The 553,828-nt window shown below is 44.2% G+C and overlaps 12 protein-coding genes, 6 long non-coding RNA genes and 2 pseudogenes across 42 annotated transcripts; 8 read left to right on the plus strand and 12 right to left on the minus strand.

Moving 5' to 3' along the window:
* Positions 1 to 381: 381 nt before the first annotated feature.
* Positions 382 to 352,666, plus strand: LOC309528843. 3 transcript variants are annotated; one of them, XR_014217903.1, is made up of 3 exons: positions 382 to 491; positions 348,633 to 349,977; positions 351,636 to 352,666. It is a non-coding gene; the product is annotated as an uncharacterized lncRNA (long non-coding RNA). The 3 variants fall into 3 exon arrangements; XR_014217904.1 differs by lacking the exon at positions 382 to 491 and adding an exon at positions 338,258 to 338,384; XR_014217905.1 differs by lacking the exon at positions 382 to 491 and having other exon boundaries at positions 347,288 to 349,977.
* Positions 17,659 to 22,113, minus strand: LOC309530037. 2 transcript variants are annotated; one of them, XR_014218600.1, is made up of 3 exons: positions 21,750 to 22,113; positions 19,884 to 19,973; positions 17,659 to 17,828 (listed from the first exon to the last, which is right to left on the minus strand). It is a non-coding gene; the product is annotated as an uncharacterized lncRNA (long non-coding RNA). The 2 variants fall into 2 exon arrangements; XR_014218601.1 differs by lacking the exon at positions 21,750 to 22,113 and having other exon boundaries at positions 19,884 to 20,874.
* On the plus strand, positions 42,378 to 47,880 carry LOC309528830 (histone H3-like centromeric protein A; the record flags this gene model as incomplete). The annotated part of the gene is made up of 2 exons (XM_082216549.1): positions 42,378 to 42,752; positions 46,239 to 47,880. The coding sequence occupies 2 exons, from the start codon at positions 42,378 to 42,380 to the stop codon at positions 46,371 to 46,373; spliced, it is 510 nt and encodes a 169-aa protein (XP_082072675.1). The 3' UTR covers positions 46,374 to 47,880.
* On the plus strand, positions 78,640 to 211,808 carry SERTAD2 (SERTA domain containing 2). 6 transcript variants are annotated; one of them, XM_082216480.1, is made up of 4 exons: positions 193,282 to 193,426; positions 193,899 to 194,042; positions 208,384 to 209,329; positions 210,895 to 211,808. In XM_082216480.1, the coding sequence occupies exons 3-4, from the start codon at positions 208,388 to 208,390 to the stop codon at positions 211,066 to 211,068; spliced, it is 1,116 nt and encodes a 371-aa protein (XP_082072606.1). In that variant the 5' UTR covers positions 193,282 to 193,426; positions 193,899 to 194,042; positions 208,384 to 208,387; the 3' UTR covers positions 211,069 to 211,808. The 6 variants fall into 6 exon arrangements, with proteins under 6 accessions (XP_082072605.1, XP_082072604.1, XP_082072608.1 ...); XM_082216479.1 differs by lacking the exons at positions 193,282 to 193,426; positions 193,899 to 194,042 and adding an exon at positions 78,640 to 79,113; XM_082216478.1 differs by lacking the exons at positions 193,282 to 193,426; positions 193,899 to 194,042 and adding an exon at positions 177,996 to 178,332.
* On the plus strand, positions 96,991 to 214,732 carry LOC309528847. The gene is made up of 2 exons (XR_014217913.1): positions 96,991 to 97,312; positions 214,230 to 214,732. It is a non-coding gene; the product is annotated as an uncharacterized lncRNA (long non-coding RNA).
* LOC309528725 lies at positions 190,237 to 190,919 on the minus strand. Its single transcript, XR_014217888.1, has 2 exons — positions 190,732 to 190,919; positions 190,237 to 190,671 (listed from the first exon to the last, which is right to left on the minus strand). It is a non-coding gene; the product is annotated as an uncharacterized lncRNA (long non-coding RNA).
* On the minus strand, positions 240,979 to 244,685 carry LOC309528692 (putative CENPB DNA-binding domain-containing protein 1; the record flags this gene model as incomplete). Its single annotated transcript, XM_082216294.1, has 3 exons — positions 244,592 to 244,685; positions 243,867 to 244,473; positions 240,979 to 241,177 (listed from the first exon to the last, which is right to left on the minus strand). Exons 2-3 carry the CDS (start codon positions 244,445 to 244,447, stop codon positions 240,979 to 240,981), a joined length of 780 nt encoding a protein of 259 aa, XP_082072420.1. The 5' UTR covers positions 244,448 to 244,473; positions 244,592 to 244,685.
* AFTPH (aftiphilin) lies at positions 255,483 to 298,983 on the minus strand. 4 transcript variants are annotated; one of them, XM_082216334.1, is made up of 10 exons: positions 298,676 to 298,980; positions 283,666 to 285,397; positions 276,962 to 277,110; positions 276,287 to 276,413; positions 275,706 to 275,762; positions 274,771 to 274,893; positions 271,059 to 271,119; positions 269,636 to 269,719; positions 266,558 to 266,681; positions 255,483 to 256,629 (listed from the first exon to the last, which is right to left on the minus strand). In XM_082216334.1, the coding sequence occupies exons 2-10, from the start codon at positions 285,364 to 285,366 to the stop codon at positions 256,485 to 256,487; spliced, it is 2,571 nt and encodes an 856-aa protein (XP_082072460.1). In that variant the 5' UTR covers positions 285,367 to 285,397; positions 298,676 to 298,980; the 3' UTR covers positions 255,483 to 256,484. The 4 variants fall into 4 exon arrangements, with proteins under 4 accessions (XP_082072460.1, XP_082072461.1, XP_082072462.1 ...); XM_082216335.1 differs by lacking the exon at positions 298,676 to 298,980 and adding an exon at positions 296,966 to 297,037; XM_082216336.1 differs by lacking the exon at positions 269,636 to 269,719 and having other exon boundaries at positions 298,676 to 298,978.
* Positions 256,636 to 263,953, plus strand: LOC309528878. The gene is made up of 2 exons (XR_014217951.1): positions 256,636 to 257,784; positions 259,216 to 263,953. It is a non-coding gene; the product is annotated as an uncharacterized lncRNA (long non-coding RNA).
* On the plus strand, positions 312,213 to 318,454 carry LOC309529040 (motilin receptor-like). Its single transcript, XM_082216734.1, has 2 exons — positions 312,213 to 313,127; positions 315,594 to 318,454. The coding sequence occupies exons 1-2, from the start codon at positions 312,362 to 312,364 to the stop codon at positions 315,875 to 315,877; spliced, it is 1,050 nt and encodes a 349-aa protein (XP_082072860.1). The 5' UTR covers positions 312,213 to 312,361; the 3' UTR covers positions 315,878 to 318,454.
* LOC309528844 lies at positions 324,995 to 335,054 on the minus strand. 3 transcript variants are annotated; one of them, XR_014217908.1, is made up of 4 exons: positions 334,340 to 335,054; positions 333,414 to 333,461; positions 325,414 to 325,510; positions 324,995 to 325,191 (listed from the first exon to the last, which is right to left on the minus strand). It is a non-coding gene; the product is annotated as an uncharacterized lncRNA (long non-coding RNA). The 3 variants fall into 3 exon arrangements; XR_014217907.1 differs by lacking the exon at positions 333,414 to 333,461; XR_014217906.1 differs by lacking the exons at positions 325,414 to 325,510; positions 333,414 to 333,461.
* On the minus strand, positions 335,186 to 337,940 carry LOC309528693 (opsin-5-like; annotated as a pseudogene). The gene is made up of 3 exons (XR_014224690.1): positions 337,897 to 337,940; positions 336,303 to 336,636; positions 335,186 to 335,494 (listed from the first exon to the last, which is right to left on the minus strand). The product of XR_014224690.1 is annotated as an opsin-5-like (transcript).
* A 383-nt stretch (positions 352,667 to 353,049) lies between the features above and the next one.
* LOC309528745 (methylmalonyl-CoA mutase, mitochondrial) lies at positions 353,050 to 369,256 on the minus strand. 3 transcript variants are annotated; one of them, XM_082216361.1, is made up of 13 exons: positions 369,185 to 369,256; positions 367,196 to 367,613; positions 366,142 to 366,509; positions 365,885 to 366,042; positions 365,223 to 365,394; positions 364,283 to 364,531; positions 362,704 to 362,815; positions 361,236 to 361,351; positions 359,833 to 359,948; positions 358,630 to 358,761; positions 356,041 to 356,188; positions 354,769 to 354,936; positions 353,050 to 353,279 (listed from the first exon to the last, which is right to left on the minus strand). In XM_082216361.1, exons 2-13 carry the CDS (start codon positions 367,572 to 367,574, stop codon positions 353,151 to 353,153), a joined length of 2,247 nt encoding a protein of 748 aa, XP_082072487.1. In that variant the 5' UTR covers positions 367,575 to 367,613; positions 369,185 to 369,256; the 3' UTR covers positions 353,050 to 353,150. The 3 variants fall into 3 exon arrangements, with proteins under 3 accessions (XP_082072487.1, XP_082072488.1, XP_082072486.1); XM_082216362.1 differs by lacking the exon at positions 369,185 to 369,256 and adding an exon at positions 369,067 to 369,137; XM_082216360.1 differs by lacking the exon at positions 369,185 to 369,256 and adding an exon at positions 368,772 to 368,880.
* A 111-nt stretch (positions 369,257 to 369,367) lies between these two features.
* Positions 369,368 to 381,802, plus strand: CENPQ (centromere protein Q). Its single transcript, XM_082216530.1, has 8 exons — positions 369,368 to 369,562; positions 371,995 to 372,052; positions 374,211 to 374,331; positions 377,469 to 377,537; positions 378,963 to 379,092; positions 379,827 to 379,946; positions 380,660 to 380,737; positions 381,199 to 381,802. Exons 1-8 carry the CDS (start codon positions 369,440 to 369,442, stop codon positions 381,322 to 381,324), a joined length of 825 nt encoding a protein of 274 aa, XP_082072656.1. The 5' UTR covers positions 369,368 to 369,439; the 3' UTR covers positions 381,325 to 381,802.
* Positions 381,803 to 384,041: 2,239 nt separating this feature from the next.
* GLYATL3 (glycine-N-acyltransferase like 3) lies at positions 384,042 to 394,260 on the plus strand. 2 transcript variants are annotated; one of them, XM_082216506.1, is made up of 6 exons: positions 384,042 to 384,418; positions 385,147 to 385,256; positions 387,455 to 387,562; positions 389,908 to 390,034; positions 390,795 to 390,921; positions 393,514 to 394,260. In XM_082216506.1, exons 2-6 carry the CDS (start codon positions 385,179 to 385,181, stop codon positions 393,938 to 393,940), a joined length of 867 nt encoding a protein of 288 aa, XP_082072632.1. In that variant the 5' UTR covers positions 384,042 to 384,418; positions 385,147 to 385,178; the 3' UTR covers positions 393,941 to 394,260. The 2 variants fall into 2 exon arrangements, with proteins under 2 accessions (XP_082072632.1, XP_082072633.1); XM_082216507.1 differs by lacking the exon at positions 387,455 to 387,562.
* Positions 394,261 to 400,825: 6,565 nt separating this feature from the next.
* LOC309528772 (cytochrome P450 2K6-like) lies at positions 400,826 to 413,222 on the minus strand. 2 transcript variants are annotated; one of them, XM_082216415.1, is made up of 10 exons: positions 413,061 to 413,222; positions 412,281 to 412,496; positions 409,133 to 409,295; positions 408,524 to 408,673; positions 407,284 to 407,444; positions 406,585 to 406,758; positions 404,948 to 405,089; positions 404,246 to 404,430; positions 402,238 to 402,379; positions 400,826 to 401,240 (listed from the first exon to the last, which is right to left on the minus strand). In XM_082216415.1, exons 2-10 carry the CDS (start codon positions 412,461 to 412,463, stop codon positions 401,053 to 401,055), a joined length of 1,488 nt encoding a protein of 495 aa, XP_082072541.1. In that variant the 5' UTR covers positions 412,464 to 412,496; positions 413,061 to 413,222; the 3' UTR covers positions 400,826 to 401,052. The 2 variants fall into 2 exon arrangements, with proteins under 2 accessions (XP_082072541.1, XP_082072540.1); XM_082216414.1 differs by lacking the exon at positions 413,061 to 413,222 and having other exon boundaries at positions 412,281 to 412,602.
* A 2,410-nt stretch (positions 413,223 to 415,632) lies between these two features.
* On the minus strand, positions 415,633 to 454,210 carry LOC309528771 (cytochrome P450 2K1-like). 6 transcript variants are annotated; one of them, XR_014217892.1, is made up of 11 exons: positions 454,190 to 454,210; positions 453,797 to 454,012; positions 451,758 to 451,920; positions 451,142 to 451,291; positions 450,337 to 450,497; positions 448,460 to 448,633; positions 439,194 to 439,335; positions 438,264 to 438,448; positions 436,196 to 436,337; positions 433,924 to 435,063; positions 415,633 to 415,892 (listed from the first exon to the last, which is right to left on the minus strand). XR_014217892.1 is itself a non-coding variant. In XM_082216411.1 (10 exons), the coding sequence occupies exons 2-10, from the start codon at positions 430,513 to 430,515 to the stop codon at positions 418,731 to 418,733; spliced, it is 1,488 nt and encodes a 495-aa protein (XP_082072537.1). In that variant the 5' UTR covers positions 430,516 to 430,593; positions 430,716 to 430,865; the 3' UTR covers positions 418,497 to 418,730. The 6 variants fall into 6 exon arrangements, 5 of the variants coding, with proteins under 5 accessions (XP_082072537.1, XP_082072538.1, XP_082072539.1 ...); XM_082216411.1 differs by lacking the exons at positions 415,633 to 415,892; positions 433,924 to 435,063; positions 436,196 to 436,337; ... (6 more) ...; positions 453,797 to 454,012; positions 454,190 to 454,210 and adding exons at positions 418,497 to 418,918; positions 420,069 to 420,210; positions 420,835 to 421,019; ... (5 more) ...; positions 430,333 to 430,593; positions 430,716 to 430,865; XM_082216412.1 differs by lacking the exons at positions 415,633 to 415,892; positions 433,924 to 435,063; positions 436,196 to 436,337; ... (6 more) ...; positions 453,797 to 454,012; positions 454,190 to 454,210 and adding exons at positions 418,497 to 418,918; positions 420,069 to 420,210; positions 420,835 to 421,019; ... (5 more) ...; positions 430,333 to 430,548; positions 430,716 to 430,841.
* Positions 454,211 to 458,455: 4,245 nt separating this feature from the next.
* On the minus strand, positions 458,456 to 488,866 carry LOC309528773 (cytochrome P450 2K4-like; annotated as a pseudogene). The gene is made up of 9 exons (XR_014224691.1): positions 488,550 to 488,866; positions 470,569 to 470,731; positions 468,755 to 468,904; positions 466,240 to 466,400; positions 465,415 to 465,588; positions 462,865 to 462,992; positions 459,853 to 460,037; positions 459,341 to 459,482; positions 458,456 to 458,906 (listed from the first exon to the last, which is right to left on the minus strand). The product of XR_014224691.1 is annotated as a cytochrome P450 2K4-like (transcript).
* Positions 488,867 to 490,727: 1,861 nt separating this feature from the next.
* LOC309528716 (uncharacterized protein) lies at positions 490,728 to 535,361 on the minus strand (the record flags this gene model as incomplete). The annotated part of the gene is made up of 21 exons (XM_082216308.1): positions 534,056 to 535,361; positions 529,795 to 529,957; positions 527,970 to 528,119; positions 525,502 to 525,662; positions 524,704 to 524,877; positions 522,115 to 522,262; positions 519,076 to 519,260; positions 518,564 to 518,705; positions 516,827 to 517,006; positions 514,179 to 514,318; positions 513,671 to 513,812; positions 513,161 to 513,291; positions 511,387 to 511,575; positions 510,589 to 510,751; positions 509,579 to 509,728; positions 509,066 to 509,226; positions 508,361 to 508,534; positions 506,537 to 506,684; positions 492,028 to 492,212; positions 491,529 to 491,670; positions 490,728 to 490,915 (listed from the first exon to the last, which is right to left on the minus strand). The coding sequence occupies exons 1-21, from the start codon at positions 534,236 to 534,238 to the stop codon at positions 490,728 to 490,730; spliced, it is 3,399 nt and encodes a 1,132-aa protein (XP_082072434.1). The 5' UTR covers positions 534,239 to 535,361.
* A 142-nt stretch (positions 535,362 to 535,503) lies between these two features.
* On the minus strand, positions 535,504 to 552,822 carry LOC309528770 (cytochrome P450 2K6-like). The gene is made up of 9 exons (XM_082216408.1): positions 552,566 to 552,822; positions 550,990 to 551,152; positions 549,991 to 550,140; positions 549,479 to 549,639; positions 548,774 to 548,947; positions 540,683 to 540,830; positions 538,394 to 538,578; positions 537,882 to 538,023; positions 535,504 to 537,269 (listed from the first exon to the last, which is right to left on the minus strand). Exons 1-9 carry the CDS (start codon positions 552,746 to 552,748, stop codon positions 537,082 to 537,084), a joined length of 1,494 nt encoding a protein of 497 aa, XP_082072534.1. The 5' UTR covers positions 552,749 to 552,822; the 3' UTR covers positions 535,504 to 537,081.
* Positions 552,823 to 553,828: the final 1,006 nt, after the last annotated feature.

Consider the following 553,828-nt stretch of genomic DNA (forward strand, 5'->3'; position numbering starts at 1 on the left):
GTGGATGAGAACCAGACTTTAGAGATTGCAAGAAAGCAATGAGCTGGCAAATTGTTTCATCATTTAGTGGTAGAAAGTGAAGTGAAGAAAGGAAACAGATTTTGAAGAAACAATACACTTTGCTGTTTAGGGATATGAGGATGGGTGGAAGCAATGTGATATGCAGAGCCTCCAAGTGTCCCTATTTTCCAGGAATGTTCCTGATTTAGAGAAGTTTCTGATTTGATTTCAGAATGCCCTACTTTTCCTTAGGATGTCCCTATTTTCAATGCGGAAATATTGGAGGGTATGGAGTTCTCTGACCCCCAAGATGTCTGAAGGCAATCCTGTACAGGGAAGTTTTTAAATGTTTAATGTTTTATTCTGTTTTTATATATGTTGGAAGCTTCCCAGAGTGGCTGGGGAAACCCAGTAAGATGTGTGGGGTATAAATAGTAAAATTATCATTATGGAATGGGACGTCCCTATTGTCATCAGAGAAATGTTGGCGGGTATGGATATGGAAGTATGTGTACCTCTTCTTGTCTGACCTCAGCCTTTTCTGTTATCTTAGATGATTGTGAAACTTCACAACCACAAATGGAGACTTTCTCAGAGACAGATGGAGTCTCCTATCATCCGATTTCTCCTTTTTCTGCAACCTGCCAGAAGCTTAAAGGGGATTCCTGAAATGCGAAATAGAACTCTTTGAATGATTAAATCATTTAGAAATCCTGAAGCATTTCAACTTTCCCAGTATTAGCAAACTATCCCTTAATAACAACAACAACAAAATGTTCTCAGGGCCCAATGGGCTCTTTTAGAATCCAATAAGCAACCCCAGAAAGAAGTTGTAGAGGCTCATGGAAAAAGGAAATCATGAATTATGTGGGATTTTCTTACTCAGCATGTTCAGAGACACCCACAACCACCACCCAAAACTCAAATGTTGTTCTGCCATAAATGCTCCTGCAAATCTTCTGTTGTGTTGTGTTTTCTGTTGGCTTGTTTAGTGATAGTTCACCCATTGTGGATTTTTTTTAAAATGTTGCAAGCTGTTTTGGAAGAGCTTTCCCAGAAAAGGGGCTTTAAAATAATAAACAAAGATGGTGGCATGATCTTCTAGGTTAGAGATACATTATGTTCCGCTACCCCAACCTGACTGTAATTTGGTTCACAGACATCTTCAGAGTCCCACTTTTATAAGACCTCTGAAGACAGCCCTGCATCAGGAAGTTTTTAATGTTTGAAGTTTTATTATGTTACTATATGTGTTGGAGGGACGCGGGTGGCGCTGTGGTCTAAACCACAGAGCCTAGGGCTTGCCAATCAGAAGGTCAGCAGTTCAAATCCCCACGATGGGGTGAGCTCCTGTTGCTCGGTCCCTGCTCCTGCCAACCTAGCAGTTCGAAAGCAAGTAGATAAATAGGTACCACTCCGGCGGGAAGGTAAACGGTGTATCCGTGCACTGCTCTGGTTCGCCAGAAGCAGCTTAGTCCTGCTGGCCACATGACCCAGAAGCTGTACGCCGGCTCCCTCGGCCAGTAAAGCGAGATGAGCGCTGCAACCCCAGAGTCATCTGTGACTGGACCTAACAGTCAGGGGTCCTTTATCTTTACCTTTACCAGGACGGAGTGCAAGAAGCAAAAGCTTAGTCTGGCTGGGTTCTTGCTAGCATGGCCCAAGAGGCTGACATCCTGTGTAGTGTACTTGGTGTGAGTGTTGAACTTGGAGGACCAGGGTTCAGATCTCCACACAACACAATCTATGTCCAGTTCTGGGCACCACAATTCAAGAGGGACACTGACAAACTGGAACGTGTCCAGAGGAGGGCAACCAAAATGGTCCAAGGCCTGGAAACGATGCCTTATGAGGAACGGCTAAGGGAGCTGGGCATGTTTAGCCTGGAGAAGAGGAGGTTAAGGGGTGATATGATAGCCATGTTCAAATATATAAAAGGATGTCACATAGAGGAGGGAGAAAGGTTGTTTTCTGCTGCTCCAGAGAAGCGGACACGGAGCAATGGATCCAAACTACAAGAAAGAAGATTCCACCTAAACATTAGGAAGACCTTCCTGACAGTAAGAGCTGTTCGACAGTGGAATTTGCTGCCAAGGAGTGTGGTGGAGTCTCCTCCTTTGGAGGTCTTTAAGCAGAGGCTTGACAACCATATCTCAGGAGTGCTCTGATGGTGTTTCCTGCTTGGCAGGGGGTTGGACTCGATGGCCCTTGTGGTCTCTTCCAACTCTATGGATGCCAGTGTGGTGTAGTGGTTAAGAGCGGTAGTCTCGTAATCTGGGGAACCGGGTTCGAGTCTCCACTCCTCCACATGCAGCTGCTGGGTGACCTTGGGCTAGTCACACTTCTCTGAAGTCTCTCAGCCCCACTCACCTCACAGAGTGTTTGTTGTGGGGGAGGAAGGGAAAGGAAAATGTTAGCCGCTTTGAGACTCCTTAAAGGGAGTGAAAGGCGGGATATCAAATCCAAACTCTTCTTCTTCTTCTTCTATGATTCTATGATTCTACAACATCTGAAGATGGCTGCATCCTGTGCCTACCAGTCGTCAGGCATTTATGTCATAGATATTGGGAGAGCAGGGGATGAGATTAACCGTATCTGACATGATTGAACAGAACCTCAAAGCCTTGACTTCCCCCAAAGCAGCTCTGGGTTCCTTCCTGACTTGCCCACATCAGAGATGTAATCCAGCCTCTCTGTCGCATTGTGCATGCACTTAAAAGACCTTGGCTCCAAGGTAAAACTTGACACAGAAATTAATGAATGGGAAAATAGGTTTTTAAAAATGAATGAAATATGGGTTGTCCCAAATTAAAGCCCATCGGATAATGTGATATCCCTTCATATGTTACAAAGCACTAAAAGATCAAGAAAAAAGGGGGGGGAATCAAATCTGAAAAGGGCAGGAAAGATGCAGAAAGCTTTAATGGCTTGGAAAAATAGCCAAGGGTTGTCAGCTGAGGAGCCTCTCAGGAAAGAAGAACGAACGCCAGATAACAAAGTTGAACTAAAGTAAACCCACAGAAAACAAACACTCCCCCAGCCCCGGAATTCGTAAGAAGGGGCAGCACTATGAAAAGAAGAAAATAACATGAAAAACATTTCTTTGAAATGAAAAACACAGAAGAAAACTTGTGTGTTGTAAGAGGAAGGGGTATGTTGCTGTTGACCATGGAGAGAAGTGACAAAACAAAGTCAGTTTTGTGAATCTGCGGCACTTTCCCACCTGCTGCCTCCTGGAAAGCTTTCAAAGCCAGCTTGAGACAGGAAAACGATGAGTTGCAATCCAGACACTTAATGGCCAGTTCTGGATCAAAGTTAAGGCCATGTTAATATGTCAGGGTTTCATGCTGCTTGGTAAATTTGGTAAGGTGTTGTTGTTTTTTACAGCCTAGGACCCTTGTACCTACAGGACCGCCTTTCCTGGTATGTCCCACAGAGGACCTTACACTCTTCAAATAAAAACATCTTGGAGATCCCAGGCCACAGGGAGGTTAGGCTGGCCTCAACCAGAGCCAGGGCTTTTTCGGCCGTGGCCCCGATCTGGTGGAACGCTCTGTCACAAGAGACTAGGGCCCTGTGGGACTTGGCATCTTTTCGCAGGGCCTGCAAGATGGGGCTGTTCCGCCTGGCCTTTGGCCAAGGCACAGTCTGACCCCCTCTCTCCTTCTGTAATCCTTATAGAGCTCTAACCCAATGGTTGCCATTAATTTGATTCTGAATTGATTTTAGAATGTATTTTAATTAATTGACTGTGTGATTTTATGTACACTGTGCTATTTTTACTGTTGTTAGCCGCTCTGAGCCCGGCTTTGGCCGGGGAGGGCGGGATGCAAATAAAAATTTGTTATTATTATTATTAATAGGGGGAGGGGCACACAGTTGACTGACAGTTCCTTCTCACACCAACGTTCCTCCCATGGCTTCAGACTGAATGATTGTGTGTATACAACTGTTAAGTTGTGGGTTGACATAGCAGCCGGCACAGCGATTTCGTCAAGTAGCTCTTTTATTCTGGTAAGCTGGAAATAAACTGACTGCGAACAGCTCAGCCGGCCTGTATTTATAGTCAGCCGGCTGTCAACATTGTAACCATAACAGCTCAGAGTTCCCGCCTAAAATAACGGACGCGGACCTGAGTGAAAACTATCTACAGACCTGAGTGGAAACTATATACAGTATCCCCCCGTTGGCCCAGGTTGAAACTACACTACATAACACCCCTCCCCACCGAGATAAGGCGTTAGTACAATCGTAATGGTTTCCTTATATACAGCACTACGCGTAATGGTTCAATTAGGCACAAAAGCATATCGGTTACATTTCCCCTACTTAGACCAACAGTGATACCTGTCCAACAACATAGTCCTTTAAAAAGTTGGGCGCTTGGAAACTCTGCCAGACTGCCGGGGACTGGTAGCCAAGTCCGGAGGGCCACACAGTTCTCGCTGAGGCTGTGGTGCGACCCTAGGTGGCGTTGGAACCAACTCCCCTGGACCCGCTGCTGTGGGTGGAGCCTCCGCAAGTGGAGTGGTCTGAGTCTGTTCTGAAACGGCTTGGTTCGGCTCCACGCTGGCAGTTTGCGAGGGAGGTGTAGGTGGGGCCTCGCCATCTGTACGTGTCTCTTCCGGAGCCGCAAGCACAGTTGGGGGCACCTCGGTAGTGTCCAAGTCCCCAACCCTGCGCCTAAGCTGGTCTATGTGCCGTCGCCACAAGCGTCCGTCTTCGAATGCCACCTGGTATGAGCGAGGTCCAGTGACTCCCACTACTGTGGCTGGCACCCAAGGGATGTCCCCCACATAGTTCCGGGCAAAGACCTGGTTTCCTGGGACAAATGACCGTGGTGCGTTGGCACAGCCTGGGGGTTCAGCCACGGCAAAGTCTGGGTGTAGCCGGTCGAGCGGTGACCTGAGGCGGTGGCCCATAAGCAGTTCAACAGGGCTCCTCCCTGTGGCCGCATGAGGGGTGATGTGTTGCACGAACAAGTATTCGGCGACCCGCTCATGCCAGTCTCCCCGGTCCAGGCGCGCCAGTGCCTCTTTTGTCGAGCGCACCATTCTTTCTGCTTGCCCGTTGCTGGATGGATGAAAAGGTGCCGTTAGGGCATGGCGGATGCCCAGTCCCAAAAGATACCGCTCAAACGTGCCTGACGTGAACTGCGGTCCGTTGTCAGAGACCAGGACATCAGGACACCCATGCGTTGCAAACAGGCCTCGCAGCCCCCGGATGACAGCTTCGGTAGTGGTGGAGGGCATCAGGGCGACCTCCAGCCATTTGGAATAGGCGTCCACCACTACCATAAAGGTCCGGCCGTGAAAGGGGCCAGCCAGATCGATGTGCACCCTCGACCAGGGTGTCTTTGGCGTCTCCCAGGTGTGTCCCTTAGCTGCCGGTGGTGCAGGCCTCGACTCTTGGCACGCTTGGCAGGCGGACACCCAGGCAGTGATGGCATCGTCCATATTAGGCCACCAGACGTAACACCGAGCCAACGCCTTCATTTTGACAATTCCTGGGTGGCCAACGTGCAGAGCCTCCAGGACGCGCTGACGGAGTCCCTGGGGAATCACGACGCGGTCTCCCCACAGCAGACAGCCGTGATGAGCTGAGAGTTCATGTTGTCTGGTTGCGAAGGGCTGGAACTCCGATGCAAAAGGCCCTTGTGGCCACCCCCTCCACACCCAGTTGAGCACCCGGCTGATGGTGCGATCCTGGGCAGACGCGGAGGCCACAGTGGCAGCCGATACAGGCGCTGTCGGAAGATCCTCAATCAGAAGGAGCGATGAAGCTGGAGCCGGGTCTTCCACAAATGCTGGAAGAGGGCAACGGCTGAGGGCGTCGGCATGGCCCATCGATTTCCCCTGGCGATGGATGAGCCGGTAGTGGTAGGCAGCCAGGAAAACAGTCCATCGCAGCATGCGTGGTGAGAGGACCGGTGGAGTTGGACGATCACCGGCGAGGAGGCCCAGGAGTGGCTTGTGGTCAGTGATGAGGTCAAAAGTCCTGCCATAGAGGTATTCATGGAACCTCTTCACTCCAGCCACTAGTGCCAATGCCTCCTTGTCGAGCTGGCTGTAATTCCGTTCCGTCGGAGATAGTGTCCTGGAAAAGTAGGCGAGCGGTGCTTCTCTTCCATCTGGAAAACGGTGACTAAGGACAGCACCGATGCCAAAAGGTGAGGCGTCACAGGCAAGGACCAGCGGCCTGGATTCACTGTACTGTACCAGCACACTGTCTGAAGAAAGGAGAGCCTTGACCGCGTTGAAGGCCGCCGTCTCCCGATGACCCCAGGCCCAAGGCGTCTTAGTGCTAAGGAGTCGGTGAAGAGGCTCAGCCACTGTGGCTTTGTGGGGCAGGAACATGTTATAAAAGTTCAGCAGCCCCAGGAATGCCTGCAACTCCGTTTTGTTTTTTGGGGTGGGGGCCTGCTGGATAGCACGGATCTTGGATGTGGTTGGATGAAGGCCGGAGGCATCGATAAGATAGCCCAGGAACTCTACCTGTGAAACGGCAATCTGGCACTTCTCCCTCTTTACCTTGAGCCCGGCCTCCTGGAACCTGGTCAGCACGGCACGGAGGCGCTCGAACAGCTGCTGGTGTGAGTCTGCAGACACCAAGACGTCATCAAAATATGGTACCACGCCCGGAAGCCCTTGCAGGAGACGCTCCATAAGGCTTTGGAAGATGCCAGGAGCCACACTCACCCCGAACTGCAACCGGCGGCAACGGAATGCCCCCCGGTGGGTGACGATCGTCTGGGCCTCAGCAGTGGCATCATCGACAGGCAGTTGTTGATAGGCTTGGGCAAGGTCCAGCTTAGCGAAGACCTTACCCTCACCCAGGGAATGCAGCAGGTGGTGGACAACAGGAACCGGATAAGCGTGCTGCTGAAGTGCCTTGTTAATCGTGCACTTGTAGTCAGCGCAGATTCTCACCGACCCATCTGGCTTGACAGGCGTGACGATGGGGGTTTCCCACTTTGCGTGGTCAACCGGCTCCAAAACTCCTTGGGCGATCAGTTTGTCCAGTTGTTCGTCCACCTTAGCCTTGAGAGCAAAGGGAACCCGGCGTGGCTTTAGCTTGATGGGGGCGACTTGTGGATCAAGGCTAAAGGAGATGGGCGTACCTGTATATTGCCCCAAGGTGCCGTCAAAAACCTCGGCAAAGTCTTTGACCAGACCCTCAGTCTCTGCGTTAGAGATGCAGTTGATGCCGGTGATTTCCAGGCCGAGGGCATCAAACCAGTCTAGCCCTAGGAGGCTTGGCCGCTGACCTTCGACCACCACCAACCGGAGCAGGCCCGAAAAATCCTTGAAGGCGATCCGGAACTGGCCAACGCCTACCACGGGAATGTCGTTTCCCTGGTAGTCTCTCAGGTGTACGCGGTGAGAGTCGAGTTGCCTTTTGGACACTCTGGGTACCAGTCTTTTGAGGGTGCTCCATGACACGATGGACAGGGCAGACCCGGTGTCGATCTCCATGTCACATGGAGCTCCTTCAATGAGCACCGTGACGTTCAGCTTGCGTCGCGTCGACGAGTCGGTTTGGCCAATCGTGGTTCCAGACGGGCAGCGGCAGTTGGTGAGAGCGAAACAACTTTCCTTGGCAGACTGGAGTGAAGACTTGGACTTGCGAGTCGATGAAGGGGGGGGTGTCAGACGGAGCCGATCGGCAGACCTTAGCGATGTGGCCCCTTCTGGAACACTTCCTACAGATGGCGTCTCTGAATCGACACTTGGCACGGGAATGGTTGCCTCCGCAGCCAGCACATTCCGGTTGGCCCTTGGAGTTCTGTTGGAACTTCCTGCGCTCCCGCTTTGTCTGGTGCACATCATCGTCTTCACTGGAGGATGCCTCATCACTGCTGGCCTCTTCATGATGCACCGGAACTGGCTCCCTAGCAAGACGCAGGCTGCTGGACTTGCGGATCTCCTGAGCGGAGCGTTCAGCAGCTTCTGAGGCCACAGCCTCCTCAATGGCTTTCTGTAGCGTGAGGTCTGGCTTGGCTAGGAGACGCCGTTGCAGATGGATGTCCCGGACCCCGCAGACGATTCGATCCATCAGGGCATCGTCTAAGTCTCGGAACTCACAGTGCATTGCAGCCTGTCGCAGGGCGGTGGTGTAGTTGTTGATTGACTCCCCCTCTGCCTGGTTCCGGTGGTAGAACGCATGGCGGGCAGCAATCTTGGACGGCTTTGGTGCGTAGTGGCTGCGGAGCTTCTCTTGGATCGTGTCCCATGGTGTTTCCTGGACTGCTTCAGGCGCAACCAATGCTCGGGCCGTCTCAAACACCTCAGGCCCACAGAGGCTGAGGAATAGGCCCCGCTTCCGATCCTTTGATACTGCTGTCAGCTCGTTGGCTTGGAGGTAGCAGTCGAACCGAGCGAGGTAGGAGTCCCATGATTCAGATGCTGGCGCAAACGGCGGTAGAGGCACAAGTGAAGCCATGATTCCGATGCCGGCGTGAAGGGCGATGGATGGAACACAGTGCTCCAGCCAGAACAGTCAGCTCTGAATTGGTTCTGCCCAGTGATTTCACTCAGTGATTTCGCTCAGTGATTTCGCTCAGTGATTCAGCTCAGTTCAGAGGCTGGCCGCATCTGGCTGTGCTCTGATGTCCATCCATCCCATCCTCGTCGCCAGTGTTAAGTTGTGGGTTGACATAGCAGCCGGCACAGCGATTTCGTCAAGTAGCTCTTTTATTCTGGTAAGCTGGAAATAAACTGACTGCGAACAGCTCAGCCGGCCTGTATTTATAGTCAGCCGGCTGTCAACATTGTAACCATAACAGCTCAGAGTTCCCGCCTAAAATAACGGACGCGGACCTGAGTGAAAACTATCTACAGACCTGAGTGGAAACTATATACAGTATCCCCCCGTTGGCCCAGGTTGAAACTACACTACATAACAACAACCAAATACTATTTTTAAAAATGGAGTGTGGCAGACAAGAGAGTTTGTGAAGCAGCATAAGATATAAACATCTGAATTACAGTAGGGTATGGTAGCAATGCAGTTTTTGTAAATCAGTAAGATGTTCAACAAGTGCAGATTCCAAGGGGTGAAAGACCACATGGGAAGGCTCCAGCTAGATCAAAACCATGGGCAAACAACTGATGGATTGCTGCACTTTGTCATCTGAAACAATCATTCTACCATGAAATCTGGACAGTTGACCATTAATAATACCAACCAGGATCCTCTGCTAGGACTTTGTCCAGAGTGGGCTAAATAAACAAGTGGAAACCCATTGACCTAAGCCTGATAGTTTTTGTGGGCATTTTACACCTGTAAATTGAGGTGTTTCCTGTGTTTGACACAATCATTGAGGAACTAAAGCTCTTTGCTAGGACACTGTCAGCATTTCAACACACACAGCTTGTCCCCCACTCAGTAAAGAACATTGGCTATGAGAACAGTTAATAGTAATTTGCTGCTCATTATTGATCATTATTCTTCAACCTCTGCAGAGGTACCAGAACGCACCTGCACTTGAGCCCATTCACCCAAAATACCTTGGATCAGTCACCAATTCTTCATATGCTAGGGTCCAACCCATATCTGTCCAGCTCATCAACAACTTTGCCATAAAGCTACCTCTTGATTTCATAGAATCATAGAATCATAGAGTTGGAAGAGACCACAAGGGCCATCGAGTCCAACCCCCTGCCAAGCAGGAAACACCATCAGAGCACTCCTGACATGGTTGTCAAGCCTCTGCTTAAAGACCTCCAAAGCAGGAGACTCCACCACACTCCTTGGCAGCCAATTCCACTGTCAAACAGCTCTTACTGTCAGGAAGTTCTTCCTAATGTTTAGGTGGAATCTTCTTTCTTGTAGTTTGGATCCATTGCTCCGTGTCCGCTTCTCTGGAGCAGCAGAAAACAACCTTTCTCCCTCCTCTATGTGACATCCTTTTATATCTTTGAACATGGCTATCATATCACCCCTTAACCTCCTCTTCTCCAGGCTAAACATGCCCAGCTCCCTTAGCCGTTCCTCATAAGGCATCGTTTCCAGGCCTTCGACCATTTTGGTTGCCCTCCTCTGGACACGTTCCAGTTTGTCAGTGTCCTTCTTGAACTGTGGTGCCCAGAACTGGACACAGTAGTCCAGGTGAGGTCTGACCAGAGCAGAATACAGTGGCACTATTACTTCCCTTGATCTAGATGCTATACTCCTATTGATGCATTTATCAGTCTCTTCTGAGTATCACTGATTCTGGACTACACAAAAACACCAATCTCTTCAGAACTTCATGGGTTTTAATATGATGTCACATGATGTAAAACAAAATGTAAAACTTTAAAGTCATTAAAAAATTAATAGAATTAAATTATTCAAAAAATTGTATTTAATATTTCTAAGAGCTTCCTGCAAAATCTCATCTTGAGATCTCAATGGGATCACATTATAAAAAAAAATTAATGCTTTGAAAGAATTCTTGTTATTACTTCATCTCATGAACATTACATGCATATCAAACAAAATTGGGGGGGGGACGACTTGCACATGAAATGTGTCTGGAAACATTTATTCTTCCATTATTTATACTTTACACCAAACACTTTTCGAGAGCATTTGTTGCACAGGTTTCATTTTTGGTGGTTTTAGTTTTGGCATATCTCAATCCTGGGCTGAGCTTTAAAGGTTTTTGTGTAGGCCAAAATTACAAATTTTTTTGAAATTTCAAACCCTCCTAACTCAAAAATGGGATGAGATGGAAAATTGAAATTTGGATGGCATGAGGTAAAAAAGTTGGATCACTTGATATGGAAAGACCCAGGCAGCAGAACTTACAGACATAGAGTTGACACGAATATTTCAATGTAGCCACAGGTAGATGAGATGCAGGGCTAGGATCTGAATTGTGATGATATATGTAGAATATGGATAAAACAGCAGACTAATTATCCATCTGTTGAATTTTAAAACTTTTCCCTTTAGCTGAACTCTGGAAAGTGTAGTCTGCTGACACTCATGGAATTGCTTAGTAGAATGCTGATCAAGGGAAAAACCCCTTCCAAAGGGCACCAAAACAATGTAGAAGACATTTTAACATAGCCAATGTTTTTCTGCTGACATAAACACTGTGGCCAAATCAACCTGTGGAGGAAGATTTGTAGGGCCACAGATTTATAACTACTTCATTCCTAGACAGGTGAAATAAAAAATGTAAGGTCTTATAAAGTAAAGGTAAAGGGACCCCTGACCATTAGGTCCAGTCGTGGCCGACTCTGGGGTTGCGGTGCTCATCTCGCTTTACTGGCCGAGGGAGCCGGCGTACAGCTTCCGGGTCATGTGGCCAGCATGACTAAGCCGCTTCTGGTGAAACAGAGCAGCACACGGAAACGCCATAAAAGATAAATGTTCATATATAAACCACATGTCTGAAACCCTGCATTTTGTCCTGAAACCTGAAGCCATTTTGTCCCTCCCAAATTGACCTCAAATATTTCTTTGCAAGGTCGAAGGAAAATGGAAAAGCCTCCCCATTGTCTTCTCGTTCACAAATTCTGTCTTAAGGGTATGTCTGTGTATGAAGAGGGTGAGCCTGTGACCTGGCCCAGGAACTAAGTATTTATCACTACAAAAGACTGGTCAGACTCCCCAGGTAATCCAATCAAGTGACCATTAACAGGTAACCTGCCAGACAGAAGATAAACAACACACTCAGATTTCTGTTGTAGACCGCCCTTTCTGTGATGTGGGTATGATATATCTGGGGGGTGGTCTTGAGCTACATCCTTTTCTGTGATGTATGTATGATGTTTCTGGGGGTGGTCTTGGACTCCAGGTGGGCAATTTAAAATGCCTATATAAGGGCAGGCACACCTTGGTTCTGGGTTCCTCCTCCTTTCCTGCATGTGAGGGGAGCACCCTGTTGCAACAGTTCAATAAAGAACAGGCTTACTAGCTGCTTTGCTTCTCAATACTCTCTGGTTGGCCTGTTATTTTCTCCTACTGATGGAGAACCTACAAAGGACTCTACAAAGGACTCTTGTGTCCTCCATAAGGGAATAAGGGCAGATCTTTGTTTATTACATAGGAAAATACTCAGACAGGGGATACCTCTCTCCCAATAGCATCTGAGATTCTGGGAAGGATACGGCTGAGGGATTACTGGGGAACAAATGGTGGGCTGGTTCCTAGGATCGAAAAGAGGCAGGTGAAAGGTCTAGCGCTAGTGTGGGTTGCCAACTACAGCACTGACTGGGAGTAGCAGATATCGCAGAATGGCTGAAGTGATGCGGGTATGAACCTAATTACTGTCAGTCAGTTTTATTGCACATAGCCAAAGGCTGCCGCAATGTACACAGAATTAAAAATATATATACTGGATTGCTACAAAAAACTTAAAACATTTATATTATCAAGACATTACCTACTGTAAACAGAGTTATAAAAGTACCTTAATATACAAGTTAAGACATTAAACAACAAAATTTATAAGCTAAAATTATCACATGGCCACTAATATAATAAAAAATAATGTTAATTAATACAATGTACAATTATATTCGGAGTTTGTTGATAAAGATAGAATATAGCTTGATGTAAGGTAAAGGTAAAAGGACCCCTGACCATTAGGTCCAGTCGTGACCGACTCTGGGGTTGCGGCGCTCATCTCACTTTATTGGCCGAGGGAGCCGCCATACAGCTTTCAGGTCATGTGGCCAGCATGACTAAGCCGCTTCTGGCGAACCAGAGCAGCGCACGGAAACGCCGTTTACCTTCCCGCCAGAGTGGTACCTATTTATCTACTTGCACTTTGATGTGCTTTCGAACTGCTAGGTTGGCAGGAGCAGGGACCGAGCAATGGAAGCTCACCCTGTCGCGGGGATTTGAACCGCCGACCTTCTGATCAGCAAGTTCTAGGCTCTGTGGTTTAACCCACAGTGCCACACGTGTCCCTATAGCTTGATCTAGATAGGGTCAAATAAATTCATTTCCTTTACAATTGGTGGCTACCTTGGCTATATAATTTCCTCTAATTTTCCTAGCAGCAGTTGCAAAGAGTGCCAGATCACATACTTATTACTGACTAGGAAGGAAGACCACTGAGCAGGGCTGGCCCACCCATCAGGCGAGGTAAGACCGCTGCCTCAGGCAGCAGGATCCACAGGGGCAGAAGATCCCAATGTAACTCTTCATTCACCCCTTGTTCCTGCAGTAGGTCTTTGCTCTCTTCTTCCTCCTTGATGGAGAGGGGGGCACCATTTTGTGGTTCACTTCAGGCACCACCATGTCTTGGGCTGGCCCTGCCATTGGGAGCCCCATGAAAGAGCTGGCTATAGGTTTGGAAACAGCAGCAATTACCAACAGTAGAAGAATGGCGACAGAAGGTAAGGGAATATGCAGAAATAGCCAAACTTACAGGGAAAATTCGAGAACAGGGCGAGGAAACATTTCAAAAAGAACGGGGGAAATTTATGTTGTATATAGGAAAGATAAGATGAAATAGTGAAACCAGTAGAATTGGAAACAAACCTCATAACGGGAAAGAGTAAGAAAAGTGATGGATAATGAAAATAATAAGAAGCAAAATGAATAAGGAAACTAATATAACTAACAGTGGTGGTAAATGAATACAGACAGACAACAAGAATTGTATAAACGTGAGGACTTATTTGTTTGTGGACAAATATGGAAAATGAATAACAATATATAAAATGGAAGAAAATAATGCGATAAGATTATATGTGATATAAAAACCAGAAGAAGGAAGGAGGGAAGTCAGCTCTGAAGATCAAGTATAAATGTAAAATGTAATACAATATGTGTATGTGGAATATCTAACTGAAAAACTAATAAAGATTATTTGTGGGGGGTGGAGAGAGAGAAAGAGCTGGCTGTAGCTTCCTTAATATCAGGCTTAAATCATAGAACTGTAGAGTTGGAAGGTACCATGGGAGACATGGAGTCCAACTCCCCTACGATGCAGGAATCTTTTGCCCCACATGGGATTTGAACCCACAACCCTGTTTCATGCTTTGCCCTCTGAATCGTCCTCCCATTCCAGCATTTGCTTCCGGCCTCAGTACAGTGGTACCCCGCAAGACGAATGCCTTGCAAGACGGAAAACCCGCAAGACGAAAGGGTTTTCTGTTTTGGAGGCGCTTCGCAAGACGAAAAGCCCATAGGGAAATGCTGGCGGTCGGGAGCAAAGACTTTCGCCCACAGCCGGCCTTCAGAAGAGGACCTCTTCTGAAGGCCGGCGGGGGGCAAAAGTCTTTGCTCCCCCCCGCCTGCCTTCCCCCCGCCTGCCCCGGGCGATCTTAAAATGCTGGCGGGCGGGAGCGAAGCATTCGCTGCCGACCCCCAGCATTTTAAAATCTCCAAGGGACAGCAGAGAAGTCTCTGTCCCGGGGAGATTTTAAAATGCTGGGGGTCGGCAGCACTTCGCTCCCGACCCCCAGCATTTTAAAACGCTGTTCCGAAGGGGGGGGGGCGGGGACACCTGCCCCAGCCGCCCCACTTCGGAAAGCTTTTCCGAAGTGGGGAGGGGGGGCGGGGACACCTGACCCAGCCGCCCCACTTCGGAAAGCTTTTCCGAAGTGGGGAGGGGGGGCGGGGACACCTTCTGAAGGCGGGCGGGGGGCGAAAGTCTTTGTCCCCCCTGCCTGCCTTCCCAGGGGCTTTTAAATCGCCCTGGACAGCGGAGAAGTCCTCCGCTGTCCCAGGGCGATTTTAAAATGCCGCCCGCCAGCATTTTAAGATCGCCCCGGACAGCGGAGAAGTCCTCCGCTGTCCCGGGGTTTTTTAAAATGCTGGGGGTGGGAAGAAAAGCCCTTGTCCCCCCCCCCCAGCCTTCAGAAGAGGTCCGGGGACAGACTGTCCCCGGACCTGGTCTGAAGGCGGTTTCCCTAGGAACGCATTAATTGATTTTCAATGCATTCCTATGGGAAACCGTGCATCGCAAGACGAAAAAACCGCAAGACGAAGAGACTTGCGGAACGAATTAATTTCGTCTTGCGAGGCACCACTGTATCTTTTTTGTGTCGTGTGACAGAGAGGCAGACTCCAATAAAGACAGGATACATTTTGAAAAAGTGACAAATTATCTTGCAATTGAAGAGTTAACAACTGTTTTGCGTCCCCCTTTAAAACAAAAATACCATAACTTAATTTTATTTATTTATTAGATTTATATACTGCTCTTCATCATAAGATCTCAGGGCAGTTCATAGAATGAAGTACAGGATAAAGAAAGTAAATAATTAAAAACAAAACAGCAAAACAATAACCCCCTTTCCCACAGACACATTTAAAAGACTGTAGAATATTAATCAGCCAAAGGCCTGGCTGAAGAGGAAAGTTTTTGCCTGGTGCCTAAAAATATATACGGTGGTACCTCGGGTTACAGACGCTTCAGGTTACATACGCTTCAGGTTTCAGACTCCGCTAACCCAGAAATAGTACCTTGGATTAAGAACTTTGCTTCAGGATGAGAACAGAAATCGTGCTCCGGCGGCGCAGCGGCAGCAGGAGGCCCCATTAGCTAAAGTGGTGCTTCAGGTTAAGAAAAGTTTCAGGTTAAGAACAGACCTCCGGAACGAATTAAGTTCTTAACCCGAGGTACCACTGTTATGAAGGCATCAGGCAAACCTCCTGAATGGCGAGAGCATTCCACATACAGGGAGCCACTGCAGAGAAGGCCCCGTTCTCATGTTGCCACCCTTTGGAGGAGGCACATGAAGAAGGGTGTCAGATGATGAACACAGAGTCCAGCACGGTTTATATGAGGAGAGGCGGTCCTTCAAGTATGGCAGTCCTGAGCCATTGAAGGCTTTATATTTCAAAAGCTGAGGACATTTTCTCCTACCCAATGTGTATTTGATTTGGTCACCAAACTTTGTTTAAAAAGTACAATTCACACCCCTCTCCATAATACCCTGTCTTTTGTCACCCAGAAGCCCTGCGTTATTACATCCTCCTAGCTCAGGAGCTTTTGGTGTTTCCTTTCAGTCATACGGATGCTTAGGAAAAATATTTCTACTACACTTACGAAGGAGCCGTGCTCCTTTCCCTCCTCCGTCCCTCCTCCTGTGCTTTCCAAACATGTTGTATTGTACTTATATGAGTCCTTCACACTTTAATCTGTTTCTTCCTTGCAACATCATCCTGTTATCTCTCCTGCACAGGATGGCGGCCTTGGTTTGGAGCAAAACACAAATGGGAGGCCTAGAGCTGGCAATGCCAAAACTTAGGTCTTTCTTCCTTTCCTGTTGGAATCATAGAACTGGAAAGGACAAAATGGACTACCTACGTCTGCCTGCATAGGAGCCAACGGCTGAGGTTCCTTCTCTCTCCACCCCAATCTTTTATTTAAGTTGACTCCCCTCTCTGCCTGCCTAATCCCGCACTAAGGCAGGGTATATCAAGTTTCCCAGATTCCCCAAGAAAACCTCACCACTCCTTGATGTGAAACAGTCCTTCGTTTCACATCATGATGTGAAACCAGTACTTTGGCATCAAATCCCCGCCCCTCGCCCTCCTGCTAGTTCTTGTCTCTTTTCATATCCAGTCCAAATTCTCTGCTTTCATTTCACTGCTTTCCTTGGCTCTGCCTTAGCCTGTCTCACAGAGTTCCTTTCTGTCTAATAAGGCATGACTGTCCTCAGTTGCCCCAGATTCACGTTGCTGAATACATCATTTTCCCCGTTTCCCCCTTATCGCTGGAACATCAAGACCCGATAGGTTACACTCTGCATATTCCTCTTCAAAAGCCCACTTCATTAAAGAGCTTCTCTGGTCAATCCTGCTCTCCTTCTCATTCCTGTTCTCAAAACTCACAACTACACCAAGCACATTTGAAATATACTCAGAGTCCTGTAGTGATTTCATGCTCTTTATTGCAGCTTGTAAAACAGTGATTGAATTGCCCCCCAAATCTCAGGCTCTTACATATATTATTTACACAATGAGTCCCGTCTGATTGGCTGATTCTGCTTCCTTCCTGGAGCCTGATTGGTCTTTTCCTTCAGGCCAATCAGTTGTTGCATTCTAGGATCCTACCAGCCTAATAGGCTGATTAACTTCCTCCTGGAGCCTGATTGGTCTTTTCCTGCAGGCCAATCAGTTGTCGCATTCTAGGATCCTACTTGCCTATAGTTCTAGGATCCAAGCTTAGTACATAACAACATTTATTTGTTGTTATTTTTTTTTCTTAGCAAGATTTACATCCTGTCGTAATTATAGAGACAGACAGACACATAAAGATATCTCCAGGGCAGCTTGCAACCAGTATTAAAATATGTATTCATTACAAAAGCTAAAACCCATCACAAAACAATGTAAAAACTAAGAATCTAACACTTAATTTCTTCTGTCAGAACATTCAAGGCAGCAGCCAGGCAGGGCCTCTATTCACTGGAACTCAGTTCCAGCACCTCTAGGTGCTTAGAATTGCTTAGAATAGGTCTTAGAATTGCCATTCTAAGACAACAAAGAAGGTGTTCACGGTGAGTTCTGGCACCTCTTTTTCTAGAAAAATAGCACAGCAACCAGCTATACATAAAAGAGTGTGCCATAATTATCAAGTTAAAATTATGTTGTTGTTTTTAAAAATAAAGAATGCAGATTGCTTTATAACAGCTGCCAAGCACACTTGGTCCTTTCCTGGCTGACATAATACACAGGAGACATGGTCACAAACACGTCTGAAAAGTCATGACTATAAAGCAGGGCTAGAATATGACCAACAAAAACAACAGCATTGTCTTTTGGTCCGCAGTGCTTGAAAGGGCTTGGGACTGCAGATCTGGACCCCGCAGCCGCCTGTGTTCTTACAACCAGCTGGTAGCTTCCTCCGCCTTTGTTGCACTGTTGCCCTTGTAGAACAAAGCAGGAAAAGGACGGAGATAAAACTGGAATTAGTTGACTTTGCCCTTCAGTGGCTCTCGCTCCACATCCTAGGGGGATCTCCCCACCTTCTGGCCCACCAGACCCCCTGGCCTGCGGTACAGGGCAGCTGTCTACCAGCTCCACCTGGTACGCAGGATGAGACCCTACCTGCCTGCGGACTGCCTCACCAGAGTGGTGCCTGCTCTAGTTATCTCCCGCTTGGACTACTGCAATGCGCTCTACGTGGGGCTACCTTTGAAGGTGACTCGGAAACTACAGCTAATCCAGAATGCGGCAGCTAGACTGGTGACTGGGAGCGGCTGCCGAGACCACATAACACCGGTCCTGAAAGACCTACATTGGCTCCCAGTATGTTTCCGAGAACAATGCAAAGTCTTGGTGCTGACCTTTAAACCCCCAAACGGCCTCGGCCCAGTATACCTGAAGTATATCTCCACCCCCATCGTTCTGCCCAGACACTGAGGTCCAGCTCCGAGGGCCTTCTGGCAGTTCCCTCACTGCGAGAAGTGAGGTTACAGGGACCTGGCAGAGGGCCTTCTCGGTAGTGGCACCCACCCTGTGGAACACCCTCCCATCAGATGTCCAGGAAATAAACAACTATCTGACTTTTAGAAGATATCTGAAGGCAACCCTGTTTAGGGAAGTTTTTAATGTTTGATGTTTTATCGTGTTTGAAATATTCTGTTGGGAGCCGCCCAGAGTGGCTGGGGAAACCCAGTCAGATGGTCAGGGTATAAACAATAAATTATTATTATTATTATTATTATTATTATTATTATTATTATTATTATTACAGAAGAGAGGCTGAGCGGCACGGGGGCCATTGCTTGTTTCTGCGCCTCTTCCTCACTTTTCGTCAGCTGTTAGGTGTCCTTCTCCTCTCAAGTGGAAATTATTTCCTCGGTGTCTTGGGTTCAAGTATTCTGGTGCAGATTTGCTAAACACCTTGCTTGTATTTTTCACCCTCAGAAAAACACTCCTGTCCTCCTTCCTTTCTATTTAGAACCTGAGAGGTTACTAATTTTTCACTCTGAAGTCTACAGTTGGACAATACCTTTACAGCCATGGCTCTTGTTGCGTCTGTCTCCGGTTGCTTTTTTTCAGGATATGAACGCGGCAAACCCGGAAGTGTATACTTCTGGGTTTCGCCACACGCACATGCGCAGAAGCGCTCTATCGCGCCACGTGCATGCGAAGAAAGCGGCGCTCTAGTTGTGGACTTTTCAGGGTGCAAACGGCACCCCGGAACAAATTGAGTCCGTAACTAGAGATACCAATGTATTAGGATCAACCTGAATGCTGCAAAATAACCAGAAAGCTTTCAGGTCCCCAGGGTAGATATTAAAAAAGCAGGGTAACATCTAGCCCAATGAAAAGCTCTGGATAACTCAAAAGACTTGTGCACTATTTTGCCGCATTTTAGTTGGTCCTAATAAAGGTATTGTCCAACTGTGGATTTCCGAAGGTTTCTTTCTTCTTATGGCCTTTTTGTTTTCTCCATGTAACTTTTCGCCGGCTCCCTGGAGCTTATTATTCCATGGTCATTCCTTGGCTCACCCTTATGGGGAGTGGGAAATGGCTCCAGCCATGGGCTCCATTTTCATTCGTGTCACGTTGCTGCACACTTTGTAGGAGCAGCAGGCGGTGCTCATTGTCCCTTGTGCAAGATGAAAAGAGAGAGAAAGCGCTCTTGAGGGCCCCAGGATCCCTTTCTCCAATTGGCCTCATTCTCTTTCAGACCCTTTGCTGCTCTGGACTTCGTTGAAAATCAGGCTTGATTTCATTTTTTTGTTTGTTATTAAAATTCTATTCCCCCCTTCCCTCCAATGGAGCCCAGGATGGCAGACACCAAAATCTTTAAAAACAATACAATAAAAAATAAAATAGGAATGTATTTTAAATGTTTAAAAACTAATAAAATATTTGTAAAAGTTAAGAACATCTAAAAACATTTGAAAGGTGTAAAACTGAATTATTTCCCAAATGAGTTGTTAAAGGCTGGACTTTTTGCATACACTCACCAACTTTCTCCTTCTCTTGTCTGTCATCCGTTTGTCCCAGCAGCTGTCAATTTGGGAGAAGCCAAAGATGGGAGGAAGCAGTCCCAGCCCCTGTGAAGGGACGTTTTGATTCAGCGACATTTGCTGGCACTATAATCTCCCTTTGCTTCTGCTTCTCCGTGTCTTTGCTTTGCCAGCTCCTCCTTCACTATCTTACAGCTGTACCTGCTTGTCTCAGGTGCAGAAGACAGGCAAACTAATATCAGTGTACTGGAAGAAGCAAAGATCACCAGTGTTGAAGCAATGATTCTTCAACATCAACTTCGTTGAACTGGTCATGTTGTGTGGATGCCTGATGATCGTCTTCCAAAGCAACTACTCTATTCCGAACTTGAAAATGGAAAGCGTAATGCTGGTGGTCAACAAAAGAGGTTTAAAGACCGTCTCAAGGAAAATCTTTAAAAATGTAGTATAAGAAGAGTTTCGATTTGATATCCCGCTTTATCACTACCCCAAGGAGTCTGGCAGCAGTTAACATTCTCCTTTCCCTTCCTCCCCCACGACAAACACTCTGTGAGGTGAGTGGGGCTGAGAGACTTCAGAGAAGTGTGACTGGCCCAAGGTCACCCAGCAGCTTCATGTGGAGGAGCGGAGACGCGAACCCGGTTCCCCAGATTACGAGTCCACCGCTCTTAAGCACTACACCACACTGGCAACTGGGAAACACTGGCCTGCGAGCGCTCCAGTTGGAGAACAGTCTTGATCAAAGGTGTCATTGGCTTTGAAGACACTTGAACTCAGGACGCAAGGGAGAAAAGTGCTAAGAGGAAGGCACGCTTGGCAAATCCACACCATGATCAACTCCCACCCACAAACCAATGTCCCTGCTGTGGAAGGACGTGTGGGTCCAGAATTGGCCTCCATAATCACTTACGGACTCATTGTTAAAACCATGTTTATGGAAGACAATCTTACTTGGCTACAAGTGATTGCCAAGGAAGAAGAAAAGGGAACAGCCAGTTTACCAAAGGAATACAGTCTGGCCTACGCAAGCAGTCTGAAATGTATACCTTTGCACCAGTGTTTTTTTCTAAAAAAATGTTTAGGGGTACTCTCGTTTTCCTACTCATATTGAAATACTGCCCCTCAATAAGGCCAAACTTAGATTCACAAGATGTTTAGGGGTGTGCGTCCCCCTGCACAATGCCTTGCACCAGCAAAACATTCCATTTTCCGGGTGGGGATGTGAAAACCAACGAGCCACTTCTCACAGCTTGTTGACAAGTGTGCAGTGACACCTAGTGGCAGAGACAGGCATATATCTTCTTCCTAGCATGCTCATTTTTATGTACAGTACAGAGATTCATCTCTTTTTGTTCAACTTAAGGAGACATTCAGACATCTGAAAATCCGCTTGCAGCCTGAAATGGCACAGTTCGGAAAGAGCTACTGAATGTGATTCTGCTGTTTGCATGGCTTGACTCAACCAAGGAAAAATATTGAAGAAGTTTTCTTAAGATAGCATATGTCCATGTGTATGTGCTACAGTTGTAGGAGAGAATATTTTCAGGTTTAAGATTGTCTTTTTCACTGCAATCACTATTCTTATTTCATTCACATTTTTTCAGAGCATCCTGATGATGTAGTGTCATTGAAGAGGTTGTGACGGAAATTAACCGGGGGGGGGGGCGCACATCTTTAAAGTTGTTAAATGTTACAAATACTATGCCTGAATGCATGCTTTCGACTTGACAGCTCAGGGAATATACCTAGCTTTATGAATCATATAAAATCAAGCCCTTTGCCAAGTTTCTCCATTCCGACACCATTTTGCCCTTGGAAAAAGGACTCTTTCCCCTTCCACCTCCCCAAGACATGTGTACACACCTCCTGCCCCAGGAATTGCCCAGAGGTGACAATTGCTGGGCTCATTGTTCTCCAAGGGAAGCCAGATCTCATCCCCAGACTTGCCTCCGGCTCCAGACATGCAAAGGAAGTTCTATGGTACTTTGGGTGGTGGGTACTTAAGACATGTCTGCCTATGCTAATCTTATACTTGGGTGTTGCCCTGACATAGCTGCCTATGCTAATCTTGTGTAAGCCTCCCCTTTTGTGACATGTTAGTGATGTAGCAACGATGTATTGATGATGTTGTGCGAACTGTACTCTGGGATATGGTGGGAAAGTTTTAAAAGTCAATTTTGCCCCATGCTCTGGGTTCCCTCGCTGCTGTTGAACCTGTTGCGCAACAATAAAGGCTCTGAGCCTACTGACTGCTGTTTTGCTCCAAATTGCTTGGAGTGGAATTTTCTTCTTTTACTGACCACATGGACCCGCGGGGGACTTGGACCCCGATGAGCTGGGCTGTTGAGTAGTCTCTCAACCCAGAATTTTTATTAACAAGGTCATGTCACTGAAGAGAAGAGATGTCAGTTCTGCTGAAACTCCCTGCTCTACACAACTGTTAAAGGTGCAGAAGTCATTTCCTTTGTTGTCTTTCTTTCTTTTTGTATCTGGCCACATTATACCATATCCCAGTATTTTCTAGATTTTCACTGGCCTAATTTTTAAATTCAATTTCAGCACCAGCCTGTCTAATGTGGTCTCTGTCAGAGCACTATTGAGACTTCTCAGGGCTCTTGTACCTTTAAATGAAGGTTTCCAGTTTGTTGTTCCTACACCATATATATATATATATATATATATATATATATATATATATATATATATGCTTTCGTAGATTTTCACGGGTACAGGAATGCAGGTTTTGGTGTCTTCGGGTGTCTTGCCGTGTAAGAGTCGGGGTGTCTGTGCGACGTTTCGACGAGGTCTCACTCGTCATCTTCAGGCTGGTGCTTTCGGCTTCTTGTTACTGGAACAGAGCAGAATCTGGTGTTTGAGTTCCTATAAATACTGTTGAGGGGTGTGGTGTATAGCCTCCAACGTTCTGGGCAGAGAGGAAGTTCCTAGATTAGTGTGCCTTTTCTTCTTTTGTTCCTTAATTACTTGAGGGATATCTTGAGTGATTTCATGAGTGATATTCTGAATACCACTGGGTGGGTCATTAAGTGTAGATTAGTTGCTAAAGCTTTCATGTCTTGACCTCTTGAGCTTGTGAAGAGTTTTTTCTGAGAAGATGGCTGTGCTGCATTTAGTTGTGCTCTGGCTTGGCTTCGTGTATAGGGGCGAGCTGTGGTTTTGTGCTTTGATCTAGGAACTTCCTCTCTGCCCAGAACGTTGGAGGCTATACACCACACCCCTCAACAGTATTTATAGGAACTCAAACACCAGATTCTGCTCTGTTCCAGTAACAAGAAGCCGAAAGCACCAGCCTGAAGATGACGAGTGAGACCTCGTCGAAACGTCGCACAGACACCCCGACTCTTACACGGGAAGACACCCGAAGACACCAAAACCTGCATATATATATATATATATATATATATATATATATATATATATATCATAAATGTACCAAGCAAAAGGTAAAGGTATTAGGTCCAGTCATGACCAACTCTGGGGTTGCGGCGCTCATCTTGCTTTACTGGCCGAGGGAGCCGGCGTACAGCTTCCGGGTCACGTGGCCAGCATGACTAAGCCACTTTTGGCGAACCAGAGCAGTGCACGGAAATGCCGTTTACCTTCCCGCCAGAGCGGTACCTATTTGTCTACTTGCACTTTGACGTGCTTTCAAACTGCTAGGTTGGCAGGAGGTACCTAGCAAACACGTACATAAATATATAAACCACATGTCTGAAGCAGCACAGGAAGATAGTCTTGAAACCATTTTTACTCCCAAACTGACCAAATTTTTCTCCAAAGAGAGAGGGGATGAGGGAACCTTCCCATTGTCTCAGGAATTAAGTAATTACCATGTCAAAGGAATGACCAGACTACCAGGAAAGGCAATCAGATAAGGCATTATCAGATAACCTGGCAGACAGGAAAAACAACACCACTCAGATTTATGTTGTAGACTGCCTTTTCTGTGATGTAGGTATGATGTATCTGGGAGGTGGTCTTGGGCTACACCCCTTCGGTGATGGATGCATGATGTTTCTGGGGGTGGTCTGGAGCTCCATGGCAGGGAATTTCAAAATTGATATATAAGGCCTTGCACGCCATTGGGTTCTCCTCCTCTCTCCTGCGTGCGGGGGGGGGGGGGCACCTTGTTGCAACAGTCAATAAAGATGAGACTTACTAGCTGCTTTGCTTCTCAGTATATTGATACCTCGGGTTACATACGCTTCAGGTTACATACGCTTCAGGTTACAGACTCTGCTAACCCAGAAATAGTACCTCGGGTTAAGCACTTTGCTTCAGAATGAGAACACAAATCACACGGTGGCGGCGCAGCAGTGGGGAGGCCCCATTAGCTAAAGTAGTGCTTCAGGTTAAGAACAGTTTCAGGTTAAGAACGGACCTCGGGTACGAATTAAGTACGTAAGCAGAGGTACCACTGTATTCTCTGGTTGGCCTCTGTTATTTTCTCCTACCGATGGAGAACCTACAAAGGACTTTATAAGGGCTCTTGTGTACCCCATAAAGGAATAAGGGCAGATTTTGTTTACAACAACAGCTTCATACTTGCCTGTTGAATAACTTAATTGCTCCAATGTCAATTTCTGTTGAGTAAACAAATTCTGTTGTGCTTTTTCTCCCATAGGGTTTTTTAAAAAATTATAATAGAAGAATAGCGCTATTTCACTATAGAAAAGAGGGGAAAGTTAATGCAAGATATAGTAATTAAAGCCTATTTCCAGTGCAGGAACTGAAACTGACTTGGAGCAGTTATTCAAGACTCAATTATGAAGTTCCCAAGTCCTCATCCACTATCAACTGGAAGCAATAATGCAAGGATGGACCTGAAAACTGGAAACTTGTAATGAGCATTGGAAAACAAAGTTACACAAAACAGCCTTCCATTCACGCAACCATTGGGTACAGCCCATGATTTCCTGTTTGGGAAGTGCAATATAACTATTTGTTTCCCCAACTTTCATTTTATGTTAAGTTCCATCAACATCCCACTTTACATTAAACTCATTCACTGCGAGACATCAGCACTGGAAAATCCAGTCAGCAATATTTTTAAGTGACAAAGTATAGCACAAGGCAGCCATTTCCAGCTTCCCCAGAATTGTAAAAGAAACTGCATTCATTCACATTAATTCCTTCCCCAGATTCTTATTTGAACTGTCTGAAGGTAATTTCAATACATAAGAAATAGCCTTTACCTTTTTAAAAAAGATTGTTGAATGGTTTAAGGCATCTTTCTATTACAAAATGCAAAAACTTTTCAAACAGAATGAATTGGAACTCTTTAAACTGTTGCAGGAATTTATGTATAGGTTGGGGGGGGGTTACCCCTCCAGCAGATATCATGCACATGCAGCCCACTACCAAAACCGACACAATCACTTTTGTGATTTGTCCCCACAAAACACTTCATCACAGTTTCTTCCTATCTATTCAAAGGGCCTTTGCTGCACGATACCATATCTAATAATTCACTGATAAATGTATCTATGTACTGGCTCACTGGGAAAATTCAGAAATAGACATGTGAGCTCAGCTACTCAGCAGCCCCTCTGCCTGAGTGATAATTCCTGGCATCCTGATACCTGAGTGCCAGACAGGTAGCCATTCCAGAAATAACAAACCCAGATGAAGACAAAAGGGTGTGATTAGCTTGGCTGGGAAACAGGGAAATGTAAATATCTCTTTTGTTACACTTGATGGAGGGCAAGGAGAACCATGGGGCAGGGTCCAGGATGCTCAGATTACTGCCACGAGACCTCCCTTTCATGATGTATGAGTGATGTAGTTTGGGGGAGGTGTAACATGGGGAATAGCAGCTAATAAAAGTTTGGGGGCTCTTTTGCTCGGGGCTTCCATCTTGTTCCACCTTGTGGCAGGTGGGAGTCCTGTTGCAACAGTTTTCAATAAAGACCAAGCCTACTGGCTGCTGTTTTGCTCTGGTATTCCTGGCTGGTGTCCTTGTTTTTTGTCCAAGGGAGCCCTCAGACTTCTCCATTAACAAGACATAATCTGAACAAAATATTTTAGTCTCCACCCCCCTCTTTGTATGTGCCAGAGTTATGCCTACTCTGCTGATCTGTCAATGCCCTTTTATCAATTGTCCTTGATGATCACCATGGGCGGGGTGTGTGATGAGTTGATTTTTATACTAAAAAATGGCTATTATAAATCAACATATAAACACTATTGTGACCGTGCTTAGACCTGATGTTGGCTGTAGCCTCACTAATCCCTGCTTAACCTCATTCATTTTCTCTTTAAGAGCGAAAATCCACAAGATTTGTTCAAGGACCCTGGATTATGTCTCCTCTGTCAGACTATAGCACTCACAGAGGATTATTGATTAAAAACTTCCCAGTCATCTCCAAGGCAGAGAGCAGCTGTACGACGCCGTAAAAAAACCCAGCCTTTTCTATTCCTGATTTGGATTTCTCTGTATAGAGTGTCTTTGTCATTAGCCCGTCCTGAGATGGAAGAGTAGTACAGTTCAGAAAGCATAGGGCTGACTTTGCAACACAAGCATCCCCAGAGCCATTGTTGCTGTGTCACAACTTGTCAGATGCTATGCCACTCAGTCTTTAATCTTGACCTTCCCCCTCCCTGTTAGGCCCCATCATGGGAATTGCTTTGTTTCCGTCTTGTTTTCTTTCTCTAATGTACAGAATATGGAATTTTTGTATCTACTGAAGACAGAAGAATTGCAATGCATTCCCCGTAGTTCCTCGTACAGTGGTACCTTGGGTTAAGTACTTAATTCGTTTCGGAGGTCCGTACTTAACCTGAAACTGTTCTTAACCTGAAGCACCACTTTAGCTAATGGGGCCTCCTGCTGCTGCCGCGCCGCCGGAGCACAATTTCTGTTCTCATCCTGAAGCAAAGTTCTTAACCTGAAGCAATATTTCTGGGTTAGCGAAGTCTGTAACCTGAAGCGTATGTAACCTGAAGCGTATGTAACCTGAGGTACCACTGTATAATGAAAATGCGTGGAATCATGAGAGTGAGACACTTCTCCAGAATATTCATTTTCAGCTCTGCTCTTTGTGCACTTAAGGCACTGCTGCTGAGATTCCAACCAGGCAGGACTGAAAGAGCTGTGTCACTCACTGCCATCAGTGGCTCAGCAACACTATCCTGGAATTAGCCAAAGTAGGGTGTCTTCTAGATGTTGTTGGACTCCAAGTCCCATCAGTCCCAGCCTGCATGGCCGACAGTCAGGAATAATGGGAGTTGTTGTTGATTTTAAGGTGTTTTTTTTTTTTAAATTATCACTTCTTTGTGCAAACATAAAACATGCCAAGACTAACAAAAAACGGGTCACTAGTGGGTTAATGCAAAACATTTTATTTTACAGTACAAAATAATGAAGTGATGACACTAAAGCAGTCCAATGGAGTATTCAGTCAATCAGTTTGGAAAACACAGAATAGTAGGAGATAACTAAAGAATATTGCCTGCTTATCTCCGCCATATTACAGTATAACTTGTAGCTGTTTCTCATCGCTGTCTTGCTTCATTTGTATAAGTAATAAGTTCATACCACACAGGTATGTTTTTTCTGCCACCTTCAATTTTTGACAATTTTTCCATTGTGGCTCTTTGCCAGACTATATTATACCAGCGATCTATATTCAGTAATTGCAGGTCTGCCTTACACCTGGAATTTCCCAGACATGGCCTCGATTCATCTGTCAAAAATAGCATCCAGGCGGAATTTTCTAAAATTGGCAAATTGTCCGGAGAAACCCGGGTGCATGGCAACCTGTGCCGGAAGTGTTGAAGAGCACTCTCTTCCCACCCAGGATGCTGACGCCCCCCCCCCGTTGGCGGCAAGAGCTAGACAAGGCGCACTGGGTGCCCTCCACCCTCTGCTCGCTCCAGCCCCCGACCCCGATGAGCAGCTGAGCCGCAGCCAGGGGCTCCACTCCTGGGTCAAGCGTGATTGGCAGGGGGGAGGCGAGAGGAGAGGCAACAGCAGCATTGCCCAGGCAGTGCCCACCCAACCAGGCTGGGACCAGCAGGCTCCCTCCACACCCCACACCCATGGGGGCATGCCCCATGCGCCCACCCTGGGAGGCTGGTGCATATACCGTATTTTTCGCCCTGTAGGGCGCACCGGCCCATAGGGCGCACCTAGTTTGGGGGGAGAGAAATAAAGAAAAAAAAATTATTTCCCCCCCCCAAGCGTGGGGCGCGGGCGGGGGAAGCCTGAGCTTCCCCTGACCCCAGCCCCCAGAACAGGCTGCCCGCCGGGCTCCCAAGGCTTGCGGAGAGCTTGGAGCCTGGAGAGTGAGAGGGGTCGGTGCACGAAAGCCTGCATTCGCCCCATAGGACGCACACACATTTACCCTTCATTTTTGGAGGAGGAAAAGTGCGTCCTATAGGGTGAAAAATACGGTACTTCACCACTGCCTGGTCATTCATATGGTTGAAACCAGGCATCCAGGTGCCCTTTTTCCTGCAAGGACACTGGCCGAGCAATTCATGAATGGCAGTCTTCACTGCCCCATCGGTGTACTCTTCGCTTGACCAGCTCTTCGGACAATATGCAGGACGCCTAAAGATTGCTTTCCCTGTAGAGGGGGGATGTGTCAAGTGGCTGGTCCATTAGGGGAAGTGGGGCACTGCCCCACTGACATCCACCTGCCCTCAGCCAACCCCCACCTGCCTGCCTCCTTCCTTACAACCAGCCCAGGTGGAAGACCCGCCTGGCCCTGTCTCTGCCCTCTCCTTACTGATGCTGAAAGAAGGATTATGAGGTCTGCATGGGGTCTTGCGTGGTTTGGATATTGCTGAGGTGCAGAAAATAATCAGAATCACCAAAGAGCTGGAGCGACTTCATTTCAAAATGAGAACACAAAATACATACTGTATTTTTCACTCCATAAGACACACCAGATCACAAGACGCACCTAGTTTTTGGAGGAGGAAAAAAAGAAAAAAAATATTCTGAATCTAAGAAGCCAGAACAGCAAGAGGGATCGCTGCGCAGTGAAAGCAGCGATCCCTCTTGTGAAGCCTTATTTACTTGGGATCCATTTGCTCGCTTACCCAGGACTTAGAGGTTGCAAAAGAAGCACTAGTTTTGCAGTATTTCGATACTCCCTTCATTTCCCCCCTCTTCTTCTGAACAACCTAATCCATAGGTTCGTTCACAGGGATGGGCCTATACTCTCGCATGAGGGCAATCACACGGGGCCCCATCATTCGGGACACCATTCATTTTTTTCCTTCCCCATCATATTTTGCAAGCATTGCACCAAGCAAGGAATACAGAAGCAGAAAAAGCAAAATTAGCAAAGGTCCCATAAGCATAGCAAAGAGCCCCCAGAGCCACCCTGTTGGGAGGAAATTGTCTAGCCAGGACATATCCCATCCTTCCCAAGTTTGTACAGGAACATGGGCTACTTTTTCTGCCAATTGAAGCCACTTGTTATAGAGACTCTGAGCCCCCTGTCTTCTCATTTCCTGTGTGAGGAGAATGCTATTACGATTTAAGGCCTGGAAGCATTTGGCCTTGGGAGTGGATTCTTCCACCATAAATAGGAGAAGGATCATCAAGGGGATGGAGGGGGATCTCTTCCTTCCACAAAACCTATGGCGTTCGTGCCAACAGAAATAAAAAACCATCCAGATAATCAGGGCAGTACATATTACTCCTATCCACCATGCCCAATGTTTCCAAGATTCCTCCCACCATTCCTTAATCATGATAAGGGTCTGGGGAAGGTTTGGCCTGCCTGGGCGTTTGGGGTGATCAGGATAAAGGGGTGTGGAAACCTCCAAGCATCAAATCCTATAGTATGCAAACAGAACCCTTCTAGTCCTGCGGGGTGACTATATCCTTGGTTGGTGGAGGGCAAACACAAGCCCCACGGGGAAGGAGCCCAAGGTTGGTGGATTACCACACACCCACAAGAGTAGGTGGCAGCATTGACACGGCCAGCACTTGGTGTCAAAATACCCACGGGCTCTTCCTCACACCAAATAATACACACTAGAGTTCTTTCGGGATTCAAAACATTATCAGGTGATGTCACTCGAACTGCAGGCACGTTGGGAGCGCTGCCAGCGGGCGCTCCTCCATCCACTTCTTAAGCCGTGGGTAGAGGTATCAGCACCTGGAGTGATACCAGCAGGGCAGTCGTCCGCTGGGCGCCTGGAGATGGTCAAACGGAGGGGATTTTCAGGATGCTGAGACACAGTCCAATCTGAAGCAGCTTTCTTCACCCGAGTGTAGTGGACCCAAGGGGTGATGCCAGCGACCTTCACAGCAGTGGGTGTAGAGAGAACAGTGTAGGGTCCCTTCCAGCACGGTTGCAGTGGGGTTTGGGCCCAGTCTTTAACCCACACTTCGTCACCTGGCCTGAACTGATGCAAGGACTAAAATGCAAGGAGTCCGAGCTTGGGCCCACCTATTGAGAGAGAAAAACTTGGGAGAGAGACTGCACATAATTATTCAACTCCACATCTTGAACAGGGATAGGTGAAAGCATGCGCACATAGGGGACCGGTCTCCCAAACATCACTTCAAAAGGTGACGAGTGCGTTTGGAGGGGAGACTACGGACCCTAAGCAAGACAAGGGGCAACATAGACACCCAATTAGACCCTGTTTCTTGGGTCAACTTGGACAGTTGATTTTTCAAAGTCCTATTCATTCTTTCCCCCTTCCAAGAACTTTGGGGTCTATATGCAGTATGCAGCTTCCAGTTAATCTGTAACATCTTTGCCAGTTCCTGCAAAACCTTTTGCACAAATGCAGGGCCATTATCTGATCCTATGGAGCGAGGCAAACCATAGCGGGGAATGATTTCCCACAGCAGACATCTAGTGACTTCAGATGACCACTCAGTCTTAGTGGGCCATGCCTCAACCCATCCCGTGTATGTACATACTGCCACAAGCAAATAATGATACAATCCACACCGAGGTAATTCAGTAAAGTCCACAACGAGGTCCTCCATGGGTGCCGTACCACTGTGCTGAACTCCTGGTGGAGCCAGGTGTCCAGTTCTAGGGTTGTTCCTTTGGCACAACGCACATTTCCTGGAAGCTTGGGCAGCCAGTTGGTAGAGGTTGGCCACATAAAAACACTTTCCCAGCTACTTGGTTATGGCATCAGGTCCCACATGGGTGGACTCATGGTACCTTTGAATTACTTGCTGGGACAATGATCCTGGGATCCATATCCAGTCATCAGGGGTGAGATACCATCCTTTTTTAGAGAGCCTTAGCTCCTCAGTGTCTGCGGTAGCCACCTCATGGGCAGAGTACCCTGGTTTCAAGGTGCTATCCAGAATTTCTTCTGGTACCAGGGCCCCAATGAAAGGTGTTGGGGATGAACCCCGGGCTGCTTCCTTTGCTACCCGGTCAGCCAGGCGGTTTCCCCTGGCCTCTTCACTAGGTCCAGTTTTGTGTCCATAACAGTGTATCACTGCCACTGCTTCAGGTTCCCAGACAGCGTCCAGAAGGTCCAAGAGCGCCTGAGGGTGCGCCACTTGACCCCCTCTGGAGGTGAGCAGACCTCGTTCCTTCCACAGTGCCCCGTGGGCATGCAAGGTGAGGAAAGCGTACTTTGAGTCAGTATAAATATTGATCTTTTGCCCTTTTGCTAGGCACAGGGCCCTGGTAAGTGCCGTTATTTCAGCCAGTTGGGCTGAGGTTCCCGGTGGGAGTGAGCTGGCCTTGACCACGTTGTTTTCCAGGGCTACCACTGCATATCCTGCCTTTCGCTGTCCAGCCTCAACAAAGCTGCTTCCATCCACAAACCATGAAGGCCAATGTGGGTTCGCCTTATCTTTAAGATCAGGCCTGCTGGAATACACTTCATCCATGACCTCTACACAATCATGGGTCGGTCCCTCACCTTCTCCTACCAGTAATAAGGTAGCTGGGTTAAGGGCTGTGGTAACCTGAAACTTCAGGCGTGGATGTAATAACAGCATCTGGCACTTTCTCATTTTCGCTTGTGATAGAAAATAGGTGCCTTTCATGTCAAGTAAGGCTGGGACTGCGTGTGGAGTCACACAGGTGGTGTCTTGTCCAAACGTGAATTTATCTGCCTTTGTGAGTAGGGTGGCCACTGCCACAACCGCTCTCATACAGGGGGGCAACCCTTGTTCTGTTGAGGTTAGCCTCTCTGACAAGTATGCGATGGGTTGCTGCCAATTTCCCAGTTTCTGGCATAAAACTCCCTTGGCTACCCCCCTGGTCTTCATCTATGAACAGGGTAAAAGGCTTCTCAGGGTTTGGGATGCCAAGCGCTGGGGCTTGTTGTAATGCCACTTTAAAATCCTGAAAAGCCTGCTGCTGTTCCCTGCCCCATATAAAAGGATCCTTCTCTGTTCCCCTAGTTGACTCATGCAGGGGCCGAGCAATGCTGCTGTATTTTGCTATCCATATCCTACAGAACCCTGCAGATCCCAGAAAGCCACGGAGCTCCCTGCGGTTCTTTGGCTCTGGTATCTGGATAATAGCCTGTTTTCTTTCCTCCCTTATAGTTCGCTGTTGGTGAGAGATGTCAAAACCAAGGTATTTTACAGTTGGTTGACATATCTGCACCTTCTTCTTCTGAGCCCGCAAATGCGCTTTTGCCTCAGTGTGGACTCTCCTAGTTTCTTCTGTAGTTAGTAGTGAGTCCAGGAAGTATTGTACATCATCATACGTGGGATTATAGGTTTTAAAAATCCCTTCAAACAATTTTATAATTTTCGCTGGGTTCTCCTCAAAAGAGGGGTTCTGATTGCGCCAATTACATACATCTGCACTTGAGAAAGGCACATGTTGGACGGTATATGTTCGTGGCGCTGGCGCCCCATTCGCCTCTGGGGGTCCTGGTGGGTCATAAACCCGGCGCAGGGGGGCTATCTTCTCTGCTCTCTCCTTTTGTTCCTTGGCTGCCTTATGCAGGGCGGCTCTATCCCAAGCCTGTTCCCAATGTCTCTGTTTCTTTTTCCATTGGTCCCTTCTACACTCCACGGCACTCACTAAGTGCCCACTATCGTCTATTTCTTTCTTAAAGTCCTCTACAAAATCTCTAACCCTTTTCCTTTGTTCTTCAGTCCACCTCTTTCCACCCTTTGTCAACTTTCCAATAGTCTGTCTAAACTCCTCATCCTCTTCCTTTTCCTCATCTGATTCATCATCTTTGTCCGCCCCTGGCGCTGGCGGTGCCATTGGTGGGGCATATGGGGGAGGCCTTATAACACCCCCCTCCTCTTCTTCTTGGTCTTGCACTACCAGGGGCCTTTCCTGTTGTTTAACTACACAAAGTCTGGCTTGAGAAAGCCCAGCCCGGCAAGCTTTCATCCGGGGGGGGGGGGGTTTCTGTTGGTTTCTGCTCTCTTCACTGTGCAGTGCTTGTCACAAGACAATGTTTACATTCCACAGTCAGAGTACTGTTGGGTTTTCCCACGGGAATGGGAAGGTGGAAGTGACGTACACTGGTTTCCTGTTTTTCACTGCTTCTCTCGGTGTTCTTCATTCTGAGGAGAAGGACGGTTGCTTCTCTGCTCCCGCAGAGGCAAGATGCATGTTTGTAATTTCTCAACACTAAACTGAGAATAAAGCAACTTTAAGCATGTGGCACGTACTGTTCGTTATTCCGTTGTGCAAAGGACTCTGCAATATCAACATTTTGGTTATCGGGCCCAGAAAGACGTAAATCAAACTGAGGAATGCCGGCAGAGGTACAGAGGAACGGATCGCGTTATCTGCTCTGCGCGTCAAGTTTGATTGATGAAGGTATGTGCTCATGCTGCCCGGAGCAGCCTGCCAGTTTCTAGTTTATGGCTTTATGGCTGGACTTTGAACTTTTAAAGCCGTTTTGCCACGATACAGGCAATGGCTGGGGAAAACGAAAGTACTTTTTAAAAGTGCTTTTGGAAGAAGCTGCAGTACTGTGACGCAGCTTGTTTAAAGCAGCAATGATGGCTGAAGCAAAGCTGGCTGATGCTTTTGGGATTCCTAAGCTCAATAAGAAAAATTACACGGAGTGGGTGCAGTATGCAGAGGCAATTCTGCGGAAAGAAGGTCTGTTTAATGTTATTACAGACAACCCCCCAGCTCCAATTACAGCTGAATGGACTGCTAAGGATTCCAAAGCACGGGGAACGCTTACGTTGATAGTATCCCCAGAAGAGCTCTGTCTGTTGCGTGGCAAGACCACAGCCAAAGAAATTTGGAACACTTTAAGAGAGGCTCACTTGAGGACAGAAGCTGGTTCCTCAATGTACTACTATGCCAAGCTGCATGATATGGCTCTTGCTGAAGGTGGAGATGTGCGTACACATCTGATGGAGATGCAGAATCTGAGACATGAGTTGCAACAGAGAGGACTCAACTTTCCAGAGGCTGTGTATTCCTTCATGATACTACATTCTTTGGGTCCAAGTTGGGAGTCCGTTGCCACTCAGATTGCTGTTCAACCAACTGCTCAGCTCACAGTAGCCTATGTAACTGCCGTGATCCAGAATGAAGCAGATCGCCGGGGTGCTAGCTGCATGGGTAAGGGGGAGTCTTCACAGACGTCATCCCAGAATGCAGTGGAACCACCAGAGGGCGCCAAAGCTTTGAAGGCAGTGAAATGCTACTCGTGTGGACGTCTAGGCCATATGAAGAGGGAATGCAGATATCCCAAGGCCAAGACAGAGCAGCGCAGCGGAAGCTCATCGCGTGGAGAAGGCCAAAGCAAAGGCAAAGGTCCGGTGTCCAGGACAACGCAGCACAAGGCAATGGTCTCACGCTTCACTCCAAAGGTTGCAAAGGTCCAGAAGACGTCTAGATCTTTCTTCGTTGTTGATTCAGCAGCTACCCACCACATGTGCAACAACAAGAGACTGTTCGTGTCTTTTACACCGCAGGAAGGTGCGATTCACCAGGCGGATGACCACACGATTCCCAGTCAAGGCTACGGAACTGTTGTTCTTCACAGTTTGGACTTAGAGATACAGGATGTACTTTATGTTCCAGATGCCACACACAATCTTCTAAGTGTGATGCAGCTGAATGAACGGAACATTGACGTTTCCTTCAAGAACAAGAAATGCACCATCACAAAGAAAGACGATTATGTTTTGCATGCTGAATGTGTTGATCGTTTGTTTGTTTTGTATTATGATGATGTTGTGCAGAATGATACTTGTTGCATTGCAGGTTCTAACAAAAGTTTGCATGCAGGATGTATTCATGATTTTCACAGGAAATTTGGTCATTTGCATTTTGAGGCAGTATCTAAAATGCCTACCTTGGTTGAAGGTATGACTATTAAACCCTGCAGGTACCACATGAAGTGCAAGGCATGCGCAGCAAACAAGGTGAAAATGGCTGCGAAAGGTAAGGTGTCTAGTAGGCAAGCTACAGAACCATACCAGGTTGTTCATGCTGATTTAGTTGGTCCACTATCGCCCTCTTTGGGTGGAAATAGGTTCTTCATGGTCCTCATTGATGCATTTTCCAGGTATATTTACGTGTACAATCTCAAGCAGAAATCAGAGGCTTTTCAAAGGTTTAAGGAATTCTGTGCTTGGTTGGATAATGTGCATGGTAAGAAGATAAAAATTCTTTTCACAGATCGCGGGGGAGAATTCACTTCTCAGCAGTTTGAAGCTTTTCTGACTGAGAAAGGAATTCAACACGATTTGTCCAGTCCTTGCTCGCCATGGCAGAATGGACTTTGCGAAAGGGCAAATCAAACATTGCTTCAAGGGTTAAAAACCTTGCTGCATGATGCTAATCTTCCAGAGAGTTATTGGGCCGAATCTCTCTCGTGTTTTGTTTACAGTTACAATCGCAGGTTATCTTCAGCGATTGGTTGTACCCCCTATGAGAAGATGTTTGGTAAGAAACCATACATCAAACACATGAAAATTTTTGGTTCTGACATGTGGATTCATTCACCACAAGGCTCCAAATTAGGCAAACGTGGATTGCATGGTATCTTTCTAGGTTATCAGAAAGGTTCTTACAGAATAATGATGACTGACTCTAAGACAATTAAGCTCACAAGAAGTGTTGAGTACAATGCCAAGTGGGGGGAGAATGTGGGAATTTTCCAATGTTATCCTGATGACAGTGATGAGACTGAGGATAAGCAACAGCAACCCACACCCACTGATGAAGGTTCTGATTCTGAGTCTGAAACTGAATTGGATAATTCAGAGGATTTCAAGAGTGCGAAAGCCTCTATGCGACCCTCTGAAAGCTCTGATCAGGAATTGGAAGAACCATTGTTCACAATAGGTCACTTTTCTCCTAAGAAGGAAGAGGAGAGTGTTGAAGACCAAAGGCTGATTCGCAGGTCACAAAGAGCCACTAAAGGCAGACCTCCAAAGAGATTTGCTGATGAATTTGCTAAGACAGCAGTAGCAGCTGTTAAAAGCTCCAAGAAGGTTTTTGAACCTTCAAGTTTCCAAGAAATCCAGGATTTGGATTCTAAGGAAGCTGAGCCTTGGTTAAATGCTATGAAGGCTGAGCTTGATTCCTTAGAAAGGAACAAAACTTGGGAGCTAGTTCCAGTAGTTCCAGGAATGAAACTGCTTGGAAGCAAATGGGTCTTCAAAGCGAAGACTGATCAAAATGGCAAGATAGTCAGACACAAAGCCAGATTGGTAGCCAGAGGTTTTGCACAGGTACCAGGTGAAGACTATCACGAGACCTACTCACCCACTGTGAGATATGAGAGCATTAGGCTTATGCTCAAGCTAGCTGCAGAGGAGAATCTTCACATTAGTCACCACGATGTGAATACAGCATTTTTATACGGATCTCTAGGTGAATCACTTTATATGCTTCCACCTGATGGCGTACAGGTAAAACAGGGATTGGTTTGTGCTCTAAAGAAGTCCCTTTATGGTCTCAAACAAAGTGCACGGTGTTGGCACACAAAACTCACTGAAGCATTGTTTTCTCTAGGTTTTCAACAAGGGAAAGCTGATCCATGTGTGTTTGTCAAAGAGGAAGGGCAAAAGAAGCTGTATTGTTTGTTTTATGTTGATGATATTTTATTCTTTTGGAAAGATGTCACAATGTACAATAACGCCCTAGCTCAACTGAAAGAGCACTTTGACATGAAAGATCTTGGTGAGGTAAACAACTACCTATCTCTGGAAATAGAGAAAGATCAAAGTGGTAACATTCTAGTACACCAGTCACGGAAAATTGCTGATGTGTTAAGCAAACTAAACCTGATGGATGCTAACCCTGTAGACACACCGATGACAACAGGTTATCAGGTAGAAGACACTGAAGAAGCATTTTCTGACACTACACTGTACAGAAGTGTGCTAGGTAAGCTAAACTTCATTGCCAGATGTTCAAGACCTGACATTGCTGTTAGCTGTAATTTGCTAAGCAGACAAGTTAACAATCCTACTGTTAAGGATTGGAAAGCTCTGAAACGCATAGCACGCTATTTGAAAGGCACTATGCATTACAGACTGAGATTTAACAATCAGAAGTCTGGTGGTCTTGAGATTTTTGCAGATGCAAGTTTTGGAAGTGACACTACAGACAGGAAAAGTACGTCTGGAGTTTGCTACATGTACAATCAGGGTCTATTTGATTGGTCATGCAAGAAGCAAACAACAATTAGCTTAAGTACTTGTGAAGCTGAACTGAATGCACTGTCTTATTCACTTAAGGATTGTGAATGGTTGTTACAATTGTGCAAAGACATGAAAATTCCTGTCAAATGTCCAATCCAGGTTTACCAGGACAACAAAGCATGTTTGGCTTTGCTGAATTCGGAAGGTTGTAAGCAAAGCACAAAGCACTTGCAATTGAAGGTGCAACATGCTAGGGAACATATTCAGAAGGGACTCGTAACGGTGTCCTATATGCCAGGTAATGAAATTCCTGCTGATGTTTTGTCCAAGATTGTATCAAGGGATCAACACTGTACCTATGTACAGAAGTTGGGTTTGTACTGATACTGTACGAACACGCTGCCTAGTGATGTTCACAGAAAGGGGGAGGATGTTGGTTTCTGCTCTCTTCACTGTGCAGCGAAGTGCTTGTCACAAGACAATGTTTACATTCCACAGTCAGAGTACTGTTGGGTTTTCCCATGGGAATGGGAAGGTGGAAGTGACGTACACTGGTTTCCTGTTTTTCACTGCTTCTCTCGGTGTTCTTCATTCCGAGGAGAAGGACGGTTGCTTCTCTGCTCCAGCAGAGGCAAGATGCATGTTTGTAATTTCTCAATACTAAACTGAGAATAAAGCAACTTTAAGCATGTGGCACGTACTGTTCGTCATTCCGTTGTGCAAAGGACTCTGCAATATCAACAGTTTCCTCCACATTGGTTTTCCAAATTGAGATATATGGAATCTGGTCCAGGTGGACATTAACTATATTTTGCCACAGGGGGTCTATTAACTGCAGGTCGAGAGTGCCCTCTGATGGCCAGGCAGTTCCTTGATATAAGGAATCTACTTCACATAAAGTTCTGAGTCTCTCTTTCTTAAAACCCCAGTCATCATCCTTCGTGGCTGCCCTCCAGTTATTCAATAAACATTGTAAGGGGGTACATTTACTGCCTCCAGACCCCATGTCTAACAGAATACTCCGCTCCTATACAGGACTTCTCTTCAAACACACCACACACCACACACAACCCAGAACACAAATTTCCCTTTCCCCCCTTCCTACCCTATGAGTCCCCTGGTACCACACTAATCCTTTACTGGTGGCACTCCTACCTCAGCCAGTTCCCTTTCCCTTCCTGGTGGCACCCTACTGCCGGACACTCTACTGTCACACGGGCAGGTGCCGGGCATTCCACTGCCACAGCCAGGTGAGGCTGATCAGACCTCTAGTCCTTTCCCTTGGACCCCTAGCCCTTTCCCTCGGGCTTACCTCTTTTCTTTCTTTCTCCGGATTCCCCCCTTCGGCCGCCTCTTTTCTCCCTCGACCGGGTGTCTCCACTCCAAGACGGTGTGGCTGGCTCCCCCTACAAACTGGGAGGGTGCGCGCTGGAGCCGCAAACGCCAGTCTGAGCTGTTCACCACGGTCAAGCCTGGCCTCTGTTCCAATGGGTTGGAGCAAATCCCGGGCCGAGCCCCCAAATCTGAAGCCTTATTTACTTGGGATCCATTTGCTCGCTTACCCAGGACTTAGAGGTTGCAAAAGAAGCACCAGGGATTCAGTTCCTTCGGAGAAAATAGTTTATTGTGATCTGCGCAGAGGCAACCAGCGAAATTGTTTCCAAAGGCTGGTGGCCCCCCATACACGTAAGCCAGCAATAGTTATACTCCTGCAGCCCTTCACCCCACCCCACCATATCATATTCCTCGATTTGCCTTATTGCCTCTTTGGGTGTTTCTAAAGCATTTTGCCAGTGCGCTCCTTTCGCTTATCAGCCAACCCTGCGTATCTTGTTTGCTCCAGATGCATTTCTCCTCCTGCTCTCCGGGCGTTGCCTCCCAACTGTCAGTGCACCCCTGCCTACTCCCTTCAAGTGAGTGAGTAAGAGAGAGAGAGAGAGATGTTGCTTTCCCTGGGGAGAAAGGCACTCTGTTCATGCCCAGGGGACCTTAGGCATAGTTTTGCAGTATTTCGATACTCCCTTCACTTGCTGTTCTGGCTTCTGGGATAGCTGCGCAGCCTGCATTCGCTCCATAAGACACACACACATTTCGCCTTGCTTTTTAGGAGGGGAAAAGTGAGTCATAGAGCAAAAAATATGGTAATAAACAAAAGCATACCAATAACCCCTCCCACAAACACATACTATAGTTCAAAGGTCAGAAAGGGCTGGTTGAAGCTCCAGGGGATGGAATTTCAAGGGGGGATTGAAATGTTTTTTAAAAGAATTTTATTTAAAGGCCACTTGGAATGGCTCTTATCTTTAAACAAAAACACTTTGAAAAAATGGGGTTGGGAGAAAATAAGAAAATCTCCAACCATAACTTCTGAGCATCAGCTGGATTCCCCTACTTCACCCCACAGGGTGTCACCTGATTGCTCCCTCCTTTTGTAAAGAAAGGTCCAAGGAGCAATGGGTTTTTGTGCAGCCTTGAAATCAGGACATGCTTGGGGCTTTTTACTTTACAAAACTAAACCGCCTGTCTCCTGCTGCCCAAGAGATCAGGGGCTGGGCTGGGGCAGGTGCTGTCTTTTGCAGTTTCGAACATTTGACAGATTATCTTTGCAATTATTACCAGGGTTAATTCCTTAAGTAGCCCCAACTCTCAACCTGTTCCCTTTTTCCAACATCCACAGCTATTTTCTGAATCAGGGCTTTAAAGGGGGCATCAAGGACCCAGACACGGCAGGCTGCAGGTCCCCCGTGTTTGCAAGCCTTGCTAATGGACCAGGCAAATGTTCCTGTCAAGCCTGAGAATAATAGGCTACACATCATATTGATCTATCGTCAACCATTGCTGCTAAGTATTAAGGCTTTGGTTAGACAAAAAGGAGTTCAAGCAGGCTCACTAAGGCTTTGCAGATTTGGGAGACATACCCAGCAACTATCAAGAAATGGCCGGCCTATGAGGCAAGATTAGCAGCAGGATCCACAGGGGCAGCAGATTCGGCCTTCAAGGAATGAATCAGTGTCTTCTGTGGCAGCAGCAACTGCTATGGCACACGCCTCGGAGGCTGGATCTGCTGCCTCTACATCAGCCTCTTGGTGAACAGGAGGCATTGCTGGTCTCCCAGCCAGGAGGAAATAGTGCGTGGGTAGGCAACGTAAGGCCCAGGGGCCGGATCTGGCCCAATCGCCTTCTCAATCCGGCCCTCGGGTGGTCCAGGAATCAGCGTGTTTTTACATGAGTAGAATGTGTGCTTTTATTTAAAATGCATCTCTGGGTTATTTGTGGGGCATAAGAATTTGTTCATTGTTTTTCCCCCCAAAATATAGTCCGGCCCCCCACAAGGTCTGAGGGACAGTGGACCGGCCCCCTGCTGAAAACATTTGCTGACCCCAGAAATATAGTAATAATAATAATAATTTTTATTTATACCCTGCCCTCCCCAGCCAAGGCCGGGCTCAGAGCGGCTTACAAGCAATAATAAAAACAAGTTGAATGACTACAACTTAAAAACAAGATTAAAATACAACATTAAAATATTGAAACATTAAAATAATAAAATGTAGCCTCATCGCAGGAGGAGAAAGGAAAAGAAAAAAGAAAGAGGGGGAGGGAATCAAATTGGCTCCAAGCCAAAGGCCAGGCAGAACAACTCTGTCTTACAGGCCCTGCGGAAAGAAATCAGATCCTGCAGGGCCCTGGTCTCATGAGACAGAGCGTTCCACCAAGTTGGGGCCAGTGCTGAAAAGGCCCTGGCTCTGGTTGAAGCCAATCTAACTTCCTTAGGGCCCGGGATCTCTAGGGTGTTGCTATTTATGGGCCTTAAGGTCTTCCGTGGGGCATACCAGGAGAGGTGGTCCCGTAGGTACGGGGGTCCTAGGCCGTGAAGGGCTTTAAAGGTCAAAACCAGCACCTTGAACCTGACCCTGTACTCCACCGGGAGCCAGTGCAGCTGGTATAGCACTGGGTGAATATGTTCCCATGGCAGAGACCCCGTGAGGAGCCCCGCTGCAGCATTCTGCACCCTCTGGAGTTTCTGGGTCAGCTTCAAGGGCAGCCCTGCGTAGAGTGCATTACAGTAGTCAAGCCTGGAGATGACCGTCGCATGGATCACTGTGGCCAGGTCGGGGCGTTATCCTGGCATCTGCACCCACCCAGTGTGATTTGTAGTGGGGTAAGGTTGATTTGACACCCCAGCCCTTGTTCCTGATGTAGATCTTCACTCTCCTCCACCCCCCACCCCCATTCCTGACGGAGCTCTTTATTCCACTCCTTGTTCCTGACTCCTTGATCTTCTCTGGAAGGCCTGTGTGCCATTGTGTGATTCATCCCAGGAGCCAAAATGTCTTGGGCCAGCTCTGTATCAATACCTGAAAAGGCTTTTTGAAACTCTGAGGTAACCTGACTCCCCTAAATGTCTCTGGGATATGAGTCACAGCCCTTTCTATCTTTCATCTGTCAATCAATCAATCAATCAATCAATCAATAAAAGAGCAGCATCAAGTGGCTTAAATTCAATAAATGTACATTTATTGCAGAAGAGCTCCGAAAATGCCTCGAGATGCCACTGAAAATCTGCCTTTTAAGTCGAAATCTTTGTTTGTTTGTTTGTTATTTTCTCATCTTCTATTGGACTAACCTCCTGCCTTTCTCTCCAACATTAACCAATCGCTTGCCGGGACGTAGCAAAACCTCCCGCCCACTTTCCCCGCCCCCGCTCCCCCCCCCCATTGACTATTTTCTTCTGGATGGCGCCGCGCTTCCTACTTCCCGCCCCAGGCGCCTCCCCGCTCCATCCGATTGGCTGTGATGATTCGAACGGCGGCGTTCGGGCAGCGGATTGGCGGGCGGCCTTCCCGGGGCGGGGCGGGGGCTGGCGAGCGAGAATTCAAACGGGGGAGACGAGGCAGAGGGTGTCCAGAGCCGCCGCGGCCGGAGGTGCCATGAGGCGGTCCGGGAGAAGCTCCTCCACGCCGCCCTCCCGGAGGGCCGCCCCCTCCTCCCCGCCCTCCCGGAGGGCCGCCCCCTCCACGCCGCCCTCCCGCCGGGGGAGACGCCCCGGAGCCTCTCAGCGCAGGCAGCGGGCGCCCCCAGCCTCGCCTCGCCGGGCGCCCCCCGCGGACCAGGCGCCGCGCCCCCGCCGGAGGAGGTTCCGCCCCGGCCAGCGCGCCCTGCTGGAGATCCGCAAGTACCAGAAGTCCACCAACCTGCTCATCCGGAAGCTGCCCTTCGCCCGCGTGGTGCGCGAGATCTGCCTGGACTACACGCGGGGGGTCGACATGCAATGGCAGGCCATGGCCTTGCTCGCCCTGCAGGAGGTAAGGGCGGAGATCTGGGGTGGGGAGGGAGGGAGAGAGGGAGGGGCCGGCTGGCTTCCTCTTGGCCGGCGTCTCGGAACTCCTTTCTGCAGGGATGGCATTTGCATGAGAACAGAAGGCTCCCTTCCCCACAGCAGACCCTCCCTACGGACTGGGGGCAAAGGGAGCGGGCCCTTCTTTTTTTTAAGAGATATTTATTGAAAGTTTTTTAAGATATAGCAAAAAATGAAAAATAAACATGCAAAATAAAAAACAGTTAAAAACACACATTAATTTTCAATAACGTAACTTCCATGCACTTATTTCCTCGGACCTCCTCATACCTCCCTTCTTTGTATTCCAGTTCGATTTGTTAGTTCAACCTTTTTTGTTATATCTCTTAAAGCATTACAGCTGGAAACCGCTTAGTGTCTATCTAACATCCTTCTAACATTCATTAATTTTACAATGTTTCTGTAAGTAGTCTTTGAATTTCTTCCAGTCTTCTTTCACCGACTCTTCTCCCTGGTCTCGGATTCTGCCAGTCATTTCTGCCAATTCCATGTAGTCAATCACCTTCATCTGCCATTCTTCCAGGGTGGGTAGATCTTGTGTCTTCCAATACTTTGCGATGAGTATTCTTGCTGCTGTTGTTGCATACATAAAAAAAAGTTCTGTCCTTTGGCATCAATTGGCCGACAATGCGCAGGAGAAAGGCCTCTGGTTTCTTCAGAAAGGTATACTTAAATACCTTTTTCAATTCATTATATATCATTTCCCAGAAGGCCTTAATCTTTGGGCACATCCACCATAGGTGAAAAAATGTACCTTCAGTTTCTTTACATTTCCAGCATTTGTTATCGGGCAAATGATAGATTTTTGCAAGCTTGACTGGGGTCATGTACCACCAGTATATCATTTTCATAATATTCTCTCTTAAGGCATTACATGCCGTAAACTTCATACCTGTGGTCCATAACTGTTCCCAGTCGGCAAACATAATATTATGTCCAACATCCTGTGCCCATTTAATCATAACAGATTTCACCGTTTCATCCTGGGAGCGGGCCCTTGTTGTTGTTTAGTCGTATACAAATCTCTGCTATATATTTAAAGCGGACTGGAAGATGTTTAAATCACTGTGAGATGCCGCAAAGAACCCAGGGGAATTCTAGTCTCCTAAAGGCATGGTGCCCAAAGAAAGGACGCCTTCTCTCACTTCTTTCCTGCAACTTTGTTGTTGTTGTTTAGTCGTGACCCCATGGACCAGAGCACGCCAGGCACTCCTGTCTTCCACTGCCTCCCGCAGTTTGGTCAGACTCATGCTGGTAGCTTCAAGAACACTGTCCAGCCATCTTGTCCTCTGTCGTCCCCTTCTCCTTGTGCCCTCCATCTTTCCCAGCATCAGGGTATTTCCCGGGAGTCTTCTCTTCTCATGAGGTGGCCAAAGTATTGGAGCCTCAGCTTCACGATCTGTCCTTCCAGTGAGGACTCAGGGCTGATTTCCTTCAGAATGGATACGTTTGGATCTTCTTGCAGTCCATGGGACTCTCAAGAGTCTCCTCCAGCACCAGAATTCAAAAGCATCAATTCTTCGGCGATCAGCCTTCTTTATGGTCCAGCTCTCACTTCCATACATCACTACTGGGAAAACCATACCTTTAAGTATACGGACTTTTGTTAGCAAGGTGATGTCTCTGCTTTTTAAGATGCTGTCTAGGTTTGTCATTGCTTTTCTCCCAAGAAGCAGGCGTCTTTTAATTTTGTGGCTGCTGTCACCATCTCCAGTGATCAGGAAGCCCAAGAAAGTAAAATCTCTCACTACGTCTCCAGGATTTTTAAACCCTGGAAACAATTTAGGGCAGGGCTCCTCCCCCCTGCAGACATTTGGCAGCTGTTTTGTGGGGGGGGGGGCAGAGTTGTGGCTGCAGTAACCCGAGGGCATGAGCCCCATCTCCTTCCCCCATGGAACAGGGGGTGAGAACAGCCGGAAGGGTCCTGCTGATGGGAGTGGATTTGCTAAACCAGGGTGGGGTAACCTATGACCCCAAAGAGTCCCACCGCCATCAACCTTAGCCGGCATCATTAAACTGATATGCCACCCTTCAGGTGGTTAGCAACATAAAAACACAAAAGACATGACATAATAGAAAAGGATTAACCCACCATCACCTAACGTGGATTGGTTAATCAGCCAAAGGCCTGGTTGAAGGGGAACGTTTTCGCCTGGTGCCTAAAAATATGTAAAGAAAGCACTAAATCACTGAGGACATCTGAGCCTAAAGCGATAACAAAGGATCCCTCCCCAAACTGATGCCAAAGTTTGGTGCTGCGTTTTGTGCTGCCCCGCAAAAAACCCTGAGTAATTATCACTCAAACCGGGGTCACAAGTAAATGGCCCCAAACCCAACCTTGCCCAGTGAGCTGTGTAACGCCATCAAGGGCAGGCAGCCCCCCATCCATCTGGTCTAGGGAACTGCCCGCTCAACACTTGCATCAGTCTTAATCTGGATTGGGCTTCAGTTTGTTGGCTCTCATTCACTCCATTACTGGGGCAAGATGGCGGTCCAGCTCATCCACTGCAGATGTGGAGGAGAGGCATGTGCCGTCGGCCTGTTGCTGACAGCGTGCTCCAAAAAAAAGCACCATCAAGCAGTTGGTCCCTTACCTTTCCCGCCCCAACCTGGCCACAGTGATCCATGCAACGGTCACCTCCCAGCTTGACTACTGTAATTCGCTCTACGCGGGGCTGCCCTTGAAACTGTACCAGAAACTCCAGCGGGTGCAGAATGCTGCAGCGAGGCTCCTCACAGGGTCTCTGCCATGGGAGCATATTCACCCAGTGCTTTTCAAGCTGCATTGGCTCCCGGTGGAGTACAGGGTCAGATTTGAGGTGCTGCTTTTGAGCTTTAAAGCCCTTCACAGTCTAGGACCCTCGTACCTACGGGACCGCCTCTCCCAGTATGCCCCACAGAGAGCCTCAAGGTCCATAAACAGCAACACCCTAGTGGTCCCAGGCCCTAAGGAAGTTAGATTGGCTTCAACCAGAGCCAGGGCCTTCTCAACACTGGCTCCGGCCTGGTGGAACGCTCTGCCTCATGAGACCAGGGCTCTGCAGGATCTGATTTCTTTCCGCAGGGCCTGTAAGACAGAGTTGTTCCGCCTGGCCTTTGGCTTGCAGCCAATTTGATTCCCTCCCTCTCTTTTTTCTTTTCCTTCTCTTCCTGCGATGAGACATTTTAATGTTTCAATATTTTAATGTTGTATTTTAATTTTGTTTTAAGTTGTAATCATTCAACTTGTTTTTATTATTGCTTGTTAGCCGCCCTGAACCCGGCCTTGGCTGGGGAGGGCGGGGTATAAATAAAATATTATTATTATTAATCTTGGCGGTTTCACGTAGATGTTAAACAGCATGGGGGGGGGGAATGGGGGCTCCGCCAACTGCCTGCACCCTTCCCACTTGCTCTCTCTTCTCTCCCCATCCTCCTTTGCTCTCCCCTCCAGGCCGCCGAAGCGTTTCTCGTCTTCCTGCTGGAGGATGCCTACCTCTGTACCATCCATGCCAAGAGGGTCACCCTCCACCCCAAGGACATCCAATTGGCTCGGCGGATCCGGGGCATTCAGGGCGGCTTGGGCTAGCCTCCTGCCTCCGAGGGAGCAGCGAAAAGGCAACCGGGAGCACCCCAGAAACTGCAACGTGCTCAGGGACCTCCTTCAGGCTGGGAGCGGCTGGCTTGGACCTAAAAGCCCCTGTCAGGGTGGCAGCGCGGCCTCAGCTCTTGGCTCCCTCCTTCTTTCCGCCTGCTTCCTGCCCCAGCTCCTCCCTGTGGGGCATGATGGGGTGGGAGTGTTGGGTTGTCATATGCGGAAGGGGGCAGAATAAGAAAGGGGTCCTGTTCAGCTCCAAGTGAATTGCTTTTAAAGCCCAGTTTTGACTCCAGCGAGGGAGAGGCTTGACCTGTGACCCCTCCAGATGTTGCGCAGCTGCCCTGCCCGTCGGCCCTGACCAGTGGTGACGCTGGCTGGAGCTGATGGTTGTGGGCAGCCACGAGTCGCCCCCCCCCCCCCCCGCTTTTAAAATCTTTCTCATGGAAAGTCAGTGGAGCTTTGCCAAAGTTGCTCTCAGTTTTTTTACTTAGGCCTCACCGACACTGTGCGTTTAAAGCAGTATCATGCCGCTTTTAACTAGCCCCCCTCCAAGAGACCCGGGAGCTGTAGTTTAGGGGTGCACAGAGCGACAATTCCCAGAGTTCCCTGCGAAGAGGGATGGATTGCTAAACTTCTTTCTTAAGCAGTAGGGGGGTGCTCCTACCAATTCTCAGCAGCCTTAACAAGCTACAGTTCTTTGATTTTTTGAGGGGAAACAACGAGTGCTTACGATACTGCTTTAAATGCATAACGCAGATGTGGCTTCGGAGCTGTGTTTCCCAGGCTTGGGCATCCAGCTGTTTTCAGACTACAACTCCCATCATCCCTGACTGCTGGTCTTGCAACTAGGGATGATGGGAGTTGTGGTCCAAGGGCAACTGGAGACCCAAAGTTTGGGAAACACTGCTTTAGAGTTTGCTTGGTTTTTTTAAACATGAAGTTTTATCTTAACTGCTCTTGTTGCCAATGGATGTCCCTTCTACTCACTGCCATGCTTGCCCCCCCCCCAGTGGATGCTCTAGAATGGCTCTTGTCAAGATGGGCCCCTCCGGACATTTTGGACTACAACTCCCATGCACCCAAAAACTCTGAAGGGCCTCCGGCCAGCGCATTCCGTGTCCTGCTGATATTCTGCCGTCTATTTTATCTCTTCCCGCCTTATTCTCTCATTTCGCATCAGAAACGCGAACATTATTGGAGGGGAGGAAAAAACGCTTTATCTCTAGCCGGACATGGAGGGAAAGCAAGTTCGCCTCAGGCCTGATCCCTGCCAAAAACTAGGGAATGAAAAATCCTGTCGGAAACCAGAGTGAATACACACAGGTCCTTTTCTAAACCAACAGTGAATTCCAGGGCAGCAGAGCAGGGATGGAGGGAGAGACGGAGAATGAGTGAACCTCTTTTTCTTTTTAAACGCTGTAAGATGTTTTCCGTCAAAGTTTGAATAAAGCGGGTTTGAACGCTTGTTAATAAATAAATTGAAATCTTGCTCACAAAACTAGATGGGTTGATTGCTGCATGGGATGCATATTCACCAGTGCCGAGCGCTTGACTGCTATCACCTTAGTGGTAGATTTTCTACATGCATGCAGCTGTTTGGTTGCCAAAGAACTATAGAATGCTTTGGCAAATACAAATGACACTGGCGCTGGGAGAGAAGTGCTTGATGTGAACAGACACGTCTGATTGCTAAGTCATTTCATTCTACTTCGTTCAGGAAGCTGTTGTGACTCTTAATCAAACTACCGTATTTTTCGCTCTATAACACGCACCTGACCATAACACGCACATCGTTTTTAGAGGAGGAAAACAAGGGAAAAAACATTCTGAATGAAACAGTGGGTGTATCATTTTTGTGCTTCATGCTGTGGCCACAGACATGTGCTCTGATGGTGAATTTGGGGTGACCCAATGCAAAGATCCTGAGGATCCATGTGGGTCCATGCGTTGTAACCACATTTTAAGTGGGGAGGGAAGGAAAAACACAGAAGGGACAAGGAGTACGAGAGGGGTGTGCAGAGAAGCAGCTGGCTAAGAATGCAGGAGAGGGATATAACGGGAGGGAGGAAAGGAAGGCAAAAGTTTTCCAGCACCCAAGCCAGCCAGCTCTCTCTCTCTCTCTCTCTCTCTCTCTCTCTCTCTCTCTCTCTCTCCCACCTGCATGTTTTCAGCAGCACCGGAGCACAGAGAGGAAGGAACGACACTCTGCTTTCCCCTCTGCTTGCCTGGAGGGGAGGGGCTTTCCCTGCTCTTTGTTCCGTTTCAGCAAACACAGCAACGAAACAGAGGAGGGTGGTCAGTAAGACCCTGAGGCAGAATGCAGGAAAGCAGCAACTTCCTCTTTTCAGGTTTCCCTTCTCCTAGACGCGCGATTTGATTTTTGCCTGATTTTTCGGCTCCAGGGACCACACATTCGCTCAATAACACGCACAGACATTTCCCCTTCCTTTTTAGGAGAAAAAATCTGCGTGTTATAGAAAGAAAAATACGGTAGTTGTTGCCATTTCTGGATGAACTGTGCAATGAATTCTAATGTCCAGCTGAGAAGTGGTCTCTGCGATCTTATGAGATTCAGCTCTGATGCTGACAGAACTTCATTCTGATTGATGCAGGCTGGGGGAGGGGTAATGCAGGGTGCATGGAGCACAGAGCTGAGCTTTTCAAGAACCTAGGAAATTCCAGGTTCTAGATATCAATGCAGGAACATCTACCCAATCGCTGACTCTTTAACTCTCCAAAATGCATCTGTTAGTATCTTCAGTTTCATCCTATCTCTGAGCTAAGTCTTGCTGGGCGGAGATAGCGTTGCTCCACTCTGTGTGGGTGGAGTCTAAGCACGTCCTGCTGCATTCTGTCGTGGATTGGCTGGATGCAGAACAGTGACGGGGGGCACCAAATGGGAACCCCCAGGGGAAGGAGACTCAGAGCCAGGGGGTTGGTGGTGGAACAACAATGAGTGGTCAGAGGGAGAAGAGGGAGCTGACTGGGAGGAAGGGGTTTCGGAAGCAGAAGACATAACAGGGTTTAACAGGAAGAGGGTGTGGCAGAGAGCAGTCTGGAATTAGAGGCTGAAGTGGGGGTAGGAAAGGAGTGGGGGTAGGCTGCTGAAGAATCCAGGGAGTCTCCCCCTCCTGCTGGGACCAGCTCCTCTCCACCCTGGTCTCCCAGAACATGCAGAGAAATGAAGAGGGTGGAGGAAAGATAGACAAGATGAAGCAGTCTTAGATAGTGGTGGAAAGGCAGGGATCCTCAGTCCTCACAATGGCCTCACTGGAGCAAGACCAGCGGTCAGCAACCTAAGGCTCATGGGCCACAAGTGGCCTACAGGGGTTGTTTAAGTGGCCCTTGAGCCGCCTGCTCGGTGAGTCCCTGTGTGCTGCGCCAAACCGCTGCGGCACGGGGACTCGCTTCCGCGGCACCGAAAACCGCGTCTGCGCAGTCACCGAAAATCACGGGCGCGCACGTGATCTGGCCCACGGAGGGATCTCTGCTGGAGTGAACCGGCCCAGGTGAGCTAAACCTTGCTGACCCCTGAGCAAGACCTACCAGGAAGAGTTGCTGGGATCATTAGGCCATCACTGTTTGGGTTTCTTTCAATGATTTCTCTGATATTGGGGTGGAATCTACACACATACAAAAAACCTTCTGAAAATGCTTTTTTAAAAAAAGCGTTTTAAAAAATACATTGAATTTTCCATAAGGCTCACCATCACCATCTAGTGTCACATTGTCTATTGCACTTTGTGGGAAGTCATGTTCTTTAAATGCGTATTGAATTTGCTTTAAATGTGTGGTGTGGATGTGACTTCAGTCTGACTACAGCAGTTCAGCGGAAAGACCAAAGCCAGGTTTTTTTATTTTCTGTTTAGCATCTCCACTCTAAAAGAACGCAAAGGCCATTTAGTCTAGCCTAATCACCAGTCAGAACTGAGAGTTTAGGCAGTTGCAGCTTTTTGAATTCCTGCGTGAGGAGCTACACCTGACAATATTCAGCCTGCTGACTGAAGGGAATATGCCAACATAACGGGGAGGGAAGCAATTTTTGGCCATCCTTCACCCGGCTGTGTCACCCCACCCTTTAAATCTACTCCAGAGGATTAGTGGGTCCCTCTGGAGCATGGCGTCCTGCTAGGGGAGAGGAGAATTCACCAATAGCTTCCCTTCTGCCAGCAGACAGTCATTGTTGGATATCACCCGTTGACGTACTGAGCAGCGCCACAGCTTGGTTCTGCACAGTTGCCTTGCCTACAGTCGAATAACTACTGGAGGGACAATTCTTGGAGGAGCCCAGTTCTTCAAAGCAGAACCCAGAAGGAGCTGTGCATGAAAGATTGTGTTGACAGTGTGTTGTGGAAATGCACTGCGCTGCCTTAGCAGAGCGGCAAATGCAGAGAAGGCCGGCCAAAGAAGGATGGAGGGCTGTTCTTGCAGTTTTAAAGTTCCTTCAGTCTTCTCTGGGTGTTTCCAGAGGGGTCATTCAGCTATCACAAACAAGTCCTCAAGAACTGGTGGTGGTGGTTTTTCAAGTTACTGAATTTTCTCTGGAAAATGCAAGCTTGGATTAAATAGAGGGGGAAGTATCAGTGTCAGACAAGGGTATTATGGCGCCCTGTGCAACGTCAGAATTTGGTGCCCCCCCCCCTGAGCCCTCACTGCCTGCCCAAAGGTGGGAAGGCAGTAACTAGGTGGGAGGACTCTAGGAACTTGTCACTGCCTCCACCTCCTTCCCAATGCCCAGCACCTTGCTTACTAGGTTTTGAGATTGCACCTCCTCTGCTCAGAGCCCAGTGTGTGCTCACCTCTTGCAGAGCCCTAAATCTGCCACTGGAAGTATGGGCTTGCGCCAGTGATGTCATGTGGGTGCTGGGGGCAGAGCTTCCATGCGTTAGGAGCACCAGCCTTAAAATAATCACCCATCTGGAAGTCCCTCGTGCTCTTGAAGGAAGCTATGTTCATTAGTACTCTATGCTCCACAAACTGTCTAGCTTGCTGCTTCCCTTAGACGGGTACAGCCAATGAACATAGCAGGCAAAAGAACCATGACTGCCAGGTTATCTTTCACTCTTGGTACCTTCCGTGCAAGTGGAAGAATTGGGTTGATAAAGCTAATTTCAGTTACTCCAATAGAGTAGCATAGCATGGGGGAGCCACAGGGGTGGTTACCCTGGGTGCAAAATTGTTATGGGAGCAAAATTTAAACACCCGGTGCTGCCTCAATGTAGCTGCGCGCTTCCGTCGCTGGGCTCTGTTGAAAATGGCTTCTCCATGTGAACCAGGAAGTGACCTTTCTAGATAACGGAACAACTTTTCTTATTCCTGTGGCTACAATCTTCTGGGTGATGTGGACGCCATTAGGTAGTTGAATGTGCATGCATACTCCATCAAGACATATGCCACCTGTTCAACCATGTAGCTTTTCCAGTCTTGGCCTTTGATTGGCACCCTGGATATAGATAATAAATTACAGAAATTAATTTCCTGTTGCAGTCAACACATGGCACTTTGGCATAGCCTGAAAATCAATGTCCTAGCGGCCTTGGAGCCATACTCTGTGAGCACAGGCAGAAGGACAAGACTTGACCTTCAGAACACCTGTTTGCTTTTGGCTTCAGTGTTAACCCGGAAGATCTGAGTCACATCTGCCATCTTTGGGGCATCATCGTCATATAGTTGCAAGCTTGACTCTCTTGATCACTTCGTTAAAAGCACATTAATGTTTCTTCATAATTGTGAATGCCCTCCTGGAGTCTGAGAGAAGCTAGCTCAAGTACTCGCATCCTACAGATTTGCAGCTGGGGGAGGGGGAATTGATGTGTTTGTACACATCTTTGTTGGATATCACCCGTTGACGTACTGAGCAGCGCCACAGCTTGGTTCTGCACAGTTGCCTTGCCTACAGTTTTGTTTTTGAGATTTGCTTATATAAGAATCTTGAGGCAACAAATTGTTAGTTACTTGATTTATGAAAACTAATAAAGGATATTTAATTAATTATGGTTTTTGCTGTGAGTTGGTGCTACATGGATTTTCTGCCTCAAGCATGAAGGCTTATTTATTTATTTAGAGATGATCTGCTGCAGTCCCATTTATATAATGGAATGCCCATTTCTAGTCTGTAGTTTCATTGTGAATTTGTGGTTGTTAATTCTTTAGAGAGGCAGTGCAGCACAGCTGACAGAGTGCTGGCCAAGAGAAGAATATATCATGAACCAAGACCCTTTCCTGCCCAGAAGAGATTGCAGCTGATGTATCATCCGAAACTGGGGAGGGTGGGGTGAGCATTTTTCATCCCTGGAGATACCCTGTACCTTAAGTGACAGTGCTAGATTAAGGAGTCCTCTCAATCATTTCAGGATTAGTGCAACCCTATCCAAAAGATGGAGAATTCTTCCTTCCCAGACCAAGAAACCATTCACCTACTGTGTTCATTTTCCTCTAGAAAAAGGCATAATAGCCTAAGATATTTAACCTATGGCTCAGCAAGTAAGGAAAAAACACCCTTTATTTGATGAACTGCATAGGAAAAGCAAGGAAAAGGGACATTTGAATTATTATTATTACAGTGGTACCTCGGGTTACATACGCTTCATGGTACAGACTCCACTAACCCAGAAATAGTGCTTCAGATTAAGAAATTTGCTTCAGGATGAGAATAGAAATCGTGGTGGCAGCGCGGCAGCAGCAGGAGGCCCCATTAGCTAAAGTGGTGCTTCAGGTTAAGAAGAGTTTCAGGTTAAGAATGGACCTCCGGAACAAATTAAGTACTGAACCCGAGGTACCACTGTATTATTATTATTATTATTATTATTATTATTATTATTATTATTATTATGTTTAAGGAAAACCAGCTAAGCTTTCCACAATGGAAAAGGAAAACATCTATTCTCTCTTTTTTCTTTTCTTTTGGTAGATTTTAATGCCAAACTTCTCCTGAGTACATCCAAAATCCACACAAAATAGATGGTTGCAGATGTTTCTCTAGTGGGGATTTCCTATTAGCAGGAACAGTAGCTCAAGAACACCTTGGCTGGCAGCTGTTGCTCAGAGCCTCAGGCAAAATCCTGCTAGCAAATGCATTAATGGTACAGTAACGTTTTGCTCCTAAAGTGGATTTCAGTTCAGTGACTTCTGGGTGGAAAAGTTTTATTAAGTGGCATGTTGTGCTGGTTTTAAAATAGCTCTGCCTCCCCCTACCTCATCCAAACCACATTCCCTTTGGGAACACACACAAACGCAAAAGGAATCCTGATCGCAGGCATGTTTTGGACTCTGCTCCACAACGGCCTCCTCTTAAACAGCTCTAAAATGGATGCAGATGAACTTGTTTCACATTGAACATTTACTTCGCAGCTCTGGATGATTCTTGTCAGAGCAATAAGGTGTCGTCTCCTGTGAAATAAAATGGGCATGATTCAGGGAAGGAAAGATCTCTAAACCGAACTATTCTGTTTCATGCAAAACTATGTAAAATGCTTACTAATTTGTGTCCAGGGAGAGGTCCCGTTATGTCACAATTATGTGACATGTTGAGATTCAGTGTCATCTTACATGTCAATATACCATTTCTCCTCTTTAAAACTAATTGAAGGAAGGGTTTTTTTTGTAGTTAGCACTCAAACAACCTGTAGAATGTTGAATAAAAGGTAAAAGGTTACAGACACTTGCAATTTGTGTCATAAAACCAATGTTAGCATCGAAATTGGTAGATTGGTATATATTCTGAAATGATATTCCTGCTTCCGGGGCTCAGAAGGATGGAAGTTGGCAGTGGTTCCTCCATGGGGAATGGCACTGCTCATTCACAGATGCATCATCTTAACTGCTACTTCACGTGTTCCAGGACTGTGCTCTCTCATGGAAAATAACTTCTGGGTTGAGTTCTGCCTCCAATTAAATTCTGAGAATAAGTAAGAGGCACACAGACAGCTCTAACCCGACGCACATTGTCGCAGAAGAGAAAAGTGGTTAGCGTTTAAAATGTGCTATCCAAAATGGTTCTATTGTCTTATGCATTTATAAAATGGTGTCACTTGCCTTTGCTCCAGAAATGCATCAGGCTGCTGCGTAGCTATTTTTCCAAATAATTAATCTTTCCAGTGGAATAACTTCAAGCCCGACATTTCCTGTTATGTTACACAGCTGCAATTTGTAACCAGAGATCCTGCGCAGTGTTCTGTGGGCACCTTGCCAAATACATGACACTTTACCTACAGAAGTGCCCTACACAAATAATCCTTAACCACAAGTTAAACAGTTAGGCACTGTTCTGGTCCAGCAGAAAAATGGGGACAAGGAAGCTTTTAAAAAAGCAACCACCCCAAACCCTCGCAACTTTCTTTAAACCTGTGCTAAACATCCCATTTTGATATTCAAAATATTTTAGCTTGTAACATGGGCGTCTGGAAATATTTGTGAGTGATAATTTGTATTAAAGAGAAAAGCTTGGGATTGTTCATGTCACAAAAATGATTTTATTGGCTCAAATACATTTTTACGCTTGTTTATTTTGGTTAAATGTACAGCTTTTTAGCCATCTGCAATCCAGATGTACAGGTATCCTAAGACTAAATTCTATGCATGCCTGCTCATAACTAGATCCAACTTACTTCCAAGTAAGTGTGTATGTGACTGTATGATTAAAGCCTAATAAATACTGATGCATATTCTTAAATTTGGTTCACACATGCATGTATGTCCCATGATTTCTCTACAGTTCAGTCTTTAAAAAGATAAAGGGACCCCTGACCGTTAGGTCCAGTCGTGAACGACTCTGGGGTTGCGGCGCTCATCTTGCTTTACTGGCCGAGGGAGCTGGCGTTTGTCCACAGACAGCTTCCAGGTCATGTGGCCAGCATGACTAAGCCGCTTCTGGCGAACCAGAGCAGTGCACGGAAACATCGTTTACTGCCCTCTAATGTGTGACTTGGCTCCCTCAAAAGCATTTCACACGAGGTGATGTGAGCAGATAGTTTTTTCTGTAATAATGTATCCAGTGGCGTAGCGTGGGGGGTGCAGGGGGGGCCGGGCGCAACATCTGGGGGGGCGCTCGCACTCGCAGCTCTCTGCCCCTACCTGGCTCACTCACTCTCTCTCACTGCAGTGCTGGCTGTGCAAATCCGATCCGAGCCGCTGGGTCGCCGCCCACTGTGGAGGGGGTGGGTGCCAGGCGTGCGGAGCAGAGAGAGAGTGAGGGACTATCTGGGGGAGGGACAGTGCAGCGGCCGCCCAGCGCAGCGCTGAGCGTGGGAGAGAACCACACCAGACCAGACCAGGCAGCAGCAAGAAGAAGCTGGCAGCAGCGGCAGGTTAGGGGTTAGGGGGCGCAAATTACTTGCCTTGCCTCGGGTTAGGGGGCGCAAATTACTTGCCTTGCCCCGGGTTAGGGGGCACAAATTACTTGCCTTGCCCCGGGTGCTGACAACCCACGCTACGCCGCTGAATGTATCCCTGATAGAGATACAACAAGTCATTTCCAGAGATTGAAGTCATGCACTGTTGAGTATACATGTGTGAAATGGTCCTTAGACACTAACATCTATAGAAGACCACTATTTTATCAGGCCCCCAAAATAGTGTCTCCCTCCCCACCAGGGTGAGAGAAGATCTGCATCAGGAATAAGTGGGGGGAAAGATCAACATCAGCTGCCCCAGTGGATTCTGCCACCAGAGGTGGCCTTGCCTCATTGGTGGATAAGCCTTGAGTTTATTGGAGACTAACCCAAATCTATTTCAACTTTCATTCAATGCAAGGCTCAAATCTGGAGCATACAAAATAATAATAGGTGAGGCTGAATGCCGCTGAGTATGTGCAGAGTAATTTCCATAATCCCTGAGTAACCAATCCATTCACATATGGGGAATGTTTATCTGGAAGAAGCAATCCCACACCAGCCAGCAGCAGCCTGGTTTATTCACCCTCATGCTGTCCATCCCAGACCTCAGGATTTGACCAGGGATATTGGGAGGGGATGGGTCTTTGACTTTTATAGACTTCCACAAGTTCCTCCCCATTCCAACGTGGTTAGAAGGTTCAGATGTGGAAAGAAGACACATTCGAATGTTGGACCCTTTTGCAAAAAGTGTTTGAGTAAAGACTGAGCAGCTTACGCTTTCAATTTCTCATCCTCTACTCTCTCTCCCTTTTCCCTCTAACCCCCAGTTGGACTTTTCTAGGGGGGAATTAAAGTTAAACTGGCTCTGAATGAAGTTCTGAATTAATATATGACATTCAGAGCTATTTCAGAACTCTGAAATTCCTTCCTTTGCAATGGATGAAGCGCATTGACCCAGTTTGTTTCAATCAGTGCTTTCCCCCCTAAAAAAAAAAATGTTTAGGGGTACTCTCATTTTGACTCAAGAAAATCACCGGGAAATGAAATGAAACCGCCATCTGATTCACAAAATGTTTAGGGGTATGTGTACCCTGCGTCCCCGTCCCCCCCAGAAAAAAGTACTGGTTTCAATTGTTCATTTCTGAACAATTTCACAGGAACACCTACAACGGTAAGCAGCACCTCCCACTCCCAACCCAGACAGATGTTGCAGAAGGATGCTGAGATCAATGGTATCAAACATGGCTGAAAAAGAGTGCGCAGAGTCCAGTTCTCCCTGTCCTTCTCTTGGTTCAGATAATCTATCAGGGTGAGAAGATTCATTTCAGTGCCAAAGCTGAGCTGTAAGACAGACCAGTGGAGACTCAGACTTTCACTTCTGTCCCTTGTACTGTCCTGTGTTTCTTATTGTGCATGCTCTGCCTGCGCATGTAGAGAAATGTGACAGTATTATTCGAACCGCACATTGGCATTCCAACAAGGAAGCGCTTTACACGTCAGCCTCTTCTTGCCTAATGGAGCCCCATCAATCACAACATGGGAGGCAGCAGAGGCTATCCCATGCCAAGCTACAGACCTTCCTAGCAGGCTTCCTAGCAGGCTTCCTCAACCTTGGCCCTCCAGATGTTTGAGACTACAATTCCCAGCATCCCTGACCACTGGTCCTGTTAGCTAGGGATCATGGGAGTTGTAGGCCAAAAACATCTGGTGGGCCAAGGTTGAGGAAGCCTGATCTAGAGGTACCAACATGAACACACTACCTGTACTCACACCTTTGGCCATCACAAGCAGAAGCAAGTGTGCAAACTAAGAAATAGATGGACATTCAGTTCATTCAGAGACGGAGGAAACATTTGTTTTGTGGATGCTGAATTTGGGTTATCTGATGCAAAATATTATTTTAAGGAGGATTTTGTGTTGTTTCTCAACATAAATGCCCATAGCCCTGAAGAAGCTTTCTTAAGTGATATGGCAGAAGTCCAAAGTACTTTGGTGTCAGCGCACAGCACTGCTTCTGAGTCCTTTCTGCTACAGCACAATGAAATATGCATTGTGGTGTTTATGTATGGGTGAAGAAACGGCTTCCTGTTCCATTCCTCTGTCCTTGTGTGGTCTGCTTGTGTACCTGCACAGCACTGTCTGAGGGCATAGATGTGATAGCATTTTGTGATAGCTTTGTGTAGGTGAAAACAACTTCTCCATGGGATGCACAATGGAGAGGAATTGGGCTCAGGACATTTACTTTAGCTGCTGTTGGAGAGAAAGTGAATTAATCATGTGTAAATGATATTTGTAGCTATTGTGTTCTAGTGGTTGATTGCTCTGAAGTAACAGCTAAAATAAGCATCTTACAAGCCAAAGACCTTCTGGATTAAAAGTGCTCAACAAATCATTCCATTAGCTGATGCTAGTTAGCTGATGCTAACTAAATGTGTGTGTGTGTATCTCCTGAAACCACTTGAGGCAAAATTTACAGTCACTGTCTTGCTTGAAGCAACCAAAATATTGATTGAGCTATAAAACCATAGGGCTGGAGCAAATGATGCAGTTCTGGAAAACAACGATCAGGGCTGGTGGCAGCCTTTCCATGGGGGAATGAAAGAGGAGCAATTCAGAAGCATCAGCTCTGGGAATTCGGAGAAATGCTGGGAGTCAGGCTGGCCAAAGAAAGAAAGAAACAAAGAAAGCAAGAAAGCACGCAGCTGTAGGGGAGAAAGTCGGCCAATTCATATTAGACTGGTATACACATTATGGGCCAGATTCAATTATAAAGAGTTGCAGTAGTGGGAGCCACAGCAGAAAGTTCCTCTCCTCCTGCCCCCCATATGGGCTCTTGTGGGTGGGGGGAGACACAACTGGACATAAGTATGAGCATGGTATTGGATGTGCTTTCAATACGGCTGCCATACGTCCAGAATATCACAGACACAGCTGGGATATGTCCATCAGAAATGGCGTCGGGCCAGCCCATATCGGAAGTGTTGATTTTTTTGGGTGATTTCCCCCAAAATAAAATTTAAAAGCCCTTCATTTCTGCAGCAGTGGTTGATTCTCTGAGGAACTGCACCCCTGTGGATCCTGCTGCTTGAGGTGGTCTCACCCCCTTGCCTCATGGACGGGCCAGCGCTGCAGCATATGAAGGTGAGTGTAGGAAGATTCAAGGCAGGGGAACATTTAACCTAAGGAATCTGTTTCCACAAGGCTCAAGACCGCAATCCCTTAAGGACCACCTCTTTTCTATGTGAACTACCTAGACCCTGAGTCATGATCTGAGGCCCCTCTTCGTAGTGCCCCCTCCATGAGAGGCCCAGAGGACAGTAAGATGAGAACGGGCCTTTTCTGCCATGGAATGCTATCCTCAGAAGGCTCGCCTGGCGCCTTCATTAGACACCTGATATAAGAAAAAAAAACCTGGTCCCTTTCCCTTATGGGGTACCCAAGAGCCCATATAGAGTCCTTTTGCAGATTCTCTATCGGTAGGAGAAAATAACAGACCAACCAGAGAATATTGAGAAGCAAAGCAGCTAGCAAGCCTGATCTTTATTATCTGTTGCAACAGGGTGCCCCCCCCCCCCGCACTCAGGAGAGAGGAGGAGGACCCAGAACAAAGGTGTGCCCGCCCTTATATAGACATTGCCCGCCCTGGAGTCCAAGACCACCCCCAGAAACATCATACATACATCACAGAAAAGGTGGTCTACAACAGAAATCTGAGTGCCTGGAGGCGGTTGGAGGATGGATGGCGGCTAATGGATTGAAGTTGAATCCTGACAAGACAGAATCCTGCGGTACAGGGCAGCTGTCTACCAGCTCCACCTGGTACGCAGGATGAGACCCTACCTGCCCGCGGACTGTCTCGCCAGAGTGGTGCCTGCTCTAGTTATCTCCCGCTTGGACTACTGCAATGCGCTCTACGTGGGGCTACCTTTGAAGATGACTCGGAAACTACAGCTAATCCAGAATGCGGCAGCTAGACTGGTGACTGGGGGCGGCTGCCGAGACCACATAACACCGGTCTTGAAAGACCTACATTGGCTCCCAGTACGTTTCCGAGCACAATTCAAAGTGCTGGTGTTGACCTTTAAAGCCCTAAACGGCCTCAGCCCAGTATACCTGAAGGAGCGTCTCCACCCCCATCGTTCTGCCCGGGCGCTGAGGTCCAGCGCTGAGGGCCTTCTGGCTGTTCCCTCATTGCGAGAAGCAAAGCTACAGGGAACCAGGCAGAGGGCCTTTTCGGTAGTGGCGCCCGCCCTGTGGAACGCCCTCCCATCAGATGTCAAAACGATAAACAACTACCTGACATTCAGAAGACATCTTAAGGCAGCCCTGTTCAGGGAAGTTTTTAATGTATGATATTTTAGTGTTTTTTTTGGTTTTTGTGGAGGCCGCCCAGAGTGGCTGGGGAAGCCCAGCCAGATGGGCGGGGTACAAATAATAAATTATTATTATTATTATTTATCTCCTGTCTGCCAGGTTACTTGATTGTATTATCTGGGTTTTGGCCACTCTTTTGTTATTATAACTACTTAATTCCTGAATGCAGGTCACAGGCTCACACCCTGTTCATATCTTGAATGTGTTCTTAAGACAGGATTTGTGAGGGCAGGATTTGTGAGGAAAGAGACAATGGGAAGGTTTCCCACTTTGACCTTGCAGAGAAATATTTGAGGTCAATTTGTTCAGGACCTTTTCTATGGGGTTTCAGACATGTGGTTTATATATACAGTTATGAATATATATATATATATATATATATATATATGCAGGTTTTGGTGTCTTCGGGTGTCTTCCCGTGTAAGAGTCGGGGTGTCTGTGCGACGTTTCGACGAGGTCTCACTCGTCATCTTCAGGCTTATATATATATATGCTTTCGTAGATTTTCACGGGTACAGGAATGCAGGTTTTGGTGTCTTCGGGTGTCTTCCCGTGTAAGAGTCGGGGTGTCTGGGCGACGTTTCGACGAGGTCTCACTCGTCATCTTCAGGCTGGTGCTTTCGGCTTCTTGTTACTGGAACAGAGCAGAGTCTGGTGTTTGAGTTCCTATAAATACTGTTGAGGGGTGTGGTGTATAGCCTCCAACGTTCTGGGCAGAGAGGAAGTTCCTAGATTAGTGTGCCTTTTCTTCTTTTGTTCCTTAATTACTTGAGGGATATCTTGAGTGATTTCATGAGTGATATTCTGAATACCACTGGGTGGGTCATTAAGTGTAGATTAGTTGCTAAAGCTTTCGTGTCTTGACCTCTTGAGCTTGTGAAGAGTTTTTCTGAGAAGATGGCTGTGCTGCATTTAGTTGTGCTCTGGCTTGGCTTCGTGTATAGGGGCGAGCTGTAATTTTGTGCCTTGTGCCAGCCAGATCTGTGTAGGGATTGCAGGGGGGTGCAGCATCCGGAGGTGCCACTATAGTTTGGCTACTGGATGGAGTCTGTAATATGTCTGTGGAGAGGGTCTGGGTTTGGGTCTGGTGTGGTTGATTGGTGACGGCGTTCTGTGTGCCTCTGGTTCTGGTGTCGGTTTTTGTGGGGAGGGCTAATTTCCAGATGTCAGGCAGGCGGGACGTGTCGTCACGCTTGTTCATGTTGTGAGGGTGTTTCTCTATCTCGATGGCTTCCATGATTATTCTCTTGTGGTGATGTTCCATGTTAAAGAGCAATTTGGAATCTGCAAAATTAATTTCGTGTCCTGTTTCTTTCATGTGTTGGAAAAGAGAGGAAGTTTTTTCTTCTTTTTTGACGGCATTCTTGTGTTCTGCGATACGTGCATTTATTCGTCTGTTTGTTTGTCCAATGTACGTGGCTGGGCAGACTTTGCAGGGTATTTCATAGACCCCTTGGTTTTCGAGCTGGATTTTGTCTTTTGGGTTTCTGAGGATATTGGCTATTTTTTGGTTGGTGCAGAAGGCTGTTTTGATATTGTGTTTATGGAGGATTTTGCTAATTTTGTTTGTAGTGCCCTTGATATAAGGAAGGAGGGCCATGCCATTGTTTTCTTCTGTGTCTTGGTTTTTGGGGGGTGTTTCTTTTTGGATTAGCTTCGTAACCTTGTTTTTCTGGTATCCATTGGCGATTATATATATATCCTAAAATTTCTTACAACATACGGTACCTTTAGGTGCCAAGTGAAAATGTTCCTCTTCAACCAGGCTTTTGGCTGATTATCAGCCCTTCTCCTTTTAAATGTGCTTGTGGGAGGGGGTTATTAGTTTGCTTTTGTTCTTGTTTTTATTATGTATTGTGTGTTTTCTATTTGTATTTTTATGTTGTGAACTGCCCTGAGATCTGCGGGTGAAGAGTGGTATACAAATGAAATGATAATAATAAAAGTGGTGGCCACCAACTTGGAAGGTTAAGGCTCTCAGTGGCTACTAGCCATGATTAATATATTGTTATAGATTTAGGGGGGGGTAACCCCCTAAAACCTAGAAATTAATAAATGTTAGATTTTGGTTATTTGTGATATGAAGGGAGAATGCAAGCTGCAAAGGAATTCCCGGGCTGGCTTATGCAAAACAACCTGGCTGAGCTACGGCTATCAGGCTTGCTGATCAGAAGGTCGGCGGTTCGAATCCCCACGTCGGGGTGAGCTCCCGTTGCTCGGTCCCTGCTCCTGCCAGCCTAGCAGTTTGAAAGCATGTCAAAGTGCAAGTAGATAAATAGGTACCACTCCGACGGGAAGGTAAACGGCGTTTCCGTGCGCTGTTCTGGTTCGCCAGAAGCGGCTTAGCCATGCTGGCCACATGACCCGGAAGCTGTCTGTGGACCAGTGCCAGGTCATTCGGCCAGTAAAGCGAGATGAGCACCGCAACCCCAGAGTCGTCCGTGACTAGACTTAGCGGTCAGGGGTCCCTTTACCTTTAACAATACAAGAGAACTCCTTCCCCCTTGCCCCAGGTGTTAACAGAGATGGGGATTTGGAAGGTTGCCAGGGTCAACTGCTCCACAGGGGGCAAGCCTTGGACTCTGTGGCTGCCCTGCTGTGCGGTACAAGCACCTTTTGAAACGACTATGCTGCAAGAAGTGGACTCCCTCCATGCAGACTGAAGGTGTAAATGGGCGAACAAACCATATTTCTTAAAGTCACAGCAGTCTCTGCCACGTCTTCTCCATGGAGCACAGACCCCACCTGGCTCTTTCCACCGCTCAGCAGAGAAAGGAGCAGGCACCCAACTTTTGTAAGGATATATATTTCCTCCATTCCTCTGGATACCAGTCACAGGGGAAAAGAAGCAGGAAAAGTGCTGCTGCACTGAGGTACTACTGCTTTGGGCTTTGCAGTGTCATCTGGTTGGTCACTGAGGAAAGAGGGGTGCTGGATTAGGTCCAACATGGCCCTTCCAGGCTCCGCGTGAGATAGAGCTTGGATCAGAATCCATCCCAAGGGTCTTAATCGCCAGAGGATGCTTGTAGAGGAGGAGAAAGCAGCTGTAAAAGCCTTAACTACACTTGTGCTCCCTCTGCTGTCAATCAGTTGTAACTAGAGATGTTGGGGAAATCCTGGCCAGGGAAGACTGGGAAGGTTCATGCTCTAAATCAGGGGTCGGCAACCTAAGGCCCGGGGGCCAGATGCGGCCCAATTGCCTTCTCAATCCGGCCCGCGAACGGTCCAGGAATCAGCGTGTTTTTACATGAGTACAATGTGTCCTTTTATTTAAAATGCATCTCTGGGTTATTTGTGGGGCCTGCCTGGTGTTTTTACATGAGAAGAAAGTGCTTTTACTTAAAATGCATTTCTGGGTTATTTGTGGGGCATAGGAATTCGTTTAATTTTCCCCCCAAAATGGTCTGAGGGACAGTGGACCAGCCCACAGCTGAAAAAGGTTGCTGACCCCTGGCTCTAAATAATCTGCCACCTTCTCTCCATCCCTCATGATAAACCATCTAAGGCAGGGGTCTGCAACCTTTAAGACAAAAAGAGCCACTTGGACCCGTTTCCGAAGAAAAAACAAAACTGGGAGCCGCAAAACTTGTCATTATAAAAATAATTTTTTTGTCACTTTTTTATTATTTCTTTGTTTGACCCCTCAGAATTACTCCTCCTCATAGAAATGAACGTTAAATTAACAAGTTACCTTTTTTTGTGTGTGTGTTCTTCACTCCCCTTCAATGCAGTGACCAGCGTACATGCCCCTTACAATGTAGCGGGCAGGCGGGTGGGAAGGTGACGTCGGGACGGTGCATGACTGACGCACGCACCGCCCCCATGCGACGTCACAGCCAGTACAGCGCCCGCCACAGTGGGGAGTGTCGGGGCGCACAATGCGCCCCCTCCCCTCGCTAGTATCCGCTCCGGAGCCGCAGCAAAGGTGTAAAAGAGCCACATGCGGCTCCGGAGCCGCGGGTTGCAGACCCCTGATCTAAGGGGAATCAAACGTATCCCAAGTGGACAGCAGGCCATCTCCGCTTCCAGAACGGATGGGCAGTTCTTGAGTCCCTTCTACCTGCTGTGAGGTGGGTGGCAGCAATGGATTCCAACACAGGATTCTGCAGGTATGGATCTGAGAGTTGAGAAGTGGCAGCAGGGGCAAGATAAAACCGAAGAAGCTGCAGCAGTGGTGTTACAGTGCTCAGAGCATACTGTGCAAAGCTAGGAAGGATGTTTGAATTGTTTACCTGAACTGTTGTCCTCCCTCTATGTTTCAATCTCCAAGAAGGGGAAACGCTAGGAGCAACTGTCTCTTGTCACCAGGAAGACTGCAGCAACACAGGACTCAGGAGCATTGCTAGATAAGTAGGAGACTCAGGGCACGGTGCCCAAGTTGGCACAAATTTGCATACAATTCACATATGCTAATTTATATGCACTTTTTAGCCTCTGAGCAAATTAAAATATTGGGTGGGGGTCTCATCCGCACTGTGCCTTGCAGCACATCAAGCAGCCAGGTAATTATTTTTATTTATTTTTTAAGTTTGAAACCAAGGAGGAAAGTAGAAAATAGAGAGAGATTTGGAATGCAACACAAAAGACTCGGGTTTGAGCGACCTGGCGCTGCTCCCTAACAAGCCCCCAGGAAGTACTGGACCACAAGACTAAAAACCGAAAAGGTGATCAGAATGTGTATGAGCTGTGAGCCTCGGTCCTGTATACCTGAAGTTGCATCTCCACACCCATCATTCTGCCCGGACACTGAGGTCCAGCGCCGAGGGCCTTCTGGCAGTTCCCTCATTGCGAGAAGTGAGGTTACAGGGAACCAGGCAGAGGGCCTTCTCGGTAGTGGCCCCTGCCCTGTGGAACGCCCTCCCATCAGATGTGAAGGAAATAGGCAGCTATCCTATATTTAAAAGACATCTGAAGGCAGCCCGGTTTAGGGAAGTTTTTAATATTTAATGCTGTATTGTTTTTAACATGTGATTGGGTGCCGCCCAGAGTGGCTTGGGAAACTCAGCCAGATGGGCGGGGTATAAATAATTAATAATAATAATAATAATAATAATAATAATAATAATAATAATACAGTGGTGCCTCGCAAGACGAAATTAATTCGTTCTGCAAGTCTCTTCGTCTTGCGAGTTTTTCGTCTTGCGATGCACGGTTTCCCATAGGAATGCATTGAAAATCAATTAATGCGTTCCTAGGGAAACCGCCTTCAGACCAGGTCCGGGGACAGTCTGTCCCCGGACCTCTTCTGAAGGCTGGGGGGGGGGACAAGGGCTTTTCTTCCCACCCCCAGCATTTTAAAAAACCCCGGGACAGCGGAGGACTTCTCCGCTGTCCGGGCGATCTTAAAATGCTGGCGGGCGGCATTTTAAAATCGCCCCGGGATAGCGGAGGACTTCTCCACTGTCCGGGGCGATTTAAAAGCCCCTGGGAAGGCAGGCAGGGGGGCCAAAGACTTTCGCCCCCTGCCCACCTTCAGAAGGTGTTGCCGCCCCGCCGCCCGGCTTCGGAGCAGCGTTCCGAAGCCCGCCGCCGGCGGGAGGAGGCGTTCCCGCCCCACTGCCCGGCTTCGGAGGAGGTCCGAGGACAGTGGGGAAGACGCGCTGCGCTTCCCCGCTGTCCCGGATATTTCCCTATGGGCTGTCGTCTTGCGAAGCAAGCCCATAGGGAAATTCGTCTTGCGAAGCGCCTCCAAAACGGAAAACCCTTTCGTCTAGCGGGTTTTCCGTCTTGCGAGGTGTTCGTCTTGCGAGGTACCACTGTAGTAATAATAATAATAATAATTAGATTGATCTATCCTGACCCTACTCTGGTGTTGTTTGATTCACATGGACAGGGCCTTTTAAATGTGTTTGTTGTGGGGGGGGGGGAAGGTGTTTGTCATTGGTTTGTTTATTTTATGTATTTTGTGTTTTCATCTCAAAACACTAAAGTGAACTGAAGTGAACAGAGGGAAAAGTTAACAACCAGCAGTAGTCATCATCATAATCAAACCTTTTATTGGCATCACATACAAAGATCCAAAACAAATCATGAAATTGTGCATGAACTTTGACAAAAGCAAAATAATGGATTTGGGGAATTCACGCAAGAGCTATAGCTAGGTATTTGGTGGAAAACCCTTCAGCAGGTATTTGAATTCAACTATCTGGGAATTAAATTCCATCATAGGCTGCTTTGGTCCACGCACCGTGCAACGGCGGTGAATGCCAGTAAGATGTCTAATGCATTTTTTCATAACAAGAGGTAATTCGCATATCCCTTCTGCCCTTAAGGTCTTCAACGCCAAAATTATAGCTCAATTGCTCTATGGTATTCTAGTCTGGCCGCCAGGGTTTACCCAGTTGGTAGAATGGGCGCAAGCAGCTTTCCTCTTCAAGATTTTCACTGTCCCACGCTGTGTACCCTACGCGGCCTTGCCGTCTAGAGGGAGGTCAACACAAGGTAGAGACTGTCGCCTGGGCGAGATATCTTCTATGCTGGTTAAACATCTGCCTTACATCAGATAAAGACCCTCTCCTCAGCGAAGTTTTGTTAGACCCCTTTCTTTCCCCAGGGCTACAACAGTTTAACAAAAAGGTACAGCAACTCAGCAGTAGTCAAACCGAGACCATTGCAGCTTCTGTGAGCTCGCAAACAGACCCTGCAAACAGGGGCTTTTGTACGGGCATTTAGCAGGGGAGTTTAAAGGGGAGGCCCAGAGTACTGTCTCTCAGTGTGCACAGGACCAAGAGACGTGGAGGGCAAGGCAGCTGCTGCAGTGACTTGCAACACCTGTGCCATTTTGGTCTTTCTGCCAGAGAATATGCAGCAGTACACTTGTAGCAAGTGCAAGCTGGTTGTCTTGCTGAAAGAGAAGGCGCAGCGGTTTGAGGCCCACAGCTCAAGCGGCAGGACAACGTGCAGAGTTTCTTGATAGAGCTGAGTCGACTGCGATGGGGCAGCAAGACAGATGGGATTATGAGACTCTGGGCAGATAGCTGAAGAGCCTTGGGGGCACAGGTGGTCTTCTCATCACTCCGTCCTGTTGAAGGTTGCGGCCCAGGAAGAGAGAGGAGAATACTGGAGGTAAACCACTGGCTGTGAGGGTGCCGTCAGGAAGCGTTTGGCTTCTTGGAGGGTCCTGTCCCTCTTTGCCCTTAGAATGCCTTCTCCAGTTCAAACAGCAGTGTTGTCCTTTGTTTTTAAATTCAAAAAGCAAAACACAGTAGAATTCGAATTGTCATAAAAGGGAACAGACACTCCCCTTTTAACTCTCAGAACAAATGGTGTTGGGCTTATTACTTGTGAGGAGAAAAACAAGCTCTGTACACAATGTCTGAGTTCGGACGCTGTGCGAATATTTCCGTTTATTCTGGGTCCAATGTGCTCACACTGCTGATGTTTGAAGCAGAGTGAAATTAGGCACAACCCAGCCGTATTCTGTAGTTTCTTGAGAAATACAGCTGATTGACATGTTTCCCCTCAAACCAGCTTCCATCTGATTTGAAAATGAAAGCCATGGTTAAGCTGAGGTGTGTACATTTGAGGCAGCAGTTGCATATGGACAGGTGGGTTAAGTGAATGGACACAAATCAGGTAATGTACATTGGATGGCAGCTTAACTGCCCCATAAAAAAGTGACTTGAAACAACTTTGCTGTGTTTTTAAGCACTAATATCTACATAGCCTAAATTTGATGCTTAGATATAGCTCTGAAGCCATTCATCTAAATCTGAGTTCCCTTGGAAGAGAGATGGATTATTAAACCATCCTGGGAACTGTAGCTGTGTGAGGGGAACAGGGGGTCAGAAGACAGCTCAGAAGAGGCACTAGGTTTTGGGAAGGAGGCGTGAGGCTTTGGCAGGCTGGTAGAACCCTCCCATCCCCTTCCCAGAGCTGGGAAACTGTTGACTCTGTCAGAGTCTCACATCTCCACCCCAAAGCCCAGTGCCTCACTTACCAGGCTTTGGGAAGGAAGCGCAAGGGCTGCAGGGAGGCGCCCAGTGTTGCGGAGGGCTACCAGAAAAAGCCGTTGGGCTGCACGTTGGACCACCCTGGTGCAGGGAATACAGCAGGAATTAGGATCTTGTGGACTTTCAGAAGCTGCACAGCCAACAGACAGGGATGCTGGGAGCTATTTGTAGGAGCCCAGAATGTGAGAGCCCTTAACCATTTGGCAAAGCACAACAGAATGACCTGTTCAAAGGTTTCATTCCTCCAGCACATACACATATAAAATCGCTAGAAATGGGTAATTAGTTAGAAACTCATCATTAGGAGATATCAAAAGCTATGGTTAGCTTTACAAAGAGGCTCTATTTTGTCTGCAGTCAGGCAGTGATAAATGTAAATAAAAAGTGACAGGTGATAGTTAGCAAAGGAAAGCTACATTATGTGTGTACTGTAAATCTTCATGTTCTTTCAGTGCACTGAATGTCAAAATGATAAACAGAATAAACAGTTATTTCTTTATGCTGATTAAAAACCATGAGTGTAATTTGTGCAAAGTTTCGTGAATTATGGGGAGAGTTGTAGGCCCTAAAGGGATTTACATAATGGGTGGGTGGCCTCAGGATCCAGCCCACTTAGGCTGAAAAGGTTTCCCACGCCAGTGCAGAGGATGTGAATTTTAAGGTTGATGAACATTTAGTGAGGGCAGGAGCCCACTTCGGTCCAGTGTACCTGCCAGCCACAGGCATACAGAGAAAACACCTGTTCTTTGTTCTTTTTCTGATAGGCTCCATCCATTCTCCACTCCTTGGCTCCACCTTAGTGCCAGAATTTGGGAAACTCAAAATTTGGCAGTCCTTCTCTCAACCTCTAGAAAATGTTGCTGTTCCCTTCTGAGCATGCCTCCCCAAACCCCTGGCCCAGCCAGGAGGATTTGGTGCAGGATTCAAAACCTTTTGCCATTTCATGCCAAACTTTCCCCAGCCAGTCCCCTGATAGCTAGTGCTTTATATTTAGCAGAGACAAGCAGCTGCGGCAGTGTGAGGCCACTTGGCAACTGGTTACTGCTCACTGTTTCTTTCTCAGCTGGTAAAGGTCCCCAGAATGTCTCCCCCGCCTGCCCTTTTCTCTTCCCGCTGAGCAAATGATGCATCTACCTTGGATTGTGGCCAGCCCTCAAATGCTTCACAGAGTGAAGAGCAAAAAAGGGAACACATCATGCCACTCACTAAACATCTACTTTACAGGCCCGTCCAGAATCACAGGAGCTAAATGAAAAAGGGGTTTGATTGCTACTGTTGGAATACAACCCTTAAGAAATCTGCAGTTAAGGCTTCTGCCCAAGATTTGTTGAAGGGTCTACCTAGAAAACTCACTATTGGTGCTTCAATCTTTCAATGCTTTCTCCCCTATGTTTATAGAATTTGTATTTGTTTAACGCAAAAGTCTCTAGGGACGCGGGAGGTGCTGTGGTCTAAACCACAGAGCCTAGGGCTTGCCAATCAGAAGGTCAGCGATTTGAATCTCTGCGACGTGGTGAGCTCTCATTGCTCGGACCCTGCTCCTGCCAACCTAGCAGTTTGAAAGCACGTCAAAGTTCAATTAGATAAATAGGTACCACTCCGGCGGGAAGGTAAACGGAGTTTCCGTGCGCTGCTCTGGTTCGCCAGAAGCGGCTTAGTCCTGCTGGCCACATGACCCGGAAGCTGTACGCCGGCTCCCTCGGCCAGTAAAGCGAGATGAGCGCCACAACCCCAGAGTCGTCTGCAACTGGACCTAACGGTCAGGGGTCCCTTTACCTTTACAATGCAGAAGTTTACACCTCACCTCAGCACTAGCTTGCATACTATTAAAAGATGGTAATTTATCAAATTCTATAAAACTAAAACAAACAAAGAGAGGGATGCGACTTGGAAAATGTTTCAGGGTATGTCCACATTACCACTTACTCTGCATCCATTGTGCTCCTAATGTTGGTTTTTGAAACTTGTGTTCACACCACATTAGCCACAATCCATATTGATCCTATAGTTTATTGCTAAATACTGCTGTTTGATGCGTTTTTTACTCCTCAAGCCAGCTTCAATCTGACTAGAAAACTTAAGCTGCATTTACTTCTTTACTTTAGCATAGTGCAAACATTAGAGACAGCAATCTCACCTGCACAGATGAGTGTGCATGCACAACAACAACTTTATAAATATGTGTTCCAGGGTGGAAAAACCTAAAAGGTTATGCCTGCTAGGTGAAGACACGCACACACTCTTTGACATGAAGAACACTGTAAATGCAACAGCAAATGTGAACATACCCTTAAAGGTAACAACCGCTCCCAATTTAGGCAACAGGGAGGAAGAAAACATGAATCCTTTACCAGTCTTGGGACCCTGGCAAATACCTGAACTTGATGCCTTTAAGGAAACAGACAGAGGGTGCAAACCTTTGGAGAGAATGATCTTCAGGAGTAAGATACCGTTTGACAATTATTTTAACATCATTCTTAAACATATTTGTCAACCTCAAAATCTTATTGTTGGGGTATTATGAAGACAGGTATGTTCACAGAGACCCCGCTCATCACTTGAATTCAGTGTAAAAGCCATTCCCAGATGAAAGACCACACTGAGCAGTCATATTGCCTAACATCAGTAAAGCACTTTCCAGCAGAGGTAGTTCACACATTCAAGCGCATAAGGTCACTAGACTACTGCAAATGTGTGAGCTGACTCCACAGGAAAAAACTGGGTCTGAGGTGACGTGTGCTGTGAGATCTGTAGCCCCACGTTCACTGAGGTGAGTTAGACCTCTGAAGGCCCGTTAACCATAGAAGCCAACTCCTAGGGGTTGAGATCTCTTCACTTCCCCTCCAACAATAATATACTGAAGGGGCCGCCCCCCACCAAGTTTATGGGCATTGCCATTCAAATGGTGGGTGTGCTGCGTCTTGTGATTGATTATGCAGGGTGGGGCTTACCAGCCCCCTCCTCCCCCCGTATTTCATTTAAGTTGGCACCCCTGCCATTAACACAGCTGAAGTAATCGAGTGTGTGTGTGTGTATGTGTAATACCTATGAACATATATATGATGATGTAGGGGGGGGGGGAGACAAGAGCCAGGTGAGAATGTTGAGAGATCAAATGATGAGGAACTGAAGGTGTATAAACATTTTTAAGTCCAGAGACAATAAATATCACCAACAAGCAGTTTCCCCCTCTATCAGCAAAGTTTCCACTGTTGTGGTGCAAAATCTGGAAAAATAAAGATGTGCAATTGGATTAAGTTCAATGTGTGTGCAAACTTGTTTAAGATCAGCACTCTGAAAGAAATGTGTTTATCCAATGGATGGCAAAGAAAGCTGTGTTCTTAACTGAGCAGCCCTCTTAGCTATGGTCGTTTGGAAGACAAGAGCTGAATTTGTTAAGCTCATTGTTTTAAACTGCATTAGGTAAGTCAATGTTTAGCCTTATTAATTAATGGCCTTTCTCTATTGTGTCTGTATAGTTACACTCCTTTTCCCCCAGAGGGTCTGTACAAAGTTTGATACATTTTTGCTGTGCTGTAATTGCTTATGTCTAAATCAGCAATAAATGGCACTTGTCCATGACTTTGTGTTCCGAAGCTACAATTTCACACTTGCATCAACTTGAGCTTTCTGTAGTTCCAGAATTATTGGCTTGTGCTGCCATTTCTGTAATGCATGCTAATAGCAATATATATGGACCTGTACATTCCTTTGTAGCAATCCTGGTTTTGTTGTTTTTAATAAAAAGAAGAAGACGACAAATTGAGAATATTGATAGGGGTGGGGAGAATTAGGCATTCTAAGCTTAGGTGCAATCAGCCCACATATATCAGATAGAACAGATGTGCAATAAATTATGAGTGTTTCAAGATCCGTTACCAGAATGTGCAATCCCAGTAATTAGGAAGCCGCTTGCTGCACGCCCATTACAAATCCCACATATCTTCGCAATTCACAGGCCAAGGAAGGGTCTGTGTGCTCTGAAAGCAGCAGGGAGCTCTGGCTGGGAAGAGCAGCCTTCCTGCCAATGTTCCCTCTCTGAAAAACCACACACTCCCCCCACCCCCACTGCCTGCTCTCTGAAGCACACTTTACTAGCGCTCCCTTCCCTCAGGCCTCCCAAGCTACTGCAGGCTTGGAGACAGCCCACTTTCTCTTCATGACAGGCAATTCTGTCCCCCTGTGGGCCCTCTCCATTTCCAAGGCAGACCACTTCCGTCCCCTTCTGGCAATCCTCTCTAGTTCCCTGGAAGTGCTTGTTTTCTGACTTCAGTGCAGACTACCTGCCTTCTTATTCCATTCTGCTTTTCCAAAACAGGCATGTGCTTCTTCTTTTTCGCACCTCCTTTCCCACCTAGTAAATCTTTTTCCGCATTCTCAGTGCGTAACTTGCCGAAAGATGGATACCAAGATTTCAGAGCAAGCAAACAAACAAATAAGCTCCATCTATCCTAACAGTCACGGGACACGGGTGGCGCTGTGGGTTAAACCACAGTGCCTAGGACTTGCTGATCAGAAGGTCGGCAGTTCGAATCCCCGTGACTGGGTGAGCTCCCGTTGCTCGGTCCCAGCTCCTGCCAACCTAGCAGTTCGAAAGCACGTCAAAGTGCAAGTAGATAAATAGATACCGCTCCGGCGGGAAGGTAAACGGCATTTCCGTGCGCTGCTCTGGTTCGCCGGAAGAGGCTTAGTCATGCTGGCCACATGACCTGGAAGCTGTAAGCTGGCTCCCTCGGCCAATAAAATGAGATGAGCGCCGCAACCCCAGAGTCGGTCACGACTGGATCTAATGGTCAGGGGTCCCTTTACCTTATCCTAACAGTCAGTGCTATTTTTCTAGAAAAAGAGGTGCCAAAACTCATCATATGAACACCTCTCTCGTTCTCTTGGAATGGCGGTGGCGCCCACCTGAGAGGTGCGGAAACAGTTCTGGCAAGTCCCGGCTGGAAAAAAGCCCTGCTAACCGTACTTCTTCTAATCATTTCAGTCACAGAGGGCGCCCCTAGCCAATGACTATTTTGCAGGAGGGACTCAAGCACAAACAAAATGGTTTATGGGCTGTGTACACACCTGGGCATTAATGTGCACATGGGCTGGACAGACCTGATTGTTTCATGTATGCTTTTGTGCACTTTTGTCACAGATGAGCATTTTCAGCTGAAATCTGTTCTTCCCATCCACACTAGTGGGCAGTGCTCCATAGGATGTATTTCCACTCTGTGTGGTTGTCCTGTCCTTTCAATTGCTACTGCCCTTCTCATCAGAAGTTCCATAAACAGTATTATTCTTTTTAAAAAGCTGCTTTGCACAAGAGCAGTTTTGTGCAAAACTGCTCTTTTGAAAACAAAATAATAATAATAATAATAATAATAATAATAATAATAATAATAATAATGTGAAGATACCTTCAGCAACCACTTGTGGAAATAAACAGGCTACTGGTATATCCTTTCCTGTGGGGTGATGGAAACAGAATAACTAGGTGATACTCAGGAGAGGACCAAATGAAAACAGAAGGTATGGTGAAAACATCCACACTTCGGTAATGTGCAATTTCATGTCAGTTTCCCTCCCTTATTGGATTATCCGCAGAGTAGGGAAATCTGAATTAATTTGGGGAAAATGCAGGCTGCCACTTGCATGGGGTGGAGGATGCAAAAAAATATGCACATGTGAGATACATCAAATCCATTTTAAACTGCTGTGTGTACACACCCTAAGTTTCCACATTTAAAGTGGATTAAAGGGCTCTGTCACCCTAGCACAACAAACACACTTTAAAAAGAACCTAGAATTTTTGGAAGTGATAAGGAAATGCATTGAAGAGTGTGGGAAGAATGAATGACTAACTAACAGGAAGATGTGAAAACACCACACAAGAAAATCAGGATGAATGCTGGATGAACGCTCATTGTCGTATAACCACCCTGCAAGCAAAACAAACCACCGTGTAAGCTTTGTGAATACAAACTAGGATGGATGATGAATAAATAAGTCATCTGAAGAGGCCCAGAGGAAGGGGGGTGCTCTCAAACTGTCCCTACTTGGGAGTGGGATTCAGTCACATACTGATCAATTTTGGTTGAGCAATTGAAGTTGATTGGAGTTCTTGCACAACAAAATTCCTTCCACAAAAGATCAGATTTCTTGCAATAAGGGACAAGGTAATGCTCTAGAAAGTGTAGGTCAGCATTTGATTGATGTAGCATGGTCTACCCTCCCCACAAACAAATCAGAATGAGCGGTCGGTAAACAGGCTGTCTGAAAGCAACCCTGGTGAAGTTACTCAGAAGTGAGGGAAATAACTCTGTCCATGTTTAGAGGCATCATCATTACTGTTTTCTTCACATGCTCTAGGGCTCTCCAGGCAATGAAAACCAGGCTGATTAAACCACCCTCCTCCTGTGCCTGCGCACACGTTCCAGCTGGAAAAGACTGGGGAAGGGATGCAGCTCAGCGATGGACCATCTGCCTTGCCTCCAGAAGGTCCTAGTTTTAATCCCGTGTCTCCTGGCAGGGGTGGGAGACACCCCTGTCATAAACTCTGGAGAGCCCTTGCCAGTCAGTGTAGACAATTCTGAGCTAAGATGGACCAAGGGTCTGACTCAGTAAAAGGCAGCTACCTATGTTCCTCTTCCCAAGGTGAAAGCAGAAGGAACGGATGGAATATCACAGACAAAACTTATAAGTCATTCCTACAAAGCACTTACACTATGATTCTAGAAGATGGAATCCACTTTCACCACTGCTAAGAAAATTCAATCTCTTTTCCCCAAAGGGTTGTTCATATATTAACTCAACCACAACAGCAGTTATCATTATGGAACCTGTAGTTTCTCTGTAATATTCACACACCACATTAGTAGCTAGTCTTGGTACACATATTTCTAGGCCTGCATTGTGCTTATTATCTCATTTCATGAAAGCAAAACGATAGAATTTGCTAACTTGGGAATTTTGCAAGTTCAGATGCTTAACCAACAAATGCTCTGGTTAATTAGCACAGGGGCATTCCCAGAAGTGGTGGGCCTGAAAATTAAGTGCACTCCTGCTCATTTTGTGAGGCTGATTTGGCTCTGCTGCAAAATAATAACAACAAAAGTGAAAGCAAAAGGTGGCTGCCAGTCACTGTTATATGGGAAGGCAATGTTGGCAATACAGTCATACCTCGGGTTCAATGTGCTTTGGGATGAGCGCGTTCGAGTTGCACTCCGCGGCAACCCGGAAGTAACGGAGCGCGTTACTTCTGGGTTTCGCTGCTTGCGCATGCGCTTAAAATAACATCATGCGCATGTGCAGAAGCGGCGAAAAGCGACGCATGCGTGCACAGACATGCCATCACTGGTTACGTTTGCTTCTAGATGCGAACGGGGTTCCGGAACGGGTTAAGAACTTAATTCATTCTGGAGGTCTGTTCTTAACCTGAAACTGTTCTTAACCTGAAGCACCACTTTAGTTAATGGGGCCTCCCGCTGCACCACTGGAGAACGATTTCTGTTCTCATCCTGAAGCAAAGTTCTTAATCCGAGGTAATATTTCTGGGTTAGCGGAGTCTGTAACCTGAAGCGTATGTAACCCAAGGTACCACTGTAGTACTAATGGACCCTGGGTACAAGGGGTGTGATCCAACGCCTCAGGTAGCCATTCTACGGTACCTTCAAAACTGGAAACAAATCCAAGACAGTTTATTTATTTCTTTAGTTGCCCACCTTTTGTTTCTTCCAAGGAGACATATACATGGGCCCCACCCCTTCCTCTAGGTTAGGCTGGAAAATGGTGACTGGTCGAAGACTGACAGAGCAAGCTTCATGGCCGAGTGGGGATTTGAACCCTCGATGCACAGGTTCTAGCCCAACACTCTAACCTTTCTTAGACTTTGGGTCCCCAGATGTTGTTGGACTACAACTCCCATCGTCCCCTAGCTAGCAGGTCCCCAAGATGGAGCCCCTCCGCTCCCAAGTCCCAACCAGGGAGGAAAGGAGTGAAAGAAGATCTCCATCAGGAACAAGGGGATGTAGAGGGGAAACTGACATTGGGGTGGGCTGCCCCGTCAGATGCTGCCACCTGAGATGGTCGTCTCACCTGGCTTCACGGGTGAGCCGGCTCTGAATAAAGCTCTGCACCAGGATGTGCTGTCCTTGTGGGCCCTGCCGCCCAAGGCAGGCAAATCACCTGGCTCCATGGTGGGCTTACAGGTAAGTATAGTTAAAGCTATAGTTTTCCCAGTTGTGATGCATGGAAGTGAGAGCTGGACCATAAAGAAGACTGATCGCCGAAGAATTGATGCTTTTGAATTATGGTGCTGGAGGAGACTCTTGAGAGTCCCATGGACTGCAAGAAGATCAAACCTCTCCATTCTGAAGGAAATCAGCCCTGAGTGCTCACTGGAAGGACAGATCCTGAAGCTGAGGCTCCAATACTTTGGCCACCTCATGAGAAGAGAAGACTCCCTGGAAAAGACCCTGATGTTGGGAAAGATGGAGGGCACAAGGAGAAGGGGATGACAGAGGACGAGATGGCTGGACAGTGTTCTCGAAGCGACCAGCATGAGTCTGACCAAACTGCGGGAGGCAGTGGAAGACAGGAGTGCCTGGCGTGCTCTGGTCCAGGGGGTCACGAAGAGTCAGACACGACTAAATGACTAAACAAACAAACAAATAAAAAGTGGGGATGCATGGGGCTGGCTCAGCCCTCAGGTGCCCCCTGCCCCTCTTTTCCTGTGCCCACCCCCTCAGGAGGGAGAGGACCATTTCAACACAGTGCATCTCCCTCTCCTTCACCCAGTAGCTCCAGCGCAACCGTCTGGCAGTCAGAGCTGCTCGGCGGTGGAGCGGACTCTCGTGAGAAGCACTGGACTCTCCTTCCCGCAAGGCTTTGGAACCAAAGTTGGAGGACCATTTGCCAAAGAGACGTTCGTTGAGATTCCTGCATTGCAGAGGGACTGAATTAGAGGAGCCTCTGGGTGCCTTCCAGCCCTACAATTCCGCGATCTAGCGTCGACTCCCCCAAGGGATGGACTAGATGACCCCCGGGTGCCCCCAACTCCACCCCATTCCACGGTTCTACGCAGTGGTGTAGCGTGGGGGGTGCAAGGGGTGCCGGCTGCACTGGGCGCAACATCTGGGGGGGCGTGCTCGCCACCTCCGGAGTCGCCGAAGAGCCTTGGGCGCAGGCTGTAGCAGAGCCCCATGTCTCGCGGAACCGACGAGTTGGCAGCGGCTCTCAGTGCTCGCCGTGGTCCCCGCACGTCAGGGCCGCGGAGGGCGCGCCAGGCAGCCCCTCATCACAGCCCCACCGCCGCTGCTGCTGGGCCATGTTGCATTTTCCTCGCCTCTCTGCCCTCCTCCTCCTCCGGGCAAGCGGCGTCGTTTGGGCGCCAGCGCCAGCGGCAACTTGCCTCAGATCACCTGACGCGGCAGGTTAGGGGTTGTTGTTGTTTAGTCGTTTAGTCGTGTCCGACTCTTCGTGACCCCATGGACCAGAGCACGCCAGGCACTTCTGTCCTCCACTGCCTCCCGCAGTTTGATCAAACTCATGCTAGTAGCTTCAAGAACACCATCCAACCATCTCATTCTCTGTCGTCCCCTTCTCCTTGTGCCCTCCATCTTTCCCAACATCAGGGTCTTTTCCAGGGAGTCCTCTCTTCTCATGAGGTGGCCAAAGTATTGGAGCCTCAGCTTCACGATCTGTCCTTCCAGTGAGCACTCAGGGCTGATTTCCTTCAGAATGGATAGGTTTGATCTTCTTGCAGTCCATGGGACTCTCAAGAGTCTCCTCCAGCACCATAATTCAAAAGCATCAATTCTTCGGCGATCAGCCTTCTTTATGGTCCAGCTCTCACTTCCATACATCACTACTGGGAAAACCATGGCTTTTACTATACGGACCTTTGTTGGCAAGGTGATGTCTCTGCTTTTTAAGATGTTGTCTAGGTTTGCCATCGCCTTTCTCCCAAGGAGCAGGCGTCTTTTAATTTCGTGACTGCTGTCACCATCTGCACTGATCATGGAGCCCAAGAAAGTGGTTAGGGGTTAGGGGGCGCAAATTACTTGCCTTGCCCCGGGTGCTGACAACCCACGCTACGCCGCTGGTTCTACGACGCCTCTCTTAGAGGGCGGGGCAAAGCCTGACCAGCCTCCCTCCTCGGCCTCCCCTCCTCACCCCCCCTGATTGGCCCGTCCCTCCTTGCCTATCATGCAATTCCCCACACGGCATTGGCCCACTTTGTACAGACTGGGGAAGAAACAGAGGTGGGGGGGGCGAGGCTCCCCGCGCTCCCTCACAGTCTCTCTCTTCCTCACGCCCCTTCTCTCGCCTCAGCGTCTCCCCCTCGACGCGCCCAGGAGACTCCGCTGAGGAACCAGGCACCCCAGGCTTGCTGGCTTGCCCGGCCCTGGCGCCTGGCAGGGCTGGCTCGGGCATAGGCTCCCCCCCCCCTCGCCGCCCGGGTGCCTGGCCTCAGAGGTCTCTCTTCGCCCCCGGGGCTGCGCCAGCCGCCTCCTCCTCCTCCTCCGCGCGTCCCCGGACATGCCTCGCGCGCGGGGGCGCTGAGGCGGCGGCGGCGGCGGGCCGGGGCTCCTCCTGCTCCGGGTCCGGCCAGCCCTCCTCCCGTTCTCGCCTCCTCCTCCTCCTCCTCCTCTTTCCTCTTCCTCCTCCCTCCTCCTCCCTCTCTCCCTCGCTGCTGATACATGGCTAGCTGCTTGCGCTCGCTACAGTGTCACAGCCTCCTCTGCCGCTGCGGTGCCAACTTCCCTCCCTGGCTCCTTGGCAGAGGCGCCGCTGCAAAGGGATGGGATAGACCAAGGAAACAGAAATAAGAAAGGCCCCTTCAGCACCTTTCGGGGGGAGGGGGCGCATGCCTTTCGCTCCTGGCCAGCCTGGGTCGCCCCTTCCCACTCTTCGGATCACACCCCCCTCTCCCTTTCCTGCCCCTTCCTTGGAGAGACTCTTGTTTGTCTTCCTTGTGTCTTTTTTGTGTTTGCCCCCCCTCCCCCAGTCCCCCCTTTTTTTAGTTGATCCCCCCCTTTTTCTCCCTCCCTTATGAGCCTGGATTGCTGAATTCTTCTGGAAAGGGTGAGTACGAAACGTTTTGTGGTTTTTTTAAACACGTTTGCTCAAGAGCACAATGTTCTCGATCTGTTCGTTGCACTGTGTGAAATGGAAAGCGGAGGGAAATGACAGACTGGGTGGCAGGAATTAAGCAGTTTTTGTGCATTTTAATGGCTAATTCTAGGTTTGTGCCAACTGCTCTAAAAGTTAAACCTGTTTTTCCCCTTCTTTCTTTTGACTAACAAGACTTCTCCTATCCCTCTACCTTCTATTATACATTATATAATACTAGGAATTGATAACTGTCTGGTGGTGTGAAATGGTAGGTGTGCACCTAAATCAGAGCTCCTCCTCAGACTTCTGAGCTTAGAAAGGTGTCATCGACCCCAACCCAAATTCTTAGGAATGTATATGAGATAAAGTCAATAAATAGCAATATGTAATCACCATTTAGTAAGCATCAATCACCATCATTTGGTGGGTAGGGAAAGAGGGGTGTTAGTATTATTATTTTGACATTGTAGAAAATAATTTTTTTAAAAAGTGAAACTTTGCACCTATATACAATTTTTAGCAACAAAGCGGCATGGACTGAGAGCACCATGGAATTGTTTTATTAAATACAGACATTCCTCATTGCCTGTCCCCTTTATTTCTGAGGCTCATAGGTCCTGATTTAAATTAAAAAAACACACACTATACCACATATACTTCGTTTTGTTTGCTAGGCCCTTTTCAACCCTCTTTGGTTTTAGTGTACTTTTTTGTGTTCCATTCAGATTCAAAATGTAGATGTGCTGGGATTGTTCTTGCGTTCAGATGCTTGAGCAAAGTTTTTACAATAATAGTGCATTCTTTTGACTGTGTAAAGTGCTTCTGATCACTCCAGAATGAAAACGGATAGCTTTCAGTTGGCGGAAAAGAGGTTGTGCACTAAATTTCTTCCCTAGGTGAATGCATCTTTAGAGCTGTTTTATTGTGCCTTTTCTTGGGTGGATATTTGCCATGACAGGTATATGGAAACTCCAGTTTCGGAAGCAGGTATGCTTGTGAACACCAGTTGCTAAGGAGCACTGGGTTGGGGGGAGGCTATTGCCTGCTTGCAGCCTTCCAAGAGACATCTGGCTGGCTGCTGGAGGAAGCAGGATTTTGGACTTCATGGGCCCTTTGGTCTGCTGCTGCAAGCGTCCCCTTTGTGCTGCATTTACTAAACTACTATCCTCAACTCCTTTATTCTTTACCTTCAAAAGATTCAGAATGTTTCACTAATACCCTAAAGCTAAGGATGTTGGCTAGAGCAACATACATGGCTGTTCTTCTGGCATGTCAGAATCATAGAATCATAGAATCATAGAATCCTAGAGTTGGAAGAGACCACAAGGGCCATCGAGTCCAACCCCCTGCCAAGCAGGAAACACCATCAGAGCACTCCTGACATATGGTTGTCAAGCCTCTGCTTAAAGACCTCCAAAGTAGGAGACTCCACCACACTCCTTGGCAGCAAATTCCACTGTCGAACAGCTCTTACTGTCAGGAAGTTCTTCCTAATGTTTAGTGAATCAGTGGTATTAATGACACTATGGTCATTTTCCATTGAGCAGGTTGTGGTGTGAAGCTGGGCTTGCACTGTGATGGCCTGTGTGGTGTGTGCACAAATAGTTCGTGTAAGGTCGGGCTCCGTGGTATACTATTTAGTAACTTCAATGATGCTTTGCTGACTTAGCTCATTTTTGGAGACATTCTCCAAAGGTGTGTCTGTGCCTCTGCATCACCAGTTTAAAATATTATTTTGGTATTATTATTCAGTCTTTATATAAAAGCTATTGAGCATCCTTTTTCGGGTCACTGTATTACTTTCACAATGCCTCTGTCATTATGCCATGAACCTTCAGTTCTACTTACCCACCCAATGCTATCAGTCTTTTGATTTAAACCAGTCACAGGTAAGCAGTGACTTCTGTTTAGGGAATGCACCTTTGATCCTTAATGTGTTTTAGCTCGTTGGTCCAACTTGTAGGTTACTGTAGCAGTACGACCACCCTTCAAATATATGATTACAAAAAGAGAAATAAATGGATCTCCAAATGCATGTTTAGGCTAAAAGTGTGTCCCAGATCAGAGAACGTTGAAAACTATTTCATTAATGACCCTGGGAGCATAGTAGAGAAGGAACAGGAGTCTGTATTCCTCCTTATAAAAGAGTTAATGTGAATGTTGTGGACATATTGCCAGAGGAAGCAATGCGTTGGCTGTTTGCTCAGCAGGAGTCAAAGCCAAGAAGAACTGGGGTATCTCTACATCATGAGTTCACTCACTGTGATCATTCTGAGTGAGGAGGAAAGCTATGCAGTTGTATTTATCAACTGTGTGCACATCACAGATATATGCTTCTCCTTCCTGCATAGCCCTTGCAAAAAGTACCTAATGTTCCTGTGAATTTAGCCTTAATTGCAAGTATTGTGTTATCAGATGTCTCTCAGGGGTTTAGTAAGAGTGAAAATGCTTTGCCCCTGTTTTAACCAGTCACAATTTTGCTATGCATCCCCCATCCCCGCACAATGTATGATTTCCTTTATGTTCACATAGAGTTGCCACCTGTCCTGTATAATACAGGATTGTTGCGTATTCCAATGTAAAATGCAACCTCCTGTATTGATAGAGTTTTGTCCTGTATTTCAGGTCTTCTCTCTCTCTGCCAAGTGCATGTGCTTGAAAAGGGTGTATGAAAAGTCTTGTATTTAAGCTCTGGGTACCCAAGCACAGAGATGTTTACAAATTTGTGTGTGTGCGCGCGGATGTGCATGTGTCACAAATTCCAGAGGGGCCACCCCGTTAGGCAGCAATAGATTGCGGTGGGTTGCTTTGAAGTCACTTCAGCACCAGATGAAAAAAAGAAATCGTCCACCAATGGCCCCTATCCTGTCCTGTATTTTGCCAGAGCACAGGTGGCAACCCTAATATTCAGTGCTGTCAATTTTTACAGCAATTTGGAAGTGCACATTTAAATATTCCTCCTATTTGTGATCTTCAGAAGCAAGTGTCATTGATTATGTAGCCAAAAACACCATCCATTCATAAGAAGCAGGTATCAGCTGGCTTGGGGAAACCCCACAGCTTGCAGAAATACATTTTTAAAGACCCTAAAAGTGGGGTGGGGTGGGGAGAGAGAACAGCCCATTGAGAACTGAGCATGCTCAGTGGACTAAAAATGGTGGTTGATTGAAAGAGGTCAAGAGTGAAATGGAAGAACCAGGAGAAATGGGAAATGAAGTACCCTGAGGAGGAGCATTCTACACTGCAACATTTTGTTGCAAACTCCACTTGTTCTATTTTGAAATGGATGATTTTGGCTTTTTGGTCATGAAACTAAATATGTAGGTCTGTCCTGGCTTTTAAGCAAATCCTCTAAAATATTTTCTTTCTAAAAAAAAGACTTGCTTTGGATTTGGTGTTATGTACTAGCTAGGAGAATGGTGCTCTTTGCTTGGGTGGGTGGTGTTAGCTCGCCTACAAATAGAGCACAGACACAGTCCAGTGAAGGTGGGTTGTTGCTGCCCTTGAAAGTTGGTGGACCTGTTAGAATTACCTTTCTGCACTCACTGATGGATATGGATCAGTGGTTCCCAAACAGGGGGTCAAGGGACCCCTTGGGATCCACAGAATTCACCCAGGGGGTTGCCCATCCCAATGTGGGGGGCAGGTTGGCGCCCCTAATGTGCATCTTTGCTGGCAGCCCCACTGATGGCAGCCTAAAGCACCCCCATCCCCGTTACCTCCCACTCAAATCACGCAGTGGAGGAGACCCCACTTCTTCTCCTCTCCCCACCCCCCAGATCTCTGCGGCTTCTTCTCTCATGCCCACGCCTGATCTCCAATTTCAGCCATCGTGATATATCGGAATATTGCGATGCTTAGCTGCTGATACATCACAATATTGAACCGGATACAGTGGTACCTCGGGTTAAGTACTCAATTCGTTCTGGAGGTCCGTTCTTAACCTGAAACTGTTCTTAACCTGAAGCACCACTTTAGCTAATGGGGCCTCCGGCTGCCGCCGCACCGCCAGAGCACGATTTCTGTTCTCATCCTGAAGCAAAGTTCTTAACCCGAGGTACTATTTCTGGGTAAGCGGAGTCTGTAACCTAAAGCGTATGTAACCCGAGGTACCACTATATCTCTTAGCCCTAGTCTGTTTTTTTATTATACCTAAAATCCTTTGCTGTAGTGATAAAGTGGGATATCAAATCCAAACTCTTCTTCTTCTTTTCTGGCTTTCTGTGATTGCCCTGGAGGCAGGGCTGTATCCAGGAATTTTGTATTATTGGGGCCCCTGAAATAACTGTGTGCGTAGAATTTTCTTTGTGCATGTTGTTGTTGTTTAGTCAATTAGTCGTGTCCGACTCTTCGTGACCCCATGGACCAGAGCACGCCAGGCACTCCTGTTTTCTACTGCCTCCTGGAATTTCATCAAATTCATGTTGGTCGCTTCTATAACACTGTTCAACCATCTTGCTCTCTGTCATCCCCTTCTCCTTGTGCCCTTCATCTTTCCCAACATCTGAGTTTTTTTCCAGAGAGTCTTCTCTTCTCATGCGGTGGCCAAAATATTGGAGCCTCAGCTTCAGGATGTGTCCTTCCAGTGAGCACTCATATGCAGTGAGTTGTGCATATTACATGATGCTATAACATACCAGCTCACACACAAGAAAATATATAATGTAATAGCAGATCTATTATTATATAATAGAAACATTCCCCCCCAAAAAAATCAGTCCCCCCCCAAATCATGCCCAAATAACTTATTGTTAAATTAGTTCTCAATTCCCTCCCCCCTACTCTTTCTGTCACCCAGGATCATGCAATCACATAGACACTCTTTCCCTCCGTACCATCATCCAAACACACATGTGTTCAATAATATATACCACCCTCACTGATTAATTTCTAGGCTCTTTGAAGGGAATTGTGCTCCTTTTGAACAGATCCTGGAAGGTGAACCAGGCAGCATTCCTTAATTTCACAGTCGCTCACCAGGGCATCCATAAAATTCTTAGTAAAATGTCATGTGAGCTACATGACTGGAATATTCTTTTTCTGGATAGTATGAAGGCTCTGTTTAGTTGCAAACAGATATGTTTTATGAGCAACCAATTAGTATGCATGCTTTTCTGGACATACATGAAAGATGGAAATTTGATTTTGATACAGTTATTCTAAAACTATCCCTTTTTCTTTGTCATTTAAAAGAATGATGTAAATTACCTTGGTATAGATCAGTGTTCCTTGAGGACGGCTGCTGATGCATCCCATTAAATATGCCCTGTTTGTGCCACTAGCTTTTGCTTGTCTCCCATGTTCATCAACGTTCAGGTGAAATTGCTTGGGGAAGGTTTCCTAGAGGTTTGGACTGTGGTGATGTCAATATTCCTTTGACATTCAGCACCACTTTCTCCTTTTATCTGAACTGGATGAAGCATTGAAAGCCTTGCATGGCTATCTGGAGTCAGCAACAGAAACACTGTTCAGGCATGATGTAAATGTTAACAGTGGATGGTTTGACTGAGTTAGTTGTCGGTGTATTGGGTTCTGGATGGGGTTGCAATTACCCCTTAAAGTGTACCTGCACAGTGTTGCCTGTTCTGCAGGATCTGGAAATCTCTTGAATTCCTGCATGGTGTCTGTGGCCGAGATCACTTTTTGTCAGGTTCAGATGATATATCAAGCTGTGGACATTCCCGGAGAAAGGGGATGTAGCTGCTGTCATAAATACCTTGGCAACCTATTTTAAATGGCATGGGTATTATACCACATGGCCAGTGTGGTATAGTGGCTAAGAGCAGTGGACAAGTAATCTGGTGAACCGGGTTCGCTTCCCCGCTCCTCCACATGCAGCTGCTGGGTGACCTTGGGCCAGTCACGCTTCTCTGAAGTCTCTCAGCCTCACTCACCTCACAGAGTGTTTGTTGTGGGGGAGGAAGGGAAAGGAGATTGTGAGCCACTTTGAGACACCTTAGGGTAGTGATAAAGTGGGATATCAAATCCAAACAACAACTCCTCCTCCTCCTCCTCCTCCTCTTCTTCTTCTTCTTCTTCTTCTTCTTCTTCTTCTTCTTCTTCTGTGGGGTGATGTCACCTAAGGCTATCCAGAAACTTCAGTTAGTTCAGAATGCATCAAATCATAGTGCAGGATAGGGCATAAGAGCATGTAGCATTTGTGTTTTAATTATATATACACTGGGTGATTAATTTCTAGGCACAAGTTGAATAGCTGTTTTTGACTTTTAAAGAATTGTGGCATCTTCTTCCATATGAACGTTTGAAGAGCAATGCACGACATCCTGCTCTGAGTTCGTTAGCTTAGGGCAGGAGTAGTCAACCTTTTTATACCTACCGCCCACTAATGCATCTTTCTTGATGGTAAAATTTCCTTACCACCCACCAGTGCTTGATGGAAGGAGGATTCAGCTTGTGCCATAGAACCCCCTGCCGCACACCTAGAATCCTGAAGCGCCCACTAGTGGGCGGTTAGGACCAGGTTGACATCCCCTGGCTTAGGGTGGCCAGCACAGACAGAATATACCAGGATTCCTCAACCTCGGCCCACCAGATGTTTTTTGGCCTACAACTCCCATGATCCCTAGCTAGCAGGACCAGTGGTCAGGGATGGTGGGAATTGTAGTCTCAAAACATCTGGAGGGCCGAGGTTGAAGAAGCTTGGAATATACTCTTGGTGGTACAGAACTGATAGAATTATTTCCTTGGGAAGTTCATCAGGCCTCCTCGGTTTAGACTGAGAATGTTCCTTAAAACCACAGTTGAAGGAAATAGGATTCCCGCCCCCTCTGGACTCAACACAATGTTTTGTTGGAGTCTGTTGTTGTTGTTGTTGTGATTTTGCAATTTTTTTAAGAACTGAATTTGCAGTTTGAAAAACCAAGTTTTAAATAGCTTAATTGCACGGTTTGGATTTCACACTTTTAATTGTTGCTGAAGCATGTTGGAGATATAAATTGAAATAATAAATAAGTATAAGTTATTCCAAAAGGATATTTTCAAATGGGTGACAAAATGGGAATTGTGATGCAATGTAGGTAAGTGTAAAGCATGGGCGTAGCTAAGGGATCCAGAAAAATTCTTGAAAAGCAGAAGCCCAGTAATGCCTGTAATGCCCCTTAAAAAAGCTTAAAAACTTTAGGAAGATCCCCTGAAAAAAGCTCAGCAGCCTAGGCTGCCGCCCCCCCCCCACTTGCCCAATCTCCATCTTGCTCACCAGAGTTGTGACTAGATCCTTTTATTATGTGATTATTATGTGATGGACCAGATAAGAATCAATGGCTCTAGTCTCGAAGCCCCTTGCACAATACATTTCCCCCCCTTGTGCAAGTGGGAGGGGTGTTGCCAACTTCCGCTAGTTCCTGTTCCCCTCCCAGCCAGTGGTACAGTTACATAATTTTAGACTCCAGGTTTAAAGACCGTAGCACCTGCTTTCCCATTTTTGGATGGTAATATGTATTAATTCACTTACTTCAAAATGTAGTAATCCCGATGGGATGGGCTGCATTCTGGAGCTTACCAGTTCGGCCAATTCCGCCAGAGTGGGATTTGCAGGTTCAGCTGATGGCAGTGTTTGCCAACCCAGCTGGGAATGGCTGCTCTTGGGAACCCCACTTTGGCAGGCCTTTGCAGCCAGGCTTGTGTTCAAATCAGGTTGCGAGGGAAGGAAGGAAAGAATTAGGAGTGCACTTAGTGCGGTCCTGATTCACTTTTAAAAAATAAAATAAAATCAGGTGGTGATTGAATACTGGGCTGCCCGGGGGTGGGGGGCTTAGGATCCAGCCCCCTGGAAAGATCCTCTTCCCCATTCCTGGTTTAAGCAAAACTGAGCTAGATAATTGACAAATGTTGGTAGCTCAACATGGTGGCACAACGTAAGGAACATTGCCTTACGAAAAACAATTACCTGGCATGTTGGATTCCTATCTAGAAAAGCTAAACCGGACTCTTCCTTGGGAGTGTGGTGGGACTTTGTCTCTTATACTAATAATGAAAATCTGTACCAATTTCTTTTTCCAGCCTCATTGGACATATTGAAGCTTCGATACATATACTGAAGTTGGTTTATTTTATCCTAATGTTGTTGTTTTTCTTGCATAATGAAGAGATTGCATCTATTTATGCTATATTTTGTAACGTACATTTTGTTTATTTTCCTGATCACTTACTTTGATCTCAACCCTGGTTCTGTCTTGGTTTTTCATTCATCTGTAACTAAGGTAGATGAACCAATGGTATGACTCAGCACAATAGTGCTGGAAGATATTTGTGTGGTGATGCAATAATTTTTGTTTCCCTTCCTAGGAATGTTAATTGTGTATCATTCTGTCTTTCTTGCGCATGCATATATATATATATATATATATATATCACATTGGAATTAGCTTGAAGGAATTTTGATTAATTATATTCCTGTAAGCCTGTTATTTAAAGCACAGATTTTTATCGCTGATTTTTGTGTGGATTGAATCAAACATCTAAGCAAGGGTGATAGATCAAACTTTGGTCTGATGTTGTTAGAAGATAGTATTATCCAAAATGTTCACACTACTGAGTTGCTTCTTGTCTTGGCAGAAAGCTGTGCCTCTAACAGATTATCAAGAAGGCAACCTGTCTTGCTAAGTGGGTTTGAGCTCTTCTACCGTGTATTTGCCGTGTATGGGACGCGGGTGGCGCTGTGGGCTAAAGCCTCAACGCCTAGGGCTTGCCGATCGAAAGGTCGGCGGTTCGAATCCCCGCGGCGGGGTGCGCTCCCGCTGCTCGGTCCCAGCGCCTGCCCACCTAGCAGTTCGAAAGCACCCCCGGGGGCAAGTAGATAAATAGGTACCGCTTACCAGCGGGAAGGTAAACGGCGTTCCGTGTGCGGCTCTGGCTCGCCAGAGCAGCGTTGTCACGCTGGCCACGTGACCCGGAAGTGTCCCCGGACAGCGCTGGCCCCCGGCCAATAGATGTGAGATGGGCGCACAAACCCCAGAGTCTTTACCTTTACCGTGTATTTGCATCTTTTAAATGAAATCTCCTGAAACTCATATCTGAAGCTTTTGGAATGACGAGCCATTGTTCTGTTTGTTTCATCATGTTTCCGCCGGCTTGTGTGACTGAGTGTTCATAGCTATGCTTTGTGTCACTGATGGGGATGTTTTAGTAATTAACATTAATTAAACAGACTTAGTTGCCTTTAGGGGCTCTCTGGCTCATGATACTGCCAAATAGTTTATGCAGTAAACAAAAATCTTATGTTTTAGGATTCTAGGGAAGCTTGACTTGGTTAGTGAGAAACTAGTTTCAGCACAGGTGAGGTGACCAAAGTAGAATTCAAGCTTTAGCAAAATGCAGCCTTTAAAAACACTTAACTTTAAAAAAGTGTTCAGCATGGTATGAGAAGGAACAGATTTTGAAATAGTTAGATGAAAACGTGTGAATAGATCACAGAGTCTTCCCCCATCCCTAGTAAATTTATGACAAATAGTGGATTTTTAATAGGAGTATCAAAATATGTTCCTTCTCTATAAAGAGTTAAAATCTATTTACCCGACTTGAATTAAAGTAGTTTTAAAACTGACAGCCTTTCAACCTAGATAATTTTGTCATTTAAATGTGGATTCACTTTTTTTTTAATGACATGTGTTTACATGGAAAGGCTATTACCTTTAAAATTCAAAAGCTAAGAAAATGGGTTTTAGTCTCTTTTGTTATATGGAGGGCAGAAGTGTTTTGTGAAGACTCAAAATGGGAAGATTAGGTGTGATGTCTACCAGTAAGGGTAGCTAAAGCATCCCGACAAATTGTGTCTAGTGGTCAGGGAAAAAACATTCCAGAACCTTCCTAGATTACTTGTTGTCATAGTTGGGAAATTTTGTCTAGGATCCAGCTAGATTTACCTCACTGTGGTACTGCTTTTTTTGTCGGAACTTGTTTCTCAAACATCTTGAATGCGAGGAAGGAGAATCTGTTGCCTTCTGTGTTTCCTTCCCCTCAACCAAGTGAAAAGGAGGCAGAGGAGCCTCCACGATAACCAAGGCTTGGGAAGAGGCCTGAGGACATGGGTGTGCCTTGGGGCGCCGCAGATATTAGGACTTCCATTGCTAAGAGCAGCTCAGAGGGCTGAGATAGTTGGAGGGGGGCAAGCGGTTCAAGCAAGGGATTCGGAACTGGAACTGAGAGATCTTTGGCAGCTGCAAAAGGGGAAGGAGTGAGCCGGTGGCAGGGTGGATAAAAATCAATTATTTTTTTAAAATAAATTTGAAAAAAATCGAATTTTTTTTATTTAAATCAATTTTTAAAAATTTAAATCAATTTTTAAAAATTTAAATTGGATTTCTAAAATAAAATGTTTTGGAGGAAAATAAATTTCTAAAGATAGTTTTCTACTTAAGTTACATTATAGTCCAAAGACCATCAGGAAATAAGGATTTGTTTTAAGTTTTCCATGTGTGCTGAAAATCAATTTTAAAAAAAATAATTAACCACATCTGTTAACAAACATGGATACATATGCTATAATGTTATTGTTTTAGTTAAATAAATTGTTTAAATTGTTATTAAGGAAATGATTATTTTTCTCCTTCCAATAAAGTGCAGCAGAAAAGTTGTCCAAATGTAAACAGTTAACTTATTAAACCTCACAATAATTTCATTATTATCTGTCTATGTATTTCTAATAGTACAGTGGTACCTCAGGTTACATACACTTCAGGTTACATACGCTTCAGGTTACATACTCCGCTAACTCAGAAATAGTGCTTCAGGTTAAGAACTTTGCTTCAGGATGAGAACAGAAATCATGCTCCGGCGGCGCGGCGGCAGCAGGAGGCCCCATTAGCTAAAGTGGTGCTTCAGGTTAAGCACAGTTTCAGGTTAAGAACGGACCTCCGGAACGAATTAAGTACTTAACCCGAGGTACCACTGTCTAACCAAATCAGAAATTTTTGTTACAACTGTAAAAACTACTCTGAAAATTTATTATTCCAAAAACGGAACCTTCGTCTGGTTGTAAATATTAAGATTATACCAGCAGGAATGCCTTTCTGTAAAAAAGAAAGAAAGAAAGATTTAAATCAAGTCTTACTGACTAGTGATTTAAATCGTGATTTAAATCGATTTGATTTAAATCCACCTCGTTGGTGGGCAGTGCTGGTGAAGAGGACTTGGCGGGGGGGGGCAGTGCTGCGAAGGTGGGTGCAGAGGGGAAGGGAGGAGATGGGCTGGGGTTTGTGGTCCGGATCAGGCCGGGTTCACAAAGAGGTTTGCTGTGGAGGCTCATGGTGCTTGTTTAAAGTGAGCTCTGGCTCTGGATGGGGCCTAGAAAACTTGCAGAAAAGAGAAACTTTTCATATTACTGGATTGGTGATGCATGCAAAAGTAAAGGTCACAAAGTTGGAAAATTAATAGTATCGTCCCTGTTGACATTTCAGAGGGAGCGCTGGCTGGGGTGTGGCCCAGTCCAGTGTGTACGTTTTGTAGTGGATGTGTACTCTTTTATTTCATGCTTTCAGTTCAGGATGAGGAAGAGTTGCCAGTTTCTCCTCCCCAACTTAACCATTCTTTGTTTACCATGCTAAGAAAAGGATTTTTTAAAAAATCAAAAAGTTGTGGTTTTCCTACTTATTAAGTGAGACTGATTTGAATTAGAGCAAACGTTTGCTATCATGTTTGCGGCTCCAGCATAACGCTAAGAAAGGCTTGAGTGCTCTTTAGAAACAATCCCTGAAAGGCAGATAGGGTTTTTAGAGGTAAACAAATAAATTCCACATTATCCGCAATATTGCCTGGCACTTCTCCCTAGCACTGCCCAAATCCCTCTATATATCTCCAGCAGCACATAACTCTTAAGTAGAGTAAAAGCCAGATTGCCAGGGCTTCTCTTTGTAATCAAGGAAATCCCAAACTTTTGCTTTTGGAAGCGGTTGGGATTGGGAAGCTAAGCCCCTCTTCAGAGCTTCTTGCCTTTTTCTATTCCCTGAACATCTGCAAAAATATGTGCTGACAGTAGGCAAGGAATCGTATTTGCAGGAAGAGCAGCGCTGTCAAAATATGACTAACTGCAATTCAAAATTAGGTTGCTGTAAGGACTTCAGGCAATGCATTGTGGTTGTGGCACAGGAGCACAAAAAGTTCTGGTTGCCATAGTAATTGTGTTGTGTGTGGTGGGTTATACCTGCTAGTTAGAATTACATATTGTAAATTTTATACGGGCACCAAAGTTGTACTTACTCCCATCTCAAATGATGAATCACTTGCACATGTGTGCTGGAATCCTCACATTTCTAGTTTAGCCAGTCATTCCTCGTGGATTGCTTGTTTGCTTCTGTTGGCCTCTGTTGTTGCTTCCTTTAAGGGTTCCTCTTTGGATGCCAAACTGATTACTGTAGTACCTGCTGTGGACAAGGAGTGCATGTTGCTGTTCAGGTTGTGATGAGAAAAGCTTGTGTGTGTGTGTGTGTTGACAAGAGTGAGCATAATTTATTAAATAGCATGGCATTCTCCTTTCAATGGAACCTCCTTTAATTGCCTTAGGCTAGAGCTGTCAAAAAGTTCTTTCCTTTTTAAGGGCATTTCTACCTATTTCCAATCAGACTCGGAGTGTGTTTGATGCCATGTGAAGTCTGCAAAGACGGGGAGGTAAGGGGGCTGTGGAGACCTCTCTGAAAACAAGACCGATCTGGTGGTGTTCACAATAAAATGGCTCTCCATATCCAAAAAGTCTACTTGCTCTGATACCAGTACTCAAAAACGTTTGTGGGAATCGGTTTTCTATGACTCTGGAGATCTGGATGATGTTCCCTGCCTTTGCAATGGATCTGGTAGTAGCTGGTCTAGGAAAATCACTGTGCCTTTATAATGTTGCTGCATTTGTCCTTTCGTAAAGTGCCCTGAAAACTATTAAGACTACTGTACTGCACTGGATAATTAGAAGAAGTGTTTTAGCATAATAATAATAATAATAATAATAATAATAATAATATTGGAAGACATTTTCTTAGAAGAAAGCTAGCTCCTTGTGTGATGTGGTATATGTGTGCCTGTACGCACACACACATGTATCCACACTCACTGCTGCTTGTCTGGTTGGCTTTTCTAATGGTTTTGCTGGATTTGTGCCACACCACAAGCATGATTAGAATAATGATAATGAAACAGGGGCAGTGGGGGCTATTTTATAGACTCGGTTAATGGCCTGCAGGAAGGCAAGTCTGATTTGGTTTCTTATGCTGTAGATAAAAAGAGGGGTGTTGTTTGGTCACCATCAGTATGTTTCTGAGGTATCTGGCCACTCTTCTTTTAGATCCACTGACTATGAAGGACAGTGTAAACCCAGTAAGGTAAGACAGCCATCCAATTTCTCTTCCTCTTGCCATCACCAGTTTATTTGTCATAAAGGGCAAGATGAGAAGGATTCAGTGGTCTACTTTAATGTAGAGGGACTACCTGCTGGATTCAAAGTCTGTTGCTTAGCATCACCCCTGCTAATCTCCCAGACACTCTGAAACAGAACCGTAGCCCAAATGGTCTAAGCAGCACTGGGGAAGGGGAAGCAAATGGCCCATGAATGTCTTCAGAAATCAATGCAGCCTTTTGTTGTCGTTTAGTCGTTTAGTCGTGTCCGACTCTTCGTGACCCCCTGGACCAGAGCACGCCAGGCCCTCCTGTCTTCCACTGCCTCCCGCAGTTTGGTCGAACTCATGTTAACTTCGAGGACACTGTCCAACCATCTCATCCTCTGCCGTCCCCTTCTCCTTGTGCCCTCAATCTTTCCCAACATCAGGGTCTTTTCCAGGGAGTCTTCTCTTCTCTTCTCATGAGGTGGCCAAAATATTGGAGCCTCAGCTTCAGGATCTGTCCAGTGATCTGTTCCAGTGAGCACTCAGGGCTGATTTCCTTAAGAATGGATAGGTTTGATCTTCTTGCAGTCCATGGGACTCTCAAGAGTCTCCTCCAGCACCATAATTCAAAAACATCAATTCTTCGGCAATCAGCCTTCTTTATGGTCCAGCTCTCACTTCCATGCATGACTACTGGGAAAACCATAGATTTAACTATATGGGCCTTTGTCGGCAAGGTGATGTCTCTGCTTTTTAAGATGCTGTCTAAGTTTGTCATTGCTTTTCTCCTAAGAAGCAGGCGTCTTTTAATTTCATGACTGCAGCCTAGGCTAATTTAAAAGGAGTATAAACAAGGGAGGGGGAGAAGCAGTGAGTATGTGAGGTCAAAAAGAAAATAAAACCCTAAACCAGAAGATTTTTCTGTCTAATCCTATACTGTGCAAATCAGCATGGCAAAACTTATTCTTCTGGTGTGGTATTCAACAAAGTTTTACTCAAAGTAGACCTGTTGAAGTTAATGGACCTAGCTTAGTCATTGTCACTTTCAGTGGGCGTGATCTGTGTAAAACGTAGTTGAATGGCACCTCTGGAGTTGGTTGAGGGATAAAGGGATACGGGGGTCATGCCATTATTTTTGGTCTTCTGTGCCCAGGTAGCTCTGAGTGATAGCAGGCTACCAGGTCCAGCCAGTTGCAGGATAGGCACATTCTTCAAGGAAGGCAACTTAACTTTAGGCAATGGGGATGTCAAAATGTTGAACTGTTGTTTTGTTGAGGTGGTTCAACTCTTCTGCCAGCCAGCAGCCTTGCCTCGGCTTGTGTATTGGATGGGGGCACGTGCAGACAGCATGGTGGGGTTGCACTGCTCACCTGACCTTTGGCCAGTCAGTGGCTGCTGACTGAGATGTCAATGCTCAGCACACTGCTAGTATTGCATCCAGGTTGGGAGGAAAATGGCTGCAGCATTGGAGCTGGCTTGGTTGTGGGGAGGGTTCAGTTCTCCCTCAGCGACGCACACCTTTTATGGTAAAAAATAATACCACCCTTCTTCCTGCATGCTTTATATGTGACTCCAAAAAATCTTACACATCACTTGGGAAGACAGGCGAACTAATATCAGTGTACTGGATGAAGCAAAGATCATCAGTGTTGAAGCAATGATTCTTCAACATCAACTTCGTTGGACTGGTCATGTTGTGCAGATGCCTGTTGATCATCTTCCAAAGCAACTACTCTATTCCGAACTTGAAAATGGAAAGCGTAATGCTGGTGGTCAACAAAAAAGGTTTAAAGACTGTCTCAAGGCAAATCTTAAAAAATGTAGTATGAACACCAACGACTGGGATACACTGGCCTGCGAGCCCTCCATTTGGAGAACAGCCTTTACCAAAGGTGTCATGGACTTTGAAGAGACTCGAACTCAGAACACAATGGAGAAACGTGCTAAGAGGAAGGCACTCTTGGCAAATCCACACCGTGATCAATTCCTGCCTGGGAACCAATGTCCCCACTGTGGAAGGACGTGTGGGTCCACAACTGGCCTCCACAGTCACTTATGGACTCATTGTTAAAACCGTGTTTATGGAAGACAATCTTACTCGGCTACAAGTGATCGCCAAAGAAGTAGTAGTAGAAGAATATGTGACTGGGGCAGACATTGTGACCAAACAAACATGGCTGGTTTGTCTAACACATAGCCCCTCCTCTCCCCAACCAGATATGCCCTGGTCCCTCTCCCAAAATTATCCAGAGTCTTGGGGAAAACCCCAGATCAAATTTAAGGGGAGAAGACAGAAGGAGGAGTGTAAATCTTGTGTTGGCAAGATGAGGGAGTTGGATATTGCCCAATAAATCTTTGTGCGGATGGGAGGCTTAGCACTGTGCTGAATACAAGCCAAATGTGGAAGCTGGCGTATGTGGTGTTTTTTGCCCAGTTGAGCCAGCAGTTCAAAACTTATGATAGCTGAGGCACACTCTTGGAAAAGCATGTCTACCCCACCCTTAGTTCTACACCCTTAGTTGGCTGAGCTGGGCCTGCCTCTTCACTGGAAGGAGACAAGATCACAACACTGGTCCACAAAGCGGCACAACAGGCCAACCTGCTCTTGAGGGCAGATGGTTCTGCCGTTCTGAGAAATAATGATCCAATTGTACTTGATTGTACTGATGCAGCAGATTTTACTAAACTCTGAAAACGGCTGTGTTGAAGGAGTCAAGGCCTCAACAATAAATCGTGTAAAGTTGCAGTTCTCAGCCTCCTTTTAAGGGAGTAGCCCTTCTTGTTTTTTGTTCATTTTAAAAATGGCTGCCACCTATCAATAGAAATATTGCATAAATACTTTGTGTTTAAAAGATGCACAGTTTGGGAACGACTTGGTTAAGCAACCTTGCGTCTGAATCTCAGACTTCATTCATACAGGTTTTCTGAACTGCTTTGCTGATTTTGGGGGTTACACATTGACTTGCTGGTTTCATGTAGAATCAACTTTTTGAAAGGCTTTATTTTATCATTCAGGGTGATGACCAATATATAGTGAGGCCAAACTACCGTATTTTGCGCCCCATAGGACGCTCCGGCCCATAGGACGCACCTAGTTTTTTTGGGGGGAAATAAAGAAAAAAAATTTATTCCCCCCCCCCCCAGGTGCGGGGCTGGAAGAACCAGGTCGGGGAACAGTGGGAAGGCACGCTCTGCCTCCCTGCTGTCCCCCGAGCTTGTGGGGCTGGCGATGGGGAGAAGTGCGCTGATCCCGGGACTGTAGGCAGCTCTGCACGGCCACCGGGAGTGGGGCGGAGCTTCGCCCCCGGCTCCTGGTGGCCACGCAGAGCTGCGCTGATCCCGGGATGGCAGGCAGCTCTGCGCCGCCATCCGGAGTGGGGCGGGACTTAGCGCCCCGCTCCGGATGGCGGCACAGAGCTGCGCTGGTCCCAGGACTGCAGGCAGCTCTGCACGGGCACCGGGAGCAGGCGGAGCTTCGCCCCCGGCTCCCGGTGGCCGCGCAGAGCTGCGCTGGTCCCAGGACTGCAGGCAGCTCTGCGCCACCATCCGGAGCCGGTCTCCCGAGGGTTGCGCAGAGCTTCCTGAAGCCTGGAGGGCCAGAGGGGTCGGTGCACACTGACCCCTCTCGCTCTCCAGGCTTCAGCGAAAGCCTGCATTCGCCCCATAGGACGCAGGCACATTTCCCCTTTCTATTTTGGAGGGGAAAAAGTGCGTCCTATGGGGTGAAAAATACGGTATATGACCCAAAGGGGGGGGGGGCTGCAATTGTGCATTTTGGTTCTTATACACAAGAGCTAGAGCTGTTGAAAGCAACTTCAATTTGCTAGCATACTGAAGGAAGCTGGCAGACCCAACCATCGAGACATTGCATAAAATCAGAGTTTGAGGACATTCCACACTTGCAACACTGGCATGTGCTCTCAATGAGGGTATTTAAAACGCATGTGTTCAGTACATTGGAAATAAACAGATTCAATGTGCACTTTGCATGTAAATCTTTTGAGGCAAAACAATATATGCAAGTCTTTACAATCTCCTGCGAGCCAAACTATACATGAAGCTAAAGGCGACATTTAGGAACCATATTAAGTTCCACACACCCCTTGATTAATGATAGGTGTGTGAATGGGAGAGAGAGGTTTTGCACTTCTGCCGCGGTCCTGGCAAGAATTGGTCCTGCTGCCCTGCTCTTAGCCCCAGGGGAAAGCTCCCTGTAAGGAGCTGCAAGGAACTGTCAAGGCTGATCTCTTCCTCTATGCTAACCTAAGCCCACAAACCATCCTGCAAGTAGAAACAGGATTCAAACCTTACGGTGTAAGGAAAACTCGCTGGCTGTAAACTGCTTAGTGCAGGAGGAAGAAGGAGATTGGAGCATGGAGCATGGTAGACAATGTGAGAGGGGGTTGCTGGAATTCCCGTGGAAGCATTTATATGTACATCTGTGTAGACTTCCACACAGACTTTTGTGCTGTAAATGTGGGTGCCGTGGGGGGGGGGGGCGCTGATCTGCATGGCTCTGCTCACAGTCACGCCTTCCCTTCATAAAAGCACATCCTAGAACATGCCCCCTAATACTCTTCACGGAGGGTTTGTGGCTGATACTTGGGGTTGGGGTAGACAAATTGATGTGGAAATTGTAGCCTTCACTAAAACAGCTTAGTGCAATATTGAATACAGTGGTACCTCAGGTTACATACGCTTCAGGTTACATACGCTTCAGGTTACAGACTCCGCTAACCCAGAAATAGTGCTTCAGGTTAAGAACTTTGCTTCAGGATAAGAACAGAAATTGGGCTCTGGCGGCGCGGCGGCAGCAGGAGGCCCCATTAGCTAAAGTGGTGCTTCAGGTTAAGAACAGTTTCAGGTTAAGTACAGACCTCCGGAACGAATTAAGTACTTAACCCGAGGTACCACTGTATATCGTACAATCCTTGGCTGTGTGGCTATATTGTTCTTCAGCTGACCTGTGAATTACAGGCCTATTTTTTAATACACAATTTCTCTGCTGTGATTGGAGATTTTCACGCAGTGCTTCTTGAAGCGATGATGAAAGCCAGAAGTGCAGTTCAGATGTTTTGAGTACATGTGGGGGAGACTTGCAAGTGTTCTCTTTAGCATTCTTGAACATCGCCTGAGGTGTCTTGCAAAAGCTCCCCTTTGATTTTGTGTATGTCTTGGTGGCTTAATAGGGTAGGACTTTATAAGTGGATCTCTATGAAGGGGATCCATATTGCAAAGAAGCCATATGTGCTCTTCTCTAGGTTCTTATTCCTTACTTTTAATCAATCCTTTTGTGGCATTTCTTAATAAACAGTTTCTGCTGCTTTGAATATTTTTTGCAAGGAATAAAGAAGAATGAGCAAGACTTTCCTGCTGCTGTTATGCTCTCCTTTGCGTCCCACAGAGTCTGGAAGCAGAATTTTGCTTATGTGCTATATTTGAAAAAATGGCCTTTTTAGCTGGTAACTAGTATATGCCAGATGAAACAGTAGCTGTTTCAGGAATTTCCAGTCTCCAAAAAGCGGACGTTGTGGTCCTTGGAGGCAAGTATTTGCTTCATTTTACGTTTTCACAGTCCTCTAGGGTGTCTGGATGTTGCTACTATACGTAATTGAAAATCATAAGCCTAATTCATCCATAATGCTTCTGTTACTACACACATGTGCATACTCTGTGGGATGGTGGATATTTATTATCCTGACTTTTATTTGGGAATATGAAGCTCTGTACTCTGTCTAGGGGCATGCATGCACAATCACACCTTTTATTGTGGCTTAATGGATCTTTTGGCATTCCTGCCCCCCCTTCCGCACACTTCCCTTCCACGCTCCTTTTCTTTTTGTGAATTAGAAGCACCATAGCACACAAACTTATGTATGAAAAGAGGTGAGAGGAACACATATTTGATTCCCCTCACCCCCACTAACTTCGTAGTTTCTGTAGTAATTTTATATTCTAGCAGCTGCCTCTTGAAAAATGAAGATCTGTTAAATGAAGTCTGCAAAGGGACAACTCATATGTCTTTCATGATTGTTGCCTGGCTGACATGACTCAATAAGCCAAACTATGGCTTAACGCAGTGTTTCTCAAACATCCCAGGGGTCAGGGATGATGGAAGTTGTAGTCCAACAACAGCTGGGGACCAAGTTTGAGAAACGCTGGCTTAACAGGTTCGTGAAATGTGTTGGCTCCCGGAGAGCAGCTCACACCCACTTTGCTCCCCCCTGATCCTGTTAGCTCAGCGTGGCATGGTAGCTGAACCAAAGTCTGGCTTAGCCAACCAGGGATTGTGGTTATGGTCTCTCCTACTAAACCATGATTTGTAGCCTTTGGCTGCAGATCATGGTTAAGAAGGAGAAAGCCCCTTCACCTCCTTGGTAGCTTGCACAAAGCTGTGATCTAGCTTAGCATTATGTGTTAACACAGCTGTTGAGATGATGATGATTTGCAAATGGAGGCAATAGTGGAATCTAAGGATAGCTATGAAGAGAAAAATGGCTAGATCTACTTATCTACTTTTCTTCTTCCTTATGACATCTGCTTAGTTTTTAAGGGGGAAAATGTGCGTCCTATGGAGCGAAAAATACGGTAATTGTTTTTGTCAGACTACAGTATACGCCAAATCTACAATGACATGTGGGGACTAACCACATGCTTGGTGTTGGGTATCTGCTTCCAGCAGTGTGAACGGGGAAGAACCAGCTTGGAAAGCTAGGAAGGGAAACAGTCCTTTCCACAACTTTTTCTCTTGCTGCTTATGAGTACAATAAATAACACTTTTTGGGAAGGGATTACAGTACTGTCCCCTCATACACCAAGGGAATGGTTAAAATGCACTCTTGTGTCTACTAGCCCAGAACACTAAAGCAATCCAGTCAGTAAATGAAGACATGCAGAAAATGTATTCTATCCTTAATTGCAGAAGTGCAAGGCCTGAATTTGAATAGGATATGCATAACAAAATTAACAAAGACATAGCATGCTGGAGGGTGACACATACAATACTTCAGCATGGTATTTTATTACTGCATTTTTTTTAATGCAATTGTGATTTTAAATAGTTGCAAGCCACTCTGTGTACTGCATAGGCACTAGAAGGGTGACACAGAAATGTGTATATAAAAATATATCGTATTTTTTGCTCTATAAGACTCACTTTTTCCCTCCTAAAAAGTAAGGGGAAATGTGTGTGCGTCTTATGGAGCGAATTCAGGCTGCGCAGCTATCCCAGAAGCCAGAACAGCAAGAGGGATTGCTGCTTTCACTGCGCAGCGATCCCTCTTGCTGTTCTGGCTTCTGAGATTCAGAATTATTTTTTTTCTTGTTTTCCTCCTCTAAAAACTAGGTGCGTCTTGTGGTCTGGTGTGTCTTATAGAGCGAAAAATACGGTAAATAAGTGAGTAAATAGACTGGAGCTAGTAAAGACTGGAGAAACAGAAAGATATTCTTGGTGCTGCTCAACAAAACAGGAAAAAGGGATTGGGGCAGGAGAAGGCGAAAAGCAAATTTGGGCACTAGAGCTTTGTAACAGGGTTCTTGAAACGACCAGCTGGAATGGAAACTGCTCAAGGAGAGGAGGAGCCGATCATTGCTGATCTCCTGGGCCTGCTTCCCTTTATGCCTTCTGCGCCAGCCTGATGGAATGGCTGTTGCTGGATAACATTTAAGTAAGTTACTTTTCACCACACAACTACCGCAGGGTACCCCTCTGAAGTTATGTGAAATGTAATGGTAATGTACAAAACCAAATAATACTAACATCTAAATTACTCCTATAGGTCTAAAAAGGTAAAGGTACCCCTGCCCGTACGGGCCAGTCTTGACAGACTCTGGGGTTATGCGCTCATCTCACTCTAGAGGCCGAGAGCCAGCGCTGTCCGCAGACATTTCCGGGTCACGTGCCCAGCGTGACAAGCTACATCTGGCGAGCCAGCGCAGCACACGGAACGCCATTTACCTTCCCGCTGGTAAGCGGTCCCTATTTATCTACTTGCACCCGGGGGTGCTTTCAAACTGCTAGGTTGGCAGGCGCTGGGACTGAACAATGGGAGCACACCCCGCCACGGGGATTCGAACCGCCGACCATGTGATCGGCAAGTCTAGGCGCTGAGGTTTTACCCACAGCGCCACCCGCATCCCTTCCTATAGGTCTGCTCATTGTCAAATGAGCCAACAACTCTGCTTGACCCTGTCAGTGCTCATGTTTTGTAAAAACATTGTTCTGTAATGTTTGTTATTTTCACATTTTTTCTATTAATACTTAAAATTATTTCCTATTATAATTTTTGTGTGTGTATGCAAATCAAGAGCTTTGCACAATATTCACACACTGTCCCTTCCCCACGCTTTGCATTTTCACCTTCTGTGTTGTTATCTGCTTTGAGTGTCTGAGAGAGGAAAGGCTGGATTATAAAGCTGCCAGCAAATAAAAAATGTTAAGACTTATTTTTGTAATATCGGAATATTCACATCCTTGGCTGCGCTGTGTCTGCTGTCTATTTCCACCCCTCTGGGCCTCCCATCATATGCTGGAGCTTTGAACAAGCAAGCTGGATCCTGGCCATCGAGAGAGGCTTCTCTTTGCACTTTCTGAATGCTTCTACTCCAGCAAATATCTTGCCTGTGAAATACAAGTGCAATTTTACACTCAAGATTAAATACAGCCCCTGGTTTCTAGGGGGAAAAACACTGAATCTGGGCTTGTTTTATTCCAGTGCATTTGGCTTTCTGTCCATTAACACAGTGTTTGTCCACTTAGAGTGAGGAGGGTTAATCCTGTGTGATTTTGTTGGCTGGTGGAACTTGTTTACTTGCAGAGTGGGGAGTCTGAGCCTCTTCCTCACCCTCCCTATCCCTCTGGTCTCTATTTTGCCCCCTGTGTACTTTCTTGCTCCTGGGGATAGGGACCCATCTACTGCTTTGTCTTCTGCAGGGAGGAAAACGGCTTCTCCCATTCTTTCTGTCTGCACTAGGACCTCTGCCAGTTGTGATTTCTTCCAGAGGAGGCAACCTTGAGAGAAGCTCTTATTTTAGAACTGCAAGCCTCTAACCCAGCAGTTCTCAACCTGTGGGTCCCCAGATGTTGTTGGACTACAACTCCCATCATCCCTGAGCTCTGGCCTTCCTAACTAGGGGTGATGGGAGTTGTAGTTCAACAACATCTGGGGACCCACAGGTTGAGAAAGGCTGCTCTAACCTGTGGGCCTCCTCAGTAGCACCTGTGGTGGTACTCCAGCTGAAGAATTACATACCTCCTCCCAGAATTAGCAAGCCCCATCTGGCAAGTTAGTGAGCTAGCTTGTTGGCCCTTGCCTGCCTCAGTCTCCTAGAGTGTACCTCCCACTGCTCCCTTCCTCAGAGCCAACTGTGTTCATGGAGACAGAGGCCCCTCTGGCTCTGGGGGTGGGTCCTGCTGCTCTGGTTCCTGTGCACTGACCCCCATCCCCTCGTCATCCTCCATCATCCCATACTTCCTAAACCAACCTCTCCTTCCCCATCCCCATCTTGCCCCAGTGTGTCCCAGTCCCAGCTACACCCCTTGTTGAGATCATCTTTCTTCTTCCCATCGTGCTGCCAGGTCATTAAATCAGCTGGCTAGTCGTGGGTCTCCTGTGTTCCCACACACCTGTGTTTCCCCCCCCCCCTGCAGTGTGCAGCATTTTTGTAATGGGTGGGTGGGTTCTGAATCGGTGTAAAAATCAAGTGCACTTCAAGGCAAAAATTTGGAAAACCACCAAGCTAGGAGTGACAGACAGTAGATCCTGAAATGCATTCTAGGGAATCAATCCTGTTGTAAAAGATTTACAGTGGTGCCTCGCAAGACGAAAAGAATCCGTTCTGTGATTCTCTTCGTCTAGCGGTTTTTTCGTCTTGCAAAGCAAGCCCATTGATGGATTAGCGGATTAGCGCTATTAGCGGCTTTTAGCGGCTTATCTGCTGATCGGATCAGCTGATAAGCGCCTTAGCGGCTTAGAAAAAGGGGGGGAGGGAAAAAACCAGCAGGAACTCGCAAGACATTGTCGTCTTGCAAAGCAAGCCCATAGGAAATTCGTTTTGCGAAGCACCTCCAAAACGGAAAACTCTTTCGTCTAGCGAGTTTTCCGTCTTGCGAGGCATTCGTCTTGCGGGGCAGCAATGTATAATGAAACTACAGGCTCTGTGCAAAAGAGAGAGAGAGAGAGAGAGAGAGAAAATGGAGTTTGGGTTCAGGAGCAGGTGAAGTGTGGACCAGTACAGTGGTACCTCTAGTTACGGACTTGATCCATTCCGGGGTGCCGTTTGCACCCCAACAAGTCTGTAACTAGAGTGCTGCTTCTGCCCATGCGCACAGCGTGATAGAGCACTTCTGCGCATGTGTGAAGTGCACTGAACGCCGCAGAATGCTTCTGCGCATGCACGCGCGGCGAAACCCAGAAGTATACACTTCCAGGTTTGCTGTGTTCGCAGGCTGAAAAGACACAACATGAACCTAACGCAACACGAGGTATTGAAGACAAACAGAACTTCATTTGTGTCCCCCCCGTATGTGCTGCTTATGAAAAGTTAAGAAATAGCAATGATCTCTGAGCACTGTACCCCACCACAAAGATTTGAGTGTTTCAGTGATCCCTAGCCATCTATAGTTCTTAACATTTCTTGCAGAACACACAAGCACCATGCCTTGGTAGAACTTTGACTTGGCAATAATGAGAGCTTACATCACCTTGAGTAATTTCTGTCTGAAGATCTTAAACCCTGTGAACGTTGAAGAATATTCTGCCTTTAGCTTCTGAATGGTTCCATGCATAATTCAGAACTGCTGTTGGAATGATTTGTTTCAACTGTGGAGCTCGTTTAAATAGAGCTGTTAGAAAGCATGTGTTGCTGGTTCTCATTCATCACAAAAGTGAAGTCCAGTGAATGATGAGCTATCATGGGGCACCACGAGGAGATGGGAGATAGTGGCTTTGAAATAAGTGGTAATTTCATTAAAGAAAGGGACATTGTGTCTGTAAAGCTTAGTATTAAGAGCTGGAGTACTGGGCTTTTTTAAAAAAAGAAAAAAATATGCAAGTGGATTAAATGGGTAGGAGGGCATTTCAGGATAAGGAGGGGGGGGAGAATTCTCTGCAAGACGCACCCAATTTCTACCTACCCACCCACATTTTTGTTCACCTGGACACTTATTGGATTTTAATTTCTTTTTTTGCTCGGTGATTCCCTGTTTGCTTTTTGTTTTTAATGTATCTTAAAATGCAATTTAATTTTTTAGGAACACGGGTAGCACTGTGGGTTAAACCACAGAGCCTAAGGCTTGCTGATCAGAAGGTCTGCGGTTTGAATCCCTGCGACGGGGTGAGCTCCCGTTGCTCGGTCCCTCCTCCTGCCAACCTAGCAGTTCGAAAGCACAAAGTGCAAGTAGATAAATAGGTACTGCTCCGGTGGGAAGGTAAATGGTGTTTCCGTGCGCTGCTCTGGTTCGCCAGAAGCGGCTTAGTCCTGCTGGCCACGTGACCCGGAAGCTGTACGCCGGCTCCTTCAGCCAGTAAAGCAAGATGAGCGCCACAACCCCAGAGTCGTCTGCGACTGGACCTAATGATCAAGGGTCCCTTTACCTTTACCTAAAATGCAATTTTAGTGCACTTGGTTTTATGTTGAAATGTACCCGTGTGCAAGGCAGTATATATAAGTTTTCTGAAGAAAATAAATGGGGTTGTGCCAAATGGGGCTTATGCCAGGAAGAACATCTTCCAAAACAGGCTTGCAGCTTATATGCTTGCAGAACCAGCAGCTAATATTTCCTGACTGGAGAAATCCAGGAGTGCTATGACTGCTGTATGCAGCCCATTCTCTTTTTAGGGGCAGGAACGAGAGAGAGTGTGTGTACAGTAAGCTCACAACTTGTGCACATTTAACTTATGCACATTCAGCTTTATGCACTTGGCAATTTTTTTAAAAAATAAAAAGAAGCGGGCATCTGGGGGGAAAAGACTTTGGCAATCCCACCCACCATTGCACCCAATGTGTTTTGACTATATATGATTTTGGCAGACAGTCCTGCCCAATAGTTCAATAAGGACTGAACAGTAGCCACAGAATGTTAAGTCTCAGGGTTTTTTTTTTGGGGGGGGGAGTAGAATAGCCAACTTGGACGATGCTCACACCATCGCTGCTTGTTGATGAAGGGGTTCTGGTGCATTTTTTCAAAGGCTATGGCAATTGTGATTACTTATTAAATTTATATACCCCTTCATCCAAAGATCACAGGGCAGATCAAAACATAAAAAATCACAAAACACACAATGCAATAACAAAAAGAAAAAGCCCTCCACAACACATTTAAAAGGCCATAGATAGTTCAATCAGCCAAAGGCTACATGTTTCTGACTTGTTATACCGAATTCCCAACTACCCTATAATTCATTTACTGCTTGAAATGAGTTCTATTTTGTGCTGTTCTGTTGGATACCTTATGTTTTATTGACTATCTTGTGCATTTCCTGCTTCACATTTTCTTAACTATAAATGGCTTCAGGACACTTCTGGATGTGTGAATAAATATATAAATAAACTAAATGAAAGAAAAAGCATTTTTGCTTCAGATCCAGAAACTGAAAGGATGATAATAATAATAATAATAATAATAATAATAATAATAATAATAATAAATAAATAAATAAATAAATAATTTATACCCCACCCACCCCAGCCAAGATCGGGCTCAGGGCGGCTAACAACCAATAATAAAAACAAGTTGATTAAAATACAATTTAGAAAAGATTAAAATACAACATTAAAACATTAGGATGCAGCCTCTTACCAGGAGGAGAAAGGAAAAAGAAAGAGGGGGAGGGAATCAAATTGACTCCAAGCCAAAGGCCAGGCGGAACAACTCTGTCTTACAGGCCCTGCGGAAAGAAATCAGATCCTGCAGGGCCCTGGTCTCATGAGGCAGAGCGTTCCACCAGGCCGGAGCCAGTGTTGAGAAGGCCCTGGCTCTGGTTGAGGCTAATCTAACTTCCTTAGGGCCCAGGACCTCAAGGGTGTTGCTATTTATGGACCTTAAGGTCCTCCATGGGGCATACCAGGAGAGGCGGTCCCATAGGATAGAGACATCCTTCCTTCTTGAAGCCCTAGGAATTGCTGCCCACACTCCCCGCTTCTCCTGGGCTGCTGTATTAGGGTGGAGATGCTTTATTCAACATGGCACTAAGGAAGCTGTTGACAGATGGTCAGCAGGTGTACTGCAGCCCAGCATGCTCCATTGATGTGAAGAGACCTTGCGATTCCTCTCTATGGCATGGAACATGGCCTCACTGCCAGTCAGGCGGTTACTGCATGTAGCTTCACATTGTTTGCATCAGTGCTTCTCAAAGGGTGCGCCACACTGATGCGGCAGGAGAGGGTGGCAAGTGCAGTGGGAAGGTTCAAGGGCAATCAAAGAAACATTTAAACATTGCAGTGTACTATAGTATAATATAATATAGTATCAAAATAATACAGTGTGCCACTGAACTCTTTTTGTATATAATACTGGAAATGGTATCCATGCCTCTCCTCCATAGAATTGGCTATTCTCCTATTCAGTTCTCCAGGACATATTTTTGTGAACAGGGATTTTTAACTCTGAAAAATATGAAAGCTCAGAAAAGACAAAGGCTTCTTTGTGTTGATGAGGAGATGAGATCGTATTTGCCTCAAATCAGACCTAATATACAGTGGTACCTTGGGTTACAAATGCTTCAGGTTACATATGCTTCAGGTTACAGACTCCGCTAACCCAGAAATAGTACCTCAGGTTAAGAACTTTGCTTCAGAATGAGAACAGAAATCGTGCGGCGGCGGCAGCAGCAGCAGGAGGCCCCATTAGCTAAAATGGTACCTCAGGTTAAGAACAGTTTCAGGTTAAGAACGGACCTCCAGAATGAATTAAGTTCTTAACCCGAGGTACCACTGTAAATGAGATTATCCAGCAAAAGCAAGCTCACACCTCTCATTGAGTTTGTTATGCATACTTAAGGTACATTTGCAAGAGGCTCATTTATAATTTTATTTTGGGAATGATTCATATTCTTATGCAGCTGCATTGTTTGATACCTTCTGGATGTCCCACGATCATACTATAAAGTAGTTGTGTTCTGTGTTATAAATCAAGCACTGCTGGGAGTTGTTCCTGTTTCCCAGTGTATTCCTTACCAAAATTTTTTGGTGTGGGCAAGGAAATTTTTATTCTTAAAGTGTGACCAAGAGAGCAAAGTTTGAGAACCACTGGTCCATGTTAACTGTAAGCAGATACAGTGGTGCCTCGCAAGACGAAAAGAATCCGTTCTGTGATTCTCTTCGTCTAGCGGTTTTTTCGTCTTGCGAAGCAAGCCCATTGACGGATTAGAGGATTAGCGCTATTAGCGGCTTTTAGCGGCTTTTAGCGGCTTTTAGCGGCTTATCGGCTTAGCGGATAAACGGATATGTGGCTTAGCAGCTTAGAAAAAGGGGGGGGGAGGAAAAAAAAACCCGCAGGAACTCGCAAGACATTTTCGTCTTGCGAAGCAAGCCCATAGAAGATTTGTTTTGCGAAGCACCTCCAAAACGGAAAACTCTTTCGTCTAGCGGGTTTTCCGTCTTGCGAGGCATTCGTCTTGCAGGGCACCACTGTACGCAAGATTTCGGGCAGGATCTCCAGTCCCAAAAGGAGAACTGAACCTGGGACCTCCTGCCATTTGAGTGACCCCTCCTGCTACAGACCCAGTTTGGGGGTGGAACTGTATAGGAATTTTAAACAACAGCCTTGCGGCATATGCCAGGTTGCTCAGATTTTGACACACATAACCCGGGATCCTTTCTTTGCAACAAAAAACAACAACTAAAAAGTTGTTTAAAGTATGCTGATGACACTCAGCTCTATCTGCTGATGGATGGCCACACCGACTCGGCCCCGAATACACTGACCAGATGCTTGGAAGCTGTGGCTGGATGGTTTCGTGGGAGCCGATTGAAACTAAATCCTCCGAAGACAGAGGTCCTATGGCTGGGTCGGGATGGCATGGGGATGAGGGACCAACTCCCTTCTCTTGCGGGGGCCCAATTAGTGCCATTGCCTTCCGTTAAGAGTTTGGGTGTAATCCTTGACGCCTCCCTTTCCATGGAGGCACAAGTTACAGCTACAGCCAAGACGACATTTTTCCACCTTCGCCGCATCAAGCAGTTGGTCCCTTACCTTTCCCGCCCCGACCTGGCCACAGTGATCCATGTGACGGTCATCTCCAGGCTTGACTACTGTAATTCGCTCTACGCAGGGCTGCCCTTAAAGCTGACCCAGAAACTCCAGCGGGTGCAGAATGCTGCAGCGAGGCTCCTCACGGGGTCTCTGCCATGGGAGCATATTCACCCAGTGCTTTTCCAGCTGCACTGGCTCCCGGTGGAGTACAGGGTCAGATTTAAGGTGCTGCTTTTGACCTTGAAAGCCCTTCATGGCCTAGGACCCTCGTACCTACAGGACCACCTCTCCTGGTATGCCCCACGGAGAGCCTCAAGGTCCATAAATAGCAACACCCTAGAGGTCCCGGGCCCTAAGGAAGTCAGATTAGCCTCAACCAGAGCCAGGGCCTTTTCAGCACTGGCCCCAACTTGGTGGAACGCTCTGTCTCATGAGACCAGGGCCCTGCAGGATCTGATTTCTTTCCTCAGGGCCTGTAAGACAGAGTTGTTCTGCCTGGCCTTTGGCTTGGAGCCAATTTGATTCCCTCCCTCTCTTTCTTTTTTCCTTTCCTTCTCCTCCTGCGATGAGGCTACATTTTAATATTTTAATGTTTCAATATTTTAATGTTGTATTTTAATTTTGTTTTTAAGTTGTAATCATTCAACTTGTTTTTATTATTGCTTGTAAGCCGCCCTGAGCCCGGCCTTGGCTGGGGAGGGCGGGGTATAAATAAAAATTATTATTATTATTATTATTATTATTAAGTTCGCTGTCTGGTTCTGCCCCAAACTGGGTTTGTAACAGTCCCTGTTGTGCAGATTTAACAGCTCGTAAGACTGTCTAGAACCTGCCTGAACCTAATGTCTTCAGCCACCAGCTCAAACACCCACTCTCCAGACATTGTAAGATCACTTAACTACTTTTTGATGTGGGTATTTCACTGCAAGCTTACAGTTAATGTAAATGGTGAAGGCCTGACTTATTTCTGGCACATACACTCCCCCTGCCAGCCTTGTGTTCAACTATTTTCAACCTCAGTTTACTCAGACTTTTCAGAAGCTGAAAAACATTACCAATATGCAGGCTGGATAATGTAGAGATAACTTATTAAAATGCTATGGGTTAAAATGTGTGGTTTTGTGTTTGTATGTGTGTACAAACTGGCCAGATAATGTCATGCAGTGTAAGCTGTTCTCTGAAATAGCTGTAGCTTTAGCGAAAATACATCGGCTGTATCTTGGCTAAATATCACTCACTCAACATACCTATTAATTTCGGCTAATTAAATTTCCAGTCTTTCTAGCTTAGTCAGAACAATCCAATAGGAATGAAGATATTCTGCCCCTGACTTGACATGATTCTTGCCGCCACCAGCTGCTTTCTTCTCTGGCAAGAGAATCTGGGTGTTGTCACAAGTATGATTCTATGAAGGGCTTTTTGGACTAGAATGTATCACTAGTGAAGGCATGCTAGAAAGGAGAATACAGTAGATATATTTTTATCCTTCCACCGGAAAGGATCCCAGAGTGGCTTACAGTTTACTACAAACAAGTCCCTGTCCTCATGATTTGATTTGATTTGTTTGTTTTATAAAATTTCTATACTGCCCTTCATCCAAAGATCACAGGGCAGTTTACAACATGAAAATACAGAAATACGTAACATAGTAAAGGGACCCCTGACTATTAGGTCCAGTCATGACCAACTCTGGGGTTGCGCTGCTCATCTCGCTTTATCAGCCGAGGGAGCCGGCGTACAGCTTCCGGGTCATGTGGCCAGCATGACTAAGCCGCTTCTGGCGAACTAGAGCAGCGCACGGAAATGCCGTTTACCTTCCCGCCGGAGCGGTACCTATTTATCTGCTTGTACTTTGATGTGCTTTCGAACTGCTAGGTTGGCAGGAGCAAGCAAAAACAATAACCCCACACACAGTTTCATTAGCCAAAGGCCTGGGATTAGATGAATGTTTTTGCCTGGTGCCTAAAGATATGTCACAAAGCTGCCAGGTGAGCCTCCTGGGGAGAGCATTCCACAAGGGGGAGCCACTGCGGAAAAGGCCCTTGTCGTGTTGCCACCCTGCAGGACTCTCATAAAGGAGGCACACAAAGAAGAGCCGCAGATGATGATTGCAGGGTCTGGGTTGGTTCCTATGGGGAGAGACGGTCCTTGAGGTATTGTGGTCCTGAGCATGTTAAGGCTTTATAAGTGAAAACCATCCATTTGAAACAGGTCTGGAAACTAATTGGCAGCCCGTGCAGTCAGGCCAGGATCGGTGTACAATGCGCAAACCTTTCTTGCCCTGGTGAGCAACCTGTCGGCCAAATTCTTCACCAGCTGAAGTTTCTGAACCACCTTCAGAGGCAGCCCCTTCTTTCGTGCATTGCAGTAATCTAACCTTGAAGTTACTGGAACATAGATGACAGAAGTTAGGCTGTTTCTGTCCAGATAGGGGTGCAGCTGGGACAAAGCTAATGGAAGACACTCAGCGCCCCAAGAGCCACTCAAGCAACAGCAGTGGATCAAGAAGTACCTGTAAGCTGCATACCTGCTCCTTCAGAGAACGTGCAACCCCATTTGGTGTGGGGAACCACCCACCAGCCGTGCCTCAGTCTTATTTGGATTGAGCTTCAGTTTGTTGGCTCTCATCCAGTCCATTACGGAGGCAAGGCAAAGCTCCAGTATATCCACTGCTTCACCTGCAGTGGATAAAGGAGGTAAGCAGAGGTGTGTGTTATCAGCGTATTCCTGACAATGTACTCCAAAACGCCGGACCCCTGTCTGACCCCTGGAGAGTTACTGGCAGGCAAGGCAGACAGTCCTGAGCTCAATCATTGTTCAATCATTGTTGGCATCCGTCTGTCTCAGGAGACAGTGGACAAGTATGCCTTTGGGGCTGAAGTCTTAACAATTGGAAGGTTACAGTGCCTGCTGTGGCTGTAGAGACCGATACGGGAGATACATGTTTTGTTGCAGCCGGGGCAGATGAAAGCGTCCAGTTGTGCTGCTGCAGATGCGCTGTGGTGTTTCTTATCTCTGTGTTCCTCCCAGTGGTCATTCCTCCTCTGGTCATTGCTGTGGTTACCTGACCTGTCTGTCTGTCTCCAAACACTGCAGTCGCCTGCAAGGGATTCCCACACGGCAGGGTTGATGTTGCGAGCCTTCTTGTCACGTCTGCAGACATCTTTGTAACGCATAGAGGGTCTGACAATGGGCCTGGTGCCTGAAGCCAGCTCCCCATAGAGCTTGGGAATCCTTGGGGATCCTTCCATCTTCTTTTCTGTGGGCATCACCAAGTCAGTGTAGACGTCACTAAGACAGGAGGGCAAACATACTGGGAATGTGGCCTTGGGAGAGCACGTCTTTGTTTGAGACTGACCTGCCATGTGATGCTCGAAATCTTCTGGTTGCAGCGCATTATGGAAGGCATTGAGGTGTCACTCCTGGCAGTTGTAACTTACTCACAACTGACTTCCATAAAGCAGTGTGCTCAACAGGCAAGCCTAGTCGACCTTCATCTTGGTGTTGGACATTATAATCACAATCAGCACAGTGGTACCTCTGGTAACGAACTTAATCCGTTCCGGAGGTCCATTTGTAACCCAAAACTGTTCTTAACATGAGGCGTGCTTTCGCTAATGGCACCTCCCACTGCTGTCATGCCGCTGGCGCGCAACTTCCGCTGGCATCCCGGGGCAAGGTTCGCAACAAGGGGCATCTACTTCGGGTTAGCGGAGTTCATAACCCAAAGCATTCGTAAGGAGGACAGTACGTAACACGTGGTTACACTGTAGTTCAAGTATAAGGCAGCTTTTTCACATTCCTATGTCTGAAGTGGTTCATGCACTTGACCACATCGTGTGGACCAGGCCTCGTTTCACTACTAAACTTATTAGACCTGGTTGCTGTCAGTTTCTGCCCTGTTCATCTTAATACAGTAGTATCTCGGGTTACAGGCTCTTCAGGTTACAGATGCTTCAGGTTACAGACTCCACTAACCCAGAAATAGTACCTCAGGTTAAGAACTTTGCTTCAGGATGAGAACAGAAATCCCGCGGCAGCGGGAGGCCCCATTAGCTAAAGTGGTACCTCAGGTTAAGAACAGTTTCAGGTTAAGAACGGACCTCCAGAACGAATTAAGTTCTTAACCAGAGGCACTACTGTACCTAAGGGAAATATGAATGTGCTGAAGAAAACTGCAGAGTTTTATCTGGGAGTACCTAATTCTAAAAGTGGGAAAGCTGAAGAGATGTGAACAGTTCCTTAGTGGAAAACGTCTGTGAGCCTGTGTAAGGTTCTCTGAGATTTTTACAGGAAGAACAGAATAGATATGAATTATAATAAATTGCTGAGGGTGAGAGTGCTACTTGCTCTTAGAGAGACCTCATGGACATTGTCCACATGCTGCCTATTAAAAACCCTCAAAGCTGTTATGCCAGAGTGAAGATCAAAATGCTGAAGGTTACTCTTGGCTTTTTAAGGACATATTATTGTGGAATATTATACTATATAAATATACAGTATATTAAATGGCATTGATACATTACCTCCTTCAGATCTGAAGGGTCTGCTCCCTGCCCAGTTCAGCCGTTCAGTGTAAGATAACAGTGAAATGGTCCCATTTGGATAATAGTGGTTCCAGTCATGATAGAAAAGCTAGCTTTAAAAAAATGGAGGAAAATAGAGTCCCAGTTTCTTTAAGTAAGCCCAACTGGGAAATCATCTTGTTTACAGGGTAACGGGGAGGGAAATGAGAAACCTTAGGTTGTTATACAGTATTCTTAGACTAACGTCCTCCTGTAGAATCTGCATGCCATATTGCTGCTAATGTAGGAACAAACTTTTGCTATTTAAAGGAATTCCTGTAAATCTTATGTTTGTTAGGGCAGAATGCTAGCATTCTTATTTTTATCCTGCTACTACTTTTGTGATTAGATTACTGGTAGTGGATTTGTGGTGGGGGTGGTGGGGAGTCTGAGACTTTTAAAACAGAAATCTGAAACATCTAACACCTTCCTGTTGGGTGTTCCAGCCAACAGGGTTTTTTGTGAATCTTGCTGTGGTGTGTATATATGAAGGGGTGTTGCTGCTGCTGTTTTAATTTCTGAAAATGTTTGGGTAATGGGGATGTTGTTTTTTAGCAGCAGAACATCTAGCTTGGTGGGTTAAATTTGACATTGGAAGAACCTGCTTAGATGGTGGCATTATTCTAGGAGCTGAGCACCCATGCAAATCAAAAGCTGACCGAAAAATGAGCACGAACTTGATGTTTATCAATATATCTCAACTGTCCTGAAGAATACATATGAAGTGAAGACTGTACCTGGGCGTCTCGTCGACCAGAGTCCTTCGTGTACACAGTCTTATCTAGAAGATTTACTCCATATTGAACTCTTGTTCTCAGTTATATTGAATAGCAATTTGCAAGACTGCATATATATATTTTCAAATTCTTGGTGACTATACATATATACCTTGTGTAGATCTTATTTTGAGTCACAATACCAATTGCACTGGGAAATTCAGTGCATATTATACTTTCGTTGTATACAGAGTTGTGTTTGTTTTGATTAGATGGTGGTTGAAGGCACAAGATTTTGCTGTGTGTTTGTATCTCTGCACATATTCAGCCTCTCATGGGCATCACACACAAAAGGAACTTGTTCTTTGCTTCTGAACAACTGAGAGAGGCAGGAGACTGCTGTCTTCAGTTCAGCGGAAATTGGCAGCGTCCCACCTCTTGTAAACAACCGACTGACGTCAGTTCATGCAAGGCTGATAGCAGCACAACTTGAGAGATTTTCAGCTGGACAAGCTGCTGAAAGCCTATCATTGGGATTGATAATCTTTGGCTGTGCTTTAGAGGACCCAGGATAAAAAATGGATTGGCTAATGACAGAAATAATAGGCCAATTTCTGATTATATTGTCTATCATAGTGATTTTGTTTGTTTTTTGTTTTAGTGAATGTGGGTTATGTTATTTTTAAAATTCTGGTTTCTGCTGTGTAACAGTTGTTTTGTGGTCTATTTCTGCTGTTCTGTATTACTTAATTCACTTTTCCAGAGGCAGAAATAGAGTTTGCAATACTGCAATTTGAATTTTTGGCACTGATGAATTAATCAGTTTCGTTGTACTTATTAATTTTTTTACTTTCACACTGTCTTCATATGCAGCACTTCAAATGTTAATAAGTTAAAGCAATTCACTTTACATTAATTCAGAACTGGCCCTATTCTTTTTTTCTGCCATGTTACCTGTTCCATAACCAAAACTCTAGTTACAGGTAGGTAGCCATGTTGGTCTGCCGTAGTTGAAACAAAATAAAAAAAATCCTTCCAGTAGCACCTTAGAGACCAACTAAGTTTGTTATTGGTATGAGCTTTCTTGTGCATGCTAAAGAAGTATCTAAAGAAGTGTGCAGGCACACGAAAGCTCATACCAGTAACAAACTTAGTTGGTCTCTCAGGTGCTACTGGAAGGATTTTTTTTATTTTGTTTCATAACCAAAACTGAATGTGATAGTCCAAAGCTGGGGTGGGTGGTACTTATTCTTCTCCTTTCTTGAATGACCAAATAATTCTAATACTTGGAATGGTGACCCTCTCTACATCACAAACCTATGCATGTTTACCTGATGCTAAGCTCCAGTGAGGTCAATGGAAATTATTCCAAAGTAAATGCGGATCCAATTGCAGCTTTGGGATGAAAAAAACAAAACCAAGCACTTTGATAGCGCATCCCTGTGCATGTTTTCTGCACTCAAGAGCCAAAATAGGTGTGCATTTAAATGCACCTTTGCATTTAATATTCAGATTTTTCAAAATGGAAATTGCTTTTAGGAGGGCTGATAATTAACAGGCATGCATGCAAAGGATAAATTTAATCATTTCCTCCCTAACTGTAGCGCGAGAGTGTCTTCTGAAGCTGGTGTTTGCATTGGGAGAAAATCCTCTACTGTATTTAGTGCTGTTAGGGTACCCCTCTCCTCTCCACCAGAGAAGATTTCAGAGAATCTGGTCTCACAAATATAAGGCAAAAAGCTATCTCTGCCTTTTGGGGGGGGGGTGCTTTGCCATTCAGCTAGGGCTTTTAAAAAGTTTTTTTAAGTGCTGTCGTACTGTGTTATAGTCAGAAGCACCAGCGCCACTAATTTAAAAGACCAGTCAGCTGTAGTTTCCCCTCCCTTCCCCAGCAAACATTCCCCTGTGCCTTGCAGTAGCCCAGGCACCTCACACTTGTAAACACTGTATTATACCGTACACTGTTACCCATATAGGTCAATGAGAATTTGCTTTATCTGATATATGAGGTAGACAAGTTAACTGGTGAACTTGGAGCACTTCCGGGTCTGTATTTTACTGCATAAGCAGCCTGTCCTGTTTTTGCCATTCCTCCTGCTCCAGGTTGAACCACTATGTAATAATAATAATAATAATAATAATAATAATAATAATAATAATTATTATTATTATTAATATCCCACTCATCTGGCTGGGTTTCCCCAGCCACTCTGGACAGCTTCCAACAAAAAATTAAAAATAAAATGATCAGTCATTAAAAACTTCCCTATGAGCTGCTTTATTCCCTGCTGTGGAAATCTGACAAGTGAGGGGAAAAGGGCACTTCTAGGCTCCACTCCCTCCGTCTGGAGGGGGATATGATGGGAAAGACCACCTTAAAAGGACTAAGAGACTTTTAGTGGTCTGGAGAATCTTTGGCTTTGCTGATTTCATGAACACCTGCAAAGATACTGACTTGCACCCACTTTTAGTTTCCTATCTGGAAGTGCCCGTAGTCATGTTGCCTTTAGTGTTGGGAAATGAGCTGTGTTATTTGGAATGTTTTCCATTGTAAATCTACTTTACATACAGATGTGTGTGTATTCTATGACATCCACATGAGTAAAGAAAATGTGCATAATGTAATAGGTAAAAGACCGCTGACCATTAGGTCCAGTTGTGACCGACTCTGGGGTTGCGACGCTCATCTCGCTTTATTGGCTGAGGGAGCCGGCGTACAGCTTCCGGGTCATGTGGCCAGCATGACTAAGCCACTTCTGGCAAACCAGAGCAGTGCATAGAAATGGTGTTTACCTCCCCGCCGGAGCTGTACCTATTTATCTACTTGCACTTTTACATGCTTTTGAACTGCTAGGTTAGCAGGAGCAGGGACTGAGCAACGGGAGCTCACCCCGTCGCAGGGATTCGAACCGCCGACCTTCTGATCGGCAAGTCCTAGGCTCTGTGGTTTAACCCACAGCGCTACCCACATCCCGCATAATGTAATAGTAGGGACATTATTCAGATCACTGGGAAACTCAGTTTTCTTTATTTTACTGCTCTTACAGCTGTGATGATAGGATAGGAGGTGTTTGGATATTGAAGCCCAAAATCTCTAAAGCCAGAGGGACTAAGGAATGAGACCTCCAGTAGTTTGGAATACGGTTTTAGCATCTTTCATAGCTCTTTATTCCTGCCCTGATTAGCAGCAGCAGCAGGATAAATTATGCAAATGAAGAACATGCACAATTTTATTTAATTTGTATAATTTTAAACTGGCTGAAGAAGCGGGCTTTTTCTTTTAAGCACACAAGCAGTGATTACAGTCTAATTATGAGTGATCAGCAATGCCCTCCAGTATTTGACAATATTAGCTTGTTTCATGTTAATTGAACAGGTGGTTCACAGTGCACAATAAGCAAAAAGGAAAAAATGGGTAAGGCAAGCCACTGGGAATCATGGGCATAGCCAGCATGTATTTTAGGGGGGCAGGCACTAGGTTGGGGGGCAGAGCTAAGTTATCTGTAACACAATAAGGTCAGTTGGTTAAGTATGTTTATTTATTTACTTGATTGGGGGGGCTCCCCCCCAGGCTACACCCTGCTGGAGACTATTGGAATTACTCAGCTGAAGAAGTTTAGAAGCATTAAATTTGCAAATACTGTATGGTGTCCTGCAGCCTAAAACGTGAATGTACACACGGATTTTCTTATTGTTTCTTATTGTTCAACATATTGTGCCAAAAATACTCCTTGCAGAATTTATATGTTTTATTGGAAAGTTTAATTCCCAAGTACAGTGGTGCCCCGCAAGACGAATGCCTCGCAAGACGAAAAACTCGCTAGACGAAAGGGTTTTGCGTTTTTTGAGCTGCTTCGCAAGACTAAAACGTCTTGCAAGTTTGTTTCCTTTTTCTTAACACCGTTAATACAGTTGCGACTTGACTTCGAGGAGCAACTCACAGAATGCGGTGTGGTAGCCTTTTTTGAGGTTTTTGAAGACTTTGGTGATTTTTGAAGCTTTTCCAAAACTTTCCCGACACCGTGCTTCGCAGGACGAAAAATTCGCTAGACGAAAAAACTCGCGGAACGAATTAATTTCGTCTTGCGAGGCACCACTGTACAGTGGAAACTTGGGTTACGTACCGTCTTCCTTATGGACGCTTTGGGCAATGAGCTCCACTAACCTGGAAGTAGATGCTCCTGGTAGCGAACTTTGCCCTGGGATGCAAGCGGAAGTCACGTGCTGGTGGCACGGTGGCAGCGGGAGGCGCCATTAGCGAAAGTGCGCCTCAGGTTAATAACGGTTTCAGGTTAAGAACGGACCTCTGGAATGAACTAAGTTCGTAACCAGAGGTACCACTGTATAAAAAGGTAAAGGTAAAGGACCCCTGACAGTTAAGTCCAGTCGCAAATGACTCTGGGGTTGAATGCTCATCTTGCTTTACTGGCCAAGGGAGCCGACGTTTGTCCGCAGACAGTTTTTCTGGGTCATGTGGCCAGCATGACTAAGCCGCTTCTTGTGAAACCAGAACAGCGCACGGAAACTCAGTTTACCTTCCCGCCGGAGTGGTACCTATTTATCTACTTGCACTTTTTGGTGTTCTTTCGAACTGCTAGGTTGGCATTATAACACTGTATGTTATTATGCAAAATGTGAAAATGTACCCAGAAAATAAAGATGCGTGGGAGATATACGTTAGCAGTGCGCACTGTAAGAAAACTGAGAGCAGTCAATAGATACTATAACATGTAACAATGAAAATGATGTTTGGATTGAGAAATACCTCATTGCTCCTTATAAACTCATTCTTAAGACTTAATTACTGTACTAACTGGTTCTCCTTCTAGCCAGCCAGTGAGTGTGGCTGTTTTCAGTTGTTTGGCTTGCATTCCAAACCAGTGTTCAAAATTAGCCAGGTGCCAGTCACATTTTGCTCCTGGCTATTGACTGCTTGTGACCAGACATTCTGTTTTGGCAACAGTAGCCTTGGTTTAAGGAGCCACTTGGTGCCTAGCTGATATACCTGAGTTTCTCTGTCCCAAACGCAGGTTTGCTTTCAAAACCTGACACTAAAAATGTTGTTTAAAGTGGGTTGCTTGTGTTGGTAACATCTGAGGTGTGAATAGAGAATGGGTTTGGAAGTTTGCCAGGGTAACTGGGTGTGAGTTTTGAGCAAGGGTTGCTGGGAGGAAGAAAGAGGAAGCAGACTGGGATCCATTTTGGGCAGGATGGCTGAAGGCCGGCTGCACTGCTGTGGGGGAACGCATCCCTCTTGAAATGACCAAGCTGGACTCCCTCTATGCAGACTGAAGGTGTAAATAAGTTAATAAACCATATTTCTTAAAGCTGCAATTGCTTAAAGTCTCCACCGTGTCTCCATTCTCCAAAGGACCACATGGGCTTTTGCCACTGTTCAGCAGAGAGAGGGGGAGGCACAATATGTATCAACAAAGCAGCAGATTTTTAGCAAAACAGGAAGGACAGTTTTGGGTACAGGCAGCAACCATTTCTCACAGGGGCTCTGTTCCCGACCCCTGCACATGTCAGTGGAGTGCATATAAGCGTACACGCCCTCGTTCCACCCCCATTCTTCCTTCTTCTGGGTCCCAAAGAACCTGTGCATTGGTGGTTCACATGTCAATTGGTTATGCCTAAAGTCTGAACCACTGAGCCTAGGACTTGCTAACCTGAAGGTCGGCGGTTCGAATCCCCGCGATGGGGTGAGCTCCCGTTGCTCGGTCCCAGCTCCTGCCAACCTAGCAGTTCGAAAGCACAACAAAAAGTGCAAGTAGATAAATAGGTACCACTCTGGTGGGAAGGTAAACGGCGTTTCCGTGCACTGCTCTGGTTTCCAGAAGCGGCTTAGTCATGCTGGCCATATGACCCGGAAAAACTGCGGACAAATGCTGGCTCCCTCGGCCAGTAAAGCGAGATGAGTGCTGCAGCCCCAGAGTTGTTCACGACTGGACTTAACTGTCAGGATCCTTTACATTTTTTTTAAATGGTCACTGCCTACATGTGTGTGTGTTTTGGATCTCTCTTTGAAAAATCATAATTGCAAATCAAGATAAAGGCATGGAGGAATTTTTAAGAAGCTGCCCCTCTATGCGGGCATTTATAAATGAAATAACAGATTTGAGGCCAAAGGGTGTGGAGTGGATGTAGAGGGAATCCTACCTTGACAAAGAAAAGATGTTCCTCATTTCTCTTCAAGGCTTATTTCCTTCCCCCTTTTCTATGAGTGACAGGGGGTAAGGAGCTGTAACAGCTGCTGGCCAAAGCCAGTTTCTTAAACTTCCTTTCTGCAGTGCCGCCAGCTGCAGAGCTTCAGCCACCGCAGGCCTGTGATAAGAGCAACAGACCAAGATAGCAGCTCCCTTTTCCTACCTTTCCCCCTCATCCTTGTTTGGAAGAGGTGGAATGCAAGGACACACATTTGAGTCGAAGCTATCATTGCAGATGTCATTACCTACAAATGAGAGGAAAGACCAAGGACAAGAAACTCCACAGGCTTGCTTACTTCAGTCAGCACTGTTCCTTCGATTCTTTTTCCTGTTGACCTCAATCAGGTTGTTTGTGACTCTTATAAAAGGGCCCCTAGTTGCTGTTGGACTGTAACTCCCATCAGCCCCTGGCCCCAGCCAGAATGACCCCTGGTCAAGGATGATTTGAGTCATAGTCCAGCAACACCTGCAAGGTCCCAGGTTCCCTGCTCTGAGAGAACACCAAAGGCATTTTTAAAAAGCAAAATGCTAAATAGGGGCTTTTGAGTTGTAAACACACATCCAGTATGGGTTGTGGTTTCTGCAAAGCTGACCAGATTCCACACTGGCAATATCTCCTTCCACTTCAGCCTTAATAGCTTATCTGAACTTTGTATTAATAATAATATTATTTATCAATATTATTTATTTATTTATTATGCTCCGCCTATCTGGCCGAGTTTGCCCAGCCACTCTGGGCGGCTCCCAATCGAGTGTTAAAAACAATACAGCATTAAATATTAAAAACTTCCCTAAACAGAGCTGCCTTCAGATGTCTTTTAAAAATAGGATAGCTGCTTCTTTCCTTGACATCTGATGGGAGGGCATTCCACAGGGCGGGCGCCACTACTGAGAAGGCCCTCTGTCTGGTTCCCTGTAACTACACTGTTCGCAATGAGGGAACCGCCAGAAGGCCCTCGGCGCTGGACCTCAGTGTCTGGGCAGAACGATGGGGGTAGAGACGCTCCTTCAGGTATATAGGACCGAGGCCGTTTAGGGCTTTAAAGGTCAGCACCAACACTTTGAATCGTGCTCGGAAACGTACTGGGAGCCAATGCAAATCTCTCAGAACCGGTGTTATGTGGTCCCGGCGGCTGCTCCCAGTCACCAGTCTAGCTGCCGCATTCTGGATTAATTGCAGTTTCTGGGTCACCTTCAAAGGTAGCCCCATGTAGAGTGCATTGCAGTAGTCCATATGGACATGTAGCTGTACCATGCAACTTATTATTCTTTTCTTTTGGCAGAAATCTAGACTCCTTCAAACTAATTTTAATTAGGGTTGTCACTTGGTGAGTTTTAATTAACCAAACCTGTTTAGATTTACATATGAATGAGACACTAGTTCTGAAGGAAAAGGACATTATTTAAGTTTAGCTGGTACATGGGTGTGTGTCAGAGCAAGCACCACCTCAGAAGGGGCATTCCCTCTTGCAGGTGAGAATGAGAGATCTGTATCTTAACTTCCATTATTCACTATGGCCCAATTTGCTTATCATAGTAGTTAATGATTTACTGTTAATGCACTGATCTCAACTGCTTAGCTCTTCCCTTCTACTGCACAGAGGAAATACACAATGACTTCTTGCTCAGCATTATGTCTGAACTAGGGATTGTGGTTTGCTTTCTTCCCGAGAAAAGAAATTCTGTACCTAAGGCTTGTCTCTGGCTTACTCATCATGGCTGGTTTGAGCAAAATGAAGTACGGTCCCTATGAGGACCAAAACAGCCCTGATTGGTGCATTCACAGTAAACCATTAAGTGTGGTTTACTATGACGTCTGAACTAGGCTTATGTGTACAGGCAACCCCCCCATTTGTGTGGGGGTTGCATTCCTGACCCCCAAGTGTGTATAAGCCTGCCTTTGACGTCCCACCCTACCCCCTTTTTTGCCCACTTCCAGGTTGCAGCAATGCACACATGCATAATCGTGCGCACACTGAATAAGTGTAAAATGGCCATTGACTATAGGTATATGTTTTCACATGGAACTACTTCCATTGTTTGATATGGGACTACCTCTGCTATGGAAGTGAAGTCCCTAATCCACTTCTAATTTACGCACTAGATCTGGGTGCGTAAGTGTATTTAAAAAGGTTGGGCAGATATTGTGCTATAGATGTGGGAATGCAGAATGGAGAATTTACCTGGTTTGGGGAAAGATCTTTATGTTTGACTTTCGAGAAGCATCCTGCCCATATATCACTTCTATCTTTGAGATTATGTGGCAACAGCTTCTAGATCACCTGATGATAAATATCTGAAACTGATTTCCTTTTGGGGAATTCTGTGCCTTATCATTATTTGCTCAGATGTTTCCTTAGTTATATTTATATCTAACTTTTTTGTGTTCCGCTATTGAGAGTTACCGGCTCCTAGGGTGACTACATTTCATGAAAGACGGGCCACAAACCAAGAAGTTATTTTAGACACAAACAGGAGCTTGTATGGACCCACACACAGTCTCAAAGTACTTCAGAAACTTGCCTAGGTTTCAAAAAGCATCTTGCCATACTTGGTTTTGTTTCTCATTTGAAAGCCCTTTCTCCTTTGAAAGCACATTATACCGTGGCTGCTGATTTTACTATTAAGTATCGTGGATTCATTCCAACACTCTGTAGCTGAAAAATAAGATTTCAGGTTTTATATCGAGGAACACCTACCAATTTTTTGCTTATACATTGCCAGTTGTGTGGCCTGTGTGTGTGTTTATGCAATGTTGGCCGTGGCCCAGGCTGATACTAACAGCTTGGTTGAGATTGTGAAAATGGCCACTGCCCAAAAATGTAAACCATCCATAATGTATGTTGGATAAGCCATAATGCCCATTCTAGTAAATGGTTACTAACATAATCTAATACTCATAAATCAATATCCATACCTCACCTGTTACATCTTCTCTGGAGAGAGCTATTCAATCATGCAATTGCTGGTTTCACTAGCAGAACAGCTTATTTTTTCAGTTTCTTCTGCAGGGGCTGCTCCAGGATAAGTTGTTTGCTATGAGCTCCTAGAAGTGTTCACCCCAGGGCTCCTCAGAACCCAGAATTTCAGCCCACTCTTCCTCACTTCTTTCCCCACACTGTAATAACTCACTATCTGCACGCTCTGTCTGCTTGCTTGGAAACCCAGTTCTGTGGCCTTCCTTCATTGTGTGTGTGTTCATAAGAGAGTGTTGGATGTATAGGGCAGGAGTAGTCAACCATTTTATACCTACCGCCCACTAATGCATCTTTCTGGATGGTAAATTTTTTTTATCACCCCCCCCCCCCAGTGCTTGATGGAAGGAGGATTCAGCTTGTGCCATAGACGCCCCTACCGCCCACCTAGAATTCTGAAACGCCCACTAGTGGGCGGTAGGGACCAGGGTGACAACTCTTGGTACAGTGGTACCTCTGGTTGTGAATGGGATCCGTTCTGGAGGCCCGTTCGCAACCTGAAAACGGAACCCGTGTCTGCGCATGTCCGGGTCGCAATTCACTGCTTCTGCACATGTGCGAGCGGCGAAAAACCCAGAAGTAACCCATTCCGTTACTTCCAGGTCGCCGCAGGACACAACCTGAAAACGCGCAACCTGAAGCAAATGTAACATGAGGTATGACCATATAGGCAAAGCAATCCAGTTTAACCTACTTAGAAATGCCTCCCACTGAGTTCAATGGGACTCATTGCCATTTAAGTATGCAGAGGATTGCAGCCTTGTACTCTTAGTGTCTTTGAATGGGGCAGGAGGTCAGTGCCGGATTTACGTATAAGTTAAACAAGCTATAGCTTAGGGCCCCACTCTCTTGGGGGCCCCAAAAAAAATTAAAGGGAAAAAACCCCCTGGATGTACATTTTCAAAATATAAGATAAAAAACAAATAAAGTAAAACCTACATACAGTTAGAGCTTAATAATTCACTATTAATATACTTCTTATTAATTGTATTTCAGTTCAACAATTGCTTTGATAAAATACATATTTTGTTATGTGCAAATGGCTTTAGATACCTATCATGTCCATAAATTACCATATAGCATATACAGTGGTACCTTTGGATGCGAACGGGATCTGTTCCGGAGCTCCGTTCGCATCCTGAAGCGAACGTAACACGCATCTGCACGGGTCGCGTTTTGCCGCTTCCGCGCATGCGCATGACGTCATTTTGAGCGTCTGCGCATGCATGAGCAGCGAAACCCGGAAGTAGAGCATTCCATTACTTCCGGGTTACTGCAGAGCTCAACCCGAAAACGCTCAACCTGAAGCATATTCATCCTGAGGTATGACTGTACTCAACACAAAAAATGGTGACAATTTGTTGTTGGCAAGGGACAGCTAGACATCTAAAGGGCCCCATTACCTTCAGTAGCTTAGGGCCTCATCAGACCTAAATCCGGCCCTGCAGGAGGGCATCTATTTAGTTAGCTCCACCTACTGTGACCCCTGGCTCCACCAACCATGAGTTGCCCTTCCCTCTGCCTCACCAGTTGCAATGGGTGCCAATCTTCACTGGTCGAGTTTGACCCATCTGTGCTTGCAGGAACCGGCTAGCTCTCAGCTCAGGGTGGCATGGCTGATTACCATAAAGACAAAAGGGCTGATGTTTTGATCCTTTTCCAGTAGGCAAGAAGAGGTATGCACTCAATAAATTCTGCAGTGCTTTCCATCTATTAATAGTAAAGCATTTATTTTGGCAATGGGTGGTTTTTAAGTGACTAAGAGAGGAGCCAAATAGACTGGCTGCTGTGGAGACTGAAGATCTCTGTTTCTCTGAAGGATGGTGTGAGATGTGGACAGGAGGTCTACAGCGTCTCCCCTGTGCCACCTTCCACTCTTTCCATCACTGACCTGTTCCAAACCTGAGCTGGAATGACCACATCCTAGAGATGAGGATAAGTTCATGCTTTGCAGACATAATGGAGTGAGTTTGTTTGATTCAATTTTGGGTATTTTCTTTTTTTTAAAGGCTGGGGAGTAATATCCTGAGCTTAGTTCCAAATCTCATTGTTAAACTTGGAATAAGTACAGTCATACCTCGGGTTGAATGTGCTTCGGGTTGAGCGCGTTCGAGTTGCGCTCCACAGCAACCTGGAAGTAACGGAGCGTGTTACTTCTGGGTTTCGCCGCTCGCGCATGCGCAGATGCTCAAAATGACATCACACGCATGTGCAGAAGCGGCAAAACACAGCATGCGCAGACGTGCCGTCGCATCTTACGTTCTATTCAGGATCCCGTTCGCATCCCGAGGTACCACTGTAATCACACACCAACTCTAAATGCACAAGGGACTTTCTGACTGCAGTCAAGGGAATACCATAATCTAAGAAGAAGGGCCACTTGAGTAACATGGCTCGGGACCTCAATACCTTAAGGACTGCCTATCCCCATATGAGCTGACCCAGACCTTGCGCTCTGGTTTCTCTTCAGATCATGTAAATCTTTTACCTTGTCATCTAAGGCCCTTTTCTATGTCTCCCCTTCTTGAGAGGTCAGGAGGGTGGCAACATGAGAACAGGCCTTTTCTGTGGTGGCTCCCTGACTGACTGTGGAATGGTCTCCCCAAAGAGGCTCACCTGGCGCTATCATTACATGTCTTTAGGCACCAGGCAAAAACATTCCTCTTTACCCAGGCCAGCCATCAAATAATCTATGGCCTGTTAAAGGCGGGGGGACCGGACTGTTATTATGATTATTTTATTATGCTGTCTATTATTATGCTTTGTATTATGTTTGTATTATTATTAAGAACATATTATAAAATATGTTCTTAATGTTGTATACCACCCTGGAATCTTTTGATAAAGGGCAGTATATAAATTGAATAATAATAATAATAATAATTATTACGAAATCAATAATCCCAGAACAGATACATCCTTGTGGAATGTAATATTAGCATTGGCACGGAACTTGTATATTATTGCTACTTTTGTTACTCCTCTTTTGTTTTGTTTTGTTAACTCAATTTCTGAACTGCCCATCCTTGATTATGGTCCCTGAGCAATTTACAACACAGCTATCAAAATATTAACGTGACACAGATTTGCCCTGCCAGGGTACGTTGTCTTTAAGCCATTCAGTCTTCTCTCTAAGTCCCTATTCCTTTTTGAGTGGCCAGTTCACATACTTCCTGCTACTTCTGAATATCCAGCTCAATTGTTGAGGTACCCTGTCCCTGACAGGGCTGGTCAGTCACCACCACCCCCTGTCTCCATGCCTGAGCACAGCAACTCCAGGGCATGGACGGAAAGCAGCAGAGTAACAGGAGCTGGAAGGAACGCGCATCAAAGTGCAAGTAGATAAATAGGTACCGCTCTGGCGGGAATGTAAACGGTGTTTCCGTGCGCTGCTCTGGTTTGCCAGAAGCGGCTTAGTCATGCTGGCCACATGACCCGGAAGTTGTACGCCGGCTCCCTTGGCCAATAAAGCGAGGTGAGCGTTGCAACCCCAGAGTTGGTCACGACCGGACCTAATGGTCAGGGGTCCCTTTACATTTACTAACAGGAGCTGGAAGTGCAACTCCCATGCATATAGTTCAAAGTAAAACACACACACAGGCAGCAGAGTTCTTCAGTAATAGTTTGCTGAGGTTTAAAAGCGTAAAAATGGTTACAAAGTCCAGCATGTTACTGGATCCCCAGTAAGGTTCAAAAACTTCAGCTAATAAGAGCACATCCAGTAAAAGCAGCGAAGAACAGACAGGGGAGACTGGGAACGGAAAAAGAGAGACACAGAACTCTCAGCAGGCAGGAGATATGTTCCTCACCTCTGAGCGATGACCTTGAGTCCTACAGACTCACAGACTAACCAGATAAACAACAGCTGCAAGCATGTTTTGAGAAAGTTCTGCACCCATAAAACTCACAATCCTTGACACCCCTTCAAGTTTTCCGGGTGTAGAATGCACACAGTTACAAAGAGTATTTTTATTTACACTTCTCTGTTTCGCTACTAAATCCATGTGACGTGGTGCAGATAATGGTTTAGTAAACAAATCTGCCAGATTCTCCTGTGATTCACAGTAAATTAATTTGACGACTCCCCAGTTCACACGATCCCTCACATTTACAAAATTTAATTGCCACATGTTTTGTCTTTGATGTCATGAGTTCTGAATTTGCCATCACTATACAAGCTTGATTACCTTCACGAATTTTTGACTGGCAAATTTATTATGCACCCCAGGTCTTTCAGAACCTGAATGAACCAAGTTAATTCACTACAAGCTTTGGATAAAGCATAAAATTCAGCTTCACATGAAGGAGTTGCAACACAGCCTTATTTTCTGGACTTCCACCCAACCAGCAAAAGTTATTACTACCCCACTTGTTGATTTCCAGGATGTTGTACAGCTTCCCCAATCACTGTCAACAAATACCTGTGTCATTTCAGACTCTGATGAAGACAATCTTAAACACATGTCTTGAATACCTTTCAGATACATAAGTACTCTTTTTACAGCATTCCAGTCAGTTGAACTAGGCTTAGCCACTTTATGACTCAGAATACCTACAACACAGGCAATGTCAGGCCTGGATCACTGATTGGGCCACTGGCTTAGGTAAAGCAGAGAACCAATGGCTGAATGATGATAATAATAATAAACAATAATTTTTTATTTATACCCCACCCTTCCTGGTTCAGGAAACTGGGCCCAGGGCGGCTAACAACAAATTTAAAACACTTAATTGATGCTACAAAAAAACCCCAGCATAAAATACGGTATAAAGCATAAATAACAATAAAATCAAAAATCAATTTAGGGGGGAAATCCATCCAGTAAACATTAGATGATCACCAGGGCTAGCTGGCTAAATTAGTCCCACTTGGGCCAGCGAGGAGACCAGGGGAGAACCAGCTGTGGGATCCCAGAGGTCTGGATGTTCAAATAGCACATTCCACTCTGTTTTCTGGAAATCTATTGTCTTAGGAGTTTGAACACCATTGCAGTCTTGCTTTCCAAACTGCTCCAGCAAATGAATAATTTTCTGTTTTTGACTTAATAGAAAACTTCCATCAGGCATTTTTTTGTACCACTCCTAAGTAATTACTGACTTGCCCTAAGGCTTTCAGTTTGAACCATTTATCTAGCTGATTTGCTAAAGCCTGTGGCTTGTGTGTGGAACTCCCTGCCACTAGCAAATCATCAACACAGGCCACCACCATCATATAAGTGTCACCTGGCCCTTTAGTATACAGACAGGGATCATCAGTACTTCCGTCGAACCCAAGTTCTACAAGATTCAGGTTTAAACAGTCATTCCAGCACCTTGCGCTCTGTTTAAGATCATACACAACCTTGTGTAGTTTCCACACCAGATCAGACCATAGCTGTCAATGTACAGATTTGAAAATAAGGGACCAGCAGCCTTGAAAATAAGGGATTAGCAGCCAAAATAAGGGATTTTAGCCAACCAGCTGAAATACATAGTTAAAAGGGACCAGATAATTTGGGAGAGCAGCGCTGGTTTTTAGTCCTTCGTTTCCAGAGGTTGCTGCTCAAGACACCAGCTGATGAAACACTGCAATTAAATAACTACAAGCAGCAACCACTTTTCGCACAAAACCAAGCTACGAAGATGATGATGCAGTTCTGTATCTTTTCTCTTGTGCTCCATCTGCAGCTCTCAGTTCCATCAGGCGGGGCGGGAGGAAGGGGGGGATAGCGCCTGAAGTAAACACACAGATCAGACCATCTATGCTAGTCTATCACTACAAATCTATGGGAGAACCGCTTGCGGTCCTTCCTCCACTTTCCCCCAATATGGTTAGCCCTTGGAACACCTGTCCGCGCCTCCGCCTCTGCCTCCTCTCTCTGAACTGCTTTCTCTATGGTTGCCCTCGCTCTCCTCTCAAGGCTCCTCAGCAACCCATAGGCTGTGCCAGGCTGCCCATCTCATCCGGGTCCTTCGGTGGCGCAGCCACAGTACGGCCTAGTGGGAGCGGCGGCGACGGGCAGAGGGGAGGCCCCAGGCCAGGGGTCTGCAACCTTTAAGACAAAAAGAGCCACTTGGACCCGTTTCCGAAGAAAAAACAACAACTGGGAGCCGCAAAACCATTGCGACATTTAAAACAAATATATCTCCGGAGCCACGATCTGACAGCGGGCGGGAAGGTGACGTCGGGACGGTGCGTGACTAACGCACGCACCGCCCCCATGCGACGTCACAGCCAGTACAGCACCCGCCACAGTGAGGAGTGTCGGGGCGCACAATGCGCCTCCTCCCCTCGCTAGTATCCGCCCCGGAGCCGCAGCAAAGATGTAAAAGAGCCACATGCGGCTCCGGAGCCATGGGTTGCAGACCCCTGCCCCAGGCAGAGACGCTCAGTTCGGCGGCTGCAAGGAGGATGGCAGTGGAAGGGCCCGAGGCTCCCGGCAGGAAGAGGCTCCCAGGGGCCAAGGCTGGTGAGAGGAGGCTGGAGGGGGGCGGACCGGGCAGCCAAGCAACAGTTGGAGCCTCCCTCCTCCCTGGCCGGCAGGGAGGGAGGGAGAGGAGCTGCTTCCTTTGAAACCCGGGAAATTTAAGGGACATCATCAATAAGGGACAGCAGCAGGACACGGCGCTGGGATAAGGGAGTTTCCCACCAAATAAGGGACGGTTGAAAGCTATGGATCAGACCCTTCTTCAAAACCAGGAGCTTGTCTCATGTAAGCTGTCTCCTGTAAATTACCATGTAAATAAGCAGCCATGATGTCATAGTGACACCCACTTGGCTGTTTTACAGCTGCTGTAAAGGTAAAGGTAAAGGTACCCCTGCCCGAACGGGCCAGTCTTGACAGACTCTGGGGTTTGTGCGCCCATCTCACATCTAGAGGCCGGGGGCCAGCGCTGTCCGGAGACACTTCCGGGTCACGTGGCCAGCGTGACAACGCTGCTCTGGCGAGCCAGAGCCGCACACGGAACGCCGTTTACCTTCCCGCTGGTAAGCGGTACCTATTTATCTACTTGCCCCCGGGGGTGCTTTCGAACTGCTAGGTTGGCAGGCGCTGGGACCGAGCAGCGGGAGCGCACCCCGCCGCGGGGATTCGAACCGCCGACCTTTCGATCGGCAAGCCCTAGGCGCTGAGGCTTTAGCCCACAGCGCCACCCGCGTCCACAGCGCCACCAGCTGCTATAGACAAAGCTAAAAGCCATATATATGCATGCTGAGTCCCTAGCCCAGTTTCCACTTCCCGACTGTGAATCTGGGTGGATTCCTGTGTGTGGTGGTGCCACTGCCCACAGCTATGACTCAGGAAACAGCAACATTTTTAGCCAAGGAGGGAAATTTTGAGTTCATGAAAATAATTATAATGATGCATAATATTGTAGTGGAAACACTATCATGCCTTTTTTGAAAAAGAGAACATGCAGATCTTTAACTCACTTGTTTGCAGGTGGTCAGTTGCCTGTTTCTAGAGCTAGGCGAAGATACTTGCTGGATGGCTTTTGATGGAGAGAATATGTTTCTTCTGTGGAGCATAGATGGGAATAGGTTCCTCCTGACCTGAAACAACTCAGGAGCTTGGGGGATGGAGAAACATTTGGGAATCAGCAGGGTAGCTAGTGGAAGAGTTTTGCAGTTTTGCAGCTGGCTTGAAGGAGGAACCTTGCTTCTCCAAGTGTGTGGCTTTGTTTATCTTTCAGAACTGATGCTGTTAAAGAAACCAGGCCTTTTTGCCTTCACCCTCCCTCATGTTCTGTTATTGTGTATATTTGCTAGTGAATGGGTCACACATATCAGAAGTGATTCTCCACGCCAAACTTTTGTAGTGTGAAACTGTTTTAGGGGAGCTTTGCAGCAGGTATCTTATGAAAAGCATTTTCTCTTTCCTGTTGGCTGAGTTGTTGGATAGGCATGTTAAAGCATTAATGTCTGTCAAGTCAGACCTCCTGGACACAGGAGCCTCCTGCCTATAGCCACAGTTCCAAAAAACTAGTCAAACGAGAAACTGATTAACGGTGCAGTCCTAACTATTCAGAAGTAAAATCAGTTGACTTCAATGGTGCTTACTCCCAAGTAAGTGGGGCTTGGAGCACTGCTTCAAATGCAAACCCTTTTGTGCTGTGGGTGGCACTGCGGGTTAAACCACAGAGCCTAGGGCTTGCCAATCAGAAGGTTGGCGGTTCGAATCCCCGCGACGGGGTGAGCTCCCGTTGCTCGGTCCCTGCTCCTGCCAACCTAGCAGTTCGAAAGCACAAAGTGCAAGTAGATAAATAGGTACCACTCTGGCGGGAAGGTAAATGGCATTTCCGTGCGCTGCTCTGGTTCACCAGAAGCAGTTTAGTCATGCTGGCCACATGATCCGGAAGCTGTACGCCGGCTCCCTCAACCAATAAAGCGAGATGAGCGCCGCAACCCCAGAGTCGGCCATGACTGGACCTAATGGTCAGGGGTCTCTTTACCTTCTTTATATTTATTTGTAGCACAAGTGTGTGTGTGTGTGTGTGTGATGTGTGCTGTGAGAGCTCCTGTTCTAATCTGAAGCAGTCGCTTGCTGCTCCTGGTCACAAAATATAATCTGGGACAAAAAGATTGCTTTGTAAAAGCTAGCCTGTTGCAAACCTGCATTTTATTGTCCCACAAGCTAACTTCTGTACAGCCTGATCTGCCACTACCACCACTGCCCAAATTAAAATGATCTGCTTGTCTGGAGAATTCTTAATGTGCTGCATTTTGCCTTCCTGAATCTTAAGCAAATAGCAGTGCTTATAGCTTGGAACACTAAGCCTAGGGAATATCTTTATCTGAAAAACTGCAGCACAATATTATTTGCAAGCATCTAGAGTTGCAATATCTTGATGAGTTTTCCTTTACCCTACAGAATATGCTCTTGGTTTTGCTGTTCATAGAGTGCCTATTTCTGTGCCGTCACCTTCCCTTCTGGTACAAAAAGCGCTTGCTTTCCACCGAGCTTTGTGAATTCCTAAAGAAAATGGCTTGCTCCTCTTGGACTAATGTGGGAATCAAAACAGCTATCCAGTTATTTTCTGCACCTTTCTTAATGTGCAGTTCATAGCAGTTTGAACGTCTAAAAACATTGAAACGCACATTTTGAGATAAAAAGTGTGTATGGAAAGGATGGTTAATTTGGAATGGGACTGAATTGTGCATAAGAAGATTGAAAAACATCACCAACCAAGAATGGACTCTCCATGCTTCCCTTTTCAGAACTAATGAATGGACTGGTGCTTATAGTTGGCTCAGTTAGAAAAGGGCATAAAAAGTCTGACTTACAGCTTTTAATAAGAAGCACTTCAAGTTCTCCTCCCCCTTGCAGAAAGTGTTCTTCCTTGACTCTTTCTTTACCTGCAGGGATGGAGAGCCTGTGGAGCCCTAGATAGCCAGACCAGACCTCATGTTTGTCCAGTGTTGTGAGCTCCAATACTGGGCTGTTAGTATTTTCTACTATACTTGATGGTATTTCATTCTCTACTCTTGTTTTCCACAGTTCTGGCCAAGTGAGTTTCCTGACAGTTGCCGTGTCGTTCACCAGTCTCCCCATCCTTACCCCAACCCATTTCCTGGCGGCATCATCATTGCGTTAAAAAAAAATTAAATCCCTCATAGCAGCCGTAAATGTCTGCTAGTGCACTCCACCCTGTAATCATTCTTCCGGATGCATTTGATGGTTGTAGTCCACATGTAGCTGCAAAGTTCTCCAAACATAATTCCAGTAGTAAAGAGGACCAACTTTTTCTTACTAAACTTGTTGTTTGAACCTTGTATTTCCTGTGTTATCCAACTCTGAAAATTGACATCTTAATTTTAACTGGGGGTGGGGTATTTTGATATGTTATCCCATGAGTGGCAAAGTATTCCAGATAGCGTGGAAGAAACAAAGTTGGTAAAACAAATTCCTTTAAGTTTCAAGAGTTACCCACCTGAACTGCCTTTCTAGATGAGGCCAAGTCCCATCTAATCCAGCATTCTGTTTCCAGTAATGGCCAGGCTGATGCCTGTTCGATGTCAAATTATATGAATGTCACAGCCCTCCTCCCCTCTTTGGTCTCACAAGGCAATGTGTTGAATAATGCTTTCTAGCAGCATTAATGGCAACTAGAGGCTGAGAAGGCCCCCCTTTATCCAGCCTTTTCCTTGCCCCATGTTGTTACCAGGGCTCAAGTTCAGATTAAGATGGTTGGAAGCCAGCATGGTATAGTGCTTAAGAGCGGTGGACCCGTAATCTGGTGAACTGGGTTCGCTTCTCCGCTCCCCACATGCAGCTGCTGGGTGACCTTGGGCCAGTCACACTTCTTTGAAGTCTCTCAGCCCCACTCACCTCACAGAGTGTTTGTTGTGGGGGAGGAAGGGAAAGGAGTTTGTTAGCTGCTTTGAGACTCCTTAAGGGGAGTGAAAGGCAGGATATCAAGTCCAAACTCTTCCTCCTCCTCCTTCTTCTCCTTCTTCTGCTTCTTCTTCTTCGGAGCCCTGGTGCAATTCCTAAAACAACCCTCCTTACCCCAAAAAGGAACACATGAAATAAGGTACCACAAAATTAAGTATTGTGGTATCTGAAAAAGACTTACCAAATTCATTACTGTACAGCATAAGCTTTCATGGACTATGAAAAATACTTGCAGCATGTGCAACTTCACGCCTCTCAGCAAAACAGAAACAAAAGCATTTTGGTAACAAAAAGAAAACGCCCTGGTCATGTGCTTCTGCATTTTTGCTTCTGCAATTACTCCAGTGGCACCTTTATAATCCAGTTATGTCATTGTCACAGCAGTGCAGTGACGTTCTGAGTTCTTGCTGCAGGTCCAGCTAGAGGCAATGAGACACCCCACTGCCCTAAGTGCGAGTGATTGTGGTGGCCCTTCTTTCCTTGCCTAAAGTGCAGAGAAATAGCTGGAAGGGGATCTCAAGACACAGCTGCCTGTACAGGAAGTATAACCACAACAGGCATTGGGGTGAGCCTTTTCCCATGTGAGGCTTCATTATGAATGCAAGTCGTGGCTGTGTCTCAGCCCGGATAAGGTGAAGCTATTTCCTTTCTACAGAGGTGAAATACGATGGCAGCTTATTTCAAGTATAATGCAAAACAACACTCTTTATGTACCGGTAGCTGTTTGTTGGACAGAGATGCAAGTCGGGTGTTTTGCACACCATGCTTCTACGTATGCCCTTGGCTACTAGCCAGTATCATTCTGGGTGGAATTCAAAGTGGTTTTGCATTGCACAGTTGGCACCTGTAAAACTTTGGACTGTCTAGCCCAGGTAATAACTGACAGGATGACTGATTTGACAACTAATGGGCAATCTAGAATGTGTATTAAAACAAATCCAAAGGTATTAGAAATTGCCCTTTTTAGAGGCTGGCAGTGGTGGCTTCTAAATTCAGTTCTGTGTCTGAACAGGTTGGGATGGACACATTGGTGGCAATGGGGAACCTTCTGCATCCACAGCAGTCAAAATAAGTATGTTTTATTTATTTATTTACATTTATAAACCACTTAACATTTGTTTGTAAAAAATATCTCGCAACATAAAGCAGTAAAGAATTAAAACAAAAATACGAAAACAGTTATAAAGGTAAAAGGACCCCTGACCATTAGGTCAAGTTGTGACCAACTCTGGGGTTGTGGTGCTCATCTCACTTTATTGGCCGAGGGAGCCAGCATACAGCTTCCGGGTCATGTGGCCAGCATGACTAAGCTGCTTCTGGTGAACCAGAGCAGCGCACAGAAACACCGTTTACCTTCCCGCTGGAGCGGTACCTATTTATCTACTTGCTCTTTGACGTGCTTTCAAACTGCTAGGTTGGCAGGAGCAGGGACCGAGCAACAGGACCGAGCAGCAGGCATAAATAAGTATGTTTTATTTATTTATATTTATAAACCATTTAACATTTTGTTAAAAAAAAATCTCGCAACATAAAGCAGTAAAGAATTAAATCAAAAACACAACACGAGAACAGTAAAGCAGCATATAAAAACAGGTATCCAGAGAATTCTGAGTTTGATTTTCGTGGATCAGGGGAAACCTCGGGGAAAAGATACAGATTTGCATGATATGTGGAGAAATGGTTGGTTGCTGCTTCATGTAGAAGGCAGAGGGAAGGGCTTTCCACAGTATAATGGGGGTGACTGCAGAAAATGCCCATTTCCAGGTCGCCACCCTATGGCATTCTGTAGGGTGTGGTAGCATGAGTAAAATTCCCTGGGGCAATCTAAGTGACCTGACAGGTCTATACAGGGGCAGGAGGTCTTTTAAGTAACTTGGTCCTGAGATGTTTGGGGCTTTGTGTGATGTGTGATATTGGTTCATGAAAGAGCAGGTAAAACCGGAGAATCCATTTGAAACTCCTACTGTTACTGAGGTGTTTGGGGTCATTTGGACCTCAGCTCCTCAGACATCCACACCATCTCTCTTTCTCATGTGTGGTCTTTGTGATCATAGAATGATAGACTTGTAGAGTTGGAAGGTATCCCGAGGAATATGCAACTGTCCCATGCGGAGATCAAACTTGAAACCTTGGCATTATCAGCACCACGCTTTAACCAACTGAGCTGCAAAGTTTGTCTGCTTTCTTGATGGCTGTGCATAGTGCTGGAAGGTCTTGTGCTGACTCCTCTTCTTACATTTTTCTTATTGGAGAATTCAGTTTGGGCACCCTCATTTCTTCCATCCTTGCTTTCTTGGCCGCAGACTATATTAATGAAAGAGCTTTGTTTGACATCTGTAGAAGCAGCTGGATGTAAAGGGGAGCCAACACTGTGTCCCCTTAGAAGACCAGTGGACTAGGATAACCTCATCTTAATGGGTGGTCGTCTTCTTGTTGTTGTGCATCTGTGAACATCTTATTTCCCACTCTTTTGACAAATGTAAAAAGAGAGAGAGCTTTTTGCCCTTTCCAGATGAACTTCAATATGCAAAGCATTTACGGTTTTGGTACTAATTTGGCCAGTTACCACAATTGTTGCATGAAATTTGTGGATGAAATTTATGCTCTAATCAGCAGGAGATTGGACTAGATGACCATCATGGTTCCTTCCAACTCTGCAATTCTATAATTCCATGAAACTATATCTGAAACGTTGAGCCTGGCTCTTTAAACTGAACACAAGGAAAATCCTTGAAGGCTGGTGCTTGTTGTATTAAACTGGTGTACACTTTCTAAAAAGGCCTGTAGCATTTGTGAGTTTCTCATCTAATACAGTGGTGCCTCGCAAGACGAAAAGAATCCGTTCTGTGATTCTCTTCGTCTAGCGGTTTTTTCTTCTTGTGAAACAAGCCCATTGAAGGATTAGCGGATTAGCGCTATTAGCGGCTTATCTGCTGATCGGATCAGCTGATAAGCGGCTTAGCGGCTTAGAAAAAGGGAGGGGGGAAGGAAAAAAAACCAGCAGGAACAAGCAAGCCCATAGGAAATTCGTTTTGCGAAGCACCTCCAAAACGGAAAACTCTTTCGTCTAGTGAGTTTTCCGTCTTGCGAGGCATTCGTCTTGCGGGGCACCACTGTACTGGCTTGCCATGAACTGAACAAATGTGTCTTTCCCTAGTATTCTGCATAGGCCCATCTTCCAAGGTTTCCTGAGTCAAGAGTCTTGGACGAAAGCAGCATGTAGTGCAGAGTTGGGTGTGCTTTCAGTTTATGCTACTTAGAGGCTCTGCATCCTGGCTTCTGTGCCCAACTGTGCTGATTGCTTTCCATAATATATCCTGATCCAGTGTGAATATCCAATGGTCTGGCCCAGCCTTTCTCAACCTTGTGTGCCCAAATGTTGGACTACAGCTCCCATCATCCCTGACCACTAGCCTAGATCCCTGCTAGCTAGACATGATGGGAGTTGTAGTCCAACAACATCTAAGAACCCAAGGTTGAGAAAGGCTGAGCTAGACTGTTGGACGAGCCATGTAGCCCTGGCTTCTAATCTTCACTCTGCCATGTAGTTCACTAGGTGACATTTGGCCAGTCACTATATTTTGGTCAAATCTACGTCGCAGGGCTGTTGTGAGGAAGAAATGATTGTGGGAAGAAGATTGTACAGTATGCTTCCTTCATTTCTGTGAAGGAAGGGCAGGATAAAAATGTATGAGAAAAATCAGCTGTCAGTCTCATTCACATATTCGTGTTTCATTAGGGTGATTCTGACATTAGGGTTGCCACATTTCAAAAAGGGAAAACCACTTCTTTTTTACAAAAATGCCAAAAAAGGCATTTTTTGGATTTACTTGCCTAAGATCCAAGAAAAAGTGCTGCCTTTCAGAAATCCCCCCACCTTTGAAATCCCGGTAATGTCCAGTAAAATCCAGACGTATGGCAATCCTACCTTGATTCTCAAAGCAAAGCCTTGTATAGTGGACCCTCTGGCCACGAACTTAATTCGTTCCGGGGTTCTGCACATACCCCAAAAGTCTGCAACATGAGGCGCCGCTTCTGCGCATGCGCGCAGCGCGATAGAGCACTTCTGTTCATGCATGCGGTGTGCAGAGTGAATCTGCGCATGCGCATGTGCTGAAACCACGTTTGCAACCCGAAAGTTACATTACTCGAAGGTAACGTAACCCAAGAGTCCACTGTACAAGCAGGACTTTTCTACTCAAGAGAATCATACTGATTCATTCTCTCTCTCTCTCTCTCTCTCTCTCTCTCTCTCTGTGTGTGTGTGTCTGTCTGTCTCTTTCTGTGTGTAATCATTAGTTAAAGGAAGGGTGTGCATTGGATTTTGTGGTCTAGATGGACCCTTGGGTGGGTGCCTCCAAATCATGTTGCCCTAAGAGTTTTGTGGTGGTGTGTTACATGATGCAAAACAGCTGTCAGCAAACTACATAAAGCCTATAATAGCTTTATTAAAGCTGCCCAACCACAACACTTGGCAAGTAAAGTTTTCTTTGCAAGCATGCAAATGAGGTACATAATTTGCCAGAGCAAATGAACTATCAATGGAAGGTGTAGGGCAAAGCTTTCCCAACGGTGTGTCACGACACATTAGTGTGTTGGCTGCTGTGTGTAGGTGTCACGTGAACACTCCTTGGACTCCTCCTGGCGCTAGAAAGGGGTTAGTTTAACCTCTGGTTTGCTAGTGAAACTGAATTACTCTGTTGCAAAATGATGCATGTCTAAAAAGTGTGTCACCAACATGAAAAGTTTGGAATGCTCTGGTGTAGGAGATAACAGTAGACATTATACGTATAGCGGCCATTCGCTTCATAGTAAAGATGCTTAGCCCAGGACCCAGGCCTGCCATGGACCCAATCCTTGTGGAGATCAAGTGTATCATTTGCCTGGGCCAGGATTTGTTGCCTGCTCCATTATCATTGTCAGGACTGGCTTGCACAATTAACCTTTCAGATATTACTAATGTTGTTGCCCTGAGATAGCAGCCCCTATTTATCCAAACTTCGTCTTGTGTCAATCACACATCCCTCCTATCTTGGGCTCTTTGCGTGTCATTGTACCTGCCAACTCCTCCTCCCTTCACAGCAGGGCAAAAGTGGTAATCATCTCCTGAAGTAAAGCAGAAGTGGAATCTAGCAGAAGTTTAACACTAGTTTTCATGTTGTTTCCAGAAAATATCCATTTGCAACCTCAAAAATTCGCAGGGGGCGGAGGAGCGGTACTTGTGTGTCAAAATCTGGGGGTGGGAATAACCCTGGCATGCAGTTTTTCCCCACCATGTAAAATTTTGTATGACATGATGGTATATCAAGCAAAAAAATACACAGTTCCATAATGCAACAGGTACTGCCATGTAAGAGGAACACTATATATAATCTGTCAAGCCAATGCAACAACCCCCCCCCATCTGAATCCAGCCCAAGAGACATTTTGTGCTTAAATTTGCACACCACGGATTCATTCAGCTATTTCCATCAATCCCTGAGCTCGTTTACAAATGAATTTAGAAAATTGCATGTCTCTCTTGTTTTTAGTACAAACATTGGGAAATGTAATACAGTCAAATCTCGGTTCCTAAACGCCTCCGTTTTGGAACGTTTCGGTTCCCGAACGGCAAAAACCCAGAAGTAAGTGTTCTGGTTTTCAAACGTTTTTCGGAAGTTGAATGTCCGACGCAGCTTCCGCTTGAGTGCAGGAAGCTCCTGCAGCCAGTCAGAAGCCGCACCTTGGTTGTCAAACATTTCGGAAGCCGAACAGACTTCCGGAACAGATTATAGTTACAGATAGGTAGCCGTGTTGGTCTGCCATAGTCAAAATAAAAAGTCGTTAAGAGTCGTCAACAGGCTCATCTCAGCTATCTGCCAATCTCCCATTCCCACCACCCTTCTGAGTAATACCCCTCCCCACCTTCTCACTATATAGAAGGATCTGGCAACTTCTGTTTCAGTGTATCTGAAGAAGTGTGCATGCACACGAAAGCTCATACCAAGAACTAACTTAGTTGGTCTTTAAGGTGCTACTGGAAGGAACAGATTATGTTTGACAACCAAGGAGAAGCACAATGTCATATATTTGTAGAATCATAGAATATTTGAGTTGGACGGGACCACAAGGGTCATCTAGTCCAACCTCCTGCAGTGCAGGAATCTCAGCTAAAGCATCCATGACAGATGACCATCCAACCTCTGTTTAAAAACCTCCAAGGAAGGAGAGTCCACTACCTCTCGTGGGAGTCTGTTCCACTGCTGAACACCTCTTACTGTCAGAAAGTTTTCCCAAATGCTTAGTCGGAATCTCCTTTCTTGCAATTTGAAGCCATTGGTTTGAGTCCTACCCTCTAGAGCAGGAGAAAACCAGCATGTTCCCTCCTCCATATGATAGCCCTTAAGATACTTGAAGATGCCTATCATATCTCCTCTCAATCTCCTCTTTTCCAGGCTAAACATATCCAGCTCCTTCAAGCGTTCCTCATAAGGCTTAGTTTCCAGACCCTTGATCATCTTAGTTGCCCTCCTCTGCACACCTTCCAGCTTGTCAGCATCCTTCTTAAATTGTGATGCCCAGAATTGGACACAGTATTCCAGGTGTGGTCTGACTAAGGCAGAATAGGGTGGTACTATTACTACCCTTGATCTGGACATCATACACTATACTTCTGTGGATGCAGCCTAGAATAGCATTAGCTTTTTTTTGCTTCTGCATCACACTGTTGACTCATGTTAAGCTTGTGGTCCACCAAGACCCTTAGACTCTTTTCACATGTACTGATAGTAAGCCAGGTGTCCCCCACCCTATATTTGTGCATCTGGTTCTTCCTGCCTAAGAAGAAGGTGAGTGTGGATTTTTGTCTAGTTTCCCAGTAATGTTTCTAGCCTAGAAGTGGAGGGAGGGTGGAAAGTGCTAAGAGGAGCATAATACCTGGAGCACCTGAAATCGTTTTGGCTGTATTGTTCAGCAGAAAGTGGGAATATTCAAGTTGATCTCTGCTTTGTGCCATCAACTGTTAAATTGCTAGAATAGTTCCGTGTTCTTCACAGACGCTAGTATGTGTATTCTGAGATGTGCCGCTGGGGTGACAGAAGGCACAGCAGTACAAGATCTTAACAAAACAAGAGTTCCACATCTGTATCTTATTACATTGTGGGCTTGGTTTTTAAGGCATGGATTTCAGTGGCAGTTGCATTGTGAAATATGGTAGGAAGAGGACTTGCTTATGTGATGTCCTTCTAGTCATTTTTGTTCAGCAGCCTCCACACACACACACCCATCCCAACTGTAAAGTAACTAATCCAAGTTCTGTGCCAGGGGTGTGCCATCTGGTTCAGTGATTCTCAAAGTGTGTGGCAGGAGAGGATGGCAAGGGTGGTGGGAAGATTCAAGGTCATTTAAACATTTCAGTGTAGTATATTATAGTAGTGTGTGTGTGTGTGTGTGTGTGTGTGTGTGTGTGTGTAAATTATTTGCAGAGTATGGGTAGATAGCTTTTCAAAATGAAAGCAAGGGAATCAAGTGATACTGAGGACAATCTTAGTTGTGTTTTCCAGTGTATTGCTTATCAATAAAAAATGTGGTGTGGTGCAAGCATATCTTTATTCTGAGAGTGTGGCCCGGAATAAAAAGTCTTGAGAGCCACTGATCTGGTTCCTGTCCAATTGCTGGTGAGAAGGGGTCACAAGTCTGCAGAGAGGTGTTCTGTTTTTTAAGGGAAAGCAGAGACTTTTTAAAAAGGATATGAATAAAGGTTTGGGTGGAGAGGGGCGCACAATGTGATGGAATGTTATTGTTGGAAGGGGATGTTAAGGTTCATCCAGTGTGGTGTAGCAGTTAAAGTGTTGGTCTAGGCCCTAGGAGACCAGGGTTCAAAGCCCCACCCGGCCATGAAGTTCACTGGGTGAAGAGTTGGTCCTGCAATACATTTATTATTTCACTTATATTGGGCTCTCATTGAAAGGAGCTCAGGGCAATGGACACCTCCTTTTGTCCTCAACCCGAAGTAGGTTAAGCAGCGAGATAGTGAGAGGCCCAACACCAAGTCCATCCAGCAGTGCTTCATGACAAAGGGAGGATTTGAATCCTGTTCTTCTAAGTCCTAGTCTGACACTCTGAAAATTGGCCGCCCAGATAAATTTGTGAACATCCTTTGGCTCCTCCATGATAATATGACAGCAGATCGTGGATAACAATGGCTCTCAAAGTGAACCATTCACAGTGGGATTAGGTGTTAAACAGGGATGCATTATCACCCCAACTCTGTTTATTATCTTCATCGCCATGATCCTGCACATTGTCGAAGGGAAACACACACACTCAGAGGATGACCTCCAAACCATCCTTTGCAGAAGTTTATGAAAAGCTTGGCCTATCGGTCAACATCAAAAAATCTGAAGTGTTGCACCAACAAGCACTAAACAACCCCTCTGTAGTGCCACAAATCCAACTTAATGGTGTAATGTTGGAAAAGGTTGACCACTTTTCCTACCTGGACAGTTATCTTTCCACAAGGGCCAACATCGATGGCTGTTTGCCAAAGAAGACACCATCCTGACAAAACTACACATACCAGCAGTTATGGTTGAAAGTGAAATGGCACCCAATGACACTTGAACAGACTCTCAAAAAGTTGTTTTGTATGAACTGTTTGGTTGGGGCTGATATCAAGGTTCATATAAGTACAACATGGGAAGATTTATTAAAAAGCTGGTCTTGTAATGTGAGGAGGTGCTCGTCTGCGACTACTACTTACGTATGACTCCTGCCTCTACATATGGCCATGTGAAGAACCACTTACAGTGTGACGCGGCAGCTAAAAAAGCCAATGCAATTCTGGGCTGCATCAATAGGAGTATAACATCTAGATCAAGGGAAGTAATAGTGCCACTGTATTCTGCTCTGGTCAGACCACACCTGGAGTACTGTGTCCAGTTCTGGGCACCACAATTCAAGAAGGACACTGACAAACTGGAACGTGTCCAGAGGAGGGCAACCAAAATGGTCAAAGGCCTGGAAACGATGCCTTATGAGGAACGGCTAAGGGAGCTGGGCATGTTTAGCCTGGAGAAGAGGAGGTTAAGGGGTGATAGGATAGCCATGTTCAAATATATAAAAGGATGTCACATAGAGGAGGGAGAAAGGTTGTTTTCTGCTGCTCCAGAGAAGCGGACAATGGATCCAAGCTACAAGAAAGAAGATTCCACCTAAACATTAGGAAGAACTTCCTGACAGTAAGAGCTGTTTGACAGTGGAATTTGCTGCCAAGGAGTGTGGTGGAGTCTCCTACTTTGGAGGTCTTTAAGCAGAGGCTTGACAACCATATGTCAGGAGTGCTCTGATGGTGTTTCCTGCTTGGCAGGGGGTTGGACTCGATGGCCCTTGTGGTCTCTTCCAACTCTATGATTCTATGATTCCTATGATTCTATGACTTTGCGCTTCCAGTAGTTAACTAACTGTAGAACAATTTGCTTGTTTCAACTGTGCGATGACACTATTACTATATACATTATTGGCAGAATTGTGCCACTAGTTGACTGTATGTCTATAAGTATCTCCAGGCTTTGCACTTTAATTAGCTGAACCAAGTGAAATTGTCCTTTATATTTGCAAGCCAGTTTGGTGTTTTGGTTTTGTAGTATTACGATCTTGTAATGTGCTGCTAACGACAAGCGATGCCTGAAGAGAGCTGAGGATAAATTGAGATTGCATCTCTGTACCAAACCCCAGAGAGACGCTTTTAAAAAACAAAACAAAAAAAAAATACCCACCTACCAAACCAACTTTATGTTAAATCTTGAAAGCATTCAGGTTACACATGATTCCTGTTTAACTCAAAAAGGCTTGTGTATTTTTTCTTTAAGTTAACAACCTTTATTCCCTGTGACGGGGTGAGCTCCTGTTGTTCAGTCCCAGCTCCTGCCAACCTAGCAGTTTGAAAGCATGTCAAATTGCGAGTAGATCAATAGGTACCACTCTGGTGGGAAGGTAAACGGCATTTCCATGTGCTGCTCTGGTTTCTCCAGAAGCGGCTTAGTCATACTGGACACATGACCCAGAAGCTGTACGCCAGCTCCCTCGGCCAATAAAGCGAGATGAGCGCTGCAACCCCAGAGTCGTCTGTGACTGAACTTAATTGTCAGGGGTCCTTTACCTTTTTATTCCTTTCTTTGCATGTTGTGTGCAAAGGACTTGTCTCAACAGCAGCACTACTGTATCTTCCCTTCCAGCTATCCCCCACAATATAGGCAAATTACACTGAAGGAAAATCTCATGGACTGTTTAACATAAGATGCTTGAAACCATGTATGATGCGTATGAGTCTTCCATTTTTCCACATTTCGAATTCAAACATAATACCTAGAAACTGGCCACATGGTGCCAATTAAATATGACTCCCTTCTGATTTCTGTCCTACATTGATGACACTGAAACATCATAGTGTTCAATGGTATTTATTATTTAGTTTGCTACCTAAAAAGGGGGGGGGGCAGGCAGCAGTTTGCAGCTTCACAATCTAAGATAGGATAATTTAGTGAGTGTAAACACTCAACATAAGCTTCTGACGGTGTTCTCAGTTTGACAGTGAACATTGCATTAGAGAGAGTAGTTCTATAGCAGCTGAACAACATATAGTGTGTCACTTTTAGATTAAGGTCTTGACAGACTTCTCTGTTTTTCCTTGTCTGCAGGGTAATCTAAAGAAATTAAAAAGGAGGAACACATTGAATACTTTCAAAGAAACCTAGATTTTGAAATAATATGGATAAATGCATTTAAGCAGAAATTCCACATTAGAGAATGTGAATGTGTTTTTGCTGTCTTTTGTTAAGGTTTGATGGCCAGATTGGTCAAGATGGTGAAATATAAGCTCCCATTTTTGTACATTGTATTCTGCACCTATTCAAGTCAGGGGTTTTGAATCTTCTGAAGTGTGGCTTTACTATTGTTGTTTTTAATTATCTAGAATGGGCTGCCCAGCATGCTCCCCTCCAGACATTTTGGACTACAACTCAATCATCCCTGGCCTTTGGTCATGCTGCCTCAGGTTGATGAGAGTTGTGGCCCACGGCATCTGGAGGGGACCACCTGGAGGGGACCACGTTGGCTACTCTAGATCTAGAAGATAGGTAAAGGTAAAGGGACCCCTGACCGTTAGGTCCAGTCGCAGACTCTGGGGTTGCGGCGCTGATCTCACTTTACTGGCTGAGGGAGCCGGCGTACAGCTTCCGGGTCATGTGGCCAGCATGACTAAGCCGCTTCTGGCGAACCAGAGCAGCGCACGGAAACGCAGTTTACCTTCCCGCCAGAGCGGTACCTTTTTATCTACTTGCACTTTTGACGTGCTTTCGAACTGCTAGGTTGGCAGGAGCAGGGACCGAGCAACGGGATCTCACCCCATCACGGAGATTCGAACCGCTGACCTTCTGATCGGCAAGCCCTAAGCTCAGTGGTTTAACCCACAGCACGACCCATGTCCCACGTACATAAGATACACATTCATAATTATTGTTATTGCCAGTTTGGAGCCGCTGCTTCATCTATTTATGCCAGCATTTTTAATAACAAGAGGTTTCATCTTTTTCAGTTCCTCTCCTTCAGTTAGCAGTCTGGAAAAGCCCATCTATGCAAACATAATATTTTCCATACATGCCAGCCTTTCAGTTTCATAGGAGACCTGGAAAGCATGCCAGAGTATGGCTGACTCCAGACTTCAGCAGCCATTAGAACTGAGGCAGGCCAGATTTTATTTTTCACCGGACGCCATTCAGCATGTTTGCCCTCAGGACAGAGAAATTTGGGCTCTAGTCTTGAGCACATTTGCCAAGGAATATGCTCAGTTGTACACAGCAGGACTTACTTCTGAGTAAGCATGCATCAGGATCACATTGCTGGTTAAGTACTTTGTAAGGACATGCAGGTTTGGCTGCAAAATGGCTTGTCTCGATTCTCCAGCAGCGTGGTCCGTTAAATGCACCAAATAGTGCGTTGCGCAGAGAGAGAGAGAGAGAGAGAGAGAGAGAGAGAGATTGAAACACACCCTTTTGGGGGCACTGAAGTATTTCAATGAGACACAGCAAAAGGAAACATCTGTTAAGCACAAAGATATCATGTTCAGTGGCAGTTTGTGCTGTAACTTTTGCCTGCATGGGGTGTGGGTGGGTGGGTGGGTGGGTGGATGGCATTTCAGATCCCAACCAGTTCAGTTTCTCCCGTGTTCCTTGGCTTGTCTTTCAGTCTGTCTGTGGTTGTTCTCCATGCTTCTTATATGCCACAATCCATACAATCCAGTATACCACCCCAATTGTTTTGCCCGGACACTGAGGTCCAGGGCCAAGGGCCTTCTGGTGGATCCCTTATTGCGAGAAGCGAAGTTACAGGGAACCAGGCAGTGGGCCTTCTGGTATGCCCTCCCATCAGATGTCAAAGAAATAAACAACTATTTGATTTTTAGAAGACATCTGAAGGCAGCCCTGTTTAGGAAAGTTTTTAATATTTGATTAATTAATCTTTTGCTGGAAGCCGCCCAGAGTGGCTGGGGAAACCCAGCCAGATGGGCGGGGTATAAATAAATTATTATTGTTGTTATTGTTGTTGTTGTTATATCGATTCTGTCATTTCTTGGCAAGTACACTGGTACCTTTCTTTATGAATTTAATAAATTTAATCCGATCCAGAAGTCTGTTCTTAGACCAAAGCATTCTTAAACCAAGGCATGCTTTCCCATAGCAGCAGGGGTCTCGGTTTACAAATGGAACACACTCAACAGGAAGCGAAACATGTTCTGCTTCCAAGGCAAAGTTCACAAACCAAAACACCTACTTCTGGGTTTGCAGCATTCTTAATCCAAGTTGTTCATAAACTTAGCTGTTCTTAAACCAAGGTACCACTGTATTGTTGTTTGGCGCATTTTTTCCTCGCAAAGTGGTTTTAGTCTAATGAGAAACCTGGATGAGGAGTAAGTAGCAATCTGAATGTACCCTAACAGCCACCTCACATGCAGAATGCATGACCAGTGAATGAGTGGGATTTCTAGGGGGGTTGCATGGGCAAGGAAGCCAAGAAGGTACCAGTGTACTTGCCAAGAAATGACGTGGCGTGAAATGGCCTCACTGTGTTTCAAGCCACTGATGTGAATATACCTGGAGTTGGGATGGTTATGGGGTAGATAGAGGACCTGGGAGCTAGGACAGGTAAGAGAATAGAGCCCAGAGTTCAGAAGTTGGAAGCACTGGCAAAGAAAGTTCAAGCACATCTTGCCTCATCTTGGGTTGTAGCCCTTGTATTCTGTGCCCTTCTTTTCTCCACTGTGCCTTCTGCTGACAGTCCTTCCTTGAGCCTCGGTTATCTCTCACATTCCCTACCCTGGGCCTCCTGACCTTTCCCCTCTGCTGCTGTTTAATCCTCCCAAAGAGCTGCTGCACAAATCATCACGGAGTCCTGCTTGTATATTTGCACATAGCTCCTCTCCTCCAAATCCCTTTTCTTACACATCAAATTAGGCAGGCCATTCCTGCCTTTTAATGCCACCTAGTTTGGCATACCCTTTGCACATGCCTCTCCTCCACTGCACATGGGGCTTTGTGCCACAAGAGAAGAGGTGGGTAAAAGCCCTGTCCAAATGGGAGATAGACGGACAATTCACACGTGCATATAAAATGGCAAAACAAAGACACAGTATGGAGAATGCTCAGGTCATGCATGAGATTGTCTGATCAACTTCAGAAGAAACGGAAGTTGGTAGGAGCTTCAGAGATTATAGGATCTATAGAGCCTTACATAAGCAGGAACATTTCCTCTATGGAGCCAGAATGCTCTGAAATAACAGACATTATTGCAGACCTCGTATTAAAACTGTTCCTGCACTGTACCTGTCATGTGATCTTGCATTTACAGTCACATGACTGTATCATACCCTCCAACATTTCTATGATGAAAATAGGCATATCAGCCGTGTATATGGTCTCCCAAATAAAATATCTCCTTGCACACAGAAGTAATATATTGGGGAGAACAATTCTACTCTCTGAAATGTGCCAATTTTTCTATATGTTGGGTTGTGGGATGGGCAGATATGCTGCTACGACTCCAACGGTCTAAAGTGGTACAGTCCAGACACAATAATAGCACATGATCCATGATTTATGTAGCCTGGACCTAAGACATATCTAGTAAGCGCTCTAGAAAGAAGGAGCCAACGGAGATCCATAGATACTGCTCTAAGGAAATTCAGAAGAATGGGAAGACATATCTTAACCAGATTTGCACAGGTGTAGAGCCTGCAAATGTCCCAGTCCTCAAACACTCTGCACTTCAATCAGGAGAAAGCTACACTCAAAGAGCTCAGGTGATGCTGGATTTCAGCATCAATGTCAGCCCTTGTGGAAAGATAACTGTCCAGGTAGGAGAAGTGATCAACATTTCCCAACATTACACCATTGAGTTGGTTTTGTGGCACTGCAGAGGGGTTGTTTTATGCTTGTTGGTGCAGCACTTTGGTTTTTTGGATGTTGAGCGATAGGCCAAGCTTTTCGTAAGCTTCTGCAAAGATATTTAGGATGGTTTGGAGGTCATCCTCTGAGTGAGCACAGACAACGTTGTCATCAGCATACTGAAGCTCTATGACGGAAGTTACTCTTTGCTTTCAGCCTACTCAGATTAAAGAGGTTTCCATCTGTTCGATATGTGATTTCTACTCTGGAGGGAAGTCTCCCTTCGACAAAGTGTAGGATCATGGCAATGAAAATAATGAATAGAGTTGGGGCAATGACACAACCCTGTTTAACACCTGATCCCACTGTGAATGGTTCGCTTTGATAATAGCATGCTGGCTAGCTGAAAATCAGCTTGGATCAGCTCTCTGTCCTTTGCACACTGTGGTCCCAGCGCAGTTCCTCCTAAGCATCTATCTGCCCGCTCACTGCCCAGACCACCCCTGCTATTGGCATCCTCCTTACAGACCTCTGATGAGAAACAAAAGGCTGGGTAGTTCACCTTTAGCAAACAAAGGCCACTCTCTGGGATTTGGGAAGAAATGGCATCTTTTCAGCCAAGCCTAGATAGTGTTGGCAGGAGGCAATACTGGCCCAAGGGACAACTGCTGAGTCTCTGCTTGAGTGGGGCATTCCCTTGAAGCAGCATGCTCAGAACAGTGGCTTACACCAAAACACAAGAACCAGAGTTCCTTTTGGCCTCTTACTCTTGCATATGCTCTTAAACTTATGGATTGTCTGGATGAAGAGTGCCTCCAATTTTAATGCGGGCAAAAAAAGTATACCTCAGTGATGAGGAAATTGGGAAATACTGATTTGAGGGATTTATTGTGGCTGACTTGTTCTGCCTTAACGCAGAGAAACCACAATTCCCCGAGAAAGTTGGAACACTAGGTTCCTCTATGCAGTTCCAGTTCCCAGATAATGAGCACATTATCCATGCGCTGCCGTTCCTTCCCAAAAGGTTTTGTTATACTACTGACTCATGTACCACTGCCCTTGTGTGAAAACAGTAGCAAAACACAGAGCCTAACTGTGCTGCTGTTCACTTTTTTCTAGGGGAGATGGAATTTAGCTTTCCCAAATGCTTTTGGAAGGATCCGGCCTGTTTAATGTGATGGATTAAATGTTAAATGGATTTAATTTTTTTAAAAAAATGTGTGCCTAGAGTGTAGATTTTAATGCCGTTGACTTAATCTTTTAAGTTTCATATTTGGACAATAGTAAATTATTTATTTAGCATGTGGCCTTTGGGGACTTTTTGTTAATACCTCTCTGGAGCCAGCACATAGCAAACCTTCAGCAGCCCTGTTGGGTATTTTCTACCACAGTATAGTTAATGGCCATGATAACAATTTGAGAATTGTACAGGAGACTCCCCTCCCTGCCTGAGAGTTGCAGGCACCAGAAAGTCTCCACTGGAAAACCCCTAAACATTCTGTTTAAGCCAAAAACTGGATTTAATGAGAGCTTGGGAGAAGTTGGTGGGACTTTTATTTGTAAGTGGGTTATTCCCCTTCACCCAGCACATGCTGCCAGATATATATTTCAATTCATCCCTTCCGTTGTAGATCTCTGCCTGTAAAACACAAGGCAAACCAGCAAATAAATTGCTTCAATGGGTCTAATGACAAGACAAAGGCCTGGTATGTTTCTATGGCTCAAGGGGGCGAGGGGTGGGACTATGTGATCTGCTCTGGTATGATTTCAGAAGTGAATATAGCTGGTTGGAAGATAGATGGGTGCCAGATGCAGTTTGACATAGATTCAAGCAGCTGTTTCTAGGCATGGTGTTTCATCAGCTTGCAAGCTGGCAAGCAGGAGAACTGTAGTGAGACTTTCAAATGCAGAAATGATTGCAGCAGAGAGGACGGTGGAAAAGAAACAGCTTTGGCTATGTGATTTTAGTCTGTCTAGCAGATTAAGCGACACCTAGTCAGACATCTTAGATGCTGCAAATCAACATAAAGTTGATAAAGGAGCTAAATTCAACAAACTTCTTTGGCTTTGTTTTGAAGAACAGCTCTTGTACTTTTGTCAGCTGAGGAGGGGGAATAAATTCTGGATCCCAGCTGGTTCTTTGTTTTGCCATTGTAAAAGCATGACCACAAGGGTGCTCTCTTGTTAGCAACAATAAATCGTAGCCCAGGTCCTTGAAGTGTTTGCCTGCTGCGTGCAGAGGGGAACTGCAGCCTGAGACAAGAGGCAATACATGGCTTTGTGTTCTTGACAGGGACGCGGACTTATAAAAAATATTGGGGGGGCCCGGGAAAGCTCGTGAAATGTAAATAAGCTCATGAATATGCAAATAAGCTCATGAATATGCAAATAAAGTGGCGCCGCCCCCTCGTGAGCGAATAGGGGAGAGCGTGCTGCTGCCTATTAATCAGCTCCGGAACAGCTGATATGCGGGAAACCTGGGGCTAGAGGCAGAAGCCCCCGCCCCCGGGGATTCCCCTGTTCTCGCGGGGGACGGCCGGGGCTCTCCAGCTAGGGCGCGCGGCTGGCTGGCTGGCTGGGGAGGGAGCAGGTGGGGAGGAGGCGGGGGACGGCGGCAAGGGCGCCCGAGATTATTGGGGGGGCTGAGCCCCCCCAAAATTTTTTTTGAGGGGGCTCAAGCCCCCTCAAGCCCCATGGAGTCGGCGCCTATGGTTCTTGACTTCATTTTCAGAGGTGAAGAGAGTTTCCTGGCTGCATCTCTCCATTCTGCTCTGCACTTAACTTGAGCAGGCCGCAGTGTTTTGACTTTATATGCAAGTCTCTCGTTGTTCTAAGGCCTGTATGTTAAAGCTGCATTTTGAAGTTTTCCCCAGTTCCAACAAAAGGGCAGGTGTCAAAATATTTCAGTCTAGCAATATCTAATTAAAAAGCCTTTCCAGAAGCTGGATGCCTCATACCTAAAGCATTACTGTTCTCACTGGTCCAGCCTTGAAAATTTGCAAGGAAGTAGATTCCCCACAGCTTCCCTTGCTATTCCATTGCAGAACGGACTTTGAGGTTAGGAACTGTTCCCTCCCTCCCTTACATTCAATCCTCCTCAAATATGGTGGGCAATTGCAAACTATGTTTGTATTTCTCCTATTTAGTACCCTTCCTGCGTACCCAGCTTCTTTAGTCTGTATTCTTCTTATCTGCTAATTAATCATGAGCATTTATAGAGTTTTAGAACATTTATAGAGTTTTAAAGCAATCAAATACGATCATTTTAAACTGCCTTCTAAATTAGACCAGCATGCTAATATTTATTCCGCTGTGGTCTAAACCACTGAGCCTCCTGGGCTTGCCGATCAGAAGGTCGGCGGTTCGAATCCACGCAATGGCGTGAGCTCCTGTTGCTCTGTCCCAGCTCCTGCCAACCTAGCAGTTCGAAAGCACGCCAGTGCAATTAGATAAATAGGTACCACTGCAACAGGAAGATAAACAGTGTTTCTGTGCACTCTGCCTTCCATCACTGTGTCCCGTTGCACCAGAAGCAGTTTAGTCATGCTGGCCACATGGCCCGGAAAACTGTCTGCAGACAAACGCCGGCTTCCTCGGCCTGAAGCGAGATGAGCACCGCATCCCATAGTCACCTTTGACTGGACTTATCTGTCCAGAGGTCCTTTACCTTTACGTTTTACCTACAGCAGAACCATATAGTTTCTTTGCTGTAGAGCTTGGGGAGGGAGGGAGATGTTGAAGCTAAGATAGAGTAGCTTGCCTTTGGTAATCTAATAAGTGGTGTGATTCAAATTTGGATCTTCCTTTAGCAATGCTGGTTGTATTTTGATGGAATGGTATGCTGTGGTTTATTGTTTCTGTTATGCAGTGACATGCTATGGTTTATTGTCTCACCTTTGTTCTTGAGTAAACTTACTGTATTTTTGGACCTATAGGACACACTTTTTCCCCTCCAAAAATGAAGGGGAAATGTGTGTGCGTCCTATGGGGCGAATGCAGGCTTTCGCTGAAGCCTGGAGAGCGAGAGGGGTTGGTGCGCACCGACCCCTCTCCAGGCTTCAGGAAGCTATCCGCAAGCCATGGGAGCCCGCAGGAGTTCCTCCAGGCTCCCACGGCTTGGGCAGAGCTGCCTGCACCCAGAAGCCCCGGCTCACTGAGCAGTCGCGCCAGGGCTTCGGGTAGCTCTGTGCAAGCTGTGGGAGGGCTCCCCCGGCTTGCGCAGAGCTGCTTCTTATCCCGACGCCCCGACGCGCTGAGCAGTTGTGCCGAGGCTTCAGGTAGCTCTGCGCAAGCCGCAGGAGGGCTCCCCCGGCTTGCGCAGAGCTGCCTCTTATCCCGACGCCCCGGCGCGCTGAGCAGTCGTGCCAGGGCTTCGGGTAGCTCTGCGCAAGCCACGGGAGGGCTCCCGCGGCTTGCGGAGAGCAGCCTGTTCTGGGGGTTGGGGTCGGGGGAAGCTCGAGCTTCCCCCGCCCCAGGCTCGCACCTTGGGGGGGGGAAAATAATTTTTTCCCCTTTATTCCCCCCCCCAAAAAAAACTAGGTGCGCCTTATGGGCCGGTGCGCCCTATGGGGCGAAAAATACGGTAGTTAAGTGTTTTCCACCTGGACAAACTGTGGCTAGAATTAACTATAGTTTACACACACACACAGCCAGTTTCAGACCTTGGATTAAGCTGTTTTTTTAATCAATAAACCATAGTAAAGTTTATGGTTCAGACCTAACACTGAACTTTGGTTAACAAAAAATGGGAAGTGAAATATTTTGGTCTCCTTGCAGCCATGCCAGAGAGGAGGAGAAGTGCGCAGACTGAGGCTCACATGCGCTTCTTCCTTTAAAGATACAATCTCGAAGTTTTATATACTGCAACTAAAGAACATAATGGCAGAGCATTTGAAAAGAAAGATAAACCTATCAGCCAAAAAAGCAATTAGAAGCCTAAATTCCACTGCACATTTCTGAAGATGCAATGGTGGCAGAAGATTATGCCTTCCTCAGCAGCTTTCAGTACCTGCCAGTAAAAATAGTAACGGCCACTGCTTCATGTCCATCCTATGTCATGTAAGACACATTCAAAACATAGTAAGTATGGATGCTGAAAGAGTATTGTCTGCCAATATTTAATTTCAGAATTCTTCATATGTGGACTTCCAGGTCTGTAGATTGCAGCTAGGCACCTTTTAGCCCTCTTACAATATTTCAATGAAGTTGCATTCTCTATTCAGAAGGCAATGGCTTTATTTAGCAAGTTAAACATATCTCTTTTGCATCACTTTGTACACAAGTGGGTTGTGATCTAATCATCTAGACATGTGAGCCATTTTGTAAACAGCAAACTGAAGTGGGGGGAAATCAACTCGCAGATTTTTTCATGAATGAACTGGCTAATTAGAATCAGTTTTTGAAAGTGTGCCAATTAGTGCTCAAATGCTTGGCTTTCGCTGCTAGATTCTGAGGTGGGTGGTTCATGTATAGTCTCTGGAACAAGGTGAGGGGTGTGCGCTTTAGGCCTAAGCCTAGGAGATAAAAAAGTTCCCCACCTCCATGGGCCAGACCTAGGCCAGATTTGACAGGTGGATGGAGCTGCTGATCTGTCAGTCTCCAGATGTCACAATGATGTCAGCTTATTGGACAATTTGACGTCCCAATTTGAAGTCCCTGGACTTCAGAGAGCCCAGGCCTCTTGTGTGTGAGGAAGTTCTCCACAGGGTGCCTTGAAAAGTCTTCTGCAATGGACCAACATGGCTCCCCCTCTGGAAATCCAAATAAAAGTGTAGTAAGGCCTCCAGAGCTGGGACACAGAGCCTAGGGCTTGCCAATCAGAAGGTCACCGGTTCGAATTCCCGTAACGGGGTGAGCTCCCGTTGCTCAGTCCCAGCTCCTGCCAACCTAGCAGTTCGAAAGCACGTCAAAGTGCAAGTAGATAAATAGGTACCGCTCCGGTGGGAAGGTAAACGGAGTTTCCGTGCGCTGCTCTGGTTCGCCAGAAGCGGCTTAGTCATGCTGGCCACATGACCCGGAAGCTGTACACTGGCTCCCTCGGCCAATAAAGCAAGATGAGTGCTGCAACCCCAGAGTCGGCCACGACTGGACCTAATGGTCAGGGGTCCCTTTACCTTTAAGGCCTCCAGAAAAGGTAAGAGGATATCCCACCAGCCCTTCTCCCCAGCACCCCCAGTGACACCTAAGATAACTATTGAAATGTATTTAGCATACTCATTTTTATGCCTCCCTTCCCAGCCATGGTCTCAAAAAACAAAGACCACCACCCAACAACATTTTAAAAAACACAGTTGTTTAATGTTTTCACTAAGAAATGAACTAGATCCATAGGCTGTAGAGCAAGTGACTAAAACTCCTGTGGACATGCAACAAAAATACGGTTAGTGGGTTATTACTTTTTTAATGAAAAGGCCTGATGCCTAAGAAGCAAGTCCTGTTCCACAGTATTACCATGTTCAAAACATCTGCCATGCTGGCTTGCCCACTGGGAGAGCTGCCCTTCTCTGGGTCCCATCTGTGGGGCTGGGTGAAGGTTTGTTTGACTGGAACAAGAGTGAGGGCATGCTCAGTAGCTGCACCCAGATTGTGGCGCACTCTGCCCCCAAGTGCTGGGTAGCCCCCCCCTTTTTTTTGTTTGTGCCAGTTGGCAAAGACTTATTGGTGGTTATCTGTTCCGCTTGCCTCAATCCTATTTTGTCGTGATATTGGATTTTATTGTGAAACAAGGTTCTTATTTCTTGCAAGCATCCATTTTTATTTATTTATTTTATTTTTTAATTTCGATACCACTTTATATTTTTAATAAAAACCTCAAAGCGGTGTACAGCATATTGTAGTGCACACATATTGGAAAGGCAATTTATAGATAGATAAGGGACGCGGGTGGCGCTGTGGGCTAAAGCCTCAGCGCCTAGGGCTTGCCGATCGAAAGGTCGGCGGTTCGAATCCCCGCGGCGGGGTGCGCTCCCGCTGCTCGGTCCCAGCGCCTGCCCACCTAGCAGTTCGAAAGCACCCCCGGGGGCAAGTAGATAAATAGGTACCGCTTACCAGCGGGAAGGTAAACGGCGTTCCGTGTGCGGCTCTGGCTCGCCAGAGCAGCGTTGTCACGCTGGCCACGTGACCCGGAAGTGTCTTCGGACAGCGCTGGCCCCCGGCCAATAGATGTGAGATGGGCGCACAAACCCCAGAGTCTGTCAAGACTGGCCCGTTCGGGCAGGGGTACCTTTACCTTTACCTTTAGGTAGATAGATAGATAGTGGAAGATAGAGTCATAGAGCTGTAGAGCTGGTTCCAAGAGACCATATTGCAAGTCCAACCCCTGCAATACCCAACATGGCTCACAACTGAGCTGGACGGATTGCTTGCCTGGTTTTGGCAAGACTACGTTTATGTGCTTGTAGAAAACCTTTTGCTTTTTATTTATCCGTGTGTCTCAGCTTCCACCTTTCTCTTGCCACATGAGTGAAACAACAAGGCTCCCTTTAAATAAGAGGTGTTTCCAGGGAGAATATAACTGACATACAGTATAGACCTTTGGGAATCTTAGATTACTGCACCTAGACTTATTGGGTGGCATCGAGCGCTTCTCTATTAGCATGGTTTTCCCATCTGTAAAATGGTAACAACCACAGTGTCTGCCTCACAGAACAACTGAGTGAGCAAGATCAAGGCTGTGAAGTTCTTTGGAAGAGCCATATAAATGAAAAATGAAATTGCCACATGACGACAAATCCTTAACCTTAGCATACTAATGGGCAGGAGCCATGGTAGGACGTCCCAGGTTCAGTCCCTGGCGTCGCAAGGTCAGGCTGGGAAAGAGCCTGGATGAAATCCTAGAATTTTGCTGCCAGTCAGTGTGTTGAAATTCTGAACTAGATAAACCAATGATCTGAAACAGTGTTTCTGTGTACTTGGAACTAAATTTTACCCTCTTCAATGGATCTTACTTCCTAGTAATTGGGCTTAGGATTGCAGCCATAACTAGTAGCACCTTTTGCCCCTAAGAAATCTGCCTGCCCTTTTTCGCAGGGTTCCAAATTAGCAGGGCGCATTTTGTGCCTAAAGGTTCTCCATTTGCGAGCTCCTCAAAAGGTCTGGGTGCAATTTATTTATTTTTGCTGACACTCAAGGATTAATGAAATGCGTGTGCTTTGAAGCCTCAAAGTATAGGTTAAGGATACAGTGGTGCCCCGCAAGACGAATGCCTCGCAAGACGGAAAACTCGCTAGACGAAAGGGTTTTCCGTTTTGGAGGTGCTTCGCAAAACGAATCTCCTATGGGCTTGCTTCGCAAGACGAAAATGTCTTGCGAGTTCCTGCGGGTTCCCCCCCCTTTTCTAAGACGCTAAGCCGCTTATCAGCTGATCCGATAAGCTGATAAGCCGCTTAAAGCCGCTAATAGCGCTAATCCACTAATCCGTCAATGGGCTTGCTTCGCAAGACGAAAAAACCGCTAGACGAAGTGAATCACAAAACGGATTCTTTTCGTCTTGCGAGGCACCACTGTATACAATATGTCAAGGAGTTTGAACAATAAAGAGCAGAGTTTTTTTAAAACTGAAGTATGATACCAGCATTTTTATTGTCAACACAAAATGGAACGTGTATTAACAATTTCTGCTAAAAAATATGATATTAACAATGTGTCACTTATGTGAATTGCGTATTTATACTTATCAAAATAATAAATGTTGTTGACCTCCCCCCCCAAATAAAATGGTGACTAGACATTCTGTTTTGGCGCCCACAACCCAGGTCCCAAAAGCCATTTGGCTCCTAGCTTTTCTATCCCAGTTTCTAACACTGCTTTTTCTGTTTACCATAACATGCTCCTCCGTCTGAAGTGTTTCTTCAGTGCCAGAAAGTTAACAAGATTTATCAAACAGCAGTCTTGCTTTTGACCTCTGCCCAAGCTTGGTCTGTTACTCTAAAATGGAGTTCAGCTCAGTCTTTGTATTATAATGCATGTCACAGAAAGCCACCGCCATGTGTGAGCTCTCTTAATGGCTTGTGGCAAGAGGTCTGTAACTCAACAAGCTTTGAAACGGTGCTTTCTCTTTGCACTTTGAAAGGCGGTCTGACCTGTGCGTTGAATCATGTAACTAGGAACAGTTGTTGGGCAAGAACATTGACACTACGGCTGCTTTTTGTAAACACTACATTGCCATGCCTCTGCATAACAGAGAACATTTGTTCCAGTGTGTTTTAATGTGGTGCCAGGTTAATAATATGGCATGTACAGGAAGATGCAGAAGTTATTCCAGAAAAAACATGTGATGCAGCTGTCATGAGACAATGCCACTACAAGATAGAGATGGGGGAATCCCCTGATCAAATACTTCCCTGCCTTAAAACATCCCTGCACATAGCTGTGCTATACTAGAACCCTTCTTCCTGGCAGCAGTTTTTGATGAGGGGAGTACAGTGGTACCTCGGGTTAAGGACTTAATTCGTTTTGGAGGTCGGTTCTTAACCTGAGGTACCACTTTACCTAATAGAGCCTCCTGCTGCCGCCGCGCCGCTGTAGCACAATTTCTGTTCTCATCCTTTAGCAAAGTTCTTAACCTGAGGTACTATTTCTGGTTTAGCGGAGTCTGTAACCTAAAGCGTCTGTAACCTGAGGTACCACTGTATTAATTTGTGATCTCCCCCTCCTTGCATCAAAGGTGCAGCCTCAGAAGTATAGCACATTGTTATTCTTCATTTCTTTTCGTTAGCTCATCAGCTATCCTGGTTTTTGAAGTCTATGACGGTGTCCTTGGACTTCCACTGGATCAGCAGCATTTTTAGTTCAGTTGACTCACCCTGAAGAACACTACAAAAAGGAGTTATAAATTGGTTGGGTTTCCTGTTTGTCTGTAAGCTTATTGAGCCTCATAACTTTTCTTTCTTTCTTTCTTGAATTAAACACAGCCTTTTAATACCTGTGATTTTAAGCAGCCTTGTGGAGCTATTTGACCTTGAAATGAGTCATCTATATCTTCTCTCAACTGAGGTGTTTGACACTGAAACTCCCCTTCCCTGCTCTCACTTGGTCCCCTTGGTCGGCTTTTTTGTGTATATTGTGTTGATTTTATGCTGCTGCAGCACAATTGTAACAGCACAAGGAACGGTTTGTGTCTGAGCAGCTGGAGCAGCCATATTGCATGCCCACCAGATGGGGCAGAGCTCCTCAGCTCTGTTCCCCTTGGTGTGGGAAATCCTTCATCTCCCACCACAACCACCTTGATACAAATCAGTAAATAAATCCCAAGTGATCTAGAGATCTAACAGCCCACTGGATCACATGAAAGATGTGGCCTGTATTTATCCCCTGCGCGCGCGCGCACACACACACACACACACACACCATCTTGCCATCTGCCAATTCCAGAAAGACTGTTTGCTGGTTAGATGGTTTGAGTTCTGCAGGAGCTGGGATTAAAACATGGGTGCCCAGGAGTATCTTTGCATTGGACGATTGTATGTGTGCTTCTTTCTGCCCAAACTGGGACCTTGATGTGGACTTTTCTGGATTGCTACCTTAGAATATTAAAAGAACTGGCAGAATATTAAAAGAACTGAATATTAAAAGAACTACCTTAGAGTATTAAAAGAACTGGCAGATGTGATCTCAGAACCACTGGCAGTCATCTTTGAGAATTCCTGGAGAACAGGCGAAGTCCCGGCAGACTGGAGGAGGGCAAATGTTGTCCCTATTTTCAAAAAGGGGAAAAGAGAGGACCCAAATAATTACCGCCCAGTCAGTCTGACATCAATAGCAGGGAAGATTCTGGAGCAGATCATTAAGCAAACAGTCTGTGAGCAGCTACAAAGGAATGCTGTGATCACCAATAGTCAGCATGGATTTCTGAAGAATAAGTCATGTCAGACTAACCTGATCTCGTTTTTTGACAGAATTACAAGCCTGGTAGATGAAGGGAACGCAGTGGATGTAGCCTACCTTGATTTCAGCAAGGCATTTGACAAGGTGCCCCATGATATTCTTGTAAAGAAGCTGGTAAAATGCGGTCTTGACTATGCTACCACTCAGTGGATTTGTAACTGGCTGACTGACCGAACCCAAAGGGTGCTCATCAATGGTTCCTCTTCATCCTGGAGAAGAGTGACTAGTGGGGTGCCACAGGGTTCTGTCTTGGGCCCGGTCTTATTCAACATCTTTATCAACGACTTGGATGATGGACTCAAGGGCATCCTGATCAAATTTGCAGATGACACCAAACTGGGAGGGGTGGCTAACACCCCAGAGGACAGGATCACACTTCAAAACGACCTTGACAGATTAGAGAACTGGGCAAAAATAAACAAGATGAATTTTAACAGGGAGAAATGTAAAGTATTGCACTTGGGCAAAAAAAATGAGAGGCACAAATACAAGATGGGTGACACCTGGCTTGAGAGCAGTACATGTGAAAAGGATCTAGGAGTCTTGGTTGACCACAAACTTGAAATGAGCCAACAGTGTGACGCGGCAGCTAAAAAAGCCAATGCAATTCTGGGCTGCATCAATAGGAGTATAGCATCTAGATCAAGGGAAGTAATAGTGCCACTGTATTCTGCTCTGGTCAGACCACACCTGGAGTACTGTGTCCAGTTCTGGGCACCACAATTCAAGAAGGACACTGACAAACTGGAACGTGTCCAGAGGAGGGCAACCAAAATGGTCAAAGGCCTGGAAACGATGCCTTATGAGGAACGGCTAAGGGAGCTGGGCATGTTTAGCTTGGAGAAGAGGAGGTTAAGGGGTGATATGATAGCCATGTTCAAATATATAAAAGGATGTCACATAGAGGAGGGAGAAAGGTTGTTTTCTGCTGCTCCGGAGAAGCGGACACGGAGCAATGGATCCAAACTACAAGAAAGAAGATTCCACGTAAACATTAGGAAGAACTTCCTGACAGTAAGAGCTGTTCGACAGTGGAATTTGCTGCCAAGGAGTGTGGTGGAGTCTCCTACTTTGGAGGTCTTTAAGCAGAGGCTTGACAACCATATGTCAGGAGTGCTCTGATGGTGTTTCCTGCTTGGCAGGGGGTTGGACTCGATGGCCCTTGTGGTCTCTTCCAACTCTATGATTCTATGATTCTATGATTCTATGAATTTAACCATTAGCATGATATCTCCTGCTATTCTGCTATGAGATTCCACCGTGTTTTCCACTCTGCTTCGTACATAACCTGTTTCACAATCTCTGCCTGGTGAGACCCTTTCCCATATTTTACCTTTTGTGAAAACTCATCCGGTGTCAGCACTCTCCCTTTGGACACTCAGAGTTAAATATCTGAGGGAGGGGCTTAGACTAATTTGTTTTGTTTTTTTATAGTGCACATATATGTAACATTGCTAATTGCATTTGCACAGGCACCAAACAAAATGTGCCCTGCATTTCCTCCCTCCCTCCCCAACCTCCCTGTCCAGCTGGTGGATGTAGCTGAATGTGTTTCAGTTGCAGCTGTTTGATAACAAGTAGAGCCAGATGCATGGTGAGATAAAATAGGAAACTGTTGTAGTTGGTTGAGCAACATCCCATTTCAGAATCCAATACTGGGCAGAAACATGCAGAATAAATGGGTATGAAGTATGGCAGGCAGAGAAGAGACTCCGGTAACCTATAATATGGGGCTGGAAGGCCTTTGTCCTTGCGGCTGAAAACAGCAGGGAGTTGAAGTAGATGACCTCTGGGTCCCTTCCAGCTCTATATTCTGAGTTCTATGAGATGTGTGTTAGTATGGTTACTTGGGAAGTATATCTTATTAAACACCTCTTAGCCTGGAAGTTTGTTCTAGTCCTTGCTACTGTCCGTTTTGGTTCCATTATCCAATGCAGGAAGTGTAGAGAAAACAAAACTAAGAAAAAGTAGTTGCCTTTCTATCATAGAAGAATAAAGGCTATGGTTGGTGTGTGTGTGTGTGTGTGTGTGTGTGTTTTGAGGGTTAATTACAGGTGCAACAGTGCATAAGTTTGAAGAACTGTGTGCTTTTATCATGAAGGAAGTTAATGCCAATCTCATTTCTAGCACTCCCACATGGAAAAAGCCACCAAAGGTTCTCTGGCTTACAGAAACACAGCAAATCCAAAAATGTGATCTACCTACGAAATGCATTTGTGAGTTGCGGCCTAACCCACCATGCAGAAATTGCCGCTTAGCGTAATGCCTTCGTAAATTTTGGGAGTAGGTTTGGGATGTGGGGGTAAGGCTGAAGGAGGTGGCCACTTTTAGCTTTGGGAAGGGTGCCCTTCTACAGTATCTGGTTGGGAACCTGCAACTCGTGCACGGTGCAGCGGCCAGACTGCTCACAGGAACAGATCCTGGCCAACAGGTTACTCTGCTGCTGAGAGACTTGCAACAGGGCCAGGTTCAATTATTTTTTTTGCGCTAATTAACAAAGCCGTACACAACTAATAATAATAATAATAATAATAATAATAATAATAATAATAATAATAATAATTTATTATTTATACCCCGCCCATCTGGCTGGGCTTCCCCAGCCACTCTGGGCGGCTTCCCCAAAAAATTAAAATACTATAATACATCAAACATTAAAAACTTCCCTATGGGAACTTGGTCCCATAGTCAGTTCCAAAGCATGACCCTATATATTCCACCTCAACCACTCACTTCCTCTGATGGGACACTTCTAGGAGCTGAGAGTTTAGTGTGGAACTCCCTGCGGAACTCCCTGCCTGTAGAGATTCAGCAGGAAGCCAGCCCCCCCCCGCCTCCTTTCAGGCGCCTGCTGAAAACTCGGTTGGTTACACAAGCTTTCACAATGCAGTTTTTTCTTTTTAACAAACCGGAATCTGCTAATATTTTGTTGATGCTTTTAGTTATGTTTTGTGGATCTTTACAGACTAACTTTATTGCATTTTGCATGTTGTAAGCCGCCTTGATCTATTTTATGAAAGTGCAGATTATAAATATTCAAAAAGATAAATAAACCTAAATTTGACTGAACCGAAAGGATGACAGCAAGTTTCAGATATTTATAAAGAGGATTGTTTAGCACTATATTGTTGAATCTGAACAAACTTGAAACATTTGCATGTGGCTTTTATTTAGGATGTGTTTCCGCTCCTCATAATTCAGGCTCCGTACACATTGTATAACAAAAAAAAAAAATTCTAAAGCATGCAAACTAAACAAATGTGTGTACAGTTTCTTTATTTCTGCTACTGCTGGCTTGGAACCAGAACTAAGACTTCTACTGATGTCTCTTTTCAGCAAAAGCACTGATTTCAGCAGGCATTGTTCATGCATACATTTTCCAAGCCTACCTTCATTCATTGAGGGCTAGAAACATGTATGTTAAAAATAATAAAAGCTGAGTGCTATTCTCAAGCATAGGTGGCCTCCTTATATGGTGCTAGCATTCTCTCAACTTGCCTATTTTGTACCTGTAGAATTAACACCCTAGGGTTCCTTAACCATATAATAAGAAGGAGCCTTTACTCAGTTTGGTTAAGTTATAAGGACACTTTAGAAAGGAAAACGCCATGCTGGCTATCGCCTGTGGAAGCACTATCAATAAAAGAACAAATACAAAGGGAGAACGGGGTACCTACAAAGATATCATAGAATTTAAAGAAGGAGAATAAAAATTAAAAAAGAGAAAAGACATACAAAATTGGATTAAATACTGGTTCCAATATCACCAGTTAAATGAGATTTTTAAGAAAGACAAAGGAAGAGGATTTTCTGAGCAAGGCTCAGAACTTGAAAAAGTACTAATGGGAAATAAAGAACAATTAGTCTCCAAAATTTACAAAATCTTATTAGAATGGGAGATCAAGGAAGAAACAACAAAAACATCCATGATTCAATGGGCAATTGATTTAGGACCCAAAATAGATATGGTATCCTGTGAGAGGCTATGGAAAACAACGATAAACTTCTCAGCATGCTGTACTCTAAAAGAGAACCTACAAAAAATGATCTACAGATGGTATCTCACCCCGAGTAAACTTGTAAAAATGTACTGAAAAAGGAACTAAACTATGTTGGAAGTGTGAAGAGAGTGAGGGGACCTTCTTACACATGTTGTGGGGGTGTAAGAAAGCCAAAGTATATTGGGAGATGATATATTCAGAATTTTAAAAGATGTTAAGACTGTCATTTCCCCCCAAAATAGAGATATTCTTGCTGAGTATAACAGAGGGTGAAATACCTAAGAAAGTACTTAATCCCTTCCACTATGCAACAGCAGCGGCCAGAATAATGTATGCCCAAAGGTGGAAGGATAAAAATAGTCCTACAAAAGAGGACTGACAGAATAAGCCAATAGAATATGTGGAATTAGCAATGCTGACTGTAAAGTTAAGGAATCAGGATGAATCGGACACAAGAGAGTAGTGGGAATACTTTGGAGAATATATAAAGAAATACAGTAACAAGTAGGTTGCCGTTAAAAGCAGCCAGAGGAGAGGTGGTGATTAAGGAAATGCAGGTAACAAGAATTGAGGAGTGTGTGGGCAGCCCAAGAATGTAGGATAAATTATAATAACTGTTTAGTGGATGTATCAAATTATGGAAAATGTATAAATAAATAAAAATTAACACCCTAGGCTTTTTAAAAAATAAGATTTAAAATTTATTTTTTACCATAATTTCAAGCAACAAAACATACCCAGACAAGGAAAGCAGGGCTTAATACAGGAAAGAAAGAAAAATAGCAGCTGAAAGGTAATCAAATGAAAGTATCTCCATGAGTTGATGGAGGGTGAAACCATGTTCGATTGTGTTAATGAATTCAATAAAAGGATACCATGTTGCATAGAAGTTGAGAGTCTTTCCTCCCCAGATCGATATAACACCCTAGGCTTTTTATCAGAGAAAAGTGTATTAATGGTAACTATGTTAAGGACGCGGGTGGTGGTGTGGTCTAAACCACTGAGGCTAGGGCTTGCTGATCAGAAGGTCGGCAGTTCGAATCCCCGCGACGGGGTGAGTTCCCGTTGCTCGGTCCCAGCTCCTGCCAACCTAGCAGTTCGAAAGCACATCAAAGTGCAAGTAGATAAATAGGTACCACTCTGGCGGGAAGGTAAATGGCGGCTTAGTCATGCTGGTCACATGACCCAGAAAAACTGTCTGCGGACAAACGTTGGCTCCTTCGGCCAGTAAAGCGAGATGAGCGCCAGAACCCCAGAGTCGTTTGCAACTGGACTTAACTGTCAGGGGTCCTTTACCTTTACCTTTTTATGTTAAGGAAAATTGCCACTGTGCCCATTAGTTGGTAGAACGGGGCAAAAGCCAAGTACCCAGAAGTTCACGCTGACATCTTGTTCTGCCATTCATGTTTCATGCTGGAAGTCTGGACAGATCATGCTGTGAGTCTGTTTTGCCTTCCTCCCCTTTTCCTGGGGACTCTGGCTAGGGGATTCTCCCACGGAAAGGGGCTCTTCCTGAGAAGCAGACTCATGCTGGTTCCCATCTTCTAGGCACCTAATGGGAGGTGGCATGTGGGGTCACAGAGTTCTCTGATTGTGAGAGCTGGAGGAGCTGGTGAATGTTTGGGGATGCACAAGGTCACACCAGAGAGAGAGAGAGAGTCCCTGCTCCACCCTCCTCCACCCATTGCCCTGATGGATTTATTGACCAAGTCACTTCCTAAAGCCCTGCTATGAAGTGAAACACATCACCAGTAAATATTTGTGGAACTGATGCAAGTGACTTCCAAAGAGTCTCTGAATTTTCTTTCCAAAATCACAAAGTTTAAAGACGATATGCACACCTATCATGAAGTAGGTTCTACTGAATTCCGCGGGACTTACTACTGAGTAAATAAGACCGAGTTGTGCCACAATATGCATACAGGTTTAATTTGTTCAGAACAGGTAATTTTGCTACAATACAGGGAACTCACAACTTGAGTGAGGGTTTTGTTCCGGGGATACGCAAAAACTCCTTGGAACTGCTTTTAAGTGTTCTGCCTTACTTACTAGGCTCTGTGAGGTTCTTGTGAGATCTTGCAGGCCATCTGAGAGCCTCCCAGAAAAACCCAGCACAAAATGAGCTTTTAAGCTCTCTGCCTTCTGTGCATTTAATTTGTGTGTTTTTCCACCAGCCAGACTTTAACTGTGTAAAGTTGAAAATGGCATATGTTAAACACACAAGTTGCAAGTTTGTGTGTCTAATAGACTCTAATCCATGGTTATCAGCCTTTCATTCTTATTCCCCCGCTCCCCGCTTTGATTCAGGAAGCTTTCTCTGATCAGCAAATGCAGCTTTTGTCATCCTTATTTTTCTCCCTTCCTCATCCTGTGTCGTGCTGCGTGCATCATCCATCAGGCAGGTAGGAGGATGAGTTGTGGGCAGATGACACCGCTGCTTTTTTGGCACTCCTCACAGGCTGGGGGCAGAGCAAATGAAGCTCAATTACGCAAATACCGGAGGCACCAAAAATGTGCCACATCACTTGTGAGCATGACTGGAACCGGCCGTGAATCACTGCTGTTGTTAAGGCTTTGTGTGTGTCAGCGCAAGTGGGCAGGAACACAGCATTTTTAAAAAATGCTAACAGAATTTCTGCTAAGAATCTGCAAGCTTATAAACATGACTGATTCTTTTTTTGTGTCACATTTTGAAAGGACAGCCATCAAGGCCTGCAACTTAGAAGCAACTTACTGCCACCTCCTCCTAGATTTTTAGTTGCTGAGAAAGGAGGGGAAAAGCTTAATACCTTTAAAAATCTGCATTCAGTGATAACACTGTAGCTCTCGGCAGCAGCTGATAGCAGTGGGTATCGATGTTTTACAACTGCAACAAAAGACTGAAGCAGTGTTTTGGTTTGTAAACCCGAAGTTTTCCGAAGAGATTTGCTAGAACAGCTACCAAGTGTCGCTCCCGAGTTGGTATTTTGTTTTCATTGTTGTTTTGATGTTCTCCTGGCAGCCAGTCCCCTGCTTGCCAAATAAAGCTGGCTTTCTCTCTCTTACGAATTTCCCAAGCCTACATGTTTCAGGTTTAGTCAGATTGGCTTCTCTTGGCTAGAATGGTTCAAAGCAGACTTTGGTTTCTAAATGCATTTTTGTCAGGGGTTTAAGTTACTATGTAGTGCAAGTATTTGGTGGGGAAATGGGTTTTGATGGTTAACCTTTTTTAAAACAAACAAACAAACAAACAAGATTAACTTTCATACTTTCATTTTAAGAATGTGAAGGAACTTGTTTCTCCAGGGAAGGGTAGGAATTGTATGTTGGTTGCCTATGACCAGTGATGCAAAAAGGCTGGTGAAGATTTGGTAAATACTATGCACCGAAAGGCTTTGCCAGTTGATGCAGCATTCAGTAGTTTGCTAGCAATCGCATGCTTGCTTAATGAACATGCTTAGTTTCCTCGACTTTTGTGCTTGCAATATATTATAAAATGTCTTAATTGCTTTATATTCAAAAGCAATTTACAGAAAATAAGAATCTAACAGAATTGCAGAACATTATACAAAGCAGAGGTCCAGTAGCAGGCAAAAGAATATCAAACCATTTACAAAATAGAGTTCAAATATCAAACAAAAAGTCCAATCAATGTAGAATTTAAAAATCGAATACAGTCATACCTTGGCTCCCAAACATCTTGGGAGTTGAACGTTCTGGTTCCCAAACGATTGAAAACCAGAAGTGAGTGTTCCGGTTTTCGAACCTTTTTTGGAAGCCAAATGTCCGGCGCTGCTTCCGCTATTGTTTCCAGCGTGCCTGCACAATCGGAAACCAATCAGAAGCTTCACCTTGATTTTGGAACATTTTGGAAGTCAAACGGACTTCCGGAATGGATTCTGTTCGACTTCTGAGGTATGACTGTACAGGGACCTCAGAATATGCAAAGTGTAGGTCAAATACAACACAAAAGAAATCAAACAGTGTATTAAAGAGATTTCAAAGACAAATAAATAAATCTCAAAACAGAATTTTAAACCCCTTATATATAGAATAAAAATGAAGCACAGTACAAAATACTAATAATATAATAAAGCTATTTCCTTACCAATCCCTTTATAAAACAGACCAGATAAAGTAATCCTACAGCCTTGGAATTAACGTAAAGAGAAATATAAAGATAAACATTGTTATGACTACAGTATGCAAGCAAGGCAACCTAGAGGAATATTTGTTTTACTTACTCACTTAAGAGAAATCGTGCCATTTTGGGCTTCCCAGATACCATAAAAGAGACCTTAAATGAATGTCCCATTTCTCTTATTTGTACTTGGAAACTGCCTGCATCTTCCCTCCTAGTGGGCGTTCTTCCACTGCTTGTACACTCCTGACACTTGGGCTGACACCTTCTTGGAAGCTGCAAGGCACATGTCCAGCTGTCAAAATGCCTTCAGGCTTGAATGCAGCACTTGCCACATTTAGTAGCTAGACCTGACAGCTGTGCAAAGTGACAGAAATGGGCAAGAGGGCAGTGGTCAGCTGTGCTAGAATAACTTTTATCTGAACTACATTTTTCAGAGAGGTAGGCTTTATCTAGGTGGGGAACCTGGGAGTCTCCAGGTGTTGTTGGACTTTAGATCCTGCCAGCACCAGCCAGCATGACCAATGGCCAGGGTTGATAGGAAGCCCATCACATCTGGAGGGCCTCATCAAAAGACTTGTGCAGAGGCATACCTAAATACCATCTTCCTGACCCAAGTTTCATCACCATCTCAGCCCAAAAAACTTCAACGACCCACAGAGTCCTCTTCTTGACCCATCTAGCTACCCATCTGATCCTCTTGCTTTCTGCCTCTTCTGAGCCAACTTCTCCAACTACTGCTTGTTCCCTTCTATCAGATTGCAGGTCATCTCCCAGCTGCAGTTTGGGTAGCATTAAGACCATATTTCCTGCATATTCCGGCCCTTCCTGATCTTGGGGCAGAATGCATCTGTGCCTACAAAAGAGTACTGTGATTTGGTTAGAATAATCCACCATGAGTGGTGCATTTTTTCAAATGTTGTGAAATATATATAGCGAGGGGGGAAAGTATTTGATCCCCTGCTAAATTTGCCCGTTTGCCCTCTGATGAAGAAATGACCAGTCCATAATTTTAATTTTAATGGTAGGTTTATTGTAGCTGTGAGAGACAGAATAACAACAGGAAAACCCCCAGAAACCCAGAAGACAAAAGTCTTAAATATGTTCATTTTTTACTCCGGTCTGTTGGCTCAAATGGTGATTGCGGTTCTGTTGAAAATTAACACCGCTCTGAAAACATAGTGCTGCTGTAGACTTTATGGTGTTTCGAGAGATTATGATTATCTTTGTATGTTTCTCAGTTTTTGCATCCCTTTGTAAACAGCTCATCAGTCATTTCTGATGGGCAGAAATTTCCTACCTGCAGAGTGAACTAGCTTTCTTTTGCTAGAGCTTCCTCATTCATTAACAGCTCAGTCCCTTTTGCACTAGGAGCTTCGGGACAGGGCAGTATTAAACAGCTTGCTAACTTCGGGCAATTCAGTAGGGTGTGTCAAGAGGCCGATTACTGACTTCACAGAACAATTAGGCTGCAGTTAAATTTGGAAATGGAACTCCAGGCCTGTGGATCATTCAGTGTTAGCCAGAGAGTATAGCTCATTACTCCTGATAGTATTGTCCTCAGTGGATCTATCTCAATAGCACTTAAGGTTCTGCTTTACATACCAGGTAAACTGGGGGTCAAATAATATTGGCTTTCCCCAGAAGATCCAGAACAGCATGGATCTTTTGTGAAGATGGCAACCATTTTGCTATAAATCTAGGGGAGAAAGACCTGCATCAGGGTAAATGGTACAGAAAGTAAAAAAGCATTAGGCACTTAGAAGTGCATTATTAATATGACTTTAGGTGCTCCCAAAGAACATTCAGCAGAAGAGATCTCAAGATTTTCTGAGAAAGTGATGGGCTTTGCAGTCTCTCGTAAGTGCTGGATTTACCTTTGGAGAACTCTTAACTAGCATTCTGTAATAAGTAAATTGTCTCTTCATTACACGGACAGCTCATTGTCTCTTATTCCAAGGTATAGGCAGGAGTTTGATCCTTCCCCTTTCATAAGCATGAAAACCCTGGAGATTTTATGCTGCTTCAAAAACTCACTGCATTTTTTTCTTGCCGAGTTGTGGAGGGTTCTACCAAATATCCCTAGAAAATTGTTATAGGTGATGTTGCTGGATGTTTCCAGATTTCCTCTGTTTCAATCTGGAGGGCACCTGACCCAGTGACCTCCAGATGTTCCTGCACTACAATTTCCATCATCCCAGACCATTTTCAATGTTGGATGAAACTGAAGGACACTGGAATCCAACATCTGGAATGGCACCAAGCTGGGGGAGGCAGAATAGCTTTTGAATTTAAAGCGATGGACACGACTCACCCTGTTGGATGTGTTCTGCTGCCACTGTTGGAGGTGCTATGCCTCTGAATTCTAGTTGCTAGAAACCACACAAGGGGAGAGTGCTCTTGCTCTTCGTGCCCTGTCTGTGGGCTTTGATTGGCCACTGTGAGAACAGAATTGCTGAACTAAATAGGCCACTGTTCTGTGGGGCTGGGCAATATATCAATATATTGTCCCAAACCAATTTGACATCCATATTTCATAATTTTTGACCTGGCAATATATCATAATGTGTGTGTATGGGTGTGTGTGTGTGTACGTGTACGTACGCAGGCTATGCAAAAATAACAATGTGGGGGAAACTGTGAAGCCAGCCAATGCCTCCACATAGCTCCATCCTTGTTTCAGACATCCTGATATATTGGTATATCATGATGTTGAAACCCAGATATTGCCCAGTCCTACTGGTCTGCTCCAGCAAGCTCTTCTTGCATTCTTATGGAAGCTGGTAACCCTGCCTCTTTTTGCATTCAGTGACCCCAAGGCCACGTCGGCCAGCCAGGTCAGCAGGCAGCTCAGTGTAGCCCCACTTTGCTCCGGCGGGGTTGGGGTCACTCCATTGGCCACGAGGGCTGCCATCCCCAACACGTGCGCACCCACCCCGGGCACCAGCAACCAACGCTATGCCGCTGCCTCGCCCCACCTCCACCCCTACTTCTCCTTTCGAGAACACGTTGGAAAGAAAAGCACAAGTTTAAAAAGAAGCATGTCTTATTTTCAGAGAGTACACTCGACCATTGTCATGTGTGCAGCTGACATGGTGGAAGAGGGCACACTGTGGCAGGACAAATGGGAAGGGTTGGGTGGGCGGAGCTTGAGAGACCTTGCTGCCAGTTGACAGGTTTACTTGTTTTGATGAAAAGGCATGCTCTGAAAAGCAATGGTTTTAGATGCAGCATGTGTAGAACAAAAAGGTCATTACCAGCTGTGTGCAAGGGTTTGTGAGAGTTTGTATTCTGCGCTCTCACTCTCTCTGTGTGTGCCTCTTTTTTTCTGTGGGAGTTATTTCCTGTTGTTGACTCCAGTTCTTTATTTAGAACCACCTTAGCTACTCAGCAACTGCTAGTTGGGGTGGGGGTGGAGAGAGGAACAGCGTGATTACAACTTCTAAAGGCTCCTTTCAAGCAGATGTATCCTTGCTGTAGCTTCATTGAGAAAGGAGAAGCTTGACTTGGTAATTTAACGGGGAGAGAAATGCTTTGCATTGGACACACCATTTTTTGTCTGACACGTCAATGCTCAGAAGCACTTAGCAAAAACAAATAAATAAAGGCAAGTGGGGTGTGTTCACTTTCTTTTAAGTGAGTGCCTGCTCACTTCAACACCAACAAACTCAACACCCTATAAAAGTTATAAATACGTTGTATAGAAAAAGAAAGAGGCTATCAATGCATGTACAGTGGGACCTCAGGTTAATTCGTTCCGGAGGTCCGTACTTAACCTGAAACTGTTCTTAACCTGAAGCACGACTTTAGCTAATGGGGCCTCCTGCTGCTGCCGCGCCGCTGGAGCACAATTTCTGTTCTTATCCTGAAGCAAAGTTCTTAACCTGAAGCACTATTTATTGGTTAGCGGAGTCTGTAACCTGAAGCGTATGTAACCCGAGGTATCACTGTATTCTGTTATTGTGGAGGCAGTCTCTTTTCAGCTGACACCATGGTTTCTTATGCTACAAATACTACAGCATTTTCAGTCTTCCAGTGGCAGAAAGAGGGTTTTTCCCCCTGCAGTGGCTGCCAGCAAAGAGAGCGCTTTCCAACTGTTGACCAGGGTGTCTGAAAGAGCACGCACACTTACCAAAACTATGAGACTAGTTGCATTGCATGCCCTGTGGCTTGCAACAACTGTAATAATTATTTGTTGTTGTTGTATGGTAGAGACATAACAACGACAAATTATTATTTCCTCCAAGGAGCTCAAGGCTCCTCTGTGTTTTGTCTTTACAAAAACCCTGAGAGGCGAATTAGACTAAGAGAGAGTGACTGGCTCAAGGTCACCCTTGAGCTTCTTATCTGTGTGGGCATTTCAGCCCTGGGCTTCCAGGTCGTATTCCAGCACCCTAACCACTACGTCACACTGTCACTGTAGCTCACACTTAGGCAGTCATGGTTCCATTATGATTTTGCAACTGCCTATTTTAAATCCATTGGGCTGGCATGTCAAGTCCTGCCTCAGAACTGGACTAAATGAGTATGTTGAAAAGTCTTGTGTGTTTTTCAGGGGACGTGGGGTGATTGGACAGTTCTGTCTGTGGCATTAGATCTATTAGATCTATTAAACACATGATAAACAAGCAAGTGAGCTTTTGCAGTGTTCTTCAGGGAAAGAGCTGCTTACTCAACTGTGCACCAGAGGATGTCTGCTCAGCCAACCTTCATTTGGATTGCAACCATTACGCAGCATATACTTCCACATTATATAGCTATCAGTGCTACAGTTCGGTGCGGCCTGTGCTAGAAAACATCAGTGGATTGCGTACACAGGGTCTTTTTTTGCACAACAATCGCGCCAAAAATGTGCTTAGCTGTTGCCTTGCCTTCCTGCAAGTCCCTTTTCTAAAGAAACTGTGTGTTTGAGCATGGCAGGATGAGCATTCCCAGGTGTGGAATTGTATAGCAAGGCAGCAAAACATCCACAAAGATCTATATTTTTAACCAACCAAGCATTTTCATAAAATGGTGCCAGCATAGGGGAGGGGAAGCAGTAAGGCTCAAGATTAATTAACAGCACTAAAAATACCGAGTTTTACCTGGAACATTTGTGTAAGCACATTCCATGTAGCAACCTGAATAGCAATTAAATGCGCTATCTGGAAGGGAAGGGAATATTGAGGGCTATCCCAACAACAAAAACAGTTTTAAGGGATATGATACAGATTGGCCTGTTTCGCATGTAACGGGAAACCATGGTTTTGAGGTAGGACTTGTGTTCACATTTCCTCCCTTAATACATGCGAAGAGAGGATAAAAGAAGCTTACACTTTTGAACTAACCACAATTCCCTGTTACAATCTGCTCTTGTGGAATTTTGGCTACTTAATACAGTAGCATGTCAAACCACAGTTCAATCCTAGTATGTGCTCCAACATAGGAAACTGTGGTTTGTTCTAATGGGGAACTTTGGTTAGTACAGTTGACAAAGACCTCTATCTCATCCTTCCACATCCAAAAACTTAAAGAGGAGGAAGGGGCAGCCTGCAAGCCTGGGGCAGTATATGCATTACCATGTCAAAGGAATGCACCAGGCAGAGAGTTAACTCTTTATTGTCAAATATAACACTGACAGTCACTTCTACGGCTCTGGAGACCTCCACACACCAATCTAGTACCTAGGCAGCTATTCCCAGGTCTGGAGCAGTTGCAGCAACCAGGAACAAGTCCCCCTCCACCAGTACCTTCCCCTAACAGGCTATGCACACTTAGACAGAGACTCTGCCTCTGTGGAAGCCCTTTCTTCCTGCTTCAATTCCCTCCTGATTCTGCGAGACGGTAGTGCAAGGAAAGGGTGGGAAAGCACCCGGCCCTTCACTTGCCTGGCCTGCCTATTCCTCCAGCCCTGAAGCTCCCCCTGCCTCCAGTTCTTGCCTGCTGGCTGGTACAGGTGCCCACAGACCACTGCCCCCCTCTCCGAGTCAGGCTCCAGCTCCTCTTCCCCCAGGACAGACTCACCAGAGTCCTGTCAGTCCCTGTAATACCACTTCCTCTGGCTCTAATGTGCTTTTCACTGCTGGTGTCTGAAGCAGAATACGGTCACGTTACGCACATCAAACTTACGCACATTCAACTATATGTGGTGGGCCGAAGCTCCACTCCAGCCTTTTCCTTCTGCCTTGCCAGGACCTGCCTGCATTCATTCATCTCTCTGCCCACCTCCCTTCTCTAATGAGGTAAGAGAGCTGAAAATAATGCCAATATATTTCACATCTGGCAACCAACTCTGGAACACTTCCAGAGTTAATGCTAAATACTTTACTTCTAGTACAAAATAAAATAAACAAAACCACATTATTATTATTATTATTATTATTATTATTATTATTATTATTATTTTAAAAGAACACTTGAGGCCCTGGTTATTTACCACAGTGCAACACTGCTCTAGCACAAGCAGCCATACCCTGGCAAACCCCAGGAATACATGCATGGTCCCTTCTCCCCTGGCACTTAGGTCTGGACTCTGATCTGAACAGTTGGCAACCACTGTCTTAATATTGCATTTATATGTGTTTTATTGTTAAATCACTTTGGGATGTTGTATGGGAAGGCATTCATAGATGATGAAATAATAACAATTTCTGGAAACTCGTGGCTGCATCAATGGAGAGAGGCAGTTTGAATGAGACTAGGTGAGCTGTTTTGACAACTCTATAAATCCTAGAAGAATTTGATATACAGTGGTACCTCCGTTTGTACGTGGGATCTGTTCCAGAGCTCCAGTTGAATCCCGAGGAATTCACAACCGGAGGTGCCACTTTTGTGCATGCACAAGGCATGGTAGAGCGCTTCTGCGCATGCGGCGAAACCGGGAAAAAGACTTCCTGGTTGGCTGCGTTCACATCCTGAAGGATGAGCAACCAGAGGTGTGAGTATCCCGAGGTACCACTGTATAGGCAACTCCCCATTTGCATGCGATCAGCATGCGTGTGACTGCTGACACATGCACTGTTTGGGGCACAAGGGAGTGGGGTCAGAACAGGGCAGGCGTAAGCATGTCCCACTGATGTACATGGTGCCTCAGAACACAACTTCCGTGTAAATGGGAAATTGCCTGTATTTCATTCATGGTTTTTTAAATTGTAAGTATTTTGAAATGGAATGAGAGACAGGGTGGGTATGGAAGTGTAAAGAATGTTTGTTGTGTTAATTAGTTCATTGAAACTGGCCTTGCACTTGCTTGTAATGGAACAGAATGGGAGTGGGAGTTCAGGCTACATCTGACATTCTCCTGATGATTTCTGGCAGTCATTTTACTTCTAAATTTGGTGGTGCAGACTTACTTGTCTGCATATGTGTATGAGAGAGTACATGTATAATACAGTGGTCCCCCGCAAGACGAATGCCTCGCAAGACGGAAAACTCGCTAGACGAAAGAGTTTTCCGTTTTGGAGGTGCTTCGCAAAACGAATTTCCTATGGGCTTGCTTCGCAAGACGACAATGTCTTGCGAGCTCCTGCGGGTTTTTCCCCCTCCCCCTTTTTTAAAGCCGCTAAGCCGCTGATCAGCTGATCCAATCAGCCGATCAGCCGCTAAAAGCGCTAATCCGCTAATCCGTCAATGGGCTAGCTTCGCAAGACAAAAAAACCGCTAGACGAACAGAATCACAGAACGGATTCTTTTCGTCTTGCGAGGCACCACTGTATATGGAACATATAGCTCATTTTATGTTTGCTTAAATTCAGCCAGGGCTGCTCATATCTGCTGCCTCCCTCCAGAATGTCCTAATTCTGCTCCCAATAAAGCCTGAATTCAACAACAACAACCAAATCTTTATTCTCAACACTGATAATAAATTACTCAAATTCATGAAAATGCACTTATTTTTATGAGCTTTCAATGTTTGATTATATCACTATAGTGGAAAAATAAACTGAAGATTTAAAAAAATCAAGAGGGAAAGCTCTTTTCATAAAAGCAGGTAGAGAAGCCAACTTCTTCTGCCATGCTATATCCAGCTTACTAGTTAACTTTCATATCAGTTTGTTGAAACTATTCAGTTCCTGAACCATTTATCAAAAATCAGTTTGCAGATTATTGCAGCAAGAAGAAATCTTATTTAATTTGCACTTCTCCAATGTGGCTGGCATGTGTGCATTTGGATATTTATTTAATTTATGAATTGCTTCTTATAAAACATCCTCAAGCTTCATTAAACAGGGGAGACTTTAACAATGAAAACATGTATCAAAACAGTTTCAAGACTAATACAGTGGTGCCCTGCAAGACGAATGCCTCGCAAGATGGAAAACTCGCTAGACAAAAGAGTTTTCCGTTTTGGAGGTGCTTCGCAAAACGAATTTCCTATGGGCTTGCTTCGCAAGACGACAATGTCTTGCGAGTTCCTGCTGGTTTTTTCCTTTCCCCCCTTTTTTCTAAGCCGCTAAGCCGCTTATCAGCTGATCCGATCAGCAGATAAGCCGCTAAAAGCCACTAATAGCGCTAATCCGCTAATCCGTCAATGGGCTTGCTTCGCAAGACGAAAAAACCGCTAGACGAAGAGAATCACAGAACGGATTCTTTTCGTCTTGCGAGGCACCACTGTACAAATACGGGGGGGGGGGGGTCCCACCTTAAAAGGCTTGTTAGAAAAGGAAGGTTTTCAATAGGCACTAAAAATATAATAGAGAAGTACCTGTCTGTTATGTAACAGAAGGGCGTGCTAAAGGATTCAGAGCTGACCTCCTGGTGGGATGGTATCTGCAGGAAGCCCTCTCCTGTAGAATGCAATGTGCTCAGGTATACAGGAGGTGAGACAGTCTTTTAGGTATCCTAGTCACAAGCTGACTATAGCATCACACATCGGGACCAGCACCTTGAACTTGGTCTGCTAGCTAATTGACAGCCAATGCAATTATTTCAGCTGCAGCATAACATAAGAAGAGCACGGCTGGATCAGGCCAGCAACCAAACAACCCAGCATCCTAGTCTCGCAGTTGCCAACCAAGTGTCTCAGTGGGAAGCGCAAACAACGGCCCTCTCCCCCACCTGCGGTTCCCAGCAATGGGTGTTATTTATTTATCAGTCATTAGACAGATTAAGTCACTTTTTTTGTTTAATGAAATGTAAGTTCAAGGGAAGGGACGTGGGTGGCACTGTGGGTTAAACCACCGAGCCTAGGACTTGCCAATCAGAAGGTCGGCGGTTCGAATCCCCGCGACGGGGTGAGCTTCCACTGCTCGGTCCCAACTCCTGCCAACCTAGCAGTTTGAAAGCACATCAAAGTGCAAGTAGATAAATAGGTACCGCTCTGGCGGGAAGGTAAACGGCGTTTCCGTGCGCTGCTCTGGTTCGCCGGAAGTGGCTTAGTCATGCTGGCCACATGACCTGGAAGCTGTACGCGGGCTCCCTCGGCCAATAAAGTGAGATGAGTGGCGCAACCCCAGAGTTGGTCACGACTGGACCTAATAGTCAGGGGTCCCTTTACCTTTAAGTTCAAAGCAAACTTAGCATACAAAAATCAAAACAGATATAAAGCTGAAACAAAATGTAAATGCAAACTGCTTCTGACAGTAGAGGCTGCAAATAGCTATCATGGTTATTAATCCTCCATGAATTTGCACAATCCTCTTTTATAGCCACATGGGAGTAGCCAAGTGGGGGCAGGGAGGGGCAGCTGCCCCCCCAATCAATAAAAATACATAGGTTCTGCCCCTCTAACAAAAATCCTGCCTCTGCCCATGTATATCCATCTGAGTAGGTGGCCATTTCTGCCTCTTGTGGGGGGAAACGCCACAGATTAGCTATACCTTGTGCGAAGGCAAAGCATGATGGCATGATTTCAGGGTCACAGCCAACATTTCAAGGTGCACGAATTGCCTTTTATCATCCTATTTTACAACAATTTATATAACTCTTAAAGTGTCACTTACTACGTTACCTATTACAAACCTCTCTTTAAAACTTCCGTGCGTGCGCCGAATTGCAAGAAGAAAGGTTTTGAGATGGGGGATTGGGGCGGGGGAAGAGAAAAACTCTTGGATTTAGTTTCCCAGGTTTAAGAACAAACTTCCAAGATGAAGGAAGATTGGTCACCGGTTTCTTCCTACTGATTTCGTGACGCAGCTGCCGCCTACTCCTAATACCGTACTTGGGCGCGGGGGGGGGGGGGATAACCAATAGGCATTTTGAGTGGTGGGAGCTGGGAGAAATGATGAGCAGCAATGAACAGGGCCAGGGTGCTTAAACCAGCTCGCCAAACTGCTGCCCAAAGGGGTAAATAAGCTGCCCCCCAGACTTATTTGTATTCAACACGATCCCATAAAGCCATTATCTCCTGGATTTCCTAGACAGGGGGGGAAAAGCTATGAAATGTTGCCAAAACGCAGCGCACCCCACCGCTCTGCCATCGGTATAACCGGGTGCCTCTAATGATTTCTCCCTGTAGGTGTAACTGGCGGGGTGGGGGCGCGCGGAAGGCGACTGGTTTCGGGATCTACCCCAGGCGAGCCGGGGAAGTTCAACCGGGGAAGCTTCTGCTCCCCTTGCCAGGGCAGCGGGCTGGCTGGATTGGCAAGCGAGAGAGGCCAGCCAGCCGCCCTGCCTCCTCGTCAGCAGCGCCGCTCCCCGCCGGCCTTTTACGCGGCTGCGGGCATCGCCGGGTTATGCAATGGCTGGGAGGGTCCACCTCGCTCACCTACGGCTGGGGAGACAGAGAAAACATAGTGGATCCTCGCGGGGGCCGAGAGGGAAAGGTCCGGCCCGGGTAGAGCGCCGAAAACAAGGCTTCCTCCGTCTATTCGCACACATGCCCCGGAGGAGGCCCTCTCCTCCTTTCGCCAGCCGCCAGGCCGGCGCTCCCCCCTCTTCCCCTGATCGCTGCCCTGGCTTGCAGGAGGACCCCAGCTGTTGTTCCTTCTGCAGAGCTCCTGCTGCCGCCGCCGCCGCTTCCAGGCGCACTCGCAGTCTTGCTCCACTTTTGACTTGTTGACCAGTTTCAAGTTATTGAATAGCTCGCGTGCTTAGCATAGTTGTGGTTTTCTCTGCTCAGCAAGCAAGCAAGCAAGCAGGCTGGTGTGTGTGTGTGTCTGTGTGCGCGCGCGCGCCCAATTTAGGAACTGCTTTGCATGTGTGCGCGTGTGAGTTTGCGCGTTTGTCAATGGAGCGAGCTCCCTTCCTCGCCACCAAGCTCGCAACTTTAACGTGTGCACGTGAAGCTGTCAGGGGCCACGTGCGTGTAGACACGGCTGTCTCGATGCCGGTTTCCTTGTCTTTCTCCAGCTGTCTGGATCCCACCCCACCCCCCCGCTCTTCGCCCCGGAAACGAAAGTCACCTGCCTGGGTGGCTTTGCTTGCTTTTTGAAAGACGCTCTGCTGCTGCTGCTGCAAGGCGCCTGCTTGTGCGCCTTGTGTTTTCCTGCGGAAGGCAGTTCAGCTTCCAAGTTCGCCCCCGCCCCGCATCTCCAGTGGGATGGAGTCAGGCTTCACCCCCCCCCCCGCCGCTCCCCTGTGTCGCCTGGAGCAGCCGGACTCCATAGGAGACCGTGCGCGCCCCTCCATTCATTCCAGCATTCACAGGTGTATCTTTGCAGCCTCCGTGGCTGGTTTCAGAGCTGGCCCTGAGGAAGGAAGCCGGCGCAGGGCCGCTGGGCATACGCAGAGTGCAGCTCACCCACCGGCGCGCAGCCCTGAGATCGCCTGGCGGCGGCGAGGACACCTGCTGCCCCCCCTCGGCCGGGTGGGCTCAGGGGGTGGAGACGGATGCGCTCGCTGTCGCCGCCGCCCCCCTTTCTCCGGGCGCTCACCGGCCCGGCCTCTCCATCCAGGCGCTTTGGCGTGAGCCCGGCCGCTCTGGCCCCGCCTCGCCCCCGCCGCGAAAGGCGCATGTAAGCGATCGCTGCCTGGAGCTGGGCGGCTCCGCCTCCGCCTGCCTGCTGGCCCCGCCAGGGGGGCCGCGTGTGCAGCTCGGCCTGGTGTCGCGGGATGGAGCGCCGAGCCAGCGGCTGAGCGCGCCCGCCTCGCCCGGGGACAGAGGCGGGGCTTCCCAAGCGAGCCAAAGGGCAAGGAGCTCTCCTCCTTTCGCTCGCTCGCTCGCTCTGCCTGGCCGGGGCTGCTGCTGCTGTTCTTCTCCTCGCAGCGCCTGCCGCCTCTCCTCCCCCTCCCCGCCTCTCTGGTCCCTCCCCGCCTCTCCTCCTCCTCCTCCTCCTCCATTGTATAATGCTTCGTGACCGCCGCAGCCCGAGCAAAGCGGAGGCTTAAATCCTTCCCGAGCTGCATTCGCTCCCCGCCCCCACTCCTCTCCTCCTCCTGCCCCCCGCCAGCCCCCCACCCGCGGGCGAGGAGAGCGACATATGGAGCTGGGGGAAGATTAGGAGGAGCGCGCAGGAGCAGCCCCTGATGCTTCTCGGCTCTCAGGAGGAACTGCATGTGGTAAGTGCAACTCGCGGCTCGGAAGGAAAGATTGGAACCGGAGAGGAGGAGGAGGGGGGGTCTCTTGCCGCTTTGCCCAGCCCGGGGATCCACTGGATCGGGGAGATGCTGAGAACTCTGCCAGCAAACTGTGTCGTCTCGGGGAGAGGGCGAGGTGGCGATGGAAGAAGGCAAACCCGGAGGCTGCCGCTTCAGAAGCAGCCCCTCCCCAGTTGGTTGGTGAGGCAAGGAAGGCAGAAGGGGACCCGTGTCGCGGGGAGAGGGGCAGGAGGGGGCCGAGGAAGCGCTGCCTTTCGGTTGCATGATTTGCTCCCCCTTGTAACCTTCCGGAGAACTACCTTTCTCTCTCCCCCCCCCCCGCCCGCCTTGAGAGAGATGTGCAGGGAAAAGAGGTCGGCTGAGTTACTTTTCTTCCTTGGAAACGATTGAGGGTCCAAATGTGCAGACGGGTCGGAGGTTCCCGTGTTGCTTTGAGCAGGTGTGTGTGTGCGTGTGCGCGCGTATTCCGAATTTCTCATCTTCTCTCCCTCCTCTGTGTATGAGTGGCGCATTTAAGAGTTTCTCCGAGCCATGTTTACAGTGCAACTTGCTTTTGCTCTTCGATAAGTTTCAGTATGTGCTGCAGACCAACATTCGCTGGAAACTGTACCCTGTAATTTTGCTTTCTGATCCTGGAGGAGAGGAAGAAGTAGCGTGGGCGTTTCAGAACCTCGAGCTGGGAAAGTTGAGGGTCTGGTTTCGAAACAAACTGGTAGACCCCAAGTGAGGGTGATTCTGTGTTGGTGAGGACACTTTGAACTGGGAAAAAGAGGCCCAACGCAGAAGGTTTTTGTAGGTGGAACTAAAATTCTTTAAAGTGAGACAGGTTGTAAGCCTACATGTTCTGGTAGGTTACTAAGAGAGCTAGATTATGGTATTCCATGCTTTGGCGTCTCAGCATGACATTGTGGTGGTGATGTCTGTATGTGGGTGTCTTTTCATGGAGATATTCTGCATCTTAAAAGCTGTGCTAGCTGCCAAAGCTGGTCTTTAACATGGAAACTAGTAAGCATTATTGTTCCTAAGATTTGTTTTGCACTTTCTAGTAGATTCTAGCTTCTCCAGTCATTGACAGCACATAAATACTGAATGCATGTTAGTACCTCGGTTGGTTTCCTACCCTTCTCATGGAATATACACTTGTTTTTCTTGATACAAGATGTTTTGTGGCAGGGACTTCTCTTGCAAATTAGCAGCGCAAAATGAAATGGGTAGCGCAGGTGGCTGCAGGTTCACCTAGCAAGGGCCCTCCCTGGAAGTTCTTTATTTTCCCATCTAGCATTCAAGATTCTGAATCAAGATAAAGCAATTCAGTTGCTCTCCAAAAATCAAACCGAATGCTGTCAATTTTATCACTAAAGGTGCTCTCCTAGGCTTCTGTGAAGTTCTCGTAAATGCTTTGAGTGAAGACCCAGTTCCAGAGCCAGGTCATGTATGTCTTAATTTCTCCTGGTTTCCTTTGGTTGAGATGACACTGAATTGATTTTCAAAGTTCATCTGCAGAAACATGTACCTTTGTATCAAGGTGCTATTGAAAGAAGAGAATAAAAGTGGGTGGGGGCAGCAAACTCTATTTTTTTAAAAAATGATATTTATTGAGATTTTACAGGCAATAAAAAGTTACAAGATTAAAAATAAGAAATAAGAATAACAATAATAAAAGAAAAAAAGATACAAAAATACAAAAACAAAACACACAAAAAAGTAAGAAAAAGTTAAAAAGAAATCAATATTTTCATGTCTTATATTTCATTTACTTGTTTCCTGACCTCACACCCCCCTTTTTTATATTCCAATTCACATAATTAATTCAGCAAATCCTTACCCTCTATCATTTATCTTTACTCAATATCTTAACCTATTATGACTATATATTTTAAACCACTGTCAATCCGTATTCGCATATTCTTGTTAATCTTTTTACCAATACCGCTTATTTTCAATCCAACATCCCTTTAACATTCATTAATTTTACAGTATTTCTGCAAGTAGTCTTTACATTTCTTCCAGTCTTCTTCCACCACCACTTCTCCCTGATCTTGGATTCTGCCAGTCATTTCTGCCAGTTCCATGTAGTCCATCACACTGCTCCCAAACTCTAGACTGTTGTAGCTGTCAGATACGAGAATTCTGTTCTCTTCTTGGATTGCCAAGCCTTTCATATGGTCAAGTTTGTTGTGGAGTTAATTTTGAAAAATGTTTTTCTGTAAATAAATAAAAAGTGTTGCGCTGTATATACATATTGATATATCAGAAACTAGTGACTTGAATAATAATAGTGCTAGACAGGTACATGAGTCTGGACAGTGGTAGTGTTCCCTAGGATACAAACAAGTATTGTAGCATCTTAACAGCTGCAAGAGGTTTTTTTCTTTTTTCTTTTTGGTGCCTGATACTACTTCAATTAGCTCAATAATGAAAAATTGCAGTTTGGCTTCAGGAGGAGCAGTTAAAAAATGCAGTCTTGTTAAAATTTGTATGATACGCATTAAAAATCCGAATATGATTTGTTTAGTGCTGTTTCTCTTGCTTTTGAAGTTGCCCTAAATAAATGGGGAAACTTGTTCAAATACATTGGCATTTAGATGTGACTTTTTAAGGCAAAGCTGAGATGAAGTCTGGTGAATACTTAAGAGCAAACTCCACTGAAAGCAGAACTTACCTCTGAGTATACATGCATAAGTTTGGGCTGCACAAGAAAACACGCTTTGTTTCCTTTTATTCCTTTTTGCTCACCCCATAGTTCCCAAATTATGGAGCTGTAGCAAGCAGTGATGGAAATTGCATAATATGTACCACCCATAAAATAGGGTTGCCGTATTTTGAAGAGCGAAAAAGAGGACACATTTGCGGGTGGGCTGGGGTGTGGAGGGGGAAGGAAGAAAACTACTGTATTAGTAGTATTAGTGTGTGTGCAGTAAAAAATAAAAGTTGTGTTGAAATATTTAATAATGGTAATTGCAAATGAAAACGATATGCCCTCCAACATTTTGTGAGAAAAATTCGGGGCACCCCCTCCCCCAGCCTGCATCCCCATCACTGGCCTGGAAGCTGCCAGAGATGCCATGAGTCCTAGAGTGTCCCCATAAAGGTTGCCCAGTCTGCGCCATGTAGCTCACTCCGCTGGCTACCAGCGCCACAAACAAATGGTACAAAAATAAAATAAAACCCGGACATTTTGCAAAATTTTAAAAATCCACCCAGGTGGTGATTTTGCCTCTGAAAAAAAGGACACGTCCAGGAAAATCTGGACATATGGCAACCCCACCAAAAACCAGATTTACTGAAGTCATTGTTTTGTAGGATCCTGGCTGAATTTGGTGTACGTACTCAAAGCAGTCTTCTCCAAACTCGGGACTAAAAAGTTTGAAGTTTCACCTCCAACCTGTCTTATGCAATAGCCAGTTGAACCACTTTGCTGATGACTACTGTGCTTTCTTCACCCTTGGTATGAATCATTGGTGGGGAAAACACTACAGAGTTTCATTTTATACCTTACATATTTTAGAAGTAGCTGGACTGTTGGTGCTGATGTGTGATCAGCAATATTTACTAGTGAAGAATTTTTGCATTGACATTATGTATATTCATATGCTGTATATCGGAAGGGAGATTATATTGTTATTTAAAATGTGGGCAATTTTCCTATGACCCACATATAAGGGCTCTTCAGTGCCTTCTTTGGAAATACAGTTTCTGTCTAAAAAGATAGGACAAATGGAGACGGCTCCAGTTGCAACAGCTTCTTGGCCAAAAAGGGAGGGAGAGAGAGAGAGAGAGAGAGGAAAAGTAACTGTGCCAGAAACAGCAGGCTCTGATTACAGAGTCCAAAGATCATTTAATGCACTAAAGGGGAAAAGAGAAAGAGTGCAAGGTTCAGTTTAAATGGCTGCAGGCTGGCAGTAGGTTTAGGGCACAGGCACAGCTGATTCTCCTACTTGTAAAATCAGCATTTTCCCCTTTATTTTTTTCTTTTTGCTAATTGTTAAGCTAATCATCCAGGAATCAAAAATTCATTGATTCACTGAAGGTAGGGAAAGCTACTCCACATAGTGTGAGGTTCTGCCATCCCTTTATGTGGACAGTGTTCTCACCCATGACTTCTCCCTGGTCTGCAGTGCAGGTAGCAGGAAACCAGCACATGCTGTGCATGGGCACATGTAGCTTTGTGCAGATCTGGTGCGCTATGTAAACAACTGACCCACCAAATCAATTCCATGCAAACTCACATGCCCTCAAAGGCATTTAACAGTAAAGTGTGGTTTTCATGGTACACTAGCAGATTTCAATTCCTGGCTGGGACAATAAATTGCTTAAGTTGCTTCGGCTTGAAACTCGGTGTGTCCTCCCAGCAGCCTCTGGTTTCCACCATGGCTGGAGAAAGGAGATATTAAGGGGTTTGAAAGCAGGTTGACACAGGTTGAAATGAGACCACCAACAAGGATCTCTCTTTCAAACTTACTTAAATGTTCAGATCCTCTGGTGAATGCTCTCACGTGAGGGTTGGCTGGGTTGTCTCTTCAAATTCTGGTGCTACAGGAAATGGATGGCTTAGGACTCCAGCTCCACATCAGTTGGGAGAAAGTCTAACAAACCTTTCCCCTACCCAAAGCTCTTGCAGGAACAAATAATCTGTCACCATCTCAGCCTTCACCAACCTGTTGCTCTCCTAGTCTTTTGTGGTGAACCTTACAGGGTGCATTTCTTCTTTGTGTCACGCTGGTGTGGATTTGGAATACCTTTTGTTAAAGGTTATGGGGCCAGTGTCTTCCTCCTTTCAGAAAGCCCACGGTTGGGTCATGTGACTGAATATCAGCGTGGCTGTTTGGTGAGCTCAGCTATTATTGCTGACCATGTGATAAAGTAGTCATCAGCTTCCACAGCCAGATCCATTTTCAGTACATAATGAGGTAAGATTTTCTTTTTGCTGCACATCTTCCCGTAGCTTAAAAAGTTGATGTGATCACTGTGTGCAGGAGCAACTGAGTACAGTGGTGCCTCGCAAGACGAAATTAATTCGTTCTGCGAGTTTTTCGTCTTGCGAAGCACCTCTTCAAGCAATGCACCCTGGGTATTAACGGTTTTAAGAAAAAGGAAACAAACTTGCAAGACGTTTTCGTCTTGCGAAGCGAGCCCATAGGGAAATTCATCTTGTGAAGCAACTCAAAAAACGAAAAACTCTTTCGTCTTGCGAGTTTTTCGTCTTGCGAGGCATTCGTCTTGCGAGGTACCACTGTACAGTGGTACCTCTGGTTATGTACTTAATTCGTTCCGGAGGTCCGTTCTTAACCTGAAACTGTTCTTAACCTGAAGCACCACTTTAGCTAGTGGGGCCTCCCACTGCTGTTGCGCCGCCACCGCGTGATTTCTGTTCTCATCCTGAAGCAAAGTTATTAACCCGAGGTACTATTTCTGGGTTAGCGGAGTCTGTAACCTGAAGCTTCTGTAACCCGAGGTACCACTGTACCCATTTCATTGTATAGCAACACATGACCAAAGCTGATTTTTGGCCACACAATTCTTATTCCTTATTCTGTCACGTCCAGGGCACATGAGAAATGTGCTGGGGAATTTTCTGTTTTATTGTTTAGGAGTTCAGAGAGTCCCTAGATTTCAGAGAGCTAGCTTGTGGGCCCTGGAGATAGGAGAAGCTAGGAACCTTTGGGCATCTGTGATGGTGTGGAAGTTGCTTGCTGAGCACAGTAGTTAAGATAGCAAATAGATACAGTGGTGCCCCGCAAGACGAATGCCTCGCAAGACGGAAAACTCACTAGACGAAAGAGTTTTCCTTTTTGGAGGTGCTTCGCAAAACGAATTTCCTATGGGCTTGCTTCGCAAGACGACAATGTCTTGCGAGTTCCTGCTGGTTTTTTTTCCTCCCCCCCCTTTTTCTAAGCCGCTTATCAGCTAATCCAATCAGCAGATAAGCCGCTAAAAGCCGCTAATAGCACTAATCTGCTAATCCGTCAATGGGCTTGCTTCGCAAGACGAAAAAACCGCTAGACGAAGAGAATCACAGAACGGATTCTTTTCGTCTTGCGAGGCACCACTGTAATTGACTACTGTCTACACCTTTTCTAACACTTGAAATCTGCCCTGATAAACTTGGACATTCACTAGTGTAGATGATAATTGCTGCTCCCATGGTCCTAACATATTTGTGTGTGTGTGTCGTGATTATTAAACAAGGGCTCAGTTCCTTAATGCTGAGGCAGAGAAAGAGCCATGCCTGGAAATGTCAGGCAGTCCCACTCATTTATGGTACAATCCTTTGCAAATGATCCAGGAGTTATGACACACTGTTCAACAGGGGTTACACCCAGGGAAGTTTGCATTGGGTATCAGGCTTAGAGTGGTGCTGCAGAACATCGAAACACTGGAGGTTTGGGAAATGTATGAGTTCTGATTCCAAAAGTTTTCCATTTTGAAGAATGCTTGGGCAGTTTGCAATGCTTTGAGATAACTAAAGTTTCTTGCATCGGGTAGTATTCATATGAAAAGAAGTGGACTAGATATAATTGCCCTAAACAAAATTAATAAAATATGTGTTAAAAACCCCTACACCAAATCTAAACCCACTGCTTTTAATTTTTGAAGATGTTGTTTTCCATTTAACTGCTGTATAACTACTTTCTCTGTAATTTAAGGTTTTAATTAATATGTGTGCACAATATTTTCTTTGAACTTATAGATCTGTTAGGTGTGACTTTTTATGTAGTGTGAGGTAACTGTGCTGAAAAGCTTCGAAAAGTTTTGTAAGGCAACATGATCATTAGTTCGTTACTTTCTTTAGTTGGACTTCTGCATCAGTTACTGGTGCTGATGGTGGCAGCTGTTACATTGAGTTTTCTTTTGCCTTTATAAAATGAGCAGCAATAGAGAAACACCCATGATAGCAGGGAAATGTGTGTGGATGTGTTGGGGGGGCATTGGAAGGAAGGCCTGTTTGAAGCGGAGTGTACAGCTTGTCAGTCAGCAGGTCTGACTAGTTTCTGAATGCCCCAGGGCGGGTTCGTCTTAATAAAGTGCAGGTAGCTGTGAAATGAAGTTCTTAAATCCAGATTTGTCAGTATGGTGCCCCCTTAACATCTCTTCATAAAAGAGTTAGGGGTTTTTGCAGCTAAAGAGAACTTTCTCAAATTCAGATAAAGCAGACAAAAAAATATAGAACTTTTCATAGAGCAATTTTCTTTTTAGTGCACTTTATATACCTGAAGGAGCGTCTCCACCCCATCATTCTGCCCGGACACTGAGGTCCAGCTCCGAGGGCCTTCTGGTGGTTCCCTCTCTGCAAGAAGCCAAGTTACAGGGAACCAGGCAGAGGGCCTTCTTGGTAGTGGCACCCACCCTGTGGAACACCCTCCCACCAGATGTCAAAGAGGAAAACAATTACCAGACTTTTAGAAGACATCTAAAGGCAGCCCTGTTTAGGGAAGCTTTTCATGTTTAATAGACTATTGTATTTTAATAATTTGTTGGAAGCCGCCCAGAGTGGCTGGCCAGATGGGCGGGGTAATAATGATGATGATGATGATGATAATTATTATTATTAATAATAATAATAGATTGGTTCCTTGGAATGGTGGGGACATTCTTAACTTCTGCCCAGAGGAGCATGGGCAGTCTGAATATTTTATACCAGGAGTAGGCAACCTAAGGCCCGTGGGCCGGATATGGCCCAATTGCCTTCTCAATCCGGCCCTCGGGTGGTCCAGGAATCAGCGTGTTTTTACATGAGTAGAATGTGTGCTTTTATTTAAAATGCATCTCTGGGTTATTTGTGGGGCATAGGAATTCTTTCATATTTTTTAAATTAATATTTTATTAAGTTTTATCAGTAAGAAAATTCAAAAAGAATACAAAAACAGAAAAATACAAAGTCAAAATACAAAAATACAAACATTAAGCATAAAAAAGAAGAAAAAAGAAGAAAAATGAAAAACACATAAAGAAAAAACAAAACTCCCTCTTTTTTTTAACTCATCTTTAGTTAACTTATTTTCCTGACTTCCTCACGCCTCCCTTTTTTGTATCCCTTTTTTAAAATTGGTTCAGCAAATTCATATCCAATTTAGTTTATCTATTATCAATCCAATCTTACATTTTACCTTGTTGCTAGAACCCCTTCAATTCATTTCAACGTGGAATTCTTTCATTTTCTTTTCTTTTTCCAAAATATAGTCCAGCCCCCCACAAGGTCTGAGGGACAGTGGACCTGCCCACGGCAGAAAAAGGTTGCTGACCCCTGTTTTATACCAAAGCATGTAGCCTGGCTGTGTTGGTTAGATAGGCCTTGCAGGACACTGACAGACACATGAAGCAGGCATGAGCCATTCATACTCTCTTTGTCTCAACAGCCTGCAATATTATTTGCAGGGTGCTGCTGCTTTTAACCTCTTTTGCCTTCTGTCACAGAAAAGTGACTTGCTGCTTTGTATAGTGGTCGGAAAGTTTCTTTAGTTCATCCCTCTCCCCCCAAGGGCCATAATTCTTCTTCCTCTGTGAATCAGAAATCAGGCCTGCGTCCCACTTTCCTCTCCATCTGCTTGGGGAGCAGATAATTTCTGATTGATTTCCTTCTCTTACTGTATTTGTTGCACATAACCCTTCAGCCAGGGCGTATTCTTTGTTTTTGTTTTTTAAACGTAAGTAGCTGGCTCTTGTTCCCAAGTGTTAATGTAATATGATATACATGATGCACACTGCAGTAGTGTGTTCTAGTTTTCCTCCTCCTAACTATGCAGTAAAACTAAGAGTTGATTCATATGGTTGGTAAAAAGAGGAAAGGGGCGGGAGAGGGGGATGAGTCACTCGTGCTGCTTCCCTCTTAACAGAAAATTTGCTAGAGAATTTGCATATGTCTTTACAACTTTTTCTTTCCCCGATGGCCATTTTTCCAACTTTTGTTCTCACAACAGCCACCCTCCTAAACCATACCATGATGTCTTCATAACTACACAGTGTTCCACAGATAACCCACCAGGGAGAAAATGACTTCTGTCAAGCAGATACTTCTTAACTATGAAATCCAGTATTTAAAATTTAACGTAGGCACTTGCGTACTCTGTGCATGTGTGTGTATTCCAAAATGGTGTACTAAAGTAATAAAACACGGCGTAAAAATATGTATATTCAATTAGTTACACAACAGAGTGATTGGATTAAACATTAGCATCCTTTCCTGATATGTTCTTAAGTGTGCAGAGACTGAGAAAGGGGGACTGTCCCTGGGGGCTCTGCTCCTGCCATCATGCCCCCTTCCAGCCTGCTGTGCTCTCCACGCTTGGGGGCATTTTTGCAATGGAGAGTCCCTGCTGAAGCCACACAAGTTCTTGCTGTGAGCTGGAACCATGACAGAGCTTCCACACCTTCAGTAGGTGTCTTGGTTGCCCACATAGTCCCTGACAGCATTGACATGTGGGGCCTGCAGGGGATGTGACAGCATGGAGAGGGGAAGCCCATTCTTTGAGAGGGTAACCGGTTTCTGCATATGAGGAACTGAGGCTCACAAGGACACAGCTTGTTGCCCACAGATCTTCCAAGGCTGCCTCAGAGCCATGTGCCTAGTTGTTTTTTTAAGGAAAGTTCAGGTCATCACTCTTACCTGGCTTTGAAAGGTAGGAGCCTACAACCAGAGTGTTGGCCTGTTAACTGAAAACAACACGTGGAATTTGGTCCTGTCATTTACACACATGTTGGTTGCTTTAGCTTTCATTACCCAAGTCTTCAAAGCTTCCTTGCCCCTCAATTTTCTGGTCATAATTGCTGCGGCTGCTTTGCTCCTCTGCTTCTTCACTTTCACACTTTCCTTTTCTCAGGTTCCAGCTTGCCAGTCTGCTGCTTGTGTGCTCTGTCCCTGAGAGTATTTCCTCCCTGCTGGGCCTCCTCTTTCTTGGATCCCCAGTGACTTTTTAGCCAAGGGAATTTTTGGTTATGTTGGGAGCAAGGGAGCCACGTATGACGCTGGAGAAGAGGTGGAAGCATTGTGGAGTGTTCATAGATAGTCTTCTGGGAGTGAAGTGAGAGCTCACTTAGACTAGAACTAAAATGTCATACTGGTTGTAGAGGCAGGAGATGTTGGCTGCCTAAATAGGTTTACTAAGAGGAGACCCTGGAGTGGGACAGCTGAAGGAACGGGAGCTGGGAGGAAGGTTGCAGAGTTAGCACTGGACTCAGAAATGGAAACCAGATCAAAGCATACCCCCAGCAGGCAAGGGCTTGAGGAAACAATAGGCTGAGCAGATAAGGAATGGAGGAAAGGAGGGGCCAGTGAGGAGTATGTAGAGAAGGCTTCTACATGAGGTGCACATTGCTGGCAGGAAGAGGGGTGGAGAGATAAATAAGAGGACTGAGCAGCAAAGGATGTTGGCAGGGTGCCAGTAGACTTGAAGGAAGCAGAACCAATTAGCAGTAGGAAGAGAGAGAATCAGGAGATCTGAGGAAACAACTTCCACAGGGGAAGCCATAGTACTCTGTTGTGGCAAAAACAACAAAAAGTCTTGTGGCACCTTAAGGAACAAGAGACTTTGGCATGAACGGATTTGCTTGGCAAAGGTGTGGCACTGAAGGAAAAGCCAAGCAGTAGAGTGCAAAAATGCATGTGAAGGCTTGGGCCTTGGAAGGCCACTAGGGTTTCATGCATTACATTTCAGCATTTGGAGGCGTTGGAAGCCCTGCCATGCACAAAAAGTGGGCAACCCTATAAGCAGCTTAAGAACAACAAGGGTCTGTGAGCTATGGGCTAGCAAGTGCAATTGCGACTCCCCCTTTCATTAGCAGGAGCCTGGTACAAAGAAATTAAGCAAGCAGCCCTTCACTTACTGTGCCATCTTCCTGTTAGGAAAAACTTGGCCTGCTTAATTTCTTTGCGCCAGGCTGCTGTTAGCAGAGCAGGGCCAGAAAGAAAACCAACAGGCAAAACAGCTTCGGAAGCCAAGAGGACCAAAGCAGACCTGGGGTTTTAAGTGATGTGTATAACTGACAGTTCCACCAAATGCAACTTGGCCTGTTTTCTTCAACTGAATGAGGAGGTGGCAAATGTTTTTGAGCTAGTCAGTCAAAACATCTGTGGAGGGAGGCATAGACAAGGCCAACGCTGTCGTAGGCTTGACCTAGGGTATTCCAGCCCCAGCCAGGTTCCCTCCATGGGGTGGGAGGGACTGGCTGCTTGGAGCAGGCAAAATTGGATGCTACTGGTTGGTGGCGGCACATCAGTGTCTTGTTTTTCCCTACCTCTTCGTTGCTATGGGAGGTGACCTGTTCACAGGGGGTCACTGCTGACACAGGAACAACCCCAGCCCAGGCTACATCTGGATCTTCCACTCCACTTTTTTTAAGGGGCTGCTGTCCTCAGAGGATGGCCTTATCCCTTGGTTGTTTAAATGGCTGGGGCTGGTAGGAAAGCCCATGCTGATAGAAATATTATTAGGGAGAAGAGGCAATGAGGGGGGGTGGGTTTCCAAACACATGGTCACTTAAGTACTGTAGTTGTGGGGGCTGTGGGAAGACCAACCATCCCCACAGGCCATTTCCCCTCTGTGTAAGAGTCTGGCTGAGGGAAAATGGGATCAAATAATTGGAGGTCATTTGCAGGGGAGAGTCAGGGCAAAGGGTTAAGCAACCCACCCCTTGCACCTGCCAGTTCTCCCTTGTAAATGCCTCCAGTTCTCCTCCCTCTGGGGACTTGTTCAGTTTACAGTACAGTATGTAGTTCCTCGCTCTGGCAAGTGGTTAGTGGCTCTAACTTAAATCTTTCTGTCACAGTGATTTGTATGGCAAAATGAAGCAGAAAATGTTTTGCCAAACTGTGCACATGCTACATTCAAAGCACATTCAAAGCACATTCTTTCCCTCAAAGAATTCTGGTCATTGTACAGTGGTACCTCAGGTTAAGAACTTAATTTGTTCTGGAGGTCCGTTCCTAACCTGAAACTGTTCTTAACCTGAAGCACCACTTTAGCTAATGGGGCCTCCTGCTGCTGCCGTGCCACCGGACCACGATTCCTGTTCTCATCCTGAAGCAAAGTTCTTAACCTGAGTACTATTTCTGGGTTAGCAGAGTCTGTAACCTGAAGCGTATGTAACCTGAGGTGCCACTGTAGTTTGTTTGGTGTTGTTGGGAATTGCAGTTCTGGGGGAAATAAACTATGGGTCCCAGAATTCTTTGAGGGAAAGAATGTGTTCTGAAGGCTCTTTAAAGGTGTACACAGCTTCAGTCTCCCCCTTGACTTTGAGGGGTAAAGACGGGACAAATGAACATGTTTTACGAAGCACAAAATGGCAACTGTCTCCTGGCCTAACCTTATCACAATGCCCCATCCTAATCCAGGCCACTTGCCCTACAGCCCACTGTGGCTTAACATTCAGGTACCTGTACTTTCTAGAGTTCCATTGTTTGGCTGGTGTGGAATTGTAATAAATCAGCCTAAGTTCCCTATAGGAGTTTTCAAAATTCTTATCAGACAAAACTTGCAAGTGCAATATAGTTCAAACAGTGCAAGAGCCTGTAAAACATTGAAAAATCCCACATTCATCCTCATTTGTCTAGCATTACTCTTATTATGTAAATGTGTATTCATCCATAGATTCACAGTTAGGTCTGGGCAATGTATCGATACATTGCCGAGGACCAGTATGAGGGCGAGACCACGATGGCTGCTGCGCCTGGCACCCTTTGCCACCAGAGGGACTCAGGAGGGGCTGCTGTTTCACCTGCGATATACAGCCAGGTGAAGCAGGCATTGCGTTCTGGCCCTCATACCACCAGGGGGCTTATTTAAATTGTTCTGCTGTCTGCGCTTCCGTGGCGCAGTTTATTGATGCCCCCACCCTGCCTATGATCAGCTGAGAAGTGGGTGGTTTAAGAAAGCCTGCTTTTCAGCTGATCAAGCCACCCCCAGACTGGGGGGTGGGGCTCCGCTAAGGGGTGGTAGGCAGCCTTGCGCCCCTCAGCAGGTGGCCTGCCTGTGACTCACCAGCCGGCTGGCGGGCGACCTCTTTCTCCCGGGAGGAAGAAGTAGCCCGTCTGCCCGTGGCAATGGCACCCGAGGCCACTGCACAAATGTAGTGCTTGCGTTGCAGCCTCAGCCGGTGCCGCCTTAGAACTGGTGGGTGTTGGGGGGGGGCTCAGCCCTCGCCCCTTCACAGGGGCGGACCACCTTTTCCACCCAGGAGAAAGAGGTGGCCTGCCTAAGCGAAGGTAGAGGCAGCCCTGCGAATGGAGCCTTTCAGGCTCTGCGTGCTTGGCTGCCTTCACCCAGGAGGGGGGGCTGCGTCTTTCCTCCCAGGGTGGTTGGTCACCTCGGGAGTAAAGATGCAGAGCACCCGCTGGAGCAAACCTTGGAGGGAGGCCCGCCTCTGTACCTTGTTCCCACCAGGCCCTGGGGTGGAGGAACTCTTTCTGTCCCCCATCGCCCAGTGAGATGAACAAGCTGCATTGGCCCCTGAGGTGCCAGGGTTAAACCACCTGGGAGCGGCTGCAATTTCAGCCCAGTGCCTCATAGGTCTGGGGCCAATGCAGCTTGTTCCTCCCTCCATTTCAGCCTCACGGTGTATCATCAGATTGTAATGTTTGGCTGATGATACATAGCGATGTTGAAAAGCTGACATCACCCATCCCTATTCACAGTGTAAAATTGGTTTCATATTCCATGTATCTCATTATTATTATTATTATTATTATTATTATTATTATTATTATTATACCACCCATCTGACTGGGTTGCCGCAGCCACTCCAGGAGGCTTCCAACAAATAAAAACACCTTAAGACATCAAACAGGAAAAAGTTTCAGATGTCTTCTAAAAGTCAGGTAGTTTATTTTCTTGACATCTGGCAGGAGGGTGTTCCACAGGGCGGCGCCGCCACCGAGAAGGTCAGCTGTCAGGTGTCCATCTCTCTCCCCTGCTCCTTCTAATTTAAAATAATAATAATAATAATAATAATAATAGGCATTTAACTTGCTAAGCCATTAGGGGTCTGATTTCTTCCCATTGAACAGAAAACAAAACTTCCAAACGCCTGAAATCCTAAGCTAACTGAGATCCATTCTCTCCCCAGAAACTTCTCAGAATAGAACAGGTAGAATAAATTGATGTTTGCTTGTGGATGTGCCACACCAGAAGCAATCTGGTAGTTGCCTTCCTCATTCCTGCATGTACAAAGGAAAAAAGAAACCATTGCAAAGCGACTGAATGGGTCAGTTGGGCCAGGAGTATTTTTCACTGCTAACTGTTTGCTTAGTTGTTCTCTACATTGGCTTTAATATTCTCATTGTGCAAACTTGCAACACTTACCATATTTTTTGCTCTATAAGACTTACTTTTTCCCTCCTTAGAAAGTAAGGGAAATGTGTGTGCGTCTTATGGAGCGAATGCAGGCTGCGCAGCTATCCCAGACGCTAGAACAGCAAGAGGGATTGCTGCTTTCACTGCGCAGCGATCCCTCTTGCTATTCTGGCTTCTGAGATTCAGATTATTTTTTTCTTGTTTTCCTGCTCCAAAAACTAGGTGCGTCTTGTGGTCTGGTGCGTCTTATAGAGCGAAAAATACGGTATTTATTATTTGAAATACTCTCTGGGCCAGAGGAGTCCTATTAAGCTATTGTGGTACATTTGGCCCCTTCCATTTTGCCAAACATTAAAAGAGGACAAAAAAAATCCAGTCGGTGATCTCTCTCCTTAAGAGCTTGAACTACTCCCCCACCTGCAGTACGGGGAAAATAGTCTCTTACAAAGTGTTTGTGTGGATTGTGAGGAGTGAAGTGCTTTAAATGCTCTAAAAGCGCTACATAAATTATTATGATTAGGTACACATCGAAGATTCACAAAGCTGTTTTTCTTTTGTTTGTTTATTTTTAATGCTACATTTGTCTAATAACGCTGCTGTGTGCAGACTGTGGCTGAAGGCAAGAAATGCCGAAAACTGCTTCTGAAGTGACAAGGACAAACTCCTGCAAAAAGGAACCCCGTGGAAACGCTTTCGTCGTTGTAATCTGTGCAGTAGCAAGAGACTAGGCAATAACGTTTGCCATTCAGAATGCTTGCAGCTTATGCAGGGTACCTAAAACTTACCTTTTTTTGGTGTGACACTTATTTGGTGCTCTGATCCTTAATGCATTTTGCTTAAAAGTAAATCTTGTAAATCAGTCACTGCACCTTTTTTGGTGGTGAGAAGTAATTAGCTTGAGTTGCATCCTTGATCAAACTACCCCCCTCCCCAAGCTGTAATATACTGATTGAACAGAGCTTTCTTGCCGTCTAAAGTTAGTCCTCCACCTCCCACCCCCCTCCCGCTCGCGCGCACCCCCCCCCCCAGTGTATTTTATTAAGGGTCTACAATGTGAGGGGGAAAACAAGGTATCTTTAGGGAAAAGATTTTGCAGCACGGTTGAAAAATAAAGGCTCCAGCCAAGTAATTATAAATACCAGGAAAGGGGGAGGGGATCACCCATTGCAACGCAAAAGGATGTGGGGGGTGGATTCTTGTCTCCCTGCTGTGCAGTCAAAACTGTCATTAATCTTTATGTAGAGTGGATATCTGCAAGGGAGAATGGAGCCCAAAGATGCAGAGACTTCTAAATGCACAAAGTACACCAGCCAGAGATACACATGTCAATAGTGACATTTTGTTCAACAAGCTGAAGATGGTTCCCTTCAGCCAAATGGCTCACTGGTTAGTAATTGCTGAGGGGGGCTAAAGCATTTCCCAGCATCTTGTGTTTTTTTCAGGCATACCATTTTAAAAGAGGAAGAACATCTCTGATTGGTTAGAGTGCTTTGCTTTTGCCGCCTGCCTTGAAAGTTTTCCACGTTATTTTACGTGTAATCTGTGATCAAACTGCCTCTTCCAGCGAAGTTTATTCATAATTAAAGAGTATTTTGTGATCTTTTCATATCTGCCCCTCCATTAAGCTTTCTTGATTTTAAATAAGCAACCCCCCCCCCCCACCTGCCTGGTCAGAATGGACCCTTACCTAGCTTTTGGGACAAAAAGTCATTTGTTAAAAACTTTTACCTACTGAGTCTTTAAAGAGGAGTTGCTTAGTTTGGATTATCTATCACTGAAACAAATTCCAGAAATTACAATGATGGTCTGTAGCAACAGGAAAACAGAAAGTGTTGCTGCATCTTAGAAACTTCATCATGGCATGAAATTAGTCATAGTATATGTTTAGGTCCTGTGCCATTTTTGTGTGCATGTATATGGTCAAAGGATATTTAGATACTGTTGCTTCGTTACCTGTATTCTAGTCCTCCACTCCAGTAGTAAAGCCATTGTGCCATGAAATGTACAGCATAGAGTCTTGCATAAACACATGTAGTATAATCTGATTTGTGATTGGCAGCTTCCATTGAACTGCCAAATGGAGACCTGTGTGTGTGTGTGTGTGTGTGAGAGAGAGAGAGAGAGAGAGAGAGAGATGTTTCTCCACTACTCTAGTCACTACCCCCAACATTTTGTTAGAAAAACAGCTTTGCAGATTATCTGTGGGCACACACACACACACATTTAGTGACACAGTAAACAAAACTTTAGTTGAAGTTATCTAGCCTTAAGATTGCATATGCCCAACTGTTTTTTTCCTAATCCTGTGGTGGCAGTGCGCAGTGGTCCAGTCTTGATAGTCAGCAGTCAGATGCTGAACATATGAAGAACAACACTAAGTAAACAAAGTTCAACTTTGCATTTTTCTATCATAGCATTTCTGTTAGTTTTGTGTTCCGACTGCCATTTCAGGACTTTGGTTATGCTTCTTCAAGGTAGAACATACACCAATAGTGGTTCTATGAGAGGTTCAGTTGATAGGAAATCAGTACTCTGCCCCAGTTCATCCCCTCCCCCCATGAAAAATAATTGCTTTATGTGCCAGTATTCTACTTTTACAAGTTTGCCCTGATTTCAGTGGGGAAACATTCTATGCATTAGCTGTTTAGTATTTTCAGATTGACTTGCTCTTGATTTCAGCCGTAGTATTCAAAGTCCCATCCTGCAGGACGGTCTATTTTTCCCAGTGTAGTTTCTAATAGCTTAGCAACCTAAAAGAGGTGGCTCTGATTACACTTTGTGCAAGAGGACTTGGTACTACTCCTAAATATTATAAACATTCTCAGGAACAATTGAGTCTTTTAGTGTACAAGACCTGGTCCTCTTTCAGAGGATTAGTAAATGAGGCAGTAATTTATTCGAAAGGATATATTTAGTAGAGGGCTCCTTAGCTTTATTTGACATAGCCCTGTCAGGCAAGCGCAATTTGTCAAAACCATTAAACAAGCTCCTCTTCTTCGGGAGGAGAGGTTTCCCTTAGCAAACTGACAACGGTAGGAACTGTTTCTAATTTAATAGAAACATATGCTTCCTGCAAAAACCTTAGCGAGCCACATGAATTGCAGGCCTCCTTGAATTGTTTGTTTTCGTGTGTGTGTGTGTGTGTGTGTGTGTGTGTGTTACTACAGTAAAATCTTGTTTGGGAGCAAAGGGATTGCTTTCTGCTGAAGTTTCAGTAGTCTGTGATCGTAAACTCTGGAGAAAGTAGTAATAATGGCAGTGTTGGTGCACATTCCCCCGCCCCATGCGCCGTCCCCCCCCCCCCCCGTCTTGCAGCCTCTGATCATTAATAAACAGCAAGCACTCGCTTTGCCCTCTGGGCCTCAAATAGTACAGTATGCAACAAGGGAGTGCAAAGCAAGGCTGGAGGATGGAAACAGTAGTATCGGGTTACAGTTTCAAAATATCGCAGGAGCGTGTTAGCTGCCTTATGCTATTGACTTGCCATATAATTGCATTGCTTATTTGTGTGAAGAAAGACTTCCCCTTTTCCACCCAATTACAATAGACGTTACTACTTTGGAGCTCTCCCGAGTCGCCCCCCCCCCGAAATTACTCTCAAGTGCAAGCATTTTGCAATAACTTTATTTATTTATAGGTTACTCAGCCTATATCGTGCAGGATAAAGTTGAACTTTATTCTTAAAATAAGGTTTCTTACTACAGATATAGATATATATTTATATATCTGTCTTCAGGTAGCTTTGTATATGTCGATAGCCTCATTTGAAATCAGGATGCAAACCCTGTGATGTGTGAAGAATACAAGGCAGAAGTAGCTACTCTGAAATACTTTTCCATGATTATGGAGGGAGGAGAAGATCTAGAGCAGGGGTAGGCAACCTAAGGCTGGATCTGGCCCAAAAGCCTTCTAAATCCGGCCCACGGACGGTCCGGGAATCAGTGTGTTTTTACATGAGTAGAACGTGTCCTTTTATTTAAAATGCATCTGTGGGTTATTTGTGGGGCATAGGAATTTGTTCATTTTTACATATATATAGAGTCCAGCCCCCCACAAGGGGGGAGGACAGTGGACCAGCTCCCTGCTGAAAAAGTTTGCTGACCCCTGATCTAGTGTGCACCCTCGTAGTTTCTGCAGGGTGGCCCAAAACACGTCAGATTGATATTGAGACCCTTGTGGCATATTCTAAGATGAACTATCGTTAATTTATTTGCTGTCCGTCAATTTTCCATCTCTTTAATTTGATGTGCAGTATCACATAAATAAGTGTTTTTTGGCACATAAATTAAAAAGTACCTAGCTTTTCCCCACCAAGAAGCTTTGAGGGATTTTTGTTGAAATTTTGCATCTGTAAGTAATGGTGGGGGGGGGGTGTTCTCCAAATCCAGTAAGTGTCACACTTACAGGCCAGTCATCAAAAGGGCTTCGGAGAGCAACATACACAAATTGGATTTCTGCCAGCATAGAGTATGGGGGATTAGAAACTTACCTTATGTGTTTGCGTGCATTATGGCTTCAGATTGATTAATTTCTGCCTGACTCCACCTATCCATCCACACCTGAGTAAATTTGGAGAACTGGTTCGTCTTAAAAATTTAAACACAGCAGATCTCTCCAATGTGTGGTTTTTGGCAGCCCTGAAATCTTTACAGTGACAATCGATGAACACTACTAAACAAGCCTTTGTTCTCTGGCTCCATAGTTATTTCCCAGAACTGAAAAGGAGCCAATTTTGATGCAATTCTTAAAAATATATTATTAATAAATAATAGTTTCCTTGCAGAGGAAAGGGAAAGCATAGCTAATATAGACTTCGTTTATGGAAATGGGGAGAGGAGCTTTGAAAGGTGGAAAAACCATAATTAATATTATGTCACTGTGCAGGAGGGGAAGAAACTGACCTTCATTTTGGCATCTGCTTCTGTCCGACTTGCACATGTGATATTACAAAGGGTCACAAGCATCTCTTCGAGTATCAGAATTGGCGTTTCAAGGTGTATGTGCATGTCTGTATGTAGCCCACACTTTGTGCAATATACTTACTACAGGGGGAAATACTGATGTAACACCACTGTACATGTAGTAGACAAAAATGTTCTCAGCAGGTCATATTCCAGGGCTGCTTTTTCATGTTCAACTATCTGAGGATAACAATCATAACAACCGGAGCCTTTAAGCCTCTGATTCTTTACATTTGCAAAAGGTTAATTCTTCAAATTTGCAAAAGCTCCACACTTTGTGACCCGGTTTGCAAGTCACATTAAGCCATACCTAAAATAAACTGGTTTAATGTGAACAAGCTGTGTTGCTGAAGTTGTAGGTTCTTTGCTCATCTCCTTCCCTTCTTCAAGCTGCCAGGAAACAAGCTGTGGTCGGGCTTGTCAAGTTGTCCGAACTTGTGGTTTATTTCTCTCCAAACAAACCACGAGTGGAAGCCAAGGTTTGTTGCCCACAGTTTGCAGATTTATTGTGAGGATCACAAGTGCATACACGTTGAATGGGTTTGCTACATAAAAGCCTGGAGGGAGCCTTCAAGAGGGTAAATCCCAGGACAATAATGGGTTTGTGACTTTCATCTCAGGAATAGTGAGTGCATTCCATGGGACAGTCAGAAAAAGAGCATATAGTTTTTCAAACTGCAGTTAACCTAAAGCCCTACTTTGCATCTTTGTTGGTGGAGGAACATAATCATGTTCCAGGGGAAACAAAATACAGTGGTACCTCGGGTTACATACGCTTCAGGTTACATACATTTCAGGTTAAGAACGGACCTCCAGAACAAATTAAGTACTTAACCCGAGGTACCACTGTAAAAAATATTTCATGTTCCATAAAATGCTTCCAGAGACTTTTTAGCACTCATATTTGGCTATGGGCCAGATATTTTGATACCACAAGTTCAAAAGGAGCATATAGTTAAACAAATGTTCATTTTCGGGATGAAGAATTGTCACACTTTTTAAGGGCTAACAGAATATTCTCATTTGTAGTCTCTGCAAATGATGTGGCAAAAAAAATAAAAGATACCCAAGACTCAGGGAAAGACTAAAGGAGCAAAAATAGCCTAGACCAAGAACAACTTGTTCAGAAAAAGCGCTACAAAGCCACCTCTAGCTGATAAGGTGATAAGGTGTGCTGTATACTCCCATCTCCTCTAGATGGTTCAGAAGGAAGTTATGGTTGACGGAGTCACAGGCCGCTGATCAGCAGGGCTCCCCCCACCCCAAATCTGGTTCAAAGCACACATGAATGCAAAATAGAAATGAAATAATCCATTTGGGAAGGAATCTGAATCAGTTCTAATCTGTTACCTCCGAGGATGTGGACAGGCTACTTGGACGAGTGAAACCAACCACCTGTCTCCTTGATCCTTACCCATCCTGGCTAATAAAAGTAAGCCGGGAAGGGCTGGGTGATGGGCTCTGCGGGGTCGTGAATGCTTCTCTCTGTGAGGGAGTGTTCCTAGACCCACTGAAAGAGGCGGTCATTAAACCGCTTCTTTAAAAAAAATCTTTAGACCCGGCCAGTATAGCCAGCTATCGCCCAGTCACAAATCTTCCATTCTTGGGCAAGGTGATTGAGCAAGTGGTTGTTGAACAACTCCAAGCATGCCTGGAGGATGTGGACCATTTGGATTCCTTCCAGTTGGGATTCAGGCCTCATCATGGGACTGAAACTGCCTTGGTCGCGCGGGTTGATGACATCTGGTGGGTTAGGGACAAAGGTGAAAGCTGGTTCCTGGTTCTGCTGGATCTCTCAGCGGCCTTTGACTCCATCAACCATAACATCCTTCTGAACCGTCTAGAGGAGATGGGAGATGGGGGCACTGTTATACAGTGATTCCACTCCTTCCTCCTGGGCCGTGTCCAGAAAGTGGTGGGGGATGAGTGTTCAGACCCCTGGGCCTTCACTTGTGGGGTGCCTCAGGGTTCCGTCCTCTCCCCCATGCTTTTTAACATCTACATGAAGCCGCTGGGAGAGATCATCAGGAGGTTTGGGCTGGGTATGCGGTATCAGTATGTGGTGGGCGGTGAAAGTCCTGTGTGTGTGTCTGGAGGCGGTTGGAGGGTGGATGGCGGCTAACAGATTGAGGCTGAATCCTGACAAGACAGAAGTACTGTTTTGGGGGGACAGGTGGGTAGGTGTGGGGGACTCCCTGGTCCTGAGGCAACTGTACCACTGAAGGAGCAGGTTCACAGCCTGGGAGTCATTTTGGACTCACAGCTGTCCATGGAGGCGCAGGTCAGTTCCGTGTCCAGGGAAGCTTTCTACCAGCTCCATCTGGTACACAGGCTGAGACCCTACCTGCCCACAGACTGTCTGGCCAGAGTGGTGCATGCTCTAGTTATCTCTCGCTTGGACTACTGCAACACTCTCTGCATGGGGCTACCTTTGACGGTGACCCGGAAACCACAATTAATCCAAAATGTGGCAGCTAGACTGGTGACACTGAGGGACGCTGGACTGGCCACCTGCTGAAAAAGTTTGCTGACCCCTGTGCTACATCCGATACTAGTAGGACATGGTTGTGCCAAGATTTATATATGGCCTTTTTTGGTACTAGTGACTCCAGTATCTGAGAGAGCTTGTGGCGGGGTGTTTTGGTGGTGGTGCAGTTGGCATATATTGTGAGCTTAAAGAAACTTTGGTATCTGTGTTTTGTGGGGGTGGGGAGGGCTTATTTAAACTGTCTCTGGCTGAACAGAGCACGCTGTATTTTCTCAGCCAAATTAAATAAATAAATAAATGCTTCTCTGCATATTGAGTCTCTTCAGTTGTTGGGCCTGTGGTTTCATAGACACATTTGTGATATAATGCAGGTCAAATGAGATTTGTAAGCAGTCTCCTGATATCTCTTGTTTTATTGAAACACAGCTGTGAAATGTTGAATATTTGTTCAGAAGAGCAACAGAGGCTTGCTTCGCACACGTTAAACTATAGTTTAAAAATCAGCGATGGTTTTAACAGGGGGGGGGCTTTGCTCCTTTGCTCCTGTTTCTGACTGCGCCACGTGTAGGAGGAAGCAAATAGGCTCAGGCGCAGAAGCCCCCTCAGTGCTTGAAGGTCTTTTCTCTCTCTCTCTCTCCCCTACAATCTGATTGTAGGAACGTTCATTTCTGCCTTGCCTCTTGTGAATCTTTGGCTTTCTTATTTAATTTTGATCTTCCTCCCCCTCGGAGTGCAAATACTTATACTTCAGTATGACAAAAGGAATCATAAAAACAAACTTGACGAGGCAAGCTTTTAACAAATGGAAATGGGCTCTCAAAAACAGCTTGTGATATATCGAGGGTATTACCGTATTTTTTGCACCATAACACTCACTTTTTTCCTCCTAAAAAGTAAGGGGAAATGTCTGTGCGTGTTATGGAGGAAATGCCTACGGGTGGCATGCCTACGGATTTTCCTCCTCTAAAAACTACGTGCGTGTTATGGTCGGGTGCGTGTTATAGAGCGAAAAATACGGTATGTTGGAAAAGGTTCCCCCTGGGCTGGCCTAAGAACTTGGGAGTGACGGAAGTAGCTCAGCCAGCTCTAGCTATTGAAAAGGCATATTTTGGGTAAGTGCAACCCAGGCATGCCTTGGCTAACATCATGGAGAGGCTTTATACACAGGGGAGGATGAGTGTTGGATAAGAGATCTCCAGAGTTCGGAGTGGATTCAAGCTGGCAGATCATTGCTCTTCCACTGTTACGGTATGTGAAGTTGGAAATGGCCACTACCTACATTTCAGCGGGTGCAGAACTGCTTAGGTGTGTTCATCGCCATCTATTATTCGCCCATAGCAGTGGCTTTGCATTGTAAGTGAGAAAGGTTCAATTTTGAGCGTGGTTTCTTTTAAATCAGTGAAGAATGAATTATATGTGAAAGTAAACAGTCCTGTGTACAGGAAAGGCTTGGCTGAGTCACTTCAAAGCTTAGCGCAACCCCCACAGCAGTCCTGAGAGAATCTGCTATAATTTGCTTGATTCTTTTAAGAAAAAAGAGAAGGCATTTTAACTTTTTGAGTAATAAACCTTTAAGTCCTGTTCTTAGAAATCAGCTCAGTCATTTCTTTTAAACACTTAAGGCAAAGCAACTGTAGAAAGTAGAAATAAAAAAATTCCTTCCAGTAGCACCTTAAAGACCAACTAAGTTAGTTCTTGGTATGAGCTTTCGTGTGCGTGCACACTTCTTCACTGTATCTGAAGAATATGCATCTGAAGAAGTGTGCATGCACACGAAAGCTCATACCAAGAACTAACTTAGTTGGTCTTTAAGGTGCTACTGGAAGGAATTTTTTTATTTTGACTATGGCAGACCAACACGGCTACCTATCTGTAACTGTAGAAAGTAGAGTGTTCTTGGTAGTGCAGACAAAGTATTTGCTACCCATATTGTCACCTTCAATAACCAAAGTGGGGTTGCTTTGCTTTATAGAGCTGGTATTTTTTCTAGTGGCACAGCATTGATCTGCACAGCCTGACAAGTTGATCCAGTACTTTGTGATGTTGTCTCTTTATGTTATGATCAAGAAGAAAAACCAAAAAGTGATTTAAAAGCAACAGCTTGCTTGTAATGCACCTTTCTCTCTGATGGGACTCCAGGCGGCTTACATATAAAAATCAGAACCATTTAAAAGAATTATTTTTTAAAAAAGCATTTATGGATCTTCCTATGTCTCCACCCCTTTTCTTCTAGCAAAACTGCACAGAACTATAAAAACTGCAGCACTCAGGATGCCTGCTTGATGGCCGCCTTCTGCTCTCGGCTTGCCCAGTGTCTCCTTGGGGAGAGAGAACATTCCATGCTGGTGGTCCTGGGGAGGGAGAGCCAAATCTCACTTTTGGGGACCAGTGCTAAATCACAGCATCCTCATGCACCTTCGATTCTTGGAAGGCAGCCAAGAAGCTTCAAGTTTTTTAAAAATTGCAGGTTTCCTAATAGTGTTACTCAGTGTGTTTTTCTAAACAAAAAAAAAATGTTTAGGGGTACTCTCATTTTGACTCAAGAAAATCACCATTTTATAGTTCAAATCGGGGCGGAAATAAATACAGTAAATGGACAAAAGTACAAAGATTCACAAAATGTTTAGGGGTATGCGTACCCCTGAGTCCCTGGTGTTACTATAGCATTCTTTTTTCTTTTCTCTCTCTCTCTCTCTCTCTCCCCCCCCCCCCCCGCTTTTCTCTGTGAAGAATTACTCCAGAGACACTGGACTTTCTGTGTTCTCTCTAAACTGAAAAGTTTGTAGCCTGGCTCTTAAAATATGTCTACTCTGAAGTAGACTACTCTGAATTCAGGGGGGCTAAACTTCCTGCTCAGTATACTTCAGATTGTAGACTCAGTTCTCTCTCAGCTTTTCTTCCTGTTCCTGATAAAAGAACTTGCCCCTCACTGTAGAGTATTTATTTGACAGCTTAAAAACTATTGGCATTCAGTGTGCTGTTGGCGACTGAAGAAATTGTTTGAAAAGGAGTGCCCTCATTGGAAAACTGTGAAGGTGGTGGCATCTTCCAGGGATATTGTTGCACTGTTTAAAAGGTGCTTTAGGATTGCTACGATTCTTGAGTGTAGCTCAGGCAATGGCTTGATTCAGTGAACTGCCCATACATTCTTAAGCCACAGCTTACATGGTCGAATGCAAGGCAAAACAGATACAAAGAATTTACAGCACACTTGTGGCACAGAAAATAAACTGCTTCTAGCTGAAATGGATTCCAGTGTGGAGACAGAAGAGCACTGAGAAGGCAGGGTGGGGGTGCTTTAGTGTGATTGATTGGCAAATATAGAACATGCAGGGAATAATAATAATAATAATAATAATAATAATAATAATTTATTTATACCCCGCCCATCTGGCTGGGCTTCCCCAGCCACTCTGGGAGGCTTCCAAAAGATATTAAAATACCATAATACATCAAACATACTATAATACATCAAGATCTCTCCTCCCCCCCCATTCATTCAGGGACTCAAGAGGGAACTATCACAGACCAAGGGCATATTCTAGCCTGTTAAATGCACCTATGGGATGTACAGAGGAGGCCTGGTGAGAATGTAGTGTAGCAAAAGTCCTAAAGGGCCACACAGAGAGTCCTTGAGGGCCACACTCAACCCCTGGACTTGAGGTTGCCCACTAGTGCTTGAGAACAAGTATGTGTGGCCATCATGGAGTTGCAGTGCTGAGGAGCATTTCTGCATAATAAATGCACACCAATTTTTTGTCTGTTAAGGACAGCTCATCTTCACTCTGTTGCAGTGTTTTGTGCAGTCTTACAAGAGGGGCGGGACACAGGTGTGATTGCTGGACATAAGGTTAGCAGTTTGAATCTGCGTGACGGGGTGGGCTACCGTTGCTCTGCCCCAGCTCCTGCCAACCTAGCAGTTCGAAAGCACACCAGTGCAAGTAGATAAATAGGAACCTCTGCGGTGGGAAGATAAACAGGGTTTCTGTTACGGTGTTCCGTTGCACCAGAAGCAGTTTAGTCATGCTGGTCACGTGACCTGGAAAGCTGTCTGTGGACAAATGCCGGCTCCCTTGGCCTGAAGCAAGATGAGCACCGCACCCCATAGTCGACTTAACTGTCCAGGGGTGCTTTACCTTTACCTTTTACCTTACAGTAGGCCTTAGTTTGCTTTTTCAAAAAATGTAATCTGCCACCACTTGTAACCCTGAGGCATTGTACAACTGGGGTGGAAAGCAGACCCAGAGTTATAGGACAGATTATATTCCTGCAGGCTGTAAGTGAAAGGCAGAAGATCTAGCTGTTGGACAGCCAAGATCCCAGGAGCTGTAAATGAAGCTTCTTCTTTATGCCACCTGACATCCTCCTCTCCCTCCTTGCAGATTCTGATTTGTCAAGGGTGGGGGATGAGCAGTGAGTTCCTCGGTCCCATCTGTGTCACCATCAGAAGAGCTCACATGGTGTCCTTCCCAATGAATGTAGACCAGCCTTAGACCCAATGGTGTTCTTTGCTCTGGCTCAAGAACTTATTAGTTGCATTTCTTAAGGTTACAAAGCAAATACTTAGTTCTTTACCTATAACCTCCTCCTTCCTGAGTAGCTTTGTGTTTCTCTGTTCGGTGAGGAAGATGAGCAGTGCATCTGGTGAGAAAGCCCAAACCTACAACTAGCAATGGCATTCCCTTCCAGAGACAGAAGGACAATAGCCAACCCTATCAATATCTTTGGCGCTTGCATGTCATTTTTACATCCCCCTACCAGAGTAGTGTTTTGATAAATATTCCCATCCTAATTTACATTAGGGTGTGTGCTGTGGAGGGAATGCTTTGTGCGTGCTTGTATTTTCTGCTTTGGAATAACTCCAAAGAGAACTCTTGCAGCTGCAGTTCCAAGGACGGTGTACCTTATTCACTGAGGTCTTGAGGAGGAGGGGGGGTTGCGGGGGGATAAGCTTTATAGCCTGGGGGCTCTTGCCACTGCAGTTGCTTCAACAGTCAGAGCCGAAGAAAAAATTCCTGCACGTATGATGTGTGCAGCTGTGTTCTAGATGAATAAGAAATTCAGGGATCGGTTAGGTGGGCAGGCAAGTGACCCCAAATGATGTTGATTGTGTGCCTCTCGGTTGTTAAGCTTGAATGACTGGCACGCAATTATATGTTAACAGACCTGGTGCTTTGGACTGAGGCTTCAAATTCTAGATGAAGCAAAGATGAGCAACTTCTCATTTCAGCTTGCAGCTCGTATTCTCCAGAAGCAGTCAGACATGGGTCCCTGCCTGAATAGATTCAGAAGACCAGGAATTGCATGGTATCTGCTCTGTGCATGGCGCCTGAATCTCTGTAAGCAGTTCTCCATAAGCTCAGCTCTCCAAACAGCTGCCAACAAGTGGCAATAGACTACAGATCACCACTTTTAACTGCAGGGGAATGTGTCATGATGCCTTAAGGCAGAGGTAGCAGACCATTGACCCTCCAGGTGTTGCTGGACTACCACTGACTCTTGGCCATACTGACTAGGACTGATGGGAATTTGAGCCCAACATCACCTGGAAGGCCACAGGTTAGCTACCATAAGGGTTTAAGAGGCTATAAGCTAAATCCTCTGTGTCCTGTAAGCAGAAGAATACAGGAAATCTCAAATCCCAGAGTAACAAAATTCCTACTTTTGTAACCAACACATCCAAATTTTACATTAGGATTAAATGATGCACGTTACGATGTTTTATTTTTGGCGCACACTTGTTACAGGTGGCATCTCTGCCAGTTTTCATGTTATTTCAGTGGTTTAGTAATGGACTGCACAATATCATGGGACAATATTTAGATTTAAATCAAGGGCTGTCCCGTGGGCATAGCCAAGGGGGGGCAGCTGCCCCCCCCATCAAGTAAAACAATAGAAATATTTAGCTAACTGATTGATCACGTTGATTCTGCCCCCAACAAAAGTCCTTCCCCCCCCCCAAAAAAAAAATACTGGCTATGCCCATGGGCTGTACCTGTATTAGGTGAGGACGTCCCACCCTGTGATTACCAGTTTATATCAGTTTGGAGTCCCTTACTGAATTAGCAGAAACCAGTTTCAGCTTCCGCATTCTCTCTGTAGCCCTGATAGCTAAAATTTTTCTTATCTTTCAGTGAACACCCATTAATGATTGGTGGGAAGAATGAGGGAATGGGCTTAACCAGTGAACCTAAAGGACTGTTTTAATTCTGCAGGGCAGGCCCAGCATATTTTCCTGCCCGAGCCAAAGGACAAGATGGCATCCCCTTCCTATTTTATTTAGATAAGTTGACCAGGCAGGTACTTGAATTTTATCAACACTGGTGAAATATACTCAGAGTCGCAAAGTGATTTCATGCTCTTTATTCAGCTCATAGTGGTGAGGAGGAATGAATGAAAGTCCCCTCAAGTATCTGCTTTATATACATTATTTACACAATGGGCTGCACGTGATTGGTTAATTCTGGAATTCTACTGTAAGCCATTCAGGTTGTGGATTCACTTATATCTGGAGCATGATTGGGTGGTTCCTGCCAACCAATCATACTGCTGCATTGTTCTTGGACCAATCAGACTGCTGCATTCTGAATCCTATTGTTCTAGGACCAATCAGACTGCTGCAGTTTGGATCCTATTCAACTCAGTACATAACACCTGGTGATGGGGAAGCATCTTCCTCTGCCCCCGAGGCTCCAAGCTGACTGAAGGGGTGCAAAGCAGGCCACAGTTCTGTCCCCCGATCCTAAGCGGCTTGAGGAACCTAATGTCCTTGTGCATCTGATTCTGAGATGTGGCCACAATAGAAAAGGCACTTCCTGCTCTTACTTCCTCTCATGTGACTTAAACCACATATTTTCATTTGAATGTTGAGGCCTTCAGCTCTTTTTCCAGTGCCCTTTACTTCTTAAGGTTTCTTTCTCACCTAAGCTTTGTCAGTAGCAAAGAAACTGTAGCATGGGGCTCACCCTACGCGCGACTCCTTAATATTTCAAGGTGCATGCTTCCTGTGGTGGCATCAAATGTTAGCCGCATGAAAGAGAGAGATGGCTCTCTCTAGGATGTTTGTTCTCTGGCTTTAGAACCTGAGCAGAACTGTCTCTGAATCTGCACCTTAGACCTTACTTTAGGGTAAGGCCCTTTGCATTAGGGTCCCAGAACCAGCGCAGGTTGGATTTCTCTCTCTCCAAATTAATTACTATCACACACACACAGTGGCGTAGCGTGGGGGGTGCAGGGGGGGCCGGCCGCACCGGGCGCAACATCTGGGGGGGCGCTCGCACTCGCAGCTCTCTGCCCCTACCTGGCTCACTCACTCTCTCTCACTGCAGTGCTGGCTGTGCAAATCCGATCCGAGCCGCCGGGTCGCCGCCCACTGTGGGGGGGGGGTGCCAGGCGTGCGGTGCGGAGAGAGAGCGAGGGACTGTCTGGGGGAGGGACAGTGCAGTGGCCGCCCAGCGCAGTGCTGAGCGCGGGAGAGAACCACACCAGACCAGACCAGGCAGCAGCAAGAAGAAGCTGGCAGCGGCGGCAGGTTAGGGGTCGCAAATTACTTGCCTTGCCCTGGGTGCTGACAACCCACGCTACGCCACTGCACACACACACATACATGCATATGTACATCATTCAGTTATTCTGATGTTAAAACCCCATGAGTAACTTCAGCCTTTGATTTCCAACTCATATCTGGTTTTTGTTTAGGGGTAAGTTAAATTAGACAAGTGCTAGATTAAAGGCAAGAAAAAGAGCCTAGAATAACCAGGAATTCTGCCTGGTTCCTCCCTCAAGGGTAACCTGGTGAAGACGGGGGGTGTCATTCCCTGGTTCTCAGTGGCCTCTGCATCCCAGACAGAGAAAGTTTTGGCCTCTCTTTCTTTTTCTTCTCTATGCCCCATGCAGGGTGCAAGGTGAGGAGAGCATATGATACCCAACACCTCCGTCTCTGAAACTAACATGATCTCCTCAGTATGCGCTATTCTGCATGCCTGAGCAGAAACTGTAACTTTTGATAATGTGTGTGAATCTGTTGCTTTGCTACTCAGCAGAGTTCAGGCGCGCATGGCAAGCTGCTTGGATAGAGAGCTGGGTCCTTTTTTCGTTTTTTTAAAGGGCGAAAGCAGTACAGTTTCTCTAAAATTTCAAATGCCTTGTGCATTGTCACTCTAATAAATAAGACCAAGACCACAGTTTCCGTGCAGTTCTGAGGACTTTTCTTAAAGCAAGATATGGATGTTGCATGTATTTATTTTTTGTTTAGTTATCATTTCCCCCTTTTTTTCAGATATATGTTGGGGAAAGGAGGAAAGCGGAAGTTTGATGAGCATGAAGATGGGCTGGAAGGCAAAGTGGTGTCTCCTACTGATGGTCCATCGAAGGTGTCTTACACCTTACAGCGCCAGACTATCTTCAACATTTCCCTTATGAAACTTTATAACCACAGGCCGTTAACAGAGCCAAGCTTGCAAAAGACAGTTTTAATTAACAACATGTTGAGGCGAATCCAGGAGGAACTCAAACAGGAAGGCAGCTTGAGGCCTGTGTTCATCACCCCTTCACAGCCTCCAGACCCTCTTGGAGAAAACTTCCGGGAGGTTCAGCCTGCCTTTAGCCATCTGGCCTCCCCGCCAGTCCACCCCACTGACTCAGCAAGCACTGCTACGCCACTGGAGTCTTGCCTCACCCCTGCCTCTCTGCTTGAGGATGACACTTTTTGCACTTCCCAGGCTATCCTACAAGATGGTCCTATAAAACTACCACCTCCAACTATCCAACCAGTAAAGGACAGTTTCTCCTCGGCCTTGGATGAAATTGAGGAGCTCTGTCCAACACCTACCTCCGCTGAGGCAGCAGCAGCTACAGCAACAGAAGTGACGGCGTCTGATAACTCTAGAGAGAATTCCAGTGAATCCAGCATTCAGAAGTCCGAGGGAGTCCAGGAGAACAGAATCAATGAACCTAAACTAATGGACTCTTTACCTGGCAATTTTGAGATCACAACATCTACAGGTTTTCTTACAGACTTGACCTTGGATGATATTCTCTTTGCTGACATTGATACTTCTATGTATGATTTTGACCCTTGCACATCTACTACGGGGGCTGCCTCAAAAATGGCTCCCGTCTCTGCAGATGACCTCCTAAAAACTCTGGCCCCCTACAGCACCCAGCCAGTAACCCCCAATCAGCCTTTCAAAATGGACCTAACAGAACTGGATCATATAATGGAGGTGCTTGTTGGGTCTTAAAATATAGCAACTTTCTACAAAAAATGTTCCAGTATAAACACTTGGTAGTATTTTCACAACCTTCTCCCTTCTTACAAATCTACGCAGACAGACACACACACACACACACACACACCACTTTGCATGCATCTTTGCTTGTCTTTTTCTAAAAAGGATCACACTAGTTTTTGCTTCAAGCAGAGTTGGAGTGCCTTCATCCATGTATGACCACTTTTAATGTATTTTTGAAAGTGGTTCCTTAAGGGAGACCTGAAATCCTGATATGGGGGGATGCATATTGTAAACAATATTAATATGTTTGACAAAAAAATGAATTGTAAAAGCTAAGCACAAGGATTATGTTGGGGAAAAGCTGTAAATTGCATGTGCATATTTGTCTATTTTTTCTATAAGTTTTACTGCAAGAGGTGAAAATATTATTTAGATAATCGCTGTAACTTTTTGGCATTTTAGCCCTGTCTAGGTTGACATAGCAATTCAGCCTTTTTAGAGGTATTAACTATTCCTCTTTAAATGTTGCATTTACATGGCTCTTAAAAGAAAAATACCTGCTACCCAAATTTATTTTATATTTTTGTACAGATTCTGCAATTTATGATATTGGGGTCTTTTCTTAAAAAAAAAAGGAAAAAACAAAATCAAAAAACAAAAAGCTGTTTATACTCACACACAAAAAAGGAAATAGCTATTTTGGTAGGATTTGCTCACCCAGTTCCTGCGTACACCTTCTGATGTATAAGAACTGCTTGTAGTTTTATACAGACTTGTAGTGTTTTCTATGTGTATAATGGTGCAAAGAGAAAATTTGGATCAAATCATTCTAAAGTTGGCCTCCCAGAATCCAGACACACATGCTTGAAGGAAAAGGCCAAGGGCTCTTCCCTTTTAAAGTTTCACAAATATTTGCTCCCTACCGCGTACTACTGTGATTTTAACAAAAACCTTAGAGCCATGTCTATTCCAACACTGATGTCAAACAGTTGGCAGGAAATAGCTGTGAAACTTCATTCTGATTAAATTCCCTCTTCCTCCCTCCCTGCCCCACCCTAAAACGATCAAGAATGTTTTTTTTTTAATCATGAAATGAAGCATTTTTTAAAAAATTAAAATACTAAAACCTGACTTCTACCACATTCTTAACAGAAAATTAAGCATCCTTAAGCTCATTTGCTTGGGAAAGGCCCATTATGTGAGCTGGTCAAGGAGCAAAAATTTAGGATCCAAATTAATGGCCTTCTGTGTGCTTAACTCTCTGTTGGATTGCAGCCATTGCATTTGCATCTAGTCTTAGAATGTCATGACTTAGTAAGTTGTAATTATTTTTAAATGGAACCATATTACAACAATGTGTCTAGCCTTTTTTAAAAAAAAAAATATTATTATTTTGGCTGCATAAACTGGCTATGCTTACTTTGAAAGTAAGTTGCATTGAAGTCAGTGATGCTTTCTTCCATGGAAATGTGTTTTGGGGTCTTGGGAGGAGGAAATGGTGTAACGCGAATATACTGTATTCCTTTGAATTAGTCTTACCTTTCGCCTTTTCTTAGAACATACTCACTGTGTTAAGAAGTTATGGGGAAAAAGAAAGAAACTTCAGTATTACTGCAGTGAAATCATCTCTTATCAGCACTGGATGGACTCACTCAATTATCCACTGCTGCCAGAACTGGAGCCCGTCCCATTGCGAACTCTTGGTGTCTTCTCTAGGGTTGGTTTCTTGAACTGACTGTGTCACCTGTTTTATTTTGAATCGACAACTGCAGCTCTCTATGCATGTCTCCCTTCCAACTGCAGTCTTCTCATTACAGCTATTGTTGCAATTCCCTCCCCCTCTGTTTTCATTTGTGATGTACATTTATTTTAAAGAAAACTTGCAATGTTATCTATCATGCCTGTTGCTGAAATTGCTATGGCATATTAATTTTAAATGGTACTTAATTGAGTGCAGGTTACAAACTATATTGTTGATATGCATATGGCTTCTTTAGGAATAACTTTTATATTTATTTAAGAATTTTTAAATTATGTTTTATGTAATTTGGCCATATTCAGTCAGTTCTGCTCACTTCTTGTCATGGATTTAAAAAATTGTGTCTTGTCTGCCTTTAAGAAGGCAGCTTTATAAAACTGGCACTTTAGAAGAGGCCATCTCTATTTATTTAAAATGCATATAATGTATTATGTGGCGTGCAGACTTAGATCCTCATTCCCTTACCAACCAACTTGGCAAATAGAGAATTGCTTGTCTGAGCTAAACGCATCAATTAAATCCCAATTCGGCCATTAGTTTTTAATATTTTGAAACGTGTCACTCAGTGTGAAATAAGTTTGCTTATCATCAGTATGACAGAGGGTGAGCCATTCAAAATTCCTAATGACAGGGTGTAATAACTCATCTAGATCCATGTATACAGCTGGTGGTATATAAACTATAAATATAAATTAGCCAGTCACACAAAACCATGTACAGTGGTGCCTCGCAAGACGAAAAGAATCCATTCTGTGATTCTCTTCGTCTAGCGGTTTTTTCGTCTTGCGAAGCAAGCCCATTGACGGATTAGCGCTATTAGCGTTATTAGCGGCTTTTAGCGGCTTATCTGCTGATCGGATCAGCTGATAAGCGGCTTAGCAGCTTAGAAAGGGGGGGTAGGAAAAAAACCAGCAGGAACTCGCAAGACATTGTCGTTTTGCGAAGCAAGCCCATAAGAAATTCGCTTTGCGAAGCACCTCCAAAACAGAAAACTCTTTCGTCTAGCGAGTTTTCCGTCTTGTGAGGCATTCGTCTTGCGGGGCACCACTGTATTGGTGGAGTCTAGCCTTATCAATAACTCCAAAAAATTTACTAGCCCACGGCACTTTCTACTGGCCCATTCAGCTATCCACATCTGCTCTAGAATTGTGCTGCACCAGAGTAGTCTGAAGTGGAAAGAGCCAGCTCACTTCAGAGTTATAGAACCTTCTCTCTGGGATTGAACTGTAGATGATGCTTCTGTGCCCCAGGCCAAGTTACTAGTTACAGCTTTGGGTGCAGAAATTGAAAACTGGAGAGTAATCACATACATTACAGACATAGCTCAGCAATTGTTAAACTTACTCCAAACATCTCTCTGCTGGTGCAATATTAAGTTCAGGCTAAAATCCATACCGTTGTAAGCATCGTTAAGAAGAACAGCAATGTAAAATAAGTGCTTTCACCATTGTTAACATCTGATTCTACACTAACTTAGAAACCACTGTCCTCCTCTTTGGACTAGCTAAGAATTTAAACAAGTTCCATATGTTGGAACATCGTTTTTAGAGCAAAGCTGGCCCTTATACCCTGCACAGTGAATCCATTATAACTTTTGTAGCTGAAGTCTATCTTAGAACATAATTTGGAGCAAATGGGTGGCATATGTGACCAGGAAAAGCAACTTCTCTATAGTATTTTGTGTCCAAATGACCAAGTGTTTCTTATAATGCGTTGTAGCCCTTGAATATATGAACTGAAATAACTTCTGCTCCTGGATAGCCTTCTCCCCAGTGTGACTCACATTTCTTGAAGGGCCAACTTTTAAGAGGCTATGATTTCTCTCCCCCGCCCCCAAAGGCATAAATACTAGGGGATTTTTATTTACACTCATGTGCAATGAAGTTACAAGAAGAGAGCAGAATTTAAAAGAGCTTTTTTGAACCTGAAGTAATTTTTTCCATTTTGTTTTCCATAAGTTATTTATTCCTTCTTATTTTTCCTTTTGTAAATATATTTATTTTATTGTGAAGCTAACAACATCTGGATTGTAACATGTACAGAATGTATGGTAGGAATGTATTCTCTGGTAGGAATGTAAATCCATACGAGAGGGGAATGGAAGTTAGGTTTGAAGAATAACTGGGTTCTATTCAGGATACATGTCATTCACAAGATTCTTCCCCCATTTCTCTACTCCTCCCATTCTACTATGAGTAGATCTGGTTGGATAGAATTATGCAAAAGAAAAAAAAGAAAAAATGGTTTATAGACTTAGTTATAAAAATTGAGCTGTTTTGTATTCTTGGTTACTTTTTAAAAGGGCCAGATCCTCTTTTCAGCAGCCAAGCATGGCCTTGGTTTCTCTGAGGCTTTGACACACCACCTTTGCCCCTTTAGAGACCTTAAGCAATTTATTCTCACACTGGTACTTGAGTCGGACAGGTGTGTTAGGGCAGCATAGTCTGAGCATGCTTGCTGATCACTGTAAACATGCACACAAAGACCTGGCACCTAGCTTGTTGTTGAGCAGGGCACTAGCATAGTGAGAGAGGAGAGAAGGTTTCAGGCCAGCTTTCAAAGTGCACTGTTGAACTGGTCATTAGAATAAAACAGTCTGACCACTCAAGAAGAAACAATGTACGTCTCCAATTATGATCCATTAAAATTAGGAGTTGATTGTGTGGATTATACCTTTGCTAAATTGCCCCTCAAATATTTTTTAAAGTGTTTTAGAAGTGTTAGGCGGTTTTTTCATTTTTCATTTGGCCAGGGAGTTTAACTGGGTGGGATGTACCAGCACAATCTATTAACAAAGCCGAGTGAGATTGGCCTTGACGTTGCACCTAAAAGTTGGCAGTCCTTTCCCTCTGCTTTCTGGACTAATGTAGTACAATCTGCTGCAAAAAGGCATGTTCAGACATTTGTGTTGCATTATTTACTTTTTAAAGGCTTTAAACATTTTAAATGCATGTGCAGTACAGTGGTACCTCGGGTTACATACGCTTCAGGTTACAGACGCTTCAGGTTACAGACTCCGCTAACCCAGAAATAGTGCTTCAGGTTAAGAACTTTGCTTCAGGATGAGAACAGAATTCGTGCTCCGGCGGTGCGGCGGCAGCAGGAAGCACCATTAGCTAAAGTGGTCTTCAGGTTAAGAACAGTTTCAGGTTAAGAACGGACCTCCAGAACAAATTAAGTACTTAACCCAAGGTACCACTGTACTAGCCAGGGTGCTGATGAGTAGAGAGCACTATTGAAAGAAGCCTGCCATGGATCAGACCCAACAAAGTTGAGTTTCCTTGGGTATGCATGTACTTGCCGCGGCACTGCCATGGAGAACCTCTAGGACAAAACTAAGCAGGGGGAAGAGGAATACAGTGGTTTGGAGGCTTGCCCCCTGAATAGATAATGCAACTTGTAGTGACTTTGCTAGTCTTGCGAGTGCCGCATGGCTTGCAGAGATCAACTGGCCAATATGTGAAACTGAGGGAGGAAACCTATGCGGGCAAAAATGGAGGCGTTTTTTGAACAAAAGCTGTTTTCAGGATATTATCACTAGTAAAGTATGAGCGTTTGCCGCCATATGATTTTGCTGCTCATCAAAGGAATTTGCTAATGCAAGGGCAGACAGTAGATCTTGTTAGGGCAAACATTTTAAAAAAACCAGACACACTTTCCAAAGGTTTGCAAACGTGTGCTTCAAGACAGGTTAATGTAGTGCTGAGGAGCATAACAAGTCTTCAGAAGTGCATTTTGTGCTGGTGTGAAATGAAACTTTCCCCTGCCCTCCCCACCTTTTAAAAAGATAGCTGAACGCCAGAAGATTTCGCACATCACCTTTTGCCTGTCTTACGCTACAGACCCTGAGTTTGAGAGTAAGAACTCCCCAGCATTCCTGTTCCCGAGAGATAATCCAGGAATATAACAGTTCTAAGCACCCTCACTAAACTACAGTTCAGAGAGAAGTCATGCTAAACCATTACAAAACCAATCAGAGTTTGTAGATTTCCTGTGCCCTTGCTCCCAGGCTTCAGGTCCAAAGAACCACAAGTGTGCGCCAGTACTCTCTGAATTATCTCCCTGCCACCATTATTCCTTCTGCAGAATGGGTTGCCTGCTGGAAGAAGAGGTGAGTGCCTGGCCTCACTGTGTGCCTGGGCACCACTGGAACCAGTGGGCTGTACGTATGCAAACCCTGGGACTTTATGGTGGTGGTGTTTGTGACCAGCCCAGCCTCCTGTGTGGGTGAAGATTCCCTCACACATTGCCCTTACTGACTGGTTGCTCATGTTTACAGCGAGATGCATAATACAATCGCAATTTTCCTAAAGTGACCAGTGTGAGAATAAATTGTACAATGTTCGATTTTCCTGATGTCTTACAAACCCTGACTGAAAAGTTTACAGTTAAAGAGAGAGAGAGAGCAGATGTAAATGTCCTCCCCTGAAAAATCATTTATTGGCTCTAGAATGTAATTGTGTGTGTCTCTCTCCAACAAAAACCCACAAGAAACACCCCCACACAAACAGTATCTTGCTTTTCTTGAACGTTACAATGCTTATAATATTATGGCTGAATTTTATTTTGGAAATTTTAGCTCATTTTATAGCCTTTTGTTTTTCAATGCTAAAAATAATCCTAATGCAAATTCTGGGTTTTGTTTTTTTTAAAAGCTTTTTTTAAATAAAAAAACACTTCATAAATGCTTAACAGTGTAATCCATACTAGACTGTCTGAAGGCAGAGATTCAGGGGTGAGGGGGAGAAAATATGTAAATAGTCTAACATGTTTGGTGCATGGTTATTTAAACAGGGCTTGTTTTTGCCAAAAAGGCTGTATTTTCTCTTCCCCCTGTCCCCACCCCCAAACCACAGACCTTAGAGCTGTGCCTTTTCTATGCAATATTGCAGACATACACATCTGAAACCAGATTACTGTATTCACTTGTAGGTATGAGCTGTAATAAACAAAACAAAAAACAGTTGGGCAAATTACATGGAAATGAGCAGTCTTACTTTTGTAGTTTTATATTATACAATAAACAGTTTAAAAAGAAACACAACTGTCCTTGGTTCAGTGTTCGGTATTTTCATATAGTAGGAGTCAAAAGAGAAAGAAAGTACCGTACTGTGTGCAAGAACAAGGGGGTGGTGGTGGATGAGATTTGTGGATTGGAGGGGGTAAGAACGGCCACAAATACGCCAAGGCAACTTCACTGCTGACTAGAGAGACTAGATAGGATTTACAGCTGATACTGTACCCAAGGATAGCTGTTGGCACCTGTCTGACAATGGAGTGCACCTCCACGGGTGAAGTCAAACTGCTGCCTTAACAGTGCCAAAGTGACCTCTGCCTGGCACCAGCCTGGGCAGTGTGTGTAGAGGTCCTGCGCAGACATGGATGTGGCCCAAAGGAAAACAGAGCAATATGTTTGGGCATCATTTTTATTCAAAAATTCCTAGCTTTCCAGGTTGACTTTGTAGAAGAAGCTTGCTCAGAGAAAGAAGTTCTCAAAATTTGTTTCCAGTCCTTGTGAAATGTCAATACTGTAATTACTGTATTTTTTGCACCATAACACTCACTTTTTTCCTCCTAGAAAGTAAGGGGAAATGTCTGTGCATGTTATGGAGGAAATGCCTACGGGTGGCATGCCTACGGATTTTCCTCCTCTAAAAACTACGTGCGTGTTATGGTCGGGTGCGTGTTATAGAGCGAAAAATACGGTAGTTAAGGCTCTGTGTTATAAGTTCTCAGACCTATTCAAATGTTAACTTCTTCCTCTTAAAAGGCTAGTAAGTGTTTATAAAGGTGCACCAACATTTTCAAAGCAGTTTCTAGACATACACCACAATAAGACAGATGCTTCATACATATTATGGGGGACGCGGGTGGCGCTGTGGTCTAAACCACTGAACCTCTTGGGCTTGCCGATCAGAAGGTCGGCGCTTCGAATCCCCGCAATGACGGGGTGAGCTCCCGTTGCTCCGTCCCTGCTCCTGCCAACCTAGCAGTTCGAAAGCACGCCAAAAGTGCAAGTAGATAAATAGGTACTGCTCCGGCGGGAAGGTAAACAGCGTTTCCCATGCGCTGCTCTGGTTTTGGTGTTCCATTGCACCAGAAGCGGCTTAGTCATGCTGGCCACATGACCTGGAAAATCTGTCTGCAGACAAACGCCGGCTCCCTCAGCCTGTAAAGCGAGATGAGTGCAACAACCCCAGAGTCGTCTGCGACTGAACTAAACTGTCAGGGGTCCTTTACCTTTTACCTTTCATACGTATTACCAGAGCAAACCCTAAAACAGGCCTGTAAAATGAGACTACAAAAGGCCATTCAGTCCTGTTGTCAGCTGGCAACATGAGAAAGTGAAATGCAGATGAACAGAGGTTTCCCCCCAGTTTCTAGGATTTTGCTTTCTCAAGGCCCTTAACAATCAACTATTTGAATGCCAGCACTCTGGGGATTGTCCCAGAAACTAACATACAGTTCACATTCATTAAATATTGTTGCATGCCCCCCCCAATCTCCAAGCAGTGAGAGATTCCAGGGGTTCCCGGCACTTACCCAGGGTTAGTGTTTCCTTTTGGAATGAGGCACAGCAGAGACTCTGGTGTCTTTAGGACCTATGGCTTATTTATACTTATACAACCTAAGCCTATGATAGAGAGGTTCACAGAATAAACACCCCAAAATTGATCTTGTTTCTCCCACAGCCTTGCATTCAAGTAGAGATCTGGTGTGGCTCTCTGCTTGCTGCTTTTCCTCTCGTTTATACCATAGCCTTAAAACTACTTCAAACTCTGCCTTTGTCCTTCTAACTGTCTCTGAGTTGAGGGAGGGTCCCCTCCCATTTGCCATTTTGCACAGAGACCCCCTTTCCTTTGTTCTCTTAAGAAATCTAGCCTGGCTTATAGTTTAACACTTGCTGGGTCCAGGGGTTAGAAGGGTCTCAACTCCCCCCCCACCCGCAACTCATAACACTATCAATTACTGTTCATTATTTGCAATATATTCTTTTGCAATGGTAGTTATCAGATTAAAAAGGATCAACGGTGTTCTGATTTGTGTGTTAGTGATCTGCCCCATCATATACTTACATTACAGGACAGACTTGTCACCTTTGCAATCCCGAGAACTATACTTTTCCCCTACCCCCTGCCAAATAAAACCTGAAATTTTCAAGAAATCATGTTCTGCACCCTAATGATGGTTTTGCGGACCGTGGGCATGCTTAAACACAGTAGTTTGGATCCTAATATAAGTTAGCCTAAGGAAGCATAGCTTCTTGGAGGAAGGGGGAAATTGCCCCAAAGAGGGTGGGTCTTGCACAGGGTTTGGCAACTTCCCCCTCCCTCATCAACCCCCCCCCCACATGCCTTTTCACATTGTTCAGCAGGGCCCCCTGACACCCCACTTCTGGATAGGATCTTCAAGAAGCTTCAGTGACTGCAAGGAGGGATTGGAAATTTTCCTTCTGTGAATTTCCTGAAGTTAACTTATAACTGGTGACTTGGATTCTGAGATAGGAAAACCTAGAGCCAGAGTTTCAGTCATGCATGCTAGCTTCCTCATGCAGAGTATTTTCTCCATGAAAGCAGGCAACTGAGCCAGTGGGGGGCGGTGGGGACGTCTGCATTCAGATAATCTGTTCCTAAGGCAGATGCTCAACTCACTGTACATTAACATTCATGTACAAAACTAGGAGTGGGGTTTACTGCTGCTGCTGCTGCTTCCACTCAAAACCTCTGGACTGCAGGCACTGTGATCTAAGGTTTGCAAGAATAAGTTGGCAGAAATATAACTCTCTGAATTCCCTCCCCCACCCAGTGGTAAAACTTGTCTGCCTCAGACATGCATAATTTCAAGAGGAAGGTTTTTGAACAGCGCAAGTCAACAGAACAATTTGCAAGTTATGACAGGTTAAGTCTGCAGCTCAAACCAGGGCCGTGTCAGGAAGCAAAGCTGCTGCCGCCTTCTTCAGGTAATAGGTTCATTGAGAAGTTGGGATTTGTGCTTTATGGTTCTGCATTTGTCCTATGGAACCATAGGCTGCAATCTTCAAAAAGCAGATCAGTAGCCGGTACCATTGGCTACAGCATTCCTTCTACACAATCAACAACTATATAGCCCTTCTGTACATAATTCCTGCTGTGTACAATTGATTGTTCTGTAATGCTCTCCTAGCTCTAAAAGAATATTGTAAAAATATTATTTTGATTATTTAATTTCTATACCACTTAATATATTAAAAATATCTCTAGTAAAGGTAAAGGGACCCCTGACCATTAGGTCCAGTCGCGGACGACTCTAAGCAGTGTACAAAAAACTGAAGCAAAAATAGACAAACAAAATACTACAAAAATATACATTTACATATAAAAAATTTACATCAGTACAAAGATACTAATATATATAAATCAATATCAATTTGTTTTCCTTCTGACACACCCTCCCTCTTAGCCTTTGGGTTCTCACCCAGGGTCCAAACTCCCAACGCATCCATAAAATCTCACAAGGAGAAGAGTTCCTGGAACCAGCGGACTGTTGGTTTTTTTATGATGTGCCAATTGCCATAAAAACGACAGCTACTTGATTGATCAGGTCCAGCACACTTCCATTCAGCAGAGCAGTAAAGACACACAGCTTCCAGCATGCAGAGACCCAGGTTGGAGTAGTGATAAATCACAGGACAACCATGCTTCAGACAGACTTTCTACTGTCAGGCAAATTAAGATGCTTAACTATTACAGTTATCTACAAGAGTGAGTCCATTAGCAGCAGCCAGAGCCCTGACCACAGTCCGTACACTTGTATCTCAGCAGTCTGCAGCCTTGAGTCCCATCAGACCATCATGAGTCCATCCTGGAGAGTCAATGCACAACAAAAGCAAAGCTGCTTTTATAGAACCCGCACACATCAGGACCAGGCCAGTTTTTTACCATGCTGCCAGATGAAGGCTAATATAAGGAATATAATTGATATAATAGAATATATGGAGGTTAGAAATGATAAGCAAGCAGCACTGATGTTTATAGATGCAGAGAAGGCCTTTGACAACATTTCATGGACTTTTATGAAGAAGACCATAGAGATGATAAATTTTGGAGAGTCATTCCTTAGAGGAATTGATGCAATCTATTCTGACCAACAGGCTATGCTGATAGTAAATAATGTAATAACAGAAAAATGCAAAATAACGAAAGGCACGAGACAGGGATGTCCCCGTCACCATTATTGCTTATTTTAGCTTTAGAGACCCTGGCTAGAAGTATATGATCAGATGAAGAAATAAAAGGGATAACAGTAGGTTACAAAGCAGAAAAACTTAAGGCATTTGCAGGTGACCTTGTGGCTAGCATACCAAGGGTCTTGGAACAAATTCTCAAGTTTGGAGAAGTAGCAGGTCTTAAACCTAAATAAAAGTAAAACGAAAGTATTGGTGGAAAATGTGACAGAGCAATATAAAAAAGACTTACAATGAGTGACAGAACTGATGATAGAGAAGAAAGTTAAATATTTAGGAGTATGGGTAACAGCTAAGAACATAAATATTTTTAAGGATATCTATACAAGAATTTTATTTTTATTTCAATCAATACCCTTGATCAGCAATGCAGGACACTTCAAAGAATGGCAGAAAATGAAACACAGGTGCTGCCAAAGTAGGGCCAAATTTAGACAAGATGATGGAGAAGGCATGATCGGATTTCCCAACATTTACAATTTTTGCAAAACAGCATGTGCAGGAGTGGCAATGTCTGGACTAGAACTACAGCAGTTGAGAAGAGGAATATATCTCTTCCTTCCACACCATTCTCCCAATTAAAATACCCCCAAGCTATTATTTACCCCATTAGAAGGAACTTCCTTAGGAAAACAGCATGAGGGGACACGGTTAACACACCCTGGTTGCGATCCCTCCAGCATCACCACCGTTCAGATTTGATTTAGCAAAATGTAAAGAGAGGAGAGGAGATCCCATCACAGATCTCTATCATCTTGTGAGCCTTGAAGACACACAAGAGCAGTGGAAGGGGTGGGGGAGGAGGAAAATGAGTTTGGCAACAGGCAGAAAGAAAAGGTGAATTGTCAACCAGTATTTTCATCTAGTTGGGATTAGGCTGATCTGGCTGCTGGTCTCAGTGAGATTGAGATGTTGGAGTGACCCAATTTATTCACATCTTACATACTGAGTACTAGAGCAGTGAGGAGCAAGTGCCTGATGCAAGGCCAACACGTTTATTGCATATACATATACATATTCACGTCATACTTTCCCCTGTTCCCCTTCCCAGTCTTTAAATAGAAAATCCTAAAAATGAAAGTATAGAAGAGGGCTCTGTCCTGCACTTTGAGCGGCATGTCCGTTTGCCCACTCTCCCAAGTCTACAGATAGCAGTGCCTCCTTTACTAGCAAGGAGAGAGTAGCAGAAGGCATTTCTTAGAACAGCCCCTCACACTAGACCTGGGACTACACAGAACAAGAATTGCATAGCTTCCAGCCAACAGAGGAGGGCTTATCAGCACACAATGGGCAATGGTGAAAGCTCATTCCCAAGCACTGAACTTGGGTTAAGGGTACCAGGGCCAAGGGCAAATGGCCAAGGGAACCCCCAGTCTCAACAGCAGGAGCTTTGCTGGGGTTGTGGAGAGGGAGTATAGCAGGTCGCCCTCCCTTCCCTCAGCCAAAGTCCACAGGAGACCCCACCCCCCACTAGTGATGATGTCATTCTTTTTAATTGCAAACTAGACCTATCGGTTGCAGAGGGGACCCTCCCTCTCTCTCCTCTTCTTGGTGTTTTCCTTAAGCTGGAGGTGAGAGCTTTGATTTTGCAAAACTGCTCTGCCCTCTCACATCGGGGCTTAAAGAAAATACTTTGCTTTTCACAGACATTGGTCACCAAGGCACACCAAGGCACACAAAACACTTCAAGGGTCTCAGCTTTGACTCATGCCATGAAACACCATACAGAGATCCAGCCTTGCCTTGTTAAAGTTAAGCTTGTTATTTGCGGTTTGTATAAATATTTTTTTACGCATCTAATAAAAGCACCAGATTCCACTAAAAGCCAGGGTGAACAAGCAGGTCTTCAGCCAGCTTCTAAAACTTAGAGTAGGCAGCAGCCATATTCCAGAGGGGAGGGAGTTCCAAAACCAAGGAACCACCACCAAGAAGGCTCTTCCCCACATTGGAATATGGCAGGGCCTCAGCTAAAGGTGGCACAACAAAGTGAGCTTCCCCAGTAGATCTTAAGACATGGCAACTCTATAGAGGAAATGGTGTACTTTCTGGTATCCCAGTCAGTACAAACTTTGAAGCAGGCTCAGAAGGCGACAGGCAGCCAATACAGGGTCCCCCCCCAAACTGGTATTATATGTATGCAGTAGGCCACCTCGGATAGAAGCCTAGTTGTCACGTTCTGCAGTAGCTTCAGGTTCTGAACCAGCTTCAAGGACAGCCCCACAGAGAGTGCAATGCAATAGTCCAGTCTAGAGGTCAACAGTAGATCACGGTAGTAAGACTTTCCCTGTTCAGGATTACCAGACGCTGGTGAATCAGCTGTATAGCAGTGAAAGGCACCCCTTGCCCCCAAATCTCACTTGAACCTCCAGCAACAGCAATGGCTCTAGGAGCACTGCCAGACTACAATCTGTTCCTTCAGAGCAACCCTATCCAGCACAAGCAAGCTCCCCAATTCTCAGAGTTGGGAATTACCTACCCACAGGGCCTCCTTGTCACAATTCGGTTTCAACCCAGTCCTTCATCCAGTCCTTCATCCAGTCCTCCACTGCATAGCTTCATCTGACTCAGCTGGTAAAGGGAACTAGAGCTGGGTTTCAACAGCAAACTGACGGCATGGCATCGTGCTCCAAGCTGGAAGGACCGCTCCCAATACCTTGATATATAGATGTTAAACAGCATTGGGAACAGAAGAGAAGCCTGCAGCCCTCCACAGCTTAAAGTCAAGGAGTCAAGCAGGCACCAGTTTGTGCCATGTTCTGGTAGCAGTCCTACAAGGAGAAAGGCAACCACAGCAATGTCACACTCCTTAGTCCCAACCAAGAGAGCCATTCCAGAAGGATACCATGGTTGATGGTATCAAAAGCTATGTAAAGATCAAAGAGCTAGTGGCTGTAGATGTCTATCATTTTCCCCCTGGCACTAAGCTTTTAAAGGAAGATTCTTCAGATCAGGGTCGTCCACAAGAATGAATGCATTCCTTGTTTGTCACAATATAAGGGGGCATGGTCATAATTTTAAAAGGAGACAGAAATATGACTGAGGTTAGCAAAAAGGGATGAGCTAATACACCAGCGTTTTGCAATATCTAGCAAAGACAGCCCAGTGCCAAGACAAAAGGTTTCATTTACAATTCATAACAACTGCTAGGTATTCCAGATGTAATGCTATGTAACAGGATGTATATATTTAAGGCTGTAACAAAACCCAAATGCTAACTTATTCCTGCAGGTTCAATATCCCCTCATTGCTCCTCAATGGGAGACCTGTCCAATAAGCCACTTAGTACAAACACTTCATCATGAGAACAAAGGGTAGCATACAGAGATATACTGCTGTATAATGTATTGTTGAATGTTTGCTGTCTGCTTTCTTTGTCAATAGGTCTATTACCATGGTCTGCTCTCAAAGCAATACCTGTTGAGAATCTGGATATGATAAAATAATGCTCATTTTTCTTGATGGCCTAAGATGGCCAGTTGATGCTTCCTTATTCAAAGATGGTTTCTTGAGACAGAGATCTGTGCGTAAAGTTTGAAAGTGGAAATGTGAGTTTGGGGAAGGTGGAACTTCTAAGCTCCTACAGGTGGAAAGGATGGTCGAGAGACAGACAAATGGACAATAATTTTATCTTGCAAACATGTTGTTCACATATTGCAGGCTGGCAAGATGTTGTAACAGTGGTTTTTTAGCCTATGAGATTTTCCACTGAAAAGCTGAATCAGGATTAAGTATTATGAAATAGAGCTTGGCATTTTTATGTCAAAAGTGGCATGTGAATGTTGCAAAAAACAACAACACCTTGCATACAAAAGAGAGATAAAAAGAAAACAAAAGGTACTGTAAGTCATTTTAAGACAGAAACACAGAACTAGCTAAAAGGCTTGAAGCATCGTGGGGTTCTCTCTGGAAATCTGATATTGGGTAGCTGATCATTTTATCTGGTAGAAATACAAATTTGCATTCCTCATCTTGTGCTCTACTTATAAATTTATGTACTCAGGGGACATGGGTGGCGTTGTGGTCTAAACCACGGAGCCTCTTGGGCTTGCCGATCAGAAGGTTGTCGGTTCGAATCCGCACAACGGGGTGAGCTCCCATTGCTCTGTCCCAGCTCCTGCCAACCTAGCAGTTTGAAAGCACACCAGTGCAAGTAGATAAATAGGTATCGCTCTGGCGGGAAGGTAAACGGCATTTCCATGCACTCTGGTTTCTGTCATGGTGTTCCATTGCGCCAGAGGCAGTTTAGTTCTGCTGGTCACATGACCTAGAAAGCTGTCTGCGGACAAACACCAGCTCCCTTAGTATGAAACAAAATGAGTGCTGCACTCCATAGTTGCCTTTGATTGGACTTAACCATCCAGGGGTCCTACCATCTTCAGTGGGACTTGGCCCCTAGTATGTGTGTTTAGGATTGCATCGGTGCAATCCAGTTCCCCAATCTGCTGCTCTTCCCAACCCCGTCCTGCTCCACTAGCCTCTATCAAGAGCAGGAAAGGCCTATAGTAAGGACCACCCTAATGGGGTTGGGGCTTGGCTGGCTCAGGATCTGCTGTAATCTTGGCACAGTGAAGGTGTTACCATGGGCATGTCTTCGTGCCCCCTCCCCACCTTTTTGTTGGGATACTGCCAGGGAGACAAAGTCCATCATGGCCCCAAGCCGTCTGCCGGACGATCCATCGATCTCCCGTAGGCACGCAGTATCAGCAATTAGCGACATGAGTTTCTTGAAATAGCTTGCCACATTCTGGAGCTCATGCACACTCTATCAGCAGATAATTCACAGCCAAAAGTTGCACTCAGGAGAGCATTATTTACAAGTTTTATTCAATGTTGATCAGAACAAAGAAAGACATGACTGCCTGCGTCAGTGTCTCCGACACAGAGAGAGAAACGAAAGCAATAGATAACATAAACATCCTGTGAACAGGAAATACGCAGGCTGTGACACAAACATCCTGCTCCCTTTTAAGGTGGAACGGCAGTATCCTAACACTTTTGTCCTGGGCAGCTCACGTACCAAGTTTGGCTAATGGCTGTATCACTCCATCAAACTGCAGCTATGGGTTGGGTTTGCAGCCTTAGTTTGCATTACTATATCCACATACCTGGGAGCAAGACACATGGAACTCAGTGGGACTTAATTCTAGGGAAACATGTACAGTATAGAATTTCACTGTTAGCAGCCTACAAATTAGGTCTGTTGCTTATGGCTTTAATTGAGGTTCTGGGGTTTCATCTAATTACAAGTGTTAATTAGCTCACCAATGCAGGATGTCATTGTTGTCATCAACAGAGTGTTGTGAATGGGCACTGTAGTTATTTTATATACATTTACTATTTAAGGCAATAAACTCAATCTGTATTTATTCCCTTTTATTTCCTTCGGACCTTACTACAAACATTTCTTTCATTATGCACATGTGTATGTAATACCTGCCAAATTAAATTAACATCCCTTGCATCTGATGAAGTAGACTCTGGTCTATGAAAGCTTATACCATAATAAACTTAGAATAGAATAGAATAGAATAGAATCATAGAGTTGGAAGAGACCACAAGGGCCATCGAGTCCAACCCCCTGCCAAGCAGGAAACACCATCAGAGCACTCCTGACATATGGTTGTCAAGCCTCTGCTTAAAGACCTCCAAAGTAGGAGACTCCACCACACTCCTTGGCAGCAAATTCCACTGTCGAACAGCCCTTACTGTCAGGAAGTTCTTCCTAATGTTTAGGTTAGTCTTTAAGGTGCCATTTGACTTTCTGATGTTTTAAAAAGCTACGGTCTATTTAAAAAGCTACGGTCTATTTACTTACTCAAGAAATATCTGGGTATTAGTGTGATTCCCCAATAATCAAGACAATATCCAAAAACAACTCCCCTCTTTCCTGAACAGAATAACCAACATTTCACAGCAGAAGAATACATCTCAGCAGACTTGAGAGGAAAATTCTCTTAGAGGCTGGGTTTCCCCAGATGGGTAGGGTATAAATAATTGTATTATTATTATTATTATTATTATTATTATTATTATTATTATTATTAATTTGCTCAGGGGCGGCATCAGAGATCAAAATAACCAAAGCTCGTTAACCAAAAGGGATCTTGCAAGACTTCATCCTTCTTGTTTTCCTTCTGTGATGAAAAATAGAACATGACTAGTGGTTATATTGGGATGCGGGTGGTGCTGTGGATTAAACGACAGAGCCTAGGGCTTGTCAATCAGAAGGTTGGCAGTTCGAATCCCACGATGGGGTAGGCTCCCATTGCTCAGTCCCTGCTCCTGCCAACCTAGCAGTTTGAAAGCACATCAAAGTGCAAGTAGATAAATAGGTACCACTCCGGCGGGAAGGTGAACGGCGTTTCCGTGCGCTGCTCTTGTTCGCCAGAAGCGGCTTCGTCCTGCTGGCCACGTGACCCGGAAGCTGTACGCCGGCTCCCTTGGCCAGTAAAGCGAGATGAGCGCGCAACCCCAGAGTCTGTCATGACTGGACCTAATGGTCAGGGGTCCCTTTACCTTTACCTAGTGGTTATATTGCCTATGGGTTCAATCTAATACAAATCCTTGAGAACCTTAGCATACTTGTTCAGTTCTGGAAGGTCTGCAACTTTTATCTTGAAGGGGCAAAATTAGTATCTGGCTTGCTAGTGTTTAATAGTGGAGAGTGAAAGGAGCTAAGGCTGGAATGACTTGCTTCTACACTTCTCTCAGGCTACATTGCTAGACATACCGAAATCTTAAAGTGACAAGTGTAGCTAATTTTCTATCCTCCCTTTTCAGGAGTGGCATCAGGCTTGCTCTTCATCCATCCATTTATTCACGTTTGCACCCCACCCTACAGCCACATGAGCCCTCATAACAACAAAACAAAATCAAAACACAGTTGGTGCAGGTTAGAGATCTAGGATCCTTCACTATGTGGTAAAAGGACCTTGTAGGCAGGAGGAAGTATAATCGGGAATTACCTCAAAGCAGCAAAAATTCCAATGGCATTCACTCCCATGGTGATTCATGTAAACAAGATACCACCCGATCTCTCCCAGGCCCTGCTTCCTCACTCTCAAAACAAGCATAACATAGAAGTCTCCTGATTTGAAGAAAACGGTCGTATGCTATTGTGGCAACATGGGTGGCACAGGTTGTAACAGAGGCAAAAGTCCTGCAGTCCCAAAAGCACAATGCCTTTAAAGCACATGCGAAACACATGTAGTTTACCCTCACAGATTTACAATTCCCAGCAACCCTTGACAAACTGCAGTGCCCAGAATTCTTTGAGGGAAAGAATGTGCTTCAAATGTGCTTTAAGGGTATAGTGTGTACACAGTGATTAGGGCCCCATCTGCACTATACATCTGAAGCAGTGTTGTACCATATTAAGAAGCATGCAAGGAACTGCAGTCCGTTTAAATGAGGATTTTAGGTGACTCCTTACTTCCCCCACAAAGTGGCAGTTCCCAGAGTGGTTTAACAACCAGTCCCTCTTCCCAGGGAACTTTGGGAACTATAGCTCTGTGAGAGGACTATGGGATCTCCTAATAACTCCCAGCAGCCTTAACAAATCAGTTCCCACAATTATTTGGGAGAAGCCATGACTGTTTACAGTGGTATGATACTGCTTTGAATGTATAGTGCAGATGGGGCCTATGTTAGTTATACAGTGGAACCTCTACTTACAACCATAATCTGTTCCGGAGGTCCGGTCATAACTAGAAATGTACATAAGTAGAGGTGCACTTTTCCATAGAAAGTAATGGAAAAGTGAATTGATCCGTTCTAGATGATGAAAGAAGGGACATGGGTGGCGCTGTGGGTTAAACCACATAGCCTAGGACTTGCCAATCAGAAGGTCGGCGGTTCGAATCCCGTGAGCTCCCGTTGCTCGGTCCCTGCTCCTGCCAACCTAGCACTTCGAAAACACGTCAGAGTGCAAGTAGATAAATAGGTACCACTCCGGGGGGAAGTGTGCTGCTCTGGTTCACCAGAAGCAGCTTAGTCATGCTGGCCACATGACCCGGAAGCTGTCTGCGGACAAACGCCAGCTCCCTTGGCAAATAAAGCGAGATGAGCGCTGCAACCCCAGAGTCAGTCACGACTGGACCTAATGGTCAGGGGTCCCTTTACCTTTAGATGATAAAAAACACCCCCTAAAGCAGCAATTTAACAAGGATTTTACTGTCTAACGAGACCATAGATCCATAAAATGAAGGCTATAATCAATGTACTGTACTATAAAATAAGACAGTATTGTAGATGAAAAAAAGGTTTTTTTCTTACGTGCACTGAGGGTGGGTGGGCTTACCTGGCTACAAGCTGGGAGTGGGGTAAGAGTCAGTAAAGAGCTGGTTCACTTTGGCCAGGTTCACTTTTTTCCCTTGCCAGGCCAGGTTCTTCTCTGGACTTCCTCATTTTAGGGTTTGGGGCTGCAGTGTGCCCTGCTGTGCCTCTTGCAGGTGGCACCTCTTCCACAGCTTCGGGGGTGGGATGGGGGCCCTCTCCCCGGCGGCAGAGGCCTCAGTGCTGCCCCGCAGCCGGCCGGGCGAGCTCCGGGCTGCTGGCAAGGCCTCTGTTCATATCTAGAGGAAAGTTCATAAGTCAAAGCACCTACTGAAGGTTGTAACTGGAATCGTACGTAAGTAGAGCTGTATGTAAGTCAAGGTTCCACTGTATTTGCAGGTTTAAAAAATGAATCCACAGGGGAAGCTACCTCTGTCTCTCCCAATACAGTGGTGCCCTGCAAGACGAACGCCTCGTGAGACGAAAAACTCACAAAACGAAAGTTTTTTTCGTTTTCGAGTTGCTTCGCAAGACGAATTTCCCTATGGGCTTGCTTCGCAAAACGAAGCTTGCCCCGCAAGCTCCGGGGACAGAGGGGAAGGCGCAGCGCCTTCCCCTCTCTCCCCGGACCCCTTTTGAACCAAGGGGCGGCAAGGGGGAGAAGCGATCTTCTCCTCTCCACCCCTTGCTTCAAAAGAGGGGACAGAGCGGCGCTTCCCCTCTGTCCCCGGACGGTCTCCATAGGAACGCATTGATTGATTTTCAATGCATTCCTATGGGAAACCGTGCTTCGCAAGACAAAAAACTCGCAAGAAGAAAAAACTTGCGGAACGAATTAATTTCGTCTTGCGAGGCACCACTGTATTGCTGGATTCCAGCTGGCACCAGTCCTAGCCAGCATGGCCCATGGGCAAGGACATGAGAACAAAAGAAGCTGTCTTATACTGGTCCATCTACCTCATTATTGTCTGACCAACTGGAAGTGGCTCTCCAGTTTCTCAGGCAGGGCAAATTCCCAGTCCTACTTATGCCAGAGGCATGGATGAGTGCAATCATCGTTACAATATACAATAAGGGAAAGCGCACATTACCCTCCAACTACAGACCAACAAGCCTCCTGTCCATAGAGGGGAAACTCTATGCTAAACATCTTCTGGGAAAGTTTATCCAATGGATGTGCCAATTTTGCATTACCAGGCCCTGAGCAGATGGGCTTTTGCCAGGGAAAAACCACCTTGGATCATATGGTCATACTTTCCCACCTAGTGAATAAATGCTCTAGTGCTCCTCATCAAAATACTGTGTTTCTGGACCTAAACGTAGCCTTTGCCTCAATCCTGAAGAAGCTGCTCTGGAAGAAACTGTCCAAATTGGACACAGATGACAGGCTCCTGTTTCTCATCAGAAAACTACACACCTCCACATGCTGCCAGGTGAGATGCTCCCCATCAGGCAGGCTAAACCTCCCAAATCATTGCCAACAAAAGGGTAAAACAGAGTTGCGTCTTCACCCCAATCTACCGTATTTTTCGCTCCATAAGACGCACCCGACCATAAGACGCACCTAGTTTTTAGAGGAGGAAAACAAGAAACAAGAAAGCAACGCAAAGCCTCCTGAGTGAAGAGGGAGGAGCTCTCCATCTTCGCTCAGGAGGCTTTGTGTGGCTATCCCTGAAGCCAGGAGAGCAAGAGGGATCGGTGCGCACCAATCCCTCTTACTTTCCTGGCTTCAGCGAAAGCTGCGCAGCCTGCATTCACTCCATAAGACGCATACACATTTCCCCTTACTTTTTAGGAGGGGAAAGGTGCGTCTTATAGAGCGAAAAATACGGTATTCAGCGTCCTTTTTTAAAACATCCTTGCACCCCATTTACACAGGGTGGATGGCCATTGCCTGAAGCTCAGCTCCATCTATGTTCCCATCTTACTATATGCCGACGACGCAGACATCTTCTCACACAAGGACTGGCTTGACAACTGGCTTTTGGGCCGCTGCCAGGAATACCGTATAGCCAACGCACTGGAACGAAACTACGCAAAATCTAAAGTGCTTGATTTCTCAAGATCTTGGAAGCCTCCTAAGTGGGAGATCAGTGGAAACCCATTGGAACATGTTACAAACCTTAAATCCCCTATGCATCCACTTCCAATATAATGCTTCCTGGAATTACCATTGTAAGCTTGCACTTAACGGCGTGTCAGGAATCTTAAGGAGGGCAAGGCTTTCCAGCCTTTCTTTCTGTTATCATATTTACTGACAGGATGGCTGCTTACAAATCAAGAAGGACAGGGGAATAAATAGATTTGCATAAATTAGTATGTGCTAATTTATTTGTATAGAGACGAATATAGAAATAATTGCAGCCATTTAAGTAGAAGAACCTCTCACCGTAGTGCAATAAAGTGATCTGTGTGCTGGCTCAGTTTGCTGTTCTGACCACTGATTGTTGATTTCTCTTATTATGGCTCTTTGTCTTTAAAGCGGGCTTGTGCTGGACAGGCCTTCAAATAGAGGAGTCCAGGGGTGTAATTAAAGGGGACCTAAGCTCCAGTCTTTATGGGCCTGTGCCCTAGGAACTCCCCTGGAATATTCCTTCAAATAAAAGACTAGCCTCTGACAGCCCTTCAAATAGAGGATTGTCACCTGCAAAGTAGGACACATGGCTACACTATCTGTTGATGTGAACATTAGTAACTTTACTACTGTACTAATTTTGTGCTGCAGTCTCTTCTCGTTTTTAAACAAATGAGGGGGAAACCCCAGAGGCATAGGAAGGTCTGGTGGTACGCAGTGCGGAAAATTTCGTGTCAACACCGCCCCCCCCCCCCCAATTTTTTGATTTATTTATTTTTTGCCTGCGAAAATGGTTTTACATTATTTCATATTTTCTTACAAAGGAATGTGGATTCTGAGCCACTGATAACAAGTAGACGACTATGGACAGATACTTAAATCTACAGGATGGATTGTGTTTTGGCTTGTGTTATTTTAATTATATTTATTGTTTATTTATTTAATAAAATTTATTTTAAAAAACCTGCAAAGTGGTTTACCAAAAAAAAACAAACCAAAACCAAACCTCAGCAGTAAAATCAAGAAAAATTAACAATCCTACTTTAAAACATACAAAAGCTAAAATATTAAGATTAAAATTACTTCAACTTCCTAAGCATCTAGGTATGCTTGCCTAAAGAAGAATGCTTTTAGCAGGTGCCCAAAAAGAGTCTAGCAAAGGCACGTGCTTTGTTGAAATTTCAGCCTTCACGACATAGGAAAACGGTCAAATAAACAGCTATTTTTGTGGAGGAGGGTCAAGATATTAACTGATACACATGAAATTTCATATGTAGCTATATAATCCCTAGTGTAGTAAGATAAGACCTTTGGAGCAGGCATTTTCAAAAAAAAAAAAAGTTTTTTATGAACTGCCCTAGTAGAGCAGTAATTGTTCCTTGATAATTTGTCACCCCCCTCCATGATGGCACCTGGGGGGGTGCCGCCCCCCCCCCACTTTCCTACGCCCCTGGGGAAACCATATCACCACCAAGGAGAGGCACTAACCTGTTTGAGGTGACACTTGTTTTAGCATGGAGATAAGGTCTTTCTTTCTTGCTATTATCCCATTGCTTATCCATTTTTGTTTGTTTGTCCAAAGATCTCAAGGTGATCAACAGCGTAAAAGTGCAAGATAAAAACACACCAAAAAAATTTAATAAAAAACTGGAACAAAAACAAAATAAACCAATAACCCTCCACAAACACATTTAGTCCTGGTGATCTATCCAGCCATAGAGCAACAAATTCCCACTTGTAATAGTTGTGGACCATGAATCCTTATCAAACTCTCCTTGTCAAATAAACAATAATATTTGCCTTTTAAACTCTGCCTCTAGATCAGCATACAACTACTAACACCAAGCAATCTCCAAACATTCCACATGGAAGAAAGTGTCTTTCCTTCACAAGTACAATGAAAAGCATCATTTCCTGACTGAACCAGGCGCCAGATCCACACCCTTCGCTTAAAACACATTCTATGCACATTTAAAACACCAGGATGGCTCAGTTAGATCCCCATATGGGATAGCTGTGCATTGCAAGGAGCTGGACTGAGGGATCCTCAGCTTCCCTTCAAACTCGGGCTTCGCGCAGCTCTCCCACGGCTTGCGGATAGCAGCCTGTTCTGGGGGCTGGGGTCGGGGGTCGGGGGAAGCCCTGCACCTGGGGGGGGGGTATTTCCCCCCAAAAAAACTAGGTGCGTCCTATGAGCCGGTGCATCCAAGGGGCGAAAAATACGGTAATCCAACTTTCTCAAAGCAACACGCTCTATATCCTCTTGCAGATTCTTCAGGGCAGAGCTGCTCAAAGCCACAAACCCCAAGAGGGCCTTCCGCTTGCCCCTTTATCCTCTCTGGGGCGCTGCCCTCCTTGCTTATTTCTTTTTCTCCCATCCTAGGCCCTTGCTGTGTGTTGACATATGCAGCTGTTCCCCCTCCAACTGCTTCCTGGAAGCAGGCAAGGCCTAGTGTGGGTGGCCAGGCAAGGCAAAAATGCGGACCAAGAAAGGGATGAGTGGATCTCAGCTGGCAGGGAAGTGGGTGGGGCAGGATCCTGCTGAGATTTTTAACCCAGCCTTTCTCCAGCAGCACCAAAGCTTCTTGGGACAGTGGTTAAAAGCATAAGCTACAGCAGGACATTCTGGTTTCGAACCTTAGGTCAGCCATGGGCCCATGCCATAGCTTTGACTAGGTCCTCTCTCTCTCAGCCTCAGTTCCCTCTCAGTGAAATGGGGATAAGAATTCTGATCTAACTTTTAAGGCTTTTGTAAGTGTTGTTGTGTTAATCCTGAGATGCATCAATCACATCCCCCCTCCCCACCCACAGCACCATAGTGTACATGAAACCTGATCAATAGTTCTCAAACTGGTCTATCAATGGGAGATCTTGACCAGCTGCAATGTTTAACACCACCTGACCTCAATAAACCCAGGACGGCTTCATAATAATGAAAAGTTCACTGTGCTAAATTGTCCATCGTTTGTGATAGCAGCAGTTGTTTTACTTCTGCATTCTGTATTACAGTTTTATAATGGAATAAGAATGGAAATATCTGTGCTTAGAGCATATTTCAAAGTAGCTGTACACCACAAGCGTATCACAAGATCAAGTGTTGGCCGCCAACTTTGGATGGCTTTGAAAGACCAATTCATATATGATAAAATTATCAATGGTTACGAGTCATGCATACCCTCCAACATTTCTCCAATGAAAATAGGGATGTCCTATTCTATTATTATTATTATTATTATTATTATTATTATTATTATTATTATTAATACTCCAGCCATCTGAGTGGGTTGCCCCAGTCACTCTGGCCAGCTTCCAACATATATAAAAACATACTAAAACTATACAAGGCTGTCTTCAGATGTCTTGTAAAGGTTGCATAGTTACTTAACTTTTTGGCTTGAGGTTTGCATAACTCAATACCCTCCAACATTTCTCCGATGAAAATGGGGATGTCCTAAGGAAAAGGGGGACATTCTCAGGTCAAATCAGAAACCGGGACGGACTCTGTAAATCTGGTACTGTCCCTGGAAAATAAGGACAGTCAGAGAGTGTGGTCATAATGGCTTAATATTGCCTCCATGATCAGAAGCAACATTCCCCTAAGACCAGACACTGGGGAGCAAGACCATTTCCCCAGCATCCTGTTTGTGGGCTTCCTGGGGGCATTCAGTGGGCTGCTTTGGGGAATAGGATGCTAGACCAGATGAGTCTGAGAAATCAGGGCTCCTTTTCTTATGTTCCTAACCAAGAGTAACCAGTGCATTGCCCTCAGAGGTTTTTTCCAGCTGGAACTTACTGGAACCTCCCAGGGGAGTGCCATTGCCATTATAAGAGAACAAGGGAGGCATTCATTGTGAGTTCTGGCACCTTTTTTCAAGAAAAATAGCACTGATTTCCCTCCAGTTACTGCTAGATTCTGACTCGCATCAGCCTCGGCCAGCATGGCCAATGGTCAAGGATGATGGGAGATGTAGTCCAACAACACCCAAAAGGCCACCCATTGAAGCTTGCCTGCTTAGCACTGACTGTGTAGTCATAGGACCTTGTAAAACAATAGGTTTTTTTTGCTAATGTAGTGTTTAAACCTCTAAGTAAATAGGGAAGGAACACCAGTTTATTAAGAAATTGGCTAAGGTGTGTTGGAGCATCTATATGGGAGCACTAGTTTGTTGTGTGGGGGCAAGGAGAGAGGGAGGTTGGCCCTGTGGAAGTGGAAGCGTCCCTAGTTATAAATGGATTGCATTTGTCTTCCTTTTGCAGTTGAAATGGAAATATCCTTGCTTTTGGAATAGGCACACACAATTAAGAGCCAACAATTTGTTTTTGTCTCAGTAGCTTACATAAACCTGGAAACAATATTATAGCCACTTATCCTGCATGGAATAGATCCCTGCTGGAAAATATTTTTTGTTTTGTTTTTACTAGTTATACCAAACCACTGTTAGCTGCAAAATGTCATGGATATGGTAAATAACATATTGAAGTAAATTTAAAAAGCTAGGCTTTGCTCGAACTATTGCAGCTTGCATGTGTTCTTTATCTCATGGCATGAGCTGACATGCCTCTCCGGGGGTAGTTATTGTGGTAGCAGGGAAGAGAAATCAGCACAGAGGGGAATCCAAAAGGCTCCTTGCATTTAACAATATTCCAGATACTGGGGAAATGTCCTTTACATTTTGTACATGCAAAAGCCTGGCTTGCATATTTAACTACATGTTTGTCTTGCCCTGCGTCTGAGGAGCTCACAGATTGTCCACCCCATCACCCCCACAACAACTCTTTGAGGTAAATTCCTTCCAGTAGCACCTTAAAGACCAACTAAGTTAGTTCTTGGTATGAGCTTTCGTGTGCATGCACACTTCTTCAGATATACACACGATGCATGCACACGAAAGCTCATACCAAGAACTAACTTGGGTGGTCTTTAAGGTGCTACTGGAAGGAATTTTTTTATTTTGACTATGGCAGACCAACACGGCTACCTATCTGTATCTGTGAGGTAAGTTAAACTGAACGAGAGCAAGAGCAGCCAGGGAGCACCAAGGCTAAGTGAGGATTTGCTCATCCTAGTCCATGGGTAGGCAAACTAAGGCCCGGGGCCCGGATCCGGCCCAACTGCCTACTGAATCCAGCCCGCGGACGGTCCAGGAATCAGTGTATTTTTTACATGAGTAGAATGTGTCCTTTTATTTTCAATGCATCTCTGGGTTGTTTGTGGGGCATAGGAATTCGTTCATCCCCCCCCCAAATATAGTCTGGCCCCCCACAAGGTCTGAAGGACAGTGAACCGGCCCCCTGCTGAAAAAGTTTGCTGACCCCTGTCCTAGTCACTATACCATCCAGGCCCTAAATCTTTACAATGTGAGGAAATAATTTATATTTATTGTGAACATTCACAGTAAGGGAAATGAGTTGTTCACCTGTGTGCATTTACTATAATTCCACTAAGCTGGCTTAAGAATGGTTGGATGGGATGAGGGAGATAAATGGCATTGCTAATTTTTTATTTTTATTTTTTTTTAAGGAGACACAGAAAAGAAACCGTGGAGACATTTCCTACCTCTGCTATTTTCACACCCCCACACCCCAAGCAGCAGGATTCGGAGGGAGATGTTCAAAAACCTTCTCATATTGGCCATGTGTCTAGTTCTTAGATGTCATACACATGGCAACCAATAAAAACCTTACACAGCTAGAAAAGATTGCATCCGTTTATTGAAGTTGAATTTTGTGCCACTTCCTCCCCACTCTTTTTTTGGGTTGGTTGACAGGACACGGTAAGCCAAACTATGGCTCACCAGGAGGAGCTCACAGCTGCTTCCTGGTCCTTTAATCTCATTACGACATGACAACAAATCCTAGATTTGTCTTTGTGTGCAAATGCGTGCTAGTGGTTGCAAATCCAAAGGCAGACCAGTGGTTAAATAGGTAAAGGGATCCCTGACCATTAGGTCCAGTTGCGAGCAACTCTGGGGTTGCGGCGCTCATCTCGCTTTATTGGCCGAGGGAGCCGGCATACACATAGCTGTCAATGTGTTTTTGCTGTCATTTGTCAAGGTTTGACGGTCAGATTGGTCAAAATGGTGAAATATAAGCTCCCATTTTTGTACATTGTATTCTGCACCTATTCAAGTCAGGGGTTTTGAATCTTCTGAAGTGTGGCTTTACTATTGTTGTTTTTAATTATCTAGAATGGGCTGCCCAGCATGCTCCCCTCCAGACATTTTGGACAACAACTCAGTCATCCCTGGCCTTTGGTCATGCTGCCTCAGGTTGATGGGAGTTGTGGCCCACGGCATCTGGAGGGGACCACCTGGAGGAGACCATGTTAGCTACTCTAGATCTAGAAGATAGGTAAAGGGACCCCTGACCGTTAGGTCCAGTCGCAGACTCTGGGGTTGTGGTGCTCATCTCGCTTTACTGGCCGAGGGAGCCGACATTTGTCTGCAGACAGTTTATCTGGGTCATGTGGCCAGCATGACTAAGCCGCTTCTGGCGAAACCAGAGCAGTGCACAGAAACGCCGTTTACCTTCCTGCCGGAGCGGTACCTATTTATCTACTTGCACTTTGACGTGCTTTCGAACTGCTAGGTTGGCAGGAGCAGAGACCAAGCAACAGGAGCTCACCCCGTCGCGGGGATTTGAACCGCCGACCTTCTGATCAGCAAGCCCTAGGCTCCGTGGTTTAACCCACAGCGCCACCCGCGTCCCTAGCTGTTAAATAGGGTTGCCATATTTTGAAGAGCAAAAAAGAGGACACATTTGCTGGGACACATTTGTAGGTGGGCCGGGGGGGAGGGGGGAGGAAGAAAAATAGTAGTAATAGTGTGTGTGCAGTAAAAGAGAAAAAGTGTATTGAAATACTTAATAACGGCAATTAAAAATGAAATGAAATGCCCTCCCCTCCAACATTTTGTGAGAAAAATTTGGGGCACCCCCCACTACCAGCCTATATCTCCATCACTCGCCCCTCCCTGCCACTAAGCCCTTCTTTGCCCACCTGCTCACCCCTTCCTCTCTCTTACCTTTGCTATCTTGGACCTCCTGCTCACGAGAAGCTGCATCTCCACTCAGCCGGCTGCCGGTGTCACAAACAAATGGTACAAAAATAAATATCTGGACATTTTGCCAAATTTTAAAAATCCGCCCAGATGGTGATTTTACCTCTGAAAAAAAGAGGACATGTCTGGGAAAATATGGACGTATGGCACCGTTAAATGCGAACCTGGTATTTGAAAAAGGTGTGCAAAACATGGTTAAAAACCATGATAAAGTCGCTTCTTTCTTCTCTGAATACAGTAACTGGCCCGAATATAAGCCGTACTTTTTTTTCCAAATTCCGACCGTGGAAAGTTAAAGTGCAGCTTTAATTCGTGACCTTACAAAAATTGGCTTTTCTGATATCGCTGCTGAAGAAGACATACAGTAAAATGGAAGAGTGTGAGTGCCTGCGGAATTTTAAGGGAGCGGCTTATATTTGGGTATTGTCTTTTTTTCTCTCCCCTAACCCTTTGAATTTTAAAGGTGCAGCCTATATTTGGGCCAATACGGCACCAATTGCTCACAATCGCAAGTGAGGAGACTGCTGTTGCATTCAGGGCCTGCTCACTGGCTTCCCATGGGCATCTCTGATTGGCCACTGTGAGAACAGGATGTTGGCCTGGATGAGCCATTGGCCTGATCCAGCAAGCTTCTTATGATGTTCACCTAACCCAGTGGTCAGCAAGGTTTACTGGACATGAGCCAGAGCACTCCCACAGAGATCGTCCGTGGGCATGACTGACACAGCGCGACGCCGGAAATCACTTCTGCGCATATCTGTGGCGCTAGAAATTGCGTCTGTGCATGCCCAGACGCCAAAAATCACACCTCTGCAATAGCAATTTCCGATGTCTGGACATGCGCAGGCGCGATTTCCAGTGCCGCTCGGCGAATCTCCACGCCGCGCCAGTTTAGTGCAGCGCGTGGGGGACTCGCCGAGCAGGCGGCTCAGTTCAGGGGCAGCTCGTGGGCCGGTAAAATGGTCTTCGTGGGCCACATCCGCCCATGGGCTGCACGTTGCCGACCCATGACCTAACCATAATGAAGCAACTTATCAAATTACGAATGAAAAGCACCTTACTCAAGCCGTGTAGCCAGTACTTTGTAAGGCTCATCTTACACCAGGAGTAACACTTAACCATTCTAGGTTATGTCTATCCTGTTATGGCAGCACAGCAGGGAAGAAATGTACAGCTGAGTTGTTTTTTTTTTGAAAAAAACGAAATGAGTGGGGGTAGAACAACAGTGCAGTGACGTAGCGTGGGTTCTCAGCACCCGGGGCAAGGCAAGTAATTTGCATCCCCTAACCCGTAGATTTTAGCACTCGAGTCTCTTCCGCGCCCCCCCAATGTTGCGCCAGGTGCACCCCCCACGCTACGCCACTGCTCCCACCACAAGTCTTCAGGACAGCCATCCGAAGGCTGGCGTGGGGAGAAGGTCTCTCCGCCCCACAGCCAGGCTTTGGAGGTGGTCCGAGGACAGTGGGGAAGACGCACTGCGCTTCCCCACTGTCCCGGAGATTTCCCTATGGACTTTCGTCTTGCGAAGGGCTGGCCAAACGCGCCCCCCAATGTTGCGCCCGGTGCGGCCGGCACCCCTGGCACCCCCCACGCTACGCCACTGCAACAGTGACATTTCTCACAGGACCCCACAGCATTTTGAAATATTTTTTACCAAGAAGGCTAGTACTGCTTTTGGACATAAGAAGTCTACAGTATCAGACCAACGAGGCCTTCTAGGCAGCGTCCAACCCGATGCCTTTACAGGTAGGAAACCTGCAAGCAGGATCCAGGCACAAGAGTACTTTTCCTCAGCTGTGGTTTGTAGGAACTGGTATTCAGCAACTGGCTAGTAGTCACCCATACCTCTCTCCTCTGTTAATTTGTCTAATTCTCTTTTAAACACAAGAAATACCAACAGTGGAAGATTGGCAGGTGAAGATGGTGGATTTTTCGGAGCTAGCAGACCTGACTGGAAGAGTCCGTGACCAGAAAGAGGAGGAGGAGTACCAGGATGAATGGATAAAATTTAAAGACTAAATATGTTAAATATGCTAAATATGTTAACTTAATTGGAAAAGCTTGCAAATATTAGATAGGCTTAGGATTTAAATATGTAAGGATACTAATTAAGATGTTTAAAGTTGGTTAGAAAGAATGAAAGATGTTAAGTGATCAAGTTAATTTTTTGAGAAGATTGATTTTGGAAAACTGTTAAAATGATATTCAATGAAATTCAACCAGGGGGATTTGAGGAAGTCACTTAATAATGTTATTAAGATTGGTTTAATTACAATTAGGATGGATGGATGTCTGTTTGTTTGTCTTAATTTTTTTTTTGGAAAATTAATTTAAAAAGTGAAAAAAAATTTTTTTTGTCTAATTGTCTTTTAAACCATCACTGACTCTTGTGAGAGTCACTTTTAAAAGTGCCCTGCAGTCTCTCAATGGGATTCTTACAAGTCTTGGACAAGGTAATAAGATTTATTTAATGATTTGGCAACAGACTGAAAGCCTACTCAGTCCTCAAGTCTTCTACTGCCGCAGCTTGTATATTCATCCTCAGTCAAAAAAAGAGGGGGGGGGAGCATTTGGTAGGGAAGTAGCTGCGGAATCAAAGCTGAAATCTGATTTGCAAATAAATGACAAGATTCCACACCACTGGATTTGGATAGAAACGCTCAACTTTGCCTCTTGCCCTCAAGCTGTTTTTATACACATTTGCAGTTACCCCTCCACCCCCCCCATGACATACATGCAAGAGACGACCTCTTTGTGAGGCAAGTGAAATATATCATAGGGAAAGTAGGAAGATAGAGGTGGTCCCTGCCTTAGCAAACAAAGCTGGCAAGTGCTCACCAAAGCTCCAGAGTGATCATTCCTCTTTATTTGAATAATAATAATACTAATCTTAAAAGATTAAGATACCTGTTGATAGAGAACATAGAATAACTTGGCTGAATGTGGTGATGAGTAGTACAGATTCAATTATCACTGCTGACACTGAATAAAATGTGCTTTTTTACATTTGCTGATTTCCATCATTGTCTCCTTTATGTGTCCTGGAGCTTCATCTTTTGTGGGATATGCAGGCGTTTGGAGCTGGTTTTGGCAAAGAAAAGTGGTATCTGGCTAGGGATTCGAAGTAGATTCGGAACTCCTGTGTCCTCTTTGGAGAGAAGAGGACTTTCTGGGTTTCCTGGGTTTATCCCAGAGCAGCAGACAAGCAAACCTCCCCCTTTCCTATTCATCAAGGTAACTGCTTCCATTACTTTATGAAGAATCTTTTCCACTGGCACAGGGGTTGCTGGATCCTCTTTGCCCATCTAATTCCACTTTCCTTTTTGTTGGTGAATTATTTTGGACCACACAAGACAGTAATCCCACAGCAATACCAAACCAGAACTGGCAACCACATTCAGAGACTGTGGACCTGCTTTCTCCCTCTCTTGACTTGCTGTCAACACGGCCACTTGAAAAAGACAACTGTGCAAAAAGACAACTGTGTGAAGCCTCACCCTTCAGGCAATAGCTCAATTCCAGTGGCTTGTTTCAACAAACCAACACAAACAAACAGTTGAGAGCTCTCTTGAAACCTCTGCTTTAAATGAAGACGCTGCTGCAAAATTTGCTGCTTGATTGCTAATTTTGTTTGTTTTATTCTCTGTGAGCTGCGAGCAGACTTTGGCTACAGGGCAGCCTATAAATTGTACGTATGTGAAATAAAATAAAGCATTATTTTTTAATATTTATTGTATGCATACCCTTCAGATAAAAACAGAGACATTTCTCACTCCCCACCAACTGACCCTCCTTGACCCCCAATTTTTGTGCCCCCCCCAGCATAGCATTTCCTATCAGAAGGAGAGCAAGTGCCACCACCACCACTAGAGCAACAACAACAGGACACAGCACACGCCCCCTCCACTGTCCGGAGATTTGGCAGATAAGAAAAGCACACACCAATAAATAAATTTAAGAAAGGGACAAGATTCGATGTTGACACACATCTAATATATTAGATTCCTTGTGCTCTGCTCCCCCAGGGCAGCCTGTCTTTGAATGCTGAGTGTTTGAACCCATCGGTTACATGTTAAAAGCTGGTTTGTGTCTTTCTTATGAGTGAAGGGCTCTATGACTGCTATTAGAGTTGTCATCTTCCATTTGGTTAGGCTCCTGTAATAAATAATAATAATAATAATAATAATAATAATAATGAAGATGATGATGATGATGCCTAACAGAAACAAAGCAGGTCACATATGATGCAGTGATAGAAAAAGTCTTCCTTGCTAAGTTTCTGCCTGCCATGTGGCACAGGAGTCCTGCCAGAATTGGGGGGGGGGGGAATGTTGGCAGCCGTACTGTACTTATGTAGTTTAAAGTCTACTCTTCCATTTCACAACAGACAAACCTGTTAGACCAGATCTTCTAATGATGCAAGCAAGCCTGACTATTAAAGGCAGCAGTGGAGCTTTGTCAGCTTTTGCCAGCTGGATGATGCAGGCCAGTGGTGGATAGACGCATCACTTGTTTAACAGAGGATGGCGATTGCAAGGAAGTGGAATAATTCCAGCCGGCCAGATTCACGATAAAACTCACCACCCAGCAAGGCTCAGCAAAGGCAGAGAAACACTCAGTATACTCTGAGTATTTCACACACACACTATTGACTGTATTTCAATAATAAGAAAATTAATTAATGAGTAAGGGGGGAAAGCTTCATGAACAATTGACCCCTATACAGTGGTGCCTCGCAAGACGAAATTAATTCGTTCTGCGAGTTTTTTCGTCTAGCGAATTTTTCGTCTTGCGAAGCACGGTTTCCCATAGGAATGCATTGAAAATCAATTAATGTGTTCCTATGGTCAAAAAAAGTCGAAACAAAGCCAAATTTGGTACAACAAGAGTTTATTAACTGCTCTTTAAGGTCACACATACTGCAAAGAGCATTTCAAAAATTGAAGGAACAATAAATTAAGTTTCTAAACATGACAGAAAAACATTTAAAAATCAACAAAGTGTACTGTACATACATTTTCTAAGACTCTGGGGGACCACTCGAAGAAGGTTCCTCTTCCACTCTTTGCTTCTTGCTGAAGAACCTGTCCATGGTCTGCTGCTTCATCCGCCTTTTCAGCAGCTCCCTGAAAGGCGACATGACCGTCGTATCAAAAGTGTTCGCATGGTCATGTGCCACGTACTTGTCAGGGTGGTGCCGCTGTGCAAAAGCCTGCACATCCTTCCACTTCTGGCAAATGTCCCTCAGTTCTTTGGAGGACAGCCGTTCCTCAGTTGCTTCCTCCTCTTCCAGCGAGGCCTGCTCCTGCACAGCCTCTGCCTGCAGTTCGACCAGCTCCTGGGTGGTCAGCTCGTGGTCGTGCTCCTCCACCAGCTCGCTGACATCCTCCTCTGTGACCTCCAGGCCCATGGTCCTCCCCAAGGCAACAATGTCCTGCACCACTGTTGACTCTGGTGCATCAGAGTCACTTGGTGCCACACAGTCCGGCCACAGGCTGCGCCAAGTGCAATTCAAATTTCTCTGGCTGATCCCGTTCCAGGCTGTGGTGATCATCTTCAAGCAGGTGACGATGTCGAAGTGGTCCTTCCAGAATTCCCACAGGGTGATTGTGGTGCAATCAGTCACCTCAAAGCATCGCCTGAAAAGCTCCTTGGTGTAGAGTTTTTTGAAATTGGCAATGACCTGCTGATCCATCGGCTGGAGCAGTGGCGTGGTGTTTGGCGGCAGGAACATGATGTTGATGAAGCTGAACTCCTCCAACAAGTCCTCCTCAAGGCCTTTAGGATGAGCAGGAGCATTGTCCATCAGAAGCAAAGCCTTCAGCGGCAGGTCGTTGTCCAGCAGGTACTGTTTGACAGCAGGGCCAAAAGCAAGATTGACCCAGTCCACAAACAGCACACGTGTGACCCAAGCCTTACTGTTGGATCGCCACATGACACTCAGCCGCTCCTTGTCGATCTTGTGTCTCTTGAAGGCCCGTGGGTTCTCCGAGTAGTACACTAGCAGGGGCTTGATCTTCAGGTCGGCGCTTGCGTTGGCACAGAAGAGCAGGGTCAGACGGTCCTTCATGGGCTTGTGGCCAGGCAACTTGGCCTCCTCCTGTGTGATGAAAGTCCTTTTGGGCATCCTCTTCCAAAACAATCCGGTCTCGTCGCAGTTGAAGAGCTGCTGTGGAACGTAGCCCTCCGTCTTCACAACCTCCAGGAACTCCACTGCAAAGTCTTCAGCCGCAGGAACATCAGAACTGGCAGCCTCTCCATGTCTGACCACGCTGTGGATTCCAGATCTTGCCTTGAACCAGTCAAACCAGCCTCTGCTTGCCTTGAAGACTTCTGGCTCGCCTGAGGTTCCTGGCTGTTGCCGGATGAGGTCTGCGTGCAAGGCCTTGGCCTTCTCACAAATCACGGCCTCAGTCACTGTGTCCCCTGCACGCTGCTTCTCTTCTAACCAGATGAGCAGCAACTTCTCGACCTCCTCCAGAACAGCTGGGCGGTTCTTCACGATCCTGGTGACTCCCTTGGCTGCATCAGTCGCAAGGATCTTCTCCCTCATCTTCAGGATGGTGCCGATGGTCGATGGGTTCCTGCCGTACTCCCTGGTGAGGTCTGTCACACGCATTCCACCGTCGTGCTTCCGGATGATCTCCTTCTTCATTTCCAGCGTCATCTTCTCTTTCTTCCTCTTGCCAGCCTCCGCAGCAGCAGTCTTCTTGGGTCCCATGGCAGCACAGCTCTTACCTTCGTAAACTCAGAAAAAGAAAAGAAAAAAAAATCAGCAATTAAAACCCAGAACCAAGTCCTTGAATTCCAAACACCCAACCCAAAATCCAAAAACCCCCCAAAAAGTTTTAAAAGTTTAACTTACGAAATGGCTGCAAATCACCAAAGTCTTCAAAATCCTCAAATGGCTGCAAAAGAAGTTTTGGAAAAGCTTTAAAAATCACCAAAGTCTTCAAAAACCTCAACTGTTTCCCCCAGCCACCCACCCACCACACAGAAACTGCAAACCCCTCCCCAACTGTTGCAAACCCCTCCCCCAACTGTTGCAAACCCCTCCCCAACTGCTCCCCCAGCCACCCACCACACAGAAATTCAAACTCAGATTTTTTTTAAAAAAAACAACATGGCCCGATGGTCACAGAAAATCATAAAAAATCAAAAAAACAAAAAACAAAAAACAAAAACAACCCACACAAGCTCCCAGATTCTTGCAAACCCCTCCCCAACTGTTCACCCAGCCACCCAGCACACAGAAATTCAAACCCAGATTTTTTTTTTAAATGGCCCAATGGTCACAGAAAATCATAAAAATTCAAAAAACCCCACACAAGCTCCCAGATTCTTGCAAACCCCTCCCCAACTGTTCCCCCCAGCCACCCAGCACACAGAAATTCAAACCCAGATTTTTTTTTTTAAATGGCCCAATGGTCACAGAAAATCATAAAAATTCAAAAAACCCCACACAAGCTCCCAGATTCTTGCAAACCCCTCCCCAACTGTTCCCACAGCCACCCAGCACACAGAAATTCAAACCCAGAATTTTTTTTTTTTTAAATGGCCCAATGGTCACAGAAAATCATAAAAATTAAAAAAAAAAAAACCCACACAAGCTCCCAGATTCTTGCAAACCCCTCCCCAACTGTTCCCCCAGCCACCCAGCACACAGAAATTCAAACCCAGAATTTTTTTTAAAAAACAACAACATGGCCCAATGGTCACAGAAAATCATAAAAATTCAAAAAAACAAACAAAAAAAAACCACACAAGCTCCCAGATTCTTGCAAACCCCTCCCCAGCTGTTCCCCCAGCCACCCACCACACAGAAATTCAAACCCATAATTTTTTTTTACAAAAACAGCAGTGCCCCAATGGTCACAAAAAATCATAAAAATGCAGAAAAAAACCACACAAGCTCCCAGATTCTTGCAAACCTCTCCCCAACACCAAGTCCTTGAATTCCAAACACCCCAACCCAAAATCCAAAAAGCCCCCAAAAAAGTTTCAAAAGTTTAACTTACCAAATGGCTGCAAAAGAAGTTTTGGAAAAGCTTCAAAAATTCAGCAAAGCCTTTAAAAAGCTCAAAAAGGCTACCACACCGCGTGCTATGTGTTGCTCCTCAAAGTCAAGTCGCAACTGCACCTCTTCAAGCAATGCACCCTGGGTATTAACGGTTTTACGAAAAAGGAAACAAACTTGCAAGACGTTTTCGTCTTGCGAAGCAAGCCCATAGGGAAATTCGTCTTGCGAAGCAACTCAAAAACGGAAAACTCTTTCGTCTAGCGAGTTTTTCGTTTTGCGAGGCATTCGTCTTGCGGGGCACCACTGTAATGTTTAAGTATAAAATAAAATGTTAAAATTTTGATTTTCTCAGCATTATAGTATTCAGTGTAGAATATACTAATTATTAGCTTACATTTGTTACGTAATGAGTGTTAATCTTATGATGAGCATCTTCAGTATAACAGTACACAATTGTAAATTGGAACAGTGAAGACAAATAAAGCAGAGCATTGTCCTTTAAAACTGGAATGTGATAGATTTTAGTCCAAGAAAGTTAGTTATGCTTAACTTACATTGATTTCAGTGGGACTTACCGGTAAGTCACAACTAAAATTTCCCATTACTTTCAAGACAAACTAAGCCTAACATTTTCCTGAACTGAGATTCCTATCTACAGGTAAATAAAAGCCCTTTCCTTGGTTAACAGTGCGTTTAATGAAAAGGAAAGGAGTCCTATCTATTGCATAATTTCAATAGTATCCAAGGAAGTAATAATAGAGAAGGGCATCAATTGTACAAGCTTGGCTTGCCTCATAATGGAAACACCTCCACAAGTTGCAGGGATTCAATTTTTAAGTTTTTAATGAGGTACCCGAAGTTTGAACTGAAAGTTCCTGCTGAACTTCCAGATCACATTCATCTGATCCATGGAACTTTCTTACACTCACTGGGCTTACGGCTCCAGAGTCTAAGGAGGAATAGTTTCTTGTATGAAAATCCAGCCTTCCTGATACACAGGCTCACAATGCCAGCCTGCTGCTTTGGTCTCCTCTCCCCATCACTTTCTTTCTTCCAGCCAAGAGGGGCAACTCCAGATATATACAAAACACACACATAAAAGAGAGAGAGAGAGAGAGAGAGAGAGAGAGAGAGAGAGAGTGTTGCTGGAGGAAGTTGCTGGGCAGGAAGGGGAGAAAGAAGAGGAGAGAAAGTTAAATGCTAAAGTGTTTGATGACAGAAATGGATGGCTGGATTTGTCAGAATTCCAGCCTTCACTCCGCAGTGTAGCTTTAAAGCTGCCACCTTCACAACAGCAGTTCTGAGATGCCACATTTAGACCAGCCGCTGGATTGTCAGGCTGTCTCTCTCTTTTAAACTATTTCAGTGTAGGCTGAGCGAAGGGATAATTTATTGTCCATGTTAACGATCTAGTCACAATGGAGACAACCATTTGCAGCCCTGTAGCATGATCACATGCTGAAAAAAGGGGAAGAAAGAAAGAAACCCCTGGCTAAAGTCACTGTTGCAGGGTGATTTACTTAAAGCCCACTTTCATTCACGCCTCAGCCTGTTTGCCTTCCCTGTGCCTGTGGAGCAGTTGAGCACGATTCCCCTTCACCATCCATGGAGAGTGAATGGGATTGCTTTAAAAAGCAGCTTGATTCTTCCAGAAAGGAAGGAGATGAATTGAGCATATGATCCTCCATAAACGTAAAGGGACCCCTGACAGTTAAGTCCAGTCACGAATGACTCTGGGGTTGTGGCGCTCATCTCGCTTTACAAGCCGAGGGAGCCGACGTTTGTCCGCAGACAGTTTTTCCTGGTTATGTGGCCAGCATGACTAAGCCGCTTCTGGCGCAACGGAACACTGACACCAGAGCAGCACAAGGAAATGCCGTTTACCTTCCCGCCGGAGTGGTACCTATTTATCTACTTGCACTGGCATGCTTTCGAACTGCTAGGTTGGCAGGAACCAAGCAACGAGAGCTCACCCGTTGTGGGGATTCGAACCACCGACCTTTTGACTGGCAAGCCCAGGGCTCGGTGGTTTAGACCACAGCACCACCCGCATCCCATACAATCCTCCACACGGAGCACCCACTACATTTGGTATGGGACAGGGGGGGAAAGGTACATGCCGATTACAAATTGGATTACTGGCCTTGTTACAAGCAGGCACTGCTAGTATCCAGGAACATTTATGGTCAGCTAGCACTTGACACAGATCGTTACTTTAGGGGTGCCGCAGGAGGTGCTGCTTCCAAGTTTAAACTCAGCTGCTACATTTATTCTTTGGACTAGCAATCCAGTGAAGCTACATGCACCCATGAAGCTAAACTTAATGGCTTTCTTCAAGTTCAGAAAAGCTTACGGAGGCTAGGTCTACCGCCGGTTCTTACCATAGGTATGTAGAATCTCCTTGTACCAAGGTAGTTTACCTCTAGCTATCAGAAGTTTGCAAATAGGATAGTCACCAGTGTTGGTGTTGACCTTTAAAGCCCTAAACAGCCTTGGCCCAGTATACCTAAAGGAGCGTCTCCACCCCCATCATTCTGCCTGGACGCTGAGGTCCAGTGCCGAGGGCCTTCGGGCGGTTCCCTCACTCTTGAGAAGCAAAGCTACGGGGAACCAGGCAGAGGGCCTTCTCGGTAGAAGCACCTGCCCTGTGAAACGCCCTTCCATCAGATGTCAAAGAGATAAACAACTACCTGACATTTAGAAAACATCTGAAGGCAGCCCTGTTTAGGGAAGTTTTCAATGTGTGACATTTTGATGTATTCTTAATCTTTGTTGGAAGCCGCCCAGAGTGGCTGGGGAAACCCAGCCAGATGGGTGGGGTACAAATAATAAATTTTTATTATTATTATTATGTCAGGAAAAAGCAGCAATGCAAGAGCGAGCTGCAAGTTGCTGGAATGCAAAACAGGATGTTGATGTTTGGGACTGTACCATGAGAACAAAGGGGCAGTCTATTCACTGTGCTGAGCACCGGATGTTAGCTCAGAGTGTCATCTGACCTGTACTGGAAGTACAGGGGTGGAGTTTCTCTCTCTACTGTTGGAGACTGGAGAGTGCAGACGTGTTTCTCTGTACTGCTGCAATGACAGAAATAAAGACATGTAGATTTCTGTCTGTCTCTTTCCCCCTCCCTGAGGGAAGCAGGGAGGAGGGAGGAGAGGTGTGTCCCTCTCACGCTGAGTGGGATCGCCGATAGTGACCTTGCCTGTATCCTGCCGGGAGACGCAGATGGGGAGGTCAACAAGGATCTCAAGCCGAATGCCTGGAGTGTGGCCAGTTACCTCTGATTGCGGCCTGAGAATCCGACAATTATTACCCTTTTGTGAATATACAGAGACTTCTAACTGGCCACCTTTAGAGACCAAGTCCTTGAATATATGGATTCTTAGTCTGATCTAGAGGTGCTAAGCCAAGGCTCAGATATTAGTTTTTGGCATTTGATAATGCTAAACCCCAAACAAGACATCAGCATTAGAAGTCCCTGAATTCTCCTCCACTCTGAATTAAAACTTTGTCTGAAGAATTAGCTAAAGTTGGAGCTGGATGACAAAAGAGCACCTGTGCAGACTACCACATGGAGTGAAGGTCGACTCTTGCTCCCCAGCCTGAGGCCACATCCTCACTGTGCATGTAAAGCGCTATCATGCTACTTTAACAGTCATGGCTTCTGCCACAGAATTCTGGGACCTGCAGTATGTTAAGTGTACTGAGAGTTGTTAGGAGATCTCTATCTCCCTTACAGAACCAGTCTCCAGAATTCCATGGAAATAAAGACTGATGGTTAGGCCACTTAAAGAATTGTAGCTCAGTGAAATAGGCGTCCCCTAGCAACTCTCACCACCCTTAACAAACTACAGTTCCCAGGATTGTTTGGGGAAAGCCATGACTTAAAAGTGATATGTTGTTGTTGTTTAGTCGTTTAGTTGTGTCCGACTCTTCATGACCCCCTGGACCGGAGCACACCAGGCACTCCTGTCTTCCACTGCCTCCCACAGTTTGGTCAAACCCATGCTGGTAGCTTCGAGAACACTGTCCCACCATCTTGAGAGCCAGTGTGGTGTAGTGGTTAAGAGCGGTAGTCACGTAATCTGGGAAACCGGGTTCGCGTCTCCGCTCCTCCACATGTAGCTGCTGGGTGACCTTGGGCCAGTCACACTTCTCTGAAGTCTCTCAGCCCCACTCACCTCACAGAGTGTTTGTTGTGGGGGAGGAAGGGAAAGGAGAATGTTAGCCGCTTTGAAACTCCTGAAGGGGAGTGAAAGGCGGGATATCAAATCCAAACTCTTCTTCTTCTTGTCCTGTGTCGTCCCCCTCTCCTTTCCCAACATCAGGGTCTTTTCCAGGGAGTCTTCTCATGAGGTGGCCAAAGTACTGGAGCCTCAGCTTCACGATCTGTCCTTCCAGTGAGCACTCGGGGCTGATTTCCTTCAGAATGGATAGGTTTGATCTTCTTGGAGTCCATGGGACTCTCAAGAGTCTCCTTCAGCACCATAATTCAAAAGTGATATAGTGGTTGTTTAAAGGTATGGCACAGATGTAGCCTTAGTTTTCCATGGGGCAGCTGCCTTAGAACGAGCCAGTCCATTAGTCCATCTAGCTAAGTGTTCTATTCGCTGACTTGAAGCAGCTCCCCAGGATTCCACGCAGGGTTCTTTCCTGGCTCTACCTAAAGATGTGGATGCTCTACCGCTGACCTATGGCCTTTTTCAAAGCAGCTCCTTAAGAAAATGTTACTCAGTGGCTTTGCTAGGGAGCCGTTTTGAAAAGATACCCCATGAAAGCTGGGGAGCGATAGTAGCCCAACCTCACAGGGAACCACCTCCAGTTTCCCCAAAGGCAGCTCTTCAAAGCAGCTTTGCTTTTTTGTGGGCTGCTTTCTGGAGCTGCCCCAATTGGTTTGGCAATTACTTACCAATTTTGGAGTAAACAGCTCCTTGGTTCTGAGCCACTCTCCACCAAGACCGTACATCTCTAGCCTGATCCAAATACATTATTGTGTAATATTTGAGGAAGGGTAAGGACTGAAAGCTGTACACTTTGGCTACAGGCTTGCAGCAACCCATTCAGAAGAGCAATGTTTGACTAGTTCCAAGCCCTTTTGTATAAAAGAGATTTCCATTAAGGGCAGTATAACTGCAGACAGGGTCAAACTACCCCTGAATGGTTCCAGTGGCCAAACTTTAGTGACAGAAGCACAAACCAACTGGGAGTAGGAGGATTACTGTTGGCAAGCCACGAAGGATTAAAATAAATGAGGCAGAAGTGAAGAACAAACAAGGGTAAGAAGAATCTAATAAAGCTGAACAGAACCACATGTCTAATTTTATTAATCTGCAAAAATTACATTGCAAATTCCCAGTGAAGATGTGTTGCTAGTTAAGAACACTCCCACCCCTCTTTTGTTCTGTGCGGCAACAAGCATAAATTATTTGATTTTTATAAAAAACCACCACCACCACCAAGTAAAACGGTCTGATTGTTCCATTTCTTAATACATAAAAATGGGATATATTTCTTTGATATAGGAATATTTCCATTATCCATATAATTGGCAGAATTATGTAATCTTGTTTGCATGTCTTGAGGCAGTTTGCAGAAAAGGAACTAGTTACACATAATTCATGGCAGTAAATGGGGTAGGGAACATTTCTGGCTTAGCGGGTCAAGCCACCCCTACAAGCCAACTTTCAAAAGTGAGCAGGAGCACTAAGCAGTCAATTACATGGCACAATAATGGCACCTGGTGATTGACATGGGTCAATGTGTTGTGCTTCCAAAAAGCCTGGTGGTCAGCTGGTTGTCAGGCAATTGGGAAGCTCTGTGCAAGGGGCTTTGCAAGCCATGTGCTTGGTGCTTGAAAGTGCTTGACTATTATAGAGAATAGTCAATATAGTGATAGTGACAAAAGTATATAAAAGAAAGCCCCCAAAAGAGTCACTACATTGACTGTACGTACAGTAGCCACATTTGAGCAGACATTCTGTTTCTGCAGCACCATGTTCCTTGGTAGTAATGCTGGAGTTAAAAATCAGCATTAAATTAAAATTAAAAATTTAACTCGTGATGTTAAAAAGTGAATTAAGGCAGAACACAACTTCACATGTTGTTAATGTATATACAGTGGTACCTCTGGTTATGTACTTAATTCGTTCTGGAGGTCTGTTCTTAACCTGAAACTGTTCTTAACCTGAAGCACCACTTTAGCTCATGGGGCCTCCTGCTGCTGCTGCGCCGCCACTGCATGATTTCTGTTCTCATCCTGAAGCAAAGTTCTTAACCCGAGGTACTATTTCTGGGTTAGTGGAGTCTGTAACCTGAAGTGTATGTAACCTGAAGCGTATGTAACCCGAGGTACCACTGTATTACACAAAGAAAGAAGTAAAGCCATACCTTTTCTACCATAATAAGTGTCCCAAGAAGGAAAGGTGTACAACTGTTCCATGTGCACGAAACCTTAAAACATCAGATTTTGAAGGCAAAAAATGTAGGGCATGTTCCACTGAATGGTAACTGCACATAGGAAAGGCATATTCATTTGTATGCTCTGATGAACTCTCCACTGGCAACCTTAAAGTTAATCAAGTGCAGGCTAGATCAATATATTCTGACAGTCTCTAGGTGGCACAGTTCCCTAAAAGTTACTAGTAGTGCTAGCAGCAAGGACTTTCCCCCTTAGCTACTTTTGGATAGGGATGCGGGCAGCGCTGCGGGTTAAACCACTGAGCCTAGGGCTTGCCAATCAGAAGGTCAGTGGTTCGAATCCCCACTACGGGGTGAGCTCCCGTTGCTCGGTCCCTGCTCCTGCCAACCTAGCAGTTTGAAAGCACTGTGCAAGTCAAAGTGCAAGTAGGTTCGCCAGAAGCGGCTTAGTCCTGCTGGCCACATGACCCAGAAGCTGTACGCCGGCTCCCTCAGCCAGTAAAGTGAGATGAGCACCGCAACCCCAGGCGTTTTGGATAGCACAGGGCACAAGGACTGACTAGTAGGGTCCTCCCATTATCACTTCTGTGAGCGTGTCAAGAAAAAGTGAAATGCAAGTGAGCAGCTGGGGTGTTCTAAAGGGGAGGAAGGTATACTTGAGGTTCAAATGATTATTTCCTTCCCACTCCTTATTTTATCACACCCTGGCAAAGCAGTTTTGGCAGCTAGGAGTGAAGGGAATGAGTGGCAGGGAGAGGACCTGCTCAACTCTTTTCCTTTTTATGATTCCATTCACTCAAAATTATCCCTCAAAGTTGTCTCTCTCTCCCCCGTGGAGGAATAGACATGGGAAACTGTGGGATAACTAGCCTCATATAACCAACATGCTTAAGTCTAATCAATACATGAAGGGGTTAACACCATAGACATAGCTAAATCATAACCTCACTTTGAGATGAAGCTAGTCAAGCCTATTGTTCCCCTTCATCTACCAGAGAAGTGCAATGTGTAAAAGGGTTTGAGATGGTTGCTCCAAGTTCAGACTGCATGGCTCTAACAAGCCTTCCTTGAGTACCTATGCCAATAATTTAGGAACTTTCACCACTGTAACTAAGCCAAGTTTTACTGCCTGACTTACCAAACATGTGGTCTTTTTCCATGCTAGGGGAAGAGAGCGAGCTTTGGAAGGAACATAGAAAGGCATATTTTAAAGGCCTAACAGCCTATATTTGCATGCTTTGCTGCTTATTTTGAGAATTTAAATCTCTGCTGGGGTTATCTCACCAAAGAGTAATTGCTCCAAACTTGGATCTTGGCATTCTGGAATTCTCCTTTTCAGATACGTATTTTTCCCTTGCCGACCAACGGAAACGTCACATGGAGCTTGATGTAATATTAGCACTTCCTACTGCAGAAGAAAATTAGTGCTTGTGGGCATAGTAAGTAGAGGTTTCTGAAGGTCTTAGCTCCCATCTACAGTAAAGAGCCTTGACCCCGTTTGGATGCAAAATAGCACCTGAGCTGTATGGAAAAGTTGTTTCTAGAATTGGGCTGGACTGAGTTGCCCATCACTGTCCTATACCACTTTCACTCTTTCTGTTATACATATTAAACAGAGAAAGAGAGAGAATCTGCATAAGAATAAACCTTCCTCTATAAAAACAGAAAGCCTGTAACCAAGCTTAAAACAAATGGACACTTTGACCATGATTTCTGTCCTATCAGGGATGGAATGAGGACTTATGATAAAGAGGATAGCTAACTAGAAGCTAACGGTCTGTGTTTGAACATTAGTGATCAAACAACCTCCTTCTCCACGTCTCCTTCCTGTTTCTGTTGGAGCACCAGCCCTTGCACATCAAGACAAATGGGCAGCTGCCACTAAGGGCAATTGTGTGAAGACAGAAGCTCTCAGCTTGCAGCTGGCATTCCTACTCCATCCCCCTCCTGGAAAGCCTTCAATAGCTTATCCTACTAGCCTTGAATCTTGAGTTAACTCTCAACCATCGTCCTGATACAATAGCTATATAGTTCTTTTCTGCAGCTATACCATTAGGGTGAATTCTTTTTTACCAAATATTTTAGGGCATGGAAACAAAAGCAATTATTTTTACCATGCAGCACATGTTGTTAGAAGTGGGAAGAAAGAAAAATAGTTGTATGTTCAAGGCTAGAACACATTACTACTAATGAATTATCAGCTTTATAGAAAATATATTCTACAAATTGTTAAAGCAGGTGGGCTTTGTATTAACACTGCCCTACTGGCCACAACGTATTAGAAAATGTGGCTTATATGGGCAGCTATTTTCACAACTGGTGGGAGTATGAAGAGGCAAAACAATTTGGGACACAAGAAAGAGATGCAATAGAAAGAATACTGTAAATAAAATATGATGATCTGATGTTACTGTTATTGGCATTCAGAAGGCTGTGCCTGTATATTTAAGAGAGTTAATATCTTAACAAGACATTGTTAATGCAAAATATTGACCAATAATTTTATTCCGTATTGAGAAGCAATCAACACTATAGAGAGGATGGTGTTAAGACAGAAGAAAGTGTTATAATTATAAATTAAATGTATCAGTAGCTCTTTTTATACAACAACTCAAAGCAACTTACAAAACAACTTTTTAAAAATGCATACATTAAAACAAGGAGAAAAAAATACATTAAAACACACCACCCACTCTAAAAGGCCATAGATTGTTAAAAGTCAAAGGCCTGGTTTAAAAAGGAATGTTTTTGCCTGAACTGTCTTAAAGCATAACTATAACTCATCACTATGTGTCTGGGTTTTTAGGAAGCGTCCAGAGGGGGAAAGGCAAAATGAGAAACTACAAAGTACTGCTCTTCTATGAAAGGATATTTGTAATGGTACTGGACAGAAAAAGTTAACAGGGAACCTTACCTTTTTCTCTGCAGAAGTGTTATAGACTATACTGTATGTCACAATGAGTGTGCCCCTTAGGTGAAGAGTTTTGAATTGGGTGAGCAACCTAGAAGTGACCACCAACCTCTTTGACCTAGCCCTACCAACTAGGAAGAGACTCTTGTGATCTTCCAGTGTGAACTCCAGCCACGGCCCAAAAGCTTTGGTTTTCCAGACAACTTTGGTACAACAGAAGGAACGCATTCCCACACGTGTTAACAAAAAAATGCATTGGCTCTTAAAACCCCCCAACCCAGTGCTTTTTGTTAAGGTACAGAGTTAATATTCTGCAAGTAGACCTTTTCTCTCTGAAAAAGCGATATTCCTACTGCCTTTGGCAGTACTGTAAAAGTAGGAAGAAAAACAATATTACTACACACGTTAACAGACTATATAACTTTATTTTTTATTTTGTGTAAGCTAAGAGGAAATTTATACACTGAAATTTCAAAAAGACCTCAGGCATGCACATAAACCTTGTTAGAGGTTGCTCTACATAGCATTCTCTTTTTTCCATAGGAATTTCCCCAAACATTTACAACCCATAGTTTTACTGTACATACAGCCTAAACCATAGCAATCTATGATTATGTCAAATTTACACTGTGCAAAATCAAAATATAGGGATAGTGGTACAACAAAAAAAATGTAACAGGTATATTTCAGTGTAAGACATTTAGACAGTTTTGGTCCTTCCATCCCAAACCAAATTGATTAACACATAGATCTCGAGAATCAAGTGCTTAGGCAGTGATCACTTAACTAAAGAGAATTGACAGCAAACCTCTTGAAAGGCAATGATGATAAATCCACACTGTTAGAAGTCAAAAAGCTAAAAAAAAAAATCAACCACTTAGCCCCACCCCACCCCTGCAAAAAAGAAAAAAGCCACTTGAGATGAAAAATAAGGGAAGGTTCAGCCTGCTTAAAAGTAGACTACTGAAAGACTGTAAGCTTTAAAGCTTTCAGTAAAAGGATTTTCATCAAGGGTAAGTTATTAAATTGGGTGGGGTGGGGGGCAAAGGGAAATTTCATGAAGAGCAAAAGTTGGAAATTTCAATTTTTAAAAATTGTTTAGAAAGTTTTGTAAGAAGGACACTACCAGTGTATTCCACAAAGACAAAATGGTTACACCCCAACACAACAAAAAAGGATAAATCTTCAAAAAAGGTTCAATCCTCTCCAGTTATTTACATTTGTCTAATATAAATTTAGGACTCCAATATGTAAATAAATATACATAAGTATGTATACCTTTCTAGTGCTGCTTACCAACAAATCATCTGAACTTGAATTATTTTTAATTGAAGCAAGATCACTTCATAGGACCCAGAAAGGGGGGCTAGGGCAAGAATCAATGGAAATTGTCCAATTCACTTCACCTTAGTCTACCTTGCCTTGGCAACTTGTTGAAGGTGTTAATGTGGCTGGGAACATCAACACCTTGGCATGCATGAAAGATAAGTCAGGAAGGCTAGAAATCACCTTGGCAGCCTCTTCACTGAGTTGTTCTTCCTTTTTGGGCTTTCTATTAAAAAAAAGTTAAAAGAAAAGTTACTCAGAATTGCTAGAGAAAGGTCTTCAGATAAGGCAACCTCTCTGAAGGAAAGTTGTGCCATATACTTCAATATTGCCTCACGTGGCTATTTAGTATTTGGGGCTTATTACAACCCTGGCAATAAGAAAACTGGTTATCTCCTCACATACAGAACTTCATGTAAATTCAATGCTTCATTCTGAACTGTTAACAGGTCCTGAACACAACTGCTAGAGGATCAAATCCTACTACCTATTAACTAAATATGAAATCAAAACCCTTAAGTTACACAACTGAAAGGAAATAGAATTTGAAATCTGTTGAACACTTGAATCTTATATCATGTTTGTTAAAATCACTGTGGAAAGATACCTGAATAGAGGAAGTCATCTTAGCCCTATGTTTCCCTATAAAAGATACAGAATTTGTACCTGAGCATATCCAGGAGCTTAAGAGGATGAAATACTTTTCAACCACTGCAGAACAGGGTTGTGAGGATACCCTTATTTTCACAGAAAACCTTACATGAGACAACCCCCCCCCCCGCGCTAAATCTCTACTTTTGAAATGGAATTCATGAACACTAAACACAGAGAGCAGGTTACTGTGACTAGAACCTGGTGTTTCTTGCCGTCCACTCTAAGCCCAAAGTCCCTAAAGTTCAGACTTCTAAAGAGGAAAGTGATACCAGTTATTCCTATTTCCTTAGAATCTTGTGCTTAGTTTACAATTTTAGAAATGCAGACTCTTTGCAGCACAACTCACAAAGGAATTCTTAAATGGACATGGCATAGAACAGAAGGGAAATGTCAGCACAGGTGACTGCAGGAAGGTTGATTTCAAGATAACACGAATAATTGCTCATTTTGCTCTGCCCGCCCCACAGGTAAAAATTTGCTATTTGTACAAGGCTACACAGATACAGTCTATGACCCAATCTAGCCTGTACTTTCTTCAAGTAATACCCTCTTACATATAGTTGCAATACTGAAGAATTGTCTCTTTTCTTCTAATTGTTTCAACACAGTAAGTTTTGCTGTACAGTATAATACTAGCTTGTATACCTGTAGGAACACATTCCTAAACAATGCCAGGAGAGAACTGCATTTTCACTAGCTTGGTTTACCCACAAAATATATATCTAAGGCAGTGTTTCCCAACCTTTTTTGGGCAAAGGCACACTTGTTTCATGAAAAAAATCTCGAGGCACACCACCATTACAGCCCCGTGACGTCAGCGCGCAGCGTCACGCCGGGAGGGACATGAATTGCTAGCAAATTACATAATCACCTCCTTGAGGGCTGGCTCATCTTCTCCGAAGGCAGAACCCCATTAATTAACAGCACAGACTCACACCATAGCCAAGACGAGGGGGGGAAACCTCAGTCATGCACAGTCATGCACATGTGGGGGCTAAATGAGAACGAAGACCAGGCAGAGAGCAGGGTTCAAATCACCCCACCTGGCCAGGACAATCCCTGGGTGCTCCCTTGGGCCACTCGCCTGACCCACCTCGCAGGGCTGTTGTTGCGAGGATAACACTGGGAGAACCACGCGCGCCCCCGGGAGCTCCTTGGAGGAGAAAGCGGGCGATGAATGCAATGCACGAAATATATGAGAGGCAACCAGGTTTTGCAGGTGAGGGGCCCCCGTCAGCCTCCGCTTCCAACACCCGGCGCAACGACGCCGAAGTTTCCCCCCGGGCTCGGCTCGGGGAGCAGCGCTGCTCCCCCCGGCTCCCCTTCGCCCTCCCGGCTCTCTCTGCCACCCACTGGGGACCCCCCTCACCTGCCAAGTCCGGAGCGCCGGTGGAAGTTGCATGCATGCATGCAGGGCGCCGCGTTGCCATTGCATTGCACTGCACTCCATGCAACGCCTGCACGCATGCATTGCCTTGCACGCCCGCCAAGGGGTCTCCCCGCGGTCCAATGCGTCCCCTCCGGCGCGGATGCAGCATTGCAAAAATAAAACACCCCCCCGACGCAGCCCTACCTGGGGGGCAGCCTCCGCCGCTCCGCCTCCGTGGGGATCCCCGGGCTCCATCCTGCCGCCCGATCTCCGCGGGGGCGCAGGCAGGCTGCGCGGGATCTGCGCGGAAGAGCCCTTGCCCGCCCGCCTGCCGCCGCTGCACTCATTCCATGGCCAGGAGAAGAGCGCTTCAAACAAAACGCCCGGCCCGCCAGGCCACGCTGGGAAACGTAGTTTGCGCACCCCGCGCGGGCGCGGAGCCCAAGGGCGAGGGGACTACGGATCCCGGCAGCCCCCGCGCCAGGGACGGAGGGGGAGAGGCCGGGTGCAGGGATGGAGGGACGGGTGGGCGAGCGAGTGAGTGAGTGGCAGCCGCCAAGCCTTAGCCGAGAGCCAGGAAGGGCCTCCCCGGAGGAGGAGGAGGGAGGCGCAGAGCGGGAGGGAGGGAGGGAACCCCAGGGGTCATCTAGTGACGGCGCCCCAATCGAAAATTTGACTTTTTTAAAAAAAAATCTTTCAAATTTTTTTATTTTTCCCGCGGCACACCAGGCAACATCTCGCGGCACACTAGTGTGCCGCGGAACAGTGGTTGGGAAACACTGATCTAAGGAATATACTGAATAAATTTTTAAAATTAGCTTTTATTAAAGTTTTTTGTGTTACAAAATGAACAGACAAAGAGGGAAAGGTGCATCTATTGTCTCCACTTTCAATTCCTGGTCTTTTTCACAGTTCGTTTACATTTAGTGAGAGACACTTTTGCCATAGACATCTTGCATTTGGGGGGAAAGAGAGATGGGGTCTTGTTCTTTCGGTCTATTGCCTATTATTAGTGTAGAGGGTTTGTATCAGCATCCCATGGCTAGGTCCTTTGTTTATGTATTTATTTCTTTTTATTGATAATGTGAGAGGTCAGGGGGTCCTGAGTTTGGTTGGCTGTGTTCAGTTGATTGCAGTGTGGCTTGTTTGTATCTGTGGGGCGTCTGTGTGTGTGTGTAGGTTGTTGTATGCTGCTGGGAGGGAGGGATAGGTCATTGTCCTGTTGTGCTGTGTATGTGAAGAAGACGAGCCACACCAGGGTGAAGGTGTCTTTGTTTGTCCCTGTGCTAGAGTTGGTTGGCTAACTTCTCAAGTAGGGTGGTTTCCCATGCATTTTGGTACCAGTGGTCTATGTTCACTTCTGATAGGTCCTTCCAGTGTCTAGTTCTACCATACGGCTGTCCTTGAGTAGCTTTGGAATAGAGACTAACTTGGAGGAGGATCAGGCTTTAGGGATGGGGGCCCCTTTTATGACATTGTTGAACAGATGGGTCATGTGGGGGATTGCAGTGAATAACTTTATGAGAGTTTCTGAAGTGCCAGTGTGCTTTATTGCAGTATTACACAAAAGCTTGCACCACTCAGCTAATAATGTTTGCATTTACCTCTTCCCTTTACTAGATTCTGATGAGGACTAGATTCTAGATTATTAGATTTTGATGGCAGAGTGCAAGCCAATTAAGTCTGGGATTATTTCTAACATAGCAGTAAAAACACATTTATATGTATTTGTGTGTGTCTGAGTGCCTTTTTTAAAAAAAATCTATACATTATCTGGTTTTCAACAACAACCAGCATACCCAATACCGCCTACTTGTTACAAACATGTAAACAACTGTACAGTAGAAATGCAATCAATAACTATTTATTCACACTTATTTGCGGAGTCAGGATCACATTGGTAGTTGTAGTACACCCCGCTCCTCCAGTTTTCGTGAGGAAAAGGGGAGAGGGGGTGGCAATGTGGCAAATGTATTCTATTTCATTTCATTTCCCATTATGCACAGCCCAGTAGATAAACTATAGGGACTTTTTCACTGAGTGGCTTCTTATGATTTCTGTGCCAAGCCAAAGAATCCATTATACAACTGTTATACAATTCTATCTACTACAAATCAAGAAACCTTCCTCCCTCATTCTATTTTTGTGACATCTTCAGGGTTCATCTTTGTTCTGTAGTGCAGGTTAAGACTAACAAATATTGCATTTCTGCAGATTGCCATCAATGCACACTTCAAGATACCTAAACACATAGTGCTACTGCATAAGGAAACAAATTTATTACAGCTTTGCATGGCAAACTCGTTCATTGTAACCACCATAAACTTGTGGCTATGGCTCCAAAGCAATGATTCTAACCTTGCTTTCTTTGCTCAGGAGGATATAATTACACTGCTCTGAGAGGACTTCACACTGTAAAGCCAGTCTCTCTCCTTTGTATGAAAAGTATCACAAGTAATACAATTGATTCATTTGGTGTCGGATTATGAATATAGACGCACCATGTGCAGTAGAACACAAATGCGAGGGTACACACACAAGCCTAATTCTTACTTCCTTGACCAACCATGTATAAAACCTTCTACTTTCCATTCTAGCATGTGTGCTTACGTAGCACCAGTTTCTTTTAAGTTTATGAACATAAGAACATCTAGCTCACTTTCATGCTTCCCACAGTGGGTTTCCCAAAGGCATTTGGATGGTTATGAGCATAGCTTGAAAGCAGCAGACCTTTTCTGCAACAACTGGTCTTCAGCAGCAAACTGTCCTCTGAAACTGGGTTCTGGGTTCACAATTCCTACTGTACATCTTAGCAGAAAAAACAGAGTAAGGAATACAGTATCATGCCCCAGAGCCATTGATATCTCCAGGCATTTGTCTAGTTCCCTTTTCATGTCTTCTAAGCTAGTGGTTATAGCCACATCCTGTGGTAGTGAATCCCAAAACTTAATTATCTTTTTCTATGTCTACTGCTAATCAAATTCACTGGATGACTCCAAGTTCTATTATTATGAGGGAGAAAACTCTAGCCACTTTCTTCACATCATGCATAATTTTATGAACCTACAATGTTTTCCCCACCCACTTTTTCTCTAAACATAAAGAGCCCTAAAAAGCAATAAGGGGGTTTGTAAGCCACATAATCCAACTTCAGTCATAATGTAGGAAATCCGGAGGTAGTTCAACCCCACTAGATAGCAACCAAGTCTCTGCTTGAAGATGCCCAGTGAGGCAGAGCCTACCACTCTCCTGGGCAAAATTGCTCTCTGCTTGTGTTTTGTAGTGTAGGTGTCTGAAGGAAGACATCAGTAGTGAGTAGGCTCTTTGTAGCTGAGATTCCACCACATCCGTTTACTGTGTATGGGCTACTGCATCTGTGGTGTTGCACTGGGCTGCTGCTATTTTAGCACTTAGAGCTGAAACTATTTTTATTAGCTGTTTAGAATTCACTTTTCCAAAAAAGAAGGTGAATCTGAAAGGTTATACAAGCATATTTCCATAATAATATTTGCCAGAACTGGCCTCTTTCAACCCAGTCTTTAGAAAAAAAAATTTGGGGGGGGGGAGAGACTGACAACAATATTGGTACAAATATTGGTACAATATTGGTAACTTTCAGGACAGTATACTGACAACATTAATTAATAAAATACTGTTTCAAAGTCAAACTTCACAAGTGCCAGTATTGTATTGCATTTTCAGAACAGAAAGTAAAATATCCTGTATACAGCCGCACAGACGAGGGACTCAGTCTAACTATTTAATCAAATGACTTAAAGACCATTTATAGGTCTCATGCAAGTTAGAGATTAACCTGTTAATTCCAAAGCACCATTTAATACTTATTTTTAGATGGCTGTGATTTAAAGTTAATGTGGCCAAAGTGACTCTGTACCAGAAGACTGCACTGAATCTGTAAAACAACAAATCTAACTAATTAAATATTTAATAGCATTACAGCAAAACTCACTGATTGGGAACCTTACCTCTAGATCTCCAGTTTGATAATATACTTTCCTAGTGGAAATTTGAGAACACCGTCTAAATGTGACCTCATCTCCCATATGTTGTAAAATATCTGTCTTAGGTCTCTGCCACATTCATGATCAGAAGAGTGCAGTGTGGGCATCTCCTATGTTAGTAAAGAGCTGACCTTTTCCAAAAAAGTTGCTACTCATATGCCCAATACTAAAACTCACAGAGTAAGACCCAGACCATTTATGGCAGTTCTTGCATCAGCTACTGGGTGAAAAGTAAAATTTGTATCTTGTGTCAACGGAACATCACAGAAACTTGAAACAGATCACATATAAAAATGTTTGCTATATTTAGAAAGGCTATGTCTTTCTAAAGTATTTAAAAAACCCACAACCAACAAACCCAAATCTTACCCTTCCCATAAGGATGTCAAACACCAAAATCCAACTTTCTGACAGGAATGTAAAACAAGAAGGGTGAATTCTGCTCAGACCTTCACTGTTCACAGTGAGGTATTGGGAGCCGTTTTCCTGTACCTTGATTGTGCACAATAAAGTAGTTGTGCCACATATTCAGGGAATGAGTCTAATATTTTAGACAGCCTATTAACAAAAGCCCCAGAAATGTATGGACATACAGGACATTTCACTTTCTATTCTGGGGGTGCAGGGACTTGGGAGATATGATTTTGTTCTGTTACTTTTCTTCTGGGCAAAATGGGATTAGAAGCTATGTAGAGGGCTGAAATGTAGCCCCTGGGGCTCCAGATAGTTATCCTTTCAGAGAGAAGCCAAAAAAACTGTTGATAATAGGTTTAACGAAGGCAGGCAGACATCTTTGATCCAGGCTGCCTTGTTTGCAGATAGCTGCATAGTATGTAATATGCCCAGACAGACTGGTAAAGTTTCAGCATAGTAAAGAGGCACAACATGGAAAAAGTGAACACAACGAGCTTCCAGACTAGCTATTTACTGAGAATTCAAGTGTATTATGTTCACATAAAATCTGAAGGGGTTGCCTATTTACTAAGTATTCATCCATAAAATGTTGCCTATTTACTAAGTATTCATCTGGATATATTTATGCAGATATTATATTATTATTTCATTTCATAATAACAACAAAAATTAAAAAGTGACAAACAAAACTATGAAACAGACATGTAGAATGAGTGGTTTTACATGAGTTAAAATAAGAAAGTCCATGTAAAGACGATCAACTTCATCAGATCATCAAACACAGTTCCAAGATTTGCCAGGCTCTTGAAAATGATGGTAGGTGTCATGAAGGAATGCCAAATCACATAAAAAGTGTCTGGAGGTTCTAGTCCCTGTTGAAATCTCAAATTATGTGGAAGCTAGATATGACCTTGTCAACTAGGGGTTATTATCATGCACTTTCCAGTGGATTTTTCATCATCTTTCTTACTAGACTTTTTGTGGTTAGAAAATAATAATAGCACTAGAAAGTGAAGGGTAAGAACCAAACAGTGGGAATAAACAGGCTGTATGGAACATCCACAATTCCTACTGTCCAAAAGAAAAGAAAAGAGGAATACAGTGTTTTTTGTCACATTCAGCTATGGTTGGACTGAATAAACCTCATTTGAGTGAGTTGGTGTCTTGATGTCATCTTTAATAAGCATATTCTACTTACGTCATAGATCTGAACTTCCTTTGATATATATGTGAATTAGGATACATTAGCTCAGATCCAAAACACTGTAAGTGGAATGGGACTTCTATGCCCTCTTCCCTATTGTAGCCTCTCATGTGTCCCAAGAAGGTGCTCCCAAGAATTGAAGGGCCTTATTTTGGAATGCATAGTATTCTATTAATAAAATTAGTACTGTTCTAACATTTATTCTTGAAATGAAATAAGCCATCGTGATATTTTTTTCCTCAAGTGAAAAAGACAATGTATTAAAATTCATTCATTTCAACAAGCAACACAGAGGCTTTAATCACAATTCCAATCTGAGATGGAATTTTAAACATGGCAACTCTTCCTGCTCTAGGTACCACCCCCCCCCCCCGCTTAAATAGACATCCTTGTGAATAGTTTTTCTTTCCCTGTCTCTCTCCCTGCTGCATTTGTGGTTTAGAGGATAAACATTAATTCAAAGTGAGTATTTATTTAGCAACTGAGATGTGTCCAATGCTGGAAACTTGTACGTGGTCCCAGCTGTTCCATAGTAACTCCACCCACACAGACAAGCTAAGCTGGACAGTACATAAAAGGTTTCTGTCCACCCTGAAAATTTCCTCTAACAGTGCCATGAGCAAAGGACAGGGTCTAACAAGGTTCAACACCACACTCTCCTTCAGCTGCCACCATGTGCAACAGCTACGTTATGTGCAACTCACGCCTAAGAGTAGATTAGACAATATAACATAAAGGACACATTCACAGGATTGTGTATCACACTTATGTTTACAACAAATAATTCTTGTACTTTGGAAGAGCAGCAATCATGCTAATTTTGTGTCTTTGCACCAAGATGATCTCTCACTGCCCACCTCCTGCCTTTGGTACTTCACTCACATTTTACCCCTTTGTCCTTGTCCATCTCTACCAGATCAGAAAAAGTCAGGCCAGGCAAATCATTACAAACCTATGAAGAGTCAGCATAAGTAAAGAGGTCTTCAACTCCCTATGCACTTGGCAAAAATATTATGAGGTTAAGCTTTGGGGGGTAATATCTACATTGTACAGAAGCAGTGGAGGCAAGGAATGTTCTGGCAAGAAAGACTGAAGCCTTTAGTTTTCTATTTTGCAGGCTACAGTGTAAGTAAAAATAAAAAAAAATTAAAAGTGTCAAGCAGGAGGACACACTGCATTTTCACTTTTATTATATCAGAACTGATGAAAAGCCAAGTTGAAAATGACCTGAGCAAAGATTCATCAAGGCTTAGCACTCCCCCCTAGTGGCAAACAGCTGAATGTAACACAGCAGAGAAATAGTTCTGAAAATGAGGCCATTACACGTACCATTTGTTAACTTCTGTAATAGCCTCATGCATTCCCTGCTACAGCTCTCTGTATACTTTCAGTATACAGTATACTTTCAGTCTCTGTATACTTTCAGTTTAGCTCATGACAACTTGCTACTTTTGAATTTGTGAGCTGACTTAATGAAAACCAATGTTTTGTATCACCTCAAATCTTTGCTGTTTGATCAAAACTAAAATGAGTATTCACAGCACATGCAAGTTGCCACAACTCACTACTTCAGTATCCAAGCACCTGTCAACCAGCACAGTCATCTCACATGTTGTATCTGTGCATGGAGCTACATAATGTGCAATTCAGAAGAGTGCCACACATTCCTAGGGAAGCAGTGCTACCATATTCACAATCTGAAATGTCTCTGTTGTACTTTTATTCTATACTACATACTTGCTTTTTAAAGGAAAGGCAGGATATAAATGTTTTAACAAATAGGCGTAACACACAAATCAGATGTGATTTGTGTGATGCACACAAGCATAGCCTGAGCACAGTCCATTATCCTACTAGTGGACCCCTACTTGCAGCCTTCCATCCCATTCCCTACATAGGAAGAAATCATATTCTGTTTCTAGATTCCTAGAAATAGATAATTAATAAGTGATGGCTGCTTATTATGCTATGTACAAAATAAGGGCTTGCACAAAAAAGGGGATTATGCAGTAGCTGGTGTGTGTGTGTGTGTGTGTGTGTGTGTGTGTGTGTGTGAGAGAGAGAGAGAGAGAGAGAGTATATACGTATGTTTGCAAAAGTGTTAAGGCATTTCACATTGAAGACAATTCCTGCTTTCAGCTAGAAGCTGCATTCCTGCTGTCACTCACAGTTTATAACATGGGAAATGTCAGTTTTGTGGCTTACAAGTGAGCTTTCAGCAGTACAGATGAGCCACTAGAAGGCTGCATACCACTGTGGATAGGCTGAAAACTTTAAAAGCAACAGTTCTGACAACTCATTTCAATCCAATGGATTTAATTGTGACCTTAGAAGCAGAATAGAATCTCTGAAAAATATATACTAGTACAGCAATAGAGATCTAAGGAGATCTATCATGGAACTGAACTCATGCATTAGGTGATATTTAAGCTGCAGTTACTGAACAAGCTTTAACTTCCAATAATAAGGGTCACTAATCACAGTGATTTACCTTGCTGATGTGCTTGCTTTCTCTACTGTGGACATTAGCTTTGCGAATGCATCAGTCACTTTACTGGTGGAGTTGGAGGTTTCCAGCTTGGAAGTTGTCAACTCATACAGTTCTGGATCCACACCTTATAGCATAAAATTATAATCAGTGATAGATGGAAACAAGTGTCACATGTTCAACTGCAATTTAGGATACTGTATTTCCATCTTCTGTAAACATCTGAGCTACATAAATGTCTAATATGTGATTGAGATACAACTTGCTAATTTTCATCATGCACTACTCAGAGAATTGGAGTTGCAGATAAAACTGGCATACAAGATATCAGCCAGGAGTGAGAAGCAAATTTGAATAATCATTTTCTTCTTATACCAAAATCCTCCAAGGCTTTACATTATTATTTAGAACATTATTTCATTGCTACACATTGATTCTTTAACTTCCATTTCCATTCCACTGTCTCTGTAGAACATACAAGTAGAGAGTATTTGAAGTCCTCATGCAATTTTTTTTCTTTTCACTAAAGTATAAACAATTTCTCAACCTTCTTATTTGTTTCTCACCTTTTATTTGGACACAATTATGGAAAGAGTTGATTTCAGGATTCAATGAAATATCTCAAAGCAAGCTTCTAGAAATATGTAATATAATTGGACAAACTGATGGAATTCAGTTTAATTTTTTTTTTAAAGCTGAGACACCTAGGAGTTCAAAATGGCAAAAATGGGAAGACATCCATTTTTAAAAAATCATTTTGATGAGGACTCCAAGATATACCACAACAAAACTTTCATCAGAAATTGTTCATATGAAGGTTAAAGGGTGACACTATCTGTTACGTAGAATGATCAAGTAGAGACTCCTTCGGTTAAGGCAAAGATGGAGCAGCACTTGCCTCTCATATCCACTTCAACCTTGCGATCAATTCAACTGAAACAGTCCCATGTTCAAATCTCAAATTAAAATACAGAATACATTTGAAATACTGTCAGATGTTTACAGAACCCTTAAATACAACAGGCCCAGGCCTTCTGAAGAGTCACATACAGAAATAACGTTACAAGAAACAAAGCTTCTGAAATCCCATTAAGGTATGCCACTGAATAAAGCTGTAAGTATTTAAGATTTTAAAAATCACAACTAAAGTTTCCAATATCTAAGAAGGATTTGTAACATGTTGCAGTACTTTGTATTTTCAAGCCATTTGTCAACTACACTCATTAGGTGAAATTTATTACCTTAGCATATGATTATTATAACTGCTACTACTACATGTTCTGATATTGCAATCATTTCACTAAAGTGCTTAAAAAAATTACTGCCATAGATCAATATTATCTAAAAGCGTCTACTAATACCCATAAAGAATATATACCTATATTTTAAATGCATATATTTTAAAAAATATATACCGCCTTTCACCAAAATGATTAAAAGGCAGCTAACAAAGGAAAAGGATTTTCAAAGAAAATGCGTATATTTATAAAAACCTTAATGAGATTGAGGAAATTTAGGCAACCAAGTTTAGATCAAGCGCCTAGCTTAGGCAAAACACACACACCACACAAAATTACATACATAACCCACACAGAGAGCTGCAGGCTAGAAGCAAATGACTTTCCAAGAAACAAGCCAGAAAACCTACAAACAATGGTGACATCTGCGAATTTGTTGACAATATTCTAATGAAAACCCATAATAAATGATAAGGTGCCTTCTTTATAATCACTTCAAATGAATGTATCAGAAGTAGTCAAACTGTATTTTACTAGATGCCAAAAAATGTCTACTAATAATCATCAATACTGTGGAATGCATAGATGGATTTAAAAGTAGTGTGTGAAGTTTTATATCAAACTACCATACAAAACTCAAGAAGTTTCTGTACTTTTGACTTCCAGAAAATATGATCAAGTAGTTCTGAAACATAAACACTAGAATTGAAAAATTAATCATGACAATGACGTATAAGAATACACAAAAAATCAAGGATGTGATTTTTCCACCCATGAAAAAAATCTCTACAGATCATAATGGAGTCCTGTTCTCCCCACCCCTTAAATGCATGGGCAAACTCTGCTCTATCGAGGAACATAAACTCCAAGCAGAGGGCTGTACAAGGGTATGGGAAGTGTGTTCACATCTTCTGTTCCAGAATGAGTAACTTGTGGTCCTCCAGATGTTGTTGAACTGTGACTCTCATCATCCCTGGTCATTGGCGATGCAGGCTGGGAGTGATAGGAGTTGAAAAACCACAACATCAGGAGGAACACAGGCCCCCCCCCTTTGTTCAATAATCCTGCAGCTGCAGGATTTAACAGATGCCACTCCTTTAGTAACCACAACTCTTTGCATTCTGATTTCCCAACAGATTAATAATTCAAGGTAAAGTGAGAAACAGCTTTATCTTTCAAGAGAATTAAACTGAAGCAGACAGCTCTGTAAAAAGATATGCTATAACTCATCAGATTTTTCTTCTAAATTTCCAGTTTTTTCAACTCAACGATTAAAATATTTAAGGCGTTAAGTGTCATGCAGAACTACAATACGTTTATGTTGTCTTAAATGACAACAGCAAAGCTTATCTATAAAATAGCTAGGTGTAAGCTCTTGTTTGTAAACTTCATTTCTGCAAGAAGAAATTGCAGCCATCTACTGGTTATCTTCAGAAGATGTTAAGTACTAAGATTAATGAGACCCATAAGCAGGTGCATTAATCATAGTCTTAAGATTTTTTTCAACTGAGCAACATTCTCAGGAATACTAGGATTTTATTCCAATGGCATTTTCAAGTGGGATACATCAAGATTTTAGCCCACAATTAAAATGGTTTTAAGCATTTCGAGTTCTTAAATTTCTTAAAATCCATTCTTTGCTTAACATTCTAGAGTACCAACCAAATAGTATTAACCAACTACTGGAGGCAAATGATAGAAGGGGGAACTATTGAAGGCGGGCATCTTAAGAGAAAACTGGAGCATAGTCATTCTTCTTGTTTGTAGGAAAGTCACATAATGCGGCTCATGCTTTTAGTAAGAATGTTAAGAGATTAAATTTGCAGTGTAGCGCTCTGCTGACCTGGGATGGTGGTGGTGGTGCTAGAGCTACTGTCATCCACGGGCCCAAAGAAATCAAGGTTCAGAAGAGTGGAACCTCCACTAGCTTGAAATTCAGTGACCGTGTTGGTAGGCAGCCATATAGAAGGTAAGCCAAGGGAGGGATTTATGTGTAAAAAGGGGGTAAGACACACACTTGAACATGCCAGTTATAATTAGTACTCATTACATAGTTTTGTTTTATAAAAAAAAGAATTGACATAATAGTGCTTACAATATTAGTTTGTAGGTTCTAAAGATGTTAACAAGTCAGTGTACAGTCTAATGTACAAATGCAGCAAGGAATTCAACACTAATAACTTAAAAAGTAGCCAACATTGTTTAGAAAAATGGACAGAACCAGAGATCCAGATTAAAGGGATTAATTAAAGGGAAACATTTTTTTAAAATTCCAAACTATTCATCTAATTCAAAATCATATATGTTCTCTACATAATTTAAAGAGACTGACAAATTGTATCTATAGCTTAAAGTAGCAGATTGTCAGTAGGTTAGCAAAACACAATATGAATATTGGTAACAATGGTTCTCGTTACATCCAGCTCCTTGGTGGCAAACTACATTGTTCCCCTTTAATACTGAAACAGAAAAATCAGATATACATATTTTAAAGAAATTGTTAAAAGAAAGCAAGATGAATTGACTGCAGTAATAAGACACCAGACAACAGCAAGAGAGTCCATCCAGGCTTTCCTTCAGCACTCTGATATGGACCGAAATGTGGTCACATCTTTAAACATTGTATAGCAGTGTTTTTAGGTCACTGGTGTGGCCAGTAATTATGACAAGTTCAACAGCATTATTAACAAATGGCTAAGAAACTATGTCACTATCTACTAGCCCTAGTTTAAATTTAGAGGCCTTTAGATTTTGAAGCTTTGATAAAATATATGCACATTTTAAAACTAAAATTTTAAAAACTGTTCCTTTTGCAAACAGGTTATGTTAAAAACTGTGCTTGAAAGCAAGCACAATTACACACTTGACTATGCCATTTCAAACTTTACAAAAGTCTAAACAGGGAAGGGTTTGTTGAGGTGATAGCTATAAAGTAAACAAAAATTATTTAACTATTCCATTCTTAGAACATGTAATGTGGTTGCGTGTATGCAATACCAATTCAGCAAAATGGTGTATTACCTTGTTCTTAAACATAGTGCATAACTAAAGAGAAAGAAAGCCTGAATTTCCAAAGTTAAGAAATTTGGTGTGTATGTGTGTATATATCTGTGTGTGTGTGTGTGTGTGTGTGTGTGTGTACACACACACACACACACAAACACAGATATATATATATATAATAAATCAGCAGAGAGATGTTTGTCTGAACTTTGTAGGTTTCTTAACTCTAGCTCTTGTGCTAGAGGCTCTACGGAGAGACGTACCATCTAAAGGGTTAGTAAGGCCACTGCTACTCCAGTCAAACTGGACAGGTGGTAGAGATTCCTAGAGTTGAAAAGTCAGAAATCAAATTTTACAGTCAGGTCATAGCATAACAAAACGTGTCGCATGAAGTTCTTTTGCATGCAAGCAAAAAAGCAACAATTGAAAAGCCAAAGGACAATGAGCCAGAGGTAATAACTAAACTAAACTGAAGTCATAAAAATTGTGTTTCATGTAACCTAAGAATAACTATGGTTTACAGATTGTTCCTAGACTGCCTGGTCTGGAAATTTTTATGGGGAGTTGCAAATATTGCCAAAATACAATGAAACAGACCATTATATTATGCCAGCATTGCAGAGCTATCACTCTGGCACTAGAGGCAGGTAACACTGGCAGGAATGCTTAAGATCAGGGCAGCAGAAACAGAACCAGCCTCACCTGTAACCAGTCCTTTTTTTCCCTAGAAAAAGAGGTGCAGGAACTCCCCATTTTTTTGACGGACAGTTGGTGAGTTTTTTTTTAGGGGGAGAAGAACGCTTTTGGGGGGGCAGCGCTGTGGATGCGTTACGATGTTACCTCTGATGCGCTGCCCCATGGCCTCCAACACAAAGCCACGAGCGCCATGCAGCTGAAGCCTCCGACACGCAGCTCTGGGCGCCGTGCCTCTATACAGCTACCAGCATGCTACAAAAAGGTGCTGGAACTCAGTTCTGGTGAGTTCCACCTGAAAACCCCTCTGCCTGTAACAGCATCATCAGCTTTGCAGCTTTGAAAACCCTTAGAGTCACTCACAATGCAACTGAACAGTTATATGCAACTTCAGATGGATAAAAGTGGCTCAGTGGGATGCTCTTTAAATAATTATTTAATCTTAAAATAAGTGTTAAGTTATTAATAACTAAAAGTATTATTTGGTTGCACATCAATGGGCAAACCTAAACCAACAGGCATATATAATCAACAGACACATATACTAAATCTATTGGTTTAGGGACTGAAGTGTGGAAGCTGTGGCAAGCATGGGAGGGGGGCTGTCTGAAGGTACTTCTTATCCGATTTCTCTACGCAAAAGGTGAGCGATAAGCTGGTTTATACTTAAATCTTTTTTTTTAAAAAGGCAAAAACTCTTATTGGAATTTCTTTCTGAAATGGTATCTTTGAATCCTAATAAAATGACAATTTTCATAATTTTTATCTGCAGTTTTCATTATCTACAAGAATAAACCTTCGAGTTATTACCATAAACAGGCTTGCCTCTCTTTATTTTCTGCTGCCCCTCTACTTTTTGCTACTTCTACTTTTATACATTCAGAGTGAACTGCAGAATCACCTTTTTTTGAACAGGCATCAAAGCAAGGTCGGATCAAAGTGTGCCAACAGATTGTTTCATTACATCTCTTGTTGTTGCTGCTCATAATGATTACAGCATAGAGAACAATCTAAATAATGCAAATGCAATGGACAAAAGCACAGCTGAGGAGATTTACCGACCAGTCTACACAAATTTTCAATTATGATAGGAGAGATTCTAAGACTTGCATGTGAAGTTGTTCTGAAGCTTACTTTTATAAAACACTAGAGCTCTAACTTACCAAAGGGCTAGCCACTGAAATACACACACAGAAATCACGAAGAGATTTCCCAACCTGCTATTATGGATGTCCTCTGCTGAGAGGCACACAGTCTATTCACCCCATTCATCTAATCTGTTCAGCGATCTACATATCTCCTGAAACATTTGGTGACAACTAGGAGAATTTATGTGCCAGCGCTAGATATTCTGAACATATCCAAAACTGGCAAGAAAACACATACATCATGCATAATTTCAACACAATGCTTTGGATCAGGTAGGGTGAGTCAAGCAGTTTGTTATGTAGATCTAATTCTAGTTATCAGACTTTTTAAAAAAATATGTTAATATTTCATGGCAAAAATTATTGTTGTCATATTTGTTCCAAATGGGAATGGAATTAAAAATAGCAATATTTTATCAGAACTACCTCTAGAGCAGACCTGCACAACTTGGCAGTATGTATGGGCCAAAATAAAAGTATTTTTTCTTATCATTGTTGGTACTTTTCTTGCTTTCTCTGCCTCCTCTCTATCTCTCTCTACCTCTCCCCCTCCTTTTTTGTTCTTGGTGCCCCTACTGTCTACTTGGACTTCTTGTTGTTTCTTGGAGGGGGGGGCAACCTCAACTGCGGAGGGGAGGTGGGAATCTGCCAGCTGGTTGGTTTAGTGGCCCGCAGGTTTTCCTTCTTTGTGGCTCAATGTCTCGGTGCCCCTCAGTGGCCTCCTCTTTGGCATGGCCACCATGGCATTCACAGCTTCCAGTGGTGGGTACTTTGGGTGCCATGTTTCTCCCCCGCCCTGCTGATCTGTCAGGGTGCTTATGGAAGGTCCGTGGAGGGCTCAGCTGGAGGCAGAAGGAAGCTCCCTTTGGGGAGCACTGCTGCCGTTTCCCAGGGGATGACCTCAGTTGGGTAGGGAGTTTTCCTGTTGGCTAGCACATGGCTGCATCTAGGGCTTTTCTCTCAACAGCCTTCCCTCCAAGTTTCCCCCCTTCCTTCCTTCCTTCCTTCCTTCCTTCCTTCCTTCCTCATTGGGGCTCAGGAAAGATTCACGAGGAGGGCAGGTGTTGTGCAGCAAGGGGGCTTTTCTAGGTCCTGTTTGAGACTTGAAGGTTGGTTTTGACGGGAAAGTGCGAGGTGCGTGAGGCACAGCTGCCTCCGCCTCAAGGGGAGAGAGCGAGCTGCCTGCAATGAGAGAGGGGTAGGGTGGGCAACAGGGAGGCTGGGCAAGATGAGTGCTCAGCTCCCCATTAGGGCCAGGCGGGCATGGACAAAGCATTTTCCACAAGCTGCACAAAATCCTTTGGAGGGTTGCAAGTTGCCCATGTACGCTGTGCAGGCCTGCTCTAGAGGCATGTTCTGCGAAATTCAGTAGTTTGCATACTCCTATAGAAAGAAGCAAGTCTGATCGTCCTAATGTTTGGATACCCTTTTTTGGTTTTAAATACAAGAGATGTAAACCAACAAAATAAGTGGCATCAATTATACTTATTGGTTATGTTTAAAATCTCAATAAAAATAGATTATAGATCACTTCCTCCAATCACTTGTTCTTTTTCCAATCATCTGGAATTTAACAGGACTAGGAAAGATAATCTATATCTAAATGCAGGAGAGGGAAAAACATTCAAGGATAGAAAGTGTTGTTTTTAAAACTCTGGCACTTCTTTCAAATGCACAAGAGGGTTAAAAGCAATAGGGAAAGGATTAAAATCTTTGCATGTGGTTTCTATAAGTATCACAACAGCTTTAAAAATGAAAAGGGCAAATTCGTAAGAAGAGGTATAGGAAAATAACCATTTTAATCTACTGGAAGCTGTTATTTAGGTATATTGTATGGTCAGGACAGCTCATTCGCTATAGATTATTAGGAAGTGTTGAGGCAGAAGAACTCACTACAGCCTTTTGCAGGTGTGAGCCTCCTCTCTGTTGGCAGTCAGCCAGAGATCTAGCTATGAGACTCTTCAGGCATGAGGGCAAGACCTCAAGGCAGGGTGGAGTGGGGATGTTGGTGTACTATACAAGTTGTCAAGAGAAGCAACAGTCCGCCCACCCCAAACTAAAGAGTTCTGAACAGGCATATGCCCAGAGCCCTTTCATGGTGGCATCAATGGCACAAAACATTATTATTTTTTACCTGGAACTGATCAGTTGTACATATATTCATCTCTGGTGATGCAAGTGGAGTCTGTCCTATGGAAGCTATTTTCTCTGCAGCAGATATTGGTTTCAGGGGTTCCTTTGTAGGCTCTAACATACCCTAGAAATTAAGACATCACAGAATCTGCTCAAATACCACCCTTTAGGAAAAACAAAAATTAGTCAAACCCCAAAGAAACAAACAATTATTCTTCCAATGATAATGCTGGATTCACTTTTGTATATTCCCCTGATTGACTACTTAGCATTATTATTTAAAGTTTACTTTTATAATTCATGTTAAAGAAATGACAAAAAGCCACTCTTAATTTGTTTTAGGGACAAAATACTGCAGTATAGCACTTTTTATTTTCTAACCAAATTTACTGTATTACATAACTGTTTTGATTTTACTGTAGTTCACAGCTATTTGATCTTCAAACCAAGAGAAAACACCGGAGTGTTGTACAATGATTTTATAAATTTGTTAGTATCAGTATCAAACTTTATTTTGGTCACAGACCAGCATAAGATAAAACAAACAGATAAACTAAACACATAAGACTTAAAACAGATAAGGGATAAAAACTAATAATTAAAAGATGATAATACCATGCATAACTTAAAAAGATAAAAAAAGGACAAACGGTTGAAAGCAACTATAAGAGAGGGAACATTAAGGAATTTGTTATCCATTTCTGCCCAGCCACAGTCAAAGTGTGTGATATTAGTGCCTCTAGATATAGTTTAACAAAATTAAGATCTATCTAGTTTGCTAAGATATTAAGTAACAACCGAAATAGTTATCATTCTTTTTATGGACTATAAAACATGCTGTAGGTATTATACCAAGTCTACAATTACTTCTGACAAGAAAGTTTAGATAATTCTAGGCTTTCTAAGGAAACTGCCTAAAACCATTAAAAAACTTACCAATCCTGCTGCGTACATGGGCACTATAACAGGTTGCTTCTTGTTGCCTGTAAAGAGCTAAGACAAAAGAAATTTCCATCTGATTAGACTGAAACATTTTATTTGTGAAGACCAGTTAGCCTCAAGACTCATTTTTGGGTCAATGGTTAGCTATTTTCATGCAGTAACGTACAATCTTTGGGTTGCAGTCAATGTCATGTGAGCTGTGTTCTACTCATGACATGAGACTACTCCTTCCTAATCTGCCCCCAGAATCCCACTCACACCCCCCCCTCTGAAGAGTCCCTGACTATTTGATGCAGCATTTAGTATTAATTGCTGCTTGTCATGATTTTTAGACTTATTCTCAAATTTAGAAATGATTGTTTTAGCATAACTGCCACTATATAAAATTACATGGACAATTTTAAATTGTTTGTCATTTTTGTATGTCACACAAGAGTAACAGATTTTGGGCAACTGATAGAATAAATACATTTTAATATAAACAACAACATTCTTAGGAATAATATCGCACACTTATTTTGTGTACCAACAGAATGGAAGAAATTGTTGGTTAGTTGGCTTTGCGGATAACTCACGATGTTTCTTGTGTCGATTCCCAGAGAGCAGAGGAGTTTTTTGTTGCTGAGGGAGCCACCCCACTGATATTTCAATCCATATGCATCGTGGATATCCTGAAGCTCTGTCCACACATCTAGCAGTTCCCTACATAGTCAGTTATACATCAAGTGAAACAGTGAAGAGGGGGAAATGCTAGAACTCAGCAGCTTTAACCACTTCATTCCGCATCTTTAAATGACTGGCATATAACAACATTCCCATTAAACACAAGCCCAAACACCAAACCTCTAGGGAGATAAAAGTGGTATAAGGTTCTCAGAACAATTATTTTTCTAACTTATAATTAGAAAACAATGTCTGTAGCAAACAGAATGATGTCTACTTGGAATTCAACATATTAATAAATAATATAACTGTAAGTAATAAGCCACATCCTATTTAACTACCTCATTTGCACATCACTTAAAGTACAGCAAAAACCCACCAAGTAGATTATTCTGTGGCAGCAAAAGCAGTCACTAAAAACTAACCACATTGAACTATGCTTTTTAAAAGAAAACAAAATGCAAGCAGTAACTAAAAATCCATTGATGTTTGCAGCCATTAGAAGATTACTGCTATACACCCTCAGAAAACATCGCTGAAAGCTTGCATGCTTCTGGGTATCTATCACATTTAAAAATGGTCCATACCTTTGTGACAAGGTCTCCTCTGTCCTCCCAGGTTTATTACCCATTTCCAACAAGAGATTTAAAGGAGCAATCTCTTCTTCCATTTCAGAGACAGTTACAGGAGGAAAACAGGCTTCAAATATTCGTTCTAGACGACTTAGCAGCTTTGTCTGCATCAGAACAGACAAAACCAACTTGTTGAAAATTATGCAAATTACTGCTTTTAAAAGTCAGGGGAATATGAAATTACAAACTTTTGATATTATTTCCTAAGCACAGATCAAACAAAACAAGCAAGCAAATAAATGGATATAGCTTTGGGAAGTAACTATTCAGTGGGCCTCAATTCCACTCACAAGTGCCCTACTGCTTTCTGGTGAGGGCAACAAGACAAACCCCTGTTTCTTTCTCCAGTCTGGAGGTGCAACTCATCTCTGGAATGAAGAATGAATATTCCATTTTGGTGCTGTGAAGACACTCCTGTTGGGGTGGCAGCCCAGCACCAAAGCAATCTCTCCCTCTACATTTCAAGCTAGAGAGTCGTGCAAGTGAGTTCCCACACTTTGGAAAAGTTCCCTGCCCCCTTTTCCAACTCCCAAATCGGAGTTGAGAAGGGCCCGTCCCCTGGCCTGGCACAGATATGAACTGCAAAGTCAAGGACAAGGAGAAACACAGGATCCTGCAAAACACAAATTTTTGCTCAATGACTTTGGCCATTCAAGTTCTGTGGATGCCTGTGAGTGTTAACTACACTTTCAATTTCCACAGAATCAACTTGCACTAAAATTAGTTTATGAAGCTTGGATTTGTTTTTCCCCTAGATCGTTGTACTTGGTGTTTTAATGTAAACTGCTTTGAGATTTGTTCTATAAAATATAAAGCTGTATTGAACTAATAATAATAGAAATAATAATTATTATTAACAACAACAACAATCTCAGCAGCCTTTGTGCTTTGCCTCTTTCCTGTTTTTACTCCTGCCTTAAACTGATTTCAGGAGAGTTGTTGGCCTCAACACTTTAGTCAGATATGGGGACATACAAATATCCTTTGCTCATGAAATCACGTTACGTCTGTAGGGAGAGGTTAAAGATGAAAATGCATTGAGTTTCAAAGAGAAAAATTATATCAATATCTTTAGAAGGGCTGATAACTTTAACCACTTAATTGGAAATACAATGCCACAAAGTTACCCCTTTAAAGATTCTACATTAAGATTTTTATTTTGCTTTTAAGAATCCCATCTAGCTTTTGTGTCAAAGCAGCAAACGTCAAACATGCACTGTGCAAAGGCCAAATTTTCATAGATGATCACACTGTGCATTGAATAAGCATAACAGAAAGCAATCACAAGTTAACAGTTCTGCATGCTTTACACTACAGTAACTATTGGTAAAGAACAACTATGTATGCCTGAGTGAGATAAAGCAGCTGGCATGCTCTATGAGGCATTGCATTTTGCTCAGAACATGGATGTCATACAGTCACCATGTCAACACTGACTTTCATCAGTTCTCTCAGTGACGATCACAGTTCCTATTTGAACACTACTGTCTAAAGTAGTATATAAACAGCATTTCACACTGCTTGAAAATATCATGAGTCTCAGCAGCCCTTCAGTAACTTCAGTGTCCCAATACAATACGGGATAGCCACATGAAGTTGGACTCTCAGATTTGACAGAGGCTGATCAATTGCTTTGAAAGAAGAAAAATAAAATTGGGTCACCCCTGCCCCAAAATTGGCGACCAGAACCATTAAAGAGGGCTGTGATGACTCCCTGATGAGTAGATATGCATACCCTTTGGGGGAGAAGCATGCCTGCATGCCCGTTGCTGTTAAGCAAGGCCAGCCCATACCAAGGCATCTTTGTCCCTTATGGTTTGTTGGTGGGGGACTGATCAACCTGGCCATTCAGGGTCTACATGCAGAGAACAGCTTTAGGCTGCTGAAGGGTCATGGCCTGCAAGTGGGTTGCAAGTGCAAATCGGTTGCAGGTTTCAGTGCTTTTGCCCTGTCAGAATGCTCCAGTGAGGAGCACTGGCATCTCTGTTCATGCCACTGCTGCCTGCCAGCCACTTACTTTTTTAAAGGAAGGCTGGGGCGGAAAGGAGTGGCTTTCCCCGCATGAGGATGCTGTTGCTGCCAGCCAGGTGCAGCTGGTGGCAGGAGCTTCCTTTGCCCCTTTTCTGACAGGGTTGGGTTTTTTTCTCAAGCAATGTGTGTCTGTGATTGAGAATAGTATGTATGCACAATTGTTAGTGAGATACATATTGGTGGTGTGTGTGTGCATGTGAAAGAAAGGGATGTGTATGTATGTGAGTACAGTGAGGACAAGAGATGCACTTGGGCAGAGAAGGAGAGGTTTGTGTGGTGTGGGGGGGTATGTATGCACATGGACAGAGAGGGAGGCATATACTGTACGTGCTTCTGTGTATGTGATGTATATATAGAAACATATGAAAGAGGGGGGTATGTGTGTCTGTTGTCTGTATGCATATGGGGAGTGCATGTGTGTGCTCTATTTGCTTGCAAGAGTAATGTGGCCACCTTTTATATTTTCCTAGTACAAGGGAATGCTTCCTGTTATTAGAAAGTAGCAGAAAGAAGTGTGGGTGTCTGTATAGAAAATCTATATTGTTTGAGCTCTACAATGAGGAACAGCAGGACACAGTTGACCTCCCATAGTAAGCATGAGGTGGGTTTGGATTTTTGCAGCAAGCGGGAAGCATCAGCAATTGCTGCTCTCTCTAATTTTGTCTTGTGCCTAACCACCTTGGTTTTAATTCTTAAAAACTCCAAGAATAAAACAACACCTGTAAAATAAACACTTAAATTTTTAATGTATTTTTAATTTTTATTAACTTTTAAAAATTAAACCCCTTAAATAAAAAGTTAATTGCAAATTCAACATAGATAGGGGGATGGGGCACAGGAAGGAGGATGGGGAGCAATTTTAAAATTGACTACGATATGAGGAGTTCTGGAAGCCCAAAATTCAGGAAACAATAAAGCAATGGGTCATCATACTGAATAAATTTGGACATGTGGGTCACTATACCAAAAAGGTTGGGAACCTCTGGTTTAATGGATACTTACTGGCAAGCTGTATACAGGACTTTCTTAAATGTTTATGTGTGTTAAATGAATAAATTGTTGGTAATTAATTATGTAGTGTTATGTTGCAGTGATACTGTATATCTTATTATGCATTGTTATTATTGTATTACTGCATTAAGACTTTAATTTTTGTGTGAACTGTTTTTTAGGAGAGATTTACTTCTGGAAAATGCGGTATAAAAATAAAATGACAATGATAAATGGGACTTATTTTATTGATTAGTACTAAATGGCATAGAACTATACCCACAGAACTCAGTTAAGCACAAACACAAAACACTTTAACTTGTTGGAAGTTTAGATGCAACTCAGGTTTTTGAGAGTGGTTTGCATGGATTAAGACAGATAGAGTGAGGGATCACCAGCTTCTCACACTATCCCTGTGTCTTTCTCTCTATGCTGACCTCCCTCTCTCTTTGAAGTTTAGACTGCTATGTCTTAGGTTGCATCCTTTTTACAATTTCCTGCTCCTCCTTGTATATTTTATTCTGGCTCTTGAGTTGAGAGGTCTGAGAACCAGCGTTAGGAAACTGAGATAGGAAAACCAGAAGCTAAATGGCACCTTAAACCTAGGTTATGGGTGGAACAATGGAATGTCTAGGCACGCTTTTTTATAACGAGAATACAGAGCTGAAAATGAATGAACTGCAACTAAAATATTATGTTCATTTTTCACATGCTCTAGTCCTTCCCCTGACTACCCCCTATTCTTAAGAGGGTCTTCAAAAGGGAGCTGGAAGTTGGGACGCAGAAAAAGTTCCTCCTTTCGTTCCACTCTGCAGTTTTAAACTGAAATCTAGGCACAGTACTGCGCTCAGTGCTCAGAAACTGCACCCACTAATGAAATTCCCTGTTACAAAATGCATCTAGAACAAAGGGAGTTTTTAACATTGCTGAGAACTATTTTATACCAAGTCTCAGTCTGAATACTTTTCAATGAAAGGTGTGCTCTAAGCAAGGATTTATTTAACTAAAGTTTAATTTGGCAGCTACATATAAACTCTATATGCTAACATAACTGAGGTATGAAAACTTATTATAAGTTATAGATCTTCTCTTAAAGCTCAATTAACACCTGATTATATTAGAAATGGCATTACTTTCGGCAGAACTGGAGGGGAAAAAATCAGTCAAGGCCCATTTGCAAAAGAATTAATGAACTGGAGACTATATCACAAGGTTGGAATGGATTCCTCCTCTTTTTAGCATCAAACGCTCTGAGAATTTTGTGATAGCACAGAATTTTTCTGTGTTTCTACTTCCTGGTTAGTCATAATGACACTGGCTAAAAACATACTGTTTTCCTGCCATCGGTTACTTTTGATCAGGGGGACAGCTACCAGCAAAGAAGCTGATAAATATGATACAGAGTTAAACATTTCTCTCAGATTAGCATTACTCAATCATGATAATTATGGTCCCAGCATAGAACTCCATTTATATAAGTGAATATAAAAAATATAAAGAAGCTATTTATCTTTTGCCTAAAAGTAAGTAACTCTCTTGCACAGAATTCTTCATGTTGTTGGACAATAATCCCCATCACACCAGTCAGCTTAGCAAATTGTCATTTTTCTTATGTAAACAACTTCAGATATTTCTGAAAGCAGCATACAGATGTTTTAATAAGTAAAAATAAATTATGTTCATCATTTGGATTAATTTAAATCTAATTGAATGGTAAACATTTCAGACTTCCTGCATCCACTGTCCATTGACCTATTTGTCAGGATAACCAAATGAATTTCAAACCAATGATATGAAGAGGCGGCCAGCCAGCCGTAGTGAAATATGATCTGGTCTCAAATGCCAATTCACAGATTTGGTTGAAATCAAATCATGTATATTTGTTGGCTCCCTGCCAACATTCAGAGTCATATTCAGCTGGATGAAACTTTCTACTCATTGCCAGCAACTTCTGCTTATTATTATTAATTAAATTTATATACCACCCTACATCCAAGGATCATGAGGCAGTTTACAGTATTTTTTTAAAAAAAAAACTTAGCATAATAACAAACAAATCAATAACTCCTGGCCCCCCAACAACAGTTTTAAACACCAAAGATTGTTTAATTAGCCAAAGCTCTGGGTGAAAAGTAATGTTTTCACATGGAGCCTAAGGGTATGTAATGAAGAAGTTAGTGAGCCTCCTTGGGGGAGAGCATTCTGCAAATAGGGAGTCATTATAGAAAAGGCCCATTTTCATGTTGTCACCCTCTGGAACTCTTGGGGAGGGAACACACCAAGAAGGGCTTCAGATGATGTTGCAGGATCTAGGTTAGCTCATATGGGGAGAGGAACTCCTTTAGGTATTGAAATCCCGAGCCGTTTAAGGCTTTATATGTCAAAACCTTCATGCTACATATAGCAGCAGAAATACTCAACTGGTGAGCAAGGAGACCTCAGTGATTTTTGCAGCTACCATGAGAGGGGTGTGTGTGTGTGTGTGTGTGTGTGTGTGACAGAACTGGTTTTAAACGGTCTTTCATGTCTGAAACATGACTCTCAGCTATTTAAATTATGTACAAAGGTGCCTATATTACTATGCTAATGGAACACATGAAAATTGAAATTCCCATTAAAACAGCTTGGATCCAAAATGTGCATACTGTTAGCAGAAAACCTCTTCTACTACTGGTTTTTGAGAGAGAAAAGTGACCCTAAATCCAAGCTTTTGTGGAAAACTTTGCACTTGTAGCCAGCACATTTCCTATTCACAATGTCTCTTGAGATTAACTTAACCTTAATCCAATTTCCTCTTCAGATTCAGTTCTATAGCTTGCTTCTACCTTGAATGGCTCTCATGTAGACGCTTGATTAAACTTTAAGCTGCATAACCTCTATCTGCTATGCTTTCAAAACTTGGCTAGTTTTTAAAATGAAAGAGCATTCTTATCTGTATATGACAAAAAAGTAAATCACAAATTATCAAATGTTCTTCCGTCAAATGAGGAGGATTGTCTGGTTACAGAGCAGTTGGAACCGCAAGAAGCTTTGTATGTGTGTGTTGCACCAACAGCACAGAAAGTCCAACTGGGCTGAAACTGTCTTTGCCACCCAAAATTCTAATTATTTAATGCAGACAACAGGACCACAAAGATTTATCACCTGTGCTACATGTGTGCCCAAGTATACCTAAAATAAGTGGTCTTGGAAAATCACAGTAGTGGTGCAATCTGGGAGTAAACCAACTCAACATAGTAGTTATGATTCAAAGTGGACCCGCTAGGTTTCCCACAACTGCCCCTCTCCTTCTGCTGGATTTTACGCTCCACTCCTAGAGCTGCTGCTGAGGTTGTGGGGTTCACCAGAGTTAATGCAGAAAATAGCTTTTCTGCTTAAGAGGCATTTGTTGCCCTGTGAGGAATTGCAGCTGGAAAGGAAAACAGGCAACATCCCCCTGCTCAATGCATGTGCATGCTGAGGCACTTTCAAAGAGCCTCAAGCTTAAATGGAATTTTGCTGGAAGGACTAACACCCACGTAAACATGCATAGTATTGGAATGCAAAAGTAAGAGGTAAAATGAAGTGTGTGCATTTTACATAATAAAGCAAATTGTAAAAGCAAACCATAAGCATCAGTAGCAAAGTGTGGTAGTTACCCGAGCTGAAGCCGGCAAGTCCTGCAACTTCCCACTACTGGTTCCATGCAAAGATGCTACAGAAACACTGTTAGGTGTATGAGTCACTGAATCTTCATCATCAAAAGTTGTGCCTGTCCTATCTGATGGCCACACGTCTTTTCTGGGATGAGGTTCCACCACCTGCTCATCTTCAAAAGCAGCCCACAAGCAGCTCTCTTTTTGCTCAGCCTCAAAAGCTTTCCACTCTGTAGCTTGGTTACAACCAGCAGAACTGAAGGCTGAAAACTCATCAGAGTCTGGAAACCTTTTTACCCCTAAGCCAAAGTCTCCAAACTCATTGTCATTTCCATTTTCCAATTCTGCATGAGGCTGAACTGTCATGCTAGAACCAGCATCATCTGTGCAACATTCATCCTTGTTTGAAATCTCTTTTGATTGAGGAGTTCCCTTTGATGATCGCTGATGAACATCACTTCTATCTGTGAAGTCACCACATGCATTACTTCTTTTACTGATGTCTTCAGAAGGGCTTTGAAAGTGTTCTTGGCTGGCAGAAACTTGAGTAAAAGCAAGGGATCCATTGCTGACTGTGCCAAAGTCACCAAAATCATCTTCATTTAAACCACTGCATGATGCATGCCCAATGTCACTTTCACCATTCTTAACTATTTCAGAATCATATATGTTCTCTTCTGTAGGATGAGAGCCAAGACTTTGAACTCCACCTACATTAAGGCTTAATGTATCTGCATTATCATTGGTCCTTAAAAAGGTATGTTCTTTACTATTTCCAGTGTCACACTCCTCTCTTCCGCCAATACTTTCAGTTGTGCCTACTGAATTCACAGTTGTGTGTATGGAAGAAATAAAGGCATTGTGTTCTAGTGATGTGCAGTCCTCTTTAGCCTTGAAGTCTTCATTGTTCGCTAAATTAATTTTTGAAATGCAAATCTGTCCATATTCACAGCTTCGATCTGAAGTTTCTTTCTTCATAGATTCCCCCTCACCATTTATAATATTGCTTTCCTGTACACAAAACACTTCTTTTTCACTAGAATTTGTGCATATTTTATTTCCTGTTTCATCAACCAGGCTTCTTTGTTTATTTGAGAACGTGGCAAAGTCTGCAAAATCCTCTGCTGTGGTGGGTATAGACTCCAAACTTAATTCAGAGCTATTAGTGCTAATTATTTTTAATCCCTTTGAGTCACTGATACCATCTGTATCTTCAGCTTCCTGAGAATTTGCCGTGTCCAGTGCTGCAAATCCATTTGTTAGAACTTCTGGACATGGCTGTTTCTCACCATTACAGCTGTCTACTTGGTGGTCCTGACTTGGAACGTTCATATCAGTCCTAATAATTTCAGAGTATGACGACTCTAATTTTCCAGTTCTCTTAACTTCTTCTGCATAAATATCATCAAGTGAAGTACCCAAACTTCTACACTCACATTTTTCTTTGTTACTACTATCAAGAGGAAACTCTTTAACAGTAGTAAAAGCTATAATGCCATCTACACTGCCTGAGTAATCAGAGTTACATGAAGGTTTATGTTCTTCCTTTGAACTGGAGTAATCTGATGCAAAGTCAAAGGCTCCAGTACTTCCAGCATCGGAAAACCCACCAAAATCACCAAACTCATCTTCATCCTCCTCCTCTGCTCCATTATCTAGTGGTGGTGGTGATGAAGAATACATTCGGATGATATCTGGTTCCATGGTTCAGTCTTTTATGAAGGTTACTTTGCACCTACAAGAAAAAAGGGGGAAATTACTTCAACATGCTGAGTTCAAAATGCTGTCAACTATAACATAAGAGAAACCTGGAAACAATTTACTGTATTTTACAATATGCAATAAACACTTCACTTTAATTGTTCATCTTAACATCCAGTCTGAAGATGCTATTAAAAGAACACGGCTCTGCCCCAAATTTCCTATTGATGAACCACAAATTCCATTGGCATGTGACTTGCCCTAACTACATGAGACATAATTTATCAATTCACAGATAAGCCACCTACAATAGGTTTCATTCAATTTTTTTATTTATAATATTCAAAGACTTATGATACTACAGGTGGGTCAAAGTGTTGCAGTATATTCCTGGTGTGTGCTGAATCCGTGGCTGAGAGGGTTGGGGGGAAACATAAGTTACCAACAAAGACACACTTGGGTCTTACTTCATGTGCCAAATGTTTGAAGACTAAAAATTGCAACCATTCTGCATGCAAGTTAACGGCACTTGCGGCTTCTGAATACAACTAACTGAGTGCTTGTTTTGATCTGGGAGGAAGCCTAAGGGGACAATTTAAGTAGACTGATCTTTACTGCAACCCAAGAGATAAGGGGTATTTTTGGTAGCCTCACATCTGACCAGAAGTATTACAGTGACTACTGATCGCCGAAGAATTGATGCTTTTGAATTATGGTGCTGGAGGAGACTCTTGAGAGTCCCATGGACTGCAAGAAGATCAAACATACCCATTCTTAAGGAAATTAGCCCTGGGTGCTCACTGGAAGGACAGATCCTGAAGCTGAGGCTCCAATACTTTGGTCACCTCATGAGAAGAGAAGACTCCCTGGAAAAGACCCTGATGTTGGGAAAGTTTGAGGGCACAAGGAGAAGGGGACAACAGAAGACGAGATGGTTGGACAGTGTTCTCACAGCTAAGATGAGTTTGACCAAACTGCGGGAGGCAGTGGAAGACAGGAGTGCCTGGCTCGCTCTGTTCCATGGGGTCACGAAGAGTCGGACACGACTAAACAACAACAACTACTACTACAAGCTATTATCTCTCAGTTCAGCCCTCCATCCTGCAGTAGGGGTGTAACAATCAAGTGTACTGCAAGTTGTTGTATACTAATATCTCAGCCCAACCTGCAACGACAGATAAAATTAAAGCTACAACAGATCCAAAGTGTTATCCACTACAGTGGTGCCTCGCAAGACGAAAAGAATCCGTTCTGTGATTCTCTTCGTCTAGCAGTTTTTTCTTCTTGCGAAGCAAGCCCATTGAAGGATTAGCGCTATTAGCGGCTTTTAGCGGCTTATCTGCTGATCGGATCAGCTGATAAGCGGCTTAGCGGCTTAGAAAAGGGGGGGGGAGGGAAAAAACCAGCATGAACTCACAAGACATTGTCGTTTCTTGCGAAGCAAGCCCATAGGAAATTCGTTTTGCGAAGCACCTCCAAAACGGAAAACTCTTTCGTCTAGCGAGTTTTCCGTCTTGCGAGGCATTCGTCTTGCGGGGCACCACTGTATTAGCTTCAGTTCAATCTTTACTGTGCAAAGATAATATATTTGCACTCAGTGAAGTTTATAGTTTTGCCACTGCCTTCCTTGTACACATGGGTGGTAGTGCTTTGCCTATAGTGGCAGGCACGCTCCTGCTGAAGCTGGAAAAAGTCAAGATACATGCAACAGAAGCCCAGATTGTGTTTACTATTGCTGGAGCAGCACACATGGCTCATACAGAAATAATGTTGAAGTACATGGTGTTAAAAATGAGAATTTTGTAAGAAAGTAAACAAGGCTGCCATATTGTTTTGCCCTAAACTGTTAAAGCAGAAGTTACTTAATTTTTATATTACAGTATACACATATTTGACTCCTAACATTCCATCCTTCTCTCCCAGGTTCTTGTCACTGACTGTGTTTGCAAGCTAACAATAAGCCAGACCTTCTGGAGGATACCACAGCTGAAGCCCTTCCTTAGAAGTGTGCACTGACAGCAATAGATCATTCCCCATGTCCTTCTTACTTAATAAGGTTACTGTAACAGCAGTAAAAAATCATTGGTATGCCTCATTCAGATAATGAAAACATGTAGAGGAGTACTCCCTTCTCCTGCCAATTATGACAATTAGTGCAATATGTTGTCTGTACAAAGGATTTCTAGTGAGTATGCACCACATTTCATTTCAAAGCATTTAATATACTTTCAGTACTAGAGCCAACCCCTTGGCAAATAAAATGTATACAAAGGACAAAGAAAAACCGTTTAAAATTCAAACCACCCTGCCCAGTTCTGCAAGTCACAATGACCCAGGACTCCTGAATGTTATAATTTTGTGTTCTCCTCAGAAATGCTTTGAAACACTAGAGTTCTCTTGGAATTCACTGAGCTATGCTATTTAAACATGGTTAACTTGAATCTCTAGCCCCAAATATATTAATGTTAATCAGAGTTTCTTATTTTTAATGACTTCATCCAATAATAATTCAACCTGCAGATAACTAAGTCAGCAAAAGATGCATCTATAATAGAGCTAAAGCAAACTCACAACTTAAAAGTAAACCCCCCATCTTTTTCTACTTGTTCAAATGTTTTCCTTACAGGAGTTATGTAATAAGCATTACAATTACTCATAACAACAAAAGTGCCTGTCTTTGAAGTGAAAGCTACTTGTAAACAAGTTTACTCATATGCCTTCAAAAGCCAAGAGCTAAACATGATCACAAGTGAAATTCTTCTCCAAACCCCCTTCATCCCTACCCTCATCTCAATACTATAATAGACTTCTTGGATTTTGGAATACACTTCTTTTTATATAATATTTTTATTGGTTTTTACATTTTTTCAAACACAACAACATTATTATGTAACACCATAAACATTTGGCTACATAAGCCTGAGACTCCCCCCCCCCACGGGAATGGTTTTCAAGCTTATTTTCTAATCCTGCATTTAATTGTATTTTATTATTATTAAGTCTACTTTTATTTTAAAAATTAAACCAATCTTAATAATAAATGATAATTTATCCTTACAAACTTCTTGTAACCCTACCAACAATGTCAATTGTTGACAGCTGTCTTTCAAATACAACATAAATTTATTCCAGTCTTTCAGGAAAGTCTGGTTCTGCTGGTTCTGAATTTTCCCAGTCAATTTTGCCAATTTGGCATAGTCTAATAATTTCATCTGCCACTCTTCTTTGGTTGGTAATTCTTCTTGCTTCCATCCTTGGGCTAATATTATTCTCGCTGCAGTTGTTGCATATAAAAACAATGTTTTACCCCGCTTACAAATTTCTCTTCCTATGATACCTCATAGAAAGGCTTCCTTTTTTTGTAAATGTATATTTCAATTTTTTTAAAAGTTCATTATATATCATTTCCCAAAACGCCTTTACTTTCTTACAAACCCACCACATATGATAAAAGGTACCTTCTTTTTCTTTACATTTCCAACATTATTTGTTCTATACATTTTTGCTAATTTTACTGGCATTATATACCATCTGTACATCATTTTCATTACATTTTCTTTAAGCGAACTCAGGCCATAAAATTTATTCCCTCTTTCCATAATCTTACCCAATCTTCTAACTGTATATTATAACCAATATCTTTTGCCCAATGAATCATAACAGATTTAACCTCTTCATCTTTTACATGCCAATCCAGAAGTACCGTATTTTTCGCCCTATAGGACGCACTTTTCCCCCTCCAGAAATGAAGGGAAAATGTGTGTGCGTCCTATGGGGCGAATGCAGGCTTTCGCTGAAGCGTCGAGAGCGAGAGGCGTCGGTGCGCACCGACCCCTCTCGCTCTCCATGCTTCAGGAAGCTATCCGCAAGCCTCACGCGGCCGGCGGGGGGTCCCACTGGGCGCGCGAGGCTTGGGGCGGCAGCCTGTTCTGGGGGCTGGGGAAGCTCGGGCTTCCCCTGCCCCAACCCTGCGGCGGGGGGGGGGGATATTTTTAAAAAATTCATTCCCCCCCCAAAAAACGAGGTGCGTCCTATGGGCCAGTGCGCCTTATAGGGCGAAAAATACGGTAGCTTATACATCTTTGACAATACTTTTACTTTATTACTCAATAAATCTAATTCAAACCTGGATATTATATATTCAAATCCATTTTTCTTTTTGTCCTCTCTAAACATTTCATTTATTTGACGATAATGCAACCAATCATTTACCAATTTTTTTAATTCCTCATATGGTCTTAATTTCCACTGATTATCTCTTTCAATCAGCAAATCACCATAAGTGGCCCAGTCCCCCCCCCATATTTAACTTTTTTACAGTTGTAGCCTCTAACGGAGACAGCCACCATGGTGTTTGGCATTCTAATAAATTCTTATATCTATTCCACACTTCATATAGTGATTTTTGAATTGTGTGGTTCAGAATTGGAATACACTGCTAGCATACATGTAGCCTGCTTATATGACCCACTTGAATCAACAGGTCAAGTTATAAATTTAATTTGCTTACTATAATTTTATATTTCTACTTATAAAGTACTGGGAGCTGCCAGATTCAGAACCTTAGTGTATGAGCAGCAAGCTTCCACTCTGAAAGCTCACACTCTCAAAGACATAGAATCATAGGCTTGTAGAGCTTGTAGACTGCAAGGGTCTTCTGGTCCAGCCCCCTGCCAGGCAAGGACCTTTTGCCCAACATGGGGCTTGAAACCACGACCCAGCTCCATAGTTCAGACAACTATGGAAACATAAATTTGAGCACAACTACATCTTCAGTGTTTTTAAAGAAACTATATTAAATGTTTCTACTTTGGGGAAGGGCGGGGAGTTAGAATAGGAGAAGCAGCTGTTGCTATGGTTTAAGGGTTGAACTAAACCAGGTTTCTGGCAGCTTCACATTTTTCTTCTTAATGAAAGGTAATGGACTTTGTCCTTGACTATTCAACCTCTAAATTGTTGCTCGGGCATATTTATTTATTTAGCCATTTCACATGAAAACTGCACATAACTACCAGAAACAATCCTTATCTCTCTAAAGCATTGAAATGTTTTTCTTCTGGACAGCTCTCATTTCTTCACACTCAATAATAAATGGAAATACCTACTGCAAGGAAATTTCACTGTGCAAATTCATTTAGAACAGCTCAAAGGCATATAACACAAAGGTATCCTTGATTTAAAAGTCGCTTTCCATATGCAATACATATTACTTCTTGACTTAAACATTAATTTGCTTTAATTACCTATATCAGATAAACATATTTCACAAATGTTTCAGAAAAACTTAAATAGAAATATTTTGCTGTGCTCATCTTCTAGTATTTTTGCATAAAATACTACCACAATCAAGATCATGAGAGCAAGTGCAAGGGGCTTCCCCTCTTCAGTCCCCTGTGTTAGAAACTCAGGTATACAAGCTAGGCGCATAATGACACCTTGAATCTAGGTTGTGGTCACCACATCAGAATGTCTATTTGCCAGGACTAAATAATTCTTGGGGTCCCTATGTTCTATGATCTCAACTACATTGCTTGATTATAGAAGTACAGTGGTGCCTCGCAAGACGAAATTAATTCGTTCCGCAATTCTCTTCGTCTTGCGGTTTTTTCGTCTTGCGATGCACGGTTTCCCATAGGAATGCATTGAAAATCAATTAATGCGTTCCTAGGGAAACCGCCTTCAGACCAGGTCCGGGGACAGTCTGTCCCCGGACCTCTTCTGAAGGCTGGGGGGGGGGACAAGGGCTTTTCTTCCCACCCCCAGCATTTTAAAAAACCCCGGGACAGCGGAGGACTTCTCCGCTGTCCGGGGCGATCTTAAAATGCTGGCGGGCGGCATTTTAAAATCGCCCGGACAGCGGAGGACTTCTCCGCTGTCCGGGGCGATTTAAAAGCCCCTCGGAAGGCAGGCAGGGGGGACAAAGACTTTTGCCCCCCGCCAGCCTTCCTCTTCTGAAGGCTGGCGGGGGCGAAAGTCCTTGCTCCCCCCCCCGCCTGCCTTCAAAAGCTGTCCGGCCAAGGCTTCGCGGACCTCTCCGCCAGCAGTGGCAGCGCTGCCGCTGCTGGCGGAGGGTTGCCGCCATGCCGAAGCCTGCGCGCGCTGACATCAGCGCTCCCTGGCTTCGCGGACCTCTCCGCCAGCAGCGGCAGCGCTGCCGCTGCTGGCGGAGGGTTGCCGCCATGCCGAAGCCTGCGCGCGCTGACATCAGCGCCGCGAAGCCTGGGAGCGCTGATGTCAGCGCGCGCAGGCTTCGGCATGCCGGCAACCCTGCAAAAGACGTCCGGGGGAAGCGGGGAAGAAGTGCTTCTTCCCCGCTTCCCCCGGACGTCTTTTGCAGCAAGGGGCTGCAGGGAGATAGCGATCTCCCTGCAGCCCCTTGCTGCAAAAGACGTCGGGGGGCAGCAGGGAAGAAGCGCTTAGCTTCCCGCTGCCCCTGGACCTCTTTTGAAGCAAGGGGCTGCGGGGAGATAGCCATCTCCCTGCAGCCCCTTGCTGCAAAAGACGTCGGGGGGCAGTGGGAAAGAAGCGCTTAGCTTCCCGCTGTCCCCGGACCTCTTTTGAAGCAAGGGGCTGCGGGGAGATAGCGATCTCCCTGCAGCCCCTTGCTTCAAAAGAGAAGACCCGCTGTCCCCGGGGCAAGCTTCGTCTTGCGAAGCAAGCCCATAGGGAAATTCGTCTTGCGAGGCAACTCGAAAACGAAAAAACCTTTCGTTTTGCGAGTTTTTCGTCTCGCGAGGCGTTTGTCTTGTGGGGTACCACTGTATAGAGATATATTGCTCTTACAATAATTCACTTGTCCCTGTATGCAGGGAGAAACACACACGGTGGAAACAGTATAAACTATCGAGTAAGGCAGAGGTTTTTGAACTGTGATTGCCAACCGGGTACCCATAAATCTCCAATGTCACAACTGGACTCATGCCAGTAGTAAAACACACCTGGCACCTGGCTAATTTCAAACACTGTCAGCCCCTCCCCTTTCTAAATCTGCTATGGAGGTCTGTCAACCCTCCAGAGCAACTGATGGGATACAAGGAGCTGAAGAGGGAGTGAGATATTGCAGAAGAAGGGAAGTATGCTCAATATTAACCATTAATTATTTCAGTTTAGGTATATTAAAATTGCAAGTCTTATCATAAATCTAATCTAAAATCTGATATTCTTAAAGTTATATTTTGTAAAGTTTCATTCACTAGTTTTCAGATGAGCTTTACATAATTTATTCTCTTGCATTAACTCTCTAGTGGAAACATAGTCAACCAAGATCAAACTTCAATACTTATCAAATGTATCCACACAAATACACCTCAATCACAGACAGGTATGCATATGAGTTCTTGCAGCTATTTCCTATACAGTAGAATTTCTGTGCCCTAAACAGCTTTAAAGCAGAAGCATCTTGGCATCAGAAATTGAGGCATCAGAAATAGACTGAAGGGGTCCAAGTGTGTACAAACTTTTGCTGGAACTCAGACTCAAAATCACAGTCCACAGAACTGCTTATCCTTACACTACCCATGAGACAAAATCCTATTATTATTATTATTATTATTATTATTATTCCCAAAGGTCTCAGGGCAGTTCACTTTGGTCTTTTCCAACAACAATTCTCACCAGTCCTCCAGGGGAGAGAGTGGAGGGGGAATAGAGAAGGGGGAGAAGCAAGGTTTGCTGAGGGATCGAGAGGCAAGAAATTTGAGCCTGGTCCTCCCAATGGCTAATTTTCGCAACATAATTTGGCAAAAAAGGCGCACGTTAGTAAATACGGTACTTCATGTTGATGGGTTAAAACAGTTTTCTTTGACAGAGAAGGCTTAAAATTTACTTCTCAATTTACGAAGTTTTAGATTTATGAGTGATATACACATACAAAGAAACAAGTCATGCTGTTCTTAGCCTAGCCAGCATAAGCTTACCTCATCTATAATGTATCACTAGATTCTATCTAAACCATCACTGTATAAACTCGAAGTGTTGAAATCATTACCACTGTCCTCCAGTCACTTGTAATGGAAACATGAACACAGGATATTACATTTCTTTAGCAGTTGTCTGCTTCAGTTCAACAACGCTCCATTTTAAAGTGGAACATCTTGTGGAATTATAGCCACACAAACTCCATCCAGGCAGAGCCCATAGCAATATGCAACTGGCAGGAATCGATAGCCAATTTTGCTTTTATGATAATTATTCCCCCCAAGTAACTGCTGTAGAAGAAAACTTCTACCAATGAATGTGAGCAAATGATCCTAATAGGCAACGCTGTCCTGCGAAATAGAAAAATATCGGACTGTAAGTGTAGCTGAAAAAGAGAAAAACAAAACCCTTATATTTTTGTACAAAGCACATTTTATTTGCAAGGGATAGAAATCAGTGTACCATATACAAAAATATGGGGCAGCTACCTATACAAAGAAGGGACGCGGGTGGCGCTGTGGGTAAAAGCCTCAGCGCCTAGGGCTTGCCGATCGAAAGGTCGGCGGTTCGAATCCCCGCGGCGGGGTGTGCTCCCGCTGCTCGGTCCCAGCGCCTGCCAACCTAGCAGTTCGAAAGCACCCCCGGGTGCAAGTAGATAAATAGGTACCGCTTACCAGCGGGAAGGTAAACGGCGTTCCGTGTGCTGCGCTGGCTCGCCAGCTGCAGCTTTGTCACGCTGGCCACGTGACCCAGAAGTGTCTCCGGACAGCGCTGGCCCCCGGCCTCTTGAGTGAGATGGGCGCACAAACCCCAGAGTCTGTCAAGACTGGCCCGTTCGGGCAGGGGTACCTTTACCTTTACCTTTTACCTATACAAAAGTATCGGGCAGTATCCAATAGGGCTGAGCGACATCAGATTTTCAACATCGTGATTTATCATCAGCCAAACATCACGGTTTGGTGATAAACCATGATACTGAACAGGCTGCACTGGCTCTAGCCAGGGAGGAGCAGGGAAAAACTGCCTCCGCTCTCACCAGTCTGCTGCTCACCTGCGGTTCCTTTAAACTTCTCCACTGGAGAGTGGATAGCAGCGGTGGAAAAGGATGACAGAGCCCACACCTCCTCAGTTGAGCAGCCATGCTCCTGCTTGCATATAAGCAGGAGCAGGGGTCTCTTAGCTGGGGGGAGGCACTTTAACGGAGCCTCCACCACACCGCTGGCTTGTGTGAGCCAGTGGTGGTTTGGGGGCTCCATAAAACTGCTTGGCTGAGGCAGGGGCAGCGGCGTGCTCCTCAGCCAAACAGTTTAAAGAAACTGAGAGAGGAAGAAGCTGTATCGGTGTCTCGCCGATGCAGCTTGTTTCTCCCTCTGCCAGTATGAGGGCAGACCGCGATGGCGGTTTCAGATGGTGGTTTCATTCAGCAGTACATCACTGGTGAAACCTCTGCCTCTCCTGAGTCCCTCTGTCTGCAGCGCCCGTCTACAGCTTGTTTCTCCTTCAGAGTGCTGGGCATTGGAGGCAGATGGACTCAGGAGCTGCGATGGCTTCACCAGCAATATACCGTACCTTCAGCAACAGTTAATTGGGAGTACTTGGCTCAGGGCAAATACACCTGTTGTTATGTCTAGGTCAGGGGTCTGCAACCTGCGGCTCCGGAGCCGCATGTGGCTCTTTTACATATTTGCTGCGGCTCCGGGGCGGATACTAGCGACAGAAGGAGGCGCATTGTGCGCCCCGACACTCCTCACTATGTTGGGCACTGTACTGGCTGTGACGTCGCATAGTGGCTCCGCAGATATATTTGTTTTAAATGTCGCAATGGTTTTGCGGCTCCTAGTTGTTGTTTTTTCTTCGGAAATGGGTCCAAGTGGCTCTTTTTGTCTTAAAGGTTGCAGACCCCTGGTCTAGGTTCAAGGACATTGGGAGTTGAGTTGAGATAAAGGCAACTTGCTCTCAGTTTGGAGCAGGCAGTTGCACTCTGAAGTGAGAAGTGAGAGAAATCTGCAGTGAGAGAACAGCAAGGTGGTGGGTAGAACAAAGTGAAAGAATTCTGTTTTTGTACATAATCCGTCTATCTTTCAATAAAAACTATCAGTTTTCAACCGCAGATGCTTCTGTTACTGTGCTCGACCTGCTCAACAGTCAACAGCTGAGTGAAGCTGTCATTATGGTCTGCCCCTCACACCAGTCCTGGGCGAGATGTCAATCCCAGGCCTAGTACCAAACTAAACTGCTCCACAGGCACAAGTACTTTGGGCTGCACAATGGAACTTCCCCTCACTATCACTTAAATCAGCAACAGAGGGTTGGGGAAAGCCCCTGAACATATTTAGGGGATATGCAGAAAGAGAAAAGGAAGTTCTGTTGTGAAGTCAAAAGTCCATGTGCTAGCAGAACTGTTTAGCTGGATACTGCCCATTACCTTGACAATAGTCAGACACAGAAGCTTAATAATAGAGGCCTCAAGTCATCCCGTGTGCACCCATGACTGACAAAAAAAAGCATTTCTTCACACTGCACATAATGAAACTATGAAATTCACTCCACCAAGATGTTATGGCCCCCAACTTGGATGGCTTTAAAAGGTGACTAGACACATTTTTGGATAACAAGGCCATCAATACTATAAGGATGGCTATGATTTATCTCCACTGTCAGAGGCAGTATGCCATTCAGGAATAGATGATGGGAATCAGAAGTTGGGACAGTGCTTTTGTGCTCACATTCTGCTTATCCCACAGGCACCTGATTGGGCACTGTGGTAACAGGATGCTATAGCTGATGCACCTGTTGGCCTGCTCTAGAAGGGCTCTTTGTAATATCAGAATGCTGGAATGGAAATACTAAATTCAACCTATCTCTGCTCTATAGCATGAAAGAGAAGGAAATAGCTTATAATTTTGTAGGCTTTCTCCCTTCTCTTAATGTTCCTTTTCCAATGCCTGTTTGGCATTGGGAACTGAAAACAGTGCACAGTGTTCACTACTTTTTGAATAAAGAACCAGTGTAGTCCAGAGTGCAGCAGTCCACTACGTCTGGATGGAGGGCCAAGCCATAAGGTCCAAATGGTCCCATGTGGAAACTTTCTTCTTGGAAAGCTGAGTTTCACATCATATGGGCATGTGCTTAACTGCAAATGCTTAATATTTTCTTAAGCACAAGAAATTAAAAATGCCACTTGAGCCATCAGAGAAGTATCCAAGAACAAATTGTAAGCACTATCTCAGGTAATGTGAAACAATTATGGGGAATATTTATCTTGATTCTCACTTTATCTATTTTTATTCTATGTTGTTTTTCAAAAGTTCTTTCAATGCTTCTATTGATAAAAATATTCTGCTGTATTCTGTTATTATACGGACTGTGAGCTATCTTGAAAGAACCCTTGCCCTGAAAAGCATTTAAAATAAAAAAAATCTCTAAAATAAATACATTTGTGGAAATTAATCCTAATAAGAGAGGTTATATGTGTTCAAAAGCTTCTCCTTTCTCTTTTAAACAAAAACCCTGCAGTATTACGACAGTGAATACTGTCTTAAACACACTATTAAGTAGCTGTTTATATAAACAAATAGCAATAGGAATTACATTAAAGAAAACAAGCCACCTAGAACAAAGTCACATTAGTGTTATGTCAGCCTCACGGCCCAATGGCATACCATGTGCTCTGGAGTGTCCTTACCTATTTTAAATATTAAAGCCTTCTTACACATTATTCATGCTGGAACTTTTCTATTGTTGACTTGGAAGCATCCATTTCACTGTCACATGCCTCTAAATTAGAGATTAGTTTTGCCATATTAAAATAGTTAGTCATAATTTGGTTGTTACAACTACACTATGGCAATATTTATTACATTCCCCATACTCCAACTTTGGTCACAAATTAAGGTTTTAGAACAAACAATAGAGTATAAATAACGCCTGATCTCTAACATCAAGTTCATATGTGAATTCTTTCTGCCACAGTAACTAAATATTTGTGTTTTTCTCTCTCCCTCTCTCTCTGTGTGTGATAGATAGAAGTAGCATGTTAAAAAAAACAACTCAGGATGGTGAAAAAAGAAGAACCTAGACCAGCTTTTCAAAACCCCAACAATGAATTATTGTTGTCAACAAAATCGTAAAGTGTACTTCACTGGAAATTTGATTGTTAGACAGCCATGTTGTTCTCTACCAAGAGACACAAACTATTTTCCTTTGTTTACAGTGGTGAGAAATATTAAAATGTCATGTTTTAGCCCAAGTAGAAACTTAAATCAAAATCTTAAGGAACAATGAACTGATGTAAGATATAAATGTCATTTAATGGACTGGAGGAAGATATAAAAGCCATTCAAACCTAACAGTTGTTGTACTTTAAAAACAATACTACCCTGAAAACTGGAACACCCAGTCATTACAGTTTTATAATATTCCATTATGCTCTTCAGGGCTCATTATCACAAAAGCCAATAAAGAAGCACCGTATTGAAATGAAGTTCTTCAAGTCACAACATAAAACGGGGCTAATACAAAAGTTATCGGAGTCTCAAGAGTGCTAACAATATCCTTGTGGTTTCTTTCCCCTAGCTTTGCAGAGGAACGGAGGAGGGGGAGAGAAATGGTCCCACTGAGGGGAAAAGTTACAGATATTTAGCCGTGTTGGTCTGCCATAGTCAAAATAAAAAAATTCCTTCCAGTAGCACCTTAAAGACCAACTAAGTTAGTTCTTGGTATGAGCTTTCGTGTGCATGCACACTTCTTCACTGTATCTGAAGAATATGCATCTGAAGAAGTGTGCATGCACACGAAAGCTCATACCAAGAACTAACTTAGTTGGTCTTTAAGGTGCTACTGGAAGGAATTTTTTTATTTTGAGGGGAAAAGGAAAGTGTTTCATTATCTTACCTCCTCTTTCTCCCACCACCTTCTCTCACATTTTTAGCTTTGCAGAGAGAGGGGGTATATCTGTGTGTGTGTGTGTGTGTGTCCCTCAAGCAACTGAGGGGAAAAGCAAGTGTTCAAATACCTTACACCTCCACTTTCTTAGCCCACACAGCCCCGCCTCCTCCTCCCGTGTTTTCCCCAAGCCACACGCTCGACAGGACACAATCCCCACAGGGGCCAGAAGTTACAAAGTTCTCCCCACCCCTTTTCGTGGCGAGCGGCCCCTTTATTTTAATGAGAGACCCTCGGGCCCGTGTTTCGTAGGACGGGCCCGTTTCCATGGAGAAGCCGGCCTGGTAAATAAGGGGGGGGGGGTTAAGAAGAGACCAGAGAAGCGAGGAGGAAAGAGGCCGCTTCCCGCCCCCAGACGCCGCCGGGCTGGGAGGCTCCGCCTTACCTTCCCGGCTGCCGAGCCCCGGAGTGACCCGAGAGCGGCGACGGCGGAAGCAGCGGCATTTCTTACCTCAGGCCTCCTGCAGGGGCAGCTGGGCCGGGCATGGCCAGGCCAGACGGGGCTCGGAGGGTTACTCGGGGCCTCCCGCGGCAACCGCCATCAGGGCGAATCCATCTGGAACTGCCCCCCCGCCTCCTTCACTCCAGATATGCCCCCCCCACAAGAAGCAGCGCCTTGGTCCAGCCCAACTGCCACTTAGTCCATTGTCTCCCGGCATGCAGCGCGACAGAAACGTCCTCAGGTTCTTCGCCCGGCGTCGTCGTCTGCTGCTGCTACCGCCGCCACGGTCAGAACCGCCACATCCTCTTTCTCGCGTCACTTCCGGCGGCGGTTAGGGCCTCCGCCCGACGCGCTCTTCTCGACGCCTTTCCGGTATACAGTTCAAAGTCCAACGCTTTTGCCGTCAGGCGGTCAAAGGGCACTAGGGTCCCGCCAGGGTCAGCGGCGGCTTTCCATTGTTGTTGTTGTTGTTGTTTTGTCGCCCCCCCCATTTTTTAATTAATTTTCCAATTTATAACAAAAAAGACATCAAAAACAAACAAACAAGCATTTATCCTTGCTATAATGATTCCACTTTTGTTAACATTGTTAAGTGACTTCCTCAAATCCCCCTAGCCGAGTTTCCATATACTCCATGGTAGCAGTTTTCCAAAACCAATTTCACATGCAATTTACTTAGTCAAATTACCTCTTCCTTTTCATTTTAACATTAACATAGTATTTTACAACATCTTCTAAAAGCTTTGCTCCTTTCCTTTGATCACTATACTGCTTGTATCGTCATACTGTATTTCTTTTTGCTATGATTGCCATACTTAAAGAATAGGAAAGCACAACATGATATTGCAGAGAATCACTTACCCGACACTGCCTCAGTTCTTTAAGTCTAGCATATTATATACAGAAGCAGAACTTTTGTTACACTTTATTTTATTTATTACATTTTTAGACCAACTTTTCCTCCAGGGAGCTCAAGGCATTGCATATGCTTCTCCCCATTTTATCCTTGCAACAAGCCTGTGAAGTAAGTTAGGCTGAGAGATGGTAACTGACCCAAAGTCACTGTTACGGAAAAATCTGGGTGCGGGGTTACTCTGCCACCCAGCTCATCGGACTAAGTCCGTGGGTCCCTGCGGAAGAAAATGAGCTCAGCCGGACGCAGGAGCAAACTGCAGAAGATCCAAGTTTATTGCGCAACAGGTTCAAGGCGAGATTGAACCCCGAGAAAGGGGTGACATGAACTTTTGAAATTTCCCTCCATATCCCAGAATACAGTGCAAAATACATCCCAGTTACATCATGAATACATTAAGAAGAGGTTGGGTTACACAGATTACATCACGAATACATTAGGAAGAGGTTGGGTTACACTGGATTAACATATGGAGGAGGGAGGGGGGAATATGCAGAGAGCTGGAGATATGGACAGATAAGCACATCCTGATAAGACAATGGTCCATGTTTGCATAGTCTGTCACCTGGCATTGCCCGGAGGAAGGGCTTGGCAGATGGAAATAAATGGATATATTGTAGCGAAGAAGAAGGTGAAGAAGACATGCCCCCCCTTCCGTATCATCACCCAGTGAGATTCATGGCTGAGCAGAGATTCTCCCAGGTCATAGACTATAGACTGCAAACCTAAGAACACTAGTGAGTAAGCCCTGCTGAACACAGGGAGGTTTTCTTCAGAGTATACATGCATAAAGGTAAAGGTACCCCTGACAGTTAAGTCCAGTCACGAACGACTCTGGGGTTGCGGCGCTCATCTTGCTTTACAGGCCAAGAGAGTTGGCCTTGTCCGCAGACAGTTTCCGGGTCATGTGGCCAGTATGACTAAGCCGCTTCTGGCGCAACGGAACACCGAAACCAGAGCAGTACATGAAATGCCGTTTACCTTCCTGCTGGAGCGGTACCCATTTATCTACTTGCACTGTGTGCTTTTGAACTGCTAGGTTGGCAGGAGCTGGGACCAAACAATGGGAGCTAACCCGGTCACAGGGACTCGAACCGCCGACCTTCTGATTGGCAAGTCCAAGCGGCGCAGTGGTTTAAACCACAGCGCCATCTGCGTCCCTTATACATGCATAGCACTGCACTATTACTCATTTAGTTTTATCTGGTTTTATACTGTATTTTAACATTGTTCCTACTCAACCATGGAATCTCATGGTGAAGAGCGGGCAGGAAATCTCATTATTATAATTTGTGTAGTATTACAGTTATTCTGACTGCATTATCTGACCCCTGAGCCAAGGAGATAAGTAACTATACACCCTTTTGAAGACATTTGAAGGCAGCCCTGTATAAGGAAGTTGGGGTTTTTTTATGTTCAATATTTTCTTACGTTTTTATGTATGTTGGAAGCTGCCCAGAGTGACTGGGGCAACCCAGACAGATAGGTGGGATCTTCTTCTTCTTCTTCTTCTTCTTCTTCTTCTTCTTCTTCTTCTTCTTCAACAGGACATCCCTATTTTCATTGGAGAAATGTTGGAAGATAGGTATTTAAAGTTTCTTGATGGAGCAGGTCTGGGAAGCCTGTAATATTCTGGGATGAGCGAAGCTTCAAAGGATTTTGAATCTGGATTTTACCACATCAAATCCTCATGCATGGGCATAGACAGGGGGCAGATGCCCCCCCCCCTCAATCAAGTACTGTAAATAAATAAAAATACTTAACTGACTGACCAATTGCGTCACAATATGCATCTGTCCCAAAATCTGCGCCCCCCAATAAATCCTGGCTACACCCATGTCCCCGCCCTATGCACAGCGCACCTCACTGACTTCTTAAGATTTCAGAAGAGATTCACCTTGTTTTCTTAGCCGTGAAGAAGAGACACACACAAAAACGCACACATTGCAGTTGTTGGTTTCTGTACAACTTAAACTAATAAGGGGGGAAATGACAGTGTCAACATGTGAAACATTCCCCCTTAATTGTATTCCTATGTTCAAAAAGGCTCCCTTTGCTTAATTTCTTGAAAGCTGCACAGCTGTTAAAGGGCACAAATAAATCAATTTAGAATGGAAACAGCGTTTCAGTAGCTTGGTAATGTTATAGATTTAGTGAGGGGGGCCCTACACCATAGAAATTTATAAATGCTAGGATTTTGGTTATTTGTGATATGAAGGGAGAATGCAAATTGTAAAGGAATTCCTGGGCTGGCTTATGCAAAACAACCTGGCTGAGCTATGGATATCTAGAACAATTGAGGGACATTAACAATACAAAGAAGTCCGCCCTGCCTTCCATTCTCCAAAGAGACACAGACCCTGGGACCCTGTGGGCTCTTGCCACCGCTTGGCAGAGAAGGACCGCTCCGGCTGCAAGTAGGCCCACTAGGGCCTGCCGCAGTCTCCGGAAGGCCCCACAGTGGTTGCAGGTAGACACTACGAGATCCGCCCTGCCTGGGGGTAGGCCTGCCAGGGCCCGTCACAGCCTCCTAAAGGCCTGCTGCAGCCCGCTGACTCAAACAGAACCCAGAACACGTAAGTCTCAGCTTTCTGCCCATAAAAAAACCAACATTTTGGTAGATGCATTCACAAGGGCAGAAATAAGCCTGATTTCCTAGTGGTTGTTACTGCACACAGCCACTAGATGGAAGCCAAAGGCTAAGATTCTCTCTAATAGGTGTGCTTTGGAAAGGCCCTTGGGCTGATACTTTGTAGAGCAACTTTTAGCCATTGCCCAGACTTTTTCATAGCACACAGCTCCCTAGAATACAGGGGGCATTGTGGGCTTCCCTGTGCTGATGAGCTCACTTAATATCAATAGGCCTCTACACCTCACCATTCCATGGAAAAGCTTTCCCCATAAATGTATTTCGATGTCAGCAGAGGCTTAACCTGTTGAATTTCTGCCTATAAAATATGACAGAGGCAGGACAAGTGCATTACTGTATAGGGAAGGAGAAAGCAGTGGTTCCTATTGCCTGGCTCTCACCCATCCCTTCTGACTCTCACTTGGGATGTGGCTGGCCAGGCTGCATATACCTTCATCACCTTCTTAACTGGCTTTGGTATTATTCTTGTCCAGGAAACTTGGCACACCGGAAAGCTGTCCTTAAATGGCTTTCATACCTTCTCCGTAGGGGCGGTAAAAAGGGGCAGCTTTGGTCGAGCAAGAGGAGGACTGGGAATTCTCGTTTCTTTGACTTTATGAGCTGCTATAACTACCCTCCTTCTTTTAAGTCACATGCTATGGCAGTCAAAATTCAATTCCAATTCTGGAGGCCAAATGGCCGAAGTATTGGGAAATCCTGGAACAAGAGGGAGACAGATTAAAATTGCAGAGTTTTGAAAAACTAAAAAATAGAGTATGAGATTGGCTCCACTATTATCAAATAATGGAGGCATATAAAAGGTAAAGGTACCCCTGCCCGAACGGGCCAGTCTTGACAGACTCTGGGGTTTGTGCGCCCATCTCACATCTATTGGCCGGGGGCCAGCGCTGTCCGCAGACACTTCCGGGTCACGTGGCCAGCGTGACAACGCTGCTCTGGCGAGCCAGAGCCGCACACGGAACGCCGCGGGGATTCGAACCGCCGACCTTTCGATCGGCAAGCCCTAGGCGCTGAGGCTTTAGCCCACAGCGCCACCCGCGTCCCTAATGGAGGCATATAATTTGGATTAAAAACTAGGCTTCCAGGTGGAAAAATCAAAACTGGAAACAGAATTGTTAGATCCTAAAGTTAAGAATTTATCAAGAATGTATAACTTGCTGTTGAAATGGAATACACAAGATGAAACGGTGAAATCTGTTATGATTAAATGGGCACAAGACGTTGGACATAATATAATGATGGCTGACTGGGAACAGTTATGGATCACTGGCATAAAGTTTACAGCATGTAATGCCTTAAAAGAGAATTTAATGAAAATGATTTACAGGTGGTACATAACACCAGTCAAGCTTGCAAAAATTTATCATCTGCCCGATAACAAATGTTGGAAATGTAATGAAACTGAAGGTACATTTTTTCACCTTTGGTGGACATGCCCAAAGATTAAGGCATTCTGGGAGATGATCTATAATGAAATGAAAAACATATTTAAACATACTTTCCTGAAGAAACCAGAGGCCTTCCTCCTGGGCATGGTCGGCCAATTGGTGCCAAAGAAGGATAGAACTTTCTTTATGTATGCTACAACAGCAGCAAGAATACTTATTGCAAAGCACTGGAAGACACAAGATCTACCCACCAGGGAAGAATGGCAGATGAAGCTGATGGACTACATGGAATTGGCGGAAATGACTGGCAGAATCCGAGACCAGGGAGAAGAGTCGGTGGAAGAAGATTGGAAAAAGTTAAAGTATATTTACAGAAAGATTGCAAAATTAATGAATGTTAGAAGGATGTTGGAATGAAGTTATATGGTTTTAGCAGAAAGGTAATAAAGAATTAAGTAAAAGTTGATTGATAATGGGCAAAAATGGAAAAATTGAAGGATAGACTGTTAAGATAAATTATAGAACAAAAATTGAGAAAGATGGAAAGAATTTGCTGAAATAGTTAACTGAAATAGAATACAAAAAGGGAGGTGTGAGGAGGTCGAGGAAACAAGTAAATGAAAAGTAAAGATATGGAATACTGGATGTGTTTTTAAATGTTTTTGTTTTTAAACGTTTTTGCTTTTTTGTTTCGATGTATTGATTTTTTTCTTTCTTATTCTGGTTTTTATTTTCTTTTGATGTATTGTATTGTAACTTTTTACTGTCTTCCTTTTTTCTCTTTTTCTGTAATTGTTAAACTTTTAATAAATATCATTTTTTAAAAAATATTCAATTCCAATTCTGTTGTATACTGATAATAAACGCTCACATGTCCTCACTGAGGCAGAAGTCCCAGGTCAAAGCCCTGGGGGTGGAACTTGAGGTCTACGTGGCCAATCTTATTATGAAAAACCCACATGCACCTAGGATTCTAGAGGGTGATTTGAATGCTAGACTAGGCCTCAATGACAGCACTTTGTACTTGCAGCATAACTGCCCCTGCCCTCATATAGAGGAAGATGGCGTTTTACTGACACGCTGCTCAAAGGATCAGAAATCCAAGAATGTGGCATTGTGCCTGACTCTAACAACCTTTAGACTAGAGCTTTCCAAACTTTTCATGTTGGTGACACACTTTTTAGATCTGCATCATTTTGTGACACAATAATTCAGTTTTATTACCAAACCAGAGATTAAACTAACCCATGGGTAGGCAAACTAAGGCCCGGGGACCGGATCTGGCCCAATCACCTTCTAAATCCGGTCTGCAGATGGTCCAGGAATCAGCGTGTTTTTACATGAGTAGAATGGGTCCTTTTATTTAAAATGCACCTCTGGGTTATTTGTGGGGCATAGGAATTTGTTCATTCCCCCCCAAAAAAATATATTCTGGCCCCCCACAAGGTCTGAGGGACAGTGGACTGGCCACTTTCTGAAAAAGTTTGTTGACCCCTGACCCTTTCCAGCCCAGGGAGGAGTGCGGAGAGCGTTCGTCACAACACAGAGTTTGGAAAACTCTGCTTTAGACTAAATCTCCACATTTTAAATGGAGAGAGATCATCCTTCAGCATTCACCTATCTTTCAGGCTCCAGAATGAGTGCAATTGACTATATAATTACATCTAGAGATCTCCTTGCACATGCTAATGTTCTGGAATTTATCCCAATGTTTGATAGTGACCACTTTCCAATCTCACTGCGGTTAAATAACTTTTCCCAAGAACTCCATGCTGAGGCTCATCATCAAAGGGGTATAGCACCAGAAGGCAGAAGCTATCGTAGAACTAAATGAAATGCACAGAAAAACCAGTCAGTAACTGATTTATTGTCATCCTATTGCTGTCAATTTCTTCAATTTGCGGTGTAAGCTGAAATGCCGGATGTACTCCTAAAAAACTACAACAAACTTACCCAGGAGCTACTTCAGATTCTATTGTTGTAAATAAAAATATGCCCTTTTCCCTTATGGGGTATCCAAGAGCCCATATAGAGTCCTTACATAGGTTCCCTATTGGTAGGAGAAAATAACAGAGGCCAACCAGAGAATATTGAGAAGCAAAGCAGCTAGTACGCTTGATCTTTATTGATCTGTTGCAACAGGGTACTCCCCTCACACGCAGGAGAGGAAGAGGACCCCCAAAATTGCTGTGCAAGGGCTTATAAAGACTTTTGAAATTCCCATCCTCTAAATCAAGACCACCCCCAGAAACATTATGCATACATCACAGAAATTTAAATGTTGTTTTTCTCCTGTTGTTGTTTATCTTCTGTCTAGCAGGTTACTTGATTGGATTTCCTGGGGAGGCTAGCCTGGCCATTCTTTTGTAGTGGTAAAATACTTATTTCCTGGGCCAGGTCACAGGCTCACACCTTATTCAAACAGACATATCCTTGAGACAGGATTTGTGAGGAAAGAGACAATGGGGAGGCTTTTCCAGTTTAACCTTGCAGAGAAAGGATTTGGTCAGATTAGGAATCAAAATGGTTCCAGGATGGTCTTCCTGTGTTGATCTATGTATGTGCAGTTATGAACATTACCATATATCTAAGACCATAAAATTCCTATCACACTATCTAATAATGGCAGTACTGAATCAAGACTAAATGAAATCTACTCCAAACCATGGTTTGATAAAGACTGTGTAACAGCAAACCAAAAAACAAAAACAAAAAAACCAACCTTTACTGCTACCTACCAGTCTTATCTAACTAGCACATCAGTAGCAGCTGCTTCTGAGCTTCTACCAAAAAAGAGGCAGTATAAAAAAACCACTGGAATATAAAAAGAAAGAAACCAGGAAGAAAAAATTTGGCACTTAGTCTTGGGGATACAAGACAGCAGTCCAAAGCGGGTGGAATTTCTCATCACTTCAGCCAACTGGGAAATGTATTTCCATGAATTATATTCAGCTACTAACTCTGAGAAAGAAGATCCTGGCCACCTTATAGACCATCTTCCAACATGGCCACCCATATCTGTGTCCAAAATCAAAATAGACTTGTAGCCCAACTAATACCTGGGGAGGACTGAATCCCACCAGAAGCTATTAAAAACAATATGGATTTCTGGGCTCCTATGCTGGCCTCTCTCTTTACTTGCATTGATTGACATAGACGAGCCCCCTCGGATTGGGGGCTGGCTGTCATAGTTCCCATTTTTAAAAAAGGGTCAAAGAACAGCTAATTATAGACCAATCAGTCTACTTAATACCATCAGCAAGCTCTATGCAACACAGGAAATTCTTGGATTGATTGGAGCAAGAGAACATTCTAGCAGATGAACAAGCTGGTTTTAGGGAAAGGCGATCCACTATTGAGTGATGCTTCGTCTTACATCATTTGATTGGGAAATATTCCTGTTGTAAAACAAGTTCCCTATATGCCTCCATCATAGACTTAAGAGCCGCTTTTGACTCCACTACCTCTCTTTTCCTTATCTTCTTTTCTCCCTCATCACCCTTTCTCCTCATCCTGTCCCTGAGATGGATTCTCAGCCACATGTCCCCTGTAGCTTCGGCATTTAGCAAGAGCCACCACAAAGGCCTCAGAGGCCGCATGCAACATGTGAGCCACACGTTGGGCCACCCTGGCTTAAGGATGTTAGCCAGCTCTCTCTGCCCATCTTGTTTTGATCTGTGTACACGTATGAGTTGATTGCATTGTCTTCCTCAAACATCACTTTAGGCAGGAAGGGGACCAACAGCATTGTAGTGTTCAGTGGCGTAGCGTGGGGGGTGCAGGGGGGCCGGCCGCACCGGGCGCAACATCTGGGGGTTAGGGTTAGGGTGCGCAAATCCACGGGTTAGGGGCGCAAATCCACAGGTTAGGGGCGCAAATCCACGGGTTAGGGGGTGCAAATCCACGGGTTAGGGGGCGCAAATTACTTGCCTTGCCCCGGGTTAGGGGGCGCAAATTACTTGCCTTGCCCCGGGTGCTGACAACCCATGCTACGCCACTGGTAGTGTTCCAAATGAATTGTTGCTATTATTTTTATATAGGAGTCTTAGATGTGTGTTGCCTAATACTGTTCTGTACAGAGATTGAAGAGCTTGCATTGAAAGAAGTTTGAAACTTTGATCCCAGTTTTTGTGAAGTCCAGGCCTATGTGACTGAAGGCAGGATTTGGGGGCAGGAGTGGAGTGGGAAGGCCTGCCACTCAATTTAAGGGCTGGTTAAGGATCACAGAGGGCAGTACTCGCCAGGGAAACCATGCATGTCCATAGGACGATATGTTTCCCTCTTAGCAGGGCACCAGTGGTGCACACAGAGACCTATAAGCTCAGCTAACTAACTCAGCTAATAGGCCTTGTGCCTATTGTTTCTTTGTAGTACCTTATCTTGTGAAACCACATCCCAAAGGTGTCTGCATAAGAAAGGGGTGATCTCCTGTCTCCACACTCTAAGAGCGGCCTTTGTTCTCATTGTACGTCCATGGTTGGCCTTGCTCTATCTCACAGATACACATCTTGGAGGCCCTATTCCCCCATACATACCCATATAGAGAATGGAATGCAAAGAGAACAACAAGGCGCTGCTTAGAGAGAGTTCTTTGTTCGCTTGCTCAATGTATATTCATTAAGGAAAGACCATAAATGGTATGCCAATAGGGCGATGTAGCCTAGGATAGGAGAAGTTGCCTCAGTTTATGCATATGCATTGCCTTAGGAGATAACAGAAAGGTATATTAAGGCGTGCGTCCCTTTTTATGGGTCGGACGCAGACAGTTTATTCCTCTGTGCCTATTTTGCTGGCTTGCAAAATAAAGCCCTTTGTTTTCCTCATTTGCTGCGTGAGTTTTTCTTTCAGCCCCAAACGTTTATTTTTGCAACACCAGCCCACCAATGAGGCAAGGTGAAGCACCTGAGAGAAGCAGCACTGAAGGGCAAGAGGAAGCTGTCGCCCTACTGCTGCTTTACATGACGGGGTCACGATCGCTGCTATGCAAAGGGGAGGTGGCAGCAGGTTCTCTTCCTCTTCCAGTTGCTGCCCCTCTCTGAGTGGCTTTGGTGAATAGGCTTACTGGTCTACTCACCAAGCGCCCAGAAGACAGCAAGATATACTGCCCTGCTGCCGCCGTCCCTTTACACAGCAGTTATGACGACCCTGCTGTGTTGAGCTGTAACGGGACAGCAGCTTCCTCTTCTGCCTTGCCTCCTCCTCCTCCCCTGCCTGCCCATTCCCTCACTCACATGCCTTCTCTACCCTTCCCAATTCCTTTCCCCTTGGATTTTTGCCCCAGTCGCCTCCCCTGCCTGACTTCCCAGCAAGAAGTTCCTTCATACCTGCTGTTAGAACTGGAGACTGAATTGGACCCAGGACTGAAAATAAAGCAAGACTCAGAAAGCACAGGGGCAAGAAAAGACTCCTAAGCCCTCTAACCTGGGAGAAAGTTAGGGAGGTCTGTGAGAAAACTTTGTCAGACGCATCCAGCTCCTTTCTGGTGAAGCAGAATGCTTTATCAAAATTATAACAATTTAATATGGACTTGCTGTACACAATAAAGCACATGTCTTAATTTGTTAGGTGGTTGGCATCCATCTGCCTCAGGAGACAATGGAAGCGTTAATATGTATGATTTGATTACAGTTTCCTTTCAACAGGCTGCTTTGAATATTATTTTCCCATTATTTTATTGTAATGATATTATTAAGACACAAAGCATATTAAAACAACATCAATAGCTACACCAAGTATTTGAGATACTTCACCTCACCTAATCAACACAAATCTGTCTAGGAAGCCAGCTTCATGAGATAATCATATCATTTCCAGTAGCTTATAAAAGAAATTGATTTTTTTCAAATTACATTTTCAGAAACAAGAGAAATTCTTTAGTGGCCATAGGATACCTACTATGTCTGACACATGTTGAAAGGAAAGGCTTTAAAAGCTGAAATTAAAGGTGGAGTTGCAGAGAATAGTGATGGGAAGGATCAGCAAATTCTGCAAGGCCTAAAGCTCTTAGTTACTTACTTACTTACTTACTTACTTATTCACTCCCTACTTACTGGAAGCCCTCCTTCACTGCTGTTTTCTGAAGGCCTCTTCTGAAATTAACATAAAAAATTACAAAACTCTCACTAATGTTGCTCTGTGAGATTACACAAGTACGGTTAGCCTAAAATTTATGTGCGTGGCAAAACAAACTAAAAGGGGGCAGGAGTCTGTGGGAAGTGACTTTAGCAAATCCCAGCTGCCATAGAACCCAATGCGTTTTGACTCTACTTGAATGTGTGGTGTGTACCCTTGTTTGCTTGGTGTGACCTTCTGTCTGACTTGCAAGCTGTCTGGCAAGCAGGTCTAAAAATGTGGGCCTGGCAAAATGGCCACCACAACGAAAAGCTTCATTTGCTCCTAAATAGCAATAAACAGTCTGCGAAATCTCGCAGAAATTGGAGGCAACCCCCTGCTCCTGAGAGAGGTCAATTTGCAGAGAAGTTTCAAGAGTGGTACTGTTAAGTTGTGGGTGAACATATCAGACGACACAGCAATTCTTCAAACAGCACTTGTTTATTCACAGGCCAGGACAGAACTGAACTGAAGGGTTCAGTCAGCCTGCTTATATAGAGCTCCAGTACAATGTAACTGTAACAATTTTCTAAAACTATCCAATCACTGAACGTCACTTTCAATCCCTTATTTGCATAACTATCTACAGTATCCCCCCTGCTGGCCCAGGGTGAGAACTTCAGTACATAACAGGTACATCCTTATCTTTTGTCTCACTTCTGTGGAACATTGATACTGAAATGCACAAACAAAAGTAATTTAATCAATAATAGCATTTGTCTGTTCCACCCCACCCCTCACCGCTAGCTTTTTAATCAACAAACATAGGGCTGATACCCATTTCCCCTCTGTTTCTCACATGACTCAGGTTTTATGTGTGGAGAAATTGAGTAGCCAAGGCTGGCGCTGCCTGGTCTGGATCTTTTCAGACTTAACAGGCCTTACCCAACCTGGTACCCTCTAGCTGCTTTGGACTGTAATAGCTGGCTAGGGATGATGAGAGTTGTTGTCCAAAACAGCTGGAGAGCATCAGGTTGGGAAACTGACTAATTTACATCAAGAGATTGTACCACTGAGTTTAAACGGAGCAGAGGGGAGGAGAAGAACCTATGCAAAGACTTCTTAAACCAAGTTTTCGAAGTTTGGATTGAGGAGTCCAGGGATGGATCTGACAGTTGCAGTTGTCTCAATCTCTTGTGTTTTCTGTTCTTAAATGCAGTTCTCCACATTGCTTACATTGATTTACAGTTTTTAAAAAATCCTCATGAAGCTTCAGCATTTTAATGCAAACTTCTCCTAATAAAGACATTTTTAGGTGCAGTTTTGACTAATGTACACATTTTTGCAAGCAATTTTTCTCATGAATTTTTGTATGTCATTTCACCAGTGTATTCATTTTTATGCACTCTTTCTCCTGATATATGCTTTTTTGGGGGGTAAACATTGGTTGGATAAACGCTAACGTCTAAGGATGTCTGTGTTTCAGTTATCACATTGTTTCAGAAAGTGTGTATTTGATAGATTTGTCTTTAATAGCAAGTTATCTTCAACCATGTCTCCATCTGATACCTGAATGCTGACAGGTGTCGTTTATGAAGAAGATGCTCTAACAATCCATTCCAGTCATCTTGTACTTTTTCTAGAACTTGGTTCTGCAGCAAGTTTTCAAGGCTTCTTTGGCACAGGTCTTCTTCCAGGTCCACCCCGAGACTGAACTCCATCAAGTTACATAGCTTTGAATTATCTCAGGAAGCAAATCAGGCCCTTCTGTCTTTCCATCCCCTTTCCCAAGAACGGCTGCCTTGTGTTTCCTTTTTTTATAGGCACACACCTTTATGCCATCACTTCCAGCCAGGCATGGACATGTGTGAAGACATGCTGCCTACAATTCACCTTCCAATTGTACATACAGCAGCTACTTAACAGACTTGGCTAGGAACACTTATTTAACAAAGAAACCTCCTTAAAAACCTTCCTTGGAGGTTTTTAAGCAGAGGTTGGATGGTTGTTGGTCATTTATGCTTTAGCTGAGATTCCTGTATTGCAGGGAATTGGACTAGATGACCACCGTGGTCCCAATTCTATGATTCTGTGGTTTGACCATTTTGGCAGTCCCCTTTTTCTGCAGACTCAAATCGTACAGCTATAAAACCACAGATTTGGAGGCAATCCCAAAAACCCCATTTAGTCGAACCCCAACTTCTCACAATACCAATGAGTACTGCCACAAAAAGCAATATACATCTGATGCAGTGGATTCTAGCTAACCAAGACGTGCTGTAATAATTCTGTTAGCCCTTTTTTGTTTTGGGTACTTATATTGTACATGGTTTCTATTTCCTCTGCAACTCAGTGACTTTGAGAGGGATTTCTAACAGCTTCTCAATAGCCCCACCTGTTGCTAAGACATGAAAGAATAAAGAACAGGTGAAAAAGCAATGATTTTCCATTTGCTGCTTATTTGGGAGGAGTTTGTTTGAGTATCTGTCAATCTACGCTTGGAGCGCAGACGCTTTATTTCCCTGCGCAAGGAAAAGCTAAGCTGCTCCAGAGATTTTGCAGAGCGTGGAGAGAGCATCCGTCAGAAACCAGACCAAGAAAAGGATGGAGCGCTGACACCATCTGATCATTCTGCCATGCTTGCATTTCCTCCAGATGCTCTGTAGAGAGGCAAATCGAGAGCTGCCTGCAACATGGTCTCAGCCAACATCAGCAGTCCTGCCGGACACCAAGAACAGAATACAGAGGTATGCAGCAAGTCCCTGTGCCCATTGCTGCCCATGCACACTCTCATCCCAGTGACAGCCATATGTTTGGCGCTGCTGGTTCTTGGCATAACAGGCAATGTCCTGACCATGGTTGTGACAGGTTGCTCCCGGGATCTGCGCAATACCACAAGCCTCTACTTAGCCAGCTTGGCTGTCTCTGACCTTCTGCTGCTGCTACTTGGTCTGCCCCTGGACCTGTACCGCCTGTGGCACGCACAGTCCTGGGCGCTAGGTACACTGCTGTGCCACGTGTGGCACTGGTCCGGCGAGGCGTGCGCCTACTGCTCCATCCTGCATCTGACGGCCCTGACGGCCGAGCGCTACATTGCCATTTGTTTCCCATTGCGGGCCAAAGTCCTGGTGACCCAACGGCGTGTCAAAGCTCTGCTGGTGGGACTCTGGGCCGTGGCGCTGCTCACCGCTGCGCCTTTTTTATTCCTCGTGGGAGTTCGGCGGGTTGGCAACGTCTCCAGCGACATCGATGCCAGGTATGAGTGTGGACCCACAGACCATGCCCAACAGACAGGGCTGCTGGGTACCATGCTCTGGGTCACCACCAGCTACTTTGTGCTGCCCTTCCTTTGCCTCTACATCCTCTACAGTTTGATTGTCAGGGAGCTTCTGCGGGTCAACAAGACACATCTTGGCGGGGCGTCATACCGAAACCACCAGCAAACAGTGCGCATGTTGGGTGAGTATTGGGAGGGGGGCATTATGCAGTCTGGAGGGTGTGGGGAGAACAATGCCTTAGTGCCTCCATGTCCAAGTCTCCATGGAATTTCCCCTATGCTCATAGAATGCAGTAGAGCTATCCTGATTCTTTATGGACCCCAAAAGTAAATGGACAAGGATGCCTCCACCCAAAAGAGTGCCTAGAGTATCCTGCACGTATTGGATGAGTGTGTGAATGAGTGCTTAGCAAGAAGCTGCGCTGAAGTTCCTAGAAAATAAAAACTCACCCACAGCCCTGAAGAAAAGCCTTTTGTTGTAAACACCAAAGAGATTCCCACAAGGACCCCCATGCATTGAATTAATGCCCCATGGAACACACAAAGCTTTTGCCAGACATCTTCTCTACCTCAAGTGGAAGCGAGTTCCAGGGACATTTATCTTATAAATCAGAGGAAACTGGTGTGGTTTGATTGGGGATGTTTTTTTTTTGTAGTAACTGATTACAAGCATAAAAGTTGAATACAGAGAGCAGACAAGTAGATGATACCTGTCTCTCAAGCTGCATCAGTTCCTCTGAAGCATGTACTTGACCCCACTCCCTAGCAGGGCCGTAGCTAGGGGGTGGTGAGGTGGGCCCCCGCCGGGGTGCAGGCGATGGGTGTGTGTGCAAAATCGGCTTAAAAATATGTCCATAAATATAAATATTGATTGTTGCCTGATAAGAAATGGTTTTAAATAGAGGGTGAATTGAATGGGAGGGGGTGGAGGAGAGGCAGAAATAAGAGCTAATTTGTCCGTGGCAATGGGGCGCAAGCTGGACGGTTCTGCCAGGGGTGCAAGATCACCTAGCATGGTTCTGCTCATCACTTTTAATTTGTATACAGTCTTTCTATCTTACAATACTCAAGGCAGTCTACAAGCTGAAGAAACAAATGATGTACACCTTATAACAATCTAATGCAATACAAAAAGGTAATAAATGTAATAATAAAACATAGATCCCCAGCTTCTTACCAACAGCAAACAGCCTCTGAAACCAATGTGTTGCCTGTCTGCTTCATTGCACGGAATTGCCTCTCTCTGAAGCCTCAGCTGGGAAAAGTGGAGTAGGTCCAGAAGCAGACAACCACTAGTCATTTGACACCGTCTCATTTTGTTTGCAGAGTCACCTTCAAGTCCTTTAACTATTGACTAATTTGCATCCTATTTAAAAAGTAATCTCTTTTCATGATATCAGCCAAATCTTTCAGGAGGAAGGATAGAAATATAAATTCAATAAATAAGAAACCCCATAAATAATAGTGGGGAAACTAAAGCACCCATCTCCAAAGATACCTGCCGCAATTGAACTTCCCCTCCCTCCACTCCCCCAGACACCTCCCAGATCTATTCTGGGGGTTCACCCAATCCTCCCTAGGGAGAAAAGAGGAAGGGGAACTTTCACTGTGCAAATAGAAGTGCTTATGTCAATGGGACAACTTCATTGCCTCCAACTCTCTCTCTGTAATTTGTAATAATAATAATAATAATAATTATTATTATTATTATTATTATTATTTATTATTTATACCCCGCCCATCTGGCTGGGCTTCCCCAGCCACTCTGGGCGGCTTCCAAAAGAATATTAAAATACTATAATACATCAAACATTAAAAGCTTCCCGAAACAGGGCTGCCTTCAGATGTCTTCTAAAAGCCTGGTAGTTGTTCTCTTTGACATCTGGTGGGAGGGTGTTCCACAGGGAAGGCGCCACCACCGAGAAGGCCCTCTGCCTGGTTCCCCGTAACTTGGCTTCTCGCAGTGAGGGAACTGCCAGAAGGCCCTCGGCGCTGGATCTCTGTGTCTGGGCAGAACGATGGAGGTGGAGACGCTCCTTCAGATATACTGGACCGAGGCCATTTAGGGCTTTAAAGGTCAGCACCAACACACTGAATTGTGCTCGGAAACGTACTGGGAGCCAATGTAGGTCTTTCAAGACCAGTTGTAATTTGCTTACATACTGCTGATGCCAATTATAGTGGTACCTCGGGTTACATACTCTTCAGGTTACAGACTCCGCTATCCCAGAAATAGTGCTTCAGGTTAAGAACTTTGCTTCAGCATGAGAACGGAAATCGTGCTCCAGTGGCGCGGTGGCAGCGGGAGGCCCCATTAGCTAAAGTGGTCTTCAGGTTAAGAACAGTTTCAGGTTAAGAACAGACCTCCAGAACAAATTAAGTACTTAAGCCGAGGTAGCACTGTATATTGCAGGCACCAGTAGCAAGTAACTTCCCACACAAATTAGCCCTGATCTGATTCCGAAAATTGTGCTTTCCTGCCTTGCTGGACGATTCCAGCCCTGTTCAGCAACTGTCTTCTGTGCCAAAGAGCAACCCAAATATTTGAAAACAAGTGTACTTCTCACCTGCTTTGAGCAAGCCCATTAGGGCTAGAGTCAGCTGTGGCAGAGAGTAATTCTTTCCTCCTTTCCCCCCTCCTCTTGCAGTTGTGGTGGTCCTGGCTTTTGTCGTATGCTGGCTGCCATTCCACGTCGGGAGGATAATATACACCCACTCAAAGGATACCAAGATGATGCTTTTCTCTCAGTATTTCAATATTTTTGCATTGCCGCTCTTCTACTTGAGTGCAAGTATCAACCCAATCCTTTACAACCTCATCTCGAAGAAATACAGGGCAGCACTTTATAAGCTACTAGTGTCTCCCAAGTCTGCAGAAAGGGCTTCTACTATTACTAGAGAAACTGTGAGCTACCCAGAGACGAGTGGGTAGTTTAAAACATGGGTAGGCAAACTAAGGCCCGGGGGCCGGAGCCGGCCAATCACCTTCTAAATCCGGCCCGCGGACGGTCCGGGAATAAGCGTGTTTTTACATGAGTAGAATGTGTGCTTTTATTTAAAATGCATCTCTGGGTTATTTGTGGGGCATAGGAATTCGTTCATCCCTCCCCCCCAAAAAATATAGTCCGGCCCCCCACAAGGTCTGCGGGACAGTGGACCGGCCCCCTGCTGAAAAGATTTGCTCACCCCTGGTTTAAAAAATGGATCTTTGGGGACTTCATTTGCATTGCTTTCATCGATATACTTTAAATCAGATTTGTGAAAATAAGGGTAGCTCATGGCTAGCTTTCCAAAGGGCCGGCCCACCCACGAGGCAAGGTGAGGTGACTGCCTCAGGTGGCAGGATACAGAGGGGCAGCAAATCCAGCCTCCAAGGAATGTGTTGCCTGCAGCTGCTGCCATCTCCTCAGCACCGCCCCCTCCCATGCCATCTCTTCTCAACAAATAGGAGGTGCTGCTGATTTTCTCCCACCCCAGCGAGGAAATGGCGAGGGCTGCTCTCTGGGGTCTCCAGGGCTCTGCACCCCCCCAGCATGATTCAGAGCAGGTCCCTTTTCTCCCACAACGGCCTTTGATTCCCACTTCAACCATCGGGTAAGGTTGATTTGATCCCACCCCCCCCATCCTTGTTCCTGAGGTAGATCTTCGCTCACCCCTTCTTCCCTGGTGGGAGGACGCCATTTTGTGGAATTTATCCATAGGATGATGCAGGCAAAACCCAGACCATGACCGCGGGTACAAGAACAATGCCACAAATGCCCCCCAATTTACCATACTTTGTCTTTTGCCCTGTAAACCATAACTTTGTCTTTTGCCTTGTAAACCAAGGGCAAACCATAATTTCTCTGGTCAGTCCAAATGGCAAGTTGTGATTCATTCAAATTTAAGATGTTGGGTGGGGGGTGGGAATTGGAGAATGCAAAAATGGTGTGTGCATACTTGAGGTTCCTCCAGGCTTGTTTACCTAGTCGCATCATTGAAAAAGGCCATAGTTCAATATTACGGCACGTTCTGTGCATGCAGAAGGCCTCAGGTTTTAGATCTGACATCCCCAGTTAAGAAGGAAGTCAAGGAGCAATGGCATGAACAACCTCTGCCTTGAGACTGACTGCCAGTTGTATGTGAGACAGCATTGGGTGAAATGGACAGATTGTCTCGTAAGGTAGCCTAAGTTGCCTAATTTACTATCTGGATCACTCCATCATCTTAGTATAATATTTGTGGAGCTTTATATTGTGTTGCAGTAAGTTGCTGTAGTGATTCATATAGTAAAATAGGCCTTGTACCAGACAGATATTTTGTTGGAACAGTTGCAGAGCTACTGCTTCTAGGTTTTGTTAGCTGATATCGAAATGAATCAGGACCATTTAAATTGCTTTTCACATTGTCACAGTTTCTATTTTAAGACACATCCTGCAGAAATTAGAGAGTTTCTGATACGCTAATTGTAAATCTGTTTCCACAATTTTGCCACTAAATGTTTAGATTTGTAAATCAACATTACTTGTAGTTCCGTCTGATCATGGGAATGCTCTGAGATGTTAGTGAAGTGTTAGATTACGGCAAGAAAATGGTAAAAGTTTATCTGTCCTAGAGGATGGCCAGTACTTTGCTACTGCCAAGCAGGTCTGGATCATAGCCGTCAACGTTTTCCTTTTTTAAAGGGAAATTCCCTTATTCCGAATAGGATTCCTTGCAAGAAAAGGGAAAAGCTGGCAGCTATGGTCTGGATCCTGTCAGCGCTTGAATGGCTGGCCACTTGAGAATCACATGGAATCACAGAATTGTAGGGTTGGAAGGGATGTTGAGGGTCATTTTGTCCAGCCCTGTCAATGCAGGAATCTTTTTGCCCAGGACCCTGAGATTATGAGTTTCTTGCACTACCAACTGACACGTATGCTGCCTTGTGTTATATGTAGGGATTGGAGAGAAATTCTATTGAGTTTGCATTCAAACTTCACAAAACCACACTTTCTATTGTTTCTGCTACACGAACCAAAACACAACCATTCTTCAGAAGTCACATTCTTCCGACGTTGCAATACTTACCAGTCAGGTAAAGTGTATAAAAATGTGTATCCTAGGGTGAAGTGTACATAAGCATGCAAATATTTGGGAAAATTGCATACCAAAGTGCATTATATATGGGGAAATTGTTTTTTTGAAAATGTGCCTATAGGAGAAATTGGCACTAAGATGTCACAAATTGGTGTAGAAATGTGGAGAACTCAACTTCAGGTTGGAAAAGTGAAAAACTGAGAAGAATTAAATTTGACAGATTGGTCCATCCCTAGTTATGTGCTGGGCGAAAGGTAAGATACAAATATTATGAAAATGAAGGTTTAGCAGCTGCTAAACCTTCAAATCAATGACTTAGCTCCCTTGTCATATCTTATATGGCTTCTTATTTGAGACACACTTAAAGCAGAGTTTTGAAGTTTAGTTTTTGCCTGTGTCACCCACAAGAACGGGGGCAGATGACTGCAGCTGAATAAATGCAAACTCAGTGATGTGAAACCACAAAAAACTTATTATTGTTGTTGTCAGGGGTTCAGGAGCAGAGACGCAGAGAAGGGAGGAAGCAGAGAGCGAGGGGGAGGAATCCGAAGGGAAAATGAGTGATGATGACGACCCGAGATCTCCAAGCCTAAGCAGTGAGTCAGAGGACTCCCAAAAGGGAGCCCCAGTGAGCAGAGCAAGGGGGGGATCCGGGGGGACACCCCAGGAGGAAGGGAACAGAGGAGATTCAGAGAGCAGCAGCTGGAAGTCGGGACCCACGCTCATAACTGAGGGCGGCAGCAGCTGGAAGTCGGGACCCACGCTCAAGACTGAGAGCAGCAGGGAGGAAGGTAGCCAGGCATCGGGTTCCGGAGGCTGTCAGCAGGAGGGAGGGCACGAGTCAGGGGTGGTCACGCCCTCCTCAGAGAGCGAGGCAACGGTTAAGAGGAAAGTAGAGAGTTGGGCGCGCGCGCCAAGTTCAAATGCAGCGGAAGCTGGAGCAGTAAGCAGCCCGGAGAGTGAGCCAGGTCCTAAAGCCCGCCGCAAGGAGGCAGAAGGATCAGGGGGGTCAGCGTCAGAGGAGAGTAGAAGGGAGGAGGCCCAGGCTGGAAGAACGTCCCTGGTGCAGAGATGAAGGACGTGGAGGGCGAGAAGCAGCGAGAAGTTTCTCTTTCGTTCCAAGAGAAGCAGCGCGTGCGCAATCCACACCTCCGCCTGGAGGGGGAGGGGAACCGATGGAGGTTGGAGGTGCAAGGGCTCAGTCAGCAGCCAGAGCCCAAGCACCGACAGCAGTGAAAGCGAAGCCTCCTAGAGGGAACAGGAAGTGTTACATCTGCGAGGATACAGGCCATTTGGCGAAAGAGTGTCCCCGGAGGCTCCACAAACACACTGCAGCCTCAGCAATGGTGACTGCAGCAACGCAGCAAGGAGAACCACAGCAGGGAAACGACGATGTCTGGCTGGAGACAGAGGCACTGGGGCCCAGCCAGACGCATCAGTGAAGCAGTCCCCAGCGATCTTGCAACCCACGGACCCCCTCCCACCCAAACCAGTAGTGCAGCTCACAGCATCTCTCCAGCTACCCGATGGCGTCACTATCGAAGTGCCGCTTTCTGTGGATTCTGGAAGCAACGCAGACTTTATAGCGCAGGATTTTGTGGAGCAGCACGCTATACAGCTACTGCCTGCCACTCTGCCCCTGCAAGTCGTCACAGTGGATGGCAGAGAGTTGCTAGGGGGGCAGGTGGTGAAGCAAACGCCACCGATGGTGATGCGCCTTGGCAACCACAGGGAAGTCATCAGTTTTAATGTCACCCAACTGTCGGACACGCCCATTGTGTTGGGCATGAGTTGGCTGGACAGGCACAGTCCGACACTGGCTTGGTACCAGAGACAGCTGATCTTCGGCTCCTCTTATTGCGCAGAACACTGCATCCTGCCCAGACAGGAGGGAGAGGAGGAGGAATCACAACTGCAGTTGGGAACGTTGCAAGCAGTCCCCCACAAATACGCAGACTTTCTGGAGGTCTTCTGCGAGAAAGAGGCTGACAAGCTACCACCGCACAGGCAATATGACTGCAAGATTGACCTCCTACCAGGGGCGACGCTGCCGAAAGGGAAGCTGTATTCCATGTCTGAGGACGAATTACAGGAACTCAAACAGTTCATAGATCACAATTTGCAGCGCGGTTTCATCCGGGAGTCCAGGGCAGTAGGGGGCAGTCCTGTGTTCTTCGTGAAGAAGAAGGACACGCCCCAAAAAAGACTGGTGGTGGATTTTCGCCTCTTAAACAAGATGACCAAGCCTTCTGATTTCCCCATGCCCAGGATTGACGACCTACTAGCGACGGTGCGCAAGGGACGCGTGTTCACCAAGTTGGACCTGCGAGGTGCGTACAATCTCATCCGCATGAGGGAGGGTGATGAGTGGAAGACAGCCATGTTCACGCCTCTGGGCACCTACGAATACAGAGTGATGCCGTTTGGATTGCAAAACGGTTCTCACTGTTTCCAAGCTTTCATGCATCATGTGTTGGCGGGACTCCTTTACAAGAAGTGCGTCTGCTTTCTGGATGACATCCTGATATTCTCCGACTCGCAGCAAGCCCATGACCAAGATGTTCGGGAGGTGCTGAAGAGGCTGCAGCAGCATAGACTGTACGCCAAACTGGAGAAGTGCCAGTTCGACACGACGGAGGTGGATTTCTTGGGTTACAAGTTGTCGGACAAGGGGCTAGCCATGGACAGCGCCAAGGTTCGTGCGGTGTTGGATTGGAAGAGCCCGCGCAATCGGAAGGAGGTCCAGCGGTTTGTCGGCTTCGCCAACTTCTATCGCAAGTTTATCAAGGGGTTCGCGATGCAGACGGCGGCCATTACAGACACGCTAAGCTCCAAGAAAAAGAAATTCATCTGGACGGAGCAGGCGGAGCAGTCCTTTCAGGCACTCAAGCGTCTCTTCGCGTCGGAAGAGCAACTGCTGCATATTGACCCCAGCAAACCGATGCGGGTAGAGACAGACGCGTCCGATAGAGCAGTGGGAGCTGTCCTGCTGCAAAGGGACCCACAGGGGGTCTGGAGGCCGGGAGCGTTCTACTCCAGAAAGCTCAGCAAGTCGGAGCAGAACTACACCATCTGGGACAGGGAGTTGCTGGCCATTCATGCAGCTTTCAAGGCGTGGAGGCACTTCCTGATCGGCGCCAAGCACACGGTGCAGGTCTGCACGGATCACAAGAATCTGGAGCACTGGCGCACGGCTCAGTTCCTGAACCAGAGGCAGATACGTTGGGCGGAGTTCTTTGCTGACTTCAATTTCCGAATAGAGTACGTCCCAGGCGACACCAACGTCATGGCGGATGCACTGTCCCGCAAACCGCAATACCTCGAAGAGGCGACGCCAGCGGCAGCCATGCACATCTTCGCGCCAACAGCGTGGGCGTGCGCTTCAGCCACAGTAGACCTGGATGCGGTGCGGCGGGCGTTGCAGGACGACTCCTTCGCGCGGGCGAAGATGGCAGAGGTGCACAAGGGCACGGCGAAGGGCGACGAGTTCCAGATACGAGACGGCTTGCTCTTACGTAAAGGGGCCATCTACGTGCCGGGAGACGAACTTCGCGCCAGGGTACTGCAGCAGCTGCACGACGCACCCACGGCCGGGCACTTTGGCACGGAAAAAACGGTGGAATTAGTCGCAAGGGACTTTTGGTGGCCCAGACTGAGAGGGGAAGTCGCGGACTACGTTGCGAGGTGCGACACCTGCCAGAGGGCCAAACCGGTGCACAAACCACCGGCGGGACTGCTGGAACCGCTGCAAACGCCGTTTGAACCGTGGGAGAGAGTGGCCCTGGACTTTGTTACGGATCTACCCAGCTCGAGAGGCAAGACAGCTGTACTAGTGGTGGTGGACTTGTTCACCAAGATGGCACATTTCATTCCGTGTGCGAAGGTGGCCACGGCGGAACAAACCGCCAAACTGTTCATAGATCACGTGTTCAAAGTGCATGGTCTGCCGCGGTCTATCCTGTCCGACCGCGGGCGCCAGTTCGTCTCGAATTTCTGGCAGAAGCTGATGAGTTTTCTAAATGTCAAGGTCGATCTGGCATCAGCAAGACACCCGCAGACCAACGGGCAAGCAGAGAGGGTCAATGCCATCATGCAGCAGTACCTGAGATGCTATGCCAATCAACAACCTGCGACCTGGGTGGATTACCTGCCGCTCGCCGAGTTCGCTTACAACAACACGAAGCACGTGTCCACAGGGGTGACGCCGTTCTTCGCCAACAATGGGAGGAATCCCAGAACCTTCCCGGGAAGGGAGAGAGTGGGGGGCGGAGAACCACAGACGGCGGACGCGTTCGCGTCAGAGTTGCAGGCGGTACACGATCAACTCAGACGGCAGCTGGAGCTAGCTAAGCACGCCTACAAGGTGCAAGCTGACAAGCACAGGCGGGTTGGCGAAGAGATCCAAGTGGGAGACTGGGTCTGGTTGGCAGCCCACGCAGTGCCGACCAGGTCACTAGCCAAGAAGAAGTTGGGGCACAAGCAAATTGGTCCGTACCAAGTCGAAGCACAGATCAACCCGGTAGCCTTCCGACTGGCGCTGCCGGAGGGTTCCAGAATGCATCCGGTGTTCCACAGGTCGGTGCTCACTCCCTACAAGGCACCTCACAGATTCCAGGAGCCAGGGACGGCACCGAGTCCGTTCCGGGAGCGGACGGAGACGCGAGGGGTGACGCAGCAAGACCCCATCAACGAGGTCACGGAGATTTTGGACTCCAGATGGGGGGAAGAGGGAGTCGAATACCTCCTAGCCAGAGAGGGCACCCGGGCCAGTGCCAATAGCTGGGTGCCAGACTACGCTTTGGAGGAACCCCTGCTCAAGGACGAGTTTCATGCCCTTTTCCCACACAGACCCATGCCAGCGAGCTTCTTCGACGACTGGCTGTTCACGCCCACACTTTCTTCCAGCACGTTCCATGGATTCGATTCGGACGGGGAACCCGCACTGAGCACCCGTTCCCCAGAAGGATCGCCGGCGGGTTCGGCGTCAGACACCTCGTATTGGTGGGACGATCGACCGGAGGAGCAATGGCGCCGGAAGTGGCTGGAGATGCCAGGTCGAGCGACCGACGCAGAGACTGACATGGACGTGTTCGGGGAGGACCTTGGGTTCGAGCACGGCGGTACAGAGATGGAAGCGGAACAGGTCAACGTCGGCGACCGCGAGGAGGAAGACTCGGAGGTCTTCAGTTGGCGGCCAACCACGGGGAGCGAACTGTATCCGGCATTCCCTCCCGTGATGATGGAGCACCCAGCACCCACACCTGAAAGCGGGGAGGGGGGAAGGGGGGGCTTCGAGGGGGGGATGGATGTCAGGGGTTCAGGAGCAGAGACGCAGAGAAGGGAGGAAGCAGAGAGCGAGGGGGAGGAATCCGAAGGGAAAATGAGTGATGATGACGACCCGAGATCTCCAAGCCTAAGCAGTGAGTCAGAGGACTCCCAAAAGGGAGCCCCAGTGAGCAGAGCAAGGGGGGGATCCGGGGGGACACCCCAGGAGGAAGGGAACAGAGGAGATTCAGAGAGCAGCAGCTGGAAGTCGGGACCCACGCTCATAACTGAGGGCGGCAGCAGCTGGAAGTCGGGACCCACGCTCAAGACTGAGAGCAGCAGGGAGGAAGGTAGCCAGGCATCGGGTTCCGGAGGCTGTCAGCAGGAGGGAGGGCACGAGTCAGGGGTGGTCACGCCCTCCTCAGAGAGCGAGGCAACGGTTAAGAGGAAAGTAGAGAGTTGGGCGCGCGCGCCAAGTTCAAATGCAGCGGAAGCTGGAGCAGTAAGCAGCCCGGAGAGTGAGCCAGGTCCTAAAGCCCGCCGCAAGGAGGCAGAAGGATCAGGGGGGTCAGCGTCAGAGGAGAGTAGAAGGGAGGAGGCCCAGGGGGGCAGAAGGACCCAGAGACGTAGGGAGAGGCGAAGGAGGTGGAGCAAGGCTAGGGTATTAAGCTGGTGTGCAAGAGGCGGGGACTCAGACGGGTCTTCGCCGACCTAGGGCAGAAGGTGTAGAGCTGCACGCTGCAGTTCGGAAATGAAACCTGTAACTTAATAAAGACTCTTTTAAAGTGAACGCTGGCGGACTTGGTCCTATGTGAGCTGGGACTGGGTGGCAGCTCTGACAGTTGTTATTATTGTTATTGTTAATTCTAACACCACTCCCTTTTAAGAGCTATGGGGACTTTAATGAAACACGGTTTACCTAGGTAAGTTGCTTTCCTCAATTTGCCTTGCTGTCCATTACATAGAAAGATTGGGAATGAACTGAAAAGCCTGGTATATTGGGAGTAGGTTCATTTCACTCAAAATGTGAGTAATGGGTTATAACCTTCCTGCATGGACCTTGGCTGTTTTTGTGCTATCTTCGATGAAGGCTTAATTGTAAAACAAACACATAGGCAGGAATCCATAGTAACATAATGCATGATGGTTTGGGGCATAAATGGCATGGGGGCAAATCTTGTCACCTTTTGAAATGGGAAATGCTATCAGTCCAAACATAAAATAACTTGGCAACCTAACTAAAAGAAGAAGGGTAGCTCGAATATTACAAAAGGAGAAAGCTGACACGGTATTTTTGCAGAAGACACCATATCCCTCTGATCATACAGGTCAATTGCCCTTTTAAATTGCCAAGCTATTTGCCACCATTTTAGCTAAAATGTATTGGCACATATTTTGGTCATGTTCTTAAGATAGTGAAATTTTGTGGAAATATAAATGATGAACCATTAACGATGTTATTTGGAAATTTTAAGGATCTGGTTTTACCAGATGTCAAATTGACAAAACGTCAGTTAATAGCTAGTAGTACAGGAATATGTTGTGGGGATGGACATTTATTCATCTAGGAGACTAGATGTAGTCCACTTAAGTTATACTCAGAGTAGACCCATTAAAATCAATTGGCAAGGCTAACTTAAGTCCATTGATATCAGTAAGTCTACCCTAAGTTGGACTCAACTCTCAAAGTTGACTAATATTGACTAATAGTGTACGAGTGAAGGAAGGAAGGCAACTTGATAATTTATTGATTTAAAAATGGAGCATTTTGGTTAAGTATAACACGACACAAGAAAACATTCACCCTTTATGTTATTAGAAACAATTTAGAGAACAATTGTTTATATCTTTTTGCTTGTGACTTATTTTATGACTACTGCTGATGCTGCTTGTTTGTTCACAATGCATTTTCTTCTTCTTTATCTGTAAAACAAACAAATAAATAAAGATGCCAAGCTACTTTGCTGCTATTTAGCTAAAAGGGGCTGACAGCACCCTTTCACTGACTTTATGCCTGATTGGGAAATGGCAAGTTCAATCCAGAAATTCAAGGAAAACATCTATAAAGGGCTATTGGAAAACATCTATAAAGGGCTATTGGTCAGTGATGTTTCAAAGTTGTTAGCAGAGGACACAATCACTTACCTGAAAGAAGAATGTTTAGATGTTACTGAAAATCTTAAGAGGACTGTGTTTCTGTGACTGAGGTGCAAATGGATGTGGACTATTTTCCTTGGACACACTAGAACAAAGTGAAAAACTATTATCAGCTGTGAGTGAGTGCTTTTTTTGCTTCTTACTACTACTACATTGGGACGTGGGTGGTGCTGTGGTCAGAAGGTCGGTGGTTCAAATCCCCACGATGGGGTGAGCTCCTGTTGCTCAGTCCCTGCTCCTGCCAACCTAGCAGTTCAAAAGCACATCAAAGTGCAAGTAGATAAATAGGTACTGCTCCGGCGGGAAGGTAAACGGTGTTTCCGTGCGCTGCTCTGGTTCGCCAGAAGCAGCTTAGTCATGCTGGCCACATGACTTGGAAGCTGTATGCCGGCTCCCTCGGCCAATAAAGCGAGATGAGCGCCGCAACCCCAGAGTCGTCTGCGACTGGACCTAACAGTCAGGGGTCCCTTTACCTTTACTACTACATCATGCAATAAACATTTGGCAGTGCTCTCAAATATTCAGTGTTTAAGACAATATAAGACGACAGAGCCACTTAGGAAAACGTGAACACTGGGCAGGCTAGTTACAGTGGAAATACTGGTTTGTCAAATCCCCCCCCCCTCTTTCAAATCTCAAATGGTATTATTGAATATGTTCCAAGAATGGCTTTTTGATTAAAAAAAAAGGACACAAGGGATTTGAAACAAGATTGCCTAACACCATCATATAGAAACATCAAATTGGGAAGTTTTGAGCGTACAACAAATTATAATATAGTTTGGCTCCAAAAGTCTACTCCACACAAAAAAAAATCTTGAAAAGTATTAGATATGCATAGCCACTTTACAAAAGCTACTGAATCACGTCAGTCAGTACTTATCTCACAGCTTTTGTTGGCTAAGGGAAATTGGTTAGATTTTTGAAAAGAATGACTTTTTGTTAAGATGCATTACAGAATATATATTAATCTAAATTTCATGCTGCTTTCATTGAAATCTTCTGAGAGTTTCTACCCTAAGTGCTCTGATAACTAATTACGTTGATCTAACATTTACCCATTGTATCACTTTGTAAGATATGGATTATGATGCTATGTATTGTATGTTTGAACTGTAATGGCCTATAGCCAATTTGTAAGTAAAGCATAATTGAACTTTGCAAAAATTGAATTGTTGTGACGGAAATCCTGGATAACTAGATTTGCCCTGCCAATGCAACCGATACTGATTTTAGAACACTGTATATTCTAAAACCCACAACAATGAATTTATCATTTGTGGGAGATATGAAAATTCTGAAGGTTGCTATCCCACTGGCTCACAAGTTTCTTCTGATCGGGGGATCCTCCTTAAAGTTTGTACCCAGCAAAGTTACACACACAAAAACAACTCTTGTCTTATTTAGAAGAACTCAGATTTCTTTAGAAAAGATGTAGAAACCAGTGTGCTGCTGGTCTTGTAAGAGTTAATTGTGAAGAGTTGTGTAGGGGATTAACAGACACACAAAAATTTGCTTGGTGGCAAATGATACCATTTATTACCAATTCAAAAGAAGCATTTGAGAATTGTTGAAATTGTATAAGATTTGTTCATCCTTAAATTTCCATTTAGGAATAATTTAAGCAATTGATGTCTGACAATAAAATGGAATATGAATAGAAACAATGAACGTTTTCTAAATTTGCATGTAAACACTTGCTAACCAAGAGAGGCAGCTATACACAAGAAGTGTAGTCAAGAAGTATAATCCTCAATTTTTGTTCTTTATTATTGTGTTTCAAGAGTTCCACAACTGCACATTTTTTCAGGGAATAAAAATCAAAGATGACACCAGAGCAGCTTACAGATTCAGGTAGGTAGTCATGTTGTTCTGACGCAGTCAAAAATAAAATAAAATTCCAGTAGCACCTTAGAGACCAACCAAGTTTGTTCTGGGTATAAGCTTTTGTGTGCATGCACACTTCTTCAAATACTTCAGATATCTGAAGAAGTGTGCATGCACATGAAAGCTTATACCTAGAGCAAACTTAGTTGGTCTCTAAGGTGCTACTGGAATTCCCCCCCCCCCCCGAGAGCAGCTTACAAATATCAATAGTAAGATGGTCTCTGCTGTTGTCCTGACAATCTCAACGACAGGATACAAAAGGAAAATGGATTGGTAGGTGTGGCGATCACACAGGGTCCCCGGACGTTTGACGGTCTATTGATCCCTGTGCCACCACTATGATCACTTCCTCGCTGCTACCAACCCGTTTCTCTCGGGTACACACTGAGTCCAGACAGTTTATTAACATTAAAACAAATAATCAAGTTTATTTTATAAGCATGAACAAGTTTATGGTTTCAGTTAATTTTTCTTGTCAGTTTCTTATCCTTAGTTTCTATACCGGCCTATACTTCCTAATAACTGCTAATTGATTATCCCAACTGTCTATCAGTTTCTCTCACATCAAAACTCGACCAACCCACAGATTTATCCTCCCTCTTCCTTCTCCAACTCCCAACTGACTTCCACACAACTCCAACTCTAACTCAAACTCATCCCCTTGGGTTCCCACTGGCCAATCACTTCACACTCATTTAACCCTTTCCTTATGACCCACCTAGGAGGCAAACACCACCGTAGGGAAGAGGAAAAATGTGAACGTAGCCACTAGTTCTTCAAACAAGAAGTCTGAATGGAAACAGTTTGAGAAGAGAATGAGGCAAAATCTCTGGTCTGTCAGCCTAGTACAGGGGTCTGCAACCTTTAAGACAAAAAGAGCCACTTGGACCCGTTTCCGAAGGAAAAAAAAAAACTGGGAGCCGCAAAACTCGTCATTATAAAAATAACTTTTTTGTCACTTTTTTATTATTTCTTTGTTTGACCCCTCAGAATTACTCCTCCTCATAGAAATAAATGTTAAATTAACAAGTTACCTTTGTGTGTGTGTTCTTCACTCCCCTTCAAAACAGTGACCAACGTACATGCCCCCTTTCAATGCAGTGACCAGCGTACATGCCACTTACAATGTAGCGGGTGGGTGGGCGGGCGGGAAAGTGATGCCGGGATGGTGCATGACTAACGCACGCACCACCCCCATGCGACGTCACAGCCAGTACAGCGCCTGCCACAGTGGGGAGTGTCGGGGCGCACAATGCGCCTCCTCCCCTCGCTAGTATCTGCCCCGGAGCAAAGGTGTAAAAGAGCCACATGCGGCTCCGGAGCCGCGGGTTGCAGACCCCTGACCTAGTTAATAGGCTGCAGTTCCTTCTCTCCAGCATGATGGAATGGCTACTGCTAGAAGGAGTAGCCTGATGGCATGGATCAAAATATAGAAGCTTTCGCTATGACTGAGATGTGAACTGGAGCCCTGTAAAACCTATTTGATAAACAGGCAGAGAATCTGAATACTGTATTTGCATTTGTCTGGAAATATCTAAGGCAGGGTTCTCCATAAACATTACTAAAATAAATCTCTCTATCTCAGCCATAAGCTCAGCCCTCAAGGCAGGGTGGTATCTAATGGCTGCCCAAATGGAAAGCGCCTTGAGAAACTAAGCCAGTGTTGTACAGTGGTTAGAGTACCAGAATACCACTTGGGAGACCAGAGTTCAACTCAGCAGTGAAGCCCACGGGGTCACCCTTTACCAGTCACTGACTCTTAGCCTAAACTACTTCACAGTGTTTTTGTGAGGATAACATGTGAAGGGGGAGATATATGCAGCCTTAAGTTGGGACAGATATGTAATCTGTGTTGTTTTTCTAGAAAAAGAGGTGTCAGAATTCCTCTCCTAGAATGGCACTGGTGCCCACCTGAGAGGTGTCGGAACTAAGGTCCTGTGAATTCCCGGTGAGAAAAGCCCTGCTTTCTCTCCAACCCCAGAGGTTGGCATGGGCTGTGTTGCATAGAGCTGCAGTCTTGGGGTTTGGGGTCAAATTGATCATATGCAAGATCCCTCCACCCAATTTTAGATGATTTCCCCATTGCATTGCAATTCTGATGACCCTCTGCAGAGAGGAGAAAGGTTGGTTATGCAAGCTGCCTTCTACTTATTTAACCATCAGATGCAGCCAAGATCTAGAACATCTGCATTTCTTTTATCACTTTTGATAATTCTTCTTTACAGGACCATTATAATTTGTGTGCTCCATCCTACATCAGCCATTCTTTGTTAGAAGAAAAGCTGTATGGCGTAAGAAAGGCATGCCTAATTTTTTCTGCAAACAGAAACCCCAAGCAACCCATGTTATCTAGCTGCTCTGCTAAAAATTATACTCTTTTCAGCACTGATCCTGTGTACACGTTGCTTCATACAACAAATATGCCAGTTTGTATGGCAGGTCGTGTGTTCTCTGTGTGTGGGTCTTTTGTTTTGTTTTTGACAGTTTCCTGCCAGCTGGACTGCTATTGTAACTGGTCAAAATAATGGGGAAAGGATTGAAATTCACAAGTTATTTTTCATTCACTTGCTACTCCTTATCTGAGGCGTATTCTTATTTATCAGGAGGAGTGGGGAAATAAATTTGGCTTTCTGGTACATGCTACAGTTTAAAGCTGCAGTTGACTACGAGGTAAGCATCCTGTCCAATGAAAAGATTTTCAAATGGAGCACAACAAATTCTTAAAATCTGGTATGCACCCCCCAACCCATCTTTCTAGTTCAAATATTGTAGAAGAGTATTCTACTGGTACTTCACTCTTTAGCTGAAAAAGCTCCCATACTGGCTTACAAAGAGCAGCAGGAGGACAGTCCCTCTAAAAAGACATGACACACAAGGAAGAAGGGAAGAGGAGGGCCTTAAAAGCAAGCTCAGGCACCAATTCTTAAACATCAGTTGTTCTCATGACCAGGTGAGATAGAGGTGAAAAACAGATATGCTTTAAAGTGATATGTAGAGCTTATGGGAATGAAGGTGGAGAGAAAGGCTTTTTCATGCATTAGCCCAGGGACAATATCTGGGTGTGGCTTTTATTATTCTTTTTCTTCAGGCTCATAATATGGAGAATCTACATTGTAAGCCTATGAACAAACTAACTGAAGGATTCACTCTGTGGGCCAAATGGTTCTCGGTTTTAAGTCTTTGCAGTGACACTCCTGAGCAGACTTTGTTTCTCCTAATACAGAGTTAACTTACTTCTTGTGATTTATTGCTGCCTAGCTCTTCACACACACACACACACACACACACACACACACACACACACACACACTCTCTCTCTCTCTCTCTCTGAAGTGCTTATATAATGACTGTTTTGATGACCTTTTGAATGTTCTTCCGTAACTGTCATTTTAATTGTTTCATGTCCTGTGTTTCCAAGAGGTTTTGGGTATTGATCACTTTCCAGCTGTGTAGCAAACCCTGCTATCACCTGGGGCAGACCAAAGTTGTGGAGTTTTTGTTGTTTAGGAAAATTGTTGAGCTTCTTTGGAATACACAGCTGATCTGAAAACACAGCTACCTAAAAAACAAATGAATCTCCAGATATTTGAGCAGTCAAGCTGCTCACTCAGATTACAAAAGTACAGGCACTGCTGTTGTTGTCAGCCATTAGCTATTCATGTTCCGAACGTAAAGGATGTGAAAACATATTCACAGCACACAAGGCCCCCTGAGGCCTAAATACTTAGTCTAACTTGGATGTTGGCTTTATAGGTCAAAACCAGCACTTTGAATTGGGTCTGGAAGGTAATTGGTAGTAGCCAATATGGTCAGCATTATATATGTTATGTACTGAAGTTCTCACCCTGGTCTAGCAGGGGGATACTGTAGATAGTTTTCACTCAGGTCCACATATGCAAATAAGGGATTGAAAGTGACATTCAGTGATTAGATAGTTACAGAAAGTGGTTACTGTTGCGTTGTAGTGGAGCTCTATATAAGCAGGCTGGCTGAACCCTTCAGTTCAGTTCTGTTCTGGCCTGTGAATAAACAAGAGCTGTTTGAAGAATTGCTGTGTCATCTGATATGTTCACCCACAACTTAACAATATGATCAAACCATCTTGCCCTGGTGAGCAACCTGGCTGCTGAACTCTGCACCAGCTGAAGTTTCCAGTCTTCAGAGGCAGTCCCGTTGCAGTAATTTAACCTATAAGTTACCATAGTCCATGGTCCTCAGCTTTCTGGAACCTGGAGACCTATATCTAAGAAATTGTCATGGGCACCACAAAGTGCTCATTTCACAGACGTAAAACTGGTGATGCTTGACCTATCCAAACAACAGGCAAAAAACTGTGCCCGCCCGAACCCTCTTACAGGTGCTTCCAGTCTTCAGGTGCCCCACATGCTTTTGCAAAAAAGAAAATGAAAGAAAAATGAGAACTCCAAAGTTTTGCCGAGCAAAAAGAAAGAGAGGTGGTGGGGGGGAGGGAGCTGCACAGCTTTGTTGGCAAAGCCGAGCAACTCGTCCTCTCTCCACCTCCTGCTTGCTCCTCTAGGCTCCAGCCAGGACTCAGGAGCTGGGGCAACGGCATGCCGACCCCCCCCCATGACTCCCAAGTATTCAGAGCGGGGGAGCCAGCAATGTCGCCACCCCCACCGCCTCCCCATCCCTCGCGCAAGAAGGAAGAGCCTGATAGGTGGGAGGGGGAGAGAAATGTGCCCTAGGCTTGTAGCTTGCACACGCATGCGCGCGCGAGAGAGAGACCAAGAGGCGCTGTGGTGCAGAGGATCCTTTGGCCACGGCTGCGGGCAGGGGCACAATGGCATCCCCACGGGGTGCCCTCGTCACCCCTTCAGAGATAGCACCCAGGGCGCTCCGCTCCCCCTGCCCCCCTCTTCCTACGCCACTGAACATGAACACTGCCACAAGAGCCTGCAATAAATCTAGATGACAACTTTGCTGCCACAGACACCCAGACAGCATCATCATTGGCCCCAATAACATCAAACATACCATCTCAGGCCTATTTAATTGTTCATCTTCCAACATTATATAAGTTATCAAATGCCAACAGTGCCCTTCAGCTCTCTATATTGGACAAACAGGACAAACTTTACGCCAAAGGATAAATGGGCATAAATCTGACATCAGGAATCATAAAACAGAGAAACCAATAGGAGAACACTTCAGTCTCCGAGGACATTCTATACAAGATCTTAAAGTAGCTGTCTTATTGCAAAAGAATTTTAGAAATACACTTGAAAGAGAAGTTGCTGAATTACAACTCATTACCAAACTAAAAACTATGGAGAGACCTGGTCTGAATAGAGATATTGGATTCATGTTCCATTATACATACTAAAGCTAATTTTGGTCGTCTATCTCTTTAAAAATCCCTTGCCCTTCCCTGTGGAACCAACTGCCATAACAGTCATCAGCAGTTATAAGGTTGAACCGACCTCTGCTTCAGAGTATCTGATGAAGTGTGTATTACACACGAAAGCTCGTACCTTGAAAGCTTATATTTAGTTGATCTTAAAGGTGCCACGAAATTAAAAGACGCCTGCTCCTTGGGAGAAAGGCGATGACAAACCTAGACGGCATCTTAAAAAGCAGAGACATCACCTTACCAACAAAGGTCTGTATAGTTAAAGCCATGGTTTTCCCAGTAGTGATGTATGGAAGTGAGAGCTGGACCATAAAGAAGGCTGATCGCCGAAGAATTGATGCTTTTGAGTTATGGTGCTGGAGGAGACTCTTGAGAGTCCCATGGACTGCAAGAAGATCAAACCTATCCATTCTGAAGGAAACCAGCCCTGAGTGCTCACTGGAAGGACAGATCCTGAAGCTGAGGCTCCAATACTTTGGCCACCTCATGAGAAGAGAAGACTCCCTGGAAAAGACCCTGATGTTGGGAAAGATGGAGGGCACAAGGAGAAGGGGATGACAGAGGACGAGGTGGTTGGACAGCGTTCTCGAAGCTACAAACATGAGTCTGACCAAACTGCGGGAGGCAGTGGGAGACAGGAGCGCCTGGCGTACTCTGGTCCATGGGGTCACGAAGAGTCGGACACAACTAAATGACTAAACAACAACATATACATGGAAATAGACATTACCTTCAAGTTGCCTGGGTCATCTTCCTCCATGTGAGGAAGGGAGGAGGTCTGCAGAGCCCACAGGGAAACAAAGAGCCACACAGGATATGTTTATTTATCTAAACCTCAAAATAGGCCTCAGACAGTTACAGAGAGACCTTAGGGACTAATATTATTCTGAAATCAACATCTATATGCTGAAGGGTCTTAAATACTTCTCCGTCCATTTACTTGGGAGTAAGCCCCATGGAATTCACAAGGACTTAGTTCTGAGTAGACATCATTAAGTTTATACTGTTAGTCACTTCTTTGCATTAAATAGTCCATAGCAGGTGAGACACTTAAATCAAAAGCCACTCCTCTGTTGATATGAATCCACAATCCTATAACCATTTATTTGGGAGTAACCCTCATTGAAGTCAACAGGGCTTACTTCTGAGTAGACATGCATAGGATTGTGCTGTAACTAAGCCACACTTTCATAAATCAATGGGACTCAGCTAGCTGTGACTAACTGATTTCAACAGAACCAAGGTGTGGATAACTTTCAGCACTCACCAGTACGTGGTTCCATGTGCATTCACAGAATCATAGAATTGTAGAGTTAGAAGGGACCTAAGGGCCATCTAGTCCAACCCCTGAGGCACATTCTTTCCTTAAAGAATTCTGGGCACTGCAGTTCCTGAAGTGTTGCTGGGACTGGCAACTCTGTGAGGAGTAAACTACCGTGCCCAGAACTCTTTGGGGGAAAGAGTCTACTTGAAAGATGTAGGATGCACATGTAACGCCCATGGCATGAAAGGAGGTTAACTCAGAAGTAAGTCCCCTTGGATGACATGCTTTTGTTTTTATATGCTCTGCCTACCAGGACAGTCCAAGCTGTCAGGCGAAGCTCACGACAGCCTGCACTGCTCACCGAAAAGCTGTTTCTCAGAAGGTTGCCTTACCATGAGTGCTGTATCCCAGAGGAGGCTGCAGTTGGGCCAATGTGCTCCCTTGCGCCCCAGAGAAAGAGACATGCTCACTGGGGAAATGGCGAGGTTCATTCTGTGGTGGAGCTCTGCCCAGCGTTGTTAGAGAGCGATGGCAAACTCCGTGTTTAGGTTTTGTGGCTCGTTGTGTCAGTATCCAAGCTGTCCTGCCCCTGCTCTCCCTCCAGGTGTTCAAGGATTATGTCATCTAAATGGAAAAGAAGAGAAGGTTGGGATCATAACTGTTTTAGGGACTTTCTTATATACCCTGAACATATCCTTGGAAATAGACATTACCTTCATGTTTCCTTTGTTCTTTCTTTCTCCCGCCATCTTCTTCCAGATCAGCCACTAAGGGGGCGGAAAGCACATATTGTGCACAAATCTTTTTTAAAAAAAATCTGAAATTACTGGGTAAAACACAGTATGAAAGTTAGGAATGACATACCAATAGATCCATTTCCAGAGAAAACAGGGCAATTTTTATTTCACTCATTAAGCATGTAAGCACACAAACTTTCCTGTAGGAAACCAAATTCGAGCTAACGGTAAGTACAATCTCAAGATGCAGAGAAAATATACAGTAGAACTGTTTGGGGGACTTTCTTATATACCCTGAACATCTCCTTGGAAATGGACATTACCTTCATGTTTTCCTTGGTCTTTCTTCTTCCTGCCAGCTTCCTCCCTTATTTATAATAACTTCCCAGGAATTACTGCCCTTGCAGTGTTTCCCTGGGAGATTTCATGATCTGGACTTTGGAGCAACATTTTCAAATAAGACTTCTGCAGCTGCAGCTGATGGATTTGGAACTTCTCCACTGTCTGTCTTTCTGAATGAAGAAATGTGTGCGTTATCCCATCCTGACCAAATCACTAACACATGGCTATTGGTGGTATGCTTGGTGCTAAAGTAAACTTTCTGACCACAGCAGCACTGGAGGCCCTTAAGTTTTGCTGAAAGTATAGTACATGAAAAGGGTTGTAGGCTGTTGAGGATTTAGCAAAAAGACATGGCAACAAGGTAACGACGGGCGGTATTGATTCACTGGAGTGAAATATTGACCAGAAGCTGACTGCGGCATATGGTGTCCATGTGCTGAGGAATCCCACACTGATCAGTACAGCCATCTGTAAAAACAACCACTTATAATTAGTTACTGGCTGGCTTTTTATATTTTCTCCTTCTCTATCTGTTATTTTGAATCGGTGAGAGAAAAATAAAGGATCAGTGCTTTAACATTTAAGAGATATTTAAACAATTGGCTCTTGCTTTTATTTTAGGCTGTCCATTCATTTTATCCTAAGACCCAAAAGCAGTATCGTCTGCAGTACAGCAGCCCTTCTAGCAGTAAAAAATAACACAAGATCAGGATAAGACATTAAGAACAGCATCCTTTGTGTTTATCTGATGCTTTACATCATAATGGAATGTCACCTGTTTCAAATTATAGTCCTATAGAAGAAAATATGCCAGAGCTTTAGCATCTCATAGAAAAGAAATACGTACACCACACGCTCTATGAGCCCATGTATTGCAAGATCTAAAAGTCTTACAGTATACAGGTTCATCATTAAGTTAGTCCCCAGTATGTATGTGGCTGCAAAAACCCAAGCAGATGGGTGGGGTATAAATATTTTTAATATTAATATTATTTCGCATTAATACAATAAGCTTTCATACCAATGAATTTAACAACTGAAAAACAGAGGAGTTGCTCAATGTCTGCAACTCAAATGGAACACAAACCATACATGAAGGCAAGCACACATGAACAGCCCAGTCCATAGCATCCATAAGTGCTTTGGCATTTTCCCAATATTTTGACAATAATTTTCAATCTGTAGGGACAGAATCAATGTCTGAGTCAAAGGAACACTGTGTTCCTATTGCTCTTTAAAATGCAAAAATACTCTGCTCACAAGATCACATACCCACCAATGTCAACTTCTTCTCCAGCTTTGCTGCATTTGAAGTCCTGTTGAAGTTCTGCATCTCATGAGAGGTTTTACGAACCCACCAGACTACACCCAAGTAACAGATGATGGTAATTGCTGGAGAATGGTACACAGAATCAACATGCTCAGAATAAAGGAAAGCCCATGAGACGAGTTGTGGGACTGGCTCCAGGCTATGGTGCAGGAAGTGCCAAATGGTTCTGCCTAGCAGAGGCAACATGGCCCAGAGGGCTGCATACAGCCAGATTAAGGCAATAGAAACAGCCAGATTAAAGCAATAGAAACATGGGTGACTTTTCTGTTGATTGTATGACCTAGGAAAAGAAAAGAAAGTAGACTATAGACATCAACACTACTTAAATAACATAGAAATCTGCCAGGCAATTATCCCTGTAGCTCTGTTGTCCAGCTCTCCTGGTTTTCAGACTTCCCAGGTTCTATTTGGAGATGGCAAGGACTGAGCATGGGATCTTCTGCATGCTCTGTAAGCCATGACCCTTTGCTTGGGCTGTGGAGACATCATGTACAAGAATGATTCTTTGAGTTATGGCTATATAGACATACTTTAGAACACTTTCCTAGTGTGATAAGGTAAAGGTAAAGGTACCCCTGCCCGAACGGGCCAGTCTTGACAGACTCTGGGGTTTGTGCGCCCATCTCACTCAAGAGGCCGAGGGCCAGCGCTGTCCGGAGACACTTCCGGGTCACGTGGCCAGCGTGGCAAGCTGCATCTGGCGAGCCAGAGCCGCACACGGAACGCCGTTTACCTTCCCGCTGGTAAGCGGTCCCTATTTATCTACTTGCACCCGGGGGTGCTTTCGAACTGCTAGGTTGGCAGGCGCTGGGACCGAGCAGTGGGAGCGCACCCCGCCGCGGGGATTCGAACTGCCGACCTTTCGATCGGCAAGCCCTAGGCGCTGAGGCTTTTACCCACAGCGCCACCCGCGTCCCGAGTGTGATACCTTCATGTATATTGCCAGACAACATTTATAGGCCGCCTTAAAGTATTCTCAGGGAAGTTTAGAACATTTCCATCGGTCACCAGATGTGGTTAACTATCTTTGGCTAATAGCAGATGTACACAGCCAATGTAAACAAGAACAGTGTTTTTCACACCAGCACCACAGTGCCAACTCCTACATGATATTATATATTTCAATTTACAGCCCAAAACATATTTACGGCCAGACCGTATATCTGTCCTGATTGTTTACTGCAGTAATGCTGAATATATCTGATCTATAAACACACAGAAAAGGTTTTTTAAATATTATTCCCTTGGCCTTGACATGAAGTCTAAAGCTTTGAAACTGTTTCACCTTTGCCACCCTTCTGTGCTTTGTTACTCACTATTAGAATCATAGAATCCTAGAGCTGGAAGAGACCACAAGGGCCATCGAGTCCAACCCCCTGCCAAGCAGGAAACACCATCAGAGCACTCCTGACATATGGTTGTCAAGCCTCTGCTTAAAGACCTCCAAAGAAGGAGACTTTGATAAGTGACTTACAGGAAAGCGGATTACAGCCGTCACAGACAAGGTCATCATGCTGGCGACACCAAACAGGAAACCCACCAGGGCATAATAAATGCAAGTTGCATGGCTCCCCGGCCAGGCATGGTTCCAGGTAGAAGCAATAGCCAGGGGATACATGCTAAAGGCCATTCCAAGATCGGTTACAGCCAAATTAACCATCAGGAGCTCAGGTGCCCTGAGATGGGAGGAGCGCTTCACAGCTACTGCCAGGACAGCTGAATTCCCCAGAACTGTCAGGATGCCTGAAAGGAGGAGGAGGAAAGCAGTGTGGTCTTCAGGAGTTCACAATCCTTCATGAAACCAGTGCAAGATGAAAACATCAAGACCCACAGCCAGTGAATACTCTATAACTCAAAATTTAGAAGCCATAGCAGTCTTCCTTTTAAAGAGTCAGTCTCTACCAACGCTGGGCAGAGCTCCACCATGGAAGGAACCTTGCCATTTCCCCAGTGAGCGTGTCTCTTTCTCTGGGGCGCAAGGGAGCACATTGGCCCAACTGCAGCCTCCTCTGGGATACAGCACTCATGGTAAGGCAACCTTCTGAGAAACAGCTTTTCGGTGAGCAGTGCAGGCTGTCGTGAGCTTCGCCTGACAGCTTGGACTGTCCTGGTAGGCAGAGCATATAAAAACAAAAGCATGTCATCCAAGGGGACTTACTTCTGAGTTAACCCCCTTTCATGCCATGGGCTTTACATGTGCATCCTACATCTTTCAAGTAGATTCTTTCTCCCAAAGAGTTCTGGGCACGGTAGTTTACTCCTCACAGAGTTGCCAGTCCCAGCAACACTTCAGGAACTGCAGTGCCCAGAATTCTTTAAGGAAAGAATGTGCCTCAGGGGTTGGACTAGATGGCCCTTAGGTCCCTTCTAACTCTATAATTCTATGATTCTGTGAATGCACATGGAACCATGTATTGGTGTGTGCTGAAAGCTATCCACACCTTGGTTCTGTTGAAATCAGTTAGTCACAGCTAGCTAAGTCCCATTGATTTATGAAAGTGTGGCTTATTTACAGCACAATCCTATGCATGTCTACTCAGAAGTAAGCCCTGTTGACTTCAATGAGGGTTACTCCCAAATAAGTGGGTATAGGATTGTGGATTCATATCAACAGAGGAGCAGCTTTTGATTTAAGTGTCTCACCTGCTATGGACTATTTAATGCAAAGAAGTGACTAACAGTATAAACTTGTTGATGTCTACTCAGAACTAAGTCCTTGTGAATTCCATGGGGCTTACTCCCAAGTAAATGGACGGAGAAGTAATTACATGTAAGAATGCCAGGTAAAACAATGAAAATAATCTCAGAATAACTCTACCACTAATATTGCAGTAGCATCCAGCACAGTCCTATATACTCAGAAGCAAGTCCTGTTGAATGCAGTGGCTCTTACTCCCAGGTAAGTGCAGTTTAGGATTTCACCCTCAGGAAATCAGTTTTCAGCCAGTGGTCATTCATACTATCCCAGCCTCTTATTGGGGTCCCCCCCTTCTATTTTAGCCTTATGGTTATAAACTGGCCATCATAAATATGGATTATATGAATCTACAGATATGCATGACTATCCCATAGTAACTACTCTTATAAAGCACAGTGAAGAAATAAGAAATAAGCAGGGGGGTAGCTGCCTCCCTAAATAAAGTAAATAAATAAAAATACTTTGCTAATTGACTAATCGCGCCACAGATAGCTTGGTTCTGCCCCTTACCTCCCAAGCTGCCTTCTCCCGAGTCAAAGCACTACACCCCCCCCAGCCGTGATGCCCCTCCAGGGATGGAGACGGGAGCCTGGACCCCCCTCAACCCCAGGGGCTGGACCGGAAGGCTCTCTGCACAGAAAGCACTCCATCCACAGAGCCCTGGCCCAGGGGCCATCATGAATGTTATGTACTGAAGTTCTCACCCTGGGCCAGCAGGGGGATACTGTAGATAGTTATGCAAATGAAGGATCGAAAAGTGACGTTCAGTGATTGGATAGTTTTAGAAAATGGCAACAGTTACATTGTTCTTAGAATCATAGAGTTGGAAGAGACTACAAGGGCCATCGAGTCCAACCCCCTGCCAAGCAGGAGCTCTATATAAGCAGGCTGATTGATCCCCTCAGTTTAGTTTAGTTCTGTTCTGGCATCTGAATAAAGAAGAGCTGTTTAAAGAATCGCTGTGTCTTCTGACATGTTTGCCCACAACATAACAATAAATACGGACTGTATGAATCTACAAAAATGCATCTACAAAATGTCCCATAGTAACTAAGCTTATAAGCCACAGCGAAGAAAGAAGCAGAAGCATGGGTGCAGCCAGGAGTGCAGGGGGGGGGTAGGTGCCCCCTAAATCAAGTAAATAACTAACTGACTAATTGTGCCACAGATAGTTTAGCTCTGCCCCCTCCCCAAGCATGAATCCGGAGCTGCCCCCCACCTCCCAAGCTGCCTTCTCCCGAGCCAAACCACTACACTCCCCCCAGCAGCGATGCCCCTCCAGGGATGGAGACGGGAGCTTGGCTGGAGGCTCTCTGCCAGGAAAGCAGCCCCTCCATCCCCCCAGCGCAGGACCAGGGGGGGCAAGCATGGTGCCTCTCCCCCTTGCCTAGAGAAGACCCCCCTGCCCCCCCCGGGCAGAGCTGGAGGAGGGAGGGCGAGAGGCAAAGGGAAGGATCCAGCCGTTGGGGGGCCGTTAGCAGCAGAACAGACCCCACCCCCTGGCTGCGGAAGAGGGGGGAGCCCAAGGGGACCCCCAGACACCTTCTGGGGGGGGGTCCTGTCCCTGGTCTCTCGCCTCCGGAGACGGAGCCCGGCGCTGCCGCCCCTGCCCGCCTCCCGGGGCCCCTCCGGCTCCCCTTCCTCCGAGAGAGGAGCGGGGACCAAGGGGCGGAGAGAGCCCAGCAGCCCCAGTCCGTTGCTGGGACTGGGAGTTCTGCGAGGGGGAAACTACAATGCCCAGAATTCATTGAGGCCAAGACTGGGCTGCTGCCCGCGTGCTTTCAAAATACAGTGTTGATGCAGCCCTATGCACGCGCTTCCCTTTTCACACACCTCCCTTACTGTCCTAAAAAATTAAAATTATCTTAATGGTAAGGATTTGCTGAACAAACAAATTGAAGTGGAATACAAAGAAGGGAGGTATGAGGAGGTCTGGGGAAATAAGCGTATGGAAGATATGTTATGGAAAATTATTTGTTGTTTAACTGTTTTTATGTTGTATTTTGTTTCTTTTTATTTTTTATCTTTTTCCATTGTTATATCTTAAAAACTTTAATAAATATCTTTTTTTGGGGGGGGGATTTAAAATTATCCCCACCTAGCCTGGGGTGGGGATAATCTTTCTCCTTCTAGCCTGAAAAAAACCCCTTGGGCAGCAGGAAGGGAAACATAGAAAATCGTTTTTTTAAAAAGTCTCCCCATTTCTATTCAAGCAACCAGAGCGGAAGCAGGATCCTGCACTGAACGTCCCTCGGTATATCATCATAGTCAAAAGTGCAAGGTAGAGCAGTGCAGAAAGCGTCTGTCAACCTGCCTGCCCTGAGTTAGGGACATTTCCCTGCCATGTTTCCTCCCACTGGAAGTTTCTGATCAGAAAGGGAATTGTGCACTTGTACAGAGCTCTCTTTCTCTTATATATCTCTATGGTGGAAGGAGGAGACCTGCCCTTCCCTCTTTGTTCTCCCAAGCACTGCTGAAGGTGTGGTGTCCTCAGAGGCACGATTCCTTTTCAGGATTCCTATAGGAAGATGCAGAATCGGAGTAAGGGAGGCTCTGGCACTTTTGACCCACCAAACTTCTGCCGTGGGAAAAGCATGTCAGCTTTTTGAGTTAGGAAAGGCTATTGAGAATTGAGCTCTTAGACTTAACACGCCTGCTTAAATTTGTGAAAATCAAAGGTGTATAAAATAAATGGTTGAAACTTAGTTCCCCTCTATCATCTGAAGATGGTTGAAAGGACACCCTGTTGTGTTGTTTATTAAGAGATGGATACGAAATTCTAAAGAGTATTATTTTCCCAAGTGATGCAGCCTTGGCCGCTCTGAGAGAGGTTAACCTTTCCAGACCCTTGATTTCCCTGGCAGGTACTTGGGGTAGAAACTCCCTTACGCAAACTAGAATGAGATGGCTGTACCTATAAGGAACAGGCATCTTTGAGCAGGCACAGAGTATGCCGCCTGGCAATCCCAGAAGATAGGAGAGGCTTGTTGCCGCCCATCAGCTGTCATCCTCTTATGACAGGCTGCCATTTCTCAAGTACTTGAGGAAACTGAGTGCCCACACCTGGCTGGCACCAGGGGAGCTTGAGAACATAAGAATCACAGAATTGTAGAGTTGGAAGGGACCCAGCCGATCATCTAGTCGAACCCCTGCAATGCAGAAATATATGGCTGGCCCATCTGGGGATCAAACCTGCCGCCGTGGCAATTTATTTGTTAAGAGGGAAAGGGAACAGTTCTTCATAAGGATCAGAATAAATGTGGCTGAAATTGCATCCTTGAAAGCACCATCCCGGATTTGGAAAACTGATACCAGGAGCCATAGGTGCAAACAGCATTTATTGTGGGTCAGGCTTTATTTTGGAGTCTAAGGGCAGAGTCGAGTTATCTGTGGTCAGTTAGTTAAGTATTTTTATTGATTTATTTGATTTAGAAGGGGCAGCTCCCCCCCCCTGCCTCCCTGGCTACGCCCATGCCAGGAGCCTGACACATCGTCTTGGGTGTGGTGATGCTTTCAAGAAAGGAATCCCCAATATTCATTTTCTTTCTTTTTATGAACTTTTATGGACTTCCAATCCATATAATGTGTTAAAGAAAGCTATAATATTTTGCTATCATCATAATAGTTTCTACAGATAAATTTAATTCATACTTACCTGTTCTGGCTTGCCTAAGGAGAAAATCAAAAGGTCTATCAGCTTTGAAGACAGGAGCCTGTGATCGTTTTAGCAACACCATAGCTGTGTAGTAGAAAACAAATAGGGACTACCTACTTTTATTTTTCTCCCTTTCATTCAATTCCAGAAGTCTCACAAGAAGCCCAAATTACCATGCTAGCGTTGAAATAAATGTTTGCCCTGATCAACCGTGGTTGGTGCCATGGGGCAGAGCTGCACCCCCAATACAGGCGCTGCCGCAGCTTACCTGGATAAGGCAGCGGTGAGATTGGGGCAGATTGGCTCCACCTGTGTTTCTGCACAGCCCCAACCTCACTCCCCCCTGCCCAGTTCAGGTGAACTGCAGGAGTGTGGGTGTCATAGCTGATGAACACCATGCCCCTTCCTGGTGCACATATTTGCAACCCTTACCGTCTAACACAGGGAATATTCATACGTTTGATTCCCTGCTGGCTGGACCCTTGCCCCTATGCAGATCCATCGGCTCTCGCCAGTCTGAAAAGCTGTACCTTAGAGCATTGGGACGTGATATTGAAGTGGTGTGTTTAACATTTAATGTTTTATTATGTTTTTGTATATGTTGGAAACTGCCCAGCGTGGCTGGGACAACCCAGTCAGAATCATCATCATCATCATCATCATCATCATCATGGAATAAGACATTCCTATTTGCATAGGAGAAATGTTGGAGGGTATGGGACAGGTATAGGAGATAGCTAGTGCTCCGAAGGTGCAGGAACAGCTTCAGCTGGAATCCAAAGGAATAGGCACATTTTTGCATATTGCAAGTGGAACATGGAAGAAAACCATATGCGAAAACTTAGTCGCGTCCCTTAAGAGGAGCAGGACTTGTGGCTGCTGGTTTTCTGAGGTCCCAGGGGTGCTGCATCGCAAGGTTCATTGTGACATCTCCCTCTGCTGGCTCATTGGTCGCCAGAGCTCTAGAAGGCCTGGGATCTCCTATGCTTGGATCATTCTGTGCTTGTGAGAGTAGAGAGAGCATGTAAGTAGGATTTCTTTCAGCATATTGGATCCTCTTAATTGAGGGTCCGCGTTGCGCACAGGCCATAGGCGCAGCCTCCCTTCCTTGGGAGTGGTGGTGTGATCGAGGGGGGCCTTTAAAAGGCAGTGGTGCGGCGTTGGGAGGGTTTGCCTGGGTTTGCGCCACCAAACACCTGCCCTCGATTTAGGTGTGTGCTCTGGCCTTGCTCTGGACTTCGGTTGGTCGCCTGTTTTGGAACGGGCTGAGTAGGATTTTTTTCCATTTGGCAAATTGGTACTGGCCTCTTGGTTTTCGCCTACCTCTTCGCAATTGTCACAACTTTGTAAGGTTTGGCGGTTAGGCATTGGCTTAGTGAAATGTGGGGGAGGGGAGGTGCGGTCATCACCTGCCCCTCCAGGTACAAGGGGATTCCAGTAAAGGAATCCGCATGTCCGGATCTCGTCCAAAGTCTGCTTGGGAGGCTAGGGCCATGCCAGGACCCAGCGGAAACCCCGGGGTGAGTTTCAGTTGGTCACCATTGATGGAGCTCCAGACACGCTGAGAAGCTCCACAGCAAGAATGCAAGGAGAAGCATAAAATAAAGGTGATTAAAACCTATTTAATGATTTATGGACTGGAGGAAGGTCGTGGAGGGAAGTTACAATTTTGTTTAGGAAAGGCTGGCCTTATGAAATGCAAGATATAATAAGAGATGAAGATGGTCGATGCTTAATAATTGTAATTAAAACAGAAGGGACAGAAATAGCAACAGTAAATGTCTATGCCCCAAACACTGATGACCATACGTTTATTCACAATTGCTTTAAGAGATTGAGCTTCCTATCGTATCAGCAGTTGATAATGGGTAGAGACTGGGACGCGGGTGGCGCTGTGGGCTAAAGCCTCAACGCCAGGGCTTGCCGATCGAAAGGTCGGCGGTTCGAATCCCCGCGGCGGGGTGCGCTCCCGCTGTTCGGTCCCAGCGCCTGCCCACCTAGCAGTTCGAAAGCACCCCCGGGTGCAAGTAGATAAATAGGTACCGCTTACCAGCGGGAAGGTAAACGGCGTTCCGTGTGCGGCTCTGGCTCGCCAGAGCAGCGATGTCACGCTGGCCACGTGACCCGGAAGTGTCCCCGGACAGCGCTGGCCCCCGGCCAATAAATGTGAGATGGGCGCACAAACCCCACAGTCTGTCAAGACTGGCCCGTTCGGGCAGGGGTACCTTTACCTTTACCTAGAGACTTTAATGAAATTTTAGATCCACAGATGGATACCAAATCAGTAGCCAGGAAAAAAAGGACAAAGGTTAGAGAGACAATTAATAACTATATGATTCAGTGGAATTTAGTGGATCCTTTTAATATATCAAGAAACACAAATATATATTTAAAATAACTACAAATCTTCAACGGCAAGACTGGTGGAATAGGAAGGATATAAAGCTTACATCAGAGGGAAGATAATATCCTTCTCTGCCAACAAAGCCAAGATGCAAAGATTAAAACAATCTAAAAATTTATTTAAAAACACTATGGGGCGATATGTCAAATAACCCATCTAATGCTACATATGAAAGAATACAACTAACATTAGAAGTGAATAATATACTAGCTCAAAAAAATGAGTTCAGCCTACTAAGTCTAAGACAAATATATTGGGAACAGGGTGAAAGACTGACAAAAATTCTAGCTAATCGTCTAAAACAAAAGAAAGCGAACCAAATAATAATCTTAATAAGAAATGAAAATAACATCGCAGCGACCTCATCAATAGATATCAATAAAGAATTTTTTTAATTCTACAAAAAATTATATGAAGGGCCAGAAAATATATCAGAGGATGAGATGGAGAACTTCTTTCAAGATACCAAAATAATAACTATTGAAGAAGATAAAAAAGATATGCTATCAGCACTTCTAAATATATTAGATATTGAGAATGTAATAGAAACAATGGAGAATGGGAAATCACCTGGACCAGACGGTTTTCCTATGGAATGGTATAAAATATTCAAAAATCTACTAGTCTCCAGACTTCTAGAAGTCTATAAGGAAATAGCTCATAAAGGTATATCTGCTACAACATTCAATGAAGCTTTAATAATGATTATACCAAAACCTAACAAAGACCCTACTAAATGTGCAAATTATAGACCAATACCATTAATGAATGTGGATGCAAAGATTTTGAATGTAATATTGGCAGCAAAATTACAAAAAGTTACTCAAGACTTGATACCTAATAATCAAACAGGTTTTATAAAAACAAGACAAGCTACAGATAACATCAGATTAACAATAGATTTGATAAACTTAAACGAAGATGAAGAGGAGTTTATGATATTGTCATTAGATGCAGAAAAGGCTTTTGACAGAATATATAAAGAATTCATAGGGTTTGTGTTACGTAAATTTGGTTTCCCTATAGAATACTGTAATTGGATTAAAATGAGTTATAAAAACCCAACGTCTCGGATTGTTACAAATGGAAGAATTTTGAATTCGATTAGTTTAAATTGAGGAACGAGGCAAGGATGTCCTCTTTCTCCATTATTATTTAATCTCTGCCTGGAACCATTAACAAGAGCAATAATTCAGGATGAGCATATCAAGGGTGTAAAACACAACAAAGATAATTACAAAACTGTATTATTTACAGTTGATATCCTTTTATTTATTACAAAACCAGAAGATACAATTCCAAAAATTATGGAGAAAATAAAAACCTTTGGCAGAATATTGGGATATTCTATAAATTGGACAAAATCAGAGATTTTACCAATAGGGCCAAGGGCTACATTGTATAGAAACCATCAATTTCAGATGTGCAAAGACTTTATTAAATACTTGGATATAATGATTTCATCAGATATAGACCAAATTGTAAAATTAAATTTGAATCAAATTATAAATGAGATTTCTTTTGATATTGAGAGGTGGGGACCTCTAAACCTCTCCCTTTGGGGAAAGGTTAATGTCCTCAAAATGAATGTTGTTCCAAAGCTTTTATACATTCTTAGAGGATTACCAATACATATTCCCAAATTTTACTTCCAAAAAATAAATCAACTATTTAGATCGTGCCTGTGGGGTACAAAGCCACCAAAAATATCACTACATAAAATGCAACTTCCAACTAAGGAAGGTGGCTTTGGTCTCCCAAATCTGGAACTATATCACCAGGCTTACCTGCTGAGTAAGACTAATGATTGGAGATCTCGCAGGAATCTCAATTGGGCTACTCTCGAATATAGTTTCTTGGAACCTCTTGTAGGGTGGACTCAACTCGGCTCCAATTTTATGAAATATCCTATTATCCTGGAGACTATTAAAGCACCTAGAGGATGACCCCTATCAACATGAGAAATTAACAATATGGGCCAACCCAAAATTAAAAATTGGAAATCAAGTAATAATTTGGCAAAATTGGATGAAAAAAGATATTTTGACATTGAATCAATTAATTGATGAAAATTATAAATTTGTGGAATATAAGACTTTGCAAGTAAAGTATGGATTAACCAGTGAAACACAATGGCAATACATCCAATTGAAACATATGTTGGAAAGGCTGCTACAAGATTTAATCTCTGCAGCAAAAACAAAAAACTCTACACTTGCACTATATAAAACCCTACTCAACAGGAAGAAATATGATTTAGAATATGATAGACAAAAATGGAGTGAAGAGTTGGGGCTCCAGATAACAAATGACATGGGAGTCAAGTATAAAATCAACAGAAATAGCCTCTATGGATCTAAGACTAAGACCTATTCAACAGTAAATAATATTTGGAGTCCACTGGACTCCCGCAAAACTATACCAGAAGAAAATAACAAGTACAGACAACTGCTGGAGATGTGGGAGTAAAAATGCAAACTTAGTACATGTGATGATTAAATGCCTGATGATAAGATCATTTTGGTGTGAGGTGAGGATATTTATAGCAAGAGTCATAAAAAGAAATTGTTATTTAGCGGAATTAAATTTAATTCTAAATTATATTCTGGAAACGTGGGAGATTACAAGGCGTCAAAAAAAATATGGATGTACTGTGCTATATTAGAAGCAAAAAAAAAACTTGTTTTGATGAATTGGAAGAGCCGCAAAAAGATTCCATTGAGCACATGGATTGATAATATGGACAGACTAGCTACATACGAACGAATTGCATGTCGACGCAAATTAAGAATGGATAAATATGAAGAAATCTGGAAGGAATATTTAAGCAATAAGGTGGATAACGGTGGGAAGTAGGGGGAGGAGAGAGAGGCGGGGAAATATTGTTAAAAAGGTGTAGTCATAGGTATATCAGTGTATCCAAATCTGAATTGTCAAACTGTGTTATTAGTGTAACTATGTTTTTTGTTGCATGTGTCTTTTGCGATTGCTGTTTGTATTGAAAAAAATGATTAAATAAATTAAAAAAAACAACTATTGATGGAGCGCCCTCTGTTGGTGGCTTACTCTTCCAGACTTCCTACAAGGCAGGCAGGAGTTATTGCCAATGCCTAAGCCAGGCATGCCCAAAGTCCATTTTTTCAGGGTCCTAATCCGGTTAAATCTGGCCCCTGTGTCAGTTGATTTCCTCAAGCTGAACAACTTTGGTCAGCCCTTCACTTCATCAAATCTGGACCTCTTTGGAAAAAGTTTGGACACCACTGGCCTAAGCCAATACCACTCACATTGCTGTACTCAATAAAGTTGTGGCCTAAATTTTGCCCATTAACCTTCAGAGTCAAATTCTGTCTCAATGTGTTCTTCTTATTCTTGGGGGGTGCGCTGGGACCTTGATGCGCAACTGAATTGTGTGGTGATAGGGAGCTTAGAGGCATGGATGCAAAAACCAGTTTTGGGACGTAGATCAGGAGAGGACGAACTGTGAGCCCCATTTCTCACATTTTTCTCTTTCCTTTTTAGGCTTGGAAGACTGAGAAGAGCGATTTCGCGAATGGCGAAAAAAAATAAAGTGTGCCCTCTCCCCGAGTCCTCCCCCCTGCCCCCCGCCCGCCCCTCCTCCTCCTCCCGCGGACCCCTTTTCAAAAGGACCACAAAGGTAAAACCTTTCAGCATATAGTAGTTGATTCTAGTCCCTCAGATTTCTTAGGAAAGGTCTCTGTCTGAGGTTTAGATAATCATACCCCATGTGGCTCTTTGTTTCCCTGTAGGCTCCACGTACTTCATTGGCACCTCAGGCAAAAGGAAAAAAAAGTCATCCAGAAGGTAATGTCTATTTCCATGGATGTGTCCAGAAAGTCTCTATCTCTCTGTGTGTAAGAAGCCTCTCTAACTGGCAGCCTTCTCTTCTTTTCCTTTCAGAAGAGCTCATCGTGGAAGACATTGAAGATCTGGAGGAAGAGGAGTAAGAGACTGTGCAACATTGGAGCAGCTTTATCAATTGTTAACAGTTCTTGGCTGTTGTAAAGTTTTGCTTTTGTGTCTTTCCTTGAAGGTGAAGCTTGCGGAGATGAAGATGTAGTGCTGCCCTGTCAGAATGCGCCGCCCCAGGCCAAGGCCATTTGCTGGCCCAGCAGTGGAAGCAGCATGTGCCAGGTATTGGGGAAATGCTGTGGTCCAGAGCATCTCTCCAGAGCTCTGCACTAACTCCCTGTGGCCCTGCTCTGGCAGCGCATAAGGAATGTGTCGGTCCATGTGTGCGACTAGAGAGATGTTTTCGATGGTGGAAAGGTCCAGATTTTAAAAGCTGTGAACCTCACTATGGCAAGTCAGTCTCTCAGCCTGATTTCCTTCACTGAGGGGCAAAGGGGTGGGGATTATGAGGCTAAATTATCACTGAGTTCTTTGCAGGAAAACCGGGAGAAAAAGATAATAATTTTTAAAATAAAACCTGAATATCTAAGGGAGGAGGGAAGCCAGAAGCAGCCATAACACATATTTTGCTCCTTTATATTCTCAGATGGGGCGCTGCTGAGAGTGCTGCATGAACCAGAGTTGTGCTTAGGTTGTACTAGAAATTGGCTTTTAGTAGTGTAGCTCCAGCCCTCTGGAATCCATTCCCAGCTGGAATTAGACAGGTGCCTAGCATCATAATGTTTAGGTGTCTTCTTGAAGATGTTTTATCTAGGAAAGCTCTCCCTAATGTGTAACCCAGTAAGTCATCTGTAGGATCTATACCATTCTGCCAGCAATTACCATCACCATCTGTTACTTGGGTATAGCCTGCAAGGTTCATAAAACCTCTCATGAGATGCAGAACTTCAACAGGTCTTCAGATGCAGCAAAGCTGGAGAAGAAATTGACATTGGTGGGTCTGTGTTGTCGTGAGCAGAGTATTTTTGTATTTTAAAGAGCAATAGGAACACAGTGTTCCTTTGACTCAGACATTGATTCTGTCCCTACAGATTGAAAATTATTGTCAAAATATATAGGTGGTACATGACCCCAGTCAAGCTTGCAAAAATTTACCACTTGTCTGACAATAAATGTTGGAAATGTAAAGAGACTGAAGGTACATTCTTTCACCTTTGGTGGACATGCCCAAGGATTAAGACTTTCTGGGAAATGATATATAATGAATTGAAAAAGGTATTTAAATATACCTTCCTTAAGAAACCAGAGGCCTTTCTCCTGGGCATTGTCGGCCAATTGGTGCCAAAGAAAGAAATGGCAGAAATGACTGGCAGAATCCGAAACCAGGGAAAAGAGACGGCGGAAGAAGATTGGAAGAAATTCAAGAATTATCTTAAGAAACATTGTAAAATTAATGAATGTTAGAATGATGTGGCTTTAGAAATTAAGTTGATTACAGCTGTAAGGATTAAGTCAAAAGAAAAGAAAAGTTAAAAATTAGAGAAAATTAAGGGTGAGGATTTGCTGAATTAAAATTTGAAATTGGAATGCAGAAAGGGGAGGTATGAGGAGGTCGGAGAAGTAAGTCATATGAAAATAAGGGTTTGAAATTATACTTGTTTTTTGTTTGTGTTTGTTTGTATTATTGTGTTTGTCTATATAATTTGTGAAACTTTAATAAATTTCTTATAAAAAAGAAAAGAAAATTATTGTCAAAATATTGGGAAAATGCCAAAGCACTTATGGATGCTATGGACTAGGCTGTTCATGTGTGCTTGCCTTCATGTATGGTTTGTGTTCCATTTGAGTTGCAGACATTGAGTAACTCCTCTGTTTTTCAGTTGTTATATTCATTGGTATGAAAGCTTATTGTATTAATGTGAAATAATAAAGGGAAAGGTAAAGGTACCCCTGCCCGAGTGGGCCAGTCTTGACAGACTCTGGGGTTTGTGCGCCCATCTCACATCTATAGGCCGGGAGCCAGCGCTGTCCGGAGACACTTCCGGGTCACGTGGCCAGCGTGACAAAGCTGCATCTGGCGAGCCAGCGCAGCACACGGAACACCGTTTACCTTCCCGCTGGTAAGCGGTACCTATTTATCTACTTGCCCCCGGGGGTGCTTTCGAACTGCTAGGTTGGCAGGCGCTGGGACCGAGCAGCGGGAGCGCACCCTGCCGCGGGGATTCGAACCGCCGACCTTTCGATCGGCAAGCCCTAGGCGCTGAGGCTTTTACCCACAGCGCCACCCGCGTTATATTCATTGGTATGAAAGCTTATTGTATTAATGTGAAATAATATTAATATTCAAAATATTTATACCCCACCCATCTGGTTGGGTTTTCGCAGCCACATTCATACTGGGGACTAACTTAATGATAACTTAATAATCTGTATACTGTAAGACTCTCAGATCTTGCAATACATGGGCTCATAGAGGAAGCATGTGGTATATATATTGCTATTGTATGAGATGCTGAGGTCCTGGCATATTTTCTTCTATATGACTATAATTTGAAACAGGTAACATTCCATTATGATGTAAAGCATCTGATAAACACAAAGGATGCTGTTCTTAATGTCTTATCCTGACCTTGTGTTATTTTTTACTGCTAGAAGGGCTGCTGTACTGCAGAGGATACTGCTTTTGGGTCTTAGGATAAAATGAATGGACAGCCTAAAATAAAAGCAAGAGCCAATTGTTTAAATATCTCTTAAATGTTAAGGCACTAATCCTTCATTTCTCTCTCACCGATTTGAAATAACAGATAGAGAAGGAGAAAATATAAAAAACCAGCCAGTAACTAATTATAAGTGGTTGTTTTTACAGATGGCTGTACTGATCAGCGTGGGATTCCTCAGCGCATGGACACCATATGCCACAGTCAGCTTCTGGTCAATATTTCACTCCAGTGAATCAATACCGCCCATCGTTACCTTGCTGCCATGTCTTTTTGCTAAATCCTCAACAGTCTACAACCCTTTTAATTTACTATACTTTCAGCAAAACTTAAGGGCCTCCAGTGCTGCTGTAGTCAGAAAGTTTACTTTAGCACCAAGCATACCACCAATTGCCATGTGTCAGTGATTTGGTCAGGATGGGATAATGGGCACATTTCTTCATTCAGAAAGACAGACAGTGGAGAAGTTCCAAATCCATCCACTGCAACTGCAGAAGTCTTATTCGAAAACGTTGCTCCAAAGTCCAGATCATGAAATCTCCCAGGGAAACACTGCAAGGGCAGTAATTCCTAGGAAGTTTATAATAAACTGCTTGCAGGATAATTCTGAGGTCTCTGTTTTTTAAAAAAAGACCTGCCAGCAAGAAATGAGGAATCTCAAGGAATTTTGAACACATGGACTAAATTAGAATTTGCTATATTAATAGCTGGTAGAGGAGGTATTTATGCAATTAAAAGAGATTATAATGTTACTGAACTTGGCATTTGTTTTTGTGCTTTTGTTGGACTGTATGGGATGCTGAGCTCAGGTGTCAATGATGGAGTCTCAAGAGGCACAGGCGTCTTGAAGAATAAGAAAAGACCTTTGCTTAATGGGCTGCTAACACCTCCCCCTTCAATACTTCTATTAAGGCTGTTGAGCTAGAACATTACAAAAAATGGACTTTTCATAAAAGGGTGGCTCTACTCGTCTTGTGCACGTCATCTCAGTAAAGGATTCGTGAGGTCACAGAACTACCAGGGGTAGGAAATGGATATTTGTCAATCTGACAAACAAAGCTAGGGCAACAAGACTGGACCGAAAGGGCAAGAGGCATGTGAACAAACAGTATGAAACAGCGGGACAAAATTTCACCACCTTTCTGTATCAGTAACGTTTATTTTAAATTGTAATTTGCATTTCCAAAGATCTGAAGTGTATTTCAGATATAATGCAGTCTTATATGCAAAATTTTAAAATTTACTCATTTCATTTAGATTCTTTGATAGATTTTACATATGTATGTAATAATATTGCAGATAATTTTCCACTTTCTTAGAAAGCATAAGGCAACACCAGACATTATAGATGAATTTGCATCAATTCCTTCTTTTTATCAACCGATCACAATGCATCAACACAAACTATAAGATTCACCATGAGATACAAAGTTTGTTATGAGACAGAAGTTTACACAGATTGCTGCCTCTTATCCAAGCATTTCTCAATATCTTCAAGAACTTGGACAGCTGCCTTTGGGATTCGGGTTCCAGGGCCAAAAATATTGGAAACACCAGAGTCATACAAGAAGTCATAATCCTGTGCAGGAGAAAAACAGACATAAAAAATGCATGCAAACTTTGTAAAGTAAAATTCTGCAGAACACATGCTAGCAATGGCAAGTGAGGAGGTAGCGCACATGGAGAAGGGAAAATAACTTAGTACAGTCATACATCGGAAGTCAAACAGAATCCATTCCAGAAGTCTGTTCAACTTCCAAAACGTTCAACTTCCAATGCGCAGCTTCTGAAGCTCCTACAGCCAAGTGAAAGCACCGTCGGATGTTCGGCTTCCAAAAGAACGTTCAAAAACTGGAACACTCACTTCTGGTTTTTGATCATTTGGGAGCCAGAACATTCGACTCCCAAGCCATTCGGGAGCCAAGGTATGACTGTATGCTAGCTATGGGGAAAAGCAGTGATGCTGTCACCTGTGCAAACTCTGCCATGTGTGCAAAGTCCTAGTGACTACAGGTTCAAGCAAACTCTGCTCTAGGTGTTATCCTATCATAAAGAATGAAATCAAAAGTGGGGAACATTTTCACCTCTACTCCAAGACAACCAGAGACTTGTGGCTCTATACGAATCTTTTGCCAGGTGTAACAATTACCATATACCAAGGTCAAGAGATTCAAAGCAGAAAAACAAATTCTACCCCATTCCACTTGCCATTTCCCCCTCCAGCCCTTTCTTCCCTTCTTCCTAACTGTTTAAACCAATTCATGAACCAAGAACTTCTACATTTACCACTAATAATGAAACATATGTTCTGGATATTTTCCCACATTTATTATGCTATTTTTGTGATATACAAATGACATAAGAAAACTTGGTCCTGTATACAGTGTACCTCTAGTTACGAACTTCATTCGTTCCGGAGGTCCGTTCTTAACCTGAAACTGTTCTTAACTAGAGGTGTGCTTTTGCTAATGGGGCTTCTTGATGCTGCTGCGCCGCTGGCACACAATTTCCATTCTCATCCTGGGGCAAAGTTCTCAACTTGAGGTAACTCCTGGTTAGCGGAGTTTGTAACCTGAAGCGTTTGTAACTCGAGGTACCACTGTACTCATTTGTATAACATTACTCTTGTTTATAACGCCCCACCACCCCCTGGAAAAAAAACAAATTCTGGAAGAAGAAAAAATTATATATTTTCTATGTCAGTAAAGGAAACTAGTCCCTTTTTTTCTTCATTTCTTAAAATGTTTATGAATATTTTTAACTTTAAAAAGTGATTTTTAAATTATTTGATTATATTGGCAGTTTTAGAAAGCTTTTGGGAGGCTGCTTTTCAACTGGGTTGTTCTGTGAACCCTAAACCTATAAACTACAACGCTTTCCAAAATTTGCTGAAGGATTTCCACATTTCAATAGCTAGATGTTACTTTAAAAGCCTTTCAGTGGTGTTCATTTGCCTGGAGGAGGAGGAGGAGGAGGAGGAGGAGAAAGTAGATGGAGACCCCACCTCACCGGGAACAATTTAATCATCTCACAACAAGCCATCTTGTTGTGATGGTGGTGCGCAGTACCTGGGGAGGGATGACACCTCCACACATGACGAGAATGTCTGGGCGGCCAAGGGCATGCAGCTCTTTGAGGAGTTCAGGAACAAGCGTTTTGTGGCCAGCAGCCAAGGTGCTCACCCCCACGCAATGCACATCCGCATCTACCGCCTGCTGGGCCACTTCACGGGGTGTCTAGGAAGAGAAAGCAAAGGAAGTGTCAAACAATATGGGAAAGAAGAATGCATAAAACCTAACACTGCATGCAGACCCACGCTTCTTTTTTCATAGAGAAGAGCGACAACAAAACACCAGGCACCAGCATGCACCGCTGAAGGCTGCTACTGGCATTTAGGTTAGACAATACAGTGGTACCTCGGGTTACATATGCTTCAGGTTACAGACTCCGCTAACCCAGAAATAGTACCTCGGGTTAAGAACTTTGCTTCAGGATGAGAACAGAAATCGTGTGGTGGCGGCGTGGCGGCCGTGGGAGGCCCCATTAGCTAAAGTAGTGCTTCAGGTTAAGAACAGTTTCAGGTTAAGAACAGACCTCCGGAATGAATTAAGTACTTAACCCGAGGTACCACTGTATGGGTGCACAGAAAGTAGAGTAGAGAGAGGAACATAGCCACCTAACCCACTGCATCTTCCAACTCGGGAATATGTAAAATCATCCCAGTACAACATATTCTGGTTGTTACCTTTGGTGCGAACAGGAAATTGAAACAATAGCTGCATGTATTTTTTACAAAATCATTTTACAAATTAATAAATTGCTTAAAAGCCCGAGGCCCTCAAAGCTGTGTACAAAAATATAAAATACAAAAATATATTCAAAAAATAAAATAAAACCGTTCCTACACATGACTTACTGGGAGCCTAGAGCTTGCCGATCAGAAGGTCGGCAGTTCAAATCCCCGCAACGGGGTGAGCTCCCGTTGCTCGGTCTCAGTTCCTGCCAACCTAGCCGTTTGAAAGCACATCAAAGTGAAAGTAGATAAATAGGTACCACTCCGGCGGGAAGGTAAATGGCGTTTCTGTGCACCGCTCTGGTTTTGCCAGAAGTGGTTTAGTCATGCTGGCCACATGACCCGGAAAAACTGCGGACAAACGTCGGCTTCCTTGGCCAGTAAAGTGAGATGAGCGCCGCAAACCTAGAGTCGTCCGTGACTGGACCTAACGGTCAGGGGTCCCTTTAACTAACCTTTATTCAAGTGTCAGACATTTTAATTGCTAGGAGAAGCAAGCAAGCAAGCAAGCAAACAAACAAAAATTTGAATGGAAGAGACTAAATACCTGGAAGAGTGGGCCTATATCCACATCAAACCCAAGGTCAGCAAATCCCGTAGCAATCACTTTGGCTCCTCTGTCATGGCCATCCTGGCCCATTTTTGCAACAAGAAGACGTGGTCTCCGACCTTCACGTTCCACAAACTTGTTAACTCTGAATTTAGAATTTGCTTTTGTAAGTTGCAGACGGTTGAAGTAACATTTTTAAGGGTATTTTGACAGCTGTGACTACAACGAAAAAGTCTTCCATTTTTAAAGATTTATCTATATGCATTTGAATTCTATTAGTAGTATGGAGTTTTATGTGTATATGGAAATTTTATAATCTCTCTCTCTCATTTCCCTTCCATTTGGTAATGATGAGATTGAATCAAATCAGGAACAAAAGGAAAAACAGGGAATACATTAAAATAACACACAAAAAATCTAGTGACTCCTAGATGCAAAATTATGCTGAGCTTGCTTTATTTATTTCATAGAAGCAATAAAATTATCAGTAAAAAGTACTAAAAACAACCTTTTCAAAACATTGAAAAAATAAAATCAGCAATACGCTAAACACAGATTAAAACACACACCACCATTCTCTCGGGTAGGTCTCTCAAAACAAGCATGTTTTTACCAAACAGAGTAACAGAGGTACTTGCCTGATGTCAGTAGGAAAGGAGTTCCCAAATGCAGATGTGGCTATGCTGAAGGATATTATTATTAACAAGTATTATGTGGTACCCGTAACCATGCCAGTTCTGCAGAATGAAGTGGCTGAGTGGGAAAATATGGGTTAAAGCAACCTTGCAGGTGAACTGGTCCCAAGGTGTTAAGGGCTTACAGTGGTGCCTCGCAAGACGAAATTAATTCGTTCCGCAAGTCTCTTCGTCTTGCGAGTTTTTCGTCTTGCGATGCACGGTTTCCCATAGGAATGCATTGCAAATCAATTAATGCGTTCCTAGGGAAACCGCCTTCAGACCAGGTCCGGGGACAGTCTGTCCCCGGACCTCTTCTGAAGGCTGGGGGGGGGGACAAGGGCTTTTCTTCCCACCCCCAGCATTTTAAAAGAACCCCGGGACAGCGGAGGACTTCTCCGCTGTCCGGGCGATCTTAAAATGCTGGCGGGCGGCATTTTAAAATCGCCCCGGACAGCGGAGGACTTCTCCGCTGTCCGGGGCGATTTAAAAGCCCCTGGGAAGGCAGGCAGGGGGGACAAAGACTTTCGCCCCCTGCCCGCCTTCAGAAGGTGTTCCCGCCCCCCGCCCCTCTTCGGAACAGCGTTCCGAAGTGGGGCGGCTGGGGCAGGTGTTCCCGCCCCCCCTCCCCGCTTCGGAACAGCGTTCCGAAGTGGGGCGGCTGGGGCAGGTGTTCCCGCCACCCTCCCCGCTTCGGAACAGCGTTCCGAAGTGGGGCGGCTGGGGCAGGTGTTCCCGCCCCCCTCCCCGCTTCGGAACAGCGTTCCGAAGTGGGGCGGCTGGGGCAGGTGTTCCCGCCCCCCCTCCCCGCTTCGGAACAGCGTTCCGAAGTGGGGCGGCTGGGGCAGGTGTTCCCGCCCCCCCTCCCCGCTTCGGAACAGCGTTTTAAAATGCTGGGGGTCGGGAGCGAAGCGTTCGCTCCCGACCCCCAGCATTTTAAGATCGCCCGGGGCAGGCGGGGGGAAGGCAGGCGGGGGGAGCAAAGACTTTTGCCCCCCGCCGGCCTTCAGAAGAGGTCCTATTCTGAAGGCCGGCTGTGGGCGAAAGTCTTTGCTCCCGACCGCCAGCATTTGCCTATGGGCTTTCGTCTTGCGATGCAAGCCCATAGGGAAATTCGTCTTGCGAAGCGCCTCCAAAACAGAAAACCCTTTCGTCTTGCGGGTTTTCCGTCTTGCGAGGCATTCGTCTTGCGGGGTACCACTGTATATACTACTGGTAACACCTTGAACGCAGCCTGGTATTTTATCAGGTTCTCATCATCATCCACAGCCTTAAATTAAAGGTGATGAGTTTATTTTGTTAAATGTCTAGTTTACAATACTTCCCATAACCAATTAATAAATACAGCGAATTTGCAGAACAAACCTGAATAACAAACATAACTAACATAGTAAGGTTGAAAACCCAGCATTAACAAAACAAAACCCACCCATTTTAGACATGTGCAAAGAGGTAATAGCTATAAGGTAATTGCTTGACTTTATAAAATTTGGAAGAACATTTATTAAGTAAAAATGATTGGCTTATAAAGTGGATAAAAGAATGTAATCCCCCAATTAAAAATGGAGAAGATAAAAGAAATGCAGAAATTACAGAGGGCAGTATCAAATGAATACCTCCCATCAGCGCTAGGATTTCCACCTGTGAGACGGGCTTCCCCCTCTGCCTCTTGTGCCCCCCTCAATCTGCTCTGGAGGGAAGGGGGCACAGCGGAAATCCTTGAGATGACAGGAACTAGCATTAGTGCAGTAAATTTGAGAAGTGTAAGAAATTCTGTGAAATACAAACTACTGTATAGTTTAAATATTCTAAAACTTTGGAAGTGAGATGGGACATACGTTCGTAGCATGCAAAAATTTGGAAGCCTGATAGCACACCATCTGATTTAATCCATAGAAACAGCACACCTTACCTGTTGATTGCTTGAGTAATTTCGTCACTCTCCCCAAATTCCTGACGGTAAGCTCCACTCACCATGCGGTCACTGGCTTTGTGCTCACCAAACACCTTTTTCATTGCATCTGTTATTTCACCAACTGTACATCTGAAAAAATATATGCAGCCGAAACATTAAGGTTCAGTAAACACACCTCAACAAAAAGAAATAAAAACTCAGCACCTATTTCAATGGCACTTGTCACAATAGTTTCATATTACGTTAATCTAATCACAGCAAACATAATCTCAACTTTCCCCAATTCTACAATATTGGGGAATATAGGGACCCCTGACAGTTAAGTCCAGTTGCAGACGACTCTGGGGTTGCGGGGCTCATCTTGCTTTACTGGCCGAGGGAGCCGGCGTTTGTCCGCAGGTGGTTTTTCTGGGTTATGTGGCCAGCGTGATTAAGCCTCTTCTGACGAACCAGAGCAACGCACGGAAACGCCATTTACCTTCCCGCCGGAGTGGTACCTATTTATCTACTTGCACTTTGACATTCTTTCAAACTGCTAGGTTGGCAGGAGCTGGGACCAAGCAATGGGAGCTCACCCCGTCGCGGGGATTCAAACTGCCGACCTTCCAATCAGCAAGCCCTAGGCTCTGTGGTTTACACTACAGCGCCACCCGCGTCCCCTATCGGAAGTTAGAATGGTGTATTAATGTTCAGTAGAGCTACGCTAAACGCTCCTAGGAGATGCCTTAGTTGGACCCAAAGCTAAGCACATACAGTGGGGCTTGTGGACCCTGACTTTCCAGTCATCCTCCCCACAGCAGTCTTGAAAATGCTCCACTGAGAATATAAAGGAGCAAAATATTTGTTATGGCTGCTTCTGGCTTCCCTCCTCCCTTAGATATTTATTCGGGTTTTATTTATTTAAAAAATTGTTGGATTTTTCTCCCAGTTTTAATGCAAAGAACTCAGTGATGATTTAGCCTCATAATTCCCACCCCTTTGCCCCTCAGTGAAGGAAATCAGGCTGAGAGACTGACTTGCCATAGTGAGGTTCACAGCTGATTGCCTTTTAAATCTGGACCTTTCCACCACTGAAAACATCTCTCTAGTCACACACATTACTTATGCGCTGCCAGAAAAGGCCACAGGGAGTTAGTACAGAGCATGGGAGAGATGCTCTGAACCACCCTTGGGTTAAATGCACAGTTTTTCCCCCAATACCTTGCACGTGCTGCTTCCACTGCTAGGCCCAGCAAATTGCCTTGGCCTGTGCCGGCGCATTCTGACAGGGCAGCAAGACAACGCTGCGCTACAACTTCATCTCTGCAAGCTTTCACCTTCAAGGAAAGACACAAAAGCAAAACTTTACAACAGCCATGAACTGTTTGCAGCATAATTCTATAGGGCTCCCTGGTTCTGCTCAAGTTGTCCCTTTTATACAATTTGTGCTGTTTTTATATTGCAAGCCACACAGAGAGCTTTGGTTATAGGGTGGGATATAAATAATCAAAGTAAATGAGTAAGTAAGTAATAGAGACTGTTTTGTAAAAAAGAGTTTGAAGAGGACTCATGTAATCAATATTTATTAGATTACCAGCTTCAATAAGACCTATATCAGCACATCTCCTTGGTGCCAGCAGTTTATCTATCTTGCCATAAATGTCACTCCTGAAACTTAAAGGAAATATCACTCATTGCCTTTGATATAATGCAAACAGATATGCTCTGAAGCCCCCAAATAGGAAACCCTCACAGAGATGCAGATTCACTGTTTGCGTCTAAGAGGTTCCCAATGAGGGAACTTTGCTGACATCTGCTATCATTGAAAAAGAACAAACCCAGGCACTGCACACACATGCCATTATTTAGTTCTAAAAATTACACCCTGACCATCAATGCTAATTAATCACCTGTCCAATATGTGTGTGTGTGTGTGTGTGTGCGTGTGTTGCGAGGATGCAGTTCAGCCTGCAAACTAAACAGTTTTAGTACAGTTTTCTAACACAATTCTAGCAGTCAATTTAGGAAGGTGGTAACTTTTAAAATAAAATGAAGGGTCCAGAAACAAAAAGCAACAAAGCTTTGTTTATGAAAATCAGGAATGTTCAAAATCAACAATAGTAGTTTGATAATGTATTTGCCTATTCTGGTAAAAAAGCCCAAACAGGATATTAGCTATACAAGCTCCAGCTATGACTGAAATAAGCCACTACCTTTGACTTTGTGAATTGTTCAGCTTCTGAAGCGTTATACTATATTTGTGAGCAATTAAAGTATGTAATTTTTTAAATAGCTATCAACACACAAGAACAACAACAACAACATATTATTTATACCCCACTCATCTGGCTGGGTTTCCCCAGCCACAAGACATAGATACAGACAGGACAAGAGAGGGGCTTCAGGAAAGAAGGGAGTAGAGAACAGTATTAAAATGCTATTTTGTCTGAGAGAGAGAGAGCACGCAATATGGAAAATGCATATTATTTCAATCGGTCAAAGTGATCCTAAGCATATTAAGAAGTATTCTTAACTGTAATATGGTTTGACACAAATATAAAATAACACTGTATGCTGATTTATAATGTCAATATTACTTCACCTATTAAATCTCTAACACGTACCTTTTTAAGTTTTTCAATCTGTTTGTTACGGACTGAAGTGTTATCAATTGCCAAAACTTCAACGGTCTCTTCTTTTTCCAACTGGTATTTATTCACTCCGACAATTACTTCAGAACCTGGGTATTTCCCAAACGTTAAGGATTTAAAATAAATTTCAGAAACTGACAACATAAAACAAGTTTCTATCAAGCTGCGACATGAAGTCAGATTTCTAAAAAGAAAAACACAACCTGAAAGCTTTTTCACCAACCGCATTCAAATTTTAATTTAGGTAGCTAAGATTTTTAGCTTGCATGCACGTAAAAACTGCAATGCTTCCACACAGGTGAACGTGTCGCGATCTGTATTGCAAAGGAGAGGAAACCTCAAATACAGAAAAGCCAAAGTCAGTGGGACCCATGAACAATGTAAGAAAACTCATTAACAGAAATAGCTGTGCAATATGAAGTCACAGGCAAGATACTCATATAAAAGATAAAGGGACCCCTGACCATTAAGTCCAGTTGCGGCCAACTCTGGGGTTGCGGCGCTCATCTTGCTTTACTGGCCAAGGGAGCCGGTGTACAGCTTCCGAGTCATGTGGCCAGCATGACTAAGCTGCTTCTGGCAAACCAGAGCAGCGCACGGAAATGCCGTTTACCTTCCCACTGAAGCAGTACCTATTTATCCACTTGCACTTTGACGTGCTTTTGAACTGATAGGTGGGCAGGAGCAGGAACCGAGCAACGGGAGCTCACCCCGTCGCGGGGATTCAAACCGCCGACCTTCTGATCAGCAAGCTCTAGGCTCTGTGGTTTAACCCACAGTGCCACCCATGTCCCTTATAGCAGCCAGAAAATACACAATTCCCCTATGAAACAGAGGACTTGTATAGGGCAATGGAAATCAGTTCAAAAATATAAACTACTTTTTGAAAGCCCCCCACCCCCTTTTAGTAGGTGGTTCATTATGCAGCATGGGCGACTGCATGAGAAACACAATTTCCCCTGGGCTTGCAGCACTAGTTGCAGAGTTCACTGGGACCCAGCCACTGTTTCACGTATTGGTGTCTAGCTCAGACAGGCAAAAAACAAATGCAACTATAGTGGTACCTTGTGTTGTGTAACCTCCGCCGCGTGTGTCCACAGAAGCGGTTCTCCAGTTACGAAATTTTTGGGATATGGCCAGGCCTCCGGAATTGATCCCATTCGTAACCGGAGGTACCACTGTACTACTGTTTCCAAAGGATTTTATTTCATACACTGACAGACTTATCTTACTAGCAAGTGTTGCTGAAATTCAACTTGGATTCTACATTTTCATTCTCCTAATTTTGGACTAGAGTTTTAAGAGTTACGGGAACTTAAGTCTTAATATATGAATAAAGGTATTCAAGTTCAAGACTGATACTTGTCTATATGTCTGGCAGACTGCGGCTGCGCAGTTACGTAAGTGTATGTTGTGTTTAAATAGTGTCCATTTTCCTTACCAGAATCAATCCTGGCTTGTCTCCGAGCAGCACACTCTTCAATTCGAAGTTTCGGTATTCCTTCAGCTACAGCTTTGGCCATCCCACCCATTTCCTCAATCTCATTAATGAGCTAACCAGACAACAAAATTTGGATACTGTTAATGACTCTCAGTATGTGGCTGTCTAGCACTAATATCACCATTAAAGCAACATTCTCTGACCCCACTATTTGCAAGGAAACTACTTACAAAACTGGGACAGATGAAATGCAACCATTTAAGACCAGGGGTGGGGAACTGCATCCAGCCAGTGTGCTGGCTCCCTAAGACTCTCACACTCTGGTGTCAAAGTCCAAAGGGGATTGTTGCAAACTGCCCAGCTGATGGGCAGTTACAGCTACCTCCTTTGAAGGTATGCTCCCAAGTCCAATCAGCTGACTGGTGCTGGGAGTGTGCCCTGAAACACAAAGCAGTTTCCATTGAAAGCATTATTTTATTATTATTAATTATTAAATTTGTATACTGCCCTTCAGCTGACGATCACAGAGTTCCCCCTCTTGCTTTTACAAGCAGTTTCGGTGCTTCAAAAACAAACAAACAAACCCCTCCCCGATGCACATGGGGAAATTCCTGAGGAACTGTACAGCACTGAAAGGGAGTTCCACTTGCAAAGGAACAATCAGGAGCTCACCCTTACAAATGGCATTTCTTAAAACCAGGTTTGTGAATAGCTGTTTGTTTACCCACCTAAGTAAAGCAAGATGTTGTTCCTGCTAATCAGGAAGGTATGTAAATTGGAAAGCATGTAGTTCTCTTATTTTAGGTAAAGGTAAAGGGACCCCTGACCATTAGGTTCAGTCGCGGACGATTCTGGGGTTGCGGTGCTTATCTCGCTTTATTGGCCGAGGGAGCCGGTGTACAGCTCATGTGGCCGGCATGACTAAGCCACTTCTGGCGAACCAGAACAGCGCATGGAAACACTGTTTACCTTCCCACCGGAGCAGTTCCTATTTATCTACTTGAACTTTGACGTGCTTTCGAAATGCTAGGTGGGCAGGAGCTGGGACCGAGCAACGGGAGCGGGGATTCGAGCCGCCGACTTTCTGATCGGCAAGCCCCAGGCTCTGTGGTTTAACCCACAGCGCCACCCGCGTCCCTATTCTCGTATTTTAGGCATTGCCTAAGTTTGGATTGCCCAAGAGATCAATCCAAACCTCTGACCAGTCAGTGTGAAGGAGGGCGGGGAAAATATCCTTTCGCAATGCCAGCACCCAGGCTGGTACAGGCCCAGAATGGATCTGTTGCAGTCACATGAGAACAGCAGGGTTGGCAACTCTGCCAGCCAGTGATGGTAACTTCTCCCTGTCCACTGTTCAGATGTGCACTGAGACACTCCTCACCAATGATGGAAAGTAGCTGAGCTGGGCAGGACAGAGAAACATTTCTGTCCCTTCCAAACCCCAAACACAGCGGATCAAGGGTTTAGATCGTTCTGCAAATATAAAGGCTAATAAGTTTTCCAGACTTATTTGCAAGGCTGCTTAAAATTACCACCTTCCTTTTTCTCTCTGCTTCCCTCCTCAAAGCAAAAGACTGACCTTTAATGCAGCTTCATAGAGATCATTGGTGAGAGATTCCATCAGAAAGGAGCCACCCCATGGATCTGCGACTTTAGGAATCCCAGACTCTTCCTGTATTATAATCTGGGTATTCCGGGCAATTCGAGCACTTTTCACCGTCGGCAATCCCAAAGCTTCATCAAATGAATTTGTATGCAAGGATTGAGTACCACCAAAAACAGCTGCCATTGCCTCAATTGTAGTGCGGATGATGTTATTATAAGGATCCTAGAAGAAAAACCAGAGCATTTGTAAAGAATATAGTACATCAATATACAGAGTGCAGTAGATTAGCAATTAAAAAAACTGGGCTCCCCTACCTTTACTTTTTTGCTGCTGTAGCTTCGAGGCCCCAAAATTGGGCCTCTCAGGGGATTCACAGAAACTTGAATCCAGCTGATCTGAACCTACCAATGTCCTGTCCCTATCCTCAAATGCCCTATTTTGAGGCTTGTCCACAGGCCACTGCCAGAGGTAGATTCCTGCCCCACTGGGGCAGAGAGGACTGCTACAGCAATGAAGCCTTCCCTGATGGCAAAGGGTCCCTTTTGCCTTATCTTAACCCCCTTCCTTGGTGGACATTGGAGGCGGAAATTGTACTGTTCAGAATTGCTGACCATCTAAATATGACTTCCTCCTATATGTACACCACTCTTAACCACACATCTAAATACATTTAAATTGCATGTATATTTAAAATAACTTTAATTAAATATCAGGATGTAGGAACGTTGAGCAAATCTTATTTAGTAATGACATTAGGTAGTCAATGCTACTTCTTCCTTCCTTCCTCTCTTGGCCTTTTAACAGAAGCTGTTCAAAGGCACCCAGAGTTAGAAAGGCTACTGCTTTATTATCTGTGAGCATGCACCACTATATTTACTACGCTTGGGGTAGATAATTAAAATGGGATTCCTACCTGCTCAGTTAGTGACCACCCAGAAGTCTGACAATGAGCTCGAAGGAGAAGTGATTTGGTGTCTTTGGGCTGAAACATTTTCTCAATTAAATGAGCCCAAAGCCGCCTCCCGGCTCTTAGCTTAGCTATTTCCATGTAGAAGTTCATACCAATTCCCCAGAAGAAAGACAGCCTAGAATAAGAGCACAAATGGTCTTAACAGAGTAGAATAAGGAACAAATTACACTGTGGATTATACAGTACATATAAATAACAATGTTCTTGAACCCAAAATTGAAAGATGTGTCCTTCAGCCTGAGTTTTCAAGAGTACATTCACAGAAAGTTCTGATCACAACCAACAGGCATGGCTGATAGATCAATCCCATGAAGCCACCAGATGGCCACATTCATCCTGGGGTTGGAAATGGTGGGTTGTATCTAACACTGTTGTTCCATTTCAAGCAACAGGCTTCCACCTGTGCAATGGAACTTCCCTCCTCTTCTGAAGTCCCTCCTTCAAGATCTCTTCCAGGGGACTGAGGGAACCTTCCAGAGCAGATTCCGACATAAGGAGAACAAAAGGTTTGTACATCCCTTGCTATAGCATCAAACCATTTTATACATTGGAACCAGAGCCCAGTCTTGAAATTAAAAACTAGATTCACTCTGACAAAGATGTACCTTGGTGCAAATTCATCAATAGTGAGACCAGCCTGGAGTCCAGTTCTGCAGTACTCTAAGCCATCAGCTATAGTGTAAGCTAATTCCAAAATCGCATCGGCTCCAGCTTCTTGCATATGGTATCCACTGATGGAAATAGAATTAAATTTGGGCATGTGCTGCAATAAAAAAGTATACAGCTTTGTTCTACAAGAGACATCAACCTATGAATGCTACACATAGTAATGATAATTAATGGATATTAAAGCAAATAATACCTTTGATGTATATTGAAATATGTCAGCAATTATCCGCATGGATGGTTCTGGAGGGAAAATATATGTATTTCGAACCATGAATTCTTTCAGTATATCATTCTGTATTGTCCCAGTGAGCTTGGATTGTGGCACTCCTTGTTCCTCCCCAGTTACGATGAACGTAGCTAGGACAGGAATTACTGCCCCGTTCATTGTCATTGAAACGGACATCTTCTCCAAAGGAATCCCATCAAAAAGTATCTTGGTATCTTCTACTGTATCAATGGCAACTCCAGCCATTCCAACATCTCCACGGACTCGGGGGTTGTCTGAATCATATCCACGGTGAGTTGCCAGATCAAAAGCAACAGATAAACCCTGTTGGCCAGCTGGTCTCATTAAAAAAAAAGATTTAAACAAAAGAGTTAAAATAAAAACCCCTAATATTACACATCTTAATTAAGAGTCAGACTGAATCACAATCTTCTGGCAGCATTTGAACAAGAATCATACAATAAATGTTAGCAGTAGTTTCTAACTAACTAACTAAAAAACTAATATAAGAATCTGCAAGTGATCAAATATTCTGCTTTCAGACCTACCCTTATAAACTATATGCCTGATCCTGCACATCAAACTCAGTGCTCCCCACTCCCAAGCAAGGGTGCACAGTGATGCAATCTTACAGCAGAATCCTATCCATAGCTACTTAGAAGACGTGTCCTGGGTTCCTTCTAAGTATGCATGCCTAGGATTGCTCTCACAGTTATACATGAAATACTTTGGTCCCAAAACTCCAGTGCAATCCTAACCATGCCTACTCGGAAGTAAGTCTTACTGAATTCAATGGGGCTTACTCCCAGGTTAGTGGGGTTATGACTGCAGCCCTAAACCAGGCTTCCTCAACCTCAGCCCTCCAGATGTTTTTGGCCTACAAGTCCCATGATCCCTAGCTAGCAGGACCAGTGGTCAGGGATGATGGGAATTGTAGTCTCCAAACATCTGGAGGACCGGGGTTGAGGAAGCCTGCCCTAGACAATATCCCCCCCCCCATTCCCTTAGCCCTGTGTCTCACCCCTGATGTTGTCCTTGTAGAATTTATTGCTTTCTTCAACAGTACTGAAACCAGCATACTGGCGGATGGTCCAAGGCCTATAGGTATACATGGTAGGGTAAGGACCACGGGTGAAGGGTTTGACCCCAGGTAGTTCCTCAGGAAAGTCCTTTGTGTCCCGAGTAGAGTACAATGGTTTGATGGCGATTCCTTCTGGGGTGTGCCATATGAGCTCCTCTGGATTCTTGCCCTTTAACTGCTTTTTGGCCATGGCTGCCCACTCTGGGTGGAGTACCTGTTCATGGAGCGAACGCCAAAACTGCTCACGAAGGTGTGGCCCTGCTTCTTTCCTGTAACAGGAGGGCCAGAGGCGCAGAAGTCCATTCTTGGCACGTAACATTATTATTTCTTGCTGAAGTGGCAGCTGTTAAGCTGCAGCCTGTGGATTGAGATCTGAATATTACAATATGACATAGTGAGACTGTGAGTACCAGTCACATCAAAAACTGTGTGTGCTAGAAAGGAGGAACAGATAAAGTTTGCAGATTTTCTTTTGTTGCAGCCACCCTTAGCCTTGTTGCACAAGAAAGGCTTTTAGGCAATTTAATCAGGGAGTTTTCTTATGCACTGAAGTTTTCGTTTTTTTGAAAAAAAGAGAGCGCACACAACAGGCTGCTTCCTGCCACCAGCTGAACGACATGGAGCGTTCAGTTTGTGTGCTGACATTATTGTAGCAAGTGATCAACTACTAGGTTAGCGGGGAGGCAGCTAGGCAGCACCTTTGCCTTCAGCCTATCAGAATATGAATATTGAGGGGGATGGGGAGAGCAGTACATGGAATCATTCTGTTCAAGGGGGACGGAAGGCAATCTAGATCACCGCTGCAGGAACACAGCTGCTGGGGAAGAAAGCACTGGAGTAGCTAGTTTTAAACTCTGAGCAGTGCCAGATGTACAATGGGCGGAGTAGCGGGCTGTAGCCCTAGTGCCTCATAATCTAGGGGGGGAATTGGGCCTCTTGCCATTTTTAAAAAACAAACAGTCATATTTTACTATCTAGGTAGAGTTGTTCTGTAACATCCAACACATGACGTAGGAGCCTGTGACTGATTTTGTTACCACACAGCTACAATTTCCCTTTGAATGTTAGGAGTGAACGTCTTTGTAAATGCCATATTTTTCCAAACTTGTTAAAAGGTCATGAATTTATAAGCAGTATTTTTTTAATCAATGCTAACATTTCAGAGATATTTGACTTTCATCGAGCTCGGTAAAGAAGAGAAGGAGCTTTTGTTCTGAGATGCCCTTCAGTTTGGGCTCCCGGCCCAGCGCCTCCGGTTGCTTTCACCCGGGCCTGACTCCCCATTTTGCGCAGAAGGGAACACGCAAGCGTGCCTATTCAGCATCACTGCCCTTATGCACTCTGCGCATGGACAGAGGCACCCTCCTCCTCCGCCTCCCTCTGGCTCACAGCTGTCAACGTTTCCCCTTTTTAAAGGGAAATTCCCTTATTCCGAATAGGATTCCTCACAAGAATAGGGAAAAGTTGACAGGTACGCTCTGGCTCCCAGGCAGGGCCGGGCCTGCCACGCGAATACCGTTCTCTCGCCTGGCCGAAGCTTCCGTTGTTACAGGTAAAGAGGACGACGTAAAATAAGTACTTCAAAAGGGGCCTCCTGTCAGGTAAGAACCCCCGCCCGCGCATGCGCGCTTGAAGGATTTAACCCAGGGATTCCCAACCTTTTTTTTTTGAGGGACTACAACTCCCATCATCCCTCGCTAGCAAGAACAGCGACCGGGGGAGATGGGAACTGTAGTCCACCAGCAGCCGGACACCCAGCGTTTGGGGAACCCTGATTCTCCTCAAGGGCCAAAGGAGGCGTGGGGGGGCACCTGCAGAATCAGACGCCCGAGGGCTCTCCGTGACTCAAGCGGGAGCTGCGCGGCCGAGGACGACGGAGAGGAAGGAAAGACAAAACCGGCTGCGCTTCTCGTCCGCCCATTACGGTACCTGCTATGGCCGCTTGCAGAGCCAGGGACGGAAGCGGAGGCGCCGTCCGACTGCAACGCGCAGGCGCCGCTGAGACTCCCTTAGCGAGTCATTTCCGGGCGCTTGAGGCTTCTGCGTCTGTCTGCTCGTTTGTGTGGCCCCGCCCCCTTCCTAGCGGCTCCCGGAACGTCGTCTCGCGAGAGTGGGCGGAGCGAGTGACGCCGCCCAACGGTCGGGAGCGGGAACGGCCGCCCGTTTCCCTCAGTTTCAGGAACGATGAAACGCCGCCCGGGGAAGAGAGCGGCGAGGGCAGCGCCGGGGCCCAGCGGCCGGCCAGGCCCCTCAGGCGCCAGAGGGGGAGCCGGCGGGAGGCGGCCGAAGAGGACGCCTGAGGGGAAAGTAAGCGGGCGGCGGTGCGGTGCAGTGGTTGGAGCTACTTGAGGCCTCCGTGGATAAAGCCGCGGTGTTCATCTCTCCATTGACGAGGAGGAGATTGTCATTTCTTTCATGGCAAACCGCGACTGATAAAGAGGATTTCATGCTTCACAGAAATGCTGCTCAGCGTTGAAGCTCCGGATAGAGGGCTGTTTAAGCGAATGCCCCCGCTTGGGAGGCGGGGTACTCGCACCCCCCCCCTTTCAGCCCTTGCCGCTGTGCTGGAGTTCACCCGGATAGATCAGGTGCAGCTAACCAGGTGCAGAATGGTTCTGCGCAGGTAACTCTCCCGTGAAGGCTGCTTTCCCGTGCCATCGCAGCTCTGCACGGATTGGCGTGGGTGGGTTGGAAGTAAATGGAAAGCAGAGGGAACCCACTGTTCCCCACTCCCCTTTTATTTATTCCCACCTGTGCACCTGGTGGGTTTTCCTCTGGCAGCATCCTAGCACCCCACCACCTTCCCAGCGCCTGGTAAGCAGCCTTCCCCACCTTGCAGGGGAGGGAGTTGCAGGAGTTACTGGCTATACAGTACATGATTTCATGTTTACGTGTGGACCTCTGGAACACCCATAGCTGTCAACGTTTCCCTTTTTTTAAGGGAAATCCCCTTACAGTGGTGCCCCGCAAGACGAATGCCTCGCAAGATGAAAAACTCGCTAGACGAAAGGGTTTTCCGTTTTTGCGTTGCTTCGCTAGACAAATTTCCCTATGGGCTTGCTTCGCAAGACGAAAACGTCTTGCGCTTTTTTTAAAAAGCCGCTTGAAGAGGCGCAGTTGCAACGGACCGTGCTTCGCAAGACGAAAAACATCGCAAGACGAAAAGACTCGCAGAACGAATTCTTTTCGTCTTGCGAGGCACCACTGTATTCCGAATAGGATTCCTCGCAAGAAAAGGGAAAAGTTGACAGCTATGTCCCCGCAACCTTCACAGCGCCTGGTAAGCAGCCTTCCCCACCTTGCAGGGGAGGGAGTTGCAGGGGTTACTGGCTTTACATGATTTCATGTTTACATGTGGACCTCTGGAACCAAACCCTTGTGTAGGATGTGTGTTATGTGCACACAGTTTTGTTTTGTGTGTGTGTGTGTGTGTGTGTGTGTGTAGGATTGCATTCTTAGTATCCTGAAGCTGCATAACAAGCTGTGAATGTATTGCTGTACCTCTGCCATAAACTCAAGAATGCAAGCCTTAACCCCCTCCCAGCCATCTGCAGTATAACTGACCTGCCTTAGAAGGTGATTGTAGGGGCTGTGATAATGTCATGTATGCAATGTGCTTTGTACATTTGAAATAGCTGTAAGAGTGCTAAGTAGTATCGCCATAGGAAAGCCCAAATTACAGTGATGGTAGACTCAACTGGCCACTAGGTGGTGGAGTTGTTCCAGAGATGTGCAACTGGGCAAGCCGTACAGCTGTTAAATAAAGCACCAGAAGTACATAAATGTTTGCGGGCAGGATCGCTTCAGTCATTCAGCAAACGTTGGATGGTTTCTCATAAGTTGCACTGTATTTTTTGACGCACAAATGTTAAGATCTTGAGCCTAGACTTAGTTTGAGGCTGGAACTATGGAGAAGGAGGTTCTGCTTTCTGCTGCACAGAAACCCCCCCTCCCCCCCGCTATTCACTAAAATCTTTCTTCATTGGGCATGGGCCAGTGATATTTGGTTTATGTCCTGGCATGGTTGTAGGCGTCTTATGCAGGTTTCATTCTTGACTGCCAATTTGTATGATGACAACACTTCAGGTTTCTTTTTGCTGTGGATAGAGCATTCTGCCCATATTGTCTTCATACAACATGAGGCACAAAGTGTTTTTAAACTCAGAAGCAACAGACTGAAACTGACAAGAGGGCAAATAGAAGAGGACACCTTCACTCCGGTATGGCTCCCCTTTAATCACATACACAGCCCAACAAGACAACAAGAACTCACTGACATACGAATCAATCTGGCAAAGTTGACCCAACAAGCCACCCCACCCCTCATAAATGCAAACAAGCCCCACTGCAGCCAACCACATCTTGAGCCCCCTTAATCCCTCTCACTACCAAGGAAATTGTGACAAGCAAATAGAAAGAGAACCTATCCAATCAGTGTTAGAAACTGAGGCACCCCTTTAGCTAATGGGGCTGCCGCGCCGCTGGAGCACGATTTCTGTTCTTATCCTGAAACAAAGTTCTTAACCCGAGGTACTATTTCTGGGTTAGTGGAGTCTGTAACCTGAAGTGTATGTAACCCAGGGCACCACTGTATATGTTTTAACTTGATATGGTGCTCATAAAGAAGCCAGTGTGGGCTTCAGTGGGTTGTGTATCAGGCATTTGTATACTACATTTGTAAAAACCCATGGCAATTCAAGCATTTAATTGAATCTGTTTTCCTGTATGTTTCTCTATAGCAAGGTGTGCAAGCAGTCCAGAAGAAACAAAGGCAGCAGAGAGCACAGTCTTCTGAAGGTATTGGTATTAGTAATAATTTTATTATTAGCACAGCGATAGATCTCAAAGCTCTGTTACAATTGTGAATTTGTAGGCAGGGCAAGCCGTAAGACATAAAGTGTAGGGATTTACGATATGAAAAGTGTATGAAAAATTAAGCCACTGTCACAATGTGTCCACACTCTGTTGCTGTTTAGTGTGGATGCAATGTGGGTAATTAAAATTGCTGACACTTCTAAGAGGCTGCTGCCTGTTTGATCCATGGGGAGGAATCCCAGCATTCCACTGACCTCTTCCTCCCTGCCCTAACCTGGCCCAGATTATTCTCCTTTTTACTGTCTGGATATTTCCCTCATGTCTTCCCTTCTGCCTATCCAGACCCCTTCTAAAAAGGGGCAGTGTTCTGTGTTTGGATCCTGTCTCTCTGCAGGCTCCATTCTGCTCTCCTTCCTTCCTTCCTTTATGTCAAAATGTAACAACCCCCTTTCTCTTCCCAACTTCTGTAAGATCCTTCCCCATTTCTTTCAAATCTAAACTTCCCCCACCCCATCCTTTTTTATGGTGGTGGCCTATTTCTCTCTCTCTCTTGCTCTCATTCTCTCTCTTGGACTTTTTTGCACCCTAAACCCGACCAGCTTTGTGGGTCAAAACTCAAATAGCCTTTCCGACTTGTACGAGCCGGTGGGGTCCCCTCCTTCATTGAGTGGCGTGTGGCTGCCTGCCTCTCAGCAAAAAAGTACAGTGGTGCCTCGCAAGACGAAAAGAATCCGTTCTGTGATTCTCTTCGTCTAGCGGTTTTTTCGTCTTGCGAAGCAAGCCCATTGACGGATTAGAGGATTAGCGCTACTAGCGGCTTTTAGCGGCTTATCTGCTGATCGGATCAGCTGATAAGCGGCTTAGCGGCTTAGAAAAAGGGGGGGAGGGAAAAAAACCCGCAGGAACTCGCAAGACATTGTCGTCTTGCGAAGCAATCCCATAGGAGATTTGTTTTGCGAAGCACCTCCAAAACGGAAAACTCTTTCGTCTAGCGAGTTTCCCGTCTTGCGAGGCATTCGTCTTTCGTCTAGCGAGTTTTCCGTCTTGCGAGGCATTCGTCTTGCGGGGCACCACTGTACCAGGCAGGAGGAGCATGGTGCTTTGTGTTCTACAAGGAGGCATTTAAAAAGAACCTTGAAAGTAGGGTGTGTCTTCGCCTACTCCCAGCATCCCTTTCCCCTTCTTCATCTTTACCTCTCATCCTAGGCAACCCCCCCCCCCAACAGTCACCCAGCTTTATATGGACAGGGATAGTCAGGAAAAGTCCATCCTGTGCTGGGTGTTTCTTGCTTTCCTTCCCCATAATAACAAAGTACAGTGGTACCTCGGGTTACAGACACTTCAGGTTACAGATGCTTCAGGTTGCAGACTCCGCTAACCCAGAAATAGTACTTTGGGTTAAGAACTTTGCTTCAGGATGAGAACAGAAATTGTGCGACGGTGGCAGCGGAGGCCCCATTAGCTAAAGTGGTACCTCAGGTTAAGAACAGTTTCATGTTAAGAACGGACCTCCAGAATGAATTAAGTTCTTAACCTGAGGTACCACTGTATTTCGGTTTGTGATCTTGTTTTGTTCTCTCCACCCCTGTACTGCACACTAATTTCAGGAAAGGCAGCCTGGGACTGCCCTGTGGAGTGTGTTAGCTCAGCCCTGCAGAGCAGTGACATTGCTTGGATTCCCCTTGGCACATGTGCTCCCACTTAAAGACGCACAAAAAATGGGCCAGTAAAGGGGCGGGGCAGAATGGGGAAATACTCATTTACACATGTACTGTAACAGAATCTTAGTGTATGTAAGTGGCTCCCACAAGGGAGCTGCAGAAAGAATGTGGTTGGTTAAGGGAGGCATGGACTCAAAAAGGTTGAAAACCACTGCTCTAGCACAAGCAGGCCAGAGTTGTTAGGTATGGAGGAATCTTGAAAGGATCCCCATTGCTTAGAAGGCACCGGGCCATTCTTGGTTCCTTATTTACTATGCAAAGGGGAGGGTGGGACACATAGGAAGTATTAATTGTGGCTGATTTGCAAAGGCAGTGACTCTGTTGCCCTGCAAGTTGGTTACGAAGTTGTTGGCACAGCATTCTAGGCACATCTAGCTATCACAGTGGTGATACTGACAAACTCGCTTGTTCTTTGCCAGCTGAAACAACTTCTCTGTCTTCAAAAGTAGTGAAGGTGACTGCAGGCCAAAGAGCAAAATGGCAGCCACTTTCAAAGAACACAAGAGAGCAGTTGGAATCCATGATGCATTGGTTAATAACGTAAGTATGAAAGACCTTTCCATCAGTACTATATTAACTTCCTTTGAGAGGCTTCAGCTGTGTTGATACATTTATTAGTGTTATCAGTAAATAGCTATAGTTCTTAGACTAATAGAATTGTAGAGGTGGAAGGGACCCCGAGGGACATCTCCCTGCAATGTGGGGATCTTAACTAACATCCCATTATATTCATTTAGCCTTCTTCCACTCTTGTTAGCAGCGGGACGCGGGTGGCACTGTGGGTTAAACCACAGAGCCTAGGGCCTGCCGATCAGAAGGTTGGCAGTTCGAATCCCCGCGACGGGGTGAGCTCCCGTTGCTTGGTCCCAGCTCCTGCCAACCTAGCAGTTTGAAAGCATGTCAAAGTGCAAGTAGATAAATAGGTACTGCTCCAGCGGGAAGGTAAACGGGTTTCCATGCGCTGCTATCGTTCGCCAGAAGTGGCTTAGTCATGCCGGCCACATGACCCGGAAGCTGTACGCCAGCTCCCTCGGCCAATAAAGCGAGATGAGCGCCGCAACCCAGAGTCGGCCACGACTGGACCTAATGGTCAGGGGTCCCTTTACCTTTACTCTTGTTAGCAGACCTTATATCTCGAGTGAATTAAATTGGAAGAATCACTTACAGTTTCTGGACTTAAAATGGTTCAGCTTTTAGCAGTGGAGTTAAATTAGAGAGCTACACATGGTGGCTGGATATAAGCAGTGCCTCTTTGTGGTTTAAAGGAACACATGACTTAACTATGAACTCAAGAAGGAAATATATTTGGTTTTCTCCAAGAGAACTTGGCTTCCTGCCAGCAAAAGGGAATGGCTTTTAATAAAAGTGGCGTTGAAGCAATTAACATTTGCTGGCAGCAAATCTGTATAGTGTATGTATAAATAATGGTATGAGTGAACAGCTCAACTGCTGTGCATACAGGTACACAGTCTGTACCCTCGTTTAACAATCATAGAATTGTAGAGATGGAAGCAGTTGTGAGTGTTGTCTTGTCCAACCCCTTGTAATACATTAATCTTAACTAAAGCACCCATGACCGATGGCCATCCAACCTCTGCTTAAAACCCTTCAAGGAAAGAGTCCAGCACCTTCCAAGGGTGTCCATTGAACAGGTCCTACAGTCAGAAAGTTCTTCCTGATGTTTAGTTGGAATCTTCCTTATTGTCATTGTTTTGGATCCTGGATTCTGGAGCAGGGAAAAACAAGCTTGCTCCATCTTCCACATGATAGCCCTTTGGTTGTTTGAAGATGGTTATCACATCTCCTTCCAGTCTCCTCTTTTCTAGGCTAAACATCCCCAGCTCCCTAAACTGTTCCTCACAAGACTTGGTTTACAGAACCTTGATTACCGTATTTTTCGCTCTGTAGGACGCACTTTTCCCCCTCCAAAAATGAAGGGGAAATGTGTGTGCGTCCTATGGGGCGAATGCAGGCTCCTTGGCTTCGCGGCGACGCGCCTGTCCTGGAAGCTGGAGGAGGAACAGAAGGGTCTCCTTCTGTTCCTTCTCCAGCTTCGCTGAAGGGCGCTGCGCCTTCTCCCTCTCTGCGCAGCGATTCTCCTGTGAAGGAGAGGCGCTGCGCAGAAAGAGAGAGATAGAAGGCGCAGCGCCCCTTGAGCGACGTGCCTGTCATGCGAAGTCGGAGGAGGAACAGAAGGGACTCCTTCTGTTCCTCGAACAGAAGGGACTCCTTCTGTTCCTCCTCCCGCATCGCAGCGACGCGCCTGTCCTGGCTTCTGCTTTAGCTTCGCTGAAGGGCGCTGCGCCTTCTCCCTCTCTGCGCAGCGCCTCTCCTGTGAAGCAGAGGCACTGCGCAGAGAGAGAGAGAGAAGGCGCAGCGCCCCTTGAGCAACGCGCCTGTCATGCGAAGCCGGAGGAGGAACAGAAGGGTCTCCTCCTGTTCCTCCTCCCGCTTCGCAGCGACGCGCCTGTCCAGCGAAGCCCGAGGAGGAACAGAAGGGTCTCCTTCTGTTCCTTCTCCAGCTTCGCTGAAGGGCGCTACGCCTTCTCCCTCTCTGCGCAGCACCTTTCCTGTGAAGGAGGGGCGCTGCACAGAGAGAGAGAAGGCGCAGTGCCCCTTCAGCGACGCGTCTGTCCTGGCTTCTGCTTTAGCCCTGCGCAGCCTCTTTGGGCAGGGGGAGCCTTCATCCCGCTGCCCTGAAGAGGCTTGGCGGGGTTACCCCAAAAGCCAGAACAGCCACATGGTATCCCAGAAGCCAGATCCCTCTTGCTGTTCTGGCTTCTGGGGTTCAGAATAATTTTTTCTTGTTTTCCGCCTCCCAAAACTAGGTGCGCCCTATGGTCCGGTGCGCCCTATGGTGCGAAAAATACGGTATCTTGGTCACCCTCCTCTGCACACATTCCAGCTTGTCAACATCCTTCTTAAATTGTACCTAGAACTGGGCACAGTACTCCAGGTGAGATCTGACAAAGGCAGAATAGAGCAGTACTATAACTTCCCTTGATCAGAACACTATACTTCTGTTGATGCAGCCCAGAATAGCATTCACTTTTTTTGCTTCTGCATCACACTATTGACTCTGTAAAGCTTGTTGTCTATTAAGACCTCTAGATCCTTTTCACAAGTACTGCTGGCAAGGCATGACTCTTATAATTGCGCATCTGGTTCTTCCTGCCTAAATGCAGAATGTGGTATTTTCCCCTATTGAAATTCATTCTGTTGGTTTGGGCCCAGTTCTCCAATCTATTAAGGTCATCTTGAATCCCGATCCTGTCCCCTGCAGTGTTAGCTACCCCTCCCAATTTGGTGTCATCTGCAAATTGGATGCTTATCCTCTCAATTCCTTCATCAAAGTCATTTATAAGATGTTGAATAATGACGGGCCCTGAAGAGAACAGGGCTGGACCCACCTGTTCCTTTTTTTCTTTTTCTTTTCTTTATAAACTTTTAATAAACCTTTTTCTTAATACAATAAGATAAAAGAAACTAAGAAAGAAAGAAAATGTAGAGTCCTCTCTGAAAGGTAGCTCTTAACCCTTATCATACACAGAAAGTGATAGCTATCAGGAAACAAAACAAATCAACCTAATTCTTATCTGAGAGCAGCAACAAATCCAGCAAACATTTTTCCACAAGGAAGAAATAAAATAACAATATGTTATTCTCTTTCCTGCCAGATCTCTTCAGTATGAAACTACACAGAATAACAATGAAACTGAAAAGCACTTAAATTGCCTCAAGAAAAGGTAAGGAATATACCATAGCAACTGAGGGAAAGGACTGCAGGTGTTTGTGCAACATGACGCTGAGCATGTTTACATACATAAATGCTATTCAGTTACTTTAATCCCTGGTATACATCCATTAATCTTTAGGGCTTCAGCCTTAAAGGTATAAGAGCAGGTATGGTGTGGCTAGAGTGTTGGACTAACACCTAACCCCACTTAGCCATGAAGTTCTCTGGGTGACCTTGGGCTAGTTACTGTCAGCCTAAACTACCTGTAAGGGTTGTTGGGATAAAATGGGGAGAGGGAGAACCATGTATGCCACCTTGAGCTCCTTCAAGGAACAGTGAGTTATAAATGCTATAAATAAAATATCCAATGCAGGGATGTGCCAGATCCAGATGTGTCCAGGCCCCCCTCCCCATGGGCGATTTTGACAGGTGGGGGTGCCATGGATCTGTCAATCATCGGATCTTATATGACATCAGGTGATTGGGTACAGCTGCAAAGGAAGAATGAGGATCACATTCCAGTACTCTATTCTTCCTTTGCAGCAGCTGCATATTGAACTTTGCTGTAACTGATGTCATACATGATGTCAGGCTTGGGAAAGGTGGACATGGTTGGCCAAAAATAGGTTGATGGGGCAACCTCTGAGACCTTGCAGGCCTAGTCATGAACATGAGCCGGAGGTTCCCACACTTTCCTAATGCTAGGATGTCTCAGTTAGTGTCCCAGTGGATTAGGTCCCACATTATATTGCTTTACTTCTCCCCTTGGAAGCCTATTAAAGTGGTACCTCGGGTTAGTTCGTTCCGGAGGTCCGTACTTAACCTGAAACTGTTCTTAACCCGAAGCACCACTTTAGCTAATGGGGTCTCCTGCTGCTGCTGCGCCGCTGCTGCATGATTTCTGTTCTTATCCTGAAGCAAAGTTCTTAACCCGAGGTAATATTTCTGGGTTAGCAGAGTCTGTAACTTGAAGCATATGTAACCTGAAGCGTATGTAACCCGAGGTACCACTGTATACCTCTGTCAAAGGAGCTGGTGAAAAAGACATAGTTTCACTCATAATAAAATACGTTTTGTGAGAGTGAAACTTAATGTTAAACCTTTCCCTGAGATAATTATGCTCCAGTGTTCCTTAATTTTGAAAGCCTGGTGCCAGATTGCTCATGAAGGGTGTCAGCCTATGTGATAAAATACATTTAGACCTTTTAGCCTGTTGTTTGGAGAATAAAGTGAAAACAGAAGTTAGCCGTATGGGTTGACCATTTGGATTATATTGAACATTCTCTTCTCCCTCAGTCCAAAGCAGAATATATTTCTGTGCTGTTCAGTACTTCAAGTAAGCAAGGCTTGTGAGAACTCTAGTAATATAGTATTGCCCTTTCCATAAGTATAAATATTACACAAGGTGAGAATCTTGTTTATCGTTTTGCTCAAGGCTCGTCAAACATTTTGAGACCGTAAAGGTTCCCGTGGAGAAGGAGAGCAGCCTGAAGAATGTGCATAAGATGCTAGCAGAGGAAAAGGAAAAGAGTGTTTCTCTTGAAGAGGGTTTGGCAAAACTGCAGGTGAGGAAGGAAGAGAGGGTACATCTTGGGGATTTAAATGGCATATCATCTGAGTACACAGCAAAGGACTAATCCGTTCTGTGAATTAAGAAGATTATGAGCTTTAGGTGATTTGAAACCTGAAAGCTTCCTCACTATAGTGCTTCAGTTGGTATTCATAAAGGTTTTGTGTTATTATTGCAAGATATTTCAAATTATTTCACCCCTTCATACCGTAATGCTATACTTCTGCACCTCTCTCTGAGGGGAAACGTAAAGCTTTTTGGTACAGATGGAGCTATTGTGTTTTCCAAAATCTTTATGCCTAGACCATCTTTATTGGTTACCATACAAAATCTGCTTCATGCTGCCAGTTTTTATGGCATTCTTCAAAGTAAGAGAGGTGGAAATTGGAGTAACAGACTCTTTTAAATGTCATAACAACCATGGCACCACAAATTATTTATAAGAGTTAATATTTGTGAATCATAAAATTAACCCTTGCTTCACAGGTTACATATTATAAACCATTATGTATTATCAGACAAGTGTTCCTTCTGTTCAAGTAGAAAAGAGATCTTTTGCAATCTATTCTGTAGAATAAATCATGAAAGATGACGAATACTTGAGCTGCTTCAGCCTCATAACCGATATGTAGCAGTGGGAGCTAATCTAATCCTGGCAGAATGTTTGCTACACAGATGGTTCCTTGCTTTAAATATATTTCTTAAGTTTCATTTTCCTTTTAAATTCAGGAAGAAATAAACAAAGTTTCGTCCACAGCAGAGCTCCATGAAGGAAATATTCAACATCTCCAGAACAAAATACACAAATTAAAATGTCAGCTGGCTACAGAGAAAGCAACAGCAAATGAGGTATCTCTGAGATGGGGATGGAATTTTGAGTCTGGGCACGATGAACTGGGCTTGTCTCAAAGGACAATGGAGTGTGTCTCTGGGGATGAAGTCAAACCGCTGTGTTCGCAGCACCGAAGTTACCTCTCCGGGGCACAAGCCTGGGCAGTGTGTGTGCAGGTCCTGGGCTGTCCTGACGACAAGACCTGCCTCTCGGCCGCGCTGATGTGGTCCAAACGAAAGCAGAGCAATATGTTTGGCACCAGCTTGGCTGCAGGAGTTGCCAGAAGGAGGCAATATAAGGCGCCATCCAACTGTCTTAGGTCCGGATTTGTGTAGGGTTTACCCATTCTTTCCCAAAGGTATTATGCAAGGCAGTGGAGGTTTAGAATCAGAGTTGTCCTTCTAGATGAACTACTCCCCAGGTTGACGAGCCTCATCTGCCCAGACTCTTGAGTTCATGGAAGAATGAATTCAGGATTGCTGAAGGCGTATCGTTGACATAGCAGTTTGAAAAGGAGGTATAGCTAAATATATTGGAATATAGCAGTATATATTATAAATAACATATTAGATATGATTTAGTACAAGTACACAGGGGGGGGGAATGAGGTAGATGTTTGATATATGCATGCATACATGCCGTTCCTCTCAAAGGAGCCCAGGGCAGCAAAAGATGAAGCATTTTAAAAAACCCAATACAGATGCAGATATTTGCTCTCTTCCCTCTCTAGTTAATCCAGACAAAGGGCAGTGATGATCTTGGTCTTCCTGATGTTGCACAGTACCAACTCACAGCACCCATTCTTCAGGTGAGTGGCGGGAGGGCTGTTTCAGAAGGCTCCCGAGAGTGAAGAGGAAGTTGCTCTTAAAAATCACTTCTTGCAAAAGTATCTTTTCTATTTTGTTCCAGGACCAGCACCTTTCTTCTTGTTCACACAGTGATTAAATGGTATTTCCTAAACCCAGCCTCCCTCAGCCTGGTGCCCTCTAGATGATGATGGACAGCTCCCACCAATCCTAGCCGGTGTGGCAAGCAGTCAGCGGTGTGGGAGCTGTAATCCAGCAACATTAGAAAAGTTCCAGGGTGGAGAAGGCTGTCCAGAAACAATTCTTTCTTGTGTATTAAGGCTTGCTGCTCCTTAATTTTGTCTGCCCTCTTTGCATCCTTGAGCTACCTGAAGCTTTGCTGGAAATTGCACTGATTTCCTACCTGAAAATCCTTTGTTTTCCTCATACCATTTTAAACTTTCTCCCTTTTCACATTCTGTAGGATGAGCTTCTGAAGGTCAGAAACCAAGAAGGTCTTCTTAATGACATAAACACCATACAAGAATCAGAAGAAATGAAGACACTGTTTGCTTTCCTAGAACAGGCATATGACTATGTGGATGTCTGAAGAAAGTCAGTTGAAGGACATTGCTTATTGAAGAACAAGGATTAGCCCTATTTCTTGGTGCTTTTATCTTCCATGAACGTTTTGTTCTCAAAACATGATAGTTATGATGGTACTCTGTCTTCAGGAAAGTGATGGATTGTTACAATCTGCGTTGTGTTTTGTGCAGACTTTTAAAACAAATGAATTGAGATATCTTAAAGTTAACCACCCTATCTGACAATATGTATATATCTTTGTAGCTTATTTGCCTGTATCATGAGAAATTTCCCTTTTATTGCAGTAATCCTGATAAATGAGTGCAATATTCTACAGTTCTAGTAATACAAAGAACCTGAGAGACTGGCTTCACACAAAAGAGCTCTATGAGACTTTTGCTTTTATAAATTTCTATTTATTTTTCCAGATAATGAAATAAAAAACGTAAATATGTATTGTATTGATTGCTGGGTCTAATATGAATAAAGTACCACCTGCCTCACTTTTGTGAGATGCTGCAGACATATATTTTTGTGTAACCATGTGTAGCCATCCTTGCTACAAATAGGATTGGTTTTGGCTACTCAAGTCAGTGCTGCTGCAGGTAAAACCAGTCAGCAGTTTGGTTTACTTATCTCATCAACAAGCTGATTTAAGTGTGAACAAGTTAGGCTTAGTCATAGTTTATGGCTCTTTCAAATCATCCAGGTGCAGCCCAGGCTGGAGGAGCAGCAGTTCCAAAAGATTAATTGCAAGAGGGGATGATCTTAAGCATGCCACGCTGGACATTTTAACCCGTTAGTAGTAGTAGTAGTAGTAGTAGTAGTAGTCTGACTGGGTCACACCAACACATTAAAACACAATACTTTATTTAAGGGGTCTCAGTGCCCCACCCCAACCCATAGACACTTCCTTTTCCATCAACCAACATTAAGGGGTAGGGCCTATTGAGGGGGGCTTTCCTGAAGGGGTGAGCCAACCTAGCCTCTCCTTCCTATGTGTGCTACATTCAGAAGGTGAGAAGCTTGCAGTAAGTATCCTGGAGATTGAGCTTGGCTCTCATCATCCCAAGTCATTGTCATACAGTGCTACCTCGGGTTAAGTATTTAATTCGTTCCAGAGGTCTGTTCTTAACCTGAAGACCACTTTACCTTAATGGAGCCTCCTGCTGCTGCTGCGCCGCCGCTGTACAATTTCTGTTCTCATCCTGAAGCAAAGTTCTTAACCCGAGGTACTATGTCTGGGTTAGCGGAGTCTGTAACCTGAAGCGTCTGTAACCTGAGGTACCACTGTATTCTGTTGATTCTAAACAGAAGGAGCGGCTGCCAGGTGCCTCTGCTTTTGAAGTAAGCATGCAGAAGAAGGGTGGATAAGCAAGATTGACCTTTCCAATCTAGCAGAGCAACTCCCTGCTTAGCTCCCCAATGTAAGTTGTCAGGGTTTTATTCAGTGCTTCCTGCCTCAGTGCCCTAGAAATCTACTGAGTTTCTCATGAAAATCGTAATGTACAATAATAGGTTTTCATTTATATCAAATGGGAAGGGTTGTGAATGATTTAGGCTTCTATATGCATTTTAAAAGAGGAAAATAAAGTCTTGCTTGCAATCTAACAAAATATAATTTTACCTAGTCGCAGTCGCCTCTTCAAGTTAAATTTGATCTCATGGATATTGGAACTAATGCCAAAAAGAGAGAAAACTGAAATTAAAGGATTACATTTTATTTTCAAAGCAGGGTTTGGTTCCTTTTCAATAAGGAAAGTCACACCTGGCATTTATTAGGTTTAGGAACCACAAGATTAAGGTGTAACTCTCCTTTCTTATAGTTTTAATTGTCAAGTGCCATTCAGTTTTGGAAAACAAGCAAAACAGGTATATCACATCTCTGGCTTGCATATTTTTCTCTCTGCATCTTCTGAAATAAGCCTGAATAAAAGAAACAGCTTTCTGCTACACCCATAAAGATGTTGCTAGAACACTGTACAGCCAAGAGAACTGTCAAATCAGTTTGTTTACATGCTACTGATCTCGGTTTTGTTTAATGACAAATGTGCTCTAGCCTGTGGTCCACAGGGAACGAAAAGTGCATGTATGGTTGCCAAGGATGAGACTTCAGCACCTAGGCTATATGGAAGACAGATTTTAGCTAGAAGTTAGAATTGCTTTGTTTCAAAAGAAGTATTCATATTTATATAAGTTTTAAGCGGGTTGTAAATCAGCCATGTTTCCTACACCTAATATTTAATCATCTTATCTATGCAATAAGATCTATGGTAAAGAAGTAGATACATAGGTAAATGGAACAATGAAAATGAAATTATATCTAATTCCTGAAGTTGCTGCCTTCTTTGGAAGGGTTATGCAACTGGCCTGCTTCCAAACTTTAATTTCAGTTTAGGAACTTTCACAAGGTAAAAATAAATAGCCTAGAAGTTAGAAGTCTATAGCCTTGAAAGTAATTGAAGATGGACACAGGATTATTTCACGTGTCTGTTCCAGATATAAGACTTTTAGGACCTCTTCTTACAGATTTCTTAAGAGATGCAGAGCTTTTTCCTGACTCAAACATCCTAGTCAGTTCCTGTTCAGCAAATTCAGTCCGGCCCAAATGATTGTGGGAAGAAGCTAGAGCAGCATTAGGAAAAGCCTAACCGAACAAACGGGGTTTTGAACATGGGGGAAACAGAGAGCTTTCAAAGGCACAGAGGGCATCTGTTTCCCACAATGTATTTCTATTTGCACAGTTTAGACCATTTCCCACACGACTGTAGAACTATGACTAGTTCTTTGATGTCTGGTTACACCGTCGTAATTGCTCAATAAGTCCCTAATAATCATTGTAATTTGTTTTAAAGTATGTGGAAATGGGATATCTTACAAGAAACAGTGCTGCAATATCAAATGTCTTGTGGGCAGTGAGGCAAGTTTGCAGGCCTTTTTGAGTTTTTTGACCTTTACTATTGTCTTTTAAAGCTTGTGTTGTAAGTCCCTCCTTCCGAAGGTGTGGCTATTTCCTCTTCATCTTCCACCTGCTCCCAGAAAATCTATGTAACCGAAAGTGCCTCTTAGTGTTCCAGCTGTTTCCTATATCTGAACAGCCAGTTGAAAATCAGCCGCAGGTATGCGACCTAGATATATGAGGGTTGTGTGGGATATTTGTATATTTTGTTCAGAGAGTGGCACGTATCTGTGTCCATAGCCCATTGTGACGCAAAATGCAGACACGGTGTCTTGAAACTTTAATCCAATTTAAAATGCCGTTTTTATCTATACGCTATCCGTAACGGGCTATGCATGTCTATAAGATGATGTTTCTTTCTTACCCCATTGTAGAAGAATTTTGAGTTCTGCATTCCAACAAAATAATCTCTGCGTTGTGAATTTAGAGAGGGCGGCTGCCCATGCACAGCTCCCCACCCTCTCAAGTTTAGGGTGAAGACAGGCTCTCTCTATACTACCCTTTATTGGGTTTAAAACTATGAGAGTGGACAAGAGTGCTGTCAAAGTTTTTATTAGTTTTATTTACAAAATGTTTACCCCTTCGGACTTGTCACTCTCATAGCTGCTTACAGCAAACTGAAAAAGGTAGAGCAGTAAAAACATCAAATTTGTGGCAGTTACTGTGTGAAATTTTCTCCAAGAAGCTTGTCATGGGTTTTAGTCCAGAATAAAGTCCAGCTGATTATAGGGTACTGGGGGGTGGGGTGGGTGATGGCACTGTATAAAATGTAAGCTATAAGTACAGAAGGGTATGATCTCTAGGATTATGTTTTGGGCTTCCATTTTCCAGTGCACTGAAGTAATATTTGTTGCTAGTCACGGTTTTTCTTCTTCTTGTGCCCTCTAGTAGGCCACCTATGTTTGCATGAAGGTTGCAAGATGCTGGTGTTAAACTGTTCTACAAAGCTGCAAATACTGGAACACAAATTACTCAGTAATTTTCCTGAATCACTCAAGGTAATGCAAATCTACGTAGACTTTATTTATGGGCTTGAAAGTCTGAACTATCAGGGTGTATCTTTTAGAGATATGATGGAGTACAGATTTTTGCTATTAGACCTGAATTTGCACTTGTGTTCCATGCAGAAATGCAGTTGGGGGCTGTTTTTTGTCTTTTTGAAAAGATGGATGGTCTCTATACTTTTATTAAATAATAAATATATTAGCACCCCCAGAACAAAATTTAAACTTGCATAAAACAATTACAAAGTGATCACTACAGTATTATGATAATGAACATTAGAATTTTATGAGGGGGTTGACAGTTATAAGAATAATAATCTGATGCAAAATGGTGGGCTGGTTTTGTTCCTGCCTTCAAACATTGGCATCAGTGATTAATGGAGACCTGTTGAAAATTCATAAAGATGAAATGTTATATCTACCCTATAAATTCAGTTCGTCATAAATGTGCAACACATGCATAGACATAGATGCTCAGAGAGGGTAGCAATGATTATGCTTTGCAGGCAGTGGCGTAGTGTGGGGGGTGCAGGGGGGGGCGGCCGCACCGGGCGCAGCATCTGGGGGTTAGGGTTAGGGGGCGCAAATCCACAGGTTAGGGGGCGCAAATCCACGGGTTAGGGGGCGCAAATTACTTGCCTTGCCCCGGGTGCTGACAACCCACGCTACACCACTGTTTGCAGGTATGTGCCAGTTCTGAATGAAAAGTGCAAGGCTCCATTACGCTGGTGTCTCTCAGGTACCCACGTTCAACTGAGGTCTCAATTGCAGCCAGCAAATCAAGTGAGGTGATGCTTAACTCTGTAAGCTGAAGCATTCAAGAAAGCCGAATGTTTACTCCCTGAGAAAAGCAAAACAAAAACTCACCATCGTTTCTGATACAGAATTGTGCCTGATTCATTTCAGGTGAAACATACACAACTTTTCTGGAAAACGTCAGAATTTGCAGTCTTTTGAAACATCTTTAAAGGCTCTTTTCAGTTTGTTGCTTTTGGAAACTTGCTTTGCTCTCCCTTGTGTTTTCCCTCCGTTTGAGCTCATTACTGCAGCCAAGCCTTTGGCTTGCAGAGTGTCATGGGAGTAGGGGAAGAACATTGGCCTCCATCCTCCCTGTCCTCTTCTCTCCGTAAATGTCAGTAAGATCTTGCTTCCATCTACAATGGTTCTCTGAAAACACATTTGCAGAAGAGAGAGGGAAATAACTCAACCTTTTAAAGCAGCCTAATTCTTAGTTCCTTAGGCAGTGATGAATATAGGTAAAGGTAAAGGGACCGCTGACCATTAGGTCCAGTCGCGGACGACTCTGGGGTTGCGGCGCTCATCTCGCTTTATTGGCCGAGGGAGCCCGCGTACAGCTTCCGGGTCATGTGGCCAGCATGACAAAGCCGCTTCTGGCGAACCAGAGCAGCGCACAGAAACACTGTTTACCTTCCCTCCGGAGCGGTACCTATTTATCTACTTGCACTTTGATGTGCTTTCGAACTGCTAGGTTGGCAGGAGCAGGGACGGAGCAACGGGAGCTCACCCCCATCACGGGGATTCGAACTGCCGACCTTCTGATTGGCAAGTCCTAGGCTCTGTGGTTTAACCCACAGCGCCACCCGCACCCCTATTATGCATATATCCAGTGCTTTTTACTTCTTCAAATAAAAAGTTTTCCTATTCATATTGAAATGCTGCCCCTCACTGAGGCCATACTTAGATTCACAAAATGTTTAGGGGTCTGCATCCCCCCTGAAATAAAGCACTGCATATATCCAACCTGAGCATAGGATGGGGGCACTCACAGCATTAACACCCCAACAGATCTTGCTTCCCTATTAGGTTTCCAGATGGGCACCAAAGTCCAGCATAGACATGTCTCTGTCTCCTCCAGCTTCCAGCTCTTATACACAACAGCTCTGTTGTTCTGCTGCCTAGGCTCACCTGGCATCCAGCCAGGTGGGGAAAAATGCCTACCCCCCTTTGTGGAGAGCACAGTTCTTGGCTCATGTTTTCGGATGCTTATGAGCACTTAACTGGCCAGCGAAAGCCAAATGACTTAATTTGGCCGATCTTCCAGGTTCCCTCATGCAATCTAGCCTCACTGATACAGGATCACAGGTTTTGGAAGGGACCTAGGGTTTCATCCAGACTGACCCTCATAACAATATTTTTTCCAAACTCTAAGCAACTCATCTTTCCTTTTGAAGGTTTATGGAGCAGTGCTAAATATAAACAGAGGAAACCCCTTCAGGAAGGAAGTGGTGGTGGATTCATGGCCAGAATTTAAAGCTGTTATTACCCGCCGGCAGAGAACGGTATAGTAAGGGGTATAATCTAGTGTGTTCTCCCTCCATCTCTCTCCCCTCCCCCATACACACAACATTTAGGTGCTGCGTGTTCAGCATTGCTTAAAAGAGCCATGGATTTGTGAGTTCTCCTCTTCTCTTGCAGCATGAGTGAAATACACTCGGAGTCAAGTGTGGACTTCATGCTCTTTATTCTGCTCATAGTAGTGAGGAATCGAAGTTCCTACGAAATGTCTGCTTTATATCCATTATTTACACAATGGGCCCCACGTGATTGGCTAATTCCGGGATTCTCCTGTAGGCAGTCTACATCCCAATCCCAAAGAAAGGCAGTGCCAAAGAATGCTCCAACTACCGCACAATTTCACTCATTTCACATGCTAGCAAGGTTATGCTTAAAATTCTACAAGGAAGGCTCAAGCAGTATGTGGACCGAGAACTCCCAGAAGTGCAAGCTGGATTTAGAAGAGGCAGAGGAACCAGAGACCAAATTGCAAACATGCGCTGGATTATGGAGAAAGCCAGAGAGTTCCAGAAAGACATCTACTTCTGCTTCATTGACTATGCAAAAGCCTTTGACTGTGTTGACCACAGCAAACTATGGCAAGTTCTTAAAGAAATGGGAGTGCCTGATCACCTCATCTGTCTCCTGCGAAATCTCTATGTGGGACAAGAAGCTACAGTTAGAACTGGATATGGAACAACTGATTGGTTCCAAATTGGGAAAGGAGTACGGCAAGGCTGTATATTGTCTCCCTGCTTATTTAACTTATATGCAGAATTCATCATGCGAAAGGCTGGGCTGGATGAATCCCAAGCCGGAATTAAGATTGCCGGAAGAAATATCAACAACCTCAGATATGCAGATGACACAACCTTGATGGCAGGAAGTGAAGAGGAATTAAAGAACCTTTTAATGAGGGTGAAAAGAGGAGAGCGCAAAATATGGTCTGAAGCTCAACATCAAAAAAAACGAAGATCATGGCCACTGGGCCCATCACCTCCTGGCAAATAGATGGGGAAGAAATGGAGGCAGTGAGAGATTTTACTTTCTTGGGCTCCATGATCACTGCAGATGGTGACAGCAGTTACGAAATTAAAAGACGCCTGCTCCTTGGGAGAAAGGCGATGGCAAACCTAGACAACATCTTAAAAAGCAGAGACATCACCTTGCCAACAAAGGTCCGTATAGTAAAAGCCATGGTTTTCCCAGTAGTGATGTATGGAAGTGAGAGCTGGACCATAAAGAAGGCTGATCGCCGAAGAATTGATGCTTTTGAATTATGGTGCTGGAGGAGACTCTTGAGAGTCCCATGGACTGCAAGAAGATCAAACCTCTCCATTCTGAAGGAAATCAGCCCTGAGTGCTCACTGGAAGGACAGATCGTGAAGCTGAGGCTCCAATACTTTGGCCACCTCATGAGAAGAGAGGACTCCCTGGAAAAGACCCTGATGTTCTTGAAGCTACTAGCATGAGTTTGATCAAACTGCGGGAGGCAGTGGAGGACAGAAGTGCCTGGCGTGCTCTGGTCCATGGGGTCACGAAGAGTCGGACACGACTAAACGACTAAACAACAACAACAAACCTGTAGGCCAATCAGGTTGCGGATTCACTTCCACCTGGAGTTGGATTGGGTGGCTCCTGTGGACCAATCACACTGCTGCATTCTGGATCCTGTTGTTCTAGGACCATTCAGACTGCAGCATTCTGAATCCTATTGTTCTAGGACCAATCAGACTGCTGCAATTTGGATCCTATTCAACTCAGTACATAACAATGAGCATGAGGGGAGAAGAAGCTTTCACCTCCGTTTTTTATTATGCCTGAAGCTGAACAAACCAGTTAGTTTTAAGCATGGTTTAGGGAGTCAGGCTAGCTTCAAACCATGTTTTATTATACTGGCTTGTTTGCCCTAAATCATAGCTGAGACTGACTACAGTTTAGGTTCATAGATAATGGTGAACTATACTTAATTGACAATAGAAGTTTCAACATGAGTCCTTAAAGCAAACAAGCTTTTTCATTTAGTTTTCTTGATTTATATACAAATTTTCCTGATTTATATACAAATGATTGCTGAAACTTGCTGTTAATATTTGACATGCTCACTTCCTTACTCCTGAAATTTGAAATGGGAAGCCTAATAAGAATCGCTACAAAACTCATTTATTGAGAAGAAATAAAGGCTTTTGGCCATTGTTTCTTCATTCTACTTCACTTGACCAGCCGTTTGACCAGGCCTCCTGATTTGAGCCCTGTGGCACATCACAGTTTTGATCATAGCAACAAAACTATTATGTATCTGTGTGTATAATGGGATGAACTAGGGGTTTTTGTGTCTTTAAAATCATAGGCTGAAAGTGATGACCTGGACCATTTTACCAATGCATATGCTGTATTCTACAAGGACCAGCAAGCATATCAAGCGTTGCTGGAGAACCCAGAAACCGTGAACTGGGAACAAGTCTTCCAAATACAGGGTAAAGCTTATTTCTTGCTGGGTAATGGAAATAAGGATGTGCCAATGCTGTGACTGACTTCTGAAGAAAGATTTCCAAGCAATATTGTCAGAGTGTGGAAAAAGTTAGTGGCACAGACTTGAGAATTTCAGCAATGTGCCCTTTGTCACAAACTAGATTTTTGCCAGGGTATGTTGTACCTGCAATATCCTAAGAATATTTAGATCAAACGCTGTGCTCTAATTATTATAGAATGAATGGTGAAAATATAGCAGAAATTAAATGGTGTATGTTCTCTTGCAGGCTTTCACATAAACACTTGCTTATTTATGTGTCCAGCAGCAAAGTGATTCTCTCTCTCACACACAGAGACATGGTTGGTTTTGCACTTGGGAATTTAATGTGATGATTGCAGCTAATGAAAATGTGTATACAAGTTGTTTTATTTAAACCATTGTGTTAGATTCTTTCAGCTGTTTGTTTAAACGCCCCAGGGTACCTTCTCACAAAACGAAATGATTTTAACTTTTAATCTGAACCATTCAGTGAGGGATGTAAATTTGGTTGTCAGTACAGGTGCCCCAAAATATCTATATAAAGCATCAAAATGAATTTTGGGTTCTGTCTTATGAGTGTGAAAAAGGAGCATTTCTAAAGAAATGAAAAAAAGTATTTTGTGGGACACAATACAGCACCTCTAGCTAGCTTGGCTAAACTGGATTAGTCCATTTCCTTATATCTTGCATTTTAAAGGCTTATTCTCTCATTTATCTGTACGCAGGACTGCAGGATGGATTGTACGGTGTTTCCCAAGCTGTAGCTAGTTCCAAGCTTGTGGGTGTAAAGCAGTCTTGTTTCCAAATGGTTATCCATCCAGATCCTGACACACTTCCTGAGGTTAAACTCCCGTATGTTTAGTCATATCATTACTATTTTCCACAGCAATGCCGCTCTTGAAATATTTGCCAAAATTAGACACTGATTTATGAAGGTGGGTGAAGACGCCCCAGTCCACTCAAGGATTCCCCCACCCCACCCAGTCTGCTGATTCCTGTCCTTTTCTGTATTAATGTTTTGCAACATCGGGGGGGGGGGGGGCAGATTTCAGGCTTGTAGAATTCATTTGTGTGTTTTTTTTACTAGATTCACTGGCCAATGTCAGGTGTAAAATACGGTTGGAAGGAAGGCTGGGTGGGTGACGCACAGCATAGTATTAAACAAGAAGGTTTAAAATGCACCCCTGAATCTTTCCTTCCCCTAGCTTTGATCACCACATTTTCTAAATTAAGATGCTGTGTCAGATGAAGAAAAGAATTCCCCTTTTTGTATTTTTTAACCATTTCCAGGAGCAACTCCATGGACAAAATTGCTACCCTGCAGGTGTGAAAGCAAAGAATGCATTGTTTCTGTTGGATGCATTCCTTCAAACTCACCTTTGGTATTAAGAATGGACTTGTATTAGCAGGATCCAAAGGGACGCGGGTGGCGCTGTGGGTTAAACCACAGAGCCTAGGGCTTGCAAATCAGAAGGTTCGAATCCCCATGATGGGGTGAGCTCCCCTTGCTCTGTCCCAGCTCCTGCCAACCTAGCAGTTCAAAAGCACATCAGAGTGTAAGTAGATAAATAGGTACCGCTCCGGCGGGAAGGTAAATGGTGTTTCCGTGCACTGCTCTGGTTCGCCAGAAGTGGCTTAGTCATGCTGCCCACATGACCCGGAAGCTGTATGCTGGCTCCCTCAGCCAATAATGCGAAATGAGCGCCGCAACCCCAGAGTCGGTCACAACTGGACCTAATGGTCAGGGGTCTCTTTACCTTTACCTATAAGTATTATCCCAAAAGGCCGAGGTGGGGAGCGACAGCAAGGAATATCTGATAGGCTTTACCGCCTACAGGCTCCACTTTTCCCTTCTGTTTGTCTTCATTCCTTCCATTACCACCCGTCTCACGTAGGACTTATCCACACTTGCCTTTTGGCCCACTCTTTCCAGGCACTGGTCTGTGCTTAAAAGCTCTGCGTCCAATCCCTTTTTTGCCCCAGAGCTTTCTCCTCAAAAGCCAGCTCTTTAGCACTCCATCAAGCAAATGTCAGTTCAGGTTTCCCACAGATTGAGCTTTAAAGGGCAGATTTTCGCTGGGAGAACTCCAGAGCAATAGATAAATGCTTTTCAATATTTTTATGCGCCCCCTTGCCCAGGTTGTCCGGAGTTTTGGGCTGGGTTGTCATCAATATGCTGATGACACCCAGCTTTATCTGTTGATGGACGGCCACCCTGACTCGGCCCCAGATACACTGACCAGATGCTTGGGAGCTGTGGCTGGATAGCTGCGTGGGAGCCGGTTGAAGTTAAATCCTTTGAAGACAGAGGTCCTCTGGCTGGATCAGGACAACATGGGGTTGGGGTGCCAACTCCCATCTCTTGTGGGGACTCAATTAGTGCCAGCGCCTTCTGTCAAGAGTTTGGGTGTCACCTTCGACACCTCCCTTTCTATGGAGGCACAGGTTGCAGCCACAGCAAAGGTGGCATTTTTCCATCTCTGCCGTATTAAGCAGTTGGTCCCTTACCTTTCTTGCCCTGATCTGGCCACAGTGATCCATGCGACGGTCACCTCCAGGCTTGATTATTGTAACTCGCTCTACGCAGGGCTGCCCTTGAAGCTGACCCAGAAACTCCAGCGGGTGCAGAATGCTGCGGCAAGGCTCCTTATGGGGTCCTTGCCGTGGGATCACATTCATTCAGTGCTTTACCAGCTGCACTGGCTCCCGGTGGAGTACAGGGTCAGGTTTAAGGTCCTGGTTTTGACCTTTAAAGCCCTATGCAGCCTAGGACCCTCGTACCTACGGGACCACCTCTCCTGGTATGCCCCGAGGAGGACCTTAAGGTCCATAAATTACAGCACTTTGGAGGTCCCGAGCCTCAAGGAGGTTAGATTGGTCTCAACTAGGGCCAGGGCCTTTTCAGCACGGGCCCCGACTTGGTGGTCACAAGAGACCAGAGCCCTGCTGGATTTGACATCTTTCCGCAGGACGGAGCTGTTCCGCCTGGCCTTCGGCTTGGCCTCACTCTGACTCCTTATATGGGATTTGGTATATAAATGTTTCCTCCCTTTATGGTCTTGATTTATGGGCTACCACTAAAATGAGGCACTTTAAGCTGTATTTTAAACCATATTTTAAGCCGTATTTTAATTAACTGTTTTTTTTCTTTTTCTTTTTTTCCTATTATGTTTTATTGTAATTTATATTCAGTGTTAGCCGCCCTGAGCCAGGCCCTGGCTGGTGAGGGCGGGGTATAAATAAAAAAATGTATTATTATTATTATTATTATTATTATTATTATTATTATTATTATTATTATTAGATGGGCACTCGGAAACAGAGCTTTAAAGTGCTCACTGTGCCTGGAAAGAGCAGAGGATAAGCCCCTTAGTATGTATTCCCTGTTTTTGTGTGTACCTTATGGATTTTACAGCCCATTTTAAGTGGATAAATCTTTTTTAGGCTAGTACCTCCACCCAAGCTTGCTTCCCTTGATGTCTCCCATGCCAGCCTGCTGAACAGCACATGGTCCCGAGGAGGAAGCGAACAATGCCGAAAATACCTTGCCAACCTCATTTCCTGTTTCCCTAGTACCTGCGTCCTGGATGAAGGGGGCTGCCCCATTGCCTGGGGTTTGACGGACCAATTTGCTACTATGATCCATGGTTATACTTTGCCGGAACACCGCAGGAAAGGGTACAACCGCCTCATAGCGACAGTCCTCGCCAAGAAGTTACATAGCCAGGGCTTCCCAGCTCAGGGAAATGTCCTGGAGGATAACGTCCCATCAGTAACTCTACTGAAAAGCATGAATGCCCAGTTCTTGCCCTGCCAGTTTGTCAGACTTATCCACACGCCTTTCGGTTTTGTAAACACATCTCAGCTGTAGCTTAGCTTAGAGATTCAGTGACCTTTGTGGCATTTCTTTACAACGGATGAAAGATACACTGCAGCAGTTTGGGGGGCGAAATTTGGTGATATGCAGAAAGTCAGAAAACTTCATAGAATCTTAGAGTTAGTCCAGCCCCCTAGAATGCGGGAATCTCAGCTAAAGCAGCATGCATAGTACCATATTTTCCGGCGTATAAGACGACTGGGCGTATAAGACGACCCCCCAGCTTTTCCAGTTAAAATGTAGAGTTTGGGATATACTCGCCGTATAAGACTACTCCTCTTCCAACGCACACCAAATAAAAATTTGAAAAACCAGTCTCCAGTCTGGCTCGGAAATCCGCTCCACTTCCCAGTGGCCAGGGGCTTCTGGGGCCAATTTTCAATTGTATTTCTGCTTCATCTAGAGAGCTTGGTGTCTTCTGATTTAATTTGCTGTTGTTTTATCCTTTGGTGGGGAGTTGCTGTAGGAGCTGCTGCTGTAGCCGGCGTATAAGACGACCCCTGATTTTTGAGAAGATTTCCCTGGGTTAAAAAGTAGTCTTATACGCCAGAAAATACAGTACTTTCTTGTGCATGAAAATCTATCTGGAAAACCAGTCCTCCCCAAAGTCTATGATAAAGCTCTGATGGACCTCAGTAAGATTTTATTTTAACCTAATCCAAATGCATCTAGCACCAGACGTTTATTATATTAATTCAAAAGTAGCCTCCTGGGCAGTGGGGGGCAGTGGGGGGCAGCCAAGAGAGCTGCTTCTGTGCATGTTGTGAATATGAATCTGAGTGAATATCACCAATCCATACTGCAAGCTTATCTGAGTCCAATTAAACAACTGCATCTTCTAATCCTAATCGGTTTGGGCACCCCACATTAAGAGCTACCAAAATAGATAGATATTGTGATCCCAGAAGTCTCTGCTTTAGTGCTTAGTGCAGGGGTCAGCAAACTTTTTCAGCAGGGGGCCAGTCCACTGTCCCTCAGACCTTGTGGGGGGCCAGACTTTATTTTGGGGAAAAAATATGAACAAATTCCTATGCCCCACAAATAACCCAGAGATGCATTTTAAATAAAAGCACACATTCTACTCATGTAAAAACAAACTGATTCCCAGACTCTCCAGGCCGGATTAAGAAGGCAGTTGGGCTGGATCCGGCCCCCAGGCCTTAGTTTGCCTACCCTTGGCTTAGTGTATCATTTCATATTGTTTAAATGAACCTTAAGTTTTTGCTGCTTCAACAGTTTGTTCTTAATTATTGCCTTATCCTCTCATAGAAATATTAAGAATGAATAATAGATTGCAGTTGCACTTGCATTAAACTAGCTATTCTCTCACCTACCGTACACTTTGCCTCTATACTTTCAGTTTAGTGTTCTTCTAATCCAGTGATGGCCAAACTTGGCCCTACAGCTGTTTTTGGACTACAACTCCCATCATTCCTAGCTAACAGGAGCAGTGGTCAGGGATGATGGGCGTTGTAGTCCCAAAACAGCTGGAGGGCCAAGTTTGGCCATCACTGTTCTACAGTGGTGCCCCGCAAGACGAACGCCTCGCGAGACGAAAAACTCGCAAGACAAAAGGTTTTTTCGTTTTCGAGTTGCTTCGCAAGACGAATTTCCCTATGGGCTTGCTTCGCAAAACGAAGCTTGCCCCCGCACCCCGGACCTCTTTTGAAGCAAGGGGTGGCGGGGAGAAGATTGCTTCTCCCTGTTGCCAGCCCCGCAATCTCCGGGGACAGAGGGGAAGGCGCACGCGCGCCTTCCCCTCTGTCCCCGGACCCCTTTTGAACCAAGGGGCGGCAACGGGGAGAAGCGATTCTCCCTGCTGCCCCTTCCCTTGCTTTAAAACAGGTCCGGGGACAGAGGGGAAGGCCCGTGGCGCTTCTCCTCTGTCCCCGGACGGTCTCCATAGGAACGCATTGATTGATTTTCAATGCATTCCTATTGGAAACCGTGCTCCGCAAGACGAAAAACTCGCAAGAAGAAAAAACTTGCGGAACGAATTAATTTCGTCTTGCGAGGCACCACTGTAATTGGTGTCTGCCAACATGGTCATATTTTTTTACCTTACATGGAGGAGTAAAGAAAGATCTTTTAAGGGACTTGAGAAATATACTTTCCTTAAGCCTAGTACAGTGGTACCTCAGGTTACATACGCTTCAGGTTACAGACTCCGCTAACCCAGAAATAGTGCTTCAGGTTAAGAACTTTGCTTCAGGATGAGAACAGAAATTGTGCTCTGGCAGCGCAGTGACAGCAGGAGGCCCCATTAGCTAAAATGGTGCTTCAGGTTAAGAACAGTTTCAGGTTAAGAACGGACCTCCGGAATGAATTAAGTACTTAACCCGAGGTACCACTGTACTGTTAAAATCTCTTGCTAACATGATCCATAATTCCCTGGGAATTGTAGCTATTTGAAGGAAGGCCTCCTAGCAACTCTCAGCACCCTTGACAAACCACAGCTCCCAGAATTCCTTGGGGGAAGCCATGACAGTATAAAGTGGCATCATAGTGCTTCAAATGTATGGTGTTCATTTTGGCCAAGCAAGCCTTTAAGATGTGCTTGTTCTTATTGCAGCTACCACTATTGTTCTCCCCCCTGTATCTCCTCATACGATATCTTCTTGTTAACATAAATATTGCTTGATATTTGAAAGTAAATTAGTTTTTATAGACTTTCCTCTCAAGCATCTCGACTCATTATTGTATGTCTGTATGTTGCTTGTCAGGACCTACAGAAAAATACATGTTATGTTGTTTGTCTGCACATTCTGATTAACATATGCAACCAATAGTTTTCCTTGCCACAGGGGTCTGAAAACTGCAGTAGGGTAACCACTCACAGCTGGAATGAACGTTGTCTTGTCCAGTTTGTTCCCCTTCGTGTCTCAGGCCTTGCTCCCTGGGGAAATGGGTCACCGCAAGTGGGTCTGCAATGGCATGTGGGACACTTTTAAGTTTGTGGGCCAATTCCACTAAGAGCCAAATTTTGTGGAACATCCTTGGGGGTGCAGTTCTGCAGGTTTGCATGACACTAGGGACAGAAAGAAATTCTATTATGCTTGCCTTTAAAGGTGAACCTAGCTAATTCATACTTTCTGAAACAATATGCAATGTGCTTGCTTGACTGCTTTGATAGGTATACATGGTATTGTTAATTTGGCCTCAGTTACAAGATCAGCCCACCCATGAGGTAAGGTGAGGTGACTGCTTCAGGTGGCAGGGTCCACAAGGGCAGCAGACCCCGTTATCAACCTCTCCCTGCTTGTTTTTGGTGTAGTTCTTCCTTTACCCCTTCTTTCCTGGCTGGGCAGAATGCTTTATTTTAGGGCTGGCCCTGTTCTGCTGCCAACCTAGCAGTTCAAAAGTACGTCAAGGTGCAAGTAGATAAATAGGTACCGCTCAGGCGGGAAGGTAAACGGTGTTTCTGTGCGCTGCTCTGGTTCGCCAGAAGTGGCTTAGTCATGCTGGCCACATGACCCGGGAAGCTGTACGCCGGCTCCCTCGGCCAGTAAAGCGAGATGAGCGCCGCAACCCCAGAGTCCTCCACGACTGGACCTAATGGTCAGGGGTCCCTTTACCTTTACCCTTTACCTGTTCTGCTAGGCCTGTGGAACTACTAACTTCAGCAAATAGTTGAGACACCTTGAGAGACGAAAATGGAGGAGAAGCGAAACTCTGAAAGTGTTGAAGTCAGCCCATGGCACCGTGGATGATGATAAAGTGAAAGTCAACACCACACTCTCAGCATAAAGAGCATAAACTGGGTGGCATTTCTCTTTCAAAAGGATGCTAAAGAACACAAAGATTTCACTATCATTCCATTTCCTGCCTTTCATAGAATCATAGAATCATAGAGTTGGAAGAGACCACAAGGGCCATCGAGTCCAACCCCCTGCCAAGCAGGAAAGGTTTACAGTATCATAAAACAGAACAATATAACAAATCAAGACAAAATGTAATCAAAGAATAAACCTACAACAATAAAAACATACAGCAAAAATGAAAAACACCACAATTCCAAAAATAGTTTCTAAAATGGCCACTTAATGACAGTTTTCAATGGCATCATATAGGCAGGCAAAGAGGGAGCCAGCAAATTCCCTCTTGGAAAAGCAGAACATGATTTATTTGCCATGATAGAAATGGTCTTCTCCCTTATCTCCACCAACTTATGTTCTCCTTTGTGGGTAGAAACCAAGATGGACAACAAAAAGGCTCAATTTGCCCACTGCTTTTTGGGGTGTGGGGGAGGAGGGACAACAAGGACCCCAGAAAATGAGAGACATTTTCAAACAAGCTTTTAAGGGAGAGGGCAGTTCCTGAAATATTCCAGCCCCAGACCATTTAGGTCTTTAGAGACCAATGCCAACACATTTATTAGAGACAGGAAACAACCTGGAAGCCAGTAAAATGGATATAAAACTGACATAACACAGCTCATTCTGTTACACCTTGATACCACAGAGATATTAGGATTGTGGAGCTCATAAGGTTTTTGTTCTGCTGCCCCAGATGACAAAAAAGAAGCAAACACACAAATAGAATCATAGAATCATAGAGTTGGAAGAGACCACAAGGGCCATCGAGTCCAACCCCCTGCCAAGCAGGAAACACCATCAGAGCACTCCTGACATATGGTTGTCAAGCCTCTGCTTAAAGACCTCCAAAGTAGGAGACTCCATCACACTCCTTGGCAGCAAATTCCACTGTCAAACAGCTCTTACTGTCAGGAAGTTCTTCCTAATGTTTAGGTGGAATCTTCTTTCTTGTAGTTTGGATCCATTGCTCTGTGTCCGCTTTTCTGGAGCAGCAGAAAACAACCTTTCTCCCTCCTCTATGTGACATCCTTTTATATATTTTAACATGGCTATCATATCACCCCTTAACCTCCTCTTCTCCAGGCTCAACATGCCCAGCTCCCTTAGCCGTTCCTCATAAGGCATCGTTTCCAGGCCTTTGACCATTTTGGTTGCCCTCCTCTGGACACCTTCCAGTTTGTCAGTGTCCTTCTTGAACTGTGGTGCCCGGAACTGGACACAGTACTCCAGGTGAGGTCTGACCAGAGCAGAATACAGTGGCACTATTACTTCCCTTGATCTAGATGCTATACTCCTATTGATGCAGCCCAGAATTGCATTGGCTTTTTAGCTGCTGCGTCACACTGTTGACTCATGTCAAGTTTGTGGTCAACCAAGACTCCTAGATCCTTTTCACATGTACTGCTCTCAAGCCAGGTGTCCCCCATCTTGTATTTGTGCCTCTCATTTTTTTTGCCCAAGTGCAATACTTTACATTTCTCCCTGTTAAAATTCATCTTGTTTGTTTTTGCCCAGTTCTCTAATCTGTCAAGGTCATTTTGAAGTGTGATCCTGTCCTCTGGGGTGTCATCAGTTTGATGTCACCTGCAAATTTGATCAGGATGCCCTTGAGTCCATCATCCAAGTCGTTGATAAAGATGTTGATAATTCCTTGATGAATCTGGAAAGGAAGGCAAATTTCCCCAAACCCAGCACAAACTGAAGGAGGTCTTTAAGAACAGCAATGAATGGAGCAGTGAAATGGAAGGGGTGGGTCAGGCACCCCTTGAACACACACCCCAGGATCGGGGGGTCAAGGGCCTCTGACAATTTATCGGGTCCTCCATTCCCAGCCTGCCTTGCACTATCCCCCAAATGAACTTATTGACGTTCAGTCCAAACTGTGACACACCAATTGCAAAGAATGAAATAGGCAAAAACAAGATAGCATTGGACAAAGGTTTATTGCTTTGCACATTGCATTTGAGATAGGGAAAGCCAATGTCTATTTGCTCTAAAAGATCCACATAATCCAGAGACTTTTGGCTGGCCATGGAAAAAAAACTGCAAGCTTTACCTTTAACATGGTTCTGTGAGGCCTCTTCAGATCCATTATGTGGAGTTTCCCAATGAGAGGTAAAGGCCTTGGGCCTGGTGGAAGATTTTGGGAGCTCTTGTTCCAGAAAGTGCCCAGTTTCAAAATGAATGTAATTGTAGGAATACCGCTAGAATCTGCTCAGCCCAATCTATTTCCTTTCAGCAACTTGCCTGTAGTGATTATAATGTAAATTTTGATCACAGGGTCAAGTGAAATGAGCAGCATATATGCTGAGCTAGGCATTCTCTCTAGTGAACCACTTAACTTACCTGGCAGGGGAGACACCTTGATCATTAAACCATCCAGTTAAATGGGATGTGCCCCAATTTCCCCTAGTTCTTATTCAAATCTTCGCTTGATGGTTTACTCTCCATTTTAATACTTAGTGCCTACCTCCTCAAACAGGGACATGGGTTAAACCACAGAGCCTAGGACTTGCTGATCAGAAGGTCGGTGGTTCGAATCCCTGCGATGGGGTGAGCTCCCGTTGCTCGGTCCCTGCTCCTGCCCACCTAGCAGTTCAAAAGAACGTCAAAGGGCAAGTAGATAAATAGGTACCGCTCCAGCGGGAAGGTAAACGGCGTTTCCGTGCGCTGCTCTGGTTCGCCAGAACCGGCTTAGTCATGCTGGCCATATGACCCGGAAGCCAATAGAGCGAGATGAGCACCGCAACCCCAGAGTCGGTCACGACTGGATCTAATGGTCAGGGGTCCCTTTACCTTTATCTCCTCAAACAAAAACTTTACTAAACTGGTTTAACCTCTTGAAACCTACAGAGACTCAACACAGGATAAACTGCAACATTCAATTGCACTTAATGATGCAAGGTAGAAAGAATAGCATTTTGAAATCCTCCTGGATTAGTGGATTACAACTTGCAAGAGAGCACTGAAAAGTTACATCAGATTTTCACCATCCTTCGAGTGCCGCTTACCGATATTTTGCTATTCATGTAAGAAATCCACCAATTTACAGAATCAAGTAAATTTCGAAATTAAATTCCTAGGCTGAACTAAAGTACTACAATTAACACAAAATCATATTTACTACAAACATTAAGCAGAACATAGTGCAACGCTTAAGTTTTGTGACACAGCATAGGCCAATCCGACTGGAAGTCTACTGAACCAAAATGTCCATGGTTAATAAGGGTGTTTAAAAAGCGTTTTGCGTTGCGCACACAGGGAGGATAAGCAACCCATGAACTTTGCATCTTATGAACGTGGCAGAGCACAGAGTTGGTGGGGCATGGGTGGTGTTGCTAACCCAACAGCAGGGGTAAGATCCAGGTCATCTTCAGATGTTCCAGGAGGTAGCTGAAATGTGAATCTTTGCAGGAGGCTTGTAAAGAAGAGGAAGAGCTCCACTTTGGCAAGATTCTCACCTAAACATGCTCTCCGACCTGTAAGGAAGCGCAAGCAGGATTGAAACTGGGCTCATGGCTTACTTAATAACATTTTATTGGTTTATCTATAATGGAATGCATCAAACTGCTTACTGTTTGAAATTTCATAATGATACCATTCTAAAATGCAACAAGAATGAACACTAATCTTGAAGAAATGCATGTTCTCCAGGTGTCCCAATTCTCCAGTGCCAGCCCCACAATGCATGCTCTGCTGCTGAGCTTGGGGAGAAGGGTGAGCCAGCGCTTGACCCTCCATAGCGGCTGCTGGAGGAGAGGATGTGGCCTCTTTCTAAAATGTATTTATCGGTGTGTGTTTTTCCTTTTGTAAATCTACCAAAAGAATAAAATCAGATTGGGGCTAAGGGGTTTTCTCAGGACAGTGGAGGGTGCGTGTCCTGAGTCCTGTTGGTTTAGAAATGGAGGCACCCGACCTTCTTCTGAAAGGGGGGACGGACCACAAATGGTCTTTCGAGGAGGGTGAGTTGGATGAGTATGGAAAATGTCCTGATTTTCATCTGAGGAATGTTGGCAAATATGCAAAAGATGAATTCCCAGCAAGAAGCATTCTACAGGGCTGAAAACCAAGGGGAGCGGATATTTTTCAGCCCACGGTCTGAGAGTTTCTTGTACCCTAATCCTCCAAACAGCCTGTATCCATTCTCCACCACAGCAAGAAGCTGGCATTATCATAGATCGATGGCACATTGCAGCCAGGCAAAAGCCCACAAGGGGAACACAGAGCAGGTCCACTGAAAGCCAAGGCCTGGGGGAAGTTCTGAGGGTGGTTAGAGAGCCTTGAAGAGTCCCATTTGGCCAGTGGCCCAGATGTTGCCCTACTGAAAATGAATAATGTTGCGTATCTTATTGCAGTTCTAAATGACAGTTTGGGATTGTGTCTTCCATCCAAGTTTTATTTTATGTTAATATACTTAGGATGGCCTGTTCATTAAGCTCACATTGGATATGTATAAATAGACAGAAATTGAGTTACCTGCAGAGAAAGGCATGAATGCATCTCTCTTTATGAACTTTCCTTCAGAGTCAAGAAAGTGCTCAGGATAAAATTGGTATGGTTTTTCCCACTGAGATTCATCGTGCAGCACGGAGGTCAGTAGTGGCATGATGTGAGTCCCCTGCAAAGGAAAAGCAAGAGTTATTTAAAAAATGGATATGGCCTGTCTGTTACGATATAGAAGCAATGTGGTAGCTTGAAAGCAAAACATAATGGGAATGTTGGGACTGTTCCGTGGGAAACAGAGGGACAGTCTATTCACAGTGTGAAGCACCGGAATTAGCTCAGAGTGTAATATGAGCTGTACAGGAAGTACAGGAGGAGTTTGTCTCTCGGCTGTTGGAGTTTGAAGAGAGCAGTCATGATTTTTGTAACGCTGCAAAGACAGAAATAAAGGCATGTAAATATGTTTTTGTCTATCTCTTTCCCCTGCCTGGGGGGGGGGCAGGAAAGAGTGGTGTGTTCTTCTCACGCTGAGAAGGATCGCCTATCGTCGACCTAGCCTGTATCCTGCCAGGGAATGCAGACAGGGAGGTCAACAGGAGATCAAGCCGGTGCCTGGAGAGTTGCCAGTTTCTCCTGATAAAGGCTTGATTCCCAACACTGTCAAGCAAATCATTATGGTATAGTCCTCAATGTCTTTTTTTAAAAAAGCAAGAAACAATCTGCATTATAAAGCAGAGATTATATACCATTAGCTCCTTAAACAGTAACAGTAACAACAACAACAACAACAACAACAACAACAACAACAACAACAACAACAATTTATTATTTATACCCCACCCATCTGGCTGAGTTTCCCCAGCCACTCTGGGCGGCTCCCAATCAAGTATTAAAAACAATACAGCCTTAAATATTAAAAACTTCCCTGAACAAGGCTACCTTCAGATGACTTTTAAAGATAGGATGGCTACTTATTTCCTTCACATCTGAAGGGAGGGTGTTCCACAGGGCGGGCACCACTACTGAGAAGGCCCTCTGTCTGGTTCCCTGTAACTTGGCTTCTCGCAATGAGGGAACCGCCAGAAGGCCCTCGGTGCTGGACCTCAGTGTCCGGGCTGAACAATGGGGGTGGAGACGCTCCTTCAGGTATACTGGACCGAGGCCGTTTAGGGCTTTAAAGGTCAGCACCAACACTTTGAATTGTGCTTGGAAACGTACTGGGAGCCAATGCAGATCTCTCAGAACCGGTGTTATGTGGTCCTGGCGGCCACTCCCAGTCACCAGTCTAGCTGCCACATTCTGGATTAATTGCAGTTTCCGGGTCACCTTCAAAGGTAGCCCCACGTAGAGCGCGTTGCAGTAGTCCAAGCGGGAGATAACTAGAGCATGCACCACTCTGGTGAGACAGTCCGCGGGCAGATAGGGTCTCAGCCTGCGTACCAGGTGGAGCTGGTAGACAGCTGCCCTGGACACAGAATTAACCTGCGCCTCCATGGACAGCTGTGAGTCCAAAATGACTCCCAACTGGTCCTTCAGGGGCACAGTTACCGCATTCAGGACCAGAGAATCTGGTAAAGGTAAAGGTACCCCTGCCCGAGCGGGCCAGTCTTGACAGACTCTGGGGTTTGTGCGCCCATTTCACATCTATAGGCCGGGGGCCAGCACTGTCCGGAGACACTTCCGGGTCACGTGGCCAGCGTGACAAAGCTGCATCTGGCGAGCCAGCGCAGCACACGGAACGCCGTTTACCTTCCCGCTGGTAAGCGGTACCTATTTATCTACTTGCACCCGGGGGTGCTTTCGAACTGCTAGGTTGGCAGGTGCTGGGACCGAGCAGCGGGAGCGCACCCCGCCGCGGGGATTCGAACCGCCGACCTTTCGATCGGCAAGCCCTAGGCGCTGAGGCTTTTACCCACAGCGCCACCCGCGTCCCTAAGAGAATCTGGTAATGTCCTGCTAATGTCCAGTGTAATGTCCTAATTAATGAAGAAATTGATCGCAGTCAGCTGAGCAAAGAATGCAGTTTAATCAAAGTGATTACCTTTGGAATGAAGTAGCCTTTGAGGGTAACATCCACAGTGGTTGCATGTGGAATATTTGTGGGGCTAACGTCAGAAAATCTCTGGATCTCATGAATCACTGCATCTACATATGGCATTTTCTTTCGGTGCTCAATCCTTGGTTGAGAAGATCCAACAACCTTTGCAATTTCTTCTTGGACCTTGTCTGGGGGAAGCGAAGCGGAATTTTTTTGTTAAAATAAACTCATTGGTGGTTTTTTTTTGTCCCCACCCCCCAAATGCCAAACTCAAAAGCTTATTTTTGCCACCAACTCATATCTTCAGATTTCCTGGAGCAACTGACAGCTAATTATGCAATGGGACTGCCTGATCTATGAGCACAATCTCACAACATAATGCAAAGTTGTGGAAGCTGCTATTCACCTGAGAATTTTAGTGGAAATATACAATTTGCTTATAGTTATGTAGGATGCGAAAGTCAGAAACATGCATGCTTGATTACACCCAACATTGGGGGGGGGGGCTGACATGTGGGATGTCACACATTGAAACTAGGCCCAACAAGCCCACCGTATTGTGGAATATTGAGGGGGGCCGTCCCCCTCATTGAGAATTGTGGGGCTCAGCCCCCCAGCTTCCCGGGCCCCCAGATAATTATGTATAACTAGAATCAAGATATGCTACCTAGGGTAATGGGAGCCAACGCAATGAAAAGCACTCACTCTGAATTTCAGGATATTTCATCATTAGTAACAGTCCCCAGCGCAGTGTGGTAGCAGTGGTCTCTGTGCCAGCAGAAAATAAGTTACTCACAACTGCTTTTAGGTTTTCAGTGTTGAAATATCCATTCAGCTTGCCCTTCTCCTGGTGTGTAAAGAGAAAGAATTGGCTACAACAAGGTGACGAGCAAATTCCATGTGCAGATATCAAAGTAGCTTGCCAAGGGCTGGGAGGGCACTCACTGGAATGGAAAGAACAGAGAAGCTGTCTAGGAAAGCAGAAAAATCATACACAGCCAGCACACTCAAATCTCTTTTCTCCATGAAAGCATGTCACAGGCTGAAGAAAGGAGCATGGTGCAAAAGAAATACTTGGGGGGGAGGAGCATGATGTGTTGGACTAGTCTTGGAATCATGGAATCATAGAGTTGGAAGGAGCCTGAGGATCATCTGTTCCAAACATCTGCAGTGTAGGACTGCAGCTGTCCCTTACAGCAGTGTTTCCCAACCTTTTTTGGGCAAAGGCACACTTGGTTCATGAAAAAAATCTCGAGGCACACCACCATGCCAGATGGGGAAAGGTCACTTTTTACTTATGTAAAAAAAAAAAAAAATAGTAACAGCATAGAAGGTAATGGTTAGGCTAGCATCCCTCTTCCAAATATGCTAGGTTTTTATTTGCAGGGACTGTTCTACATGGGAAAGCATTCAGCACTGTCATTCTCCCATCTGCCATCTGAATTGGTACTATTCTGGGTCAACTTACTCTGCTGCATGTGTAGATGAAAATGGCACCAAGTGTGGGGGAGGAGGCAGAACAGGTTTCAGATACAGGATATTAAGCATACACGTACTTCAGATTGAACTGGTTGCCTGCTTTGCAAGTTTTCATTTCCCAAATGACTGCCTTGGCAAGCGCAATACCTACCAGGCTCAACGCCGGTCTCGCGCTGCCGCTTCCCGCGCTCTCAAGGACCCGGGAGGAGGAAGGCGTGAAGGGAATCCCGAAGGCGCGAAAACCTCGCGCATGTGCAGGCCTTCCGCCTGCGACAGCCCAGTAGGCCGGCCGAAGCGAGCGGCGATGGGATGTGGGAGGGAGCTCGCTCGCCGCCCCGCGTGTGCCTATGTGGGGCACGTTACAGCCCCGTGACGTCAGCGCCATGCAGGCAGCCAGGCAGGCAGACGGCGAGAGCCCCGCGCTGGGCAGCCTCTCCTCGCCGCCGCCGCCCCGCCTCTCGCCGCCCGCCTCGCCCGCCTCCCTCCCATGGCACACCAGGCAATGTCTCACAGCACACTAGTGTGCCGAGGAACACCGGTTGGGAAACACTGCCTTACAGGGATCGAATCTGCAACCTTGACGTACGCAGCAACGTGTTCCAACCAACTGAGCTACTGTATCTCAAAGGTTGTTTTTTTCTTTTTCTTTTGAGAGGAGCGGGAGTCCGAGTGGAAAACAGCCCTGCAAGCAATCAGGTCACAGACTCCAGATATTAGCCAAAGCTTTATAGAGGAAAAATAAAATAAAACGTGCAGAGTATATTAGACACCAGCACACATGGAAATGTATTTTTAAAATGTGAAAATTTCAACTTTTGACAATATCGAAAAACATTATTGGCGGGCTTAAAAGACTCCATTACCTCTTGCTGTTTCAGAAGAAATGAATCAATGAAGCTCCTTTGGTCATTTTCATCCAGATCTCTGAGGTGTTGTATGAAGGTGGCATTTATGAAGGCATGCATCTCATCTCTGTTGTGAAGGAGAGTCTTATGAACTCCCAGAAGTGAGCCAAGAGCAGGAAATACATTATACAGCTGTAAGGATAAAATATGACAAAGAGAAAAGCCCAGTGCTTAATTCTCAGGTGGTACTCCAAATATCTCATCTTCCACAGAGGAATAAACAATGATACAGAACAATAATGTATTTGGGTTGGAGCAGCGTTGAGTCAATATCCCTTAGAGGCCAAGGCTGGAGGCCATTTTCTTACGTGCTGTTGTAGTTATGGAGCCCCCTTGTACTTGTGGATTAGCAGCTTGCTCAGATGTGGACAAGACCATATACTTAGACCAGTAGTGGCCAGGGGCATCAATACTGTATACAAAAAGTCAATTATGGTTTAAGTTACTTAGCTATTATATTTTAAGCAGAATATCCAATTATATGAATGAAAATAATAAATGGGGGGAAGACTGCTTTTTAAAAATGATCTGAAAGCGACTCATATTTCTCAAAATGAGTTTTTAAGTGAATCCTGAACAATATGGAATTGCATACACATTGAGTATTCTGTGAATACAACCAACTATTTCTTTTCCATTTGAAAAAGCTTAGATTACCATGACAGAGGGGCTTCCAAAAAGCCGGATATTTTCATTGACCATCTTTAGAAGTTTTCTAAATGTGGAGTCTTCGTATTCAAATCGCTTGTTTAGTAGGATGGATGCTATGATATTTGCAGCAGCGGCATTCATAATTGTGGTGGTTTCAAATGGTTGTCCTATACATAAGTATTAAACAATGCTCAGATGAAATACCAAGTAGAATTGCTCTTCTCTGCCTTAGGTTCCCAGTGTCAGCCTAGAGCACATTTATCTTAGAAACTGATCCTACGTTCTGGTGTACTTGAAGATATCTGAGTTAAGAAACGCTAAAAAGAGTCATGGGCAGAATATACCTAAGCAGAGGTCTTCATCCTTTTTGAGCCCATGACTCCCTTGACCAGTTACATTCTTTCTGTGGTTTTCCTGTGGGGCTAATGCGCTCCAAGCCTCAGGAGCCAGTTATGTCACCCCTTGCCTCCAGAGCCAGTAGCCTCTCACCCTTTTTCAAACACCCTCCCTCATGAAGTGTTCCCTTAACCTCTTCTCCTCTCTGCTCTCCGTGGGAGTCCTCTAGGCAACCACCACAGCCACCCCTGGTTTCTGAGCCACCCCCTGCCCCAAAGAGAGGTGCCTCCTCATGCTGCCCCACAAGGGCCTAGGAAGACAATGCCCCAGCCTTAGCGGCCTGACGGAGACTGGGTGAAGGTGACTGTGAAGCCAGCACCTTTACACGCCTTGGGAGGCAGCAGTGGCAGCAGTGGGCGCCACCAGGCCTGAATGGGGAAAAGGCTCCCTTTGGCACTGTACACTCAGCTCCCAGGCAGGCCTTGCACACAGCAAGCACAAGAAAGGCCAGTGCAGTGCTTGCTTGCCCAGCCTCCCACTTGCCTGTCCATTACCAACATCAAGGGCCGGTGGACTGGCTGAACCACATCAGCTCCACCAGCACCCCCTGGCCAGCCACAAAGGCACCGTTCACTTGGGGAACTTGTAGCCAGGGCTGCTGCAACAAACAGCTGTGCAAGCCTTTGGGAGGCAGAGATGCGAGAGGGCATCTGAGGAGGGAGGACAGGAAAGAGGGACAGAGGTCAGCATTACCTCACACTGACCTGAACACTGCAGATTGGTAACTTCTTCACAGGGAATCCTGGTTACTATATTTCTGAGAGTTAGCAATATGTATACAACACAATATTGTGGGCATCTAATGTAGTTTTGTTTTGCCCTGGAGGAGTAGAGGGAAACACTAACCCACCTTGGTAAGATTCAAATGTCTTAATCAGGACACTGCATTCTTCCACAATTCTGTCCTCTATGGACCTTTTCCCCATGCCATAGTCCCGTAATGTGCTTAGTGAGAACCGCCGCATCGCTTTCCAGTTTTCACCATGTGAAAAAATAACACCTGAAGAGCAGAGATCAAGTTTCAAGTTATCATGGCTACAATAATATGTTTTGGCTTATCTCACCCTTCTTCTGTGGAACTGAGGGTGCCTCTCAGCTGGTCCCTCTTCCGGTCTCTGATAAGACACACACGCTGCAGAACTTCAGTAATATCCCTACGGGTTGTGTCCTCTGAACACAATTGCACAGGGAGTTTATGGCCCTTTAGCTGTAATGGTACATTATCTTATGACCAGATTCTCTTATTCCCTCAACACTACTCTTTTCCTGGCAGTGACAAAGACATCTGACATTATCCATCCAATGGCTGCAGCTACACTGGTCGATTGGCAGGCTGTCCTCCAAGCTATAATTTCAACTAAGAATCAGTTCTATGAACCTTTTGGCACAGATTCTATATTGCTATGATAACTAAATTTCACAAACAGCACAAGCTATTATACAGAAGGAAAGGTCTCACCAAAGCCTCTTGCATGGTCCTCAAAAATTGGGATGGTGGCTCTCTCTGCAAATGCGTCCGCCTGATTCACCAGAGCCTCCTTGACTGTCTCATACCCTGTCAGCACCACCATTTTCTGGAATCCCATTTGGATGCGGAAGATGGGACCATGTTCTTTTGACAACTGGAGTTCAATGGCCAAAAGAGAGAAACATCAAATAAATCCCCCTAAACATACATAGATACATACTGTCACAGATCTGAAATGAAAACTGATGGTATAATTTGTCAACTTTAAATGACTAAGCACTGCCCAACACGTGGGTGCCTTTAGGACAAGGAGCAACCTCAAATTATTAAGAAGAAAGTGCAGTAGGATGGCAAGTTCTGCAGGTCCTTTATTTTATTTGGTGGAAACCGAAAGCAATTAAAGCTGAAAACTGATGTGAATTTTCCCTCCTTAACAAATGGAAAGTTAGAATCATAGAATTGTAGGCTCCTCTGTTTCCCCCGGGGAGTGCCAGTGCTTTCCAATATTGCCTTTAGCTAAAATTACACTGGAGACTTTATCTAAGGTAAAGCTAAAGGTACCCCTGCCCGTACGGGCCAGTCGTGTCCAACTCTAGGGTTGCGCGCTCATCTCGCTTAAGAGGCCGGGATCCAGCACTGTCCGGAGACACTTCCGGGTCATGTGGCCAACGTGACGAAGCTGCTCTGACGAGCCAGCACCAGTGCAGCACACGGAAACGCCGACTTAATCTAGACTTAATCTTTGTTGTTTAGTCGTTTAGTCGTGTCCGACTCTTCGTGACCCCATGGACCAGAGCACGCCAGGCACTTCTGTCCTCCACTGCCTCCCGCAGTTTGATCAAACTCATGCTAGTAGCTTCAAGAACACCATCCAACCATCTCATTCTCTGTCGTCCCCTTCTCCTTGTGCCCTCCATCTTTCCCAACATCAGGGTCTTTTCCAGGGAGTCCTCTCTTCTCATGAGGTGGCCAAAGTATTGGAGCCTCAGCTTCACGATCTGTCCTTCCAGTGAGCACTCAGGGCTGATTTCCTTCAGAATGGAGAGGTTTGATCTTCTTGCAGTCCATGGGACTCTCAAGAGTCTCCTCCAGCACCATAATTCAAAAGCATCAATTCTTCGGCGATCAGCCTTCTTTATGGTCCAGCTCTCACTTCCATACATCACTACTGGGAAAACCATGGCTTTTACTATACGGACCTTTGTTGGCAAGGTGATGTCTCTGCTTTTTAAGATGTTGTCTAGGTTTGCCATCGCCTTTCTCCCAAGGAGCAGGCGTCTTTTAATTTCGTGACTGCTGTCACCATCTACACTGATCATGGAGCCCAAGAAAGTAAAATCTCTCACTGCCTCCATTTCTTCCCCATCTATTTGCCAGGAGGTGATGGGCCCAGTGGCCATGATCTTCGTTTTTTTGATGTTGAGCTTCAGACCATATTTTGCGCTCTCCTCTTTCACCCTCATTAAAAGGTTCTTTAATTCCTCTTCACTTTCTGCCATCAAGGTTGTGTCATCTGCATATCTGAGGTTGTTGATATTTCTTCCGGCAATCTTAATTCCGGCTTGGGATTCATCCAGCCCAGCCTTTCGCATGATGAATTCTGCATATAAGTTAAATAAGCAGGGAGACAATATACAGCCTTGCCGTACTCCTTTCCCAATTTGGAACCAATCAGTTGTTCCATATCCAGTTCTAACTGTAGCTTCTTGTCCCACATAGAGATTTCGCAGGAGACAGATGAGGTGATCAGGCACTCCCATTTCTTTAAGAACTTGCCATAGTTTGCTGTGGTCAACACAGTCAAAGGCTTTTGCATAGTCAATGAAGCAGAAGTAGATGTCTTTCTGGAACTCTCTGGCTTTCTCCATAATCCAGCGCATGTTTGCAATTTGGTCTCTGGTTCCTCTGCCTCTTCTAAATCCAGCTTGCACTTCTGGGAGTTCTCGGTCCACATACTGCTTGAGCCTTCCTTGTAGAATTTTAAGCATAACCTTGCTAGCATGTGAAATGAGTGAAATTGTGCGGTAGTTGGAGCATTCTTTGGCACTGCCTTTCTTTGGGATTGGAATGTAGACTGATCTTCTCCAATCCTCTGGCCACTGCTGAGTTTTCCAAACTTGCTGGCATATTGAGTGTAGCACCTTAACAGCATCATCTTTTAAAATTTTAAACAGTTCAGCTGGAATACCATCACTTCCACTGGCCTTGTTATTTGCAGTGCTTTCTAAGGCCCATTTGACTTCACTCTCCAGGATGTCTGGCTCAAGGTCAGCAACCACACTACCTGGGGTGTACGAGACATCCATATATTTCTGGTATAATTCCTCTGTGTATTCTTGCCACCTCTTCTTGATGTCTTCTGCTTCAGTTAGATCTTTACCACTTTTGTCCTTTATTATGGTAATCTTTGTACGAAATGTTCCTTTCATATTTCCGATTTTCTTGAACAGATCTCTGGTTCTTCCCATTCTGTTGCTTTCCTCTATTTCTTTGCATTGCTCGTTTAAGAAGGCCTTCTTGTCTCTCCCTGCTGTTCTTTGGAAATCTGCATTCAATTTCCTGTATCTTTCACTATCTCCCTCGCATTTTGCTTGCCTTCTCTCCTCCGCTTTAATCTAGATTTAATCTAATGCACATTTTTTCACCTGCCCAAAGAATCCTGGGAATTGTGGGTGTTGCGAAGAGACGAACATTCTCAATAAGAACATAATTTTAGACATAAAAAAAATTCATACATAGGCACACTTAAAAGCCCACATCCAGCAATATAAATGCTTTGTTTTGTTTCACGTTAGATGATTGTGAAAACTTGACTGGATTCTAAGAGCGTATTTAGAAGTGCTGACTTCACATTGAAAAGTTTAATAATTTTGCAGCTAATTTTTGCACATAAGGCTGGTTGTGGCATTCCTATTCCCCTCCTCCAGTGACCCAGTCCCTCCACTGCACAGATCAGCTATCAGCCTAAACCATAACAGCAGGCACACACAAAAAGGAAGAAAAAAACGAATAAGTGATACTTGACATAGTTTTATCATTTTTGCATATCTGCATATATGAGATGGAACACTGACATCTAGCTGGCCTAAAAAGATCCACAGAATCTTTGCCTTGCTGCAGAAAGAACAGAAAACATTACCTTTAACATTGTTCTGTAAGGTCTTTTCAGATCCATCATGTGGAGATTCCCAACAAGTGGTAAAGGTGTCGGACCTGGTGGGAGATTTTTGGAGCTCCTATTCCAGAAACTGCCCCATTTCCAAATGAATATAATCGTTAGGATGAGCAGGAACAATGTTGGAATCTGTTCAGTCCAATCCATTTCTTTTCAGTGAGCAAATTTCTGAAGCGATTACTGTGAAAGTCACAACATAGTTTGATCAAGGACAATGTCCGCTGGCTGAAATGAGCAGCAAATTTATCATACTAGGAACTGTCTCTAGTGAATCATTTCATTCAATGCAATGCCTTCCACTTTCCCCCAGACTTCACTGCAGTCTACGCTTGATGATTTAGCTTTCCCTTTAAAGGTACGGTAAAGGACCCCTGGATGGTTAAGTCCAGTCAAAGGCGACTATGGGGTTGTGGCACTCATCTCGCTTTCAGGCTGAGGGAGCTGGCGTTTGTCCACAGACAGTTTTCCGGGTCATGTGGCCAGCGGGACTAAACTGCTACTGGTGTACAGAGCACTATGACAAGTGCCAGAGTGCACGGAAATGCTGTTTATCTTCCCTCCGTAGTGGTACCTATTTATCTACTTGCACTGGCATGCTTTTGAGCCGCTAGGTTGGCAGGAACTGGGACAGAGGAACGGGAACTCACCCTGTCATGGGGATTCGAACTGCCAAACTTCGAACCAGCAAGCCCAAGAGACTCATTGGTTTAGACCACAGCGCCACCCGTATCCCTTTATACTTACTTGAGCAGGGGTGATTTCTTCCTGAAATGAAAACATCGTTCAGCCGGTTCAACCTCTTTTGAATACTTGGGAGATCCAACGTTCAGGTTTAGAAAAACATTATAGAATCACAGAGCTGGAGAGTTGGAAGGAACCCAAACAACTGTTAAGAAATCTTCTTGTGTAATTATTGAACTAGTGAGAAATTTTTGAGATAGTCTCAGAATCTGCTGAACTCCTTCTTTACAAATATTCTGCTATTCAGCATGTGTGTGTAGCTACGTTAGTTAATTAATATACTGGTGCCAGCAACATAGGGAGATGTTCTTGGGGAAATACTGCACAAATATTTTGGTGTGTGTGTTTGTGTGTGTGTGCAATTTTCTGCACTATGCAGTGTGGCCCTCTTCTGTCAGTCATCTCTGGAACTATTTGCTCCATAGACAAACTTGTGTGATATACTTCCTCTTGGCTTGTGCAAGATTGTGGTTTAGCTGATGATAATGTCTTTTATTTATATCTGCTCTTGATCCATAAGGTCCCCGGACAGATTACAGCCATTTTAAGCACATGCTGTTCTGCATCTAGTGGCAGGAGGCTCAGGTGTTGACAGGCGGTTGCCACAGTATCAGAGCAGGAACAGTGGTACCTCAGGTTAAGTACTTACAGTAATTAGTTCTAGAAGTCCGTTCTTAACCCGAAGTGCACTTTCCCATTGAAAGTAATGGAAAGTGGATTGATACGTTCCAGACGATGAAAAACACCCCCTAAAACAGCAATTTAACATGAATTTTACTGTCTAACGAGACCATTGATCCATAAAATGAAGGCAATAATCAATGTAAAAAGGTAAAGGTACCCCTGCCCGTACGGGCCAGTCGTGTCCGACTCTAGGGTTGCACGCTCATCTCGCTCAAGAGGCCGAGAACCGGCGCCGTCCGAAGACACTTCCGGGTCACGTGCCCAGAGTGACAAAGCTGCAGATGGCGAGCCAGCACAAGCGCCGCACACGGAAACGCCGTTTACCTTCCCGTTATAAAGCGGTACCTATTTATCTACTTGCACCTAGGGGTGCTTTCGAACTGCTAGGTGGGCAGGAGCTGGGACCGAATGACGGGAGCTCACCCCGACGTGGGGATTTGAACTGCCGACCTTACGATCAGCAAGTCCTAGGCACTGAGGTTTTACCCACAGCGCCACCCACATCCCAATAGTCAATGTACTGCACTATAAAATAAATAAGACAGTATTTTAGATGAAAAAAATTAACAGATGATAGTCAGTTTGAATGGGGGCTTTTATCCATTTCTGCAGTCACACAATCAACCAGTAGCTGAACTAGATTAGATTAGTCACAAAAACAAGTCATAAAAATGAAATCACAAGCCACAGTCACAATAGCGAAGTCACAAGTCAGTCCCATAAAATGAAGTCACATCAAAAAATCGAAAAAGCCAGACAACCAAAATGCAAAAAAATAGCAAAAACAAAACTTCCAACTATAACTTCTGTGTTTCGTGGGTGCTCAGGACTCAACAGCTGGCAGACTCAACAGGAAGCCTCTGATTAGCATTGTGGGACTCAATTAACAAACGAAACACGCTCAACAGGAACCAGATGATGAAAAGTGACCCCTAAGGTGAGGAACAGCATGCTACACTTGAGGCCACTGTTTCAGATGTGGGCAGACCTGGATTCCTCACTGACAGGAATTGGTAGGGGGTGTGTGCAAACCCTAGATTTGAAGGGCCCACACGCTCCGCATGAGGGGGCTTCACAGATAATTTGCTTGTATGAAAAACCATTTTTAGGTCTCTGCAGCTTGTACAGTTGTTGTATTCCCCAAGTGAAACCATTATCACTAGCTCATATTTGGGCATTTAACTGGGAATATGATGCTCTGAGATATTTGTAGGCATTTGTTAACATGTGAATACAAGTCAGTTGATCACTATGCCCGAAGCAGAGGCACCAATTTGTGCCCAAGATGTGACATCATGAGCGCACAACATCACAATGTCGGAAGAGATATGACAAGAGACTGCAAGATGGACCCGAGCCCTATTTATTTATTTCATAACATTTACACATCACTTGGCTGTAAATAAATAAAAAGTTCAAAGTGGGTAGGTATCATGGACTGGCTGAGATGGGAGGCAGCAGCTGGGAAACCCCCAGGAGGAGAAAGTTCAGAGCCAGGGCACTGGTGGTGGGATGAGTGGTCAGTGGGAGAAGAGGGAGCTGACTGGCAGGAGGAGGTGTTCGGAGCTGAAGAGGTAACAGGGTTTCATGAGCAGGAAGAAGCTGGGGCAGAAAGCAGTTCAGACAGGAGAGGAAGGGGCCAGGAGACAGAGATGATGAGGCCTGCCTCATCCGGGGAGTCTCCCCCTCCTGCTGCGACCAGCTCCCTTCTCCCTGGTCACCCAGAACATGGAGAGAAATGAAGACAGCAAAGTCATGAGATGCAAGGTGATGGAGCTGTAGGCTGCTGGGGGAGGGGCCTTAGAGGGCAGTGGGAAGGTGGAGACCTTCAGTCCTCATAAGCTGGCAGGAGCTGGAGGCAGGAGTAGATCAGCAATAAAAACACCACCAGTGCCGGGGAAGTTAACTCTTTATTCAAAGAAAGCACAATAGTTCAGGCCTAGTGATCACAGCATCTCCCACCCAGTTTTTCCATACCCAACCAAATTTTTGGAACAGGATTTTTACACAGAAAGTTTTTAATGTTTTTAATCAAATTCCTGGTGTAAATTTTAAAAACCAGTGGAATTTATCATTGCTCTTTTCACATGGAAAGACTTAATCTATTTTGTTACCTGTAGACTTGCTATACCTGTGGCCCTCAGTTAAAATCTGAGCCTCTTCATCAGAGTGAGGAGAAGCACCTGAATTTGACTACTCCTTTTTGACCATCCATCACTTAAATCTTTGTTTTTAGGGGGCCACCAGGTGGCGCATTGGAAGATGGGCGACAATAACATCTCTCCAACCCACACGAGGTAATTAAGAGGCTGCTATGGGAAGTATGCAGTCTTCCCGACCCCCCAAGGAGATGGGGGGGGGACTGCCTTGCCAGCGGTGTCCATAATGCACCCCCGGAATCGAAAGAAGGGGGTGCCGGTCACTTGGCACACGCCCTCGGTGAAGTCGGCTCTTCCTGACGCTTTCTCCAATCGCGCCCTGGTTCGCTTCAGCTCGAAAATATAATTGGAAATATATAATTGGAAAGAAGCTGAAGCACATACATCAAGCAAAGTACGGGAGATAAGACTGCTGATTAATGCATCTCTGTGACCGGAGCGACGGGAGGGACAAATAAATCAAGCGATGAATCACCATTAGGAGACTGGTATGTTTGGAGCGAAAAAGGAGGGGGGGTGGAGGAAAAAACTTTCCCCCCCTTTGCCTTATGTGAGTATTAATAACCCTCCACCCCAGAAAGACGAATCGTTGCCTTTTACCAATCACAAACAGGATCTCAAGAGCTGTGTGGAGTGAATTATTGATCGAAGAGAGGACTGGTAAATATCGGAGAACGGAGGAAAAATTTTATGACGCAGTTTTAAATGGCATCTTGCTAAGACAGGCTTATCTAAGAAAGACGGGGGGAGGAGGACCAGGGTCATCGGAATGTGAATGATGAATGGAATGTGATCTAAACCTGGCAGAGCCCCTTTGTGATATACTTGGCAAGCCTGGGAAAATTAAAGGACAGATCGAGGATAAATTCTTTACAGAAATGTGGAATGACGTCTGTCCCTATGTGATATGATTTTTGGGAGAGTTTAAAACCCACACAGAGGATGTTTGTCTCCAATCCGTTTGTGAAGATTATCAGAGATTGCAAAGAAAGGAATATATGATAACAACAAGAAGATGAAGAAAGTAATAAAGAGACTATCTGGATAGAACTGGATAGAACTGTCTAATTAAAGCAGCAATATAAGTGATGTTTGGACCCCCGTCCGGAGCTTTGAGTATGGGCACCCTCAACAAAAGTTAAAAATCTGGCTGTATAATTTGGAACTAATGTGATTTGGAAAATGTGATTTGATTGGCCTGTTAATAAAAATTGTATTTAAAAATCTTTGTTTTTTAAAGTGCCCTTCACTTAGAACCACATGATTAAGCAGTAAAATACACAAGGAATGAAGTGGCTTGACACAAAATATATAGATTATATGTAGATTATTATTTTTTTAAAAATAATTTTTATTAAGTTTCATATTACCAAATTAAACACATCAAACCAATTAATCCAAATTATAACAATACATTATCATGTAATCCAATTGTTTTCCAAATTATAATTTTTTGTGGGGGGTACCCATGCTTTTTGATCGGCAGGAGTCCAATCCTCGAATATTTGTGCTGCTTTCATCTTAAGAATGATATTTCCAGTCCCCTCTTCTCAATCCTTCTCATTACTCATTTTCCTTTTCATTCACCTCTGAGTTGCTCCGCAAGTGGGTTGAAAAAAAACAGTCTTATTTGGGTTTCTGTGTGGGCTTTGTACTACTCTCTCGTGAATCACTCTCATCCAATAGTCCAGACATTTCCGCTCGAGCAAGCAATTGCCATTTTGTCGTTCAGATGAAATACAGTCTAAAAGCTCGCTCTTTAACTTTCCCGACCTGTTGCATCGTAAATTAGTCTTTTTCCAGGAGGGCTGCCCCTTCCAGATCACAATCTCCTTGAAAATAATAAATCTTCAGCTCGCCCTCCCCAAGACCAAACCTCCTGCAACACAGGTGTCGTATCACATCTCCATTCTAACTGCGTCACAAAGAGAGCCCTTCTTCTTTCCAAATCCTTCACAGAGTAAAACCTTTAAGTTCATATTATTCCCACACAATTCATTTTTAGTCCCATTTGCAATTAGTTGCTGTGATGGATCTTCTAAGAGGGAGGGTTATTAGTTAAACACATAGAGCAAAAAAAAAAGTTGTTTCCCCTCTTTCAGTTCCGTTGCATTCCATTCCACATACCATGTCTTTAGTACTTTGATGTAATCTTCCATCTCAGTCTTCTTCATTTCAGTGGTAAAATTGTTAGCGGATAAAAACCTCCTGCCTCTCTTGAAGCATGTGCGTTATCTTTCACCAATTTTCCCCCCTTTTAAGTAACGCAACTAGTTTCGCACCTGGAAGCAGCTTCGGAGGAGTTCCAAGGCCCGCCGAGGGTTATACACCCAGTGCCTCACCCCCTCCTTCTTCCAAACTCGGGGGTGATTTATGGCAACAGCGGGTGAAAACTGCATTTCTCCCCCCTGGATAGATGAAGGGAGACTGATTTACTCCCCATAATCAGCCTCTAATTATCTCGTGCAGGCTGGATAGATGTTAATATCCGCCATCTTCCAAGGCACCCCTAGCAGCCCCTCTCAATTATATGTAGATTATATATATTACTGGTATATAGATTATAGTAGGAAATTTTTTTCTGAGCAGAATCAAGTAAATTTCAAAATTTAATTCCTAGGCTGAACTAAAGCACTACAATTAACACGGAATCGTATTTCCTACAAACATTAAGCAGAACATAGTGTGCAACACTTAAGTTTTGTGACACATCATGGGCCAATCCGACTGGAAGTCTACTGAACCAAAATGTCCATGGTTAATAAGGGTGTTTAAAAAGCGGTTTGCGTTGTGCACACAGGGAGGATAAGCAACCCATGAACTTTGCGTCTTATGAACGTGGCAGAGCACAGAGTTGGTGGGGCATGGGTGGTGTTGTGAACCCAACAGCAGGCGTAAGATCCAGGTCATCTTTAGATGTTCCAGGAGGTAGCTGGAATGTGAATCTCTGCAGGAGGCTTGTAAAGAAGAGGAAGAGCTCCACTTTGGCAAGATTCTCACCTAAACATGCTCTCCGACCTGTAAGGAAGCGCAAGCAGGATTGAAACTGGGTTCATGGCTTACTTAACAACATTTTATTGGTTTATCTATAATGGAATGCATCAAACTGCTTACTGTTTGAAATTTCATAATGATACCATTCTAAAATGCAACAAGAATGAACACTAATCTTGAAGAAATGCATGTTCTCCAAGTCTCCCAATTCCCCAGTGCCAGCCCCACAATGCATGCTCTGCTGCTGAGCTTGGGGAGAAGGGTGAGCCAGTGCTTGCCCCTCCAGAGCGGCTGCTGGAGGAGAGGATTTGGCTGTTGAGGCCTAGCGTGATGATGCAGTGGCTCTGAGGGGGAGGCATAGGGCAGAGCAGCCCTGGTAGGGAGGAAGGGGGAGCAGAATGGAGCACAAGGAGTCTGGATTTATTAAAAAATGCTTGGTGCATCCATGTCTAATCTTGTCTCTTTCTAAAATGTATTTATCGGTGTGTGTTTTTCCTTTTGTAAATCTACCAAAAGAATAAAATCAGATTGGGGCTAAGGGGTTTTCTCAGGACAGTGGAGGGTGCGTGTCCTGAGTCCTGTTGGTTTAGAAATGGCGGCACTCAACCTTCTTTTGAAGGGGGGGGGGAACACCACAAATGGTCTTTCGAGGAGGGTGAGTTGGGTGGGTATCAAAAATGTCCTGATTTTCATCTGAGGAATGTTGGCAAGTATGCAAAAGATGAACTCCCAGCAAGAAGCATTCTACAGGGCTGAAAACCAAGGGGAGTGAATGTTTTTCAGCCCACGGTCTGAGAGTTTCTTGTACCCTAATCCTCCAAACAGCCTGTATCCATTTTCCACCACAGCAAGAAGCTGGCATTATCATAGATCAATGGCGCATTGCAGCCAGGCAAAAGCCCACAAGGGGAAAACAGAGCATGTCCACTGAAAGCCAAGGCCTGGGGGAAGTTCTGAGGGTGGTTAGAGAGCCTTGAAGAGTCCAATTTGGCCACTGGCCCAGAAGTGGCCCTACTGAAAATGAATGATGTTGCGTATCTTATTGCAGTTCTAAATGACAGTTTGGGATTGTGTCTTCCATCCAAGTTTTATTTTATGTTAATATACTTAGGATGGCCTGTTCATTAAGCTCACATTGGATATGTATAAATAGACAGAAATTGAGTTACGGTACCTGCAGAGAAAGGCATGAATGCATCTCTCTTTATGAACTTTCCTTCAGAGTCAAGAAAGTGCTCAGGATAAAATTGGTATGGTTTTTCCCACTGAGATTCATCGTGTAGCACGGAGGTCAGTAGTGGCATGATGTGAGTCCCCTGCAAAGGAAAAGCAAGAGTTATTTAAAAAATGGATATGGGCTGTCAAGCAAATCATTATGGTATAGTCCTCAATGTCTTTTTTTTAAAAGCAAGAAACAATCTGGATTATAATCCAGAGATTATATACCATTAGCTCCTTAAACAGTCATCATTGGGCTGAGAGAATAGTTGACTGAGCCCCTTGCCCAACGTTTCTGGGATGACTCAATAGACTCAAAAGACCTGTATGCAGCGAGGAAGGCAGAAGCAAGTAGGCCCAGACTAGGGAACTGGGGCTCCAACAGGGGCCCCAGTGGGGCAAAGCCCCCTACTTTACAAGGAGGTCAGTGGGGCCTGCTCCTAGTGGTTCATAGCGGTAGACTTGTAATCTGGTGGACTCGTAATCTTGGGCTAGTCACACTTCTCCGAAGTCTCTCAGCTCCACTCACCTCACAGAGTGTTTGTCGTGGGGGAGGAAGGGAAAGGAGAATGTTAGCCGCTTTGAGAATCCTTAGGGTAGAGATAAAGCAGGATATCAAAGCCAAACTCTTCTTCTTCTTAGCCTAAAGTGTAATGTCCTAATTAAAGAAGAAATGATTGCAGTCAGCTGAGCAAAGAATGCAGTTTAATCAAAGTGATTACCTTTGGAATGAAGTAGCCTTTGAGGGTAACATCCACAGTGGTTGCATGTGGAATATTTGTGGGGACAATGTCAGAAAATCTCTGGATCTCATGGATCACTGCATCTACATATGGCATTTTCGTTCGGTGCTCAATCCTTGGTTGAGAAGATCCAACAACCTTTGCAATTTCTTCTTGGACCTTATCTGGGGGCAGTGGAGTGCGATTTTTGTTGTTAAAATAAACTCATTGGTGGTTTTTTTTGTCCCCACCCCCCAAATGCAAAACTCAGAAGCATATGTTTTCCACCAACTCATATCTTCAGATTTCCTGGAGCAACTGACAGCTAATTTTGCATTATGCAATGGGACTGGCTGATCTATGAGCACAATCTCACAACATAATGCAAAATTGTGGAAGACCCTATTCACCTGAGAATTTTATTGAAAATACACGATTTGCTTATAGTTATGTAGGAAGCGAAAGTCAGAAACATGCATGCTTGATTACACCCAACTTTGGGGGGGGGGCTAACATGTGGGATGTCACACAGTGAAACTAGGCCCAACAAGGCCCACCCGGTTGTGGAATATTGAGGAGGGCCACCCCCCTCATTGAATATTGTGGGGCTCAACCCCCCAGCTTCCCAGGCCCGCAGATACAGTGGTACCTCAGGTTACAGACGCTTCAGGTTACATCGCTTCAGGTTACAGACTCCACTAACCCAGAAATAGTACCTTGGGTTAAGAACTTTGCTTCAGGTTGAGAACAGAAATTGCGCTTCAGTGGCGCGGTGGCAGTGGGAGACCCCATTAGCTAAAGCAGTGCTTCAGGTTAAGAACAGTTTCAGGTTAAGAATGGACCTCCAGAAAGAATTGAGTACGTAACCAGAGGTATCACTCTAGTTATGTATAACTAGAATCAAGATATGCTAGCTAGAGCAGTGTTTGCCAACCTTTTTTGGGCAAAGGCACACTTGTTTCATGAAAAAAATCTCGAGGCACACCACCATGCCAGATGGGGAAAGGTCACTTTTTACTTATGTAAAAAAAAAAAAAAAAAAAAAAAAAGTAACAGCATAGAAGGTAATGGTTAGGCTAGCATCCCTCTTCCAAATATGCTAGGTTTTTATTTGCAGGGACTGTTCTACATGGGAAAGCATTCAGCACTGTCATTCTCCCATCTGCCATCTGAATTGGTACTATTCTGGGTCAACTTACTCTGCTGCATGTGTAGATGAAAATGGCACCAAGTGTGGGGGAGGGGGCAGAACAGGTTTCAGATACAGGATATTAAGCATACACGTACTTCAGATTGAACTGGTTGCTTGCTTTGCAAGTTTTCATTTCCCAAATGACTGCCTTGGCAGGCGCAATACCTACCAGGCTCAACGCCGGTCTTGCGCTGCCGCTTCCCGCGCTCTCAAGGCCCCGGGAGGAGGAAGGCGTGAAGGGAATCCCGAAGGCGCGAAAACCTCGCACATGCGCAGGCCTTCCGCCTGCGACAGCCCAGTAGGCCGGCCGAAGCGAGCGGCGATGGGATGTGGGAGCTCGCTCGCTCGCCGCCCCGCGTGTGCCTATGTGGGGCACGTTACAGCCCCGTGACGTCAGCGCCACGCAGGCAGCCAGGCAGGCAGACGGCGAGAGCCCCGCGCTGGGCGGCCTCTCCTCGCCGCCGCCGCCCCGCCTCTCGCCGCCCGACTCGCCCGCCTCCCTCCCACTGCACACCAGGCAACGTCTCGCACTAGTGTGCCGCGGAACACCGGTTGGGAAACACTGAGCTAGAGTAATGGGAGCCAACCCAATGAAAAGCACTCACTCTGAATTTCAGGATATTTCATCATTAGTAACAGTCCCCAGCGCAGTGTGGTAGAAGTGGTCTCCATGCCAGCCGCAAATAAGTTACTCACAAGGGATCTTAGGTTTTCATTGTGGAAATATCCATTTGGCTTGTCCTTCTCCTGGGGTGTAAAAAAAAGAAAAAGAAATTAGCGGATTCCATGTGCAGACATCAAAGTAGCTAGGCAGGGGCTGGGAGGGCACTCACTGGAATGGAAAGAGCAGAGAAGCTGTCTAGGAAAGCAGAAAAATCATACACAGCCAGCACACTCAAATCTCTTTTATCCATGAAAGCATGCCACAGGCAGAAGAAAGGAGCATGGTGCAAAAGAAATACTTGGGGGGGGGGGAGAGCATGACGTGTTTGACTAGTCATGGAATCATGGAATCATAGAGTTGGAAGGACCCTGAGGATCATCTGTTCCAAACATTTGCAGTGTAGGACTGCAGCTGTCCCTTACAGGGATCGAATCTGCAACCTTGGCATACGCAGCAACGTGTTCCAACCAACTGAGCTACTGTATCTCAAAGGTGGTTTTCTTCTTTTTCTTTTGAGAGGAGCGGGAGTCCGAATGGAAAACAGCCCTGCAAGCAGTCAGGTCACAGACTCCAGATATTAGCCAAAGCTTTATATTATTATTAACATTTGAAAATATCAAAAAAAATTATTGGTGGGCTTAAAAGACTCCATTACCTCTTGCTTTTTCAGAAGAAATGAATCAATCAAGCTCCTTTGGTCATTTTCATCCAGATCTCTGAGGTGTTGTATGAAGGTGGCATTTATGAAGGCATGCATCTCATCTTTGTTTTGAAGGATAGTTTTACGGGCTCCCAAAAGCGAGCCAAGAGCAGGAAATATATTATACAGCTGTAAGGATAAAATACGACAAAGAGAAAAGCCCAGTGCTTAATTCTCAGGTGGTACTCCAAATATCTCATCTTCCACAGAGGAATAAACAATGATACAGAACAATAATGTATTTGGGTTGGAGCAACGTTGAGTCAATATCCCTTAGAGGCCAAGGCTAGAGGGCCATTTTCTTACATGCTGTTGTAGTTATGGAGCCCCCTTGTACTTGTGTTGTTGTTTTTTTTTAAAAAAAATAATCTTTATTAAATTTTCCAAAGGTTACACACACAACAAACCAGAAAGAAAAACCAAAAAAGAGATAGAAAGAAAAAAGGAAAAGAAAGAAAAAAACAACAACCCAGAGAACACACGAAAAACAACGAAAACAATTTCCACCTTTTGATACTCATTTTCAATAATTTCTTTTCAGGACTTCCCCACGTCACCCCTTATTGCATCCCAACTCCAATTGTTTATTCAAGCAAGTTTTCCCCTTAATATCCTAAGCAAAATTTAGTAAAATGACTTAACCCTAATTTATTAAAGTAATTCTTTATAATAGATCTAAACCTTAATTCATTACCATACCTTCATTTAATTTAGTTAACAATATTGAACATATAAACCTTAACCCTATATAAAAAGTTAATTAAAAAACAAAAAACAAAAAACGATACTTTCCCCAAGGTTGCCACTAATTCCCATCCACGGATTCCCCATTCTTATAATAATAGAAAAACATAAAGTTATTACACTGCAAAAACAAGGATCAAACCCCCTTCGGACTTCTAAACCCACCCTTCTCCCCCCGGTTTCAATCCCAAACCAAAAACCACCCAGTCCATCTTTTTAGCCTGGTGATCTTACGTCCGAGGCTCTTAAGTCTATCTCAGTCCCTTTCAGACGGTTTCTTCGAAATTCTCTCATACTAAGCATCCACGATCGAAAAAGTACGTTTCCATTCTGACCCAGGTTCTTCCGGCAAGGCCTACTTGCTTGGAGGTGGAGCACCAACTCTGCTTCTTAAATCTGTATGTCCCAAACAGTCCAACTTTCACCTTGGTCAAATTAAAGTTCTTCTTGGCAGTTCTCTGACTCCTTTTTTTCCTCTGTAGCTTTTCAGCCGTCCCTTTTTTCTGCTCCTCCTGTTTGGCAGGTATTTTTTCCTCCTCAATCTTTGGTTCCTTTTCTTGTCCAGCTGCCTGTATTTTGTTCATCAAGTCTCTTTCCAATTCAGTAGGTTTGTTTTCTATTAACTTCGGGTTTGAGGGACTCTTAGACAAAACATGGCCTTCCTTGTTCATCTCTCGCAGCTTTCCCACGAGAAAAATTAATTCTTTCAAGCCAGCTTGTATTTCCTGTATTCCCTGTTTTAGTTCCATTCTTGTAATGTCCAAGAATCCCCTCTAGAGGGATTCTAGTTACTTAGTGTTCTTTTCCCTTCCGATCCAAAAGTCAGATTATTTTGTATCAGTCTTTCTTTACTTTCAATATTTTGTAACAATATAACCGTTTAGAATTTAAGCTTTCCGATTTTCCAACTTTGACAGCCAATTTGACAGCTGTCAAAGGTTTCCTATAGATCCTCAGCAGGCTCTTTTCACGGGTTACTCCCGGGCTTGAGAAAAATGGTACTTAAACCAAACAAAGTAAATTCTCGTCCTCCAGCACATTAGCTTAGTTCTTTAAATCCGTGGATTATATTCTTTATCCAGTCCCAACAATTCTTCCCGCAACCTTAGTTGGCAGGTCCTTGCTTTAAACTGCCTACAATAGGGGGGAGGCGGACTTCCATTTTTTTCACCTCCCCCGCTCGTACCGAATCCAGAACCAAAAAATTTGTAATCCAATTTTCAAAATTACTCACGGGTTGTTGTTCTTAGTTTTAAGTCCAAATTTCATAGGAAGAAGTCAGCGCTGTCCGGCAAATGGCATGCGGCTTCGCTCGGCAGGGGAAGCGGAGGACTCACAGCACCACACCGCTCCCCGGCACCCGTCCGTAGCCTTTAAAAAGGCTCCTTCACGGATCGGGAGGGCGCTTACGGTGCCCGCCGAGTCACCATGTCCACGGGCTCCGTGCCCATGGTTTTTAAGGGTCCCCGTGTCGCCGGCACGGCAAGACCCAGCCCCCTGTCAAGCCGATTCCCTCCGGAGCTCGGAGGGAATCCGCCATTAGCCAGTCACGCCAACCCGGAAGTCCCCCCTTGTACTTGTGGATTAGCAGTTTGAAGAAGAAGAAGAAGAGTTTGGATTTGATATCCCGCCTTTCACTCCCTTTAAGGAGTCTCAAAGCGGCTAACATTCTCCTTTCCCTTCCTCCCCCACAACAAACACTCTGTGAGGTGAGTGGGGACAAGCCCCTAGACAGAGGTCAACCAGAAGAGGCCAGGGGCAGCAAAATTCCCTCTTGGCAATGTCCCCCCACAGACCCATGGTGTCACTCACAGTGCTGCCACAATACAGGGCACTGTGGCAGCAGCCATGGTGGCATGGGCAAAACTGAGACATGGCTGGCAGCAGAGACAGAGAAGCGGTTGGATCTGCCACCTGAGGCAAATTGCTTCACCTCAGCTCATGTCATCATCAGTCTTGGGCTGGCGGTGGGGCATTTTAGCTCTTGCTGGAGGGTCAAAGGTTCCCCACACCTGACTTAGACTTTCAAAAAAGCTTGCACAACAAAGACTCCTGGGTAAGAAAAGCAGGTGTTGGAATAAGGAGGAGAGGTCCTCTACTGGGTCAGGAAGTGGGGCACAGGAATAGACAGACATTCTCCCAATTGAAGGATGTAGAAGTGGAGTTCCCAAAGGATAGAAATGGGGTCGTGTATATTAAAAAAACCACCTTTATTTTTAAAAAAGATGAAATTACAAAAGAAATAAAATATTTCAACTATATATAATTTCATAAGATCATGCATACAATATAGAAATCATCAGTTATGGTTTGAGTTATCTAACTATTATATTTTCAGCAGAATATCCAATTATATGAATGAAAATAATAATAGGTGTGAATATTGTCTTGAAATTTTATATTTGCTTTTTTTAAAAAAATTATTTGGGTCCTTCTTTCAATATCTCCTTTAAAACTTTTAAGTTGTGTTAACAATGCTGCATCCCATGTGTTTTATACATATATACATTTATACATATATTTAGCTTTGACTAGTTTTGCTGTAGTGGTTATAACAGTTGCAGTGTCCAAAATCTCCCTTGCTTGCTATGCCTTTCCAAATCAAATGTATTTGGGTATTAAAATCATATTGGTACCAAGAATTTAATTTACAACCAAAAGCTTTTAATCTTACAAGTCCAAAATATATGTGTAAAATAGCTGCTCCTATATTTTTGAATTTCCAACAATTGTCTTTTTGAAAATTATAACCACTTCCATTCATCTTTAGTAACTGGAGAATTAATGTCTGTTTGTCACTTCTGCTCAAAACTGAAGGATGATTGATCTAAATCGAATAATTATTTGCATTATTTGGCCAATATACCTTTACTTTGGAAGGTGAGTATTAATTTCTCTGCTTTCCTTAATACCTGAAGATTGCAAATCCTTTCTACTAATACTTTTCCTTGCAAATATGCAATACCTCTCCCCTCCTAAAAACTGCACAGAGACAGCTGAGTGAGGACCTTTGGAAGGAAATGCTGTCCTGGGATCTTATGCAACTCATATTTCTCAAGATGTGTTTTGCAGTGAAGCCTGAACAATATGGAATTGCACCCACATTGAGTATTCTGTGAATACAACCAATTATTTCTTTTCCATTTGAGAAAGCTTAGATTACCATGACAGAGGGGCTTCCAAAAAGCTGGAGATTTTCATTGACCAACTTCAGAAGTTTTCTAAATGTGGAGTCTTCATATTCAAATCGCTTGTTTAGTAGGATGGACACTATGATATTGGCAACAGCGGCATTCATAAGTGTGGTGGTTTCAAATGGTTGTCCTATACATAAATATTAAACGATGTTCAGATAAAATACCAATTAGATAGCTCTTCTCTGTCTTAGGTTCCTACGATGTATTGAGCACATTTATCTTAGAAACTGATCCTATGTTCTGGTGTACTTGAAGATATCTGAGTTAAGCAACTCTAAAAAGAGTCATGGGCAGAATATACCTAAGCAGGGGTCTTCATCCTTTTTGAGACTATGACTCCCTTGACCTGTTACATTCTTTCTGTGGTTTTCCTGGGGGGCTAATGCACTCCAAGCCTCAGGAGCCAGTTACCGGTATGTCACCCCTTGCCTGCAGAGACAGTGGCCTCTCACCCTTTTTCAAACACCCTCCCTCATGAAGTGTTCCCTCAGCCACCTCTCCTCTCCCCTCTCCTTGGGAGCTTGAAGCCAGGGCTGCTGCAAAAAACAGCTGTGCAAGCCTTTGGGAGGCAAAGATGTGAGAGGGGATCACAGGCGGCAGGACAGGAAAGAGGGATAGAGGTCAGCATTATCTCACACTGACCTGAACACTGCAGACTGGTTACTTCTTCACAGGGAATCATGGTTACTATAATTCTGAGAGTTAGTAATATGTATATAACACAATATTGTGGGCATCTAATGTAGTGTTGTTTTGCCCTGGAGCAGTAGAGGGAAACACTAACCCACCTTGGTAAGATTCAAATGTCTTAATCAGGACACTGCATTCTTCCACAATTCTGTCCTCTATGGACCTTTTCCCCATGCCATAGTCCCGTAATGTGCTTAGTGCAAACCGCCGCATCACTTTCCAGTTTTCACCATGTGAAAAAACAACACCTGAAGAGCAGAGATCAAGTTTCAAGTTATCATGGCTACAATAATATGTTTTGGCTTATCTCACCCTTCTTCTGTAGGACTGAGGATGCCTCTCATCTGGTCCCTCATCTGGTCTCTGATAAGACACACACACTGCAGAACTTCAGTAATATCTCTATGGGTAGTACCCTCAGAACATGATTGGAGAGGGGGTTCTCCAGTTTACGGCCCTTTAGCTGTAATGGTACATTATCTTATGACCAGATTCTCCTATTCCCTCAACCCTTCTCTTTTGCTGGCAGTGACAAAGATATCTGACATTATCCATCCAATGGCTGCAGCTACACTGGTCGATTGGCAGGCTGTCCTCCAAGCTATAATTTCAACTAAGAATCAGTTCTATGAACCTTTTGGCACAGATTCTATATTGCTATGATACCTAAATTTCACAAACAGCACAAGCTATTATACAGAAGGAAAGACCTCACCAAAGCCTCTTGCATGGTCCTCAAAAATTGGGATGGTGGCTCTCTCTGCAAATGCGTCCGCCTGATTCACCAGAGCCTCCTTGACTGTCTCATACCCTGTCAGCACCACCATTTTCTGGAATCCCATTTGGATGCGGAAGATGGGGCCATGTTCTTTTGACAACTGTAGTTCAATGACCAAAGGAGAGAAACATCAAATAAATCCCCCTAAACATACATAGATACATACTGTCACAGATCTGAAATGAAAACTGATTTCATTTACATAGTTGTATGGTATACTTCATCAACTTTAAATGTCTAAGCACTGTTCATCACGTGGGTGCCTTTAGCAAGAGGAGTAACCTCAAATTATTAAGAAGAAAGTGCAGTAGGATGGCAAATTCTGCAGGTCTTTTATTTTATCTGGAGATAATTGTGAGCAAATAATGTTGAAAACTGATGCGAATTTTCCTTCCTTAAGAAATTGAAAGTTAGAATCATAGAATTGTAGAGTTGGAAGGGACCACGAGAATCATCTAGTCCAACCCCCTGAAATGTAGGGATCTTTTTGCCTAACGTGGGATCGAACCCACGAACCTGTGATTAAAAGTCTCATGCTCAACCAACTGAGCTATCAGTTCTGACTGCTCAGAATTAGGCTCCTCAGTTTCACCCGAGGAGCGCCAGTGCTTTCCAATATTGCCTTTAGCTAAAATTACCCTGGAGACCTAGATTTAATCTAATAAAATTTTTTACACCTGCCCAAAGAATCATGGGAATTGTGGGTGTTGCAAAGAGATGAACATTCTCTTTTTCAAAAAAATAATTTTTATTGAATGATTTTATGTTACAAAAAAACAATGCAACCATACTACCACCACGTCTGTTCTTTTTCCATTCTCTTCATTGTATACTGTGGCTCGCTTTAAAGCAGCAAAGCGGAGAGGAGCCACCCAGTTTGCTGTTTGAAATAGTTTAGTACAACACTTGAGTCAGATTTTTCTTCTTCTTGTTTTCCTGCTCTAAAAACTTGGTGCGTCTTTTGGTCAGGTGCGTCCTATGGAGCGAAAAATACGGTAGTTGACCCACCTCTTCCCTTAATTTTGTGTTATACGTTATCCAGTTCTCTTTGATGTTGTTGTGTTTTTTTTTAACAGCAATTGCTTCCAGTGCAGATGAATATTCTCAATAAGAACATAATTTCAGACATGGGCGCACTTAAAAGCCCACATTCAGCAATATAATTGCTTTGTTTTGTTTCACGTAAGATAATTGTGAAAACTTGAGTGGATTCTAAAATGATGTATTTAGAAGTGCAGGCTTCACACTGAAAAGTTCAATAATTTTGCAGCTAATTTTTGCGGATAAGGCTGGTTAAGGTAAAGGTAAAGGGACCCCTGACTGTTAAGTCCAGTTATGGTCGACTCTGAGGTTGCAGCGCTCATGGTGCTTTCAGGCCGAGGGAGCCAGCTTTTGTCTGCAGACAGTTTTCCGGGTCATGTGGCCAGCATGACTAAGCCGTTTCTGGTATGACTAATATCTAGCTGATATCTAGCTGGCCTAAAAAGATCCACAGAATCTTTGCCTTGCTGCAGAAAGAAAAGAAAACGTTACCTTTAACATTGTTCTGTAAGGTCTCTTCAGATCCATTATGTGGAGATTCCCAACAAGTGGTAAAGGTGTCGGACCTGGTGGGAGATTTTTGGAGCTCCTATTCCAGAAACTGCCCCATTTCCAAATGAATATAATTGTAAGGATGAGCAGGAATAATGCTGGAATCTGTTCAGTCCAATCCATTTCTTTTCAGTGAACAAATTTCTGAAGCGATTACTGTGAAAGTCACAACATAGTTTGATCACGGACAATGTCTGCTTGCTGAAATGAGCAGCAAATACTAGGCACTGTCTCTAATGAATTATTTCATTCAATGGAATGAACTTTCCCCCAGATTTTATTGCAAGCTACGCTTGATGAGTCAGCATTCCCTTTATACTTACTTGAGCAGCGGTGTTTTCTTCCTGAAATGAAAACATCGTCTAGCGCGTTCAACCTCTTTTGAATTCTCCGGAAGTCCAATGTTCAGGTTTAAAACAACATTATAGAATCACAGAACTGGAGAGTTGGAAGGAACCCAAACAACTGTTAAGAAATCCTCTTGTGTAATTATTGAACTAGTAAGAAATTTTTGAGATAGTCTCAGAACCTGCTGAACTCCTTCTTTACAAATATTCTGCTATTCGGCATGTGTGCGTAGCTAGTTTAGTTAATTATTATACCGGTGCCAGCAAAATAGGGAGATGTTCCCTGGGAAATACTGCACAAATATTGTGTGTGTGTGCGCGCAATTTTCTGCACTATGCAGCACGGCCCTCTTCTGTCAGTCATCTTTGGAACTATTTGCTCCATAGACAAACTTGTGTGATATACTTCCTCTTGGCTTGTGCAACATTGTGGTTTAGCTGATGATGATGTCTTTTATTTATAGTTGCTCTTGATCCATAAGGGCCCCGGGCAGATTACAGCCATTTTAAGCACATGCTGTTCTGCATCTGGTGGCAGGAGGCTCAGGTGTTGACAGGCGGTTACCACGGTATCAGAGCAGGAACAGTGGTACCTCAGGTTCAGTACTTACAGTAATTGGTTCTGGAAGTCCGTTCTTAACCTGAAGCGCACTTTCCCATTGAAAGTAATGGAAATGAATTGATCTATTCCAGATGATGAAAAAACCCCCTAAAACAGCAATTTAACATGAATTTTACTGTCTAACGAGACAATGAAGGCAATAATCATTGTACTGCATTATAAAATAAATAAGACAGCAGTTTAGATGAAAAAAATTAACAGATGATAGTCAGTTTGGATGGGGGGCTTTTATCCATTTCTGCAGTCACACAATCAACCAGTAGCTGAACTGGGTTCCACACAGTCACAAAAACCAGCCACAAATATGAAATCAGAAGCCACAGTCACAAAAGCGAAGTCACGAGTCAGTCCCATAAAATGAACTACAAGTCACGTCAAAAAATTGAAAAAGCCCGACAACCAAAACGCAAAAAAATAGCAAAAACAAAACTTCCAACTATAACTTCTGTGTTGCGTGAGTGCTCGGGACTCAACAGCTGGCAGACTCAACGGGAAGCCTCTGATTAGCATTGAGGGACTCAATTAACAAACGAAACATACTCAACAGGAACCAGACGATGAAAAGCGACCCCCGAAACAGCAATTTTGCATAAATTTTACTATCTAACGAAGCCATTGATCCATCAAATGAAATCAATAAAACAGTACAAAATGAAAATGTGATTTTTTCCCCTTACCTGTGCTGATGATAGTCATTGTTTGGATGGGGGCTCAGGGTCCTCTTCCACAATCACAATTGGCTTGGCTCCCAGCATTCGCGGAGGAGCATCCGTAGGCCCCACAGATGTTGGGACTTGGCAGTGGCGAGCCCTCCGAGAGCTCAGAAAATTCACATCTGGGTTAAAATTATTTGTAACCCGACAAAACGTAACTCGAAGCATTTGTAACCCAAGGTACCACTGAAATTCTAGTGGGTCCATGGAGGAATATATTTGTTAAGAGTCTAGTGAGGAATACTTCAGTAGAAATTTCAGCATTTGGACCATCTTATTGAGTCTTTCTGACCATAGGATCTCACCCAGTAGTTCCTTCAGCTTTTTGAAATCAGCCTTCTTAAAGTGAATAACTGTGAATAATTGTATGAGTGCACAACTTAGCTACTTGCGTACGCAGTTTGAACATTTGTTGAATGCAACATGTGAATATTTGCAATACTTGCTACTTCCTCATATTAGAGTAAATGTTTGTATCTGCCCTTTAAGGCAAAGAACAACATGCTACACTTGAGGGGACTGTTTCAGATGTGGGCAGACCTGGATTCCTCACTGACAGGAATTGGTAGGGGGGTGCAAACCCTAGATTTGAAGAGCCCACACGCTCCGCATGAGGGGGCTTCACAGATAATTTGCTTGTATGAAAAACTATTTTTAGGTCTCTGCAGCTTGTACAGTTGTTGTATTTCCCAAGTGAAACCATTATCACTAGCTCATATTTGGGCATTTAACTGGGAATATGATGCTTCAAGATATTTTGTCGGGATTCACAGAATGCTGTGAAAGGACGTCTGCAGGCTTGAGTTTGCTAGTTGATGCAACAGGCTGATGCAATACTTTCTATAGAGTTACTGGGTCAGAATGACTAAGGAGTAATGTGCTGTCATCGGTTTAAAAACAAACATGTCCAGAGGTCATGGTGGTGGTGTAGAGGAGTGTAGTCAGAGAGAAAGAGTCTTCATATTTGCTTTAAGGTGCAGCCAGGTACTCTGTCTGACTGTATGCACTGCTTCTGTAGATATTTGTATATATTTAGCTCACAATAAATAATACTGCACTGAAGAACCTGGGACTCTGAGCATTCTGCTAAAGTACCACAAAGAATTCGCGACAATTTGAAGGCACTTGTTAACATGTGAATACAAGAAACCAGTTTTGTCGGTTGATCTCTATGCCCGAACCAGAGGCACCAACTTGCGCCCAAGATGTGACATCATGAGCGCACAACATCGCAATGTCGGGAAAGATATGACAAGAGACTGCTAGATGGACCCGAGCCCTATTTATTTATTTCATAACATTTACACATCTCTTGGCTGTAAATAAATAAAAAGTTCAAAGTGGGTAGATATCATGGACTGGCTGAGATGGGAGGCAGCAGCTGGGAAACCCCCAGGGGGTGAAAGTTCAGAGCCAGGGCACTGGTGGTGGGATGAGTGGTCAGTGGGAGAAGAGGGAGCTGACTGGGAGGAGGAGGTGTTGGAAGCTGAAGAGGTAACAGGGTTTCATGAGCAGGAAGAAGCTGGGGCAGAAAGCAGTTCAGACAGGAGAGGAAGGGGCCAGGAGACAGAGATTATGCAGCTGCCTCATCCAGGGAGTCTCCCCCTCCTGCTGCGACCAGCTCCCTTCTCCCTGGTCACCCAGAACATGGAGAGAAATGAAGACGGCAAAGTCATGAGATGCAAGGTGGTGGAGCTGTAGGCTGCTGGGGGAGGGGCCTTAGAGGGCAGTGGGAAGGTGGAGACCTTCAGTCCTCATAAACTGGCAGGAGCTGGAGGCAGGAGTAGGTCAGCAATAAAAACACCACCAGTGCCGGGGACGTTAACTCTTTATTCAAAGAAAGCTAAACAGTGGTTTCTCCCATTCAGTTTTTCCATATTACCATCACCTCCCCCCCCCAATTTTTAAAATAGAATATCTTCACAGAGTAAGTTTTGCATCTGAAAATGAATGAAATTTATTTTTATTGGCTAATATATTCCATATCTTTTTAACAGACTTAACTGTTTCAGGAGTTGTTTGAACTTTCAAATATCTTAATCCTATTGCTGCCCAACCTCCCAAAGGTGCTTTGTATTTATGTAAAATCATCCAAAGACCCAAAGACATTTCCTAAACGGGGAGTTTATCTTTTGGAAATATGATCTGGATATAGATGCATAGAATATAGGATATATCATATATAATATAGATAAATCTGGGGACAATGTTCTTAATCAGATTCCTGATGCAAATTTTAAAAAACCAGTGGAATTTATCATTGGACTTAACTGTCAGGGGTCCCTTTACCTTTTCACATGGAAAGTCTTAATCTATTTTGTTACCTGTAGACTTGCTATACCTGTGGCCCTCAGTTAAAATCTGAGCCTCTTCATCAGAGTGGGGAGAAGCAGCTGCATTTGACTACTCCTTTTTGACCATCCATTGCTTAAATCTTTGTTTTTAAAAGTGCCCTTCACTTAGAACCACATGATGAAGCAGTAAAATACACAAGGAATGAAGTGGCTTGACACAAAATATATAGATTTCAATGTTAGTAGGTAATTTTTTTCTGAACAGAATCAAGTAAATTTCAAAAATAAATTCCTAGGCTGAACTAAAGCACTACAATTAACACGGAATCGTATTTACTACAAACATTAAGCAGAACATAAGTGTGCAACACTTAAGTTTTGTGACACATCATGGGCCAATCCGACTGGAAGTCTATTGAACCAAAATGTCCATGGTTAATAAGGGTGTTTAAAAAGTGGTTTGCGTTGTGCACACAGGGAGGATAAGCAACCCATGAACTTTGCGTCTTATGAACGTGGCAGAGCACAGAGTTGGTGGGGCATGGGTGGTGTTGTGAACCCAACAGCAGGGATAAAATCCAGGTCATCTTCAGATGTTCCAGGAGGTAGCTGGAATGTGAATCTCTGCAGGAGGCTTGTAAAGAATAGGAAGAGCTCCACTTTGGCAAGATTCTCACCTAAACATGCTCTCCGACCTGTAAGGAAGCGCAAACCGGATTGAAACTGGGTTCATGGCTTACTTAATAACATTTTATTGGTTTATCTATAATGGAATGCATCAAACTGCTTACTGTTTGAAATTTCATAATGATACCATTCTAAAATGCAACAAGAATGAACACTAATCTTGAAGAAATGCATGTTCTCCAAGTCTCCCAATTCTCCAGTGCCAGCCCCACAATGCATGCTCTGCTGCTGAGCTTGGGGAGAAGGGTGAGCCAGCGCTTGCCCCTCCAGAGCGGCTGCTGGAGGAGAGGATTTGGCTGTTGAGGCCTAGCAGTGGCTCTGAGGGGGAGGCAGAGGGCAGAGCAGCCCTGGGAGGGAGGAAGGGGGAGCAAAACGGAGCACAAGGAGTCTGGAGTTATTAAAATATGCTTGGTGCAGCCATGTCTAATCTTGCCTCTTTCTGAAATGTATTTATCGGTGTGTGTTTTTCCTTTTGTAAATCTACCATAAGAATAAAATCAGATTGGGGCTAAGGGGTTTTCTCAGGACAGTGGAGGGTGCGTGTCCTGAGTCTTGTTGGCTTAGAAATGGCGTCCCTTCTTCTGAAAGGGGGACACACACCACAAATGATCTTTGAGGAGGGTGAGTTGGATGAGTATGGAAAATGTCCTGATTTTCATCTGAGGAATGTTGGCAAGTATGCAAAAGATGAACTCCCAGCAAGAAGCATTCTACTGGGCTGAAAACCAAGGGGAGTGGATGTTTTTCAGCCCACGGTCTGAGAGTTTCTTGTACCCTAATCCTCCAAACAGCCTGTATCCATTTTCCACCACAGCTAGAAGCTAGCATTATCATAGATCAATGGCACATTGCAGCCAGGCAAAAGCCCACAAGGGGAAAACAGAGCATGTCCACTGAAAGCCAAGGCCTGGGGGAAGTTCTGAGGGTGGTTAGAGAGCCTTGAAGAGTCCAATTTGGCCACTGGCCCAGAAGTGGCCCTACTGAAAATGAATGATGTTGCGTATCTTATTGCAGTTCTAAATGACAGTTTGGGATTGTGTCTTCCATCCAAGTTTTATTTTATGTTAATATACTTAGGATGGCCTGTTCATTAAGCTCACATTGGATATGTATAAATAGACAGAAATTGAGTTACGGTACCTGCAGAGAAAGGCATGAATGCATCTCTCTTTATGAACTTTCCTTCAGAGTTAAGAAAGTGCTCAGGATAAAATTGGTATGGTTTTTCCCACTGAGATTCATCGTGTAGCACGGAGGTCAGTAGTGGCATGATGTGAGTCCCCTGCAAAGGAAAAGCAAGAGTTATTTAAAAGATGCATATGGCCCGTCAAGCAAATCATTATGGTATAGTCCTCAATGTCTTTTTTTTTTATATAGCAAGAAATGATCCGTAATATAATCCAGAGATTATATACCATTGTTGTTGTTGTTTAGTCATTTAGTCGTGTCCGACTCTTCGTGACCCCATGGACCAGAGTACGCCAGGCGCTCCTGTCTCCCACTGCCTCCCGCAGTTTGGTCAGACTCATGTTTGTAGCTTCGAGAACACTGTCCAACCATCTCGTCCTCTGTCGTCCCCTTCTCCTTGTGCCCTCAATCTTTCCCAACATCAGGGTCTTTTCCAGGGAGTCTTCTCTTCTCATGAGGTGGCCAAAGTACTGGAGCCTCAGCTTCACGATCTGTCATTCCTGTGAGCACTCAGGGCTAATTTCCTTAAGAATGGATGCATTTGATCTTCTTGCAGTCCATGGGACTCTCAAGAGTCTCCTCCAGCACCATAATTCAAAAGCATCAATTCTTTGGTGATCAGCCTTCTTTATGGTCCAGCTCTCACTTCCATACATCACTACTGGGAAAACCATGGCTTTAACTTTACGGACCTTTGTTGGCAAGGTGATGTCTCTGCTTTTTAAGATGCTGTCTAGGTTTGCCATCGCCTTTCTCCCAAGGAGCAGGTGTCTTTTAATTTCACGGCTGCTGTCACCATCTGCAGTGATCATGGAGCCCAAGAAAGTAAAATCTTTCACTGCCTCCATTTCTTCCCCTTCTATTTGCCAGGAGGTGTTGGGACCAGTTGCCATGATCTTCGTTTTTTTGATGTTGAGCTTCAGACCATATTTTGCGCTCTCCTCTTTCACCCTCATTAAAAGGTTCTTTAATTCCTCCTCACTTTCTGCCATCAAGGTTGTGTCATCTGCATATCTGAGGTTGTTGATTTTTCTTCCGGCAATCTTAATTCCAGTTTGGGATTCATCCAGCCCAGCCTTTCGCACGATGAATTCTGCATCATGCGAATAAGCATCATGTTAAATAAGCAGGGAGACAACATACAGCCTTGCCGTACTCCTTTCCCAATTTTGAACCAATCAGTTGTTCCATATCCAGTTCTAACTGTAGCTTCTTGTCCCACATAGAGATTTCTCAGGAGACAGATGAGGTCAACAGGCACTCCCATTTCTTTAAGAACTTGCCATAGTTTGCTGTGGTCGACACAGTCAAAGGCTTTTGCATAGTCAATGAAGCAGAAGTAGATGTCTTTCTGGAACTCTCTAGCTTTCTCCATAATCCAGCGCATGTTTGCAATTTGGTCTCTAGTTCCTCTGCCCCTTCGAAATCCAGCTTGCACTTCTGGGAGTTCTTGGTCCACATGCTGCTTAAGCCTGCCTTGTAGAATTTCAAGCATAACCTTGCTAGCGTGTGAAATGAGTGCAATTAGCGTGTGAAATGAGCATTCTTTGGCACTGCCCTTCTTTGGGATTGGGATGTAGATTGATCTTCTCCAATCCTCTGGCCACTGCTGAGTTTTCCAAATATACCATTAGCTCCTTAAACTGTCATCATTGGGCTGAGAGAACAGTTGACTGAGCCCTTTGCCCAACTTTTCTGGGATGACTCAATAAAGACCTGTATGCAGCGAGGAAGGCAGAAGCAAGTAGGCCCAGACTAGGGAACTGGGGCTCCAACAGGGGCCCCCAGGGGGGCAATGGCCCCCTACTTTACAAGAAGGTCAGTGGGGCCTGCTCCTAGGGTTAGCCTAAAGTGTAATGTCCTAATTAATGGAGAAATTGATCGCAGTCAGCTGAGCAAAGAATGCAGTGTATCAAAAGCCAAACTCTTCTTCTTCATAGCCTAAAGTGTAATGTCCTAATTAAAGAAGAAATGATTGCAGTCAGCTGAGCAAAGAATGCAGTTTAATCAAAGTGATTACCTTTGGAATGAAGTAGCCTTTGAGGGTAACATCCACAGTGGTTGCATGTGGCAGATTTGTGGGGACAATGTCAGAAAATCTCTGGATCTCATGGATCACTGCATCTACATATGGCATTTTCGTTCGGTGCTCAATCCTTGGTTGAGAAGATCCAACAACCTTCGTAATTTCTTCTTGGACCTTATCTGGGGGCAGTGGAGTGTGATTTTTTTTGTTAAAATAAACTCATTGGTGTGTTTTTTTGTCCCCACCCCCCAAATGCCAAACTCAAAAGCTTATTTTTGCCACCAACTCATATCTTCAGATTTCCTGGAGTAACTGACAGCTAATTATGCAATGCGACTGCCTGATCTATGAGCACAATCTCACAACATAATGCAAAGTTGTGGAAGATGCTATTCACCTGAGAATTTTAGTGGAAATACACAATTTGCTTATAGTTATGTAGGAAGCGAAAGTCAGAAACATGCATGCTTGACTACACCCAACATTGGGGGGGGGCTGACATGAGTGATGTCACACAGTAAAACTAGGCCCAACAAGGCCCACCGTATTGTGGAATATTGAGGAGGGCCACCCCCCCTCATTGAATATTGTGGGGCTCAGCCCCCCAGCTTCCCAGGCCCCCAGATACAGTGGTACCTCGGGTTACAGACGCTTCAGGTTACAGACTACGCTAACGCAGAAATAGTACCTCAGGATAAGAACTTTGCTTCAGGATGAGAACAGAAATCGTGCTCCGGCGGCGTGGTGGCAGCGGGAGGCCCCATTAGCTAAAGTGGTTCTTCAGGTTAAGAACAGTTTCAGGTTAAGAACGGACCTCCGGAAAGAATTGAGTACGTAACCAGAGGTATCATTCTAGTTATGTATAACTGGAATCAAGATATGCTAGCTAGAGTAATGGGAGCCAACCCAATGAAAAGCACTCACTCTGAATTTCAGGATATTTCATCATTAGTAACAGTCCCCAGCGCAGTGTGGTAGAAGTGGTCTCCATGCCAGCCGCAAATAAGTTACCCACAAGGGATCTTAGGTTTTCATTGTGGAAATATCCATTTGGCTTGTCCTTCTCCTGGGGTGTAAAAAAAGAGAGAAAGAAATTAGCAAATTCCATGTGCAGATATCAAAGTAGCTAGACAGGGGCTGGGAGGGCACTCACTGGAATGGAAAGAGCAGAGAAGCTGTCTAGGAAAGTAGAATAATCATACACAGCAAGCACACTCAAATCTCTTTTCTCCATGAAAGCATGTCACAGGGTCCCTCGGCCGTCAGGTAGCCTCTGTTTAGAGGTGAAGAGAATGGCGAGATTGAGACGCTGGCACTACGGGACGCCATTTTCTACCCTCCGGAAGTGCAGCCCCAGGCTTGCACGTTGCAGCGATTGATTCTCAAACAGTAAGAAAACCAAATTTAATTGGCAATATCTATCGGGATGTGTTAATTTGGAACGATTCGGAAGCTGGTCAGCCTCGTCTAGAATCTTATTTATATGCAAAGATTTCCCACAGAGCGGATGGAACAGTGAGTTACCTCAAACGGAATATTTTAACTTAAAAGAGACATTAATTTAATTTATTTAATTTAAGAAGGTGGATTTAAGCAGGGAAGGGATAAAACCCTGAACAAGAACTTTTTATTTGTCTTTTTGGTGGACCTCTGGGACTGCAGGTAAAGGAAACTTCTAATATATACCGTATTTTTCGCTCTATAACACGCACCCGACCATAACACGCACGTAGTTTTTAGAGGAGGAAAACAAGAAAAAAAATATTCTAAACGAAACAGTGGATGTATGATTTTTGTGGTTCATGCTGTGGCCACAGACATGTGATCTGACAGTGAGTTTGGAGTAGCCCAATGCAAAAATCCTGAGGATCCATGTGGATCCATGCTTTGTAACCACGTTTTTGCACCACTGCGGCCCCAGGCAACAGTGGGTGCGTGATTTCTTTTGGTGCAAGCTGTAGCCATGGACATGCTATGTGATCTGATGGTGAATTTGGGGTGACCCAGTGCAAAAATCCTGAGGATCCATGTGGATCCGTGCTTTGTAACCACGTTTTAAGTGGCGAGGGAAGGAAAAGCACTCAAGGGGCAAGGAGCACGTGTGGGGTGGGTGGAGAAGGATGCTGCTAATAATGAAGAAGAGGGGTATAAGGGGAGAAGGCTCCTCTCCTCTCCCGCTTTGCTCCTTTAAAGCAAGCAGGCTCTGCTTTTCTTCCTCCTCCCCACTCATCCCCGACTTAGCGAGCTGAAAAACTTTGCTGCTATGTAGCAAGCTGAGTGGGGAAGAGAGAGGGACAGAGAGCCTGCTTGCTTTAAAGGAACCAACCAGACAGGAGGCGCTTACACTCGTGTAAACGGCTCCTCTCCTCTCCCGCTTTGCTCCTTTAAAGAAGCAGGCTCTCTGTCCCTCTCCCCTCCCCACTCAGCGGCTCTTCTCCCGCTTTGCTGTTTCAAAGCGAGCCACGGAGAAGGGAAGGAAGGGGAACCATGGATCCTCTGCTCACAACTGCAGCAGATCCCCCCGCCATCCGTAGGCATTCCCTCCATAACACGCACAGACATTTCCCCTTACTTTCTAGGAGGAAAAAAGTGAGTGTTATGGTGCAAAAAATACGGTATATTTTTTTACTTTCGATTTTAATGAACTGCATTGTCAATTGTTTGGAAGCCTTCTCTAGTTATTATTGATTTCTTTTTAAAATTTCTCTTTGTGCCAAAGCAACCTAATGTGGAAGTGAGAAGCCAAACTAGACTGATCTCTTTTTTTTATTAAGTTTGGTTAATTTTTATGTGGAAACAAGGAGTGGGGAGAAGAAGTTATTCAACCACCCGTCCCTTCTGTTTCTGTGAGGACGTGGGAAGGATAGTGAGCATCACCATTTTTACTTTCTTTTTTGAGACACCAAATACTTCTTGAGACGTTAGATTGCATCTAAAAAAATAGCTTTTTTTTGTTCCTTCCCCTCTCTGACGATTTCTGTTGGACCTCCACTCTTATTTTTGTTTTTGTTTTGATGTGGGCTTAGCTGCTTTGGTGAAGAAAATTGACTGGGACTTCTCCCCCCCCTTATTTATTTATTTATTTATTTGTTCTGTCTCTTCTCTACTATCTGTGTTATAATTTTTGCCTTGCCCTTCCTTATCATTCTTTGAGTTGGTTTGGTGTATGATTTTTTGTTTGGTTTCTCCTTTTAATCTCCCCCTTTGGATTTTTATACCAAGCTTTGCCTCTTTTCCTCTCTTTTTCTTTATTTTTATTTTTTATTAGAATATTTCTTCTCAGATATCTTACATTTTAATTTTTAATTTGTTTTTCTGTTTCCTTCTTTGTATTCTGAATCGGTTTTATAATTCAACTTTTCTTTTTTATTGCTTATTTTACTTCCTTCTTAATCTGTTATTATCTATTGTTCTGTTTCACCCCCTTCTCGCTTATGATGGATTATAATTACTTCATATGATGGATCATAACTAATTTGATTGGATTAGCCAAACAAGTGGCAAGAAAATTTAATCTCCCAATTTTTGAATGTTATAAAACTTGATCGGGGATTAGCCAAGCAAGTGGCAAGAAGAATATTTTTTTAAAAACTTTGGATGTTATAATTTTAATTGGAAATTACTAAGACAAGAGAATGTCCCACACACAGAAAAAAAGGAGTGAAAGTGTGACACCTGGGGAAAGAATGGGATCCAAACAGGAGATGGAACTGAAAGGAGACATATTAAAGATGTTCACAGAGATAAAGAGAGATATTAAACAAAGTGAGAAAAACTTAGAGACAAGGTTGGAGCAGATGGATAAAAAAATTGATTTGACAGTTAATGAATTGAAAGGACAAATGAGGGATGTAACAAAGAGAACACAAAGTTTGGAGGAGGGAATGAATGAAAAGAACAAAATTGGAGATGAGAGAGGTAAAGAGGGAAGAGGAAAGGATGAGAGCTGAAGTTTCAGAAATTAATAAAACACAAGAAGGAATATGGGACGCGATCGCTATGAATGACTTGAGGCAAAGAGAGGCGAATTTGAGATTGAGGTTGGTACCTGAGGTACAAGGGGAGAATATAAGGGAGAAACTGGCATCAGAAATTGCTCAGTGGTTAGGCATGGAAGTAGAAGATGTTAGGAAAACCATTCAAAATGCATTTCGAATTAAGACAAGATCTGTTAAAGCAAAGAATTTTCCAGGTGACTGTTTAATTATTTTTAAAGACAGAGAAATGAAGAATTTGATATTACAGAAAAGTAGAGAAAAAAGATTGAGTATTGATGGGAATTTTATAATCATCTTTAAGGACATTCCACTTCGATTATTGAAAAAACGGGACCCTTACAAACCATCGACACAGACCTTGAGGAGAAAACAAATTGAATTTAAATGGGAATTCCCAGAAGGGATTTCCTTTTTTTCACAAAGGGAAGAAATTTAAACTCACAAATCCAGATGAAACACAGAAGTTTCTGAGAAGATACAAGGAACTGGGAAGGGGAGAGGAAGCAGTCGAAGCTGGAGCGGGAGCAGGGGGCCCGGTGGGACCGGAAAGAGGGGAGAAGGATGTTACGGAAAAATTTGGGTGCGCGGCTACTCAGCCACCCAGCTCATCAGACTAGGTCCGCGGGTCCCTGTGGAAGAAAATGAGCTCAGCCGGAGACAGGAGCAAACTGTAGAAGACCCAAGTTTATTGCGCAACAGGTTCAAGATGAGATTGAACCCCGAGAAAGGGGTGACATGAGTTTTTGAAACTTCCCTCCATGTCCCAGAATGCAGTGCAAAATACATCATAATTACATCATGAATACATTAGAGAGATGTTGGGTTACACAGGTTACATCATGAATATTTTAAGGAGAGGTTGGGTTACACAGATTAACATATGGAGGAGGGAGGGAGGAATATGCAGAGCTGGAGATATGCGCAGATAAGCGCTTCCTGAGTACCGGTGATGAGAAGACAATAGTCCAAGTATGTAAAGTCTGCCACCTGGCATTGCCCGGAGGAAAGGTTGGGCAGAGTGATTTGACCGGATTAGGGTCTTCCTGAGTACGTGACTCCTCGCTCGAGGGATTATGGAGGCAGAGGAGGTGTCATGGAGCCCTGAAGAAACTGAGTCGATTGACACCAAAACCAAGGAAATCAGAGCTGCGGTTGATTTTATACAATTTTTAGAAGTTTTAGTCCGTTTCAGTCCATTCTTATATTAATAATTGAAGTCGGAAACAAAATAGATACATTGTTGCAAGATTTGACACTTTTATGGGTTCACGAGTTTCGATTCCATTGTTCTCCCAGCGGGGAGCCGTCAGCAGCTTGTCAAGAGGTTAAATGAGGCGTGCAGGAGCTCGCTGAGCTAGCTCTGCAAAGCGAATGCATGGTTCTGATTGGGTAGAACGCGGCCATTGAAACGAATGGGGGATACAGTTTGATACAGTCAACCCACGATAAAGATGGAGCGAGAGAGAGAGAAAGGCTTGAGAGCTTGGGCTTATTTTGCCCATGTGGAAAAGGGAAAGGCACTTTAAACTTGGGGCTTGGGTAGGGTGTGGTGCTTGTGCAACAATGTGGGGCTGAGGGGTGAATGTAGGGCTGGGTGCCCTTGAGGTCATCGCCTTGGACCCTCAAAAGGAAGGGTGAAGGAAGGCACCCCCCTTTCCGTATCAAGGACCACAAAGAAGAACAAGGAGAAACAAGGGAAGAAGAAGAAAAATTGAAATACAACCAAAGGTACTTTCTGATCACAATGCAATAAAGTGTGTTATTAAAGGAATAGAAGAAAAATCCTTTCGATAGAGAATAAATGAGTGTCTTTTAGATGATCAGAAAAAAATAGAAAAGGCACGTAAGAACTTAACAGACTACTTTGTGAATAACTGTAATAAGGGTACAAAAACTAGTATAGTATGGGATGCCAGCAAAGCTGTGGTGCAAGGTTTTTTTATTCAGCAGAATACGATAAAAAGAAAATTAGAGAAAAAGGGAGAAAAGAAATTTTAAAACAAATAATGGAAAATGAGAAGAATTTAATTAAAAAAGCAAATGATTTGAAAATAAAGCAAAATATTAAAATATTACAAACTCAATTTGCAATGATAATAAATAAAGAAGTAGAATGGAATATCAAAAGAATGAGACAGAATTTTTTTGCAAATAAGTCTGGAAAATGGCTGGCATGGCAAATTAAGAAAAGAAAGGAACAGAATACAATTAATAAACTTATTGTAGATGGAAAAGAAATAGATAATCCAAAAGAAATTAGGAAAGGATTTGAGGACTTTTACAGACATTTATATAAAAGAACTGAGAAAAGTGACATTTAAAAAATAGAAGAATTCCTGAGGAAAAAGGAGGTGCAGAAAATCCTGACTGATAAAAAAGACAGTCTGAACGACCCAATTGATGTAGAGGAAATTAAAGAAGCTATAAAAGAATTGAAAAGTGGGAAGACACCAGGACTGGATGGATTTACTGCAAGATATTATAAAGAAATGAAACACACCCTACTTGTACCAATGAAAGAAGTTATGAATAATATATTAAAGAAGGGAGAATTACCAGAAACATGGAAAGAAGCATATATTACATTTATTCCAAAGCAGGACTCAGATTTAATGCAAGTAAAGAATTACTGGCCAATTCCGTTGTTGAATAAAGATTATAAATTATTTGCAAGTATATTAGCGAACAGGATGAAAAAAATATTGAAAGAAATTATACATAAAGATCAGGCAGGTTTTCTTCCTGGCAGACAGATGAAAGATAACATAAGAAATATAGTCAATATAACTGAATATCTGACAGCCAGGAATGAAAAACAAGCAATGTTAATTTTTGTGGATGCTGAAAAGGCCTTTGATAATATATCTTGGGAATTTATGTTAAAAAATTTGGAATCTATGGACATGGATCAATTCTTCCTAAATGGATTAAAGGCTATATATACTGAGCAAAATAACAGAAAATATTGCAATTACTAAAGGTACAAGACAAGGGTGTCCTCTTTCACCATTATTATTCATATTGGTACTGGAAGTTCTTTTAAGATCTATAAGGAGAAATGAGTTAATAAAGGGTGTTACAGTTGGTCGAAATGAATATAAGGTAAAAGGCTTTGCTGATGACTTGGTATTAACAATTGAAAATCCATCAATAACTATTAAGGAAGTAATAGAGGAGATAGAACAGTTCGGTCAAGTGGCAGGTTTTAAATTAAACAAAAGGAAAACTAAGATGATTGCTAAAAATATGGAACAGGAATTGGTTGAAATGTTGCAGCAACAGATAGGTATAGAAGTGGTAAAGAAAGTTAAATATTTAGGAATTTGGTTAACTGCCAAAAATATTGATCTGTATCAAAATAATTATACACCAATGTGGAATAGTGTCAAAAGAGCTCTAGAGGTATGGGGAAGGTTGAAATTATCATTTTGGGGAAGGATTTCAGCGATAAAGATGAATGTGCTACCAAAGATGTTGTTCTTGTTTCAGACAATTCCAATACTAAAAGGGGCAGCAATATTTAAAGAGTGGCAGAAGATAATTTCAGGATATATCTGGCAGGGCAAAAAGCCGAGAATACAATTTAAGTTACTAACAGATGCTAAGGAAAGAGGAGTCTTTGCCCTGCCGGACTTGAAATTATATTATGAAAGCATTGTGCCTCTGTTGGTTGAAGGAATGGATGAAATTGGAAAATACAATTATGGACTTAGAAGGTTATGATAATAGATTTGGATGGCATACATATTTATGATATGATAAGAAAAAAGTCCATAAAGGATTTGGAAACCACATATTTTGAAGATCTCTTATAGAAATTTGGGATAGGTATAAAAGCCTTCTGGAACCAAAAATACCACATTGGTTGTCTCCATTAGAAGTGATGTGTGTAAAAAAGGTCAATATGAGTGGGAAGTGGATAACATATGGGAAACTAATAATTAGAGTAGGAGGAAAATGGAAATTGAAACCATACGAGGAGGTGAAAGAGTATGTTAACGATTGGTTACATTATTACCAGGTGAATGAAATATTTAAACAGGATGTTAAAGAAAAAGGTTTCTCTGGAAAAGAATCGAAGTTTCAACAAGAAATGTTGAATAATGATTTTAAAATTTTGTCTAAAATGTATGAATTACTGCTTGAATGGCACTTGAAAGATGAGGAGGTAAAATCAGTTATGATTCATTGGGCAAAAGATTTTGGATATAACATACAGTTAAGTGATTGGATAAAACTGTGGAAAGAAGGTTTGAGATTTACCACATGTAATGCATTAAAAGAAAATGTGATGAAGATGGTGTATAAATGGTATATCACACCAGTTAAGTTAGCAAAAATGTATAAAGTGAGTAATAAATTGTAATGGGTATGAGTTACTCGTGCGTAAACTGGTGCCTTTCTCGGCTAATTTGCCTTGTTAAAACTTTCTGACTGCACAGCCCCTTCTCATGGTGGCTGCCTCAGTCACTGGCAGAATCCGTCAGTGGGCGTTTCTTGAACCTCTTCCAACATAAAAGTTGTTTGACACCCAGTCTCCTCCTCCTCTCACTGTGCGGGAGTCTTCTGCGCAGGGAAGGCGTGGGTAGCGGAGGACCTGGGCTCTCCTCACTGATGTCCAGTGAAGAGTCCCTGAGCCCTCTCTCCAATTCCCCCGTCTGCCCCCCTTTATCCCTGGTGTTGCGCTGATTGGCTTCCCCCTCTACTGAGCTGTTTCTCCCCCTGCTGCTGGGACCTTCGCCAGCATAATCTGGGAGCCTCCCCTTCGCCTCTCGCTCCGATGTCAGTTCCCTGACATAAATGTTGGAAATGTAAAGAAAAAGAAGGATCATTTTACCATATGTGGTGGGAATGTAAAAAAGTGAAATGCTTTTGGGAGATGATATATAACGAATTGAAAAAATGATGAAATATACTTTTATAAAGAAGCCAGAAGCATTTCTTTTGGGTATTGTTGGAAATGATATAAATAGAAAAGACTGTAAGCTTTTTTTATATGCGGTAACAGCAGCAAGAATATTACTGGCCCAAAAATGGAAACAAGAAGAACTACCAGCGTGAGAAGAATGGAGGATGAAACTAATGGACTACACAGAATTAGACAAGCTAACAGGAAGGATCTGAAACCGGTGGGACCAGAGGTTCACTGAAGACTGGACTAAATTTATGGAGTATGTGAAAAATATTTGTGATGATCAAATTACGTTTGTAGGTTTACAAGAAGTTCTGTGAGGAGTAATTTAAGAAATATTGTAAAAATGGAAAGGGGGAGATGATTTGTTAAGAAAGGTAAAGACAATATTAAGTCAAGAATTGCAGGAGAAGTGATTAGGATGGAGGATTATCAGAGGTGTTGAAGGAAGTCCAAATAAGAATATGTATGTAAGAATTTGTGTAGTATGTCTTTAAAAAAAATTGTACATTAAAATTAATAAAAATATTTTAAAAGAAAGAAAGAAAGAAAGAAAGAAAGAAAGAAAGCATGTCACAGGCTGAAGAAAGGAGCATGTTGCAAAAGAAATACTGGGGGAGGGAGCATGACATGTTGGACTAGTCATGGAATCATGGAATCATAGAGTTGGAAGGACCCTGAGCATCATCTGTTCCAAACATCTGCAGTGTAGGACTGCAGCTGTCCCTTACAGGGATCGAATCTGCAACCTTGGCGTACGCAGCATCGTGTTCCTACCAACTGAGCTACCATATCTCAAAGGTTGATATTTTTCTTTTTCTCTTGAGAGAAGTGGGAGTCCCACTGGAAAACAGCCCTGCAAGCAATCAGGTCACAGACTCCAGATATTAGCCAAAGCTTTATAGAGCAAAAAATAAATAAAATGTGCAGAGTACAGTGGTACCTCGGGTTACATACACTTCAGGTTACATACGCTTCAGGTTACAGACTCCGCTAACCCAGAAATAGTGCTTCAGGTTAAGAACTTTGCTTCAGGATGAGAACAGAAATCGTGCAGTGGCGGCGCAGCAGCAGCAGGAGGCCCCATTAGCTAAAGTGGTGCTTCAGGTTAAGAACAGTTTCAGGGTAAGAACGGACCTCCGGAACGAATTAAGTACTTAACCCGAGGTACCACTGTATATTAGACACCAGCTCACATGGAAATGTATTTTTAAAACGTGAAAATTTCAACATTTGAAAGTATAAAAAAAATTATTGGGGGGCTTAAAAGACTCCATTACCTCTTGCTGTCTCAGAAGAAATGAATCAATCAAGCTCCTTTGGTCATTTTCATCCAGATCTCTGAGGTGTTGTATGAAGGTGGCATTTATGAAGGCATGCATCTCATCTCTGTTCTGAAGGATAGTCTTACGGGCTCCCAAAAGCGAGCCAAGAGCAGGAAATACATTATACAGCTGTAAGGATAAAATAGAACAAAGAGTAAAGCCCAGTGCTTAATTATCAGGTGATACTCCAAATATGTTTGTCATCTTCCACAGAGGAATAAAAAAATGACACAGAACAAAAATGTACTTGGATTGGAGCAACGCTGAATAAATATCCCTTAGAGGCCAAGGCTGGAGGCCATTTTCTTACGTGCTGTTGTAGTTATGGAGCCCCCTTGTACTTGTGGATTAGCAGTTTGCTCAGATGTGGACAAGCCCCTAGACAGAGGTCAACCAGAAGTGGCCAGGGGCAGCAAAATGCCCCCCTGGCCCAGTCCACCAACAGACCCATGGTGTCACTCACAGTGCTGCCACAATACAGGGCACTGTGGCAGCAGCCATGGTGGCATGGGCAAAACTGAGACGTGGCTGGCAATGGTGCAACAGCAGGGACAGGGAAGTGGTTGGATCTGCCACCTGAGGCAAATTGCTTCACCTCGGCTCATGTCAGCATCTGTCTTGGGCTGGCGGTGGGGAATTTTTAGCTCTTGCTGGAGGTCCAAAGGTTCCCCACACCTGACTTAGACTTTCAAAAAAGCTTGCACAACAAAGACTCCTGGGTAAGAAAAGCAGGCGTTGGAATAAGGAGGAGAGGTTCTCTTGTGGGTCAGGAAGTGGGGCATAGGAATAGACAGACATTCTCCCAATAGAAGGATGTTGAAGTGAGTCCCCAAAGGATAGATATGGGGTCTTGTATATTTAAAAAAACCACCTTTATATTTTAAAAAGATGAAATTACAAAAGAAATAAAATATTTCAACTATATATAATTTCATAAGATCATGCATACAATATACAAAATGTCAGTTATGGTTTGAGTTATCTAACTATTATATTTTAAGCAGAATATCCAGTTATATGCATGAAAATAATAATTGGGGTGAATATTGTCTTGAAATTTTATATTTGCTTTTTAAAAATAAATTTATTTTGGGTCCTTCTTTCCATATCTCTTTTAAAACTTTTAAGTTGTGTTAACAATGCTGAATCCCATGTGTTTTATACATATATACATTTATACATATATTTAGCTTTGACTAGTCTTGCTGTAGTGGTTATAACAGTTGCAATGTCCAAAATCTCCCTTGCTTGCTATGCCTTTCCAAATCAAATGTATTTGGGTATTAAAATCATATTGGTACCAAGAATTTAATTTATAACCAAAAGTTTTAATCTTACAACAAGTCCAAAATATATGTGTAAAATAGCTGCTCCTATATTTTTGAATTTCCAGCAATTGTCTTTTTGAAAATTATAACCACTTCCATTCATCTTTAGTAACTGGAGAATTAATGTCTCTCTCAAATGTGTCTGCTCAAAACTGAAGGATGATTGATCTAAACCGAATAATTATTTGCATTATTTGGCCAATATACCTTTACTTTGGAAGGTGAGTATTAATTTCTCTGCTTTCCTTAATACCTGAAGATTGCAAATCCTTTCTACTAATACTTTCCCTTGCAAATATGCAATATCTCTCCCCTCCTAAAAGCTGCACAGAGACAGCTGAGTGAGGACCTTTGGAAGGAAATGCTGTCCTGGGATCTTACGCAACTCATATTTCTCAAGATGTGTTTTGCAGTGAAGCCTGAACAATTTGGAATTGCACACACATTGATTATTCAGTGAATACAACCAACTATTTCTTTTCCATTTGAGAAAGCTTAGATTACCATGACAGAGGGGCTTCCAAAAAGCCGGACATTTTCATTGACCAACTTCAGAAGTTTTCTAAATGTGGAATCTTCGTATTCAAATCGCTTGTTTAGTAGGATGGACACTATGATATTGGCAACAGCGGCATTCATAATTGTGGTGGTTTCAAATGGTTGTCCTATACATAAATATTAAACAATGCTCAGATAAAATACCAAGTAGAATTGCTCTTCTCTGCCTTAGGTTCCCAGTGTCAGCCTACCGATGTATAGAGCACATTTATCTTAGAAACTGATCCTACGTTCTGGTGTACTTGAAGATATCTGAGTTAAGAAATGCTAAAAAGAGTCATGGGCAGAATATACCTAAGCAGAGGTCTTCATCCTTTTTGAGCCCATGACTCCCTTGACCAGCTACACTCTTTCTGTGGTTTCCTGTGGGGCAAATGCACTCCACGCCTTGCCTGCAGAGCCAGTGGCCTCTCACCCTTTTTCAAACACCCTCCCTCATGAAGTGTTCCCTCAGCCACCTCTCCTTTCCTCTCTCCTTGGGAGCTTGAAGCCAGGGCTGCTGCAACAAACAGCTGTGCAAGCCTTTCGGAGGCAGAGATGCAAGAGGGGATCGTAGGAGGGAGGGCAGGAAAGAGGGACAGAGGTCAGCATTACCTCACACTGACCTGAACACTGCAGATTGGTAACTTCTTCACAGGGAATCCTGGTTACTATAGTTCTGAGAGTTAGCAATATGTATATAACACAATATTGTGGGCATCTAATGTAGTGTTGTTTTGCCCTGGAGCAGTAGAAGGAAACACTAACCCACCTTGGTAAGATTCAAATGTCTTAATCAGGACACTGCATTCTTCCACAATTCTGTCCTCTATGGACCTTTTCCCCATGCCATAGTCCCGTAATGTGCTTAGTGCAAACCGCCTCATCACTTTCCAGTTTTCACCATGTGAAAAAAGAACACCTGAAGAGCAGAGATCAAGTTTCAAGTTATCATGGCTACAATAATATGTTTTGGCTTATCTCACCCTTCTTCTGTGGAACTGAGGATGCCTCTCGGCTGGTCCCTCTTCCGGTCTCTGATAGGACACACACTCTCCAGACCTTCAGCAAGATTCCTATGGGTTGTACCCTCAGAACACAATTGCACAGGGGGTTCTCTAGTTTATGGCCCTTCAGTCTAACTGTACATTATCTTATGACCAGATTCTCCTATTCCCTCAACACTACTCTTTTCCTGGCAGTGACAAAGACATCTGACATTATCCATCCAATGGCTGCAGCTACACTGGTCGATTGGCAGGCTGTCCTCCAAGCTATAATTGAAACTAACAATCAGTTCTATGAACCTTTTGGCACAGATTCTATATTGCTATGATAATTAAATTTCACAAACAGCACAAGCTATTATACAGAAGGAAAGGCCTCACCAAAGCCCCTTGTAAACTCCTCAAAAATTGGGATGGTGGGTCTCTCTGCAAATGCGTCCGCCTGATTCACCAGAGCCTCCTTGACTGTCTCATACCCTGTCAGCACCACCATTTTCTGGAATCCCATTTGGATGCGGAAGATGGGGCCATGTTCTTTTGACAACTGGAGTTCAATGACCAAAAGAGAGAAAGATCAAATAAACCCCCCAAACATACAGACATACTGTCACAGATCTGAAATAAAAACTGATTTAATTTACATGATTGCATGGTATAATTCATCAACTTAAATTGTCTAAGCATTGCCCATCATGTGGGTGCCTTTAGCAAGAGGAGTAACTTCAAATTATTAAGAAGAAAGTGCAGTAAGATGGCAAATTCTGCAGCTCTTCTATTTTATTTGGAGATGTTGTTCTTGTTTAGTCATTTAGTCATGTCCGACTCTTCGTGACCCCATGGACCAGAACACGCCAAGCCATCCTGTCTTCCACTGCCTCCCGCAGTTTGGTCAAACTCATGCTGGTAGCTTCGAGAACACTGTCCAACCATCTCGTCCTCTGTCGTCCCCTTCTCCTTGCGCCCTCCATCTTTCCCAACATCAGGGTCTTTTCCAGGGAGTCTTCTCTTCTCATGAGGTGGCCAAAGTATTGGAGCCTCAACTTCATGGATCACTGCCTTGCAGTGGCAAAGGGGCTTGAATAACTCAGAGAAGCTGTGAGCTGTGCTGTGCATGGACACCCAAGATGGACATAGTGGAGAGTTTTGACCAAACGTGATCCACCTGGAGCAGGAACCGGCAAGCCACCCCAGTATCCCTGCCAGGAAAACTCCATGGACAAAGACAACAGGCATATTTGGAGATAATTGTGAGCAAATAAAGTTGAAAACTGATGTGAATTTTCCTTCCTTAACAAATTGAAATTTAGAATCATAGAATTGTAGAACTGGAAGGGACCACAAGAATCATCTAGTCCAACCCCCTGAAATGTAAGAATCTTTTTGCCCAACGTGGGATCAAACCCACGACCCTGTGATTTAGAATCCCCTGCTTGTTCAACTGAGCTATCAGTTCTGACTGCTCAGAATTAGGCTCCTCAGTTTCACGCAAGGAGCGCCAGTGCTTTCCAATATTGCCTTTACCCTGGAGACTTAATCTAGATTTAATCTAATTTTTTTTTTTTACACCTGCCGAAAGAATCCTGGGAACTGTGGGTGTTGCGAAGAGATGAACATTCTCAATAAGAACATAATTTCAGACATGGGCGCACTTAAAAGCCCACATTCAGCAATATAATTGCTTTGTTTTGTTTCACGTAAGATAATTGTGAAAATTTGAGTGGATTCTAAAATGATGTATTTAGAAGTGCTGGCTTCACACTGAAAAGTTCAATAATTTTGCAGCTAATTTTTGCAGATAAGGCTGGTTAAAGTAAAGGTAAAGGGACCCCTGATTGTTAAGTCTAGTTATGGACGACTCTGGGGTTGTGGTGCTCATCTTGCTTTCAGGCCGAGGGAGCTGGCGTTTGTCTGCAGACAGTTTTCCGGGTCATATGGCCAGCATGACTAAGCCGCTTCTGGCGAACCAGAGCAGCGCATGGAAACGCCATTTACCGGCCTGGCGGAACGGTACCTATTTATCTACTTGCACTTTAATGTGCTTTCGAACTGCTAGGCTGGCAGGAGCAGGGACTGAGCAACGGAAGCTCACCCTGTTGCAGGGATATGAACTGCTGATCTTCTAATCGGCAAGCCCTAGGCTCTGTGGTTTAGACCACAGCGTCACCCATATCCCAGGGTGGTTGTGACATTCCTATTACCCTCCTCCAGTGACCCAGTCCCTCCACTGCACAGATCAGCTATCAGCCTAAACCATAACAGCAGTCACACACAAAAAGGAAGAAAAAAAGGAATAAGCCATACTTGACGTAGTTTTATCATTTTTGCATATCTGCATATATGAGATGGAACACTGACATCTACCTGGCCTAAAAAGATCCACAGAATCTTTGCCTTGCTGCAGAAAGAAAAGAAAACGTTACCTTTAACATTGTTCTGTAAGGTCTCTTCAGATCCATCATATGGAGATTCCCAACAAGTGGTAAAGGTGTCGGACCTGGTGGGAGATTTTTGGAGCTCCTATTCCAGAAACTGCCCCATTTCCAAATGGATATAATTGTAAGGATGAGCAGGAACAATGTTGGAATCTGTTCAGTCCAATCCATTTCTTTTCAGTGAGCAAATTTCTGAAGTGATTACTGTGAAAGTCACAACATAGTTTGATCAAGGACAACGTCTGCCGTCTGAAATGAGCAGCAAATACTAGGAACTGTCTCTAGTGAATCATTTCATTCAATGAATTGCCTTCCACTCTCCCCCCCCTCTGACTTTATTGCAATCTAAGCTTGATGATTTAACTTTCCCTTTATACTTACTTGAGCAGCGGTGTTTTCTTCCGGAAATGAAAACATCGTTCAGCCGGTTCAACCTCTTTTGAATTCTCAGGAGGTCCAATGTTCAGTTTTAGAACAACATTATAGAATCACAGAACTGGAGAGTTGGAAGGGACCCAAACAACTGTTAAGAAATCCTCTTGTGTAATTATTGAACTAGTGAGATATTTTTGAAATAGTTTCAGAATGTCTTGAACTTCTTCTTTACAAATATTCTGCTATTCAGCATTTGTGTGTAACTAGTTTAGTTAATTAATATACTGGTGGCAGCAAAATAGGGAGATGTTCCCTGGGAAATACTGCACAAATATTGTGTGTGTGTGTGTGTGTGTGTGTGCAATTTTCTGCACTATGCAGTGTGGCTCTCTTCTGTCAGTCATCTCTGGAACTATTTGCTTCATAAACAAACTTGTGTGATATACTTCCTCTTGGCTTGTGCAACATTGTGGTTTAGCTGATGATGATGTATTTCATTTACAGTTGCTCTTGACTCATAAAGTCTCAGAACAGATTACATCCATTTTAAGCACCTGGTGGCAGGAGGCTCAGGTGTTCATAGGTGGCTACTACAGTATTAGAGCAGGTACTGGCTTATTTTGTGTCTTAGGACTTATCTGTGTGAGATAACCAGCCTCATACAACCAGCATGCTAATGCATGAATGGGTTAAAGCCATAGAGGAAGCTGTCCTGCCAGGATTATTTAGGTCACTTCCCCTCACCTTGGAAGATCGAAGCCTGTTGTTGTACCTCAGCCTGCCTGAGAAGCTCAGTATGTAAAAGAAGTCGGAGCTGGTTGCTCACAAGCCATTATTGAGTTCCTATACCAATAATTTAAAAACGTTCACCACTTTGAATCTTAGCCAGGTTTTACTGCCTGTGTCTTTTCTGACTGATGTATGGAAAAGCACATGAACCTGACCTTTGTAAGTAAACCAGTTTTTAACTTATCAAACTTGTGTTCTTTTCTTATGCAGAGGGAAGAAGAAAGTTTTGGAATTCACAAGGATATATTTTAAAGGTCCAACGGCCTATATTTCCACACTTTACTTTGATGCATATTTTGTAATTTTAAATGTCTGCTGGAGTTCCCTCATCAAAGAGTACTTGCCCCTAACTCAGAACTTGGTACCCAGGAATTCTAGTGGGTCCAGGGGAGAATATATTTGTTAAGAGTCCAGTGGGGAATACTTTAGTAGACATTGCGGCATTTAAAATGATTTTTTAAAACCTGACTTTAAAAACATAGAAAGATTGCCCTTCCCCATGGTTTCACTCAGCCATGAGACTCCATGTTGTATTTTTGTTCTTTTATTATTCTGAGGTGTCCCCCCCACATTGTAGAGTTTTGAGAACAATCTCTTATTTTCTGCATTGTTCCTGACATATTTTTAAATTCCTTTGGGTTTTCTCTCTCTTTTACGATGGATATCCACAATCTCATTGCTTCTCATACTGCTTAGATGCACAGAGAGTAACTTTATCCAATGGAAGTGAAGATTGGATGTCATTCTTAGAATGAGAGGGTCATTTCTTGCATCAAACAAGAGAAACCTAGAAATGATGCAGCAGGATTACTATGGATTAACAGTGTATTACTATGGATATTCTTTCAGACTCCTAGCTAATTCACACCAACAATTGTGACACAGCCATTCAGATGATTAGCAGTTTACAGAAAGCCATTGGAGTTACAAGCAAGCATGCGCTTTGAGCTTGAATGAGGGAACTATTCAAATTAAAGCTCTTGTTGAGAAGCTGGAATGAGCAAATTTTAAATTACACGATGAACTGAAAGTTTGCTACCCTGCATAATCAATCACATGACATGACATGGCACACACACACACACCATTTGAATGGGAATGCCCATCACCTGGGGGGGGGGGGGCAGCCCCTTGAAATATTTTATTGGCAGGGCCAAAGGGACCTTGGCCCCTAGGAGTTTGCTTCTATGTTTCCTGGTATCAACATCGAACTGACTGGTCGGTAGTTACCTGGGTAACTACCCACTCTTAAAGATGGAAACAACATTGGCCTTCCTCCAGACTGCAGGGACCTAACCTGTTCTCCAGGGATTCTCAAAGATTATAGACAGAGGCTCTGAGACATCTGTAAGCTCCCTTAGTATCCTTGAGTGCAGCTCAACATGCCCCGGAGATTTGATTTAAAGTAGCTAGGTGTTCCCTTACCACCTCTTTTCCTATCTTGGACTGCAGCTCCCTCTTTGCACTGTTCATTCTGTTATCACCAGGTCTGGCACTGCTTTCATTTTGGGTGAAGACACAGGCATAGTACTGTAGTTGTTGAGCAGTTTCACCTTCTCTCTGTTACCCTAGCATTTCCCCATTTTCTCCATGCAGAGGACCTATTATTTGCTTCTTGTTCTTACTTCAAAAAACCTCTCTTGAAGTCTGAGTTCATTTTTTGGCCCACGTGACCTTCTCCATGCAAATGTTTTTTTTTATTTTTATAAATATTTATTGAATTTTCACAAATTATAAAAACACACATATTACACAATACAATACAAACATACACACAGAAAAACAAACAAACATGTATAATTTCAAATCCTCTTTTTTCTTAAACCTTGCTTCACCGACTTCCCCATACCTCCCCTTTCTGCATTCCAATTTCCAAATTTGTTTCAGCAAATCCTCCCCCTTAATTTTATCCAATTGTTTCCTTTTGTTTTCTTTTACTTAAACTTTTTCTGCTGTAATCCCTTGCTTACTATAACCACAACATTTTAACACTCATTAATTTTACAATATTTCTTAAGATAATTTTTAAATTTCTTCCAATCTTCCGCCGTCTCTTTCCCCTGGTCTTGGATTCTGCCAGTCATTTCAGCCAGTCCCATGTAGTCTATCACCTTCATCTGCCATTCTTCCAGGGTGGGTAGCTCTTGTATCTTCCAATACTTTGCGATGAATATTCTTGCTGCTGTTGTAGCGTACATAAAAAAAGTTCTATCTTTGACACCAACTGGCCGACAATGCCCAAGAGAAAGGCCTCTGGTTTCTTGGGAAAAGTACATTTAAGTACCTTTTTTATTTCATTATATATCATTTCCCAGAAAGCCTTAATCTTCAGACACGTCCACCAAAGGTGAAAAAAGGTACCTTCAGTTTCTTTACATTTCCAACATTTGTTATCGGGCAAATGGTAATTTTTTGCAAGCTTGACTGGGGTCATGTACCACCTGTAAATCATTTTCATAATATTCTCTCTTAAGGCATTACATGCCGTAAATTTTATACCAGTGGTCATCTCCATGCAAATGTTGGCTACTCATGTATATTCCTCCTTTGTGGTTTCCCCCTTTTTTCATTTCTTATACATGTCCTTCTTAAATCTCAGCTCGTCTGTGAACTCCTCATGCAACCACACTAGTTTGTTTAGATGCCTCCCACTTTTCTTTCCTGCTGGAATTGCCTGCATTTGGGCCTTCAATATTTCACATTTAAGAAAGGTGGACTCCCTTCTTATTAAGTATTTCTGGCCATGGGATCTCACCCAGTAGTTCCTTAAGCTTTTTGAAATCAGCCTTCTTAAAGTGAATAACTGTGAATGATTGTATGAGTGTACAACTTAGCTACTTGTGTACACAGATTGTACACTTGTTGAATGTAACATGTGAAGATTGCTACTTTCTCAAATTAGAGTGAATGTTTGGTGTCTGCCCTTCAATGCAAAGAACAACACACTACACTTGAGGACACTGCTTCAGGTGTAGGCAGACCTGGATTCCCCACTGACAGAAATTGGTAGGGGAGTACAAACCATGGATTTGAAGAGCCCACACGCTCCATAATTTGCTTGTATAAAAAACTATTTTGGGGTCTCTGCAGCTTGTACAGTTGTATTTCCCAAGCAAAACCATTATCACTAGCTCATATTTGGACATTTAACTGGGAATATGATGCTTCAAGATATTTGTAGGCATTTGTTAACATGTGACTACAAGAAACCAGTTTCATTGGTTGATCTCTGTGCCCGAAGCAGAGGCACCAACTTGCCACCCAAGATGTGACCTTCTGAGTGCACAACATCCCATTGTCAGGGGAGACCAAGCATGGAGTCCACAATGGCTTGGCTTCAATGGCCGGTGTTTCCTCCCCTCCTACGCTCAGGAGGAGCCGGTCAGTGGAGCTGCACTGTTCTGCACTGCGCTCAGCTCCGTGGATGGCCTCCCTCGCCCTCTCAACAGGGGCCATGGACCCTTCCAACAGATATGGGGGGGAAGAGAGAGGCTAAGACACCTCAGCCCCATAGAGTTGGTGCCCCAGCCCCAATGTCATATTAATTCAGGTCTAGTGCTTCAACACTAGCTTTATGTGATTCATCAGCATGGCAGGTAAAGGGGAACACTTAAGGTTTGTGACAAAGCACGGACCAATTCCACCCATAGGCTACTCAACCCAAATTCCCTTGTTGAACAGGGGTGTTTAAAAAAGGCTCGCATTGCACACACAGGTAGGCTAAGCAATCCAGGAGCTTGTGAGTCTTAGAAACGTGGCAGAGCACAGAGCTGGTGGGGCATGGGAGATGTTGCAAGCCCAACAACAGGAGTAAGGTCCAGGTCTTCTTGAGATGTTCCAGGGGGTGGCTGGAAGGTGAATCTCTGCAGGAGACTTGTGAAGAAGAGGAAGAGCTCCATTTTGGCAAGAGTCTCACCTACACATGCTCTCCGACCTGTAAGGACACACAGGCAGCAGAGAAACCAGGTTTATCGGTTGCTTAGTATTATGATCAACTATTTGGAGCAATGTGTCATTGCTCCAAATAGTTGATCATAAGAAGAAGATATCCCAAATACTTTAAAGCGTACTAAATGCAGTGATAAAGTAACAGCTAACGGCGCCCATCTTAAAAGAATTACGTACTCCCAATACTATCCCTCCCTGCAGTCCTGAAAACCAGGGGTGGGAAACCTTTTTCAGCCAGAGGGCAACATTCCCGGGTGAGCAACATTTATGGTGGCCAGATCTGGTGGCAGAAATGGCCATAGCAACTGATGTGACCCTTACCTTTGCACCGTATTCTACATTCCAGGCATGTAACGATCCCATTGATTAAGCACAAACTATACAGGTATACACAAAAGTAAAATAATAATAATTAATTACCTGCAGAGAAAGGCATGAAAGCATCTCTCTTTATGAATTTTCCTTCAGAGTTGAGAAAATGCTCAGGATAGAATTTATGTGGTTTCTCCCATTGAGATTCATCGTGCAGCACAGAGGACAGCAATGGTATGATGTGAGTCCCCTGCAAAGGCAAAGCAAGAGATATTTTAATATAAAGCATATGCCGCTGGTACAATTAATATTCAGTGCAGGAGAAATGAGATTTGAGATCATTTGAGAAATGTCTTTAGTTTGAAAAACTTTAACATATAAGTCATGATCTTCCACCAGAAATGGTTTCTTTTCCAACCTTGTGCTCCTTCCCACTGAGATCTGTTTAATGGGTTGAAGCTGATGCCTGACACCTTCCGAAGGGTAGATTGCATGCTTACAGTGCAATCCTATACAAGTCTGCACAGATGTCACCCACACTGAAGTCCATGGGGCTTACTCCCAGGAAAGCCTTAAAATATATTATAACTAGTGGGCAGCAGTTCAGTGAAAAGGATCACCTTTGGAATGAAGTAGCCTTTGAGGGTAACATCTGTAGTCGTGGCATGTGGCAGGTTGGTTGGGACGACATCGGCAAATCTCTGGATCTCATGGACCACAGCATCTGTATAAGGCATTTTTGTTCGGTGTTCAATCCTTGGCTGAGAAGATCCAACAACCTTTGCAATTTCTTCTTGGACCTTTACTGGGAGAAACAAAAAATGGAAAAGCATTAATTTTTCTGCTAAGATTATCTCTTTGACTTTGGCCTTTGTCTCTCAAAATATTAATCTCTCCAGCATAGAACTGGCATAAACTGGTTCTCCAATTCTGTGGGCTCACATATTTAATCTCTAGAATTATACACAGGTATTTTTAAGCAGGACAAACATTTAAGGCAGTGGTTGTCAGTGAGGGGTTCAGGGAGTGCTGTGGGTCTCAAGCACCATCACCTGCTGGGGGACTCCCATATTTTGTTAATTGCACAGTGAAAGCCTTTCAGGCATCAACCAGCCTCTGCTCAGGAGCAGCAGGGGAAAAACTTGTGAAAGAGTTCCTGGGTGGGAAGTGACCTGGGATTGAGCAAAAACCTCTGACACAATTTCTTAGGGCTCTTGCGATTGGAGCGGGGAATAGGGAGAGGGAGAGGGAGAGGGAGAGAGAACAGCTTGCTCCAAGGGGTGGGTTTACATGGGACGTGGGTGGCGCTATGGTGCACAACACTGAGCCTCTTGGGCTTGCTGACTGGAAGGTCGGCAGTTTGAATCCCGGTGACAGGGTTAACTCCCATTGCTTTGTCCCAGTTTCTGCCAACCTAGCAGTTCGAAAGCACACCAGTGAAAGTAGATAAATAGGTACTGCTGCAGTGGGAAGGTAAACAGCATTTCCGTGTGCTCTGGTTTCCATCACAGTGTTCTGTTGTGTTAGAAGAGGTTTAGTCATGCTGGCCACATAACCCAGAAAGCTGTCTGTGGACAAACGCTGGCTCCCTTGGCCTGAAAGTGAGATGAGCGCCGCAACCCCATAATCATCTTTGACTGGACTTAACCGTCCAGGGGTCCTTTACCTTTTACCTTATGTGCTTATCATTTTTTTTTAAAGGGAAAAGATCCCTTCCCTTTCCTTCACTTTTTAACTGAAAAGAACTTCTAATTGCTTTCAGCGACTCTCAAGTTTATATAAAAAAATTCCTTCCAGTAGCACCTTAAAGACCAACTAAGTTAGTTCTTGGTATGAGCTTTCATGTGCATGCACACGTCTTCAGATACACCTGAAGATGTGTGTATTCACACGAAAGCTCATACCAATAACAAACTTAGTTGGTCTCTAAGGTGCTACTGGAAGGAATTTTTTTATTTTGACTATGGCAGACCAACACGGCTACCTATCTGTCTCAAGTTTATAGGACTCTTCCACTACTTGTAGGTAGGGTTTTCAGTGAATCTTGCCATATGTGTTTGGGATTCACATGTCATCTTGGAAGTCCAACAGGGGAAATAAGCAAATTGCCACAATGATTAGCACAACAGCTCACCCTCTGATTTAAAATTTTGACAGATTCAAAATTTCCAAGTGATCAGTTAAACAACTTTGCATGGTTCACATACAGTCTCAACATAAGCCTTCAAGGTAGTGATGTGAATTTTTCTTACATTGAAGATAAGATTGAATTGGTTATTCAAAAATTTAGGTAAGCTGAGTAGAAGGTTGTAGCCTCATTAACATCCCAACAGAGGAGACATTTCTGGAGGCCTCTGAAGAAGAATTGATATCAGAAGTAAAACATTACATCACTGAGCACCTGCATAATTAGCGACTATCTTCTGGGATTACTTTCCACATATCTTTGTGAACAAACATTTTGTTATATGAAGAACAAGCATAGAAATCGGCTTGATGTTGGACCAGATTTGGGAATAAAAGTAGGAAATATTGAACCAGATGTGGAAGGGATTGTTAGACAAAAAGAGGCATGATTTCTCCCATCACATTTAGGTTTAGTGTTTTTTTTAACATTTTTTGGGGAGCTGCCCAGAGTGGCTGGGGCAACTCAGTCAGATGGGTGGCATGTAAATAAATCAATGAGTAAATTATTATTATTATTATTTAGGTTTAGTAGCTGTTGGCATGTCATAATTTGTTCACTTGTACTATATGTTAATAAAATTAAATTTCTCTCTTTGTCATTTTGTGTGGAAATATCACAAATTTTATGGTCTATTTAGTATACCTAAAATCCTTTTCTTATTAGAGGCTCCCCCACATTTTTTAAAATGACTTGCACAGGTAACTGCCATAGAGTTATCAAAATTTTCAAAAGTAGGGGTTCTGTGGCTTGGCTTTTGAAAAATAGGGGGTCCTCAGTAATTGGCTAATTGGGAACCACTGATTTAAGCCAATGCTTGATACAGTGGTACCTCGGGTTAAGTACTTAATTTGTTCCGGAGGTCCGTTCTTAACCTGAAACTGTTCTTAACCTGAAGCATCACTTTAGCTAATGGGGCCTCCTGCTGCTGCTGCGCCGCTGGAGCACGATTTCTGTTCTCATCCAGAAGCAAAGTTCTTAACCTGAAGCACTATTTCTGGGTTAGCGGATGTAACCTGAAGCATATGTATGTATGTATGAAGTGTATGTAACCTGAAGCATATGTAACCTGAGGTACCACTGTATACTGATGGAGACAAATGCATCCAGGATGGCTATTTAAATATCAGGTGGGAAAATGGCTGTAGCTCTCATAAGGTGGCGACTTCCATGGAGATTCCCGGCCAAGCAGGGCTCTACAATATGCGTTTCCAGTGTTTTCATATTCATAATCGCCTCACACAATCCTGCCCCCTGGCTGATTAATTAATTCACGCCAATCTTCACAATAACAGGAAGGGCAATGTTCTCATCCCCTCCTGCTGTTGTTTCAGGTAACATCCAAATCTGCCCCAAGTTTTCTTTCAGCTCTTGCTCTAATAGTTACATAAAATTGGATTTAAGATATCTCAGAATAATGGGAGCCAACCCAATGAAAAGCACTCACTCTGAATTTCAGGATATTTCATCATTAGTAACAGTCCCCAGCGCAGTGTGGTAGCAGTGGTCTCTGTGCCAGCAGCAAATAAATTGGTTTTCGTTGTGGAAATATCCATTCGTCTTCTTCTTCTCCTCCTCCTGGGTTGCAAAGAGTTAAGACAAATGGAGTGAGAAAATTTCATGTGCAGAGATAAAAATGAATACCTGACTAGACCCGATGATCCAAAGTATCACTGAGCAGTGAGAGATTCCAGGTTTTCCAGACCATGCCAACATGATGATATAGGATTTATTTACACATATATACAACCCAATCATAAGACAAAGGGGCTCAACACCCCGTGTCTTGCTCATCCATTAGTCACAGCTTTGGAGTCAAGCAAACACCAAACATGGGTCTGACCCAGCTCTCTCCCTATTGTTCTCTGTTTACCAGCTAAGTGAAGAGGTGGTTGTAGCTTGGCAATCCAGTTCCTTCTTCTCTGATGCTAATCGTGGCACTTAACTGCTCAGCCAACAGCCTTGGTTTAGACTAAGGAACTAATGGCATTATTTAGGTGGCAAGTGTGTGGTCCTCATCTTACAAATAAACTTGTCTGACTGGTTCAACAATAGATTCCTCCATTAGAATTAACCAGTGCTTTTCTTCTAGAAAAAAAGAAGAAGATTCTGGAACTGCATACCCTATAGAATCCCCAGGGGGAAAAGCACTGGTTAACCCTTACTGGGTGCAAGACCCCATGAGTTAGAACATACTCTGGCATCATGCAGACTTAATATGAATGCATACATGAAAGGCAGCATTTCTGGTGAACACTTGGTTAGTGGCCATTTTGCATAAAGTGCTATTTTCAGCTGACATCTTTGGTGAATTTACACATAGTCCAAAAGGAAAGCATGACACAGATATAGCACATGTCAGTCTGGAACTATATTTGGTTAACCTTCTTTAAACTGAGGTGAGCAACATGGGGCCCTCTAGACGTTGCAGATCACAGCTCCCACCAGCCCCAGCCAACTTGTGATGGAGGTCACAGTATAGTAGGGACAAGCTTTGTGTCCTTCTTGTTACTGGTTGTAGAAGTGAATGTATGCCTGGCTTTTGCAGTGGGAAAGAGAAATTTAACCCACCATTTGTCCTCAGAAAGGAATCTCAGAGCAGAGTTTCTGCGTAGAGTATGTGTGTGTGAATGTGTTACTGCATCTGACACAATGGCTCACGAAACCTTATACAAAGAGAGATTCCTAATCTCCAGGAGCAGAGTTGAGCACAGTGGTTACTGTTCCAGGCACCCGGTTAGATTTGTATCTGCCCTCATTCAGCTTTAAACAAGCACAAACCATGAAAATACTTAGGCTGGAATAAATCACAGAACTTAGCTTTGCAAATAAGTGAGTATTTTACTCAGAGTTTCCTGCAGTTACATCAAACAAGTCTCTGTCTGCTGGCAGTAAGATAAAGATGAAAGAAGGTTCTAAGCGGATTAAAAAGAAAAGGACTTGGTTTCCTTACAAAAAGGATCATGCAATCTTTGGATTAGCAAAAGTGCAGGCTATAAAATCTCCCATTTGAAGAGAGTTAGTTCTCTTGCAGGGAACCAGAAGTTGCCTGGCTCCTTCACTGCTTGTTCCAGGAAGCACAAAGAGCAACAGACTGGGGAACAGAGTCTGCTGAGAGCCACACACACTCAGGTAACTTGAGCTGAGGTTAACCCTTCATATGCACACAAGTGTGAATCAGTAAGTGTATACAGGTGACTCTCAACTTACACAAGAGTTACGTTCCAGGTAAAACCCATAAAGCCAAAATTGTTTATAGTCAGAGCACATTAGGTTCAATGGTGAGCAGGATTGGCAAGACTTTTTTGTTGGATGCCCACTGCTTTTTTGATTTTGTAAAAAAAAAAGTCAAGTGCATAAGGCAAGTTAAATGTGCCTATGTTGTGAGTTCCCTGTATTTCAATAGCACCAGGAGCAGCAGCACGGATAATAGCTGCCTGTCCTGCCAGGAACCAGAGGGGAGAGAGCAGAGGAAGGAAGAAAAGGGAGAAGTCAGAACTGTGGAGGTTAAATGGAAGGAGGAGAAATGCAAAGAGCAAATCCATTCCTACCCCCCCAAATGGCTATTCCTGCCTGTCTAAATGTGGCCATCCTCAGAACGCAATGAATTTCTAGCAGGACAAACTAGCCACTATTCCCCCTTTGTACTATTAGCACAAAACCTAGCATAATTGGCAGCCTTGGCTATGCAATCTCCTCTTCAGCCTCTGCTGTGTCTACAAAAAGGAATGTGATAGCAAGAAACAACTGACTAACAATTGCACAACAGATGCCATTTGATTAAGGTAGATTTTCAGAAATGCTGACAAGCATGCAACCTTTGGCCCTGCAGAGACTGTTTCTGTAACACATTAATGATGGTGGAATAGTTAGAAATGGCAGAAAGTGTGCTTCTGAAGTGCGGCTTCCTGACTACTCCTTATGCAACCACTTGCAAACATACACTTAAAGCATGAACTGAAAATTTCTCATGGGCCAACTTAAAATGCTCTGTTACCTCTTGCTGTCGAATAAGAAATGAGTCAATAAAGCTCCTCTGGTCATTTTCATCCAGATCTCGGAGGTGTTTTATGAAGGTGGCATTTATGAAGGCAAACAGCTCATCTCTGTTTTGAATGACAGTCTTATAAGCCCCCAAAAGAAAACCAAGAGCAGGAAACATGTTATACAGCTGAAAGGATAAAATGTGAAAAAAGAAGAAGAAAACATTAGGAAAGCCCAGTACTGTACACTCAGATGGGTGTCTCAAAGCGTGGTTGCCCATATACAATACAAAACAATAATGTATTCAGGTTGATTTAATGTTTAGTAATTACACCTTAAAGACTTCTTAAAGTTACTCTGGCTAAAAGGGTGGTGTAAGTTAAATTGCCCCATAGCAGTCAGCAGTGTCTCCTGGAGGCTCTGAAATGGCGTTTGGAATGGGGGGTAGGGTACCTCAGGATAGCATAATTTATGTGCAACCCCAGGATAATAGGCTATTGTGATTCTCCTCTGGAGGTTCATCTTCAGGGAAGGAGATCTGCCCTCGGGGGCCCCTTCTGAGCTTTCATGGAACCAGCTATCACTGGTTCTTCCTTGTCCTTGGAGTCCCAATGGCAATGAGGCCAGAAAGACTTCGTTATAGTTATGGGATAACTGTGCCATCTGTTTGAGTTTTCTAAATATTTCAAATCACCACCAAGTTTCTCAAGATACCAAGATTCTGTGTTTTATAGTGAATCCTGAACAGTATACAATAAACAGGTTGCTCTGCCCACACTGCACACACTGTTATTACAACCGTTTGTTTGTTTGTTTTAATTGGAAAAAAATAGATTACCATGACTGAGAAGTTTCCAAGAAGCCGGGTATTTTCATTGACCAAATTCAGAAGTCTTATGTATGTGGGATCTTCATAATCAAATCGCTTGCCTAGTAGTATGGCCACTATAATATTGGCAACAGCTGCATTCATAATTGTGACGGTCTCAAACGGGTTTCCTATATGACAGTTAAACAAAAATATTCTGTTGAAATTCCAAGTATGGAAAGGGCATTGTTTTTAAGTCTGCTCTTTGTTGCCTTAAATCCCTACTGGCAGCTTACCTATGTGTAGACCTCATTTATCAAAGAAACAGATCCTAAGTGCTGCTGGATGTGGCCATATGTTGGCTAAGAAATGCTAAAGAGGGCTTGGAAGTCATAGGAGCTATTGGAATATAATCTACACACTACAGGAACAGACCGATTACGTCTCCACAAGGAACCAACCCTGGGAACTGTAGTTCTGGAGTTAACCATAAGTATGGGCTCATCCACACTTCCACTTCACACACGCTTTCTAGGCATAGTTGAAGCAGTTTTTCCCTTCCCCCACTCCTTTCTAAGGGGAAAACCACTCTTTAGCAGTAATTCAGAACTAATGGCAATCTGGGGAAAACCCAAATTGTTCCAAAGAGTGGCTTTTCCCAAGGGAAAGCAGCGGGATCATAGAATCACAGAATCATAGAGTTGGAAGAGACCACAAGGGCCATCGAGTCCAACCCCTGCCAAGCAGGAAACACCATCAGAGCACTCCTGACATATGGTTGCCAAGCCTCTGCTTAAAGACCTCCAAAGTAGGAGACTCCATCACACTCCTTGGCAGCAAATTCCACTGTCGAACAGCTCTTACTGTCAGGAAGTTCTTCCTAATGTTTAGGTGGAATCTTCTTTCTTGTAGTTTGGATCCATTGCTCTGTGTCCGCTTCTCTGGAGCAGCAGAAAACAACCTTTCTCCCTCCTCTATATGACATCCTTTTATATATTTGAACATGGCTATCATATCACCCCTTAACCTCCTCTTCTCCAGGCTAAACGCCCAGCTCCCTTAGCCGTTCTTCATAAGGCATCGTTTCCAGGCCTTTGACCATTTTGGTTGCCCTCCTCTGGACACGTTCCAGTTTGTCAGTGTCCTTCTTGAACTGTGGTGCCCAGAACTGGACACAGTACTCCAGGTGAGGTCTGACCAGAGCAGAATACAGTGGCACTATTACTTCCCTTGATCTAGATGCTATACTCCTATTGATGCAGCCCAGAATTGCATTGGCTTTTTTAGCTGCCGCGTCACACTGTTGGCTCATGTCAAGTTTATGGTCAACCAAGACTCCTAGATCCTTTTCACATGTACTGCTCTCAAGCCAGGTGTCACCCATCTTGTATTTGTGCCTCTCATTTTTTTTGCCCAAGTGCAATACTTTACATTTCTCCCTGTTAAAATTCATCTTGTTTGTTTTTGCCCAGTTCTCTAATCTGTCAAGGTTGTTTTGAAGTGTGATCCTGTCCTCTGGGGTGTTAGCCACCCCTCCCAGTTTGGTGTCATCTGCAAATTTGATCAGGATGCCCTTGAGTCCATCATCCAAGTCATTGATAAAGATGTTGAATAAGACCGGGCCCAAGACAGAACCCTGTGGCACCCCAGTAGTCACTCTTCTCCACAATGAAGAGGAACCCTTTGGGTTCGGTCAGTCAGCCAGTTACAAATCCACTGAGTGGTAGCATAGTCAAGACCGCATTTTACCAGCTGCTTTACAAGAATATCATGGGGCGCCTTGTCAAATGCCTTGCTGAAATCAAGGTAGGCTACATCCACTGCGTTCCCTTCATCTACCAGGCTTGTAATTCTGTCAAAAAACGAGATCAGGTTAGTCTGACATGACTTATTTTTCAGAAATCCATGCTGACTATTGGTGATCACAGCATTCCTTTCTAGGTGCTCACAGACTGTTTGCTTAATGATCTGCTCCAGAATCTTCCCTGGTATTGATGTCAGACTGACTGGGCGGTAATTATTTGGGTCTTCTCTTTCCCCCCTTTTTGAAAATAGGGACAACATTTGCCCTCCTCCAGTCTGCCGGGACTTCGCCTGTTCTCCAGGAATTCTCAAAGATGACTGCCAGTGGTTCTGAGATCACATCTGCCAGTTCTTTTAATACTCTTGGATGCAGTTCATCTGGCCCTGGAGACTTGAATACATCTAAACTAGCCAAGTATTCTTGTACTATCTCCTTAGTTATTCTGGGCTGTGTTTCCTCCGCTGAATCATTTGCTCCAAATTCTTCAGGTCGTGCATTGTTTTCTTTATCGGAGAAGACTGAGGCAAAGAAGGCATTGAGGAGTTCAGCCCTTTCTGTGTCCCCTTTTTCTGTTCTCCCCTGGAGAAGAGGAAGCGTGGATAAAGCCCATGGAACACAACACTCCAGTGCTTATGCACTGGTTTGACTTTACCCCTGGAGGCACACTCCATTGTCTCTCGAGGCAGATAGATGCCAACAACAAGATACACCCTGGAGTACCAGAGACAAATACCAACCCACCTTGGTAAGATTCAAATTTCTTAACCAGGACACTGCACTCGTCAACAATTCTGTCCTCTATGGACCTCTTTCCCATGCCGTAATCCCGTAATGTGGTTAGCGCAAACCGTCGCATCACTTTCCAGTATTCACCATGAGAAAAAGCTACACCTGAAGAGAGAAAAAGGCGGGGCAGGTTCAAAGTCATTCTGGCCATAGTAATATGTACTTGCTGTTTAACATCTCATCCTTTAACTACAGAATTGAGACAGGCACAGACAAGACCCCCAACTGTCATGGACTGGCTAGATGAGAAGGAGTGGTGGAAACCCCCTGAGCAAGAGTCTCCCATGGAAAGTGCAGAGGAAGAAGACTTGGAGTCAGGCTCTTGGTGGTGGACAACCGGACGCACCTCAGAGGAGGGGAAGAGCTGGGGGTTACTGAAGGCTGGGAGCTTAGAGGGTGAGGAAAAGGGGATTACAAGCAGGTGACCCAGCACAGAGCAAATACAGGAGTCAGACTTAGCAGCTTCACCCCCTTGACAGTGTGTCTCTTGACGGGCTGCCAGCTCTTCCTCCCACTCCCAGTACAAGGCAGTTATTTCACAAAGTAGAACACAGGGCAAAGCAGAGAAGGAGAGGGTCCCTTGGGACTCGCCAGAGACAGAAGGAGGGGCTTGACTCAGAAGGAATAGAACGAAGTGGGAGGTGCCAGGAGGTCTGAGCAACAGCTCAATATAAGGGAGCATTTCTCATGAGTCTCTGCATGGATCATGCTTTGATTCCTTAATAAAGCTACTAACTTCAAGGGTTTTTTGTGCCACGTGTCAGTGCTCCCATGATAACAACCTTTTAAAGGTTTTTCAGACAATGATTTTCATGATTATTATATTACTGTGGAATAGAAATTAAACAAATGAGTACATGAGACAGTGCATAGAAATCCTTTATACGCGTATGCAGTATTTTATACACATATGCAGTCTTTTATTCATTTTTGTTTATTCAAGAGCACCTTACTGAACTCTGGCCTATTTTTTTTTAAAAAACCCCAAAACTTCATTTGATCCACAGAAATCCGCAGATGACGCTTCATATGACATTGGGGGCCTGGGGTGTGGAGGGACTCAGGATCAGCCCAATGCCTGCAGATCCTGTTCTCCTATCAAAGGAACACAGGTTGGTAGAAAAATTCAAAAGCTATTCTCAAGTTATAGAGCAGTGTTTCCCAAAGTGGGAGATAGCACTCCCTGGGGGATGCTAGTAGCCTCGGGTGCAATTGGGGGGCATTGAATACAAATAAAGGGGCGGTGGAAGCATAAAGGAGGAAGAGAAGAAAAATTTGAAAAATCGTCCGTGCGTGTTTCATCTGTTGTGTGATGACATTTATTGCCAGGTTGGGCGCCATTAAGGGATGGCAGCAACAACTCCTCCCCTGGATTGGGCATTTGTGCTGAAGGTGTGGGGTTTTCCCAGGATGAGGGAACCCTTTTCGGCTTCACCCAGGCCTGGGAAGTGGATTGCAGCTTGCCTGCCTATTTGGCCAATGACAGGCGGGCTGCAGCGCCAGCCCTGCCCCTGGGGCAGATCGGACAGTTTGTTTGCATAAAGAAGGTAGATTTCTGGGGGGGGGGGCATTGAGTATATATTTTTTTCTGAAAAAGGGGCGATATGCCAAATAAGTTTGGGAACCTCTGTTACAGCGTAAGCCACAAATCTACAGAGAGGGGGAAGTATACTTTGCATTTCTCCCGTGATAACTTTTGGATTAGACTCTTTTGGCATGGTTAATCTATTTACAAGCAGTACCAGATACTACATAAGGAATGGACTCACCCAAGCCCTTTGTGATCTCTTCCAAAAGTGGGACAATGGGCCTCTCGGCAAATGCATCGGCCTGAGTCACCAGGGCCTCCTTTACCGTCTCATATCCTGTCAGCACCACCATTTTCTTGGAACCCATTTGGATGCTGAAGACAGAGCCATACTCTTTTGACCACTGAAATTCAATAGAACGAACACAGTGTGGTCACCAAAGAAAGCCCTTCTCACTATTCAAGGGTACTCAAATAATATATTAATGTAAAGCCACTCTCATGGATCCAAAACTGCAGTAGCTTGTACACTTGCCTCAGAGTAAGGACTATTTTATACATTCTACAGAATCAAGTAGTAAAGTCTTCACCTAAGATTATTTGCAGTTTTATTCAATAAATGCTACTACAGTCAGTAGAAAGGGACACGGGTGGTGCTGTGGTTTAAACCACTGAGCCTCTTGGGCTTGCTGATTGGAAGGTCAGCAGTTCGAATCCCTGTGGCAGGGTGAGCTCCTGTTGTTCGGTCCCAGCTCCTGCCAACCTAGCACGCCGCAAAGTGAAAGTAGATAAATAGGTACCACTCCAGAGGGAAGGTAAACAGCGTTTCCGTGCACTGCTCTGGTTTTGCCAGAAGCGGCTTAGTCATGCTGGCCATATGACCCGGAAAAACTGTCTGCAGAGCGGACAAACGCTGGCTCCCTCGGCCTGTAAAGCGAGATGAGCGCCGCAACCTCAGAGTCATTCGTGACTGGACTTAACTGTCAGGGGTCCCTTTACCTTTACAGTCAGTAGAAACCACTTACAAGTCACTGTGCCTTGGACCGAGCTGAAAACATGTGATTTAAAAACAGTAATTTTGCAGATGAATTTACTTTTCTATCTTTGCAAATCACTGTGCATAACAGAATCCAAATGGCATACAGTGGAACCTGTACTCACGACCACAATCCGTTCCAGAGGCCTGTCTAAAAGTCGAGACGGGTCGCTGGGCAAGGCGCCGTTGTGCACAGGCACAGGCGACAATTGCCCGCTTCTGCACAGGCACGAACAGCGATTGCCGCTCCTCCACATGCATGAACCTGTTGGCTACTTCCAGGTGGAGACGGACGTAAGAAGTGGTTTGACTGTAATGATAAAGCTCCTTGTCTATCCTCCAGGGTTTGGGCGCCGCTGCCTGTCCATGCAAAGACGTTTGCTACTACTAGCTGCAGCAGCAACAGTAGACCAGCCCATTTTTTTAGGAGCGCTCAGAAAACCAGAACAAAAAGAGGCAGTTGTAAGGATAAATGTGATTTACCTTTAATAGCACCTCTCTAATCTAGTTTAATAGTTAGGCTCAAGCAAGAGGGCTGCACTAGAGGCAGTTAAGGAGAGAAGACCTGTTGTTTTATGTTTCAAATTCAATTTTACTTTTAAATGCAGGTTTAGTGGGACCTGCCTGCCCATTAGCCTCAGGCAGAGGGCTGGGAAGACCACTCCCCTTCCCTGGGGGGTGGAGTTGCGGGAGGGCATCCAGGACCACCCTGTGACCCAGCAGTGGGCAGAGGGATGCTGCCCGTGTCATCGGGAGTCCCAGCCGTGTCACACGCCCCAGTGGACCAGTCTGGTTAGCCAGGGGGCATGGCCACTGCAGTGCAGCTGAGGGGGCGGCCTCCTTTTTGCTTCCTCGTCGGATCACCCAGCCCACCCGCCGTCTTTTATGCGTTGCTTGACTTTGGCCTTGCTATAGACTAATGTTGGTTGCCTTATTGTTGGGGCCAGGTAGGCATTTTTCAACTTGGCAAATTGGCACCAGCCATTTGGTTTTCGCTTACCTTGTAGCAATCATCACAACTTTGTAAGGTTAGGCATTGCGTAAGCCTTGTTTATGGGAGGGAAGGTTGTTGCCTCCGCCTGCTCCTCCTTGTTAAACGTATCCCCTTAAAGGGATCCAGGAGTGTGGATCCTGTCCGAAGCCTGGGCGTGGGCTAGGGCCATGCCACAACCCCATCAGGGACCCTGGGGGAGCTTTTAATTGATGTATATCATAGGGCTCTCCCTACTGGTGGTTGACCCTTAAGAGACTTCCTGCGGACATGCAGGAATCAGGATATAGTCTGGTTTCACTCAATGACTAAGCCAAACCACTCACATCTGTAACCAATAAAGTTCTGGCCTTATTTATCCCATTAACTAAAAATATTTGTGCCCATGTGTTTATTATCTAAGGGGAACTGGGGGCCCCGGGGCCTCACCACGCAACAGAGGAGGGGTGCAGCAGATCCAAGGAGCCTAAACCCACCCACCACGACTCTCCCCCTTTGTGTCTCTGTAGCTTGAAGGCCCCCAAGGGGCATGCTGCTCACGGCCACTTGGGAGTTGGGGCTGCAGCTGCTCTTTTGCTCCCCCCGCTGCCTTGAGTGCACCAGGGCTTAACCAGGCCACCTCGAGTTGCGTCAGAAGGTGGAGGAGAAGGTGTTGGGGCTCATTTTCTGTTTTGCTTCGAGTGACAAAATGTGGCTGGCCAGCCCTGAGGTTTAATGTGGTAAAAACTGGGACGTGAAATTCAGACCGTTCTGTACCCTTTGACAAAGAGACTAGAAGCTTGATAAAGGAGCACTGATAAAATCTACAGGTAATAAGACAAGTAGCTTCTTTCCATGTGAAAAGAACAAAGAGCGATGCATTCCACAACAGGAAGCAGATTATGGTTGAAATTCTCACTTGACTAACCTGGGAGTAAGCATTACTGGTTTCAGAGGGATTTACTTCTGAGTAGGCATGGTGAAGATTGCCAAAGCCATATGGGTTGCCGGGGGGGGGGGGCAACACTTCAGAAATAAGTGCACCTGTGCACACTAATGATTTTTCACACCTTGGCATCCCCTTTCTCAATCAACAACAAATTCACATGTTTTTCACCTCCATCAATTGGCCCATGAAGTAGCCTTCAGAGAAAGGGCAGGAAATAAATTGAATCATCATCATCATCATCAATAAACCACCTCCCCCAGTGAAGTTCCAAGCCTCTCTTGAGCTTCATGTGTACAGAGTTAGGAAACATTAAGGCAAGCAACATACCAAATAAGAAGGCAGTAATTATGTATAATCTGCAGACTTAAGGCAAACAAAAACACTCACTGTGAATGAATGGCTGCATGCCAGGGTGCTGTAAACAGTAAGGCAGAGCCAGAAAAGAAACCTGCAGGCATAATAAGTACAAGCATCCCAAAATGGGTTTCCATGTTACAAACAGGTGGTGCATGCAAGAGTGTAACAAGACAGGGACAGACTTAGCCAAGACATCGATCAAATACTTGACACCCCCCCCTTTTTGTAGGGGGGCACCTCTACTTGCATGGCTTATGCCCTGAGCTTTGGGATTGGGCAAGCAAGGGCCCTCCTCCACAGGTCTGGCTGCTGGTAAGGTTTGCACCGGCACTTTTGCATCCTTGAAAATGGAGGCAGAGTCAAACGTGATTTGACACCAGACACCCCCAGACATCTTGTTCAAATTACAAGTTATAAATTGCAACTAGGTCCTATGACTATTTATTGGGAAAGATAAGAGGAGGTTCTAAAGGGGAGATAAGATTTATAGGCTCTAAAAGAACAAAATGCAATGTAGTAGTAGTAGTAGTAATAATAATAATAATAATAATAATAATAATAATAATAATAATAATAATAATAGTACCCCACTCTTCTGACTGGGCTGCCTTAGTACCATTTAGCCTTGCCATGGGAAGAACCGAAATCTTTACCTTTAGCATGGTTCTGTAAGGCCTCTTGAGATCCATGATGTGGAGATTCCCAATGAGAGGTAAAGGCCTCGGTCCTGGTGGAAGTTTTTGGGAGCTCTTGTTCCAGAAAGTGCCCAGTTTTAAAACAAAGGAAACTATAAGGATAAAGAGGAACAACGCTGGAATCGGCTCCATCCAATCCATTTTGTTTCAGGAAGCAATTTTTTGGGGGTAGTGGTTACAATGAAAGCCACAGTGCAATTCAGTCAACAACTGTGTCTACCAACTGCAATGAGCAGCCCATATATAATGGTATGTAATGTCTCTAGTGAATCATTAAACCATCCCTCCGATTTCTTTCTTCTCCACAACTATTCAGAGCTGTACACCGGATGATTTGCCTTTCAGTTTAATGTTTATTCAAGTGAGTGGTGCTTACTTGCAGAAACTAATGCTTTCCAGAACAGATTCAAATGCTCTTGAAGGCAGCGAACTCATCACTCAGGATTACCTGTAATCTTAGTTTGTTTGTTACCCTGGGAATAGAGAGCAGCATTGTGAAATCATTTGCAGATGAAATTATTCAACTTTAGAGAGCAGCATTGTGAAATATAGAGAGCAGCATTGTGAAATCATTTGCAGATGAAATTATTCAACTTTAATTAGGGACAACTGCATTTAGTTTGAAAGTGTCCAGTATTTCCTGAACTTTCTCCCATTGAAACACTCACACTTACTTCTCTTTTTAGCATAGTTTTATTCATTTCCATCCTAAAACTGTTTAACATGATGGCAATAGGGTATATCTTTGTATACATTAGAGCATATGAGATGCAGCAATGTGAGCAAGGAAGGATACTAACTGTCAGCGGCTGCCTCAGGTCTCAGCTCACAAAAGACCAACGCCGAGCTCTTCTTATATACAAGGATGTTTATTGCAGTTCATTATTGGTTCCACAACCAAGGCGCGCAGCCCCGAGTCTCTAACGTCAGACATTTGAAGTCCCCTCTGAATCGGTCCCGCCCCTGCACCAACTTAAGAGGCTTGTGCTAGACCACCTCTTCCTGTCTTTCCTTTTCCGCAGGATCTTTCTGCCCCCCTGGGTTCCTTCCCTCCTGCTCTCTCCTGAAGCGGATTCCTGAGATGCCTGTTCCCCCCTCCTTCATGCTTTGGGGCTGGGCTCCTCCTCCGGGCTTTCTCCATTTCCGCGCGCCTCCACATTTGAACTTGGCGCGCGCTCGCTACCCCTGACCTTCCTTTTGACACTTACACTACTCCCTGTACTACTCTCCGCCTCTTCCGGCAGGACGTTCTCCCCAGATCTCCTTCCCCTGTCTCTTTCCTGCTCCGCTCCGTGTGTCACACTGGGAACCCCCCTCTCTTCCCTTCGTTCCTGCTGGGAAGCCGGCCCCGATCTCCCACTCCCGCTCGGGGTTTCCCTGCTGCTTCCCTGCTCCTGGCAGGTCCCCCCTGTGACCCCCCTTGTCCTGACTAGGGGCGCCCCCTCCTGAGAATCCTCCGATTCACTTGAGAGACTCATGGAAGATCTCAAGTCATTGTCATCCTCTTCCTCACTGTCCTGGGATTCTTCCTCGTCGCTCTCCGTCTCCTCCCTCACCTGTGCCTCTGTCTCTGAACCCCTGACACTAACTGAGTAGTGCACCCTCTCATTTCAAAAGGGCTGGAATAAATTTATACAATACAGTAATACCTCCGTGAATATCTGCCTCGTCTAGCGTCCATTCCGGCGAACATCCACGGCAAACCTGGAAGTACTAGAATGGGTTACTTCTGGGTTTGCCGCTTCTGCATGCACAGAAGTGCTAAATTGCACTTCATGCATGCACAGAAGCACAGATGCGGTGCTTTGCCCTGCTTCCTTTTTGGCTAGCAGCCGGGGCTCCGGAACAGATCCCGGTCACAAAACAAGGTCCGACTGTATCTGAAAGATTATTGTAAGCAATTAACATCACTAGCAGGGGTATGTGAAGAATTGTAATGAGAAATTTTCTACCTTTCTATATTTAAATTTTGAATTATTTTGTAATGAGTGTAATTAGAATTGGAAAACGTACAAAATACAATGGTGTAAAGGTTAATTTTGAAAGCCATGAGGCGGGAGGGAAGGAAGTTGATAGGCTCTAAAGAGCCAGGGACGTAAAGTGGATTGTAATGATGTGAACATATATTATTAAATGGGAAATAAAATTATATATATACATAAACAAAGAAAGAAAGACTAAGAGGTGGTGGCCTTGGGGGGGGGAGAGAGACAAAATTCAAAGTTTTCTAGTGGATGTGGCTGGGTTTTCTTAAGAGAGAAGAGAGATTCAAAGCGGACATTTTTTCTATTTCCTGGTGATCACATGGTGACTTACATTGACTCCAATTTAAAATTTGCTCCCTCTTCCCTCCCAGAGCAGTAGCTAGGCAGAGAAGGTTTTGAGTTTTTCATCTTTTGGAGATGTAAATTTTGATTTTGAATTTGACACATTTTCCCCATTTTTATTTTTGATATAACCAGTCAGAATTCTGTTGATGAGGGAAGCCTTAAGCTACCCAGACTCTCAGAGAAAGTTCATCATAGTGGTATCTTGGTTTAAGAACGGCTTAGTTTATGAACAACTTGGATTAAGAACACTGCAAACCCAGAAGTAGGTGTTTTGGTTTGTGAGCTTTGCCTTGGAAGCAGGACATTTTCCACTTCCTGTTGAGTGTGCTCCATTTGTAAATTGAGTCCCCCGCTGCTATGGGAAAGCACGCCTTGGTTTAAGAATGCTTTGGTTTAAGAACGGACTTCTGGAATGGATTAAGTTCATAAACCAAGGTACCACTGTACTATTTAGGAGTCCAAATACAGAGAAAAGATGGTTGTTTTATTCTAAGCCGGAAGCAGAAAGTCACTGAACTAATTGACAGCATGGAGATGCCAGAAGCAAAGCCAGTTGATGCATCTATTATTGCAGAGTTTTTAAAGAACCAGGAGGAAACAAAGGCATTGCCTGACATCAACAAATACAGTTCAGAATCCGAATACATTGGAGCCACAGACGTTAACATACCCAACTTCCTCAACCATTCCTCATAAGGCTTGGTTTCCAGACCCTTTATCGTCTTGGTCACAATTCACTGCACATCCACCTGGGAATATGATGCTTCAAGATCTTTGAAGGTATATGTTTAAATGGCAATACATGAAACCAGCTTTGTTGGTTGATCTCTATGCCCCAAGTGTCATAAGAATTCAGGGCCAGGTTTTAAGTAAGAGATGCTCCAATGCTAGTTTCACAGGATTCGGCAGTATGGCAGGTAAAGGGGAACACTTCATGTTTGTGACAAAGCATGGACCAATTCCACCAGTAGGCTACTCAACCCAAATACCCTTGTTGAACAGGGGTGTTTAAAAAAGGCTTGCATTGCAAAAACAGGTAGGATAAGCATGTTAGAATTCCTGCTCCGTGATTGCAGTCATGGGATTGTTGTCTTTCACATGACACTGTATGTTTTGACTCCACAAAGTGGGAAGTGATGGAGACAGGATGTTTGTGTTACTGTGTTCTGTGAAGTGGGACTATTGTCCTTTGCTCTTTCTCTTTTCTGTCTGATGCTAGAGAGAGAGGGAGCCATGTTGCAGTGCTCCGTGTGTAAATAAAGTAGATTAGCCAAAATGCTGAGTTGCTGAGGTCTGTTACGCAAGCTGTGAAGACTCTGTGGATCCCTAAGTGTGCCAATGTCTGTTGGCATCAGTCACTGTAATGTTCAGGCGGAAGAAAGCTTTTGAAGCTCCCGAACGAACGACCAGGAGGGAAAGAATATGCCAGTCAGGCATGTGACTCTACCAGGGTCCTACTCGAGTGTAGGACGAGCTCCTGACAAAGCAATCCAGGAGCTTGTGAGTCTTAGAAACGTGGCAGAGCGCAGAGTTGGTAGGGCATGGGAGGTGTTACAAGCCCAACAGCAGGAGTAAAGTCCAGGTCTTCTTGAGATGTTCCAGGGGGTGGCTGGAAGGTGAATCTCTGCAGCAGAGTTGTGAAGAAGAGGAAGAGCTCCATTTTGGCAAGAGTCTCACCTACACATGCTCTCCGACCTGTAAGGAAGCACAGGCAGAAGAGAAACCAGGTTTATCAGTTGCTTAAAAACATCCCAAATACAGTGGTACCTCGGTTTAAGAACAACCCTGTTTACGAACGATTTGGAAGTAGTGCCCCGGTTTGCAAATGTTACCTCAGCCTAAGAACGGAATCTGAGCAGTGGAAGGGCACCAGCGGCAGGAGGCCTCATTAGTGAAAGTGCACCTCGGTTTAAGAACGGTTTCGGTTTAAGAATGGACTTCTGAAATGGATTAAGTTCATAAACTGAGGTACCACTGTAGTTTAAAGCAGATTAAATTGCAGTAATAAAATAACAGCTAATGGTATCCATCTTAAAAGAATTATGAACGCCCAATACGAGCCATCCTGCAATGCTGAAAAGTGGGGGGAAGGGGAATCTTTTTCACCCTGAGGGCCACATTCCCTGGTGAGCAACATTGCAGGGGCCACACCCCAATGGTGGCCAGATCTGGTGGCAGAAATGGCCACAGCAATTGATGTGATCCTTACCTTTGCACCGTATTCTACAATCCAGGCATGTAAAAATCCCATTGACTAAGCACACACTATGCAGATACACACAAAAGTAAAAAAAAAAAAAAGTTACCCGCAGAGAAAGGCATGAAAGCATCTCTCTTTATGAATTTTCCATCAGAATTAAGAAAATGCTCAGGATAGAATTTATGTGGTTTCTCCCATTGAGATTCATCATGTAGCACAGAAGACAGCAACGGTATGATATGAGTCCCCTGCAAAAGCAAAGCGTGAGTTATTTTAAAATTAAGCATATGCCTCTAGTCCAATAAATATTGAGTGCTGTAGAAATGAGATTTGAATTCATATGAGAAATGTCTATAGTTTGAAAAACTTTAACATATAAGTCAGGATCTTCCACCAGATATGGTTTCTTTTCCAACATTGTGCTCCTTTCCCCTGAGATCTGTTTAATGGGTTGAAGCTGATGCCTGACACCTTTCGAAGGATAGATTGCATGCTTACAGTGTAATCCTATACAAGTCTGCACAGATGTCACCCACACTGAAGTCCAAGGGGCTTACTCCCAGGAAAGCCTTAAAATATATTGTAACTAGTGGGCAGCAGTTCAGTGAAATGGATCACCTTTGGAATGAAGTAGCCATTGAGGGTAACATCTGTAGTCGTGGCATGTGGCAGGTTGGTTGGGACAATATCAGCAAATCTCTGGATCTCATGGACCACAGCATCTGTATAAGGCATTTTTGTTCGGTGTTCAATCCTTGGCTGAGAAGATCCAACAACCTTTGCAATTTCTTCTTGGACCTTTACTGGGGGAAATTAAAAGAAAAGCATTAATTTTTCTGCCAGGATTAATTCCTTGACCTTGATCTCTTAAGATATTAGTACTTGAAGCATAAAACTGCCATAAACTGGTTCTCCAATTCCCTAGGCTTGCAAATTTAATCTCTAGGCCAAGGTATTTTAAAACGGGACAAACAAACATTTTAGCCAATAACCTGATATACTGATGGAGAGAAATTCATCCAGGATGATTATTGAAATATCACTGCTGGGAATATCTTGAGGTGGTATCTTTTATATATAAAGGCAAGACAAATTTTGGAGAAAATATGGGGAAAAGTTAGTTGGAGAAAGAGCATTTGGACAGAAAGCTGGACAGGAAGATAAAGATTCAACAGAGGTGGAGGTGAAAGAGAAATAAATATGGAACAAGATGGTTTTGAAAATTCTAACTATTCTAAAAAAATTCTAAAATTCTAACTTGGAATGTAAATAGGCTAAATAATAAGACTAAAGGGGATAAAATTGAACATGTTGTAAAGAAGTTAAACTTGGATAAATAAAACTTAAATAAAAGGTTGAGAAAGAACTTTGTACCTTCTGATATAACAAAAAAGAGAGGAGTTGTAATGTGTATAAAACCAGATTTGGACCCAAAACAATTATTCAAAGATGAACAAGGAAGAATATTGATAATGGGAAAATACACCAGATTTTCATTAGGGGCTAGAAGAAATATTATTTGAACATTTGAATGAAAAGGTGATTTTGATGGGTGATATGAATGGTGTAGCCTCCCTAGATTGGGACAGGAGTATAAGTATAAGAAAAAATGAAACAAAAGAAGGCAAGCTACTGAATGCCTTTTTTAGGATGACTGACAATTTAAGTTTAATTGACATTTGGAGAGAAAAACACCCACAGTACATTTTATTTGATTGCGAATTATTCTGCAAGCTGGAAAAAACCTGTATTGACTTCTAAAGATTTTTATACTAAGGTAAAGACGGCAGAAATCAAGAACATCACGAGACTACAACTCTATAACAGTGGAATTAAGAACAGGGTCAAGTTTCCCGATGAGATGGAGACTAAATGGGGGCCACTAGGGGGCGCATTAGAAGATGGCTGACAATACCATCTCTCCGACCCACACGGGGTAATTAAGAGGCTGTTATGGGAGTAGGCAGCCTCCCTTGTTGCCCCAAGGAAATGGGGAACACTGCCCTTGCCTGCTGTGCCCATAAATCACCCCCTAATTCGAAAGAAGGGGGTGAGGGCCCTAGGCAGAATGCCCCCGTGTTGCCCATTTTAAGGTTTTTGGGTCTCATGTGAAGACTGAAGCTCCAGGTGGACTAAATAATGCTAGAGGCATTTTTGTGGGTTATGAAAAGGGTCTCTACAGAGTAATTTTGTCTGAATCTGGTCAGGTGATTCTCATAAAATTTCTAGAGCGCGCTCCTGAACAGGAGAGAGTAATTGTTCACACATTTCCCACTGAGGACAATTCAGATGATGATGATGATTTTACTGATTACAGTGGTACTGAGAGTAACAGTGATAGCTCGAAGAGCTCAGTTGACACAGTCATTGAGAGGAAATCTCACACAATGGATAGACCTTCCCAGGTGAATGATGAACCACTGTTTACTATTGGAACTGGTTCTTCAAAGAGTCCTGAGACTGAACCAGTGAGCAGAGAGGATCAGCATCTCATACGCAGGTCCGAGAGAGTTACAAAGGGTGTACCACCCAAGAGGTATTCCAAAGAGTTTGCTAACTCAGCTGTAGCATGTGTTACTATTGTTGACAACTCAAGACAGGTTAAAGGTGTGTCTAAGTCAGAGACAAAGACACAACAGGGAGTTGCTAAGCGTAACACTACATTCCCTAGCCAAGGTAATGCAGATGCACTCATTCCTTGGAAGTCAGACAACCAGAGAGGTACACTGGGGAAACCTTTGGTGGGTAGTTCCAAGGGTGCAACTGAAACAACAGGGGAGTGTTATATGTATAACAACTGTTTGTTTTCTTCTCTGGATCAAGCTGGGTGCCTGGAGAGTTGCCAGTTTCTCCTAATAAAGGCTTGATTTCCAACATCATGGGTGTCAAGCCAATGAAAAGCACTCACTCTGAATTTCAGGATATTTCATCATTAGTAACAGTCCCCAGCGCAGTGTGGTAGAAGTTGTCTCCGTGCCAGCACCAAATAAGTCGGCCACAACAGTTTTTAAGTTTTCGTTGTGGAAATATGCATTCGTCTTGTTCTTGTTCTTCTCCTCCTCCTGGATTGCAAAGAGTATGAACTGGTTAAAACGAATGGAGTGAGAAAATTCCAAGTGCAAAGATAAAGATGAAAACCTGACAGGACCCATCATTGCACATCACCACAATCGCTAAGTAGTGAGAGATTCCAGGTCTTCCAGACTATGCCATCATGATAATATAGGGTTCATTTACACATGTATACAACCCGAGCCTAAGATGGAGGGACTCAACATCAACACCCTAAAACATCTAGCTTCTCCATAGTCTCAGCTGTTGCTCTCCATCTACCAGTTAAGAGAGCATCTTCTCTGATGCTAATTGTGGTGCTTAACTGCTCAGCCAGTGCTTAACCTGCAAGAGAATTATATCACTGCATACATGGAAGGCTGCATTTGTGGAGATCTGAAATCAAGGTTAACATAAAGTGTTGTTTTCTGCTGACATATAGTTCTGAGTTGAACATCTTTAATGTATTTACTCATAGTCTAAAATGGAAAAATAACACTGAAATACCACATATTCATCTGGAAATGTTTCATTAAATTGTGATAGACAATGTGGTGCTCTCCATATTTTGGAGATTGCAACTCAATTCTGCCACACTTTCCAACAGGAAGAGTAACACCAATAGTTCTTAACCCGAGGTACTATTTCTGGGTTAGCAGAGTCTGTAACCTGAGCGTCTGAAACCTGAAGCGTCTGTAACCCAAGGTACCACTGTATAGTTAAAGGTATCAGCATTGGTGATGTATGGAAGTGAGAGCTGGACCATAAATAAGGCTGATGGCCGAAGAATTGATGCTTTTGAATTATGGTGATGGAGGAGACTCTTGAGAGTCCCATGGAGTTCAAGAAGATCAAACCTATTCATTCTTAAGGAAATCAGCCCTGAGTGCTCACTAGAAGGACAGATAGTGAAGTTGAGGTTCCAATACTTTGGCTGCATCATGAGAAGAGAAGACTCCCTGGAAAAGACCTTGATTTGGGAAAGATGGAGGGCACAAGGAGAAGGGGACGACAGAGGACGAGATGGTTGGACAGTGTTCTCGAAGCTAGGAACATGAGTTAACCAAACTGCGGGAGGCAGTGGAAGATAGGAGTGCCTGGCGTGCTCTGGTCCAGGGGGTCACAGAGAGTCGGACACGACTAAACGACTAAACACCACCACCAACAACAACAAGCGCAGTGCGTGGGCCAATGTTTTTTCCTTGCTCTGAGCTGCCTCTCCACCCACAAAGTTTCCTGACTACAACTTATACATTCACTTACAGATATGCCCTTAAAAAATGAATTGAAAATGTCAACACTTATTCTGGGCCAACTTAAAAGACTCCATTACCTCTTGCTGTCGGATAAGAAATGAGTCAATAAAGCTCCTCTGGTCATTTTCATCCAGATCTCTGAGGTGTTTTATGAATGTGGCATTTATGAAGGCAAACAGCTCGTCTCTGTTTTGAATGATAGTCTTACGAGCCCCCAGAAGAAAACCAAGAGCAGGAAACATGTTATACAGCTGAAAGGATAAAAATGTGAAAAAAGAAAGAGACATTAGGAAAGCTCAGTATAGTTCTCTCAACTGCGTCTCTCAAAGCGTGGTCGCCCAAATACCAACAAAACTCTTGAATGGCATTTGGAATGGGGTTAGGGCTACCTCAGGAAAGTGTAATTTATGTGCAACCCCAGGATAATAGGCTATGAAGGGTCTCCTCTGGAGGTTCACCTTCAGAGAGGGAGATCTGGCCTTGGAGGCCCCTTCTGAGCCATCATGGAACCAACTATCACTTGTTCTTCCTTGCCTTTGGAGTCCCGATGGCAGTGAGACAAGAAAGGGTGTGCGCAAAAGAGACTTTGTTACAGTTATGGGATGACTGTGCCATGTGAGTTTTCTAAATATTTTGAATCACCACCTGGTTTATCAAGATATCATTCTGTGTTTTGTACAGAACAATATACAATAAACAGATTGCCCTGCCCACTTTGCATACAATGTCATTACAATCAACTGTTTGTTTTATTGGAAAAGAATAGATTACCAGGACTGAAGAGCTTCCAACGAGCCGGGTATTTTCATTGACCAACTTCAGAAGCCTTATGTATGTGGAATCTTCATAATCAAATCGCTTGTCTAGTAGTATGGACACTATAATATTGGCAACAGCTGCATTCACAATTGTGGTGGTCTCAAATGGGTTTCCTAGAAATAATTATGACAGTTAAGCAAAAATATTCTTTTTAAAATGTGGGATGTAGAACACACAGGAGTCGAGTACAACGTTCCTAGAATGGACATGCTAGTGGATGCTTTCTACCAGCCAGGAGAAAACTTCCTGTTTCCTCCTGAGCTGGGACAAACTTCCTCTGTATGTGACTAGATGTGGGTATGGCCTAATCTGGGTTAGGGGAGCACACCTCCTTCTTTGCTCCTCCTCCTCCTCCTCCTCCTCCTCCTCCTCCTCCTCCTCCTCCATTTTTCTATGGGATAGTTCCACATGTATATATACTTTTGTAACCTAAGTCTGCCTTGAGGGATCCATCCATCCATGAACTGAATGAATGTGAGTAAACTACTTTTATATTGACTTTAATAAGATTGTCGTGTCTATTCTTTTTAAGAAGGAAAAAAAGGGATCTTACCAGGAATCTTATATAGAGAAGCTCAGACGAGCCTGCAACAAGCAAACCGCTATGCGTTTATATCTGCTAAGATATAGAACTTGCTAACCAAGTTAGGGAGGATATAATTAAACAATATATCCCCTCCTGCCTCCCTGAACATCCCCACAGAAATTCAAAGTATGGAAAGGGTATTGTTTTTAAGTCTGTTCATGTTGTCTTAAGTCCCTACTGGCAGCTTACCTATATGTAGACCTCATTTATAAAAAAAACTGATCCTAAGTGCTGCTGGATGTGGCCATAGCTGGGCTAAGACCTGCTTGGAAGTCACAGGAGTTATTGCAGTACAATCTGCACATTACAGGAACAGAACAGTAGTTAGGAACCCTGGGAGCTGTGCTTCTGGAAGTTAGGAATATGTAACACAATAGTCTTGGCACCTTTAAACAATGGTTGTGTAGCTATGCACCAGAGGAAAACAGCAACCCACCTTCGTAAGATTCAAATTTCTTTATCAGGACACTGCATTCCTCAAGAATTCTGTCCTCTATGGTCTTCTTTCCCATTCCATAGTCCCGCAATGTGCTTAAAGCAAACCGCCGCATTACTTTCCAGTTTTCACCATTAGACAGAGTTAAACCTGAAGAGACAGGAAGAAAGGTTTCATGTTTGCATGGCCATTGAACAAAGTGTAGGGTAGAGTAGAGGGTGATTTGTACATGTCAGGCGTCACAGCAGAACTCAGCTTGTTATTTATATTCCATGGGCAGACATTATGCCTCCTTCATTTTTCCTCTCTGTATAGGCTAGGCCAGAAAATGGTCAGTTTCCCCTTGGTGTGTGGCATTACCTTTCCATGTGACAATCATTCACAATTCAAATGTGACAACTATTACATTCTCCTGCCCCATTCTCCCCCAGCTCTACAATATGACTGTTGGGAAGAAAGCGGGAATGGGAAAGGTTTGCTTTAACTGGTCTCCATTTTTGTTTCTTCAACAGAGCCCCACTGAGCCACTGAAAGTCAAGACCAAAAAGGCTGGCCTGGTCTAGCCTTTTTAACATTTTAGCTTGATCTGCAGAAATCCACAGGTGGCACTTTTTGTGACACATTCTCAGCCTAATGCCTGCAGATTCTCTGTCAATGTCAAAGGCACTGAGGTTGGTTGAAAAATTCACAAGGATTTCCCTCACAGGAAACAATGGATGTTGTGGACTTGCTTTGCAAACGCTCATCTTACAAACCATTTCTTGGGAATTGATTGTGTTCACCTGGCAGGACCTGTTTGTGTTTGCAAGCATTACCAGTTCCAATAGAAAGGGAGGTGCCTCACCAAAGCCTCGTCCAAACTCTTGAAACATTGGGACGATAGGCCTGTCTGCAAATGCGTCTGCCTGATTAACCAGAGCCTCCTTTACTGTCTCATATCCTGTCAACACCACAGTTTTCTGGGGTCCCATTTGGATGCTGAAGACAGGGCCATATTGCTTTGACAACTGGAATTCAACAGAAGAAAAAGTGAGAAAGAGAGTTCTGGTATACCCAAAGAATATATTAATGTTAATTATAATATTATAATAATATTATATAATATTAATAATAATATTAATCTCTGACAGAACCAAGACTGCATTAGCTTGCACATTTACCTAAGAGTCAAGGCTCTTTTATACATTCCACAGAATCTAGTAGCAAAGTTTGACTTTTAGACTAGTATCAGTTTTTTTCAATAACTACTATTGGGCTAGTCACACTTCTCTGACGTCTCTCAGCCTCACTCACCTCACAGAATGTTTGTTGTGGGGGAGGAGGGGAAAGGAGATTGTGAGCCTCTTTGAAACTCCTTAGGGTAGTTTAAATAAAGCGGGCTATCAAATCCAAAATCCAAACTACTATAGAAGTTGGTAGAAATTACTTCCATGTCATTGTGCCTTGGACCGAGCTGAAAACCTATGACTTAAGAATAGTAATTTTGTGGAATCAATTCACTTTTTGTATCTTTGCAAATCACCATGCAAAACAGAATCTAAATAACATAATGATAAATTAAAAGGTCATTGTCTATGCCTCAATGCTCTTCAAGACATTTGCTGGTGCCAGATTGCTGGAATTCCAATGTGTTACCTCTGAGGATGTGGACAGGCTGCTTGGATGAGTGAAACTGACCACCTGTCTCCTTCATCCTTGCCCATCCTGGCTCATAAAAGCTCTGTCGGGTGGTGAATGCTTCGCTCTGTTAAAGAGCCTTCCCAAACCAACTGAAAGTGCTGGTTATAAAACTGCTTATTAAAAAATAAATATTTCGACCCAGCCAATATGGCCAACTATCACTCACTCTCAAATCTTCCATTCTTGGGCAAGGTGGTTGCTGAACAGCTCCAAGCATGCCTGGAGGATGTGGACCATTTGGATCCCTTCCAATTGGGATTCTGGCCTCATCATGGGACTGAAACTGCCGTGGTCGTGCTGATTAATACCTCCGGTAGGCTAGGGACAAAGGTGAAAGCTGTTTCCTAGTTCTGCTGGATCTGTCAGCAGCTTTTGATACCATCGACCATAACATCCTTCTGGACCGTCTAGGGGCTGGGAGCTGTGGGCACTGTTAGGCGGTGGTTTTGCTCCTTCCTCCTGGACTGTGTCCAGAAAGTGGTGTTTGGAGATAAGTGTACAGACTCCTGGGCTCTCACCTCTCACCAAAGGGTTCTGTCCTCTCCCCCATGCTTTTTAACATCTATATGGAGCCTCTGGGAGGGATCTTCAGGGGGTTTGGGCTGGGTGTTCATCAGTATGTGGATGATAACCTGCTCTACTTCTCTTTTAAATCTGTCCAGGGCAGCTATCTACCAGCTCCATCTGGTACGCAGGCTGAGACCCCACCTGCCGGCAGACTGTCTCACCAGAGTGGTGCATGCTCTGGTTATCTCCCGCTTTGACTACTGCAACACGCTGTATGTGGGGCTACTTTTGAAGGTGACCCAGAAACTGCAACTGATCCAGAATGTAGCAGCTAGACTGGTGACTGTGAGACCATATAACACCAGTCTTGAAAGACCTAGATTGGCTTCCCAGTACGTTTCTGAGCACAATTCAAAGTGTTGGTGCTGACCTGTAAAGTGCTAAACGTCCTCGGCCCAGTATACCTAAAGGAACGTCTCCACCCCCATCGTCCAAGGTCCAGGGCCGAGGGACTTCTGGCAGTTCCCTCACTGCGAGAAATGAGGTTACAGGGAACCATACAGAGGGTGTTCTCGGTAGTGGCACCTGCCCTGTGGAACAACCTCCCATCAGATGTCAAGGAAATAAACAAGTATCTGACTTTTAGAAGACAGACCTGAAGGCAGTCCTTTTTAGGGAAGTTTTCAATGTTTGATGCTTTATTGTGTTTTTAATCTGTTGGGAGCCGCCCAGAGTGGCCGGGGATACCCAGACAGATGGACGGGGTATAAATAATAAATTATTATTAACTTATTATTGTTATTCAGTTGCAGCAGCACAAATATTTGCTAGGAATGCTCAGAAAACCAGAACAGAATAGTCAGTTATAAGGATGAATGTGATTATACCTTTAACGGCACCTCTCAAATCTTGTTTAGAAAGATAGGCTGAAGGAGGAGGCTGGAATAGGCAAGGTTTGCACCGGCACTTCTGCGTCCTTGAAAATGTCCTTCAGTGTATCTGAAGAAGTGTGCATGCACACGAAAGCTCATACCAAGAACTAACTTAGTTGGTCTTTAAGGTGCTACTGGAAGGAATTTTTTTATCTTGAAAATGGAGGCAGAGTCAAACATGATTTGACACCAGACATCTTGTTCAAATTACCAGTTATAAATTGCAACTTGGTCCTATGACTATTTATTGGGAAAGCTAAGAGGAGATGAGATTTATAGGCTTTAAAAGAACAATTTTTAATATTTATTTATTTATTTATTTATTATTATTATTATTATTATTATTATTACCCCTCTCTGCTGACTGGGCTGCCCCAGTACCCTTCAGCCTTGCCATGGGAAGAACTGGAATCTTTACCTTTAACATGGTTCTGTAAGGCGTCTTCAGATCCATGCTGTGGAGATTCCCAATGAGAGGTAAAGGCCTCGGTCCTGGTGGAAGATTTTGGGAGCTCTTGTCCCAGAAAGTGCCCAGTTTCAAAACAAAGTAAACCGTAAGGATAAAGAGGAACAACGCTGGAATCGGCTCCGTCCAATCCATTTCGTTTCAGCAAGCAATTTGTTTTGCAATGGTTATAATGAAAGCTACAGTGCAGTTTGGTCAAGGGTAATGTCTTGCAACTGCAGTGAGCAGTATTTATATTATGCTAGATACTGTCTCTAGCAAATCATTAAACCATCCAGTAAAAAGTGTCCCGCATTGGCCCTCTGATTTTGTTTTCTTCTCCTCAACTATTCAAAGCTGTACATTGGATTATTTGCCTTTCAGCTTAATGTTTACTCAAGTGAGTGGTGCCCACTTCCTCAAACTATTGATTTCAGGAGCAAATTCAAACTCTCTTGAACCTGCTTGCAGACCTGTCACCCAGGTTATGTGTAAAATTAATCTGTTATAATGGGAGTGAAGGGCAGCATTGTGAAATCATTTGCAGATGAAATTATTCAACTTTAATTAGGAACAACCGCATTTAGTTTGAAAGTGTCCAGTATTTCCTAAACTTCCTCCCATTGAAACACTCACACATATTTTCTTTATAGCATAGTTTTTATTCATTTTCATCTTGAAACTGTGTAACATGGTGGCATTAGGGTATATCTTTGTATACATTAGAGCATATGACATGCAACAATGTGAGCAAGGAAGGATAATAACTAAGCAGTACATCCTCTCATAGTGCCTAAATCCATTCCTACAAAGGTTATGGGGCCCAGTGAAGAAGAAAAATCAAAGTATTATAGTGGGTGTGGCTGGATTTTCTTAAAAGAGAAGAGACATTCAAACTAGACATTTTTTCTATTTCCTGGTGAGACCATGGAGACTTCCACTGACACCAGTGTGAAAGGGATTAGCTCCCTCTTCCCTCTCATAGCAGTAGCTAGGCGGAGAAGGCTTTGAGTTTTTCCTCTTGTAGAGATTGAAGTTCTGATTTTGGTTTTGACACATTTCCACCATTTTCATTTTTCATGTGACCAGTCAGAATTCCATTGATGAGGGAAGCCTTAAGCTACCCAGACTCTCAGAGAAAGTTCATTCAGATACAGGGAGGAGATGGAAGATGGTTGTTTAATTCTAAGCCAGAAGCAGAAAGCCACTGAACTAATTGACAGCATGGAGATAGCAGAAGCAAACCCAGTTGCCAGATCTATTATCACAGACTTTTTAAAGAACACGGAGGAAACAAAGCCATTGCCTGACATCAACAAATACAGTTCAGAATCAGCATACATTGCAGCCACAGATGTTAACATACCCAACTTCCTCAACCATTCCTCATAAGGCATGGTTTCCGGACCCTTTTTCGTCTCGGTCACAGTACTCTGCATATCTACTTGGGAATATGAAAGGATATGTAAACATGGGAATAAATGAACCAGCTTTGTTGATTGATCTCTATGCCCCAAGTGTCATAAGAACACAGGGCCAGGATTTAAGTAAGAGATGCTCCAATGCTAGTTTCATGGGATTCGGCAGTATGGCAGGTAAAGGGGAACACTTCATGTTTGTGACAAAGCATGGACCAATTCCACCAGTAGGCTACTCAACCCAAATACCCTTGTTGAACAGGGGTGTTTAAAAAAGGCTTGCATTGCAAAAACAGGTAGGATAAGCATGTTAGAATTCCTGCTCCGTGATTGCAGTCATGGGATTGTTGTCTTTCACATGACACTGTATGTTTTGACTCCACAAAGTGGGAAGTGATGGAGACAGGATGTTTGTGTTACTGTGTTCTGTGAAGTGGGACTATTGTCCTTTGCTCTTTCTCTTTTCTGTCTGATGCTAGAGAGAGAGGGAGCCATGTTGCAGTGCTCCGTGTGTAAATAAAGTAGATTAGCGAAAATGCTGAGTTGCTGAGGTCTGTTACTCAAGCTGTGAAGACTTTGTGGATCCCTAAGTGTGCCAATGAAGAAAGCTTTTGAAGCTCCTGAACGAACGACCAGGAGGGAAAGAATATGCCAGTCAGGCATGTGACTCTACCAGGGTCCTACTCGAGTGTAGGACGAGCTCTTGACAAAGCAATCCAGGAGCTTGTGAGTCTTAGAAACGTGGCAGAGCGCAGAGTTGGTAGGGCATGGGAGGTGTTGTAAGCCCAACAGCAGGAGTAAGGTCCAGGTCTTCTTGAGACGTTCCAGGGGGTGGCTGGAAGGTGAATTTCTGCAGCAGAGTTGTGAAGAAGAGGAAGAGCTCCGTTTTGGCAAGAGTCTCACCTACACATGCTCTCCGACCTGTAACGAATCACAGGGGGCAGAGAAACCAGGTTTATCAGTTGCTTAAAAACATCCCAAATACAGTAATACCTCGGTTTAAGAACAACCCTGTTTACGAACGATTTGGAAGTAGTGCCCCGGTTTGCAAATGTTACCTCAGTCTAAGAACGGAATCTGAGCGGTGGAAGGGCACCAGCGGCAGGAGGCCTCATTAGTGAAAGCGCACCTCGGTTTAAGAATGGTTTCGGTTTAAGAATGGACTTCTGAAATGGATTAAGTTCATAAACTGAGGTACCACTGTAGTTTAAAGCAGATTAAATTGCAGCAATAAAATAACAGCTAATGGTATCCATCTTAAAAGAATTATGAACGCCCAATACGAGCCATCCTGCAATGCTGAAAACTGGGGGGAAGGGGAATCTTTTTCGCCCTGAGGGCCACATTCCCTGGTGAGCAACATTCCAGGGGCCACACCCCAATGGTGGCCAGATCTGGTGGCAGAAATGGCCACAGCAACTGATGTGATCCTTACCTTTGCACAGTATTCTACATTCCAGGCATGTAAAAATCCCATTGACTAAGCACACACTATGCAGATACACACAAAAGTAAAAAAAAAAAAAAAAGTTACCCGCAGAGAAAGTCATGAAACCATCTCTCTTTATGAATTTTCCATCAGAATTAAGAAAATGCTCAGGATAGAATTTATGTGGTTTCTCCCATTGAGATTCATCGTGCAGCACAGAGGACAGCAACAGTATGATATGAGTCCCCTGCAAAAGCAAAGCGAGAGTTATTTTAAAATAAAGCATATGCCTCTAGTCCAATAAATATTGAGTGCTGTAGAAATGAGATTTGAATTCATATGAGACATGTCTTTAGTTTGAAAAACTTCAACATATAAGTCAGATATGGTTTCTTTTCCAACCTTGTGCTGCTTTCCACTGAGATCTGTTTAATGGGTTGAAGCTGATGCCTGACACCTTCCGAAGGATAGATTGCATGCTTACAGGGTAATCCTTTACAAGTCTGCACAGATGTCACCCACACTGAAGTCCAAGGGGCTTACTCCCAGGAAAGCCTTAAAATATATTGTAACTAGTAGGCAGCAGTTCAGTGAAATGGATCACCTTTGGAATGAAGTAGCCATTGAGGGTAACATCTGTAGTCGTGGCATGTGGCAGGTTGGTTGGGACAATATCAGCAAATCTCTGGATCTCATGGACCACGGCATCTGTATAAGGCATTTTTGTTCGGTGTTCAATCCTTGGCTGAGAAGATCCAACAACCTTTGCAATTTCTTCTTGGACCTTTACTGGGGGAAATTAAAAGAAAAGCATTAATTTTTCTGCCAGGGTTAATTCCTTGACCTTGATCTCTTAAGATATTAGTACTTGAAGCATAAAACTGCCATAAACTGGTTCTCCAATTCCCTAGGCTTGCAAATTTAATCTCTAGGCCAAGGTATTTTAAAATGGGACAAACAAACATTTTAGCCAATAACCTGATATACTGATGGAGAGAAATTCATCCAGGATGATTATTGAAATATCACTGCTAGGAATATCTTGAGGTGGTATCTTTTACATATAAAGGCAAGACAAATTTTGGAGAAAATATGGGGAAACTTTAGTTGGAGAAAGAGCATTTGGACAGAAAGCTGGACAGGAAGAGGAAGATTCAACAGAGGTGGAGGTGAAAGAGAAATAAATATGGAACAAGATGGCTTTGAAAATTCTAACTTGGAATGTAAATAGGCTAAATAATAAGACTAAAGGGGATAAAATTGAACATGTTGTAAAGAAGTTAAACTTGGATAAATAAAACTTAAATAAAAGGTTGAGAAAGAACTTCATACCTTCTGATATAACAAAAAAGAGAGGAGTTGTAATGTGTATAAAACCAGATTTGGACCCAAAACAATTATTCAAAGATGAACAAGGAAGAATATTGATAATGGGAAAATACATCAGATTTTCATTAGGGGCTAGAAGAAATATTATTTGAACATTTGAATGAAAATGTGATTTTGATGGGTGATATGAATGGTGTAGCCTCCCTAGATTGGGACAGGAGTACAAGTATAAGAAAAAATGAAACAAAAGAAGGCAAGCTACTGAATGCCTTTTTTAGGATGACTGACAATTTAAGTTTAATTGACATTTGGAGAGAAAAACACCCACAGTACATTTTATTCGACTGCAAATTATTCTGCAAGCTGGAAAAAACCCTGTATGGACTTCTAAAGATTTTTATACTAAGGTAAAGAGGGCAGAAATCAAGAACATTACGAGACTACAACTCTATAACAGTGGAATTAAGAACAGGGTCAAGTTTCCCGATGAGATGGAGACTAAATGGGGGCCACTAGGGGGCGCATTGGAAGATGGCTGACAATACCATCTCTCCGACCCACACGGGGTAATTAAGAGGCTGTTATGGGAGTAGGCAGCCTCCCTTGTTGCCCCAAGGAAATGGGGAACACTGCCCTTGCCTGCTGTGCCCATAAATCACCCCCTAATTTGAAAGAAGGGGGCGAGGGCCCTAGGCAGAATGCCCCCGTGTGGACCTCGGCTCTCCTGGATGCTGTCTCTGATTGCGCACTAGTTGCAGCAATTTGGAATAATTAATTACAAAAGAAGCAGATGCACATATTTCAAGTGAAGAAGGGGAGTGAAGTCTGCTAATTTAAGTGACCTCTGCGAAAGAAGACGACGGGTTGGAGAAACAGGAATATTTTACGATGAAGATACACCAAAGGCTGGGTATGTTGACAACAGGACTGAATGGGGGGGAACCTTTTTTACTTTCCTTCTATGTGATTTACAAGAACTCCTCCTCATTAGAATCGTCGGTTGAACTGACCCAAGCAGGATGATTAAGGTCTGTGTGGAGATAAACTTTAACCAAAAGTATGCTTTATGGAGATCGAGAAGCAATAAGAGCTTTTGGAATGGCGCAGCAATTAATTCGGAGTCTCCATCTTGCCAAAGGATTTATAGCCGAGAGAAGGAACGGACTTGTTTTCAGACTGCATTCCTGGTGAATCTCCTCAGAGGTTTTGAGAAAGAAGGCAGATTGGTGAAGATTAATGAAACTAAGACTGTTTTGATGTATGGAAGTGATGTTACATGGAAAACGTCTGGATATAGCTACTGGATAAAAAATAATAATATCCACGCAGGATTACAAACTGTCTAACCAGCTTGTGGAGACTATCAGAGGTCACAAAGAGAAAGGAAAAATATATGAAAATAACAACAAGAGATGTGGAAAAACAAGAAGAAAGGACTGGATAGTACTGTGAACATCATAAGGTTAGATTTGTGGACATTAAAACAGCAGTAAGAAGCAAGAAGTTGATTGGATCCCCTTCAGAACTTGAAATATGGGTACCCCCAACAAAAATTTAAAATTTGGCTGTGTAATTTGGAATTTATGTAATTTGGTTTGATTTGATGTGATTGGTCGGTTAATAAAAAATTATTCTTTAAAAAAAAGAGATGGAGACTAAATGAAAAATTAGTAAATTATAAAATTTATTAAATCAAGAAATATTAGAAAAGGGGGCAAAAAAATTTAAAGGATTATTTTGAAGTTAATTTAAACCAAGAGATAGATTTAAAGGTGGTATGGGTGTGAGTAAAGTGGTAATGTAGGGGTGTTGTTTTTTTACATAGCAAAGCGCATACCAAACAAATATAAGAGAGCAGAAAAAACAAGAATTTTTACAAGAAATAAAAGGGAAAGGGAAACAATTAATAAATTTCCCTTGAAAAGAGATAGTGAAACAGGATGTCAAGATGTTGCAAATGCAATATTCAATGATAATAAACCAAGAAATTGTTGGGAAAAAGCACCAAGGCAAAAGCCAGCTCCAGATGGCTGGAATGCAAAACAGGATGTTATGTTTTGCAGATGTACTGTTGGAGAAAAGGTGGAGCCTATTCTCTGTACTGAGCACCAGATATTAGCTCAGTGTGTCATCTGACCTGTGCTGGAAGTACAGGGGAGGAGTTTGTGTCTCTTCTGATGGAGTCTGAAGGGAGCAGTCGCATTTCTATGTACTGCTGAGTGACAGGAATAAAACATGTAAAAGGACTCCTGTCTGTCTCATTTCCCCTCCCTGGGAGAATGCAGGGAGGGAGAGAGAAGAAGAGGAAAGCAGAGGGTGTGTTCTTTCTCACGTCTAATGAGAAGAATCGCCGGGTTTGTTTACCTACCCTGCCGGGGGTCGCAGACGGAAGGTAAACACAGTATCTCGCTCAATTGCCTCGGGGGAGGCCAGGTACCTCTGACTGTGAGCGAAGATACTAACATATGGCAGCCTTCGGATGGTTGCGATTCATCGGACATCTGCATGAGAGGCTGGTGAATTGTCCTCCTCTGCTCCAAGGGAGAAGGCAAGCGTCTGAGAGCAGCCAGAGGCTGAACAGATGGAGGGACCCAGAGGAAAGTGTTTTCCAAGCAACGGAGCTCAAGGTATGCTGCACATTTCGGGCTAAAAGTGTGAACGCAGGTTGATTAATTCCCTGGTTCACGGGAGCTGCGTTTGAAAAAGCCAGCTCCGGGAGAAGAGGCCTGCAGCTTCGAAGCTGAAGCCTGCATTCCACAAATTCCTGTGGTTAAGATAAGAAGTCCTGAATGCACTCTTGCTAAGTAACGGTAGTGGAAAGTTACTGGCAGAGGGGCTGGACTGTGAGCTTGGGAAAAGCGAAACAAAACCACGGTGTGTTTTGGCTACAAGTTTACGTGCTCTTGGAGGGACTTTCCATAGCAGCCAGAGTTTAGCTGCCAGGTGCTAAAAGCGTAAACAACTTGCAGTTTGCCTGCCTGAGAAGGAAAAAACAACTGTTGGATTTTACAGCTTGCTTGAGAGTGTGAGCTGAAGGCTTGGCTTCAAAATGGATGCCAAGAAAGGGGGAGCCCTGCCCTGTTCATCTCCCCTGATCAGAGACAGTTATTCATCATGGTCTGGATGGATAACTACCCCAGAAGGGGTGAACCAAGATGATACTGGCCAAGTTCCTAAGAGCTCATCGAAAGCTGAGGAGAGCTTTGACCCCAGAGGGGAGAGTGCAGGAACTGTGGCTGTTGGAACTGTTGGTATTCCTGAACAAGGTGCAATGGGTGTTTCTGACAGGGGGAGGGAAGAACAGAGTTCAAATCTCCCAACTGCTGATGCTACTGGAGAGCATGGAGTAGCATTGAGTGCTGTCCGATGCTACAATTGTGGACAGACTGGGCATCTACAGCGAAACTGTAAGAAGCCGCGACAGTCAAAAGGAGCAAAGAGCAGCTCTACGAAGCCTGAGGCGTCAGGCAAAAGCCGTACCAAGTGCCAGGTGAAACCTGCAAAGGCTATGATGGCGAAAGGAACCACGCCAGATGTTGGGAACGCCTTTATAATCGACACTGGTTATACAAAACATTTGTGCCCGCACAGACAACTGTTTTCGACGTTGAAGAAGCAAAGCTTCACTGTGAAACAGGCCAACGGTCAAGAGTTGGAAGCGACCGGAGTTGGGACTGTGTATCTTGAGAGTCTGAACTTGACTATAAGCGATGTTTACCTGGTTCCAGAACTGAGATTTAATCTGCTGAGTGTGTTGCAGATTGCAAAGAAAGGACTGAAACTGTCCTATGATGCTAAAAGCTGCAAGATCTACAAAGATGGAGAACGGTTTCTTGCTGCCAAAGAGAAAGATGGACTGTATTTGTTGACTTTTGATCAAAGTGATTACATGAAATGTAATTCTTCTGATTCTAACGAAATCTCTCTTGCAGGTGTGACCAGTGTGAGCACCAGGAAGGTGACCAAGAGGGTCGACAGAGCATTTCAGCGGGTGTATGCTGATGTGATTGGTCCTCTAGAACCATCTAGGGGCAGTGCACGATATTATCTTTTGTGTGTGGATTGTTTCACTAATTATTCTTGGGTTTATTTGATGGAGAAACCGCAAGAAACTTTAGAAAAGTTTCAGGAGTTTTGTGACAAGGTTAAAAATATGCATGATGCTAACATTGATTGTCTTTTCACAGATGAGAAGCAAATTTTTCTGTTACAGAAGTTTCAGAAGTTCCTGGATGGAAAAGGGATAGACCACAAAGTTGCTGTTTCAACCGAAGCGTGGAACAGGGGGGTCTGTGTAAGGGTGAACAAAGAATTGCAAAAGGGGATGAATGCGCAATTGCTGAGTTCACATTTGCCACATGATTATTGGGCCGAATCGCTAGCGTCCTATCTTCATGTGTGGTTGAGAAAAGTCTCAACAGAGTTGGGATGTTCTCCTTTTGAGAAGCTGTTCAAAAGAAAACCTTCTGTTGCCTATTTCAAGGTTTTCGGGTCTCATGTGAGAACAGAAGCTCCAGGTGGAGTAAAGAATGCCAGAGGCATTTTTGTGGGATATGAAAAGGGTCTCTACAGACTTCCGGTCGGCGCCAGTGTTTAATGGCGGTCCTTGCCTCGAGCTCCGAGGGAGGACTGCTCCGCAAGTTCGGGTCTGACCCGCTACGGCGAGCGGGGGACCCTTAAAATCACAGGTGCTGAAGCCTGTGAACAAGGAGACTCGGCGGGCACCCTTTGCGCCCCCCGGTACTGTGAAAGAGCCTTTTTAAAGGCTACGGAGCGGCATCGGGTGTGAGCGCGGTGCTGAGAGTCGTCACCCAGCCTGCGGAGTGAAGCCGCGTCGCCATTGAACAGAGAGCGCCAATTCCTTCCTGAAACTGAAATTGGACTACAAAACCCGTGAGTAAGATTGACAGACGGAATGGGACATTAAAAGTTGAATTTGAAAATTTGGCTGAAAACGGGAAAGGCATAAAGTAAGGAAGTCTGTCTCCCCGGACTGCATGTAAATAAAGCAACGAAAGAACAAAGCTGCATTTAAATGAAGGCACCTCTAAGTGTTAAAACCTGACATCGGACTTAAACTTCCCCCCAATAAGCAGGAGAAGGGGGGGGAGTGAGATTGGAAATTTATAAACCTGCCTGAAGGAGCGGAGGGAAAGTGCTCTTCCACTGTCAAAACCCTGAGTCGGGCTGCCGGAGTAAGGCACCGGGCAACTGAACTGTCAATTTAAACTGGATATAAAGTTGGGGTTTTGACTGAAACAAAGTTATAAGACTTTAATGGAGTTACTTTGTCAATATTTGAGGATACTGAAACTGTAATAAGTGTTTGACTGTGGACTGTTGGACTCTGTTCTTTGGATTCTTTGTTCCCTGCCTTATGTGTCTCTGACTGTTTAAACTGGATACAATTAAATGCTCCCTCTAGAGGACTTAAAGAAAATTTGCTACTGTGAGAGGGAAAGAGTGGAATTTTCCACTTCCAAGTCTTTCCTGTGAGAACTGACCTTGAGGACATGAGTAGCCAACCAGATGAGATAATAACTAGATCCAAAGCAAAACAAACTCAGCAAATTCAAAAGAAAAGGGGTTCGATGCAAGGCACAACACCAGCTGGACAGGAAAAAGTACCAACTGCATCTATGGAGTCAATGACACAGGCATTGCTCAAAATAAACCAGTCTTTGGAAGCACTGACAAAACAGTCAGCGGAGAATACAAAAAAATTGAATGATCTGACAACAAGATTGGACTTGAACACGGCAAGCGAAGCCTCTAATACAGACTCTATAAATAAACTTATTCAAGAAAATTCTGAAACAAGAAAGATCGCTCAAAGTGCAAAAGATACAGCAGAAGAAACTAAGAGGGAGCTTGCACCAATTACAAAAAAGGTGAATGAACATGACACAACTTTGTCTCTGTGGGAACTTCAGAGAAAGGAGAAAAATCTTAAATTAAGATCAGTTCCAGAGGAGGAGAAGGACAGTCTGGTAGAATTCCTCACAGAAAATATTTTGGAATTTTGGCAGGACGAATTTCAGGAGGAAGAATTTGAAATAACAACGGCCTTCCGGTTGGGCAGAAGGCAAGGCAAGAAGCCTAGGGATTGTCTGATTACACTGAGATCTAAAGAAGAAAGAGACAAAATACTAAATCTACATTATCAAAAGGCTCTTGTAATTCAGAATTATCAAGTCCAGATCTTCAAAGACATCCCAAAATATATTTTGGAGGTAAGGGCCTTCTACAAAGATCTGGTTTATCTTCTGAAGAGGAACAGTATACCTTTCAGGTGGGAGTTCCCACAAGGACTGTCCTTTAACTACAAAGGAAGGAAGATTAAAATAAAAACAATTCAAGACAAGGAGCTGTTTCTGGAAAGAAATCAGGAGGACCTACAGAAAGGAACAGTAGACACAACAGGAGAGAAAGAACCGACAGACATTGCAAATCTCTCATTTGGACTCTTACTACCATCAGAGGAGGAACAAAAACTTGGAGCAGTTGGAGGAGTAGGTACATAGTACCAAGATGTCTCTGCAACTTCTCAGCTGGAATTGTAATGGCCTTAACCTCCCCAGGAAGAGACGCCAAGTCTTTCATATTTTGAAAAGAGAGCAATTGGACCTAATATGCCTACAAGAAACCCATGTGATCAGGACACATAGGAAATTACTTGTAAATAAGAGGCTTGGACAAGAATTCATTTCATCAGATAAAGTCAAAAAAAGAGGCGTCATGATTTATGCAAAAGAAAAATTGGCTCCTAAAATGATTTTTAAAGATGAACAAGGAAGATATTTAGCAATAGAAATACAAGTTCAAGGAGAAAAAATTATGATATTGGGAATATATGCACCAAATGAGGGGAAGGCGGAATTTTTCAAGAAGTTGCATGAGACTTTAATGGACTATCTGGACTTTAAAATTATAATGATGGGAGACATGAATGGTGTTGTCTCCACTAACATGGATAAGGCACAGAGACAAACAATCTCCAACGATGGAAGACTTCCAAAGACTTTCTTTGAGATGACTGAAACACTGGACTTGATTGACATTTGGAGAGTAAAGAACCCTCTGGAGAGGGAGGGAACTTTTTTCTCTGAAGCAAAAATGACCTGGACAAGGATTGACCAAATTTGGGTAACTAGTTGCATGGCACCGAAGATAAAAAAAGCAGAAATCTGCCCAAAGACTTGCTCTGACCACAATGCAGTGAAGATAGAGATGAAATTAACAACAACTGGAACCTTCAGATGGAGGATGAATGATACCCTATTTAGAGATGAAGAGATCTACAAGAAGGCACAAAAAGCATTGAAAGATTACTTTGAGATAAATTTGAGAACTGATGTGGAAAAAAGAACAATCTGGGACGCTAGCAAGGCCGTGATGCGAGGTTTCCTAATACAACAAAACTCCATAAAGAGGAAAAAACAGAATGAGAGAAAAGAAAAACTTTTGGAAAAGATAAAAGAAGCCGAAAAGAAATTGAGGTCCAAACCAAAGTCTCATGAGATTTTGAGAGAAATAAAGTATTATCAGACACAATATATGGAACTGATGAATCAAGAGATAGAATGGAAGATAAAGCAAATGAGACAAAGAACATTTGAATCGGCAGACAAATGTGGGAAACTCCTGTCATGGCAACTGAAAAAGAGACAAAAATTGAATACTGTGACAAGTCTGGAAATGGAAGGAAAAATTATCCACAAACCAAATGAGATAAATAACTGTTTCCAAAGTTTTTTTAGGAAACTATATGCACAAGGGCCGGTTAATGAGCAAGAAATAGAAGAATTTATTAAAAAGTACGGACTACCAAAGATCTCAGATCAAAGTAAAAGGATTTTGAATGAGAAAATAACAGGACAAGAAATAGAGGATGCCATCCAGAAGATGAAATTGGGAAAATCTCCAGGACCAGATGGCTTGACTGCTAAATACTACAAGGCATTGAAGGAATGGATAATACAACCATTGAAGGAAGTTTGTAATGAAATTCTGGAAGGGAAAAAGGCACCCGAATCGTGGAAAGAAGCTTTTATTTCACTTATACCGAAAACAGAGACTGAAAAGAATCAGGTTAAAAACTACCGCCCTATATCATTACTCAATGTGGATTACAAAATTTTTGCAGACATTTTAGCAAAAAGACTAAAGAGAGTTTTGGTGCAGGAGATTCACAAGGACCAAACAGGCTTTCTCCCAGGGAGACATATGTCAGACAATGTAAGGAATATTATAGACATTTTAGAGTTGTTGGAAGTAAATATTAATAGAAAAGCAGTGATAATTTTTGTGGATGCGGAGAAAGCCTTTGATAACATTTGCTGGACCTTCATGAAGAAGAATCTCCAAGGGATGGGGGTAGGCCAAGGATTTGAAAACGGTATAGGTGCTATATACTCTAAGCAAAAAGCAAAGTTGATTGTTAACAATGTGGTAACGGAAGAGATTCCTATAGAAAAAGGTACACGACAGGGATGCCCAATATCACCCTTACTTTTTATAACAGTCCTGGAGGTCTTGCTGAACATGATTAGAGGGGACCAATTGGTCAAAGGTATTCAGCTCGGAGCTAAAGACTATAAATTAAGGGCATTTGCAGATGATTTGGTACTGACTTTGCAACAGCCAGAGACTAGTACTAAAAGAGTTTTAGAACTAATTGAGAAATTTGGTCAAGTAGCAGGATTCAAACTGAATATGCAAAAAACCAAAGTGTTAGAGAAAAATCTAACAATGGCAGAAAAAGAGAAGTTTCAGAGTGAAACTGGTTTAACAATAACAAAAAAGGTGAAATACCTGGGTGTGAACTTGACTTCTAAAAATGCAAACCTATTTAAAGACAATTATGATAAATGTTGGTCAGAGGTGAAGAAAGATTTAGAAATATGGTCAAGGTTGAGACTTTCCTTGTTAGGCCGAATTGCTGTTATTAAGATGAATGTATTGCCTAGAATGTTGTTTTTATTCCAGACACTCCAGATCTTGGATAAGATGGACTGTTTCAAGAGGTGGCAAAAAGATATATCAAGATTTGTCTGGCAGGGCAAAAAGCCCAGAATAAACTTTAAGATTTTAACTGACGCAAAAGATAGAGGGGGTTTTGCCCTTGAGACTTTACTACGAATCGGCAGCTTTTTGCTGGTTGAAACAATGGCTACTTCTTGAAAATACAGACATTTTGGATCTGGAAGGGTATGGCAATAGATTTGGTTGGCATGCATACATATGGTATGACAAGGTAAAACTGCATAAAGGCTTCAAAAACCATATTGTTAGGAAAGCACTGTATAATGTTTGGATAAGATATAAGGATTTACTGGAAAGTAAAACACCCAGGTGGTTATCACCTATGGAGGCTAAAGAGATAAAAAAACTAAATATGGAGTCCAAATGGCCAAAGTATTGTGAAATTTTAGAACAAGACGGTGAAAGAGTTAAACTGCAGAGCTTTGACAAATTAAAGTCCAAAGTACGAGACTGGTTGCATTACCATCAGATAAACGAGGTATTTAAACAGGACAGGAAAATAGGTTTTCAGATGGAGAGGTCGAAATTAGAAACAGAATTGTTAGAACCCAATACTAAGAACTTGTCGAGAATGTACAATTTGCTGCTGAGGTGGAATACACAAGATGAAACGGTAAAACCAGCAATGATCAAATGGGCACAAGATATAGGTCATGACATAATGTTTGATGACTGGGAACAGTTATGGAATACAGGTATTAAGTTTACAGCTTGTAACGCATTGAGAGAGAATATAATGAAAATGATTTATAGGTGGTACATGACCCCAGTCAAACTTGCAAAAATTTACCATCTGCCCAGTAATAAGTGTTGGAAATGTAATGAGACTGAAGGTACCTTTTATCACCTTTGGTGGACCTGCCCGAAGGTAAAGGCCTACTGGGAAATGATCTATAATGAAATTTAAAAAGTCCTTAAATGGACATTTTTGAAAAAACCAGAGGCCTTTCTCTTGGGCATGGTGGGCCAATTGGTGTCAAGGAAAGACAGAACATTCTTTATGTATGCTACTACAGCGGCAAGAATTCTTCTGGCAAAGTATTGGAAGACGCAGCAGCTACCCACTCTGGAAGAATGGCAAGCGAAGGTGATCGAGTATATGGGAATGGCAGAGATGACCGGCAGAATCCGTGACCAGGGGAGTGAGACGGTGGAAGAAGATTGGAAGAAATTCAAAAAATATCTTAAAGACTGTTGTAAGATTGATGATGGCTGAGATGTTATGGTTATAAGAAATAGAGATTTGCAGCTGTAAATCATAACTTTAAAGAATGTAAAATGAAAATGAGTGAATTAATTGAACTAAGGGTTGCTGAGAAAGGGTTAACATAAGGATGCAGAAAAAGGGAGGTATGGGGAAGTCCGGGAAATAAGGTGAATGAAAATAAGTTTAAGAAATTATACGTGTTTATTTGTTTGTATGTTTTGTATTGTTTTGTTTTACTTTCTGTTTTATATATGTTGGAAAATTAATAAAAATTATTATAAAAACAACAACAAAGAATTGCAAAAGGGGATGAATGCGCAATTGCTGAGTTCACATTTGCCACATGATTATTGGGCCGAATCGCTAGCGTCCTATCTTCATGTGTGGTTGAGAAAAGTCTCAACAGAGTTGGGATGTTCTCCTTTTGAGAAGCTGTTCAAAAGAAAACCTTCTGTTGCCTATTTCAAGGTTTTCGGGTCTCATGTGAGAACAGAAGCTCCAGGTGGAGTAAAGAATGCCAGAGGCATTTTTGTGGGATATGAAAAGGGTCTCTACAGAGTAATTTTGTCTGAATCTGGTCAGGTGATTCTCACAAAGTCTCTAGAGAGTGCTCCAGAGCAAGAGCGGGTTGTAGAACACACATTTCCCACAGGTAGCGATTCAGATGATGATGATTTTTCTGATGTCACAGATTACAGTGGTACTGATGAAGATGACAGTGATAGCTCAGAGAGTTCAGTTGTAACAGTCATTGAGAGAAAATCTCACACAATGGATAGACCTTCACAGGTGAAGGAAGAACCACTGTTAGCCAATGCTACTGGTTCTCAACAAAGTCCAGAGGTTGAACCAGTGAGCACAGAGGATCAGCACCTCATACGCAGGTCTGAGAGAGTTACAAAGGGTGTACCACCAAAGAGGTACTCAAAAGAGTTTGCTAACTTAGCTGTTGCATGTGTTGCTATTGTTAACAACTCAAAGCAGGTTAAAGCAGTGTCTAAGTCAGAGACAAAGGCACAACAGAGAGTAGCAAGCCAAGGTAATGCAGAAGCACTCATTCCTTGGAAGCCAGACAACCAGAGAGGTACACTGGTGAAACCAGTGGTGGGGAGTTCCAAGGGTGGAACTAAAACAACAGGGGACTGTTATATGTATAACAACTGTTTGTTTTCTTCTCTGGTTCATGTTTTGCCTATTGATGCTTTTGGGGGAGGATGTTGGGAAAAAGCACCAAGGCAAAAGCCAGCTCCAGATGGCTGGAATGCAAAACAGGATGTTATGTTTTGCAGATGTACTGTTGGAGAAAAGGTGGAGCCTATTCTCTGTACTGAGCACCGGATATTAGCTCAGTATGTCATCTGACCTGTGCTGGAAGTACAGGGGAGGAGTTTGTGTCTCTTCTGATGGAGTCTGAAGGGAGCAGTCGCATTTCTATGTACTGCTGAGTGACAGGAATAAAACATGTAAAAGGACTCCTGTCTGTCTCATTTCCCCTCCCTGGGAGAATGCAGGGAGGGAGAGAGAAGAAGAGGAAAGCAGAGGGTGTGTTCTTTCTCACGTCTAATGAGAAGAATCGTCGGGTTTGTTTACCTACTCTGCCGGGGGTCGCAGATGGAAGGTAAACAGAGTATCTCGCTCAATTGCCTCGGGGGAGGCCAGGTACCTCTGACTGTGAGCGAAGATACTAACAGAAATAGAGTGGAAAAGTGTTTTAAATATTTAAAACAGAAACACTAAAAACAGAAACCTGTTGTAGACCTAAACACCACTATGACTTTCACCTTTGGAGAATTTCAAGTAAAATAATTTAAGGTTTTATCAGAGAAGTTAGCAACATGGTTACAATATCATCATTTGAATGAAGTATTTAAAAGGGATATGAAGCGGGGGGTTGGGGAACAAGCATCACAACTGGAAAGAGACCTATTAAACTGTAATGTTAAAGCAATATCTAAAATGTATAAGATGTTATTGGAATGGGAGACAAAGGATGAACAAGTGAAATCTTCAAGGATACACTGGGCAATAGATATTGTTAATAATATAAAAATGGATGCATGGGAAAGTTTATCAAAGGTGGATATAAAATTTGGAGCATTTTATAGTTTAAGATGAAAACTATATGAAAATGTTATATAGATGGTAAAGGTAAAGGTAAAGGTAAAGGTAAAGGGACCCCTGACCATTAGTTCCAGTCGGGGACGACTCTGGGGTTGTGATGCTTATCTCGCTTTATTGGCCAAGGGAGCTGGTGTACAGCTTCTGGGTCATGTGGCCAGCATGACTAAGCCGCTTCTGGCAAACCAGAGCAGTGCACAGAAACGCCGTTTACCTTCCCGCCGGAGCGGTACCTATTTATCTACTTGCAATTTGACGTGCTTTCAAACTGCTAGGTTGGCAGGAACAGGGACCGAACAACAGGAGTTTACCCCGTTGCGGGGATTCGAACCGCCGACTTTCTGATCAGCAAGCCCTAGGCTCTGTGGTTTAACCCACAGCACCACCCGCGTCCCATATAGATGGGACCTAACACCTAATAGATTGGCTAAAATGTATAAACCCAAACTGAATATGTGCTGGAAATGTAAAGACAAAGAAGGTAGACTTTTTCATATGTGGTGCTCTACTAATAAAGTTAAAGCTTACTGGGAATTGATATATAACGAACTGAAAAGGATGTTTAAGATGTTTAAAAAACCATTAGCTTTTCTTTCGGGAAGTTTGGAATCGGAACTACCTAAAAAGGAATGGAAGGAATGGAAATGGTTTATAGAGTATTTACAAACAAACTGTAAACAAACAAACATACTAAGATTAGTGTAGAAACCTTCTGTTTCAATATTCATATGGGATATATACGGAAATATATATCTAAATGAATATGTTGAGATAATTTGGAGTATTGCAGGAAGATGAAATGAAATGTAAAAACCACAGAAAGGGAGAAGGGAGTCCAGATTGAAATGTTAAATTTAGGATTGAATAATTGTTGTGACACACACACACACACACACACACACACACACACTTTCTAATAGTTACATATAATTGGAATTAAGATATCTCAGATTAATGTGTTACGATATAGAAGCAATGCAGCTGCGAGCTGCTAGCTTGAAAACAGCACATGATGGAATGTTAGGACTGTTCCGTGGGAAGAGGGACAGTCAATTCACAGGGCAATGCACCGGAATTAGCTCAGAGTGTAATATGAGCTCTTCCTTTTGCTCTTGTACAGGAAATACAGGAAGTGTTTCTCTCTCGACTGCTGGAGCTTGAAGAGAGCAGTCATGCTTTTGTAAATACGTTTCTGTCTATCTCCTTCCCCTGCCTGGGGGGGGGCAGGAAAGAGGGGGGTGTTCTTCTCATGCTGAGAAGGCTCGCCTATCGCGATCTAGCCTGTATCCTGCTGGGGAATGCAGACAGGGAAGTCAACAGGAGATCAAGCCGGGTGCCTGGAGAGTTGCCAGTTTCTCCTAATAAAGGCTTGATTTCCAACATCATGGGTGCCAAGCCAATGAAAAGCACTCACTCTGAATTTCAGGATATTTCATCATTAGTAACAGTCCCCAGCGCAGTGTGGTAGAAGTGGACTCCATGCCAGCACCAAATAAGTCGGCCACAACAGTTTTTAAGTTTTCGTTGTGGAAATATGCATTCGTCTTGTTCTTCTCCTCCTCCTGGGTTGCAAAGAGTATGAACTGATTAAAACGAATGGAGTGAGAAAATTCCAAGTGCAAAGATAAAGATGAAAACCTGACAGGACCCATCATTGCACATCAACACAATCGCTAAGTAGTGAGAGATTCCAGGTCTTCCAGACTATACCATCATGATAATATAGGGTTTATTTGCACATGTATACAACCCGAGCCTAAGATGGAGGGACTCAGCATCAACACTCCAAAACATCTAGTTTCTCCATAGACACAGCTGTTGCTCTCCATCTACCAGTTAAGAGAGCATCTTCTCTGATGCTAATTGTGGTGCTTAACTGCTCAGCCAGTGCTTAACCTGCAAGAGAATTATATGACTGCATACATGGAAGGCAGCATTTCTGGCGAACACTTGTGGAGATCTGAAATCAAAGTTAACATAAAGTGTTGTTTTCTGCTGACATATATGGTTCTCAGTTGAACATCTTTAATGTATTTACTCATAGTCTAAAATGGAAAAATAACACTGAAATACCACATATTCATCTGGAAATGTTTCATTAAATTGCGATAGACAATGTGGTGCCCTCCGTATTTTGGAGATTGCAACTCAATTCTGCCACACTTTCCAACAGGAAGAGTAACACCAATAGTTCTTAACCCGAGGTACTATTTCTGGGTTAGCAGAGTCTGTAACCTGAGCGTCTGAAACCTGAAGCGTCTGTAACCCAAGGTACCACTGTATAGTTAAAGCTATCACCATTAGTGATGTATGGAAGTGAGAGCTGGACCATAAAGAAGGCTGATGGCCGAAGAATTGATGCTTTTGAATTATGGTGCTGGAAGAGACTCTTGAGAGTCCCATGGACTTCAAGAAGATCAAACCTCTCCATTCTTAAAGAAATCAGCCCTGAGTGCTCACTAGAAGGACAGATAGTGAAGCTGAGGTTCCAATACTTTGGCTGCATCATGAGAAGACTCCATGGAAAAGGCCCTGATGTTGGGAAGGATTGAGGGCACAAGGAGAAGGGGACGGCAGAGGATGAGATGGTTGGACAGTGTTCTCGAAGCTACGAACATGAGTTTGACCAAACTGCGGGAGGCAGTGGAAGACAGGAGTGCCTGGCGTGCTCTGGTCCATGGGGTCACAGAGAGTTGGACATGACTAAATGACTAACCAACAACAACAACAACAATTGCAGTGCATGGGCCAAAGTTTTTTCCTTGTGCCGAGATGCCTCTCCACCCACAAAGTTTCCTATCTCCTCAGGTGTGAAGAACACCTTCTTCTGAGCACACGAGGCATTTTCCCATCCCCCTTGTATCAAAAGGAAGTCTGGCAACCATTACCTCTCATCACTGCATAATTATCTCTCTTTGCAGAAGCATCAGCAGCCAATGGTTTGTCTGCCATGATTCCACCCCTGGAAATTCATGCACCCCAATTGTCATGTTTTCTTGATCAGGGATTTTTTTCCAGAAATGCTGGTGAGCATGCAACCTTTGACCCTGCAGAGGCAACTTCTGTAACACATTAACAATGGCTGACTATTGGGAAATGGTAGGAAGTATGCCAGGTTGGTCCCTTCTGAAGTGAGACTTCCTGACTACAACTTATGCATTCACTTGCGAATATGCCCTTAAAACATGAATTGAAAATGTCAACGTTTATTCTGGGCCAACTTAAAAGACTCCATTACCTCTTGCTGTCGGATAAGAAATGAGTCAATAAAGCTCCTCTGGTCATTTTCATCCAGATCTCTGAGGTGTTTTATGAAGGTGGAATTTATGAAGGCAAACAGCTCGTCTCTGTTTTGAATGATAGTCTTACGAGCCCCCAGAAGAAAACCAAGAGCAGGAAATATGTTATACAGCTGAAAGGATAAAAATGTGAAAAAAGAAAGAGACATTAGGAAAGCTCAGTATAGTTCTCTCAACTGCGTCTCTCAAAGCATGGTTGCCTAAATACAATACAAAACTCTAGAGTGGGATTTGGAATGGGGTTAGGGCTACCTCAGGAAAGTGTAATTTATGTGCAACCCCGGGATAATAGGCTATGAAGGGTCTCCTCTGGAGGTTCACCTTCAGAGAGGGAGATCTGGCCTTGGAGGCCCCTTCTGAGCCATCATGGAACCAACTATCACTTGTTCTTCCTTGTCTTTGGAGTCCCGATGGCAGTGAGACAAGAAAGGGTGTGCGCAAAAGAGACTTTGTTACAGTTATGGGATGACTGTGCCATGTGAGTTTTCTAAATATTTTGAATCACCACCAAGTTTCTCAAGAGACCAATATTCTGTGTTTTGTGGTGAAACCTGAACAATATACAGTAAACATGTTTCCCTGCCCACTTTGCATACACTGTTATTACAATCAACTGTTTGTTTTATTGGAAAAGAATAGATTACCAGGACTGAAAATTTTCCAATGAGCCGGACATTTTCATTGACCAACTTCAGAAGTCTTATGTATGTGGGATCTTCATAATCAAATCGCTTGCCTAGTAGTAGGGCCACTATAATATTGGCAACAGCTGCATTCATAATTGTGGTGGTCTCAAATGGGTTTCCTAGACATAAATATGACAGTTAAGCAAAAATATTCTGTTGAAATTCCTAGTATGGAAAGTGTATTTTTTTTTCAGTCTGCTCTTAAGTTCCCACTGGCAGCTTACCTATGTGTAGACCTCCTTTATCAAAGAAACTGATCCTAAGTGCTGCTGGTTGTGGCCATATGTTGGCTAAGAAATGCTAAAGAAGGCTTGGAGCTATTGGAATGTAATCTGCACATTACAGGAACAGACCAATTGCAGGGAACCCTGGGATTTGTGCTTCTGGAAGTTAGGAATATGTAGCACAATAGTCTTGGCACCTTTAAACTATGGTAGTGTAGCTATGCACCAGAGGAAAACACCAACCCACCTTTGTAAGATTCAAATTTCTTTATCAGGACACTGCATTCCTCAACAATTCTATCCTCTATGGTCCTCTTTCCCATTCCATAGTCCCGCAATGTGCTTAAAGCAAACCGCCGCATCACTTTCCAGTTCTCACCATTAGACAGAGATAAACCTGAAGAGACAGGAAGAAAGGTTTCATGTCTGCATGACAATTGCACAAAAATATCAATAAATTGTGTTCTGCATTTCTTCCATGGAACTGAGAATGGATCCCAGCTGTTCTCCCATTCAGACTCAGACTTCTGAGCTTTGACAAAGTAGCTGGCAGCTGTGCCATCAGAGCAAGACCTGAGAACACATTGAACAATATTTTCCATTACAAAGTGGAGGGTAGAGTAGAGGGTGGTTTGTACATGTCAGGGATACCAGCAGGACTCAGCTTGTTATTTGTATTCCATGGGCAGACATTATGCCTCCTTCATTTTTCCTCTTTGTATAGGCTGGGCTAGAAAACGGTCAGTCAGTTTCCCCTTCGTGTGTGGCATTACTTTTCCATGTGACAATCATTCACAATTCAAATGTGACAACTATTACATTCTCCTGCCCCATTCTCCCCCAGCTCTACAATATGACTGTTGGGAAGAAAGCGGGAATGGGAAAGGTTTGCTTTAACTGGTCTCCATTTTTGTTTCTTCAACAGAGCCCCACTGAGCCACTGAAAGTCAAGACCAAAAAGGCTGGCCTGGTCCACTCTTTTTAACATTTTACCTTGATCTTCAGAAATCCACAGGTAACACTTTTTGTGACACATTCTCAGCCTAATGCCTGCAGATGCTCTGTCAATGTCAAAGGCACTGAGGTTGGTTGAAAAATTCACAAGGATTTCCCTCACGGGAAACAATGGATGTTGTGGACTTGCTTTGCAAACGCTCATCTTACAAACCATTTCTTGGGAATTGATTGTGTTCACCTGGCAGGACCTGTTTGTGTTTGCAAGCATTACCAGTTCCAATAGAAAGGGAGGTGCCTCACCAAAGCCTTGTGTAAGCTCTTGAAACATTGGAACAATGGGCCTGTCTGCAAATGCGTCCGCCTGATTAACCAGAGCCTCCTTTACTGTCTCATATCCTGTCAACACCACAGTTTTCTGGGGTCCCATTTGGATGCTGAAGACAGGGCCATACTGCTTTGACAACTGGAATTCAACAGAAGAAAAAGTGAGAAAGAGAGTTCTGGTATACCCAAAGAATATATTAATGTAAATCATCTCTGACAGAACCAAGACTGCATTAGCTTGCACATTTACCTAAGAGTCAAGGCTCTTTTATACATTCCACAGAATCTAGTAGCTTTTTAACATCTATATGAAGCCTCTGGGAGGGATCTTCAGGGGGTTTGGGCTGGGTGTTCATCAGTATGTGGATGATAACCTGCTCTACTTCTCTTTTAAATCTGTCCAGGGCAGCTATCTACCAGCTCCATCTGGTATGCAGGCTGAAAGAGGACGTTGGAATAGGCAAGGTTTGCACCGGCACTTTTGCATCCTTGAAAATGGAGGCAGAGTCAAACATGATTTGACACCAGACACCTTGTTCAAATTACCAGTTATAAATTGCAACTTGGTCCTATGACTATTTATTGGGAAAGATAAGAGAAGGTTCTGCAACACACAAAGGGGAGATGAGATTTATAGGCTTTCAAGGAACAAGTTTTAATATTTTTATTTTTATTATTATTATTATTATTATTATTATTATTATTACCCCGCTCATCTGACTGGGCTTCCCCAGTACCCTTCAGCCTTGCCATGGGAAGAACCAAAAGCTTTACCTTTAACATGGTTCTGTGAGGCCTCTTGAGATCCATGATGTGGAGATTCCCAATGAGAGGTAAAGGCCTTGGACCTGGTGGAAGATTTTGGGAGCTCTTGTCCCAGAAAGTGCCCACTTTCAAAACAAAGGAAGTCATAAGGATAAAGAGGAACAACGCTGGAATCGGCTCCGTCCAATCCATTTCGTTTCAGCAAGCAATTTGTTTTGCAATGGTTATAATGAAAGCTACAGTGCAGTTTGGTCAAGGGTAATGTCTTGCAACTGCAGTGAGCAGTATTTATATTATGCTAGATACTGTCTCTAGCAAATCATTAAACCATCCAGTAAAAAGTGTCCCGCATTGGCCCTCTGATTTTGTTTTCTTCTCCTCAACTATTCAAAGCTGTACATTGGATTATTTGCCTTTCAGCTTAATGTTTACTCAAGTGAGTGGTGCCCACTTCCTCAAACTATTGATTTCAGGAGCAAATTCAAACTCTCTTGAACCTGCTTGCAGACCTGTCACCCAGGTTATGTGTAAAATTAATCTGTTATAATGGGAGTGAAGGGCAGCATTGTGAAATCATTTGCAGATGAAATTATTCAACTTTAATTAGGAACAACTGCATTTAGTTTGAAAGTGCCCAGTATTTCCTGAACATTCTCCCATTGAAACACTCACACATATTTTTCTTTTTAGCATAGTTTTTATTCATTTTCATCTTGAAACTGTTTAACATGATGGCATTAGGGTATATCTTTGTATACATTAGAGCATATGACATGCAAGAATGTGAACAAGGAAGGACAATAACTAAACTGTACATCCTCTCATAGTGCCTAAATCCATTCCTATAAAGGTTATGGGGCCCAGTGAAGAAGAAAAATCAAAGTATTATAGTGGGTGTGGCTGGATTTTCTTAAAAGAGAAGAGACATTCAAACTAGACATTTTTTCTATTTCCTGGTGAGACCATGGAGACTTCCACTGACACCAGTGTGAAAGGGATTAGTTCCCTCTTCCCTCTCATAGCAGTAGCTAGGCGGAGAAGGCTTTGAGTTTTTCCTCTTGTAGAGATTGAAGTTCTGATTTTGATTTTGACACATTTCCACCATTTTCATTTTTCATGTGACCAGTCAGAATTCCATTGATGAGGGAAGCCTTAAGCTACCCAGACTCTCAGAGAAAGTTCATTCAGATACAGGGAGGAGATGGAAGATGGTTGTTTAATTCTAAGCCAGAAGCAGAAAGCCACTGAACTAATTGACAGCATGGAGATAGCAGAAGCAAACCCAGTTGCCAGATCTATTATGACAGACTTTTTAAAGAACACGGAGGAAACAAAGCCATTGCCTGACATCAACAAATACAGTTCAGAATCAGCATACATTGCAGCCACAGATGTTAACATACCCAACTTCCTCAACCATTCCTCATAAGGCATGGTTTCCAGACCCTTCTTCGTCTCGGTCACAGTACTCTGCATATCTACTTGGGAATATGAAAGGATATGTAAACATGGGAATAAATGAACCAGCTTTGTTGGTTGATCTCTATGCCCCAAGTGTCATAAGAATTCAGGGCCAGGTTTTAAGAGAGAGATGCTCCAATGCTAGTTTCATGGTATTCAGCAGTATGGCAGGTACAGGGGAACACTTAAGATTTGTGACAAAGCACGGATCAATTCCACCCATAGGCTACTCAACCCAAATACCCAAGCCAGGAGTTTGTGAGTCTTAGAAACGTGGCAGAGCACAGAGCTGGTGGGGCATGGGCGATGTTGTAAGCCCAACAGCAGGAGTAAGGTCCAAGTCTTCCTGAGATGTTCCAGGGGGTGGCTGGAAGGTGAATTTCTGCAGGAGACTTGTGAAGAAGAGGAAGAGCTCCATTTTGGCAAGAGTCTCACCTATACATGCTCTCCGACCTGTAAGGAAACATAGGCAGCAGAGAAACTGGGTTTAGCAGTTGCTTAATAACATCCCTAATATTTTGAAGCAGAAGGAAATGCAGAGATAAAATAACAGCTAACGGTGCCCATCTTAAAAGAATTATGAACTCCCAATACTAGCCATTCTGCAATGCTGAAAACTGGGGGGGGGGTGTCTTTTCAGCCTGAAGGCCCCGTTCCCTGGTGAGCAACATTCCAGGGGCCGCACACCAATAGTGGCCAGATCTAGTGGCAGAAATGGCCACAGCAACAGATGTGATCCTTACCTTTGCACAATAGGCTACATTCCAGACATGTAAAAATCCCATTGACTAAGCACACACTGCAGATATACACAAAAGTAGAAAAAAATTACCTGCAGAGAAAGGCATGAAAGCATCTCTCTTTACGAATTTTCCATCAGAATTAAGAAAATGTTCAGGATAGAATTTATGTGGTTTCTCCCATTGAGATTCATCGTGCAGCACAGAGGACAGCAATGGTATGATGAATGTCCCCTGCAAAAGCAAAAGAAGAGTCATTTTAAAATAAAGTATATTCCTCTGCAATAAATATTGAGTGCAAGAGAAATGAGATTTGAGTTCATTTGAGAAATGCCATTAGTCTGACAAACTTAACATATAAACCATGATCCCCCACTAGAAATGGTTTAATTTCCAACCATGTGCTCCTTCCCACTGAGATCTGTTTAATGGGTTGAAGCTGATGCCTGACAGTTTCCAAAGGGTAGATTGCTTGCTTACAGTGCAATCCTATACAAGTCTGCAAAGATGTCACCCACACTGAAGTCCAAGGGGCTTACTCCCAGAAAAGCCTTAAAATATATTGTAACTAGTGGGCAGCAGTTTAGTGAAATGGATCACCTTTGGAATGAAGTAGCCATTGAGGGTAACATCTGTACTTGTGGCATGTGGCAGGTTGGTTGGGTTAACATTGGCAAATCTCTGGATCTCATGGACCACGGCATCTGTATAAGGCATTTTTGTTCGGTGTTCAATCTGAACTAATTGACAGCATGGAGATAGCAGAAGCAAACCCAGTTGCCAGATCTATTATGACAGATTTTTTTAAAGAACCCGGAGGAAACAAAGCCATTGCCTGACATCAACAAATACATTTCAGAATCAGAATACACTGCAGCCACAGATGTTAACATACCCAACTTCCTCTACCATTCCTCATAAGGCATGGTTTCCAGACACTTTATCATCTTGGTCACAATTCTCAGCACATCTACTTGGGAATATGATGCTTCAAGATCTTTGAAGGTAAATGTTAACATGGGAATAAATGAACCAGCTTTGTTGGTTGATCTCTATGCCTGAACTGTCATAAGAACTCTGGCCAGATTTTAAGTAAGAGAAACATAGAAATGATGCAGCCTTAATAAGCAGATGGGAACCGCAGGATTACTATGGATTACTATGGATTAACAGTGTATTACTGTGGATATTCTTTCAGACTCCCAAGCTAATTCGCACCAACAATTGTGACACAGCCATTCAGATGATTGGCAGTTTACAGAAAGCCGTTGGAGTTACAAGCAAGCATGCACTTTGAGCTTGAATGAGGGAACTATTCAAATTAAAGCTCTTGTTGAGAAGCTGGAATGAGCAAATTTTAAATTACACGATGAACTGAAAGTTTGCTACCCTGCATAATCAATCACATGACATGACATGGCACACACACACACACACCATTTGAATGGGAATGCCCATCACCTGGGGGGGGCAGCCCCTTGAAATATTTTATTGGCAGGGCCAAAGGGACCTTGGCCCCTAGGAGTTTGCTTCTATGTTTCCTGGTATCAACATCGAACTGACTGGTCGGTAGTTACCTGGGTAACTACCCACTCTTAAAGATGGAAACAACATTGGCCTTCCTCCAGACTGCAGGGACCTAACCTGTTCTCCAGGAATTCTCAAAGATTATAGACAGAGGCTCTGAGACATCTGTAAGCTCCCTTAGTATCCTTGAGTGCAGCTCAACATGCCTCGGAGATTTGATTTAAAGTAGCTAGGTGTTCCCTTATCACCTATTTTCCTATCTTTGGACTGCAGCTCCCTCCTTGCACTGTTTATTCTGTTATCACCAGGTCTGGCACTGCTTTCATTTTGGGTGAAGACACAGGCATAGTACCGTAGTTGTTGAGCAGTTTCAGCTTCTCTCTGTTACCCTAGCATTTCCCCATTTTCTCCATGCAGAGGACCTGTTATTTGCTTGTTCTTCTTACTTCAAAAAACCTCTCATGAAGCCTGAGTTCATTCTGAGTTTGGCCCACCTGACCTTCTCCATGCAAATGTTGGCTACTCATGTATATTCCTCCTTTGTGATTTCCCCCAATTTTCATTTCTTATACATGTCCTTCTTAAATCTCAGCTCATCTGTGAACTCCTCATGCAACCACACTAGTTTGTTTAGATGCCTCCTACTTTTCTTTCCTGCTGGAATTGTCTGCATTTGGGCCTTCAATATTTCACATTTAAGAAAGGTGGACTCCCTTCTTATTAAGTATTTCTGGCCATGGGATCTCACCCAGTAGTTCCTTAAGCTTTTTGAAATCAGCCTTCTTAAAGTGAATAACTGTGAATGATTGTATGAGTGTACAACTTAGCTACTTGCGTACACAGATTGTACACTTGTTGAATGTAACATGTGAAGATTGCTACTTTCTCAAATTAGAGTGAATGTTTGTGTCTGCCCTTCAAGGCAAAGAACAACACACTACACTTGAGGACACTGCTTCAGGTGTAGGCAGACCTGGATTCCCCACTGACAGAAACTGGTAGGGATTTGAAGAGCCCACACGCTCCATAATTTGCTTGTATAAAAAACTATTTTGGGGTCTCTGCAGCTTGTACAGTTGTATTTCCCAAGTAAAACTATTATCACTAGCTCATATTTGGAAATTTAACTGGGAATATGATGCTTCAAGATATTTGAAGGCATTTGTTAACATGTGGCTACAAGAAACCAGTTTAATTGGTTGATCTCTGTGCCCGAAGCAGAGGCACCAATTTGCCACCCAAGATGTGACCTTCTGAGTGCACAACATCCCATCGTCAGGGGAGACCAAGCATGGAGTCCACAATGGCCGGTGTTTCCTCCCCTCCCGCGCTCAGGAGGAGCCGGTCAGTGGAGCTGCACTGTTCTGCACTGCGCTCAGCTCTGTGGATGGCCTCCCTCACCCTCTCAACATTGAGGGGCCATGGACCCTTTCAACAGATATGGGGGGGGAGAGAGAGGCTAAGACACCTCAGCCCCATAGAGTTGGTGCCCCAGCCCCAATGTCATAATATTCAGGTCTAGTGCTTCAACACTAGCTTTATGTGATTCATCAGCATGGCAGGTAAAGGGGAACACTTAAGGTTTGTGACAAAGCACGGACCAATTCCACCCATAGGCTACTCAACCCAAATTCCCTTGTTGAACAGGGGTGTTTTAAGAAAGGCTCGCATTGCACACACAGGTAGGCTAAGCAAGCCAGGAGCTTGTGAGTCTTAGAAACATGGCAGAGCACAGAGCTGGTGGGGCATGGGAGATGTTGCAAGCCCAACAACAGGAGTAAGTTCCAGGTCTTCTTGAGATGTTCCAGGGGGTGGCTGGAAGGTGAATCTCTGCAGGAGACTTGTGAAGAAGAGGAAGAGCTCCATTTTGGCAAGAGTCTCACCTAAACATGCTCTCCGACCTGTAACAAATCACAGGGGGCAGAGAAACCAGGTTTATCGGTTGCTTAGTATTATGATCAACTATTTGGAGCAATCAATTCTTCGGCGATCAGCCTTCTTTATGGTCCAGCTCTCACTTCCATACATCACTACTGGGAAAACCATGGCTTTTACTATACGGACCTTTGTTGGCAAGGTGATGTCTCTGCTTTTTAAGATGTTGTCTAGGTTTGCCATCGCCTTTCTCCCAAGGAGCAGGCGTCTTTTAATTTCGTGACTGCTGTCACCATCTGCACTGATCATGGAGCCCAAGAAAGTAAAATCTCTCACTGCCTCCATTTCTTCCCCATCTATTTGCCAGGAGATGATGGGCCCAGTGGCCATGATCTTCGTTTTTTTGATGTTGAGCTTCAGACCATATTTTGCGCTCTCCTCTTTCACCCTCATTAAAAGGTTCTTTAATTCCTCTTCACTTTCTGCCATCAAGGTTGTGTCATCTGCATATCTGAGGTTGTTGATATTTCTTCCGGCAATCTTAATTCCGGCTTGGGATTCATCCAGCCCAGCCTTTCGCATGATGAATTCTGCATATAAGTTAAATAAGCAGGGAGACAATATACAGCCTTGCCGTACTCCTTTCCCAATTTGGAACCAATCAGTTGTTCCATATCCAGTTCTAACTGTAGCTTCTTGTCCCACATAGAGATTTCGCAGGAGACAGATGAGGTGATCAGGCACTCCCATTTCTTTAAGAACTTGCCATAGTTTGCTGTGGTCGACACAGTCAAAGGCTTTTGCATAGTCAATGAAGCAGAAGTAGATGTCTTTCTGGAACTCTCTAGCTTTCTCCATAATCCAGCGCATGTTTGCAATTTGGTCTCTGGTTCCTCTGCCTCTTCTAAATCCAGCTTGAAGGAAATCAGCCCTGAGCGCTCACTGGAAGGACAGATCGTGAAGCTGAGGCTCCAATACTTTGGCCACCTCATGAGAAGAGAAGACTCCCTGGAAAAGACCCTGATGTTGGGAAAGATGGAGGGCACAAGGAGAAGGGGACGACAGAGAATGAGATGGTTGGATGGTGTTCTTGAAGCTACTAGCATGAGTTTGATCAAACTGCGGGAGGCAGTGGAGGACAGAAGTGCCTGGCGTGCTCTGGTCCATGGGGTCACGAAGAGTCGGACATGACTAAACGACTAAACAACAACAATTTGGAGCAATGTGTCATTGCTCCAAATAGTTGATCATAAGAAGAAAATTTCCCAAATACTTTAAAGCATACTAAAATGCAGTGATAAAGTAACAGCTAACGGTGCCCATCTTAAAAGAATTACGTACTCCCAATACTATCCCTCCCTGCAGTCCTGAAAACCAGGGGTGGGAAACCTTTTTCAGCCAGAGGGCAACATTCCCGGGTGAGCAACATTTATGGTGGCCAGATCTGGTGGCAGAAATGGCCATAGCAACTGATGTGATCCTTACCTTTGCACCGTATTCTACATTCCAGGCATGTAAAGATCCCATTGATTAAGCACAAACTATACAGGTATACACAAAAGTAAATAAAAAATAAAAAATACCTGCAGAGAAAGGCATGAAAGCATCTCTCTTTACGAATTTTCCTTCAGAGTTGAGAAAATGCTCAGGATAGAATTTATGTGGTTTCTCCCATTGAGATTCATCGTGCAGCACAGAGGACAGCAATGGTATGATGTGAGTCCCCTGCAAAGGCAAAGCAAGAGATATTTTAATATAAAGCATATGCCGCTGGTACACTTAATATTCAGTGCAGGAGAAATGAGATTTGAGATCATTTGAGAAATGTCTTTAGTTTGAAAAACTTTAACATATAAGTCATGATCTTCCACCAGAAATGGTTTCTTTTCCAACCTTGTGCTCCTTCCCACTGAGATCTGTTTAATGGGTTGAAGCTGATGCCTGACACCTTCCGAAGGGTAGATTGCATGCTTACAGTGTAATCCTATACAAGTCTGCTCAGATGTCACCCACACTGAAGTCCAAGGGGCTTACTCCCAGGAAAGCCTTAAAATATATTATAACTAGTGGGCAGCAGTTCAGTGAAAAGGATCACCTTTGGAATGAAGTAGCCTTTGAGGGTAACATCTGTAGTCGTGGCATGTGGCAGGTTGGTTGGGACGACATCGGCAAATCTCTGGATCTCATGGACCACAGCATCTGTATAAGGCATTTTTGTTCGGTGTTCAATCCTTGGCTGAGAAGATCCAACAACCTTTGCAATTTCTTCTTGGACCTTTACTGGGAGAAACAAAAAATGGAAAAGCATTAATTTTTCTGCTAAGATTATCTCTTTGACTTTGGCCTTTGTCTCTCAAAATATTAATCTCTCCAGCATAGAACTGGCATAAACTGGTTCTCCAATTCCGTGGGCTCACATATTTAATCTCTAGAATTATACACAGGTATTTTTAAGCAGGACAAACATTTAAGGCAGTGGTTCTCAGTGAGGGGTTCAGGGAGTGCTGTGGGTCTCAAGCACCATCACCTGCTGGGGGACTCCCATATTTTGTTAATTGCACAGTGAAAGCCTTTCAGGCATCAACCAGCCTCTGCTCAGGAGCAGCAGGGGAAAAACTTGTGAAAGAGTTCCTGGGTGGGAAGTGACCTGGGATTGAGCAAAAACCTCTGACACAATTTCTTAGGGCTCTTGCGATTGGAGCGGGGAATAGGGAGAGGGAGAGGGAGAGGGAGAGAGAACAGCTTGCTCCAAGGGGTGGGTTTACATGGGACGTGGGTGGCGCTATGGTGCACAACACTGAGCCTCTTGGGCTTGCTGACTGGAAGGTCGGCAGTTTGAATCCCGGTGACAGGGTTAACTCCCATTGCTTTGTCCCAGTTTCTGCCAACCTAGCAGTTCGAAAGCACACCAGTGAAAGTAGATAAATAGGTACTGCTGCAGTGGGAAGGTAAACAGCATTTCCGTGTGCTCTGGTTTCCATCACAGTGTTCTGTTGTGTTAGAAGAGGTTTAGTCATGCTGGCCACATAACCCAGAAAGCTGTCTGTGGACAAACGCTGGCTCCCTTGGCCTGAAAGTGAGATGAGCGCCGCAACCCCATAATCATCTTTGACTGGACTTAACCGTCCAGGGGTCCTTTACCTTTTACCTTATGTGCTTATCATTTTTTTTTAAAGGGAAAAGATCCCTTCCCTTTGCTTCACTTTTTAACTGAAAAGAACTTCTAATTGCTTTCAGCGACTCTCAAGTTTATATAAAAAAATTCCTTCCAGTAGCACCTTAAAGACCAACTAAGTTAGTTCTTGGTATGAGCTTTCATGTGCATGCACACGTCTTCAGATACACCTGAAGATGTGTGTATTCACACGAAAGCTCATACCAATAACAAACTTAGTTGGTCTCTAAGGTGCTACTGGAAGGAATTTTTTTATTTTGACTATGGCAGACCAACACGGCTACCTATCTGTCTCAAGTTTATAGGACTCTTCCACTACTTGTAGGTAGGGTTTTCAGTGAATCTTGCCATATGTGTTTGGGATTCACATGTCATCTTGGAAGTCCAACAGGGGAAATAAGCAAATTGCCACAATGATTAGCACAACAGCTCACCCTCTGATTTAAAATTTTGACAGATTCAAAATTTCCAAGTGATCAGTTAAACAACTTTGCATGGTTCACATACAGTCTCAACATAAGCCTTCAAGGTAGTGATGTGAATTTTTCTTACATTGAAGATAAGATTGAATTGGTTATTCAAAAATTTAGGTAAGCTGAGTAGAAGGTTGTAGCCTCATTAACATCCCAACAGAGGAGACATTTCTGGAGGCCTCTGAAGAAGAATTGATATCAGAAGTAAAACATTACATCACTGAGCACCTGCATAATTAGCGACTATCTTCTGGGATTACTTTCCACATATCTTTGTGAACAAACATTTTGTTATATGAAGAACAAGCATAGAAATCGGCTTGATGTTGGACCAGATTTGGGAATAAAAGTAGGAAATATTGAACCAGATGTGGAAGGGATTGTTAGACAAAAAGAGGCATGATTTCTCCCATCACATTTAGGTTTGGTGGTTTTTTTAACATTTTTTGGGGAGCTGCCCAGAGTGGCTGGGGCAACTCAGTCAGATGGGTGGCATGTAAATAAATCAATGAGTAAATTATTATTATTATTATTATTATTATTTAGGTTTAGTAGCTGTTGGCATGTCATAATTTGTTCACTTGTACTATATGTTAATAAAATTAAATTTCTCTCTCCCCCAACTAAATCTTTGTCATTTTGTGTGGAAATACCACAAATTTTATGGTCTATTTAATATACCTAAAATCCTTTTCTTATTAGAGGCTCCCCCACATTTTTTTAAATGACTTGCACAGGTAACTGCCATAGAGTTATCAAATTTTTCAAAAGTAGGGGTTCTGTGGCTTGGCTTTTGAAAAATAGGGGGTCCTCAGTAATTGGCTAATTGGGAACCACTGATTTAAGCCAATGCCTGATACAGTGGTACCTCGGGTTAAGTACCTAATTCGTTCCGGAGGTCCGTTCTTAACCTGAAACTGTTCTTAACCTGAAGCATCACCCCATTAGCTAATGGGGCCTCCTGCTGCTGCTGCGCCGCTGGAGCACGATTTCTGTTCTCATCCTGAAGCAAAGTTCTTAACCTGAAGCACTATTTCTGAGTTAGCAGATGTAACCTGAAGCATATGTATGTATGTATGAAGTGTATGTAACCTGAAGCATATGTAACCCGAGGTACCACTGTATACTGATGGAGACAAATGCATCCAGGATGGCTATTTAAATATCAGGTGGGAAAATGGCTGTAGCTCTCATAAGGTGGCGACTTCCATGGAGATTCCCGGCCAAGCAGGGTTCTACAATATGCATTTCCAGTGTTTTCATATTCATAATCGCCTCACACAATCCTGCCCCCTGGCTGATTAATTAATTCACGCCAATCTTCACAATAACAGGAAGGGCAATGTTCTCATCCCCTCCTGCTGTTGTTTCAGGTAACATCCAAATCTGCCCCAAGTTTTCTTTCAGCTCTTGCTCTAATAGTTACATAAAATTGGATTTAAGATATCTCAGAATAATGGGAGCCAACCCAATGAAAAGCACTCACTCTGAATTTCAGGATATTTCATCATTAGTAACAGTCCCCAGCGCAGTGTGGTAGCAGTGGTCTCTGTGCCAGCAGCAAATAAATTGGCCACAACAGCTTTTAAGTTTTCGTTGTGGAAATATCCATTCGTCTTCTTCTTCTTCTCCTCCTGGTTGCAAAGAGTTAAAACAAATGGAGTGAGAAAATTTCATGTGCAGAGATAAAAATGAATACCTGACTAGACCCGATGATCCAAAGTATCACTGCACGTAACCCCAATCGCTGAGCAGTGAGAGATTCCAGGTTTTCCAGACCATGCCAACATGATGATATAGGATTTATTTACACATATATACAACCCAATCATAAGACAGAGGGGCTCAACACCCCAACGTGTCTTGCTCATCCATTAGTCACAGCTTTGGAGTCAAGCAAACACCAAACATGGGTCTGACCCAGCTCTCTCCCTATTGTTCTCTGTTTACCAACTAAGTGAAGAGGTGGTTGTAGCTTGGCAATCCAGTTCCTTCTTCTCTGATGCTAATCATGGCACTTAACTGCTCAGCCAACAGCCTTGGTTTAGACTCAGGAACTAATGGCATTATGTAGGTGGCAAGTGTGTGGTCCTCATCTTACAAATAAACTTGTCTGACTGGTTCAACAATAGATTCCTCCATTAGAATTAACCAGTGCTTTTCTTCTAGAAAAAAAGAAGAAGATTCTGGAACTGCATACCCTATAGAATCCCCAGGGGGAAAAGCACTGGTTAACCCTTACTGGGTGCAAGACCCCATGAGTTAGAACATACTCAGGCATCATGCAGACTTAATATGAATGCATACATGAAAGGCAGCATTTCTGGTGAACACTTGGTTAGTGGCCATTTTGCATAAAGTGCTATTTTCAGCTGACATCTTTGGTGAATTTACACATAGTCCAAAAGGAAAGCATGACACAGAAATAGCACGTGCCAGTCTGGAACTATATTTGGTTAACCTTCTTTAAACTGAGGTGAGCAACATGGGGCCCTCTAGATGTTGCCGATCACAGCTCCCACCAGCCCCAGCCAACTTGTGATGGAGGTCACAGTATAGTCGGGACAAGCTTTGTGTCCTTCTTGTTACTGGTTGTAGAAGTGAATGTATGCCTGGCTTTTGCAGTGGGAAAGAGAAATTTAACCCACCATTTGTCCTCAGAAAGGAATCTCAGAGCAGAGTTTCTGTGTAGAGTATGTGTGTGTGAATGTGTTACTGCATCTGACACAATGGCTCACGAAACCTTATACAAAGAGAGATTCCTAATCTCCAGGAGCAGAGTTGAGCACAGTGGTTACTGTTCCAGGCGCCTGGTTAGATTTGTATCTGCCCTCATTCAGCTTTAAACAAGCACAAACCATGAAAATACTTAGGCTGGAATAAATCACAGAACTTAGCTTTGCAAATAAGTGAGTATTTTACTCAGAGTTTCCTGCAGTTACATCAAACAAGTCTCTGTCTGCTGGCAGTAAGACAAAGATGAAAGAAGGTTCTAAGCGGATTAAAAAGAAAAGGACTTGGTTTCCTTACAAAAAGGATCATGCAATCTTTGGATTAGCAAAAGTGCAGGCTATAAAATCTCCCATTTGAAGAAATTCAGTTCACTTGCAGGGAGCCAGAAGCTCAATGGCTCCTTCATTGCTTGTTCCAGGAAGCACAAAGAGCAACAGACTGGGGAGCAGAGCCTGCTGAGAGCCACACACACTCAGGTAACTTGAGCTGAGGTTAACTGTTCATATGCACACAAGTGTGAATCAGTAAGTGTATACAGGTGACTCTCAATTTACACAAGAGTTACATTCCAGGTAAACCCTGTAAAGCCAAAATTGTTTATAGTCAGAGCACATTGGGTTCAATGGCGAGTAGGATTGCCAAGACTTTTTTGTTGGATGCCCACTGCTTTTTTGATTTTGTAAAAAAAATGCCAAGTGCATAAGGCAAGTTAAATGTGCCTATGTTGTGAGTTCCCTGTATTTCAATAGCACCAGGAGCAGCAGCACGGATAATAGCTGCCTGTCCTGCCAGGAACCAGAGGGGAGAGAGCAGAGGAAGGAAGAAAAGGGAGAAGTCAGAACTGTGGAGGTTAAGTGGAAGGAGGAGAAATGCAAAGAGCAAATCCATTCCTACCCCCCCCCCAATGGCTATTCCTGCCTGTCTAAATGTGGCCATCCTCAGAACGCAATGAATTTCTAGCAGGACAAACTAGCCACTATTCCCCCTTTGTACTATTAGCACAAAACCTAGCATAATTGGCAGCCTTGGCTATGCAATCTCCTCTTCAGCCTCTGCTGTGTCTACAAAAAGGAATGTGCTAGCAAGAAACAACTGACTAACAATTGCACAACAGATGCCATTTGATTAAGGTAGATTTTCAGAAATGCTGACAAGCATGCAACCTTTGGCCCTGCAGAGACTGTTTCTGTAACACATTAATGATGGTGGAATAGTTAGAAATGGCAGAAAGTGTGCTTCTGAAGTGAGGCTTCCTGACTACTCCTTATGCAACCACTCGCAAACATACACTTAAAGCATGAACTGAAAATTTCTCCTGGGCAAATTTAAAATGCTCTGTTACCTCTTGCTGTCGAATAAGAAATGAGTCAATAAAGCTCCTTTGGTCATTTTCATCCAAATCTCGGAGGTGTTTTATGAAGGTGGCATTTATGAAGGCAAACAGCTCATCTCTGTTTTGAATGACAGTCTTATAAGCCCCCAAAAGAAAACCAAGAGCAGGAAACATGTTATACAGCTGAAAGGATAAAATGTGAAAAAAGAAGAAGAAAATATTAGGAAAGCCCAGTACTGTACACTCAGATGGGTGTCTCAAAGCGTGGTTGCCCATATACAATACAAAACAATAATGTATTCAGGTTGATTTAATGTTTAGTAATTACACCTTAAAGACTTCTTAAAGTTACTCTGGCTAAAAGGGTGGTGTAAGTTAAATTGCCCCATAGCAGTCAGCAGTGTCTCCTGGAGGCTCTGAAATGGCGTTTGGAATGGGGGGTAGGGTACCTCAGGATAGCATTATTTATGTGCAACCCCAGGATAATAGGCTATTGTGATTCTCCTCTGGAGGTTCATCTTCAGGGAAGGAGATCTGCCCTCGGGGGCCCCTTCTGAGCTTTCATGGAACCAGCTATCACTGGTTCTTCCTTGTCCTTGGAGTCCCAATGGCAATGAGGCCAGAAAGACTTCGTTATAGTTATGGGATAACTGTGCCATCTGTTTGAGTTTTCTAAATATTTCAAATCACCACCAAGTTTCTCAAGATACCAAGATTCTGTGTTTTATAGTGAATCCTGAACAGTATACAATAAACAGGTTGCTCTGCCCAACCAACTGTTTGTTTTAATTGGAAAAAATAGATTACCATGACTGAGAAGTTTCCAAGAAGCCGGGTATTTTCATTGACCAAATTCAGAAGTCTTATGTATGTGGGATCTTCATAATCAAATCGCTTGCCTAGTAGTATGGCCACTATAATATTGGCAACAGCTGCATTCATAATTGTGACGGTCTCAAACGGGTTTCCTATATGACAGTTAAACAAAAATATTCTGTTGAAATTCCAAGTATGGAAAGGGCATTGTTTTTAAGTCTGCTCTTTGTTGCCTTAAATCCCTACTGGCAGCTTACCTATGTGTAGACCTCATTTATCAAAGAAACTGATCCTAAGTGCTGCTGGATGTGGCCATATGTTGGCTAAGAAATGCTAAAGAGGGCTTGGAAGTCATAGGAGCTATTGGAATATAATCTACACACTACAGGAACAGACCGATTATGTCTCCACAAGGAACCAACCCTGGGAACTGTAGTTCTGGAGTTAACCATAAGTATGGGCTCATCCACACTTCCACTTCACACACGCTTTCTAGGCATAGTTGAAGCAGTTTTTCCCTTCCCCCACTCCTTTCCAAGGGGAAAACCACTCTTTAGCAGTAATTCAGAACTAATGGCAATCTGGGGAAAACCCAAATTGTTCCAAAGAGTGGCTTTTCCCAAGGGAAAGCAGCGGGATCATAGAATCACAGAATCATAGAGTTGGAAGAGACCACAAGGGCCATCGAGTCCAACCCCTGCCAAGCAGGAAACACCATCAGAGCACTCCTGACATATGGTTGCCAAGCCTCTGCTTAAAGACCTCCAAAGCAGGAGACTCCACCACACTCCTTGGCAGCAAATTCCACTGTCGAACAGCTCTTACTGTCAGGAAGTTCTTCCTAATGTTTAGGTGGAATCTTCTTTCTTGTAGTTTGGATCCATTGCTCCGTGTCCGCTTCTCTGGAGCAGCAGAAAACAACCTTTCTCCCTCTTCTATGTGACATCCTTTTATATATTTGAACATGGCTATCATATCACCCCTTAACCTCCTCTTCTCCAGGCTAAACATGCCCAGCTCCCTTAGCCGTTCCTCATAAGGCATAGTTTCCAGGCCTTTGACCATTTTGGTTGCCCTTCTCTGGACACGTTCCAGCTTGTCAGTGTCCTTCTTGAACTGTGGTGCCCAGAACTGGACACAGTACTGCAGGTGAGGTCTGACCAGAGCAGAATACAGTGGCACTATTACTTCCCTTGATCTAGATGCTATACTCCTATTGATGCAGCCTAGAATTGCATTGGCTTTTTTAGCTGCCGCATCACACTGTTGGCTCATGTCAAGTTTGTGGTCAACCAAGACTCCTAGATCCTTTTCACATGTACTGCTCTCAAGCCAGGTGTCACCCATCTTGTATTTGTGCCTCTCATTTTTTTTGCCCAAGTGCAATACTTTACATTTCTCCCTGTTAAAGTTCATCTTGTTTGTTTTGGCCCAGCTCTCTAATCTGTCAAGGTCATTTTGAAGTGTGATCCTGTCCTCTGGGGTGTTAGCCACCCCTCCCAGTCTGCAAATTTGATCAGGATGCCCTTGAGTCCATCATCCAAGTCGTTGATAAAGATGTTGAATAAGACCGGGCCCCTAGACAGAACCCTGTGGCACCCCACTAGTCACTCTTCTCCAGGATGAAGAGGAACCCTTTGGGTTCAGTCAGTCAGCCAGTTACAAATCCACTGAGTGGTAGCATAGTCAAGACCGCATTTTACCAGCTTCTTTACAAGAATATCATGGGGCACCTTGTCAAATGCCTTGCTGAAATCAAGGTAGGCTACATCCACTGCGTTCCCTTCATCTACCAGGCTTGTAATTCTGTCAAAAAACGAGATCAGGTTAGTCTGACATGACTTATTCTTCAGAAATCCATGCTGACTATTGGTGATCACAGCATTCCTTTCTAGGTGCTCACAGACTGTTTGCTTAATGATCTGCTCCAGAATCTTCCCTGGTATTGATGTCAGACTGACTGGGCGATAATTATTTGGGTCTTCTCTTTCCCCCTTTTTGAAAATAGGGACAACATTTGCCCTCCTCCAGTCTGCCGGGACTTCGCCTGTTCTCCAGGAATTCTCAAAGATGACTGCCAGTGGTTCTGAGATCACATTTGCCAGTTCTTTTAATACTCTTGGATGCAGTCTCCTTAGTTATTCTGGGCTGTGTTTCCTCTGCTGAATCATTTGCTCCAAATTCTTCAGGTCGGGCATTGTTTTCTTTATCGGAGAAGACTGAGGCAAAGAAGGCATTGAGGAGTTCAGCCCTTTCTGTGTCCCCTGTTTCTGTTCTCCCCTGGAGAAGAGGAAGTGTGGATAAAGCCCATGGAACACAACACTCCAGGCACTTTTAAACTGCTGTGCTTATGCACTGGTTTGACTTCACCCCTGGAGGCACACTCCATTGTCTCTCGAGGCAGACAGATGCCAACAAGAAGATACACCCTGGAGCAGCAGAGACAAATACCAACCCACCTTGGTAAGATTCAAATTTCTTAACCAGGACACTGCACTCTTCAACAATTCTGTCCTCTATGGACCTCTTTCCCATGCCGTAATCCCGTAATGTGGTTAGCGCAAACCGTCGCATCACTTTCCAGTATTCACCATGAGAAAAAGCTACACCTGAAGAGAGAAAAAGGCGGGGCAGGTTCAAAGTCATTCTGGCCATAGTAATATGTACTTGCTGTTTAACATCTCATCCTTTAACTACAGAATTGAGACAGGCACAGACAAGACCCCCAACTGTCATGGACTGGCTAGATGAGAAGGAGTGGTGGAAACCCCCTGAGCAAGAGTCTCCCATGGAAAGTGCAGAGGAAGAAGACTTGGAGTCGGGCTCTTGGTGGTGGACAACCGGACGCACCTCAGAGGAGGGGAAGAGCTGGGGGTTACTGAAGGCTGGGAGCTTAGAGGGTGAGGAAAAGGGGATTACAAGCAGGTGACCCAGCACAGAGCAAATACAGGAGTCAGACTTAGCAGCTTCACCACAAGCCCCTCACCCCCTGACAGTGTGTCTCTTGACGGGCTGCCAGCTCTTCCTCCCACTCCCAGAACAAGGCAGTTATTTCACAAAGTAGAACACAGGGCAAAGCAGAGAAGGAGAGGGTCCCTTGGGACTCGCCAGAGACAGAAGGAGGGGCTTGACTCAGAAGGAATAGAACGAAGTGGGAGGTGCCAGGAGGTCTGAGCAACAGCTCAATATAAGGGAGCATTTCTCATGAGTCTCTGCATGGATCATGCTTTGATTCCTTAATAAAGCTACTAACTTCAAGGTTTTTTTGTGCCACGTGTCAGTGCTCCCATGATAACAACCTTTTAAAGGTTTTTCAGACAATGATTTTCATGATTATTTTATTACTGTGGAATAGAAATTAAACAAATGAGTACATGAGACAGTGCATAGAAATCCTTTATGCGCGTATGCAGTATTTTATACACATATGCAGTCTTTTATTCATTTTTGTTTATTCAAGAGCACCTTACTGAACTCTGGCCTATTTTTTTTTAAAAAAACCCAAAACTTCATTTGATCCACAGAAATCCGCAGATGACGCTTCATATGACATTGGGGGCCTGGGGTGTGGAGGGACTCAGGATCAGCCCAATGCCTGCAGATCCTGTTCTCCTATCAAAGGAACACAGGTTGGTAGAAAAATTCAAAAGCTATTCTCAAGTTATAGAGCAGTGTTTCCCAAAGTGGGAGATAGCACTCCCTGGGGGATGCTAGTAGCCTCGGGTACAATTGGGGGGCATTGAATACAAATAAAGGGGTGGTGGAAGCATAAAGGAAGAAGAGAAGAAAAATTTGAAAAATCGTCCGTGCATTTTTCATCTGTTGTGTAATGACGTTTATTGCCAGGTTGGGCGCCATTAAGGGATGGCAGCAACAACTCCTCCCCTGGATCGGGCGGTTGTGCTGAAGGTGTGGGGTTTTCCCAGGATGGGGGAACCCTTTTCGGCTTCACCCAGGCCTGGGAAGTGGATTGCAGCTTGCCTGCCTATTTGGCCAATGACAGGCGGGCTGCAGCGCCAGCCCTGCCCCTGGGGCAGATCGGACTGTTGTTTGCATAAAGAAGGTAGATTTCGGGGGGGGGGGCATTGAGTATATATTTTTTTCTGAAAAAGGGGCGATATGCCAAATAAGTTTGGGAACCTCTGTTATAGAGTAAGCCACAAATCTACAGAGAGGGGAAAGTATACTTTGCATTTCTCCCATGATAACCTTTGGATTAGACTCTTTTGGCATGGTTAATCTATTTACAAGCAGTACCAGATACTACATAAGGAATGGACTCACCCAAGCCCTTTGTGATCTCTTCCAAAAGTGGGACAATGGGCCTCTCGGCAAATGCGTCCGCCTGAGTCACCAGGGCCTCCTTTACCGTCTCATATCCTGTCAGCACCACCATTTTCTTGGAACCCATTTGGATGCTGAAGACAGAGCCATACTCTTTTGACCACTGAAATTCAATAGAACAAACACAGTGTGGTCACCAAATAAAGCCCTTCTCGCTATTCAAGGGTACTCAAATAATATATGTAAAGCAGCTCTCATGGATCCAAAACTGCAGTAGCTTGTACACTTGCCTCAGAGTATTTATACATTCTACAGAATCAAGTAGTAAAGTTTTCACCTAAGATTATTTGCAGTTTTATTCAATAAATGCTACTACAGTCAGTAGAAAGGGACACGGGTGGTGCTGTGGTTTAAAAGACTGAGCCTCTTGGGCTGATTGGAAGTTCAGCAGTTCGAATCCCTGTGGCAGGGTGAGCTCCTGTTGTTCGGTCCCAGCTCCTGCCAACCTAGCAGTTTGAAAGCACGCCGAAAAGTGCAAGTAGATGAATAGGTACCACTCCAGAGGGAAGGTAAACAGTGTTTCCGTGCACTGCTCTGGTTTTGCCAGAAGCGGCTTAGTCATGCTGGCCATATGACCCGGAAAAACTGTCTGCAGAGCGGACAAACGCTGGCTCCCTCGGCCTGTAAAGCGAGATGAGCGCCGCAACCTCAGAGACATTCGCGACTGGACTTAACTGTCAGGGGTCCCTTTACCTTTACCTTTACAGTCAGTAGAAATCACTTACAAGTCACTGTGCCTTGGACCGAGCTGAAAACATGTGATTTAAAAACAGAAATTTTGCAGATGAATTTACTTTTCTATCTTTGCAAATCACTGTGCATAACAGAATCCAAATGACATACAGTGGAACCTGTACTCACGACCACAATCCGTTCCAGAGGCCCGTCTAAAAGTCGAAAGGGGTCGCTGGGCAAGGCACCATTGTGCACAGGCACAGGCGACGATTGCCCGCTTCTGCACAGGCACGAACGGGGATTGCCGCTCCTCCACATGCATGAACCTGTTGGCTACTTCCAGGTGGAGACAGACGTAAGAAGTGGTTTGACTGTAATGATAAAGCTCCTTGTCTATCCTCCAGGGTTTGGGCGCCGCTGCCTGTCCATGCAAAGATGTTTGCTACTACTAGCTGCAGCAGCAACAGTAGACCAGCCCTTTCACCCATTTTTTTAGGAGCGCTCAGAAAACCAGAACAAAAAGAGGCAGTTGTAAGGATAAATGTGATATACCTTTAATAGCACCTCTCTAATCTAGTTTAAAAGTTAGGCTCAAGCAGGAGGGCTGCGCTAGAGGCAGTTAAGGAGAGAAGACCTGTTGTTTTACGTTTCAAATTCAATTTTACTTTTAAATGCAGGTTTATTGAGGCCTGCCTGCCCATTAGCCTCAGGCAGCAGGTAGCAGGCTGGGAAGACCACTCCCCTTCCCTGGGGGGTAGAGTTTCGGGAGGGCATCCAGGACCACCCTGTGACCCAGCAGTGGGCAGAGGGATGCTGCCCGCATCATCGGGACTCCCAGCCGCGTCACACGCCCCGGTGGACCAGTCTGGTTAGCCAGGGGGCATGGCCACTGCAGTGCAGCTGAGGGGGCGGCCTCCTTTTTGCTTCCTCGTCGGATCACCCAGCCCACCCGCCGTCTTTTATGCGTTGCTTGACTTTGGCCTTGCTATAGACTAATGTTGGTTGCCTTATTGTTGGGGCCAGGTAGGCATTTTTCAACTTGGCAAATTGGCACCAGCCATTTGGTTTTCACTTACCTTGTAGCAATCATCACAACTTTGTAAGGTTAGGCATTGCGTAAGCCTTGTTTATGGGAGGGAAGGTTGTTTTTGTTTTTTTTTTTTATAAAATTTTTATTGGTTTTACAAAATTTTTAAAAGACAAACAAACACTTAAAAAGACATACAAACACGTATAATTTCATAACATTTTTTTTCCTAAACCTCTTTTCCGGGACTCCCCCATACCCCCCCTTTCTGCATCCCAATGTCCAAAATTTTATAGCAACTCCCAATTGTTCCTTTCCACCCTCTGTCATCTTAGTCTTTTCTTTATTCTGACCTTATATCACTGTATCCCTTTATTCCTGAAAACCACAACATTCTAACATTCATCAAGTTTATAATAGTCCTTAAGATAGCTTTTAAATTTTCTCCATTCTTCTTCCGAGGGAAGGTTGTTGCCTCCGCCTGCTCCTCCTTGTTAAACGTATCCCCTTAAAGGGATCCAGGAGTGTGGATCCTGTCCGAAGCCTGGGCGTGGGCTAGGGCCATGCCACAACCCCATCAGGGACCCTGGGGGACCTTTTAATTGATGTATATCATAGGGCTCTCCCTACTGGTGGTTGACCCTTAAGAGACTTCCTGCGGACATGCAGGAATCAGGATATAGTCTGGTTTCACTCAATGCCTAAGCCAAACCACTCACATCTGTAACCAATAAAGTTCTGGCCTTATTTATCCCATTAACTAAAAATATTTGTGTCCATGTGTTTATTATCTAAGGGGAACTGGGGACCCCGGGGCCTCGCCACATAGCAGAGGAGGGGTGCAGCAGATCCAAGGAGACTCAACCACCCACCACGACTCTCCCCCTTTGTGTCTCTGTAGCTTGAAGGCCCCCAAGGGGCATGCTGCTCACGGCCACTTGGGAGTTGGGGCTGCAGCTGCTCTTTTGCTCCCCCCGCTGCCTTGAGTGCACCAGGGCTTAACCAGGCCACCTCGAGTTGCGTCAGAAGGTGGAGGAGAAGGTGTTGGGGCTCATTTTCTGTTTTGCTTCGAGTGACAAAATGTGGCTGGCCAGCCCTGAGGTTTAATGTGGTAAAAACTGGGACGTGAAATTGAGACCGTTCTGTACCCTTTGACAAAGAGACTAGAAGCTTAATAAAGGAGCACTGGTAAAATCTACAGGTAATAAGACAAGTAGCTTCTTTCCATGTGAAAAGAACAAAGAGCGATGCATTCCACAACAGGAAGCAGATTATGGTTGAAATTCTCACTTGACTAACCTGGGAGTAAGCCTTACTGGTTTCAGAGGGATTTACTTCTGAGTAGGCATGGTGAAGATTGCCAAAGCCATATGGGTTGCCTGGGGGGGGGCAACACTTCAGAAATAAGTGCACCTGCACACACTAATGATTTTTCACACCTTGGCATCCCCTTTCTCAATCAACACGAAATTCACATGTTTTTCACCTCCATCAATTGGCCCATGAAGTAGCCTTCAGAGAAAGGGCAGGAAATAAATTGAATCATCATCATCATCAATAAACCATCTCCCCCAGTGAAGTTCCAAGCCTCTCTTGAGCTTCATGTGTACGGAAACATTAAGGCAAGCAACATACCAAATAAGAAGGCAGTAATTATGTATAATCTGCAGACTTAAGGCAAACAAAAACACTCACTGTGAATGAATGGCTGCATGCCAGGGTGCTGTAAACAGTAAGGCAGAGCCAGAAAAGAAACCTGCAGACATATACCGATCCTTTGCATCACCTCAGCAGCATATTAGAAAATGCTAAAAGTTCACAGGTGGGTCTGGTCTGTGGTATCCTTCCCCAACCTCTCTTTAGAAGGAGGCCATATCTAAAATAAATATCTTTCTGCAAAGCTTATTTTTCTTTTTCTTTGTTTCATTTGCAGTTCTCTCCTTGGACTTGAACGTTTTTTTGGTAAAATAAGTACAAGCATCCCAAAATGGGTTTCCATGTTACAAACAGGTGGTGCATGCAAGAGTGTAACAAGACAGGGACGGACTTAGCCAAGACATCGATCAAATACTTGACACCCCCCCTTTTGTAGGGGGGGCACCTCTTCTTGCATGGCTTATGCCCTGAGCTTTGGGATTGGGCAAGCAAGGGCCCTCCTTCACAGGTCTGGCTGCTGGTAAGGTTTGCACCGGCACTTTTGCATCCTTGAAAATGGAGGCAGAGTCAAACGTGATTTGACACCAGACACCCCCAGACATCTTGTTCAAATTACAAGTTATAAATTGCAACTAGGTCCTATGACTATTTATTGGGAAAGATAAGAGGAGGTTCTAAAGGGGAGATGAGATTTATAGGCTCTAAAAGAACAAAATGCAATGTTGTTGTAGTAGTAGTAGTAGTAGTAGTAATAATAATAATAATAATAATAATACCCCACTCTTCTGACTGGGCTGCCCCAGTACCCTTTAGCCTTGCCATGGGAAGAACCGAAATCTTTACCTTTAACATGGTTCTATAAGGCATCTTCAGATCCATGCTGTGGAGATTCCCAATGAGAGGTAAAGGCCTCGGTCCTGGTGGAAGTTTTTGGGAGCTCTTGTTCCAGAAAGTGCCCAGTTTCAAAACAAAGGAAACCATAAGGATAAAGAGGAAAAACACTAGAATCGGCTCTGTCCAATCCATTTTGTTTCAGGAAGCAATTTTTTTGGGGTAGTGGTTATAATGAAAGCCACAGTGCAATTCAGTCAACAACTGTGTCTACCAACTGCAATGAGCAGCCCATATATAATGGTATGTAATGTCTCTAGTGAATCATTAAACCATCCCTCCGATTTCTTTCTTCTCCACAACTATTCAGAGCTGTACACTGGATGATTTGCCTTTCAGTTTAATGTTTATTCAAGTGAGTGGTGCTTACTTGCAGAAACTAATGCTTTCCAGAACAGATTCAAATGCTCTTGAAGGCAGCGAACTCATCACTCAGGATTACCTGTAATCTTAGTTTGTTTGTTACCCTGAGAATAGAGAGCAGCATTGTGAAATCATTTGCAGATGAAATTATTCAACTTTAATTAGGGACAACTGCATTTAGTTTGAAAGTGTCCAGTATTTCCTGAACTTTCTCCCATTGAAACACTCACACATACTTTTCTTTTTAGCATAGTTTTATTCATTTCCATCCTAAAACTGGTTTAACATGATGGCAATAGGGTATATCTTTGTATACATTAGAGCATATGAGATGCAGCAATGTGAGCAAGGAAGGATACTAACTAAGTAGTGCATACTCTCATTTCAACAGGGCTGGAATAAATTTATACAATACAGTAATACCTCCGTGAATATCTGCCTCGTCTAGCGTCCATTCCGGCGAACATCCACGGCAAACCTGGAAGTACTGGAATGGGTTACTTCTGGGTTTGCCGCTTGTGCAGGCACAGAAGCGCTAAATTGCACTTCATGCATGCACAGAAGCGCAGATGCGGTGCTTTGCCCTGCTTCCTTTTTGGCTAGCAGCCGGGGCTCCGGAACAGATCCCGGTCACAAAACAAGGTCCGACTGTATCTGAAAGATTATTGTAAGCAATTAACATCACTAGCAGGGGTGTGTGAAGGCTTGTAATGAGAAATTTTCTACCTTTCTATATTTAAATTTTGAATTATTTTGTAATGAGTGTAATTAGAATTGGAAAACGTACAAAATACAATGGTGTAAAGGTTAATTTTGAAAGCCATGAGGCGGGAGGGAAGGAAGTTGATAGGCTCTAAAGAGCCAGGGACGTAAAGTGGATTGTAATGATGTGAACATATATTATTAAATGGGAAATAAAATTATATATATACAGAAACAAACAAAGAAAGAAAGACTAAGAGGTGGTGGCCTTGGGGGGGGGAGAGAGACAAAATTCAAAGTTTTCTAGTGGATGTGGCTGGGTTTTCTTAAGAGAGAAGAGAGATTCAAAGCGGACATTTTTTCTATTTCCTGGTGATCACATGGTGACTTACATTGACTCCAATTTAAAATTTGCTCCCTCTTCCCTCCCAGAGCAGTAGCTAGGCAGAGAAGGTTTTGAGTTTTTCATCTTTTGGAGATGTAAATTTTGATTTTGAATTTGACACATTTCCCCCATTTTTATTTTTGATATAACCAGTCAGAATTCTGTTGATGAGGGAAGCCTTAAGCTACCCAGACTCTCAGAGAAAGTTCATCATAGTGGTATCTTGGTTTAAGAACGGCTTAGTTTATGAACAACTTGGATTAAGAACACTGCAAACCCAGAAGTAGGTGTTTTGGTTTGTGAGCTTTGCCTTGGAAGCAGGACATTTTCCGCTTCCTGTTGAGTGTGCTCCATTTGTAAATTGAGACCCCCGCTGCTATGGGAAAGCACGCCTTGGTTTAAGAATGCTTTGGTTTAAGAACGGACTTCTGGAATGGATTAAGTTCATAAACCAAGGTACCACTGTACTATTTAGGAGTCCAAATACAGAGAAAAGATGGTTGTTTTATTCTAAGCCGGAAGCAGAAAGTCACTGAACTAATTGACAGCATGGAGATGCCAGAAGCAAAGCCAGTTGATGCATCTATTATTGCAGAGTTTTTAAAGAACCAGGAGGAAACAAAGGCATTGCCTGACATCAACAAATACAGTTCAGAATCCGAATACATTGGAGCCACAGACGTTAACATACCCAACTTCCTCAACCATTCCTCATAAGGCTTGGTTTCCAGACCCTTTATCGTCTTGGTCACAATTCACTGCACATCCACCTGGGAATATGATGCTTCAAGATCTTTGAAGGTATATGTTTAAATGGCAATACATGAAACCAGCTTTGTTGGTTGATCTCTATGCCCCAAGTGTCATAAGAATTCAGGGCCAGGTTTTAAGTAAGAGATGCTCCAATGCTAGTTTCACGGGATTCGGCAGTATGGCAGGTAAAGGGGAACACTTCAGGTTTGTGACAAAGCATGGACCAATTCCACCAGTAGGCTACTCAACCCAAATACCCTTGTTGAACAGGGGTGTTTAAAAAAGGCTTGCATTGCAAAATCAGGTAGGATAAGCATGTTAGAATTCCTGCTCCGTGATTGCAGTCATGGGATTGTTGTCTTTCACATGACAGTGTATGTTTTGACTCCACAAAGAGGGAAGTGACGGAGATAGGATGTTTTTGTTACTGTGTTCTGTGAAGTGGGACTATTGTCCTTTGCTCTTTCTCTTTGCTGTCTGATGCTAGAGAGAGAGGGAGCCATGTTGCAGTGCTCCGTGTGTAAATAAAGTAGATTAGCCAAAATGCTGAGTTGCTGAGGTCTGTTACGCAAGCTGTGAAGACTCTGTGGATCCCTAAGTGTGCCAATGTCTGTTGGCATCAGTCACTGTAATGTTCAGGCGGAAGAAAGCTTTTGAAGCTCCCGAACGAACGACCAGGAGGGAAAGAATATGCCAGTCAGGCATGTGACTCTACCAGGGTCCTACTCGAGTGTAGGACGAGCTCCTGACAAAGCAATCCAGGAGCTTGTGAGTCTTAGAAACGTGGCAGAGCGCAGAGTTGGTAGGGCATGGGAGGTGCTACAAGCCCAACAGCAGGAGTAAAGTCCAGGTCTTCTTGAGATGTTCCAGGGGGTGGCTGGAAGGTGAATCTCTGCAGCAGAGTTGTGAAGAAGAGGAAGAGCTCCATTTTGGCAAGAGTCTCACCTACACATGCTCTCCGACCTGTAAGGAAGCACAGGCAGAAGAGAAACCAGGTTTATCAGTTGCTTAAAAACATCCCAAATACAGTGGTACCTCGGTTTAAGAACAACCCTGTTTACGAACGATTTGGAAGTAGTGCCCCGGTTTGCAAATGTTACCTCAGCCTAAGAACGGAATCTGAGCAGTGGAAGGGCACCAGCGGCAGGAGGCCTCATTAGTGAAAGTGCACCTCGGTTTAAGAACGGTTTCGGTTTAAGAATGGACTTCTGAAATGGATTAAGTTCATAAACTGAGGTACCACTGTAGTTTAAAGCAGATTAAATTGCAGTAATAAAATAACAGCTAATGGTATCCATCTTAAAAGAATTATGAACGCCCAATATGAGCCATCCTGCAATGCTGAAAAGTGGGGGGAAGGGGAATCTTTTTCACCCTGAGGGCCACATTCCCTGGTGAGCAACATTGCAGGGGCCACACCCCAATGGTGGCCAGATCTGGTGGCAGAAATGGCCACAGCAACTGATGTGATCCTTACCTTTGCACAGTATTCTACATTCCAGGCATGTAAAAATCCCATTGACTAAGCACACACTATGCAGATACGCACAAAAGTAAAAAAAAAAAAAAAGTTACCCGCAGAGAAAGGCATGAAAGCATCTCTCTTTATGAATTTTCCATCAGAATTAAGAAAATGCTCAGGATAGAATTTATGTGGTTTCTCCCATTGAGATTCATCATGTAGCACAGAAGACAGCAACGGTATGATATGAGTCCCCTGCAAAAGCAAAGTGAGAGTTATTTTAAAATAAAGCATATGCCTCTAGTCCAATAAATATTGAGTGCTGTAGAAATGAGATTTGAATTCATATGAGAAATGTCTATAGTTTGAAAAACTTTAACATATAAATCAGGATCTTCCACCAGAAATGGTTTCTTTTCCAACCTTGTGCTGCTTTCCACTGAGATCTGTTTAATGGGTTGAAGCTGATGCCTGACACCTTTTGAAGGATAGATTGCATGCTTACAGTGTAATCCTATACAAGTCTGCACAGATGTCACACACACTGAAGTCCAAGGGGCTTACTCCCAGGAAAGCCTTAAAATATATTGTAACTAGTGGGCAGCAGTTCAGTGAAATGGATCACCTTTGGAATGAAGTAGCCATTGAGGGTAACATCTGTAGTCGTGGCATGTGGCAGGTTGGTTGGGACAATATCAGCAAATCTCTGGATCTCATGGACCACAGCATCTGTATAAGGCATTTTTGTTCGGTGTTCAATCCTTGGCTGAGAAGATCCAACAACCTTTGCAATTTCTTCTTGGACCTTTACTGGGGGAAATTAAAAGAAAAGCATTAATTTTTCTGCCAGGATTAATTCCTTGACCTTGATCTCTTAAGATATTAGTACTTGAAGCATAAAACTGCCATAAACTGGTTCTCCAATTCCCTAGGCTTGCAAATTTAATCTCTAGGCCAAGGTATTTTAAAACGGGACAAACAAACATTTTAGCCAATAACCTGATATACTGATGGAGAGAAATTCATCCAGGATGATTATTGAAATATCACTGCTGGGAATATCTTGAGGTGGTATCTTTTACATATAAAGGCAAGACAAATTTTGGAGAAAATATGGGGAAAAGTTAGTTGGAGAAAGAGTATTTGGACAGAAAGCTGGACAGGAAGAGAAAGATTCAACAGAGGTGGAGGTGAAAGAGAAATAAATATGGAACAAGATGGCTTCAAAATTCTAACTATTCTAAAAAAATTCTAAAATTCTAACTTGGAATGTAAATAGGCTAAATAATAAGACTAAAGGGGATAAAATTGAACATGTTGTAAAGAAGTTAAACTTGGATAAATAAAACTTAAATAAAAGGTTGAGAAAGAACTTTGTACCTTCTGATATAACAAAAAAGAGAGGAGTTGTAATGTGTATAAAACCAGATTTGGACCCAAAACAATTATTCAAAGATGAACAAGGAAGAATATTGATAATGGGAAAATACACCAGATTTTCATTAGGGGCTAGAAGAAATATTATTTGAACATTTGAATGAAAATGTGATTTTGATGGGTGATATGAATGGTGTAGCCTCCCTAGATTGGGACAGGAGTATAAGTATAAGAAAAAATGAAACAAAAGAAGGCAAGCTACTGAATGCCTTTTTTAGGATGACTGACAATTTAAGTTTAATTGACATTTGGAGAGAAAAACACCCACAGTACATTTTATTCGACTGCGAATTATTCTGCAAGCTGGAAAAAACCTGTATTGACTTCTAAAGATTTTTATACTAAGGTAAAGAGGGCAGAAATCAAGAACATCACGAGACTACAACTCTATAACAGTGGAATTAAGAACAGGGTCAAGTTTCCCGATGAGATGGAGACTAAATGGGGGCCACTAGGGGGCGCATTGGAAGATGGCTGACAATACCATCTCTCCGACCCACACGGGGTAATTAAGAGGCTGTTATGGGAGTAGGCAGCCTCCCTTGTTGCCCCAAGGAAATGGGGAAGGCTGCCCTTGCCTGCTGTGCCCATAAATCACCCCCTAATTTGAAAGAAGGGGGTGAGGGCCCTAGGCAGAATGCCCCCGTGTTGCCCATGTTAAGGTTTTTGGGTCTCATGTGAAGACTGAAGCTCCAGGTGGAGTAAATAATGCTAGAGGCACTTTTGTGGGTTATGAAAAGGGTCTCTACAGAGTAATTTTGTCTGAATCTGGTCAGGTGATTCTCATAAAATTTCTAGAGCGCGCTCCTGAACAGGAGAGAGTAATTGTTCACACATTTCCCACTGAGGACAATTCAGATGATGATGATGATTTTACTGATTACAGTGGTACTGAGAGTAACAGTGATAGCTCAAAGAGCTCAGTTGACACAGTCATTGAGAGGAAATCTCACACAATGGATAGACCTTCACAGGTGAATGATGAACCACTGTTTACTATTGGAACTGGTTCTTCAAAGAGTCCTGAGACTGAACCAGTGAGCAGAGAGGATCAGCACCTCATACGCAAGTCCGAGAGAGTTACAAAGGGTGTACCACCCAAGAGGTATTCCAAAGAGTTTGCTAACTCAGCTGTAGCATGTGTTACTATTGTTGACAACTCAAGACAGGTTAAAGGTGTGTCTAAGTCAGAGACAAAGACACAACAGGGAGTTGCTAAGCGTAACACTACATTCCCTAGCCAAGGTAATGCAGATGCACTCATTCCTTGGAAGTCAGACAACCAGAGAGGTACACTGGGGAAACCTTTGGTGGGTAGTTCCAAGGGTGCAACTGAAACAACAGGGGAGTGTTATATGTATAACAACTGTTTGTTTTCTTCTCTGGATCAAGCTGGGTGCCTGGAGAGTTGCCAGTTTCTCCTAATAAAGGCTTGATTTCCAACATCATGGGTGCCAAGCCAATGAAAAGCACTCACTCTGAATTTCAGGATATTTCATCATTAGTAACAGTCCCCAGCGCAGTGTGGTAGAAGTTGTCTCCGTGCCAGCACCAAATAAGTCGGCCACAACAGTTTTTAAGTTTTCGTTGTGGAAATATGCATTCGTCTTGTTCTTGTTCTTCTCCTCCTCCTGGATTGCAAAGAGTATGAACTGGTTAAAACGAATGGAGTGAGAAAATTCCAAGTGCAAAGATAAAGATGAAAACCTGACAGGACCCATCATTGCACATCAACACAATCGCTAAGTAGTGAGAGATTCCAGGTCTTCCAGACTATACCATCATGATAATATAGGGTTTATTTGCACATGTATACAACCCGAGCCTAAGATGGAGGGACTCATCATCAACACTCCAAAACATCTAGTTTCTCCATAGACACAGCTGTTGTTCTCCATCTACCAGCTAAGAGAGGAGGTTGGGGAGGCTTGGCAATCCAGCTCCTTCTTCTCTGATGCAAATCGTGGTGCTTAACTGCTCAGCCAGTGCTTGACCTGCAAGAGAATTATATGACTGCATACATGGAAGGCAGCATTTCTGGCGAACACTTGTGGAGATCTGAAATCAAAGTTAACATAAAGTGTTGTTTTCTGCTGACATATATGGTTCTCAGTTGAACATCTTTAATGTATTTACTCATAGTCTAAAATGGAAAAATAACACTGAAATACCACATATTCATCTGGAAATGTTTCATTAAATTGTGATAGACTCCATATTTTGGAGATTGCAACTCAATTCTGCCACACTTTCCAACAGGAAGAGTAACACCAATAGTTCTTAACCCGAGGTACTATTTCTGGGTTAGCAGAGTCTGTAACCTGAGCGTCTGAAACCTGAAGCGTCTGTAACCCAAGGTACCACTGTATAGTTAAAGCTATCAGCATTGGTGATGTATGGAAGTGAGAGCTGGACCATGAAGAAGGCTGATGGCCGAAGAATTGATGCTTTTGAATTATGGTGATGGAGGAGACTCTTGAGAGTCCCATGGAGTTCAAGAAGATCAAACCTATTCATTCTTAAGGAAATCAGCCCTGAGTGCTCACTAGAAGGACAGATAGTGAAGTTGAGGTTCCAATACTTTGGCTGCATCATGAGAAGACTCCATGGAAAAGGCCCTGATGTTGGGAAGGATTGAGGGCACAAGGAGAAGGGGACGGCAGAGGATGAGATGGTTGGACAGTGTTCTCGAAGCTACGAACATGAGTTTGACCAAACTGCGGGAGGCAGTGGAAGACAGGAGTGCCTGGCGTGCTCTGGTCCATGCGGTCACAGAGAGTTGGACATGACTAAATGACTAACCAACAACAACAACAACAATTGCAGTGCATGGGCCAAAGTTTTTTCCTTGTGCCGAGATGCCTCTCCACCCACAAAGTTTCCTATCTCCTCAGGTGTGAAGAACACCTTCTTCTGAGCACACGAGGCATTTTCTCATCCCCCTTGTATCAAAAGGAAGTCTGGCAACCATTACCTCTCATCACTGCATAATTATCTCTCTTTGCAGAAGCATCAGCAGCCAATGGTTTGTCTGCCATGATTCCACCCCTGGAAATTCATGCACCCCAATTGTCATGTTTTCTTGATCAGGGATTTTTTTCCAGAAATGCTGGTGAGCATGCAACCTTTGACCCTGCAGAGGCAACTTCTGTAACACATTAACAATGGCTGACTATTGGGCTTCCGGAGGCGGCGCGAAACGGCAATGGCGGTCCTCTTCAGCTGCTGAAGAGGGGCTCCGCAGAAAAGGATCGCGCGCTACGGCACAGCGACGATCCACGAAGATAAACCACGAGCAGAGTGAGCTCGTGGCCGTGGGACCCGGCGGGCACCTGAAGCGACCCCCAAAACGAAGAAGGGACCCCGTAAGGGGTTCCGGAAGCGCGGAGGGGAAGCGGTGCTGTGGGTTCATCGCTCTTTCTGCTGGAGTGAAGCCGCGCGGCTGCTGCCGATGAGCGCCGACCTTTCTTCCTTTGAATTGGACTCCAAATCATCTACTCGTGAGTAAGGATTACTCTTTCTTTGGATTACAAATTTTTGAATTCGGCTGAAAGCGAGAGACGAAAAAAAGGAAGTCCGTCTCTCCGCATTGCTTAAAGATCAAAGACAAAGAACTGACAGCGGGAAGCGCTTTAAAGGGATTTAAAACTGAAACCATCGTGCGTAAACGGAACTGTTAACCAAAAGGCAAGTCTTTCATCTTTTAATTTCCATGGTATTGAATAAACTGGGAACTCTCTCCTCCTTAGTGGATTATAAATTTTGAGGCACCTAGTATCGGGCTGGCAGAGCGAAGGGAATCTATGGCTGCGGAAACTGTATCTAAAGTGGAACTTGATACTTTGGGCGCTCTGGAGGATAATTTTTAAAAAACTGTAGCAGGCACCTTGTGGATTTTGTGACGATTTGTGGATACTCTGTAATCTCTAGAGAAGTGGGTAAAGACTTATTTCTCCCTTTCCCTTTCTCAAAAAAAGATTTGTTTAAACTTTGTGGAACTGCAGGGACTTTAAATGGCGGACAAGCTTCTTCTTTCCCTTACTGAACTACAATAATACTCCCTCTAGTGGAGTTTTGGATTTACAATTGCCTGGGAACAAACTTTATTTTGTCTCTCTGTGGTTTTTATTGGCAACTGTGGGACTGCCTTTCCTATGGGAAGATTGACAATCTGACCTTGAGCCAGAGACAGGTGTGGAATGAGTGGTCCGCCGAAAACAAGGGCTGCAACAAAAGCGAAAGCAGGGAAAGGACAACTTTTGCAAACAACCTTGACAACCCAAGCACGCAGATCATCCGTCCCTGCTGTATTAGACGTAGCTGCTCAGACTGCATCAGAGGGTATGGCTGCAGGAGGAGCTGAGTCCACTTTATTGAAACAGATGATGGACCAATTTGCAATTCTAAATAAGAAAGTGGACGAACAGACGGCTAAAATTGACTTAGCCACATCCTCCATCACCAAACTTACTGAACAAGTGACACAACATTCACAAGCAATTGGAGATCTTAAAGACACTGTATCAGAAAATCGGAAACTGGCTGAGGCCGCAAATTTGAAAGCTGAACAAGCAAATAAAGAAATTCAGGAAATAAAGGGAGAAGTAAGGCCACTACATAAACATATCAGTGACCAGCAGGCGTACCTGTCTTTGATCGAATTGAGAAACCGGGAAAATAATTTGAGAATCCGCTCTATCCCAGAATCAGAGAAAGAAGATTTGACCGGTTATTTGACAGAGGAGTTTTCTAAATTCTGGGACATAAAAGTTGATCAGGACTTTAAAATATCAACTGCATTTAGATTGGGAAGAGCAACAAGGAAGGACAGACCCAGGGATTGCTTGATTATTTTGAGATCAAAACAGGAGAGAGACAAGATATTAGACCTTCATTTTAAGAAACCACTTGAGTTCCAAGACAGGAAAGTGGAAATTTACAAGGATATCCCAAAACAACTTTTGGACCTCAGAGCTGTATACACGGACCTAGCAAGATTACTGAGAGGCAACGGGATACCTTATAGGTGGGAGTTTCCCCAAGGGTTATCATTTACATATAAGGGAAAGAAAACTAAAATCAAAACGCAAGAAGATTCCCAGAAGTTCCTGCACGACCACGGAGAGGACCTACAGAAGGGGACAACGATCCCTTGGCCACCACCATCGCTTGGAGTAGATTCATCATTGTTGCCCTCGGGCTCGAAAGAAAAGGAGGACACCCCATAAAGAGCAACAACAGATCGATCCAGGATGTCTCTGCAGTTGTACAGTTGGAATATTAATGGCGCAAATTCCCCGGAGAAAAGAAGAAAGATCTTTCATATCTTGAAAAAAGAACATCTGGATATAATTTGTCTTCAGGAAACACATGTGACAAGACTCCAAAGGAAAGTATTAATAAATAAAAGATTGGGCCAAGAATTTATTTCATCGGACAGAGTTAAGAAAAGAGGCGTAGTGATCTATGCAAAGGAGAATTTGTCACCAAAATTTTTGTTTAAAGATGAATATGGACGAATTTTGGCAATTGAAATACAAACTCAGGGTGAAAAAGTTTTGATATTAGGAATTTATGCACCAAATGAGGGGAAATCGGAATTTTATAAGAAACTGCATGAGACACTGCTGGACTATTTGGATTATAGTAACATCATTATGATGGGAGATATGAATGGAGTGGTCTCTACTTTAATGGACAAGTCGCAGAATCAAAATTTGACTAAAGACGGCAGACTACCTAAAACCTTTTTTGAACTGACTGACAATATGGATTTGATTGATACTTGGAGGACAAGGAACCCCCTTGGTAAAGAGGGAACGTTCTTCTCTGAGGCCCACCTATCTTGGACAAGAATCGACCAGATCTGGGTAACTAGAGGGCTGGCACCTAAGACTGTAAAAGTGGAAATCTGCCCAAAAACCTGCTCCGACCATAACGCTCTGAAATTGGAATTAAGACTTACTCCAGCCGGTTCCTTCAGATGGAAAATGAATGACAACCTGTTAAGAGATCAAGAGATTGTAAAGAAGGCCCAAAAAGCTTTAAAAGACTATTTTGAAATAAATTTGAACACCTCAGTGGAAAAGAGAACAATCTGGGATGCAAGCAAAGCTGTAATGAGAGGGTTTCTGATACAACAGAACACAATCAAGAAAAAGCTCTGGAATGGAAAAAAGGATAAGATATTAGAGAAGATAAGAGATGGCGAGAAAAAATTGAGATCTAACCTGAAATCAAAAGAGATTCTGAGAGAAATTAAATTCCATCAAGCACAATATATGAAATTGATAAACCAAGAAGTGGAATGGAAAATTAAACAAATGAAACAAAGATCCTTTGAATCGGCGAATAAATGTGGGAAACTGCTAGCATGGCAGTTGAAGAAAAGACAAAAATTGAACTATGTCACCAATCTAGAGGTTGAAGGGAAAAATATCCAGAAACCAGGTGAAATTAGAAAGTGCTTCCAGAAATATTTTAAAAAACTGTACATGCAAGGACCCGAGGAAGTGTTCGAGATGGACCAATTTTTGAAAACCAATGGCCTAACAGAACTTTCTCAGGAAAAGAGATCAATCTTGAATTATAGAATAACACAACAGGAAATTGAGGTTGCCATTCAGAATATGCAATTGGGCAAATCTCCAGGCTCTGACGGACTTACCTCCAAGTATTATAAGATACTAAAAGACTATTTGATACAACCTTTAATGGAGGTTTGCAACCAGATTATGGATGGAGGGAGAGCACCAGAAACGTGGAAAGAAGCTTTCATTACATTGATTCCTAAAGTGGAATCTGAAAAGACTCAACTAAAGAATTATCGTCCCATCTCACTCCTTAATGTGGATTACAAAATATTTGCAGACATTTTGGCAAATAGATTTAAAAAGGTTCTGAATGAAGTAATTCATAAGGACCAGGCAGGCTTTCTCCCAGGTAGACATTTGTACGATAATACCAGGAACATTATTGACGTCTTGGAACTTTTGCAAACTAACATTAACACTAAAGCAGTGTTAATTTTTATTGATGCGGAGAAGGCCTTTGATAATATTTCCTGGAGGTTTATGAAGAAAAATTTGGAAGGGATGGGAGTGGGACGGGGATTCGAAAATGGTTTAGAGGCAATATATTCAGAACAGAAAGCTAAGCTGATAGTGAACAATGTGGTGACAGAAGAGTTTCAAATTGAAAAAGGAACACGTCAAGGGTGTCCTCTCTCCCCCTTATTATTTATTTCGGTCCTGGAGGTGCTCCTGAATATGATTAGGAAGGACCGGCAGGTACAAGGTATACAGGTCGGAGAGAAACAATATAAACTGAAAGCTTTTGCAGATGATTTGGTTTTGACATTACAGGAGCCAGAATCTAGTACAAAAAGAGTTCTAGAATTGATTCAGGAGTTTGGTCGGGTGGCAGGATTTAAGTTGAACAAACAAAAAACCAAGGTATTGAGCAAAAACTTGACATCTTTGGAAATAGATGGGTTTCAGAGGGAAACAGAATTAAATGTGGTAAAAAAGGTGAAATACCTGGGGATTAACTTGTCTTCAAAAAACTTGAATTTGTTTAAAGATAATTACGAAAAATGTTGGACAGAGGTGAAAAAAGATCTAGAAATCTGGACAAGATTGAAACTTTCCTTGTTGGGCCGAATAGCAGCGATAAAAATGAATGTGTTGCCAAAGATGTTATTTTTGTTTCAAACCTTACAGATCGTGGACAGAGTGGAATGTTTTGGGAAGTGGCAGAAGGATATCTCGAAGTTTGTTTGGCAGGGCAAAAAGCCCCGAATAAAATTTAAAATATTAACTGACGCAAAAGAAAGAGGGGGGTTTGCCCTGCCAGACTTAAGGTTATATTATGAAGCTGCAGCCTTCTGCTGGATGAAAGATTGGCTTTTACTCAAGAACACTGATGTCCTAGATCTGGAAGGGTTTAATAATTCTTTAGGATGGCACGCCTATTTGTGGTATGACAAGGTAAAAACACATAAAATGTTCAAAAACCATATTGTCAGAAAAGCAATCTTTATAGTCTGGATAAAATATAAGGACTTGCTAGAAAGTAAGACCCCGAGGTGGCTTTCACCAGTGGAGGCCAAGGCGCGGAAAAGATTCAATATGGAGGCCGGATGGCCGACATATGGCGAAATAATAGAAAAAATTGGAGACAACTGGAGATTACAGAGTTTTGAAAAATTAAAAGACAAGGTGCAAGATTGGTTTCATTATGCCCAAATTCAAGAGGTATTTAAGACGGATAAAAAAAATACAGGTTTTCAGGTGGAAAAATCGAAACTAGAGACAGAATTGTTAGAACCTAGGACTAAGTTATTGTCTAGAATGTATAACTTGCTGCTCAAATGGAATACTCAGGAAGAGACAGTTAAATCGGCCATGATAAAGTGGGCTCAAGATATTGGGTACAACATCATGTTTGAAGACTGGGAAAGGTTATGGACCACCGGTATGAAATTTACGGCATGCAATGCCCTGAAAGAAAACATTATGAAAATGATATACAGGTGGTACATGACCCCAGTCAAACTAGCAAAGATATACCATTTGTCTGACAATAGATGTTGGAAGTGTAAAGAGGCCGAAGGGACATTCTTTCACCTGTGGTGGACATGCCCTAGGGTGAAGGCCTTCTGGGAAATGATCTATAATGAGCTAAAAAAGGTGTTTAAGTACACCTTTCCTAAGAAACCAGAGGCCTTCCTCTTGGGCATCGTCGGCCAAAAGGTGTCAAAGAAGGATAGAACGTTTTTTATGTACGCAACTACAGCAGCAAGGATTCTTATAGCAAAACACTGGAAGACTCAAGACTTGCCCACACTGGAAGAATGGCAAACACAGCTGATGGACTACATGGAATTGGCTGAGATGACTGCCAGGATCCGAGACTTGGGAGAAGAAGTAACGGAGGAGGAGTGGAAAAAATTTAAGGACTATTTGCAAAAGTTTTACAAATTATATGAATTATAAGATTTCGCACGACTGGGAAAAAACAGCTCCAGCAATGAGAGTGAAGGACAATGAAAATAAATAATGAATTAATGAAAGGAATAAATGTTTAAAGGGTGGAAAGATAAGTATATTGGCTGATCAAAGTAATATGACAATAAGTAATTTAAACTAAAAAGTAAGCTTTAAGGTAAAAGAAAGAAACGTATGAAACAAGGACATAATTTGTTGAAATTTTATTTGTTAAGAATGCAATGCAGGGGAGACGTGGGGAAGTTCGATAATGGACTGGAACAAGCTTGGAAATAACCAATTTCTTTTCTTTTTTTTCTTTTTTTTCCTTCTTTCTGTAAATGCATAAGTTTTCTGTATAACTTGTTGAATAATCTCTATCTGGAAAAAAACAATAAAATATTATTAAAAAAAAAAAACAATGGCTGACTATTGGGAAATGGTAGGAAGTATGCCAGGTTGGTCCCTTCTGAAGTGAGACTTCCTGACTACAACTTATGCATTCACTTGCGAATATGCCCTTAAAACATGAATTGAAAATGTCAACGTTTATTCTGGGCCAACTTAAAAGACTCTGTTACCTCTTGCTGTCGGATAAGAAATGAGTCAATAAAGCTCCTCTGGTCATTTTCATCCAGATCTCTGAGGTGTTTTATGAAGGTGGCATTTATGAAGGCAAACAGCTCGTCTCTGTTTTGAATGATAGTCTTACGAGCCCCCAGAAGAAAACCAAGAGCAGGAAATATGTTATACAGCTGAAAGGATAAAAATGTGAAAAAAGAAAGAGACATTAGGAAAGCTCAGTATAGTTCTCTCAACTGCGTCTCTCAAAGCATGGTTGCCTAAATACAATACAAAACTCTAGAGTGGGATTTGGAATGGGGTTAGGGCTACCTCAGGAAAGTGTAATTTATGTGCAACCCCGGGATAATAGGCTATGAAGGGTCTCCTCTGGAGGTTCACCTTCAGAGAGGGAGATCTGCCCTTGGAGGCCCCTTCTGAGCCATCATGGAACCAACTATCACTTGTTCTTCCTTGTCTTTGGAGTCCCGATGGCAGTGAGACAAGAAAGGGTGTGCGCAAAAGAGACTTTGTTACAGTTATGGGATGACTGTGCCATGTGAGTTTTCTAAATATTTTGAATCACCACCAAGTTTCTCAAGAGACCAATATTCTGTGTTTTGTGGTGAAACCTGAACAATATACAGTAAACATGTTTCCCTGCCCACTTTGCGTACACTGTTATTACAATCAACTGTTTGTTTTATTGGAAAAGAATAGATTACCAGGACTGAAAATTTTCCAATGAGCCGGACATTTTCATTGACCAACTTCAGAAGTCTTATGTATGTGGGATCTTCATAATCAAATCGCTTGCCTAGTAGTAGGGCCACTATAATATTGGCAACAGCTGCATTCATAATTGTGGTGGTCTCAAATGGGTTTCCTAGACATAAATATGACAGTTAAGCAAAAATATTCTGTTGAAATTCCTAGTATGGAAAGTGTATTGTTTTTAAGTCTGCTCTTAAGTTCCCACTGGCAGCTTACCTATGTGTAGACCTCCTTTATCAAAGAAACTGATCCTAAGTGCTGCTGGTTGTGGCCATATTTTGGATAAGAAATGCTAAAGAAGGCTTGGAGCTATTGGAATGTAATCTGCACATTACAGGAACAGACCAATTGCAGGGAACCCTGGGATTTGTGCTTCTGGAAGTTAGGAATATGTAACACAATAGTCTTGGCACCTTTAAACTATGGTAGTGTAGCTATGCACCAGAGGAAAACACCAACCCACCTTTGTAAGATTCAAATTTCTTTATCAGGACACTGCATTCCTCAACAATTCTATCCTCTATGGTCCTCTTTCCCATTCCATAGTCCCGCAATGTGCTTAAAGCAAACCGCCGCATCACTTTCCAGTTCTCACCATTAGAAAGAGATAAACCTGAAGAGACAGGAAGAAAGGTTTCATGTCTGCATGACAATTGCACAAAAATATCAATAAATTGTGTTCTGCATTTCTTCCATGGAACTGAGAATGGATCCCAGCTGTTCTCCCATTCAGACTCAGACTTCTGAGCTTTGACAAAGTAGCTGGCAGCTGTGCCATCAGAGCAAGACCTGAGAACACATTGAACAATATTTTCCATTACAAAGTGGAGGGTAGAGTAGAGGGTGGTTTGTACATGTCAGGAATGCCAGCAGAACTCAGCTTGTTATTTGTATTCCATGGGCAGACATTATGCCTCCTTCATTTTTCCTCTTTGTATAGGCTGGGCCAGAAAACGGTCAGTCAGTTTCCCCTTCGTGTGTGGCATTACTTTTCCATGTGACAATCATTCACAATTCAAATGTGACAACTATTACATACTCCTCCCCCAGCTCTACAATATGACTGTTGGGAAGAAAGCGGGAATGGGAAAGGTTTGCTTTAACTGGTCTCAATTTTTGTTTCTTCAACAGAGCCCCACTGAGCCACTGAAAGTCAAGACCAAAAAGGCTGGCCTGGTCCACTCTTTTTAACATTTTAGCTTGATCTGCAGAAATTGACAGGTGACACTTTTGTGACACATTCTCAGCCTAATGCCTCCAGATACTCTGTCAATGTCAAAGGCACTGAGGTTGGTTGAAAAATTCACAAGGATTTCCCTCACAGGAAACAATGGATGTTGTGGACTTGCTTTGCAAACACTCATCTTACAAACCATTTCTTGGGAATTGATTGTGTTCACCTGGCAGGACCTGTTTGTGTTTGCAAGCATTACCAGTTCCAATAGAAAGGGAGGTGCCTCACCAAAGCCTTGTGTAAGCTCTTGAAACATTGGAACAATGGGCCTGTCTGCAAATGCGTCCGCCTGATTAACCAGAGCCTCCTTTACTGTCTCATATCCTGTCAACACCACAGTTTTCTGGGGTCCCATTTGGATGCTGAAGACAGGGCCATACTGCTTTGACAACTGGAATTCAACAGAAGGAAAAGTGAGAAAGAGAGTTCTGGTATACCCAAAGAATATATTAATGTAAATCATCTCTGACAGAACCAAGACTGCATTAGCTTGCACATTTACCTAAGAGTCAAGGCTCTTTTATACATTCCACAGAATCTAGTAGCAAAGTTTGACTTTTAGACTAGTATCAGTTTTTCCCCAATCACTACTATTGGGCTAGTCACACTTCTCTGACGTCTCTCAGCCTCACTCACCTCACAGAGTGTTTGTTGTGGGGGAGGAGGGGAAAGGAGATTGTGAGCCTCTTTGAAACTCCTTAGGGTAGTTAAAATAAAGCGGGATATCAAATCCAAAATCCAAACTACTATAGAAGTTGGTAGAAACTGACCACCTGTCTCCTTCATCCTTGCCCATCCTGGCTCATAAAAGCTCTTTGGGGTGGTGAATGCTTCGCTCTGTTAAAGAGCCTTCCCAAACCAACTGAAAGTGCTGGTTATAAAACTGCTTATTAAAAAATAAATATTTCGACCCAGCCAATATGGCCAACTATCACTCAGTCTCAAATCTTCCATTCTTGGGCAAGGTGGTTGCTGAACAGCTCCAAGCATGCCTGGAGGATGTGGACCATTTGGATCCCTTCCAATTGGGATTCTGGCCTCATCATGGGACTGAAACTGCCGTGGTCGTGCTGATTAATACCTCCGGTAGGCTAGGGACAAAGGTGAAAGCTGTTTCCTAGTTCTGCTGGATCTCTAAGCAGCTTTTGATTCCATCGACCATAACATCCTTCTGGACCGTCTAGAAGGGCTGGGAGCTGTGGGCACTGTTAGACGGTGGTTTTGCTCCTTCCTCCTGGACTGTGTCCAGAAAGTGGTGTTTGGGGATAAGTGTACAGACCCCTGGGCTCTCACCAAAGGGTTCTGTCCTCTCCCCCATGCTTTTTAACATCTATATGAAGCCTCTGGGAGGGATCTTCAGGGGGTTTGGGCTGGGTGTTCATCAGTATGTGGATGATAACCTGCTCTACTTCTCTTTTAAATCTGTCCAGGGCAGCTATCTACCAGCTCCATCTGGTACGCAGGCTGAAAGAGGACGTTGGAATAGGCAAGGTTTGCACTGGCACTTTTGCATCCTTGAAAATGGAGGCAGAGTCAAACATGATTTGACACCAGACATCTTGTTCAAATTACCAGTTATAAATTGCAACTTGGTCCTATGACTATTTATTGGGAAAGATAAGAGAAGGTTCTGCAACACACAAAGGGGAGATGAGATTTATAGGCTTTCAAAGAACAAGTTTTAATATTTATTATTATTATTATTATTATTATTATTATTATTATTATTATTATTACCCCGCTCATCTGACTGGGCTTCCCCAGTACCCTTCAGCCTTGCCATGGGAAGAACCAAAAGCTTTACCTTTAACATGGTTCTGTGAGGCCTCTTGAGATCCATGATGTGGAGATTCCCAATGAGAGGTAAAGGCCTCGGTCCTGGTGGAAGATTTTGGGAGCTCTTGTCCCAGAAAGTGCCCAGTTTCAAAACAAAGTAAACCATAAGGATAAAGAGGAACAACGCTGGAATCGGCTCCGTCCAATCCATTTCGTTTCAGCAAGCAATTTGTTTTGCAATGGTTATAATGAAAGCTACAGTGCAGTTTGGTCAAGGGTAATGTCTTGCAACTGCAGTGAGCAGTATCTATATTATGCTAGATACTGTCTCTAGCAAATCATTAAACCATCCAGTAAAAAGTGTGCCGCATTGGCCCTCTGATTTTGTTTTCTTCTCCTCAACTATTCAAAGCTGTTCATTGGGTTATTTGCCTTTCAGCTTAATGTTTACTCAAGTGAGTGGTGCCCACTTCCTCAAACTATTGATTTCAGGAGCAAATTCAAACTCTCTTGAACCTGCTTGCAGACCTGTCACCCAGGTTATGTGTAAAATTAATCTGTTATAATGGGAGTGAAGGGCAGCATTGTGAAATCATTTGCAGATGAAATTATTCAACTTTAATTAGGAACAACTGCATTTAGTTTGAAAGTGCCCAGTATTTCCTGAACATTCTCCCATTGAAACACTCAGACATATTTTTCTTTTTAGCATAGTTTTTATTCATTTTCATCTTGAAACTGTTTAACATGATGGCATTAGGGTATATCTTTGTATACATTAGAGCATATGACATGCAAGAATGTGAACAAGGAAGGACAATAACTAAACTGTACATCCTCTCATAGTGCCTAAATCCATTCCTACAAAGGTTATGGGGCCCAGTGAAGACAAAATTCAAAGTATTATAGTGGGCGTGGCTGGATTTTCTTAAAAGAGAAGAGACATTCAAACTAGACATTTTTTCTATTTCCTGGTGAGACCATGGAGACTCCCTCTTCATAGCTCCCTCTTCCCTCTCAGAGCAGAAGCTGGGCGGAGAAGGTTTTGAGTTTTTCCTCTTGTGGAGATTGAAGTTTTGATTTTGAATTTGACACATTTCCACCATTTTCATTTTTCATGTGACCAGTCAGAATTCCATTGATGAGGGAAGCCTTAAGCTACCCAGACTCTCAGAGAAAGTTCATTCAGATACAGGGAGGAGATGGAAGATGGTTGTTTAATTCTAAGCCAGAAGCAGAAAGCCACTGAACTAATTGACAGCATGGAGATAGCAGAAGCAAACCCAGTTGC

This window comes from Podarcis vaucheri (genome assembly GCF_965113315.1).
Source record: "Podarcis vaucheri genome assembly, chromosome: 3".
NCBI lineage: Eukaryota > Metazoa > Chordata > Lepidosauria > Squamata > Lacertidae > Podarcis > Podarcis vaucheri.

Coding starts and splice junctions, on each gene's coding strand:
- LOC309528745 (XM_082216361.1), bottom strand. CDS start 367,574: ATGTTACGTGCCAAGAATGGACTTCTGCGCCTCTGGCCCTCCTGTTAC. Junction 364,532..365,222: donor GGTGGTCACTAACTGAGCAG/GTAGGAATCCCA, acceptor TTTTTCTTCTAG/GATCCTTATAATAACATCAT. Junction 353,280..354,768: donor GAGGTGTCATCCCTCCCCAG/GTACTGCGCACC, acceptor TCTCCTGCACAG/GATTATGACTTCTTGTATGA.
- AFTPH (XM_082216334.1), bottom strand. CDS start 285,366: ATGGAACCAGATATCATCCGAATGTATTCTTCATCACCACCACCACTA. Junction 269,720..271,058: donor CCTTACTAACCCTTTAGATG/GTACGTCTCTCC, acceptor CTGAATTTCAAG/CTAGTGGAGGTTCCACTCTT. Junction 266,682..269,635: donor CACCACCACCACCATCCCAG/GTCAGCAGAGCG, acceptor TTATGCTATAAG/GTGTGGATCCAGAACTGTAT.
- LOC309528771 (XM_082216413.1), bottom strand. CDS start 453,979: ATGGATTGGACTGAACAGATTCCAACATTGTTCCTGCTCATCCTTACA. Junction 428,270..451,757: donor GGAGTTTACAAGGGGCTTTG/GTGAGGCCTTTC, acceptor TCTGCTCTTCAG/GTGTTGTTTTTTCACATGGT. Junction 418,919..420,068: donor ATTCATGCCTTTCTCTGCAG/GTACCGTAACTC, acceptor GCTTCCTTACAG/GTCGGAGAGCATGTTTAGGT.
- GLYATL3 (XM_082216506.1), top strand. CDS start 385,179: ATGCTGGTGTTAAACTGTTCTACAAAGCTGCAAATACTGGAACACAAA. Junction 385,257..387,454: donor ATTTTCCTGAATCACTCAAG/GTAATGCAAATC, acceptor TTCCTTTTGAAG/GTTTATGGAGCAGTGCTAAA. Junction 387,563..389,907: donor TTACCCGCCGGCAGAGAACG/GTATAGTAAGGG, acceptor TTAAAATCATAG/GCTGAAAGTGATGACCTGGA.
- CENPQ (XM_082216530.1), top strand. CDS start 369,440: ATGAAACGCCGCCCGGGGAAGAGAGCGGCGAGGGCAGCGCCGGGGCCC. Junction 379,093..379,826: donor AGGGTTTGGCAAAACTGCAG/GTGAGGAAGGAA, acceptor TTTTAAATTCAG/GAAGAAATAAACAAAGTTTC. Junction 380,738..381,198: donor TCACAGCACCCATTCTTCAG/GTGAGTGGCGGG, acceptor CACATTCTGTAG/GATGAGCTTCTGAAGGTCAG.
- LOC309528770 (XM_082216408.1), bottom strand. CDS start 552,748: ATGGATTGGACGGAGCCGATTCCAGCGTTGTTCCTCTTTATCCTTATG. Junction 551,153..552,565: donor CTCACAGAACCATGTTAAAG/GTAAAGCTTTTG, acceptor GTTGAATTCCAG/TTGTCAAAGCAGTATGGCCC. Junction 537,270..537,881: donor TTTCATGCCTTTCTCTGCGG/GTAACTTTTTTT, acceptor GCTTCCTTACAG/GTCGGAGAGCATGTGTAGGT.
- LOC309528772 (XM_082216415.1), bottom strand. CDS start 412,463: ATGGATTGGACTGAACAGATTCCAACATTGTTCCTGCTCATCCTAACG. Junction 409,296..412,280: donor CTTACAGAACAATGTTAAAG/GTAATGTTTTCT, acceptor ATTGAACTCCAG/TTGTCAAAAGAACATGGTCC. Junction 407,445..408,523: donor GACATTTGAATCTTACCAAG/GTGGGTTAGTGT, acceptor ACTTATGTATAG/GACAACCATTTGAAACCACC.
- SERTAD2 (XM_082216477.1), top strand. Junction 209,330..210,894: donor AACTGGATCATATAATGGAG/GTGCTTGTTGGG, acceptor GCCTTTTCTTAG/AACATACTCACTGTGTTAAG.
- LOC309529040 (XM_082216734.1), top strand. CDS start 312,362: ATGGTCTCAGCCAACATCAGCAGTCCTGCCGGACACCAAGAACAGAAT. Junction 313,128..315,593: donor GCAAACAGTGCGCATGTTGG/GTGAGTATTGGG, acceptor CTCCTCTTGCAG/TTGTGGTGGTCCTGGCTTTT.